At 40.4% G+C, this 576,716-nt stretch overlaps 1 protein-coding gene, 5 long non-coding RNA genes and 1 pseudogene across 11 annotated transcripts; 3 read left to right on the forward strand and 4 right to left on the reverse strand.

Moving 5' to 3' along the window:
* Window positions 1-1,601: 1,601 nt before the first annotated feature.
* Window positions 1,602-30,442, reverse strand: LOC111770165 (uncharacterized). 3 transcript variants are annotated; one of them, XR_002803240.2, is made up of 3 exons: window positions 30,172-30,434; window positions 9,123-9,226; window positions 1,602-6,420 (listed from the first exon to the last, which is right to left on the reverse strand). It is a non-coding gene; the product is annotated as an uncharacterized lncRNA (long non-coding RNA). The 3 variants fall into 3 exon arrangements; XR_011431418.1 differs by having other exon boundaries at window positions 2,706-8,232; window positions 30,312-30,442; XR_002803239.2 differs by having other exon boundaries at window positions 2,706-8,232; window positions 30,172-30,304.
* Window positions 30,443-44,342: 13,900 nt separating this feature from the next.
* LOC138920362 (uncharacterized) lies at window positions 44,343-56,926 on the forward strand. Its single transcript, XR_011431417.1, has 3 exons — window positions 44,343-45,042; window positions 55,346-55,423; window positions 56,092-56,926. It is a non-coding gene; the product is annotated as an uncharacterized lncRNA (long non-coding RNA).
* On the forward strand, window positions 45,232-46,156 carry LOC138920268 (cell division control protein 42 homolog pseudogene; annotated as a pseudogene).
* Window positions 56,927-67,097: 10,171 nt separating the features above from the next.
* On the reverse strand, window positions 67,098-73,589 carry LOC111770166 (uncharacterized). The gene is made up of 3 exons (XR_002803241.2): window positions 73,329-73,589; window positions 68,639-68,693; window positions 67,098-68,543 (listed from the first exon to the last, which is right to left on the reverse strand). It is a non-coding gene; the product is annotated as an uncharacterized lncRNA (long non-coding RNA).
* Window positions 73,590-82,960: 9,371 nt separating this feature from the next.
* On the forward strand, window positions 82,961-473,843 carry KDM4C (lysine demethylase 4C). Of its 4 annotated transcripts, none has more exons than XM_005605001.4 (22): window positions 82,961-83,527; window positions 118,446-118,606; window positions 131,505-131,680; window positions 136,667-136,781; window positions 173,056-173,249; window positions 192,932-192,981; window positions 205,092-205,195; window positions 208,478-208,615; window positions 311,122-311,315; window positions 314,516-314,754; window positions 317,316-317,629; window positions 320,747-320,855; window positions 340,322-340,503; window positions 342,338-342,551; window positions 344,408-344,484; window positions 365,899-365,954; window positions 368,158-368,266; window positions 412,722-412,907; window positions 435,596-435,766; window positions 464,754-464,873; window positions 468,076-468,168; window positions 472,761-473,843. In XM_005605001.4, exons 2-22 carry the CDS (start codon window positions 118,463-118,465, stop codon window positions 472,935-472,937), a joined length of 3,162 nt encoding a protein of 1,053 aa, XP_005605058.2. In that variant the 5' UTR covers window positions 82,961-83,527; window positions 118,446-118,462; the 3' UTR covers window positions 472,938-473,843. The 4 variants fall into 4 exon arrangements, with proteins under 4 accessions (XP_005605058.2, XP_070104578.1, XP_070104577.1 ...); XM_070248476.1 differs by lacking the exon at window positions 82,961-83,527 and adding an exon at window positions 88,279-88,361; XM_070248477.1 differs by lacking the exon at window positions 173,056-173,249 and having other exon boundaries at window positions 83,016-83,527.
* LOC106782467 (uncharacterized) lies at window positions 396,357-401,909 on the reverse strand. The gene is made up of 3 exons (XR_001379628.3): window positions 401,722-401,909; window positions 400,123-400,389; window positions 396,357-398,393 (listed from the first exon to the last, which is right to left on the reverse strand). It is a non-coding gene; the product is annotated as an uncharacterized lncRNA (long non-coding RNA).
* Window positions 473,844-545,393: 71,550 nt separating the features above from the next.
* LOC111770168 (uncharacterized) lies at window positions 545,394-553,418 on the reverse strand. The gene is made up of 3 exons (XR_011431381.1): window positions 553,182-553,418; window positions 549,098-550,100; window positions 545,394-546,874 (listed from the first exon to the last, which is right to left on the reverse strand). It is a non-coding gene; the product is annotated as an uncharacterized lncRNA (long non-coding RNA).
* Between the last annotated feature and the right edge of the window lie 23,298 nt (window positions 553,419-576,716).

The following is a 576,716-nucleotide window of genomic DNA, read 5'->3' on the forward strand; positions in this document are numbered from 1 at the left end:
GCTGAGGAAACAGAGAACAGGGTATAGGTAGTGGATGAAGGAGGTTTTAATACAAGTTATAGTCTGATGACCAGTTGCAGAAACAAGGATGAAGTTCCTATGTATACTTTTTCATGTTTTGTTGTGTACACGTTATTTATCAACCTATTTAATTTTCCCCTTTCCCCTTTCCGTATTATTTTATATAAGATATGTTGGTGATGGTTTATGTTATAAATCAATCCAGTGTATATGTATTATCAAAGGGGGATTGATGACTGAACTAGAAATACCATTCAGAAATAGTATAGTGACTGATGAGACTTTGGTTGCCCCCTTCTAGGGAAAAAGATGGGCATGCTTTCCTTTGTTTAAGGGATAGTTGCATCAAATTAGGAGGAAGAATGCTATTTCTGCTATTGTTGTTGTTTGTAAGCTTAAATATAGGTAGTAAGCTCTGTAAGGTTGTTGAGTAGCCAAAGAGATAGCCTGTGCTTTTTTTTTTTTTTTTTTTAATCCAAGATGCATTCCCACTCCCTTCTATGCTCTTCTCTATATCACGAATGCTGGAATTTTGGAACTATATTTCTCAGAACCTATTGCCTAAAGGATACTGGATACAATTTACAGTCAGCCACAAGATACACTCATGCAGTATTTGTAAGGCAGAACAGAGGCACAAGCCATTTCTTTCTTCCCCTGGCAGAGTGGGCAGGTGTGTGATGAGGAAGATGGGAAGTGTTGTGATGACCACAGGCATTCCACTGTTAGTCACTCTCTTCCATGCAAGAAAACAGCAGTGACAATTGGTGGCTTGTTCCCATAATTTCCTGACCTGTATGGTAGCCACAACTTAACTGATTTGCAGGACCATAGGAACAGTGCAAACCTGGAAGCCAGTGGCAGCTTCCCCTGACTGTCTCTTCTTCAGTGTTGTTGTAAACACTTGGTTCCCAGTATAACTCTCTGCTTGAAATGCCCAGAGTGATTTCTGATTTCCTGGTTGAACCTGATGGATACACTCTCTCATGTTAAGCCAGCACACCTGTAGGTCATTACAGCCATGATTTGGGGAAGTAATTCCTTGTAACTGATAGTTTCTCTATAGGTTTTAAAATCCTATCTGCAAGGCTGGTTTGAACTGTTGAACTCTAACAGCCCTTGACTGAGAGTCTTTAGGATGAGATCTTACATAACCAGGAATCTACAAGAAAGAAAGTAGTCTTACTTTACTGTAGAGTTAAGTGACATGAGTTTCTCAGGAAAATACATACAGTTTTCATTTACCACTATCCCACCTCAGGAAAGATTGTCACACTCTTATGACTAGAAGAAAATATCTCAATGTTGATCCAAGTTGGTCCTCTTTTGTGTAGTTGCTTCCTTGAATTCAGCTCTAGATGTTGTGTAAATATCATATATATGGAGCATTCCCATCAAACATATAAGTCTTTTTTCAGAACTAGAATATAACTAAAGATAGCTGCAAACTAATCAGTTAGATAAAGGGATATTTGACCAAGAAAGGTGTCCTCGATGGAGCGGAGAGAATAAGAATTTTTCACAAAGAGTCAACATCATAAAATTATTGTGAAACAAATCTAGAAACAAGCAAGGATGTCCACAATCAACATGTTTATTTAACATTATTTTGGAAAACACAGCCTTTGTATTAAAGCTTGAAACTGAATTAAATATTGGATGTGCAGATGCATTGTGAACAACACCTTAGAAAAATTAAAATAATCAACTGAAAACAATTTGAACTAATAACTGTTCCAAGACATCTGATAAGAGTTTCAATACTTTTCCTTTACATCAGCAATGATCACTTAGAAAATACAATGAGAAAAAATTGCATTCATAATAGCAACATAATACTAAATACTTAAGAACAATCTTAACACCAAGGAAATTAAATAATATTTTAATAAATATTGAGATATAAGATGATCCTATAAGGAAAACTTATATATGGTAAAAATGATCACTTCTGCACAAAATAACGTATAGGTTTATTTGAAGTCTAATAAAAATCTAATAGTAATTTTTGGAACTTTACAAAATAGGTCTAAATTTTATGTGAAATAAGAAACAAGAATTATTAGGACTTTTTTTTACCATAAAGACTAATGAGGACAGAACTTCAAAAATTACATCAATGTGATATACATAAGAATCCTGATTCAATTCTGGCTCAAAACACTAGCTATAAAAGACAAGACTGGGGGGCCAGCCCAGTGGCGCAGAAGTTGTTTGCATGTTCTACTTCAGCAGCCTGGGGTTCCCCAGTTCTGATCCCGGATGAGGACCTACGAACCACTTATCAAGCCATGCTGTGGCAGGCGTCCCACATGTAAAATAGAGGAAGATGGGCACAAATGTTAGCTCAAAGCCAGTCTTCCTCAGCAAAAAGATGAGGATTGGTGGCAGATGTTAGCTCAGGGCTAGTCTTCCTCAAAAAAAAAAAAGGGCAAGCCTTGGTATTACATGGCATTAAGGAATTTTTGTTAATTATCTTAGGTGTGATAATGGCTATGTAGGGCAGTGTTCTTATACTTACAAGATGTATATGAAGTATTTAGGGAGAGAGGTTATGATGTCTGCAACTTATTTTGAAGTAGTACAGAAACTTAAAAGATAGCCGTATAAACCAAATAAGGCAAATGGTATATAAATGTTGAATCAAGGCAATGAAATAGGTGTTCATTATATATATATTATTCTTTTATTTTTCTTTTAGTTTGGAAACTTGTTGTAATAAAGTAGGGGAAAAAAAGTAATGGGACATTGGCCTAAGACACAACAGTCAGATGAATGGAACCAACATCCCAAGGTCCGTCCTACTATATATAAAAACTTAATACAGGGGCCAGCACTGTGGCCGAGTGGTTAAGTTCGCGCACTCTGCTTCGGCTGGCCAGGGTTTCGCCAGTTCGAATCCTGGGCATGGACATGGCACTGCTCGTCAGCCATGCTGAGGCAGCATCCCACATGCCACAACTAGAAGGACCCACAACTAAAAAAAATGCGCAACTATGTACTGGGGGTCTTTGGGGAGAAAAAGGAAAAAAAAAAATCTTTAAAAAAAAAACTTAATACGTAAAAAAGGAGGAAAAATTTAGAAAAATGTTCAGAGTTTCACTTCACACCAAACTAAATTCCAGATAAATAAAAGAAATATAGAACATGTAGCTACACACACACAAAGAATATAGAGAGGAATAGGTTTTGCATATGTCAAAATAATGAACAAAAGTAAATAGCTATGTGATATTAATAATTCATAGCTCTGTGATACCCTAACATATAACATAATTCATTTAGCCATTTTCCTATCTGTAGATACGCGTCTCTCCCCCAGATCCTTCAGCTCCAGCTTTCTTGCTTTGCACTTGCTTTCCCTCTGCCTGGATTATTCTTCCCCTGATAAGGCTTGTTCCCTCAGTTCATCCAGCTTAAATGTCACATCATCAAAGAGACCTGTTCTTGACACCTGATCCAAAATCATACCAAAACAAGTCATGCAAGGGGATATAGCATGACTTCATCACACTTACATGTGTCCTTGGCACGACACATGACACACTTCTATGTGTACTTGACATGTTTTCCAACTGTCTCCCTCACTAGATTGGAAGCTCCATGAGGTTAAGAACAAATGCCTTTTCACTGTTGTATCCTCAAAGCCTAAAACGCTGCCTGGCTCCTAGTATGTGCTCAATATAATATATTAAATTGTGTTGCATTATTCAATATAAATTCTGGTAATCAATCTAAAGAGAAAAAAACAGGAGCTGTGAGAGATAATAATAAGGGCAACCTAATTTAGGTAGAGAATGCATGGAAGGCGCTGCTGAGGAAGTGATATTTAAGCTGAAGTCTGAATGTCAATCAGATGACAAGTAAGAGGAAAGGCATTTTCCGGGCAGAGGGAATAACGTGGGCAAAGGATTGGAAAGAACAGCCATAAATGAACAGCTAAAGACTGATATGCCTCGGGGTGGCCCAGTGGCACAGCAGTTAAGTTCGCACGTTCTGCTTCTCGCCAGCCCGGGGTTTGCCGGTTCGGACCCCGGGTGCGGAAATGGCACCGCCTGGCAAGCCATGCTGTGGCAGGTGTCCCACGTATAAAGTAGAGGAGGATGGGCACAGATGTTAGCTCAGGGCCAGTCTTCCTCAGGAAAAAGAGGGGGATTGGTGGCAGATGTTAGCTCAGGGCTAATCTTCCTCAAAAAAATAAAATTAAAATAAAATAAAAGACGGATATGCCTGGAGCAAGTGAGGGAAGTGGGGGATTTAACCCGACTCTTCGACTATAAAGCAGAGATGAACATAGTACCCAGCAGTTACTGTGAGAAGTAAATGAGATATTGCAGGCTTCTTGAAAGATGTGTAATCCCCACACAAATGGGCCCTTGTCAGCCTGGGCAGGGAGAGGCAAGAGCAGGAACCCAGACCATGCTTGCCTGGTATCTATCTGGGAGCATCCTTGTAGAAACAGAAAAGGAATATACTGCTTCGAGTTGAGAGGCTTAGAAAGAAGCGTCTGGGAAAATGCTTCAAAATATTTCTTTCCCTCCTCTCCTTCACTGCATTATACTTTGCTCTCAAATCCACAGAAATCACAAAGCAGAATAAGGGCAGAGCAGCGTCTTTGACATGCCCGGCACAGAGCTTGCACACAATCAACATTCAGTAAACATCCCTCAAGCCCTAAGGATGCTTAGACCTACAAATATTATAAGCTTGGATTCACGTTCAGGATTTGCTCTGCAACCAGAACTAAATGACACCTCAACTTAGCATCTAATATCTTGTTTCAAAAGAAACTGGGACTAGTTGGACTACAACAAAGAGGCTGGTAGTATTACTTTAAGGATTCACTACCCAAAAATCTCTGCCTTTTTGGATATACAGACCTTATGATTTAGGATTAGGTTAGGTCATAAGAGACAGAAAACCTGAAATGATAGTGGCATATTTCTTCTCATCTAAACAAGGTCTAGATATTGGCACCGTGAATGCTAGCATTATAGCACTGGGTTTAATGCTATGCTGTGAAACCATGGGCTCTTTTACTTAAGATAGGATTAAGACATACAGCGTATGGATTCTAGAAGCCCAGCTCTCAGGTGATGCTTTGTTTTCCAAAAGAAGCAGAATTGTCAAGGGACTTAGATGCAAGGTTGGTACCTGAATTTTCTTTCTTGGCTAACTAAGGGCGGGGTGAGGGAGCAGGGAAGAGAAGAATACCAGTGGTCCCTGTCCAAAAATGTCCCTTCCCACTATACACCAATTATAGATACATTTGTGTTAACCAGTTTCTCCTTTAAAAGCAATTACTGTCTTGCCAAGCCTCATTAACAACTCAGTGTGAATTTCTTTAAACAGACAATCCACTCAGCTCTCAGCTGAGGCCCTGCAGGTGTCTAGCTACAGTCTTTGGATTTACCACAGGGCAAATGATGAAGTAGATACGTGTCTGCATTTATTACAATTGAAGAAGGAAGGCAGATTCAGAAAGAAGACTGTGGCAACGGGTGGTAGAGAAAACGCATCATCCTTCAAGTGTTTCTCATTGAGCAGCAAGCACAGCAGTGTGGAAGGACAGAAGCAAAAGACTGATTGATTCAAAGCCCAGAAGAGCACTAATTCACTGTTAAAAACAGACAATGTCAGGGCTGGCCCGGTGGCATAATGGTTAACTTTGTGCACTGCACTTCAGTGGCCTGGGGTTCATGGGTTCAGATCTGGGCACAGACCTACACACCTCTCATCAAGCCATGCTGTGGCAGCATCTCACATACAAAAAATAGAGGAAGATTGGCAACAGATGTTCGTTCAGAGCCAATCTTCCTCACCAAAATAAATAAATAAATAAACAGGTGCGTACAGCATTTGCTTTCAGGCCTAGGCTGTTCTTGTATACATCATGGGATTTCAATGCACGGCTAGCCACTGGCTGAACATAACTGCTTGGCTCTGAAAGGCCTCACTCAGATTGTAAATTTCATTGCATAAAGAATAAATACTGCTCTTTCTATAGATCCAAAAGAAAACAGACTTTTCTTGTTCTATCTCTTCCCTTTGAAATTAATTTTTTAAATAAAATTTACTATTTTTTAAAATGTAATGTGTTTTGTAATGGGAAAAATATCATACAAAGACATCAGTGCTCTGGGCAAGCAAGGGAGCCACCTCACAGCAAATGATCACTTGCTGTGAGGTGGGAGCAGAAGCTCAGCTCTCTGACCACAATCCCCATGGCTGAGTCCCGGCTCCGCCACTGTCTGGAAGTGGATGTTGTAGCAGATCTTGAGCTTGCTTCGCCTCTGTTCCTCATTAGTGAGATACAACCATTGTGAGTTATGAATAAACGAATGTTCATTTCCCTTCCTTTCCTCTTCTTGTACTGCCAAAGTGTTCATCTTCACAAACCTAAATATTTAAAGAGATTGCTATTTTTATTCGCTTGCATCACAATGTCCTAACTTAGGTAAATCAACATGATGCAATAAGATCAAGACCTCTTTGGTCATTTACTGGGCTGAAATCTTGTCATATGTGCCCACTGGATACAAAATGGCAAAAGCCATATCATTCAAAAGATCTGAGAATATGATAAATTCAGAGGAATGTCAGGTACAGGATAATGGATGTCAGGGAGACACTGGTAGATATTTGGGTACTTCAGCCACCCCCCACTCCCCCAACACCACCACTCCCCCCACCACCACCACACCCCCTGCCCCAGCGAGGCCCTAATACATATCTTCATTATTAAACACCACAGACGGGCAGGCTCAGAGCTGATTTGACACCAAGTTGCTTAAGCATTGAATAAGATATAAAGCCACACAGAACTCCTCCTGCAAGATCCAGATCGGGGCCACTCAAGCCCTGGCCTGAGCACCAATCCTAGGGGTTAGAACCACCAGGAATGAGTCAGCACCAGGGCACCCTTTCATGCAGGTTTCCGTAAGGAGCCACTTCCACACCTGCTGAAACCCAACTGGCTCAACCCCCTCGAGGAAAAATTAAAAGAACACCAAGAACAAACATTACCTAAAAGCACCAGTGCAGCTCCCATAAAATAAATGTTGAAAAAATATCAAAAGGAACTACAAATTATCAGCTTCAAGAGGGTGCTACCACATCTCAGGCAGGCCCTGCCCGCCCAAAGTTTAGAATTGTCCCGAGGCCTGAGAACCCAGGCTGAGCCTGCAGCTAAAGGCCAGCTGGTCCCAGCTGTGGGGAGAAGGGGCCCAGAAGTTTTAGTTCAGTCAGGACCTTCCTTTCAGTATGGAGGGACATTTTGCAAACAAGCTCTTCGTGAAAAGAGATGATCTCCGGGTCTGGGGAGCAGTCGAGTCTACAATGATTCAAGGAAAGGGCTTCAGAGAGTGGTCTCCATGGTGTGAATAAAAAGAAAGCAATCACAGCAGTGATTTTTCTGGCTAAGTTGCTGAATCCCTCTTTCTCAAAATTACACAAGTCAGAACAATATTTGGGAACTTTATTTTTAATGTAAAAAACAGCTATATAACAATGAACCTTTATGTTTGTATCAAGCAACTAACTCTTTATTCATATGTGTTTTGTGTCTGCCTTCATAATAATGGAAATTTTTTTATGACCTGCTCTTCCTAAGTTACTACAGACTTCTTTCCTTTTCTCTTGGTTCTGATGTGAGGCCAGTCCATTTCCCAGTGAATACTCCTAAGTAAAACACGAGAGAGAAGGAAAGAGCGTGGAGAATTCTTGGTCTTCATCAGTTTGTGACTCATGCACCTACCTACATGCTGCTGCTACCACACCTTTCCCCATTCCTCCTCTTCCTGGGGACACTGAGGAGGGCAGAATGATGTTTCTGCTAGTGAGACTCTTATTTTTAAAATCAAGGTGAAGTTCAGATAATATAAAATTAACCATTTTAAAGAGAACAATTCAGTAGCATTTAATACATTCACAATATGTACAAACCCCTCCACCACCTAGTTCCAAAATATTTTCATCACTCCGAAAGGAAAGTCCATACCCAGTAGGTGGTTACTTCTCCTTCTTGCCTCCCCCCAGACTTCGGTAACCAAGAATCTGCTTTCTGTGCCTGGTCTCCTCTTCCCAACAAAATCCATTGAGATGTGCAGGTGATGAAGTTGTCTCTCTGCCTCAGAGAGACACCAGGTGGATGTAAAGGACCCTGAGAACATGGTTGAAGTGTAGACTTCCCGGGTAGAAATTATTCTGTTTCTTTAATAAGAAAATACAGGTGAAACAGCCTAAGTGTCCATCAACAGACAATTGGATAAAGAAAATGTGGTGTATATATACAACGGAATATTATTTGGCCATAAAAAAGGAAAGAAAGTTTGCCATTTGCAACAATGTGGATGGACCTTGAGGGGATTATGCTAAGTGAAATAAGTCAGATAGAGAAAGACAAATACTATATGATCTCACTTATATGTGGAATCTAAAAAAAAGAAAACTTAACTCATGGAAACAGAAAACAGATTGGTGGTTGCCAAAGGTAGGGGGTGGGGAATGGGCAAAATAAATGAAGATGGTCAAAAGACACAAACTTCTAGTAGTAAGATATGTAAGTCCTGGGGATGTAATGTACAGCATGGTGACTACAGTTAACAATACTGTATTGTATATTTGAAAATTACTAAGAGAATAGATCTTAAAAGTTCTCATCACAAGAAAAAAATTTGTAACTATGTGTGGTGATGGATGTTAACTAAAGTTATTGTGGTGATCATTTCGCAATATACACATCTATCAAATCATTACATTGTACACCTAAACCTAATACAATGTTATATGTCAATTGTATCTCAACTTAAAAAAATGAAACTATAGGGGGCTGGCCCAATGGCCCAGTGGTTAAGTTCGCACACTCTGCTTCGGCAGCCCAGGGTTTCACCAGTTCGGCTCCTGATCACAGACATGGCACCATTCATCAAGCCATGCTGAGGCAGCATCTCGCATGCTACAACTAGAAGGACCCACAACTAAAAATACACTTCTATGTACCGGGGGGCTTTGGGAGAAAAAGAAAAATAAAATCTTTAAAAAAAAATGAAACTATAGGAATTGGATTAAAAACTCGAGTCATCATATATTTAAAGCCTCACCCAATAGATCAATCAGCAGACTTCCTCTTGAATCTCACTGGTCAGGCCCAGTCTCATGGCCACTCCTGCATGTGGGGAAACAGCCTCTGTATTTGTAGACAAGCCTAGGAGAAGGGAGTTGGGATACGCTTACAATCAGAAGAAGAAGTACTTAAGGTGACATTTAAATGCTAATAATCCAATCATTTAAAAAGGAGACATTGACCCAGTAACAAATTAAATGTATATAATTAAGACTAATATTAGTGGAGGGGGATCATGGTGGGAAAATATACTCCTGAAAATATTTTTAAACCTTTTTTTAAAACAAAAATAGTACTTGATATTAGTAAGATATAATGAAGACTCTTACTATTTATAGGTAAGGAACAAGAGAAAGGGGATGCTAAAAAGTCACTCCTGGGTTCTAAGTCTAGAATGTGAGGATATTGGCAGACTTAATGGAAATAGGGCTGTCCAGGAGGAGAACAAGTTCAGGGCATAGGAAGTTGACTTTGCTTCCAAAAAGATGAGTTGGAGGTTGGGGGGAGGTGTACTCAAGGGATAGACAGAGCAGGCCAGTGATAATGTAGGTGGAGGTCAGAAGTCAGGTCTAGGGATCTAGACCTGAGAAGCATCAACTTCCAGGGGGAGAGAGAGTTAGTCTATTATGTCCAAGCAAGCTCTCTGGGAGGGGATTTCACTAAACAGATCGGACCAAACCTTGAGGGTCCAATCTTTGAGGAGAGAAAGCAAAGCCCTTGAAGGAAATATCTTGAGAAAGAGGGAGGAGACACGGGATGTCCTAGAGTCCTAGAGACCAGAGAGGAGAAAATGTCAGGAAGGGGTGGGTGGGAGCACTGTGCCCGTATGCCCCAGAGAGGACAGGGAAAAGGGAAATAGGAAAAGATCCATTGGAGTTTACACTGAGGAGAGCCCTGTGACCTCTGAGAGAGCAAGTGCCCCAGGTCTAGAGCCTGTGCGTGCAGGGCTGCAGTTAAGCGAGTGATGAGGGAAGGGATGCAGCAGATTCCAGTCATCTGCTTGAGATGTCTGGTGATGAAAGAATGAAAGAAGGGAGGAAAATCCCACGGTGGCTTGAGGGAACAGCGACAGAGGAAGTTTTCAAAATGGGCAGATACTGACCCTTGTGGCATTGGGTGATGCATTCACATGTGCCACCTCTTCTGAGGTCTGTCTTTCCATGTGGGGTTTCCTGGCCAGTGCTGGCCATGGTGGTGTAATCCAGCACTCCCTGGTTAGAGTTTTACACCATCAGGTATCACAGAGTCAATTCCAAAGTTCACTCAGTGGCTAGCTTGTGAAAAGAGCAAATAAACCATGTCGTTGTTTTCTTCCTCAAACCCCATTATCTCTCCAAAGATGACCTCTGGAATAGCACATAGAACCTCCTCTACCCATTTTGAAAGGAAGTGCCTTGGATATAGAGATACTGTGTCAGATGAACAGGTCATCCATATGTCTGGGGAAGCCGGAGCCCAGACAAATACAGTCCTCGCAAAAAAAACGAGGAGGAAAAAGGCTGAGTAGAGTAGAGATGAAAACACACACAACATAAAAACCCCTAACTTTATCAGGCTGGGACTGGCTGGTGGTGGGGGTGGTGCCTCCCAAGAAGGGGCTTTGAGAGCCTGCGCATGGGAAGGGTCATGGAGCCAGTTCACGGGGTGGCATAGGGTGGGCCTGGGGATCCTTCAGGAGGTTGGAATCTGGAGGTTCAGCTGTTAGCAACAGCCACTGTAGGGAGGGAGACCTTTCACTACCAGCAGCCAGAGCTTGGCCTCAGGCAGCCTTTTTCTTCTTTCTCTTTTTTTTTAAAGCTGTAATAGGCAGATGTCCTAGCAAGCAGTAACTCTAAAGAAAAGGTCCTTTAATTTGGGGATAAACTCCAATGCTGCAAGGAGTTGGTCAGGCCCTAGAAACACCGGGGTAATAGAAAATCCACTTTAAATAATTTGGGTGGCAGGGTCATTGAATGATGCAGAGTGCCCACTACTAAAAATCCAGGCAAAATGCCAGTTCCTGGAACCAGGAAATAAGGTCCAGATGGGTCACCACCCACCTCTACCCCAGGCTATGCAAGAAAACTAAGCTTCTAAGTATTTCCCCTGTTTAGAGACCAGATTACTGGATTACTCTGAGTCGGGTAGGTCAAGGCCTGCCACAGAGGATGAAGTGGAAGGGATTTGGGGCCAGAACCAGGTCAGTCATTGCCAAAGCTATGTGTCCAGCTCAGCCTTAGGCATCGACTCCTGGAGTGTTTTCCAACACCACCAAGCAATTCTCCAGTTCTCAGGGGATGCTGACTGGGTGTCCTACAAATTTAACTCAATTCTGACACTATCTACCTGGAGATAACATCAGATCCCACAGGTTAAGGGCTCAGTCCCACAAGACTGCCCTGACTTCGCAAGCCAATTGCAAGTCCAGGCTGTCACCTGTGCTTCTGACTGACCAGTTATAAATTGGAGGTTCCCAAAACCCCCTCCTCAGTTTCGATTAATTTCCTAGAGTGGCTTACAGGACTCAGAGAAACACTTCCTTATGTTTACCAGTTTATTATAAAGGATGTTATAAAAGATACAGACAAACACACAGATGAAAAGGTACATAGGGCAGGGCCGAGAAGGGTCCCAAATGCAGGAGCTTCTGTCCCCGTTGAACTGGGGTGCGCCACCTTCCCTCCATATAGATGTATTCACCAACCCAGAAGCTCATCAAATCTTGTTCAAAACTTTTCATAGCGCTCAATCTGCAGCCCGCCTCTGTCTTTCCCTTCCTGGAGGTCACTGGGTGGGGCTGAAAGTTCCAACTCTCTAATCACGACATCTTTCCAGTGACCTGCCCTATCCTGAGGCTATTGAGGGGCTCCACCTTAAACCATCTCATCAGCATAAACTTAGGTGTGCTCAAAAGGGGTGCCTTATGAATACCATAAGATGCTCATCACTCTGGAGCTTCCAAGGGTTTTAGGAGCTCTATGCCAGGAACTGGGAACAAAAAACAAATATATTTCTTATTATACCACAACTACCCAAGTGGAATCAGAATGGGCCATGCCACTGTGGCATTCTGGCTCCTTGACATCCCGCTGGGAATCCTCGGGACTCCCCAGTCTCTGACTCTGACCTCATCCTAGGACTAGGATTCTCCTCCATTTCTGGGCGTTGAGTCCCAAGGGCAGATGCAGGGTTGCAGGAGAACTGAGCTGGGCCTGGGTTCTCTCTCAGCTCTAAGGAGTAATAAGCAGGTCCTAAGAGGAACTGACTCAGTCTCCAAAGGCCGCTCCCCCCAGGGTCTTCCCACTGCAGAAACACCATGAGTGTTAGCCTCTGTCCTGAGGAAAAGGATGACCAGGAGCCTGCACACTGCAGATGTATCTTCCCTTTTTAATTCAAATTTCCACTTCAGCGCAGCCTGATTTCATTCACTCCCCTGCGGGGTCCTGCTCCTGGAACATTTTCATTGGCAGTTACTTCATAATTCCCTTATTTGGGGCATGCAGTCTTTCTTTTAATCATCAACTCTTCTCTATATTAATCAATCCAGCATGAAAGAGGACTGTTTGAGGGTCAGAGAAGCTCATGGTCAGGAGAGATCAGACGTCAGTCATGCTGAAGACATCCCAGACACACGAGCAGACACCATGTACCTTTACGGGCTGTGGCAACCCGAGGCTGTGCCCACATATCGATTGAAGCACACAGAGACAGAAAGCTGTCAGCACAGTGTTGCTGTCAACCTGACAAGCTTCTTCAGAATCTGGGCTCTACTGCTGGGATTTTCACTTTTCTCTTACCCCACTTCATCAAATGTAGGTCTGTCTAACTCTAAAGTCCATGCTTTAACTACTCTGTATGTACAAGAAAATATAAAGGGAGCAGCCCACATGTTCCCTACTGACAAGAGATTTTCACATATTGAGGTATATGTGATGCAGATCAAGGCTGCCCCAGGCAGAGAAGTCCAAGGCGTCCTGCCCTACATACCGATCTATATTATCCTCTGGGAAGTATAGGACATCCTGACTTGATTTGACCAGATTTGTATCCAAAGTTATAGGACCAGCCAATAACCAGACCCCACCTGCACTGATACCATTTTAATGACTTTTTTACATAATCTTTCCTTTGTCTTGTAAAGAAATAACTCACATACCTATGCCTTATAAATTTAGCCCTACTCTCAACCCATTGCAGCTCTTCACTGCCCGTGGGTCCTGTCCCCGTGCTACTCCATGCTATTCTCTGAATAAAGGAGCACTACTACCAGACCCTGAGAGGCTGAGAAATCTTTCTTTTGACTCCTTGGCTTGCCGAGCCCGCATCATATGGAGTAACTATTTGGGTTCAAAACTGATTCGGCTTGAACTAAAAAGCCTGACTGATGGCCTATCAAACATACATAGTTCATCTGCTTAACCACTGAAGAATGTAGGGGCCAGCCCAGTGGCTCAGCAGTTAAGTTCACACATTCTGCTTCAGCAGCCCGGGCTCGCAGGTTCAGATCCCGGGTGAGGACATGGCACCCCTTGGCAAGCCATGCTGTGGTAGGTGTCCCACATATAAAGTAGAGGAAGATGGGCACGGATGTTAGCTCAGGGCTAGTCTTCCTCAGCAAAAGGAGGAGGATTGACAGCAGATGTTAGCCCAGGGCTAATCTTCCTCAGAAAAAAAAAAAATTACTAAAAAATAAATAGAGAATGCACTCTTTTTTTTTTTGAGGAAGATTAGCCCTGAGCTAACTACTGCCACCAATCCTCCTCTTTTTGCTGAGAAAGACTGGCCCTGAGCTAACACCTGTGCCCATCTTCCTCTACTTTATACGTGGGACGCCTACCACAGCATGGCTTTTTGCCAAGCGGTTGCCATGTCTGCACCAGAGATCCGGGCTGGCGAACCCTGGGCCACCGAGAAGCGGAATGTGCGCACTTAACCGCTGCGCCACCGGGCCCACCCCTGCAGTCTCTTAAGATAAGAATGTATACTTCCCCTCCCACACTCTGTTGGCAATGCCCTATTGGTAACTAACCTGGATTAGTCCCTTTCCCAACATCAGGATCATGTTGACCTGCTAATTTTCAACTAAATACATCTTTGAAACTTTGATGAAAATGTATCCTGGATGTGTTTAATGTATGTTCTTTGCTCTAAAAAGATGTATGACTGTAGTGAAAAGCATGCTTCTCCGAACACTTTCTAAGGCCTTCCTGGGTTATAATCCTCACTCTGGCTCAAGTAAAACTCATCTTCTTTCTCTTATCTACAGAATAGTTATTTGTTATTTTGCATCGACACTAAGATCCTCTACGAATGGCCAATTTAATAGGGATTTGGAGGGAAGGACTCGAGGCAGGGACCCCATATAATCGGCCCCATATAAAAGGCGAAATATAACAGTCACTGTACAGCCTAGTGCTTGGCGTGTAGTTGGCTTTGGAGTCAAAAAGTGTGTGTTGAAGGACCCACTCAGTGGCGTAGTGGTTAAGTTTGCGCACTCTGCTTCAGCGGCCCGGGGTTTGCAGGTTCGGATCCAGGCACAGACCTAGCACCGCTTGTCAACCCATGCTGGGGTGGCATCCCACATAAAATAGAGCAAGATCGGCACAGATGTTAGCTCAAGGCCCCTCTTTCTCACAAAAACAAAACAAAACAAAGTGTGTATTGAAGTGAAGAAATCAAAACTCTTCAGGTACGGGGGACCTGAATTTGATGTCCCTCACCTCTCTGAGTTCTCTGGATAAGATCAGAAAGCAGAATGCAACAGGGAAAACACAAACCAGGGCTGAATGAACTAGAGCAGGATGCTGGGTCAGATGGAGAACTCTGTTTAAAAGATTCTACCTCACTGGTACCTTCCATTTCCAGGCAGATTTTCAGACTCTCTTTTCTTGCCCTTTAAAAAAGACACTGTTTACACACATTTCTATCAGCCTGAATATTTATTATTGCAGCCCCACCTCCTCTGGCCTCTGTGTCTTTGTTCATGCTGTGCCTAGACCTTCTACCTCCATCTGGCCTATCAAACCCCCCCCATCCTATAATGCACTCTATTACTTTATATCCTGAAAATATATCTGCATTCTCTCTCTCTTATTTTTTTTGAGCAAGATTAGCCCTGAGCTAACGTCTGTGCCCATCCTCCTATTTTATATGTGGGATGCAGGCCACAGCATGGCTTGATAAGTGGTGTGTACGTCCACGCCTGGGATCAAAACTGGCGAACCCTGGGCCACTGAAGTGGAGCACGTGAACTTAACCACTACGCCACCCCACCAGCCCTTGCATTCTCTTTTCAAATTGAAACAAAGAGCAGCAATTGTTACTCATCCACAATGGCTAATTCTACCCTTTCTATCTGGATACCTGTGGGCAGCTTACTACCCTCCTAAGACTAATTTCTGCACCTGAAAATGGGAATGTTAACAATCACTTAACATAAATTAAAAATAAAAGAAAATTAATTTTCATAAATTAAATGCTGTTTATAAAGTGCCTACCAGGGTCCTGGCATTTAGTATGTTTTCAATAAATGTTAATGCCTTTTCTCTCTCTCTCTGCTCATCCCAATATAAAATTATTCATACCTCCTTTGCTGTCCAATAGAACTTCTTTTGTGAGAACAAAATGCGCAAATCGCACACCCCACCTTGCCCTACAATGCCAACATATGTGTCCTCTTTCCTCTTCAGTGTGTGGTGTCCTTAAGGGTTAGAAGCTTAATCTTATATGAATTATTTTACCTTCCCATCCCTGGCCCCAAACTGACACATAGTACCTTGAACACAGTACATACTTGAGAAATATTTGTTTTGTTCAAAATACGAATGAAAATATTTAATAAAGGAGGAAAAGATGAGAAAAAAGGAAGAGATTGATAAAAGAACTACTTGCCCATCCACTATGACAAAGATGAAATCGCTTTGTATTTATTTTTTCTAAGAAGTTCAGTATATACAGAGAGGGGGCTGGTTTGTGCGCTAGGATTTTGTTTGTTAATTGATTGACTCGTTGTTTTACCGTATCTAAGTGGTTAGAACAGTGCCTGGCACAAGTAAATACTATATAAGCTTTCACTATTATTCTCCTTCTCTCCCAAATGTACTTCTTTTAGTTTAGTCCCTGCCAAATACTGTCAAATACTGTCCCTCAATTGCTGTTCGAACTAAGACAACAGAAAGATCCCTGGACTTTTATTTTGTTGGGGGTGAGGGGGGGTGGAGGGGGGGCACCCCAGTTGGTCTGATACGGACAATCCCGCCTGAAGGCTGCCATCTAGTGTTCACTTCAAAAAGCTAGAAGTGTCCTAAAAATTTGGGGAATTTTGAGTACCAAAAGTACAATGGAACTTTCGACAGCAATGAGGTGGTAACTGAGGAACTGGAAATTTTCCTAAAATTCTAACAGAAATGATCCCATAGGGAACTGGTATAATTGCAACCAAAATCAAAGAAATGAGAGATTTGAATTATCCTGTGAATCCTCCTTGTAGGTACATGTGGTTTCTGTTGTGGAGGAGAGTGAGGAGAACATGGCTGTTTATTTGAACACCTTTCATGCATCAGTCTCGTTACACAGACATACTCTACTTCAGGTCTTCCCATAACCCTCTGAGTTAATATTGCTATGCCCATTTTAAAGATAAGAAAATAGAGGCCTAGATAGTTTAACTTGCCTTGTTTTCTGAAGCTAGTTGAGAAAAGAATTAGGATTCGTACCCATGTCTATCAAAGTCAAACTCTATGCTTCTTTATCTATACCCCAGTGCCTGTTAAACTTTTGGAAATCCCAGAAACGGCCCACAAACTCTGGTTCTCATAGATGTCCATGGTGTCCTTGCTTGAGAACTACTGCACTAATGAAACAAAACCCTCTGCATATTAATGTCCTTGAAATGAATGACACTATTGAGACCTGAACCAAGACTTTCAAATATCTAAGTTAGATACAATAGGTGCTAAGTAATTGATTTGATTCAATTTTATAAGAACTGAACTAGATGATAGTGATTTAAAGGGAAAATGATCAATTAAAAAAAAAAATACTGGGGCCAGCCCGGTGGCATAGTGGTTACATCTGCATGCTCTGCTTTGGTGGCCTGGGGTTCATGGGTTCAGATCCTGGACGTGGACCCACACACTGCTCATCACACCATGCTGTGGAGGCAACCCACATATAAAATAGAGGAAGATTGGCACAGATCTTCCTCATGCAAAAAGAGGGAGATTGGCAACAGATGTTAGCTCAGGGCCAATCTTCTTTACCCCCAACCTCCCCAAAATAAACTAATTAATTTAAAAAAATACTAAACTTCCCCAAAGCACCCTACATCCTTATCTTTGGGAGAAGTGAAACCAAATAATAGGCTGCATTTTTGTAGAAATCATGGAGATTTTATGTTATTTTTAATGACTTCTAATTAAAAAATAAGTTTGAGGGGGCCGGCCCCATGGCCAAGTGGTTAAGTTCGCACACTCCACTGCGGTGGCCCAGGGTTCCACCCTTTCGGATCCAGGGTGCAGACATGGCACCGTTCATCAGGCCATGCTGAGGTGGCATCCCACATGCCACAACTAGAAGGACTCGCAACTAAAAATATACAGCTATGTACCAGGGAGCTTTGGGGAGAAAAAGGAAAAATAACATCTTTAAAATAAATAAATAAATGACCTCGAGCTCAGTGTTGGAAAAAAGAGGAAACAAAATTAAAAAGTAATAATCTCGGGGCTGGCCCCGTGGCCGAGTGATTAGGTTCGCACGCTCTGCTGCAGGCGGCCCAGTGTTTCGTTGGTTCGAGTCCTGGGCGCGGACATGGCACTGCTCATCAGACCACGCTGAGGCAGCGTCCCACATGCCACAACTAGAAGGACCCACAATGAAGAATATACAACTATGTACCGGGGGGCTTTGAGGAGAAAAAGGAAAAAAATAAAATCTTAAAATAAAAAAAATTAAAAAAAAAGTAATAAGCTCTAAAGTCCAATCACTTTACTTCTCTTGATATTTTGGTGTGTATCTAAAGTTTTAAATGTATGTTTGAAAATGTGTTTGAGTGTGTATAACTTTTAAAGTAGCAACATGCTAAACACACAGTTTGGTTGCCCTGTTTTTTCTAACTGAGCTATATTTGTAGCAGTCTTCCATGACAGAATTATTATTCTATAATGTTTTACTGGCTGCATTGAGTTTCATTTTATGGGTAATCATATTTTATTTAACTAGCCTCAGTATGGGCGTTTAGTTTGTTTCAGATTTTTACCAATATAAGATAATGCAGGGGTAAACAACTACATTCCTGAACCTAACATATATCTCCATGTTAACATTCGAGGAAGACAAGCAGCAAAAACAGAAAGTGCCTTTAATCAAGAGTCTTGAAGAAAGCAAGGAGAGCAGCCAAAGACTTCATAGGAAAATAAGAAATGATCAATTAGACTAAGGACCAAAGCTGCCAGAGAGGTAATCCTCTTGTCCTCGATGTTCCAAATGAAGTTAAGCTCACAGAAATTGTTTTCTTGGAGGCAGGGCTTGGGCCCTTCCTGTGTGCCATTATGGCAAAGTTAGAAGGAATCAGGGTGCAGTCTACGGTTGAGAATGACAAACCAAAGGCTTACACAAAGGAAACCATTGGAAAACCAAGGAACATTTCTACACTGGGCTCGTAAATACAGGCAGAGGTAAGAATCTGAGGTGAAGCAGAGAGACTAAACCAGAGATAACACCCGGTGAAGCCAGGGTTCTGGAGTGGGGCGGACCTGTGTTGGAATCCCAGATCTGCCATTGTGAACTTGCGCTAGGCACTTAAACTCCTTGACCCGCAGTTTCTACATTTTCCTCATCTTTGAGTTGGAAAAAGTGATAATGCTTCTCCCTCAAAGTTGGTAGGATTAAATGAAATAATGCAGCTTCCACACAGACTAAGGTGGATGGCATGGAGTGGGTGCTCAATAACTGGTAGCCATTAACCAGGAAACAAAGTCTTGTCTAATCAGGGTAGAGGAGGTCACAGAGACTGGCACCAGATAGCGCTCAATCCAAAGAGACAAGAGAGTCTGGGTCACAAAAGGGATGCTGGTGATAGTGGTGATGGCAGACCATGAGAGGCTAGACCTCAGAAACCAGGATGGCACCTGGGGCAAGAAGAGCAAGGCTCGTGACGGGCAGGTGATGGTTATGGGAGCATAACCAAGGAATGAGTCCTGAAAGCACATCCCCAACTGGAACCCCTCCAACTCCTCTGATTTCCCTACGAGCCCCCATAGCTGTACAGCTTTTACTTAGCTCCTTTTATAGGGATTTCTCTCTCTCCCTCTTTTAAGTTTTATCTTGACTAAACTTTCAATGTTCACCACTTCCTGAAGAGTAAAGCCTTACTCCAGAAATGGAATATAAAGCTTTGTTTTTCTGGGAGAAGTGAGAGGAATCTTGGAGTCCTTCAGAAAAGCTTGACAGCTGTCTCAATCATCTCATCACACCTAATCCATCCCACACCCCAAGGATCCTACTTTCTAAATGTTTAGTGAACATAAACACTGCTTTAGATCTTTACTACCACCCCTATAGTTCAAAATGCCTTCATCTTTTGCCGGACTCCTACAATCATCTCCTAACTAGAGTCTTCATTTCTACTTGTGCCCATGCCCATCCTTCATTTGCAGCTATAGTGATACTGTATTATAAAAACAAAAATATGATCCAATCTCTCTCGAGCTTAAAAAACCTCTAACACCTCTCCCTACTACCAGGATGAAGTCACAATTCTTTAATGTCGCCCACAAAGCCTGTATGACCTGCGCTTTGTCTGCCTCTCCAGACTCATCTTGCCAACTTTGCGTTTTGCTCATAATGCTGCAGTAGCACTGATTTTTACCAGTTCCTGTAAGTCACTGAGCTTTGTTCAACCTTAAGACCTTTATACACGTCCCTTCTGCCCACAAGGCTCACTCCAGAATTTTTCACCTGACCAATTCCACTTTATCCTTCAGGTCTCTAATTAATTCGTGACTTATTCCCTGAAACCTACCCAAATCTTCCAAACTAGTTTAGGTCTGTCTTAATGCTTTCATAACACCCTGTACTTTGTCATGGCTGCACTTAGCACAACTCTAAGTAAATAACAGTTGTTTGGTTATTCTTGAATATCTTGCTCCTTGGGTTGACTGAGAGCTCCATGAGATCAAGAACTTATATCTTACGTTCAAAGCTATAAATCAAGCACCCGGCACAGCTAATAGCACACAGTAGGCCCTTAATAAATAATGAATGTCCATGATTATCCATATTTGCATCTTCGGTCATATATCTATGTATGTGAACGCTAAATATATAAAACTAGGAAAGAAATTTAGCTGATTTCCTGCATTCTCTTTCGTAGTTGGAGGTTGTTCTTTACCTATTTATCTTGTAGGAGGGAGACTCAATAGCTAAGAGACTCACAGTAAATTTCTTCCAAGTCTGACCCTGAAAAAAGTGGTGTAGCCATACAAAAAGAGCATGTCAACTATAAAGGATAGGGGAAATCAGGCTGGCTTTAGTAAAATTCAATGCCAAAAGAAGATGGAGCAATGTGCTACAAAGCACACAGGTAAGAAAAAATGTATGATGTAAGAATGGAACATTCAGGGGGCCAGCCCTGTGGCCGAGTGGTTAAGTTCACATGCTACGCTTCACCGGCCCAGGGTTCTGCAGGTTCGGATCCTGGGTGCGGACATGGCACTGCTCGTCGAGCCATGCTAAGGCGGCATCCCACATGCCACAAGTAGAAGGACCCACAACTAAAAAATAAAAAAATATATATACAACTATGTACTGGGGGCTTTGGGGTGAAAAAGGAAAAATAAAATCTTTAAAAAAAAAAAAAAGAATGGAACATTCAGCAAGGTGTCTTGAGATACAAGAGACAGAAGGGGCCGGCCCCGTGGCTGAGTGCTTAAGTTTGCGTGCACTGCTTCAGTGGCCCAAGGTTTCACCAGTTCGGATCCTGGGCACAGACATGGCACTGCTCATCAAGCCACGCTGAGGCGGCGTCCCACACAGCACAACCAGAGACACCCACAACTGGAATATACAACTGTGTGCTGGGGGGCTTTGGGGAGAAGAAGAAAAAGGAGACTGAAGAAAATGAATAAAATCTCAAATTTCTATTTCCAGTTATGATGTTATTCAGACCAATATGCTCACTGATAACCACTAAAGATGCTGGATAAACAATAAAAAACATCTCCCCCAGAGCATCAAATTGCTGACAAGATAGTAAGGATCTATTAGGCCAAAAGCTAAGAGAAGGGGGGAAATTCAGAAAAGCAAATGGGACATAGGAGCCAAAAAGTTACTCTGGCCCTGAGGACATTTTCCAGTCAGGGAACATTGAGCTTTATTTTTAGTAGCTGCTTCACTGGGCATGGAAAGAGCAGCCAAGCTCTAGAGCTACCCAGGGTGAAAATGCTATTAGGTGACTCTGCCCATATTAAGTTGGGTATATCCTAAGGGTTGGAGTGAACCAGTAGCCCAGAACTTTAGGAAAGGTTGCTTTTACATTGACTATTATCGGAGAAAAAGAGAAAAGGAAAAAAAAATCCCGTCTTTGAGTAGATGTGGCCACTGGGAAAGCTCTTGCTCAGAGTTGTAGCCTGGGTTAACAATGACACAAGGAACCTCAACCCATGAAAACAGGTCTCACACTGAGAAGGCCTCAAGGCACCTAGCAGGAGCAAACAAAAATCCTCTTTGGAAGAAACCACAAATACTTTTTCTCACAAATAGTTTTTCAAGGATAAGGAGCGAACACAAGGGAAGCAGACACCAGGGACCATACACAGCAGAAATATCAGGCAGCAGAAAAGAAACTGAAAATAATTCAGACGTTAGAATTATCACAATACAGATTACAAAACAACTATGATTACTATGTTTAAAGAAAGAAAATAATCCAACCACCAATTAGCAGGAAATAGGACAGAGGAACATGTTGAAATGCTCCATGTATATGGAATCAGCAAAATCCAGACTTGGGGAAACTCTGTAGAGTCAACGTCCCCAGGCTGCTCAATAGAACATTGTAAGGAAGAAACAACTTTCAGCGTTTCACCATGAAGTAGGATGTTTGGTGTATATGGTTTTTTTTGCAGATACCCTGTATCAGATTAATTTCCCTTCTATTTCTGGTTTTCCATGAGCATTTATCATGAATAAGTGTTTAATCATTTCTTCTTCATTTATTGACATGATCATATTTTCTCCATTAATCACCCAATATCTTGAATTCTGATGTTTAAACCTAACTTGCTCATAACATATTATTCTTTTTATAAAATACTAGATTTGGCTAATATTTTGCTTAGGGTTTTTGCATGAGCAAAACTGGCATATCATTTTCCTTCAATTTGCTGTCGTGGTTAGGTTTTCCTAGCAGGGTTATACTAAGCCTCATAAAAAGTTGAAATGTTCCCTGTTTTGGTCTCCCCTACTGCACCCCATTTTTCTGGCAGTATTTGATTAACATGGGAATTATGTTTTCCTCATAATATGCTTGGTTTAACTTGCTAAGGAAGCCAGGATGGCCTGGAGTCCTCTTTGTAAGAAGACTTTGGACTCTCAATTTGTTTTTAAACTATTTTGGTTTTCTATTTCCTGCACATGGACAACGAAGTACCTCCCCAGGACTTCGCCATTCCGGGAAGCCGACTGCAGAGCCCTCGGGCCACACAACAGAGGAAAACGCGCACCAGCCACGGTCACCGTGGGCCAGGGGGGAAGGGCGGCACCACGCGAGGCGCAGCCGGACCTCTGCCACCCCTCCCGCCGGAAGCCGTGTTCTGACGTCATCACGCGGCAGAGTCCCCCTAGGACCACAACGGAGCCTATTGCATTGTGGGACACGCGTGGATACCCTCGGTCTTAGTGCGTTTGCAGTTTCGCCCGGTGCCCTGCGCACCTCCTCGTCCCGCCTGCTCTAACATCTTTCCCATCTGCGAGGAAGGGGGGCGTTCCCATCTCTGGGGAGCGAGAAAATGTGAGAGGAGGGTCGCTAAAGGTAATAGAACCTGACCCGGGGCCCGATGCCTGTCAGTGGCTCCTGTGACTCACTAATTGCTACTACTGTCTACCAATGGTCCCCGCCAATGTGGGCGGGGACGGGGTGATGTCACGTGACTACCGCGTCGCGCGCGATTTTGCACTTGAGAGTACCAGCCTCTGGGATGAGTGGCTTTACCCACGCTCCAGCTCCCCACCCGCCTATGTCCCTGTCGCTTGGCGCACGCGCAGCAGACGGCTGCCGCCTGCGTTCTTTCAAAAGCCGGTTCCACCATTTTTTCCTCCGGGGTCCGGAGACGTACTCCCAGCTGTCCTCTTCACTTGGGCTCTGGGAGAGAAGGTGGTCCGGGCACTGGTGGTCAGGGATTCGGGACAAGAGGTTTTCGCCCGCCTCTGCTGAGACTATCGCGATCGCCACCCCAGGGGTGGGAAGAAGGGTGTTACAGGCAGGGAGGCGCACCTGGGGACTCGGTCCTGCGTTCGGTACTCTGGGGAGAGCCGGAGCTAGAGTGGGGAGCGCGCGTGGTAGTGAGACGGCCACGTGCCGTGGCCTTCTCTCTCCCTTGGGGCTTCCTGGGATGGAGCCTGCGTCCCACGAGTGTATTCTCACCCTTAGGAGAACCACGGCCTCCCTGTCCTCCGCTAAGGGGTCTCAGAGCCTTAAACCGCTTCTCTCTGGACTTCTGACCGGTAGCCTCTACATCCCTGCCCCGCCCCAGGCTTAACTCAAAGCTGACCTTCCACCGGTACCGGACCTGCCCCATGGTCTTTATGGGTATGTAAATATAAATTGTCCTCAGTTTTTCAGATTTTTAGCTACCTAATTCAAGAAATGCCTTCCTGTCCCTGATTTCCATCCTTACCCCATTGTAGTGGGACGAATCCACCGCTACCATCTCTAGACGCCTACTACTCCATCTGGCATCCCTCATCTGTACCTCTCATGATATTTGACATAATTTTCTATGGCTACTCTATTGAAACACATGCTTAAAAGACCTCAAAAATATTTTCCTCTGGTTATTAGGTTTGCTGTCTTAGAACATATTTTTCTCCTTGTACTAACTTGGCATTCCCAACCAAACGATTCAAACCTGATCCTTACAAGAACAAGAATATTTTTGTTAGCAGCAAGAAGACGATTTCAAAGTGAAATTGTCTCCACTACAGAAATGCAACAGCGAAATTCCTATTTTAGCAAATAGAGATGGGGGCTGTTTGATCTTTTCAAATGCCGTGAAAAAGTAAACTTTTAAAAAATGCCTAAAACAGCTGCCTATTTGTCTTTTATCTAAGCTTAGCTTGTTGAAAACGCTTTTATGAACCAGTCTAGCATATTGTGGAATACATTTTTATTGAATGAAAGAATGGCTCCTCTATATGAGGTTTAAAGGTCAACTACATGGTCTGACCAGTGCAGATGTTGGTAACCCTGTGCAAATGCTGTTTGTAGGTCTGTAATTCCAAAGAATGTTTTTTCACTCTGAACGATAGAATAAAGCATTCAGCCTACTTTATCACCTTATCAGGAGTTGTTATAAATGGACCACCTAGTTTTCCTTCATAGTTAAGCAAACTTAATTCTAAGGAATTGCTCTCAAAATTTCTGCTACTAAGGGTAAGAGTTTTAGGGATTTTTAAAAATCCAATCTATTTTTAACTTAAGTTTGGTGAATGGTTATATATCCATATAATTCAAAAATTAAAATGTAAAAGGTATATAGTGAAAAATCTGTTTCATATCCTTGCAGTTTGTTTGCTCAGTTCACAATGCACCCCATCCTAAAGACAGCTAGTTAGGAGTTTGTGTATAACAGAGGAAATACAAATACACTTACTCTCCTACGTTCTATATTTACACAAACAGTAACCTAATATATACAATGTTCTGTATTTTGCTGCTGTTGTTGTTGTTGTTGTTTTGGTGAGGAAGATTGGCCCTGAGCTAACATCTTTGCCAGTCTTCCTCTATTTTGTATGTGGGTCACCGCCACAGCATGGCTTGATGAGTGGTGTAGGTCTGTGCCCGGGATCCAAACCTGTGAACCCCAGGCTGCCAAAGCAGAGCACACACACTTAACCACTACACCACCAGCCTGGCCCTGCATCTGGCTTTTTTTCATTTAAAAACATTTTTGAGGGGCTGGCCCTGTGGCCAAGTGGTTAAGTTCGCGTGCTTCGCTTCAGCAGCCCAGGGTTTTGCTGGTTTGGATCCTCGGCGCAGACATGGCACCGCTCATCAGGCCATGTTGAGGTGGCATCCCACATGCCACAACTAGAAGGACCCACAACTAAAATATACAACTATGTACTGGGGGGATTTGGGGAGAAAAAGCAATTTAAAAAAATTAAAAAAAAAGATTTTAAAAACATTTTTGAGGGGCCAGCCCTGTGGCCGCATGGTTAAGTTCACATGCTCCACTTTGGCTGCCCAGGGTTTCACCAGTTCGAATCCCATGGACGTGGCACCACTTATCAGGCCATGATGAGGCAGTGTCCCACAAGCCACAACTAGAAGGACCCACAACTAAAAATATACAACTATGTACCAGGGGGCTTTGTGGAGAAAAAAGGCAAAATAAAATCTTTAAAAAAAAAAATTTTTTTGAGATGCATGTGAGTATACAGTGTCATCATTCTTTTTGTATAGCTGTATAGTATTCCATGGCGTGGATATACTATAATATTTTTTACCAATCCCCTATTGATGGGTATTTGGGATCTTTCTAGTCTTTTGCCTATTATGAACAATGCTGTATTGAAAGAAATAATTGTTTTGTAGTTGTGCAAATTTATGATGGTAGAAATTCCTAGAAAGCAGTTTCTGTATCAAAAGTTATGTGCATTTGAACTTTTGGTAGATAACTGCCAAACTGCTTTCTATAAGGGTTGTACTAATTTAACTTCCACCAGCAATGTATATATATCTAGCCATAGCCCCTTCAATAAAATATTAGCGTGCTCTTTTTGACGATTTTATAAGTTTGTCATTATATCACATAATAGCTTTAATTTTCATTTCTCTTGGAAGATGAACATCTTATTTTTAAAAGCTGCTTATATTTTCTGGGAACTCAATGCAAATCCTTGCCTGTTTTTCTGTTGATTTGTTCTATTCATTAGTTGTTAATATACATTCTGCCTCTTATTAAAAGGACTTGCAGCAGGGACAACATATTCAATGTGGTCGGGAAAATTGAAAGAAATTTTTCTGCCAAGGTTAATTCACTTGCTGTGATGGAGCATATTTCACTCTGAGCTTCAGTCAGCCATGGGGAAATAAGGAGGGGAAACACTTAACAAAAGGAAGCACACAAATGAAAGAGAGAACAAACCTTGGTGGGTTTTAGAAATTCTGAAAGAACCGTGTCAATGCAAATAATCAGTAACCAATCAATAGATAAGAGAGATATTTAATGAGCTAATGTCGAGGACTGGCCTGGAAGTATTTGCTTCCCCAGGGAAGAAAACACTGGGTAAGTGTGGTTTACAGCATGGTTATATACCATTTCAGAACAAAGAACATACATCAAGCATGACAGGAATACGATTTTTTTTCCCCCAAAGTCACAAGATGTTTTGCCACAGTTTAGCACATACACAACAGGTCAACTTTGATGCGGGGTCGGTGAGCCGAGTCGTCGAAAGAAAGATTTCTTAGACTCTTAAGATCTGGCAGTAGTGCTCTTTTATTTAGAGAATAGAATAGCATGGGGACAGGACCCATGGGCAGTCAGCTGCTGCATGGGGACAGGGCCCACGGGCAGTCAGAGATGCTGCTGGCATGGGGAGCTGCCGCTGCCACGGCTGGCATGGGGACAGGACCTATGAGCAGGCAGAGCTGCTGCCGGCATGTTGCTGCTGCCACTTCTGCTGCAAACGTGGGTGGAGAGTAAGGCTAAATTTAAGGCATATGTACGTGAGTTATCTCTTTACAAGACAAAAAAAAAGTTAAAATGGTACCAGTGCCGGTAGGGTCCGGCCATTGGGCGGTCCCACAACTTTTAGATAAGAATCAAACCGGATTGAGTAAATGGCAGAAGTCACTGCTTAAATATTATCTTCAGCTAAAGACAAAGGAGGATTTGGGGGGGGGGGGGGTCAGTTACATGAGGTATGAGGTTGCCAGATAGTAAACAACTTAAGTTCTTGCCTTCCGCATTAAGAGTTTTCATAGATAAGGCCCTCCCCCCTTCCTCCTGGCGCAGAGAGGGAGGCATGGAGATTTCCTTCACAAATGCAACTGTGTCTCATCAAAGGGTGAGCAAATTCCACTCCTCGGAGCCTGCTTCTCATCTGCAGTTTTAAAATTAACCAGCCTAAAATCCTCATCAAACTTGACCTTGGTTCTCTGGGAGGAAAAGCTCATCTTCAAAGAAGTACTGGTATTGACGTTAGAGAAATTGATGCCTTTAAAGAGTGCATTCTTTGCTTTGGGAAAATGTTTGAAGCAGATGTACAGTACATGTTCGGTGGGCCATAAGTCAGGCTACTCGGGGAAAAACAAGTTTTAGGCCAAATTAGATTTAAACCAGAAGGGCTTCCCCATATACCTTAATATGTGAGAACATTATTCTTATTATTTTCATCAACTGTAAAACTATGAGGGGAGAAAAAGGAATCCATTACCCTGACTTTGTTTCATTTTGTCTTAGAACAAGAACAATTCTGTAGGGAAATGGAAAGGCAAAAGTTCTGATGTTTTGCCCTTGATTTCACCAAGTTATTCCAACTCCAAGAGTCCTCTTGTCAGAAAGATAAAAAATTTATCTCAAAACAAACAGAACATACTTAAAAGAGTCATTCTCCCTTAGACTGCTGAAAAGCATCTCTAACAAGTCAGCTAAACTAAGAATGCTTTCCTATCTAGTATTTAATTCTATCGAAATGGACACCAAAAAGGCTCTTTCTTTTTAATAAATTAAATAAATAAAGATAAATAAAATAAAAATTGAGTACCTTCGAAAGCATTATTATTATAAAAGGTCCAAAAATAAAGCTAAATTCCTCCAATAACAAGCAGATGGTTAACTTAATTACATAGCTTAATACTTCATCAGTTAGAAACCTCAAGAAGAAAAAATACCTGGAAATTTACATGATGGTGTAGGGACCCATTTGGAACCCCAGAGTTGGTCTGAGGATTATTTTAAGCTGAAGACATTTGAGAATCAACAGGTGCAGAAAGAAGCCTTCTCCGGGCTCCCCTTATCCGACTAAAAGCAGAAACTTCTGAAAAATGAAGCTGCCAAAAATTCCCTCTTCCGGGCGGGTCTACTCCCAGGAGAGAGACCAACAGTAAACCTGCCATAAATCTCCCTGCCGGGGGAGATTCATGGCCATGAAGAACGAAAGACCACTTGCATCAGCATAAACAAACATCACAAACTGTCTTCTTGGTTTGTTCTTCTGAAAACCCCTTTGCCTTTCCTAAAGAAACCTATTTGTTCTTCCCATAGAAGCTGTTTCTCCCCACTTCCGTTTGCCTACTAAGTTAAGTATATGTCACTAACTTTAACTGGTCGGTCAGCTAACTACTTCCTTTGTTAGCTCTATATGCATATGAATAAGTCTTTTTTCTCCTGTTAACGGTCTTTTGTCAGTTCAATTCTCAGGCCCCCAAGTCCTGAACTTAAGAGGGCAGAGGAGTTTTTCATCCCAACAGTGGTCAAAGGGACAGCAGTTTTTTCAATGAGAAAAACACAAAATGGGTGGCGGGGAGAACCTCAAACATTTTCCAAAAACAGGAAATCCAAATGTATAATAAACGTATAAAAAGCCTTTCAGGGGCTGGCCCCGTGGCCAAGTGGTTAAGTTCACGTGCTCCGCTGCAGGCAGCCCAGTGTTTCATTGGTTCAAATCCTGGGCGCAGACATGGCACTGCTCATCAAACCATGCTGAGGCCGCGTCCCACATGCCACAACTAGAAGGACTCACAACAAAGAATATACAACTATGTACCGGGGGTCTTTGGAGAGAAAAAGGAAAAAAATAAAATCTTTAAAAAAAGAAAGCCTTTCAGTCTCAGAAATATCCAGAAAAATGCAAATTTAAATCACTCTTCTGATTGACAAATGTAAGAATCTGACAATAAGCAGTGTTGGCAGCAGTGATGAGCAACAGGAACACTCAAACACTGCTGGGGAGAGTGCAGATAGATGCAACAACTTTCCAACCAGTTAGACATTGTCTAGAAAAGTGAAGATCCAGATACCCTATGACCCAGCCCTGAGCCTTGCTCCTCAACTGTGGACTACAGACCAGAAACATCAGTGTCTCCCAGCAATTTGTTAGAAGTGTAAATTTATGGGCCCCACTGCAGACCACATGAATCAGATTCTGCATCTTACCAAGATTCATAAGTGATACATAAGCCCTGTGCCCCAGGATACATGGACAGGAATGGTCCTGATAGTCCCAAACAGAAACAGTCCCATTATCTGTGAATATGAGAAGAGAAAGCAAGCTCTATTCATACAATAGAAAACTCTATGTCAATGAAAAGGAACAAATTACAGTTGAATGCAACATAGATAAATATCACAATGTTGAGGGAAAGAAGCAAAACACAAAGAAAATATGTAGAGTATGGCTCTACAGACATAATCTTCATTAACTGTCAACCAAACTGCACTGTTTAGGCATGCGTATTAAGGTAATGATTCTGAAAAAAAGAGGAAAGGAAAGCAAGAAAGCAAGAAAGTGATTCCTAAGAAAATCAGGGTGGACTTTCTCTCCAGAGGGGAGAGACAGGGTTGTGATCCTGGAGCGAGGGGGGCCATTGTGGGGTGCTTACAAAACTGGTATATGTACAGATAGTGTTTAAAGGATTTCTGTTTTATAATTATTTAAATAGTATTTTCTAATCTTCCACCCTCAGCGACAGACTGATGCATGCATCAAGTTGTACACTGTAAATACTTGATAAATACTCCTTGAAGGCATGAATGGGAGAAAAATAGGCAGAGAATAGATTTTTAAAAAGAAGAAAAAGAAAACAAGCTGAAAAAACTTACCGTTAAGATGAACAACATAGTAAGGTCTTTAGAATTGATTCAGGAAGATTCCCTTCTCCCCCTGCTCTGCCCTCTCCATCACCGCAAAGATGAAATCACTTTTAAAAGGAAAGTACAATATCATAAGGGGAGAGGCTTACAGCTTAGTTTTTCGTTGTTGTTTCTCTGCTTTTTATTCAATCTTCTCTCCTCAGAAGCTGCTACAATGCTTCAGTTTCTTGGTTAGTAACTGCTGTCCTGATGGAGGCAAGTGGGAGGGTCCCTGGGGAAGTGGGAACCCTTGGGTAAGAAAGATTCTTGTCAGTGACCCAGACAATCGTGTCTAAAGGCTGCCATCTAGTGTTCATTCCTCAGAACACGTCCTGACATACTAATCCTGTGGTTCTCTAGCCAAAGGAACCTTTTTATTGATGTTTTATTGTTCTGCACCAGATTTTAAGACAATTTGGTTACCAAAAGAAATACAGTTTTAGAAAAGAACTATGTTTTTCATTTGTTTTAATTACAGACATATACTGTCAAAACAGGACTGTGGATCAGCAGGCTAATATTTCTGAAAGAAATGATCTCTCAGTGAACTGATGTAATGGCAATTAAAAATAAATTATAATACTCAAGTTATCTTGGCCATCTGTATTATGAGTAAATGTTACCTGTAACTTTTGCTGGACAGGGCAAGGTGAGAAGAATCATTTATTATGTGTCATCAATGTGCTGACTTTACCAACATTATGTCATTTAAGCCTTACTTTTAAACAATCCTTTGAGTTAATTTTCTTTTTACTCAGCTTTATTGAGGTATAACTGACAAGTGAAATTTGAGTTAAGTATTCCTAACACCATTTCAAAGATGAGAACTTGAGGTGAAGTAACTGGCCTTTATTTTTATTTTATTTTTTTATTGCAGTAACATTGGTTTATAATATTATATAACTTTCAGGGGTGCATCATAATATATTTCAAATTCTGTGTAGATTTCATCATGTTCACCACCCAAAAACTAATTACAATCCAGTAACTGGCCTTTATATCAAAGAGCAAGTTGGCTAAAGAACCCACGTCTGTCACACTCACAGTCCATGCATGTTCATCTGTAGCATAAGGCCTAGTAAGCTTTTTGAAATTCAGGGGGAAACTTGCAAACCACTGCATTAAAACGAACTTCCAGGGGCGGGTCTGGTGGCACAGCGGTTAAGTTTGCACGTCTGCTTCTCGGCGGCCTGGGGTTCGCTGGTTTGAATCCTGGGTGCAGACATGGCCCGGCTTGGCAAAAACCATGCTGTGGTAGGTGTCCCACGTATAAAATAGAGGAAGATGGGCACGGATGTTAGCTCAGGGCCAGTCTTCCTCAGCAAAAAGAGGAGGATTGGCAGCAGATGTTAGTTCAGGGCTAATCTTCCTCAAAAAAAAAGGATCTTCCAGAGCACCACACTGATCTGTAGGTCCGTTTCCTTAAAACAAATTGTACTCTTGAGACCTGAACCAGAATATTCAAAATTCTAAGTTAAAAACAATAGAGTGGTTTTATTCTTGAGTTTTACTAGGACAAATTCATAAAATGTGAGATTTTTTAGTTATAAATACTTCAATTGTAATACATTTCAACTGAAACTTCATGTTTTACATTACATTTACTTAAACCTTTAGCTAATCCATATTACTTCAAAAATCCAAACTCTTGCATGGAATTGATCCAAAATGCTATGCCTGCAAATCCCAATTTTGCCTTTTGTACCAACTGTATTCATTATAATAGAGAAAAAACACAATTAGGGTTTTTTTCTTTTTCTTTTTGCTAAAGAAGATTCACCCTGAGCTAACATCTGCTACCAACCTTCCTCTTTTTGTATGTGAGCCACTGCCACAGCATGTCCACTGACAGACAAGTGGTGTAGGTCTGGGCCTGGGAACCGAACCTGGGCTGCCAAAGCAGAGCATGCTGAACTTAACCACTACGCCACCAGGGCTGGCCCAGTTTTGTTTTTTTTAAATTAAAGCACAATATTAGATTTCCTAGGTTCTTTATATAATGTGTTAAATCACCTTTTGAAATTTGACAAGTATTTAACGCAAAAGTCCCTAGTTTGGAATTAGTATTTTAAAGAACCAACAGGATTCATTAATGAATCATTTATCAAAGGAAAAGAGGAAACATTGGTTTGACACCCATCTTTCTAGAACCTGATCTTCTGATCTTAGGCAAGATTCTTCTCTAATCCTGCTAATTCTGTAAGGTTTGTAATAATTGAGTGATGTTCAGGCAAACTACTGTTGCAAATAACACCAAATTTTAGGGGACTCAACACAATAAAGGTTTGTTTATTGTTCACGTCACAGTTTAACATGGATTGGTGGAGGCTTTGCTCCATGCATTCATTCAAGGAACCAGGCTCCTTCAGCATTGTGGCTCTACCACCTTCAAGGCAGACTCTTTCAATCCCAATTTCCCCTCCTTTGGGAGCCTGACTTTAGAGCCAAGCTTCTTACCCATTTCTTGCCTGTCACTTGTTCTTATAAACCCAGAGTTAGATTTCTCTTTTTGATCTGAAGATGTGCTTTTATAAAGTTGATTTTAAAATAATTTAATTCATAGAATATTCAGCATCAGACACAGCCATTCACACTCAAGTTATCTTTCTGACAAATACTCCACAAACACTACATTCAGGCAAAACATTCAGGAACAGATTTTTCATACTTCATGTATTTTTATAAATTGAAGTTTCATGAGGTCACTTTTGAAAATGTATATGTATTTGTATATGTATTTCTGTTATTGCATTCCAAGCTCTTTTTAGAGGGGAAAATTATGTGTAAAACAGACTATATGTTAAAATAGAGCTACTGCAGTTAGACATATTTAACTCCTAGGATTTACCAACACCTCCTGCTTGACTAAGATTCTTTCAAATGCAAACAAATTATATACACCTTGGCTTTTGACTTCGGCTTCCTTTGAATAGAGTGAAGTTGCCTATTTTCATATGTTTCCAGTTACTAAAAAGTTAGATTTAGGGCAGTAAGGAGTTAAATTCATTAAAACAGACATCTGAGCAGTCTTAGATCCACTTAACATGAGGAGCCAGCTTCCACTGGAGCCCAGGTCTTCTTTGGGTAAGTAGCTGGGTGTTTGAAATGCATCGTTTCTGATGTGCCCTCCAAAAAGCAAGAGGATTTTAGTGATAATGAATCAAGCAATTAGTCATATATGGAGGCAATTCAGTAGAAGATTCCTGCCATCAAATAGTTCCTGTCGTCCCACGAAGAAGGAAGTCTGGAGGCTTGTGAGTCAGCACAGGGTGGTTTTAAATTAACAGCAACATAAGGGAGTTACTGAGGTTTATTTGAGCCTTTATTTTTCCAATGGCCATGTTTTTACCACAGTTACCTTTGTCCTACATGGTCCATTGGAAAGATGTGGCCTGTACCTGGGGCTTATCACAGGTACCCAGCAAGGCAGTGTTTACTCTCAGACCTGGGCAAGCAGGCCCTGCACTTTAGTGGCCCTCACAGTTCACAAACATACTGAACTGCTAAGGCCTATAGAGGAGGGAAGAGATTCTTTTCCTTCTATCTATCTTGGGTTCTCTAGCTGGGGCTCTGTAAATTAGACTGAAAAAAGACTAAAAAGAGAAAAACAAGTTTATTCACATGTGCATCATGCACACATGGGAGCACTCAGAGATGAGTAACTCAAAGGGATGGTTAGAACTTGGGTTTATATAGCATCTTAACAAATGAACAATAAATTTTTAGAGAAGTGACAAGACAAAGGACTTTGAATTCTAGGGCAGCAAATTGTGGGATGGCAAATATATAGGAGAACTAGTGGTAGATAAGGGCTAGTTAGTAAAATTTGTCGGGAAGATTCCTGTGGTGCCGTCTCTGGGCCATAAGGATCTGGAGTTGTCCCTGGTAATTAACTGTGTCGTTCCTGGTAGAGAGAAGAAGGGCAACACTTTTACAAATTTATGCCCTGCTTTTAGGCAGATAGGAGGGCAGGACGCTTTTCTCATATCGGCTTCCTCTCAATTGCCTTCAGCTCAAAATAATCCTGATGCCAAAGTGGCATATTTTGGGGTGGTATATTCTGCTGTCCTTCAGGCCTCAGGGAGACAAGCACTGCAGCACATCTCTTGCTTCGTGTCCTCAAAAGAAAATGTGACTGTGTCTAAATGCTGTGAAGGCTCCTCAGTTGTGCGGGGCCAATGTCAGAAATGGACACTCCTTCCGAGAGTGGAGAGGTTTTGAGAAGTGGAAGCACTTAAGTAGGACGACGTAACAAATTACTTTGTCAGATCCTTTCAGATGGCATGAATGCAAGAGATTCCCGCATAACAATTATTTCCTAGTAGTGTGGAGCATCCGTTTCTTGCTTCTCTCCATATTTCAGTGAGTGGTTACAGGATTACTCATGAATTAGCTTAGCACGGTATTTGCAACAGCTGTGGCCAAGAAACATTTAGGAATATTAAACAATCCATATTATCTTTAAAGTCCTATATATATATGTCAAGACCTAATATACATGAAATACGATGCTGCTAACATTGGTAACCAGATGGACATTGAGCACTAAACTCATGTTTTATTTTTATAGCAATATTAGTAAGATTTAATTACATTTTCCAAAAATTAGGATTGTTCAACTTTAAATAAGTTGACTGAAAATCTTCATATTTTTTAATTATAACATATTTTACCTTTTGATTTTGGAAGATATTTCTGAAAACTTTAGAAAAATAACTTCAAAAATGTGTGAAAATAATTTTAATTTTTAAATTTTATATAGTAATTTAATTTACCTTTCTTGAGAAAATATATTAAAATTTATACACTTGGAATACAATTACATCTTATATTTTTAGTCGTTTAGGTCAGAGTTGGCAAGCTTTTTCTGTCAAGGGCTAGACAGTAAATATTTTAAACTTTGTGGGCCAATCTCTAGCACAGTTGCTTAAGTTTGCTGTTGTAGCTTAAAAACAGTCACAAGCTATACATAAATGGGTGGGCATGGCAGTGTTCCAGTGAAACTTTATTTACAAAAACAGTTGGCAGACCAGATTTGGCCCATGGCTGTAGTTTGCTGACCCCTGATTTAGGTTATTACTGTCAATAGAACCTAAATAATATTAAAATCTTAATTATAACAACATAATTAGTAATTTTGCTTAAATGAGGGCAAGAAAAATTAATATTATGAAATAAAAAATAGTTTATGAATTATGTGTCTTCCATCAACAGACCACCTGAACAGATGCAATTTTAATTAGAATCAGCAAAAAAAAAAAAAAAAGACAGGAGGAGCAGCAAGTGAAGTGAAAGAGAAAACCAAGAGAATGGGTGTCTTGTAAGTCAGGTAAAGAAAGCATGTCAGGGAGAAGAAAGTGATCTTATGGACTGATGGAGGGAAAAATCTGGTGAATTGGCTTTGAAGGAGAATGGGAGATGAGTCAAGACAGTACTTACAGGCAATTTATGCATGCCAACATCATTATATTTATTTCTCATTGCTCTTACTATAATCACTCACATCACCTTGCCTCCTAAGTAGAGTTGGGAGCCTGTTATTGTATACCTTATTAGGAATATACCCAATTGGACGCTAGTGTAGGGCAAATTCAAAAGTTTTGTGATTGTGTAAACATTTTTGCCTTACAACCGTAAATATCACGTTCCGTTTATCCTCACTGTGCCCTCAAAACCATGAAAAGATCTGGGCCTACAGACCACAGGGGTTTTCAAATAAGCTGATAGGTAGGAGAGTTTTGAAGCACTGAAATGGAGTCTTTTTAACCAATCGACGTATGATATAACTTGAAATCGGAAACAGCAATAGACTTCTGCCTAAATCCATTCACTAATCCATTGGGCTATTCTTTCTTAGTTGGGAACACTATAAAAGAAAGTCCCATGGGACCTGACAGTTGAGACCCTTTCAGGCAGTTAAAAAAAATTCATTTTACCTCTGCTGACGGTTGAACATTGTGCCACCTGCCTCTGGCAACACAAAAGACCTAAATTTGACACCTTGAGGGCTGCCAACAACCTGACTTTGATACAGTGAATGGAACCAGAACCAGGGTGCACGTGCACTTCCAATTGTCTCCATTTCAGCCCCAAATGGGCTCCAAGCGTCCCTGACAAAGTTCCTGTTGAGGTTCCCCATCTAAAGGCTCACACGTGCGGGGACAGAACATGCTCCACACAAGTGCCTCCAACACAGGCACTTGCGCTCCCTGAAGCTTACAACACGGTTAAGTGCCCCCTTGTAAGGGTCCGAACAAGGATACTTAAGAGCACCCAGGACATTCCCACTTCCCAGAGGCTCCGGGCCTGATGGAGAGCCGCCACACGACGCGATTCCTCCGATCCAGGCCAGCCCCGAGACTGGCGAGACCTGCATCGGGACGGTCGGAGTCCGCGCCTCTGACATCACCGCTCCGGAGGGCCCGGTGGACCGGCAGGCCCTGCACTAAGGAAATCCTGCGGGTGACTGGGCATCAGCTCCTCCTTCCTGCCCGAGTTCCTCTCCGCTCTGTGAGGACCGGGTTAGTCCAGTTCCAAAGGAGCAGGAAGCTCCCAAGCCGTGGCTGTAGCTCAGATGCTGCGCCGAAGGGCCGGGAACAGCCTGGGCCGGACGGCCAGTCTCTTCACCCACGTGATTCGCTATGGTCCCGCCCAACGGTGCTGGCTTCGGCGGGGTGGGGAGGGGCCGAGGGTGAATGGGGGTCACGTGAGGCCCGAAGTAGTAGTCAGGAGCGTTGGCATCCCTGTCTTTCTGCGCGTGCGCGGGCAATCTACTCCCACCTAGGTGGAAAAATCTCTAAAATGTCACCCTCACTACTGGGCCACCTTCGTCCTCCTGCCTTCCCCTTCCGCGGTCGAGAAACACAAGCCCAAGTAACCGTCCTTCCTAGTGTCTGGATTTAGGACGAAGCAGCTAAGAGGTACTGAGACAAGGACGTTTGCTCTTGACTTAGGGGCACGTTGAGTGAGGTGCGGACTCTGACAGCCGGCCCGGCCCTGCTGGGTTTTCCATCCCCAAGCGCGCAGCTCTCCGGGGGACGGGAGTTGACGGCCCCGCCCAGAGGAGCGTTGGTGCCTGTGGATGTCACTAGGTGCCAGACCCAGCCCTGTCCCTCCCCACTCCTTGCCCTTCTTTTTCTGACTCCACCATCCCCAGTTAGTTTCCCCAGATCCTGTGGCCAATTTTTCCATTTTTCCCTCACGGGGCCAATACTTTCTGCAGTGCCAACATATCTCACCACCAGAAGGACTTTTCACCACAAACTGGTTGTTTAGGACTCTTCCTCTCTTGTGGAAATCCATAGGCCTTTTCCCACCTCTCCTTTCTGGTAGACTATCCTCTCAGGCGTAAGGTAGCATATGCCACCCACCTGTAGAAATGGATCATCCCTTTGTCCCTTAAGACTATATACATTAGGGGCCAGCCAGTGGCGTAGTGGTTAAGTTAGTGCTGATTAAGTTCGTGGGCTCCCCTTCAGCAGACCAGGGTTCGTGGATTCAGATCTGGGCACAGACCTACACACCGCTCATCAAGCCATGCTGTGGCAGTATCTCACATACAAAATAGAGGAAGACTGGCACAGATGTTAGCTCAGGGACAATCTTCCTCATAAAAAAAAAAAAAAAACCCAACTATATACATTAAACTGACCCTCATCTTTTTTAGACCCTTAGCCTTCCGGCTCAGATTGTCATTTCCTCATGGTCTTTGATTGCTAACCCATTTTAGGGTAGAGGAACTAACCCACCTTCTCCTTTTCAAGGTGGAGGTTTGTTGGCATTCTTTCCTCAGGCTGCTTTGTTAAAACAAAATCAGGTACAAATTTTCCTTTGGTGTTTAGGTTTAGCAATTTTATCAAACTATCTTTCTCTTTGAGCTGTGCTAACATCATGCACTTTTGAGCCAAACAATTCATATCTGGTCCTTATATCAAAAGAATAGATTTCGGGGTCGGCCCCGTGGCAGACTGATTGGGTTCGCAGGCTCTGCTTTGGTGGCCCGGGGTTTCACCGGTTCCAATCCTGGGCGCAGACATGGCACCGCTCGTCGCGCCATGCTGAGGCAGTGTCCCACATGCCAGGGCTGGAAGGACCCACAACTAAGAATACACAACTATGTACCGGGGGGCTTTGGGAGAAAAAGGAAAAATAAAATCTTTAAAAAAAAAAAAAAGAATAGGTTTGACATTAGCTGCAGTGGAAGAGTACCTCAAAGCCTATCCTCTTGGAACGTTTCTGCTTGGACTTCAGCTTCTGCTGTGAGGAAACCCAAATAAGCCCATATGGAAGAGCACTAAGGCCTCTGGCCAGCAGCCCCAGTGGAGCTTCCAGTTGGCATCTAACAACAACCGTCAGCCTTGGGAGTGACGTCATTTGGACCTTCCTTCTTCTACACCTCATAGAATGGAGTCCTTTTCAAGATTTAGTCCATGAGTGTGGTTTGGGAAAAACAGATATTAGTTGGCATGTTGCAGGGGGTGGGAATGAATGGCAAGCAAGAGCTGGCAGAAAGGGAAGAATGTCAATGGGATCCCCTTAAGGTAGGCATTCCAGACAGTGAGAGGGGGTGGGTGTTCCAAGAGTGGGCGGACTTATGAGGACCAAAGAGGACACCTATTATGAGGAAGTGACAGTAAGCACAAATATTGAGCTGGGAAGTACTAGGAAGCAATAAAGAGCAGATAGCTAGGTCAAAAGACCAAACAGAGAGATATCTTGTGGCAAAAAGATGAATGAATACCCATCACCTGTTGTAGTTGATTGGTTTAGAAAGGCTTTTGTCCTCTGTAATTATTTGAAGAGCCATCATACCAGACTAAATAAAAGAATGCTTGACACTACTATGAAGTTATACTTAAATTTAAACAGAGGATCTTTTATTCTTACATTAGAAAGTACACATTTCAAAGGTTAACATCAGGCACCAAACAGATTCACTCATGAGTAATTTTTGTATAGCTAGTATAAAGGCCTTGATGAATAATTCTAAATCTCCCCAGTAAGAATCATGGGGTTTCTTTAAGTACACAGCTTGATAGATCATCACTTAGAAACCATAAAGAAGAACACATGGAAGTCTACAAAGTAGCAGCAGGTTTTAATGGATAGTTTGGATCATGCTGAAATACAACTCTGCAAATTTCTTTTTTTAAACAAGCCACTTTTTGGGTTTTTTTTTAAAGATTGTCCCTGAGCTAACATCCGCCACCAATCCTCCTCTTTTTTTTTTCTTCTCCCCTAAGCCCCCCAGTACACAATTGTATATTCTAGTTGTAGGTCCCTTTAAATTTGCCATGTGGGATGCCACCCCAGCATGGCTTGATGAACAGTGCTAGGTCGGTGCCCAGGATCCCAACCTTCGAACCCCTCAGCCGCTGAAGCGGAGCATGGGAGCTTAACTACTCAGCCACGGGGCAGCCCCTACAAATTTCTTATTGTGTGTTTCTTCACCTCTCTGAGAAGGAAACTAGTTACATGAACATGAAACAAACCAAAAATCTTGAGCTTCATAGAGCTTTCATAGACCCAAATAAATGCATTTATTTAACAGATTATTCTTAGCACTTAACCTTTTTACTAAGTTTTGGGTTATACAAAATACTCTTCTGAATATCTACAGTATAACAGTTATTTCTGAGCATTTTCTCCTGGAAACTCACTGGGATGAACAAGCATATTTTGCATGCTTTGATTATTGAAAACCATCTTGGCAAAAATAAAATAACATAAAAATAAATGAGGGCTTTGGTGGATAGTTGAGAAACATCATAAAGATCCTGGAACTAAAAGTCACAGAATTTTCCCAGCTAAGTGTTTAGTCTGTCTTGGCATAACTACAATGAAAATATTCTAATATTAACCTCAATGAATCATATCCCAAGAATATGGGAACTAACGGTAGATGGGGCTAGAAGAAGTTTCCCCACAGGCAGAGATTTTTCCAAACCAATTACAGAGTGTCAAGGAGTTCTATTTCTGGAAACATCAAAACTATCATGATGTGCTGAATTTTGACAGTGATTCTTGATGGCATTTAGAGGTTAAATGCACTGATTCTTTAATGTATGTATAATTTTGTGGAGTTAATGAAGACAATCTCCTCACATCAAAAGTAGATTTCCCCCAAATCTATCTTAGTTCCTTAATCACCCTAACATCCCAGTTAAAAGCAGGGAGAGAATCCACTCTGCTCTTCATCATCCAGGGAAGACACGGGGAAAATCAAAACCATAATACAAAGGAAGAAAGTGATGTTTCCCATCATGCATCTCACCATTCTTCCAGGGATCATTCAAACCACTTTTTAATTTTTTGCTGAGGAAGATCAGCCCTGAGCTAACAATCTTCCTCTATTTTTTGTATGTGAGTTGCCACCACAGCATGGCTGATGAGTGTTGTAGGTCCAAGCCCAGGGTCTGAACCTGCTAACTTAGGTCTGAGCCTGGGATCCGAACCTGCTGAAAAAGCAGAGCATGCCAAACTTAACCACTATGCCATGGGGCCGGCCCCTTGAACCACTTTTACTGACAAAATATGAAGCACACAGTCTCATAGAAATAGTAAGTCAGCCCAAATTGCTGTAACCTGCCATAGTAATACCTACTCAATTCATCAGTGATGTGGATTAAGGCTGCCCCAGCTAGAGAAGCCCAAGGTGACCTGGCCTACATGCCAAACTATACGACCCAGTGGACTTTTTTTATGGTATGAATTAGGACCGCCCCAGGGAGAGAAGCCCAGGGCATCCTCACCTACATGCCGATCTATATGGCCAGATTCGTATCTAAAGTTATATGACCGCACAATAACCAGACCCCATCTGCACTGAAATCATTTAATGACTTTTTACATCATCTTTTCTTTTCTCCAGTAAAAATAAGTCACGTACCCATGCCTTATAAAATTAGCCCTAACCCTCAACTCGGGGCAGCAGCAGGAGCTCTGACTGCCCGTGGGTCCTGTCCCCACGCACCAGCTCTGCCTGCCCATGGGTCCTGTCCCCATGCCAGCGGGGGCAGCAGCAGCTGCTCTGCCTGCCCATGGGCCCTGTCCCCATGCCAGCGGGGGCAGCAGAAGTGGCGGCAGCAGAAGCTCTGACTGCCCATGGGTCCTGTCCCCATGCTATTCCACACTATTGTCTAAATAAAAGAGCACTACTGCCAGATCTTAAGAGTCTAAGAAATCTTTCTTTTGACCCTCGGCTCACCAACCCTGCATCAATCAGGAGACCACAAGAAATACAGAGCTATGTGCTTAGAAACACAAGAGCCAGCCTCTAAGAAAGACGCAAAAGAGAAAATATACAGGGTCAGTTCTTCTCCAGAGAATCGAGATTAACATTTATCAGCTGAAGGCAGACTGTGAGACTTTTTTACTCTTCTGTGAAATTTACACAAGTAGTTGCTTGCTAAGAAGACACCTTTCAGAGTTGGCTGTCAGCTGTCATTCAATGAGCCCCTACTAGGTACGGAGCCCTTTCCATGTCAGCTGGGGTTAGCATTCAGAATCCTAAGCTAGGCAGGAGCAGACAGTGTAGTTATAGGCATAATTCACTACAACTGTTACAGGTTCTTTGGCTGCAAGCCATAGAAAACCCAATGCAAACTGGCTTAAGAGAAAGAAAATTCATTGGTCATTTAAATGCAAAATTATTGTCAATAAGGCATAGTTAAAAATCAATGGTTATTATTGTTACTCAATGCTTATATTTTCCAGAGTCCAATGAACTTCAAAACATCAAAATTTGGCTCTGCAATTTGCTGTATTATTAGTATTATGAGCAAATGAGAAACATTTTTTACAAGTAGTTAGTGCCTGTCAGGTGATTTCAGAGTTAATCATCTACATAATAGTTTTTCAAAGGATCACAGCAATTCTGCAACTGTAGTTCATTATCAGAACTAAATGAATTATTCCATCTGGCAATGATATTGTTAATTTTAATTACAATTCAAGTTTAAAGATAATTCTACTTCAGGGACATAATTCAGTCGTCTGGGTCATAATTTAGTCAATTTCCTAATTGGCCTACTTCAATTGCTTGTTTCATCAAGACTGTGAAACAAATACAATAGAACATCTGTTATATTTCATATTGTATTTTACAGCTTTGAAAATGGTCCCTTTAAAAAAAATAATCGTATTTGATGTGCATAACAATTCAGGGAGGTCAACAGGACTGGCGTAGCTCCCTCATTTTTCCGGTAAACTGAGACTCGGCTGCACTTCTTTGGGAGGTTTTAACTTATAAATATAACACAGGTGGAAAACAGTGGAGATGGGTTTGGAATATAGGCCTCCAGACTTCTGGTCCAGTCTCCCATTACAGTAAGATTACAGAATACTAATTAAGAGGGCAGACCTTGGGGCTGGCCCGGTGGCACAGCAGTTAAGTTCACATGTTCTGCTTTGGCAGCCCGGGGTTTGCCGGTTCAGATCCCTGGGTGCGGACGTGGCACCGCTTGGCAAGGCATGCTGTGGTAGGTGTCCCACATATAAAGTAGAGGAAGATGGGCACCATGTGAGCTCAGGGCCAGCCTTCCTCATCAAAAAGAGGAGGATTGGCAGCAGATGTTAGCTCAGGGCTAATCTTCCTCAAAATAAAAAAGGACAGACCTCTGTGTGACTTTGAGCAAATTAATCTCACAGTGCTACAGTCTATCTGTAAATGGGAATAACAGCAGCACGTACTCACTGGTTAACACTTCACTGAGGGTAGAAGGTACTAGTACCTGCAGAGCACCGAGAACAGTGCTTGGCAAATAATAAGCCCTGTGTGAACGTCAGCAATTCTATCTTATTACCTAATGAAGTGGAAGCCTCATATCGTGCAGTTTATTAGTTATACACCCAATTAAGCAAACAAGTAGGGCACATCTCAGATGTTTTGTGGGTTTGGGAAGCGTAGAGAGCAAACTACATTTTTTACTCAAAATATTCCCACAGTGGGGCCGCCCCGTGGTTGAGTGGTTAAGTTAGCGGGCTCCACTTCGGCGGCCCAGGGTTTTGCCAGTTTGGATCCTGGGTGCAGACATGGCACCGCTGATCAGGCCACGCTGAGGCAGCGTCCCACATGCCACAACGAGAAGGACCCACAACTAAAATATACAACTATGTACCCGGGGGCTTTGGGAGGAAAAGGAAAAATAAAATCTTAAGAAAAAAAATATTCCCACAGTGTACTTCCAATCAGGTAAACATGTGAAAACTGTGTTAAGAACACTTACCTGGGATTAGAGACCACCAAGAAGCTGAAATCAAGAGTATTGAAGCATTGAAAAAGGACACACTAATCAATATGTAGCATAATTTTAAGTAAAAGCAGTTAGGCCATCTGCAAGGCTCCGGGCGTAAAAAGATCAAGCCCTAACAAGATTGGCCCTAACCAATGGACAGGCTAGGAGAATCAGATAGAGGCCACCAAGGTCCACATGCCGCAGCCTCAGGTCTTTCCTGGGTTTACATATGCGCCCCAGCACCCAGGAGTCCACTGAAGGTGACCCTAGCTCCTTTAACATAGTAAAAATCACACCCAGGGGTGAAGAGCTAGCATGCTAACAATACACACATCACACGTGGCATGCAGTCCTCCGTCTCCGCCAACACAAAACCTTAGGTGTTTGTGGGTCTCACAGACACCTTGGAAAGGGCAGAGCTTCCAAGGTGTCTGAAACGCTCAGCTACCACAGGTTGCTGCAAGCTGGCTTTGCTAAATGGCTGGGACCAGGAGGCACCCACTGTTCCAGGAACGCTAATTCCGGCTGAAGGGCGTCCAGTCTCTGTGTTCCTGACGAACTGCCAGCCCGCATTTCCATCGAGGCCTCGTCCAGGACTCCCCATTTAAAGGCTCCACCTGCGGGTAGCTGGGCGCCCTCCGCGCCACCGCATAGGTGCCACAAAGTCAGGGCAATTTCTCATTCGAACGCGGCGGGCGCTGCAAAAGCCCCGGTAAGGGGCTAGGGGAACCCAGGTCTTTCCAACTGGAAAAGAAGACCAGAGGGCTAAGACCCCTAGGACACCCTGAACCCCAGGCTCATTCCGTGGCTCCGCCCGCAGGGCGGGCTCTGCCGTTGCCGCCTCTGACGTCACCGCCCTGGCAGACTCCCATAGGCCCGGGTCGCCGCGCGGACCCCATCGGGTCCAGCCCACGCGGGGACGCCTCCTGTCGCCCCCTTCACGTCTGTATCTCCCCGCGCCTCGCCGCTCTTACCTCGCTTTGAAAGAGCCGGGACTTCCCAGGCCTCAGGGGCCGGAAGTTGCGAGAAGGTGGAGCTTGTTTAAGTGAAGCGCGGAAGATGGAGCTGGAGGGAGGAACGTGGCTGGAACCCTCTCGGCCTTGGCGGTTCACGTAGCTCCAGGTGTCCATGGTGGGCTCTCACCGCGGCGATTGGCAGTGAAGTGATGCGCCCTTGTGTACCTTTCCTGGCCCTCCAGAGAGTCACGTGACGCATGGAGACCGCTGGCTCCCAGGGGAATGTTTCTATAACCGACAGCAGTTTGGCGGTTGACACCTTCATTGCCTGTACAACACTCACCTTTATAGCTGGGGACCTGACCTGTCGGCCCAGAGAATCGCTACTGGGGTCGGGTGGGTGAGGTGGAGGCATGAGGAAGGGCCTGGGGACGGCTTCTGAATACTGCTGCTTCCACACCAGATTCTCGAGGCATCAGCGGTTATTGAAGGCAGGGGCCAGCGGGGCAGTTTCCGCCAGTATCCTCCATTCCTCTTGCAACTGTCAGTCTGGGTGGAGTGAGTTGCCAGCTGACCTTTACCCCTCCTGCTAGCGAAGACTTTTTCTGCAGTGTTTCGTGGCTCGTGGTCTTACCCACCACCACCATCTGGTCAGTTCGGCCCACCTTCTCGACTATGAGAGCTTACTGGGCCTAAACCCTTCTTGCACGTCCTTTTCTACTAGGCAAACTTAAGGCTGATAAAAACACATAGTCCTTAAAGTCAAATGGAGAAGCTGAGTTCAAAATTAAATTTGGTATATTTCAAGTGGATTAAGAAATATTTCAGGGGCCGGCCACATGGCCCGGCAGTTAAGTTCCGGTGCTTTGCTTCTGAGGCCCAGGGTTTGGCTGGTTCAGATCCTGGGTGCGAACATGGCACCGCTGGTGGGGCCACGCTGAGGCGGCATCTCACATGCCACAACTAGAAGGACCCCCAACTAAAAATATACAACTATGTACTGAAGGGTTTGGGAAGAAAAAGCAAAAAAAAAAAAAAAAAAGATTGGCAACCGTTGCTAGCTCAGCTGCCAATCAGAAAAAAACGAATTAAAAAAATATTTCAGCAACACAGACAATTGTGTGAGTGATGGCACTATTGATAAGATATGTTTTGATATCCTACACAACAAACGAATTAATGTCTGAATATGTTCAATGGTTTCTGACGACTATGCAGTAACAGTTCTGATTGGTGAGAGCCATACATCCTTGGACTTTTTGGTCCTGCAGGCCAAGAAAAGTTTGACAGAACCCCTCAGCTATCCACAAACAGATATGTTTCTAGTCTACTTTTTAGTGGTCTTCTGCCCTCATTTGAAAATGTGAGAAAAAAGTTGGTACCTGAGAGAATTCACCATTGTCCAAAGACTCCTTGTTTGTTGGAACCAAAACTGATCTCAGAAATATGACCTTCTACTTATTGAAAAACTTGCCAAGGACACAGAAACCTCTCACCCCACAGCCTGCTAAAATGCTGGTCTGTGACCTAACGGCTGTTGAATAGGTAGAATGTTCTGCATTCACACAAAAAAACCCCTAAAGGATGTATTTCACAAAGCACTGTTGGCTGTCCTGGAGCCTCTGGAACTGAAAAACTGCAGGGGCGTACTGCTCCGAATGTACCTCCAGAGCACTTTCTGCACCGTTGGTGTTGTCATCAGACCAAAAGCAATGTTTAAATCAAATTAAAAATGAAAATCCGTTTTTGCAGTTGTAGAGGAAACTGCTCCATGCCGGTTCCTTAATGGTCTTACAGTTTGTCAGCCTTAGTTGACAAATTTGGCACCCAACCTAGGGCTTTTTGAAAGACAGAGCCATGTGGGCCAGGTTGAAGGCTGTGATAAGACTCTCTGGGATCTGGTAGTGTATGCTCTTGTCTAAGTGGTGGACAAGAGTGGGGAATAAGCCTCCTCCCGTTGTCATACTGTTAATAGACTGTGTGGGTTGGGTTAAGTGACATGGGAAGACTCCCCAGGATCTGATGGTGTCTGTTTCCTGTTAATGAATATTTGGGGACCTAGAGGGGTAGGAGTGAAGCCAGCTTCCTGAGTGGTGTCTTAGCTGTTAGTTCGTTTGTTGAAGCTGAGCAGACAGCAGCTTAAATCTGAAAGTAAGTGCAAACCTGTGCTTATTGGTGCTTGTTGGTGCAGAGCTGCTCTGGCCGTGCCCCTGCTCTCTCCCCTTCTCTTACCCTGACCTATACTGCTTCAATGAAAGAAACTTCCCCTCTGCTACAGCTGACCTCCTCTGCCCTGCCCTAAACTCCCTGAAGAGATAACATGGTCTCTGCAGCTGTTGTAACCCTTGAAGTGCCCGTGTTAAACAACTCGGTCTGTGTTTCTCTAAAACATGTCTGAATTCAACTGGTAGAGTTTGGGCCAAACTTACAGTAAAGAGAAAAAAGCTAAGGAGTGAGGGCTCTGAGCCAATTCAATGTAGCATTATGAAAATATATAATTTAAATGATATGTTACTTGTGCTATGAATGCTTACAAAGTGTTAGAGAAAATTCTTTTGATGTCCAAAGTTTACTGGGTGTAAATAATGTCTGTTGGTTGACAAATCGAGTTTCTCTCTTGAAGGCTTTAGTGCAATGTTAGCAGATGCTTGCCAGCAGGTATGCCTAATAAGCTCTGACAAAATTCAGGGCCTTTTTGCCAAGTAAAGCTTGGAGACTATGTGGGTGAATTTACCACACTGAAGCTCTCCAGTAGTCAAAGAAGAAAATGATGCCTCTTATGAAGTAAAGGACTATATGCTTCTTATGAAGCTACCATTTTCTGCCAGATTTATAATTCTGGCCACAAGTGGACCTGCTTATCTACGGTAAAAGAATCCATACCATTGTGGCCCTTGAGACTTATCTGTATTATATTTTATTTGGTGAACAGTTCACACACCCAAGCGGTTGTAATTGATACCTCTGAATGTATTGTGGGAACAGATGTGTTGTGTGTGTGTAATACTCCTCAATTGTTAGAAATGTTCCCAGTGGGGAAATGCCACAAATAAAAAGTTACTAGTGGGATGAGTCCATAACTAGGAGCCCACCTGGATCTTTCAGCCCAGTTATGTGATACTAGTAGAGCAGTATAGGATGCCAGGTGAAGGGAAGAGAGGGGATGAGGAGATCACTATACTGATTAAGGAGCTAGTGTAAAGAGGGTACATAAGGAAACTATCCAGCTGGCTGTGCAGACAGCCCTCCTATTTGGACCAGTTAGTTCTAACATGCCTTTTGAGCTACAAATGTCAACGATTGATGGTTATGTAGACTGGAGCCTGTGGCACTAGGCACTGGTGCCGCCTAAGGTTTTGGACACAGCATTTGCCTGACACCACTGCCTGGTATACTCCATTTGAGGGGCAGTTGTTGGCTTGTTATTGAGTGCTGGTGGACACTGAGAAGCTAACTAAGCAACACAGATGTTGTTCATACTCTGACATGCTCATTCTGGAATGGGTAAAAATGAAAACACCAACAAAGTGGATATTGCCCAGCAAACGTGCATTATTAAATGGAAATGGTATATCCAGGAAAGAAGTAAACTGGGTGAATTAGTTTCCTATTGCTGTTATAACAAATTACCACAAACTTGTGGGTTAAAACAATACAAATGTATTGTCTTACAGTTCTGAAAGCCAGAAGTCCAAAGTGATTTTCAGTAGGTTGAAATCAAGTTGTTGGTAGGGCTGCATTCCCTCCAGAGGCTCTAAGGGAGAATCAGTTTCCTTGCCTTTTCTAGTTTCTGAGGGGTCTCCTCATTCCGTGGTTCATGACCCCTCTCTCACATCATTCCAGTCTCTTGCTTCCATCATCACATGCCCTATTTCCTCTTCTGCAGTCAAATCTCTCTCTGGCTTCTTTCTTTTAAGGACACTTGTGATTACATATAAGGCCCACATGGATAATCTAGGATTCCTCATCTCAAGATCCTTAACTTAATCCTTAACATCTGCCAAGTCCCTTTTACCATGAGACGTAACATTCACAGGTTCTAGGGATTATGACCTGTAAATCTCTGGGGGTTATTATTCAACCTACCACACTGGGCATTAATGGAATTTCGTAAGTACACAGTCACCACCAAGATGTGGCTATCTCAGATGCAGTGTCTAGACCATCACCTTAGGTTTCTTGGGGACCTGGGTACACTGAGGTTCCTGGTGATGCCTGGGCCTGGTTCATGGGAGCATCAGCTAAGTTAAAGGACAGTGGGGTTCTGTAGGAGAGTTAACATAGCAGGTGTGAGCCTGCTTATCCTTAGAAAGCTGTGCTTACAAAGTTGGTCTTTGGCTAGTGTCTGGGAACTGTGATTTGGGGAGGGTTGCCACCATTCACAGAACTGATAAGAGTGACTTATTGTGCCTAAACTATACAACCAGTGTGGTTTACAACCAGTGTGGCTGAATACCTGCTTTCCTCCTGGGAGTCTGGAATTTTGGTATGTGTTAGGCAGAGAGTGCTTTTGTGACCAGCCCCTAATAAAAACCTTGGGTACTAAGTCTTTAATGAGTTTTCCTGGTAGACAAAATTTCACATGTTTTGTCACAACTTGTTGATGGGGAAATTAAGTGTATCCTGTGTGACTCTTGGAAGATTTTGCCTTGTTTCCTCCAGACTTTGTCTTGTGCATTTTCATTTTGCTGACTTTGTTTTGTATCCTTTCACTGTAATAAATCCTAGCTGTGAGTGCAACTACATGCAGAGTGTTGTCAGTCCTTCTAGAGAATCATCAAACTTAGGGGATGGTCTTGAGGACCCCTAACTCAGTTGGTGTCAGAAGTGGGATTTGCTAGTCCAACTCTGACTCACTGAAATATGGCAAAAGCATTGTTTGGGAAAAGTAAGAAAGAAGGAGTAAGGGATGACAAACCTTTAGTGCTTGGCTAGCTATGGAGTCATCCATTGTATGAAATAGCAGTCTTTTATGAGAGGTAGAATTTACCCATGGAATTTGAAAATGGTAAATCCAGCTCCAGGAGATTTGGCTTGCTGGATCTCCCAGCTGTTTTTGGCTGTGCTGGCTAAAGTGAGAGGAAAAAAGTGTAGACTTGTCATGCCTTTTTGTGTTTGTTCTTTCCTCCAGGTGAGAGGAGAAAGAGCCCCAAGATTTGCCAAGTTGAGCTTAGATGGGCAACAAATATTAAAAGTTTGTATTGCTCTTTCCTCCAAGTGGGAGGAAAGAATGTTAGATTGGTTCCTAGAGCTGGAGCAAAGCAAACCAGAGGGAAAAAAGGGAAAAAAACACTCTGGTCATTTCTTCAGCCTAATTGCCATTCACTGTTAACAGTAGCCTACCCCCCAAACCCTCACCCCAACCTCGCATTCCACCTGAGATTCTTCCTTGGCTGCTGTAATGGTTAACCCTGTAAATGTTAAATTTACTGGTAGAGGGGTGAGTAAATTTCAATTTAAAATGTAGGAGAGGATTTTTGAAAACGTAGCTTTGTGTTCTGTGGCTATTGCATCTGGATGTAGGATAAAAATTGATGGAAAATGTTATATGCTTATAATTTCATAAATGCTAGAGGGATCATCCCAATCATGGAAAGCTGCAAAGAAAATGTGTTAGTGGGACACACAAATAATTGCTTTTTGTCATTGGTGGGTGGGTTGAAATTTAAACGTTTTGAGTATAAAAAACAAATCTCTGTGACTGATGACATTTGCTATACTTTTTGCCTTTTGGAACCTCTGGAAAAAAAGAAACAACATGAAGAGAGAGTCACTCTCCAGATGGAAATACACTTTTGGAATTTTACAAAGCAGATTTTAGTTGCTAATGAGCTCTTACAAAATCAGATATCTGACCCATAAAAGCTGATGATTTATGCAGCGTCATGTGCTTATTCTTGAGTGGGTCTATTTGGACTCTAAGACTGACAAGATAAAAAAGATTATAATAAATTCTTGCTTGTCAGTTAGACTTGGAACGTGGATGTCTGGCCTTGCAGCATCTCAGCTTTGCTACTGCTGAAGAAAAGCCACTGGCTTTTTTGGAATCCTGATGCTCATTGCCTGGACCTGACTCTAAGCTGAAACTTGATACTTTCTGGTATGGGCTGTGTCAGCCTCAACACTAGCTGTGCCAAAGTAAAATCTGGTGAAGTTGCTCTGCTCAAAAAACAAAACTCAGACTCTGGGTCAGTTGCAGATCTAGGATACCTCTCTGTGGAATAAATTATGGAAACATCATGGATGCAGGTTCGACCATCTGGGTCACAAATGCCCACAGAAAAGGGTTTATTTCTGATGGGACCATCTGAAAATGAGCCGCTGATTGGTTCTCTATTTCTTTTTTTCTTTTTTAATATTTTTTTATTAAGGTTATGATAGTTAACAACCTTGTGAAATTACAGTTGTACATCATTATTAGTCGAGTTGTAGGTACACCACTTCACCCCTAGTGCCCTCCCCCCACCCCCCCTTTCCCCTGGTAACCACCGATCAGTTCTCTTTGTCCATATGTTAACTACCACCTATGAGTGGAGTCATACAGAGTTCGGCTTTCTCTGTCTGGCTTATTTCACTCAACATAATACCCTCAAGGTCCATCCATGTTGTTGTGAATGGGACGACTTTGTCCTTTTTTATGGCTGAGTAGTATTCCATTGTATATATATAGCATATCTTCTTTATCCAATCATCAGTTGCTGGGCACTTAGGTTGGTTCCATGACTTGGCTATTGTGAATAATGCTGTGATGAACATAGGGGTGCATGGGACTTTTGGAATTGCTGATTTCAGGTCCTTAGGATAGATACCCAGTAGTGGGATGGCTGGGTCATAAGGTATTTCTATTTTTAACTTTTTGAGGAGTCTCCATACTGTTTTCCATAGTGGCTGCACAAGTTTGCATTCCCCCCAACAGTGTATGAGGGTTCCTTTTTCTCCACAGCCTCTCCAACATTTGTCACTCTTGGTTTTGGATATTTTTGCCATTCTAACAGGTGTAAGGTGATATCTTAGTGTAGTTTTGATTTGCATTTCCCTGATGATTAGTGATGATGAGCATCTTTTCATGTGTCTATTGGCCATCCGTATATCTTCTTTGGAGAAATGTCTGTTCATGTCCCCTGCCCATTTTGTAATTGAGTTGTTTGATTTTTTATTGTTGAGTTGTGTGAGTTCTTTGTATATTATGGAGATTAACCCTTTGTCAGATAAATAACTTGTAAATATTTTTTCCCAATTAGTGGGCTGTTTTTTTGTTTCAATCCTGTTTTCCCTTGCCTTGAAGAAGCTCTTTAGTCTGATGAAGTCCCATTTGTTTATTCTTTCTATTGTTTCCCTCATTTGAGGGGTTATGGTGTCCGAAAAGATTCCTTTGAAGCTGATGTCAAAGAGTGCACTGCCGATATTCTCTTCTAGAAGACTTGTTCTTTCAGGCCTAATCTTTAGGTCTTTGATCCATTTTGAGTTTATTTTAGTAAATTGTGAAAAAGAATGGTTGATTTTCATTCTTTTACATGTGGCTGTCCAGTTTTCCCAGCACCATTTGTTGAAGAGACTTTCTTTGCTCCATTGTAGGCCCTCAGCTCCTTTGTCAAAGATTAGCTGTCCATAGATATGTGGTTTTATTTCTGGGCTTTCAATTCTGTTCCATTGATCTGTGCACCTGTTTTTGTACCAGTACCATGCTGTTTTGATTACTGTAGCTTTGTAGTATGTTTTGAAGTCAGGGATTGTGATGCCTCCAGCTTTGTTCTTCTTTCTCAGGATTGCTTTAGCAATTCGGGGTCTTTTGTTGCCCCATATGAATTTTAGGATTCTTTGTTCAATTTCTGTAAAGAATGACATTGGAATTCTGATTGGGATAGCGTTGAATCTGTAGATTGCTTTAGGTAGTATGGACATTTTAACTAAGTTTATTCTTCCAATCCATGTGCATGGAATATCTTTCCATCTCTTTATGTCGTCATCGATTTCTTTCAAGAAAGTCATGTAGTTTTCGTTGTATAACTCTTTCACTTCCTTGGTTAAATTTATCCCAAGGTATTTTATTCTTTTTGTTGCAATCGTGAATGGGATTGAGTTCTTGAGATCTTTTTCTGTTAGTTCATTGTTAGCGTATAGAAATGCTACTGATTTATGTATGTTGATTTTATACCCTGCAACTTTGCTGTAGTTGTTGATTGTTTCTAATAGTTTTTCTATGGATTCTTTGGGGTTTTCTATATATAAGATCATGTCATCTGCAAACAGCGAGAGTTTTACTTCTTCGTTGCCTATTTGGATTCCTTTTATTTCTTTTTCCTGCCGAACTGCTCTGGCCAAAACCTCCATTACTATGTTGAATAAGAGTAGTGAAAGTGGGCACCCTTGTCTTGTTCCTGTTCTGAGAGGGATGGGTTTCAGTTTTTGTCCGTTGAGTATGATGTTGGCTATGGGTTTGTCATATATGGCCTTTATTATGTTGAGGTACTTTCCTTCTATACCTATTTTATTGAGGGTTTTTATCATAAATGGATGTTGGATCTTGTCGAATGCTTTCTCTGCATCTATTGAGATGATCATGTGGTTTTTGTTTCTCATTTTGTTAATGTAGTGAATCACGTTGATTGACTTGCGGATGTTGAACCATCCTGTGTCCCTGGTATAAATCCCACTTGATCATGGTGTATAATCTTTCTAATGTATTGCTGTATTCGGTTTGCCAAAATTTTGTTGAGGATTCGGTTCTATATTTCTGATACAGAGACTGGCTGCATTCCTAACTTATGATTCCTGAGGAAGCTGCAAGTTGGGGAAGAGCACATCACTGAGAGTGTGACTCCTCAACTCACTACTGATGGATCCGACTCTGGACCCTGTCTCAGGCTGCCTCACTGCTGTTGACTTGTCGTGTTTGGCTTTCCAGATTAGTTGCAGTTTGCAGCCATAGTTCCATAGCCTGACTCTACTCACCTCACCGTTCCCCTGGTACATACACCTTAGTAGGGCAGTTTGATTATTAAATGCAGCTGTCCCCAGAAAGGGATTGATCTTTTCTGCTCCCTGGATAAATTATCAGGGCAAAAGGGATGGGAGGTTATGTAAACCCATTTGAAAAAAATTTTTACATGCAAAATTTCATTCTGACCAATTCTGAATATGATGTGTCTTGCTGGTTAAATTATATAAAAATATTTTTCAGGGAAAGTGATTTTATGCCTCTTGCATACAACCCTTCCAGATGGAAAGGTCTAGATGACAGTAGAGGATGATTGCAAAAATGTTAAGTTATGATTGCTGAAAAGAACACAATGGATTTTGTAATGATGGAGGAAAAAACAAAACCCCAGCACCTAGGGATGGGGAAGGGGAAAGGGCATTAGTGATCTTTGTTTTTCAGAACTGTTCCTGGAAGCCTTGCCCTCTTCCTAAAAGAAAACTCACTGTGTGCCTCTTCAAGCTGTGAGGACTTTGAGTTATAATTGGTTGCTGAGCCTAGCCTTACACCTGACCAGCACTGACTATGAGATGGGTGGGGATGACCACAGCGCCAGCACTTGCCTGCAGCATTCCTATTGATGTTGTCCACACTTGAGAAGCTGTTGAACTGATGTTATAGGCAAATAAAACTGTTTGGAACTGACTGCCTCAGGTAGTCCCTCTGCAACTAAGAACTGCATGTTTGGACTAGACTGAGAAACTAGGGTGGGAGGCCTCATGGTGGAAGGCCAGATTGGGGGCCCTGTTAACCTGTACTGCCTGACTAATATATGTCCTGCTTGGCATGCCCCAACAATTGTAAACTCTTTGTTCTCTTGGTAACATGTATGCCCTCTGAGACTGTACTTCTTGCCTGTGAGCCCTGACTATCACAACCCTGCCTCAGCCCTGGAAGGCTTTGAAGTCAGCTTCAACTTACTGCCTGTGTCTGAATCTATGCCTTGGGCCAAGTGAAAAAAGGTTAACATAGAAACTTAACGATGAAGCTACCTGGATTTCTCAGATGGTTCTGTATGATTAGTGGGATTTGTTTTAACTGGCTAAGTAAAGGACCCCTAAAGGGCATAACTGAGATCAACACTGCAGGTTGCTCTCACCCTGCTACATGAAGTCCTACTGATAATACTTTTGCTGTAAAGATGCCTTGGCCAAGGGTCAAGAGCCTGCTTAGAAAGGTCTGCTTACAAGGTTGGCCTTTGGTTGGTTTCTGGAAACTATGATACAGAGAGGGTTCCCACCATTTGCAGAACTGGTAAGAGTGGCTCATTGTACCTAAACTGTTTGTACAACCAATGTGTCTTATGCTGAATAACTGCTTTCCTCTTGGGAGTCTGGAATTTTGGTATGTGTTAGGCAGAGGGTGCCTACATGACCAGCCCCCAGTAAAAACCTCAGGCACTGAGTCTTTAATGAGCTTCCCAGTAGACAACATTTCACGTGTGTTGTCACAACTTGTTGATGGGGGAATTAAGCATATCTTGTATGACTCTACCTGGAGAAGACTCTAGAAAGCCTTGGCCTAGTTTTCTCCAGACTTTGCCCCATGCGCCTTTTCCTTTTGCTGACTTCGTTTTGTATCCTTTCACTGTAATAAATCTTAGCTGTGAGTGCAAGTATGTGCTGAATGTTGTCAGTCCTTCTAGTGAATTCTTGGACCTGGTGGGTGGTCTTTGGGCCCCCTAGATAGGAATGTACTGTGATGCTGCAGCTGTGCAGCTCTAAAGAAAACTGTTTCAAACTATACATGGAAAAGGGAACTCTGCTGATGGGGCATAGTTGTGAGTTATGGTGCTTGCTCTAAAAATGCCTCCCAAATTGTACCTTGTTACATTTTCATTTACTCATGACATTAACCAATGGGCTAGCAGTGTAGCCTGGCAGCAAGAAAATTGGATAATCAAGTCACAGGCTTTGTGGGGCCAACCATTATGGCGGAAGATTGCACATGGCTCATGCCCTCTGTTTGTGACCCAGGTGGATGCCTATGGAAAAGGACTCTTGGAGAATGAACATCACTGGAATCAACAAGCTGATTTGACCTGAGCTTCCCAGGTAAGGACCATAGCCACCTGGATACACTATCACACAGGGCATGGGAATCCATCTACAAGTCAGGACTGGGCCTGAAAGTAAGCTCTAGTGATTCTACCTCCTGAGACCAAGGAAGCCTGGCACATGTGCCCCAACTGCTAACTACACAGGCAAGTAGCAAATGGAACTGGACCTGGCTGATCTTGGCAAATGGACTATGTAATTAACCATTCTCATTCTTGTTTTTCCCTCCCACGTCCAACCCCTGGGAAACTGGGCTACTGGAACTTGTGAGTAGCAAAGAAGAGCCGGGGGATGGGAGACTCTGACTTAGCATTTCTTTTGCTGCCCAGCTAAGCTTGCTGGATTTGGGCAGTTATGGATTGATTATAATGATCATGGATATGACATGACAACTCTAAAGTGGGCTTAGTGTGGCCCACATATCAAAGGATGGGAGATGTTCTAGGGAGGTACTGGTGGACAAGGAAGAAACTGCTGAGCCACCTAGAAATGAGTCTGGGAATATGATGTGAGTAAGACATGGGGAGGACGGGTAAAAGGGTGACATGATTGCTGCAGGGACTGGTAGCGAGCACACAGCTGTGGTAGCACAGCAACACCTTTGGCTACTGGGGAGGGTAAGGCTTGGGGAGGGACCATTAATCTCTCTCAGCTCTTGTTTGCAGAGCATATGGCCAATTTGATGCAGACTGCCACCACCACCATCAACTTGACCACTGGCCAATGGGGAATCTTAATCTAAGAACTCTCAAAAATCTCTCAGCAGCTGCTGACTCCGGGAGTCACTCAAGATGACAGAACAAGATCAACTTTCTGGACATTGATCTGGTTTCCTTTAGCCTCATCTTATTCACAGACGATAGCAAGTGCTCTAAATTTAACTGATTGTTGGATCTACGTTCCCTAGGACAAATAAAAAGGATTTGTATTAGGATATCTGTTGGGGTGGCCTATGATCTAAAAAGAGATCTTGATTGGTGATGTGAAAGGTTTGGGGTGAATTTGTCGGGAAACTGCTTTGTCTAGGTGTCCTGCATGTATCCATATAGACCGGGCCATAGACAAGGCTTACCCTCAGTTGATCTAAGTCTTGGTAAAATGCCTCTTCATCCTCTCAGAACATGGAAGAAGGGAGGCCTGTGAGGAGGTGCTGCAAGGCCACTTCTCACCCACCTTTTTATCTTCCCTAGAGGCTGTCATGGGACATTTCTCACTGCCCCCTGGATTCTGGTAAGATGTAACGGTTTCTGCCTCAAAATGCCCCTCTTCCCCATACTTCAGTGTCACCTGCATGCTATAAAACTGCTTAGTATGAAGTACTCAAACTGCTGAGTGTGAAATTGGTTTCTCAGAAACAGAGCTCCCCATTGCCTGTGTCGCATTGTTATCTGATCTCTTTTGTTTTAGTGTTGTATGGTGGGCAAGGGACACAGAGAGCTGGCACCTTTGCTGATCTTGCTGTTGCTCTCTATGTAGGTAATAAACTGTATGATCTAAAAAGGGCTCATTGTTTCTGTACCAGCTGAATCTCCCAGCCTTGCTTGACAGCAGTCATGAAAAATGGTCTGTACCCGCCCACATGCACTTCTGTGAGACAAGGCCTGTAAGTATGGCCTCCTCCTCCTCCCAACTCAGTTTAAATACTAGTTAAATTTGAGTAAATAAATCAGGAAAGTGATCAGAACTAGTTTTTGTTTTTATTGTTACAAAAAACTTTTGAGTTCCAAAGTAAGGCAAGCTCATGATGACTTTGTAGCAGACTAATTCTAGGCTCCAATTGTTGAAGCTGCTCACTGGTTCCTGTTTGGAGAGTAATCTGGGACTCTTAGTGTTTTCTTTTTCTTTTCTGGCAGTGTGTGTGAGGTGGTGGTGGTGGTTTTAGCTTACTTTTTCATTCATTAGCCAGTGAACAGTGTTTGAGAGGAGGAGGACAGACTGATTCCACGTTCCACCTCCTAGATCTACTTTAGAAAACTGGTTTAGTCCCCGCCTGGTGCTCTTAGGAAGGAGTATTGCAAATGCCCCATTTAATAACACACGCTCCCTTTTGAATGTTGCCTTTTCTCTCCACCCTTGAATAGGTCCAGTATTTGATGAAACTCATCAAAGTGGGTAGAACCTGATTTGCCCCTCTTTTCTAGGATACAATGCACATGTGACGGTGCCTTTCAAGGTAGTTTGTTTGCCATTTCCTTATTTCTTTGAAATTAATTCCTAAATCCTTTTATTGATAATGAAGAAAAATATTGCACCTTTTGAAATGCACCAAATGAATTGTTTGTAAATTTAAAAAGTTTTTTCTTGTCAAAAAAAGTAGAAAAAAAATATTCTATATTTCCCATATGTAAGTATATTTATGCATATATTTGCATATTCATATATATTTGAATATTAATTAAAATTCTGGGGGCCGGCCACATGGCCGAGTGGTTAAATTTGCGCACTCTGCTTTGATGGCCCAGGATTTCGCCTGTTCGGATCCTGGGCACGGACATGGCACCGCTCATCAAGCCATGCTCAGGTGGCATCCCATTATGCCACAACTAGAGGGACCCACAGCTAAAATATACAGCTATGTACTGGGGGGCTTTCGGGAGAGGAAGGAAAAATAAAAATAATAAAATCTTTAAAAATAGATAAATAAAATAAAATTCTGGAAGAACACCCAAGAAGCTAGTAATAGAGGTGAGGGAGTTGATTGGCGAAGTTGGAGTGGGAATTGGGTACATCTCACAAGACTAAAGTTCAGAGGAGACAACCAGGCTGGACAATGTCCATGCGTATCATTTTGTATTTCTAATATTTTACCATGTGAGAGTTAACATAATAATACCTGTTCAATGCTAAATTTAAAAATAGAATGGATTATATTATTTTTATAACTTGACAAATGTATCTCTTTCCTTAGAAAGGTTTGAGAGTGATTTCTTTACTATATCTCATCTAAATAAGTTTGTAGGTGCTGGCCTGGTGGCGTAGTGGTTAAGTTCACGCACTCTGCTTTGGTGGCCTGGGGTTCACAGGTTTGGACCCTGGGCACGGAATGTATACCACTCATCAAGCCATGCTGTGGCAGCATCCCACATATAAAATAGAGGAAGATTAGAAATCAACAATCCAAAGTAACATATGTACCCCTATGTTCATTAATGCACTATTCACAATAGCCAAGACGTGGAAACAATCCAAGTGCCCATCGACTGATGATTGGGTAAAGAAGATGTGGTATATATATACAATGGAATGCTACTCAGCCATAAAAAAAGACAAAATCATCCCATTTGCAACAACATGGAAGGATCTGGAGGGAATTATACTAAGTGAAATAAGCCAGACTGAGAAAGACAAACACCAGATGATTTCACTCAGATGTGGAATATGAAAAAACACATGGACAAAGAAAACAGTTCAGTGGTTACCGGGGGTAAAGGGGTGGGAGCTGGGCACAGAGGGTGGAGGGGAGCACTTGTGTGACTACAGTCTAGAAATAATGTATAGCTGAAGTCTCACATTGATGTAAACTATTATGAACTCAATTAAAAAAAAAGAGGAAGATTGGCACAAGTGTTAGCTCAAGGACAATCTTCCTCAAGCAAAAAGAGGAAGATTGGCAACAGATGTTATCTCAGAGCCAATCTTCCTCATCAAAAAAGGAAAAATAATAATAAAAATTTTTTAAATAACTAAATAAATGTTTGTAAAATTCAGTTCAAGTTAATTAGGAGAACAGCAGACCAATTTATAAGTACAAATAATGTGAACATGGGTCTTAACTGAATGCTTTGATCATTGTTCCAGAGGTAAAACTTTGAAAGAAATACATTGCTTTGAATTGCAGACCCAGGAATAGCTTATCCTGAGGGCTAGGGCAGAGTGAGGAAGGGGAAGTGGGGTAGGTGACAAGGTCAGAGAGGCAATGGAGTGGCCCCTTGCATCTGGCCTATGAGGGTGAGAAGCAGTTCCTTTGAAGCACCAACTTCAGACTGCAAGGTCCTCCCACCCTGCAGACTCTTCCTTCTGCCTAAATTCCATGGATATTAGCCTCTCACCCAAGAACAAGGAGCAAGAGCCTGTGTACTGTGGGTCCCAATTTCCTTTTGAAATTAAGATGTACACTTCCGTGTGGCCTAATTTCTTTTACTGCCTGTAGAATCTAGCTAATGAAACAGTTTTCTCACCAATTACTTCATGCAACTTGCTCATTCAGGACACATGGTCCTCCTTTTACCATCAACACTCTCCTACGTCAACCAAGTCAATGTGGAAGAAGACCATTTGAGGGTGGCAGAAACTCAAGGTCTTTGGGATTGGGCACTAGTCAGAGGTCACACTGAAGAGAGTACTAACCACGTCCCAGACATGTCAGAGGGGATCCTGGTTGAATCAGGACCAGGCAGTCTGTGGCTGCAGCTCACATAGCTATGAGCCACCCAAAAGCTCATGGAGACTATAATTAGTCCAAGGTTGCTGTTTACCTATAAAAATTATAATTTTTTGGACTACAAGGACAAGGCTAGGGTTTTCCTCTTCCCTTTGCCATAGTTCATCATCCTCCAGTCGCTGGCTACCATTGATTGATCACTTACTAGATGGCAGGCACTGCTAAACTCTCAACTTGCCTTGTCTTGTTAAATCATCCCAAGCTACTATTATCATTTCCATTTTACAGAGAAGAAAACTGAGGCTCATAGCAGCTCTGTGATAAAGTTTCCACGATTCACAAGGAGTGGAACCAGAACTTTAACCCAGGTCTGTCTGATATCGTCTGCTTCTACTGCAAAAAATTACAAAGGAACCCCAAAGGAGCTCATAATTTGACAGAGAATTCGAGAGAGGCCCAAGTAAGACATAATTATGAGACAGGGCCTCCACGTGATTCACGTTGGCACCTACCGCTTAGGGCAGGCTTATGGTAGGAGCTCAACAACTGTGTTGAAAAGAAATGATACACATTAGTACCAGCATTCCGAGGACTGGGTACATTCACCTTTGTGAGCTCGGTTGATGTATCATAACACAGAGGCAGCAGGGAAACCCAGAACAGAGACTCAGCAGAAGCAGGACACCAAGGTCAAGTGGAGAGATTCTAGAAATAATCCCCTGAGGATGTATTGACACAGCTTTGGTCCCTGTGCAGATTTCAATGATGTCTTTTTTCCTTCTCTTTTCAAAGGCATTTTTAGGCCTGAGAACCTAGGATCAGTCTACAGGTAGCCTGGTTCCAGTCAGCCTGAGTGCTGAGAACACCATTGCTCCCTTTCAGCCTCCATATCCATGTCAGTGCTGTGCCTGGATGTCTGTTTCCCGTCTTTCCAATGTGTTACAATTCTTCTATCCTTAAACGAACATACATAGAATTTCTATTTCTTAAAAATGCAATAAATTATCCCCCCGAATAAAAACAGTGATAGATGCCACCTCTCCCACGTGCATCTTTAGAGGCAAACAGACCCAGGTTCCATCCCAGATTTTGGTGCTTCCTATCTGGAAATGTGCCCTGGTTACTTATCCTCCCCAACACTCAGTTACTGCCTGTGAAACATGAGCATTGTAAGAATCATCTAACAGGGTAAAAACAATATGAAATTAAATCATGCATGTAAACCATCTAGCGTAATACCTGCCATATCGTTAGTCCTCAGTATACATCACTTTCTTCCTCTTTCACTACTCATGCCAGAATGAGACAGTCCTCTCCTTTACATCTGATAAAACTTTGCATGTCTCACTTTCTACCTGTACTATGGAATTTCTGTAATTGTTTTATTTTCCCTGTAAGACTACAGTGTCCTTAAGGAGAGAGGGTTGTTCAGAATGCATGACTCACTCCCCACCCCCCTACATCCAATTCCCTCACCCCTCATTTACACAGCTCTTTGTACAAAGTATGCTCTTGTTAAAGACTTGCTTAAAACATGATTTAAAAAAAAGTAGAGAGGAAAGGAAAAAATGAAGAGATAAAGTAAAAGACTATTGTATTAAAAAGTCTGTTGAAGTCATCAAAATGATTCAGAAAGATTCCTGAGTAATATCTACCTTTCATGTACTCCTCTCGCCCAAATTGTAGTGATGAAATGTAGCATGTAGTTTTTTTTTTTTTTCTCCCCAAAGCCCCAGTACACAGTTGTATATCCTAGTTGTAAGTCCTTTTAGTTCTTCTATGTGGGACGCCTGCCACAGCTTGGCTTGATGAGTGCTGTGTAGGTCTGAGCCCAGGATCCAAACCAGTGAACCCTAGGCCACTGATGCAGAGCACGTGAACTTAACTGCTATGCCACTTGCTGGCCCTTATCCTTTATTTTTAAGAAAGTAAAAAATATTGCAGGATCTGGCTGTTTGGGTCTCAGTGACTGGTATTTGTTCATTCCCTTTTTCCCCCAAAACCCTCATAGGTACTTGCTGCTTCTAATTTGACTACCTGCAACACGGTTCCCAAATACCTCAACTACCAAAATATCTTAACTATCCCCACAAAGAGGAAATCAAGAGGAAGGTTCCACCTTCTGTATCAGCTGGCTAGGCTCCAGGATTGTAGAAAAACCCTAATTAATTTGTGATCCAGAAAATCCTATCTACAATCTGCCATCTAGTGTGGGCTTTGCAAAATTACATATTACTGGACACATTAATCCTATGGTTTCCACTAGGGCTTCACTCATGGACACTAGGTTTGAAAATTTTAATTATCAAACAAAACAATCAAAAGCAGCGTTAAATTTGACGTCCTATTTGTGTTTTTGGTGAGGAAGATTGACCCTGAGCTAATATCTGTTGCCAATCTTCCTCTTTTTTTTCCTCCCCAAAGCTCCAGTATGTAGTTGTATATTCTAGATGTGGGTCCTTCTAGTTCTTCTATGTGGGACGCCACCTCAGCATGGCTTGAGGAGCAGTGTGTAGGTCCATGCCCAGGATCCGAACCAGTGAACCCCAGGCCACCAAAGCAGAGTGCGTGAACTCAACCACTACGCCACTGGGCCAGCCCTCCTATGTGGTTTTAATCTTGTTAGATATATATAGAAAGATAGATAGATGCTACATAGATATAAATATATTAATATGCAAAGTAGAGCTTTTGGATCAGCATGGTAAGGTGGGACTGGAAGCCTTTAAGTAGAGAAACTATCTTATAATGAATTTATATAATTGGTAATAAAAACAAAGAAACATATTCTCATTGTTTATCCTTATTATTGGTCAATGTCGTTCCTGATAGGAGAGGGTGAGTCGAAAAGTATCATTTGTTGAGCACATTCTATGTGCCAGGCTCTTCACCTACTTTAATCTCATTTAAACCTCACCTTTTGGTCTTTGAGTTAAAATATTACAACCCTCGTTTTACACATGAGAAAACTGAGACCTCAAAGGTGAAGTAATTGCCTTTATATCACAGCTGGTTAGTAAAAGAACCAGGATTTGTAACCATGTCTGTCAACTCCAAAGCTCATGCTCTTTCATCTACTCCAAACTGCCGATTACACTTTTGAAATGCTGGAAATAGTGTGCAAACCTCCACTATGTAGTGATAAGCCCCTTTCCTTTCTTTGATAATTCATGTAGTCTCCCTTTTCTTTTCTTTTTCAGTCTTGCTAGAGGTTTATCAATGTTTTTTGTCTTTTCAAAGAACCACCTTTTGGGGGCCAGCCCAGAGATGCAGCAGTTAAGTTCGCACATTCTGCTTCAGCAGCCTGGGGTTCACCGGTTCAGATTCTGGGTGTGGACCTACGCACCGCTTGTCAAGCCATGTTGTGGCAGGCATTGCACATATAAAGTAGAGGAAGATGGGCATAGATGTTAGCTCAGGGCCAGTCTTCCTCAGTAAAAAGAGGGGGACTGGCAGCAGATGTTAGCTCAGGGCTAATCTTCCTCAAAAAAAAAAAAAAAAAAAAGAACCACCTTTTGGTTTCATTAATTTTCTGTCTTGTTTTTCTGTTTTCAATTTTATTTCTGCTCTTATTATTTATTTTCTTCTGATTGCTTTGTGTTTATTTTGTTCTTTTTCTAGTTTCCTAAAGTTTCTTAAGCCTTAGATTATTGATATGAAAGCTTTCTTCTTTTCTAATATAGGCACTTAATGCTATAAAATCTCCCCTAAACATTGCTTTTGCTGCATCCTACAAATTTTGTAATGTGTTTTCATTTTCTCTCAGTTTAAAATATTTTCCAATATCATTAAAATTTCATTTTCATTCTGATTAAAATCTTTTCTGATTTGAAATTTCCTCTTTGATCCATGAATTATTTAGAAGTATGTTGTTTAATATCCAAGTGTTTAGAGATTTTCTGGTACTGATTCTAGTTTAATTCCATTATGGTCAGAAAACATACTTTGTATGATTTCAGTTCCTTTAAATTTATTATAATTTGTTTTATCACCAAGGATATTTCTATCTTGATGAATGTTTCATGTATACTTGAAAAGAATGTGTACTCTGCTGTTGTTGGGTGGGATATTCTATAAACGTCAATTAGATCCAGTTGGTTAATAGTATTGTTCACGTCTTCAATATCCTTCCTGAATTTCTGTCTACTTGTTCTATCAATTAATAAGAGAGGAGTGTTGAAGTCTCCAACTATAATTGTGGGTTTTTCTATTTATTCTTTCAGTTCTGTCAGTTTTTACTTTATATATTTTGAAGCTCTGGTGTTAGGTGCATCCACACTTAGGGTTATTGTGTCTTCATGATGAATCGAGCCTTTTATCATTATGTAATGTTCCTCTGTGGTAGGCAGCTTCTGAAATGTCTCCTAATGATTCCCTCCTCCTATTATTCTCACCCTTATGTAATCCCCTCCCTTTAAATGTAGGCTGGACATGGCAATTTGCTTCTAATGAATAGAATATGGCAAAAATGATGGGCTATCACTTCCAAGATTAGGTTTATAAAATATTGTGACTTTTTTTTTTACTTGCACTGTCTCTCTTGTTCTTCTTATGTACTTACTCTGATGATGTCATATTGCGGGCAACCCTATGGAGAGGCCCATATGGCAAGGCATTGAAGATGGCTTCTAGCAAACAGCCACCAAGGACCTAAGGCTTTCAACTTAACAGCCTGTGAACAACTGAATCCTGCCCACAATGACAGGAGTGAGCTGGGAAGCAGATCCTTCCTCAGTTAAGCCTTCAAGTGAGAACACAGCCCCAGCTGACCTTTGATTGCAGCCTAGTGAGAGATCCTGAAGCACAGAACTTAGCTAAGCCATGCTGAGACTCCTGACTCACAGAAACTGTGAGATAATAAATGTGCGTTGTTTTAAGCCACTAATTTTTGGGATAATTTGTTACACAGCAATAGATAACTAATAAACCCACTTAATCCTTGGTAATTTTCTTTGCTCTGAAGTCTATTTTTGACATTAATATAGCTACTACAGCTTCCTTTTTTATTAGTGTTTACATTTTTTCCCACTCTTTAAATTTATTTTTTTAATTTTTACTTTTTCTCCCAAAGCCCCCCGGTACATAGTTGTGTATTTTTAGTTGTGGGTCCTTCTAGTTGTGGCATGTGGGATGCCGCCTCAGCATGGCTTGATGAGCGGTGCCATGTCCGTGCCCAGGATCTGAACTGGCGAAACCCTGGGCTGCCAAAGTGGAGTGCGCAAACCTAACCATTCGGCCACGGGGCCAGCCCCTCTGTTTATTTTCTCCTCTCTTATCCCTTTCCTACTATCTTTTGAGAAAAGAGAACAGTTTTTGGTATTCTGTTTTAATTTGTTGATTGCATTCTAGCTGTGTCTTTTTGTACAGTTTTGTGTAGCAGTTGCTCCAGAGATCATGATGTACATATTTAACTTTCCACAGTTTGCTTAGAGCAATATTTTATCATTACAAATGGACCAGCTTTTAGGTCCCTTTACCTTTCCTCCTTTATGTTATAGTTATTTTATATATTCTATCTACATACATTGAAAACTCAAGAAGACAATATTATAATTTTTGCTTTCAACCATGAAACATATTTTAAAGAAATCAAGAGGAAAAGAATAATCTATTCTATTTACCCAAGTATTTACACCTTATGTTATTCTTCCTTCCTTTCTGATGCTCCTAGTTTCTATCTGATGTTATTTCCTTTATGTCTGAACTTCCTTTAGCAATTTTTTTTTTTGAGGAAGATTAGCCCTGAGCTAACATCTGCTGCCAATCCTCCTCTTTTTTTTGCTGAGGAAGACTGGCCCTGAGCTAACATCTGTGCCTATCTTCCTCCACTTTATATGTGGGATGCCTGCCACAGCATGGCTCGACAACTGGTGCCATGTCCACACCCGGGATCTGAACTGGTGAACCCCGGGCCGTTGAAACAGAACATGTGAACTTAACCGCTGCACCATGGGGCCGGCCCCATACTTTAGCAATTTTTTTGAGCAGGTTTTTTGCAACAATATTTTCTGAGTTTCATGTTATCTGAGCATGCCTTTTTTTCATCTCTATTCCTGAAGGATGTTTTCTCTGGGTATAGAATTCTGAGTTGACATCTCTTTCTTTGGCACTTTGTAAATTTTGATTCCTGAGGAAGATTCACCCTGAGCTAACATCTATGCCAATTTTCCTCTATTTTGTATGTGGGTTGCTGCCACAGCATGGCTGACAAGTGGTGGAGGTCTGTGCCCAGCATCTGAACCTGTGATCTCAGGCCACCGAAGTGGAACACACCAAACCTAACCACTATGCCATGGGGCCAGCCAGTTTTTTGGCACTTTAAAAATTGTATACTTCCTTCAGCCTCCACAGTCATTTGAATCTTTTTCTTTTTACGTATGTGCAATGCATTGTTATTCTCTGGCTGTTTTCAAGATTTTCTTTGTCTTTAGTTTTCAGCAATTTGATTGTAATGTATTTTAATTCAAGTTCATTTGTGTTTTCCTGTTTAGAGTCTGCTGACCTTCTTGAATCTATAAGTTATTGTCTTTTGCCAAATGTGGTAAATTTTTAGCCATTGTTTTTCAAATATATATATTTTTGGTAAAGCACTTTTTCTTCTCTCCTTCTGAAACTCTGGTGACATGAATGTTAGCCCTTTTGGTATTGTTTACAGATCCATGAGGTGCTGTTCATTTTTGGTGGGGAGGGCATCTTTTTTTCTGTGTTGTTCAATTTGGATAATTTCTATTGATCTATCCTCAAGTTCATTAACTCTTTCTTCTGTCATTTACATTCTTCCTTAGGGTGTTTATTTTAGTGGTTGTATTTTCAGTTCTAAAATTTCTTTTTTTTTAAAATTTTTATCCTAATTTATTTAAAAAATTGTACTGTTTTCTGGTATACTTCTGTTTGTTTTCTTTTATATTAATAACTAGGCTTGAAATGCCAATTTCTCTTTCTCCCTTGTTCTCATGACCCATCTCCACCATCCAGTTGGGCAGATGGGCAGTTGTTTGCCAGCCACAGCTGGTTTTAGCTATCGTAAGGTATGGACACGTGCTGAAGTGAATTATCAAATCCAGTAAAGAATCTACCACCAGCTCCCTCTATGTTCTTTAAATTTTCAGCTCTTCTGAGATGCCTATCTAGATATGTTTCTTCTCAAAGTTTAGATCTTCCAAGATGTTTTAATACATGCATCTCATAAGGGTGATTTAAACTTTGGGGACAAATGTTTCAGTTTTACTTCAAATTTCATTATACATTATTAGGAGCCTTAATCTTCACCCTTTTGATAAACTACAATTCTTTCTTTTTTTTTTTTTTTGGAAGATTAGCCTCCACCAGGCTGGTCCCGACTACAATTCTTTTTATTTGAATGTTCGAACTATTGCTCTCTGGTTACAAGGGTGACTGGGAAATGACTGCTCCAAGAGAACCTACCATAAGTGTCCTCTTCACTTTTTTCTTTCTTTCTTTCTTAATTGAGATATAATTGACATATAACATTGTGTAAGTTTAAATGTACAACATGTTGACTCGATACACTTATATACTGCAATATGATTACCACAATAGCATTAGCTAACACGTCTATCATGTCACATTTCTTTTTTGTGGTGAGAACATTTAAGATCTAGTCTATTAGCAACATTCAAGTATATAATATTGTATTGTTAACTATAATCACAATGCTGTGTATTAGATCCCCAGAACTTATTCATCTTTTACCTGCAAGTTTGTACCCTTTGACCAACATCCCACCACTTCCCTTACCCTTTCCCCATCTTCCCCTCCCCAAGTTTCTATTTTGCGTCTTTTTATATCTGCTATTTTTTTGCTAAGAGTTTCTATCTTTCCATTCTTTTCAATAATGTTTCCCCTTACTTGTTGGAGCTTTTAGTAATAGCTGCTTTAGCTTCTTTGTCAGATAATTCCAACATCTGTATAATCCGTTTTGGTATCAATTCATTGTCTTTTCCCATGTAAGCTAAGATTTTCATGGTTCTTCATTTGTCAAGGAATTTTAAATTGTATCCTAGACATTTTGAATATAATGTTATGCGACTCTGTGTCTTGTTTCTATCTTATGGAGTATGTTGATATTTCTGTTTTAGCAGGCAATTAACCCAGTTTGGTTCAGACCACAAGTTCCATCTGGCCTTCTGTGTGTTGTGGTTTCTATGTCAGTTCCATTCTCAAAGTCTTTGCAGTGCTATTTGGATCTGTCCTGCATGTGGCTAGTGTGGAACATAGGCAGAGGACTGTTACTTTAGTTGTCAAAGATTTTGGTATGCTATTTAGGATCAGATCCATGCATATGCAGCTTTAGGGTAAGCTCAGGAGTTCAGAAACAAATTTTTATGGTCACTTTTCCGAAATCTTTCTCTTCTGTGATCTCTTCACCACTTTTCAGTTGCCTAGGTTCCCTTTGTGGTCCTCTTACCAGAAAGCTGGGGCTTTATTTACCTTACTCTGCTGCACACTTTCCCTGACCCATCCTAGAATCAATTGCCAGGAAGACAGCGAGAGAGAGAAAAGCAACGGTGGTTTGCTGCATTCTCTTGGGACCAAATCATCCCACTGGAGAGCAAGCTTACCCTCTCTCAGAGTGTTAGGTACCTGTTGCCACCACCACTAGTCACTGACAGGAAAGCCCTTTCTCTCTTCACCAGGCTGAACCACAGAACTTCTGGAGCTATCTTTGTACGCACAGATGTGTCCTTCCTGGTTTGGCGCTGTGTTGAGACCAGGCTGGAGGATACAAAAGAGGGGGGAAATGGTAAACTCGGCTCCACTTCTCTGGTTCTTTGATTTCTGGTCTTCCCGATTCACCTGATATTACTTACTTTTCGTAGTCCTCAGACTACTCCATGCATTCTGTCGAGTTTTTCAGTTGGATCCCTGGAATAGACAGAGTGTGCTTACTCCTTTTTACCCTGAACCTGAACTCATCATGTCTTTTTATACAAATAAACTTGATGAAAATTTGCTGAACACCATTAATACATAAAAATGACCAATAATGTGAATATTTTTTTCCTAAACCCAGCCCTACATCTTTAATTGTGTGAAGCATGAAACTACAAACTCCCATATTACACAGCATCATGGGGGTTTAATTTTTTTCTAATTACCAAAATAATATGTGTGGAATTCAGAGATTTTGAAATATAAAGAAAAGTACAAATTTAAAATGAAATATAAATCTCTGTCATGCCAACATATAAAAGAAACCATTGCTAAAATTTGGATATATGTATTTCTAAGATTTTGTTCTTTGTAAATGTGTATACATTTTAAATAAAGGGAGAAACATATTATAAATACTGTTTTGTTATTTTTCTTTAACATAGTAATATATTCGCCAGTGTTTTCTATGACAATAAATGTTATACACTACAGCAAGCTTTTTTTTTTTTTTTTTAGGAAGATTAACCCTGAGCTAACTGCTGCCAATCCTCCTCTTTTCACTGAGGAAGCCTGGCCCTGGGCTAACATCCGTGCCCATCTTCCTCTACTTTATATGTGGGACACCTACCACAGCATGGCTTGCCAAGCGGTGCCATGTCCACACCCGGGATCTGAACAAGAGAACCCCGGGCCGCCGAAGCAGAACGTGCGCTACGCACTTATCCGCTGCACCACCAGGCCGGCCCCTATACAGCAAGCTTTTTAATGGCATTGAATCCTATAATTTATTTAGTGAGAACAACGCTATGAACATTTAATGTTTCAAAATTTTAGCTATCAGGGGCCGGCCCGGTGGCACAGCAGTTAAGTTTGCATGTTCAGCTTCTCAGCGGCCCGGGGTTCGCCGGGTCAGATCCCGGGTGTGGACATGGCACAGCTTGGCAAAAGCCATGCTGTGGTAGGTGTCCCACATATAAAGTAGAGGAAGATGGGCACTGATGTTAGCTAAGGGGCAGCCTTCCTCAGCAAAAAGAGGAGGATTGGCAGCAGTTAGCTCAAGGCTAATCTTCCTCAAAAAAAAAAAAAAAATTTAGCTATCAAAATAATGGTAGAATAAGGTCTCATACATATCACTGACTCTTACCTTCAATTGATTCCTTGCTAAAAATGCTTAATGTAGAATTGCTCCCTTCAAGGCAATGCACATTTTTAAGGATTTGGATACATATAACCAAATTGCCTTCTAGAAAAGATGTTTGGAATGTGAACTGATATGTATTTCTTATTAGTTATATTTTTCCTATTTTTATTTTGAATTCATTTTAAACTTACAGAAAAGTTGCAAGATTAGAACAAAGAACTCCTATACACCCTTTACTTGGATTTACCATTTTTGACATTTTGCCATGCAGTAGTCCCTCCCTTATTTGTGGTTTCGTTTTCTGCAGTTTCAGTTACCTGCAATCAACCGCAGTCTGAAAATATTAAATGGAAAATTCTAGAAATAAACAATTCATAAGTTTTAAATTGTGCGCCACTGTTCTGAGTAGTGTGATGAAATCTCATGCTGTCCCTGGGATGTGAATCATCCCTTTGTCTAGTGTCTCCGCACTGTATACACTACATGCCTGTTAAGCACTGTGATACTGACAGTCTACCTGACAACTGGGATGACTACTAAGTGGCTGTGCTCAACTAATCTTGATTTTACTTAATAATGGCCCCAAAGTGCAAGAATAGTGACCCTGGCAATTCGGATATGCCAAAGAGAAGCAATCAAGTGCTTCCATTAAGTGAAAAGGTGAAAGTTCTCAACTTAATAAGGAAAGAAAAAAATCGTATGCTGAGGTTGCAAAGAAATATGATAACTTTTATTATAGTATATTGCTATAATTGTTCTATTTGATTATTAGTATAGTTGTCCATCTCTTACTATGCCTAGGTTATAAATTAAAGCTTATCATAGGTATATATGTATAGGAAAAAATATAGTATATATAGCATTCAGTACTATCCAAGATTTCAGGCATCTACTGCGGGTCTTGGAATGTCCCCCTGCAAATAAGGGAGGACAATGGTATTTGCTTTATCTTTCTGTCTCTCTCTCCACATACACACACGCATTTATTGTTTATACTTTTTGTGTGTGTGTGTGAAGATTTGCCCTGAGCTAACATCCATTGCCAATCTTCCTCTTTTTTTTTTTTGGCTTGAGGAAGATTGTCACTGAGCTAACATCTGTGCCAATCTTCCTCTACTTTGTATGTGGGATGCCTTCACAGCATGGCTGATGAGGATAGCGGGACCTCGATCCGAATGCACAAACCCGGGCCACTGAAGCAGAGCATACGGACTTTAACCACTTTTGAACTCTTTGAGGCTGGGTTACATACATCATGTCTCCTCTCCCCTGAAAACTTTAGTGTGTACTTCCTAAGAAAAAGAATATCCTCTTAAATAACTACAGTACAATTACAAATTTAAGAAATTTAACATTAATCAAATACTTTATAGTGTGTATTCCAATTTTATCAACTCTACAGTCTACATTCCAATTTCTTTAGTTTTCCTAATGTCCACTATAGCATTTATTTATTTATCTATCTATCAGCCCAGGACCATATTACATTTAGTTGTCATATCTTTTCATCTTCCTTTGATTTGGAACACTTCTCCATCTTTCTTAGTCTAGTGTTTTTGCAGAATACAGCCCAGTGGTTTTACAAAATGTCCCTTCAGTACTTTAAATGCTAAGTCTAGGTCTAAAAAAGAAAAATGAAGCTGAAATAGCATCCAACATAGATATGGCATTTATCAAGAGACATTATAGAAAAAACAATGCTGATAAAGGATTACCCAATATGAAAATAACAAGGGATCAAGAGAACTAAACAATACAGCTGCTAGATAATGGATCCTCTTATCATAAGCATAGCTAATGGAATTAGGTCGACAGAAATGGTTGTGTCGGTGGTAGGGGCTCCTGCTTTTTCAGTGGCATCACCGAGGCACTTTGTGCAGGCACAGCCATTTTTACCTTGTATATAACTACCACCAGCACCTTGACAATTCAAGGTGTGAGGCAGGTACTCAATGAATATCCATTTACTGAGTTAATGAGCAGTGAGGATTACCCAGAGTTTGCATCTTTAGTCTCATGGTTATTTTATTTTGTTGTTTGTTTGCTGTTGTTAAATAACAGGAAGCTAGAACCAGGGGAAATACAAGATTTTCTGCCTTCTACATGGAGTCTGCAGCTAATCCTTGTTCACTTGACTCGGGGTGGACCTAGGAGCTAAGAGACTCACTAACATGAAATCCTCTCTAAGTCTGACCATGTTAAGCAGCTTCACCAGACAGCATGATGTCAGCTCAAGGGGGTGGAGTGGGGAAGCAGGCTGACTTCTAGTCTCAACAGGGACAGTCTTTGGAAAAAACATTTCTAAACACAGGAGAACTCAAGATCTAGTTCACATGTGACCTTGAAAAACTAGCAGCAGCTTAACTTCTGCCAAACAAGTGGTGAATGGAGAATCTTTTGCAAAAGATCTGGCAAACATGAGGAAGGGTGCAGGAAAATGGAACTAAGTCGAGGTATAAGTCTCTTCTGTCATGACTGTGGTGTGTTTCTTAAGCAGGAATTAGCTCATAGACCATTAATAAACAGGCCAGTATAACGGGAAATATTGTGAGTTCAAGTGGAATTTTCCTCTGCACGTTAATGTTTGAGAACAATTAAAGGAAAAAAAACCTTATAATGTAGAAAGACCTTAAGAAAAAGCTGAAAATCCTACAGAAATCCTCTTTTTGGATGAAAAAAGTGGCTGGGTTAGTGGTTGCAAAAATCCCACTACACTTTCCCACAACGTTAAACTATTTTGTGAAGCTGTATGTGCAGATGAAAAATTGTGAAGACATTTCTCCAGGTGTTAGTAAAATTTGATGAAGAATGCTATCCCCTAGATAAGATTTAACTTTTTGATGAAATTAGTCTCTAATGCCCTTAAGAATCCAACTTGTCTGAGGAAGAAGCAGGACCCGGCAGGATCTAAGGGCTGGATCTAAGGGTGCCCGCAGCACACTCCAGAGAAAATTTAACTATGCAAGCAGCGGGACTGTTGGTGCTCTGAGTGGGTTTTAAGTGGTCTCCCTCAATCCTATTTGCCCCAAAAGTCCACAATTGCGCAGAACTTGAGTTTTCTTAGGGTCACATATTTTTTTTATATAATTTTTTTTTGAGGAAGATTAGCCCTGAGCTAACATCTGCCGCCAATCTTTCTCTTTTTTGTTGAGGAAGACTGGCCCTGAGCTAACATCTGTGCCCATCTTCCCCTACTTTATATGTGGGACGCCTGCCACAGCATGGCTTGACAAGCGGTGCCATGTCCGCACCCGGATCCGAACCAGCCAACCCGAGGCGCCAAAGCCAAAGTACGAGCCTAACCGCTGGGCCATTGGGCCAGTCCCCTAGGATCGCATATTTGGAGTTATCGCAAAAATGCCTCCTGTAGAAAGGCAATCTTTCCCCTTCTATTTTACTAACAATACCTCCACCTCCTCTCTACACCCCCTCGCCCTCCATAAGGCTATCTCTATTGTCCCTGAGACAGGGACGGGCACACTGACCCCAGCAGCCTGCGTGCTCCAGAGGAAGGGATGGAGGGAAGCAGGAGCGTCGTTGGAACCTTGGGACCACGGAAGGGGATGCAGGCAGCGGCAGGGCAGAGGAGGTGCCGAGGGGTGGAGGGTAGGAACCGCCCCCGGCACTCAGACCCCAGGCGGGAACCGACCCACGGCCGAGCCAGCCACGCCCGGAGGCAGAGAGGAGGCCGCGCCCAGGCCGCCCTTCCTCCTCCTGCTCCTGACCCCGCCCCTCTCCGCCCCTTCGCCTTTGACCCTGCGGGTCTCTTCGATCCCGTCAGGCTCCCTTGACCAGCACGGCTGTGACCTCCGTTGGTAGCCCACTCCGGGGAGGCCCCTCGGCAGCAGTTCTGGCCTTCTCTTCTGGGCCAACGTCCCAAGGAAGGAAGGGGCGCCTCAGGGGATGACTTACGGTCAAAGGAGCATCCCAAGAATTGAGAGTTAAGGAAAATTTAGTCTTTCTTACCATATGTTCTCATACTTTTTGGTTTCGGGGCCCCCATAACACTTGAAAATGTCTTTGTGGGTATATCCATCGATATTTATCATATTTGATTTTAAAACTGTCGACGAAAATAACCCATAACCAATCTGTAAATGAAAATTTGGGTGAGTTTATTCTGAGCTGAAATCTGAGGACCATGGCCCAGGGCCTTTCTTCCCAAAGGAAGAAAGGGCACCAAAGAAATGAGGTGTACAGAGTGGTTATATACCCCCAAAGAGGGTGCTTTACATATGATTGAAATGTCCCTCCCACAATAGTCACAAGATTGCCCTGTGGGCACAGCCCTTAATGGACACAGCAGGTAGTGGGTCTGCTATCTTGGTGGGCGTAGCAGGAGGCAAGTCTATTGTTTCGAGCTGGGCAGCCACAGGTGAGCGCAGCAATCAGTTTCTAGCCTAAGGAAAGGTGCTTAATCCTTAAGGAGACGCCATCATTGGGAGGGGAAGGGAAGTTGCACCTTTATCTCAAGGGCCTTTTGCTCTTGCCTTAGGGAATCTCTAAAGCAGATATACAATGCATGCTCTACGGCCTCGGTCAGGCCCTTTTGGAAAGACAAGGTCAGGCTGAATTAGGTTTACACCAAAATGGCTTCCTCATATATTCCAATATATCCTATTACTTGCCATTTTTATTTGACAAGACAAAAATTTAAAACACAATAATATAGATGCACACATTCCATTAGGTTCAGAGCACTGGAGAAATCACTCCTAATTGTAGCCTTGGAAAACTCCATTGTGAATGGGAGTGAATGAGGGCAGAAAAGGCAAATAAAGTCTTAGTGTTATTATGAAAATAGTTTTAACCCTGTCGATTTCTTTTTTTTTTAAGATTGGCCCTGAGCTAACATCAGTTGCCAATCTTTTTTTCTTCTTCTTTTTCTCCCCAAACCCCCCAGGACACAGTTGTATATTCTAGTTGTAGGTCCTTCTAGTTGTGCTATGTGGGATGTGGCCTCAGCGTGGCTTGATGAGCCGTGCTAGGTCCACATCCAGGAGCCAAACTGGCGAAACCCTGGGCCACCGAAGTAGAGTGCACAGACTTAACTACTGGGCTACGGGCTGGTCCCATACCCTGTTGATTTCTTTAGCAAACTTTGAGAACCACTGCTCCAAAAAAACAGCTTAGAAACAGGGCCTTCACTTCCTCGAACAATTTAGACGGGAGCTCTGTGAAAGCTAGGTCAGGGTCTGTGCTGCTGGAGCAATCTAGACAGTGACCCAGAGAATTTATAAGGAGTGCTCTGGGACGTTGTCCTTACCCCTCCTGGCTAGCAGTTGCCCTTTAGTCTGGAGAGGATACTTTTCCAAAAAGGAGCAGAACATACCAAGTAACTAAACATCCATTGCTGAGAAGGATACATTTCAATTGAAAGAAAAAAAACCAAATTCCTGAAAAGGTGTCAGAACATCAACAAATGCTGCACAAACTAAGAACTCTCTTGAAGAGAACAGCCCACAAACTAGGAATGCATCTCTCTGATAAAGGGGCTGGCTAAAATCAGGAAATATTCAGAGAGTAATCTAAAGCCAGTGAAAATAATACTTGCGGTGGTGTAAACTAAGAAGAAAAAGTAAAGAAATCTTTGGGAAAGTTTTATAAGTTCATAGTAAAATAATGAAGAATTCAGTATACCTTTTAGAGAAAAGATAGTTCTTAATGAAGCAAAACTCCTCAGTTAAGTAAGGGCTCTGTCAGAACGGGAAGAGGAAGTTAGAATGAGCAAAATGTAAAGCTCAGGAGAAACTGAAAGTACCTGAGAGGTCTCCAAAAGAGAGGAAAGAATCTCTTGATTATAAATATGATGCTAAAGTTTTGAATACTTGTTTTGTGGAGATCAATTCTGATACTGAGGAAGAAAGTAAGAAGAAAGAAATCGTATTTTCTGAATTAGACCTTGGAGAGCCAGGGGATCAGCAAAATGAGAAAGTGAAAGAGAAGGTGGTTCTGTCAGTTCTCACTGCTATGTAATAAACAACCCTGTAACTTAGAGGCTTAACGTAGCAGTGATGTATTACTTTTTTCGTGATTCTCTGGGTTGGCTGACAGTTTAACTGCCAGTTTTGCATGGGCTTACTCTTGCCACTGCATTCACCTGGAAAGTGGTTGGGCTGGAAGGTCAAGGTGGCCTCACTCACATGTCTGGCAGTTGGCACTGGCTGTCCATTGGGGGCCTTAGTTCTTGTACATGTGGCCTTCCATTCTCTAGTAGGCTGGACTGGCTTCATTACATGACAGTCTCAAAGCAGGATCATAAGAAGATGAAAGTAGAAGCTGCAGTGTCTCTTAAGACCTAGTTTTGGAAGTCACATAACATCACTTCTCCCACATTTGGTTGATCAAAGCGAGTCACGAGATCAGCCCAGAGTGAAAGAGTGGGGAAACAGACAACCTCTTGATGGGAGGAAGAGCAAAGTCACATTGCATAGGATCATGGGAGGAATTTGTGGCCATATTTAGCACTTTATCACAGCAGGAATCGATATAACAAAGGCCCAAGCTATATTAACATTAGTTCAAGGACAGAAACCATTTCAACGTTAGCCTAGTGATGAGATGTCAATTATGCCTGATTGGAAGAGAACTTAAGGAAAGTAGAACAGGATACTTGTTTATTGTAGTCAGTGCAAGACCCCTAGAAAATGTACTACAGAGCTTCAAGCTGAAAATTGAATTCATTGATCAGACAGAATACCTTACTAAAAGAATTTGAGCAGAAAAAAAAAAAGATTAGGAGCAGTCAGGGAAATATTAAAATCAGTGAATTCAATAAAATAGAGGTAAACTAGAGAATATGAAATTATCTTATAAGGCAACATTTTGTTCTGTATAAGAATGCCCATGGTAATTGGATCCTTGTTGTGATACAAAAGAGCTGTTACTGGAGACATGAAGCAAGCCACATTTATCAGAGAGAAATTAATAGAGGAACAAGTTAAAAAAAATGTTGGTAATACTCTGAAAACCAGGTGTGGTTAAAGAAACTCCAAGAAGACATTTTATGGTCTCTTTCCAACTAATACATCAATTTTATTTCTAAGATGTCAAGTGCTTTGTTTCCTATTGTAATCAGAGATTTTATAAAAACAGCAATACAATATCTAATGTCTTCCTCAATGAAGGGATCTTTTAGGTTCATGCCTAGGGATGGAGGGGTAAGTGCCCCTTGGTGATGAAGGATGTCTTATGAAATTTCAGGTACTCTATGACTGTTAATGGTCTTAAGAGATAGGCTCAGACTGGAAGCCTGATGTATCCCCAAAATACCATATTCAGTATCTCAAAAAATTCATCCCCTTCCACCACAGTGGATAGCTTGGTTGACTGTGGTACAAAGCCCAACCCTTCTCAGGTACCCCGATCACAAGCTCACCACCAGAAGGACCTCCGCCTCCTCCTGCTCAGTTTGGACCACATTCCCCACCGCTTCATGGGCATAAAACTTTTTTTCTACCCCTTATTCCTAGAAGGCCTCTGCCTCAGGCCTAAGAGAAAGCACACCTGGATTTTACCTGAAATAATGGCTTTGCTCCTTGGTTATTAAATCTATAAACATTGACCTCCACCTTTTATCTTTAGTAATATGTTTTTGGTAATTACAAATAATGCTGCTCTTAATATGTATTTTGATCCACATATACATACATTTCTGTTGGGTATACAGACGTAGGAGAGAAATTGCTGGGTCATAGGGCATGCATTTTTTTTATGGAAAATAAGAATTAACCTATGATGAAAAGAAACATAGATAAAGTGTGTGCACACATCAAACAATAGTGGAATTTGTTTGATTCTGATTGGGACAGGTCACAATAATTTTCTCCACCAAATAGACCATTTCCTTTCTATAATTCATACCAGAATACTGTTTCCTAGTGCATTTCAGTAGAAGTTGAATGAGTGAATTAATTAATAGATCTTCTCTATAGATTAAGTCAGATACACTTCAATACACTGCAAATTATATGGCATTTAATGGTTAGATATGTGATAAGATAGACATTACTCCACATAGCTTTTTGTTTGGTCTACAACATAAGCCAATAAACCTCCTTCCCAGTCAACCCTCTGGCCTACAGACTAACGTGGTTGGTTAACACACAGATGGCATTATCATATGCTGTCAGAAATGGACCTGTTGCTTTCCTTGCTAACCTGAAGTGATTGCAGCATACTTTGGTGAGAAAATATTTGAAAAATCATTCCCTTTTTATTTTTAAATTTATATATATTCTTTGCCTGCAACTAAAAAGGATTTGAAACATAAATATGTATATAAATGGCTGGGAAAGCTTAAAAAAATTACTTATGCTAACAAAATTATTTTAACAGTATTACATTTCATTCTGAATTACTGACAACCCTGGTAAAAAAAAGGAAATATCCAAATAAAGGAAATGAAGAGTTAAAGAGAGAAAACCCTATCCGTCATTGAAATTCTTTTTTTTTTTTATTTAAGATTTTATTTTTTTCCTTTTTCTCCCCAAAGCCCCCCAATACATAGTTGTATATTCTTCGTTGTGGGTCCTTCTAGTTGTGGCATGTGGGACACCGCCTCAGCGTGGTCCAATGAGCAGCGCCATGTCCGCGCCCAGCATTCAAACCAACAAAACACTGGGCTGCCTGCAGTGGAGCGCGCGAACTTAACCACTTGGCCACAGGGCCAACCCCATGAAATTCTTAAGAGTAATGGGACCAACAGGTAAAAAGGAGCTCAGTTTCCCATCCATATGTTTTTGCCTTCATGTTTTCTCCTTTTCTAATACACCAGAAAATTTTATGGAAAAGAAAGAGAAAAATTAGAAGTTTTACCCTTTAGTTTATCAAGTTAAATCAACCGAAATAATCCATTTGTCAAAAGGTGGGTAAGAAAGTTGATATAAAAAATATGCAAAAAAAGGGGCCGGCTTGTGGTGTAGTGAAGTTCGCTGCACTGCACTTTGGGTTCAGATCCTGGGTGCAGACCCATACCACTTGTCACCCATGCAGTGGTGGCGACCCACATATAAAAATGTGGAGGAAGATTGGCACAGATGTTAGCTCAGGGCTAATCTTCCTCAAGCAAAAAAAAAAAAAAAAAAAAAGAGGAAGATTGGCAACAGATGTTGGCTCCAGGGGCAAATCTTCCTCAGGAAAAAAACACAAAAATTAACATACTAAATGTTTGAAAAGCCTTTTAATTTAAATGTCACACATATAAAAGTGCACAAATCATAAGTGTACAGCTTGATGAATTATCACAATTATTACCATCCAGGTCAAAAACAGAGCATAACCAGCATCCCAGACATTCCCCACCTCTTCTCTCCTAATTGCTCTACCCCCTTTCTCCTCTTCAAAGGCAACCATTATTTTGACTTTTAACATAATAGAATAGTTGTGCCTATTTTTTTCATTTATTTATTTAAAAATATTGGCACCTGAGCTAACATCTGTTGCCAATTTTCTTGTTTTTCTTTTTTCTTCTTCTTCTCCCCAAGGCCCTCCAGTACATAGTTTTATATTCTAGTTGCAGGTCCTTCTGGTTTGTGCTATGCCTTAGCATGGCTTGATGAGCGGCGCCATGTTGGCACCCAGGATCCTAATGGGTGAAACCCTGGGCCACTGAAGCTGAGCACATGAACTTAACCACTCGGCCATGGGGATGGCCCCTAGTTTTGTCTATTTTTAAATGTTATATAAATGGAATCACACAGCATGTATTCTTTTGGGTTTGGTTTCTTTTACTTAACACTATATTTATGAGACTCAGCTATTCTGTTTTGTGTAGCAGTAATTCATCTATTTTCATTGGTGTATAGTGTTCCATTGTATAAATATACCAGCATTTATATCTTCATCCTACTGTTGATGGATATTTGGATTGTCTCCAGTTTGGGACTTCACAGGTAATCCTGCTGTAAACCTTCTTCTACACGTCTTTGCTGCATATGTACATGTATTTCTATTGGTGTTTCTGTTTCTCCACACCATCACCAACATTTGTATTCGTCAATCTTTTTATTTTTATCTATTTTGTGAGTGAGTGTTGGCATCTCATTGTGGCTTGACTGTGCTTTCCATGAGGGCAAGGCCACATTACTCCTGTTCATAGCCGTATGCCTATCCAATACCTGTTCATAAAGCATAGTACAAATAACAATAATAAATAGCAATAATAAATAATAATAAAGAGGATTGATTGAAATAACCATAAATACTCAGTTTGCAACTTCAGCTTAGATATGTGGTTTTATTTTTATTTGCTAAAATGAATGAATATTTAGTTTCTTTCTATTGTGTTATGATTTGAATATCATAAACCATTTCTGATGTTTTCCTTGATGTGAAAAACATAAAATACCTCACCTGTTCCCTGGCACTCACTCCTTGCAAAACACCCATGTACAAGTTTAGCACAATGGCCCAGGGAGAAGTAGAAGCCCAAGGGAAAATATGACATATCTCCCCAAAGCTTTAATTTTATTCAAATATTTTGATGGGAAAATAAAATTTTTTCACTGGTAAGTAATTTTAGATATTTTTCTTATATTAAAACAAACACATATATAATGGTATCCAAACTGATTATTTTGCTTACACAGAAGGCCTGAGTTACTTCAAAGTCTATCCCCACACCCTTGGCCACCATATTCTTCCTGGCCGTTGTGAGTCCTTTGGTGGAAAAGACTGGAAAGCTTTGGTAATGGTGGGGAGTTAACGGAGTGTTTCGACTGGGTGGAATCATGATCTGATTTTTATTTTGGCTTGCAGTACAGAAGAGGAGTTGGAGGGGGAAAGGGTGGGTGGAGAATGCATTGGAGGTAGGAGATCATTAGAAGAATATTTTAATAATCCAGCTGAGAGAGAAATTGACCTCAACTTCAGGACACAGCGAAGAACAGGCACCAAGGTTTCTAATTTTATTAGGTACTCACTATCGCATCACTGTGACTCTTTAAAACATCATCTGAACATCTAGTTATTGGTCGGTTTGGTATTATACCTGTATAAATAATGCACATATGTGATAAGGATAAATATAAACATTAATGAGTATTAATATTAATTCTTTATATTTGCAAAAGTCTAATGGCTTCAGTATATTCAAAATTAGACATTATTTAATAGGGTATTTGCTGCATTATACATATTTTAAGAAATTTACAAGTATTGTTTCTGAGGTAATCTGGACACTCCATGTAACATATAAGCTTCGAGAGGAATCTATGTATCCATTTTACAGCCTCCATCTTATTGCAAATAGAGTTTTTAATTTGGCCTGAATAAAACAATCTACTGTATGACTAAAATGTTAATTTTCACTGTAATTCAGATATTTCCACACATTAAGGAGAACACTGTCCTCTGAGCCATGAATCCAGTTGATTTTCTGATAGGCTTGCTTCAGTTTCCAAAACAGTGAAGTGCTTAATAGGTTCATAAAGTGCTTTACAGCTTTTGAAATGTTTTGACATTTTACATTATCTTCTTTGATGTTCAGAAATGCTAGGAGAAGTCAGCAAGGCTGGTATGTCACCCTCACTTTTCAGGTTAAAAAACTGAGACTCAATTTACTGTCTTCAACAAATGTTATTTGTGCAAAATCATGTATCTACAAATTGTGAGGGGAGTGGAACTCAGATTGCCAGACTTTGTATTCTGGTCTACCAAGTTCCTAGTCTATTACAGTGTATGGCTTCCTAAGGACCCTGGTTTTTTTTTTTTTTTTTTTTTAAAGATTTTATTTTTTCCTTTTTCTCCCCAAAGCCCCCCGGTACATAGTTGTGTATTCTTCGTTGTGGGTTCTTCTAGTTGTGGCATGTGGGATGCCGCCTCAGCGTGGTCTGATGAGCAATGCCATGTCCGCGCCCAGGATTCGAACTAACGAAACACTGGGCCGCCTGCAGCGGAGCGCACGAACTTAACCACTCGGCCACGGGGCCAGCCCCTAAGGACCCTGGTTTTTAGTAGCCATTTGACATATTGCTTAATCTCTATACTTAGTTTTCATATCTGTAACAAGGAGATAATAATAACACCTATTCATTGAATGATTATAAGGATTAACTTAGTTAATATATGTGAAGCTCTTAAAACAGTGTCAGGCTCACAGTAAGCCCCAAATAAATGTTACATGTTTATTGTTTTAGCACATACAATTGACTTGTAAAGAGGGTTGGGATCCTCATAGTATACACGTTTGGAAAATTCCCAGTGGAGTGTACATTTTAGGCAAGTTTAGACGTGTATGCGGGTAGTAGAGCCTAAACCTTGTTTCTAATTTAATAACTAAAGACTTTTAGTGGCCCAATAACCCCATTAACCTTACTTCGTTAACCGTATTTCGTCTTTCCTTGCAATGCGCCTCCCAGAATAAAGACTCCAAGGGTGTGGTTGGTGGACCTGCTGAGATATTTAAAAACGCAGAAACCAGTGGATTGCAATAGAAAACTCAGCATTTTAGCCCAAGTGTGCTCAATAGTGTAACGATCTGCCCAATCTTAGCTGAGAAGACGTTAGGGGAAACGCCACAAGGGACCCAGCTGGGAACTCTGTAGGAAGTTAAAAAAAAAATTCTTCAGTTTTGCAAAACATCTGCGCTCAGCCATCTGTCTTTCGCAGTGCAAAGGTCTGTGTGGTTTGTTCTGACACCTTGGAAGGCGGAGTTACAGCGCAGAGGCAACAAGTTGTAGCAAGCCAATTTAAGTACGGTCTCAGGGGTCCCGAGGCACCCGCACTTCCTGTTACTACAATTCAGGCCAAACTGCTGTCATCCCTAGTTTTTGAGACTCCCAGCCCGATTCCTATGGGGGCCACCCTCAGCTCAAGCGCACTCCTGCGCAGGGCGGGACGTGCTCCACGTAGGTGCCTGGAATATGGGACAGTTTCGTCCCCCGAGGCTAACGACCTGGCCTCTTGCTTGAGAGTTACTTGTCGAAGAGAAGGCAGGTGGACACTATTCGCCCACTCCGATCTCCCATCGTGGTTACGAGGCTCAGAAGCCCCGGGAGTTAAGACGCTGTCATCGCTGCCCAGCGGCGAGCCCCGACACCCTCTCCAGGCTCGGCCGGGCGTCCCGAGGCCCCACCCATGGCAACGCCACTCTGACGTCCGCGCGCCGGAGGCCGCCATAGGCCCGCGTCTGAGCCCAGGACGACGTGTGGCGCGTGGACTCCACCAGGTCCAGCCCTGCGGGAACCCGGCAGGCGCTTCCGGGCAGGGTTCTGTGCACCTGTTCCTTCCTTCTGCCCCAGTGTCTTCCCCCCCGGGAACACCGGGGCATGCTCGCCTCCCGAGAACAAGAGACATGACACACGGCGAGACTAAGCTAAAGACAGCGCGGAAGATTAAGCCCAAAGCAACACGGTGCCAGGCACCTTTAAACTGTTCCGAAATTCACGTGACCCACTAAGTGCCGGGGCCCAGCGGTCACGTGACGGCGCGCGCGCCCTCGCGCAGGGAGAGCCGGCTGGCGCCGTGCGCGCGCCTTCGCCGCTGCCTCCCATCCCCTCGACGGGAGGGCGAGGAGCGGCGGAGTGATCGGGAGTCTGGGGCCCGGTGCGCCTGCGCAGCGAACAGCTGTCACCCAGTGCGGAACAAGTCTACCAAATTTCCCAAATATCCCTGGGCCGGAGGCCACCGTCTTCCTTCTCATCTTCCTCCTTGGCTCGTGTCCTCGCCCCCAGCCGCGCGCCAGGTAACCGCTTTTCCGGAGTCCGGGGGATGGGGGCGGTGGGGGAGGGGTCCGGGCGGTCTTCCTGGCACGGCCCCCCTCCGCTCGGGGCACCGGCGGCTGCCGGCGTCCAGGGGAGCGGAGACGCCGGGCCGGAGACGCTCCGTCAGCGGCCGCCGCGACTGTCATGCTGGGGAGAGAGCGGCCGGCCATGGTCGCAGGGGAGGGAGGGGGTAGCCAGTGACAGCCCGCTCCGGCCTTCACGGGGGTTCGGTCCCCGCGCTCACCGTTGTCCCGGAGGCTAGAGTCGGGGTCGCTCCTTGGGGCAGAAGAGCCCGCGGGTGGTCCAGGGATGCCGACTCCTTTCCTTTCCCCTTACAGCCGGGTCTGCGGCGCACTCCTAGGAGGCCGGGCCTGGTGCGCCCCTCGGGGCCATCTCTTCCCTGGGACTGTCACGACCCGCGGGGTGAGGGTAGGGGCTCCTCTCTAGACCAACCCGTCGCAGGCAGCTAGCCCCTCTCCAGGGTTCGTCCTCAGTCCTCGTGGCTGTCCTTTTGGTTTTCCCGGCATGGGGCCATTTCTTCCTGCAGTGCCTGAAGCCACGATGGGGTGTAGACAGTGGGTGCTTAATAGATGAGTTGGATCGGGTCGTGTGGAATGCCGGGCACAGTACGTGGCGGGGGGTGGGGATGTGGAGGAGGGAGTCAGACAGGCCGGGGCTCCGTGCTCGAGCTTGGGGTTTTCCTCCGGGCTCAGCCAATGAAACTAGCAGGGCTCGAATCGGATGCTTTCCGGGTGCACTCGAGCCAGTCTCCCCTGGAACTGCACCGTGCACGTCTGCACGGGCTGGCTTGGGTTGTGGGCGATGCCCGGGAGGGGTTTGGTCTGGTTCCTCCCCCTGGAGAAGAGAGGGCAAACTGTTTTTTAGCTCTAGGTAAATTACCCTGCGAGGTGATTTATCAAGCATTGCTTCGGAAGTGTAGGTTAAAAGTTGCCGTCGTTCCACCTTTATCCCAGTGAAAGTTTCTGGTAGGCTCCGTCCACCTGGGTTCGGACCAAACTTTGCCTTGTTTCACCCACCTGAATTTGCAGTATTTTTTATTTTTAATCCCGGGAAACTCGGCTTCACTGTTTCTATGGCAACGGTTACTAATACTCTGATTTCGAAGTGTTGTGGTTGAAAATTAGTGGCTTTAAATCTTAAAGGTCCGTTTTTACTTTGTAGCACTCGGTTCTCCTTTACGATCATTAGCTAAGTTCTCCTATCCTGCTGGTCCCTTCCCAACCCCCATGCTTTGGTTTGGAATGTATTAGGCGTTTGTTCGTTTTTTTAGGCCTTCTTTCTCCCAATTTAAGGTGTTATGAAAAGTTTGCCCATAATCTTTACAGCACTCCCACGAGCTTCGTGATACAATACGATTTAAGTTAAGATACTTCTTTCATTTTATTAACAGACTTTAATCGGTTGCTTTTCTAAAGTTAAAAATGTGTTTTAAACATTGCACGTGCACAAATGCATAAAAAAAGTCCATTAACCGTTCTATAAGAATGAAGATTTTTAAGAAGCTAAACGAGTACTTAACTTTTTAAAAAGTTCCTTAGATTTAAATTTCACTTCAAGGATGAAAATCTGGTCTATTGAGTTCTCTTCTGAACACGGTCTGAGTCACCCAGGGCTAGGTTAGGTACCCCGGGGCACAGTCTGTGAATCCTTTCTTTCCTTTTCTGGTTTTCTAATTGCCTCTTGACCAGCTTTTCTGCCCTTCTAGAGTGTTAGAGCTGTGAGGATGGGTTCTGTGTTTTTCTTTTTCTTTGTTTTATTTCCAGCAATTTATCATAGTGCCTGAGGTGCTCAAAATATTATTTTTAAATAACAGCCTCAGTGAGATATAATTCACATCCTATACAATCCACCTGTTTAAAGTGTACACTTCAGTGGTTCTTAGTATATGCATAGAATTGTGCAACCATCACCACAATCAATTTTAGAACATTTTTATCTCAAAAAGAAACCCTGTTCCCGTTATCAGTTATTGTTCATTTCTCTCCACTCCCTTCCCCTCCAGCCCACTAATCTGCTTTCTGTTCATTTCATACAAATGGAACCGTATAAGAGGTGGTCTTTTGTGGCTGGCTTCTTTCACTTAGCATCGTGTTTTCAAGGTTCATCCATGTTGTAGCACTATCAGTACTTCATTCCTTTTTATGGCTGAGTAATATTCCATTGTAGGGCTATATGTATCACATTTTGTTTATTCATTCATCAGTTGAGGTGCATTTAGGTTGTTTCCTCTTCGTGGCAATTATGAATAATGCTGCTGTGAACATTCGTGAACTAGTTTTTGTGTGGATGTATGTTTTCTTTACTCTTGGGTATATACCTAGTTGTGGAATTGCTGGGTTAAACATTCCCTGTTGAATGAATGAATGAGCAAAGAGGGACAGTTCGTTTGGAGGGATACTCCGTCCAGGCTTTTGAAGGGCCTGTTGACCCTTTCCTATTTCCTCTACAAAGTCCACTTCTCCAGAGGCCAGAATTCTCTGTGTGGGGCTGTCTCCTGCGAATAGTGCTGTGTTTGTCTTGTCTGGATGTCATTAAGATCATCCCTTTCTGTTAGCACCGTCTTTCTTCATACAGCTAATGATTATTCCCTTGATATTCATTTATTTGTTATTATTTCTTAGAGATATGGTCATAGAACAGGTATATTCCATACTGTCATTAAACAGTGTCTAATGCACATCTTTCAATCTTTTAAATTTTATGTTTCTTTTTGTTAAATACGAATGTTTAGTGTTTCTCTTCCCACCCTCATCTCTAATATGAATTTCTTGGAAGTTGTGCTGTAGTTAAAGTCACTGTATTTTCTTTATCTCTACCAATCTAGAAGGTTTTGTGGAGCTTAAAATATAAATTTAAAATAATGGATTATTGTCTTTTTACTCTCTGCACCCCCTCAAAGATTCTCCTCTGCCTCCTCCCTCTGTGCCCTTTGGGAGAAGATGCTGATCATCGAAGTCCACACTTACAGGGCCTATTCCTCTCCTCACCTAAGCAGTCAGAACAGTCGCTTTAAGGAGCCTATCCACCCTGCTTCTCTTTCATGGCCTCCCATCATTGTTTCCCTGAGGATCAAGTCCTCTCAGCTTTCCTGGTAAGGCTTTGCCCAGCCAGTTTCCTCCTTTCCACCAAACTCATGTCTCTCCCCAGTTCCCTGGCTGGGTGTGGCTTGGTACCCTGCTCACATTCTTCTTCCCTCTACTAGACTGCTACCCTGACCTGGGCTTCTTTGTCTGGGTAATTCCATCTCATCCTTAGGACAGCTCAGCTCAGTTCTCACTTCTTCAGGTTAGTCTTTCCTCAACTCTGTACACTTGGCATGGCAGCATTCTGTGATCTCTTTCATAGTCTTAAACGATTACTCTGGTACTTGTGTATCACTTTTCACTCTCCACCCCCATGTGTACACAGAAAAGGCTCCATACAAAATATGAAAGAGGTTAGTTATTTCTGCATGATGGAATTATGGGTAACCCTTCTCCTCCATATATATGCCCATTTTCTTACTTTCCTTCTGTATATCAGTATGACCTTTGTGAACAGGGGAAAAAAATTAACAAAAATCCATGTGTTTGTTAGAAAATCTGGAAACAGAATTTAGAGGAAAAAGAAAAATCATCAGTAATTGCCATTTTATTTTTTGTAAATTTTCTCCTAACCTGTTTTGTTTTAATAACCTAGATGAGATTTTACTAAAGCTTCAACATCAAGCTCTTATTACATTTTGATTCTTCTCATACCTGGGGACTTCTAGGGAGTGGTGAGCATACTTACCATTGGTTGCCTGGGGATGCAATTTCTGGTGTTGAAATTAAGCTGATTCTTAGGGAACAGAATCTAGCGTCTGATACTGTTAGGGTTGTTATTTGCGCCTTTTGTCTTATTTTTGCTGGGTGGTTATTCTGCCTAGTGATGGATACATTGCTTCAGTAGATATTTTAACACCTATTCTGTGGCATGCAGTGTCTTAGATGTGGAGCATACAGTGGTGAACACAATAGACATGTGATTCCCTATGATTGAAAGAGGATTATTTTGAGTGTGAATGTTTAGTTGCACTGTTGCTCTATATTTTCAGATACACAGTGGCTTCAGCTACCATGATATTTATCAACTGTTCCTCCGTAGAATGTTTAAAATTTATTCTAGATTATTCTGGGTTTGTGTTATACGTTACTGTGGGTAAATATTTAAGGAGCAGAATAATGTGTCATCAAAACCCTTTTGGTGATGACTTCCTTTTTTTATACCTCCATCCAGTTCTCGTTGTTAATTTGGCATCTCTACTTGTTAACTATAATAAGCCAGACTCGAACTTTCATCTCATCTTTGCTCCTCTGGGTTTCTCATTCATCTCATCCCGTTTCATTGCTCGCTGGGGGAACCTGAGAATTATCCCAGACACCTCTTGATTCCTCAGTCTTCACAACGAAACTATCACCAAACCTTGTCACTTCTGCTTCCTAAATACGTATTAGGTCAGTCTTCCAGTCTCCTCCTGGCATCATCTCAGTATCCACTCCAGCCTCCTTCCTATCTCTGCCCCACTCAGTGATCTTTTAAAAGGCAAATTGGATCATTCTGATTGCCCTCAGGATGTTTAAAATTCCTGCATTAACTCTTCCTGTGCCAGGCTCCCTCAAGGCTTATGTAGATGGTTCGGTCTTTCCTCTCTGCTCACTGACTTTTCTTTTCCTCACACTTTACAGGTCCTTGCTGAAAGTGCTGTTTTCTGCCAAGCAGACTTTTCCTCCCACTTTCTTCCTTTCCATATATCTTTCCGGTTTCTGCTTGAATGTAAGTTCCTTAGAAAAATCCTACCTGTCCTCCACAGCTCTTCCCCAATCTAAATCAGCTTCCCTAATGACAGTCCAGCTTAATGCCCTGAACTTTTCCTCCCTTAACATTTAGCAGTTTATAATCTTATATTTATATGATTGATTGTTTCTAAACTGTAAGAATTCTACAAGGGCAGGGACCAAGTATTTTTATTCACTTCTATCACCCACCACACCTTTGTCTCACCAGCACTACAGTATAGGCGCTCAATAAACATTTGCTGTACAAATTAATTATTTTTACATATATGAATAAATTAAGGAAATTCAAACCAGGGCTCACAGTAGGAAATACATTTTGCCCATCCTGACCCAACATACATATACATATATAAAACACATATACATACAGAAAACTGAAACAAAAACTTCACAAAACAGTACTTTGCTACCTGTGCTGTGCTCTGGTATTTTCTATTTTGTTCTATATCACATATAAAAATATTGATATAACCCACTAAATTGAGGAGGACTGCACACTGCAGTGTGAACAGCATAGCTCTAAGACAATGCAAGGGAAGGGCTGTATTTCCATGAGCCCCTCCCCCTTCTTTGAAACACAGTTGCTGTTTTCTCAGTGTTGTCTGATAGAAAGCACGTGTATAAATTTAAATACCACCCCTCATCTCCCACCCCCACCCCCACCCCCAGTTTAAAAGAAAGGACTTGCTGAAAGCTAGTTCTACTTAGAAGTTCTGTCCTCATCACAGAGGAGGGTTGCTCAAGGTCAGAGAAAAATCTAAACCTGACTCTCCTTTAGGTCTTATCTCCCAGGTTTCTCTGGGCCACTAATAGCCAGTACTCTTCCACCCTGCTTGGCTGAGCTCATTACAGGTGTGTGGTCAGTCACGGAATTTTAAGGCTGGCCTCTCATCAGTTTAGTTTTCTCAGTTTGTTACAAACCAAACAAAATTCTGAAAAAGATAACAAGGGGATCAAGGCAAACCAGGAAGTATTTGTAAATGTATGAATTAAGGCACCTGGCTGCATACGGTGTCACGTTTACTGGATCAGTAGAGCTGTGGTTCTCATTTGTTCACTTACCAGAACCCCTGTGAGGAAGGCTTGGTGCTGTTTTGTCCCCATCAATGAAATATTGATCTCTTATCTATTTTGCTAAGTATTAGAAATAACCTAAACGTCTAGTGCAAGAGCTCTTTCAACAGCATACTATGCTGTGATGTTCATAACTTGGAAAAATATTTAAAAACATTAGAAAATTCCAAACCTTCTACATTTAATGAAAAAAGTATACAAAATTGTATACATTATATGAGCCCAGTTGTGTTTAAACATGTTTATAAATGTGTATATGTTTAGAAAAAATACACTGGGATGTTAACTTGGTGAAATTACAGGTAATTTTGATTTTCCTTCATAAATTTTTTTTGAGAATGAACATTATTGCATTTATAATCAGAAAGACTCAGTTGAAAAAACAGATTTCCTGTACATTATCATATCTATTTGCAGATAGGAAAAATAACGCCTTTATTAAAATAGTGAATAGAGCCCAGGTTTCTGGTGGCTGTGTTTGCGGACTGCTGTCCAGGTGGGATGTACGTTCCACCTTCATGATCTATAATCTTGTTCTGCACAGTGATCCATGTTTCTGCTCCAGCTTGCATTTTTTTCCTTTCCTATCTAAGTTATTAAAGCTTACTAAGCCTTGTTTTTCATCTTTTTTTGCTGAAATACAATTCCATCTCTCCCTGTCCGGCTCAAGATGCATATATATATAAATCTTGTATAAGAAAATAAAAATTAGAAAAAATCATATATATAGATATAGATATATAAAGTGAATGTTCACTTATGGTTTCCCATAGCTTGATAAGTTCGAAAATCCTAATATTCCTTATTAAATCCTGCTGTCCAGCATGCAGTGAAGGGATAGAGAGGGTTCAGGATGGATTAGAGGGTCTACAGGTGATGTTGTCTTTCTGTTAAATTTGGGAAATGTCTAGGTATGGTGGGACTTACAAACAACACTGAAGGAAACATAGAGTGATAGTGTAAATGTGTAATCATCAGTAAATTTTCCCAAACCTGTATCTGAAATTTAGTCTTTTAGTACTCAAGCCTTAGTTGATTGAATTAATTATTCAAAAATATATTTGATAGTCATATAAAATAGGTATTCTAATATTAATTGACTACTTACTAGAGAAGGAATGGGAATACTTTTAAAATTAGAAAGGTCAAAGTAAGGCCAGTTGGCTGGACAGATAGGACCTTTTGGGGGTGTGTGTGCGTGTGTGTGTGTGTGTGTGTGTGAGAGAGAGAGAGAGAGAGAGAGAGAGACACGGTACTTAGGGGACTTCATAGTCCTGGTGTCATCTTCAGCATTGTGGGTTCAGAAATCAGAACTTTTCCAGTTTGATCCAGAGTGTATCGGGCATTGGATGTTGAGTGTTGCTCCCTAATCAAACTCACAAGAACCAGAACCCAGATCCAAAGCATGCATATTTGCTCTTCAGGGCTCTTTCTAGAAAGTCTTGGTCCCTGGGAAAGCACAGGAGGGATCACAGGCAGGTGACAGGCAGGTCCCACCAGGTGGAGATGTGTGGAGGAGAAGTCTGAACAGGGTGTTTTTCATCTGGGCTTCTCTGACCTTGAGGAGCACTCGCCTCTGCTCATCAGAACACTCTTCCTGCGCATACACTTTCTCCTGTTGAACGAGGTTAAAGAGGAAGACAGAGCCCTTCTCTTTTGCATGTTCTCTGTCTCCCTCTTCTAACTCATTTTTTCACCAGATGTTTGTTTAAATTCTAGTCCCAAGGACATACCTTTGTCTCTGATTGACCATTAGTCTTGGTGCCGCAGTTCTGTTTTGGGAGTCCATCAGATACGCAGCAAGGTCACAGGTAGCCCTTTCAGCGGGAGACTGATGGGACAGGCTGCTTTTTTGCAAGTAGTTTATCTCACCCGTTTTATTGTTATGTTTAACTTTCAAAAGGAACCTGAAATTTGGACACTTCACTGAGAACTTTCAGGCTACAACATTCAGTCAGCTTTCATTAGCAGGAAGAATCTGGCCCTAAGATAGGTAAATTCATTTTTTATTCTTTGTTTTTTTGAGGAAGATTAGCCCTGAGCTAACATCTGAGGCCATTCCTCCTCTTTTTTGCTGAGGAAGACTGACCCTGAGCTAACATCCATGCCCATCTTCCTCTACTTTTTTATATGTGGGACACCTGCCACAGCATGGCTTGATAAGTGGTGCCACGTCTGCACCCCGGATCTGAACTGGCAAACCTGGGGCCCCTGATGTGGGATGTGTGACCTTAACGGCTGCACCACTGGGCCGGCCCCATTTTATTTCTTTTTTTTTTTTAAAGATTTTTTATTTTTCTCCTTTTTCTCCCCAAAGCCCCCCGGTACATAGTTGTATATTTCGTTGTGGGTCCTTTTTTTAGTTGTGGCATGTGGGACGCTGCCTCAGCGTGGTCTGACGAGCAGTGCCATGTCCGCGCCCAGGATTCGAACCAATGAAACACTGGGCTGCCTGCAGCGGAGCGCGCAAACTTAACCACTCGGCCACGGGGCCAGCCCCCCATTTTATTTCTTTTTGATATTTTTGTTGTTGTTGTTTATTTTCTTAAAATTTATTTTATTACGTCTCTAAATGTGTGTTAAAAAATATTTATTATTTTTGGGGGCCAGCCCTGTGGCAAGTGGTTAAGTTCATGTGTTCTGCTTCGGCAGCCCAGGGTTTGCTGATTCAGATCCTGTGCACGGACCTACACACTGTTCATCAAGTTGTGCTGTGGAGGCACCCCACATAGAACTAGAATGACCTACAGCTAGGATGTGCAACTATGTACTGGGGCTTTGGGGAGAAAAGAAAAAAATTTATTTTTGTTTTTTTTTAAGATTGGCACCTAAGCTAACATCTGCCACCAGTCTTCTTTTTTTTTCTTCTTCTCCTAAAGTCCCCCAATACATAGTTGTATATTCTTGTTGTAGGTCTTTCTAGTTCTGCTATGTGGGACACTGCCTCAGCATGGCCTGATGAGTGGTGCTAGATCTGTACCCAGGATCTGAATCAGCAAAACCCTGGGCCACTGAAGCGGAGCATTCAAACTTAGCCACTTGGCTATGGGGCTGGCCCCAAATGTGTTATTTTAGATAGGCAATGCAAGGTATAAAACTCAGAAGGTATAAATGGGTAAAAAGTACGTATCCTTGGGACTGGCCCTGTGGCCTAGTGGTTAAGTTTGGTGTGCTCCGTGTCAGCGGCCTGGGTTCGGATCCTGGGCACAGACCTACGCCACTCATTGACGGCCATGCTGTGGCGGCAATGCACATACAAAGAATAGAGGAAGACTGGCAACAGCTGTTAGCTCAGGGCCAATCTTCCTCAGCAAAAAAACCCACCAAAAAACATATTCTCACCTTTGGCCATCAGGCAGCCAGTTTCCTCCTTTTCATCAACCACTGTTAAACAGTTTCTTTTAGAGCTTTCCAGAGATATTCTTTATATAAGATATTCTACATAAGCCTATAAATCTATATGTATAAATTTCTTTATATAAATGGTAGTATCCATACTTACTCTTCTGAATTTTTTTGTAATTTAACAGTGTAACACGAATGTGATTTTTAAAATATGAATGCATGTAGAGCTCCCTCTTTTAAACATAATTGCACAGTGTTACATTGTATGTGTGTGCCCTCATTTATGTAACCAGTGCAATATTGAAAGTCATTTAGGTTGATTCAGCAATTGATACAGCAATCTGTCGATTTATGTGCTGTTACCACAATGTTTTTTTTCCCTGCTTTTTCTCCCCAAATCCCTCCAGTACATAGTTGTATATTTTAGTTGTGGGTCCTTCTAGTTGTGGCATGTGGGATGCTGCCTCAGCATGGCCTAATGATCGGTGCCATGTCTGTGCCCAGGATCTGAACTGGCGAAACCCTGAGCCGCTGAAGTGGAGCGAGCAAACATAACCACTCGGCCACGGGGCCAGCCCCTATTACCTCAATGTTTTAAGTGTTGTAGCTTTGTAACATGTTTTCAGAACTTTCTGGGCTCTTTTTTTAAAAAATTTTTCCTCATCATATTTAACTGAAATTTTTTTTTGGAGGAAGATTGGCTCTGAGTTAACATCTGTTGCCAATCTTCCTCTTCTTTTTCCTCCTCCCCCAGACCCCAGTACATAGTTGTATATCCTGGGTGTAAGTCCTTTCTATTTCTTCTGTGTGGGATGCCCCCGCAGCATGGCTTGATGAGTGGTGTGTAGGTCCGTGCCCAGGATCGAACTGGTGAACCCTGGGCTGCTGAAGTGGAGTGCGTGAACTTAACTACTGCACCACTGGGCTGGCTCCCATATTTAACTTGAGAATCAATATATTGACTTCCAAAAATCTGCTGATCATTTATTTTATTGGGAATGTGTTTAATTTATGGACTAACTTATAGAGAGATATCTTTAAGACGTTGAGTTTTACTGTGCTGAAATATGGTATGCCTTTCCATTTAAGTCTTCTTTTAAGTCCTTAGAAAAGATGTTTTAAAGGTATCTCTACCTCTACACAGATCTTGCACATTTCTTACATTATTCCTTTGTGTTTTATTTTTAAAATATTTTTGTTTTTTTACTTTGGGACAATCTCAGACTTTTGGAAAAGTTGTAATTATACTACAAAGAACTCTCATTTCCTTGAAAACTTTGTCTTTATGCCCTATCACTCCTCAGCTCTTTGGTGTATATTTCCTGCAAGAACAAGTTTCTACGTAACATAACCACAGTGTATCTGTCAGATTCAAAAGCTAACGTTGATACATCACTGTTGTCTAATTTGTGGACCCTATACATTTCGTCATTGGTGATAGTAACGTTCTTTGTAGCAGAATTATCCAATCCAGAACGATGCATTGCATTTGCTTGTTTTCAGGTCTTTTAAGCATCCTTCAGTCTCAACTAGTCCATAGTCTTTCCTTGATTTTCGTAATATTGACACTTTTGGAGATTATAGGCCAGTTGTTTTATAGACTCTCCTTTAATTTTTGTTTGTCTGATGTTTCTTCATGATTAGATTCTTGAGCCATCTTTGGCAGAAATATCACAGAGGTGATGCTGTATTCTTTTCATTACATTTTATCAAATGGCACACAGTTTCATTTTGTTCTGTTACTGGTAATGTTCATTTTGATCGTGTAAGATAGAGTCTTCTGTGCTTCTCTGGTCTAAAGTTACTCTTTTTGTTTCGAAAAACTATGTAAATATCTTGTTTCTTATCAAGCTTCCAATTTATTTATTTTTATCGATTTAGTTTTATGGTTTCCTATTCAGTGAGTTATAATCTGTTAATACTCATTTATATTGATGTTTAAATTGTATAAGTTTGGCCCTTCAAGCTGAATACTGTCTCCTTTTGACAAGTCCCATCATTGAGCACTCCCTTATCTGGCACAGTGAGATAGCCAGGCTCATCTTGAACTTTCCCTACCCCAAATATTTAGAAGCCAAGATCTAGGTGCTTATTGATATTGGGTTGTTTCTTCCATGCCCTTCTATGAATAGAGCTAGAGAATATGGGTATGTTCAGATATATATTTATGCGTGTGTGTGTTTACTTATCTGTATACACACACACTCACATACACATACACAGAGTTATATAACATGTATTAATATTAAACTATTTTTGCATGCCCGGAATAACCTTTTGGTCATGGTTTATTATTTTAACCTCCTGTTGGATTTTGCATGCTCATTTTTTTAAAGGAATTTTTATCAATACTCAAATGAAATTGTTCAGCAGTTTTCTTGGGCCATTTGTTAAGTTTTCTTACCCATTTTAGGTTTGCTTCTTAAAGGATTTTAAAGCTTGCTTTTTTTTCTTTTCTTGTGCTCAGGAGCAGCTTAAATAACGTTGGATTCTGTCTCTTAAAAATTGAGCATAATTCTGTGAAACCATCTGGGCTTGGTGCTGCAGATTTATTCCTAATTTAGTGGGCTTTGGGTTTTTTTTCTTTCTTTTTTTTTTTTTGTGGCAGCTAGAGAGCCTGACAAAGAGGTCAGTTATGTTTGGGATACTAAATATGCAGTCAGTTCCTTGCACCTACTTGCTAAGTCTGACCTTAGGAAAGTGATTTCCATTTCTGAGCCTTCGCTTCATCACATCTCAGATGGGGGCAGTCGGCCGGCGAATCTCACAGAAAACTTTTAAGAATGAAAATGAAATATTGCGTCCTAGAGCACAGTAAAGACCCAAGCAAATGCAAGGCTTTTTTTTTAGGGTTCATTTGAATACGATGCTGGTCTTCAGAGTTGTCAATGAGGATAGCTCCCAGTATCACAGTGTTGAAGGAGTTTGTGCAGATGGCCAGGGCCTCCTCGAAAGACCGGCAAGTGGAGAAGGATCCGGCAAATGGAGACATTTGCTTTGTTATTAACAACAAAGAAAAATTATGAATTACACAAACAAAATGTGGTCTAGATAGAGTTTATTTTTGTGAATTTTAATGAGGGATTGGTCTTGTATTTATTAAAACCATATTTTATAATCAAGGAGAAGCATTGGGTAACGTGATTTTCCTTTGTGCTTGTGTTTATTATAATTTGGTTAAATACTTGAGATTTTTGAGGAAAGTTAACTCATCTAATAGACGTTAAAAATATGTTTAGATGCATTTGTATGTCAAGGAAGCCTTGTACTAGTATCAAGATTAAGAGAATAAATAATTAAGAAACACCTGTGCAAGGTACTGTGCCAAGCATTGCATATAGGATGAAATCTCTTTCTCTCATGGTTGGTCTTTTGGACGAGTAGTTACCAAAAAATATGCAAATTGCCACAAATCTTTAAAATGAATCTAAATGAATTTAAAATGAATTCTTTGCATTCATTAATAATGAAAGAAGCAAGGACCGTCAGATTTGTGTCTAATGTTTTACAATCTTTTTTTTTTTCAATATAGCTGATACCGCGTTGGCTTATGCGATTCTTAATCTTTCGGAATAATTTTAAGGTTTGCATACTGAATTGCATTTAAATATGCTTTTGAAATATTTCAAATTTTAGGCGTTGTTTTTATGTTTGAAACTAAGAATGCGTAATTGACGTGGCCTCCCGTGAGTTCTGCTGAGAGGCCTAAATACCTGAGGGGATCTCACATGTAAAAGTAACCGAGGCTTCACGGTAGAGCTGAGGGGGGTGCCGGTTTCAGCCCAGGCTTCGAGGCGCTCCGGGGACGCGCAGGTGCGCCGGCGGCACAGCCCGGAAGTCAGCGGGGTTGGGGGTGGGGTGGGGGTAGGGGTGGGGGTGGGGCGGGGGTGGCCGCTCTGCCTGTGGCGGGACCCTGCCGGGCGGTGGGCCACGCGGGCGGGCGGGCGATGTCGAGAAGCCGCAGCAGGTGCCGCGGTCCGGGGCATCAGGATTGGAGGGCTCAGGTGGCTCTTGCCAGGAAGAGCTCCTCCGTCCCAGGCCTCCTGAGCGAGACAGTCCACGCCTGGCAAGCTTTTAGTCGGAACTCAAAATCATGTGAAATGCAAGTTTTGGAAACTGTTGAAATCGCTTTCTTTGGCTGTTTTGTGTGTCCTTATCAACCCCGGTGCATTATAGTGGGCCTTCAGAAAGCGAATCGGGTTTCTAAATTCATAGTCTTAGGAGAACAATCCTTTTTTCTATTTATGCAAATATTAGTTGTCATTGATTGAATAGTTTTTTGATCCTGTTTAGACCCAAATTTTAGTGTAGTTTTGTAATTTTCCTAAAAATTGGAATTAACAGAATTAAGTTTTATTTTAACTCAGATTTGTTGAAAGCTGTCCAGAATTTCTCTTTTTGGCCCTCTTCGTAAGGGTCATGAATATCTCATAGTCTGATATGACGTTAGGTTTGCATGCTTTAAAAATGATTTTTACATTCTTCATAACTTTTAAAGCGTTTTTGTTCTGTGCTTAGATGTTTTATTGATAAAGGGGTTAGAGATTACTTTCGACTTCAAATTAAAAATAGTAGATTTGGAAGGAAAGTTTAGCAATAAAGAAAATATTGATCATTTTTAGTTAGTATTTTCTAGTCTTAAAAAATGAACTTAGTCCCGAGATGATACTTTCTCTGCATTGTGGTCATTGTCTATCAGGTACTGTTCTATGAAATAGAGTATCTCTTTTACTTTAGAATTTGTTTTTGACTCTCTTCCAAAAGAGGATTTAGCGCTGCATTTATACTTACTGAGTCTTCTTTTTCTTTGACTGCCTTCTCTGTACTTTTGATAGATTGAATCCTAAGATCTGACATGACATTTTCCTGTATTGCAATGTGAGAAATTCCTTTTATGAAACACTACAAACTACTTCCTAAACAGATTTTCTTAATTATAGCTATTTGTAAACTTTCTTTTCCCTTCCCATTAATAATGCTTTAATGCCAGGATTTCTTCCCAGATCAAAGGGTATTGGTAGGATACCTAGTTCACACACCCAGAAAAGATACTTATCCTAGTGTGGAAATGATTTTCTACACAAATTACCTTTTTTTTTTTTTTGAGGAAGATTAGCCCTGAGCTAACATCTGCCAATCCTCCTCCTTTTGCTGAGGAAGACTGGCCCTGAGCTGACATCCGTGTCCATCTTCCTCTACTTTCTATGTGGGATGCCTGCCACAGCATGGCTTGCCAAGCGGTGCCGTGTCTGCACCCAGTATCCGAACCCTCGAGCCTCAGGCCACTGAAACGGAATGTATGCACTTAACCACTGCGCCACCGGCCGGCCCCCAAATTACCTTTTAATGCTGAAATTGTTGTTGTTATAGTTGATGATGATTTAAAAGTTATTTTACCAAAGGAGCCACACTTGATTGTTCATTTACTATGTAAATTTATAGATATTTATAGTTGTGTAACAGAGTAAGACTAAGGGGAGGAGACCTAAGCAAATTATTTACATTTTAAGAGCTTGAATACATACATACCTAACCATAGACTTTTCAATTAAAATAATGTCACAAAATAGAATTAAAAAACAGTTTAAAGCCCTGTGTTTGGGTGTTCATTGGACATGCAGGTCTATCTTGCTTTCAGTACATTTAATATACACAAATAAGGAATTGCCAAAATTAAAAACTAGGAGTGATTGGTATTACAGAAGGATTGTGTATATTAAAGAATGGTTTCAGCATAGAAGTTTAAAAAGTTTCTTGGTTTCATTTAAAACACATTTCAGTTTTCCAGGTATTTTCCGAAATACATCACTTGTACTGGTTGCTTCATTTTTAAAAAAGTTTTGTGTAATGCTTGAGGCATGGAAAAGACGTGGTAGAGTCCTGTGACTTCACTCAGATATAATCAAGTGATTCTCTTCTTTCCCATCTGCCTTCCCTTGGTAACCTTGTCCTGATTTTTATGTTCAGTATTCCGTTGCTTTAAAAAAAAATGGATTTGTTTTGTATGCATTTATTTATTTATTTTGCTGAGGAAGATTTGCCTGAGCTAACATTCGTTGCCAGTCTTCTATTTTTTTGTATGTGAGCTGCCGCCACAGCATGGCCACTGACAGACAAGTGCTCTAGGTCCATACCTGGGAACTGAACCCAGGGCTGCTGAAGTGGAGCATGCTGAACTTAACCACTAGTCTACTGAGGCTGGCCATGCATTCATCCTTAAAGAGCATATTAAATTTTATTTTTTAGATTTGTATGGTTTGAATAGTCTAAGATGTAACTTTCTGAGGTTCATCTGTATTTTTGGGAGTAGCTTTGGTTAGTTAATTTTCACTACTGTATAATATTCCAGTGGGTGAATATACTCTGATTTATTTATTGATTCTCCTGTAGATTGACATTTCAGTTGTTTTTAGTTTTTAGCTGTTAGAAAAATACTGCTGTGAACATTATTGTATGTGTCTATTATTGAATGTATGCTAGAGTTTCTCTAGGCCCTAGAGCAGGGTTTTTGAACTTCTACACTATTAACATCTTGGGCTGGATAATCTCTGTTGTGGGTGCTTTCCTGTGCTTTGTAGGCTGTTAAGCATCATCCCTGGCCTCTACCCACTAGATGCTGCTAGCACTCCTCCAGTTGTGGCAAACAAAAATGACTCCAGATGTTGCCAGTGTCCACAAGTGGACAAAAGTCACCCTTGGTTGAGAACCGTTGTTGCCTTTGACCCACGAACAATTTAAAATTATCTTAAATTTTTCATACATATGGGGATTTTTAATTTATCTTTTAATTTATAACTAAAAATTTTCTCTATGTCAGTAAATATGTATCCCACATAAATAAAAGCTCTTATTATGGGGTTCTTCAATAATTTTTTAAAGTATAAAGGGATCCTGAGACAGAAAAGTTTGAAAACACTGCTCTGGGCTTCCAATTCCTCATTTCCAGAAGAGGGTTAATAATAACGCTTACCTTGTGGGGCTCTTGGAGGATTAAACGAGTTCACATTTCTTATGTTAGTGTTGTTATTGTGTGCTCCTATCCCCCGTAGAAGGATAGCTCACTTTTTTTGACCCAAATCCTGTTTACCTTCTAGGCCCACGTCACGCTCACCTCTTCTCTGTCCGTTCTTGCACAGTGCCCATGTGTGCTGTTTTTATAGTTTTTTTTTTTTTAATGGGAACTCCTATAGCATTTACATTCATACCTTGAATTTGACTCTCAAGTACATGCTGCGTTGTATTGTCAACTTTGCTAGGATTCCTCAGCCTTCTGGGTTTTTGCTTTCTGACAGAGGGGAAGGAATTCCTGGTCGGTTGTCCGAGCTTTATTACTGTTGTTGTTCTCCTTCTGAGCTGGATCAAACTAGGCAGTTATCCAGGGAGGAATTCTTTTTACTTTTGGCTGCTGCACCCAGAGCTGGATGGAAGCAGATTTCAAGCACCCAGGCCTCCCTTTCCACCTACCTGCTCATTCAGTTCTCTACAGCAAAATCCCAGAAACAGCTGTAATTGTCTTTTCACAGCTATGTGACCTTGAGTAAGTTTGGTAACCTCTTGACATATTAAGTGCTTAAATGTCAGCTGCCCCTGCTGTTAGCAGTGCAGAGATTCTTCCTTCTGCTTTGGTTTGGATGCATCTTTGGAGATTGATGGGCAAAGTCTTAGGATGACGCTGGTCTACCCTCATTATCTTTTCTATAGTGGATATAGCTCTTTCAATAGTCAATGTCTGTATTTTGTCTTTTTTGTTTTTTTTTGGTGAGGAAGATTGGCCCTGAGCTAACATCTGTTGCCAATCTTCCTCTTTTTTTTTCCTTCCCAAAGCTGCAGTACATAGTTGTATATCTTAGTTGTAGGTCATTCTAGTTCTTCTTTGTGGGTCACTGCCACAGCATGGCTTGATGAGTGGCATGTAGGTCCACACCCAGGATCTGAACCAGCGAACCCCATGGGCTGGCCCTGTGTTTTGCATCTTTGAGATGGCTCTCTTATCTTAACCTACCTAAGATAAGAAGGTTGTTTTTTCTTTTCTCCTTTGTGCCTCCAGGTTCTTGAAGTTAAATAATTTTATCAGGCAAATTCTTTGATTAATCTTTGTATTTAGCTATGGAAACACAGAGTTGTCACTTGAATGAATGAATGATTTAGGAGGAATAGTTAGAGAGGTCTGGAAATTTATATGCCTTGGAGAGAAATCATGGGACTGTTATCTTAAATGTCAAGCTTAAGAAGTGAAGTTAAAGTGATTTGCAATTGGAAGCCATTTTTACTGAGAATATTTTGTTAAAAATGTTATATTTGGAAGATTCATCTATCTGGGTGGAGGTTGGGGGTCTTATAGAGTTAAAAACTGAGAAACCAGGAAGGTAATGATTAAGTAAGAACTTGAACTTGAGTAAGTTACTTGATTTGTTTGTTTTTTGAGGAAGATTAGCCCTGAGCTAACATTTGCCACCAATCCTCCTCTTTTTGCTGAGGAAGACTGGCCCTGAGCTAACATCCGTGCCCATGTCGCTCTACTTTATATGTGGGACGCCTACCACAGCATGGCTTGACATGCTGTGCATAGGTCCACACCTGAGATCCGAACTGGCAGACCCAAGGCCGCCAAAGTGGAATGTTCGAACTTAACTGCTGCACCACTGGGCTGGCCCCTTGATTTTTGTTGATGTAAATAATTAGTTCCTTCATCCCTACACCCTCTCTCCCTGCTTCTCTCTCACATATAACACTGGGGCCATGAAGGACTTAGAGGTCATTTAGGTCCCCAGACTTCCAGATTTGAAAAAATAAGTTGGACATAGGCTTGTCAACTTTTAATTTTCTAAAATAAAAATTATTAAAGGAAACTCACTATCTACTGTTACTGTCCCAAAAAACCACCAACAAAACAGAAAGAGCATTCTCTAAGAATAAAAGGTGGAACTTTGTGAAAAATCAGAGCACTTTCATTCCACGAGAGCACTGGTGGAACTGCTGGTCACCAGTGCTTAGGAACACAGAAGCTGTTCACTTTTCTAAGTTTCAGGGTTACCAAGACAAGAGGAACAAAGATGAAGTGCTTAGGTGATATCACACCTCTGAATGTGGATGGAGCCACAGTTTAGCCCACTTCTGTGGCCCTGATCTAGTCCACGGTTCTTAACTATGTTTTGAGTCATGTATTTTTTGTCATGTGATTTTTTTTTGAGAGTGCTGGGAGATATATATCCTCACCTTGGAAAAAAAAGTTGGACAAGAACAACATTAGGACTGAAAAGAGTACTGAACTACAGATAAGACCATGAACTGCTCGTTCTAATACATTCGAATGGACGGTTTTCCAGAAAAATAGAAATTCTAAAAGAGATTCAAGTAGAAATATACCATTTAAGAAAGTTGATTCTGTAGCTATGTCTTACCACAGAGGAAATACCAGATTCAGATGGTTTTGCAGGTTAGTTCTACAAAGTATTCAAATAATACTTGATTCCAACCCTCACAAACTCAAAGTCTCCCTCTTTCAGGAACACTCCCTGGGTCATTTTTTCAGGCTAGCAAGTGTTAATACCATCATCAGACAAGGACATTGTGAATAAGGAAAATTACAAGCCAGCCTCACTTAGGAAGATAGGGTGTGAAACCTTAAATGTAGTGTTAGCACAGATAATTCCACAGTGTGCACTTCTGATAATGCATTGTCGTCAGTTTGGGTGCCTTCTAGTAATACCAGTTGGTTCAATATTAGAATTTAATCACAATATTAGAATTTAATCACAATAATAGATAAAGGAGAAAACCCATCAAAGGAGATATAGAAAAAGCATTTGACAAAATTCAACATCTATTTGTGCTTTAAAAGCAAGAACAACAACAACGACAACACCTCCCAGAGAAAGGAGTAGAACAGAACTTTCCCAACCTGTTAAAGGGCACCTATCCGCAGGAAGCATTCTAAAGAGCAAAGGCTAGAAGCAGTCCCTTTATAATAAGAAATATCACTGTCGCTACTTCTCTTTAGCACTTGGATGTCCTAGCCGGGTCAGTAAAATGAGAAAGAGAAATAAAAGAAATAAGTATTTTGAAGGAAACAACAACAAAAAATCACTATTCTCAGATAATTTTCACATGCTAGTCTAGATAGAATCATTAAAGAATCTGTAGACAGATTATTGGAAACGAGATTGTTAGCAAGGTAGCTGTTTATGAGATCATTTTAGAAATCAATGACATTTTTATATACCAGCAACAAAAGGAAAAATACTTAGCTTAAAAAATATCATACTAAAATGAGAAATGTTATATTGAAGACAAGTAAGTGTTCTATTTAAATGTTAAGTGTTAAAACAAAATGACTCTATTCTTCAAAAATGACGATGTCATTAAAGACAAAAGCTCTGGCAATATTCCAGATTAAAGTGACAGCTACACACAATACCTAATCCTAGACTGAATTCCCTACTGGAGGGAAAAAAGTGCTGTAAAGGATATTATTGGATCACTTGAAAATATTGGAACACAGAAATTTAGATACAAGTATCGTACTCATGTTAAACTTATTGGAGTTGAAAACTCTACTGTTGCTATGTAAGAGAAGACCCCTATTCTTAGGAAATGCACACTAAAGTTTTTAGGGGTAAAAGGCCATGATATATGCAATTTACTCTCAAAAGATTCAGAAAAAACACTGTATGTGGGGCCGGCCCGGTGGCGCAGCGGTTAAGTGCACACATTCCACTTCAGTGACCCAGGGTTCGCCAGTTTGGATATTTGGTGCGGACATGGCACCACTTGGCAAGCCATGCTGTGGTAGGCGTTCCACATATAAAGTAGAGGAAGGTGGGCACGGATGTTAGCTCAGGGCCAGTGTTCCTCAGCAAAAAGAGGAGGATTGGCGGCAGATGTTAGCTCGGCTAATCTTCCTCAAAAAGAAAAACAACCAAAAAACCCCACTATATGTGTGTAGTGAGAGAGGGAAATTGATAATGCAAATAGGGTAAAAAATATTAATAGATGAATCTGGGTAAAATGTATACAGGTTTTTTTTTTCTATTTTTGCAATGTTTCTGTAAGTTTGAAATTACTTCTAAAGAAAAAGTTAAAAAAATACTGTTTACAATAGCAACAAGTAAAATAAACAGAGCTTTGTGTTTTTCTTTAATTCAAGTTAAACTGTCTCATTGATTTGACTTTCTCTTTAAGGAGGGATGGAGGGCGTGGCAGAATGGAGGAGAAATGGGAAATAGCTGTGTTAACCATGAGGAAAGACTTTGGCAAATTTTGACCTTATATTATTTTTATGCCTGTATTATAAGACACAGAGTGGTTCTTTCCAAAAGTTATTGACTAGTTTTTTTTTTTAGTTAGAGGTATAAATCACAAAGAAAGATACATACATCTATTATTTTATTTCTACTTAAAACGTAAATATGCATTCATTTGGCTATCTTTTGTTGTAGGACAAAGCCTTTTCTTTGAGCAGTTTTGGAGTCCTTGCATTTCCTCTCTTGCGTGAACGATACAGCCACAGCCACAGCACAGCATCTACCACTTTCAGTTTCTGTTTCTTTAAAGTAGAGCGAGAGATAAGACCCTTGAAGTAATATGAGCTAGAATCCTAAGATTTTACAAATCTCTCTATTCCCTAACCTTTTACTGTTGCAATTCCCACACTTCCTTTGGCATCCTTTTTTTTTTTAATCATCTCATCTTTACTGAACTTTCCCAAAAGATTAAAGATAAATTTTCTAGAAACAATAACATTGTTGTAGTCACACTTCATCTGTTTGCATAATAATTATATCACATAATGGCACAGGTGGCATAAACTGGATTGGAAGTGTTAACACTGTTGATTGCTAAGCATGCAGTTCAACTGGTACTTAGACATAATAGGCATAGCCCAGTAGCCTCACCTCTTTTGTGGGCAGCAGTGTTGCTTTTTAGACACAATGCATAATATCCCTTTTCTGATAGATCAGTTAAGCCAAAGGTTATTGAGAGCTTTTTGTATAGTAGGCCAGTAAGCGTGAGCAGCTGTACGTGGCTGGCCAGTTTGTTAAATGGCTCCGTTAGTAATTATACTCAATACTACAAAATGAATTTTGAGTCATTTAAATTAATTTCATTAAGATACACCAAGGAACTGATTATTAGAGAGGATTACTGGCAAAAGGCAAATAGGTATGAATAAAACCGTTCATTTGATTCACATCTGCTATTTGTGTACCAGGCTTCTTTCCCACTCACTTTGATAATGCAGATGATGGATACTGCCCTGGTTAACTTAAGCAGAAAGAGATTTCATATTGGAATTGTTGAAGGTTGGAGAGCAGGCTCTTGGCTCAGTCCCTAGGGACCTATCCCCTAGGATGTCTCCATGGAACACCAGGGCTGGGCTGCCAAGAACACTGACATTTCTGCCACAGACAGAACAGGGAAGAATTCGGGTCCAGGATCATAGCGCCCTGGCTGCGATTTGGGGAGCAGGAAGTTGCTGCTGCATCTGTTTATTCCAGGAACACCCCATCTTAGTTATCCAGGGATCAGGAATAGTGCCAGACTATTACTTGAGAGCCAATCTACCTTTGCTAGATCTGTTCCAGTAAGAAGAGTGACCTATAGATCTCCACCTCTTTCTCCACTCTTTCCTCCCTCTGCCAGTGCTGAATTCAAGTCTCTTCATATTGGAAGACTTTAAATCATATCTGGAATGCCACTGTAGATTTCAGCTATCCTGACTGCAGTCTCTTGAAGGTGCAGACTCTTTTTTTGTTTTTGTTTTTTTTTTTTTTTTTTTTTTTTTTTTTTTTTTTTAAAGATTTTATTTTTTCCTTTTTCTCCCCAAAGCCCCCTGGTACATAGTTGTGTATTCTTCGTTGTGGGTTCTTCTAGTTGTGGCATGTGGGACGCTGCCTCAGCGTGGTCTGATGAGCAGTGCCATGTCCGCGCCCAGGATTCGAACTAACGAAACACTGGGCCGCCTGCAGCGGAGCGCGCGAACTTAACCACTCGGCCACGGGGCCAGCCCCTGTTTTTGTTTTTTTGAGGAAGATTATCCCTGAGCTAACATCCTCTGCCAACCCTCCTCTTTTTGCTGAGGAAGATTGGTCCTGAGCTAACGTCTGTGCCCATCTTCCTCTACTTTATAAGTGGATGCCTGTCACAGCATGGCTTTATGAGTGGTGTGTAGGTCTGTGCCTGGGATCCAAACCAGTGAACCCCGGGCCTCTGAAGCAGAGTGCATGAAGTTAACTGTTACGCCACCAGGCCAGCCCCTAGATGCAGACTCTTAAAGCATCTATCCTAGGACTTCTCTTGTACCCAGGATGACTCATACTTGGTTTCTTCCCTTCCCTTTTTCTCCCTGAAATTTCTCTTAAGCTGGTCATTCTCTTGATTCTAATTCTCTCTGCCCATCTCCTTCCTTCTGTCATTCTCTGTTTATGCAAAAGGAAGACAGTGGCTGCCACAGCCGCTCATGGTTTCCTCTGTTCCCCAAATCTGAATTCCTGGGGGAGTGACTGAGCTAGCTCTGGTTAATAGTAGTCTGCAGGATTGGCTGCTTTTGGAATATAGGAAAGAAAGGACCAAAGCTTGACTTAGGATAGTAACATTGGGAGTGGAGACTAGAGAATGGATACGAAAGATATACAGGAAGTCGAATAGACAGCACTTGGTGTCCACGTGAAGTGGGGAGTGAGGGAGGGCCCAGGATGGCTCCTGGGATTCTGCTGTGGACCTTGCAGTGGAGGGCAGGCTTGTGTGGGAGATGCTCTCCGTTTCCCCTTCCCTCTCCACCCTTTATCCTGGTAAAGGGTTGGGTTCCGTTGTTCCTGTCCTAAAGGCTCTTGTGGTGCTCTGCGCTTCCCTTTATTGCAGCACCTGGCCTGTGATACTATAACCACCTGTGTACTTGTTCCGTCTTGTACTTGTAAGCTCTTTGAGGATTAGTGCTGGTCAGTGCCAGCCGTAAACAAGCAAGCCAGACTGTGGATGGATTGAATGAATGAGGATCGAGACTATGGAAGCAGATTTTGAAGGAAAGATTCCTTTTTATCCCTGCTAAGTTTTGGATTCAGTTTTGTCTCTGTGGAGCTTAAGAATCATCTCCAAATGTCTATGCCGAGTAGGTACTTAGATTTACTGGATTTGGATTCCGTGGGGAGAGGCCCTTGTTGCATATTTCTGAGGCATTGCTAAGGACATTTGAAACTAGCGTGGATGACATCTCCTATAGTGTCTATGTCGGGTGGAAGGGGAAGACAACCACGGAAGGAGCCTTGCAGTGTAGCACTAGTGAAGGATTTGGCTGAGGAGGAGCACAGAAAGGAGTTCCAGAGATTGGAGTAACCATACCAGAGCGATTGGGGGATGCTGTATGTCCCATCATCTGCAGAAGCCATGCCAGGAGAGGGCTTCTTCATTTTTAAAGGCTGCAGAGGTGTTACGAGGACTAAAAGCAACATATTGGATGTAGCAGTTGGAAAGTCACTGGCAACCTTTTCCAGAACTCTTTCAATGCCTTGGTGGATGGAGATGTTAGGTTGCAGTGGGTTGAAGATTGAATAAGAGATGAAGTGGGCAAAGTGAGTGTAGACTATCCTCTGTTGGTGTTTGTCTCTGAGGGGTTGGAGAGAGAAGGCTGTAGTTGGGGTTGGTCTAGGAGGGGACGTGCTGTACAGAGAGACTTTAAAAATTATATGGGAGAGCTTTGAGAATTTCTGGAGGCAGTGGGGAAGAAGCTAAAAGAAGGGATTTAATTTGAATAGTGTTTCTGTTTTTTAGCCAACGTTTGTGTGCCTGGCAGTGTGCTGAAGTCCTGTATTTAGCAATTTATTGAATCCCCATCACAATGCTGTAGGGGAGGTAGTGTTATTCCATTTTACTGCTGGGGAAACAGAGGCCTAGTTTAATTAACTTTACTGACGTCATGGAGCTGTTAAGTGGCGGAGGCATGTGGGAGGGATTAGAATCCAGTTCTGTCTGGCTCTAAGGTCAGGTGTTGCCTCTTTATCTGGCTGCCTCTTAAGTGAGACAGTCACAATTGGAAAGAAATATACAAGGGGTTTTAGTTCGACTCCCATTGTGATGGTAATTTTGTATAAGATGTCATTCTGTTTGGTTGAGATTACCACTGTGATGTCAATTTGGTTTAATTGCTGGAAACAGTAACTGTCGTCTGTTACAGTAACCTTTTGTTTAGTGCCTCAACCTAAGGATTTGGGCATGGCCTCACTGATCAACCTGGTTGCTGGTTGTGGTTATTGTTAGAGAGAAAGGAAAGTTTATCCTAAGGGAAATGGATAATAGGATTTCGTACAATTAGATGGTTATTGTATTGCACAGGCTATGACCAAATAGAAGTCTGTCTGCTCCCCCTACCCCCATTTTCTAATAATTGCCTATTGAGTGGAATCTGGTGATAAAGGAACTCGGACATTCAGCAATTGAATGTTGTAAGTTGAAAGTAATAAGGCATACAGAAAAAGTCTGCATATTGAATCTAAAAAGTTTGGTCTTCTCATCCATGCCCTTTAAAGAGGATGTTTCTAAGACTTTCTCAGGTTTATAATGGAGCACAGTATAGATATGTTAGAGACAGACATATAAACATATTAAGGACCCTTTGTTCTAGTTGTGCTCTTGCCCTTTTAGTTTTATTTTTCCTCCTTTGTTGCATTATTCTGCTGCTTTTCTATTCAAATATCTGGTGACTAGTTGTTGATACATATAGTTTTTATTCATATCTATCATGCCTTTTTCATTCTGTAACGGTTGGTTGTTCCCACCCCTGCCACACCTCCCTCCCCCATTGGCTTTTGGAGTGTAGACAGTCTCACATTCAGGATTTGGCATGTTGCTTTCTTGTAGTGGTGTTTACTTTGTTCCTCTAGCCTGTGTATTTCCTGACAGCTGGTGGTTAGATTTAATGACTTGGTTTATTTAGATAAAGATTTACTTTTTTAGGTAAGAATGATTAATAGGTGATGATGTGTGTTTTCCATTGTTTCATGTCATGTCTACTTATTCCACTGATAACGAACCAGATTCTGCTGTTATCAAGCTTCCTGTTAAGTTGTTGCCTCATAATCTTAGCATCCATTGATGATGTTTCCCTAAATTCTTTATTAGGGATTGTAAAAAGAAAAATGGTGATCATATAATTCTGTTATTTTTTCTACATTTATTAGTTGGAACTTTTCCACGAAGAACTTTTTGCCATCAGTTCTTTGCTTTCTCTACAATACAGTTTGTTCAGGAAAGGCAATGTAAGGGATTGATTCCGTCCCTTCATTTATAAATCTTTGGAGTAGTATGTTGATGTATTCCATTGGTGATTGGTACTTTTTTAAAAAAGGAATATTATAGATGTATGGATTTTAAAAATACTGTGTAGTGTATTTATTTCACTATGGACTCACGGTTTCTTTATTTAATTATTGTCCATTACTATCATTATTTATTTTGATGCTCTATTTTCTCCAAATTTAGCCAGTGGAAGCTCCTGGAGGTTGGCTATTATGTCCTTTTGACATGTCCCCTCATTTTTTGAGTATTTCCTTAGTTTCTGGCACAACAAGATGTTCCACGCGGGGGCGGCCTGGTGGCACAGCGGTTAAGTGCACACGTTCCCATTTGGCAGCCTGGGGTTTGCCAGTTTGGATCCCGGGTGTGGACATGGCACTGCTTGGCAAGCCATGCTGTGATAGGCGTCCCACGTATAAAGTAGAGGAAGATGGGCACAGATGTTAGGTCAGGGCCAGCCTTCCTCAGCAAAAAGAGGAGGATTGGCAGCAGTTAGCTCAGGGCTAATCTTCCTCAAAAAAAAAAGAAATAAAATAAATAAAATAAAAAAAAGATGTTCCACATCTACCTTGTACTTTTTCTTCCCCTGACCTGGAATCAGTCTTTTGTCTGAGAAGTGCTGGTTCCTTTTCATGGAGAATGGTATTTAGAAACCAAGATTTGAGAGCTCATTGCTACTGAGGTGTTACTGCTTCCAAGGCCTCTCAGTGGGCAGACCTAAGGAAGTATCTATACATATACACGTGCATGTACATGTGCACATCTGCACCTATACACACACACATATACATGCACATAAATACTGTGAGTTTACACCAATATCTTCAAATTCTAGTCTATACCACAGGTTAAGTCTAGTTTCCTCTCTCTCCATGTTTGTAAACTCCTTTCTCTGACAGTGAGAAACTTGGCTCCCATTATCAGCCAGCGTGCATCCAGTCTCTGCTGCTGCTTCTGTGCTTTCGTGGATGTCCTCCACACCCCAGTCAGGCTCTAACACCTTGCATGGGGCCACCATGGCTATCTTTCCCTCAAACTTCCTGTGTTCTTGTGACAGAACTCTCATTAGTTGTTTTGTTTTTTTTTTTTAACTTTTTATTTGGAAATAAATTCAGACTTCCAGAGAATTTACTAAAAAGAGAACAAAGATGTTCCACATCCCCTTCACCCAGAGTTGCCAAATGTTACAGTTGTTCCGTGCTTACGTTTTCTCACTTACTCTCTGTTGTTCTGCACATACTGTGTTGTGTGCACATACTGTTTTCTGAACCGTGTGAAAGGGACCTGTAGATGTAATGCCCCTTTACCTGTAAATGCATCATCATGTATTTCCTAAAAACAAGGTCATTCTCTAACCACAGTACAGTTGTCAAGATCAGGAAATTAAGATTGACACAGTACTGTTGTCTAATCTACAGACCTTATTCAAATTTCACCATTTGTTCCCCTGATAGTCTTTGTAGCAAAAGAAAAGAAAAAAATTCTTTGTTTTTTTGGTTGAGGATCTGAGGATCACATATTACATTAGTCTTCTTTTAATCTGGAGCTGTTTTTCTTTCTTTGTCTTTCATTGCCTTGACATTTTTGAGCAGTACGAACCACTTATTTTTGAGACTGTCACTTAATTTGGCCTTTTCTGATGTTTCCTCATGATTAGATTTAGGTTATACATTTTTGGCAGGAATACCCACGGAAGTGATACTGTGTCCTTCTCAGTATATCATGCTAGGAGGCACATAGCTACTTTTCCCAGTACTGATGTTAGTTTAGACGTGAAGTTTGCCCTCATTTGTCTTTGATAGCTTGCTTGCTTTCTGGGACAACATATTCCGGTCACATCTTGTATGCTTCTTGTCCCAGACCTGGAACCAGCCTTTTCTTCAAAGATCCCTGTTTTTAATTTTAATTTTTTATTTTTTATTGTGATCTGGTGTTTAGAGACCACAATTTATGTGCCATGGGCAGTCTTTGTTACTGTATCGTCATTGTTTCTGTGCCTTTTTCAGTAGGCAGTACTAGGTGATACACATTTTAGGAGAAAAAAATTATGAGTTTCATATTGATATTTCAAATTCTAATGAAAAATTGTTTTTATGTAATCACAGGATTTTATATTGGTATCTCTTTATACTTATAATGAAAATCTTGACTCATAATGACATTGACATTATTACCTACTTGATGTATCTTATAGTATCCCTGTAATAGTTAAAAAAAACCCCAAGCCCAATACCAATATTACTACAATCTGACAACTAAATGCAGTTTTATATAGTTTTAAAAATAGTTTATATCCTAAAATATATCCCATTAGGATTTACAGCCTAAATACTGTGATTCAAAGTTACTTAATTCTTTCCCTTGTTTGCTTATGCCACTGACTTACTATACAGTTAGATTAATTTGTTTTTCAGTTTTTAGGGATTTTTTTCTTTTTAATTTTGTTTTTAATTTATATAACTCATTTACATGATTGCAGAATTATAACTTATGTAGAACGAAAGTTTTGCTTCTTTCCATGTCTCTTATTTTCCCTATAGGTAATTGTTTTTATTAGTTTTGGTCTTGCTTCCTATACAAAAAGTAGAATATTATAAACTCTGCTGTACACTCTACACTTAGCTTTTTAAATTTAATGATAGAATTTGGAACTCACTCCAGAGCTGTGCTTAGAGATCATCTCATTCCTTTTAGTTTGCCTGTCCTCTCTTGTTGCAAGTACCACACTGATTCAACTAGGTCCCTGTTGATGGACGCTTATGGAAGTGTAAGAAATAGAGAAAGGAAAAACCAGGAAATGACAGATGTAATTAAAATTAGAATCAGTGTGCTTGCAAAATTGATGCAAGTCTGAAAGGGACCCACTCATAAATTAGGTGTTTGTAAGATTCAGTGCTGGCAGGAAGGTTGCGGGTTTGCAACTAGAATCAATTACCCTGTGAGCCTTTCACGTAAGGAAAACTGCTTCTCCTGCCCCACTGAAGTCCAGGCCTGGATAGTGTATGACCCAGGAAAGGAATGTCATGCTGTGTGGAGCCAAGAATGAATCCTTAGGGTAATTTTGCTGGTTCCAACACCCTCTTCTCTGTACTTATTCTGAGGAGATGACTGCCTGAGTGCTCCAGTATCTGTTAATTTTACCAGATCTTTGGTTAACGAGAGAAGGGGAAGTCTTGTCAGTTTGCCCCGAAAGATAACTTCTGCCTGCCTCTATCCACTAAGGGTATAAGGGGTATGGTCAGGATTGTGAGCTGGCCAGTATAGATTGATGGAGAGATTTTACACATTCACTTGGGTCACTCCTCCTCAGGAACCTTCTTCCAGCCAAGAATCTCTCAAGTATAGTAAAAGAAACTTTTGCACAGATCCTTTTGTTGCCTGGTTCTTCTCTCCCAGAACCATCTCCCTGAGTCCACTTTTCCATTCCTACCCCTGGTCTCTGTAGGCTGGTGGAACACGATGGAGTGGTGATCTGCGTGGGACCAGAAGGATAAGGAAAAGCTGCCTGGACTTCTGGGAGAGGAATGAGGCCTGGCTCAGGCAAAAAATGATCAAGAGGCTAAGGGCTTTGCTTTGCTGTCTTGCTTTTTAACTTAGGGCCCCAGGCCTGTGGGGTCCTGGGATGAGAGAAAAAGGCAGTCTTTAAAGCTAGTTGTTCCTTTTGTGGTTCAATACCTGGATAGGTGTGCTAATGACTAATGTAGAGTTTTCAAGGTGGCTGGCCACTTCCCTTTTCCACCCACGTCTAGAACTAGTTGAGAAAGATGGAGGAGATGGCTGGAAGGTCAGGGTATTCGGAGCTTTGCTGTTGGTAAGGCTGGGGTTGAAGAATGTGGCGCTCTGCTTCTTCCCCCCAAGGCTGGCCCTTGATGCCTGTACTCGTTTGCTAGGGTGGCTGCAACAAATTGCCATGAACAGGGATGGCTTAAAATAAGAACAGTTTCTCTCTCACAGTTCTGGAGGCCAGAAGGCCAAAATCAGAGTGTCAGCAGGCTGTGCTTTCTCTAAAGCGTCTGGGGAAGAACCTGTTCTGTGCCTTTCTCTTAGCTTCTTGGGAGTGCTGGCATTCCTTGGTCTGCAGCTGCTTGACTCTAGCCTGCCTTCGTCTTCACGTGGTGTTCTTTCTTCTGTGGCTGTCTCTTCTCTTCTTACCAGGACACCAGTAATATTGGACTAGGGGCCACCCTAATCGACTGTGACCTCATCTTAACTTGATTACGTATGCAAAGACCCCTTTCCAAATAAGGCCACATTCACACAGGTATTGGGGGTTAGGTTTCAACATGTCTTTTTGGGGGACACATTTCAATGCATAACAATGCCTGACTGAGGCAGTCTGCAAAGCATTAGCTTACCGGGCTCACTGTGAGACCAAACCTGGGAGGCTGCAGTGTTGGAGCTGAAAGGCCAGACTTGGGGCTGCCTCCATGGGACCTAGGCCTGCCTCTGTGAACTTAGCACGTGGGACTGAAGTGGAGCAGGGTAGTAGCACCTGCTTGATCTGAACGTTGGCTGCTCAGTTTCTTTTAAATCTCACTGCAGGAGAGGAGGAGTGAGTGAGGACTGGAGAGGGTGGCCTCCAGGATTTGGGTGAGTCCTCACGAGAAACCACGGGGGAGGCTGGGATACAGCAGTCTCCCTTATCTGTGGTTCCACTTTCCACGGTTTCAGTTAGCTGCGATCCGCAAATATTAAATAGAAAATCCCAGAAATAAACAATTCACAGGTTGTCAGCTGTGCGCCATCTCGCATGACTCATCCCTTTGTTCAGCGTATCCACACTGTACATGCCCTGCCCGTTAGTCACTTAGTAGCTGTCTAGGTTATCAGACCCACTGTCGCGGTATTGCAGTCCTTGTGTTCAAGTGACCCTGATTTTACTTAATAATGGTCCCAAAGTGCAAGAGTAGTGATGCTGGCAATTCGGATATGCCAAAGAGAAGCCGTCAAGTGCTTCCTTTAACTGAAAAGGTGAAGAGTTCTCAACTTAAGAACGAGAGAAAAAAAATTGTGTGCTGAAGTTGCTAAGAGCTATGGTAACTTTTATTACACTATATTGTTACAACTGTTCTATTATTAGTTATTGTTGTTAATCTCTTACTGTGCCTACTTTATAAATTAAACTTTATCGTAGGTATGTATGTGTAGGAAAAAACATAGTATTTATAACGTTTGGTACTACCTGTGGTTTCAGGCATCCACTGGGGGGTCTTGGAACATATTCCCCAAGGATGAGGGTGGACGACTGTAGTGTTCTCTTCTGACATTAGCACAGCTGGTAATTGTGCCTTGGTTCATTTTCTTTCTAGCCTAATGCAGTATCTGCTTAACTGGTGAGTCCGTATCTCCCTGGGGGCTGTGCCTTACTGTAGACCCTGAAGTGTTCTCTTCAGAGGCAGCTAGCAGTACAGACCAGTTCAGTGGCTGGCATTGTGTGAGAAACTAATACTCGCATGATGAGAGCCATCGGTTTTTACTCTTCTCACAGAAATTGTTTAAATTCTGAAATCAGAATTTAAGGTCAGAAATACAGGTGTACACCAGGAAAGCAGTATAGGATATAGATTTACATTTAGCAGGAAGGCAGCAGCCTCAGTTTCCTTTTTATTAGCAAATAAAGATATATGATTAGAATAGGGAGAGTAGATGTTTTTCCTTCATGGTAAGGAAAAATTTTTGACATAAGAAGCTTGAGAGAGTTATGTAAGTATGAATTAGTGCTAGACTTTTTTTTGCTTAATGAAAAAGATCTTTAGTTCATTAAGAAAAAAATTCTTAGGGTACTTACTATAAATATGGTTATTTGGTTTAGGTGGTCTCAAAAGCATTGAAGGCCAGCTCTTTAGAAGCAGAATAAGAAAGTTATCACAGATGTTGTTGTCACTCACTTTGGGGACTCAGTCTCTAAAGAGATTTAGCATTAAAAAGAATGATTATTGCATCACCATCAGCTGAAAATCAGAGAGGTGTTTCTTGCAAAATATAACGGTCTTTCTCCGACTAGGAAACGTTATTGCAAGAGCATTTAAACCTACTTTTCTGCTTGGCCCAGAGAAATAAAGGTAAAAGAGAAAGATGGGGGGCTGGGAATTTGATTCTAGGAGCATGATTGATTAACTTTAGTAATGATAAATGTGGATTAGGAAAAACTCAAAAAACAAAATTTATAAACTACCTTTTAAAGGTAAACAACGTAAGTAGGCAACCCCAAAATGAAATGAAAATGGTTATAGATGTCCAAAAATGATCAATATCACTAGTAATCAAAGAAATGAAACTTAACACCAGACTTTTTTGGCTGTCATATTGGTAAAGATTTGGGGTGGTGGGATTAACATTAAGTTTTTAGATGCTTTAACATATTTTAAATTTTATGGTGATCATATATTAACTTTCTAGATTGAAAAGGTCTAAAACAAGCTGGGTCTGTAGGACACGTACCTGATTTGTAGGTAGAACTAGTTTTGTGTAATCAAGAGATTAGTGCTGCTAGGAAGAGGCAAAGTATGTTTCACAGACCAGTTAGCAAACTAGGTCAAGGGCTGGGGTTTAATTCTGATTGCTGCTATTTTGCTGCATATCTGAACAGTTTCATTGCGTCAGTTTCTTGTCAGAGCCATTGTTCTGTTGCTTAGACCAAAGATCTTGATGCCTCTTTCTCTCACATGTATCAGGAAATTTTGTTCAGAAAATATCTGCATTCTGAGCACTTCTCACTGACCACCACTAGTCCAAGTCACCATTTTATCTCACCTGGGTTGGTGTAAATTGCCTCCGTGCTTCCACTCTTGTCTTTTTTTGACACAGCAGCCAGAATGATAAGCCAGCTCACTTCTCTGCTTAACATCTCGTCTTAAAATCCTCCAGAAGAGTTACCTTAGAAAACGGCATCGTCTCCTTGAATGGAAATACATGTTAGAATATCAAGCACGGGAATGTACAAGAAGGGGCAGAAGCCTAAGATTACTACTTCCTGTCTCATTCAGAGTAAACGCCAAGCTCTTCTCCCCATCTCCTCTCTCACCCTTCCCTCCCTTGCTTACCGAGCTCCAGCCACAGTCACTTTCTTGCTATTCCTTGAAGAGCCCAAGAGGCTCCTTACTCTTCTTCCAGATATCTGCATGATGCATTCCCTCCTTCAGGCCTCTGAAACGCCTTCTCTGTATAAAATAGCTCCCCGTCCTCTTTGCCCTCTCTCCCCTCCCCTGGTTTCTTCTTCAGAGCACTTATCACTTATTTATTGTCTGTTTCGCTCTACCGCCGGGAGGGCTTGGTTTCACTCCTTCGTGAATGCCTGCCCAGCAGTTTGCATTCAGTAACTATTTGTTGAATGACTGGCTGGATTTCCAGTTTCTTCTTTAGTGGCTTCTTCCTCTGCCTAGAGAAATACGCAGGCCACTCTTGTTCTTTGGGGGAGAAGTGAGACTGCCTTCCGTGTACCAAATGTTTCTACAGAGCTAATCTGGGGCCTTCTTCCCCTTCCTCACTGCTCTGATTTTTTGTATTCTATTATTCTTTACCAATCAAGCAAATGAATCTGTTTTCTAAGTAACTTTTCTATTTTTGGGACCAGTATTTGCTTTATTTCTGCATTTGGTATCATTTTATGTAAATACTTTAATAGCATTTTGACATTTATTCCTTCATTCAGTTAGCAAATAGTTATTTCGGCAGATATTACCAGCCAGGCTGGATCCCAGACTGACTGCGGCCTTGAAGAGACGGAGAGGCTGCCTTTCCCTTGAGGCGCTTATAGTTCAGAATGTGGTTGGAGGTGCCAACTATTGGGACAGGCAACTGCTGTAAGAGGAATGCAGTCAGGGAGGTCGAAACACACAGGATGATTCACCTAGGCCTGCTCCAGAGGGTTGGGAATCTCGACAATGGGCGGGAGTTTGCCAGGTGAGGAAACAGGTAACAGCTTCAATGGGAGGGAATGATCTGGACAAAGGCATAGAGAATTGTATTTGTTTAGAGACGCACAAATCCATGTGTGTTGTTGGAGCATTAAGTGTAATGCAGGCTGTGGTGGTAGACAGAGCCACAATAGCTATCCAGGGGCCTGATCTGGATGCTTCTAGAGGATTATGTGTATGCTGTATAGAGGTGAGACTTTCATCCTGCAACCCATGGATTTGGGCCTGTGCATCTGAAGGGAGCTGGGTGGCAAGGTGATCTTTGGGAGGTTTTTTCTTTTGTATGCCCCCTCCCTGAGGCGGGGGGAATATCGAATATTTTCTGCTGTGCATTAATATATTTCCATGCAGATTATTTTCTCCTTTAGATTGTTAAATTCCTAAAGGGTGGCAGGGTTTGGTTTTGATGTACCTCTTTTCTTTACATGTACGCATGTACTTTGTGATATAGACGCTTATTTAAACCTTAAAAGAACGATGATCACATCTTTATCTGTAGCTCTGATGTGTTTTAACCTCTTTTTTAAAAACTTTTTTCCTTTTTCTCCCCAAAGCCCCCCAGTACATAGTTGTATATTCTCGTTGTGAGTGCCTCTGGTTGTGCCATGTGGGATACCGCCTCAGCATGGCCTGATGAGCGGTGCCATGTCCACACCCAGGATCCAAACTGGCGAAACCCTGGGCCGCTGAAGCGGAGTGCACGAACTTAACCACTCGGCCATGGGGCCGGCCCCTGTTTTAACCTCTTATTATCCCATTGCATGTTCCCCCTTTTATCTACCCTACCCCTCACTTCAGCAAACTCCTACACCTTCTAATAAGTCTTAACTCTGCCCCTTTCTGGGAAAGTCATTTCCGAGTAACTCAGGGGGAGTCAAGTTTTGTATTGAAGTTTGTTTGGCTTCTGGAGCGTGAGCTTGGATGGTGAGGATAAACCTTACCCATTTCTGTGTCTCTAGTACTTTAGCCTGGTGCCTGGTGGTTTTGCTGAATGGATGATTTGAAATGATTATAGGAAAGCATGTGATGACAAGTGGAAGCACACCTGAGTAAACTGTGCTGGGGAAGTGGAACATTGTTCTCTATTCCGCCTAGACTAGGCCTTCATACAGGTGTGTATGAGACAGTCTATTTCAGAACTGGTACATAGGAACCCCACTTTTGGTAAACTTGCCGAGTTAGAAAATTCATTCTTACTAGAAAGGATTTTGAGGAGGTGGCAATATAATTAAGTCCGTGATTCAATGCCAGGAGTAGGAGACAGTTTTTTTCAGCAGTCCAGGGAGAGATGAGGGAGTCTCGCTGATAGTGTGGTAGAAGGAATGGTAACTAAGTAAAAGAGTTCCAGCTGGGGAGCTTACGTGCTATTCGGGAGAAATGACCACCACCCTTAGCCATATAATAATCCCTTGCTGATGACCGCATCACCTTCTCTGCAGAGACTGTCCCAGCCATCATGGAGGAGGCGGAGGTGGAGAGTCCTCTCAACCCCAGCTGTAAGATCATGACCTTCAGACCCTCCATGGAGGAGTTCCGGGAGTTCAACAAATACCTCGCGTATATGGAGTCTAAAGGAGCCCATCGAGCGGGTCTTGCAAAGGTGATTATCCTCAGATCCTTTAAACCAAAAATGATTACTTGGCCTTTCACTCAAGCTCTTAGTTTTCAGGATGTGGGAAATTGTTTCTTCCAAAGGAAGATATTTGCAAAATCTTTGCTCTTGTTAATCCATGTGGAGCGTTTGATTTCTTCAAAGAATAATTATCTTATTTTTCTTTTAACTATTTATACTAGGTTATGTTTTAGGGCTTCTTTTTAAAACCGTGAGTGGTTCCTGGAAACCAGAGAGATCCATGGACGGGTTTCAGAGGTGTGAGAGTATTCATAGCTTTCATCACTTTCTCATAGAGGACAGTTATTAACCTGAAGCTTAACTACTCCTCCTCTCCCCGCTTCCTCCCATCTCTCCTTCCCTCCCTCCCTCCTTCTCTTCTTTCTTTTTTTTTTTTTAATATAACAGGTTTTTTGAGACATAATTCACACACCATACGATTCACTCATTTAAGTAGGCAATTCAGTGGTTTTTTTCTATATTCACAGAGTTGTGCAACCGTCTCCGATATCTAATTCCAGAACATTTTTATCACCGCAAAAAGAATCTGTACCCATTAATAGTCATTCTCTATTCTGTTCTCTCCCGTCAGCCGTAGGCAACTAGGAATCCATTTTCTTTCTCTATAGATTTGCCTGTTCTGTTTTCTTTTCAGTTACTTGTTCACCAAGTGTGGAGAGTGCATGCTACATGCGAGGCACTATACCACATGTGGGGGAAGGTGAGGGGACAGAGCAGACAACGTTCCTGCCCACATAGAGCTTATATTCCAGTGGTAGCATCTTAGGGTGTTGAGATAAGGACTTTTAAGCAGAGACCCAGAGGATATAAAGAAACCAAGCTTTTCCAGATGTGGAGGCTGAAAGAATAGCAAGTCCAGAGGCCTAGAGGCTGACCTGAGCTTCATGTGTCAGAGGACCAGGAAGGTGGTCTGTGGAGCTGGGGCTCAGTGAGCAAGGGAAGTGGGTGTAAGTGAGGCGAGAGCCCTGGAAGGGGCCAGATCATATCGGGCTTGTCTGGCCACAGTAAGGCATTGGGGGTTTTAAGTGTGGTTGGAGGCGCTGACAGGCTTAGACAGAGGAGAGGAGGACATGGTGGCTGTTGGTTTATTCCTTATTTTTGTGACGTTATTTTGAAAAGATCACAGTGGCTCCCGCATGAAGAATGAATTTGTTGGGGAGGCAGAGCAGAAGCAGGGGGTCCTGTCACGGGTTGTTGTGATATGTTCAGAGTCGTGGGGCTGATCACTCCAGCAGTGAGTACAGCGTTGCCTGTTTGCACCCATACCCAAAGTTAGAGCTTTGTAAGAGAGATTGTCTGTGCAATTCATCCTTCAACCTGAGATGGATTATGTGTCCATTTCTTACTGGAAGTCTGTTTCAATTTAAAAGTTTCCCTTAGGAGAATATATTTTATTGCACTTAACTTCATTTTACTCTTGTTCTGAGTGAAGTTTATAATCTGGGTTTCTGTGGACTTGTCACCACGTAAATTCCTGAGCCCTGGCAGAGACTTCTTGACTGTGGCTGGGTCTTAGGCTCTCCTTGGAATCCCTGTCTCCATGGGAAGGGTCTATAGCACTGAGAGCAGAGAGGAGCTGAGGAGAGAGCTTCCAAAACTGCAGAGGTCGGTGTTAGTCCTGCTGCATCTGCCTACTACTGCGCTAACCCAGTTTGCGGACTGTTCTGGTGTCTGTCCCCTGAGGGCTGTCATGTGTTATGTATGGTCCAAGCCCCTCCTAGAAAAGGTTTAAAATTTGGGAAAATTAAGTTTAGTGAAAGTTTATTAGTGGTGAGTGAAAGCCAGAAAAGGAAGATAGGGGCTGGTCCCATGGCTGAGTGGTTAAGTTCTCGCGCTCCGCTTCAGGGGCCCGGGTTTCACTGGTTCAGATCCTGGGTGCAGACATGGCACCTCTCCTCAGGCCACACTGAGGTGGCATCCCACATAGCACAACTAGAAGGACCTACAACTAGGATATACAATTAAGTACTCGGAGGCTTTGGGGAGAAGGAAAAAAAAAAGTGGAAGATTGGCAACAGATGTTAGCTCAGGGCCACTCTTAAAAAAAAAAATAAGAAAAGGAAGATCAAGACACAGCAAAGAGAAAGTAAAAGCTTTTAATAAATTTCTCAGATGAGCTATCCTTGGTTTAACCACTTTATTAGGTTAGCTCTTATAAATATCCCATTCTTGGAACTTCAACACTTCCGGGATTATTTTGGAGGAGAAAAATCATTCCTTAGTTGAAGAGAATGATATCATTGCAGAATCATTTGACAAACACAGTTTTGTTCATAAATTCACAGTGAGTTAGCAAGGACTTGCGCTTTATTAGGGTCTGGGGGAGTCGGGGCTGTCTGTCTGTCCCCTTCTCTGGGCTCTGAATGCAGCCCTTTGTCCTGTTGTTCTCCCCCTTTTGTTTCTTGAAAACATATATCTCCCTGCGTCCCACTGAGATTAGGGAGTGTGCTGTGGTGGGTGGCACGTTGAGTAACCTTAGAAGAGGAGGCGGCAGCTCCCCTCACAAGGGAGTTGCAGGCACAGAGTCCACCTGTGCCGCCAGGGGCATTGTGTGACAACAGGAAGTTAATGAGGACCACAATTAGTTTCCGAAGGTTGAACAAAGCACACCTGAGTTCAGACTTTTTTTTGTGAGACTTAGTGACCAAATTGGAGATATTCATGTATTCAATCTTATAATAATTTCCTTTGGCTTATATTAGGAATGGAGTGAACTGTTTGTTTCTAGTCATTTTTACCATCTTTTACATCAAGTCACATAGACTCAGTTTCACCTACTTTCTTCCTTTTTCTGGAAGTTGCAACAATAATAAATGTATAAAACTGCACCAAATGAAGTCAAATTGTGAAAATCAAAACTGTATTAATGTTGCTACTTTACTTTGAGGGCCAGCCCTGGGGAACAGAGCCACCCATGGGATGCTTTATTAATGCACAACTTAATGAATTGGTCTTGATTTATGATTTGAAGAAAATGATTGAATAGTTCCAACAGAAGTGACTTTGGCCTCAGATTACAGTCTATCTTCGTTTTTCTTTTATCAGCACTTTTTAGGTTTATGCTTTAGATTTTTATTTCCAGAGTGAGCCGTTTCACACCCCAGCTTTCTGTCTACAAAGTTGATGATCTGGTTTGGGAAAGTGAAAAGAAGGACAGCCTCCTTAAATGTAAAACTTGTTTTTATGGAGAAAGATTATAAGGAACCTTTATTATATATGAAATGAGTGAAATTCTTCCACTGCAGTAATCTGGACGGAAACTGTCCTGGGCCATAGGTTATGCACACTGCATGTTTCCTGAATGGCCTGGAAAGTACAGATAGCGATCCATGTCCTCAAGGTGAGGAGTGATTGTAAGAAGCACTCCTCTTTCTCCTCCTGCTCCTTCCTCTACTACGTAGGTGGTAGTAATAGTAATACTTACTTCAAGATAAGTCGTGCAAATGCAGATTTTAATCGGAAATTTTCCACTAGGTATAGGGCGAGGAAATGGTGATATAAAAAAATATATTTGTATTTTGATATAATCAGGTAAACTTTAGTAGGATTGGATTTCCTTCATTTGGATTCACTAAATGTAAAGGTTTAACTTTGGAATCTTTTAAAGTCTTAAGCATGTGATTACATTTCCTATGTAAGAACGTCAGATGTGTTGAGATTTAAAATCATAGTCCCAAAATAAGACTTTTGTTATTTGCCTGAACGTACGTATTTTTTAAGTTCTGACTGAACACATTAGTCAAAAGTAAGTGAACAAATGCACTGAATAGTGACAAAGGTAATATTTAAATTTTTGTGAATTTACTGTATTCCTTGCTTCTCTAACTTTCGAAAAGAAAAATTACTACAAAAGTTTTTTTTGGGGGGGGGGTAAGCAACTGCTTTGTTTTTCACAAGAGAGAAGAATATTTAACTCTGAACATAATATTAATTTTGACTGTAGATATATTTATTTCTAAACAGGAGCCTGAGTAAATCCATGTTTTATTATTTTGAATTGCTCTGACTTATTTCTGATGAAGAAAAAGTTAGTATTTATAACACTTAAATACAAACCCCTCCTCTTTCAATGTTATTTTTTTTTGTTTGGCTTTCTGTTTTTGTTTATTTATTTTATTGAGTTCATCATAGTTTACATCATTGTGAAATTTCAGTTGTACACTACTTCTTGTTTGTCACCACGTAAGTGCTCCCCTTCACCCCCTGTGCCCACCCCCAACCCCCTGGTAACTACAGAACTGTTTTCTTTGTCCATGTGTTTGTTTATATTCCACATATGAGTGAAATCATCTGGTGTTTGTCTTTCTCAGTCTGGCTTATTCCACTTAGTATAATTCCCTCCAGGTCCATCCATGTTGTTGCAAATATGATGATTTTGTCTTTTCTTATGGCTGAGTGGTATTCCATTGTATATATATACCACATCTTCTTTACCCAATCATCAGTCGATGGGCACTTGGATTGTTTCCATGTCTTGGCTGTTGTGCATAGTGCTGCGATGAGCGTAGGAGCACATATGTTACTTCAGATTGTTGATTTCGAGTTGTTTGGGTAGATACCCAGTAGTGGAATAGCTGGGGCATATGGTATTTCTATTTTTAGTTTTTTGAGGAATCTCCGTACTGTTTTCCATGGTGGCTGTACCAGTTTGCATTCCCACCAGCAGTGTATGAGGGTTCCTTTCTCTCTACACCCTCTCCAACATTTGTTATTTTTAGTCTTAGTGATTATAGCCATTTTTACAGGCGTAAGGTGGTATCTTAGTGTAGTTTTGATTTACATTTCCCTGATGATTAGTGATGTTGAACATCTTTTCATGTGTTTATTGGCCATCTGTATATCTTCTTTGGAAAAATGTCTGTTCATATCCTCTGCCCATTTTTTGATTGGACTGTTTTTCTGTTGTTCAGTGGTGTGAGTTCCTTATATATTATGAAGATTAACCCCATGTCGGATATATGATTTGCAAATATTTTCTCCCAATTGGTGGGTTGTCTTTTGGTTTTGATCCTAGTTTCTTTTGCCTTGCAGAAGTTCTTTAGTCTGATAAACTCCCACTTGTTTATTTTTTCTTTTGTTTCCTTTGTCTGAGAAGACATGGTATTCAAAAAGATTCTTTTAAGTTTGATGTCAAAGTGTGTCCTACCTATATTATCTTCCAGGAGTTTTATGGTTTCAGGACTTATCTTCAAGTCTTTGATCCATTCTGAGTTTATTTTTGTGCATGGTGTGAGATAATGGTCTGCTTTCATTCTTTCGCATGTTGCAGTCCAGTTTTCCCAACACCATTTACTGAAGAAACTATCTTTTCTCCATTGTATGTTCTTGGTACCTTTGTCAAAGATTAGCTGTCTGTAGATGTGCGATTTTATTTCTGGGCTTTCTGTTTTGTTCCATTGATCTGTGTGCCTATTTTTGTACCAGTACCTTGCTATTTTGATCACTATGGCTTTGTAGTGCATTTTGAAGTCAGGGATTGTGGTGCCTCCAGCTTTGTGTTTTTTCCTCAGGATTCCTTTAGCAATTTGGGTCTTTGGTTGCCCCATGTGAATTTTAGGATTTTGTTCTATTTCCATGAAGAATGTCATTGGAATCTGATTGGGAGTGTATTGATTTGTAGATTACTTTGGGTAGTATGGACATTTTTAACTATGTTTATTCTTCCAATCCATGTGCATGGAATCTCTTTCCATCTCTTTATGTCATCATATATCTCTTTCAATAATGTCTTATAGTTTTCATTGTATAAGTCCTTCACCTCCTTGGTTAAATTTATTCCTAGATACTTTATTCTTTTTGTTGTGATTGTAAGTGGAATTATATTTTTGAGTTCTCTTTCTGTAAGTTCGTTATTAGAGTGTAGAAAATGCAACTGTTTTTTGTAAGTTGATTTTGTACCTTGCACTTTACTGTAGTTGTTAATTCTTTTGTTTTTTTCAGAGATTTTACTTTTCCTTTTTCTCCCAAAGCCCCTTGCTACACAGTTGTGTATTTCTAGTTGTGGGTCCTTCTAGTTGTGGCATGTGGGACTCTGCCTCAGCATGGCTTAGATGAGCGGTGCCACATCCGTGCCCAGGATTTGAACTGGTGAAACCCTGGGTCGCCGAAGCAGAGCACACGAACTTAACCACTCCGCCACAGGGCCGGCCCCTGTTAATTACTTCTAATAGTTTTCTGATGGATTCTTTAGGGTTTTCTATATATAATATCATGTCATCTGCAAAGAGTGAGAGTTTCACGTCTTCATTCCCTATTTGAATTCCTTGTATTCCTTTCTCTTGCCTAATTGCTTTGGCCAAAACCTCCAGTACTATGTTGAATAAGAGTGGTGATAGTGGGCATCCTTGTCTTGTTCCTGTTCTCAGAGGGATGGCTTTCAGTTTTTCCCCATTCAGTATGATGATGGCTGTGGGTTTGTCATAGATGGCCTTTATTGTGTTGAGATACTTTCCTTCTATACCCATTTTATTGAGAGGTTTTATCATAAATGGCTTTCGGATCTTGCCAGTGCTTTCTCTGCATCTGTTGAGATGATCATGTGGTTTTTATTCCTCATTTTGTTAATGTGGTGTATCACACTGAGTGATTTGCAGATATTGAACCATCCCTGTGTCCCTAGAATAAATCCCACTTGATCATGATGTATGATCTTTTTGATGTGTTGCTGTATTCGGGTTGCCAATATTTTGTTTAGGACTTTTGCATCTGTGTTCATCAGTGATATTGACCTGTAGTTTTCCTTTTTTATGTTGTCCTTGTCAGGCTTTGGTATCCGAGTGATGTTGGCTTCATAGAATGTGTTAGGAAGTGTTCCGTCTTCCCTGATTTTTTGGAATAGCTTGAGAAGGAGATAGGTATTAAATCCTCTCTGAAAGTTTGGTCGAATTCTCCAGGGAAGCTGTCTGGTCCAGGCTTTTATTTTTTGGGATGCTTTTGATTACTGTTTCAATCTCCTTACTTGTGATTGATCTATTCAGATTATGTATTTCTTCTTGATTCAGCTTTGGGATGTTATAAGAGTCTAAGAATTTAGCTATTTCTTCTAGATTATCCATTTTGTTGGCATATAGCTTTTCAAAGTGTTCTCCTATAATCCATTATATTTCTGTGGTATCTGTTGTTATTTTTCCTCTTTCATTTCTAATTTTATTTACCTGAGCTTTCTCTCTTTTTTCTGTAGGTCTGGCTAGGGGCTTGTCAATTTTGTTTATCTTCTCGATGAACCAGCTCTTTGTTTCATTGATCCCTTCCTACTGCCTTTTTTCTTTCAATAGCATTTATTTCTGCTCTGATTTTTATTATTTCTCTCCTTCTGCTGACTTTGGGCTTTGTTTGTTATTCTTTTTCTAATTCAGTTAGGTGTAGTTTGAGATTGCTTATTTGGAATTTTTTTTGTTTGTTAAGATGAGCCTGTATCATGATGAATTTCCCTCTTAATATGGCTTTTGCTGCGTCCCGTATGAGTTGGTATGGTATGTTTTCATTTTCATTTGTCTCCAGATATTTTTTGATTTCTCCTTTAATTTCTTCAGTGATCCATTGCTTGTTCAATAGCATGTTGTTTAGTCTCCACATCTTTGTCCCTTTCTCAGCTTTTTTCTTGTAATTAAGTTCTAGCTTCATAGCATTGTGGTTGGAAAAGATGCTTGTTATTATTTCAAGCTTAAATTTATTGAGACTTGCCTTTTTTCCCAACATATGTTCTATCCTTGAGAATGTTCTGTGCACACTTGAGAAGAATGTGCATTCTGCTGTTTTTGGATGGAGTGTCCAACTGGTCTAGCTTTTCATTTAATTTCACTATTTCCTTGTTTATTTTCTATGTGGATGATCTATCCATTGATGTGAGTGGAGTGTTGAGGTCCCCTACTATTATTGTGTTATTATTGTCTTCTTTTAGGTTTGTTAATAGTTGCTTTATGTTGGGTGCATAGATATTTATAAGGGTTATTTCTTCTTGATGGAATGTCCCTTTGATCACTATATACTGTCCCTCTTTGTCTCTCTTTACCTGTCTTATCTTGAAGTCTACTTTGTGTGATATAAGTATTGCGATACCTGCTTTCTTTTGTTTGCCATTAGCTTGGAGTATCATCTTCCATCCTATCACTCTGAGGCTGTGTTTGTTGTTGGAGCTATGTTTCCTGGAGGCAGCATATTGTTGGGTTTTGTTCTTTAATCCATCTTGCCACTCTGTGTCTTTTTATTGGAGAATTCAGTCCATTTACGTTTAGGGTGATTATCGATATATGAGGGCTTAATACTGCCATTTTATCAGTTGTTTTCCCGTTCTCCTCCATTTCCTTTGTTTCTCGTCCCATGTGTTTCGGTCTACCAATTGAGTTATGTAGTTTTTTATGTTGTGTTTCTTTGTTTTCTCCTTATTTATTACTCGTGTCTTTGTTCTGCTTTTTTGTTTAGTGGTTACCATGAGGTTTGTAGTCAAAAATCTCGTGTATAAGATAGTCCGTTTTCTGATGGCCTCTTATTTCCTTAGACTAAATCAATTCAGTCCCTTTCCTCTTCCCCTCCTAAGTTGTTTTTCTCACATCTTATTCCATCTTGTGTTGTGAGTTTGTGATTAAAATGACAAGATTGTGTTTGTTGTTGGTATTTTCCTTCCCTGTATCTTTAATGCTATTCTTGAGTATTTGCTAACCTATTCTGATATATAGCTACAATTTTCTCATTTTGTCTACCTGTTTATCTCTTTACTTCGTGCTTTGTCCCCCTTTTTTTTTCCAGGTGTGAGTTCCTTCTTGAAAATTTCTTGTAGGGTGAGGTCTCATGGCTATGATCTCCCTTACCTTTTGTTTATCTGGGAAAGTTTTATTTCTCCATCGTATCTGTAGGATATTTTCACTGGATAGAGCATTCTTGTCTGAAAGTTTTTGTCCTTCAGAGATTTCCATATGCCATTCCAGTGTCTGCCAGCCTGTAAGTTTTCTGCAGAGAAATCCACTGAAAGCCTGATAGGTGTTCTTTTGTAGGTTATTTTCTTCTGCCGTGCTGCCCTTATTATTTTTTTCTTGTCATTTGCTTTTGCCAGTTTCAGTACTGTATGCCTTGCAGTGGGACTTTTTACATTGACATATTTAGGAGATCTGGTAGCCTGTTCCACACAGATTTCCATCTCCTCTAGGTTTGGGAAGTTCTCTGCTGTTATTTCTTTCAACAAGCTTTCTGCTCCATTCTCCTTCTCTTCTCCCTCTGGAATACCTGTAATTCTTATGTTGCATTTCCTAATTGAGTTGGATATTTCTTGGAGACTTTCTTCATTTCTTTTTCATCTTAGTTCTCTCTCCTCTTCCATCTGGAGCATTTAAACATGTCTATCCTTGATTATGCTGATTAGCTTTTCTAGGATGTCTGCTCGAGTGTTCAGAGAATCCATGTTTTGTTTTATCTTTTCCATTGTGTCTTTCATCTCCAGTATTTCTGATTGATTCTGCTTTATAGTTTCAAGCTCTTTTCTGAAGTAGCTACTGAACTTGTTGAATTGTTTCTCTACATTCTCTTTTAACTCATTGAGTTTTTTGATGATAGGCATTTTGTATTCTCTGTCATTTAGATTACATATTTCTGTGTCCTCAGGACTGATTTCTGGGTACTTGTCATTTTATCTCTGGTCTGGAGATTTAGTATAATTTTTGATACTGCCAGAGGGTGTGGGTTTGTTTTTGTACATCGCAGTATTATTTGGTCGCAGTTACTGCCTGTCGCCACTGGGTGGAGGTCAAGAGCCACGTAATCTGAGCCCTCTGTGTTCTGCCGAGATCCCAGGCACTGGAGGCAGTGCTTGGCAGGTGAGGGGGAGGAGCGCTTTCTTCTGTGTGCTCTTGGGGTTTTTTCTCTCTGCCCTTGCTATCTGCTCTCTGGGGGTGTTGGCTTGATGAGGTCACCCGTGCGTTAGTTTTCCCCTAGGCTTCAAGCCCTTGGAGATCTTTGATGTTCCTGTGAATGAACATCCCCTTCCCCATTCCTTCCCTCTTGGAGGCAGTCCTTGGTCCTGGATCCCAGTCTTTTAGAGGGGGATGTGAAGTTTTCTCTTACCCTGTTCCAGCTCCTCCCAGGGGGGCTCCAGCCTCTCCGCCCTCCATCATATGGCTGCATGAGTCTCTCAGATGTCTTTTGTGTTGTGTTTGGATGTCCTATGTTGAAATATGAATGTCTTTTTCTTTGTATGGTGGGTGGGAGAGATTACTGGGAAACCTCACTCCGCCATGGTGCTGATGTCACTCCTTTAAATATGTTTTCAAGACAATGTAGTATGTTTATCCATCCATTTGATGATTGTCATATTCTTTTAAAGTATCAAGTGTTGTTTCCGATAGCATATAGCATGGTTGTCTGTATTCGCTCTCTCTTTTTTTTTGCTCAGGAAGATTCACCCTGAACTAACATCTGTTGCCAATCCTCCTCTCTTTTTTATGTGAGCTGCCACCACAGCATGGCTACTGATGAGTGGTGTAGGTCCTGGGAACCAAACCTGGGCCACCAAAGTGGAGTATGCTGAACTTAACCACTAGGCCACAGGAGCTGGCTGGTGTATTCTCATTTTAAACTAATATACCTTGGAGGAAATAAAATGTATGGTATCCCCATATTGCTGAGGAAAATTAGCGTTAGACTTGATAGCTTGTGTTTAATTTTTTTTTGGAGTTGATACTGTCCTTTCTCAGTAGTGTGACATTGACCAAGTTACTCAACTCCTGACCCCAAGTTTCCTTATCTGGTGAAACTTGATCCAAACCTTTCACAAAAGCCAGTTGCAGGTACATTGTAGATCTAAATGGGAAAGACACACCCTTAAAGTTCTTTGAATATAAAATAGAATGTCTTCATGCCCTAGTGTAGGAAAAAATATTTTTAAACAGAAGATCAAAGCAGTACCTGTAAAGGCAAAAGTAAACATGTTGGATTACATTATAATTAAGAACTTATGTTTATCAACAGATACCCTTAAGAAGATTGGAGGGCAAGTTCTAGGGTAAAAGAAGATATTTGGTATATATTCACACAAGTACATATAGATATTTACAAATATGCACATACACACACACGCATCCAAGAATAACAAGAATTTGTAAAGAGTCCCTATACATTAATAAGAAAAGACCCACAATGCAGTAGTAAAATGTGCAAGAGACTTCAACAAGCACTTTACAAAAGAGGATATCCATTGGATCAGTGAATTTATGAAAAGACTTTTTTACTTATCAGGAAAGTGCAAATAAAATCCACACTTGGGTACCATTGCATACCTACCAGGAAGACTAAAATTTAGATGAGCAACACTGTAAATGAGGATGTGGAGCAACAGGAGCTCTCATACACTGATGGCGGGAATATGAATGGGTCCAACCACTTTGACAAAAGTTTGGTAATAACTGTTAAATTTGATCTACACATATCCTATGTCCCAGTAATTTCACTGTTAGGAATGTCTGTGTATGTGTGTGTGTTGTAGAGAACTGTGTGCACGTATGTGGCAGAAGATCAATATGACAATATTAATAGCATTGTCATTTACAATAGCCAATAACTGGAAAAAAACCAAGTAACCACTAATGGTCACCAGTTTATGAGTAAGTATTTACATCAAGTAGTACTGAGCAGGAATGAAAAGAAATGAACTTCAGCTACATAGCTTATCATATTTGAATCTCACAAAAATATTGAGTGAAGTATAAAATATAAACCTTAAAGAATATATGTACATATGGATGATTATATTTCTATACAGTTCAAAAACTGATGTTAGAGATGCATACCCAGGCATAAAACTATAAAGTCCAGAAAGGGAACGGATACCATAAATGCTGTGACAGTGGCTGCCTTTTAGGCAAGAGGAGAGTGTGTTTGGAAAAGGGCTTTTGTAGGGCCTGTGAGGTGTCATCAGTATCCTTACACCTGAGCAGTGGGTACTCTGGTACTTGCTTTATGATAATTCACAAAGCTGTATAATATGAATATATTATGCATTTTCTCTGTGTGCTATCTGTATTTTGCAATTAATTTTTTTAAAAGTTTGTCTTAAAATTTTAATAAAGTAGATAAATTCTAGCTATAAATCATGACTTAATTCATAACTTTGTTCCTTCTAATTTTTAATCATGTGGATATGACTTCGTGGTCTTAGTGTTTACTTATTTTTTCATTGTTAGTAATTAAATATTTAAATACTATGGGAAAACAGTGATGTGCTGAGCCACCTCATACAGGCACAGAAAAATTGATAGCCCACTCCTCTTTCTTAGTCCATGTTCAGTGACATCACGTTGGTAAGCTCAGATTGGCCATGGTGGGAGTAGTTATACCATGAAAATAGACAAAAGCTACAAGTCAAGGTTTCTCCCACCTTCCCAGAAAGCTGGTTGTTAAACATTTACTAGCACATCACTCTTTTATTTGCCATATTGTGTGAGAGGTATTTAAAGAAAATAATGTTGACTACACAAATATTTACTTATTTTTCTCATATTAATGTGAATGGCATTTGATCTTCAGTAAGTTATTTTACTTCTGTTTCTCTCACTTTTAAAGGTAAAATTAAAGGTAACATTTAAAATTGAGAGGTTAACAGTATCAAGTAAAAAATAAGTTAACACAAATACAGTATTTGTATTACAGTATTTGGTATACTGAGTACTTAATAAATTTTTCTGTTAAAATATTTGTATCAATAAGGTGAATATTTGAGGGAAGGCAAGCATTTCCCTTAATGCAAATCTTTATGGTTCTTTTACACGTTTGTTGTAGAAATGCTGATAAATTCTTCACTTGTACTCTGTTGGAATATGAAAGCTAAATAACTACCTGGACTATTTTCAAGATAATATTTTATTTTGTTATTTTATTCTAGGTGATTCCTCCTAAGGAGTGGAAGCCGAGGCAGTGCTATGATGACATTGATAATTTGCTTATTCCAGCACCAATTCAGCAGATGGTCACAGGGCAGTCAGGACTGTTCACTCAGTACAACATCCAGAAGAAAGCCATGACGGTGAAGGAGTTCAGGCAACTGGCCAACAGTGGCAAGTGAGTGGATGCAGTTTGCTGTTTTTCTTTCAAAGATGTACGTCAGCTTGATCAGAAACCAAGTAGAGGAGGAGCTTGTGATGAAAAACTGGAGTCTCCTGCAACAATCTCTTTTGGTCCTCATTTAACTTTCTGTTCTTGAAGTGGTTGCCTACTTACATTTAGTTTACTGCTAAGGAAATTGTTTCTCATTTTATTTTATCATCTCATTCATAATATCTGTAAATGCTTTTTTTCTATCCTTTAGTTACCATGAGTTTTTTTTATTGTACTCATGATTCATCTTTGTTATGCAAATTTTCTTCTTTGCATACCAATGTCTGAGTCTTAAATGATAAATTATATATATTAAAAGATGAGTAATTAACAAAAATTCCTTGAAAGACTTGAGGGGTCACCATTTTATTGTGTTAGTTACCTATTGCTGTGTAACAAATGACCCCAAACATTAGTAGCTTAAACCAACAAACATTTAGTGTCTCAGTTTCTGAGGGTCGGGAATCCGGGAGTGACTTAGCTGGTAGGTTGTGGCTCGGGGCCTCTCATGAGGTTGCAGTCCAGATGTTGGCTGTGTCACCTGGCTGTGCATCTGATTAAGTCCTTTGGATGAATTTAGTTGACAACTTTTTTAAAAAAATGTATATTTGATATAGTAAGCACTTGACAGTACTTAGAGAATCTTAATTCTGTATGTGAAGTTCCTATTATGGAGCATTCTGGCTGTTCCAAAGGAGTTGAAAATTTTATATTTAGTTCGAGTTCCTTCATTTGAATTTTTTCGGTAGGTGTTAGTAGAGCCTCGTTGTTTCAGGTCTCATTGACTGAGATTGGGAAACTTTCGTCATAGACTGGACTGGTTTGCTTTCAGACTCTTGAGGAACTCTTGGATAATAGTGCAGTGCATTGGAACAAGATTGCAGAAGCAATTTTACCCAACTTTGTACAGGTATAAACTGATCACTGTATTCTGTTATCCATCTTGTAGTATCTGTTTCCAGCGTCATTCTTAAAGTGTTAATTAAATAGGTTAGTTCATTTAGTGGAACCTCTACTTAGCTACTTTGATATTTCAAGAGACAATTTGTACTTGAAAGTTATCAGGTTATACTTATCAGACAGTGTTTGTTTATATTAATCATAACATAATATGATATGATAATATCATATGTATGATGATAATAATCGTAACTACCATAGGAGAGGTACAAAGTGCAATGGAGTTTCAAAGGAAGATGAGACCTCTGTGGTTGTTAATCAGGACTGGAGTACTTTCATTTTGTAGGTGCTGTTGAGATGGATTTCGAAGGATGGTCACAAATGTTTTTACCGGTTACAGAAGCAATACATGTTTATTTAAAAGTTCAAACGTTACAGAAATGCATAATTTTAATTACCAAAGACAATCATTGTTAATATACATAGTAATTCAAAATATTGATGAGAGCAGGTGCTCGAAGTCCTTTGTCTTCTTGTCATAGAGAAACTTTGATTGTCATCTCTAGTCCCTTTGATTATCCTGGGATGGTATCAATTTTTTATTTAGAGGGAATTTATTTTACCAAGCAATTATTTCGTTCATATCTCTGTTCAATTTTTGCTCTGGTGCCTTAGTTGTGGGTTTACTCTTCCTGAAGATAGCCATTCAGGTGATGTTGTCTGTTTTGTGTATCACTGTATATACCCAGTGCTTGGTACAGTATGTGGGATATGGTTGGTGCAGTTTATTTCAATGTCTGTTGATTGAATGAATAGTGTCATGAAAGCTAAAATATACTTGAAGTGGTGTAAATTATTAGACAGACTGTAAAGATTTACTTACTAAGAGAAAGTACATTTCTTGATATTCTGAAGTTTAAAAATGAGTTTTAAAAATAGTTGGCTCTCAGGGCTGGCCCAGTGGCGCAGCGGTTAAGTTCGCATGTTCTACTTTGGCGGCTCGGGATTCGCTGATTCGGATCCCAGGTGCGGACATGGCACCACTTGGCAAGCCGTGCTGTGGCAGTGCGTCTCACATATAAAGTAGAGGAAGATGGGCATGGATGTTAGCTCAGGGCCAGTCTTCCTCTGCAAAATGAGGAAGATTGGCAGCAGGGCTAATCCTCCTCCTCCTCAAAAAAAAAAAGTTGGCTCTTTTTTTAGTTGTGAAATATAACTATTATGGGAAATTATCTGAAAGGTTATTTCCACATTAAATTTTATTTCTTTCAATGTTAATTTATCTTTTGAGTTGAATTAATTTCATTATAATTGTTACAATGTTAAAATACTTTTGAAAATTATCTTTTTATGTTTCCTCTGCCAGTTTCATATGGAAATTTATTTCAAATCACAGTAAAATGGGTTTCTAAGCCACAAACCAAGGCTCTTGCTTGCCCATTCACAGCTCCACTAAGATCACACGGTCTTCATGTGGAATGGTCCTGAGATGAGACTAGTTTTCATGGGAGGCAGGAGGCATGCTGCTGGTCTTTCTCTTCATCTCTTTTCCTTCAGAACATGCCCTTGCACAGGCACACAGTACATACTATGCTTGGTGTAGACAGTAGAGAGGATAACATACTCATTTGGTTACTAACACCACTTAGTCCAGAGAAAATCTAGAGACCTCCAACATACTGTGAAACTTTGTGGAGGTGAGTAATACGCTCTTTTGCATCGCTTATGTTACCGATCTATACTTTCTTCTGGGCATGGAGCTAAGGTGCTTTACATAATTATCTGATGAGTCCTCACAACAGCTCAATGGTTATTATCCTGTTTTCTAGAGAAATAACTGAGCTCCAGAGAGATTCAGTCCCCTGCCCAAGGGTACGTAGATTAGAATTGGCAAAGCCTGGATTGAAATCCTGGTAGTCTGGTCCTGGAGCCCTATCTCTTAACAACTGTACTATAGCGAATGGAAGGTTCTGGCTAAGAAGGCATGGTTAAACCAGTTTTGAGTAATTGGTACTGGATTTGTGGACCAGCTGTGATTGTTTGAGAGTCCATTAGGGATGGAACCTGTAGCCAGGATTCATGGGAATCGAGCACCAACTAAGTGAACTGGTCACTTTTTTCAGGTTTAGAATCAGCATTTGTTTCAAATATTCAGAGGTGTTAGAATTTAACTTTAATAGCCAACACTAAACTATGGCTTTCTCTTTTAGAGTTATGAGTTGTTAAAAATTGATGATGATTAAGTGAGTGTATAGTGATAGATTCTTTAGGTCTTATAGTGAAAGGCAATTGAGGGCTTCAGGTTCAAAAATCCCAGAAGTTTCACTAGATGTCATAATAAACCACATCTCTGCTACCTTTCTTATCGCCTGACTCAGACCTCTGGTTAGCTTATTTAGCGTCTGCCTGGAATTCCTGTTAGTACTGCAACCTGCTACTCCAAGTGGTGGAATGAAGTGGAGTTACTGGTGCTTTCATGCTCATCCTTTTTATTTTTGGCTGTCCTGCGAGATTCTAATGTTCTGGGTAAATCAGCAAATTATTCTGTATTTCAAATACAGTTGTTAAGTTGTTTGGTATTCTTGCGGATTGCTTAGATAACCAGTTTGGGGTCACAGTATAGTGGATATGGATGTTGATTGTTTGATAATTATTCAGTCTAAGTCCAGTGGGCTTTATAGGGATTGCTGTTAAACACTTTTCTTTTTTTACTGTTTGTTCCATTATTTTCTCAGTTTGCTGATTTCTTTGCTTATTTTTTTCATGTAGAAACATTGGTATTTTTTTGTGATAATATAAGATTATTGCGCAAAATCCAGATAATACAGAGAAGGAAGTGCCTTTCTATAATTCCTGTGTGAGAGAGAACCGTTAAAGATTAATAATTTGGTGTGTATTTCTTTGTGGCCATTTAATGTATAGTTACAGATATTTTTTACATAAATAGGATTACAGTACACTTACTATTCTGTAACCTGCTTTATTCACTGTGGGACGATTTTAATGTCAATGTAAAGAAACATCTACCTTATTTTGTGTTCTGTGTTTTGTTTAACTTAGCCCAGGTTGCTGAACATTTGCTCGAGTTTTCAGTTAAAGCTGCAGCAAACATCCTGGGTCATATACCGTTGTACACATCTCTGTGTTGTTAGGATGAGTTGCTAGAGTTGGATTTTAGAGTCAAAGGGATACATTTTTTAAGGTTTTGATCTATGTTGAAAAATTATACTCTGGAAAGTTTTTACCAGTTTATACTCCCACATCATCTGTGTAAGAGAGGTCTCATTCCTCCCTACCATTAATATATTAAGCCTTTATCAATCTAATGACTGCAAAGTAGCTTATTTAGTTTTACTATATTGGATTTTCAGTGAGATTGTCCTTTGTCAATTTTTCTATAGAGGTTTTATTTTTTACATGTAAATTTGTAAAATTTCCTGGTGTAGTATAATTGGTTAAAATTTTAGGAAATAGGGGCCAGCCCCATGGCTGAGTGGTTAAGTTCTTGTGCTGTGCCTTTGGCAGCCCAGGGTTTTGCCAGTTTGGATCCTGGGCGTGGACGTGGCGCCACTCATCAGGCCACGGTGAGGCAGTGTCCCACATGCCACAACTCGGAGGACCCACAACTAAAATATACAACTATGTACTAGGGGGATCTGGGGAGTAAAAAAGCAGAAAAAAAAAAAAGATGGGCAACAGTTGTTAGCTCAGGTGCCAATCTTAAAACAAAAATTTTTTTTAGGAAATATTTTGAAAGCTAAAATAACGAATTTTTAATTCCCTGCTTCTATTGTTGATACTTTCAGGAAAGTATTTTCCTTACTTACTCAAAAATACAAAGTTTTCATATAGAGTTACAGAATCTTAAGAGTATTCAGATATCTTTGACAAACACATTTGTATATTTACTTGTTAGATTTGACAACATGAGTTGCTGCAGTGTTTTCATTTTGATACGTCTTTGCTTAGAAAGCAATTTAAATGAAATGAATGAGGAAAATCTTAAAATTGCCTTACTGGTTTGTGCTTTTTTTAATCTGCCTTTTCCAGATACTGCACTCCAAGGTACTTGGATTATGAAGATTTGGAGCGCAAGTATTGGAAGAACTTAACTTTTGTGGCACCAATCTACGGCGCAGACATTAATGGGAGCATATATGATGAGGTATAGTTATATCATAATAGATTTTGAAAAGGTTCGTTTCATGTTACTATTTTTGTTACCATTTCAGGGAGTTGAGAAATAGTCGTTTGTTGTACTTTGTGTGATCCATAACTCCTCACAGAACAGGAAGTGCAGATGCATCAGTAGGATTTCTTTTTTTTTTAAATTATTTTATTGAGGTTATATTGGTTCATAACATTGTATAATTTCAGGTATATATTATTATATATCAGTTTCTGTATAGACTGCATTGTGCTCATCACGAATAGTCTTGTTTTTATCCGTCACCAAACATACGTGCCCTCCTTTACCCCTTTTGCCCACCCCTCACCCTCTTTCCCTCTTGTAAGCACTAATCTGTTCTCTTTAGCCATATGTTTGTTTATCTTCCACATATGAGTGAAATCATGTAGTGTTTGTCTTTCTCTGTCTGGCTTATTTTGCTTAACATAAAACCCTCAAAGTGCCTCCATGTTTTTGCAAATGGGACGATTTTGTCTTTTTTTATGGCTGAGCAGTATTCCCATTGTATACATATACATCATGTCTTTATCCACTCATCCGTTGGTGGGCACTTGGGTTGCTTCCACGTCTTGGCTATTGTGAATAATGCTGCAATGGATATAGGGGTGCGTAAGTCTCTTTGTATTGTCGATTTCATGTTCTTTGGATAAATACCCAGTAGTGGGTTAGCTGGGTTGTATGGTATTTCTATTTTTAAACTTTTGAGGAATCTCCATACTGTTTTCCATAGTGCACCAGGTTGCATTCCCACCAGCAGTGTGAGAGTTCTCTTTTCTCCACATCCTCTCCAACATTTGTTATTTTTTGTTTTGGTAATTATAGCCATTCTGAAGGTGTAAGGTGATATCTCATTGTAGTTTCGATTTGGATTTCCCTAATAATTAGTGGTGTTGAATATCATTTCATGTGCTTGTTGGACGTCCGTATATCTTCTTTGGAAAAATGTCTGTTCATATCCTCTGCCCATTTTTTGATTGGGTTGTTTGTTTTTTTGCTGTTGAGCTGTATGAGTTCTTTATGTATTTTGTAGATTAACGCCTTGTTGCATAGATGCCTTGCAAATATTTTCTCCCCGTTGGTGGGTTATCTTTTTGCTTTGCTCATGGTTTCCTTTGCCTTGCAGAAGCTTTTTAGTCTGATGTAATCCCATTTGTTTATTTTTTCTTTTGTTTCCCTTGCCTGAGTAGACATGGTGTTTGAAAAGATGCTGCTAAGACTAATGTCAAAGAGTGTACTCCCTATATTTTCTTCTAGGAGTTTTATGGTTTCAGGTCTTACCTTCAAGTCTTTAATCCATTTTGAGTTAATTTTTGTGTATGATGTAAGATAATGGTCTACTTTCATTCTTTTGCATTTGGCTGTCCAGTTTTCCCAAAACATTTATTGAAGAGAGTTTCCTTTTTCCATTGTTTGTTCTTGGCTCCCTTGTTGAAAATTAGCTCTTCATACACGTGTGGTTTTATTTCTGGGCTTTCAGTTCTGTTCCATTGATCTGTTTTTGTGCCAGTACCATGCTGTTTTGTTTACTATAGCTTTGTAGTGTATTTTTAAGTCAGGGATTGCGATGCTTCCAACTTTGTTCTTTTTTCTCATGCTTCCTTTAGCCATTCGGGGTCTTTTGTTGTTCCATATAATTTTTAGGATTCTAGGTCCTATTTTTGTGAAGAATGTCATTGAGATTATAATTGGGATTGTGTTGAATTTGTAGATTGCCTTAGGTAATATGGACATTTTAACTATGTTCTTCCAATCCATGAGCATGGAATATCTTTCCTTTTCTATATGTCTTCTTTGATTTCTTTCAATAATGTCTTATAGTTTTCAGTGCACTTGCACAGGGGCTGCAAGAGTGCAGCCCCTTTTTCTTGGATGCTGCTGCTTACCCCCCAACCTTGACTGGCCACTGAGGCCTCTGAGGGGCAGGTGCCCGTATGCTCAGCATTATTGTATTCCTTGAAGGAGTCTGCTGGGGTCTCCCCTCCACTCAGTTCCAAGATGCTTTCTATAGGTCTTTCACCCCTTGGTTAAGTTTATTCCTAGATATTTTATTCTTTTTGTTGTAATTGTAGATGGGATTGTATTCTTGATTTCTGTTTTGGTTAGTTCACTATTAGTGTATAGAAATGCAACTGATTTTTGTAAGTTGATTTTGTACCCTGCAACTTTACTGTAGTTGTCAATTATTTCTGATAGTTTTCTGGTGGATTCTTTAGGATTTTCTATATATAGAATCATGTTGTCTGCAAACAGCCAGACTTTCACTTCTTCCTTTCCAATTTGGATACCTTTTATTTCTTTTTCTTGCCTAATTGCTCTGGCCAAAAGCTCCACTACTGTGTTGAGTAGGAGTGGTGAGAGTGGGCACCCTTGTCTTGTTCCTGTTCTCATAGGGATGGCTTTCGGTTTTTCACCATTGAGTATGTTGTTGGCTGTGGGTTTGTCATATATTGCCTTTACTCTGGTGAGGTACTTTCCTTCTGTACCCATTTTATTGAGTGCTTTTATCATAAGTAGATGTTAGATCTTGTCAAATGCTTTCTCTGCATCTATTGAGATGATCATGTGATTTTTATTCCTCATTTTGTTAATGTGGTGTGTCACACTGATTGATTTGCAGATGTTGAACCATCCCTGCTTCCCTGGTGTAAATACCACTTGATCATGTTGTATGATTCTTTTAATCTATTGCTGTATGCAGGTTGCCAGTATTTTGTCTAGGACTTTTGCATCTATGTTCATCAGTGATATTAGCCTGTAATTTTCCTTCTCTGTGTTGTCATTGCCTGGTTTTGGTATCAGGGTAATGTTGGGCTCGTAGAATGAGTTAGGAAGCATTTTGTCTTCTTCACTTTTTTGGAATAGTTTGAGAAGGATAGGTATTAAATTTTTGAATGTTTGGTAGAATTATCCAGAAAAACCATCTGGTCCTGGACTTTAATTTTTGGGAGGTTTTTGATTACTGTTTTGATCTTTTTACTTGTGATTGATCTATTCAGATTCTCTATTTCTTCTTGATTCAGTTTTGGGAGGTTTATGAGTCTAAGAATGTATCCATTTCTTCTAGATTGTCCAGTTTGTTGGCATATAGTTTTTCATAGTATTCTCTTGTAACTTTGCACTTCTGCAGTATCTTTTGTAATTTCTCCCCTTTCATTTATAATTTTATTTACTTGAGGCTTCTGTCTCTTTTTCTAGTGTCAGGCTAAGGGTTTGTTAATTTTGTTTATTTTCTCAAAGAATCGGCTCTTAGGGGCCAGCCTGGTGGCACAGCAGTTAAGTGCGCACGTTCCGCTTCTTGGCCGCCTGGGCTTTGCCAGTTCGGATCCCGGGTCTGGATATGGCACTGCTTGGCAAGCCATGCTGTGGTAGGCGTCCCACATATAAAGTAGAGAAAGATGGGCATGGATGTTAGCTCAGGGTTAGTCTTTCTCATCAAAAAGAGGAGGATTGGCAGTAGTTAGCTCAGGACTAATCTTCCTCAAAAAGAAACAAACAAACAAAAGAATCAGCTCTGTTTCATTGATCCTTTCTACTGTTTTTTTGGTGTCTATTTCATTTATTTCTGTCCTAATTTTTATTATTTCCCTCCTTCTACTGACTTTTGGCTTTGTTTGTTCTTTTTTTTCTTGTTCTGTTTGGTGTAGTATAAGATTACTTCTTTGAGATTTTTCTTCTTTGTTGTGGTAGGCCTGTATTTCTATGACTTTTCCTCTAAGAACTGTTTTTGATGCATCTCAGCAGAGTTTGTATGTTGTATTTTCAGTTTTGTTTGTCTTCAGGTATGTTTTGGTTTCTTCCTTGAGCCGATGATCATTCTCTAGCATTTTTAGTATCCAAGTATTTGTGACTTTCCCAGCTTTTTCTTGTAGTTGATTTCTAGTTTCATAGCATTATGGTCAGAAAAGATTCTTGATATGATTTCAATCTTCTTAAATTTATTGTGGTTTGCCTTCTTTCCCAGCATATGATCTATCTTTGAGAATGTTCTATGTGCACTTGAGAAAACTGTGTATTCTGCTGTTTTTGGTTAGAGTGTTCTATATATATCTATTAAGCCCATCTGACCTATTTTCGTTTCAATCTGCTATTTCTTTGTTCACTTTCTGTCTGGATGATCTGTCCATTGATGCAAGTGGGGTGTTGAGGTGCTCTACCACTATTGTGTTGCTGTCCGTTTCTCCCTTTAAGTATGTTAATAGTTGCTTTATATACTTTGGTGCTCCTGTGTTATGTGCGTATGTATTCATAAGGGTTATGTCCTTTTTGTGGAATGTGCCTTATATCATTGGATGCTGCCGTTCTTCGGCTCTCTTTCTCTTTTTTATCTTGAAATCTGCTTTGTCTGATTTTAGTATGACAGCACTTGCTTTCTGTTGCTTACCATTTGCTTGGAGTGTTGTCTTCCATCCCTTAACTCTGAGCCTGTGTTTGTCTTTAGAGCTGTGTTTCACAGAGGCAGCATATCGTTGGGTCTTGGTTTTTAATCTATCCAGCTACTCTGTGTCTTTTGATTGGAGAATTCAATCCATTTACATTTAGAGTATAAGGGCTTAATACTGCGATTTTATCTCTCGTTTTCTATATTTCCCTTGTTTCTCTTCCCTTGTATTTCTTACTGCCATTTCAGTTTGGTGGTTTTCTCAGTTTTCTCTTTATGAATTGTGGCTCTGCTCTGATTTTCTGCTAATGTTTGCTGTGAGGTTTGTGTAGAAGAGCTCACAGATGAGATAGCCCATTTTCTTATATTGTCTTATCTCAATTAGCCTAAGCAGGTTCCATCCCTTTTCCTCTTCTCTTTCTGAGTTTTTGTTTCCACCAATTATTCTTTTCTGTGGTGTGAGTTCTTAACTAAATTGAAGTGTTTGTAGTTATTTTTGATACTTTCCTTCTCTTCGTCTTTCATTGTATAATTGTTTATTATCCTATTCTGCTAAAGAGCTGCAATTTTCTGATTCTATCTGTCTATTTATCTCTTTGTTCAAGGTTTTGTAAACTTTTGCTTTTTAGTTTAAGATGGAAGGGCTCCTTTCAGCATTACTCATAAGGGTGGCCTAGTGGCGATGAACTCCCTCAGCTTTTGTTTATCTGAGACAGCTTTTATTTCTCCATCATATCTGAAACATAGTTTTGCTGGGTAGAGTATTCTTGGCTGAAAATTTTTGTCTTTTAGTATTTTGAATATATCATTCCATTCTCTCCTAGCCTGTTAAGGTTTCTGCTGAGAAATATGCTGAAAGCCTGATAGGGGTTCCTTTGTATGTTATTTTCTTCTGCCTTGCTGCCCTCAGTATTTTTTCTGTGTCATGACTTTTGCTAGTTTTAATATTAAATGACAGGGCCGGTCCCGTGGCTGAGTGGTTAAGTTCGCGCCCTCTGCCTTCAGTGGCCCAGGGTTTCATTGGTTCGTTTCCTGGGCCTGGACATGGCACCGCTCATCAGGTCACATTGAGGTGGTGTCCCACATGCCACAACTAGGAGGACCCACAACTGAAATATACAACTGTATACTGGGGGTATTGGGGGAGAAAAAGCAGGGGAAAAAAAAAGAAGATTGGCAACAGTTGTTAGCTCAGTTGCCAATCTTTAAAAAAAAAAAATGACATAGAGGAGATCTTTTTGCGATGATGTAATTAGGAGTTCTATTGGCTTCATGTGCTTCTATGTCCAGTGTGTTCCCCAGTTTTGGGAGGTTCTAGGCTGTTATTTCTTTGAATGAGCTCTCTGCTCCCTTCTTCCTCTCTTCTCCCTTTGGAATATCTATAATCCTGTTTTGCTTTTCCTAATTGAGTCAGATACTTCTTCAAGAATTTCTTCATTTTAAAAACATCTTATTTCTCTCTCCTCCTCCACCTGAAGCATTTCTATATTTTTATCTTCTAATTCAGTAATTCTGTCCTCAGTAATGTTAGCTCTATTTTTTGTGGTTTTTAGATTATTTTTTTATCTCATTAATTGTGCTCTTCATATCCAGAATTTCTGTGTGGTTCTTTTTTAGAACTTTAATCTCTTGGTGAAGTATTCCTTCTGCTCATAAATTTTATTCTTGAGCTCATTGAACTGTCTTTCTGAGTATTCCTGTAACTTGTTGAGTTTCTTTATGACAACTATTTTGAATTCTCTGTCATTTAGATTGTAAATTTCTGTGGTGTTGGGATTAGTTTCTGGAGACTCGTCATTTTCCTTCTGCTCAGCAGTGTTCCTGTAGTTCTTCATGGTGTTTGATGAATTGATCCTTTGCTGGCGCATTTGTGTTAGCATCAGGTCACAGGCTCCACCTGCCATTGCGGGGTTGGGGGCACAGGAGCTGTGTTTTCTGATCCTGTCCCATCTGCTGGAAGTTGTGCCAGTAGGGTTGCTCTGTGTTTGTGTGGGGTGCCTGCAGCTGCTTGGCACGTCACACACAGACCTGTGTGTGTAGGCAGGGCCTGTGTCTTCTGCCAGTGGGTCACTCTCCTGTGGCTGGGGCCTCTTGTTCTCGCAGGGGACTGGCTGAGCTGCTGTTCTAGGTGGGAGGGGTGCTTTATTTTGTGCACGGGCTGGTTCTGCACTTGTGGGTGGTTTGGCTGAGCTGCTGTGTCTGGTGGGCAGGGCTCCTTCACTGGGGCTGAGCCGCTGCCTCTTCTTGGGAAACCTTCCCAAGGGTGGGGCTGCTGTGGCAGGGTTGATGCTCCCACGGGCTGGGCTACAACTCCAAAAGCGTTTGTGCATAGGTCAGGCTGCCCTCCCTCCTGTTATAGTTGTTCTTGCTGCTGTGTGAGGACGTGCCACCTGGACCGCTGCCACCGGGGAGACGGAGGGGTCCACTCACCTAGTTCCACTGCTTCCCAGGGATCCAGTCCACCCACCTTCAGATGTGTCATTGTGTGGCTGTCTCAGGTGTCCTGTTGTGCTGTGTAGGGAATCCTCTGTTGTTTAATGAACGTCTGTTCAGTTGTAACTTCGAGGGGAGGGACAAAGGGAACAACTCACTGCACCACGATGCTGATGTCATTCTTCAGTAGGATTTCTGCTGCTGGTATTTTTCAATTTGAAACCAGCTAATGGTACAAATACCTGGGATTGTTCAACAGTAATGTAGTATCTGGTTATCTGGCTGATCTTTAACTTACGTTAAAAATTTTAAAGCAAAACACATTATAAAAATATCTGGAAAACAGACAATATCCAATTACTACCACCTTAAGGCAAAAAGCAGTATTTTATTGTGTATTCTTCCAGTAGTTTTCCCCTAACCATTTAAAAAAGCTATATTTGAACAGCCTTATATTGTCCTTTTTTCCCACAAATTGTGAGAATTTGTTTTTCTTTTTTAACAGTAAATATTATTACAGTCTTTCCAGTTATTTTTCATGAAAGCTTAATGCTCTGGATATAATTTGATCCTTTTTGCCTCCTCTAATACTTGTAAACCCTATTTTTTGTTGTCTTTCTGTTTTGAAACCTCTTATCCCCTCTGCCATTGTTTTATTTTGAAAAATGTCTTGCTCACCAAGAGGCTGAAGTAGTGCAGTGAACAGCTGGATGCCGTTCACCTGGATTCACCAGTAGTTCATATTTGCCACGTTTGCTTTGTTTCCCCTCTCACTCTTTCTCTGTTTCTGTCTCTCTGCTGTAACATTTGAAAGTAAGTTGCAGTCATCATGACAATATACCCTTAATTGTTTCAGCATGTGTGTTTTAATTACAAGACAATTTACCATTTATATAATATATAATATATAAATCATAGATCCCTAATTTTCTCAAGAATTTTATTTATAACTTGTTTTTTTCCCCCATATAAAGGATCCAGTCAAAGATTTCCCTTTATAATTGATAAATGACATATGGGGTGATGCTTAGAAATAGGTGGCCTTTCATCTGGTGAATTTGCATCCATTGATAATCCTTGCCTGAGTCCATTATTATAGTATTTTTAAACTTTGTTTAATTTGAAACATAAAACAAACTGGAAAATACTTAAAACATAACCTTAGAGCTTCATTACCTGTGTAGTGTTACTGACATCCAAGAAAACATTACCATGTAGATTTCCCCTACATGTCCTCTGTATCTATCATAGTCTCCGCCTTTCCTCCAGGTAATCGCTGTTCAGACTTTATGGTAATCACTTCCTTATGTTCTTTGAAAATGCAGCTCATTGTTCTTGTCTCTGAATTTTATGTAACTAGAAGAATTGTTCACTATTTATTCTTTTATGTCTGGCTTCTGTCACACCTTGTTACCTTGCTAAGCTTTTTCTGTATTGTGTGTAACTGAAGTTCATTTGTTTTCATTGCTTTGTATTGTTCTATTACATGAATGTACCACTGTTTGTTTATTTGTTCTACTACTAATGATCATTTTGATTGCTTCTAGTTTTGGCCTTCTTGCACAAAACTTCTGTGAATGTTCTGTGCGTGTTTCCCAGGGCATGGAAATGTGCCTTTCTATTGGGCGTATGCCTAGGAATGGTTATATGGTATGTACATGGTTGGCTTTAGAAGAAAACTGTTTTCTGGCTCACACCTTTTTGTAGTAATGTTTGCCAGTTCCCATTGCTCTGTATCATTCCTGACACTTTGTATTGTCGGTCTTTTAATTTTAGCCATTCTGTTTGGTGTGTGTAGTAGTAGCTTGTGGTTTTAAATTGCATTATGATTTTTCCTCTATGTTCATTGGATGTTTGGGTTTCCTTTTTATCAAAGTGCCTGTTCAAGACTCTGGTACATTTTTTTGTGTCATGCTTTTCTTATTGATTATAGTTCTTTATACATTCTAGATATGAGGTAGTGGCACAATTTAAAGTTTTCCCTGTGGATGTCCACTTGTGGAGCAGTGCTATTGAAAGCACTATTCTTATTTTTGAATATGGACTGGGTATTAGCTCATGCTGTGGAGTTGATGTTGTCCTATTAGATGTAATGATGGCATGGTGACTATATATATATATATATATATATATATATAATATATATTTTTTTCTTATCAATTGAACATGCACATTGAAAAATATACAAGTGAAATAACGTGGAATCTGGGATTTGTTTTTAAAATATTTCAGAAAATAAAGTGGAATGGGTATAGTTGAGTAAAGATTGGCAGAAAGTTGGTAATTGAACCTAGATGATGGATACATGAAGTTTTAAATATGTGCATATGTGGAATATTAAAAATGAAGCTTTAAAAAGGAGAAAACATACTTTCTCCATTCTCCTTCTAGGTTTTCACTAGTATAAGTAAACTGTATGTTGAGAATTTGTTTATTAAGATAGAACTCGTATAGATAAATGAAAAAATACAGAAAAATATGAAGAACGAAGTAAAAATTACTCATAAGCTTATCAAATAGAAATAATCTTTTAGTGATTTCCTTTTGGCCTTTTATTGTATGTGAGTGTGTGTATATATGTATGAATGTGTTTGCATGTGTGTACGTTTCCCCACGGAAGAGCCTAGGAGGTTTTGATAGTTTTTTGACTTTAGAAACATTTTCAGTATTGCTCTCCAGAGGATCATTTCAGTGTATTCTAGCTTCAGCCATTTCTAGACTGCGAGTTTCAGATTGTACCTATATTAAGTCGTTGCCATATATTTTTTTGTATTTCAATTCCAAGTCTATTCTTATTGATTTATTCTTTAGTGATAAATTTCTTTTTTTTTTTTTTTTTTTAAAGATTTTACTTATTTTCTTTTTCTCCCCAAAGCTGCCTGGTACACAGTTGTATATTCTTAGCTCTGGGTCCTTCCAGTTGTGGCATGTGGGATGCCGCCACAGCATGGTTTGATGAGCGGTACCATGTCTGTGCCCAGGATCTGAACCGGCGAAACCCTGGGCCGCCGAAGGCAGAGTGTGCAAACGTAACCACTTGGCCACGGGGCTGGCCCCCTCTTTTCAGTTTAACTTGTTATGGTTACTTATATTTAGGAAAATGAGTGCCATTAACAATAAGGCCTACTTATAGATCGTGGCGCCCTGTCCTGTTAAACCAGCTTCTGTGAAATTTCTTTTGGAATGGGTGAGGCCAAGTAAATACAGTTCATATTTTACAACCTTAAATTGGGGCCCAGTGAAGTTAAACTGTTTTCCAAAAGTTAGGAGGCCAGTAGAGGGGCTGCCAGGTGCTCTTATCCTCCACACCAGCTTTCAGGAAGCAGTTATGTATAGTCAATATCTTAGTTGTGGAAGCGTGTACAGCTAGGTCAATGTCAGCTACAGATTTCCATTGGGCTGGTGGTTTATTTTGTGCTTTCTCTGTGGTTTCTTCCCTATGGTGTCCTGGCAAGTTGTCAGGCTTCTGAAGGGAAGACTGAGCTGAAGGATCATCGGATCCTGGGCTGAGAGTTGGCAGTCTAAGTGCTCTAAAGTAAAACTCCAGCCTAATTTATTTTTTTCTAACCACCCCTTAGGCTCATTGAACTCTTTGTTCCTTTTTGCAAATATGAAAGAGGTAGAAGCAGCATATTTAGGATGATTTTCAGAACAATTGACATAAAAACGCCCTGAACTAGCTTTCCATATTTATTTGTTGGCTGCACCGATGAGGCTGCTAGACTTTGGTTTGCTGTGCTTGTCAATTTACTGCTCATGTTTGAAAACCAGTTACGCCTTGGCATTCCTTCAAAGGAACATTGACTTCAGACTTCAGGTTTGAGTAACTTTAGTTATTAAAATCCAGTGAACAAAATCCACTGGTTTGTAAACATAGAGTTTTAAAACATCCTGGATCCAGGAATCTGTCATGTTGGTAGAACCTGCAAGGCATAGTATTTTATGGAGTTTCCGTAGGCTCTGCGGGAGCATTTAGTAGCTCCAGAGCTGGGATGACATTTTCAATGCTTTTGTAGAAAGACAGACATGAGAGAGATATTGTAAACTGCTTCTGATAAACAAAAGCAATCACACTCAAGACACCTAAATTCAAACAAATGAAAAATAACTTGTGTTTGCCCCCTTGAGTTAGATGGAGAGTCACAAGAGAAAGAGTACGTTAAAGAGAGTGATAAAGAGTGAGAATTATAATAACCTGTAACTGTCAGGAATGTTTGAAATCATCGCAATGAATGTGCATTGAAAAAGCCCATGAATTTTTTGTTCTTTGCTGTTGTTTCCCTGCATTGTTTAACTGTTCAGCTCAATATTTACATTGTATTGGAAACTGGTTTATTATGTTTCATGGCATTATTTTGAAAGGGATTATAGTCATCAAATTGCAGTTCACTTTGGCCCCTAATTTCTAGTTATGGCTGTTTCCTTCAATGTTAAAAGAATGAAAAACCATAGCCTTCTTTTGGTGGGAGTGAGAGTTCTTGGAGAGGGTGTGGGGTGGTAAGAGAAAGTTAGTGCAGGGTACAAAGATGAGTAAGGGTCCTGGTTCTCAAGTATTTCACGGACTTAGAGGGGCAGAGGGGCAGTAAGGTGTAATGAGCTTGTCATAAAGGCAGATGTGGGATTCCAGGGAGCCTGGAGGAAGGGCACTTCGAGCAGGCTTGGCATTGAAGGAAGACCTTCTGGAGGAGAGAGGACATCTGAACTTGGCCTAGATGAGTAAGTTCATTAGGTAAAGGAGGGAGAGCAGAGAATGGGGCAGGAACTAGGTAAATTTGAGGCTAAGACCACACTTAATAGTCTCTGTAGTTTTGCTGAATTTGGATACTTTTTGCTAAGCATGGGCTTGAGCAGAGTGAGGCAGACCTGGAATGGTGGCTGTGGGATCTGAGGTGGAGCCAAGACGGGGCTGTGGGCCTGGACCCTGGACCCTGGTGCTGTAGTGGCCCCTCGGCTCAGATGTTTGTCTTGCAGCACTGGGCATATCTTTTAAGGGGCACGAGAGGTGTCTTTGTAGTGTTGATCCAGACTTGGATACAACACAGGAATTAGGGGTGAGGGTGTTCATGACGGACTGGTTGAGAACAATCTCTTTACAATAGTAAAGAGAGGAGGGCCTGGAGATCCCAGGGTGTGAGTCTTGGTGCTTCTTTCATTCTGCTGCTTCTTTCAGAGCTTGATTTCATTAGGATATACTAAAAAATCTCAATCAACACCATGAGCAGCAGCCTGTGGCAGCAGTAACAGTAACATGATTTAATTACTGTTTTTTTTTTTTTTTAAAAGTGTTTTTAATATCTAGTTTTCTTTTCTTTTCTTTTTTTGCTGAAGAAGAGTCGCTCTGAGCTGATAGCTGTTGCCAATCTTCCTGTTTTTTTGTTTGAGGCAGAGTAGCCCTGAGCTAACATCTGTGCCAGTCTTCCTCTGTTTTGTGTGTGGGTCACTGCCACAGCTTGGCTGCTGACAAGTGGTGTAGGTCTGCACCTGGAATCCAAACCCATGAACCCGGGCCACTGAAGTGGAGCGCACTGAACTTAACCACTATGCCATGAGGCTGACCCCTCAAGTAACTGTTTTTTAAACCAAAATACCGAGACTATCAAGACATGTGGTAACAAACCCAGCCTTTGGGTATATTGATGCAGAGCAGGGCTTGGCAGCCAGATTCTGTTACTTGTCCTTGCCAATAAAGTTTTATTGGCACGTAGCCTTACCCATTCATTTACGTGTTATATATGGCTTTTTTGCATTACAATGGCAGAGTTGCCTAGTTGTGACAGAGATTGTATGGCCCACAAAAGCTAAAATATTTATTGTCTGGCCCTTTGCAGAAAAAGTTTGCCAACTCCTGATACTGTATATAGACATCATTATTTGCTCTTGGGGAAGGATGCTAAAAACTTTTTGGGAAGATGGGATAGAAATAAAGTTCTGAATGTTCTCAGGAGAATGAGATTCATGTGCTTTGATGGCGTTGATACCTTGAGATCATGAAATTGAAGTGTTCGGTGATGTCAGGAACCTTCTGTAATTGAAGAAGGTCTTGCACTAGAAATAGAGCACCCGTGTTCTTGGGTGGCCCTGGATGATTCCAAGGAGACAGTAACATAAAGATAAGATCCTAAAATCTGAATTTTGTTATGTTTCACTAAGGCCTGGTCCACTGATAAAGACAGAAAGTTTTAATTAGCCTTTACTAACTGTACATTTGAAAAGTTAGTCCTCTGTTAAAAGAAGCTTGGCAGTTTCTTCAGGAACCAAACATGAAACAGAAGACACAGAGAGGAAATAGGGAGAAAAATGTCCTATAACTGGACGATTCGACTTGGTTAAGGGACATGAAAGTCAGCAGGTATCTGTAGAAAGACAGAAGGTAGAACATTTCTGGGACAGCCAATAGCCGTGTGTTCCTCCACCGACCTTTGAAGACAGTGCATCTCTGTCCTGTGTGTGAGGGCTAACAGTTGGCATCAGCACTATTTACTTACACTAGTACAGTGACTGAGTGAGTCATTCAGGCCTGTATTTGTTCTGTGCTATGTAGGACTGCATTTCTCACAATACCTATCATATGGTACAGCGGTGACCCTCTTAATGATGGTAATGCTTCATTAAATCAAGGTTTAAAACGAAGTTCCATATGCTTTGCTTGAGCTAGCTCTTATCTTCCTAGTTGATAACATGAGAAGGATCTCCAGGAGTATTGTCTGTTTTCAAAAGAGTCATTTTTGCAAGATTTTCCCTTTGTTGAATGGTGACAGATAGCTCCTCCCCTAAGCCTCCCCTGTCTCCTCCATCGCCCAGGCTTTCTGCTTGGATGCTTCATATCATAACAGGCACTGTGGTCTGCAGTGGCCCCGTTGAGCCGAGGATTTCAGAGTAGTGCACCAGCAAGGAGCTGAGCTGATCCTCATCGTCACAATTTAGCCTTCTTTGGAGGCTTTGTGTTCAGGTCCTTCTTTCTTCCGAAATAAACTCGTGGGATGACATTGCATTAAGATTGACAATCTCCTTTGTGTGTAACTGTCTTTGATGATAGTTTCCTGCGGTTTGCTGGAGGAAGATAGCACATCTCACTGTGAGGGGAAGCTGCTTCACCCGTGATCTACAACTTCTGCCATCTGTCACTCTTCTTAAATCTCCCAGACTTGCTTTGAAACTCAGCTGCTTCACTGAATCATGTTCCTCCCCCAGTGCACCTGCCTCCCGATTGCCGAAGGTGTCTACCACCCTCTCCTGCACCAGCGTGGTCCTCAGTGGTCTCCTGCGCTGAGAGTGACTATTAGGCCACTGCACAAGGAATTTCTCCAGTTTTTCAAATATTGTGTTGGCTTTGGAACATGGTTAAGCTTTCCAGGAGCAACACAGCCGTGTTTCATAGATGGGGACGTGTCCAGGTCACTCCTTATGTGCTTCCCTCCCCCAGTACACGCCATCACTTCAGCTCTTTCTAACGTGTGGGCTTTCTAGGCCTCTTATGCTCACTTTCTTCTTGGGCTTCTCTGCTTTCTCAGAAGACGGTTTCACCAATTATGATGGGAAGATGATAGCATTGATGCCCAACACATTTAATATGGGCACAAGACACAATCCTTTTGGGAGAACAGCTGAACTGCCATGTACATTCTCTTCAACTGGAACGATTCTGTTGGTGCATGTTCACAGAGTCATTATAGAGAATTTTTTATTTGGACAGTGAATTTTTGGTAAAAAAAATGTCGTTACAGCAAATATTTGGAAAACGAGTATAGAAAGGCAAAGATACCAGTATTTATGTGACTGTGTCTTCCACAGTAGACTGAGTCCAGTGATGGCAGGTATCATTTCTCATAGACCCTTCAGCCATAGCCCCTATCATAGTGTCTGCTGCAAAGAATGCACCTAAATAATTGTAGAATTGGTGAGTGCATGACATTGGACAAATAGCCTGAGGCCCGATTGTGGAGTTTCTTGAATGTTTTTGGTTATTATTCTATACATCTTGAAGAACCATTGGAGATTATTTTAGTAGGCAAGTGATAGGATCAGAATCGTGCTTTAGAAAGTGTGGTCAGATAATGGTCTACAATAGGGCCTGGGCACAGCAGGAGGCTTGGTAAGTGCTTTGAAGGAGGAGAAGAGGGAGGGGTCAGAGAGATCTTCCCTGTGTGTGGTTTTCTGAACGCTGGTACCCTGAGACAGTGCTTCTCAAACTTTTTGGTCTTAGGGATCCCTTTGCACTTTTGGTAACTTATTGTGGACCTCAAAGAGCTTTTGTTTATGTAGGTTATAACTATCCTTGTTATTATAGTAGAAATAAAAAGAATGTTTAAAAGTATTTAATTCATTAAAAATAATCCATTAAATAACATATGTATTTGCGTAAAAATGATACATTTTCCTAAACAAAAGATTTAGTGAGAGAAGTGCATTATTTTACATTTTTAAAAATCTCGAGTGTCTAGCTTAATGGAAGACTTCTGGGTTCTTATATGGCTTCTGCATTTCATCTGTTGTGATGTCATGTAGCCTCTGGAAAACTCCACCTTACACTCAAGCGAGAATTAGAATGAAAAAGGCAAATCATGTCTTGGTATAATTATGAAAACAATTTTGATGACCCAGACCCTGATGGGTTTGGGTGTCTCCCAATGGTGCCCAGATAACACTTTGAAAACTGCTACCTAAAGATTAGCAAAAGATTTCTTCTCTGATCTATCTACAAAGATGATGCAGGGATCTCAGGGCGAGGTAACAGTGTTCCATTCTTGTCTACTGGCCTTCAGGTGACTGATAGGCACTTCAAAGACCTAATCATGTTAGGAGAGAGTGGTTCTCAAACTTAAAGTTACGGAGTTCTCTGGGGAACATCAGGCAGGGTGACTCAGGCCAAACTTTACAAGCAGAAAACGGACTTAGGATGTGAACGCAAGTCCTTGCATCTCAAAATAGGTAAAATAGTTTAACGAAATTGTATTTACAGTATTTTATTTCAATATTAATTTACTAGTCTATTGCTTTTTGTCATCCAGGTATTTATTAATAGACAGTTGATAAAAAATTCAAAACAGTTTGAAAAATACTATGGCAAACTTTTAAACAAAAATATAATGTCTTATACTGTATATTTCTCCTTGAGAGCTGGGGTAAAATTTTTTTGCTATGCATGCACTGGGTGGATAGGTATATACGTGGGGTCCTCTTTCTAATTTCCCTTTTCAATTTACTTTACAGTCTGTGATTATAAATGTATAAATTTTTAAGGTAAAAATTACCTTTTTGTTATTATAAATGTTGAATATAAAAAAATTGGAAAGTATTATGTAAGAGAGAAAATCGAAATCATTCATAATCCTGACATTCAGAGACAACAGCTGTCAAAAAAGTTTAGTGTGTGGGGGTCTGCCCAGCGGTGTAGTGGTTGAGTTCATGTGCTCTACTTCAGTGGCCCAGGATTCATGGGTTTGGATCCTGGGCACAGATCTACACACTTCTCATCAAGCCATGCTGTCCCACATACAAACTAGAGGAAGGTTGCCACAGATGTTAGCTCAGGGCCAATCTTCCTCACCAAAAAAAAAAAAAAAAAAAAGAGGTGTATTTTTTATGTTTTTTCTCTGCTTAATACTCGATAATTCCATTTTTTTTTAACAGATGTAGTATCATAGTGAACATGGTTTCATCTTGTCCTTTCCCCCTCCCATTTTAACACATCATGAATGCTTTCCCATGATGACAGATGTTCTTCAACAGGGTGATTTAGCGTTTGTCTGTCTTATTTTTGTTGGTAGGATGGTTTTCTTGGGCAGGGGAAAGCAGATAAATTTAAAGATTTAGATGAAGAGGGATGCAGGTGGGCTGTGGAGGCAGGAAACGTATGACAGTTGCCAGTCTTGCGTGGGTCTGTGTCAGGGTCGGCCACATGGATTGCAGTGGAGTGGCCAGATCGTTGCCACCCTGAGAGAGTGGCACTTTGCCACAGATATGCCTCATTTCCTGCCTTTCCTCCACAGCCTCTTGAAATAGAAAGCTTTATTAAACAGCATGGAATATTTGACCTATTTACATGTGTCGTCAGTGCTTGCCATCCCCAGCTGTGACTTTGAGGAAGGTTCTGTCTTTGCCTTAGTCTTCATCTGTAAAGGAATTAATAGAATTAACAGCTCTCTGATGTTCCTCCCCGCTGAAAGATAGTTGTTTCATGATGAGCAACATTTCTTCAAGAAGGTAAATTGAATTCTTTGATAGTGAATGTTTATGAGTTCTATATTTCTTTTGTATTAGAATTTTGTCAAGAGCCCCCTTATAATAAATCTGTTGGCTGAAGCATGGGAATCTTTTTACAGCAAGATTTTAGTCTTAATGGCATTTGGCCTAACAGATGACATTTTTTTCCTCTTCCCACAATGGCATAGCTTAAATACCTTCATCCACTAGATGGTGCTCTTGGACAACAAATTTATCTAATGCTGTGGGTTCCAGATGAGATAGAACAGTTTAAACTATTTGAGTCACCAGGAGAGTTACTTTTCATTTTGTATTTTTCTCATGTCAGGATATCATTTATCCTGAAATAAGAAATATTTTGAAACCAGAACTCTAACTGTATATGTAATTTTCCCATCTAAGACAAAGTGTCATTATTTTAGACATGTTTTGGGGCAAAGAGAGAGCAGAGCTATAGGCCTATAGGATCGTGACTTTCAGATTTTAGTTCTGTGAAATATGGCTTCTGGTTAATCAAAACTCATTATCTGCCAGCATGTTATGGTTGATCCTTAGTGAAAGAAGGCTTAGCCTGCATGAGCCCAAATTATGCCTTCCAGACAGGAGAGGTGATGGTAGTTCTTTCTGTTCACTGGTCATATTACATCTAGAATGTTCCATCAGTTCTGGAAGGTGTGCTGTCAGAGGAGTATTGCCAGGGAATTGTTGATGGAAGAGTGTTAAAGCGTGGATGCAGGTGACCCCAGAGTACGTGGCTGCTGCCCTCAGTGTCTTGTATGTGCAAGGGTTAGGTAGGATCGCTGTGGGGAAAATCAGTTTCGTCTCTGGAAGAACTTTCTAAAGAATAACAGCTGCCCCAGAACAGAATGGGCTGCCGTTCAAGGTAAGGAGCTACTGATTGCAGAATGATCACAGGGAAAACTGACCTTAGGTTGGAAATAATTTAAAAGAAATTTGGCTTGGATAGGATCTGGATAGAATTGGTCATTTTTGTTTTAACTCCTCTCTTTACCTCTTAACTGTCAAACTTCACAGTTAAAGGATACTTAGATGTTCAATAACATGCTAAATTGATAAACCAACAAATGTGTGTGGAGTCCCATGCTGTGTGGTTTGTGAGAAGTGTTAGGGATATCAGTTGTTTGCCAGTGCAGGGTACTTACTAATTAGCTGAAGAGTCATGAATGGTTTCTCTAAGGGATAAAAGACACATACAGGGTAAACTAGGTGCCCCATGGGTGGTATGGATACTGTGTACCATAGGAATGTAGAGAGGTTAAGCTTCTTGGGGACTGACACAATCCTTGAGATTGTGGCGAGAATTCAGAGCATCAGGCATGTGACCATGGTGAGGAGTGAGGATGCTAAGAATCTTCTGGGGATACTGGGTGATCAGTATGCCTGGAGGGGTGGATATCTGTGGGAAAGTGTTAGGGAAACAGCAGTGGGAAGTACCAAAGGGGAGAGAACATGAAACCCAGAGGTGACAAACCATAGATTTAGTGCGGAATTTGGCTGATGATCCTATCATTGATGATTTCACCTGGAAGGAGTTTTGGAGACCGTGATGTAGCCAACACATTCATAGATGAGGAACCTCAGACCCAAGTGTTAGGAATTATCGAAGATGACACCTACTTAGTGGCAGAGCTGGGAGACCCCTTTTCCCATTCTCTTTCTCCTCTTTTAGACTGTCACCAGGAAGGAGTATTAGAACTTTGAACTATATCGTGTACTCCGAACCTCTTCCTCTCTTGGATTAGTACCTACAAGGGTCTTCACTGGATGCTTAGTATCTTCAGACGAAAGCCTCTTCATTCTCATTGCAGCCTTGACCTTGCCTGCAGGTTTACAAAAGGACTTTGATGAGGCATGTGTATTTGAAGCCCACTTCCTACTGTGGCCTCACTCTGGCCTGTTTAAAAAAAAAAAGATGAGGATAATCTAGATTTCATCTTTATTATGAGTTTTTAAGTTATAGAAGCAGATTCTTTTTTTTTTTTAAGGAGTGAATTTATAGAGTAGAAAGATTCAAATAATTCTGTTGTCCAAAAGGAAGTGTTGATGCATGCCATCTTCTTCTAGAATCTATTTTAGAAATGGTCAGAAATATAGATCAATGTTTAAGTATCAAAATTGTTTTCCAATTAAAAAATATTATAGCAAAAAGTATAAAGCAACCTATGTCACAAAGGAAAATAATGAAACAAATTGTTGTAGATACAAAGTAATGTAAACAATAGAATAAATGTTAGGAAAATGTTCATAATTCAGTGGTGAGTGAATAAACCAGGTTAACTGTGTATAGATATATCCCCAAGACCTTGAAATGTCCACACTGGATTTCCAGTATTGTATACAACTCCCCTCATTCATTATCTGCTTGGCGATGGGAAGAGAGTGGCAGGTCTGGCTGAGATGGAGAGGTTGGGGAGCTGCCCCCACACACCTGCTTCCTAGCATGGGTTCCTCAAAATAAGTCACCACCTGTCAGTGGGCTTTTGGAGTCACTGGAACAGAGTTAGAGCCAGAATTCCAGGAGTCTGATTCTAATTAAAAATTTTTTTTCAGAGAAAGGTATCACTAAAATGATAAAATAGTTTATTCACAGATTTATAAGTTTGATTTTAAAAACTTACGTTCCAAATGTTCTACAATGAGAAAATATAGTTTGATATTCAGTAGAATTATTGTTAGTTTTCCATTTTTCATTAAAGGAATAATGTTGAGCCTATGTGTATGATCCACAATTTTACATTGTGGGGAATGAAAATGAGACCATTGGAAATACCTTAGGTTGTTTTTCTTTATGAAGAATGAAAGGGAAACTCACACTGTCAGCCCACTGCCAAGTGTTGGGAGAGTGTTAAATCTAAAATTGCTTTAAGTGAGAAATAGCAGCAAGAGAGAAATGAAGCAGGGTGGGGACCTGTGGATTTGGTTACTAAGGAGGAAATATGTCAGTCACACTATTTTGCTGTCAGAAATGGAGACCTCAGAGTAGATGGCTGAAACAAATTGGGTATTTAGTTTTCATGTAAAAATTTTGGCAGGTAGTCCAGGGCCAGTGTGTTTGTTCCATGATCTTATCATAGACCTGTACTTCTAGCACTTTCTTCTGCCATCTTTGCCATGAGATCTACCCTTGTGCTCTATTGGTGGCTGCTTGAGCTGTGCTAATCATGTCTGAATGTCTGGTGGAAGGAAGCAGGAGGAAGGGCAAAGAGCACATAGGGACCTGTACCTGCCAAGGCAGCCCCTTCATGCTTTCTCCTGGAAGCCCCACCCAGTGATTACCAGTTACCTTTCATTGGCCAGAACCAGGTGCCATGACTAGCCTTAGCTGCAAGGGAAGCTGGAAATGCAATTTTTATCCAGCTACATTGTCTTTCAATTAAATGGAGTTCTATCAGTAAAGAAGATGAAAATAGATACTAAGTACTTAGGCAGTTTCTGTCATAAAAGTTTATTATAAGACTCAATGGTTTTGAAATACTGTGCTATGCTGCAGTATAATACACTTTTAAAGAGTTGAATGAGACAAGGGCTTAATAGTCCAGAAAATATGAATTCTTTAGTAAAGATTGTTGTGTGTTTAATTTCCTATATATTATAGGGTTTTACTGTTTTATTAAATGTTGAGATATTGGTCCTGTGGGGGAACAGAATTGGCTACCCCAAAATGTATCTTTTGGGCATGAGGATTATTTCAGGCTGATTACTTTTAAAAACTGCAGACATGGGAGAAGCTTTGAAAAGTAGAATTTACTTACCTTTGTAAGAGACATTTACGTTTGTAAGGTAAATCTCCATCTGTAAAGGTGTCTCCCTCTCTGTACCAGGAAGAAGGGAGGATGACCTTATCTCTAGAAACTCTCATCAATGTGGAAGGCAAGGACTTAAATCCACATAATAACCTTACTCTTGTTTACTGTGCTTTTCTGGTAATCTCCCATAACTGACTCCCCTCACCCCCAACATCCTCCTTTGTCTTTAGCTGAAGATGGTATTTAAGTTGAGGGCCTCTGCCATTTCGGCGAGTTGCTCAGTTTTCCTGAGTCTCTCCCATGTACACGTGTTATAAAGCTTTGATTGATTTTCTCCTGTTACTCTCTCTCATGCCAATTTAATTCATAGCCCAGCCAGAAGGACCTAGAGGGTAGAGGATTTGTCTTCTTCCCCTACAGTCCTCTTCAAAGGAGAACAGGGCTTCACATGGTTCAAGGTCCCTTTAGGATTTTTTTGCAAGGGCCACATGTAGATATGTTAATAAAGTTAACAATTCTGCTATTGTTTCTCTGGTTTTTGTTTTTAATAGAATGTCTGTGAGTAGATCCATGAGTCTGCTATTGGGCTATGCCAGTATTTCCAAATTATCTTTTTGACAGGTAGTCCTTTAAGAAAACAGAAAGTGAAAAACATAATGACCAAATTACTTACTTTCGTTTCTCGTTATTGGGAGATAGAAGAAACCTTCTCCCTCCTTGATTCTGTAAAAGTATGTAGTTCAGAGCTGACTTTCTGGCTTTTTGTTTAGCCACGTGACTTCAGACACAGTAGAGCCAGCGTGGGTTAGAGTTTTTCATTCTTGTCCTTGAATCCCAGCTCTGCAGTTTTGAGCTGTGAGATCTTGGGCAAGTAATCTGACTTCTCTGCTGCAATTCACTCATCTTCAAAGTGGCATTGATAATAGATGGTAGCAGTGTTTACCTCATAGGATAAAATGAGAGGCCATAAATAAAACACTTAATTCAGGGCTTGTTGTATGTACTGAACAAATGTTAGCCGCGGCCAGTGGCAGTATTAAAGCAAACAAGACAGAAATCCTGAGGCTGCTGTGAAACATTCAGTAGTTGATTCCTACCAAAAGAATTGTGAAGAATTCTGTTCTGAGTAAATTGTCATTTATGTATAAGTCCAGCTTGCAGCCCAGCAGTTTATACTTTCTACCATCTGTCAAAGCCTGTCAGAGCCATGAAAGATGTTTGTTTCAGGGTTACTACTTAAGAAAATGCCTCTGCTGTTTTCAAGAAATATACCCCCATCTTCTTGTCAGTAAGATAATGTGCCAGGACAGAAAGGGTGCCATGGGATGTGACACAGGACATATTTTCTTTGTCATGAGTTTTGCTTTGTTGTGTTTTTGGAGTGTAATATCTGCTTATGTGTGTGCAATGTATTTAAGTTTTAAAGCATAATGATGCATTGAATACCCCAAACCCCCATGCAGTCTAACTGCTAGAATGTTAGCAATAATGCTTATGGGGTGCTCCTTCTGCAATCCTTCCCTGTGCCCCCGTCCCATCACCCGGGGTGGCCTGAATATTCGGTTTGATTTCTGGCCTTTTAAAAATTAGTTTTGTCACATGCACATGTATTTTTAGACACTATATTTAGTTTGGCTTATTTTGACCTTATTATAAGTAGCATCACTTTATGTAGTCTTCTGGGACTTTGATTTTTTTCACCTGACAATAGGTTTTCCAGTTTATCCATATTATTATGTGAGCCATCATTCAATCATTTTCATTGCTGTATAATATTCCATTTTGTGCATAGACATTTATTTATTTATTTATTTATTTTCTTTTAAAGATTTTGTTTTTTTCCTTTTTCTCCCCAAAGCCCCCCCGGTACATAGTTGTATATTCTTTGTTGTGGGTCCTTCTAGTTGTGGCATGTGGGACGCTGCCTCAGCGTGGCTTGATGAGCAGTGCCATGTCCGCACCCAGGATTCGAACCAACGAAACACTGGGCCACCTGCAGCAGAGCGCGCGAACTTAACGACTCAGCCACGGGGCCAGCCCCCATTTTATTTTTTATTACCCTGCCAGAGGACATTTTCTTTTTCAAAAATAAATATTCCTGCTGTGAACACTTTCCTGTACATGGTTCCTGATGCACATGTATAAAAGTTTTTCTAAAGCATTTACCTAGGAATGGAGGTGCTGCCTCATAGAGTGTTCAACTTTACCAGATACTGTTGAATTGTTTTCCAAAGAGTTTGTGGCAATTTATGTTCCTGCAACAGTGCATAATCATTTTCAAGACAGCTTTATTGAGGTATAATTTGTATACCACAAGCTTCACCCATTTTAAGTGTAGAACTCAATGATTTTTGTGTAACTATCACCAGCGATCTAGTCTTCGAACATTTCCATCACATCCAAAAGCTTTCTCATGCTTACATATATCCTCTTTAGCACTTAATATTGTTCACCTTATTGCTTATTGTCAGTCTCGTTACTTAAAATATCTTGTGTGTGAATTTGCATTTCTCTGATTGCAAATGATGTCAAACATCTTTTGACGTCTTTATTGGCCATTCATGTTTCCTCTTTCATGAAATGTTTTCTGCCCATCTTTCTATTCGATTGTTTAACTTTTTCTTGTTATTTGGAATTGTTTATGTGTTCTGGATGCCAAAACTATGCCAATTATATTGTTTGAATTACTTGCTTCAGTTGTGGCTTGTTCTTTTCACTTTTTTGTTTCTTTTTAAATTTTCAGCATCTTTTAATTTTTTTGTGATAGCAGATATCTGTTATATATCTGTTGATAACAGATCGGTTTTAATTCTAGCACCTGAAGCTACACAGGGGTGCATTTTATAAACTTCATGGGACGGTTGTCTGCATTCACTAAAGTGACAACTGTGTAGTACCACTGAGTATCTCAGAACCAGGAACATCTTTTACTTGTTTAGGTCCAGTCCATAGAATAAAAACAAAACCAGAAGCCATCCACAGTTCTGCTAATTGTCAGTTAAATATTTTACACTTAATAGTTGATGTAACAGTATCTAGTAGGGGATTTTTAAAAAAAATAGCTTTATTGAGGTATAATTGACATACACTAAACTGCACCTAGTTAAAGCGTACAATTTGATAAATTTTGACATATGTATACATTCATGAGTTTGTCAACATGGTCAATATAATGAGCATATTCATCACCCCCAAAAGTGTTTTCATGCCCTTTTAAAATCCATTCCTCCTACTACAAAGCTACGGTAATCAAAACAGCATGGTACTGGTACAAAAACAGGTGCACAGATCAGTGGAACAGAATTGAAAGCCCAGAGATAAAACCACACATCTATGGACAGCTAATCTTCGACAAAGGAGCTGAGAGCATACAATGGAGAAAAGAAAGTCTCTTCAACAAATGGTGCTGGGAAAACTGGACAGCCACATGTAAAAGAATGAAAATCAACCATTCTTTTTCACCATTTACTAAAATAAACTCAAAATGGATCAAAGACCTAAAGATTAGGGCTGAAAGAACAAGTCTTCTAGAAGAGAATATAGGCGGTACACTCTTTGACATCAGCTTCAAAAGAATCCTTTCGGACACTATGACCCCTCAGGTGAGGGAAACAATAGAAAGAATAAACAAATGGGACTTCATCAGACTAAAGAGCTTCTTCAAGGCAAGGGAAAACAGGATTGAAACAAAAAAACAGCCCCCTAATTGGGAAAAAATATTTACAAGTTATTTATCCGACAAAGGGTTAATCTTCATAATATATAAAGAACTCACACAACTCAACAACAAAAAAATCAAACAACCCAATCACAAAATGGGCGGGGGACATGAACAGACATTTCTCCAAAGAAGATATGCGGATGGCCAATAGACACATGAAAAGATGCTCATCATCACTAATTATCAGGGAAATGCAAATCAAAACTACACTAAGATATCACCTTACACTTGTTAGAATGGCAAAAATATCCAAAACCAAGAGTGACAAATGTTGGAGAGGCTGTGGAGAAAAAGGAACCCTCATACACTGTTGGGGGGAATGTGAACTGGTGCAGCCACTATGGAAAACAGTATGGAGACTCCTCAAAAAGTTAAAAATAGAAATACCTTATGACCCAGCCATCCCACTACTGGGTATCTATCCTAAGAACCTGAAATCAGCAATTCCAAAAGTCCCATGCACCCCTATGTTCATCGCAGCATTATTCACAATAGCCAAGACCTGGAACCAACCTAAGTGCCCAGCAACTGATGATTGGATAAAGAAGATATGCTATATATATACAATGGAATACTACTCAGCCATAAAAAAGGACAAAGTCGTCCCATTCACAACAACGTGGATAGACCTTGAGGGTATTATGTTGAGTGAAATAAGCCAGACAGAGAAAGACGAACTCTGTATGACTCCACTCATAGGTGGTAGTTAACGTATAGACAAAGAGAACTGATCGGTGGTTGCCAGGGGAAAGGGGGTGAGGGGAGGGCACTAGGGCTGAAGTGATGCTACAACATGACTAATAATGATGTATAACTGTAATTTCACAAGGTTGTTAACTATCATAATCTTAATGAGAAAAAAATCCATTCCTCCTGCTTCTCCCCACCCCTCACCCAGTACCACACTCCTAGTCATATCCCAAGGTAACCACTGCTCTGTTCCTGCAGATTTGTTTGTATTTTCTGGAAGTTTATATAAATGGAATCGTACAGTATGGATTCTCTTACATCTGGCTTATTTCATTTCAGATAGTTATTTTGAGAGTCATCCATGCTGTTGCCTGGATTTCACTGTATAAATGTACGAGTTTCTCCATCACCTACTGAACGACATTTGGGTTATTTCTAAATTTGGAAGAGAGCAGCTATGGATATTGTATACGAGTCTTTGTATGGACACATGCTTTAATTTTTCTTGGGTCAATGACTATGAGTGGAATGGCTATCACATATAGTTGGTGTACGTTTAAGTTTTACTTTTTATTCTATTTTTATTTATTTTTTATTGTGGTAAATTGGCTTATAACATTATATAAATTTCAGGTGTACATCATTGTATTTTGATTTCTGTGTAGATTACATCATGTTTACTACCCAAAGACTAATTACCATCCATCCCCACACACGTGTGCCTACTCTCTAGCGGGGGATGTTGAAAGTGATTTCAGGTTCTCATCCTGTTCTACTCTATTGGGAAGGTTTCTTGAGTAGGCATGTGGCTGGCCAAATGGGGCTACCACCAGGACTAGAGCAGCAAGTAAAATTTTTACCACAATTTCTGTAGTTTTCACTTTTTTTGGTCAGTTAGAAGTGAACAGTGAGAATTAAATGCTTATCTTTACATGTATACAAGGTCTGTTGTGAAAGCATGTCTGTTTACAAACATGTAAAAATACTGGGTAACTGGTTTGATAAGAAAATAATGTATAAAGGTATATAGCAAGAACATTAATCATCTCTGACCCTGGAAGGATCAATTCTGTATTTTATATTACCTCAAACAAAAGCAATTTTAGTTTTTTGAATCCCTTATCCAGAAATACTTGAAATGGAAGACAGACAGAAATTATTTATTTATTTATTTTTGAGGAAGATTAGCCCTGAGCTAACTACTCCCAATCCTCCTCCTTTTTCTGAGGAAGACTGGCCCTGAGCTAACATCCGTGCCCATCTTCCTCTACTTTGTATGTGGGGTGCCTACCACAGCATGGCTTTTGCCAAGCAGTGCCATGCCTGCACCCGGATCTAAACCTGTGAACCCCAGGCCGCCAAGAAGCAGAACGTGTGAACTTAATCACCGTGCCACCGGGCTGGCCCCCAGAAATTATTTATTTTTACCCTCATCTTGACTGTGAAAAGAATTAGATTAAAAAACAAAGAACTATTGAAATACCTAAGTCCAGAATGAGCCCAAATTTTTGGTCACATGGAATATTATCATCTTCAAGAGTAGGAGTGATAATGAAGGCTTTATAAGCAGTTTTTAGTCTATACATACAATAGGCGTATTTTGGCCACTGGAAAACAAAAGCTGTAGCATCAGTAAAGGTCTGAGAAGTCTCAGATTTGTAACTTCTGTTCAGTGTATTTAAGGTTAACCAAAGTTGACACCAGAATTTTTAAAGATAGGCTTCTTTACAGTGTCTTTCAATAAATAAAGATTTTAAGTTTAACTTAATTGATTTATCAGTCTTCTCTTTTATTAATTTTGTGTAGTTTTTGTATTTTTATTTCTCCTGGGACTCTGATTACATGAACCTTAGACGTACTCATTCTGTCCTAATTTAACTTTGAGATTTTTCATCTTGTACAGCACTGTGTATTAGTGTCTTAAATTTTATCTTCTGGTTAACAAGTTCTCTTGTTTAGCCCTTTCATTGAGTTTTTAGTTTAATAATGATATATTTCACCTAGAAGCTCACTGCTTTCCCCGATGTGACTGGTCCTTCCAAATAGTTTATTTTATTTGCTTGTCTTTGTGATTCTAGTTTTTATTTCTTTAAACTTTTCTTTTCTTTTTTTTGCTGGAGAAGATTTGCTCTGAGCTGACATCTGTTGCCAATCTTCCTCTTTTTCTTTTTTTAACGTGAGCCGCTGCCACAGCCTGGCCACTGACAGACATGTGGTATGGTTCTGCATCTGGGAACTGAACCTGGGCTGCCAAAGCAGAATGCACCAAACTTTAACCACTGGGCCATCAAGGCTGGCTCAAACATTTCATGCTTTTTAGTGTCTCTCTGATAATTCTGTTATCAGCAGCCTTCGGGACGGGGGAAGGTTCTGTTTGTCAGTTTTTGCTGGCTTTCTCCTCTGTTGGCTTGCCTCCCTTTATGTGTGACGATCTTTGGTTGTATGCTTTGGCTTGATCTTAATTTGTGGAAAAATTATAGTTCTCAATGGAGAATGCTTTTCTTCCAAGAGGACTGGGGTTGCTTCTGCTTGGAACGAGGGATTCCGTTAACCTCAGATCCTCAGTGGTCCAGACTCAAGGCAGGAGTTTCAAGCTCTCTGAAGTCTTTCATTTGACTGAGCATTTCCCCTTTCTTCTGCTCTGCCCTATTTCTTTTTATACTCATATTTTTTACCTTTTGAAGGTAACAGTCTTTTTATATGGTCCTTTTGTGGCAGAATATTTTTATTTCTTTCAAAACTTACTCTACGTTAGTTATTGCCTAGACTTTCAGAAAGAAAAGAAAGCACTGCTGTAAAATTGTAGGTATTTTGATATATAAAAATGCAAAAAAGTTTAGAGAATATGAGATGTTCTCATGGAAAGGAAGAAGCAAAAAGAGCTATCATGTCATGCATTGTAATTAATTTTGAAGCAAGATAAATTTCACATGGCTCTAATTTTATTCTTACTGTGCAAAGATCCTAAGGAAATCCTCAGTCTATTTTAAAATGTGGACCAGAGCTTTCATTTTAGTTATTGAAAGGTACACTTTTCACATGTTACTGTGTGAAATGGTTTGAATTTTGAAGTCTTTAAAGAAATAGCCAAGTTTTATTTCTCTTTCTCCATGTGCATTTACCTTTGAAACTTCAAGGGCTTGTTACAGCCATGTGAAGTAGTGGCGGCAATTTACATTAGCCTAGCTTTAAGTTACCAGCAAATTAGTGGAGTTGGGTGAATGGCCTTTTGTTTGGATCACAGTACTCTAGTAGGTGTTGGCTGGGCTGTGATAAGGGTCATAGAAAGTGATGGTAAGAGCCAAATGAGGAAAAGCATAGTCTTTTAAGAAATACTTAAAAATTAGTGTTTTTATTTACTTAAAGTGAAAATACTTACAAAATTAAAAAATACAGCACAGTAATATGCTAATGAGAAACACCATTTCACAATGCTGGGTTTTAAAAATGGGACCAGCACCGGTATTCATGAAGGGATTAATTACAAAGAATTATGATTTGCTAGACAGATAATACATTTGCTGCTGAGGACACTACACGCTCTATTCTGATTTTCAAAAAAGGCGGTCTGTTCAGTTACTGAGCACCTTACTTCCATCTGTAAAATGAGGGTGTTTTGCTTTTGTTTCCTAGCATGGGGCTTATCCCAGTGCTTTTGAGATCCCCGCATTAATAAAATAATTACTGAGTACCTACAGAGTTTCAAGACTTGGTACTAGGTTTTTGGTAGATGTCAGACGTAAAGAAAATGTTACTTTCCTTTTTTTCAAAGCTTGTTTACTAATTTTTAAAAGATTTCTTTGCATACATTGCTTTGCTTCTTCTCAGTAATCTGATGGGAGATGCAAGTCCTGTTATTAAGTGTAAGAGATGTCCCCAGTCCTAGAGTTGGTAGGCGAAAGGCGATATAAACGGGTGCTTTCTGTGTCGGCTCTTGTGCAGACCAAGAGCACAACATCCAGTTATAACTCAGTGATCACATCTTTTGGTAGAAGAAATACTATAAGTTGGTCTGTCTGTGTGCTCTTTTTGAAGACCTCATTTCAATCAGAGGTAGACCTGAAAAATTTAGACTCTTTAATAATTTCTTTCAGGATTTTCTCAGAGTCTTACAGCATCTAGGTAGTAGATCTTCTTTTTTTAATAATTGTTTTTCTAATGAAATGATGTTTCCCTCTGTAAATTCTTGCATTTCGGAAGTTTTTCTTGGTCGTTGTGAGTCCAGCTTACAGCTGGGCATGTGGCATTGAAACTCAGGAGAGAGATGGGGGGTCATAGCATTGTTTGGAAAGCAGCCTCATGGGGATAATGTTGAAGGTACTGAGAATGGTGGAAGGAGATGGAGGAAAAGCAACGTGTGGGTTGGATGTTGACATTGTTGAGGATAGACTATAGAGTGATGTCAATGAAGATGTGGAAAACCCCAAATGAGAGAGTGAGTGACAGGTTAGTGATTTAGAGCTAATTTTTTGAGAACAAGGGCCATGCAGACTCTTCCTCTTCTACTATATGAAAGGTACTGTAAAAATATAATCAGTAATAATTGAGCATGTCAATTTATCAGTTGTGTTTTTGTGGCCAGCTAGACTTCTGTGTAAAGCAAATGAGAAAGCAGCCCCTGAAACAGATAAAATAGAGTGAAGAAATTCTTGAGTGCGCTGAGTCTTCATTTGGAAGTGTTTCAGTGGTCACTCAGGGTTTTTTCACATGCTCAGTGTTGATATTGTAGTAATTTCTCATATTTACAGGCAAGTGAGTTTAGCTCCTCTACTTTGTGGCAAGCAGAATGTATTGTTGGTTCGACCTTGGTGCAGTACCGCTCACAGAATCGTCACCTGTGGATTTGGCAGATGTGCACGGGGTGGCTCAACTCTTGCACAGCTTTTTTCCACGTCCTTGTCACTCTTATCTTGGCTACTGCTTCACAGAGGCTTCTCTGAAGAAGTCACTTAGCTTTGTTCAGGACTCGTTTACTTAAACCTGTGTGCTAGATCCCACTTGTTCTGCAGTTGGTTATTTAGTTTTCACAATTACTCAGGCCGCTTGCACAGTGTTGCTCTAGTTACGGGCCACATTTATGGAGTACCTGACACAGTTATTTAGTGTTGGGTAATTATATGACTAGTTTTTAAAAACTGAACAGTTTTCTCTGCCCCAAGCTCACAGTCACTAACTTTATTTTTGTAGCCTATCTCCAAAATTCCTTCCTCCTTTATCCCTTTTAAATTATTGCAAGAAGTATCAACTCTTTAATGCCTGCTACCTTTTTGCAGATATGTCCACAGATGTATTTTGTTTGATTCACATAGTTTTAAAAACTAGTAAATGTCCCATAAAATTTAGATTTTGGGCTTCACTTAAAAGATCAGGATTTCTGGCAGCATTCCCAGTGACAGCACTAGACAGGAGCTGAGTAATGGCTCTTCTCCTTAGACAGGAGAGTAGGTGGTCTCCAAAGGGTCCCCCTCACCTCCCTTTTGACTTAGATCTGGTGGCTTCACTCATTGAGGTTACCTGCCTGGCTCTTTGGGCAGCTGAGTTTGTAACTCCTGCTTTATCGCTCAGCTCTTCGCTTCCTGCTCTGCCCTTTGGAACGTGCTGCTGGCAGCCCTCTTCGAGGTGAGGTGGGCTCTGGACCCCGGGGGATACCACTCAAAGAGGCTGTGGTCCTGAAACCACCTCCTACCTTTTTAAAAGAAAAACTTAGGGGCTGGCCCCATGGCCGAGTGGTTAACTTTGTGCCCTCCGCTTCGGTGGCCCAGGGTTTCGCCAGTTCTGACCCTGGGCATGGACATGGCGCCACTCATCAGGCCATGCTGAGGTGGCCTCCCACATGGCACAGCTGGAAGGACCCACAACTAAAAAAAAAATGTACAGCTATGTACCAGGGGTCTTTGGGGAGAAAAAGGAAAAATAAAAAAATGTCTTTAAAGAAAAAAGAAAAACTTAGCAAGAAAATTTTTTGAAATATTTTCAAATGTATTTTGTGGTCTTGTCTTTACAACTGTCCCATGCGGCAGGCAAGTCTGGATTTATGTACTCTTGGGAAGCCGTAGGACCCGGCTTCTGCTGGCAAGGGTGTAGTTTTTAAAAGTAGTTCAGTGTGAGACTGGACCTTTACTGTGGCTGTTTCAAGGTGGCCACAGTCCTGTCGTGGCCCAGTTGGTAGACTTGAACCCTGGTCACTGCTCTGCTCTGAATGACCGTTGAGAAACCATCAGATCCTATGACTCTGGTGAGTGGTAGAACCAGTAGTTGATTACAGAACTTTTGACTCCTGTACAGCCTGCTGCTTTTCTGGTATCAGGTTTTTTGAGATAGAAATTCTTTATTCCATTTTGCTATTTGTTGGGTGAGGGCAGAAGAAGAATATCTGTGTTAACCATGATTTTCATAAGTTTGCTAATTTGTCTTTTGTCTTGGAAGAATATTTTTGTACTTTTTCATGAGTGTGCCCTCATTTTTTGTATGAACTTCTTTTTTCATTCATTCTCTGGGCCTGGTCCCATGGCCTCGTGGTTAAGTTGGATGTGCTCTGCTTTGGTGGCCCAGGTTCAGTTCCTTGGTGCCGACCTACACCCCTTGTCAGCCACCATGCTGTGGTGGTGACCCACATACAAAATAGAGGAAGATTCCCACAAATGTTAGCTCAGAGCGAATCTTCCTCAAGCAAAAAGAGGAAGATTGGCAACAAATGTTAGCTCAGGGCGAATCTTCCTCAGCAAAAAAAGCCCATTCTCTGCTTATTAGTACATTTGGTAGTTCTAAAGGTTTGATCACGTCTTCCTTCTTTTCTTTCTAGTTTTAGGCCATCTTCATTTAGAAATATCTTTTTGGGGATGTTTTAATTACTTTTAATTTGGGAGGGGGAAGGGCAAAAGGGGTGATTAGGCTCACATGTGAGGGGATGGACTATAATTAGTGTTCGGGTGGTGAACATGATGTAATGTATACAGAATTCGAAATATGATGTACATCCGAAAAAATAAAAATTAAAAAAAATTACTTTTAATTTATACTACCTCTGTGTGTTTTTAGATGACACCATCAAATTACATAGGTGTATTATGACAATAGATGTGACCATATTCCAGTCACCTCCTTACCTCCCCTGGGTTCTGAAATGCCATCTCACTGAGGTCCGAATTATTTTCTGTGTCACTACTGAGTTACATTTGGGTTGAGGCATTTAGGGAACTGTCTGCTGTAATTTTTCCCCTAATGTGCTGTCCTTGTCCTACGCAGCACTGTTTTATGGGATGTTAATGTATCATATAAATGAGGTTCCATGGTTAAATAATATTTGGGAAATGTGGAGTTAACCAAAGTTAAGCAGGCTTCCTTACGGTAGGGCCTCTTGGAACCTTCGGAGTGCCTGTCGACTCTCTAAGGGGAGGAGAAAAAGAGGCCATGGTTTTTTGGCCACAGCTTCTGGGTAGAACTAATGGTCCTTTGGAAGTATTTTGGGAAAAATTAGTTTACTATGGTTTTTGCGTTATTTTTCTGTGTTAGGTGGGAATGGCTCATCATTAGTGAGGTTTCTAACGTGACATGTTGCTGCCGTGTTGTCCTTCAGTCACTGAAGTTGTCCCAGTGACTGAGCGTCCAGGGTGCTCACAGTCCTGAGAAGAAGGTGCTCGTTGGCCTGGGTATGGCCCAGAGCACAAGGCCCGTGAACTCAGACTTGGACAGCCTATCTGTGTAGGTTTATAGATGCATCGTTCAGGCGCTGATGCCGCTTTGAGGCACTTACTCCCTCTGTGAACTCCAAAGCCTGGTCTTCAAACAGCTCTTGCCCCTGTTATGGTAACGAAGATTTAAGAGATCTTTCAAACTGCCATCTTATTCTTGATAGGAGGAAGATTCAGGGATGGAAAGGAAGGATCCTTGGTGAACTGCTCATGTTGCACATCGTGCATAAACCATGGTCCAATGGTGAATTATTTCAAAAAACCAGACAGACACAGGGTAAATAGAAAACGGAGCAGGACGGGCCTAGAATGCTGGCTAGGTGATTGGAGTGAAGGGAGTGGGGACCCAGGAGGCAACCTGCCCAGTGGATTTTAGGTGAGTTACAGATATTGCTGAAGCACCTGCTGGACGCTGTGTGGAAGAGCTTAATTGAGGGGATGGAATCTGGGAAGAGGTGTTTATCTTTGAACTAGGCTGGTGTGCACACTTTCTGCTGAGACTCATGGCTTGGAGCTTTGAACGGTTTGGCATGTTTCAGCCTGTCACTGTGTTTGTGGCTGGGGTCTTTCTGGAGACTACTGTTACCCTAAATCAGTTCTATCACCAACCCCTAAGTGAAGCAGCTTTTACCAGAAGCTCTCGCGTGTTCGTGTGGGACGGCTGAACCCCTGGGTGGGAAGGATGCGGCAGCTTTATGTATTGGCCTGTCCTAAATTTCTGCTCCTTGGATCTTTGTTGACAGTGGATGCTGAGAGAAGAGAATGATGTGTTGTATTTTAAAAATCATCAAAACTGGAAGCATAGAGTTTATAAGTTGAAGGCCCAGGAGTCAGATAGATTTAGGTTTATCTTTGCCACCTACTACTAGCTACAGTATTAGTTTTTCCATTGGTTCATTTGGGTATAATGTTACCTATTTTACAGGATTGTGTTGAATAAGTGTTGTGTATGTATGTGTAGTGTAGCCAGGTAGAGTATGGTATAACCCTTCTCCTAAACGGCAGAGGAAGTGTACTCCTTGTCTGAATCCGTGAAGGAGACCTGGTGCTCTTCAGTGTTCCAGTAGAGCCTGTCCTTGGAGGCATTTAGCCAGTTCAGTAGAGAACAGAAATTGGAGAAGGAATTTTGAAGCAGTAAGATTTACTCTCAACCTCTGTTAAACCAGTTATTCTTGATATTTTTACAACCTCTTTAATTGAAATTATATGACTTTTTATTTTAGCAAAAGAAATTAAGTTTCAGCATTGTGGCAACCTTGGCCTTGTGCAAAAGAAACTGCTGCATATGTGTTCTTTGCCTGTTAATGGCAAAAACCAGTAAGGAATTTCATAGAACTTAATTATTGCTTATCACATATTCTGCTGTTGTTTTTTGAGGAGGCTTTTCAGTAAGATTTACTAGAGAACAGTGGAGATATTTATTTTATCAGTTCTAAGAGGAAATAATTTTATTTTCAAAAGGTTTTGTGTTCTTTAGCCTATTCAGTACTCTGAGCAACTCTGGGAGGGTGCTATAGCCCTCATGTTTTCATGAGGAAAGACCAGAAGCTCAGAAAATCTCGGTAATTTTCGCCCTGGTCATTGGCAGAGCTGGGGCTATAATGTGGGTCTTCTGCCAGCACTTTTTCTTCCCCATCCTCAGCTCCTTGGACCCACAGGTCTAGGGACGTCAAGAGATTCAGCCTCAGTTATTTCTGAAAGATAATGTCAGTCAGAAATAAAGACAGAACTTCTCCAAATGTAGAAATTTCAGAGGAATAGTGTACTTCTAAATTTGCAAGCTCATTCAGTTTAAAAATGATTCCTATAATATGGCGCTCATTTATTACTTCAGACTCATTGCCTCAGTAATGACTTTTTAATAGGACTCTATTATTAGAGTGGTTGGACTGAAGTCTGATTGGACCGGAGTTAAGAGATGGCATCACTATAAATAGATTGAGATAAAATATTTTACATAATTTGATTGAACTTTTATGAGGTCTCATAAGTTGGAACCTAGGATCTTCTCTGAAAGGGTACTTACTTTGACCAATTTCCGAATAGCAAACCTCTCCCTGTGGGGTTTAAGTTGTAGTTAGAGTGGCTACTTTGGGGAATTTGGGGATTGAATGATTTCCCTTGGCACTTTCAATTGTGTCACCTGAGGCAGAGCTTCATTAACTGCCCCATCAATAATTTTCCTAACCCAAAAGCCTGAGGAAGTAAGATTAGTACTCTGATTAGGGAGTCATGTAAAGACCACAATGAAAACAGAACAACCCTGAAAGTTTTTAGTATATAATAGAAGTATTAGACATGGTTGTCTGTGAGCCGCTGGCATAGTTCTTAGGGAGGGCCTTATTGGCATATATAAGTGACTCTAATGCCCTCTTTAATAGCACCACGCACGAAGAGGTTGAAATGGACTTAAAGACGTTGCAGTTTCTTCGTGATTGCATAGCATTGGGCCAAATCTCCGACATTTAGAATTTGATTACGAGAAAAGCATATGGGAAAAAAAAGTTTCTAAAAATTTTAAGCAGTTGTGAATTATAGTGAATTAATGATTGATTGATAAGTTCTAATAAAAATAGAATCTTTTCCTGTCACCTTAGCTCTTATACCAGCTACTCTAACCTTTTCTCTCTCTCTCTCATCACCAGCCATGTTGGGATACTGTTAGAAAACTACATTATTCCAGCAATTTAACCAAAGTTTGGATTAGTATTTTTAGCAGTTATTCTGTGTTTAAAATTTCCCATCAACATAAAAGGTTAATATTTAGTTGAAGAAGCAGTAGAAGCGCATTGATCTGTGGATTAGGATGGTGCTAAGAGTTTTTCCAGTAATTAGAGTTGAAACTTTTAGGAAACGGTGTATCACATGGTAAAATTGAAATGGATGGGATGAGAGATGGATGACAGATGATCTATTTTGCTAGTGGTATCATGAGATGAGGTCTGATGCTGAATATGACTTCTAAACTAATGTACAAATAAACAAGGCAAAAAGCAAAAACCCCCTAAAACAAGAAGGTGTGCCAAAGATGGCAAGCACACTCCAGATCATGATTTTTTGCTAACAGTGAGTGGGGAGTGGGGTCTTAGATTACATTCCCGTTGGGAATCAGGGAGTTATTTGGTATAATTTTATACTAATAATTTATATAGGATCACATTATGCTGGTAGTAATCTTGGATAAGTAATAATGGATATATACAAATATATATGTATGTCTCTTAAATAATGATTGCTTTATTTTTCGTTTCTAAGTGAATTAAAATATACAGTGTAATAATTTTGGCAGATGATGGTTTGATTAGGAAATGTTATCTTTATTAGTTTATTAATGTTTGATTTTTTTTTCTCTCTTTCCTGGTTCCAGGGTGTGGATGAATGGAACATAGCTCGCCTAAATACGGTCTTGGATGTGGTTGAGGAAGAGTGCGGTATTTCTATTGAGGGTGTAAACACCCCTTATCTCTATTTTGGCATGTGGAAAACCACATTCGCTTGGCACACCGAGGATATGGACCTCTACAGCATTAATTATCTCCACTTTGGAGAGCCCAAGTCTTGGCAAGTTACATGTTTAATATTCATTTGCTTTGGAGTTTTGAAATTTGGGCAATAGGAACCTACTGAAGAGGATTTTTTTTCCTTTGTCTGATGGATTCAGATTTATATGAGCTGTAAGAAAGTTTTTGACTGTAATAATTGTCTTCTACTCTGCCCAGGGTTTTGCTCAAAACCATAAAGCTGGTGGTGACTCGTATATCTAGAGTTGCCTGCACACCATTCTGCGGGCCATGGGTAGATATTTTAGTCTCTAAGAATTTGTTAGGCATCTTTACTTCTCTGAGCATTTGTTGGAAGGTACACTGGAGGTACTTAGAAGTGAAGTTGACTTCCTGGATGTAGAGTACCGAGTAATGTTAATGATCTTCTGGTCCAGCCTCCTCGAAATAAATGACAAGTTCCATTTAGTACATGCTGGCTAACGGGAGAGGAGGGATGAATCAGGAGGCCTATTATTGCTCTTTGGATGATGGGCATGGGGAAAAGACTAAGTTAATGTTAATATGTGTCCTTAACTTGCAGTTTCCTGTGTTTGTGAGCCTCTTTCCTCATCTCTCTGAGCAGTGATTTTAAGATTTAATGCCCTATAAAATGCATCATATAGTACATTCACTACACATTTGTAATTATTAGTCTGTTGGTCACTATGGTATCCTTTGTGGTTAGCTAGTTTCATGTTTTGAACTTGTTTTCATGGGTTTTAGTCGTAGGAGAATTTAGGTATTGGTTCTGTTTTCTATAGTGCATGTACATGCAGGATGACACACAGGCAGATGCATATGAAGCATCAACATGACAACCCAGGAAATACCCTGCTTCTGATGGTTGTAAACACGATAGGATGCTCTTCATGTGCTTGTGCCAGCCTGCTGGCTTTCTTGTGTCCAGTTTAAAGATAACGGCCTCTTTCAGATTCTCCTGCTGCTCAGGTGTTGAGATACAATGTATAATTTCTATCCCCATCTTGCCACTGAGGTTTTATCATTTGGTGAAGTGTGAAGTTATAAGCTTTCTCCAAAAAATTCAAATATAGCAAAACTTCCTAATCATCAGAAATGACATTTAATTGGAAGGAAAATTTTAGATGTAAGGGCAGACTTCTTAGGACATACAAGAGAAACTCAGGCAGGGAATTATGTGAGCTAAACAAGTTAGTGAGAAGCTGTTAAACTTATTTTAGAGGTGTTTTACTTGCATGTTGCATTTGATAAATTCTTAGCATTCTGCTCTCTTAATGGAATAAATCAAGCTTAAGCATTTTTAATCGGTGTTCTAGGGCCTAGAGAGGCTCTGTGACAGAGTGGTGTGATGGGATTGTTCATTATACAAGTGTTTACTGAGGGCCAGTTGTGAGCATACACTTTAGTCCCTGTGGGTTTCTGTTTGTTATATTTCTTCAACACCACTATAAAGTCTGTTGGAATGTCATTCTTCAGTACTTTAGGGACATAGTTTTTAGAGACTTGGAGAAATATTTTAAACAACGCATAGGCTCCTGGGCAGTTTCTCAGCTGCATAGTTATCTCCATGCTCTTTCTGACACTCACTTTCAGTGTGGATAAAATTAAATGAAATGGAGGAGGCCAGCCCCATGCCCAAGTGGTTAGGTTCGCACACTCCACTTCGGCAGCCCAGGGTTTTGCAGGGTCAGATCCTGGGCGAGGACATGGCACCGCTCATCAGGCCACGCTGAGGTGGCATCCCACATACCACAACTAGAAGGACCCACAACTAAAAGTATACAACTATGTACCAGGGGGCTTTGGGGAGAAAACAGAAAAATAAAATCTTAAAAAAAAAAGAATTAAATGAAATGGATAAGTTCAGTATGTTGGTGAAATCTAGTTATAGGTAACTATATTTCCCTTAAGAAATCTGAAAAGCTAGTAGCAAAACTTTTCTGGAGATTTGTTAGATATTAATTACTGAGAATTCCTGGCACATTAGTTTGAGTTTTTAGTATTAGAGGAGTTTAGATGAAGTCTTTGCTTTCTTATTAAGAAAGATGAGAGGCTGGCCCAGTGGCATAGTGGTTAAGTTTGTGTGCTTCACTTCGGTGGCCCAGGGTTTGCGGGTATGGATCCCAGCTCATCAAGCCATGCTGTGGCAGCATCCCACATACAAAATACAGGAAGATTGGCACAGATGTTAGCTCAACGATGATCTTCCTCACCTAAAAAAAAAAAAACGGGAGAAAGAAAGATGATTTTTTTCCACCCTGTCTTCTAGATGGATTATGTCTTCCTAAAAATCACTTAGGGGAGAATATTCTGGTCAGGGGTAAGACTGATTCTAGAGCCTCGTGTCATTGGGAAAGAACATGACTGTTCATAAGTGAGAATAATTTTGCCAGTTTGCGAAGTATTTCTTCCTTCCTGCATGTATATTTTCCACATTTAATTACTCTATTAATTATTAAGCATATAGACTCTGTTAAATACATTAAAGGTAGATTTATAATATCTCTATTATCTTTAACCTTGACCATCGTTTATAGTGATAAAATAATAAAACACAGCGGTGAGTTATGACAGGTAATCTCCATTCCATTTTCTGAGATAACTACTGTGGGAACAGAGTGATGTAAATGACTCCAAGGATATTTCCTAGTAGACTTATGAAAGATTATATTAGCTCAGCATAAAAGATTTTGAGGTAAACTCTATTATCATTGGAGTTCATTTTAGTAATCACCATCATATATTTGAGGTGAGCTTTGAAGGGTGGTAGAAGTGATACAAATTCACGTAAATACTGGGAGGTGGCCAGTGTGTGTGGCAGAGCTTCGACTCCAGGGACCAGCAAGCGATCAGGGCTCGAGTCCCTCTTCTGCTACTCAGGTGTCTGGCTTTGGACAAATAACTGTGCTTCTGAGAGCCCCCATTTCCTGACCCACAGAAATGACAAGGTTAATCAGGATGATCTCCAATGTGCTGATTCTGTGATTTGTGATGAGAACCTTAGGAATATTTTTACTTTACAAAATGAGAGAGTGACTGGGTGACATCAGGTGGTGTGTGTGCATGCGTATGCAGGCACCGATTTCCTTTTCCTGTGTGCTCTCCTTGTTGAGCTCTCTCTGGGTCAGTTGCCTTTACTCTTTTCCAGGAGTGCCCTCTCCCGTGCTTGACCTCTCTGACCCTGACAGTGGTCTTCCTCCTCTCTTGTCTTATGGGCTGGCATTGAACTTCAACTTCTTCTTCTTCAGTTCTACACTCAGACACCAAGTTCTGGGTATGATTATTGCAAAGACTGCCTAGATTCCCTTCTTACTTCTGTCTCCACTTCTCTCCTCTGCACATGCATCCCTTAGATTTTGCCTGAAGACTTTCTGGACCATGTACTCCCCCTACCTTAGACATCTGTTTTTGCACCTTTCAAGTGGTTGTGGCCAGCCCCCACCCCACCCCTTTCCTGTGCCTGCCTTGAAGTTGGGGGTCTGTGTTTCTTTGCTTTCAGTCATCAGCAAATATAGAGCCTGGCCATAGGATTGATGCTCTGTTAATAATTCTTGTTTTGAGTCAGGAAAAGTATTAAATTGTTTTGGATCAATCTGTTTAAGGACAGACAAGGAAATATATAGAACATTTTGCAAAGATTCTTGTCTAAAATGTAACTATTAAGAACACCAAGTTTTCTGAGATTTCTGCGTAGCTGCAGATACGCACAGCTCCAGGTGGAAGCCCCAAGACATACTTTTCTGGGCCCTCTGTGTGGCACATGTTGCGAGTAAGTGTTCATGACCTCAGGTTCACACTCAAGAGACTTTAGAGGAGCTGATGGTTTATTTAAATGTTTCTGGCATAAAGGTTTAAGGGAAAAAGAATGCTTAAAGTAAGCAGATAGAAAACTGCTTTGGCAGTTGGTGGTAAAGTATCTGTTTTCTTGGAATGAATATTGACTTTGGAACCAGAAGACCTGTTTTAAAATCCCAATCAGTCACTTACCAGCTGAATGACTTAGGGCGAATCACTCTGTTCCTTTCATCGTGAGTGTCTTTAACTGCCAAATGGAGGTGTGATTTATTCTGTCTGCTTAGAGGATTGCCAGGAGGGTCCAGGGAGCTACTCTGTGTAAAAGAGCTTCATAAACTGCTATCCAAATATTCCTAATTACCATTATTTTAAGAACCTTGTGAAAGTAAATCATTTTTTGGTCATAGTAGTTACTTAAAGCCTAAACTTAGCATGATGTGTCTGTATATAACAGAGTGGGAGTTTCAAGGATAAATAAAATATAATTCTCCCTTCCAAGCATCATGTGTGAGAGTGCTTAATTGCTGGCGGATATAGAATTTAGATGGTGCCTTGAATCCTTCTTTCCGAGACCGTGTCCAAACGCAGTGGATGATAAGAGACTTTCAGATTTACTCTGTAGAGAGCGAGAGAGATGAGGGTTAAGAGGACATGTCTTAAGCTCTGAAAAGGTGTAAAATTAGGAAAGAAGTTTCTCCTGGATGTTTTTAGAAAAAATAAGGATAGGCTGTAGCATTTTGGACTTGGTTAAATTTTGTTCAGCAAACTGTGAGATTTTGTAAAAATGTTGTGTGGTAATAAGAAGAGTCGTATTATTCAGGACAGATATAAATTTAGTTCAGTGCTTTTTCGTACATCATTTGTTTATTGTTGTGTGGTATTTCAGAGCACAGGTTTTTGCACCAGAGTGTGTGTTTTGAGTTCTGGCATTAGTTTTTACTGAGTATGTGACCTTGGGCAGTTATTGTATAACCTCCTTGCCTCCATTTCCTCTTCTGAAACACTCAGATGGTTTTGAGGTAGTTGTGTGGATTAAATAAAATACTGTGTACAAAGGATATAGCACAGCTCCTGGCATATCCTCCGTGCTCAATAGGTTTTGACATCTCATTGAACAAATATATATTGCATGATTTATATGTAAGACCTAATAGATCTTAAATTAACAAGGATTCTTGGTTCTAAACGATAGGAACCCAATTTAAGCAAAAAGACTATTTGCCAGTGTATGTAGTTCTGATCAGCTGGAAGCATGGCTCAGTCCGGGAGATCAGATTCTCCTGTCCGGGTCTGTCTTCATCTCTCCTGCCCTCCATTCTCTCCTTCCCATGTCATGCCTACTCCTTTTTCCTCTTTTTCCTCTTCCTTTCTTCTTGGAGTAGAGGAGAAGCTGTTTACTTATAAATAGATATTTGATTTTTATTGAATTTTAGCATTCAAGTCTTACTTTTTAAAAGAACAAACAAGTTTTATGGTCTCAAATTGACCTAAACATGTTTAATATACGTCTTCTCCATCAGAATGTGAGATCCCAGAGTGGGGAACCCTGTTAGGCTTGTTTACTGGCACTTCTCCAGTGCCTGGCACAGTGTCTGGCGTGATCCTGCTACCCAGTAGGTACTCAATAAATATGTGTTAAAGGAACAGCCTTACCGAAGGAATTCGTTACTGAGGTTTTTTCCTTTAACACCTAATATGGAACCTTACTTTAGGGATTGGACAGCTTGATACTATTTAATGATATATTGAATTAGCAACCCACGGTACTAACCCCTACTTGGAAACTTAGCTATTTAGTAAGTTCAGACTCATTAATATATTCTAATTGCAGATGTTAAGACTAATTGGATAAATTATCCAAAAATTGGATAATGGTAAAAGCTATGTCCTTTTGATGGTTTGTATAGAAAAAATAGTCTTAGAATTAAGAGTGGTTTGTTTCTGGTTTTAATTACTCTTCCTAGAGAAATTTGCCCTCTAAATAAGAAAAATAGACTTGTATAAATACTTCTTTATTGAAGTCTTATCAAAATTAACTGCTTACATTATTCTGATTATTTTTAGGCATATCTATGTATAACTTTTAAGATAATGTTGTTAAGAAAGGTTTAAGAAATTGGAAATATACCCAAAAAGTATGGTATTAATTTTGTACTCAGCTGCTCGCTATATTTCTAGGAAGGATAACTGGTAGCAAAAACTTTTATTGCTCAAATGGATCGTAGTTTACTTAGACCTGAGCCTGACTTGGAGATAAACACAACCACACTGGCACACGTCCGGTGAGTCCCATAAACTCCTGCTCAGCAGAGTTCCCTCAGGGAAGCATCAGTGAGGTCTAGCGTTTGCACTTTTGAAAGTAAATCTCACTCTTTCCCCTGCAGTGAAGAGATATGATGCCTTTTCATTAACTGATTGGTAAGTGTGGGGTTCCTACGGGAACTCTAAACTTAGATTAATTGAGTACTCTTAATACCCCTGATAAGCAGAGCAGGCGTTTGTGAATTCCTTCAGGGTGCCTGTTATTTTCTTGTTGCTACTCTTTTAGGTAAGCGACCGCCACCACCTATAAGAACCACAGAAGCCCCTTCAAATGAAGAGAAATTGCTAAATCCAATCCATAACTCTTAGGGAAAAATCAGAAGGTTGATGCAAATTTATTTGCCCTGTAGCTCATGGAAAACAAGCCTTAGTGCTGTTAGCCTTGCGAATTACTGTGGCAGATGTGGTAGTTCACTAATTATGTTGCCTGGCTTATCTTTTTTCCCCATATCTTTTCCCCTCTTTTTCAGGCTGTTTAATCTTACAGTTTAGGTAGCACTTTGTAGAAAATATATATTATTTAATATTTGTTTTGCAAAAATTATTTGACTCACGCATATAGGGATTGCACTTCTACAGGTAGGCTTGCAAATAGGTTTATGAATGTTCCTTCTATGACCCCAAATGTGTTCATTCCTCGTGAGCTTACTTTTCAAGGAGAGGGGCTTGACTGGAGGCGTGAAGTGTGTTGTTTGTCTTTGGTGACTCCATTTCTTTAGTGACGTCATTTGTGTATGTCAAGAACTGTGCTGATCGCTTTACGAAATCATCGCGGGTAATGCAGGCGACAGATAGAAGTAGCTGTGTCCTTGCCCCATTTTTAAACGGAGGACTCTGAGACTGGCTTCCAGCCCTAAGTGCTTTATCTAGTGAATAGTGGGTTTTGCAGCTGGGATTTGAACTCTTACTTGTGTGACTCTTTTCATAGATTTAAAGAGAAAAGGACAGAGTAAAGATGAAGGAAGAGGCAAGAAGAAAGTGCCTATTTTCCTTTTTTTACACCATCAACTTTCTTTTAATGAGATTTTCTGCAGAACCAAAAGAGGAACATACCTCTTATATTTTGGACAGAACTATGGCATAAGAGAGAAGATTTCCAGAAGAGTAAACAGTGGCTGGATTCTAATATATTTTTTTTTTTTTAAAGATTTTATTTTTTCCTTCTTCTCCCCGAAGCCCCCTGGTACACAGTTGTATATTCTTCGTTGTGGGTCCTTATAGTTGTGGCATGTGGGACGCTGCCTCAGCGTGGTTTGATGAGCAGTGCCATGTCCACGCGCAGGATTCGGACCAAGGAAACACTGGGCTGCCTGCAGCAGAACACGCGAACTTAACCACTTGGCCACGGTGCCAGCCCTCCTAATCTTGTGATAATCAATAGAGGTTATGGGGAAGGGGCACCATTGGAGGTGAGAGTGGGAGAAACCACAGGCCCAGCTGTATTTGCTGGGCACTTCAGATCTGTTCTTTAGATATTCCGCTGGGAAATCTACTCCAAGTCTGAAATAAAACCCCACATTTTAGAAAGAATGAGTTTTACCTTGAGGATTTTGTCTCCCTCTAGAGAACAGGTGGCAATTCTTCAGTTAGACATCTATTTAGATTCTGTCCTCTTCAGTGAAGCTTTGGAAAAAGTTAGTGTGCCCCTGTCAAATGATGAGTGCTTTTGTCTGTCAAACCTATCAGATAAGAACAGCTGGGATGGGGACCAGGGAGGCAGAATTTGAGCCCAGCTTCTGAAGGCTATAACACGATGCTCCATGGTTTCCAGTATCACAGGCCAACTAATTTTTAGTTTGATTAATTTTCATGCATTTCCTTATGTTATTTGGAATCTATTTTAATCCATTTTAAAAATGATGTCTGTCTTGGATTTCTCTGGGTTGAGAATATTTCGTTGAGATTGTCTTGGCTTCTTGAGATGGAAACTCAATATGAACTAGTTTAGCCAAAAAGGAGAATTTAATTGGCTCATGTAGCTATGCATGGCCAGAACATCTGGAACCTTGGAAGTTGCCAGGTGTGTTGGATCCTGGGCCCCACTTCTCTTTGTGTGTTGCCCTCATTTTCCCCCTGGCTCATGTGTTCCTAGCTGTATCACCAGAAAGGAAAGCTGCCCTGTCTGGGAATGAACCATGGATTTTCCTGGCTTGGGTCCTATGCCAATCTCTTGGATGAGGCACTGAGGCCAAGAGTAGGAAGGTATTATGATTGTCCTGGCTTGGGTCACGGCCTTGCCTCTGTGGTGGTGTGGCAGAGGCATGAGGAGTGCCAGCACCCATTAGAGTTACATGTTTGTGTTTGGGCGAGAAAATTCCCCGTAAGAACGAGAGGGCTGTTACCTGAAATATGCTGCACAAGGGGAATAAAACCCGATGTCTCCCACGGATCTAGAAGGCCCAGAAAAGGCTCAAATAGATGTTCAAGTATTTGCTTAAAGTCTTAGGAAGCCTAATTGAATTACCCCACTGGCTCTTCATTCGTTTTCTGTAAGGTTTGAAAAAATGTCCTGTGGGGATATTTCCTTAAGATGCAATGTGTGTGTGTGTGTGTGTGTGTGTGTGTGTGTGTGTGTGTGTGTGTATTTTTAGGATATTTAAGTTATTAAAATGTATGCTTGTATAACTTGTTGTAAAAGCATTTCTAGCAATTGATGGGTAACTTTTACCCAAAGAATAGGCAGTTGGCGGAAAGAAATCTATACACTGTACTCGAAACTAAAGAATCTGTAATTTGTAAGTTTTTTCTGACTACTTGAACCAACATTGCTGTCTTTTCTTGTGATTTATATGTTATATATCTAATAGTCAGTTTTACCACTCTAGTATGTTCTGTTCTCTTAGAACTCTGCTTTAATTGATTTGGGTGTTTTGGTTTTTTCTCCTCCACGAGACTTGCATCCTCTTCAAGGCAGCACTCTGGCACCTTTGTGGGGCCAGGCATCACAACAGCCTCACGGGCCTGGTTAGTTGCTGAAGCAGAGTGTTTTTATCTGCTAACTCATTTATCATATATATATATAAATATATATATATATATATACAGCTTCATGCTTCTTTGAGTCTTTATTGGTCTTTTTATAATACTCTTTGGTTTCTTGTGGGTAAATATTACAAAATTAGCCTATAAAATTATATAGTCATGCATCCTGTGTATGTCTTGAGTAGAATTGGCCTGATGTATAGGAAATTTTAGAAGTAACAAAAAAAACTGTTTGTTAGAAATTTGTAGACACACTACTATATTTTGATTATCTGTGATAATAACAGATTTGATAGCTTGCCTAAGAGAAATCCATAGACGATACACTCCAAATTTAATGTAGTCAATTGCTATGAGTCCATTCCTTCTTCCCTTCTTCCAAATAACTACTTATTTGTGGGGGCTCCAGAAGTAGTTTCTTTATTTGAGGACTCATGCCTAAAGCTCCTGGATTGTTATTTTCTAACATATATTTCTGGGAACTTAGCATCCAGTTGCGTGATCTCTGAAATGATTTTCTTTGTTTTAAAATTTTTTTTCTTTATTTTTTCTGATGAAGATTTGCCCTGAGCTAACATCTGTTGCCAGTCTTCCTCTTTTTTTTTTTTTTTTTGGGTAAGGAAGATTGACCTGAGCTAAGATCCATTGCCAGTCTTCCTCTTTTTGCTTGAGGCCGATTGTTCCTGAGCCTACGTCTGTGCCAGTTTTCCTCTACTTTTGTATATGGGATGTCACTGCAGCGTGGCTTGATGAGTGGTGTGTAGGTCTATGCTGGGATCCAAACCTGTGAAACCGAGCTGCTGAAGCGGAGCGCGTGAACTTAATTTAACCACTATACCACCTGGCCGGCCCGAATGATTTTCTGATCAGAGGGAAAAAAGTGCATTTAATAATCTTCCTTGAAGTGTGGTAAAAAAAAAAAAAAAAAAAAAAGTGAACATTCTTTGGGAAGGCATTATACATCAAAAAGGACTTGAATTAGGTGGATTGCCTGCCTTGTCTTCAGCTATAAGTTACCTCTCTGCCTACCTAATGAAGAAGATTGACGTTATTTAGTGTTGGCAGGAATGTGACCATTCACTGTTTTTTAAAATTTAAGGCTATGTACCTTTTGTTTGTTTCGCGTGTTGCTGGAGTTACGTCTGGGTAGCTTGGTTGCTTTGTGTAATGTGTGCTTTTGAAGGCCTCTCAGTTCTCAAAGAGGGTTCCAGCTGTAAAGAAGCTGAGTAGGTAGTTTTCCATTGAAGATCAAACTTCAGTCACAGGAAATCTTGAAAATGTGTCAGTACTTTGTGGGAGTTAATTGTGGTGGAACTCTGTAAGCCAATTGTAGTGCAGCCCGTGAAGCCTCTGGATCTTATTTGTGGATGGTGTAATTATCGTTTGAACAAATGATCACTTGGAAAGGATACTGTCCTTAGCAGATTTCTATTATAAGGAAGATTGTTTTTTTTTTTTTGGGAGATTTGGCTTTGGAAGATTTTTGACAGGGACTTCTTAATGGGCATGCTTTTTGTTTATTACCTATTTTTCAAGTTACTATATTTAAGATTCTTCTTGAAATGGCATTTTTTTCTGTTTTATTAATACTTGATCCTATGTTTGGTGATTTTTGTTTTTGTTTGTTTCCTTCTAAATATTTGTTCAGTAAATATTTATTGAGCACTGTCAGGTACTGGGCTAGGCACTGGTGATACCATGGTGAACCAGACAGGATTGTCTTCACGAAGCTTACCGTCTAGATGTAGAGCTTTGAGCACCTCCGCACCTCCCTTATCTTCTAGCAGTAACAGAACCCTTGTTCTTAGCAAAATTTTAGTTGAATCCAAATCTTACGTAGAATCTGAATCTTATTCAGTATACTCGCGCATAAACCAGAAAAAATATTTTCTGTGATGCGTCCCTACTCTGGAAAACGCTGGACTAACACAGAAGTTTTCAAACTTTCCATAAATGCAAGTTTCTTCCGAAGATCAATATATGAATAAAGGCAGAGCTGACCTGGCTGAAGTGTGTGTGGTGGCACGCTGTCCCTCACCAGCTCCTTCCAGAAACCCTGAGGCCCCGGGGGCCATGGGAAACAGTTTGAAAATCACTTGTTCATCTATCTAGTACTCGAAAAACCACTTTACTACTGTTATCTGTTGAGTATTTTGGAGAGGCCAGTATTAAGAAGTGAAGATTTTGTTTATGTTGTCCATAGTTGATATTAACTAATAATTCATAATATCTTTTTTCTTTCAAGAGGAAAAAATCCCATTAATACTGTGTAGGACACCCTTAAAACTTAAAAAATATTCATTAGATTAGGTAATATGAAATATATTATTTTTCAAAAATCAAGTTTGTGTAGTTATTGTCTTACTAATTTTTATAATAATGATTTTAGGTAAAAAGTAACATTAATTTTTCTAATTATAAATAAAAATCTCAGGATATTAATTTACATGTGTATGGATACTGAAGTGTATTTGAATCCCGGATTACAAAGAACTTGCTTATATTTACAATGCTTGGTTATTCACTGAAACTCCCTTCTTGTTAGGACTTTTTCTCTCACTGCAGTTTCCTCACTTATCCCTGTCTGCAGATGTGGCTGCTAGAGTTTCTCTTTTTCATCTAAAAGTTCTGTCAGGACATGGGCCACAGATGGCATAAGGGTGGTGCTAAGCTCTGGCCGAATTCTTTTTCTCCGGGGCTTTTTACCTGGTATCTTGTAAGGCATCAGCTCAAACACCTCGTCCTCCAGGCCATAGTTAGAGACACCCACCTTGTATTTTCAGATCTGATGCTTAAGTGACACCTGCTTACAAACACGTTCACTGTAGTTGTTTGTTGTAGCTTGGGCTGCTCAGGAAAGTCGACTCTGAGGCTCAGATTTGTGTGCAGAGGTGTCTTGGGTAGTGTTCCAGAAACAGCACTTGTGGGAGGGAGGAATGCAGGACAGGGCAGAAGGGAAGTTAAACTGCAGTAGAGCCCTGGGCAGCTCTGGAGCTGGCAAGGCCTTTCAGAATTGCCTGAATGGAGGCAAGAGGGCCCCACACCTTTATACTCAGATGGGGACCATTCATTGCATATGGGCCACCATCCCCTCCCTCTCCAGGGGGCATGATCTTGGGGGAGGGAGCATGACGTTGGGTGACTATGATGTGGGGTGAGGAGCCTCCCTCTGGTGAAGGCAGTGAGGGTGCATCTGGAAGTAGGGGCTGGGCACTTACCTAAGCATCCCCTCCAGTCACACTTTCAGTTTCTCACAGTCATCTGTTTTAAGAACTGAAGATGAAGTAACAATCTTCTGTTTTCCACAGTTAACTAATGAGACTTCATAATTTAAAATATTAATGCTTAAACTTTAATAAATGTGCAAATATTAAAACTCGTTAACGTCATCAGTAATGTGAAAATGTAACATAATCACACATATAAAATCTACGGTTGGGGCTGGCCTGGTGGCGCAGCAGTTAAGTTCTTACGTTCTGCTTCGGCAGCCCAGGGTTGGCTGGTTTGGATCCTAGGTGTGGAGCTATGCACCACTTGTGAAGCCATGCTGTGGCAGGCATCCCACATATAAAGTAGAGGAAGATGGGCACAGATGTTTGCTCAGGACCGGTCTTCCTCAGCAAAAAAAAAAAAAAAAAAAAAAAGGATTGGCAGCAGATGTTAGCTCAGGGCTAATCTTCCTCAAAAAACCCCCCAACAAACTACAGTTGTTCAGCCTTCTTTTTGACACAATTAGGAATATACCTTGATTAGAAAGTATATTGTAAATTAACTACTTCAGAAATACTGAGTTTTGTGAAGTATAATATAGGTACTTCACTTTTTGATTCATGAAGATTTTTGTAACAAGAACCAAAGACAAACTTGAGTAGTGGTGTAATGGCTTTGTTCTTTATATCTGCATTTTATTTAAACTGCCATTGTCTTTTGCTTGGTACATACCGTAAGTTTAGTTTGAAAAGCTAGTGATTCTTTTTTTTTTTCAGTTGTGCGTTTTAATAGTGGGTAAAGGTAAGAAAGACAGCTATGAGAAGTCTTCTGTATGAATATTGAAAATTTGGTCTGTTAGCAGGCAGAAAACTTTTCCTTCCAAAAGTTGGATCACCCTCCAGTGATAGCAGTGGTCATTGTAAAGGGTGGGTTTGTCCTTGGGGAGGAATGGGCTTGTTAGCCCCTGTCACTTCCTTCCGGTTGGCGTCTTCGTGGTGATTGATTAGGAAGCAGAGGTGCAGGTGGGGCTGGAGAGCGGCTCCTGGCCTGTGGAGTCAGATAGGTGCAGCGTTGGGTGCCAGCTCTGTTATCCTTCTTGCTCAAGCAAGCTAATCCCCACAAGCCTTGGTTTCCTCATGGGTGAACGGCGGCCTTAGTAGTAGAACTTGCATTACAGGATCTTGGCACAAGGTCTGGCGTGTTACAAATGCTCTGTAAGTGGTAGCTGTCATGAGCTATAATCATATTTATTGGTCAGCTGTTCTTTTCACTGAGCTTTCAACTGTTTAGTAACTGTAGAGAGCAGGTCAGGCGCGCAAGCTTATGCCAGTAAAAGAGGGGAGGGTCAGTTTAGAGTTGCTGTCTGTCAGAAAACTGTCCTAGGGGATTTGAGCTTGACTTTTCAGAGGAAGTGACTGTGAGCAAAACAGCAAGAAGCAGAAGAAGAAATATAAGCAAAGGAGGAAAGGGCTGCTTCACACACAGACCTGGCTAGAGGAAGGGAGTAAACGGAGCCCTGGTTTGGGGCTGACCTGCCTGAGCAGGTATGGACCTGGAAGGCTCTCCCCTCTAAGACCTGGGCTTGGTAAGACTGCTCAGATGTCCCAGGGTGGGTGGAAGCTGGACCAGGGGGAGGCGCCAGCAGGACCTGTTAGTGACAGAGGGACCCATGCAGCCACATGCGACAGCACAGTGACAGAGGTATAGGCAGCGGGGAAGCTGAGAACATTCTTTTCTGAGCCCATTGTATCAGCCCCAGAGTTCCCAAAAGAAATTAGGGAGACTTTGAGGGAGTGAGTTGAGAAATAGGAGTTGCCCTTTGAGAAGTGCTGGTAAACACTTCTAATGGACTAATGGACTGAGCATATCTTGCCAAGAGAAAGGCAGTTCATAGAGAAAACCTGAATCAGAGAAATGGATCTAATATGTTCTGAAAAATACAGCTTTACCTACTGACAATTTGAAATGTCAGTCTGATATTATTCAGTTAAAGATAGTATTAAAGATATTATAACCACCAGGACATCATCATTTTAGGTCAATTCTTTGAGTAAACAACCCAAAGATGTGCTTAGAGGGATTATTCTGTTTCCCTTGGCCTTCAAATTAGATCTTTTTTTTATCTCATAAAAGACTCTGATTTTAGATAAAACATCACCCTGTAAATATCTAAATTAGCATGTTCATAGTTCATTAGTGATTCATAGTTTCTTAATGTTAGCAGAACTGGTGGCAGTATTTATTATATCTGAAACCAAAACACTGTCCTAAAGGTTAAGTGAACAATTAATAATTTAAACAAACCAGTATGTACTTGAGGGTATACAATGGAAGGCATCTTCTTTGGTGGTTTTTAAAGGATACAAATAAGTGTGAGACGCGTTTATATCCTCCACGAGTTAGGAACTAGCTGCATAACTGAGCAGTGGTGGCACATGATGGAGTGCCTGGTGTGAACCAGGCACTGATATACAGGGTGGGTTAAAAAGGATAATTCATGTGAAAATTTCTGGGTTGTGGTAGGCATTCTCTCCCTCACAGAACTCTGTGCCTATCCAGGCAAAAGTGATTTATGCACACCAAACAGCAGCTAGCTGTGGAAAGTGGTAGATGATAAATGCTATATGAAAAATAGAACAGAAAGGCTCTGGGAGGAGGAAAAGCGGTGAGGAGAGGTTGCTGAGCTTTATATGGTCAAAGCTTTAAAGAGGAGGCGGAAGCTGGGAAGGGCTTGGGAGGTTGGGATTTGAAGTGGAACGGAGAGGGCTGTTTGAGGTGAGGAGTCAGGTCAAAGCCCATGTGAATGAGAGAGTAATTCATAGTCCAGCCTGTTGAGAGTGGACCATGGATATTTAAGGCCGGGGCTCACTTGTGGGAAGCTTGACAGCCAGGCAGGAAGGAACAAAGGTTTTCATGCTACGATAGTGAAATGAGGACTATTGCTGGCAGGGAGGTGCAGGCAGAGTTCAGTTGTGATGGTTATCTAGCTGCGGGGCAGATCAGGGTTGAAACCGAGGTGATGTGAGGTTTTGAGGCTGTAGAGTGGGTGGAACCTGTGACTGGCAGTGGGAGCAGAGAGGGTCAGAAATAAAGAAGAGGTGACTCTAATAGTTCCCGTTTGGAAGGCTAGGGGAAAGTAGAGCTGTGAACTGAAATAGGAATGCTAGGAGAGAGAACCAGCTGAAAGGGGGAAATAGGATCTTGTATATCTTGAGACTTTTGAAGTGATGGGATACTTTCACAGAAACGTCTAGGAGGTGGTCAGGGTCATGCAACTAGGACTTCTCTGACTGAGGTCACTAATTGTCTGTAACAAACCACTCTACATACCGGCCCTCCAGCTCGCCTCTACTTAGTCACCAGTTCTTCCTGCTAGATAGACTTGAAGCAGGAAAGGAAAGCGAGGCGATCTGATTGGGCTACCTGGACCGGAGAGGGCAAGGCTTGAGGCAGGGTGACTAGTAATGTGTGTGACAGAGAGTGGTGGCCCGGACTAAGGTGGTGGCAAGGGGGATAGAGAAACGTAGGCAGATTCACGAGACCTCTCTTGAACAAGTAAAAGGTAGAACACATAAAACTTAGGGATTGTTCAGTAAGGGGAGCGCGGCCACAGACAGCTCCCACACTTCTGGGTGGTGGGTTGGGTGGGGCACTCTGGAGGAGAAGCAGGTCTGTCGGGAAGATGACGGAGGACAGATTGGACAATTATGTCCTAGGGCTGCCAGTTGGGTTTGTTTCATAGCTGGGTGGTTTTAGAGGTTTGGAGCTCAAGAGATGTGTGGAGTGGAGAATACGGTTCAGCAGCGTATGGAGGATCTTGAAGCCTAAGTAAAGATGGTTCCCTCAGGGAAAAATGTGGCAGCACTGAAACATGGAGCCCTGGGGACCGGCAGGCAGCCAGAAGGTAGATTTGGCAAGAGCAGAAGGTAGGAAACCTTCTGGAAGTGAGTTGGGTCATGAAACCTAAGAGAAATGAGTGTTTCACAGAACTAGTTGAAAATTCCAGACAGGACAAAGTAGATAAAGGTTAAAAGATGTGGCAACCTTTGTCCAAACAGTTATGTTGAGAATGATGGAAACAGGATCCAGGTTGTGCCGGACTCCAGGGTGAGTGGGAGTAAAAGATGTGGCAAGCTCTGGGAGCAGTGTGTGGAAAGGGAAGAAGAGAAAGCGGCTGGATCTAGCAGGATGAGGACTCAGAAAAGGTTTTCTTTTCTTTTTTTTTTTTTTTTAAAGCAGAAGAGATAATCATGACTAAAAATACTGATGGGAAAGGGTCAGATGAGTGGGCAGACAGGCAGTATTTTTATGCTGTTGTTTAAAAAGAATAGTTGAGAACTGCTTAATGTTTTCCATGAAGTTGTAGTGTGTCAAGCAGAAATTAACGAAACCTTTGATGTTAGCAGAGCAGCAGGACCTCAAACTGCTTAAAAGCATACTAGTGATTCAGGTTTTTTTAAAGGGCCTTTTCCCCTATGATTTGCCCTCTTTGAGGGCATTCTGTTTCAGCTGTAGTCTGAGAGTGGCTTATACTGATTTTTTAAATTGTTTAGATGAAAAATATTAACATTCTTATGAAGTTGGAACCTTTTACTGGTTGACTTGTATTGATTACTCGTTTTTTTCCTTTTTATAAAGGAATTAGATGATTTTTTTGTGTGCTGGCTGCTACATTCATAGGAGCTAAATTTTTAGGGCAGTTATATTGGGAAATTATTTTTCCCCTGTCATTTAAGTGGAAATCAAGCACCCTAGCCCTGCCCATCTCCCTTGAGCACACTTTGTCCTTCACAGCCCATGGACGTTCTGTGTATTATAGCCCTGGGTAAGATCCAGGGGGAATGAAGAGAAGGCAAGGCAAAATGGGGAGACCATGCTAAAAATGTATGGTCCTGGGAGATAAAGCTTAAGTCCTGGGAGAGAGGAAGTTTTGATTGAAATTGACATTTGAACAGATCAGGAAGTTGAGGCTGGCAGCAGTCGATCCTGAGTATGCCAGGCTGACCCTATAGTCAGGAAATGAGGTATTGGCTTATATCAATACTTACCCCTTCTTCCCATTTCCCACTTTTGTGATTTTTTCCTTCTTCCTGTATCCTTCCTCTCCTCCACATCTTTCATCCTGGAGGAGCAAGGAACTTGAGTCATCATTTGAGTGTAACAAAAGTCAGCAAGCCCTTCCTGAGCATATGCTCAGCCGATGTTTTGTTCCTAGGGAGCTTGAGAGGAGATCAGAGGCAGAAAGGTAAAAAAATTAAATTCTGAGTGCCACGGTGGAGGCCTGTATTCTGTGTAGTTGATATAGTAGAAGAGGGAGTGGAGAGCTCTCCCTGGGGGTGACTCAGGCGGAGCTTGGAAAAAAGAGCGGGTGTTTTTGTTGACTGCACAGGGCTGGTAAGAGCATATGAAGCCAGAAAGAGGGAATGGAAAAGAGTGCAGGTGTGAAATCACAAGGGCACTAGAAGGAGCTTCAAGTGGTTTGGTAAAGCCAGAGAGCAGGATTTGACTGGGGCAGTGGCCAGTAGATAAAACTGAAGACGTGTAAGATTGTAGCAGGTCTGTGTGCTCTGCACAGGAGTTGGCTTCTATCTTTCAGCTCACAGCCGGCCACTGAAGGCCCAGGGCTTTGTCACGAGCAGCTGCGCAGTAGTTTGCGCAGAGATGACTTTAGCACACCATGGAGAGTAGTTTGGAAGGATACAACAGAAGGTGGGGAGCCTGTCATGGTCAGTTACACCTTAGTGATCTGAAGGGCAAGCTGCATCAAGGGGACACACTCAGTGCCTTGTAGTTATGTGTCCAATTTAAAGAATTTATGTTACATGTATAATGTCTGGAGAAAGTCTTTCTGCTGATTAGCCCCCAGAGAGGTTTCACTAGAACCCTTTAAGAAGAGAGCTTTACTAAGCGTTGGCTATGTCATTTTGTCATAGAGTTGTTGTGAGGACTAATTGAAAGACTATGTCAAAGATATTCTTTATTCTTTTATTTTCATTTATGTATATATTTATGTTTATGTATACTTTATGTTTTCTGTGAACAGATGGTTGAACTTCAGATTAATGAGCTTTAATTTTGATGCCAATTTTTCAGAAAAGTGAGTCTGGATACATAATTCCATCCACATCCAACCCGTTGCATTCAAGCATATGCTTCTTAGATGTGTGCATGCCTGTGCGTGTGTGTATGTATGTTATGGGGGAGGTGACCCTCTTATCTGGGGCATAGATATATGTGCTTTTCCATTTCTGAGTATATTTGGTGATATGAACTAGGCATTAAAAACTGGTAAGAAATAGCCAGTGTATAAATATACATTGGGTGATTGTCATTTAGTTATGCTAAAATTTTATCTTCCCTATTCAGTTGGAATAATTTCATTAACGATGCCTTAAGGAACAGGATATATGGATGAATTTTCTTTGAGAGAATTGCCTAGTTACATTGGATCCAATTAAATTTTGCATATGTTGTTAGTGGCATTAAATGCAACCAAGTGTGGTGTTAGGTAAAATTAGAAAAGTTATTTTAGTAAAAAGTAACTTGTACTTACTATATTGAGCTCATAAACATAGCAAATAAGTCTTAAGAATAACATATAATTTTTACTTAAAACATGATCATTTACTCTTATTTTTAATATCCTTAAATTTACTCATTAAAATTGCCTATAAAATTTAGTATTTGTGTGGTCTATTGTGAGATTATTTTTTAAAATTTGTTAGTAAGTTCATAGCAAATAAGTTGAAGTATTTCACTTTTGAAAACAGCAGGAACTAGAAATGAGTATTTCTGTTCTTCAAGGATGAAATTATTTTTTCTGTAATCAAGATTTTAAAAGTCACATAATCATGAACTTTTTTTATGGCTGGTAATTTTTAATTTAAAATCTATTTGAAAATTACAATGCTCTTAGACAGGTTTGGCGGAAATATAAATGTTGTTATAGTAAGTTTGTATTCTATCCTTCTTCTCAATAAACACATTTAAAAAGGTTAAAAAACACCCCCCAAAACCCCAGCTTCTCTTAAGAACAAAAAGCATACAAGCAAAAATATTCCTGGATTGCTGGGGTGCTGGGTGATGGGAGAGAGGTTCTAGTCTCCCTGCTGTGGCTAGTTGCCCCCTTGTCCAAGCAGTTTACTGGCCCTGGGCCTTTGTTCCATAATCTGTAAAACATGATTGGGACGGTGAGCTGGGGTATTGATACAGGTAATTTATAAGTTTAGTTTTCTTCTGTCCAGCGTCCAAGGCATCCGATACTATGATTGGTTTTCTAATCTCTAGTCAGTTCATCTAAGTGGAGTATGGCTTTAAGTTATTTTTATATGACATTATTTAGTAATAGATGTCCTTAGGATACTAGCTGGACTATCATAAACCTAAAATTTTTATTTATTTTTGAAATTTTAGGTATGCTATACCCCCGGAGCATGGAAAACGACTTGAAAGACTAGCTCAAGGTAAACTTGCTTTCTGTGTTTCTCATCTAGATAAGTTCTTTGTTTTTGAAGTATTTTTATAATGTAGATGGTTACTGTGTTAATATTTTTCTTTTCAAGTGGTTGGCTTTTAAATTTTTGTCTAATTGAACAATTTAAAGTTTTTTTTGACGTTAATGTGTGAATATTTTTCACTGTTGCATAATCTTCATGATTATTTTAGTTAGCTGCTTGGTATTTTAGCAAGTGATTGTGCTTAACCTATTTTGGTTATTTCCAGATTTTTTGCTCTTTTATATAATGCATTTAACATCATTGTGCCAATAATATTTTTCCTTGTTTTAAGTTGCATACTTGAGATAAATTCCAAAGACTACTGATGCTGCAGCTCTGGGTGCTGATGTTTTATGAGTACTTTTCATGTGGTTGTATCGTTTTACTAAAGGGTTGTGTTAACTCTCCTTCTGACTCCCGGGTCTTGTTTTGTCCCCTGGGCCTGGGAGTGCCCTTATGGAAGTATGAAGGTGAATGCTCCCAGGTAACTGGATAAGCATGAGATTGTATGCTTTCTTAGACTGGCAAAATTAAACATACTTTACTGGGATTTTTAATTTTAATTTTTTATGACTTCGTCCATATTCTTAAGGGCCAGATTGAAGAATTTTTCTGGAAGCTTTGTTGATGGTTTCACACTGTACTCAGTTCTGTCTGCAGAGAGTGCCTTCCTCTTTTCTTCTCTGCCTTAAAGATGTGCCAGGCAGCCTTGCCCTCATTTACTTCACAGCGGAGGAGACTCAGATTCACCCCCTGCCAATCTCATCTTCTGTTTTGCTAGCTACCCTTACCAAGGAAGAAGTAGGCTTGTAGTGGCTTATTTCCAGAGGAAAGTGGAGTTCCATTTGAGTGACAACTGAAGATAAGGCATTTTGCCTTTATCCAGGAGTGAATCCTCAGCCAGCATTGCCCTTTTGGTCAGTTGCTGATCTAAGTTTCATTGGTATGTTAAGTTCGCCTTCTGGTAGGAAGGGAATTTTGTCCCTGCATTATGTATACTTCCATTTAATAATGAAATGGGGACACTGAGTAACCCCATTCTTTGACTTGACAGTTCTGAACAGAAATTGTTAATGACATGTAAAAGTTGCTTTCCCCCAAATTATAGAAGAGTATTAGAAGGAACAGTTATAGGATCACATTTGTAAGAAGCATTATTATAATTATGGCAGGCTGATAACCATAAAGCCTTAGTGTTTTTATAATGTAATACATTATAGTAATATTAGCAATGTAATTGTAATCTTGAACTTTGTTAGGGACTATTTTCATGAATATTAAGGTGGATGAATCCTGGTTCTGGATAATAGATTAGAGCACAGCTTAGAAAATGATTATCATAATCCTTAAATACACAGGCAGTGGACTTTGTGCTAAATCTGTATGCTGAACTAGCCTCTTCTCTATAATAATTATTCCACCGTCTTTTATTCTATTTTCTCCCCACCGGAGAACTTTTAAAATGGAGCTGCACGCTAAGATTTCTGCTATAAGCTGTCTGTAAACACTTTGACGTAAACAGGCTGAAAATGACATCGCAGGAAGATGGGTGCCATTTGTTTAATTAGTAAGAGGTTAATAATCTTGAAGGATGAAGGAGAACTTTAAACTCAATTGCATGTTTGTTCAAAACTGTTTTGCAGCATTATTTTGAGAGATTTCACAAGGAAAAGACCCTATAAGACAGTGGAGGATTCCCATCCGTTGACCAGGTGCCAGCCAAATTAATTGAATTCTGCTAATAATTAAAATGATAAAATAATGCAGTAAATGTGATGGAGCATCGTAGGATGTCTAGGTCAAGGAGGCACTTGATACATAAAATGAAAAGCAGCCTCGGATATTTTCCATTATCTTGTCTGCACATCATAATTATCATACTTGCCTTTTATGCATGAATGCTTTCATCTTTGGTTTCTATTGAAATCTTGATTGACTATGGCACCTACAAATATTTTATCTGAAAGACGTTAGGCCTGCATCTAATAAAGTCAGGAGTTTGATTTTGCCCTTCAGCTGCTTTCTCATTTATACAGATTTTTTTTCAATATTATGTAGACATAAATGTAATAAAAAATCTCAAGTGAATTGTTGCAGGTTTTATACTTGTTATGTTTGCCTATAATGCCATTGCATTCTTTCTAATTTTTGGTTTGATACAATTGAATGGGAAGTATAAAGGAGAATAGAAGTATAATGTTAAGTCATGAATAACAGTTTTGAACATTTTCGGTTTTTAGAATGTCTAAATCTCATCTATTTTAGAAATAAGACAATATCTTTGCTGTTCTATTAAGTTAAGCAAAATATGGATAAAAGTAAACTGCGAATGGCAAAAAAATTTCTGTGGACTGTCTTCTATGGGTCTCTTATTGTGAATGAAAAGCTAGTATTTAAAAATAATTGGAGATAATTTACTCTGGTCAAAATTTTGGTTTTGTGAGTTAGGACTTCGTGCAGCTGATTTTAGAAGTGTGAATGTTCAGCAAGAATCTTGTTTCAAATGACAGTATGATAGAAGTGAATAAATTGCTTCTTTTAGATCCTTATATTTACTTGTAACAAGTGTTTTACTTTTGACTTATTAAAAAAGCAACATTCAGCAAAAAGGAACAGAAGAATCATTATTATGAAGGATTGATTTAGTTCATGTTTTTTTAAATGGTTATTTTTCGTGTGGGTGTGTTTGTGGTTTTTCTTTTTCTTTAAATGACTAGTAATGTTGAGTTGAAGCCTGGGGAGCAGAGAGTCTCAGCCTGATTTGCAGGGATTCCTGCCCCAGGAGGCGAACAAGGGTCTGTGGGTGGGATGCAGGCAGTCTGTGGACTCTGAAATTATATTTGAAGTTGGGCATGTATGTGGATTTCTGGGAAGCCATCATCAAATCCCTTAAGAAGGTTTGGTCCAAAAGAGATTATGAACCGTTGCTGTCAAGAGACTAGAAGAGTAGCAATAAATAACAAGTCATTTTCATTTTATGAACAGATTCTAAATTGACCTGTCTCATACCTCTGTCTTAGAAGGTAGGAAAATGTACTTTTATCAGCTCTCAAAATGATAAATACGTTATTCCCTTAAGCATTCATTTAGCTGATGGTCTGAAAATATCATATTAAAATTCCTGGTTTTGAAAGGCTAATAAATAAAATACCCCTGATTATAAATAATCAATTTTAAGGGGCCCCCTAAGCCATAAAAAAGGGAGAAGTGCAGTGATGATGTTTTCTGTCTTCATGCCTAACTCATGCCTTAGGCATGGCAATCAATGTGTGGTGTGTCAGGGTATGTTTATTTTCATCTTACTATCAGCCAAGTTGGATTAAGGACGGTGAACAATCCCTAAACCTTATTTCCTCATACTTTGATGCCACATATCGTTGTCCATGTTTATGTTTTTGAACATTTAGTATCTGGCCGTATTCCTACTAGGATTTTAGACATTGGACAAAATCCATAACATACGCCAAGCTAGCATAATTCGAATGTGAGGTGAAAAACTATTCTGAGAAGTGACAGCAGAGGATGAGGAGGAAGAATTCAGGAAGGAAATGCCAGCTAGCAGGAAGGAATTCTTACGGAGGGAAATGAAGAGTTCTTGGATTTTGTGGGGTGCAAGCTGAGCCAGAAAAGTCCTGGTTAGCTTGACTGTGACCTGTCTAAGCCCACAGTGTTTGGTCTGAGGAGTCCTGGGTGACCTGTGCATGTGTGGCCCATGTGTTATGCCAAAGGAGGGGAAGAGGGAACTCAAACAAAGGGTCTCAGGAATGCCGTAAAAAACCATGTGTAATGACCCATATACCTGTTAAATTGGGTGAAAATTTTAACTCATTAAGTGTTCTGTGAACCAGCTTGAAATGGAAAGAACTTGTCCCTTACACAGTGCACTGTGTTCAGGAGATAAATATAAGAGAGTTGTTTAGGAGAGCCACCATCCTTCTCGATTCCAGGATCAGTGTGAATTTCTCCTGGCACTCCTCCCAGACAGCTCTACGGAGCTGTCTCTCTACCAGTAGAGATATTGGTAGATTATGGGATACTTAGAGCAGAGTGAAGCCTGCAATGGGATAATTTTCTATCCAACCCTAAGTAAGTACTTACTCCATGAAGAGTAGGAAGCAGAGAGACCAACTGTAGCTTAAACCTCTAATGTTGACCTCTTAAGGAGGAATGGAGATAAAAATCACCAGGTTTCTCCCCACATAATGTAGCTCATTGGTTCTTTTCCTGAATAAGCTTTTTAAGAAATTCCATGTAGGGGCCGACCCCGTGGCCAAGTGGTTAAGTTCGCATGCTCTGCTTTGGCAGCCCAAGGTTTTGCTGGATTGGATCCTCGGTGCTGACATAACACCGCTCATCAGGCCATGCTGAGGCGGCATCCCACATAGCACAACCAGAAGGACCTGCAACTGGAATATGCAACTATGTACTGGGGGGCTTTGGGGAGAAGAAGAAGAAGAAGTAAAAAAGATTGGCAACAGATGTTAGTTCAGGTGCCAATCTTTAAAAAAAAAAAAAGAGTCAGAAGAGCAAGAAGCCGCTAGGGAATATTTTTTAAAAATAAAAAATAAAAGAAATTTCATGTGTAAGTCAAATACATCTAAAAGCATTTCCCACAGAAGCCATCCTTCTATATCCTTTTTCTGTGTTCTTTTCCTTACAATTTGTTTCTATGTTTGCTATATTTTTTCAGCCTCATTTCAGTTATATGAATATTGCAAAAGCCTTATAAAAACTGTATCAAAGCATCCCTGGTTAAATTTCAGTTATATGCAAATGAAATTGTCTTTATCAAAATCTGTTGCTAGAGTGGAAATACATTCTACATGTCTGATTTCTCCACCTTTCCTCCTTCCTTTCTTCCCTTTCTTCCTTTCTTTCCTCTCTTCCTTTCTTTCCTAAGTGGTTAATAACTAATTTCAGCTTCTCTAATCTAGTGATTGTATACCCATGGAAACTGTTACTAAACTTTGATTTTCAAATCTTTTTCCATGGCTGAAACTTTTGGTGATTTAATAGCAATAGCATATGTTCGTGTTTGAATCATATGACATTGGAATTTAAAAAGAATTCCTTAGTTAGTAATAGCTGTTATATTAGAAAATGTAAACCGGTTGACAGTTTGGAGAAATTTTCATCCAAAGGAAAGAACACATTATTTTTAGAGCATATCCGCTCTATTTCTAAAACAATTTAAAAATATGTATTGACTCTTAAGGGTCAGGTTTATTGAAGTAAAATGCACTTGTACTGTAAAATTCACCACTTTTAAATTCAGTGAGTTTTGGCAACTGTATTCAGGGCTGCAACCACCACCATTATGAAGATATGGAACATTTCCAGTACCTCAAGAAAGTTATCTCCTGCCCTTTTGCAGTTAATCCCTCCCCCGAGTCACTGGCAACCACTAATCTGATTTCTGTCCTATAGTTTTACCTTTTCTTTCTTTCTTTCTTTCTTCTTCTTCTTCTTTTCTTTTTTTGGTGAGGAAGATTGGCTCTCAGCTAACATCTGTGCCAGTCTTCCTCTAATTTGTATGTGGGGCACTGCCACAGCATGGCTTGATGAGTGATCTGCATCTGGGATCCAACCCCATGAACCCGTGAACCCCAGGCCACCGAAGCAGAGCATGCAAACTTAACCACTACACCACCAGCCTGGCCCCAGTTTTATCTTTTCTAGAGTGTCATTAAAGTGGGATTATACAATATGTTGACTTTGTGTCTCATTACTGTCATTTAGAATAGTGCTTCTCACATATGTTACAGTGAATTCAGGACATCCTTTGGATGCTTACAGCACCTGGTCCTTAAGAAGGCTTATGGGAATCTACACTTCTCATTGCTGTAGAACTCCCAGCAGTACTTTGGCAGTCTTAGCAAAGGTTATTGTGGGATGCTTTTAGGGTTTCAGGACCCTATTGGCATCTCTGGAGTACATACTCCTCATCATTGGTAGTCTTTCATCCCTCTGACATATTGTTTGGATTGGAAGAATGGTTCCGAAGACCATCTTTGCTTGTTTGCCACTGTATAATATCTTAACAAAGAAAAATAAAAAGACAATTGAATCAATATAGTCAAATCTAAGTTGTGCTTGACTGTTAGAACTCTTGTTGGGGAGAGAAGTTAGTTACTTTTGACCAGAACTGCTTGTTTTGGATCATAAGGCCCATGGGAATGAGATGATTTTAAGGCTCCGTAACCATTGACCTTTTACGGCAACTTCCCAGTTGGCTCTCTAGGTCTCCTGGGCCTGTGATCCAGCTTCTCAGCTAGCATACTGCAGAGGTGGTAGAATAGGAAGATTCTTTGAACTGACATGATGACTAGAGTCAATAGGGTGGAAATGAGTAATAGGGGTATTAATAATGGCTACTATTCATTGAATGTTGTTATGTGTCAAATATACCAGTAGGTTTTCTTTTTAATTGAGTTGAAATTCACATAACATAAAATAAACCACTAACCATTTCAAAGTGTATAATTCAGTGGCATTTAGTATATTCACATTGTGCAACCACACCCCAGTCCAGTTTCAAGACCTTTTCATCACCCCAAAAGGAAACCCTGTATCTATTAATCAGTTATTGTCCCTCCTCTTCTGCCCCTCCCCAGACCCTGGAAACTACTAGTTTGCTTTCTGTCTATGTATTTACTGTTTTGGATGTTTCATATACATGGAATCAAAAGGTCAACCAGACCTTTTGTGTCTGGTTTCTTTCACTTAGCGTGTTTTCCGTGTTATAGCATGTATCAATACTTCATTCTTTTTTATGGCTGATGAATGTTTCATTGTATGGGTATACCACATTCTCTTCATCCATTTATCAGTTGATGGATAGCCAGGTGGTTTCCACCTCTTGACTATGGCTAAGTTTTTTGTGAATTATCTCATTGGTTTCACATAAGAATCCAGTGAGGAGAGCCACTATGGAAAACAGTATAGAGATTCCTTAAAAAAACAGAACTACCATATGATCCAGCAATTCCATTTCTGGGTATATATCTGAAGGAAGTGAAATCACTATCTTGAAGAAATATCTGCACCCCTTTGTTCACTGCAGCAGTATTTACAATAGCCAAATCATGGAAACAACCTAAATGTCCACCGATGGATGACTGGATAACGCAAGTGTGTTATATACACACTAGACTGTTACTCAGCCATGGGAAACAACAAAATCCTGCCATTTGCAACAACATAGATTAACCTTGAGGGCCTTATGTTAAGTAAAATGAGTCAGATAGAGAAAAACAAATACTGTATGATCTCACTTAAATGTGGAGTCTAAAAAATCCTGAACTTACAGAGAACACATTGATGGTTGCTAGAGACGGAGGGTGCGAGAAATGGGTGAAGGTGGCCAAAAGGCACAAACTTCCAGTTATGAGATGAGTAAGTCTGGTAAGTCTGGGGGTGTACTGTACAGCGTGGTGACTATAGTTAATACTGTATCATGTATTTGAAAGTTGCTAAGAGAGTAGATCTTGAAAGTTTCTTGTCACACAGAAAAAGCATTTGTAACTATGTGCAGTGATGGATGTGTTAACTAATGTGGTAGTCATTTCTCAGTGTATACATAAATCAAATCATTATGCTGTGTACCTTAAACTTAGGCAATGTTATACCTCAATAAAGCAGAGAGAAAAAGAGAACCCAGTGAGGAAGGCAGTAACAGCATTCTGATTGTACAGGTAGGGGAATTCAGGAGCTGAGAGGTTATGGGACTAGGCAAAGCTACGTGAGTGTCGGAGTCTTGTTTGGAATCCGTGTCTCTGCAAAGCTGAACTGCAAGTTCTTAACAACTGTTATTCTCTTTTGTTATGCTGGCCATGTGGTCAAGGTGAGGCTGGCTTCAAATAATCCCAAGAATTAGGTCTTTGGTCTAAAACTTAGCTCTGCTATTTACTACCAAGGAAAAGCTGTGTTTGTTGGGAGCTATTTTTGTTATTTTTGCTACAAGTGACCCCAAAGTTGTTTTTTTGTTTATTATGAAAGACACCAACATTTCTCTAGCTGGCATAGTTTGGAGTCTTTTAAAATATTATCATTTTCTATCTAGATAGTATTCTGGTTATATTGGCTTGCTTATATTTGAATAAAATACTTTTCTTAGACTGTGGAGTAAGAGTATGAACCATGCTTTCCTGCAGGCATTTTGAGCTAAAATTCATTTTGAGACACAACGTTTTGTGTATAATTTGTGCTGTTTATGAGGTGTTTTCCAGGTTGGTGTAAAATATAATTCTGATAGCCCGTTGTAAATATAAATTCTGAGCCAATGTGAACTTCTTAATATACTGCAAATTACCTTCCTTCAGTGGTTTTCCAATTTAAATTAACTTATGACCAGTCACCACGTTGTTCAGGTCCTGATTACAAATCCATATCAAAAGAAAATTAGACTCCTCTTTCTTCATTGATTTTAATTTAAAACTTAATTCATTGAGTGCTTCACAAAGTTACAGATTTGAAAAGTTTGATAGATCTGCTTAGATTGTATTATTAAAATGTTTCTGTGGGTTGTGTGTTTGGGGCCCACTGTGTTGTGCTTCTCTCTCTGTGGTGTAGGACTCAGGACATCTTATTGTGTACATGTGGCCATTGCATCAGTGTGCTTCTTTCTCTCTGTTTGCTAAAGTCTGCATTCTTTCCTAGGGTTGCTTATTTGGCCTAATGTTTTATTTCCAATGTATTATGAATATTAACTACAAACAGAGGGCTGCACCAGATGACCATATGGGCAAAATTATTCCCTTTATTCCCATTGGAATTGCAGAGAATGAAGGTATTTCTGATGTTTCCATTGGCAGGTTCTTTTTCATATTTCCGTCTATTTTTCTTTTTAAAAATCCAGGTGCAGAGGCTTAAGCAGAAGGTACTACTTTTTGCAGGTGGTTCCTTATATCCTAATAACTTTCCTGGCTGTTTGATTTGTTTCCTTCTGATGATCTGTGGCCTCACGTGTTCCATGGTAGCATCAATAAAGGCTTGTTTACTTTAAAGATATTCCTGTGAAACACTTCTAACTATGAGGTTAAAATGGTTCATGGTTAGTTAATGAGTGTTGGTAATTCTGTCATCAGATCGGTCACATTCTTGAGTTATTTGCGTGTAGTGAGACACGGAGTTAGAGAAGCAACATTCCCAGTGGCTTTTTCTTCATTTTGTCAGTGGAGCAGCTAACCAGTGACTGTGCTTGCTCCTGCTTGACTCGGGCGTGAGTCAGGCGCGTCAGGCATGTTTTCCTGGTGGGTTGTTTTCCTTTTGGGTTCTCTTTCCGTGATTCTCCTGTCATTTCCGTGTTTCTCTTCTTGCTTTCCCGCTCTCTTCAGCGTGGTAGTTTTCCCCTCTGAGGGAGGAAGATGAGGATCCGGGCATCGGGCATATTCATCTTCCTCTAGCTCACGTGACCGAGTCCATGAGAATCCGCCTCAGACAGAACTGCAGGATTGAAGTCAGTGATGGAGAAAACAACTGTGTTTTTGTGCATTATATACTGTTGAACGAAAGGGTTGCCGCTTGTTTAGCTTTCTCCTTTAAAGCCCTCCTCACCATACAGGCTGGTGAGGCAGGTTTCCAAGCATTTGACTGATGCTGGCTGGGAATTTGGTTTAGGAAATTACTAGTAGTTAGGCTGTTTAAAATTGATCATAAAGGAACAAAGAAGGGTGGGAAACTGCTATATGTCTACTGTATGTCAGGCACTGGGACAGTTGCTTCTGGAACGATCACTTCCAGGAGTCTAAAATGAGAGATTCCTCTATTAAAATGCTTATTTGCCTCTCCTAACCTCCCTTAATATTTTGCCCATTTATCAGATATTAATTAGGCAGATTGAATTCAAATTTGTTACAAATTGAAATTTGTGAGACTTAGTAATTTTATATGTTATGAAAACAGCTCTTAGTAGATCTTTTTGTAAAAAAGGTCAACCTTTGGTGATATAAATATGTATCTCTTAATTTTTAAGAATTCTGACTCTAATTTTTGGTAGCAGGGTTTTTGGTCTTTATTTGCATAAAACTGTCATTCTGTAAGAATACTGGAACATAGAAAATGTCCCTGCTTCCTAAAGCAATCTTTAGATATTTAGTTGCTATAGATAAAATCTACATATTCAATGCAATCCCTATCAAAGTTCCAATGACGTTTTCTCACAGAAATAGAACAAAGAATCCTAAAATTTATATGGAACAACAAAAGACTCCGGAATAGCCAAAGGGATCCTGAGAAAAAAAAACAGAACTGGAGGTATCACACTCCCTGATTTTAAAATATGCTACAAAGCTATAGTAATCAAAACAGCATGGTACTGGCAGAAAAACAGACACACAGATCAATGGAACAGAATTGAGAGCCAGAAATAAACCCACACATCTCTGGACAGCTAATTTTTGATAAGGGAGCCAAGAACACAACAATGGAGAAAGGAGAGTCTCTTCAATAAATGGTGTTGGTAAAATTGGACAGCCACATGCAAAAGAATGAAAGTAGACCATTATCTTACACCATACACAAAAATTAACCCAAATTGGATTAAAGACTTGAACGTAAGACCTGAAACCACAAAACTTCTAGAAGAAAACATAGGCAGTACCCTTTTTGACTTTGGTCTTAGCAGCATCTTTTCAAGTACTGTGTCTGACCAGGCAAGGGAAACAATAGAAGAAATAAACAAATAGGACTACGTCAAACTAAAAAGCTTCTGCACAGCAAAGGAAACCATCAACAAAGTGAAATGACAGCCTAACAATTGAGAGAAGATATTTGCAAACCGTATATCTGATAAGGGGTTAATATTGAAAATATATGAAGAACTCATACATCTCAACAACAAAAAAACTAACAATCCAATTAAAATATGTGCAAAAATCTGAACATTTTTCCAAAGAAGATGTGCAGATGGCCAATAGGCACATGAAAAGATGTTCAGTAGTTCTAATTATTAGGGAAATGAAGTCAAAACTATGATGAGGACCGGCCCCGTGGCGCAGCGGTTAAGTTCGCACATTCCCCTTCAGCTGCCTGGGGTTCGCCGATTTGGATCCTGGGTGCAGACATGGCACCGCTTGGCAAGCCATGCTGTGGTAGGCATCCCATGTATAAAGTAGAGGAAGATGGGCACAGATGTTAGCTCAGGGCCAGTCTTCCTCAGCAAAAAGAGGAGGATTGGCAGCAGAGGTTAGCTCAGGGCTAATCTTCCTCAAAAAAAACAAAAAACAAAAAACACTGTGATGAGATATCACCTCATGCCAGTCAGAATGGCTGTAATTAACAAAACAAAAGATAACAATTTCTTATTTTTTTAGGATGTGTTAGGATGTGGAGAAAAGGGAGCCCTCATACACTGCTGGTGGGAGTGCAAACTGATGCAGCCATTACGAAAAACAGTATGGAGATTCCTCAAAAAATTAAGAATAGAACTACCATTTGATCCAGCTATTCCACTGCTGGGTATTTATCCAAAGAACTTGAAAACACGAATATGTATCTGCACCCCCTACATTTATTTCAGCATTGTTCACAATAGCCAAGACTTGGAAGCAACCTAGATGCCTGTCAAGGGAAGAAAGGATGAAGAAGATGTGGTATATGTACACAGTGGAATACTACTCAGCCATTAAAAAAGAGATAAAATCTTGCCATTTGCAACAACATGGTTGGACCTTGAGGGTATTATGCTAAGGGAAATAAGTCAGAGGGAGAAAGTCAAATGAAAGTCAAATATCATGTGATCTCATTCATAAATGGAAGTTAAAACAACAGCAAACAAACACATAGAGAGATTGGATTGGTGGTTACACCAATTAGGTACATGTGTATGGTGATGGATGGTAATTAGTGTTTGGATGGTGAACATGATGTAATCACACAGAAATGGCAATATAATGATGTACACCTGAAATTTATGTAATGTTAGAAGCCAATGTTACCTCAATTAAAAAAAAAAGTTTATTAAAACTCAAAAAAAAAAAAAAAGAAAAAGGAATACTGGAACATAAGCTTAAAAAAAAACTGTCTGAAAATTTATCTTAATTGATACAATACTGCTTATATTTATTGTTTCCATGTAGGTTTCTTCCCAAGCAGTTCGCAAGGCTGTGATGCATTTCTTCGCCACAAGATGACGCTGATATCTCCCTCAGTATTAAAGAAGTATGGTATTCCCTTTGACAAGGTATGTTAGTATTACTATTTAACAAATTCCTTTTTGTGTGTAGCATATGTATCTAAGACAAAGTTAACATAAGCTAACATATCTTTGGCTTGAGGTAGGATTTTTTAGGATGTGGGGAGAAAAATTTAGATTCATGTTTTATAATGTAATAATTATTTATCTAAATACTAATTTGAAATTACTTTTATTTCAGGATACATTTACTAGAGATTTCATGCTCTTATAGTTCACTTATAACAATACTGAAAACATAGCACATTCAACAAAATAAGGTGTAGCACTTTTAAGTTGAAGACTTTTAAATGAGCAGCATAATTTGCATATATGTGATCTATTTTTTTAAAGATTTTATTTTTCCTTTTTCTCCCCAAAACCCCCTGGGACGTAGTTGTATATTCTTAGTTGTGGGTCCTTCTAGTTGTGGCATGTGGGACACCGCCTCAGCATGGCCCGATGAGCGGTGCCATGTCTGCACCCAGGATCCAAACTGCCGAAACCCTGGGCTGCCGCAGCCGAGTGCGCAAACTTAACCACTCGGCCATGGGCCTGGCCCCTATGTGATCTATTTTTTTTAAAAGAATTCAGAGTAATTATTATTAGCAGTTTGGTTGGGTAGAATCAATGATTATGGTACCAGTATGTTATGCATGTGCCAGTATGTTGCTTCTAAACTCATTCAGACATACAGTACAATTGAGATTTCATTATGTATAAAATTGCCTGATGATTTCATAATGAGATATTGCTTCTTTGGAGTATTTCTGAAGATTAAGTTCTGTAAGACTCTGTACATGCTAGATCCCTCTTTCTTTGCATCCATGGGTAGTTGTTGGGTCAGAATTATTATAGAGCTTGAGCATTTTTATGTGAAGAAGCTGAAATGAAAAAAGCTTTTGACCAGATAAATAAAAGCTCTCTCTCAGTTGGAGGAGGATTAAGTCCTTCACTACTTGCAGAAACATTAAAAAATAGCTCCACTCTCCTTCATTTTTTTATTTAACTTTTCCCCCATAATCCTTGCTATTTTCTACCTTAGGAGCTTTTTGCTTCTGACTAAATCTTTGCTTCTTCTTAATCTCAGGCCCTTAAAGGCCCTCTCCTCCCCCTTTTGGCTTTGTTCAAAGTAAAAAGAACTTTTGCAAGGATCAAGAACCATTCTCTAACTTGAGGTGGTCCCTGTTTGCTTACAAACTGTCTTTGTGGTGGTCATACACGGGACATACTTGTCTTGTGTGGCGAGGATGCTCTCACTGCTGGTTTACTCACATACTTTTACCCCTGACTAGAAGTGTGCCTCTGAGATGTGCACCGTGGGGAACACTCACAGGTGTGGAGAGGAGCTGGTTATGGGCTGCCGTGCTGCTGCGGGCGCAGAGGTCAGAAGCTGTGCCCCCAGAGGGACCACTGCTGCTGTGGGGCATTGTCTTACTCTCAGACACCCCTGCGCACCTGGCTTTTCAGTCCTGGACACATCATCAATGAATGTTTCTTCTAGGTGGTTGGCATAAGCTTGATTAGGCACTTTTATTTAAGGGCGAACGTTAGAAGGCAGAGGAGAAGGGGTGGACTAGAGTCCTCGAGACAGAAAACCTCCGTGGGTGTAGGGCTGGTGATGGGTCTCGGTCAGGCTGCTCTTTGGAGAAGGGGTTCTGTGAAGCAGCAGGACTGCAGGCTTGGGTCACTTCCACAGGATGGAGGCCTTTGGAGCCTGGAGCTCCTTTCCAGTCATAGAGGAGAAGGTGCAGGTGCCCTGTACCCCTTTTTTAAAAATCAGTTTATTACATAGAAGCAGTAAATTAGCCCTCTATTTTGGCTGAGACTGACCTGTTTCTAGAAATTATGCAGAGGCATGAAATTTAGAGTCCCATTCACTGGGAACAGGTGCTCTTTTTCAACATGGCAAGAGCAGAGCTTTCTCCATAGAGCAGAGAAGGATTGTAAGTGGGATTCGGTGGAGGCAGTGAGGGTAGTTTCCTTTTACCAGTGACAGCAGTCCTACCTCTTCGGCCCCCTTCAGAGGGCTAGAAACAGTGGCAGGGGGAGGTTTTTTTTTTTTTTATCATTTAGTACATGGAAGTGCCTAGTTTCCAAGCACAATTACAATTAATGAGATTCAGTGAGACCAGGAAAGGAGAGAATGAGGCTGTGTTCTCACGTGGCCCAGAATGATGGAACTGGAGCCATGTTGAACACTGATAAGCCATTCTCTGCATGCCAGGTGGCAGCTGAGTTACTGGTCATTGCAATACAACACCTGCTGGGTGTCCTGGGAGGAGGGGGTGATGAGCTAAATTTCAGAATTGTTGGGAAAAAAATATTCCTCCACACAACACTTTAGCATCTCTAAAGTGGCAATTGAATTGCAGTGTGTGCACCTGTATTTATACAGTGTCTCCTCAGTGTTTACACACATGTATGTACCCACATATTGTTTTCTCAGCATTTTAAGACTGAAATGAACCATGGTGACTGAAAGCACCAGTGAATAATACATTTGATAATCTAGTATAGAGTAGGCAAAAAAAAAAAACCCTGAAAAATGTGGCTTCACTACTTTTCAGTGGTCCATGGTATATTTTGTGTGCTTTCGTGATTGTAAAATACCAAATTCCTTAATCGAAAAGACAGGAGTGGAATAAATACATTTTTCGCCTTTGTTTTTAGGCTCCTCACTGATTTACCCAAGTTATTTTAATTATATATTTGAAAATGCATGCACTCACACATACATACATATATTTGAATAATTCTTTGATAGAAATTTTACTGTTAAATGGAATACAGTGAATGTCTTCTAAGTATTATGAAAGAATAATTTGATGAATACTAGTCTTTAGCAACAAGTATTCATAATAAAGCCTGTTCAGCATGCATTGTCAAAGTTTTTGTAGCTCTAACTTGGAAAATGTCAGTTATGATGTGTCCTGTTAGATAACTCCAGTGATGCAAATTTGTAAAGGATCAAAATGTACACATTGATTGCTAATATGAACAAATTTGTTTGAATAACTTAAAGACGTTTTCAAATAAAATGTATCTTTGCTTATGGATTGAATAGTGAACTACCTTGGAGCGTCACACCCTGTTTAGAAAAGTCTTTTAAAAGTTTCTTGAAAAACAATCAAAGGATTAAGGAAAGGACCTGGAGGACTCTTTCCACTGGTACAGCTCTGAGATCGTGGGATTTTTTTCTTTATTTTTTTATAGGAAATATATTTTAATTGCATTTGCAATTTGGGAAGTCTTATAATTGGAAATTATTATATGTTTTCTACCCTGCAGATCACCCAGGAGGCTGGAGAATTTATGATCACTTTCCCATATGGCTACCATGCTGGTTTTAATCATGGTTTCAACTGTGCAGAATCGACAAATTTTGCTACTGTCAGATGGATTGACTATGGGAAAGTTGCTAAATTGGTAAGTTATATCTCAAAAATAAGGCGTAAATTAAATGTGTATTCTAGTTATTGCAGTGGGAAAGCTAAGGCCACATGCAGCATTTATTTTTTTCCTCATTGACATTGTGTGCTTCTCACCACAGTAATTTATTTTAGATATGTTTGTTTTACATATGCTGCATTACCGTTTGTAGCTACATTTTTCTGTTTTGAGAGTAATATGCAACAATTTACCTTGAGCAGTAATTTTATGCAACTGATGTTTGCTTTCTCTCTTGAGGCCACCAATTATTTTTTTGCGAGATTTTCTGGTGGCTCCCTGTGGCTCCATGTCAGGTAGACTTGGCTCTTTCCATGTTAGAGTTTAGTCCTTGGCTTAGAAAACAACTATTTACAGAGGAAAGTGTCTGGTAAAATTGTAACAACAAGAGGTTGAGGGAGGACTGTAAGAAGAAATGATTAAAACCGCCCTTAGTGCAGAAATGAGTTTCTTGAAAGTAATACTGTAGAGCATATTTTAACAAGAAGTATATCTTCATGTCGAATTTGCTATAAAATTTTGCATCTCCTGCCCAGTATATTTAATTAAGTTCATATACTGTGTATTTTCATTCACAAGCAACAACTTCTATTAAATTTAATTAATTTCCCCCTGCGGCGTCAGAGGACATCTTAAAGTGATGGTGGCTTCTATTAGATTGCTTCCTCTCCTGTGGTTTTAGGGCAAAGGTGCAAGCTGGCAGACGGCAGCTTTCTAAACGAGACTGTGTGTTTTACAGAGTATGTAAAGTGGACATAGATTTAGTGGAAAACGACGCATACAACTTATGTGGCCTTATCTTGGCCACTGCATGGTGCAAGCAAGTATTATTCATTCTACATTGATAAAACTTGCATGTGGAACCACTGGGTGAACTTGGATAGAAATATCTTCAGGGAAGACAACTCTAGGTTTAATTTACGTGTGTATTTAGAAAATTGCATAATACATTAAAATAAAAGTATAGCCCAGTGGCAGCCAGGAAGCCTTTGAATGAATTCATGACATAAAAGAAAGCTCCTGCTATTAGAAGACTCTTTCTGTTCTGAGTAATTTCTATTTATGAGGGGTAATTTAGAAAGGAAGAGAACTGAACTACTTCTTCCCATTATGCATCCTTCATATTACAATGCACCTAATAAAAACTGGAAAACTCTGTGTCTCTACCTTGGCCAGCTACTGCAGTGCTTTTGCAGAAATGTAATTTTTGTATCTGCATTGAAACAGTGTCATAGCCCCAAGGTTATAACAAGGTGTGTTATGTTATGGTTTGCATCTTTAATCATCGACATCATAAGTCAGCTATCAGAGCTGTTCAGAGTCACCAGGAAAACGAATTGGTGCTTGTTTACTACAGGTTTCAGATCTGGTTCATGGTATTGGCCAGAATAGCTTCTCCCCAAAGATAAAATGTCCTCAGTGTGTTTCCACATTTCTGTGTGGAGGTAGAGTGGGAGTGGGGTGTGGCTAAGTAAGAGAGGTCAGTAGTGGTCCTCTCTGAAATCTCAGCTGATGGAGCCCGGAATTGTAGGATTGTGAAGGAGCAGTGCACTGTCATGGAGGAAGCAGGGATCTGAGGCCCAGCTTTTCTTTTAGCTAGCCGTATAGCATTAGCAAAGTCAATTATTCTTTTTGTTTCTTCCTACATAAATGAGACATACCTCTCTACTGCATAGATTTGTAGTGAGAGGGAAAAAACTATGTGGATATCCACTCATGCTGTGTTGATTTATATCATTCAGTATAGTCAAGGGATATGACTGTCTTGGTTCTGGGTATTTTACTAGGTACAAAATGTTCAATGGCTACAATGCATTTTTGGCTAGTTAATTTAAAATTGTCCTAAGTGCATGTTTGAGATGTTTTTAGGTGTTGTCTCCACCTTCCCCTTACTTTTGGAGAAGTGGTGCTGCTCTGAGAATGTATTAGTTTTCTTTTGCTACTATAGCAAATTACCATAAAATTAGTGGTTTAAAACAAACCCTTTTCTTGTCTCATAGTTCTGTAGGTTGTAGTTCTGACGTTGGTCTCAGCCAGCAAAAGTCAAGGTGCGTGCCCGGCTGCCCTCCCTCCTGGAGACTGGTGAAGAATCCATTTCCTTACTCAGCCTGGTTCTTGGCTGAATTTGGTTCCTTGCAGTTGTAGGACTGAGTTCCCATTTCCTTGCTGCCTGTCAGCTGGATCTTTGCTCCCACAGACCTCTCTCAGGTCCTTGCACATGGTCTCCCGCATTTCAGAGCAATAATCTGCAAAATCCTTTTTGTCATGTAAAAGAAGATTCACAGACTGCAGAGGTTAGGATGGGGCTGTCTTTGTTTTTAGGGGTGAGGAGTGGGGGCAGCATTCTGCCTACCTGGAGAGTTCCAATTATAATTGACATGGTGATATATTAAGAATCTCCTTTGAGTCATGTAACTAATTTTGGTTATTCTGTACAAAAACAGGAAACTAAACTCATAATGGATATAATTTTGACTATTTCACTAAAACATCCTTATACTTTCTTAAATTATATTTCTCAGTATTAGTGTTTTCTTGGCTATTCTCAGTTAATAAGTTCTCTTACATTATAGTGTGCTGTGATGGCATTCTTTTGTTAGATTTTGGTGTCTTTTATCATTATTTGACACATTTTTATTGATGTCCAAGTCTATTTCTTTAGGCAATGGTTATCAATTTAATGTAGGGAGTGTGTGTGTGTGTGTGTGTGTATTGTGTGTGACACACATGTAGTTTTTAATCTTAGGAAAATTTGTGATTTGGGCAATTTGTTTTTGTGTTTTGCTGGGGACAGATGTATAGTGGATTAATTATGAATTGCACTTAAAAGACTTTTAGCTTTGAGGATGACCGAATTTGTTAGTTTGTCTTAATTCTTTGCCTTCTTCAGTTAATTCTAAATGATAACTATTAAAAAAAGTTATGTTTTACGAGTGCTGGTGAGTTATGGATTTGGGGGCAATATTTAAGAAATAATGGCATACCTTTTCATGGTGGAGGCACTGGGGAATGCCATCTCCTTTACCTGTCACGTGTTGATTTGAGTATATAAAAGCACCTGACACAGTATCTGTGTGTGGTGTGGCATTAATTAACTAATGTGGTGCAGAGTGTGGGATCTCTACTGATTGAGTATATTTCATATATTACAAACCAATATTTCTAATTTCATGACTTAGAACTGTTACAAAAGGCTATTTTTTAATTAAAAAAAAACCAACCCAGTAGATTTTGGAAAGATAACCCCGGGTCACTGATACACTGGCTGTCTTTGTTCTGCAGCCAGCAGGCTTTGATTAATAGGGACCTTTCCAGCCCATTCAAGTGGCTAATACAGATGGGAATGAAGCTCTGGTTATTCAGATAATGTTTGTCTGCTGTAAGCCAGGCACCAGGTATCTTTCTGTGAATTCATCTCTTGGAGGATAACCTCCTTGATGAGAGCCCGGAAGCGGATCAAGGGCTGCTTCCTTTGTCATTGGCTGCTTGACTTCTGGTGACGTCTCTGGAGTAGGACAAGAGGGGGCTCTCTGTGGGTTTCCTTTGAACGTATTCCTGACCTATTGGTATGTGGTGTTTGTTCAGGAAAGCTTCCCTTTGTTTAAGGTATAGCTAACATTGACTGGAACTCCCATTCCATTATTTGTGCTAAGGCCAAATACTCATCTTCCCAATTTCAGCAAATTCCTGAATGTTTGATATTCTCAACTGAATAAAAATAATAATGACAATAACGACAACGATAATTATTATATGACTATTCCCTGCCTGTCAGTATATTCCCTGTTTTTTTAGCACTTAATCCAGATGGCCTTTTTTAATAGTATCTACCCAAATTGCTTCATCTCTCACATAAGGCTTTTTTTGTGCATAGATTGTGGAGATCTTCAGAAAACAGGCGTAGTGGGACTGAGGGGACGTTGACCTCATGGCCTTGATAGCAACTTAATTTAATTGTCCCTTTTTTTGAAAGTCTTCTGCTAATGCCCCAGGCCCTTTCTACTCCTCTCATTTCTCTCTTTCCTTCTCTTCTCCTCGTGAAGATCATTCAGCTCTCTTTTGCCTTGTCTGCAAAATATAGCCAAATCCTCCATGATACTCCAGACCAGAAGGGCCTTGCCTTAAGAGGACCCACCTACCTAAGAAGGTGGTGATGTAATTTTTCCCCATTTCATTAGCCAGAGGTAAGCTTTTCACTGAAAAAAAATGGAGAGGAATGTTCCAGGTACCATGGACCTTTTTGCCTCAGACTCAGGCAGAGTTCAGCTTTGGTAAGTTCTCAGTGAGTTCTCTGAAACAGGATTTATGCTACATGTGTGTACAAAGAAGAAAGACGTGTTTTCTTTATCTTCAAGGGGCTTTCATAAAAAGCAGAGGGCTTTTAATAAACCTCCACTTGCAAAGCTATTGTATGAGCGGAACATACCATCCAGTTTTTTATTTTAGGCATCTTTATAGCTTTAAACATCGGAGTAATCTAAAATGAAAAATGCTGGATTTTTTTTCTGGTAGAGATTTAAAAATATGTAACAGCTTAGAAATTGAAATAAGATATTGGTGCATGTTCGAGATGAATGTTTTCCATTTCTGGAGCATTCTTTCTGTCTGTGGTGAAATGGAGTCCACGATTGCTGCTGGGCGGCAGCTGTGGTGGCGCTCGCCGGTCTGCTTCCTGGCGAGGCTGGATCAAAGAGCGGGCCTGCAGGTTGTATTTCATCGTTCCGTGTGGTGGGATGAAGTGCAGTTGTTCTGATGCTCGGTTTGATGGATTTGTTTGCCGCTGCATTCATTAGCTTCACATCAGAAAACTGACAGGCTGTTAAATGAAACTTTGGCTTGGATTTTCAGCTTGACTGTTTGGAGACATTTGTGAAGATATTTGGTTTTTGTGTTGCAGCAGCCTCAAGCACTGTGATTGTCTCGAAGGGAAGAAAAGTTATTTACTGTACTGATTTTCTTGAGTAAGAAAGAATCATTGTCTTGAGGGCAGTCCTGTCTAGTCTGCGCCATCAGACGTAGTGTGTTTATGACATTGTGTGCCGTGTGAGAGACTTACCTATGGCACGATAAATAATGTTATCTTCCTGGAAGGAAAGGTAATAGTTGGTGACTCCAAAATGGTATCTCTTATTTGGCATTAATGTTGTTTTAAATGATAATCTATTAACATGATATGCCAAAAAGTTGAAGAAAGGCGCTGCAGAGCTGGGAGTGTTGTCTTGTGAACTCCAGGAGCGTTACTTCACTATCTAATTTTAAAGCATTCTGACATTTGAATCCTCAAACGTTTGAACATGTTTAGAGAGAGATGATAGAATTTTGAAATTGATTTCCCTTTAATCTGGAAGGGATTTCAATTATTAAATTGTCTCGCATACAAGAACCACAATATGGGTTCATTCTGTTTTATATTTCAATCCTTCTCTAAAATTAAATTTGGTTTTTCTTATGTCAGGTAGCATTCTTCCAAAAAATCTTTAATCTTGGGCCGTCTTGATTAAAACAATCAGGAATCATTGTAACAGCGAGTCTCTAGGTTATGTTTTAATATGCTTTAGATCACAAAATACCAGTCTAGTGACGTTTCTCTGTTCTTAAGACTTGTGAAGGAAAGAAAGTGTAGACTGTTTTGCACATTGCTCATTGAACATTTCTTGGCCTTCTAATTTTGTGTCTGAGATGACGTATATAATAGGAGCTTTGTGAGCATAGGGATTTTATATTCTGCTTTTTTTTTTCCCCACGTCTCCTTTGTTTCTGTTTCCTGGGCCCTGGTGGTACAACACAGTAGTGCTCATGAGGGCTCTGCTGTGCCATTTTTACAGAGCTTAAAGGGAAGAAGAGAAAAATACCATGTTGAGAAAAAGAAGCATACGAAGTCATGTCTTCTGGAGCTGGTACTCTGATTAGAGAGTTGGTACTTATGTATCTGGAAGAGGTATTAAGAAAGAAAATATTCACATTATGTCCCATTTTATTCTGATAAAGTATTGAGTTGGGGGATTCAGAAAATCTGAGACTTCAGTAATGTACTAGAAAGCTAGTTGATTAGTATATACTGTGTCTGCAGGAGAGAGGTCTGGGGCTCGAGTCCTCAGAGCCAGGGCACCTGATTTCGTTTACTGTGAACTTAAATTTGCTGTGTTATGAGATTTGAATGGAACTAGATATATGGTTTATGACACTGATGTTTAGTTGCTAACCTGAAATCAAGGTAATACCTGTTTTTGAGGTTTTAGTTTAAGTCAGTACCTTAAGAAAGAGTAAATTGGTTTGTTTTTTTTTTTTTTTGCAGAAGTTTATCCCTGAGCTAATATCTGCTGCCAGTCTTCCTCTTTTTGCTGAGGAAGATTGGCTCTGAGCAAACATCTGCCAACATCCGTGCCCATCTTCCTCTCTTTTATATGTGCGACGCCTGCCACAGCATGGCTTGATAAGTGGTGCATAGGTCCACACCCGGGATCTGAACTGGTGAACCCCAGGCCACCAAAGCGGAGTGTGTGAACTTAACCGCTATGCCACTGGGCTGGCCCCAGTATATTGGCTTCTTGAATAACTTATATACTCTTTTGAGAAAAATTAATTTGTCTTTAAGCCATTCTACTTTCCTGTAGTTTGACAGTCATAGTAGCTAAATTGATTGTTCTTGATATGCCAGGGTTTGCCCAGGGCGCTTTAGACATGTCACTTCATGCCATCTCTGTGATGGTGCCAATTCCCAGACGATCAGATGTCTTCTGTCTTCTGCTAGCCCTTTTCTCAAACGAGGGGAGTTGGGATCATACATAACATGAGGATGGTGAGGCTGGGCTCGGAGGCAGATGGTTGGGCCCCAATGCCCCATATCCTCTGGACTCATTTCCCTGGATGTGGTGGATTAAATAGGTGCCAGCCAAGTACATGATTGGTGGGATCACTTTCAAGATTCTTGAGGATTCAGAATGGTCCTGTCCCTTTGTAAGTTGTAGTCAACATCCCTGCTGGTTGGCCCTAGACTCCATCTGACATTTGCTTTTATTTGAATTCTTAAAGCCAGTGGATACTTTGTTTTATATTCTTCTGCTCTGTCAATAAACCCACATATGAGTTCTTTTTTAGCACATAGAGCAACCATCATTACCTCTCAGGCTTGGAACTTGCTCTTTGATTAAGTGGAAAAAAGAAACCCAAAGGGTTCTCCAGTCCCTCCCTCATTTTGAGGAGGAAGGGGGATTCTGAGGCATCAACCTGGACAAAAAGATGTGTGTGTAGAGAATCAGAACAAAGTTGAGGATGTGCCTCACTTGAAAAATGTTTTATGATTTTGGGACCAAATTTTATTGCAGCGCTTTTGAAGCTTTGGGGATTTTTCTTTTTTTTCTTTTTCTTTTTTTTTTTTTTTTTACCGTTTCTTTTGCCTTTTTCTTGTTTTTTCAGTGTTTATAATAGTAAAACACATAGTAAAAAATTCCATCCTCTGTCCTAGATATGTGCTTGGAGAAGAGGGGAGAAGTTGGGAGTGTGTGTTCTGACCAGGGGCGATCCAGAATTCTAGGAGAGCAGTGGGAGGAACGCCTGGTGATATTTGAGGGAAGCAGGCTGGCCAGCCCCATGAGGGAAGAAAGGGATGATGGGAGAATCATCTGGGCTCTGGGCACCCTCAGAGTTTATAGCATTCAGATGTCCTGGTTCCCCACGGCTTCTCCTGCACAGGGCTTACTGCATTCCCTCCCCTTGCAGCTGCTACTGAGAAGACAAACAGTGGTTTATCTAGTAGGGGTTATCTCACTTGAGCAATCCAGAGCCAGGCGATCCCACAGTTGGTGCAGCTGCTCAACAGTGTCATGAGGTCTCATGCTCTCCCCTCTTTATGTCTTACTGTCCTCTGTGGGAGGGTGTCCACTACAGGCTTGCCACTATCACTGTGCTTACACCAGACGTGTTCCCTCCAAGGACAAGAAGGAAGGGGACAGTGCGGGAATGTGGCTCACTCACCTCCCTCTGTCTGGGAGGAAAATCCTTGAAGCCCACCAGAAAGCTTCCTTTTATATCCCACAGCTCACTGTCACCATAACGAAAGCTGGGAAAGTAAATGGCCAGTCACTGGCATTTTTAGGCTGTTCTGGAAAGCACCTAGTATGTGCTGGGCCCTGTCCTGTGGTTGAGAGAGTAAACACCACAGATGTGGGCTCTGTCTGGTAGAGCTGAGTCCACAGCAGTTGTTCTCAACCCTGCTGAGCCTTAAAAGTGTGGACCCCTGGCCCCACCCAGACCAGTAGGATAAGAATCTCTGATAGGGACACAGCATTTGCCTTTAAAAAAATCCCGCTAGGTGAGTCTGGTGGATGCTTTGGGTTGAGAATCGGGTGTTTGGTGAATTAAATAGGCCTTAGTTGTTTGAGTTGAGGTCCTTCAACATTGTATTTTTTTTTCTACTAAAGGGTATTTTGAGTTCCAAACCATCAACTTATCTGCTTATAAATTGGAAATATTGTGTAATAATTTCCAAGTATATCATTAATAGCCTCTTTTCTGTGAGAATTAATAGGTATTTTAGGAACATATAGAATCAGAAGTTTCATGGATATCCTATAAATGTGCCCTTTAGTATTTCTAGAGGGAAGAAGGGAGTATGTGGGAAAAGATGTAATAATAAATATAATAGAGTAGAAAGAATGTTAAAGATGAGTGTACTGTATGTAGCTATTTCTAAAGTAATTATGAGCTTTTGTCCAGTACAGTGAATTTTGTGACTGTTTTTTGGAATCATTTTATTTTTCAGTTTTTTCTTTTTTATCGCTTCCTAGTTTTTCTCCATTTTTTCTAAAATGTAAAAACAGAATAAAATAAACTCTTGATCTCTTATGTAATAATGTAACTATATAGTAATGTATGTGGGTTATCACACCTGAACCTAAATTATGAAGGAAGGAATTACCATCTATATTTAAAATATCTGGAGACAACTTTCTCCCGCCGCCTCCTCCCATCATCCCTGTATCTCCTTTAAGCTTAATTTTCTTCTTATTACTGTCTGACATACCATGCGTAATATTCTAATTTATTTTGTTTGTCTCCCTCCCACTAGAATGGAAGATCTATAAGAGTAGGGATTTAGGGGCCGGCCCTGTGGCGGAGTGGTTAAGTTTGTGCGCGCTGCTTCGGGGCCCAGGGTTTTGCTGGTTCGGATCCTGGGTGTGGACATGGCATCACTCATCAGGCCACGCTGAGGCAGCATCCCACATGCCACTACTAGAGGGACTCACAACTAAAATATACAACTATATATGGAGTGGGGGGGCTTTGGGGAGAAGAAGAAGAAAATAAAAAAAAGAAGATGGGCTACAGTTGTTAGCTCAGGTGCCGATCTTTAAAAAAACAAACAAACAGTAGGGATTTAAAAAAAATACCGTTGGTTCACTTCTGTTACCCAGCACATAATAGATGCTCAAGAAACAGTTTGTTGAATGATTAAATGACTTGCTCAAGGCCATTTAGTCAAAAGCATCAGAACCATAGGAATCTTGCCTATCTTTTCATTGTTTTCCCCCCTTTTAGACAATGTTTTCTTTTTTTACATTTCAGCTAACATTCACTGACAGCTCTGTCAAACACAACAAAATAATTATAAATATAATTTAATGTATAAATGTATAAATTTACCACGTTTAAAAATTTCTTCTGAGAACCTAAGGCTTTCCAGTCCATACCCGAAATCCATTTTCACAGCTTAACCTATCACATCACTAGATGATGAAGCCGAAGATTTCATAGCAGAAAAATAAATGATCAATCTGGGAGGTTTTCGGACAATGTGAGAAAAAGAAAACCTGGATCGTTGAATGAAGTCAGTTTCCTTCTGTGACCAGTAAGCAGATTTTATTTGGGAAAGTTGCTCTGCCTTGCTAAGACTGTAATGTTAAAGTAGGGGTCCTGTTCCTAACTTGATTCAAAAGCTGTGGATAGAAATGTCCACATATGAGTTAGGAGGCAGCATGGCGAAAGGTAGAGAGAGCACAGGTTGTAGGTGGTGGGCTGGATTTGAATACAGGTACTGCTGCTTCCTGGATTGGTCCTCTTGCTAGAAGTTCGATTCACTTGATAACTTTATGATCTGGTTGCTTAATTGTTTGCTCTTAAGAGTTACCTCTCTCAAACGATGTATGTTAGACCTTTGATACAATGTGGTAACTTAAAGAGAAAGCTGATTAAAGGAGGACTTGGGAAAATTCCTCAAGTGGGGTCTGAATCTTTGGCCCAGCCACATGGTGAGTTTTCTTTCTCAGTGGTAGAGCTAAGCGTGAAAGAGGACTTTTTTTTTTTTTTGGTGAGGAAGATTGGCCCTGAGCTAACAGCTGTTGCCAGTCTCCCTCTTTTTGCTTGAGGAAGATTGTCCCTGAGCTAACATCTGTGGCAGTCTTCCTCTGTTTTGTACGTGGGATGCTGCCACAGCATGGCTTGATGAGTGGCATGTAGGTCTGCGCCCGGGATCTGCACCTGTGAGCCCTGGGCTGCCCAAGCAGAGCACGTGAACTTAACCACTACACCACCGGGTGGGCCCTGAATGAGGACTTCTTAAATAAGGCATGCCATCCAAGGTTATTGTTCCCTTTCCTTCAGGATACCCCTTGTCTGCTGATGCAATGAGAGCAACATGTGCAGGTGTCCGATTTGAAGCGTTGGTGTAGGAATCTTGGTTACTTGATCATTTGATATGACCTCTTTGAATCAAAAGAATCTTTTAATGGGATTTTGCTGAGGTCAGTGGCTATAATTAGACTTGAGTCTGTGGATCTACAATCTGTCCTCTCTCTGCTCTGAGCAAGGTGGTACAGAGCAGGCGCACACCTCTTTTCAGAACTGCTTGTCAGAACTGTGCCCTGGAATTCCCTGCAGGGGCTGTCGCTGTGAGAGCACTCTCTGTGCAGGCTCTGGGGCCCATTCTCAGGAAGAAGGCTGAAAATGGGGAAGGTAATAGCTGAATGAGGTTTTGATATTTAAATATCAGAAGGAATAAAGAATGGGCGAAGAAACCCGTGATTAATCTCTATTACTGTTTTAACAGTTCTGCACCCTTGCAATTAGAAGAATCAGTGTTAGCCCATTCAGAGAGGAGAGGTGTCCCCAGTTAGGCAGATTCTAAAAGTATGGTACTGTACAGGAGCCCAGTGTGTAGTTCTCACCCTCTTTTAGCCAGGCCTGTTATTTTAAATTTACTGTACTTTTATCCCTTACCAACTATGGCCAGTAATATTTTTTGCCTCTTTCTAAAATGAGGAAGGTAAAACAAGAGTGTCTTCTGGAGAGCCTGGATACATGAGAGTTTAGAACGTTAATTGATTCTTTGTGGCACTTTCTACAAAATTTAGTGCTTACAGCTAATTCTGCCAGGCATTATTTTGTCTTTCATTTGTAATGGTCAGTTTGTATTTTTCCAAGTGCTGTCTTTAAGTGGGGACAGTATCAATACTTGTATATGTCCTTGCTTATGCAGTTTTTATGATGGTTTTATGCGTCTCTTACTGCTGTTGTTTGATATTTTGATTTTTATCATACTTGAGTATGACCAATGAATACACAGTTAAGTAAGGGAAGTTTCAGCTTAGAGTTATAATGTCATTAAAAAGTGTGAAGAAATGAAATCTTAATATTGGAAATCATTTATTTTATAATCAAAGGTGTTATTTTGGGCGGCAGAGGTGAGGGTTGTATAAATATATTTAGCTATTGCTATTATTTTTAATCTTTTAGGAAAGGACTAGGAAAACATATTAAGGAAGAAAATTTAGTATGTCTTATGTTCCATGTGTAACATCAAAGTTAGTTTTATAAAATTAATTGTATCTTGCATCTCTCTTCAATATACGTCATTAGAAATACAGCTCAAGTAGTTACTGAGGTTCCGTAATCTGCATAGGGTTGCTGTCAGAATCACTCAAGGGAGGCAGCCCAGGCTGGTGGAGGCGGGAGGCGCTCTGGAGAGTGATATGCGAGCGATATGCGTTGTCTGCAGCCTCTCTCAGGCTGTGTGTAGCTCTGCTGAGCTTCATTTTCCTCACGTATAAGGAAAGCATGTTGTATAGTGGTGAAAGGGTACAAGTTCAAGGGTTCACCAGACTCTAATTGGAATTCTGCCTTTTCCTTTTACTAACTGTGCCATTGGAGCAAGTACTTTACTAACCTGTGTAAATCTCCCTTTTTCCATGTGTAAAATGGAGATTATAGCTTCTTTATAGTTGTTCTGACAAATAAATGAAATTAAATATGTACGGAGCCTTGCAGAGTTGTGTTGAGGACTGGGTAGATATGTGGTGGATTAGATTATGTTTCTCCTGCCTCTTTCCTCCAGAATTCCAGTTTGGGATATTGACCTTGGCTCACTGATGGGCCTGGCTGGTCTAAGGGAAATCCTGTTTCCTTGTCCAGTGACGATGGATCAGTTAAGGAGGCCAATCCTGGCCAAATAGAAAGGAAGGTAGCATTGGTGGGGATATAGAGGAAAATACCAACTTGCCCGAGGAGAGTACTGGGAGGCTTCTCTCTCTAGACGAGGACAAGGAAGCACTGAGGTCTGTAACCTGTAATCATAAGGGGAGCAGACCCAGCTTAAAGCCCACGCTTTAGATAGGAGAGCTGAAGTAGTGCTGTTAAAAGTCAGGGGCCACCCGGTTAAGTTTGCATGCTCTACTTCGGCAGCCCAGTGGTCGCTGGTTCGGATCCTGGGCATGGACCTACACACCACTCATCAAGCCATGCTGTGGCAGTGTGCCACATACAAAATAGAGGAAGAGTGGCACGTATGTTATCTTAGCGACAGTCTTCCTCAAGCAAAAAGAGGAAGATTGGCAATAGATGTTAGCTCAGGGCCAATCTCTCTCAGCAAAAATAAATAAATAAATAGATAGATAAATAAATAAATAAAAAAAAATAAAAATCAAAGCCTGGAGAAAGCAGAGCAGTGTTTCATTTTTCATAACTTTGTCAGAAATACAAATGTTCATTGCTCTGTCTCTGGAGTACTTTCTTCCTTAGTAAAAGTGTTTTGATGGCTCATTTGAGTCTAAGTAAACAAAAGCCAACCCGATCCACAGACCTGTGTTAGAATTCTGGCTCTGTGTAGGCTACCAGTGTACCTGCCTCTGTGAGTCGTGGTTTTCCTGCCTGTAAAGAGGGCATTAACTCAGCCTCCCCAGGCTGTGGGGAGGATAGGACGACAGCCGGGGCAGTCACCTGCCACCATGCCTCTCTGCCGAAGACGTTTTTTTTTTTTTTTTTAAAGATTTTATTTTTTTCCTTTTTCTCCCCAAAGCCCCCTGGTACATAGTTGTATATTTCGTTGTGGGTCCTTCTAGTTGTGGCATGTGGGATGCTGCCTCAGCGTGGTCTGATGAGCAGTGCCATGTCCGCGCCCAGGATTCGAACCGACGAAACACTGGGCCGCCTGCAGCGGAGCGCGCGAACTTAACCACTCGGCCACGGGGCCAGCCCCCGCTGAAGACATTTTTTTAAAAGCGACTCCTTGTGGGTCGTTTCTAAGTCAGGGAACTCCCTGATACTAATTTGGGTAAGACAGACGGATGCAGTCCAGGCCCAAGGTGCTGAGCAGCAGTGCTGTGGGGGTCGTGTTTGCAGGGAAGTGCTAACAGCAGGCTGGGCAGAGGGATGGCTCTGTATGTTTCTGCTGATTTCTCACGTCCATTCTCTTTTACTTTCTGCCAAAATGAGGGCAGTATGAAAAGAAGTGACATCAGCTAACAGCCTTTGGGGTTCTGTGGGCCAGATTGCTGAGAGGAGGAATTTGAAGGAGCTGTTGCTTACATGTCTTCAAAAACACACCGTAGCTCTTGGGCCCTATGTTGAATTTGAAAGACAGTGTTGTAAATTCTTGGAAAGAAAACCATCATGGATGGTAGACATTCCTGCTACATTTGACTCTAGTTCACACATGGCTTTTATTTTATTTTATTTATTTTTTTTGAGGAAGATCAGCCCTGAGCTAACTACTGCCAGTCCTCCTCTTTTTTTGCTGAGGAAGCCTGGCCCTGAGCTAACATCCATGCCCATCTTCCTCTACTTTATATGTGGGATGCCTGCCACAGCCTGGTGTGCCAAGTGGTGCCATGTCCACACCTGGGATCTGAACTGGCGAACCCTGGGCCGCCAAAGTGGAACGTGTGAACTTAACTGCTGCGCCACTGGGCCGGTCCCCACACATGGCTTTTACATACTCTAGGTTTTTATTTGAATTAAGATAAAAAAGTATGTAGCTTCCAGCAACTTTCTAAATTTTCATAAAAGGTATTTTTATAACGCCTAGTAATAACTTTCAGTGATGCCTGCTGGAGTATTTCTGCTTCTCTGGAATATGTGTTCTTGGTCATCATTTAATTTTAAGTATTCATTTTTAAAAAATTGGACTGTTCTGGTGATTATTGAAATATCATGAAAGCCTGTTTCTTTTCAGGTAAATAAGTGAAAAATTGTTGAACTTTCAATAATATTCAAATTAATAGTGAAGAGTTTCTTTTTCTTATCATGTCAGTAAAGGTAAAAAGAAAATTCACATTGCTCACGAGAATGTAGTTGGCAGAGTGGGCATCTGCACTTTTGTTGGTGGCAGTGTAGTTGGTATGAGCATCCTGAAAAGCACTTAGGTAGTATGTATCAATACCCTTCAACATCTCCATGCCCTTTAACCCATTTCTTACACTCCTTTACAAAGGTGATTGTCGGAGTGCTAGTTTTATCAGCAAAAATTGCATTCTAGCTAAAATGTCCAATGATATGGAAATTATTGAGTAAATTATGCTGCATCCATGTATTAGAATCCTTTTAATTTTATAGAAAAGTATTTGAAAGGAAATCACTATGGCTCTTAATATTACTACCCAAATACCCATTATTAAAATGTATAAAAATAAAAGTAAAAATTAGTATATGCCCATGGTTAAAAAAAAAATTAGAGTACAAAAAATTTAACGGCACCCTTTCCAATCCCTTCCTTAAAGGTAAAACCTAGTAACAATTCCTTGTATATCCCTTCAAAAATATTAGCATGTGTCTGTATTTTTTAAAAAATTGACACAAATTGATCAGTATTGTAAACATTGTTTCCCAATGTCTTTCCTTTTAATATCTCTTATGTATCTTTCATTTATGGCAAATAAAACATTTTCAGAGTACAGATATTTATTAGAAAAATCTAGCTTATCCCAACAAAGTATGACAGCTGGTTTGCTGTGGACTTTTTTCTGAGGGGCATCGTACAACCACAGTAGTTCATGAGAGTTCATTGCACAAATCTTGTTAACAAATCAAGATTTTGAAAATGAATGCCTTAGTTCATTGCTCTGCTTTCATTTCCTCTGTGCAGAGCAGATGGCTAGGTGGACCTGGTGCACTTGAACGTTTCCCGTCCTGTCTTTGTTGATGGGCCCTGCCTGCACCTGCCATCTCAGCTTGTTCCACCACAGTTAGTACTGGAAGATAGTTAATGCCATTGTGGTTTCTGTTTTTATTGAATGACAGCATTTGTAACTGTGTCTTCATATTTGAGGATTGGATTGGTCAAATAAATTTTAGTAAGTTTCTTTAGAATTGCATTTCTCTGGCCTCATAAAGGATTATCCCAGTAAATTTGGAAGACATGACAAGAAAAAGTAACTAAGTGACTTTTGTCAACAGTTCTGTGATAATAGGAAATTGAAATAGGAATGGCGCAAAGAAGGGGTAAAACGCAGTCTGAAAGTATACACACAGGCAAGAAGGGCTACATAAAATAAGAAAATACCAACTGTAATAATCATAAAGGATGCTCTAGATTTAAAACACGTACATAAAGGAAGACAATCGGGAGATTATTGCCCATTGTTGCAAGAGAGCAGATGGTGCTTAAAATACCCCTTAATTTTATATCATTCTTAAAATCAAACAACCGAAAAGTGTATACCATCTATATTTAAAAAGTTAAATGCAAACTCTTCTGTTTTGGGGGAATGCTAGAGTAGAGTTGGAGAAGAACAAATGCATCATTAATCTGCCAATAAAGACCCGCATTGGAGGCTGTCCTGGCAGGAGATTCAAGGGATAGATGAGGGAGAAAATCACTGAAAAAGCAGAATTCCAAACCCTGCCTTGCTCCTGGGTGACACTCTTCTCTGTTACATATTTTCCCCCTAAGTGACTCTAGCAAGTGACTTGACGTCGAGTGTTTAAGGTCTGAAATGTCTAGATTACGTCTGTAAAACCATATCCATTTAGGTAAATGGTCATAATGTTTAGACAATGTGATTTCATGCTTTAGTATTTAATGTTTGATTAGAGAAAATGTTAGAGAGGTTTTTCTGAATTTTGGTGCTGTTTACACTCATGACCTTCAGAACTAGTGCTGAATCCTACGCCCTAAAATGTTTAGTTTGAGTAAGCATGGCCAGGACCTCTTAAGAGAGAAACTGCTGTTCTCGCATTGGTACGTAGGTTCATATCATAGCAGTGTATTTCTGTAGTGTAGCCTCCTTATGATCAATTCATGGATTGCCCAGTTACTGTACAGATGTGTTTGCTGGTGCTATTGAGATGGCAGGTGTCTGTGGCAAAGCTAACTCCGTCTGCGATTTATTCAGCCACTCTGTTCTGGACTGGAAGATGTTGGTTGAGCACAGATTCCTGTTCCGTTCCCGTTACCACTTTACTTTTTCTTCACATTGGTGATCCTGCCAATCAGAGCAGCCCATGTGAAAACGAAGAAAAGGAATTGGGAGTTGAGATCCATATTTCTGGAAGCAGCCACTCTTCGAGTCGTGTAGTGGAGCATCTGGAGTCCATACTCAGTGACCGAGTAACTGAGGTAGTTACTTACCGAGAAAATTGGGACGATGCAATTCACTGTGTTTGCAAAGAAGCATTTTGAGGTTGGGAAGTTTACAAACCTAGAATTTCAGTGGGCATATAATTGATGTAAGGTGGTTTTTGTTGATTTTATTCTGAGAGGGCCCTTTTTACCCCTGTTTTTCTCCATTTATCTTCTGGAACTGATTGACACTGTAGCCAATTGAATGAGATGTATTTTCCTAGACTTGAAGTAAATGGTGCCTCTTATTTATGGAAACTCCACAGTAGAAAGCCAAACAGGCACCACTGTGGAAGGAGTTGTCTTCAGTGGCTGTCATGTGTCCAGCTCCCAGCTGCCTCTTGTCTCAATCACTTAGTAGGGTCTGTGGACAAAGCTGTCCTAAGCAGAAGGCCTGGACCCACTAATCAGTGCCCACCAAATTTCCAAATTTCTTGGGGGCTGGCCCCGTGGCTGAGTGGTTAAGTTCGCGCGCTCCACTGCAGGCGGCCCAGTGCTTCGTTGGTTCGAGTCCTGGGCGCGGACATGGCACTGCTCATCGAGCCACGCTGAGGCAGCATCCCACATGCCACAGCTAGAGGGACCCACAGCAAAGAATATACAACTATGTACCGGGGGGCTTTGGGGATAAAAAGGAAAAAATAAAATCTTTAAAAAAAAAAAATTTCCAAATCTTAGACTGGCATTCGGTTTAATTCAACATCTATTAATTACCTGCTGTGTAAAGACCTGCCAGCCCTGGTGGTCTAGTGGTTAAGATTCAGTGCTCTCACCGCTGTGGTCTGGCTTCGTTTTTGGTCAGGGAACCACATCACCCAACTGTTGGTTGTAATATTGTGGTGGCTGTGTGTTGCTGTGATGCTGAAAGTCATGCCACCAGTATTTCAAATACTAACAGGGGCACCCAGGGTGGACAGGTTTCAGCAGAGCTTCCGGACTAAGACAGACTAGGAAGAAAGACCTGGCCCTCCCCAATTCCGAAAAAAATTGGCCATGAAAACCCCATGCCTAGCAGCAGACCACTGTCTGATACAGTGCCTGAAGGAGAGAGGATAGTGCAGAAAAACCTGGTAGGGTTCCACTCTGCTGTACACAGAGTGACTTGGAGTCAGAATTAACTGGACAACACTAACACCACAAAACCAAAAGTGTAATGATGACCTGTGATAGGTGTTTGGGAGGAGGCCCCTACTCTTGTATCCCAAATACTATGGGACCGTAAAGAGTCAGTTTGATGAGATCTTGGGCCCACTTCCCTAAGCCAGGCTTTTTGTCATCCATATAAATACATATTTTTAAAAAATTGGAACATTATCAAATATATAATTTTGTATTTTGCTTATATACTTATTGTTTTTGAATATTGTCTCATGCCACTTCAGAGTCCTCAAAAATACTATTTAAAATAGCTGGATATTTTAACTTCTGAATGTACCCTAATTTAACCATTTTCCTGTTGTTATGGAGTTTGGTTATTTACAAATTTTAGTATTACAAATTACATGCAGTAAAGAGCTTTATACATAAATTGCTGTCCAACTTTCTTTTTTCTTAAGAAATAAAATTTTAGAAGGGTGAATATTCAATCAAATAGTATTTGGATACACAGTATCAGATTGTTTCCAGAATTTGTACTCATATAGCTAACGTGAAAATGACTTTTTGCCAACACTGAGATTGTTATTAAAATAATTTTCCTTTTTTTAAGAAAAAAGTATACTCTTATTTTTTGTTTGCATTTTTAAAATTACTAGAGAATTTGAACAATTTTAATAGCCTATATTTTTCTATTCATATTTTAGTATTTTAAAATGTTATGAATATGATTACAAGTTAAGGATAGGAACCTTTGCCTCTATTTTCCCAGTTTGTTTGCTTTTCAGTTGTATTGGAGTGATTCTGTGTTTTTATTTACGGAGGTCGGTGTTTGCTTATGGCCCTAGAACTGAGCCTTTGTTCCTCTTTTCTTCTTAGCTGCCACTGTGGCCCGACCTGGACGTCCTTTTCTCCAAATACTGACTGTGGAACAGGCATGGCCTTGCTAATTCCCCGTCTGTTCCTGCAGCAAGTTGTAGATGTCTTTTTGTGTTGACTTATACTGCTAGTAACTGGGAGAACGGGGGGTTCAGAGTCACAGTTTGTGGGAGTCTCAGAGGTTCTAGGTAGGATTGTGTCCTGTTTGCCTCATGATGTTGGGGCGTAAGGATCGTCTTCCGTATGGTTCCTCTGTCCACGCCATTAAGTACAGACTCTGGACCCTCATTTCCAGCCCCACTGCCTACTTCTTACTCTCTTATGCTTCAGCTTGGCTGGACTTCTCTCTGTCCCCTAAACAGGTTTACATTGTATAAATTATTGACTACAATCAGAAAGACGTCTTGAAAAAGCTTGTAGAGATTCTAGCCATCCTTCAGAGTTCAGCTTAGTATCCCATCTTTCCCAGGAAGTCTTTCTTGGGGCAGCTATATTCTATTAACTGTGTCCTTGCCCATCTCTGTCCTCTGGACCTGCCTCTGTTAAATGGGTGCTTTGTATTGGACTCATCTTCACAGAGCAGGACATGTCATTGTGATAACCCAAGGGGTCAAGAGAAAGTATTCTCTGCCTGCCACTCCCAGTTGCAATGACTATGAAACCAAACCCATCCCAAACACAAGGTTTTGACTTGAGTCAAAAGTTGGGAAAACAAAGGGTGAGGAAACTATGGTCTTGGGGAAATAGAAATAGGACACAGAGGGAAATGGGTACTGAGCAAACTCAAGACACAACTATAGATTAAATATTCAATAATGCACTAAATAAGCTGTGCATTTAACAGAGGATGATAGACTCTTCACGGCTGGGCTTTGCAAGGGGGGGAAACTTATTAAAGATCGGTTCCAGTCTGCAGATCTGTGGTTTTAGAAAGCATGTGTGTGCAGATGTGCAAACAGTACAGTGTGTGCTTCAGTGAATTTAACAGGAAGGAGTCTGATGACAGCTTGGGTGTTTGTGACTGGGCTGTTCATTAATAAACCTTCAGAGTAAATTTATAGCTAAGTGAAAGGAGGACAAAGCTAGCCTATTTTACGGCATTTGTATGTTGTGGTTTAAACTCGCAGCAAAACTAATCACTGGAGTTGTATGGATTACTGAACAGAGATGAGGAAGGTTGAACTTCAAGGAAATGTGCTATTTACAGAGTTGTTTGTATTCACAGTTGGAGATTTTAACTGGTAGAAAATGAGTCATCTAAAGAGGAAAGAGGAGTGGGATGTTGTATGGTTGTAAGAGTGTCATTAGGGTCGCATGCTATTTTTATGAGCTTTTGATACTTCTTTAATATAAAGTGAATAGTTTTAAATAGAAACATGAATACTCAGTATTTTTCACAAATATGTGATACATATTTTCCCTCTGTATTGGTATAGCTTTTGTTTTTTTAAGATTTCTCTTTGAGTCACTGAAAAGTGTTGACATTACGTATTTTTTATATAGTTATTGTGTACAATTGTAGACTCAAGTGAGTTTTAAAATCAAGCTGCTTCTCTATGTTTGGCAAAAATAAAAACTGCACTGCACAGTTGTTTGTTTATAGGTGTTACATATATGTGTCTTCTACTTCATGGGCACGGTGTCAGATTTATGATATAGATCAAGGATTCTAGAAACTATTCTTGTGGCTGGTTTTAAATAAGGATATTTATACACCCTCCCCCCATTTCACTATTGTGAAAATATGGTTACCAGCAGCAGAGGATTGACCAAACAGATTTTTAGAACATCTCTACTGTGCATCTGTTAAAAACAATGGGGTAAACCTATATGTGCTGATGTGACAAAAATCTTCAAAATATGTGGTTAGGTAAAAATCAAAAAGCTAAGTAATGACTACCTTGTATAGTGTGAAGCTATTTTTTTTATTTTATTTTGTTTTCTTAATTTATTATTTTCTTCAAGGAAGATTAGCCGTGAGCTAACATGTGCTGCCAATCCTCCTCTTTTTGCTGAGGAAGACTGGCCCTGAGCTAACATCCGTGCCCATCTTCCTCCACTTTTTTATATGTGGGACGCCTGCCACAGCATGGCTTGCCAAGCAGTGCCATGTCTGCACCCAGGATCCGAACCGGTGAACCCCGGGCCGCCGAAGTGGAACGTGCGAACTTCACCGGTACACCACTGGGCTGGTCCCAAAGCTGTGTTTTTTAAAAACCATCTTAAAAATGTATAAATGGGTAGAAAAGGAAATAGAAGGATCCATATAGTTGATTATGGTGGTCTGTGGCCAGTGGAATGAATTTTAGGTATATAAAGCAGTGACCCTCACCTTTTATGCTCTCTACTTCTATGTTGTTGGAATTTTTTTTACAAGACTGTTTTCGTATATTATTCTGTGTTATTTGAAAAATGTCCAACTAAATTATTTTTATAGTTTTCAATTGTATCTTTATGTAGGGAGGTCTAAACTAATGTCTAAATGGGTGTTATGGGTACATACTAGAGATGTGCTGAAATCTGTCGACTTCAGGATGTTGAGCTTGTCACCAACATTTCCCTTTGAGGGAGGAGGGAGCTAAATATGTGTGTCCCTGCATGCTCATAGTACTTTTCTTTTTTTAAAGATTGGCACTTGACCTAACATCTGTTGCCAATCTTTTTTGTTTTTTCTTTTTCTCCCCAAAGCCCCCCAGTACATAGTTGTATATTCTAGTTGTGAGTGCCTCTGGTTGTCCTATGTGGGATGCTGCCTCAACATGGCCTGATGAGCGGTGCCATGTCTATGCCCAGGATCTGAACCTGCAAAACCCTGGGCTGCTGAAGCGGAGCACGCAACCTTAACCACTCGGCCACAGGGCCGGCCCCTCATAGTGCTCTTAAAGCATTTAAAACTTTATCCTGTAGTTACTAATTGATCTCTAATTAAGGTGACATTCTTCATTGACCCTAAAATGGAAATAAACAGCATTGATGCACATTGTTCAAGAAATTGTTGAAAGAATTAAAATAGAAATTTGCTTTGAAACTACTTTCACATAGAATATAGTGTTCTGTATTTGTTGTAGTAACAAAGCCTGAAATTGTATATTGGCTTTTGCTAAGACATGTACAATGTGTGTATTTATCACTCCCATATAATCAAAACTCACTATTAGCTCCTAAATTGTATCATGGACTGTGGTGCTTAAATATTAATGTATTTCATTACTTTTGTTCTTAAGTTAAAGATTCATGCATAGTGTGTATCACTCACCAGCAGAGGGCAGTGTCTCTTCACCAATTTTTTTTTCTGCAAAATCCTCTGGAAGGAGTGGGTTTCCCTCAAAACATTTGACCTAATTTGACATATATTTGTAGAAGATATTTATTGATTGTAGATTTGTAATCTCTATGTTTTATCTGGAAGAGAAGATGATAGAAATGAATGTAGCTTAATGTAGTAAGGGATATTTATGCTCTGTTTATATTCCTTCTAGATTAGTTGTTTCTGAAAAGAAATGCTCATTTTATGTGTAGGAAGCATGTGCACTTAGCCTAAAATATCAAGTTGAAGTGCTTTCTTTTTTAAAATGAGGTTATAATTCACCCAAATCTTTCGCAAGCTGTTTATGGGTTTGGTCCCTATGTGTTGTATAGTATAGCTGCTGTGCAACAGGGGAGCGTGCATGCACACACACACACAAACACACACACTACAAAAAGAAAATTTATTGGAGGAAAATTTATAAGCTGACAAGTAGCAGTGTGTGCAAGACCCCCCAGGTCTCATTCTCCCACAAGGAGGTGGACTTGAATGGGGCATAGCTGGGAAGAGGCTTCAGTGGAAGGACCCAACCTGGACCCTGTGCTCCTTTCATTCACAAGGAAATGGGGGCAGAAGACATTCATGTGACTAGGTACCCCAGGAGCTTCCTGGGGGAGGAGGTAGTCTTCACAGAAATGGGAGCTGCCCCCAAACATTTGGGGACAGTATTCTTCTGAGCTGACTCAGACCTGCCGAGCCAGCTCTTTGCTAAGCTTCTGCAAGGTGGAGGTAAGGAGCCTAGTTAGGAACATTAACTGGCATTTTGTTGTGAAGAGAGGACACTTAATTTAGACTGCCTGGGCTTGAATCCTGGGTTAGTCATTTATAGGTGGTATCATTTTGACAAGACGTCTAAAAATTGGGATAGGAATAATACCATATTATAGGTTAGTCATAAGGACTAAATGAAGTAATTAATGTAAATTACTGGCATAGTGACTGACACATGGCATGTAATAAATGTTTGTCTCCTCTCTCTTCCATGAGGTGTTAACATTTATTAAACTTTTAAAAGCAGTTTGGGATCCCCATTGTCTCAAATCGTGCCATGCCAGTGAGCATCAGTGCATCCCTGTATTTTGCTTCCCAGATCTGCCCTAAGACCTAGTTGTAGGCTGAGGCTCCCTGTTCCATGACTACACCTTTCTGGGTGCAGATCCCATACACTGTCATTGTTGGGCAGCTGTCATTTACACACACAGCCATGCCATGTTAGCTGTCCTTCAGATAAACTGTGAAAGTACCCAGTGTGGAGATGCATTCTTGTCATCTGCGTTCTAAGGGATTTCAAATAGATCAGAATACTTATTTTTTGGTTTTCATTTGGGCTGTGTCCAGAACACACTAAAGGACTAGTTCTGGAATAAATTTTTATCAAGTCAGTCACGTATCAGAGACAGAAACTGTACTTCTGGGAGAAAGGTTCAAATGCAAGACACCTGTTCTAGAAATCCCTTGGCTGTTTATTTTCCTTTTATTTTATTGAGGTCATACTAGTTTGTAACATTGTGAAATTTCAGTGGTATGTTATTATTTGTCAGTCACCATATAAATGTGCCCCTTTACCTCTTATGCCAGCCCTCCAGTCCCCTTCCTCTCTGGTAACCACTAACCTGTTCTCTTTGTCCATGTGTTAGTTTATCTTCCACATATGAGTGAAACCTTGTGGTGTTTGTCTTTCTCTGGCTTATCTCGTTTAACACAATACCCTCAAGTTTCATCCATGTTGTTGCACATAGGATGATTTTGTCTTTATGGCTGAGTAGTATTCCATTGTATATATATACACTACATCTTCTTTATCCACTCATCAGTCAGTGGGCATTTGGGTTGCTTCCATGTCTTGGCTATTGTGAATAATGCTGCAGTGAACATAGGGGTGCACAAGTCTCTTTGAATTGTTGATTTCAAGTTCTTTGGATAAATACCCAGTAGTGAGATAGCTGGGTTGTATGGTATTTCTATTTTTAAACTTTTGAGAAATCTCCATACTGTTTTCCGTAGTGGCTGCACCAGTTTTCATCCCCACTAGCAGTGTATGAGGGTTCCCTTTTCTCCACGTTCTCTTCAGCATTTGTTATTTTTTGTCTTGGTGATTATAGCCATTCAAATGGGTGTTAGGTAATGTCTTCCTGTAGTTTGATTTGCATTTCCCTGATGATTAGTGATGTTGAACATCTTTTCATGTGCTATTGGCCATCTGTGTATTTTCTTTGGAAAAAATCTGTTTAGATCCTCTGCCCATTTTTTGATGGGGTTGTTTATATTTTTGTGGTTGAGTTGTGTGAGTTCTTTATATATTTTGGAGATTGACCCCTTGTCACATATATGATTTGCAAATATTTTCTACCAGTTGGTGGGTTGTCTTTTTTGTTTTAATCCTGTTTTCCTTTGCCTTGCAGAAGCTCTTTAGTCTGATGAAATCCTGCTTGTTTATTTTTTCTTTTGTTTCTCTTGCCTGACTAGACATGTACTTGAAAAGATTCTTCTAAGATCCATGTCAAAGAGTGTACTGCCTGTATTTTCTTTTAGTAGTTTTATGGTTTCACGTTTTGCCTTCAAGTCTTTGATCCATTTTGAGTTAATTTTTGTGTATGGCGAGAGATACTGGTCCACTTTGACTCTTTTGCATGTGGCTGTACAGTTTTCCCAACACTGAGGAGACCTTCCTTTCTCCGTAGTATTTTCTTAGCTCCTTTGTCAAAGATTAACTGTCTGTAGGTGTGTGGGTTTATTTCTGGGCTTTCAATTCTGTTTCATTGATCTGTGCACCTCTTTTTCTACCAGTACCATGCTGTTTTGATTACTGTAGCTTTGTAGTATGTTTTGAAGCCAGGGTTTGTGACGCCTCCAGCTTTGTTCTTTTTTTCTCAGGATTGCTTTAGCTATTCAGGGTTCTTTTGTTGCCCTATATGAATTTTAGGATTCTTTTTTCTGTTTCAGTGAAGAATGTCATTGGGTTTCTCATCAGGATTGCACTGAATCTGTAGATTGCTTTAGGTAGTATGGACATTTTAACTATATTTCTTCTTCTAATCCATGCGCATGGAATATCTTTCCATTTCGTTATGTCATCATAGATTTCTTTCATTCTTTCAATAATGTGTTATAGCTTTCCTTGTATAGGTCTTTCAACTCCTTAGTTACATTTATTCCTAAGTATTTTTTTCTTTTTGTTGTGATTGTAAATGAGAATGTATTCTTGACAAGTTCTCTTTCTGTTAGTTCGTTATTAGAGTATTGAAATACAACTGATTTTTGTAGGTTGGTTTTGTACCCTGCAATTTTGCTGTAGTTGTTGATTATTTCTAATTGTATTCTGATGGATTCTTTAGGGTTTTCTATATAAAAAATCATGTCGTCTGCAAACAGAGTTTCACTTCTTCATTGATAATGTAGATATCTTTTATCTGTTTTTCTTGCCTAATTGCTCTGGCCAAAACCTCCAGTACTGTGTTGAGTAAGAGTGGGGAGAGTGGGCACCCTAGCCTTGTTCCTGTTCTCAGAGGGATGGCTTTCAGTTTTTCACCATTCCATATGATGTTGGCTCTGGGTTTGTCATATATGGCTTTCATTATGTTGAGGTGCTTTCTTTCTATACCCATTTTGTTGAGAGTTTTTATCATAAATGCATGTTGGATCTTGTTGAATGCTTTTTCTGTATTTATTGAAATGATCATCTGGTTTTTATTCTTCATTTTGTTAATGTGGTGTATCACTTTGAATGATTTGCAGATGTTGAACCATCCCTGTGTCTCTGCTATAAATCCCAGTTAATCATGGTATATGAGCCTTTTAATGTATTGCTGTATTTGATTTGCCAATATTTTCTTGAGGACTTTTGCATCTATGTTCATCAGCAATATTGGCTTGTAATTTTCCTTCTTTATCTTATCCTTGTCAGGCTTTGGGGTCAGGGTGATGTTGGTCTCATAAAATGTGTTAGGAAGTGTTCCATCTTCTAAAGCTTTTTTGAAATAGTTTAAGAAGGATGTGTATTAAATTCTATTTGAATGTTTGATAGAATTCTCTAGAAAAGCCATCTGGTCCTGGACTTTTATTTTTTGGGAGGTTTTTGATTGCTGTTTCCATCTCTTTACTTGTGATTGGTCTGTTCAGATTCTCTATTTCTTCTTGATTCAGTTTTGGGAGGTTCTATGAGTCTAAGAATATACCCATTTCTTCTAGATTGGCCAACTTATTGGTGTAGTTTTTCATGGTATTCTCTTATAACCCTTTATATTTCTGTAGTATCTGTTGTAATTTCTCCTCTTTCATTTCCAGTTTTATTTATTTGAGCCTTCTCTATTTTTTTCTTAGTTAGTCTGGCTAAGGGCTTGTCAATTTTGTTTATCTTCTCAAAGAATTAGCTCTTAGTTTCATTGATCCTTTCTACTTTTTTTTGGTTTCAATTTCATTTATTTCTGCTCTAATTTTTATTATTTCTCTCCTTCTGCTGACTTTGGGGTTTGTTTGTTCTTCTTTTTCTAATTCTCTTAGGTGTAGTTGAAGATTGCTCATTTGAAATTTTTCTTTTTTCTTAAGGTGGGCCTGTATTGCTATGAATTTCCCTCTTAGGAACACTTTTGCTACATCCTGTATGAGTTGGTATGGTGTATTTTCAATTTCTTTTGTCTCCAGATATTTTTTATTTTTGAGGAATATTAGCCCTGAGCTAACATCTGCTTCCAATCCTCCTCTTTTTGCTGAGGAAGATTGGCCTTGAGCTAACATCTTTCTCTACTTTATGTGTAGGATGCCTGCCACAGCATGACTTGATAAGCAGTGTGTAGCTCCACACCTGGGAACTAAACCAGCGAATCCTGGGCACCTGAAGTGGCGTGCCTGAACTTAACTGCCACGCCACTGGGCTGGCCCCTGTCTCCAGATATTTTTTTGATTTCTCCTTTAATTTCTTCAGTGATCTATTGGTTGTTAAGTAGCATGTTGTTTAGTCTCCTTATATTTTTCACTTTCTGAGCCTTTTTCTTGTAGTTGTTTTCTGGTTTCATAGCATTATGGTTGGTAAAGATGCTTGATATGATTTCATCTTCTTAAATTTATTGAGGCTTGCTTGTTTCCCAACATATGGTCTGTCTTTGAGAATGTTCCATGTGCACTTGAGAAGAATCATATTCTGCTATTTTTGGATGGAATGTTCTGTGTATATCTATTAAGTCCATCTGGTCTAGGTTTTCATTTAAGATCACTGTTTCCTTGTTGACATTCTATCTGGATGATCTATCCATTGATGTAAGTGACGGGTCAAGGTCCTCTACTATTATTATGTTGTTGTTAATTTCTCCTGTTAGGTCTGTTAATAGTTGCTTTATATACTTTTGTGTTCTTGTGTTAGGTACATATATATTTATGAGTGTTATATCCTCTTGGTGGAATGTGCCTTTTATCGTTATATACTGCCCCACTTTGTCTCTCATTGCCTTTTTTATCTTGAAGTCTACTTTGTCTGATATAAGAATAGCAATACCTATTTTCTTTTGTTTGCCATTAGCTTGTAGTATCATCTTCCATCCCTTCACTCTGAGCTTGTGTTTGTCTTATAGCTGAGATGTGTTTCCTGGAGGTGGCATATTGTTGTGTCTTGTTTTTTATTCCATCTAGACACTCTGTGTCTTTTGATTGGAGAATTCAGTCCATTTACATTTAGAGTGATTATTGATCTGAGGGCCTAATACTGCCATTTTAGCACTTGTTTTCCCGTTTTTCTGTATTTCTCTTGTTTCTTGTCCTGTATATTTCCAACTGCCAGTTCAGTTTGGTGTTTCTCTATGATGGTTTTCTCAGTTTTCTCTTTATTTACCATTTGTGTCTCTGTTCTGATGTTTTGTTTAGAGGTTACTGTGAGGTTTGTATAAAAGATCTTGTAGATGAGATAGTCCATTTTCTGATAGGCTGTTATTTCCTTAGTCTAAGCTAGTTCCATCCATTTCCTCTTCCCCATCTGTGTTACTGTTGTCACAATTTATTCCATTTTGTGTTCTCAGTTTGTGATTAAAATGAAGTGACTATAGTTATTTTTGATGTTTTCCTTCCCTTTATCTTTAATGTTATAATTAAGTGTTTGCTAACCTGTTTTGATAGCTGCAGTGTTCTGATTTTGTCTACTTATTTATCTCCTTGCTCAAGGCTTTGGTCTTGTGGCAATGAACTCCTTCAGCTTTTATTTGTCTGGGACAGTTTTTGTTTCTCCGTCATATCTTAGGGATGTTTTTGCTGGATAGAGTGTTCTTGGCTGAAAGTTTTTGTCTTTCAGAATTTTGAATATATCATTCCACTCTGTCCTAGTCTCTAAGGTTTCTGCTGAGAAATCTGCTGAAAGCCTAATAGGAGTTCCTTTGTAAGTTATTTTCTTCTGCCTCGCTGCCCTTAATATTTTTTCTTAGTCATTGACTTTTGCCAGTTTTACTACTATATGCCTTGGAGGTCTTTTTGCATTGATGTAATTAGGAGTCCTATTAGCTTCTTTTACTTGTAATTCCAGCTCCTTTCCCAGGTTTGGGAAGTTCTCAGCTATTATTTCTTTGAACAAGCTTTCTGCTCCTTTCTCCCTCTCTTTTCCCTCCGGAACACCTGCAATCCTTATGTTGTATTTCCTAATCGAATCAGATACTTCTCAGAGAACTTTTTCATTTCTTTTTAGTGTGTGCTGTCTTCCCTCCCCCCATCTGAAGGATTTCTGTATTTCTGTCCTCCAGATTGCTAATTCTGTCCTTACATAATATCAACTCTGTTATTCAAGGACTCCAGATATTTCTTTATCTCACTCATGTTTTTCATCTCCAAAATTTCTGATTGGTTTTCTTTATAGTTCCAGTGTTTTTAGTGAAGACTTCCCTCTGTTCATTAGTTTTATTCCTGATTTCATTGAATGGTGTATCTGGATTTTCTTGTAACTTGTTGAGTTTTTTTGTGATAGCTATTTTGAATTCTCCGTCATTTAGGCTGTAAGTTTCTGTGCCTTCAGGATTGATTTCTAGGTGCTTGTCATTTTCCTTCTGATCTGGAGTATTAATATATTTCATCATACTATTTGGTGAGATGGATTTGTGCCTTCACATATTGGTAGTATTTGGTCGCAGATTCTGTCTGCTGCCACTCTGGGTCGGGGGCAGAAGCTGTGTATTCTGAGCCTCCCACGATGTCTTGTATCTGTGCCTGTTCTTTGGAATCTGTGCTACAGGGCCTGTTTGCGATTGCGTGCTTGCTGCTGCTGCTGTACTAACGTATGTGCAGGCACTCTGGTGGTGGTTTCTTGCCCTGGCCAACTGGCCAATCTGGTGTGCCAGGTGGGGGTAGGTGTGCCTTACTTCAAATGCCCGACCCCGGGGAGTTCCTGCTTTGCCCTTACTATCTTCCCTCCTTGGGTGCTGGCCTGATGAAGACACTCCTGCAATAGTTTTGCTGCCTCTGTGTGGAGCTTTCCAATGGTTGGGAGGCAATTCGGAGAGTGAAGCTGTTCCTGCAGAGAGCCTCCCTTCCCCATCTCCTCTCAGAGCTGCGCGCAGTTCTGTGCCCTGAGTCACCACCAGAGAGGGAGAGGAGATCCCCTTACCTCCTTCTGCTTCCTCCCCAGGGGTCCAGCACCTCCCCCTTCAGACGTATGGCTGCATAGGTCTCTCAGATGTCTTTGTGTTGTATGAATGTCCTCTGTTGGTTTATGAATGTCTTTTTCCTTGTATCTTAGGGGGAAGAGACTAAGGGAAGAGCTCACTCTGCCATGATGCAGATGTCACTCAATTCCCTAGGGTTTCTTTTTTTTTTTTTTACTGACCCTTCTTTCTTTTTAAAATAAAGCAAGAACATGATACATTTTGAAAATGCAAAAACCTGCTTGAGAGTATTTGCAAGTAGAACAGGTAGTTCTTCAATTTGCTGCATATGTACACACAAAGGAGAAGGTTTTGCTCTTAGTTTAACTAGCTCTGCTTGTGTGGAAAGCTGTCCTTGATTCTGTGGCTCCGGCTGAGAAAGCAGATGTACATATGCGGGTGGGAGAGAGGAGAGAGAGAGCTACAGAGAATGAGCACTTCCCCTTGCTAATCTAGACCAAAAGCCTCGGGCGTTCAACGTGTTTCTTTACTCCTACAGATCATTAATCTGGATGTGTTATGACTGTCTGATCTAGCCCATCCAGTGGCATTGATGTGTATTGGGGATAGAAATTTAATTTTATAAGCTCAAGCTATTCAGCAGCGGCCATGAAAAATCACCAGAGATGTAGATGTATCTTCGCCAGTGTGAGATCTTTCAAAGATTTCTTCTATTAAATGCTGTTTCCAAAATGATAGAATGCTCTTCAATTTTTTCTTTTTATTGGTGAGGAAGATTGGCCCTGAGCTAAGGCCCTGAGCTAACATCTGTGCCAATCTCCCTCTGCTTTGTATGTGGGACACCCACAACAGCATGGCTTCCTGAGCGGTGCGTAGGTCTGTGCCTGGGATCCAAACCTGTGAACCCTGGGTTGCCGAAGTGGGGCATGTGAAATTAACCACTACACCACCAGGCCAGCCCCTCAATTTTGAAAAAGTAAACAATAAAATAATATACCTTAAATATATATAATTTTTATTAAAAAATTCAAAAATGTAAAAATGAGATAAAAGACCTTGGGAATATCATGTAGGTTATGAAATAGCAACATAAATCAGAACAGAAAAACAAGAAAGAATTTGAAATCAAATATCATTTCAGAAAATAATTAAAACTTAATTGTAAGTTTCAATTTGTATTTTTAATATCCCAGTCTTTATAAAACATTTAATTGAAGAAGTAGCTAAATACGTACTTATTTTAAAACCTTCAGTATTTTAGGGTAAGTTTGACAGAGCAAAAGAAGGTGAGGATGGATGGCAAGTGATTGAAAATAAATTGAGATTTCCGTCTCACGTCAAAACAAAATTCTATGTGGTGAAAATATTACATGTTAAACTTATTAGAAGAAAATGTAGTGGAATATTTATCTGATCCTCAGATTGAGGGGGACTTTCCAAGTGGGACATCACTGGTGGATGCCATGAAGGAAAAGATGGTGAGATTTGAACTGTGTTTAAAAAAATTGCAAACTAGGGGCCAGCCCCGTGGTAAGTGGTTAAGTTTGCGTGCTCTGCTTTGGTGGCCCCGGGTTTTGCTCGTTTGGATCCTGGGTGCGGACATGGCACCGCTCATAAGGCCACATTGAGGCGGCATCCCACATAGCGCAACCAGAGGCACTCACAACTAGAGTATACGAGTATGTACTGGGAGGCTTTGGGGAGAAGAATATAAAAACAAAAAGAAGATTGCCAACCGATGTTAGCTCAGGTGCCAATTTTTTAAAAAAAATGCAAACTAAACATACAGTTATGCTAACTTGCATTACGTGAGAGATAGTGGATTAATGCCCTTAATAATGTATGTCTCCAATTCATCCCCAAATGTTACTTAATAGCAAATTAAGTTGAAATACAGTTGAAAAAGAAAACATATTTAGCCAAATATTGATATAATTTCAGGCAGAATGGGTAAAATTTACAAGAATATTTAAATTAACACTGGCTATTTTAAGGAAATTGGGCACATCTGAGGTGCAGCTCCATGTTTACCTTCAGGTGCCATGAGGCTGCGAGTTTTCTTCTTTGCTATTAGGTGTAGCTTAGTAGGCAAGTCTCAGAAACAACCCCACTTTCATATATAAAGAACCTCTTGTTCTAGATTCTTTAATAATTACTGTGGCTGAAATTCAATGAGTCTTTACTTTGTGTCCGGCATAAAACTTTAGTTACACTAACTTGTCTAAATTTTACTGTTGCTCTGTAAGGTTGGTGGTATTACCAACCCCATCGTACAGAGAAGAAAATTACAGCATAGAGAGGCACAGCTGAGGGGCAGTCTACACTGAAAGTAGAAAAACAAGGTGAAGAAATATAGCAAGCTAAGAATTACTACATAACCTTAATTTAATCTCATTAGTGGTCATAGAAATGAAGAGGGGAGTGCTGTTTCTCACCTCTCAGATTGGCAAAGATGACAGATGAAAACACCCAGGGCTGTTGATGCCTCTGCAGATTAGTGCTCCCTAGAGCACACCCAGGCCTCCAGCCTTGGAAACAAGGGTGTCCACATCTGGGAATTTGTCCTGTAGAAAAATGAGAAAGTTGCATCAAGTCTGGCTTTTTTTTTGTTTTTTGTGAGGAAGATCGGCCCTGAGCTAACATCTGTTGCTAGTCTTCCTCTTTTTACTTGAGGAAGGTTGTTGCTGAGCTAACATCTGTGCCAATTTTCCTCTATTTTGTGTGTGGGACGTTGCTATAGTATGGCTTGATGAGTGGTATGTAGGTCTGCGCCTGGGATTTGAACCCACGAACCCCAGGCCACCAAAGGGGAGTGCATGAACTTAACCACTGCGCCACTGGACCAGCCTCAGGATGTATTTATTTAGATAGTCTTTGCATTGTTGATTATGAAACTGAAAAATTGGTAGCAAGTAAGTGTCCAACACCAAGGGATGGTTGAATAAATTGTGATACCTTTATCTGTGATCTGCTAATAAGCATTAAAAATGATGTGGATATGTATTTATTGATATAGACAGATGTTTATATATAATGTCAAGGATTAAAAGCAGATTATAAAATAAGATATTTCCCTTTTTATGTTTGAAAGGAGACATGTATTATAAATTATTGAAAGGTATTCATTAAATTTTAACATCATCGTCTTTGGCAGGATTGTAATTTTCTTTATTATTATCTTTCTACAGCAACTGATTGTTATGTGTGCAATTAGAAAATTAACAGTTTGTTTTTAAAAAGAACTGTCTCGTATTTTGTGTTAAATATAGATTTCAGGTATTGAATTTACTTAAAATTAAGTGTAGGTCTGCTGGTGAAGTGCTTTTAAAATAAAGGTAAAAAGACAAGAGTAGTAGTTTAAGAAAATATCCAAGATGAAGATCAAGGTAGATCAGGGTTTATCTAATTTGCTAGGTTTGAGGCCTTGGGTAAACTGCTTGTTTTCAGCTTCAAATAGGAGTGTAAATACCAAATCCCTGAGTGCGTATGACTGTATGTGATATTTATAGTGATGACTGTGAGCTGTTAAGCTAGTTAATAGTTTTGATCTATTGCATACCCCGATGAAGAGAGTAAGCAAGTATATTAGGGAACGTTAGAGTTAATAGTGTGAAATTGTTGAAATTCATGCCCACCCTTCTCACAGTTGGTTTCACTTCCTACCTGTGCTTAGATAAATCAGTCTGTTTAATAATGAGAGCAATTGTATACAGATGTTCATATTTCAGGCAAAAAGGGAGGGATTTGACTAACCTCCTGATCGCTAATTGCAAATTTTTTGGTTATGGAGCTTTTTTTTGAGATATTTGAAAGGTGTATTTATGAATCTGTGTGACATAGCTGGCTGCTTCTGGTCCTGCATCGGATCATAAGGGCTGAGGGAGGAAGGTGGCAGGGGCTGGACATTGTCCCCCGAGAGAGGAAGCCCCAGCACAACACCAACACCAGCACAACACCCCCTGCAGTTTAAAGCTCTCTGAATGAGTAAGGAGGAACCTGGTCCTGAAATTTCTTGCCAGCCACTCCATCTCTCAAGGTTTCTTCCGGGAGGCTGGGACAGAATGGACAGGCGGAAGGTGATCTTTGGGAATAGGTTTTCTCAAGATGCAGGCAGAGCCAGGGAGGGCCTGCACAGTGCTTCCTGTCACCTGTCAGCCTTATTCCTCCTCCTGTGCCACCACATGCCACCCCACCTCACCCCACCTCATCCCGCCTATTCCTTTCCTGCCGTCCCGCACTTCTTTACAGCCTTTTCTCAGGAACTCTGCTGCTCCTTCCCAGTCTGAGGGACGCTGTATACTGTGGGGCTCGGCTTTGCTGTCACTTCTTGCAGGCAGCATTCCAGACTCCTCATGTCCAGGTTAGTAGGACTTGTGTGTCTTCCAGGGTTATTCTGCAGAGTATGTGAGAAAATGTACGCGCAGTGCTTGCATTCCTCGCAGTGGCCCAGCAAGCTGCTGCAGGGTTGCAGGAGCCCACATGGTCCTGGAATTCACTGTAGGAGGAACACAACCTTGGCTAATCACATGCACTTTGCTGTATGTGAATGGAGTAGGTTTGAGGTGCAGAAAACCCATGGACAAGCTTGTTCACTTTTCTGTCTGAAAGATGATATCCCTGGGCATAGCCTTTTCAGTAGCGCATGCTGAGAGACAGAATGTGTCTATTCACAGCTTTGCATGTTAAACTAGTGTTTCTTTCACTGTAGTCCAAAGACATTTTTGCTTAGCCGAGGCAGTGTTTCTTTCCCCAGTTGCTGGATTCCAACCAGGGTAGCATGTACTAGTCTTCTGAACCACTAGCTCCTCTCAGAGACATGTGTGAGTATTCCAAGTTACCATGGTATTTTTCCCCTTTCTTTTTGTGCTAATTTTGATAGAGAACTAAGAAGGAAAGAATATATTTTCTCACCAACATTTCTGCTATTGATATGTCAAGAACTGTGATATTCTGTTCTTGGAGAATTTTTCGTGTGGTGACTTTTCTATATTGTTGCAAACCAGTGGATAGTGTCAGTATTTTGAGAAATTTAAGAAAACAAAAGCAAACAAAATGCTGGCTATTGCAGTCCACCCCCTGAAAAGAAATGGAATGTGAAGACTGAAATGCTTGAGATAGAACTTTAGTTCAGTAACTGACGGTTGCAGTTCTCTGTTTTCAAATAAACAAATAAATAAAACACCCCCACTCATACCAGGAAAAGTAGATGTTCGGATTTCTTTCTAGGTAATATAACTTGATTGTGTTCTTTTAAGTTAGCTGCCCAGGGATATGAATTGAAAAAGAAAAATTCTTGCATGAAAATGTTTTCCTGATACTAAAATTTAAAAGCAAGTAAATTGGTTTAAAGCTTAAAAAAAATATTTAGGTATCCTTGAAGCATATGGTGAAACAAACACATTTATCATAATGTAATACAACATTTATCGAGTTTAATGTACTATCAGGCTCAAGTTTGCAAAATGGATTTTTATGAAGTATATCCCTCTTCAGTCCATGCCTTGTGCCAGCTGGAGAAGAATGCGTGCTACACTCAAAGCGCTTCTCCAGTGGGACTGGTGAGACGGAGGTAAAGGAATGTTATTTGGCTCCTCCTCTTGAAGGTGTGGGTCAGTGGGCTTCGCCTTCCCTCATGCCCTGTGGGTGGGCTTGGCAGAGGCCCCTTACAGGGAGCTATCTCTGCTCCACAGGATGCCCTGACAGCTCTCCTGCCTTCCTTCTTTCCTTTTCTTCCTTTTTTCTCTTCTCTTCCTTCTTATCAGTGAAGTCGGCACTTGGGAAAAATTGGACACCTTTTACTCTACTATGATAACATATATACATATAAGCAGAACTGAAAATTCCCAGATGAAAATTCATAGTTATTGTTAAAAACAAACAGCTGTATTTAACATTCCCTTGAGGCCAGCTGATTGTCAGAGTTTCTGATATTTTGTGCAGTTTTAATTCAAACCTATTACTGTTAATGTAGAAGAGAAAGACAGCGTGACACTTGTATACAGGTAATAAATTAAGGGTCAGGATGCTACGAACTCTTATATGAGCAATCACAATTTCTGCTTTTCCGTTTGAATTTCGTTATGTTGTCTTTCTTTGCAGTTCAGAGCCCAGTTCTTATCTTTGTTTACAACACTTCTTATTTTCTCATTCAAGATAGGATTGTCTAAGACAGTGATAAAAGAGTATGTTATTCCCTGGCCAGTTGTAATAATACCCTTATGACATGTGCCACATACTTTTGGTAAAATCGGTGTTTATAATGAGGGATGCAGAGGTATTGGGCCAACTTATGAATGCCCTTTGACATTAAAAAAAATTAGAATTGTTCACATTTCTTCATGTGTCTTTCTAATTTTGCTACTTACCCATTTTCTCTGTTTTAAGGATTGCATTAGGTTACTTATAGAAATGGGCCACAAATACAAAATTCTGGAGTTAATTTAACTTTGTTTTCAAAATGAACATTCTAAAAGCATCCAGAATTTTTTTATGAGGTGGTTTTTCATTTAGGAAAGTTATAAACTTTCTTTACTGCTTCTAAGATACATCATTAATTTGCTAGAATGTGTCATACCTTATTTTTTCTTGTGGTAGAAATAGGCAAGAAGCACATTATCTGTTCCTGCTGTTTAGATTATGTAAAATGGGTGTTCTCTCATCTACCTAGGAGCATTTGCCTTAGGGTCTTAACATTTCCATGAGAGGGCTAAAGGTTGCATGGTAGAAGGGGTAGGAAACAAAAGAAATTGACCTTCCTCTGAAGCAATCATATTCAGTGTATTCTCTTCTAACCATTGACATGATGAGGAATTGGAGATGCCTGCCACTTTGAGATTGGGGGTTAAATTCTCTTTCAATTCAAAAGAGACAGAAAATGATTGTTATAGTCTAGTCATTAAGAAGTTATTGTTCTCCATGTACTCGGCACTTTTTATGCTGTTCCATTGCCAAAGTTTGATTGTTTTTAACCCTTGAGAAAGAGGATGACATTACGGGGAAAAGAGTCCATTTGTCTGTCTCAAGAATAAAGAGACGACTTTGTTTTCTTCCTTTCCTTGATTGGTGCAGCAACTTATATATCTTCCTTGGACCTTATTGTAGCTTTAATCTTCGTGGGTATAACTGCATCCAAGGTGTAGCTCTTAAAGAAGAAAGGGCGGGCCAGTTAAGAGCATTCAGTTCCACTGTAAGCTGCCCATGAGTAGAGCTAACAGTATCAGCTTGTGGTAGTGGAAGGACCTATGTTGGGTGTGAGAAGCTCACAAAGACAGTTTTTTAACACTTGAGTATGCAACAGACTGGGCTTTTATCACTGATAAATGCTGTAACAAAGGTACAAGGTAATATGGGAATTCGGGATGGGGAGAGTTTAATTCCAACATGGCAGAGATCTGAAATGTTTTTTGAGAGGACTGACATTTGAGCTGGTGAAGACTGGATGGGATTTTGGAAGGACTGGTTTGGAAGTACGTGTCTGAAAGAAGGAATCAGCAGCCTGAGTGAAGTCATGGAGGCAAGACATGATGGGATGTTTTTGAGAATTGTCTCCATGTGGTTTAATATGTAGTACATTAGAATGCAGGGTGGAGCCAGGCTGTGAAATACCTTGAATGTTATATAGAGGATGGGGATGCTTTTTATTCTGCATGATGGGGAGCCATTGAACATTTTTGAGAGTTTCAGTATAAACTCTTTATAAAACACAGTGGTAAAAATACAACAATAGGTAAGTTTGCAATTTTAATAAGAAAATTTTTCTTTTTTGTCTAGTTCTTTTGACCAAATGAATTCTTTGCCATTTATTCACACAATATCAAATGATAGATGCTATGGAGAAAAATAACACTAGGAAGGGATAATAGGAACTGTGGAGAAGGTTCCAAATAAGGAAAGGTCTCAGTGAAAAGGGGACATTTGAGCCAATAGTTCAAGGAGGTGAGAGAACAAGGCAGGCAGATGTGGGGAGGGTATATTTCTAGCAAAAGGGTCATGGATTCCAGTGGCCTTGGGGCAGCAGTGTGGGGCCGAGTGTTGGAGCTGAGGGGGCGAAGAGCAGAGAGGTGGCAGAGGAAGTCAGGGAGGTGAGGAGCGTCTGCGTCTGGACATGGTGGGTGTTGGCTGAAGAGTGAGCACGGCATTTATATACCTGGAAAGAACTTTGAATTTTAATATGAGTGAGATGGGAAGCCATGGGGGGGGGATTCTGAGCAAAGAAGTGTACAGTCTGAATAAACCAGATCTGACCCACAGAGAGCTTTTAGCAGGGTGTTTCATTTTCTTTCTGTTTTAAGAATTGAATATTGCATACCTGTTAAGAGGATTGTGTTTTCTAAAATAACCCTTCATTTTTTAAGAAATTTTGATTACCTTTGAAGAGTTTCCCTTTTGGCCAAGTGACTTTCACAGCAGCAGCAGTGTTTTCCTGTGCCTGGTGGATGGCCCGGCGATTGCAGGTTACCGTGGGAACATCCCAGTTCTGTTTATTTTTCTCTCTGACTTTTGGGAAATGATATAAATGGGGAATTTGTACTCTACCCATTAAAGATTATTTAGGGGGCCCAGCCCCGTGGCCTACTGGTTAGGTTTGGCATGCTCCCCTTTGGTGGCCTGAGTTTGGATCCCGGACATGGACCTACACTACTTCTTGGTGGCTGTGCTGTGGTGGCGACCCACGTACAAAAAAAGAGGAAGATTGGCAACAGATGTTAGCTCAGGGCAAATCTTCCTTGGAAAAAAAAAAAAAAGAAAAAGATTATTTAGGTCATTAGGCTTTTTGCTTGTTTGTTTAAATACAAGAATGAAGAGGGTTGAATCATTCACACTAGTATGAATTATTTTTGTTGGCAGCAGTGACTTGGAGAATGTGGGCGATTAGGCATGAAGTCCAGGGCTGTGGGAGAGATGTTCAGAAAGGCCTGGAAAAACACTGCTCAGCAGCTCCTGCCTTGACCTCCACTCCTCCAGTGATCTTGTCCCCACTCTACCTCCATCAGTCATTCTTGTGGTCTTAATACATGCACTGTGTTCATATTCCTAGTTACAGGCGTCTCATCCTGTGACATCCACATCCGGCCTTTCCAGTTCTTTCCCTCTACTACCCCAACTCCAGCATGCCCCTGGACCCCCGCAGGAACTAAAACCCATGGATCCTACTTTTCATGTTCGCTCAACCGCCTCATGTTCTCACTTCCGTCTTTATCTGGTTTATATTCTGTGATCAGTCATTGTCATCTCTCCCTTAGTTACATACCATTGCCCTTCTCTCACTTTGTCGTCCTCACCTGGCAAAACCCCCATCTTGTTCCATCCAGCTATCTCCCTGCTCTCCATGCTTATCTCTTTGTAGCTGACTGTGGCTGGGGACAAGTGCATAGCCATCCCAACTCCTCTTCCCAGATCTAAGACTTCTTTCTCAGGTGGCATTTCACGATGCCCAGAGGTCCAGCCACATACCCGTAGTACATTGGCTCTTCTCTCCCCCTGTGTCTCTCCTCATTCTCTGCTAAATGCAGAGAACTTCCACAGATTCCCACCAGCGCTTCTACCTACCTACCAGCCCCAGTGCCCATATACTAGACCTCTGATTCTATTACCCTGGATGAATTGTTTTTGCTGCTTTCTGAGGCCAGTTGTTCACTTGACCCCAGCCCCTCTTGTGCCTTCGAGAACATTGCCTCACCAGTTCCCCACTCTTCTTCTTGCATCATCAATTTTTCCTTCTCCGCTGGATCATTCTCATCATCCTACAAGCTGTTATTTCTCCCATCTGAAAAAGACTCTCTTGGGGCCGGCCCGGTGGCACAGCAGTTAAGTTTGCATGTTCCGCTTCTCAGCAGCCTGGGGTTTACCGGTTCGGATCCCAGGTGCGGACATGGCACCTCTTGGCAAAAGCCATGCTGTGGTAGGTGTCCCACGTATAAAGTAAAGGAAGATGGGCATGGATGTTAGCTCAGGGCCAGTCTTCCTCAGCAAAAAGAGGAAAACTGGCAGTAGTTAGCTCAAAAAAAAAAAGACTCTCTTAATTCATCTTCTTGTTCTACTTATTACTCCTTTTCTGTGCTTCCCTTTTTAGCAATACTCTTAAAAGGAATTATCTATATTTGCTCTTTCAATTTAATTTTTTCCATTCTCTCTTTAACTACCACACTCTTTGACCCTCTCCATGCTATCAGAACTGCTTTTGTCAAACTCCCTGGTAACCCAGTGTTGCTGAATTGTATTATTATTCTTTAATTACCATCTCGCTTGACCTGTCAGCAGCATTTGATATAGTTTCATTTCATTCTCCTTAAAGCATCTTCTTCCTTTGGTTTCTGAGGACACCACACATTTCTGATTTCCCTTACCTAATCTTTTCTTCTGTGTCTTTTGTCAGTTCTTTCTTATCTCTCTGACATGATAACCTTGGAAAACTCTAGGTCTCAGTCCTTAGATTTTTCTTTTCTGTCTACACTTGCTCTTGTGATCGAATTCAATCTTGCAACTTTAAATGTCATCCATATGCTGATGAGTGCTTACTACTAAATTTATATCTCTAGCCTGGACTTTCACTCTGAACCCACAAACTCCTGCTGAGTAATCCAGGCTGATTACTTGACCTCTCCCCTTGGATGTCTAGTAGGCTTCACAAACTTAGTCCAATAACTGCTCTCATAGGTTTCTCCACCTCATTTAACAGCAACTCCATTCCTCTAGTTGTTTAGACCAAAGACTCTGGAGTCTTCATTGATATCTCTCTTTCTCTTAATATCCATTCTCTCCACAATTCTCCATCTTCCATTCCTATCTGGAAATGACCACTTCTCACCACACTCGCCACTACTACTCTGGTCCAGCCACTGTCATCACTGGCCTGAACTATCCCAATGACTCCAAGTTTCCCTGCTTCTGTCTATTCTTTATTCAGAGGCCAGAATGAAGTCTTTAAAACCTTTATTCAGATTGTACACTTCTCTGCTCAGAATCCCCCTCCCATGGCTTCCCGTCTCACTCATACTAAAATTTAAAGTTCTTTCCAGGTATATAAATGCCGTGCTCACTCTTCAGCCAACACCCACCATGTCCAGACGCAGACGCTCCTCACCTCCCTGACTTCCTCTGCCACCTCTCTGCTCTTCGCCCCCTCAGCCCCAACACTCGGCCCCACACTGCTGCCCCAAGACCCCTGGGATCCATGACCCTTTTGCTGGAAATGCCCCCTTCCCCCATCTGCATGCCTTGCTCCCTCATCTCCTTGAAGTATTGGCTCAAATGTGCCCTCTTCACTGGGACCTTTCCTTAATTTAGGTTGGAAGCTTCTTTACATCCCTATTATCCCTTCCTAGTGTTATTTTTCTCTATAGCTCTGATCATTTGACATGCCCTTGTGCTTACTTATTTAATTTTTCTCTGTCTTCTCCCACTTGGACATAAGCTCTATGGAGGTAGGAATTTTTGTCTGTCTTCGTCACACCTGTATCCCCAGTTCCTAGCTCTGTAACTTATATGTAGTATGTATTTAATAGTTACTGAATGAGAGATTGCAGTGACAAAATGAAGGATGTAAACTTTAATCTGCCACAGTTTAGCCCAGTCTTAGTTGGTGCTGATAAGTTTTTGTGAGTTTCTATCCAATCTCCACTTTTACTTTTTGTTTTATGACGAACACTGAGCATTTCTAATTTCTTTTGCCTTCAAAGAGTGCCCTTTGCCAATGTCTGGGGCATGTGGTTAGTATTAACGTAGTTACATTCATAAGTAAAATGACTCTCTTACACTGGTCCCTGCAACAAGTTCTATATTACATTTATCAAAGTACAGCTGTCACTTTCCATGGGAGGAAGAGGTAGAATTCCTGGAAATAGTCAGCTAACATCTTCAGCAAGCAAGCTTCCAGCATTTCCTGAAGAAGTGAAATTAAAAGTGTCGGTCTGATCCTTTCACTGGTGGTAATCGTTGAACTTCAACCTGAAATCAGAGATGGGACACTTTGCTCTCCCTCCCTGGTTCTAGCTACTTGAAGTGTGTGCATTGGCTACAGAAATGGACGGCATATTAGATTTATTTCCAAAGTCATATTTCTATACTAACTTAAAAGACATTGTCATAGGGAGAGTTCTCAGTAAATTCCCTCCTTTCTTGTCTTGTCATATGCTTTAGATTCTCAGGTGTGAATTTTCTTCTTCCTAAATCAGTCTATTTATGGGTATTTATTTGGTAGCGTCTGTGTGATTTAATATGTTTACTCTTTACTGGGTTTGGAAAATGTTGTTTGCACATCCCGCCCCCCCCCCCCCCCCCGTCCCTGCCTTCCACCTGGTGACCAAGATTATAGTTATATGATAGCTCTTTTATTATCATATAGAGCATGTGAATCACACAGATTCTTAAAAATGTCAAAAAATGCTCCTTCAAAAACTGTTGCACTGATGCTGCATCTGACTCTTCTTTCTGATTAATCTGACCAGGAGTTGGGCTGGTCGTGTGGTGTGGTTCATACTTGTGGTTTTCATTGACGTGTTTTTTTCTTTGTGATGTTGAATCATTTATACTGATCTTATATATATATATAGGTATTTTTTTTTTTTTTAAATTGGCGCCTGAGCTAACAACTGTTGCCAGTCGTTGTCTTTTTTTTTCTTTCTGCTTTTTCTCCCTAAATCCCCCCCAGTACATAGTTGCATATTCTAGTTGTGGGTCCCTCTAGTTGTGGCACGTAGGACGCAGCCTCAGCGTGGCCTGACGAGCGGTGCCATGTCTGCGTCCAGGATCCAAACCAGTGAAACCCTGGGCTGCCGAAGTGGAGTGTGTGAACTTAACCACTTGGCCAAGGGGCTGGCCCCTGACCTTATATTTTTTTAAGTGGTTATCTTACAAGTGCAATTGGAATATTTGTCATCCATGATAATTGCAATTTAAGTTTAGTGTACATATGCATGGCTAGTAAGTTGTACTTTTGGGTTTGTTTGAATGAGTGAATGAATGAATGAATGATTACAGTGACAGAAGGAAGGATGCAAATTTTAACCTTCCATTGAATTCCAGTAAATGTCTTCTTGAGTTTATTTGCTAGGGGGCCATCAGGTGACAGAACATAGTCAGAATAGCCAAACATGTAGGCAAGTTCTGAGTCTTGTGGGATTTGGTATCTGACTTAATGGCTGATAATTAGTAACCAAAGGAAAAGACGTTCATATAACCACATAAATGGCTCTTTATCTTTGTTGTTTGAATTGTCTTTTTTGGGGCAGGGAATCAAAGGGGTACCACTTTGTCTTCAACCACATCAGTTTTCATCTTCATCTGTAGGAAAAAGAGCCAGGAGTCTGAGAAGAGAGGGTCCTTGTGGCAGCTCCAGCCTTGCAGGAGGGGCATGTGACTTCTTTCCTTCCTGTGATATTTGGAAATTTCCTGGTAATTTTTGGGAACATTTCTCAGCATGTCTCCCTCAGGTGCCTTGGGCAAGACAATGTTTACGTCTCACAAACCTCAGATATGGTAATCCAGAATCCTCTTTCAAATAGCTGCTGGCTTTCTCCTTTTTTGGAAAATGCAGGCTGTGGTTTTATACTTAAACACAGAATCAGAACATATAGGAAGGAAGAGGTGGTTAATGGTTGCATGAGCTTTTGTTTGAATTCATTGTGACTGAAGGCATGGGCTAGTGTAATAAACACGACATGAATATAGTGTTCATGCTTGGCAGCTTCGGTTTGTGCCTCCAGGTCCACTTTGCAGAGGTCTCCACCCTGCCGTCTGCCCAGGGCCGCTGCTCTGTGTGGAGCACCACAGCAGACTCCGCAGCCCTCTGGCTTGTGGTCTGACGCAGGCGATGGGAGCAGGCAGGATGTGGCGGGTGGGAAGGAGAAGGAGGGCCCAGTGATGCCGCCTGCCTGTCAGGGTTGCCTCAGTCCATCCTCAGAGGAACTCTCCTTTTGGATTCTGGTAATTTCTCCCTCCTCCAGGCCTTTTAGACCTAGCTTTAGTGAAAACTCTGCTGTCAGCAGGCCCAGGGTACTACTCTGTCTCTTCTGTTTTCTCTATACCTTGCCTACACCTGTTCCCTCCCTTAATTCAGTCCTTCTCAGATTATTCCGATGATAAAAGTTCTACCTGTTTTCAGCTGGGGCCTAGACTCATACAATGATGACCCAGGAAATTCTTGTGAATTTTGTCTGAGGAGTTTTTTTTTTTTTTTTAAGGTTTTATTTTTTTCCTTTTTCTCCCCAAAGCCCCCCGGTACATAGTTGTATTTTCTTCGTTGTGGGTCCTTCTAGTTGTGGCATGTGGGACGCTGCCTCAGCATGGCTTGATGAGCAGTGCCATGTCCGCGCCCAGGATTTAAACCAACAGAACACTGGGCCGCCTGCAGCGGAGCGCATGAACTTAACCACTCGGCCACGGGGCCAGGCCCCTGAGGAGTTTTTGTTAAACATAAAAAGTGAAACTGTTAAGGTTATTTTTCCAAAAAAGCTATTCTTTCCTTTGGTCTCTGGATTCTGCTTTGCTGTTAATATGAGCACAAGATAGACTGTCTACTGTATCTTTTTTTTATTTTTGAGGAAGATTAGCCCTGAGGTAACATCTGCTGTCAATCCTCCTCCTTTTGCTGAGGAAGACTGGCCCTCAGCCCATCTTCCTCTACTTTATATATGGGACTCCTACCACAGCATGGCTTGACAAGCGGTGTGTAGGTCCGCACCCGGGATCCGAACCAGCGAACCCCAGGCCACCAAAGCGGAACGTGCGAACTTAGCCGCTGCACCACCAGGCTGGCCTTGTATCTATTTTTTTTAATTAAAAATCTCAAGGTGGTAGAGAATTCTGTTGTTCAGAGTACGGCTAATACTAATGTGTTTTGGCACTGGTTCTTTCTCCTTAAAAACGCGTTTTAGTACCAAAGCTAGAATGTTGATGTTTTGTGTTAGTGAATCTTAAGCTGCTTACTTTAGAAATTCTGAAATGGACCAGGTATATGACAATGAAAGTTCAAGGAAAGCTGTGTTCTTTTTATTATTTAACTTTCTAAACCTTTTCTTGAGAGTTTAATTCCATTTTGAAGCTTGCAAATATGAGTTGTTGATTACAGCCCATTCATTGTTTTTTCTTTACACTCTTTCGTGGATCCTCAAATGCTGCTTCCTTGGGACTCCTTATGGTTGTGTGTAAACATTCAGGGCTGTCACTGTTGGTGACACATCTCACATGGTAGCTTGGAGGAGCCTCTTCTGATGGAATGATGATGATGTGAGTGGCATTGGGAGAGGTGGTTACCAGAGAAAGATATGATGGGGATCAAATAAAAGAGACACAAACTTTAATAAATTGGGCTTGCTTGCTTTCTTTTTCTCAGGATAAGCTCAATTCCAGAACTCTCCTGGCCTGCTGTAGTGGAATGATGGTTTATCTTAGGCCCCTTCACTGTTTTGGAAAAATGGTGTTATAAACACATTTTTAAGGAAATTTTTACAATGGATCATTAGTTCTTTTTCTCTTCACCCCCTCTCAGTTAAGATGCAAGTTACTTAAGTTTTTTACTGAAATTCAAATCTCAGTTGAGATTCAAATTTTTTTAAATTTGAGATTAAAGTTCAAATTCAAGTTTTGGTTTTAGTTTTGATTTTGTGGTAGCTGAAATTATTCGGTGCCACCTCTTGAGAAGTAGAGAGTCTATATTTCATAGAAGGGCGTTGGGGTTCGACAGGGCGTGTTTCTTGTTTAGCCTGGGGTGCTGCGAGTGCCACTCCCTGCAGTGGAATTTGCCAGATGGAGCCTGAACTGGACCCTGAATTCCCCTGTTCTGGGTTATTAGAGGGCAGCTTCTGAGAACAGCCATTGTGAGCAATTGAAGCTTGTGGTGAGAGACCTCTGTACAGGCAAGCCTGGTTTCATTTTGCCCTTACAAATGGCCTAGTGACTAGCTGGTGTCAGTGAAAATAAAGCCCTTTTTGTTGCCGGTTTTTTGATGAACCAAGTTTCTCCCCTTTGTGAGTAGATTATCCAGTATGATGGCAAGTGGGTGTTAGGCATCGGGTCTTACAAGAAAACATTTCCTGAAGTTGTAGGTTTTAGTGGGTCCGCTCATGTCTTTAAGTTTCAGTTTTCTCATCAATCATATGAGAAAATCTGTAAAATATGCTGGTATGAGAATTAAATGAGCTGATATAAGGGGGTTTGTAAGTGTAAACAAGTATGAGATGGTATTAGAGAAGCAGACAGAAACTTAGCAAAAAAGAAATAAAAATGAAGGAGAGGGAAATATTAGGTGAAAGGTGGAATCTTAGGCTCTGAGTGCTTGTTTTATTTTTTGTTTTGATAAGGTTTTGTGGCCATAATCAGTTTTTTTGCATAATCAGAATTATTTCATATGAGTGGCTCATTAGAGCAGTTACAATATAAAACTGATTGTATTATCACTGAGGAGCCACAGGATCTTTCCAGTATGAACTTCACACCCTCATTCATATCTCATTCTGCAGTCTAGGGTGAGTAAGGCTTGGTGCTAAACATGGAGGCTGGGAAAAAGAAGCCAAATGCCTCCATGCAGTTTGTCACAGACATGGACTAGAGCAGTGGAGGTGCAACATTCCAAAACAATTGGAATGTTTTCAGTAGTTTACAAATTATTAAAAGGTGCTCCTGATGTTTTCACTTATCTGGGAGGCTCTGCATTATGGGGATTTAGAATTTGTAGTTTAGCACTGTAAATCCTATTTAGATGATCTGGTCATTCTCAGTTGCATTGTTGCCTTTTAATTATTGCTCCATTTGGTGTTCATAGATGTGAATGTTATTCGTACATGCAATTAAAAATATAGGTGTTCATTTTTCTTTATTATTTTTACAATTGTTGGAAAATATATTGGGTGACTATAGCTTTTTGGTAGAATCAGTGCAGATTTTTTACCGTTATTACTAGAAGAAAATAAACTCTTCAGGCTTTATACTTAATAACGCCCCGATCATTTTGACCTAGACTCTAAGGTGGTGGTAATAAAGGAATGATGATAAATGACATTAATTATAATATGAGATGTGTTGGACTTACCTCCCAAAGCAAGAAGCTTCCCCTTGGGGTGATCATCATCCTCTGCGTGGAGGCTTCCTGGCCCTCTCAAGACACTCCAGTCGTTATCTTGTCTGACTACTCCTCTGAAACTGCTTGAGTCATTGGTCTATACCTTGCCAAAACTCAACAGTCAGCCTCTGTTCTCATCTTATTGGCATTTCAGTAGCACAGGACCTCTCTTCCCTTCTTGAAAAACTGTCTCATCTTGGCTCCCTCACCCTCACACTCTCGGAAGGAGTTGCTCTACTCACTGTCTGTATTTCTTCACTCATCGCTTCTTTGGCACATTCAGATTGGGCTATCAAAACAGCATTTATCAGGATCATCTCGGCCAAGACAGGAGTCCATCTCCCTCCTCATTTTGCTTGAGCTCCCAGCCTCTCCATCCTTGAAACATGATCTTCTTTTCTCCTCATACACCACACTCACCTGGTTTTCTTTCAACTTTCTGGCTATTTCTCAAGCTCCTTTATCAGGCCTCCCAATATTAGAGGGTTACAGAACTCTCTCCTTGGTCCTCTTCTCTGTCTTTAAGTTCTTTATCGATTTGGTTATTTGTCTTCCCTGCACTAGAATGAAAGTCCTTTGCGAGCAGGCACTTGTACCTGTCTTGTTTGTGCAGGTATCTCCTGCGCCCAGAACAGGGCTGAGATACAGAGGTGCTGGCTGATGGGCAGACCCTGCATCACTCCTCTCAGCACTTATGTTTGTGCATCCTGGTTTCACAAAGATTGTAGTTATTAGTTTTTTTTTAAAGATTGGTACCTGAGCTAACATTTGTTGCCAATCTTCTTTTTTTTTTTTTTTTTCCTGCTTTTTCTTCCTGAATCCCCCCAGTACATAGTTTCATATTTTAGTTGTGGGACCTTCTAGTTGTTAGGTAGCAGTTCCGTGATCACCTTAAACATTACTTCAGTATCGTGGAATACAGTTTATGACCTCACTCACCCATGTCCTCTTTTGCCAATCATGGTACTGCTTGTTTGTGGCAGGTGAAAGCCAGGTCTTTTGCTGTGTTGTTGATGCCTCCTTCAGTTTTTCTCCTCGGTCATCAGTCACTTTGCTTACTGCATTGTTACCTGTTTTTTTTTTTTTTCAAACCTTCACTTTTTAACCACTTTGGAGATTGATGGCAACCTCTTGACTCTAACCTCCCTCTTCAAATCTGTGACATTACTCTGAGAATGCAAAACTCTGAAATTCCTCCTTGAAAGCACTTTGAGCAAGGAATCCCAGCTGCCAGCATTCTGAGTCTCCGCTTCCTTAGACACGTGTTCAGGGCCTGCTACCGCTCGTCTGTAGCCTGTTTTCCAGTCTGTTGGCCCAGCATCACCTACACCCGGTGCTTTAGCAAAACTGAGTTAGCTCGTACCCTGCACCTGTGCCTCTTCATCTCCCTGCTTTGCCTCCTGCTGTTGGCGGGAGTGTGTTCTTTATTCGGACTCTCCCTGTACTTCAAGGCCGTTTCAACTGCTGCTTCTTTGCTGAAGATTTATCTGCTCACCATAAGCTTGATGTGATCTCTCTCTACTGTGAAATCCCTAGTTATCTTTACCTTAATTACGGTGCTTAGACTTTTCTTTCTTGTGTTTGCTTATGTCTAATATCTCTTGTAGGTCATGGACGACAAATGCTTAGCCTTTGCCTTTTGTTCAGTAAATATTGAGGGAATGAAAGAGACTTGAACTCATTGAAAGGAACTGAGTGCCCTTTTACTATTTACTTACCTATCCTGGGTGTCAGTTCTCTTTTAATTGTGTTTATTCTTCCATTTCCAAGTTAATAACAGCTAACATTTGAGTGTGATGCTTTACTTTTCCCGCAGCAGTGTACATTTATTCTGTATGACTTTCCCGCCCCAACAGACAGTGAGAAGACAGTGAATAGAACCTATAAAATAGGGCAGAAATTGAGGTGAGAGGCTGTGTCTGTGGTTAAGTGCTACTCTGCCCCAGTCTCTGGTCCAGGAACCTTACCCGTCCTGTTGAGTTGACTTTCTTAGCAGCCCCATTTTATAGAGGAAGACACTGAAGCCCGTGAATTACCTGCTCAAGGTCACTCAGCGGCTACCTCAGTCAGGTTTGCAACCCAGGTGTATTCTCTAGGGATAGGTAAGAAGGAAGCATGTTTTGTAGGTGCTGAAAAGGAGTATTTAAGAAGTTCATCTTCCCTATTTTGAAGAAATTGTAGAGATTTCCTTTCAGATGTTTTCTTTAGTTTTTAAGCATTAAAATAGACTTGATTTCTACAACCCTCTGCCACTTCTTTCTTTTATGGCTCGTAAGAGTCTCATTTCTGAAATGTCATTAATTTTATTGGCCCCTGAAGGATGTTACTCACTCTTGATGAGTCCTGAGGGTCTTTGGGATATTAGTCTCATTTTAACTCTTCCTGGTGTAATTGGAGCAGTGTGATGTGTTTGACTTAATTGGTTTCAGTTTGTCAGAGGAGAAAGACATTCTCCTTGGTGCTGTGCTACAGTGTCTCCTACTCCCAAGACTCCCCGCAGAAAGCAAATTATTCAGAGTCAGCAGTTCTTGGGATCTCCTAGAGGTCAGATCCAGCCACTGGTGGGAACTTCTCCAGGGCAGCCACAGGTAGGTTTTTTGGGATACGTGTGTTGAATTTTCACATCCTTGAAATAACTTCTGCCCCATTCTGTCAGTATTTACAGAATTGTTGCCATGAGTTGTCTCCATAAATTCCTCTATAATCTTTTTGTATAAATCTAGTTATTTTTTATTGAGCACTTAATACAGAGAATGCCTAGAAAAGAAAGCAGCTGTTGAATTTAGAGGCATTTGTTTAAAAATATATTTTGAAAGGATCTGCATAGCGTAGTTCCTTCAGACCTCTTAAGCAGTCAATCTTGCTCTGTTGTAAAAGGATGAGACCTTTTAACCCCAGTAGTTGTTTCGCTTTAGTGTACGTAAGAGGCCTGGAGAAGTTGTACAAATGTCGAAGCTGGGTTCCACTCCTCAGCGCCTACATGTTGTAGAAAACACCTCAGAGTATTTGGATGCCCTGGGCCTCTGTGTACGTGTTGACATACACCACTGCAGTCCTATCCTTCTTGCCTGTGGCTACTGTCTTCTTTTGTCAGATCCTTCTGGGCAACACTTGCATTTACAGAGTTGCCTAATTTCTTGATTCCACACGTACTTGGAGTACTCTGTCTCCTGCCTCCAATGCCTCCCTGCCCCCATGTGAAACTACCATCACCTCACTACAGTAGGTGTATAGTTGCTCAAAGGGGTGTATATTGAACAAAATAATTTTCGTGAAGTGTGTTGGCTAACAATTAGTCAATTAGCGATGCACAACAGAGTTGCTAGATTTAAAGTTTAAAAGAAAATGTAACAGTAATCAATGTTTTATTAAGAAATACTCTTCATTTAGTTAATACGGACACTTATATGTACTCAATAAATGGCCCTTGACTAAACATTCATGCTTAATAATAATTTCCTCCATATTTGAGTGAATATTTTTGAATATTAGTCTTGGGGCTGTGGATGTCAGTAAGCACTGGTCATATTAGTTAATGGCAGTCTTGTCTGGGAAAAATGTTTACTGTGGAGCTATATGTAAGAAGTATATTAGCCTATCAATTAATTCCCTAAAGGTAGCTGAACAATTAAAAAGAAATCTTAAGTAATAACATGGCCAGGGCCTGGCTGGACCTTGCAGGGTAGATAGAGATGCATGAAGACAGAAAAGGTGCCTGGGGTTTAGCAGAGAAATGAGTTCCAATGGGCTGTAGCCATCATTGAATTACTCATGCCCTGGAGTACAGTATTATGAGAGAGAGTCCACCATAGTGTTTAGGGGTTGGGTAGGAGAGAGATGATTTGGATGGCATCAGGAAAATACTTCATGAAGGATGCTGGATTCTAGCAGGTATGTGGGCACACATGTGGTGGGATCCCATGATCCCCATAGACAAAGGCCACAGCCGGAGGACAGAGGGGAAAAGTGTATGATGTATTCCAGTGACCAAATAGGCCCTGTTGGTTCTCTAGTGCATAGACCATGAGTAGGAAATAGGATTTGGGATCATCTTCTTATGGCCTACAGTAGTGGGCGTTTAGGAGGACTCTCTAAGAAATCCAAAAACCTAGTAATGCCCCCCACTTTTTAATATAAATTTTATTTTAATTTTAAAAAATTTTGTCTGTGTGTGTGTGAGGAAGCTTGGCCCTGAGCTGACATCTGTGCCAATCTTCCTCCACATTATATGGGATGCCGCCACAGTGTGCCTTGAGAAGTGGTGCTAGGTCCGCACCCGGGATCCAAACCTGTGAACCATGGGCTCCCTAAGCGGAGTGTGTGGACTTAACCACTACGCCACTGGGCTGGCCCCTGCCCTCCCCCGCCCCCCTTTTTTAATCCCTTATTTTGGGGCCTTCAAGAAAATTTTTGTTGAAAAGGTATACATTTGCAGCATAGGGAGTCTGAAGTAGAGAGAGATGCCACCAAGTATACAATGAAAACACTCATGGCAGTAGCCGTAGTCACTATTCAGTCCTTTTAAGCCTTACAGCAGTTGTCTGAGATAGGAGGAAACTGAGGCAGAGAGGTGAAATGTTTCCCTTTGGTGCACACCCAAAGGAGCAGAGCCAAACTGTAGCCTGTGTGTGGCCATTTCCAGGGCTTGTTAGTTCTGAACCCTGGAATGATTTTGTCCCTAGAGGACATTCAACAATGTCTAGAGACATATTGATTGTCATGAATAATGAGGAAGTGCCACTGGCATCTAGTGAATAGAGGCCGCAAGTGCTGGTAAACATCGTATAATGCACAGGACAGCACCCTACATCAAAGAATTATCTGGCCCCAAAATGTCAGTGGCGCCGAGATGGTACTGACTGTACTACCACACTTTGCAACCATCCTTCACGCAAACCTGAGTTTTTCTTAGCTGTAGAGCTAAATTAAGAAAAAACCAGTTTATCTTATTTTTAGTTTTTGATTGTACAGGATGTATAGTGAGTTCATTTTTACACTTCAGTAGTAAAATCTTAGAGTATTTTAATTCCATAAGAAATATGTATCTCATGTACTAAGTAATACTTTATTTAAATGGCATAAAATAGACTATCAGCATAAATTGAATCAGCTTTTCTAAAGCACATCCTGCAGATTCTCCTATGGGAGCAGTAGGTATTAGGATGTTAACTTCAGAATGCCTTTAGTAGCTTCTGACAGGTAATTATGCCTACAGGTTCCAAATCCCTGGGTTTCTTTAATTCTGCAGGTGGTGCCGTTTGCCTGAGGGAGAGAGAAATACCAGCCATACCTGTCTATCTGAAGCACATCCTAGTTATCTGCTGCCTGCACTGCTGAGTGAGGGGCACAGCTACCAATGGTTGAAATGAAACAGATTTAGGAAAGGAGTGGTTTGGACCACATTCAGGGTTGGCTTTCCCTTATGGAAAAATGTGATTCTAATGAGCAGTGTTCTCCCCCTGGAAACTTGGCTCTGCAAATAACTTTTAGGGTAAAATTTTACGTACAATTTTTAAAAGAATGCTATGTAAAGAATAAACTTTAAAAGGGCAAATAGAAACCCTTCCAGTACAATTGAACTTGATGGTAATTTGATTAATATTTACTTGTATATAATTTTAACACTTGTGTATTAAATGTGTAAATCTCAAAAGTAGTAAACATTTTAGTCAAGAACATAGAGACTTGACAGTCAAATAAAGATATGATGTAATGGCAAGGATTTTGGCATGTTTGTTTGTAGAGTGAGTGGTTCTTTGAATTACAGTTTTTCCAGATCTTCCATATTGTAAAACTCATTGTTAAAATCAGAGTTGGATAATTTTTGCTAAATTAAATTTCAACACTAGCTTATACCCTCCTCTAATTTTTATTGAGAACTTTAATTAAATATGAGCTAATCCTTTTCTAAACCTTAAGATTTTATAACCAAGTTGAGAGTAATTGTTAATATTCAGGATTTTAAAAAATAATATTTCTAATATTTAAAGTGTGCCTGAATTTCTACTTTTCTAATTTTTCATAACTAATGTTTTTTATTATGAAAATCATCCAGGACTTCCTTTTTATTAGGAATTAGGGTATAAAACAAAAGAGATTATAAAAAGGCCATTAAATATATTGCTTTAGTATATCTCTTTGTAGTTTATGTTATTTTTGTGAACAGCATTAAGTTCTTGCAGGGAATTACTTGCTGGATAGAAAAGAAAAGTCGTAATTCTTGCCAACAAGGAATGTATGTTTCGTGTTTAAAGCTTGAATTTTTTGAAGACATTATAAAAATAGATGAATAAATAGTAAACAGTAATAGTTTTAAAATGTCAGCTTCCTGTTTAATAAAACCTATTGAATTACATTGGCAGACAAGTATACTTATGTTCAAGATTTCACTTTGTTTGGATTTTAAAAAATAATTTCACTTAATTTATTTTGGCTTTCAAATGAAAACTAGAATTACTTAGAGCCAGAAGGTATCTCCAACACATGGAGTTTATTCAAATCCTAGAGAGAAGAGAAACAAACCCATAAACCAACAACATAAAAAAAAGATACCTTGTGATTTGAAGATATCCAGATGTTTGTGTTTTCTTTTTAAGGTCTATCAGTCACTAAATTGGTGTTTTTACTTAAGTTAGAAAGATCTTTTCTTCCTACAAATTATGTAACTTCATATCTATTTTTAAAACTACATATGCTGTAAAAATTGGAGATTTGTGTATATGTGTGTACATATGTGTATAAATAGTATTAGTTTACATGGACTTGATTTATGAAGCAAATTGATGCATAGATACATTTATTCATAGATGACAGGGCTTGAGAAAAAGGCATTGCTATTGGATAGTTAATATTTTCACTTTTCATTTCAAGGAAGTCATTATCTCTTTTGATAGTCCAGTAAATTAGATAGTACAACCTTAAGATAAATTAAAGGTTTCCCAACTGAAATCACTTAGCCCATTCTCTTGCATTTTCTTGGGTTCTTCCTGGTGCTGTAGTTGACTGGTTTAGGTTTAATGCTCTAGCATTCTGATGAATGAGAATGATCCTTGCCTTGACTATTTAGAAAATGGGAGTGTCCATTCTCTGGGAGCCAGTTTGTAGAAAGGTCCTAGGTGGAAACAGTATTTTGGGGAGGTATGGAGTGTAGTGGTTATCACAAAGACTTTGTAGTAACAGGGACCTGCCTTTAATTTCCACTTCTGCCATCTCATTGCTGCGTGCCTTTATTCAAAGTCCTTATCTGCTCTGTGCTTTAGTTTCCTTATCTCCACCTCATAGAGTTATTGTGAGAAGTACCTTATGTAGGGATTTTAGCACAGCCCAGTACTCATCACTGAGGAAATGTTGATTAAATGTCTGTTGTTGTTGACCTGGTTTCAGGTACAGATTCTAGACCCAGATCCTCACACTTCATTAAAATCTTTTTGCTGTTTTACTATGTAGACTGTATGGAGATCATGGCCACTTTTATCAGAGAAATAGAAAAAGCAGAAAACCATAACTGATTTAGTACTGTAGTCGATAGGAAAGCATAGAATGAAAAGTTTATTGATATTCTCCTTGTTTGTCGTATTTCAAGACTTAATAATCCCTTAACTATATAGCTTTCTCGGTTTTAAAGAAACATTCTAGGTTTTAAAAAAGAAATATCATCATCAAAAATTAAAGTTATTCCTGCAAAAGTAGTATCATCTGTAATTTCTTCTTATCAAAAGGCTGTTGCTAGCCTCATGGTTCAAAATACCTTTTAGAGAGATCATCTTTGTTGCCCACATTGTGAACTCAATGTGTTTTTAGGATTTAAACATTGATCAGTAAAAATAGATTTTAAGTGGAAGACTGTAACCCTAATTTTGTGTTTCTAGTGTTGTTTGACTTAGAAATTCTACATTAGCTATTGAATATCAGTAATTTTTGGTGTGTTTTTGTTTTTGTTTTGGATCTGAACATGGGAGTTCAAATTAGACTGCTGTCGTGAGGAGGAGTATAAGGCCCCTAGATTTTTGTGGGAGGTGAGGGGAAAGGCGCCCTGAAAACAGTAGAAAGGATGGGATCAGGATTCTAAGGAAGTTAGAACTGGCAGTCTATACATAGCCTTTTCTATTTCCTGTTACTATATTCCTTGCAAAATTGAGTTTCAGAGTTAAAAGTTTGAAACTCTGAAAACAGAAAGTGCAAATCAAATTTTAAAAATAGGTAGCCTTTTGGGGGCTGGCCCCGTGGCCGAGTGGTTAACTCTGTGCGCTCTGCTGCAGGCGGCCCAGTGTTTCGTTGGTTCGAATCCTGGGCGCGGACATGGCACTGCTCATCAAAGCACGCTGAGGCAGCGTCCCACATGCTACAACTAGAAGGACCCACAACGAAGAATATGCAACTATGTACTGGGGGGTTTTGGGGAGAAAAAAGGAAAAAATAAAATCTTAAAAAAAAAAATAGGTAGCCTTTGGTTAGTGGGAAGGTAAATAGTTGAACAGTGCATGTCAGAGTCTCCTGTGTTGTACACGGCAGTGCACCCCTCAGAAGGGCATTTACCGTGCGGGGTGACTTAGTGCTTTGGGGGTAATGCCAAGTATTTAGTCTTAGTTGTAACATAGTAGGGTTATCTTGGGACTAAAAACAATCTTTACTGTAATACTATATGTTCTTGGATATTGACCTCTCTTTCTCTTGGAGCGGAGCAGGCAGTTCTTACCTATCGTGCCTGTGTGGCTGGCCCATGCTGAGAGTCCTCCACTCGAAAGCAGCTACAGAATGGTACACTGTCTCCTGTGTCCTGGGCAACCACCCCCCCCAACTTCTTTGCTGCAGCATAAATGTTTTGAATTTATTATCTTAGTCAATTGCTTTCAACACTTTTATAAACTGATGGCACATGTCATCTAAATGGGACAGAACAGAGTAATTTATTCTAATTATACCCACAAGGTATTGTCCAGATCTCTTCCAGCTCCTTCCTCCGGCCAAAAGTTTCCATGTTTGCATAAATATGTATGCCTGTGTGGATGTATATATAATTTATTGACATATCACATATATTGAATATATATTTATGTATTTGATATATAATATAAATTAAATATATTTTATTTTTTCACTCTTGTAACATAACACCCATTTTCAGAGGGTTGCTCGTGATCATACAGAGAATACTCCTGCTGGATAAGCAAGGTGATGATTTTACTAAATGAGTAAACTCAGGTCTAAAACTTTTTCAGGAGGGCAAAAAGAAACAGTAAGTCTCTTGTTCTCTTCTAAAGGAAGTTAACATTTTCTTTGCTCCCCCTGTCTAAAGGCTGAAAAGGTAGCTCAACGGTGTCACAGAAAGGGAAAATTGAAACCAACTGTGGAAAGCTGTTTTTGGAAAACACTTTAAATGAGAACAATCTTCCAAAACTCAGCTGGCTTTTTAGTCAGCTCAGCCATCTGTTTGGTTTTTCAGCTGGCACTGTCTTCAGTCTCCCTGATTTTTATAGCCTCGCCTTGGGAAACCGCGAGATTCCAGATCATCACAGCATTGCAGAGCCTTTTGAAGAGCTGTGTGTGGCTTAGGGGCTTGTTTGTCAGTCTTCTATTGTGTAATTCTGATTGGTTTTTACTTCTATGGGACTTGTGATTTTATAAATTTTGGGAGGAGGGAAAGTCTGAGGAAAGGAGAAAGATGGTTAAAATTTTTTTGTCATATAAGCATTTATTTTCCAGATATACCAATAATGAAATGGTAGCTCTTTCCCTGAGGTTGACTTACTCATGTTTCATTTAATAAGAATGCATAAACCTGTTACTCAGAGTAAAATTGTGTTATATTTTTCAGCTCTACCATTAGTTTGTTTCGTTCTTAAGTCAAATACAGTGATGTTACAATTTTATTGCAAACGTTCCTTAAAGAGTGATGATGTTAAGTTTATTTATACCTCATCATATTTATTATAGTTTCTTAGAACTATAGATTGGATATTTAAAAATTGATGCATAGGCGTCACCGTGTTTCTAATGAGTGTTCCTTGATGTTTTAAAAGTTAATTATATTTATAAGGATACATTTGAATATTATCAAATATTGAATATTGAATGACTCCCACCGCCTTTATATATATAAAACTGTCTCCATATATTTATATATATAAAACTCTTGGCAGAGGAAATAATTGACAAGAAATTTAGGCTTTATCCTGTGGGTACAAATCACATTTCTTGTTCCTGTCACATGTGCATTAAACCCAGAGGTAACGATTCTCTACCTGTGTATCATTTAAGCTTCAAAATGTGAACAATTACTAGCCGTTATGGTCGCTACTCTGGAGAACAAGATGGGTACAACTTTTAAATGTCTTTGTGAGAATCGTGACAATTCTCAATTTCACTTCCAGAAAAATAGGACCAAAACACTAAAGGACTAAAACTAATACAAATAAATACTTGAATTTGAAAGACTTAAAATCACCCGCAAGACAGAAATAGTCTTTAAAATCATTTCAGCTCTAAAATTTTATAATTATATTGAAATAATGGGAAAAAAGTATAGCCAACATTTAGATACTTAAGGTTTCATTTCTGTTATATATTTCACTAGCATCATATTTGAATCAAATATTTATCTTTTACAAGCACATGAATATCCATACATTACTAGATGTATAATTGTACCAATATCCTTCCCCAGAAATTACTTTATTATCGTTTTAGTTTCCTTTTGACTCTCTTCATTGAATGAGCCTTATGTGATATTTATTCTTTTACTTGATTTTGAAACCTCAGAACACTCATCCTGTGCACACTGACTCCCTCGTGCCTGACAGGAGAAGGTGTGTCTTCCCTTCCAGACTGGGTCATGTGTCCTCCTTGTCCTTCTTCCTCTGGTTTCCCTGGATCTTCACCTCTGGGCCTTCTTACTCTCTGTCCATAAGCACATCCCGGCCCAGCCTCAAGATGGTCCTCAGCTCTGGAAGCACTCCTGTTGCTGTCCATTAGCAGCGGGCTTGCAGGTTTTTCTCCTCAGATAGCACTTGTTATTTCCTCACAGAAGTTAGATTGCTGCCTGGTATATATTTCCTGTTCAGTATGTGGCTTAAAATTTAATCCCGTATCAACACTTTTTTTTATATTGACTTAGTTTAATTATAAACTGTCTTAATGTAATGAGGATGAAAGTGCCTTTCCCTTCTCTATTAAGTACGGTGCTCAATAACTCATAAGACTTGATAAAAATTACCAATCTAGTGAAGATGTGAATATCGATTTTATTCTTCTTTCTCTGATGAATGGTGTCGTAGACAGCTAAGAGAACGCTTTCCTATTTTAGATGAGACTAGTGGCAGATGAAGAATGAAGTTAGTATGTTTCTATGAATTTTATCCTAAAATATAGGTTGAGTATTGATTTCCTGTTCTGTGGATATACCCTGAAAGAAGGATCCTTATTCTTTTTATTTTGAATCAAGATGTATAAAATTTTACTGTTTTGGTCCAGCATAGGATACTGGATGTATTTTGTTATTCCATTTACAATTTATGCTATTTGAAATTGATTTTTTGTTTTGTTTTGTGGTAATTTTCCTCTGCTTCTGTTTGTAAGAATATCTTTGCTACTGTCTTCCAGAATAGTTTTTCTCTGCTTCCTATGACTTAATATTATCTTTAAAGAATTATTTCCCTAGAGCATTTGTTTTTAGAAGCCAATGTATAATAGTCCAAATTATATAAAACATTCATTATGAGATTATTAATGGAACATATTCAGGAATAGTGGGACAAAGAAACTAAAAAAATCTGTAGTATGTTTCGTGGGACAATAATCTAATCCACCCCCCCGCCCCCCCACCTGCCAAGTGATATCAGGAGAGCAGAGCATGCTTGTAGCCAAGAGAAGCCAGAGAGAGAGAGAAATGGAATGACATGCTTATCAGATGTATAGTCAATACCTTCATACTTATCTTTGTGGCAGTAGAGCCAGAGATGGCTCTCCACTCCCTGCCATGGTCATTCTCAACCTGAAGCCACACCAGATGCCCCTGGGAGCCCAGGAATCTGTACCTGGCAGTTGTGTAGCCACGGCTAGCCTGAAAGTTCTAGGAATGTTTGAATTATATTAATTGCCAACCTTTAACTATCGGGAGGTTTCATATAAAACTCTGAAGTTATAGGTTCTCTTGAAACTGGGACGATTTGAAAACATTGCCCCAACATTCCCTTCTGGGGAACCTTTGGCCGGAACCTGGCAGAGGCTGGCTGGGCTCCTTCAGACTCTGAAGACTCTCCAGTCCCCCTACTTCTCAGCCTGCCCTTTACCAGTCAGACACACAGGGCCTTTGGGCCCTACTGCCACCTGTACCTGCCCAGCTATTTTGAGGATACCTGTTCCACTGCATTCACTCATGTTACCTGCCTGGTTCTGTGGCTGAGTTTACTCCCCTTCCAATTTCAGGGCCCCTTCAATCAACTAGACAGTTAAAAATATTATTTTGATTGTGTTATTATAATGCAATTCTTTGAAAATTAGATTGAAAATGGATGGTCTAGGGCGTGTGATAGTAACCAATTAGGATTAAACTAAAAAAGCCTCAAACACCTGTGTGCATAAGATATCTGACTAACAAGGGTCCTCATACTAAGTTCCAAGGAAATTTCAAAATTCTAGAATATGAATTATTTTTCCTTAGAATTTCTGAAAGGAAATCTCATTATAAAGAAACCTTCTGCATCACAGGCTGTAAAGTTGCATATTCCTGTGTGTACATGGGAGCTTGTTCCCTTTCCCTTGATGCTGCTGGTGGATTTGCCTCCCTGACTCCCACGCTGACCTCTTCCTGAGCTCTCCCCGTCTGCCCGGGGAGCTTGGCGGTGCGGCTGTGGGCCCGCGTCATCCCTGCACCTCTACAGCTCAGAGTCCAGGTGACAAGGAGCCCTTTTCAAAGGGATCGTGGATATCAGTTGGCACAGCAGTTATTCTGAATGTGTGTGTTTCATCTGCTTTAGGATAGATTCAATCATTTTGTGTTTGGAGGAAAATATAATTACCTAAGAGTTTCAGGGAAGTAATAGAGTAATTCTTAAATGAAGATGAAACTGGTTTATCTTAATTTATCAAACATATCCCTATGTTTGGTTTCCTTTTCTCTTCATTTTTATGTCTGTTTTGCCATATATATTTTTCTGTTTCTAGTCCTCAGAGTTTTATTTTTGTCTTGTTGTAATTACCTCCAGGTTTTAGCGACTAAAACTTTTGTAATTTAGGTGGTTCGGGACTGAATGTACAGCTGCTTCTTTTAGAGAAGACAGCACCCACTTAGATTTCCTGTGTCTTGAACTTCACAGTGTGTCACTCCTGCCAGTATTCTGCTACCGAGAAGGCACAAACTTAGCGTAGTTTGTGCCACCTTGTGCTTTCTCTCAGCTGTGGGACTTCTTTCTTTGGGGTTCATGAACTAATTGCTCTTTTTTCCTTTGTTTTAGGCCTATGGATTTTATTTTAATATGCTTGTGTGCTTTTGTAAACAAAGGCCTCCATCTAGTGGCCATCTACCTTTCTTTTGACAATTTTTCCCTGCTGTTTTATGTAGTGAATAGAGAGGAAGAAAAGAATATTCTAACATGCTGATCAGTGGTTATCTCTGGATAGAATTGCGGGGGCTATTTAATCTTTTGTGCATATCTCTGTTGTCCAAGTTTGAAACAATTAGACGTTTCCTTTAATAAGAATAAGAGAAGTAAATTAGTTTTCTTTAGAAATTTGTGAACGTTTTAATGTCATCATCATTTGAAAAAAATATTTTTAAAATTTTATGTTCCTTCTTTGACAAAATACAGGACAACGTTAAAAAAATTGCACAATTATCTGCCCCAGTAGAAACACTTTGATGCTACTAAAGGGTATTTCAGTGCAGTGTGTGCAAATACGGACCAATAGCCTTCCATATCAGAACCAACTGAAATGCTTGTTAAAAATGCAGATTTCTGGGCCCCATTTCGGTACTCACTGAACCAGGGTCTTGAGAATACCTGAGAAAAATCTGTGTTTTTTACAAACTTATAGGTTTTTCTCATGCTTGCGAAAGTTTGGGATCCACTTCCTTGCACTTGGTTGCCAGGAGAGCAGTATTAAAGTCCAAATTTGATTTTTCCCTGGATGCTTGCTAATTTCAGTCATTCCTGGCTTAAGTGTAATTCGGTATTCTTTCAGGCTAGCTTAAAATTATATATCAGATAAAACTGCACAGTTTTAAAGATTGATTTTGTTGAATTATGGTGTTTAAGAAATCCTCTAAAATGGAATTAAATTATCTACAAGCAGAGGGTGCTGTTGAATTGGCTCTGTATTCTGAATTTATTATTGATTGAACATCCTTATATTAGAATTTATGCCAGATTCGGAAGGCCTGGGTGGTACCAGAATTGGTTGATATTGCGGTGAGAGGTAAGTCTTTAAGTGCCTGGAAGTGAGGGTGTTAAACTCCCGTCTGCAAATTGACTTTCATTTGCAGGATTTCATGCACGTCAGCGATGGAACAGCAGTGTCTTTTAAGAGTTTGAAATCATGATTCAATAGATATGCAACGTGTCTTTTGGTAACTCTTTAGAATTTGGCTCAAGACTTTTTTGCTTTCTTTACCTAAAGTAGAGTATCATCAAATACAGGAAAGCTGTCAGAGTATTTTGGCACTCATTCTCATTGCGAACACTTTTGGAGAACAAGTTAAGTTGAATATACTTTCTGTAGATGCCCTCAAACCAAATCACCAGGAACACACTTGTAGTCAAATAAAGTAGAATCTTTTGCCTCTTTGCGACAAAGAAAACAGCATAGCATGGGGAACTATGCATGTTAGGAGGGAATTATTATTAGATTTGGGCTTGTTTAGGTGATTTTGGGGAGGGTTCAATGGAAGACTGGTTTTGGTTTGGATTAGATGCTGGCAGCAAGTGGGGGCAGTTGTGTGATCTCAGATCATCATAATTTTATCTATAGGGCAAGAGGAACAGAGCAGGCTGAAGCTGTAATTGGTAACGAAGTAGCAGTTACCCATATTAGCTGGAGCTCGGGATGTTAGGGCATCAGTGTGGTTTGTACAGTGTGCTTATTTGTGTCTGTGCTGCAGTAAAATTGTGCAGGGGTCTTGTTTTTGTCTTGCTCCAAGCTGATCACTGAGTAGATCTCTCTCTTTCTTGCTTTACACACACACACACACACACACACACACACACACACACGGAAGCTTTCTCGCTCGCTCTCTCGTTTTAGTTGGCTCATTTAGGTGAATAATAAAAAATGAATATAATTTTTCTTTTATTAGTCAGAATCAGTCCAGCTTTCCTTTTTTAAATAATTAAACAGACCATTTTTACCTGACCCTCTGGCTATAAATATTATTTTGGGTAGCATAAATTCAAAGTGATTTGGGGATTATGAACCATCTAAAAGTAGCACTGATGTATTTTGTACTGATATTTGTCTGCCTAAGTATTTGTTTCTTGAACACATGATTAAGGAGAAAATGGTGTAAGATTAAATTAACTTAATTTTGACAAAATCATCACCTTTTATATAGGACTTATTTGTTAAGATTAATGATGTACTTATCAAATTTATAATCTAAGAATTAATCTGAAATTAAATGGATTTTAATACTTGGAAGCAATACACATACATTTAATTATCTTTTCAGATTTTAAATATGGCTTAAACCTAATAATGTTATATTAAATATAGTTTGGCTTTTAAACTAAGGTGCATGCTAATATTTTTTGAAGATAGTTGAATAAATTTTTACAAGGTTTTGAATCACAGGCAGTGTGTTTTTATATTTCCTCTCAGAGATGTTAAATTACATTGAAAAGGAGCTTTTCCTGGTCATGTAAGGGACTGGACCATCTGAATGGATTTAATTTCATATAAGTCAGAAGCAGTATGGGGCTGGCCCAGTGGCGCGACAGTTAAGTTTGCACGTTCTGCTTCAGTGGCCCGGGGTTCACTGGTGCAGATTCCGGGTGCAGACATGGCACAGCTTGGCAAGCCACGCTGTGGTAGGCATCCCACGTATAACGTGGAGGAAGATAGGCACGAATGTTAGCTCAGGGCCACTCTTCCTCAGCAAAAAGAGGAGGATTGGCAGCAGATGTTAGCTCAGGGCTGATCTTCCTAAAAAAAAGAAAAGAAGAAGCGGTACAATTGGAACCCACAAATTTTAAGATATTTTATTTAATGCCGATGTGTCTTTTCTATTGGTATTCATGGCAAAACTTACACCATTCAAATGAGAATTCTCTTGGGGCACATGAACATAATTTTTAGATAAATTTTTTGTTACAAATGAATTATGTCCATTTATTTGTCACTGGATGAGCATGGTCTTATGTTGCTCCTGTAGCCATGTGACTGCTAGTGGTTCCTACTGATTGAGGATATCAGATGGTTGTAATTGATACATAGACTCAGGAGTTTTAACAATCTATATTTAAAGAAATTGCACTTACTTTATTTTTTATTTAAAACAATAGATTATGTTTTTATTTAAAAAGAGTTCTGTTAATATTATATTGATACTATAATTTCATATTTTAATTTAATTTTTTGTTAGTTATATAAAGGGGTACATGACGCTACTCCATTACATTTTTCCTTACTTGTTTTGGGGGCCTATCATTGTTCTCCACTTCATATTACAGCAATTTTGTAACATTTTCTAAAGAGAGTATAGAAAGATGTTTCATTTTTTGCTTTAGCATTGTTTAAAATTTTTCATTTGGTTATTTAGTTTAAAACATTTCTTTTATTGTCACGGCTCGTTATTTGTAATGCCATGCAGATTTTTAGGATTGATGTCCAGATTGATAAACCTCTGTCAAGTTTCTTTCAAATATGAGCTGTAATATTTCTAGGCTGTTCAAGGTGTTTGTTTATGTGAGTGTGTTTGTGTGTGTGCATGTGTGTGCAGTGAATAATTATATATTGACTATATTCTTTGAATTGATGATACTCATTAAGCAGGATGTCAATGATGTTCTTTTGTAGTTTCTTATGGATTTTATGTTATTTTCGTTGATGTCAGTATTTAATGTCCCATAGCAGAAAGCTTATCTTTTTCACTCTTCCTCATTAATTTGATTACCAAATAATCCTAAAGCCTCTTCATTACCTAAATTTAAAATTTTACCTCTAATCTCAAATTAAATGCATCCCAACTCAGCTGCTTCTTGGTCAGATCCCAAATATCCCAGTGGCACTCTAGTGCCACCTGATGTAAGATGAAGTGGGGGCGGAGGGGAAGGAAGATTGCTTTTAGTAGAATCAAATGAAAATCTTTTTAACAAACACACACACATAACCATGTGAATGCATTTCTGGATCCTTCACTGGACAATCTCTGGAAGGTGTTTATATTCACTATTTTGTGCCAAATTTCTCTCAAGAATGTTAACTTATCATTTCTACAACTATATTTCTCTGTACCCTTAATAGCCCTGAATATGAACACTAATTTTTTTCTAATTTTATTGGGGGAAACATGGCTGTTGTTTCAGTTTGCATTTTTTCCGCTTCTATAAGAGATTGAACATTTTTCATCTTTATTCATCATTTTATGCTTAAAAACATTCCTCCTTTTTGTCCTTTAAATTGTTTTCTAATTAATGTTTTCTTGCTGCATTATATGAGTTCTTTCTTTAGTTCCAGATACTCATATCGACCAGTTTTCTTTCTTAACTTATGTGGTCAGCATTTGGTATTGTGCTTAGAAAGGCTTTCCTTACTACAATATTATAGTCATAGTCATTTGATCATTAGTTGTTGATTAATTTTATAACTTCGTTTCTTTAAACCATCTGGAATTGATTTCATTGTATGGCATGAGGCAGAGACTAAACTGAATTTTTTCCCATGTCCTCATTTTAAGTTGTGTGTTAAGCTCATTTTTTTTTTTTATTAATGTTATGATAGATTACAACCTTGTGAGATTTCAGTTGTACATTTTTGTTAGTCATGTTGTGGGTACACCACTTCCCCCTCTGTGCCCTCCCCCCACCCCCACTTTTCCCTGGTAACCACCGATCAGATCTCCTTATCAATATACTAATTTCCACCTATGAGTGGAGTCATATAGAGTTCGTCTTTCTCTGACTGGCTTATTTCGGTGTTAAGCTCATTTTTTAACTGTTTGTCTCTAACCTGTTTATTGTCCTCTAAGATGTTTGTGTATTAGAGTCACTGAGAGGTTTTAATCACTTCTGGGACCCCATCCCAGAGTGAATATTTCTGAATCTCTGGGTGTGTGGACTGTTCATTGATATTTTTATAAGCTTGTCGGGAGATTGCAGTGTGTATCAGAGCTGAGAAGCACTGCTGTACACTTGCGTCGTCATTTGCATGTGTGTCTGATTTTTCATTGGTCTCTCTATCCCCTATTTGTTACTTGTTCATAATAGATTTACTCATTCTTATGCTTCTATACGTAATTTGACTTCCCATTTATTCTAGGGGAGAAGCTATAGCTTCTTTTTTTCAGTTGAATTTGAATTTAGCTATATAAATTGAATTCCAATTTTTATGATTACTTCGAAAGGAAATAAAGTTACCTGATACTAATTGTATGTAGTATCAGTCTTTTGAACTTGTAATCGTAAGAGTTACTAACTGCACTAAATAAAGTTTACTGTTCTGTGACTTACGCAAAATTGATTTAAAAAAAAAAATGTGAAGAAGTTTGCAAAACTGCCTGGATTCTGCAGCCATTATTTGGTGGCATTCATTAGCTTCAGCTAACTCGTTAGCAGAGCTGCAGCAGTAGCCGTAATTTCTTGTAGCAGATATTTGATATATATGAACAGTAGAATTATGCTCTGACTCAAAGTATGAACATATATGTAATCAGACCTTGTAGAAAGGCAAATGGTAATAACATAGAGATGATATATAGTACTTTTCCCTTTTTTTATATACTTTTTTTTTTAATGGAGAAAAGGGATCAGAATGTGATAAATTGCTGTTCTTTTTCAGTTTTAACATCCTGTACTCAACCTCTGGATTGATGGGTTGAAGGGACAGCAGGGGCTTTTTATCCTTTTCTTCTCTCAAAATACTGTATTTCATTTAATATGCCATTTTCTATCAGCTCCTGGATATATTTGGCTTTTTCTAGCCTAAAGGGTTCACCTTTCTGGATAGTTAACTTTTGAAACTTCCAGGGCTACCTATATGCCTTTGAGCTGTAAATTAAAACCTTGTAATGAACCCTGTCTTCTGGACTCAGAAGCCCAAATATCAGTTTCTTCAGCCATGTTCTAATTATATTCGGTTGCACATCGGAAGATTGATATATCCCATGAGATACGGCACCACTGGTTGCATCTCGTTTGTTGTTGGAAGTCAACTTTCTAAGAAATTGAGGAACGTCTTGGGAACTGGCATCAAGAATGTGTGTCTCTGGTGGAGGCTAAGTATCTCTTTAACCAGAATTGACCGTTTTAGCTGAGTGTTAAGCTGTGTGCAACCTACAGATCATTATAGTAGGAAAGTGACACATAGGTATACAATTTAGAAGTTACATTGAAAAAACATTTACTGCATTGAGAATTTGACTATCATTTACATATTTTACACATTTTAAGTGTAAAATAAGCATGCAGCATAGAGATATTTAAATTCATTTACCAAGAAAAATTTGTGTTTACCTCACTTTAGTACTTTGTATGTAAATTGGGAATAAAATCATAAAAGCAGTAATAGCACTTTATTTAGATGACTTGTGTTAGTTGTGTACAGTTTATGAAAAAATGACGTTTTGTCATTTTAAGTGTATTTAGATGTTTCCTCCTTTTATTTTAATATTAGAGTAATATGATTTTTAAAAATTGCTATTTTTGCTATTATTTAATTCACATTTTAAATATAATAACTGGAGTTTATAAGGATGAACTTAAATTGGCTTAAAACATATTGCTGGTGACATTGTAAATTGGTCTACATGCAAGGAAATTTAAGAATATGTTTGAAAAACTTTAATAATGTGCAAACCCTATGATCTGGCATTTTACCTCTAAGAATTTGATCTAAGGAAATAGATATGAAGAAATGGTTGTGGAGACATGAAGATTCTATTTGTAAAGATGTTCAACATAGCATTATTTAAAACAGCAAAACAAGACAGCAATCCCTCAGCACCTCAGCACTGTGTGCGACAGTGGAGGATTAGTGACATAAATCAGGGTGCAGTTATGTAGGAGAATGCTGTGGACCGTTCAACAGTGTTGTTAGGTCAGTATTTAGTGCCAGGGGACATTGCTCACAGTGTGTTTTACGAAAAACATCACGTGCAGTCTTGTTCCAGTGACATAAGTGCACTTAGGAAAGTGATGCAGGAAAACTACGTTAAACGTTATGGTTCTCCCTGGGCGGCAGTTTATTTTCCTCTTTGTAGCCTTTGTTATTTTTCAACATTACTCCAATGAACGTGTTTTAACTTTGTAATTGGGGTGGAGGAGGGGTGGGGAACCGAACACATTTTTTAAAGATTTTGCTTCCTGAGATGACTAGTGCTTGCATTTTTATGTGTTGTGTTTTTATAAATGGTTTAAGGCACCAGGATGAATATGATAATATGTGACAAAATGTAACGCATTATCTGAGCCATTTTCATGATTAATTGATCCTTTTCTATTTTAGATGTTAGAAAATTCCTTGCCAACTTTTCTCTGTGAAATAGCTTGAGTTGGCAATAGATCTTTTTTGTTCATTTCAGCACATTTTATGAATGGATATTTATTATGAAAAGCATCAGGCATCTTCCTTTCAGTAAGAGAAGACAGCCAGAGTATTCTCACTCGATTGAGCTGATGGCATATAATGGTCTGTTTATTTAATCACTTTTGCTTACCCAGCGATTTTGATCCACGATGGAGTAAGGCTCTCCTTGCCTTTATTTTTTAAAGATAAAATTGAGAGATTTAAACATGATTTATTCTGCTTTGACCTATGTTTTGAATTAACTTTGCTGTTTGCATTCATTTTCAAGAGAAGCACTTAATCCTTGCAAAGCAATAATCTAATCAATCCCTTTGTTTTTCCAATTGCCCTGGAGACAGTCCTAAGCTGCCTAGACTATAAAGCTTGCTTTTATTAGAGTATGAAATATGAAATTGATTTTGATAGCTCATTTTGAAAACAATATGTATTTAAGAGAGTAACATTTTGTTTCAAATAAAAATCTCAGTGTATGATGTTATGCAAACATTTCCCCAATTCATGCTGACCTTTTCTTGCTGATCCTCAGACATGATTAGTGAGCTTTGAGAGAACTGAGGATTCTTTTTTTCAAGTGCTGTTATGGAATTAGTTATGAGTGATTGTAAACATACTGATTTTCCTGGTATACCACCATCTCACCTCTCTGTTCTCTACCAGCCTTCTTGAATGAGTATTGTATGCTTTCAGGTGTGGCTGTTGGGGAGTCAGTGTAGTGCTCCCCACAGAGGCCGTCCGTACTCTTTTCTTTTACTCTATTCCCAAATACTACATACAGCTCGTTCAGTATTCGCACTGCACCGACCACTTCTAGCTGAGCTCTCCTCTCCCTGCCTTCTAACCCCTCATTTTCTGTTGGTTATGGTCCTGTGTACCCTGCAGTGTCTACTTCAGATAGCAGGAGCCCCCCCCCCCCCCCCCCCGCCCCCCGTGCAGTATGACTTTCTTTTTTCTCCTTGGACTTCATTTGAATCTCTCTTTAGTACTTGGTCATACAGATGCCTTCGTAGTACATTTGTTTTTATGTTCCTAGAAGAGTGGGGCTGTACTTTTATTTATCTTTGTACTTTCTTAGAACCCTGCAGAATTCCTGCATGTATAGGCCCTTAATGTTTGTTATATTGAATTAAATTAAAGATTTTTTGTGATAATGAACTATTCTGGTAGCTACACTTGCCAAGTACGATAGACAAAATACACAGGACATGGTCTTTTCTTCTTTCCTTTCAGGATCACTTAACCTGGGATCCAAGGAGAGGCCTTAGTGGTCTGTAAGCTGTATAAAATTGTGTGAAAAATTCTTTAATATGTTCATATGTGCATTTTTCTGGCATTTGAGTCCGTAGCTTTTTATCAGGTTATAAACAGCAACTTTTGCAAGGTTAAGAATGTCTACTTTCAGTGTAGCATTCTAAGTAATTTCTTAAAAGTCTATAAGTCCAAAGGAGGAGAGTCAAAGCCAGTAAGTATTGTCAGGTAGTTCATTCAGAATCTCTGAGTGGTCGGAATTATAGTACCCTCTCCCTATTTCATGGGTTTTAGAACTTGGGAAAATCAGAAAATTCTTGGTCAATTTTGGGTTAAGTAATTTTGATGAGGACAGAGTATGGCAGTTTGAGACTTGAAGCCTAGATTCTGGTCCTTAGTATTTTGCTTTGTCTCTGGTACTGCCAAGGCCTCAGGGAATTTCCGTTGGAAGGGTGAGAACTCTTGGTTTGCTAATGTGAACAATCATATACTCGTGAAGTTCAGTGCTGGATCACTGGGCCTCCTCTTTAGAACCTCTGAGTCTGCTGGGGGTTTACAGGGCACAGTGCTGGTAACTGGGTAGTGGAAACCTCTGGACTTCTGGTCTGGAGCTTACGTCTGGATGCCTCCCTGTGTTTTAGCAGAAATTCTTCTACTGTGAGGTGGGAAGAGTGGGCACAGAGTTTTAAGAGGATAATTTTTTGGTCAGTGATATGATACAAGAGGAATCAGTTGTTTAGATGGGATAAAGCACAGAAGGATGAAAGGCTCTATGCATATCTGTGTGGGTCAGTAGGGTTTTGTTTTTCATCTCTGAATGGAGACAAAACTGTGTGCCATTTCCTTCCTTGCCCTTGGTTGGCCCTTTCTTTTTCATGGAGGGCAGTGGACCATGACTCAGACCACACAGCTGAGTGTAGAAGCTCCTTCTCCAAGAGCTGGGCTGGGATGTCTTTGATTTGAGTTCACGTAATCAGTCAGTTCTGTCGTTTTGTTGTTGGCAGATTTGCATGGAATTTGTGCTACCGCCTTATTGAATATGTCTGCAGGAAAGGAAAGTGTGCCCACCTTCTTGTTAATGGCATGATGGCTTTTAAAATTTGGCACTTGAAAACTTGTCAGCTTCCTCTTTTTTGCTTTGTAAAATAGTTATAATTGTTTGGCTTCTTTCCGCATTTGCCTCAGCACCACTGCCTAGTCAGTTAACTCAGGTGTGGGGAAGAGTACTTCTTTCTGTCCAAGTCTCTCAGCATTTGATGTATTAACTTTAATTTCTATGGCAAGTCATTAACCTCAGATAGAATATAGCAACATTTTTATCTAATACAAAATTATTCTCAATCTTTCTAATGCGAATAAAAGAGCACATTATGGCTGGTTGCCTTCAGCTCGGGTTGGAAATACACCAGAGCTGCACCACTTCTGACCAGGCTTCGTTTCCAGAGCCTCCATTAGTTCTTTCAGAAATGGCAATGTGGGTACTGATAACTCCTGTCTTTTAATTTTGCGTTCGCTGCCCATTCAAAGAGTCAAATGCCACCTCACCTGTTTTTCTGAAACTCCGTTTTTTCAGTCAGGGCTTGGCAAGATATGGCCCCTTGCCATTTTTGTAAATAAAGTTGTGTTGGAACATGGCCATCTTCGTTTGTACATTATCTGTGGCTGCTTTTGTACTACAATGGCAGATATGAGCAGTTGTGGCAAAGATCATATGGTCCACACGGCCTAAAATATTTGCTATCTGGAATTTTTCAGAGAAAGATTGCTGACCCGTCTCCATGAGATCTGACCTGGTCCAGGGACCTGGCATATTCGCATATCATCTACATAGCTTAGGCGAAGACCCTGCTGGCCTGCTTGATGCTTGTTGGTAGCAGAGAAATGTTTCTTTCCTTCACCAAACCATGTGTAGTGGCATCCTTTGCTTTGGCCTGCAAACCCAGCTGGAGCTCTGTAATGCTCTGTGGCAGTGTTCCTGGTACCACAGCCTTTTGCAGCATCCTCAGGCTTGGCTGTTTTTGAAATAGTGTCTTAAGGGTCAGGCTGGTTTGAGTTGCACCCTTCCTCACAGTGAGCATTCGTTGCATTTTCACACTTGGTTACGACAGACAAGGGACCTGCCAGCTTTGCTGACTCATTTCGTAGTCAGGCTGATTAGCATGAGACCTGACCTCTTATTTGTGGTATTTTTTGGGCTGCAGCATCTAGAGATAGAAAATAATGACTTTGGCATAAGCTCTTTTATTTGTAATGCCCTGCAAACACGTGCAAATTCTCCCTGGCACACAGCTCCTTAGGAAGATTATGCTCTGCAAAATGCCACCTGTCATCACTTTTGATGTTTATTTCTATCACAAGTGCTTTGCCATGTTTTATTATAAATATTACAAACTAAACCTACCATTGATTTTCTTTACAAAATGAGTAGTTGGAAGACTGACATCTATGTTCTACCTTTCATGGAGGTGTTGGGCATTTTCCTTTCCATTCTTCATTGAAACTTTTCTTGTGGGACCTTATTCCTTCCAGGCAAAAGAAGGCTGCATTTTGGCCAATTTAGAGCTTGTCAAAGCCATAACAAAATTAGAGAAATTTTTTTCTCTGCAGTAGCAGTGGTAATAGCAGTGGTGGCAGCTATGTCATCAAAGAATATTTATGGATCATGATCCCACAACCACGAGAGCTAAAACACAAAGACTGATGTTTCTCAGAAGGCTCCGTGATTCCACTCTTCTGTGCACAGAACCACGGTTCCTTCCCAGAAGCATCTGGTGTTACAGATGATCTCTGTCACATACACCTCTGTGAAACTGAGTATTCCTTCTCACAAACTTGGTGCTGTGGTGTGATGGATGTTCCCTAATAAACAACTTTGTTGTCTGGGAAATGGAACCAGGAGTGGGTCTGGGTGTCTATGTTATAACAGAGTCATGTCAAATGAGGTGGGGCCCTGACGGGGGCATGTGCTCGGATTTGGAGTCAGAGAGCTGGGCCTGCACACTGGCTCTGCTCCTAAGGCTGGACAACCTTGTGCAGACCGCCTGGCCCTTCTGTATCTCACTTCCTCTACAGTAAAATGCGAACAATTAGAGTACATATGATAATGTAAAGTATTATCATCATAAACCTACAGAATCCATGTTTATGGCCCACAGAGGTGTTGGGCGGTGAGATGGTATGACCTCCATGTGTATTAATCATCCAAGGGAAAGAGAACAATCGTAGACATACAAGCATTAGTTACTTTCGGCTAATCCTGACTTTGCAAGTAACATTTGCAGCTTTGCTTTAGCAAAGTATTTTTTTTTTTAAATTGCTGTAGATTCTCTTTTCATTGCAGGGCAAAGAAGTCTTATCCAGCTAGGTGTTTCCAAAATTGATCCATAGTGCTGTCCTTTCCATGTCAGCTCCATAATCTTGCCAAACAATTAACAACAAGAACAAAAAAACTACTAAAAGAGTGTTTTCAGTAGAAATCACGTAATTATTGTGACAGTGGCTAAGGACAAATAATAGAGCTTAGGGTAAGAAAACATTTCTTTTTCAAATAGTTCAGCTGTAAGATTTAAGACACATTGTGCCTTCTTTAACGTGTAATTTTATAACTATTAGAAAATAACATGGTTTAGTAGAAAGTATTGTAGAGTCAGAGAGGGAAATCATAAGATCCCTCTTATCCCTCCCTTTCCAAGCCTAGAGTCTGGAATAAAATGTTTATAGTCATTCCCACACTTTCTCTTCCCTTTTCAGAGATCCAGGAACCCAAAGGCCAAATGACTTGGCTTGATATAGTTCTATCCCAAACAGTTACTCTAACAGAAAGAGGTGAGGAGAGCTGGAGAGCCCCAAGCTCGTTGTCTGTTGGTCTGTTTCTTTGCATCATTGTCATTTTCTTTTGAGTTTAGACTCTGCTGTCTGTCAGAGGCTCTTGGAGAATAGGCCTTGTATTATTATTTCTGGACTTTTACCTGCCTAATAAATTTTAAGTGTTCCAACTATATCTTGCTTGTGGTTTTCATAGCACAGTGCCACCTGATACACAGTAGTGACATATTTACTCTGAACAACTGGAAAAGCCATTTGGTGGCTTTTTACACTGGTCAGATTTACTGAGGAAGTGCATAGCTACTATCATTCTCTAGATTTGTTTCAATTTATGAGTTCCTATTATAGTTCATAAGACAACTCCAAGAAGTGTAAGTGACATGTAATTTATAGTCATGGTATGTTAATTCTATGAATTGTAGTCTAGTTAGGCTATACGAATTATGACTGCACTTATAAGTTGTTTACACCAAAAAACATGATAGATATATATGTCTTCCTTTGAATAGTAATAAAAGAAATGCCTGTCAACTTAATTTATCACCAGAGATGTTCATATTTAAAGCCCTTTACAGTGAAATAAAAGCTTGACCTAAAGCTTGTGGTTACTGCAGACTTGACAGCAGCTGTGACTATGGTATAAAATACTGCAGGGGTCTCGACGGCCATAATAAAAGCTGGGTGGCTCATATGAAAAGCCATTACACAAGGTGAATGTTCTTAGATGTCGGAACGATTAAAGTAATCCTTCCAGTCAGAGATCTGAGAGGTCCCTGTCAGGTCCAGAACTTCCCCATGTCACAGGTGGAACTGAGATAACGGCCGGTGCACCTTCCTCCATTCGTTATCTTTCTGCTTCCTGGCAGAACTGCAGTCCTGACATTTTTCACAGATACGTGCACTCTCTTATTCCACAATCTCTCTGAGGCAGTAGAAGGAAGGAAAAACGGAAGGTCTTTAGGGTGTCATATGGAGAAAGATGGTTTAAAAATTCACACTGACGTGAATTTCCAGGTACACATGCATCCATTCGTTCTGTATTTGAGTGCCTGGTGTGTGCCTGGCAGCAGGGTTCAGCAGAGTGCTGCACGCTGTAGATGGTCCCTGTCCTCGATTAGCTTAGACTAATGCGGGATTTCTTGACCTCAGCACTGTCATCATTTTTAGCAACATCCTGGCCTCTATACACTGGATGCCAGTAGCAGCTCCCCGTCATGACAACCAGAAATGTCCCCAGGCATTCTCAGGTATCCGCTGGGGGGCAAATGGTCCGCAGTTGAGGACCACTGGGCACTACTGGTGTGGGAGACAGGCAAGCACACAGGACAGTAAGTACTAAACACACACTGTAAGATGGACTAAACATGAGCCACATGGAGTGCTGTGAAAGAAAAGAGGGAAAGGTGGCTTTGAGAGCACTTTCAAATTCACTTTCTCCCAGGCTGACACAACCACATTACAGTGCCTCTTGAATAGCTGAGCTAGTTTCGTTATATTATATCAGAATTATGACTTCAGACATTTAGAAATTTTTTGCTTACTAATGGCAGTATCTAGAATTATTATTATTGTTTTTCTTTAAACTTTAATATTGCTAGCGCTCAACAGCCATGCAATAGCAAGGATGGTTTTATGATTATCCTGTGGCAATTACATGGTACACTCTTGCCATCATGTTGCTACATATGTGCAACACTGAGCTGGGGCTGATGCATTGAAGATCTTGTACAAGCATAGAGAGAAGAATCAGGTGGTTTGCTTACAAGGCTAGGACATTGTATTTATTATTACTAACTTACTAAGTGAAGCTATTGAAAGTTACCCACCTACTTTCCATCAGAGATAGAAGTGATTGTATAAACCGTCAAAAAGTATAAAGTTTCTGTTTGTATAGAAAGGCACATTTTAACTATTTCTCATCAGAAAGAATATAGCATTTATAGTAGCATAATTCATTAGTAGTAATTCATAAACTGTCTTCATATCTTATATCTTAAACTGTGACATAAATTTAAAATTATTTATAATTTTTATTTATAATTTAGTTTATAATCTTTATTATCAAAATTCAGCCTTTTCATTGTACCATGCAAAGTAAAGGTCTCTGCTTCTCTCAGACAAAAGCAAAAACCTGGTAACCTCTTTGATGGTTTTTAACATTGTTGCTTTTCTGTAATCTGTTCATTGCCATAGTTATTTATCCATGTTATTGCCTCTCCTACATAGAAATTGCCATTATTTTAAGCTCTTTCCCCTAATGGCCTATCGTGTTTGAAGGATGTTATCCATTCAGTTTTTGTGCGTTCCTGAATGGGTATATGCATTAATCAAAGACTATAAAATAAATGCCTGTTGGCACTCTCAAGTTCACTTACAAATCAGCCATGGGCTAGGTTATGTTTGCTAATACTGACTCTGTTATGTACTTATGTCTGAGTGCTGTGGAAACATGGAGTTATGGTGGGATTCGTGATGAGCACTGATGAGCACAGATGGCTCCATGAGTAGGATTTTGAAAAAAATGAAATACCGTCATGAGCCACATAACTACGTTGCAGTCAATGACCAACTACATATATGTTGGTGGTCCCATAAGATTAGTAGCATATAGCTTAGGTGTGTAGTAGGCTATCCCATCTAGGTTTGTGTAAGAACACTCTGTGATGTTTGTACAATGACGAAATTGCTTAAGGATGCATTTTTAAGAATGTATCCCCTGTCATTAAGTGACGCATGACTGTAAATTGATTAACTGAAAAAAGCCAAAATAGGACTGAAGATGATTAGGTATACATGTATTTATCTAAATGTCTTGTACCCAGAAAAACTCAGCTGAAGCTGCACAACATCTGAATTAGAGGTCCTTACATTATAACATGATCTCCCTTCCTATAGCAGTATTTTATCTAATTAGCAGTAGTTTAAGAAAAAAATGACATCTAATGCATTTGAAGACCAGATGTAGATAATAGTTCCAATTTGCTAATGTTCAAAAATACAAACTGACCTTTAAACACCAAATCCATTAATGTTCAGATGAGTTAAGGATAATTGAGATTTTTCAACTTCTGTGGCATTCACATAATGAGACCATATGAAGGCAACTCTATGGTTTCTTTTTTAAACAGTTTGCACAATGATCATTTTAATCAGTTTGATTTTATTAAAGGAAAAGGATGTACTATAAATGTTTATAGCATTTACATTTTTACATAGTAAATCTTTTATAGTCAACATGATAGATTCAGTAAAATAAGATGCTTATTTCTTTGTTCCACTAAAGGGAAGAAAAAGAGCCAACAGCTTTAATGACTGACTTAGTCCTGACATAGAGTTATTTGTTTTTACTTCAGCAAATCTTCTGGGCATTAGGATTTTAATATGTAAAAAGCAAAAGATAACATGAAAACTTTAATTTATCTATTTTTTCTTAAAATCTCATGTAATATTTTCAATTACTACAGAAAGAAGAGCTCAACATTAAGAATAAGTTACTGACATTTTCCTTAATTCACTAGACATGTGAGAATTGCAGAGCTAAAATGTGAAATCCCAGACCTTTAAATATTTTCTAGGATACTTACTTTAAGTAGCCTTTTTTGGACATTATTTTCATAGTTGTCTTAAAATTGGTTAATAATGGATTGTAGACTAGGCTGCCTGGGTTTGAATCTTGGCTGGATCATGGAACTTGGGCAAGCTACTTAACCTTTCTGTACATTGGTTTTCTCACTTGGTAAGTGGTGATAATAATTATACCAACCTCCTAGGGTTGAATTATTAAATGTACTGTGCCCAGCATTTAGTAAGTTAACTATGAAAGCGACAGATAAGTAAGTAAATAAATACAGACCAATGCTTTCTTTAGGGTTAATAATTTATTGTTGAAAATATATCCAAAGACACATTTTTGTCATTCAATATATTAATTCATGCAAAAAGTATTGACTACCTTGGTTGTGAGTTGTAGTGATGAGCAGGGTAAGCACAGTCTTTGTCCTCTCACAGGTAAGCCTTAGAGACTGACATTTATAAAATAATTACACAACTAACTAGTTAATTGCGACCATTATTTATGCCACGTATTCATGGCATTGGGTTGTTTGTAGTAGGGAAGCTGACCTAGCCTTTATGCATTTAAGGTGAAATATGAAGGATGTTAGCAGGATAAATGTGCTTGGTTTAGCAGGAGGATGAGACTGTTTCCAGTAGAGGTAACAGCACATAGGAAGATTCATGATGTAGCACAGGAATAACACCGGAGAAAAATAACATGAGTTCATAATGATGTTTTCATTGCTGTTCAAATTCATGAGATCTTCTCTTGTCCCTATAACGTGCTCTGTTGTCTGTCCTCCTGCACATTCTTCCAGAGCAGCCTGCACTGTTCACCTCAGTCTTCCTTGCCTGCTTCAAGGCCCCTAAGCAGCAGTCTGTACGTTCTTCTACTTGATGGTGCTTCTGTCATCCTCTTGTTTCCCTGACACACCTATTCCTTTTTTTATCCTACTTTTCTTGCCATCACTTTTTCAACTATCCCTAGGTCAACTAGTCCTCAGTGCAGGAGAGTACTTGAACGTTTGGAAAATGGGTAAAAAGAAGCTTTATTTGAAAACTATTGGGGCTAATAATTTAGACTATTTGAACTTAAGAACATAACCCTGATGTATTGACTAAGGAAATCTTGTTTATTTTTTGCTTATGACCCAAGAAATGTTCTAGTTCAGAATTCTTTTCAGATCATTGAAGACTAGCTTATTTAATTTCTGCCTGAATTATTCTCCTACATAATCTTTTTATATCTATCCACAATTTTTATCTTTTGATGTATGTTTTTTGAATGCCAAATCCCAGAAAAATGGGAATTTCGGAGAGATTTCTTTATATGACCACTTTCTCCTTTAGTACATCTCAGGAGTTCTGTCATGTTAATAAAAGAATAAGTATTAGTAGGATGTGAGAGAGAAAGATGGCTCTGGCTGTGTCAGCACTGGAATCTGGGAACTTAAATTAAGGCAACTTGCCGGGAAGTACCTGAAGCCACACATCCATCTCATCTTCTTAAATACAGATACGTGTCGTAGCTCAACTGTGGTAAACTGGAGGTAATTGATGACTAAGTGGCACTTATCTCTGGAACACAAGTATATTCCTCAGGTTTCTCCAAAAGCAACAGGATGTATACAAGTAAAGAGATTTGTTATGACGTATTGGCTTACCCAGTGATGGGAGGCTGCGAAGTCCCCAAGACCTCTAGGCATCAAGCTGGCGACTCAGGAATAGCTGATGTTACAGTTTTAGTCCAAAGGGAGGAAAAAACTGATGTCCTAGCTCAACAGTCAGGCAGGAGGACTTACCTTTTACTCACCCGAGGCTCAGCCCTCTTGTTCTGCTCAGGCCTTCAACTGATTGGATGGGGCCTGCCCACATTAGGGAGGGCAGTCTGCTGATTCAGATGTTAATCTCATCCAGAAACACACTCACAGACACGCCCAGAGTAATATTTGATCAAACATATGGGCACTCCATGGTCAAGTTGACATATAAAATTAACTGTCACATAAGTTTGGTTTAACATTCAAGAATCAATCAGTTTAATTCACCATATTAACAGAATAAAGGAGAAAAACTGTATGATAATTTTAATAAGTGCAAAAAAAAAGCAGCAGCCATTTCAGATAAAAAAATCTCTGAGGGAACTTGTCAATAAAGTAAGAAACCTACGATAAACATCATATTAAATTGTGAAATATTACACACTTTTCCCCTAAGATTTGGAGCAAAGCAAGAATTTTCTTTTGGTCATTTTACTGAAAATTCTAGCCACTGCAATAAGTCAAGAAAAAAAATAACGGGGATAAGGATAAAAAGAAAACTGTCCCTATTTGTAGATAATCTGATGGCTTATGAAGAGAATATTTACAGGTGTATCTTGTTCTCGATGCAGATCTAGGTCTTCTTAAGTAGAAGAGAAGAGAGAACCCAACATAGACCCATACTTACATGGCGTTTAAGTTTTTGTCAAAGGCACCAAAGCAGTCCAGTGGGGAAAAGTCTTCAATATTTGGGGAAAAAAAATGCACCTTGAACTCCATCATATACAATTACTGGTTAAAGATGGATCCTAGACCTGAAAGAGAAAACTAAAATATAAAACTTTTAGCAGAAAATATAGGAGGATACCTTTATAACTTGGGGTAGGCAAAGATTTCTTAAGTCATAGAAAGCATTAATCATAGAAGGAGAAATCTGATGAGTTGGACTTCATTGAAGTTAAAAACTTCTGCTCATTAAAAGACCTCATCAAAAAGACCCAAATTAGGAGAAAACACTTGCAAAACAAATATATCTGATAAAGGACTGGCATCTGGGATATATAAAGAACCGAAACAATTCAATAATAAAATGACAAGAATATCTCATAAAAAAATCAAAAAATGCGCCAAAATTTAACAGACTTTTCACAAAGGAAGATATACAAGATTAAAACATGTTCACATAAAGATTTATACACGAATGTACAGTTGTTCCTAGTGGTTTTGTTCGTAATAGGAACTAGACTGCAAAATTGTTTTAGGGCCTGGAGGAGTAAATGGGGTGTGTAGGGAAGATAGTGTTACCTGGAGAAAGGGGTGCCAGGGAACTGTTTTTGCTCCTGTATTCTGCAGCCCCTGGTCTGCTGCTGAAATCTCTTTTGATTTTCTTCTGCTTTCTGATCTCTGCAAGTCTTCTCAATATCAGAACCAAACCAGAACACTTTGTTATGGGACAGGGGAGTTCAGAAGGAATGGATTGGTACTGATTATCAGCACTCCATATCCTGTCAATACCTTCTGATGATATATTGACAATATTGTCAAATATAATGTTAGTTTTTAAGAGCACTGACATTGATGCCAAAAAATACGGGCTCTGATCTTCATTCTACCGCTTGCTTAATCCATGAGCTTCAGCAAATTGTTGATTCTCTGTTTCCTATGTTAGTAAAGTAGCAATATTCATGTTTCTCATAGGGATGTGAAGATGCAATGAGATTATACAAGCACCAATTCTGTGAGAAAATGCTTTGCATTTATCACTGTGCCTGGTACAGAGTAAGCACACAGTGATAGATGCTTGCTGTCGTAATGCTCTGCTTGAGTTCTTTTTAGTTAGAATCAGTTAGGACCTTTTTAAAAATAAGAGCTGGTAGTTAAGATAAATTCCCTCCCTCCATCTTATATTAAGAACTTAGGAGACTAAACATAAATGAAAAAATGCCGTAAGTAACTTGCCATTGGGCCAAGGAAAGCATGAGTACCATTGCTGTATTTAGTTGATCGTTCTTGGTGAGACAGTTCCTCGTGCTGCCTCCACTGTAGGAATTTCATGTTCTGCTCATTCAGACCTTCTCAGAGGCAGGACCTCTGGTCTGTGATTGACAAGATTCTTGGATGCTGTTGCTGCTAAGGAATGATTGAGTTAAACTGTTTCATAAAGAATATAAAAGGAAACGAGTAGTTGAATATGAAAAAAAAAAAAGATTACACACTTACCTTGTTTCAACTGCTGGAAGAAGTCCAGAGTAAAGTAAGGGTTCTTTTTTAAACTTAAGATCCCAATAACCTTTGTAGTTCAGTGCCAATAACTTAATATTAATCTTTTGATATACGTTATTCATTTTCAGGCACTTAGTAATTTTATGTCTCTGTGGTTACAAGTTCTGTATTTCTGACGTTTTATTATTAAAATTAGTATTTAGATCTGAGTATTAAAGTTAGGTGGTATTTTAGATTAGGCTTTTAAAATAATGTGTTTTAGATAGGTGGTTTAAAGATTTTATATTGGTTCTGGGACATTGGAATATGTAACTTCTGTTGTGTTAACAATAACTAATTGCTGTTTTGGTGATTTTTTCTTGATGATATAGAGATGGAGATGAATTTATACATGTATAAACTTTTCTTAATGAAAGCTTTTTTGTGTGTTGTAACTGGCATTTAAGATCTTAACTGGTTTAAACAGCCATATGAAAATCAAGTCTCCAGATTAAGAACATGGGGTTAATTTATCTGTTTACCTTTAGGCCTGATATAGTACTTGACCTTAATTGTTTCGAATATGTGTAAAAATGGAAATTGAAATAGTCTTCTGTTTTGGCAGATTTTTATATATTTTGTATATGTCTGTATCTGGCTCACAGTATATAACTGTCTTACTTGATAACCCATTCCATCCCATTCTGACTATAAAATCTTTTTTTCATAAGTCAAATGCTAATTGTTATGCTCTGGTTTCAACTGTAGCTACTTTTCCAGGAACAGGCTGGAGAACTGGATTTAACAATTCTTTCTATGCTCATAGATAATTTTAACATTTCCTCCAAGTGTATCATATATTTAGAAAGTATGGATTAAGTGTGTAGATTCTGTCCAAAGGTGGTTGTGATGGGTGAACATTCTTGAAAGTTATATCCTTCCAACTCCTATTGGTGTAGGGAGAAAAATGGATTACCTCCTTGATGTATATCTTCAGGAATCTGTCTGGCTCCTCTTGTCACACCCTCTTCTCTGTTGGCTTCCTTCTTAGGCAGTTCTTCCTCATGTTGCTTCAGAGATGACTCTTGGCTTTTCTAGGCTGGTAAGCTAAGACCAAGTCTTGAGGTTGAATCCCATTGGCCTAGTTTGGGTCATGTGCTCATCCCTGAGCCAGTCACTGGCCATTGGGATGGAATGGCTTTTTTGTTTTATTTTTCTATTTTATTGTTTTGAGGAAGATTAGCCCTGAGCTAATATCTGCTGCAATCCTCCTTTTTTGCTGAGGAAGACTGGCCCTGAGCTAACATCCGTGCCCATCTTCCTCTACTTTGTATGTGGGACGCCTACCACAGCATGGCCTGCCGGTCTTGCCATATCTGCACCTGGGATCTGAACTGGCGAACCCCAGGCCTCCAAAGCGGAACGTGCGAACTTAACCGCTGTGCCACCAGGCTGGACCCTGGGATGGAATGTTTGATTGGCCAGTCAAGCCTCATCTAAAACATGTGGCCTGAGTTTGGGGGAAAGATAAGGTGCTCTTTTTAGTTAGAAAACATCCTAGAGAAGAGAAGTCTTTGGAGTGAATCATGCAATAAAATTTAGTGATTTAATTTTGCCACATCAATTGCAGTAAGATTTTTTTGAAAAATTAAAGAATGAATAGTAAATAAGTGAAAACAGCCCTGTCAAGTTCCACAAGACTCAACCGATGGTGAAAATTGAAAACTTTTTCCAGATTTCTTTCCTCCCTCTCGTAGCTGCTTATTTATGCTGTTTGATCACTGAAATCTTATGTTTGCTTTTATTAGGCGCTGAAATGTTTGTAGAATGAATGCTGTCATAGCTCATTACTGTGGACATTATTACAGCAGCACAAGTATTAAATTAAATTGAAGATGGATGTAATTTAATATTTGATTAAAGAACTGGGCCTTCTGTTGGTTTTGTTTTCAATATACGTTTTACAGAGAGGGGAAAGCAAAGCCTGTGGAGGGATAGGCTTTGTGATTCTGCATCGTGGAAGGAAGGCTGGCCATTTGCAGTCTTGGGCTGGAGGTTATATGGATCAGGTGTGATAATTTTGCAGCAAAATTGACTTCCCAAACAGAATAAGAATAGTGGTAAGCCATTTTCAAATTATTTTTTATGTTCTTGGACAAAATAAGAAGGCAAAGGATGAGCAGACCTGGGATGTGATAATTGTTTGTTGCTATAAAAAGTCCTCCTCGACCCCTGCCCGGTCCCCCAGGATACCTCAGCAATGGCTCTTGGAAGGAAAAATGAACCAAAACCAAAATGGTGAATTACTGCGCTAACCCTGTCATTCCCAGTGCTCCACCTTCCTCTCCCCTTTAATTGGGTCTCTCTCACCCTGTGAGGAAAGGGTTTTGCATTTTGATTTAATGGATCGCAGCCACAGCTTGTATTTATTCACTAGTGAAGACAGGACATTCTTGTTTTTTTTTCTTGACAGTTGATGGATTATAATAGGCAGCCACATCTGATGAAATAAATGAGACTACAGCCCTGTAATAATTTCTTATTACACATATAGAAGAATAATCTTTACTGTGATTATTGTCTATGTTGTACAAATGTGGGGCTTTTTTTGGCATCAGAAATACAATTGGATGGAATTGTTGAAAGTGGTCTTTACTGCTTGGCAGAACATGAGGCTGATAGCAACTGTATTTATGATGACTTCTGGACTCAGTCCAGTTTGGATTTCAGTATATTAAAAGTACATGTGAATCTGAGGAAATGTAAGTTGTTAAAATTGCATTTATTATGTAGCCTGTTTTTACATTTGGACTGATTAATGAGTTTCTGTAAAGATAGAGCACATCCCACCAAATTGCTTTCTAGATTTATCAGTGGAACCATTGCCCTTGGGGCAGAGAAGGACTTCTCTTGTCCGGACTTTGTCAGTTATTCTTTACAGCAATGGCAATTCTACCTTTCATTTGAATTAACGAACTTCTTAAAGAGTGGATGTAGAGTTAGAAAACTGAGTTGTAGTTTGTAGCTGCATGTCATTTGCTGGACCAAAAAAGCGCTCCTTGACCTATATGACATGCTTCCTATTCATTAAGGCAGGGTCCTCATATTTACTAAGAAAATATTTTTTTTTCTTTTTAAAGATTTTATTTTTTCCTTTTTCTCCCTAAAGCCCCCCAGTACATAGTTGTATATTCTTCGTTGTGGGTCCTTCTAGTTGTAGCATGTGGGACGCTGGCTCAGCGTGGTTTGATGAGCAGTGCCATGTCCGTGCCCAGGATTCGAACCAACGAAACACTGGGCTGCCTGCAGTGGAGCGCACAGACTTAACCACTCGGCCACTGGGCGAGCCCCATACTAAGAAAATATTTTGAGGTCTTCTAATCAAAGGTTCTACATACTGATCAGGTAATTCAGTTTTAGATAAATTATGTAAATAGAAATGAGGCAAGTCATTGAATCAAATATAGTGAGATCGACATTAGATTTTAATTTTCATTTTTGTTTTGCTTCTTATGTTACTGGCAATACTCTAGTGTTTTGACAATCATTCAACTAATATTTATGGAGCATGTACTGTGTGTTGGTGACGGATATAATGGTGGTAAAACAGACTTGAACCCTGTCCTCACAGAACGTGGATTCTAGTGTGGGAAGCAGCTATTAATTCAATAAACACACAAATGTGATTACAAATTGTAAGCAATCTGAAGGAAAAGAACAAGGTGCTTGGAAATGAAATTTTTGGCTTTAGATACATATAGAGAGATCAAGAGTGAGAGAGAATCTTTGTCACCTAAGAAAGGGGTCCATCTATTTATAGATATGTCCACTCCAAGTGTGGGGCGTTAGTCAAACAACCTCCTCCTGCCATGCCCACTTCTCGTTGTGCCCACCACCTCTGTCCCCACAGCGTGCCCCACAGTCAGATGTGAGGAATGGATCAATCTCACACATAGGTATGTTTATTATATAGGTAGATATACATATATATTACATATATAATCATGTATGTAACCTGTTTTTTTCACCCTAACGGTAATGCTTTTCCATATCGTTAAATGTTCTACCATAAGTTATACCATGATTTTTTTTTAAAGGAATACCCTAGTGTTTCTGGAAAATGTGTTTTACATTTTTTAGATCTTTGATAAACATTGCTTAGATAAACATTCTTAAACGTAAGCTGGTACATTAATAACTATTTTCTTAGGATAAGTTCTCAGTTGCTTGAATGCTGGTCACAGATTATTCATATTTTAAAAGATTCTTACACATTTAAAAATGTTGTGTTGTGAAATCGTTGGCATGATGTATTCTTAACATGTTGCGGATTGATTTAGTGCAGCTTCATTTTGCTCTTTGTGAGTCTGAAGTCAAGCAGCTAACAGTAACAGTCATGGAAGTTAGTTCTGCATGTTGGATCCCTGTTGGCCTTAAACTAATTTAAACCCTGCTCTTCCTATCTTGATTTCTTAGAATAATAATGAATCTTCATACAAGAAATGTTTCTCCATATACTTCCTGTTGATGGTGTTCTAAATCTGGCCAGAGAGAAATTGAAGAAACACTTAAAATCCATTGTGTGTTTTTCTATCTCCTCTTTGTTTTTCTTCTGGTTTATGTTGAGTATACCTACCTGTTTTTCTGCTTTAAACCAGTTCACAAAATTGATAACAAAGATAATAACAGTGCCAAACAGATTCTCACACTTGAGTGGGAATGCAGGAATTGCCAGATAAAATGAATCTGAGATGCTGAATTATTTACTTATTGAGCTGCTGCATGGTTTTCTAAGGAAGTGTTGCTGAAAAAGCATGTGTTTGGTGTCAGTTAATTTAAAAATTTTTATTTCCAACAGTTATTTGTTTTCCTTTTGTTATTGTTAAATTTCTGACCATATTGTTAACATTAGAAAGTCTGAAATAAATTATGCTTCTTCCTAAAGGCATTAATTTTTTGGTCTAGTTAGCTTTCATCAGGTTATTTCCTGCTTTGGGAGTAATTCCAGAGAGTTTTTAGGTGGTAAGAGACATGTGATCAGAGTGTATTGAGTGTGGGATAGTGTTTATGACATAGCTGTTAAATAATTAAAAGTTTCATTTTTCCTGAGATTCACATTCAAAAATCAGTATGACATATAGGATTTAAAAATACGGTAACCTGGATTTATTTGAAAGATATTACCAAGTTATTTTTGTTTCTCACAAGCAAGAGCATTCCTCATGTATAATATCCAGAGCTTCCATTCTGGGGATTGCATTGTGCATACGTGGCCATTTTATTAATTATTTTCCTTCACTTGCTCTTCCTTACCCCCTTACAAAACACATTTCTTCATTAGTATTTTCCTACATTGGTATTAGTGTTTGAACTGTGCAAAAAAAGATGGCCTCATCTCCAGTTCTGCAGAAGCAGAGAAGAGGTGAACATCTCCAACATTAGTCAGATGTTCTTTAACATGGCCAGCATTTTATTGTGAAACCTAGAAGGCTAGTTCCCTATTCAGCCTCTTGCATTACTCAGCATTTTCTATGGATGCAGTGGTTGCGAAGTGAATGGGGAATGGAAAATCCCAGAGAGGCTGGCAGAGGGAAACTGAATCCTGCATCATTTGCACCTTTTTTTCCATTTACTATCCTTGTGACAGCCAGCAAGTCACTTAGCATTTTTGTGCCTCAGTTTCTCATCTATGAATGATGATGACTGGAGTGGATGATTTACCTTCTGAGGTTCATTCTGGAGGCAGGGTGAACTTCTAATTGTCTCCACTTAGTCATTTAAAAAGAAGTATCTGAAAGAGTCTCAGAAGTCAATATATCTGAGCATCATAGGAGAAGGAGGATGTATTGTATATTTCACGCCATTTCTGTCAGCTCTCATAGATGATCTTATAGACTCTTACGAGCAAATGTTTATATTCATAAGACACGTGGATCCCTAAGACTCTGCAGAGCCCTGTTTTTATCTGATCTTGCTCAAATTTGTCATCCAGATGAAGTGTGACATGCAATGATGAATTCAGAACAAAATAACTTCATCTATCCCCAATAATGAGTTCAATTTCATGCTGTGTTTTACATGGCACCAGGAGTAGATTGTTTAATATCTGTAACTCTGAACTTCCTTTCTATCAGATATTCAGGTAAGTGTTGAGAAGCAGAAATTCTAAAACTAATTTCTACAGCAGTTTTTGGAGACCCCTGGAGGAAGCTATTTGAATCCATTCCTCTTCTTTTTACATGGTTTTTCTTTGTCTGTTTGAACAGTATTCCCATGGGTCAGAAAGACAGAGTTTCTAGTTCCATACTTAAATTGCTTTATAATTGCCTTACTTTTTAAGGGAGACATATCCTGGCATGGTGAAGCCTGAAAATATTCAGAAGAATTAATGTGAACCTCTTAGAAGTAGGGGGAGCAGAGGAAACACATTTTGGAAAATTGTTAGCTGGACTGAATAAACTCTATCAACATGGCATGATAATCATGCATAAATAGCAAAGATAATGAGACCCAGACATTTGTTCTCAACTACAATTTCAATTTGGTTATGGGTCATAGAAAAAGAAGTTTGAGATGGAAAAATATGGCCTACATTTAAATTTAAAACCATTTAAAATGTATTGAATATGGTTTGGTTTTGGAATTTCCAGAGTAGAATGGGTAAGAGTGTGGGCATTGTTCTAGATTTGAATCTGGCAAAGCTTGTCTGTCTTGTTAGCTGTGCCTTTGGGCAAGTTAACTTAAATTTTCTGAGCCTCTGTTTCCTCATATGTTTAACAAAAAAGGGCTTTTATTTGTTAAAAAAATATTTTTAAGGGCCTCTTAATCTCTAGGTACCTAGAATGTACTTCCTAGTAAGACAGACACAGTGTATGTTTTCATGATTTAAAGTAGAAAGGAAGGGGAAGGTCAGATATGGCAAAAGTTTCTGAAACAGTTCACAATAATGATTCATTAAAATTGGAATCAGAAATTTGGTTCTGGTATCATACTTCTTTTACTATGACTGTGATATATCTTTTTGACCTTTAGGAAACTTTTAAAGCTACTCTCTTCTTCATGTCTATGAGAAGAAAACATTCAGCAGTTTTCTCTGGGTGTGCGTTCTGGGACTCCCAGAGCCTTCACACGTATAGTGCACCTATGACAAAATCAGAGTTCGTGAGCTCTGCACACCAGTCTGGGGGAAAACAAGGGGTATTTAGGCCTCCTACAGAGCTTGCTTCATTAGTGGATATAAGGACAAAGGACATGGCCTTTGCTCTCTTTATATACTGACTTTGTTGATTAATATTGATCTTAGGATTGTATTCCTTTGTTCCCCCTGCTCAGTTAGTGTAAATGTAATTATATGGTTTACTTTTCATATACTCTGGTGAAACAGCCTATTATTTGTCCTTGACTGATGTTATATGAAAGGTACCCTGGAAATCAAAGTGCTGTTCAGATATTATTTTTCACCTTACTTAGATCTAAATATTTTAAAACTCAGTTTCCTGTATTAAAATACTTATAAATTACTAAGGTAATTATAATAATTTTCTCCCAAAATCATTTGTGTGAGAGGGTGCATGTACAAATGAGCAATGATTAAATAAGTACGTAGATGAAATAGGTCAGTGTTATAATTGATGTTACATATGACCAAGAGGTGAAGGGGCGTTCGAGTGTAGTAATGGGTGTCTAGCATGTTCCATGGATAGGAACAGCAGGAAATGGGGTGTTTTCTGTTCTACTGTTACATCAGTTTCTTGCAAATTTTTTAGCTTTTCGTTAGCTATTTGAAGAATCACATGGCTCTACTATCTTTTGAAAATCAGTTTTGTAAAATATAAATATTTGAGTACAGACTGAAACTTTAAAAAATTGCTTTACAACAGCCCTTTGAGTTTACTTTGTTTTTTTTGGCAGAGAATGGGGTCAGGGAGGTCATAATCATAATCACGTTTAAAGCTCAGTTGATCTTGTCTATTTACACCCTCTTTGATTTTTGAACCCCATTTTTATATGGAGGAGCTGACTTAGAGCTCATGGCTTCCCAGTTTTACCAGCCACTAAGTGGAAGAGCTGTAGTCAGTCCAGGGTTCAGCAAGCAGATCGAGCAGGGTGGCTGCTGCTTATGAATCGTACTAAACAGTCGTATTCATTACTGGTGGACTAGCCACCAGTGTGGACTCTGTGTCTAGCTTCTTTAGCTCGGCATAATGTGTGTTGGATTCATCTGTGTTCATCACACTGATTCTGAATCCCCCCCTTTTGTAGGTACACTTAGTTTTGAGCCAGCTAAGAAATACTAGTCTGTTTCGAGTACTCCAAAGAGGGTGAAATTCTGTTCAGATTTGTAACTGCTAATGAAAATTTTATGATAGAGGAATGAATGGGCTGCAAAAGTGAAATATTCTATTTACCTTTTGGAATTTATTTAGAGGAATTCCAATACAAATAGATCCCTTTTTTTATTTACATCTCGTCTAAACATTAAATACTTTTATTCATTATTAATTATCTGGTGAACGTGTAAAGAACAAAAGCTCCATCAGCAATTTTTGTAGTATCTCGTTAGATTAGATATTTCTACAAATAGTAGAATAATACGGTGTCAGTAGACACTGGCTTTACTAACTGCTTAATACATCTATTTTCTAAAATTGTTTTAATTTAGTGTTTCTTAACTCTTTAAATTAGGCCATATTTCAGTTAAAATAATTGATTTAATTAAATTCCATGAAAATTGAATGGCTTCTCCATTGGAACATAATGCCTAAGGAAAATATTGATCAGAAATACTAGTCTATAAATTTGGGTGCATATTGCAAGATATTGTTTTTCATCCATGTTCAGAATGAGAAATAACTAGGGATAAGTGTAGCAAAGAAAGTCTTGGGATTCCTAGAAGCCTTCAGATTTAATATGAGTTAACAGTGTGGTGATTTCCCAAATAGCTGGGCCTTTTTCTCTTACATGTTTGGCATGTCGCAGTGAAAACCTACTCCATTTATCTTGGGTGGATGTTTATGTAGATGTGAGATGAAGATGAAGATTCAAGAGTACTAGTGGATTACTAGTAACATAGTTTGTTTTAATGCCAACAAATTACCAGCAGGTTATTCTTTACATGTGTAGAGAAAGAAGAGTGTTTAGGATTTGGTCATGACTAAGTTGAAAACAGATAGAAGGGTTAAGGAATAGGAAGTAATAAAAGAGATGCAAACCTAGATGGATAAAGCGTAAACTGTAGATCAGTTGGTCAGAAAATCAGGTTGAGAAAGTCTCATTATAGCCTTGTCAATTTAATGTCCACATTCTGTAGTTAAGATTTCTCTTGATGCTTTATCCCTAGAATTGTCTGAATATTATTTTTCAATGAATTATCTGAATTTACTGAGTACTAAATTATCTATGTTACTATAAAAGATAGTTTGATGATTTAGAATAAAATTATATTTCAGGGGGCCAACGAGGTGGTGGTGTGGTTAAGTTCGCGTGCTCTGCATTGGTGGTTTGGTGTGCACGTGTTCCCATCCTGGCCAAGGACTTACACACCGCTCATCAAGCCATGCTGTGGTAGTGTCCCACATACAAAATAGAGGAAGACTGGCACAGATGTTAGCTCAGAGACAATCTTCCTCAAGCAAAAAGGGGAAGATTGGCAACAGATGTTACCTCACGGCCAATCTTCCTTACCAAAAAACCCAAAAAATTGTATTTCAGGTCTAGTTACTAATTTTGGCCCTAATTAGTTATCACCATCAGTCACATTCTTAATTAAATAGGGGGTTACTATGCTTAATACTTTGCTTTGCTAAGTCTTTGTTACTACTTAATGTAGAAATAATGAATAATTTGTTTAATTATGTTAATAACCCATAGCTAAAGAAAGCTATGTCATAGCTAAAGAAAGTGGGTTGTTAGAAAACAGTGAAGTGGAGAATATCTGTCTTTTCTTTGTTCTTTATTTATGAAATACTCTCTTTCAGAGGGCAACTTGTAACGTACAAACTGTTGGGCTCTCAAAGCCAACGAATAGTCAGTCCATTGAACGTGTGGCATTTTTACATTTTATATACAGTCCCATATTTTCTTGGTTTCCACATTTGGAGGTGTAAGACAGTTTCGCTATGTCTTGGATACTTCTCTCTCGTTGTAGTTCTGATCTAATACAGCAATTTAGTTGAAAATAATTAACTGATAACCTTCGTGAACAGTTATTTTTTTGAGTGGGCTAGATTTTGATTAAAAACATAGGGTGTTAAAAACCAACTTTTTTGATTATTGATTTGAATTTCTGAAGGAAATAGGAATTAATATGTTGCTTGTGTTTTTTATTAATTAATTTTACTGAGTTTATGATAGTTTACAATCTTGTGAAATTTCAATTGTGCATTATTGTTTGTCAGTTGTGTTGTAGGTGCACTCCTTCACCCTTTGTGCCCACCCCCGACCCCCCTTTCCCCTGGTAGCCACTAATCTGTTCTCTTTGTCCACATGTTTAAATTCCTCATATGAGTGGAGTCATACAGAGATTGTCCTCTATCTGGCTTATTTCACTTAACATAATTCCCCGAAGGTCCATCCATGTTGTTGTGAATGGGATGATTTTATTCTTTTTTGTGGCTGAATAATATCCCATTGTATATGTATACCATATCTTCTTTATCCAATCATTGGTTGATGGGCTCTTAGGTTGCTTCCACGTCTTAGCTATTGTAAATAATGCTGCAATGAACATAGGGGTGCATGGGACTTTTGGAATTCCTGACTTCAAGTTCTTTGGATAGATACCCAGTAGTGGGATGACTGGGTCATATGATATTTCTATTTTTAATTTTTTGAGAAATCTCCATACTGTTTTCCATAGTGGCTGCACCAGTTTGCACTCCCACCAGCAGTGTATGAGGGATCCTTTTTCTCCACAACCTCTCCAACACTTGTTACTTTTTGTTTTGGTTATTTTTGTCATTCTAATGAGTGTAGGGTGATATCTTAGTGTAGTTTTGATTTGCATTTCCCTGTTGATCAGTGATGAACATCTTTTCATGTGCCTATTGGCCATCTGTATGTCTTCTTTGGAGAAATATCTGTTCATGTCTCCTGCCTATTTTTTGATTGAGTGGTTTGATTTTTTATTGTTGAGTTGTGTGAGTCCTTTGTATATTATGGAGATTAACCCTTTGTCAGATATATGACTTGCAAATATTTTTTCCCAATTAGTGGGTTGTTTTTTTGTTTCAATCCTGTTTTCCCTTGCCTTGAAGAAGCTGTTTAGTCTGATGAAGGCCCATTTGTTTATTCTTTCTGTTGTTTCCCTTGTCTGGGAAGACATGATGTCTGAAAAGATCCTTTTAATACTGATATCAAAGAGTGTGCTGCCTACATTTTCCTCTAGAAGCCTTATGGTTTCGGGTCTTACCTTTAGGTCTTTGATCCATTTAGCGTTTATTTTTGTGAATGCTGAAAAAGAATGGTCAATTTTCATTCTTTTACATGTGACTTTCCAGTTTTCCCATCACCATTTGTTGAAAAGACTTTCTTTTCTCCATTGTATGCCCTCAGCTCCTTTGTCGAAGATTAGCTGTCCATAGATGTATGGTTTTATTTCTGGGCTTTCAGTTCTGTTCCATTGATCTGTGTGCCTGTTTTTGTACCAGTACCATGCTGTTTTGATTACTGTAGCTTTGTAGTATGTTTTGAAGTCAGGGATTGTGATGCCTCCAGCTTTTTTTTTTTTTTTCTCAGGATTGCTTTAGCAATTTGGGGTCTTTTGTTGCCCCATATGAATTTTAGGATTCTTTGTTCTATTTCTGTAAAGAATGTCATTGGGATTCTGATTGGGATGGCGTTGGATCTGTAGATTGCTGTAGCTAGTATGGACATTTTAACTATGTGTATTCTTCCAATCCATGTACATGGAATGCCTTTCCATCTCTTTATGTCCTCATCCATTTCTTTCAGGAAAGCCTTGTAGGTTTTGTTGTATAGGTCCTTCACTTCCTTAGTTAAATTCACCCTGATGTATTTTATTCTTTTTATTGCAATTGTGAACGGTATTGTGTTCTTGAGTTCTTTTTCTGTTAGTTCATTATTAGAGTATAGAAATGCTACTGATTTATGTAAGTTGATTTTATATCCTGCAACTTTGCTGTAGTTGTTGATTATTTCTAAAAGTTTTCCAATGGATTCTTTAGGGTTTTCTATATATAAGATCATGTCATCTGCAAACAGTGAGAGTTTCAGTTCTTCTTTGCCTATTTAGATTCCTTTTATTCCTTTCTCTTGCCTAATTGCTCTGGCCAAAACTTCCAGTACTATGTTGAATAATAGTGGTGATAGAGGGCATCCTTGTCTCATTCCTGTTTTCAGGGGGATGGTGCTCAGTTTTTGCCCATTGAGTATGATGTTGGCTGTGGGTTTGTCATATATGGCCTTTATTATGTTGAGGTAATTTCTTTCTATCCCCATTTTGTTCAGAGTTTTTACCATAAATGGCTGTTGGATCTTGTCAAATGCTTTCTCTGCATCTATTGAGATAGTCATGTGGTTTTTATTCCTCAATTTGTTGATGTGGTGTATCATGTTGATTGATTTGTGGCTGTTGAACCATACCTGAGTCCCTGGTATGAATCCCACTTCGTCATGATGTATGATCCTTTTGATGTATTGCTGAATTCGAGTTGCCAAAATTTTGTTGAGAACTTTTGCATCTATGTTCATCAACAATATTGGCCTGTAGTTCTCCTTTTTTGTGCTGTCCTGTCAGGCTTTGGTATCAGCATGATGTTGGCCTCATAGAATGTGTTAGGAAGTGTTCCATCCTCCATAATTATTTGGAATAGCTTGAAAAGTATAGGTATTAAATCCTCTTTGAAAGTTTGGTAGAATTCCCCAGGAAAGCCATCTGGTCCTGGAGTTTTATTCTTTGGGCTGCTTTTGATTGCTGTTTCAATCTCCTTCTTTCTGATTGGTCTGTTCAGGCTGTCTGCTTCTTCTTGACTTAGCTTTGGGTGATTGTAAAAGTCTAAGAATTTATCCATTTCCTCTAGGTTATCCATTTTGTTAGCATGTAGTTTTTCATAGTATTCTCTTATAATCTGTTGTATTTCTGCAGAGTCTATTATTATTTCTCCTCTTTCATTTCTGATTTTGTTTATTTGAGCTTTCTCTTTTTTTCTTTGTAAGTCTCACTAGGGGTTTGTCAATTGCATTTAGATTCTCAAAGAACCAACTCTTTGTTTCATTGATCCTTTCTACTGCTTTTTTTGTTTCAATATGCTTTATTTCTGCTCTGAGTTTTCTTATTTCTCTCCTTCTGCTGACTTTGGGCTTTGTTCTTCTTTCTCTAATTCAGTTAGGCGTAATTTGAGATTGCTTATTTGGGATTTTTCTTGTTTGTTAATGTATGCCTGTATTGCGATGAATTTCCCTCTTCATACAGCTTTTGCTGTATCCCATGTGAGTTGGTATGGCATGTTATCATTTTCATTTGTCTTCAGATATTTTTTGATTTCTCCTTTAATTTCTTTAATCATCGATTGCTTGTTCAATAGCATGTTGTTTAGTCTCCACATCTTTGTCCCTTTCTCAGCTTTATTCTTGTAATTAATTTCTAGCTTTATAGCATTATGATCAGAAAAGATGCTTGTTGTTATTTCAATTTTTTAAAATTTATGGAGGCTTGCCTTGTTTCCCAACATATGGCCTATCCTTGAGAATGTTCCATGTGCGCTTGAGAAGAATGTGTATTCAGCTGTTTGTGGATGGAGTGTTCTATATATGTCTATTAAGTCCAACTGTTTTAGCTCTTCATTTAATTCCACTATTTCCTTGTTGATTTTCTGTCTGGATGATCTGTCCAATTATGTGAGTGGGGTGTTGAGGTCCCCTACTATTATTGTGTTATTTTTAATATCTTCTTTTAGGTTTGTTAATAGTTGCTTTATGAACTTTGGTGTTCCTGTGTTGGGTGCATAGATATTAATAATCGTTATTTCTTCTTGATGTCGTGTCCCTTTGATCACTATATACTGACCCTCTATGTCTCTCTTTACCTGCCTTATCTTGAAATCTACTCTGTCTGATATAAGTATTGTGGCACCTGCTTTCTTTTGTTCACCATTAGCTTGGATTATTGTCTTCCATCCCTTCACTCTGAGCCTGTGTTTGTTGTTGGAGCTGAGGTGTGTTTCCTGGAGGCAACAGATTGTTGGATCTTGTTCTTTAATCCATTTTGCCACTCCGTGTCTTTTTGTTGGAGAGTTCAATCCGTTTACATTGAGGGTGATTATTGATGCATGAGGGCTTAATGCTGTTATTCTGTCACTCGTTTTCTGGTTTTCCTGCATTACCTTTGTTTCTTGTCGTGTGTGTTTTGGCCTACCCATTGACATCTGCAGTTTCTTATTTCCTTACTTATTTTTTGTGTCTCTCTTCTGTTTTTAAAGTTAGTAGCTACCCTGAAGTTTGTATTCAGAATCTTTTGTATAACATAGTCCATTTTCTGGTGGCCTTTTAATTTCCTTAGCCTAAACTGATTCAGTCCTTTTCCTCCGTCCCTCCTAAGTTGTTATTGTCAACTCTTATTCCAACTTGTGTTTTGAGTTTGTGGTTAAAGTGATAAGGTTATCTTTGTTTTTGGTGTTTTCCTTACCTTTATCCTAATGCTGTAGTTGTATATTTGCTATCCTTTTCTGCTTCTATCTATTTGTCTCCTTACTCTGTGTTTTGTGGCCCCTTTCTCCCTTTTTTTCTTTTTTCAGGTATGAGGGCCTTCTTGAGGATTTCTTCTAGTGGTGGTCTTCTGGCTACAAAGTCCCTTAGCTTTTGTTTGTCTGGGAAAGATTTAATTTCTCCCTCATATCTGAAGGATATTTTTGCTGGATGGAGTATTCTTGGCTAAAGATTGTTATCTTTTAAAGTTTTGAATATGTCATTCCAATCTCTCCTAGCTTGTAAGATTTCTGCAGAGAAATCCACTGAAAGTCTAATAGGGGTTCCTTTGTAGGTTATTTTCTTCTGCCTTACTGCCCTGAGTATTCTTTCTTTGTCACTCACTTTTGCCAGTTTTACTACTATATGCCTCGCGGTAGGTCTTTTTACATTGACAAAGCTAGGAGACCTGAAAACTTCCTCCACACATATTTCTCTCTCATTCTCTAGGCTTGGGAAGTTCTCCCTTATTATTCCTCTGAGCACACTTTCTGCTCCATTCTCCTTTTTGTCGCCCTCAGGGTTTCCAATTATTCTTATATTGCATTTCCTCATTGAGTCAGCTATTTCTTGGAGATTTTTATTCTGAATTCTCTCTCTTCCTCTGTCTGGAGCCATTCAACCTGTCTATCTTCGATTATGCTGATTTGGTCCTCTGTGGCATCCACATGGGCATTCAGGGCGTCCATATTCTGTTTTATCTGATCCATTGTATTTTTCATCTGTCGTATTTCTGATTGATTCTTTATAGTTTCAATCTCTTTTGTGAAGTAACTCCAGAACTCATTGACTTGTTTCTCTATATTTTCCTTTACCTCATTGAGTTTTTTGACTATAGCTATTCTGAATTCATTTTCATTTAGTTTACTTATTTCTGAGTCCTCAGGGCATAATTCTGGGTGCTTATTTTCCCTCTGGTCTGGTGTTTTTATGAATTGTTTGATGCCAGAACGGTTTTTGCGCATAGTGCTATTATTTGATTGCAGTTACAGCTTGTCGCCACTAGATGGGGGTCAAGAGCCGTATATTTTGAGCCCTCCGCCTTCAGCCAGGATGGCTGGTGCCACGTGGGTTGGGGGAGGAGGGTCACCTTCTCTCTCAGGCAGACCTGGTTTCCTGATCAGCTGTTGCTGTCTGCTCTCCTGGGGTCTTGGCTTTCTGAGGTTGCCCCACGCAAAAGCTTCCCCCCTTAGAGGTTTTCCACTGCACGGGTCTGTGGGAGTCTTGGATGATCCCTGGATGCGTGGCCCCTCCCCTGCTCCTTCCCTCACTCGTGGCAGCGATTCCAGTCTCTAGGGGAGGGAGCGAAGTTCTCCCTTACCCTGTTCCAGCTCCTCCCAGGGCAGCTCCAGCCTCTCCTCCCTCCTTCGTTTGGCTGCTGTGGGTCTCCAAGGATTCCCATGCTATTATAATATTTTTTTGTTGGAATATTGTTGCTCTTTTTTTGTTGTATGTTGGAGGGTAGAGAATCCTGGGTGAGCTCACTCCGCCATTACACTGACGTCATCCCTGTTGCTTGTGTTTTTTAATATCATTGTAATGGTTAGTACAAAGGGCAGTATTTTATAGAGTTGTTAGGTTTCAAGATGCACTAAGTACTCACGCATGAGCAGAAGACAGCAATATGCACTTCATTTGGATACTCAAAAATCTTCAAGACAAGATTTTGCCGTCAGTGGCTCTTCCCCTCTTTTTGATTGTCTTGTTAGTAAATCTGATTACTTCTATGTATTGGGCCCTTTTCATAATTGTTGGGAAATTAATAATATATAAGAAAGATAGTAATTAACATGAAATTTTAACATTGTCCTCTTGGGGCTATGATATACTGTGGTCGACACACATCAGAATTTTATATGTAAACGAGAAGAGGACTTCCCCCCCAAAGGTAAGGAAAGTTACTCTTTAATCCTGACATTCAAGTGGATATTGTCATGTCTCTCAAAACTGCATACATGGAGCCATCTAACCCCAAGCTCTTATATTGAAAAGAGCCTTTATTTATTTATTTACTTTTGGACACAGTAGAGAAGTCACATGTCTTGAACCCCACCCACACCTTGTTGCTCCTTACAGTATCCTATGTTTGGCATGTGGCAGCAGTCATTTATGTTGTGGGTATTTCCTCTCGTAAATGCCTGAGTTCTACTGGGCCTTCATTTTTAGTTTCTTTGAGATGGGAGGCCAAGGAGTTGAGTCTGATTGTAACACATGACCCAACCAGGACCTGGACGTGCACGCACTAGTCTCTCTTGTGACAGTGGCTCAGTCCTCATATTATCTCTCAATCCCCCCAAGTCCATGATTCTTCAAAACCACTGTGTACATCTTGACTCTTAAGATCATTTGTTAGACATGGTAGCCTGATTCTTACCTCCTTGGTTGCTTCAACTTTCCCTGTAAGGCAAAATTTAATAACACTAGGAGCTCCTGTATTCTTGTGGTCACACTAGTATAAGGCTTATCCTAGTTTTTTAAAAATAGGCACTTACATAACATTTATAGCAGTCTTAAGTATTTTACAGATATAAAAAGTTTAATCCTTGTATTGGCCCCATGAGGTAGTTACCATTGTTATGCCCAATTTTTCAGATGAGGAAACTGAGGCACAGACAGGTTCAGTAACTTGATCAAGGTTACACAGCTAGTCAGTGGTGAAGCTAATGTTTGAATCCAGACTTCTAAGCACCACACTATAGTGAATCATAGGTCTTATAGTTCCTTGACAAATTAATATCATGTTTTCTTTTTCTCATCTTCCAAGGCATTATAATCCTAAGTAGAACTTTAAAGGAATAGTTTTGAATATTTAAAGGATTAATTTGCATATTATCTTTTATACCCGTGATTACATAGTAATTTTTGGTAGGTTTATGTTGTTCAGAAAAATTTAACATGAATGTGTTTTCTGGTTGATTTAATCCCTCAATTAATATATCTTAGTTAAAATATGACAGCATCTTTTTTATACGCCCAGTATATTAGTTTGTTAGGGCTACTCTAACAGCCTGAGGAGATCCTATTGGTTTAGTCCTCTTCATTGTAGCTTTGCCCTTGGAGTCATTCTTTGTTTCATCCTGTCTATCTCTTTTAGTCCAGGCTGGCAGCATTTCTGCTAGTATAAAATTCTCAAAAACTGTGTTGGTCTCTTGTGCAATTCATGGGTGCCCAAGCCATCAGACAGGAGGGTGTTTCACACATCTTTCCTGGATAACAATGTCTCCATTCCTGACTTCCGCTGAGATGGTTGATTTCATTCATGAATCTCATGCCTAATCTCTTTAGCAAATGTTTGTCCACTCAAACCATGGGCCCAGTCTCCAGAGCACACTCTGTGGGTGGGCTGAGAATTTTCTGAACTGGTTCCATTTTGCTTAACAGTCCTTCATCAGTTTATTTTTTTCCTTTCCTTTCTTACAATAACCAGCAAAGAAAACAAGGCTGCACCTTCCATACTTTCCTTGGAAATCTCCACAGCTACATATCCAAGTTCATTACTTACAAATTCTACCTTCCATGCAACAGAAGAAAGTTATTCTGCCCCTTCATAACAGACGTCACTTTTCCTCCAGTGTCCGGTACAATCCTCCTCATTTCCATCTGAGACCTCACCAGAAGCTCCTTTAACAAAGTTCATATGTCTTGCAACATTCTGTTCATGACTACATATGTATTGTCTATGATAATGGAAGCTTTCTTTACTCTTCTCCTCTCCAAAGCTACTTCCACAATCTTAGGTTTTCGTTACAGCAGTACCACACTTCCTTGTGCCAAAATTTATGTTAGTTTTCTAAGTCCGTGTTAGTTTCCTAAGACTGTGGTAACAGAGCACCTCAAACTGAAGGGCTTACAACAACAGGAATTTATTGTCTCGCAGTTCTGGAGGCTGCAAGTCCAAAACCAGGGTGCCAGCAGGTCTGTCCCCACTGTGAGATCCTCTTTCTGATGGTGTAAGTTAATCCCTGGTGGTCCTTGCCTCGTAGATGTCTTACTCCATTCCGCACCTCCATCTTTACACAGCCTTCTCCCCTGTGTGTCTGTGTGTGTCTCCTCTTTTCTGATAAGGACACTAGTCCTGTTGGATTAAGGACCCACTCTACGCCAGTAGCTCCTTAAGAAATTACTTCTGCCATAACTCTATTTCCAAATAAGGTCACATTCCAGTGTCCTGGGGCTTAGCATTTCAACATACCTTTCAAAGGCGACACAATTCAATCTGTAACACCCACAGAACAACTGTAATAGCCACATCAAGTGCCTCTAGGCTTGTTGTCTTATTTTAAAGTATTGTTTCCTATGAATAGTTCCTTCCTAATTGTCATTTAATTGTTATAAATAGGCTGAAAAGCAGAATAATTTCACACATTTTTACATGCTTTCAAAGCCTTCCTTACCAGATGTTTGCACATGAAAGCATTTTTTTTTTCATAATTAGTCAGCCTGTGTGTCACAAAGAAAATATGTTAAAGTAATACTTCAGTTTGTGTGTTTTGTTAAGAATTAACTGCTTATTTTATTAATCATATATTGTGGTTATATGAAATTTCCAATCCTGCAATTCAAATGACTAACTTAGTGTTTTCTGTCTTAGAAAGTTGCTGACTTTTAAAAACATTTTCACCTTTAAATTAGATTGCTGGTTTTCAGTATAAATAATAGAGAGCGTGAATTTGACTTCCTGGGAGACAGGAACAAATAATCATGATTCTGTGTAATAAGTGAAGTATGGAAGAATTCAATGCATTCAGACTCCTGACAATTCTCTTTAAATTTTGACTTAGGATTTTTAACTAATATATATGTTCTTAAAAGGAGTAGTAAGAGTAGCCATTCTGATTAGTATGTTGACTTCGTAACAGAAATAGTTTGCTTGAAACGTATTACCTATTATTGGTTGTTGCTCTTTGTACCAATATATAGTGTGTAAGTTTCTTTATTTCTAAATGAGACTATTAATGTCTTCCTTTCCTACTGATAGAGCTATGTAGTGCATTCTCTTAAATGATCTCATTTAATCTTCATAGGGGTTTAGATGAGTGTTATTATTTGTCGGTGTTAACAAGAGTAGGTTTTCTCTGTGCTGCTGAAATATACTCTTTTTCCTTTTTTTCTGAGGAAGATTAGCCCTGAGCTAACACCTGTTGCCAATCTTCCTCCAGTTTAAATGTGGGACACTACCACAGCATGGCTGACAATAGTGTAGGTCTATGCCCAGGATCCGAAACTGTGACCCCAGGCTGCTGAGGCAGAGCATGCTAAACTTAACCACTGTGGCACGGGACCAGCCCCTGAAGTTTTCTATTTTTGACTCAGCATTTGTTCCTTCATTATTTTGGGTATTTTATGACTCTTTTTAAGATTTAAGTTGAGGATAGCACATCTATTATACTTACAGAGAGTCAAGCAGTCAGTTGAGTGGTAGATCTTGTTGCATGTTTACGAAATTCCAGACTTCTGGGAGAGGGGAATGGGAAGTTAAAATGTGTGAGACAGATTTCTCCCACTCCAAGGAAACTTATAGTGTCTATATTGTCCACTCCTTACTTGTTCTTCATGAAGCAAATATTAATAACACTGTAAGAAAATAAGATTTCTGCTGATGAACCTAAACTTTTATTTTTTCCTTTCATGAAAGACTTGCATCTTAAACCAAATATATTTAAATTTCTCAGGATCTTCGTTTTCCATATTCCTAAGCAAGATAAGTACAGAAAAATGACTTAGAATTCTCTCTATACCTAAGTGATAATAGAAAGCAGTGCTGTCGATTAATAGTACTCCATTCAAAGGAACAATTGGTACAATTTGCATTCAGTGTTTAGGGTGAATTTTCTTTAGACCGCAGAATGGTGAGCAGGAAGACATTGTGGTAGGAACAATAGTTGTAGGGTAAGGAAGCATGTGGTGCATTTGGGCCCTGGTGACTATGCCTCTTGGGTTGAAGAGGAGTATTCATGTTGACTTGCAGTGGGACAGGAACCTGGCAGTCTCATTGGTGGAGTCAAATCTTGGAGCCCTTGAATGCCTGGCTCAGGAGTTTGGACTTAATTCTAAAGGCAGAGCAGGGTAATTACACCTTAGTGAACTCAGAAATGAAAGATTACAAGATATTTGTGACAAGATAAAGTGACAGCTCTAGACAGCCAAAGAGATGGATTGGTGTTAGGAGAGACTGGAGGCAGGGAAATTAGTTAGCTTTGTTGTGCCAGGATTCAACATCTGACCATGAAGCTAGAAGGATCCTGGTGTAAGGAATTTATGCAGGAGACATTTTAGAGGAAGAATCAATCGTAGATGATGACACTGGATTTCTAGGGGCAGAGGGAAAGGAAGGGATTAAAAAATGTTGACTGTGAATGTAGGAGAATGGAATAATTGTCGTATCGTTGATAACAGAATGTTTGTTGACAGTTGAAGAAGGAGTTGGTTTTAGGCACATTGGGTGGTGAGTGTTTTCTGAACTTTCAAATCATAATGCCTGTCAACATTTGAATTGGGTGTAGTGAAGTTTCAGGCTGGAGATTAAGACTTTGAGATTAATTTGTATGGAGATGATAATTGTATCACCAAAATATTGAGAGACACTGTTTCAAGGCTGTTGTTGAGTCAACCATTCGGTTGCCAGGTGTGTTAAGAAGTGTCAAGGTATATTAGTTACATCTTTTTAGTTTTTTGAAGATTGGCACCTGAGCTAACAACTTACCAATCTTCTTCTTCTTTTTTTTTTTTTTTTTTTTACTTTTTCTCCCCAAATCCCCCCAGTACATAATTGTATATTTTTTAGTTGTGGGTCCTTCTAGTGGGATGCCGCGTCAGCATGGCTTGATGAGTGTTGCCATATTGGCACCCAGGATCCGAAGTGGTGAAACCTTGGGCCGCCAAAGCAGAGCGCGTGAACCCAACTACTTGGCCACGGGACTGGCCCTTAGTTACATCTTTGAGACGACTTCTGCACCACTCTTTGAATGGTATCTGCCCTGTTGCGCGGAGTATTGGCCTAGACACAATGTAACCTGTGTGAAGTCTTTATAGGAAACTTGATTTGTAAGACACGACTGCTAACTATGTATTCATGAGACTCCAAGTCCAAGTGGATTCTCAATAATGTTTTCTTTGAACTTCTCACCTTAACACTATTCCTTCTTCCTAGTGAATATGTTTGTAGGGGTGGTAGTGGGTAGTTTATGTGATCTAATGTAGAAGAGACTGTTTATTTGCTCCTAATTGTTGGTTGCTTTGTGAGAGCATATTTGTTAATAAACATAATGTGATTAAAATATATCTTGAAGAAAATTCATCTCAACCCATTAGTTAAATTTTTCTAGTCACATTCACTGGCTACTTTTATTCGTTGCCAGCCTAGGTTTTTGGCTTTGCAGATCTTTCACTGTTCAGCTATTCGATAGATCCTTGTGATGGGAGGGGAGTCGTTTTGTTGCAGGCATGCTTTCAAATGTGGTCTCTTTCCTGTTAGTTTTTCTTGGCACACAGTTCCCTCTGAAGTCTATAATGCATTTTAACATATTATTTTACCATTTATAAATGTGAATATACAGGTTGTCACCTTTATTCAGAAGAAATTGAGTTCTTTATTCACTGAATGTTTGAAAATGTAAAACATTATCCTTGATTATGTAGTGACTAAATATTTGTGTATGGTACAAAGGATGACTCTATGTGACTCTGTGTAACTAGCGTAAAGCACACCAACCCCATTGTGTTTCAGTGTACCTGCAGGAAAGACATGGTGAAGATTTCAATGGATATCTTTGTGAGGAAATTTCAGCCGGACAGATACCAGCTTTGGAAGCAAGGAAAGGATATCTACACCATCGATCACACGAAGCCTACTCCGGAATCCACCCCTGAAGTAAAAGCCTGGCTGCAGAGGAGGAGGAAAGTAAGAAAAGCATCCAAGAGGTGATTGTCCCTCCCCATCCCATCCCGCTTGAACCTACTCAATTAAATGGACCGTTGAAAGGAGGTTTTCAAAGACTATTTACTTTTTAAAATTTATTCATCGTAAGTTTGCTTAATATCTTACTGAAAATTTGACGCAAAGTATTTTTAATTCTTGAGAAGTGTAATAAATAAATAGAATGTAGGAAGAGATGTATATTGTGTTTGAGAATATTCCTGGAGTTGCTGTTTATGGCAAATAGAACAATACTGGAACTTCTTAGACCTCTTACACGCAGGTATTTTAAAGTTGTGTTGGTGCTTTCCATTCATCTCCATGCTTTTATTAACTTCAGTAATTTGATTTCCAACTTTTGCATTTTGCTACCGACTTTCTTTCTGACTTTAGTAGTTTTCTTCTGCATTTGTCAAACATGTGAGATAGTTCTTTTCTCCTTGGTATGCCTTTAATTTGCTACATTTTATACGCTTGGTCTTATTCTTTTACAAGATGTGAAGCAGAGCGTGAGTTGTTTCTGTCCGTGGTTGTCCCTGTGAGCTTCACTCTGTATTCTGTTTTTGTGGCCAGGACCATTCCAGAAGCTTCCTGTGGGCATCTTGTGTTTTAAAACCCATCGAACAGGGTTATGTGTTATGTTGCTCAGGTCCTCAGGCAACCTTTTTAGACTCTTACATTTTCCAGGTTTATGTTATATTTTTACTCTCCAATATTACTCACTGATTTTCTTGCGGATTGCAAAAGTAATATTTATGCATTGGAGAAAATTTGTAAAATAAGGAAAAGAATAATGAAGGAATCTCAAATCACCCATAACCTCATAATTCCACAGATAACCAGTGTTAACATTTTATATATATCCTTTACATATATGTTTATTATGTATTATATAATATTATATACCTTTCCAAAATTGGGGCCATGCTCTATTAACGATTTGATGACCAGTTTTGTGAGGTTTTTTTAATGTAATTAAATGATTTGCTATAATGTAATTTTTAATGCCTGCATATATTGACCTAATCCCCTGTATATGGACCTGTAGCTTGTTTCCAATTTTTAACTAAATATCACTGTAATTTTAAATCTTTGCCCACACTTGATGCTTACTTTCTGATTCTCTTTTTTCCTGACATTTATTTTCTGCTGTTTGAGAATGGTAGAGAGCGGAGGAAACTTAAGAGCATGGAGTCAGACTTCTGCATTTTGGAGGAGATGTGCTTGAGGCACAGAACTAGCAGCAGAATGCAAACCAGCTGTTCTTATTTCACCCTATAGTTTACAGCAGGGATTTTCAAACTGTTAGATTTCAAATCAGTTTAGTAGGTTAGGAACAACTTTTTTTTTTTTTTTGAGGAAGATTAGCCCTCAGCTAACTACTGCCAGTCCTCCTCTTTTTGCTGAGGAAGACTGGCCCTGAGCTGACATGCATGCCCATATTCCTCTCCTTTATATGTGGGACGCCTACCACAGCATGGCTTTTTGCCAAGCGGTGCTATGTCCACACCCGGGATCCAAACCGTGAACCCCAGGCCGCTGAGAAGCGGAACATGTGAACTTAACCGCTGCGCTACCAGGCTGGCCCGGAAGAACATTTTTAAATTAGGAAGTAAAATAGAATAAAAAGTATCATAGTCCTTCTCATGTGGTAAGAGTAAGTATTAATCCATGACGTGTGTGAGCATGTGTGTGTGGGTGCGTTGTGTCACCATCTAAAATGTCTAACTAACTATGGGTTGCATTCAGAAAAGCTTGGGAAACACTGATTTAGAGAGTCATGCCTTTGATAAATGTGTTAATTCACCTTACCAAAAAAGCCAGCTGTGGGAGGAAGCAGTGGTCAATCTTGAGTTCAAAAGAAACACCAATAGAATATCTTGAGAATTGTTCTTTAATGGACAGAAAGCATAATACTCTAATTAGGTGGATGATCTGGTCTCCTAGTTACTAACCATGGTGGTCCTTGTTGACAGAGAATGTAGATTTATGACATTGAACAGATTTGAAATGCCGTTCAGTAGGTTAAAATAATCAATGGACTTTGTTCACCCAGTTAGAAAGCCTCTTGTTAAGGGGCTTGTTGATTATGCTCAGCCCTGTGGTTTGATCATAGAGTTTGCTGATCTCCCTTAAGTGATGCTTTATCTGGGGAAATCAAATGAAAGGAACAGTTCACGGAAGTCTCGGAGAGATGTCAGCCATCTTATTTTACATGTACTATGCTATTCATAATGTGAAGATTTCCGCATGGGCCAGTGCATGAGTTCTCTGTAAAAGTGATACTGGTGTTGATGATACTGGTAGTATTTGTATCAGCGGCAGACAGAGCTAGTTTACATAGGTTATCCCTTGCTACCCTCTTTATCTCAGATCTCTGCCCTTCCTGACTTCCCACATTTCTTAGTATTGTAGAGTTTTCTTGTGTGTGTGTGTGTGTGTGTTGGGGTATGTGTATGTGTTTTTGGGCACTGAAATACACGTTGCTTTGCTTTGAGTTGTAATTTTTCCTAAATGAAAGTGTTAGGAATGTGTCATATACAAAAAGTATCTATGACAAAGCTATCAAGTGACTTGCTGGAAAACACTAAAAGAGGGAAAAAAAAATGGCATCCACTCCAAAAATAATGTTGATATAAGATGTTAAATACATACAGTCAGCCTTCCTCCTCTCTTATTTTCTTTAACTACTGATGATTTGTCGTTTAATTTTAATGATTTTCTTGCATACTTCAAAACTCAGAGATGTGTGGCCACTAGTTCACCTTGGAATATAAAGAATCCACTCGGATTTTAACAACAGCTTTATGAGATCTCATTTCTTTTTCCTTTCTTCATTATCTAAATAATATTTGGTTTATTGATTTGATTTTCCCTCATGTCATCATTTTTCACTTTATTTTTATTTTCAGACTTCTTTTAATATTGTTATAAAATTTTAGCAATGACTTTTCCCCCGATAATGTTTAATGATCAATTATTTGCGATTGTTTTAACTTTAATTTTTAGTAAATTGTTATTAAAACTGTTAAGATTTCAATTTCAAATTTAATCTATTAATTGTGAAGGTTATCTCTGCACAATGATTAAAAAATTATCAGTTTTTTTCTTCTTTCAATAAGTGAAAATAACGCTTGTACTGGTTTGTGTTTTATCCTGTCCATTGCAAACGTTCTGCTCTGACCAGGGCTTTTCTTCTTTATAGCTTCCAGGGCACTAGTTCTCAGTCTAAGAGGCCTAAGAATGAGGAGGATGGGGAAGTGTTGGCTGCAGTCGAGGGGGCAGAGGGCCCCACCTCTGACCCACACCCAGATGACCTCAAGGCCAGTGAAAAGCCAGAAGCAGCAGCGAAACTGGGGAACACACAAGCGCCTTCAGAGGAAGACGCCTCTGCTAGCAGGATGCAGCTGGATCAGAATTCATCAGAGAATATCAGACTTTCAGGTGAGAAACTGGCTAACTACCTTTCACATATAAGTAGGAGGTGTTTGATGAGCTGACGCGTTAAATCTATATTCACTAGGACAGACGTTCTTTTCCACATAGTTTAACCAATAAACTATCTAAAGTTATGGGGTAACTCAACCAAGAGGCCAAGGGAATCTTATAAAAGTCAAGAGCACCACTGTTACATGTAATGACATTGTGAGACAAACAGCCAGCAGTGCCTATTTGCTTTAATAAAAAAGAAGATTCTAAAATGAAATTTTTTGGGGTGCAACTCAATTTACAATATACAATACATTTTTGGAAAGCTTCTCTTGAATTCACATGGAACAGAGGAAACCAATTATAGATAATTCTTTGCAGATTCTTAGCTTTCGACTTAATTTTAAGAAGAAAATAAAGATTAAGGGTTTAAAAAAGAACAACAAAAATCATTCAGTCTTGTGAAATGGTTTGTAGAGTTCCCTGGCTGCTTCTCTGTACCAAAGCCATCATCTGTAAGTCTCAACTACTTTGCGTTTTTGCTCTTTTATAGTGTATTTCTCTGAAACTGCTTTAAAGCTTTGCCTCTTTAATATTTATCGGAGTGTTTGTCCTTTTACTGTAATTCCTATCTTCATTTTATACCCCTCATCCGATCTGTCCTTCAGATGTGGGACTCTCCCCAATCTGGCCACCCCCTACTTCCTCTTCGTTCAAGGCACCATTGTCTCTTGCCTGGACTATTGCAGAAACTGCTTCCCTCCTGTTTTGCCAGTGTCCACTCTAGTCACCTCCGGGGTCAGTTCTCCATATGGCAATCATAGGGAGTCTTTAAAGCGACGTAGCTTACGTCTTGTCCTTACCTTCTTCTTATGCTTATTCCATTTAGAGTAAGGGAAAAAGTCCTTATCGCAGTCCTAATTAATCTGATGCACAGCTGCTTCTTCATCCTCGTTACCTTTTGCTCTTGAAATATTTGTGCTAATAGAGTTTAAATCATAGACTTTTTTCCCAGTGAGTTTATACTTTAATGGAGAGCTAGACAAATAAACATATGATTACAATCCAGTGTGGTAAGTACCATGATAGAGATGGCATAGGATGTTGCTGGTATACCAAGGAAAGACCAAAACAGACAGGAGGCTGGCCTCGCAACGTTTCTTGGAGTAGGTGATATCTGAATTGACTTGTGATAAATAGATAGAAGATAGCAAAGTGGAGAAGGTAGAGAATGGAATAGCAGCAAGCAGTGCATAGAAGGCAGTTGTACAATACGTGTGGGTATTTCTTTATAATCCCTCAGCATAGTTTTTATCACACTGGGTTTAATTAGCCACTTTATGAATTACTGGGTGATTTAGGCCAAGGGCACCCAATTTTCTTAGCGCTGTCGCTGCATGGTTCCTTACATTTTCACCTCCAGGTTTTGAGACCTGGCAGAACACTTGAGTAGAAGATGTGGCTAGGTTCAACATGAGTGCTAGTATGTGATAGGTGAAATGATGCTTCTGTGTGTGTGTGTGTTTGTGTGTAAGGGAGGGAGAAGAGAGACTAGTGATGGCAGTAGAAGAGAAGTACTGGTGATATTCTCCTTTTATGTGCCGTCAGTGTATGATACAGGATTAGTGTAATAACAAGGAAATAATTTTTATTGGATCCTCACAGTTTTACATGTGTTCTTTACGTACATCCTCTGAGTTGGAATGTTTCATCAGCAGCAGCTCTTGGCATCAAATATTGGAATATAATTCTTTTTTTTTTAAAGATTGGTACCTGAGCTAACAACCGTTGCCAATCTCTCTTTTTTTTTTCTTTTTTCTGCTTTATCTCCCCAAATCCCACCGGTACATAGTTGTATATCTTAGTTGCAGGTCCTTCTAGTTGTGGCATGTGGGATGCCGCCTCAGTGTGGCCTGATGAGCCATGCCATGTCCACGCCCAGGATCCAAACCAGCGAAACCCTGGGCTGCTGCAGCAGAGTGCGTGATTTTAACCACTCGGCCACGGGCCGGCCCCTGGAATATAATTCTTATTTATTTATTTTTTTTTTAAGATTTTATTTTTTCCTTTTCCTCCCCAAAGCCCCCCAGTACATAGTTGTGTATTCTTCGTTGTGGGTTCTTCTAGTTGTGGCATGTGGGACGCTGCCTCAGCGTGGTCTGATGAGCAGTGCCATTTCCGCGCCCAGGATTCGAACTAACGAAACACTGGGCCGCCTGCAGCGGAGCGCGCGAACTTAACCACTCGGCCACGGGGCCAGCCCCTATAATTCTTATTTTTAGGAAGATTTAAAATTGCTGTTGCTTTCGATAATTATTGTTATTGCCCTGGCTTTGACATTGGTCTTACAGTGGAACCATTTTTAAACCCTTTTTTTTGGTCAGTAAGTATATTCTCTTGCCAGACTTCAGCATCTCACTTTAACAACTAATAAGGCTGCATGGTGCTTCGGTGACCTTGCCCACCCATGTCTGGGGAAGTTGGAAGATAGGAATTTAGTTGCGAATAGTTTAACAGTTCTACTCAGCAATAATACAATGCAAAATTTGTTAATAGCCTTTTGTTTTACTCCTCAGGAAACAGCTGCTCAAGCACATCTATAATGGAGGAAACAAAAACTGAGAATGACCAAGCCTGTGTCACAATTCCACCTTCGAATCCCAGTGAGGCTGATAATTCTGCATCTAGTGGCCATGTGACATCTGAGGAGTTAGACCCACCGAAGCTTCCATGGCCAAAGTCACCTGAGTCCTGCTCCTCAATGGCAGAGAGTAACAGCGTGTTGACAGAGGGAGAAGAGAGTGATGTGGAGAGCCGTGGGAGTGGCCTTGAACCTGGGGAAGTCCCAGCTGTCCCCAGTGGAGAGAGAAATGGCTTCAAAGTCCCCACTGTATGTGGCAATGTCCGTTTTTACTGTATTTATTGTGTGGTGAGAGGACTTTTTGAAAATAGCATTCAGTGCATAGAAATCTTGCTTTAGGGCAGAAATAACATTCCACATTTATGAGTCTTAATCATATTTCCTTCGATGACTGGAAGGTAAGCCTTCCGCGAGCTCTGGCTCATGTGGTGACAATTCGGAGAGCATGGAACTTTCCGTCACATGTTGGAGCTTAATTTTCTTTCTTTTTAAATTTGTTTAAAATTAAACTCTTTATTTTGAGACAATTATAGATTCATATGCAGTTGTAGGAAATAGTACAGAGAGTTCCTGTGTACCCAGTTTCCCCCAGTAGTAACTTCTTGGAAAACTATAGTAGGATATCACAATGATATTGACGTTCATACAGTCAAGATACAGAATGGTTCTATTACTTGCAATATTAACCAGACTAGAAATGATTCATCTACAGGGCTTTGACCTCCTCCTGCCAACACTTAATACTCTGGGTCCCAGGCTTCCCATAGCCTGTGTTTTATCATTAGGGCTCACCTGGTCACACTTTCCCCTGACTCTGATTCTAGGACCAGGCTGACCTTTCTGGTCCTGCACACTGCCAGAAGCAGGCCTTTTGCTTCTCAGAAAACTCAAGACCTCTCTTGATTAGTAAGCTCCTGACTCTTTCTATACAGTCTCCTTGTTTCTCATATGTTCTTGTATGATGTTAATATCGTATGCTTTCAGCATAAGCTGTCGCTGTAACCGTAAGATTGTGAGTGGGGCAGGCAGGCTCCGATTGTGTGTAGTGAGTGTCAGAATTCAGCCAGCCTCTTTTGACCTATACAGCTTAATGAGGGAATTCAAGTGGATGAGTGAAGAGAGCCTCAATTGTTTGAGCTGATAAATTGAGCTGGCCGCTGAACAGACCCACTTCTTGATTGCTCCTGCTCACTTCCACTCACCACACGCCTTTTTGCATCTTTGAATAGCAAGGGGGATTAGGTAAGGAATCTACCTGGAATACTCTGTGTATCAGTAGTTTTAAAATGTCAAATAAAATATAGATAATTTCCCAATTTGACCCAACAACATTTATCATTTTATGCATGATTGTATATCGTACTGGACTATAAAGTATTTATCAAAAATGTATGGGAAATAGAAAAATATGGTCTAATTTGTTTGAAAAGATGGCTAAGGGAAATGTGAAAATAGCATTCACATACTAGTAAACAAAATTTACATCTTAATTTCATGTAGGGATTAAATGTAACTGAGCAGATATTGAGATTCTTTGTGGAATGGTGAATGCGTCAAATGCTTGTTTAAATTATCGTTAGTCACATTCTTTGAACTAGAATGGAACTGGAAGTGACTCCCATTTTCTTGCTTTCGATGGAGGCGAGTCTACCCTCAGTGCCTTGACCTTCATCTTTCTCATTTCACTGGGCAAAGACTGACGTTGAGGGCTAAGTGACGTGGTTTGCCCCTTCTCAGAAACACCTGTGTGGTATTTTTTTCTTACACCGTGGTGTCAGACAATCTTTCTAGGTAATGCAGACTCATTTCATTTTTGTGTAGTTTGGCCAGTGTTTCTTAGTATTAAGTGTAATGCTATGTGTATGCTGGTAGCAGTCAGCTTTAGTCAATTTTCTCAAGAAATATGAAGTTATTTGTTGAACAGTGGCTGTCTGCCTGTCTCTCTGTCTGTCTCTACAGGGCTTCATGCTCTCCCTGGAATACACCAAATATGTTCACATTTTGCATGCTATTCCCACCCCCCAAAATACTCCCTCCCCAGAGAGCTAAATATAAATGCTCCCACCTTGCACTCAAGATTCCACTCAGACGTCTCCTTGTCAGAAAGGCCTTCTCTGACGACCCTGTGTAAAATAGCCCCGCCTCCCCATCTCTTTCCATTTGTTTGTCCTGCTGTATTTTTTCTTTATTGCGTATTTGCTTATTGGTACCTGATAAATATTTACTTTTTACTTGTTTGTTGTCTGTGCCCTTCCCCTCTATTATGCACATTCCTCGAAAGCAGGGACCTGGTGTAATTTTTCCTGCTGTAGCTCAGCTTTTAGAACAGTGTGGCACATAGGAAGGGCTTAATAAATAGTTGCTGTTGACTAAGTTATAATTTCCCACATTGACTTTTAGCTATTATAAACCACAGATAAATCTCACCCTGTGTTACTCTGTCATTTTCGCCCACTCCCAGCTTTCATTAGAATGCTCTCATAGGCTTTCTCATAATCCTGTTTTGGTGTCAGACGCCAGCATGGTTTCTCTCCTTCTGGCTTCTGCTTCTTCAGCTTACAGGGAATTTCTGAGACTCCTTTCTTTCCTAATCAACTGTTGATGCAAACCCACTAATGCAAACTTTCTCTCTGGAACCCCCCCCCCCCACCCCCGCTTTGGGATTGCATGGACAAGAAAGCTTGTAAGTAGGGTCTATCTGGGAGATGTCAGGGTGCACATGACTTTTTCCTCTAACTTTGAAAGGAAACTATAGTTTGGAGAGCCCAGGACAAAAGCTTTTGTATAAAATTTAAGTGGTTTCAAGATGGCAGTAATGTGCCGTATTAAAAAAGAAAACAAAATTTTTGATTCTTCTTTGGTCTTCAGAGAAGTGGTGATTTATTGCTGAATGGAAGAAGTGTTCAGCCTCAAATTGGCATTATTGCTTTCTTTGTGAGGACAGAGAGCAGGAGAACCTGCCAGGTATTCACATGTGACCAGCATAGAGGGGACCAACTGCCATGGTCCTACGTTGTTATGAATATATAATCCTAAATTTAGATTAGTTTTGAAGAACTTTTGGAAACTTGCTAACTGCTGAGTGTATTGCAACTTGATAAGCCTTCCCTGTACCACACAGATAGTGTTTTAATAGGGAGTGGAAGGATAGTTAATTGATCTCTTGGTAAAATAACTAACAGAATGGATTCCTATTTCTTTTTGCGGTTTAAATTTCTTTAACGAAGGGCTAATTCCCCAGGAGGTAAATAAGCACAAGACTTCTTCATAATCAAATTGTCATAAATTGTTGTGAACCATAGTTTTTTGTTTAAAACGAGTCTTTAACTGTGAGTGTTTTCCCACCATTTTTGTTACTATGACCAGAGAATAGAGGGAGAAACCAAAACTGCTAAAAGTTGGCGCCATCCACTCAGTAAACCTCCAGCAAGATCCCCAATGACTCTGGTGAAGCAGCAGGCAACCAGTGATGAAGGTGAGCTTGTGACTTTTTAAATATTTATTCTGTATATACTGTGGAGTGTTCTGTATTTATTCTGTCAGTTTGTTGTAGCACACTTTTCTAAAACATTGCTTGGTAGGAAATTTGACCAAGTTGCAAATATATACCATAAGGAGATAATAAGTAATAAGCAATTTACAGGGAAAAGGAATTTGGATTTTATGGATAAAACTTGCTTCACATAATATAAAATTGGTCATTTCTGACATTAGCCTTAAGATACTTTAGAAGTTGAGAATCACTTCTCTAGAGGTGTCAAATCATGGAATTACCTGCTATAGGTTTCTTTGCATTGTCTTTAATTTTAATTTGAATCCTTTAAATTTATTAACACCATATTGAGTAAGAAATTACATGCAGTCCTTCCACGTCCTGTTTATACCTGGTGTGTTGGCAAAACATCCTTTCTCCTTAACTAGATTTTACTGATGTGGTTTGACGTGAAGTAGTTCCATTTACAACCAGTTACTATTCCTGGATGTCATATTTATCTGTTTGTTTTACCTGGTTGCCCTTTTTATTTTTCTTTCTCTCTTTTTCTAAAAATGTCTTTTTGTTGCCTTCAGTTAAAAATCAGACCACTGACCAGCTATTTCTTCTTTGAAAGTGTCTCATAAAGTCATGAGGGCCTTCTTTTTTCCATCTCAAAGTCGATTCAAGCAGGTTTTCTGTAAAGAGCCCTTCTTTAAGATAGTCTCCTTTACTGGTAGAAATTGTTAATTAAGCTCATGTGTCTGTGAGGATGGTCTCAGGAGTAACATGAATCTTGGGTTCAAGCTTCTCGTTTAGTTTAAATACATTTGTCAGAGTAGACATGTGTAGCAGATTTTTTCCTTTTATTCACTGTCTTCTTTTATACCCCATATTTAGTTAGGAAGAAAGATCATCAGTGTAGGGATCATGATAATGGTAGGAGTTTCTGTCACACCAGTCCGAGGTGGAATTCTGCCTCTACTAATAGAAATAAGGAAACGTATTTGTGTTTATTTCCATGTATCATCATGTTCAGTTCTTCTTTCTCCTGCTTTATCATACCCAGGACAAACCATTTTCCCCTTAGTGTCAAGATAAAGGACAGTTCTATATAAAGTAATTAATACTTAATGTACATTACTTTTGAATTTTAATTACCTTTCCCCATCACAGCCTCTGTTCAACATAGCTTCTTGCAAGGGAATGGGCTATATGACACATAAGGAAAACTGCCTTCTCTTGTGTCCTTGGTTTCCCAGGTAGTTTATTTTGATGTGGGCCAGTGCAAAATGGCCCAGAGTTTCTCCATGGAGAGCAGTTCTGATTTCATTCAGTGTAGATTGCAAAACTTAAAAATGGATTGGTTTAACCAAGTCATCTCAAGGGTTTGAGGTTAAATATCTTGCTGATACATTGGTGATTGTAGCTTTTGCCACAGTCTCATTCTCTATTTTAATGTGTTAAGGACTCCTGGGGTCCTCTGGGGATTTTTGAGAATTGAAAAGAAAAATTAGAGAATTTTAGTGATGGCTAAAGATTTTTACAAGTTTCTAAACTGATAATGGAGAATATTCTGTGTCCTGGAGTAAATTATTTATCTCATTGGGCACTTGAATGTGAACTCAGCCTTTTGGCCCTGTGTCTTTTGCAGTTGGAAGTGAATGAACGTCATCATTATTAGAAAGTGATGAACAGTGGGATTAGTGCTCATTGGGATCGTACAACTCCAAATCTAGCTTCCTTGGGGGAGTTTTCTACCCTAACTACTGGGCTCCTTTTGCACTCCTCATATAGAGGTAGGTGTGTATGCCAGACACGAGCATAACTGGCTTAGAGCATCTGAGAAATTATGTCTCTAAACAACAGTGTCCTCTATTGGTGAAGGAGCATTTCTCTTTTGAAGCTGGAGTTTGACTCCCAGCAGAAGAGCAGCAAAGGGGAAATTGATCCAGAACCTCTGGGAGCTCACATGCAGCGAGGAGATGAGTCACCTCTAAGCCACTCTTCTCAAAGGACAGTGCACTGGCTCTTTGATACTCAAATAGCCTGAACTGTAGAGATCGTTCTGCTTGGTGGCAGATCCAGTAATTACAGGAGCAGTGAGGATTTCCTGACTCTCAGCCTGTTCTTTCCTGAAAGAAAATTTCCATGCTTAGCCACAAAACACAGGTCTATGGTGGTGGAGCAGCAGGGGTTACATAAGAAAAGAATGATGTGGGGCCGTCCCATGGCCGAGTGGTTAAGTTTGCACCTCCGATTCGACAGCCCGGGGTTTCACCAGTTCAGATGCTGGGTGTGGACCTGGCACTGTTCGTCAAGCCATGCTGAGGCGGCATCCCACACAGCAGAACTAGAAGCACCTACAACTGGGATATACAACTGTGTACTGGGGGGCTTTGGGGAGAAGAAAAAGAAAAAGGAAGATTGGCAACAGATGTTAGCTCAGGGCCAATCTTTAAAAAAACAAAGAAAAGGATGATGTTTAGAATATAGCATCTATACATAAAAACTAGTATCTAATTCTTTCTTTGGTGAAAAAAATCTTAAATGTATACTACATATTTCTTATTTATAATTTAGAAGAAATTACTAACCTGCCTCTGGTTTTCTTTTAACTGGAATATTTTTCAGTTGCACTTTTCCTTGAGTTAGGCAGCTACACTAGGTGATAAACATGGATTAATAGTCTATATATTTTCCTGTTTATTAAACTAATTATACAGATGTTGAATTGAAACAGACTTGAAAGAGAAGTGCTTTCATTTTATTTTGCTTTTGAAGCGTTCCTTCTGTGTACCCATTCTCCTCCTGTGATGTGTCGCTGTAGTGGCATGCTCCTGTTGTCCCGTTTCAGAGCTTTAGGGTTGAGTGGCCATAGGGAAGGAGGGTGTGTGCAGCGTGGGGAACAAGACAGCTCTGAGAACAGCATTCTTGCCTGCGTCGGAAGGCACAGGGAGCGAGGGGATGAACCCACTGAGGGCGGCAAGCTCAGAAATCCACCGCAGCACTTCTTTTTCTTTGGGTGGTAAAGATGCCTCCGCAAAGGTTCTCACACGTTTCCCTTAAGACTCCAGCTTTGATACGGGTAAGTGACTTTGAGGCCGTCAGGATCCAGTACCAGCTTCTCTCTGCAGCTTCATGTCCCTCAACTATCCTCCATGAATCCTCCTGTCCATCCATTCAGACCAGCTTTCTTTTTCTTCTGGATGTAGTCTGCTGCTTTTATTTCCATGCACTTCCCTGAACTGTTGCTTTACCTCTGAGACCCTCTCCTTCTTGGAACTGTTCTCTACTCACCACCTAGTCCTCCTTCCCTACCTCTCCTGTCCTGTTACATCTCTGCTTACTTAGCTCTAGCATATCACTTGTCACCTTACTGTTTATGTGTCTGTCTCCCCACTCTCACTCCTTTTCTCCTGCTTCCCCCTCCCCCTCCAGGGTCAATCACTGTGGCTTAAATCACCTGTGGATCCAAAAGCAGGAAAGCCCTGGTGATCAGTCGAAATCAGCTTTTAAAAGAGATAGTTAAGGGGCTGGCCTGGTGGTGTAGTGATTAAGTTCACAAGCTCCGCTTTGGCAGCCTGGGGTTTGTTGGTTCAGATCCTGGGCACGGACCTATGCACCACTTATCAAGCCATGCTGTGGCGGGTGTCCCACATATAAAATAGAGGAAGATGGGCACGGATGTTAGCTCAGGGCCAATCTTCCTCGGCAAAAAGAGGAGGATTGGTGGCAGATGTTAGCTCAGGGCTAATCTTCCTCAAACAAAAAAAAAAAGATAGTTAAATATCTTAATATAATGTGTGCTGTCGTGTTAAAAGGAAAATGTAAATCCTTGTCTAGGAAATATTCTCCATAGGCAAATGGGTATAGAAAAACATGCTGTTTTAATTAGCTGGAGAAATATATATAATATGTCAGCCAACTTGGTTGTGGATTCTATGTTGGAATCTTGTTTACCAGTGTGACAAATCCTAGGACCCATTCAACGTTAAAATGAAGCTGACACGGTACAGACGTGGCCAACGCTTTGGAGACCTGAGGGCTCCCAGAGTAATGGTATCCTGCTGGGATAGTTGCTTAGCCAGCATGTCAGTATGTGTCTATATGTGTGAGTGTGTATACATGTATGTGTTTGCTGCCTTTTTTCCCAGTTTGATGTCATTCAGATTCAAAAGTTTTTTAACTCATCATGCTTCTTCTGACTGGAGTTTTCCTCAGCAGCACTTTAATTGTGCTCACACAACCCCAGAACTTCTCGCTACACTGACACCTGTATTCTGGACATGCATTTTATCAACCCCCTGCCTTAGCCTTCATGGTTCATTGTTTGTTCTTTGAAGCTCTCATTCTGCATACATGCATGCATTTGTTTCCCAACATTTATTTTTGAAAGTTTTGCTATATTTGTTCCCAGTATAAATTTTCCAGCTTTACCTGCTATTGACTTTCAAGATGCTCACTGCTTTTGTACTTAGTGTGCACCTATCACCCTTGATGAAGTGATAAGGTCAAGGTTACTTCTAAGGCAACTCTAAACTGAGCTCTGCAGACACACAGGAGACCTCATGGACATGGTGGTGGCTGACACACTGGTCCTCTACTCAGCATCCCCACCGCTTGAGAGTGGTGAGTGGAGTTGACATACTAATATTGTCAGTGGAGTTTTGCTGGACACTTTGAAAGTTAAGTTGAAACTTTATAAGATAATAAACAAGATTGTTATCAGGTGATTTGAATTTTCTTTTGTATGCTGGTAATTTTTCAAACTTTCTATAATAAACACGTTTCTTTTATATTTGAACAACAAAGTATTTTAAAGAGGCATGGAGTATCAGTGTGATGGAGTACATTAGCAGATAATCCTCCAGTTACAAAAGAACCGGAAATAGTTGATAAAATAAAACAGTTGGCCATTATACATGCATGGAGAGGTGAGATCACATAAAGGTCATGCTTCTCCATGTCTCCAGTCGTAGTCAGCTGACTCCAGGACTCTATGAGCTGCAGGACCCTCCAGGCGTCGGTGCCTGTGTTTACAGAGCAGGGCTTGTGGCAGCATCTGCCCCATGGAGTTTTCTTCAGGGTTAGAAGTCTCTGTGTAAAGCACTCAGAGCAGTGTTTGACACGTAATGAATGTTTGTTGTTGTTGTTGATATGTTGATATGATCATGAGGACCAGGAGGAGGGTGAATGCTGAGCTCTCAAGAAATGAGGGAAACCCAGAAGTGATTCCGAGAGAAATGACATCCAGATCGGTAGGGGAGAGCTAAGGCTCTGGCAGTTGGCGGGAAAAGTACTGGGACTGGAGTGGAGGCTGGGAGATCAGCACTAAGACCTGAGAGGATCCCTCAGGCATACGCTGCTGGACTCTCAAAAGCCTACACTCTTAGTATAGGGTGTATTAGGGAAAAACAGAAAACCTAAACTGACCATAGGCATGAGGAGAGGACAAGAGGGCTTGCCACCTGGGTCTGGGCTTGTGGAGGCGTGAGGGTGATAGGATAAGAAGAGAAAGTAACCCTAACAATTGTTCAACACAGGACTGCCATCAAATGTATCCCTCTTATTCCAAGTCAGAAATTTAGAGTAAAAGTGCGTCCAGACTGTTAATGCCTCCAGGGCGTCTTGCAGAAGCAATTGCAGAGTCTTCTGAACCCATTCTCACAAGCAGTCTGGTTGACTAATGGACAGTAAACTCTGACTGGGGCCCTGGCTTCGTCTCTTGTAAGTTTTTTGACTTTGGGCAAGTCTTCTCTCTGACCTCAGTTTTCTCCTATGTAAAATGTGAGGATTGGTCGTGACTGATCAGGGTTCCTAATCTACAGGTTCGTGAATGGATTGTTGGCATTTCAGATGCCCTGAAATAACAAGTGGTGATACATTGAGCTCATCGCCATTGGGCCAAATTTGTATTTGTAACTCTCCAACTATAATGTTATGATTTCTGGAATAATTGTACAGAAAGATTGAGACCCAGATACCCATCTGTACCATGTTTACCCAAGTGCAGAAGTGACCCCACCTACAAGTTTGAAAATTGACGAGATTCAGATTAAAGTTCTGGTTATGGCTCTAATTTTCTCTGATCTGAACCGCCTGGATAACTCTTTATAAATCAGCAAGTGCAGTACTGTAATGAGCTGTTAAGCATCTCTTTGAAATTAAAGACAGCTTAGACCCTGATCCCTGTCTCTGTAATGTCTGCATGCCTTGAGGGTTAGATTAGGAGTGTATTACAGGCAATGTTACAGCAATTTATTTCTTGGACCGTCTGTCTATATTAATATTATAATTCATTTAGTAATGGATTAAATATTTAAATATAGAGATGGAAGAGATGGAAATTGTTGCTTTAGAGATTGTTCTTGGTGTTTGACCATTATTTCACCCATTTAACCTAGGTTTTCAGTTATTTTGAAAAATAAAGTATATACGTTTAAGCACAGTTAGGTAAGGAGAATCCCAGGAACTCAAGTCTGACAAAGTTTGATTACTTTCCCAAATGGTTTTCTCTGTTTCACACTCCTCTTATAATGTGCTCATGTTTATAATGCAGTTGAATTCTAAACAAGTCCTAAGCATATTTTCCCAAAACTAGGACTACCCACTCATTTAGCTTTTTTGGAGATTTTTTCTTCTGGAATTGCCTGTTATTTCCTGTGGTATTTTATGAAATTTACTCTGTTGTCATTCAGTCATGCTAAGTACTACTAGTGCGCAAGTTGACTTTTGGGCACTTTGCAGTTGTTCCTCAAACTAAAGGACATTATTTAGAATTGGCTGTTTACTTTACCTTTGGTAGATAGATGTTTTTGGGAGGAATTATGCCCTCCTGCTCCTGGCATGCTGTAACTCCCTCCTCTCTAAGAGGATTGGTAAAGATTCGCCAGTTTTCATTTCATTTCTTTTATTTCAGGGATTGATTAAGTGGGTATATTGACCAAATATAACAATTATGTCTTTTATTGATTTAGATTTTACAAATGTTAAGTATTAAATAAAAATTTCATTTTAAATATTGAAAACACCCATTTATTTGTTTTGCCAGATGGTAATGGGCACATGACACTCTGTATGGTGGCAACATGAGACCCGCCTTCTAGTCTCTCCTTGACTGTTAATGGCGGTGTGGCCTTAGAGAACTAAGTCGTGTAATCTCTAAGGCTCATCGTATGTTTACTTATCTGTGTGATGAAATGGTTGGATTAGTGATCCCCAAGTTTTGTTCAAACTCTAAAGATCTTTGATTCCGTCAAAATATGATAGGAGAGGATTCTATGTAGTCCGCTTGCCCCACACTAGCCTTTCACTGAAAAGCAAAGTAGTGAAGTATAGGAACATCCCTCATCAACAGTATTTCCCCTCTGTATAAAGTTCTTTTCTTTGCCAATTTTAAAAAACAAATACTGTTTTATGACTGTTACATGTCATGCTCCAAATGTTATTAATTTTTCCATAACGATCTCATCTCTTTGTTCCATCAATTCTTATTAGCTTGAGGTAATGTTATACTTTCATAATAAGCACAGTTATATTTCTGTCTGTTTAAGCAATAAAACAGCAACTTCAGCAGATTACTAAGTAGATTGGCTTAGAATGTTTGTTGATAGGTCTTAGCCAATGTTTTCCTGCATTATGTGGACATAAAACATTAGATGTTGTTGGCACTCAGATTTAATGAATATTTTATCTAGCACTCAGCTGTGTAATAATATTCAGGCATTCTCAGTTTAGTTTGATTTGTCTGTCAGTAAATTCCATTGGAACCCCCAATGGCATTGACTTTTACTGCATTATGGGGAATAAAAATCAAAAACACCTCGCTCTTATTATTCTGGTGGTTTTGTAAGGGTTTGATTAAATTAGAGGAAAAAAATGCTAGCTTTTAAACTTATGTTATATAGTTGCTTTCTGTACTTTTTCAGAATCAATCTTGAAATTTTTCTTAGCAATGATTGGCATGAAGTCTATGATCAGGTGTCTGAATGTGCTGAAAGCATTGGGATTGTAAAATGATAGTCAAGACTTTGATTCCTTTGAGTTCATATGTACCTTGTTACTCTGAAAGTCTTGTAGAAAGCATCTGAGGAACAGCTTTTGATACTACAATTGCATAAAAATAAAATTGTTTTATTATAGCAATATTATAAAATATAAGTTATAAGTTTAAAATTATTATATTTATTTTATTAAATTATTTTAATGATTATTTATTAAAATAAATTATCGTATTAGGTTGAAATGTATGCAGTTGCTACTTTTGATTTTTTATCTACAAAAACTGCAGTTTCATACAATTTAACTTAAATGTATTACTTTACATTTACTTAAGCTTGCATTGAACCCCCTTTCCCTGGAGACAAAGATGTTTTAACCCTATAGGCCAGTGCATTATCTCATATTTTGGACCACACTTTCTGTATTTTTATTTCCACCTTGTGTTTGCTTGTGAAACTATGAAGGTAAAGAATAAGCATGCAAAGTTTATGTAGAATTTGAAATTTAATTTTATGATTACTTTATGGTCTTCATTTTGTTTTGCTTCTGCCTATTGAAAACTTAGCGTGGGCGGCAGCGTTCTGCAGGCTGGCATTTGGGGACCATTGTCATGGATCTTAGGAGAGACTTTTCACTGCTGGGGGTGGTTAAGTGACATGTGTAAGGCTCCCAGTCAGTGGTTAGGAAGTGGCTCATTTTATCATCATTTTAATTCTATATAGTATTGTTTTATTCTTTTTCTCTTTTCTGAGTCTTAAGTTCCCAGTATTAGGGAAATGATGAGGTGACTACTTTTTATCATAGCAAATGGACCTCTAAACTCTACTCTCATGTTCCATTGTTGTATTGTTCATGTTAGGTTTTGTTTTGTTTTGGGGAAACATTTTCAAGATTGAAAAGTACAGGGATTTTTGTTGTGCTAATAAAAAAGAGTAGAAACTTAAGGAGAAAAGGTTTACTATAATATGTGAATAAGTTTGAATATTACTCAAATATTTCCATAGTTGTTAAGGTCTTTTCTTGAGGAAATTTACTTTATAATGCCTTTGAGTGAGTTAGCCATGGATCTGGGGTAAGAATCTTCTTGGGAGAGAGCAGTGAGTACAAGGCCCCCTGGAGGGAGGGAGTGCCTGTGGCCTGTGTGACGAACAGCAAGAAGCACCGCTGACGGGACCGTCTGACGGGTTTGGGTATGGAATGGCAGAATGGACATTTGCTGCCTTGGTCTTTCCTTACTGCTGTGCATTTTATGAGTAGCCCGCCCTTGTTTCCCTAGTAGTCTGCAGCATGGCCACACTGCATGAAGTTCTGCTCTGTCTCCTTAGCAGCTGTTTTGTGTGATCTGCGAGGTGATACCCTTGTTAGTTCTTGCATGAAAATGTGTAAGGATCCTGCTCTCCTTTACATAGATGACCAGAGCTGACTTAGCCAACAGGAGCTTTTTTTTGCAGGTAAATTGCAACATGCTAGTGGTTCTTTGCTTAGAGACCTTGTTTGGCCATTTTTGACTTTGTATTAATCGATGCTGTTAATGAAATAGTTGAAGAAATTGAAGGTTTCTCCCATGGGAAATTCTGAACTTCTTGAAGGCAAGAGACTGTTTGTTTTTGTTTCTTATTTCTAGCCTCCGTCATATTGCCTAGCCCACAGTGGTTTCACAATGCTCATTCTTTCACCTATCTTTGATTTGATGCTCAAATCGGTTCCTTTTGGTGCCATATTGTCAGCTAGTTTTCCAAAGATATGCCAACTTTCTTTGAGGAGTTTTCTTCTCCTCATTCCCACCACGATCTGAGAATTGACTGTACTGCTTTCTTCCTCTCGTACACATTATTAGCAATTGTTATTTACAGTTCTTTAAGAGGTTGATAGTATCATTATTTTTACTCTTGAGGAAATTGAAGCTCAGAGACATTTGTTCGCTGGTCCAAGGTCACAAGGCTGGTAATTTGTAGATAACAGGTTTTAAATCCTGTCTAGTTCCCAAGTTTGCACTCTTTCTGCTTTATCAGACAAGCAGCCCCCAATAATAGCCCCAGGACTGATAAAAGAAGCAGAAGTTAGCACATATAAATGTCTGATAAGAACCAGCCATCTTTTTAGATAGAGTAGATCATTTGCCATATTCTGTTGTTGTCTGTATGTATTGTAAGAATATATATGCATGTAAATATGAACTAACGTTCTTTAAGAAATTTAAGCAACGTTAGTAAAGCCCAAGGTCCGTGTAAAACCTACCTCCCCAGAGGTACCACAAGTATCAGGGCATTTTTGAATAATTGGAGTTTTGAAAGACTGTACTTTGGAATGTTTTTGTTGTTTAAAGCAGTATATTGAGTGAGTTGGAATATATCCTTTGAAATGTTTTTGACGTCTCTGTTATTGCGAGGTTATGTGTAAAGACTATGTCTATCTAATTTCTGAAGTGCTTTAAACCTAAAACAATGGGATTCTGTTATCCATTATTACATTAGCATTTTAGGGGTACTTTAATGCAGAATTTAGTTTTTCCTTAGTGTCACCGCTTCCCAGTAAAATCATACCTAGAAGTCCTGTAATTTTTTTCTCTTTTGTACTTTTGGACACACCTTTATAAACCTTTGAAATTCAGTGATTCATAAAATTATTGAAATACAGTTTGCATACAGATTATGCAATAGTTTGTATGGAAAGAGCAAAGTTCCCAAGTTCGGATTTCTTTACTTTTTTGAGTAACTCACCCATGCCCTTCTTCCCCTCCCCACCTCCACCTCCCCCCTAATTTCCTGCAGGATATTTGAAACCATATATAATGCCTCCCCGGACTGAGATTTTGCTCAAGTGCCTGAAAGATAACAGATGCTGCTGTGCTCTTCATAGCAGAGAATAGTGCTATAGCAGCCAAAACATATCACTGGAACAGAGCCCCAGCAGCAACATCATTGTGGTGATCGGTGAAGGGAAATCATACTGTAGTAGAGTCGATGGCTTTTCCCATCTGCCAAGTTCCATCAGCAAGTCCTGGCAGCAGCCCTTCCACAATGGCCCAAATGTTTTTCTACTGAGAAATCCCCTTTCACTTAGTACGCAAAATTTGTTCACAAAGACTGTACTGAGGAGTGAATAAATCTGACATATGTCCGCTTTTACACTAAGGTTTCCCTCAATTCATAGGATCTAATATTATGTTGACTGCAGTTTTTAAAAATTTTAAATATTGTACATTTTTATAATTATAAAATTTGCAAACCCCCTTTCCTTTATTACAGACTTTTAAATATATTTTTTATAGAATTGACAGCATTCTCTATATAGTTTTTGTCCTGATTTTTCACCTATTAATATAATATTCATATGCCCTTAATATTATATGTTATATAATGTATATATTCATTAATTCATTAATATTTTTCAAAAGCAATTTTTCTAATGCTGGCATAATATAGCCATACCATAATTTACTTACATATTTTTAAATGAATACTTCCTTTTGGACACTTTTGTAAAGGATAGTAATCTTTTTTATTATCATAAATAATACTCAGTGTTGTTTTTTTTTTTTTTAAGATTTTATTTTATTTTTTTTCCTTTTTCTCCCCAAAGCCCCCCAGTACATAGTTGTATATTCTTCATTGTGGGTCCTTCTAGTTGTGGCATGTGGGACGCTGCCTCAGCGTGGTTTGAGGAGCAGTGCCATGTCCACGCCCAGGATTCGAACCAACGAAACACTGGGCCGCCTGCAGCGGAGTGCGCGAACTTAACCACTCAGCCACGGGGCCAGCCCCTACTCAGTGTTGTTTTTGATTGAATGGGAGAATAAAGGCTTTTTATTTTTCCTGAAAGGACAAATCTTTTGATAGAAATATGTATGTATAGGAGATAACTGGGTGTCTGTCTAGATTGGCTCCTCCTGTTCCAATCTGTCTTGTCATGTTAAAAGTTTAGAGTTCAGGGGCCAGCCCCATGGCTGAGTGGTTAAGTTCGTGTGCTCGCTTCAGTGGCCCAGGGTTTCGCCGGTTCGGATCCTGGGCATAGACATGGCACCACTGAGCAGGCCACGCTGAGGCAGCCTCCTACATGCCACGACTAGAAGGACCCGCAACTAAAATATACAACTATGGGTATTTGGGGAGAAAAAGCAGAAAAAAAAAAAAGGAAGATTGGCAACACTTGTTAGCTCAGGTGCCAATCTTAAAAAAAAAAATTTAGACTTTAGGCCATTCCTTTTAAGTAATTTTCTGGGTGAAAGTTTTCTAGGTGATCTTTGCAAAGATTATGCTGGAGACCCGGAAGGGAAGGAACCACCATCTGTTGAAGCCCTAGGTGTTGCATACTACTGAGTAACAGCTTTATGGCTGATGTCTCATAGAACCTGTTGGAAACCCCTATAATTTAGATAATCTTATACTCATTTTGCAGATGAATAAACTGAGATTGAGAAGTATAACCAAATTGTAAGACTGTTCAGATTGCATGAATGGATCATTATTTGGATTTATTCTAATAGAGCTGGATCAGAGCTCTACTCCTGTAACCATGCTTACCTCAGAATGGTTGAATGACCATTATTCTAGACCACAGAGTCAAGACCTTTATTACATTTCTTACCTAATTTATTACGTTGTTTAACTGAGACTGGATTCGATCTTTTGAAAAACAGAATTGTTGCTTATGGTCCTGAGGAGAGGACGGGCACTACAAATGATAGTACTTCTGATAGCAAATGTATGGGCTATTTTTCCCAAACCAACCAATTCTCCAACTCTCCAGATGCCAATTGAGTGTCCTACAATTTAATTCGTTTCTAACACTAATGACCCGGAGTTAGCCTAGCCCCTGCAGGTTAAGGACTCAGTGCCACAAGATGCCTTCACTTTAGATATCAGTTGCAAGTCCTTGCCCCTGACCAGTGGCCTCTCAAGTCTGGGGGTTCCTACAACTCCCTCCTCAGGTTTGATAATTTGCCAGAATGGCTCACAGAACTCAGGAAGACACTTTACTTACATTTCACTGGCTTACAATTCAGGAACAGCCTAGAAGAAGGGATCTAGAGGGCAAGGTATGGGGTGGAGGAAGGTGTGTAAAGAACGTTCGTGCCCTCTCCAGGTACATTACCCTCCTAGCCCCTCAGTGTGCTCACCAATCTGGAAGCTTTCTGAACCCTGTCTTTGAGGGTTTTTGTGGAGGCTCCATTATGCCCACATGATTGATTAAATTATTATCTATTGGCAGTTAACTCAATCTTCAGCCCCTCTCCCCTTCCCTGAGGTCAGAGGTAGGGCTGAAGTGCCAACCCTGCAGTGCCAAATGTATGATAGCCCATACATTTGCTATCAGAAGTCATGCATTGGTCTTTCTAGTGACCAACCCCCATCCTGAAGCTGTCTAGGGGCCCCCCAGCCACCAGTCATCTCATTAGCATATGCAAGACACTTTATCAATTTGGAGATTTCAAGGGTCTTAGAAGCTCCTGTGTCAGGAACTAGCGACTAAGACCAAATATTTTAACCGGTGATGCTCTTCTTACCCATATCACTCAGGAAATTCCAAGGGTTTTAGAAGTTCTGTTCCAGGAATCGGGAAAAAGACCAAATATGTGCTTCTTTTTATATTACAGTATCAAGGCCAGTATGATTTGGATAGCAAGCAGGGAGGATCATTTTGGAGATGCATTTAAGACACATTGGGGAAGGATGGAGGGGACTTGTAAGCAGGCTGTCTGTGAGGGACTACTCACTTATTGTATCTACAAGTAACTATACAGGCAGAAGTTGTGGTCGGCCCCTTAGTACCCAGCTGTCACATATATAAATCAAATATTGTTCACTCGTATATCTTCTGGAGAACTCTTCTTGGGTTCTGAGCACACACCTATTCCCACTACCTTTCTCCAAGACCTGTTATTTCTGCCAGAAATATTCAGAGCCAGAGGCAAGGTTTGGTTTCCTAGGTATAAGTCAGAAAGAAATTTTTAATACTATTAAGAAACAACAGTTTCAGTATATTGTGTCCGTGATCCAGAAGCTTGGTGTTTGGTCTTTTGGCAAGTTCTTTTATAAAATAAAACAACTTATTGTTTTTAAGTGATAAGGTGATTGAAAAATTAGAAAGCAGCTGTTGAAGGTGCTGCTGGTGTGGCAGCAGCATTTTCAACAGATTACTTCAGTGTATTTATCCAAGATGATATCTGTTTTCACTATTTCTCTGTCACAGTACTGCTCGTTAGGGGACTGGCCGTCCTTCATAGGAGGCCACTTAAGCCATTGCTTGTGTTTCCACAAAGTTCTTGAGAGCGTTGTGTGTAGATGTGTTATAACCTGCTTCTGTGAATTTAGACGAGCTTGTGTAAATGTAAGGAACTGCTCTGTGTTTAGGCTCATGCTTTTCTTGACTGTACTTTACTTACTACAGAGTAATCGGAATGTTTTTGTGGATATTACAGTCTAGGAGTCTAGATTCCCCCATGAAATAAGGGGCTCACCAAGAAAAAAGAAAATTAAGTGCTATTGGCATAGAATTTTTTTTCTACTGTAGCTGGCAAACCTTGCAGACCTTGATGAAAGAGCTAAGAGAAAAGGAGGCCTTCTTGCGGTACTGACTTGTTTTCTTTCTGATTAAGCATCATGTTGATTGAGGAAAGCACTCTATGACATTCTTTCCTGGCTGTGGAACACCGTCTGCACCTGTTTTATTAGGGCGATATTGTTCAACAGTGACTCTGTGATGCTGATACTTTGGGATGAAAACACATATGTATCTGTCGGTGATTCTCAATCTTTTTGGTCTCAGAACTCCTTATGCTCTTGAACGTTTCGAGGACCCCAAAGAGGTTTCATTTAGTTTTATCTCTTTCCTTCCCTTCCTATGGGTTTACCTTATTGATTCTTGTTTGCTGGAAGTTAAAACAGGGAAAAGCAGGGACAATTTTAAATATATTAGTTCATTTAAAAGTACCAATAATAAGTGCATAAACAGCTATGCATATTTTCATAAGAAATAATAATTTCCAAAGCCATAAAAAATAAAGAGAAGAGTGGCATTGTTTTACTTTTTTTGTGTGTGTGAGGAAGGTTGGTCCTGAGCTAACATCTGTTGCCGATCTTCCTTTTTGCTTGAGAAAGATTCTTGCTGAGTTAACATCTGTGCCAATCTTTCTTTATTTTTTTTGTGTGGGATGCCACCACAGTGTTGCCTGATGAGTGGTGCTAGGTCCGTGCCCCGTATCTGAACCCGTGGGCCCCGGGCTGCTGAAGCAGAGTGCGAGAATTTACTGCTACATCACCGGGCCGGCCCCTGTTGTACGTTTTTTGTAAAGGTGTTTAATATTGGATTTAATAAAAATAATTGGATTCTATCTGCTTCTGAATTCAGTCTGTTGCATGGTGTTGTTTTGGTTGAAGGATATGAAGAAAGTCTGGCTGTGCCCAGATACACGGTTGCAAGTGGTGCAGTGTTGAATAACCCTTTCAGATAACTGTGGATATTCTTCTTTGACGTTACACCAAAACTTGACAAAACGTAGTTTTTTAAAGACTAGTTGCAACATGGAATCTGAAATCACATCAGTGAACTTTTTGTACTCTGTTAAGCTAAATATTCATTGGTCTGTCTTGCACTTTGAGTGACTCTTTTATGCATGCATGAATTGGTAACATTATGCATTGTAAACAAAGATCTGAGTTATACAGGTGTCTTTATATAATATTTAAAAATTATAGTTGATGTTATCACTGTCAATCCCATCTGAAACAGCTTTATTTGGAAGCTGTCAAGCTCACAATAGTGGATACAAGTTTCCAAAATCTAACTTTGACTCATGAGCTTGAATTTACCATTGTTAACAAATACTCTCAATAGTTTTTTATTAAAATGACAGGCTTTCTTTTCACTTTTGTGAAATTTCTTGCCAGACAACCAAGTGAATAACTATAGTTTGTTTGTTAGTCATTCGTTCAAGTAAAAATGGTGTTCCCTGAAAAGACAGCACATTCAACTTATGATTCAACTAATTGTACATGTGCTTTTCTCCCAAGATAACTACTGAATTTCAGTGTGCAGCAGAAGTACTTTATGCACACACATCCCATTTCATCACAAATCTAAAGAAGTTGATACTTTTGTTTTTTGCTTCATCAAGGCATTGTTAAGCAAAACTGCCCCCCGAGATCTCCACCCACACTGTAAATGTGAGACCCCGTGCTATGTGTTGTGTGTCTCCTGGAGTCCACAGATCTGACTTTGAGAACTGCTGTTATACTATTAGCTCTCCTTTTGTTCTTATTGAGAATTTAGTTGGGAAAGAAGGGACTTTTACGCTGATAACGTTTTCACAGATTTCCCAAACCTTTATGCACTTATAACAAGGGATCTTTCCTTTACTTCACTCTCTTCCGACTCTACAGCAAACTGTGGCATTCAGGATGAGACCCAGAGCTGTGCACAATGTTCTGATTGTTGGTATGCTGATAGATTAAAAAAAGATATAGTAATAGAAACATTGGTATTCATTAAATGCCTACAATGTCCATGTTTTTTATGTTTAATAATGTCTGCCCCTGCCTTCTTCTTTTATGAGGATGTTTGTGAACTAATTTGATATTTAAAAAATCTATAGAAGTCTGTTTTCATTGATGACGTTACAGAATACATCATGTTGTGAGGTAATTATATACTGATGAGATTACAGTGAAACATTTAGAGGTTTGTTAGTCAACTGTAGTTGAAGAAAGGGAGGAAGAGAGGAAATTCCTAGACATAGTGATACCAAAAAAACATTTAAAAGCTGCAGTGGAAAAAACATTTTTCCTTTTCTATATGTTGTAAGGTAGAAAGTACTTGTTCAATAAGTAAGTGGAAGAAGGTACACTGAAAAGGAACTAGGAACAGAAGTAGAGGAAGGTGTTTAGAGGCTAAAAGGTAGAGTTTCCATTTGGAATTACGTGTTGATGACAGTATTTAGATACCCTGAAGGAACCTTTCCCCCAGAACATTCTTGGTTCACTAAGGGATTGAGACTTGTAGTTATATGAATCTCATAAATCCGGTAGCCAGGGTTGGTCTATGCTTAATCAATGCTGTGGTTCAAGAGTAAACAAGAGTTCTTAGAGATAGAGGAGGGATGAATAATTTGATGAGGAAATTTCAGGAAGACAAAATATTCCTCTTCAAGAATGTGCCAACATTTTTGACTTTTAAAGCTAAATTAAAATCTGAATCATAATCATCATATACTTATGATTAATTGGGGTCTCTTTTTCCCCCTTATAAAATATTGCAGCATTGAATTCACAAACAGATCAAATGAAAATAAGATGATTAGATGCATTTTACATAATAATCTATACATTTATATATCACTTTAGAATATACAAAGGACTTTAGCATTTTAGAGTTTAAAAAGATGTTTTACATTTACTATTTCATTTTAATATGAAAAAGGAAAAAACCCCCCTGAAGTGGGTGAGAAAGGAGTTATCACCATTTGAGAATCTGTCATCTCCAAAACCACAGCCCTTCTGAATCAAAGTGTTTGAATTTAAAGCTAGGTCTCTTGACAGACAAGTCTCTGTACTTGGTGCTCTGCAACGTTGCTGAAATGCTGCTTTTAATATAGAGGATTATGTAATTATGGTGTTCACTGCATGATCTAGCCTGGAGAGCATCTAAACAGAAGATACATGCTCTTTGGGCCAGCGTATGACCTCATCTTTGGGAAGGACAGCTGTAGAGCAGGCTCCTCTACCAGCTCGGTGTTGAGAAGCCTTGAGGACAAGCTCACGTTGGATCAGGCTTTCCTAGGTCAAGTCTTGCCATAGGCCTTGCTCATACCCTCCTGTTCTCTCACTCCATTGTCAGGAATTGTCCTTGCCCCCTACTTTTTTTTCATTATTGCTAGGCTTTTAGGATAAAATAGTATTTTCTCTATCCCTAAAATATTTTGAGAACTGATCATATTAACTTATGACCAACTAAAGGAATAAGAGCATCATCTGTCTTGTTTGTGCTTCAATCTTTTAGAATAAAGCAATTGATATGATAAATTTATTATGAGCCAGTAAGTAGCAACAACTATTCAAACCCAAGGATTTCTTTTTGTTTAGATCCCATTTTTAGTATATGTGTAGGAGATATTATCCTCCGAGTTTTGGACTTCTTGGTATTTCAAGTTCCTGGTTAAATTTTCACTCTTGTCTTTTGTCAAATCTTAGTCTTCACAGTAAGTCTTCTGTTGTGTATTGTAGGGAAACTGAGGTGGAAGCAGTTTACATTTAGTGTCAGATGACTTCACTGCAAATATAGGCAAAGGTTCCTACCTTTTGTTTTGTTTTCAAACACTGCCCCTGCCTGAGTACTAAGCATTTTCCATTCTTAATAATAATAATAATAGTAATAATAATAATACCACCAACATGGAAACAGAAATGTTCTCTTTTATTCAGTTGGTATACGATGTCTTTTGACATATTTTCAGCCTCATTCAGTTCTCTCTGTGTTTCCCCCTGAGCAAATCTGCTTTGACTTTTTCTAAAACTGGTAAGTCCAACAGGCAAGGACTAGAACACACTGGTTCACAGAAACTCCTGTGCTTGGAACTTGAGGACATTACTACACGGTATTTATTCATAAGACTGTGAAAGCAACTGGTGGGGAGGTTTAGAAAGTGTCAGAGCTCTGGACATAAGTCCTCCATATAGCTGTGGTTGCTGCCACCTGCCCTGTTATGCTGTCCTGTGCTATAGGCACGAGGAATTCTTGTCTCTTAACCTGTTATGTCTTTCTGTATTTTCCTGGCCTTCTATAAAATTTTGTAAATTGATATTTTTGTGGGGTAGATCTCTGCCCTTTTCATGTTAACTGATATACATGCTTAAGAGATTTGACCCTCTGGGGGCATTATATCGAACAAATAAGAAGATTTGACGTAGGGATTGTCTTTTATATCCATGTGATGACAGTACATTGCTTGCCACATTATTGGTGCTCTGTAAATGTTGTTTGTCATGAATTCTTGAACCCCAAAGTTAATTAAAGTAAGTCCAATTAATAAATCTTTATTGAACCATGTGGGGAAACTAAAAATATTGGTAAGGCAGTTACTGGGCTAGCGAATTCCTCTAATAGCGGAAGATAATATCAGACATAGAAACTTGTTTTTCTGTGGGAGGTATTATGGTAGCAGTAGAAATGCAAAAGTAATGAAGTTGAAAGGAGGGAGCACTTTAGTTATTCCTGGCAGGGGTGGGGAAGGTGTCAAAAGGAGGCTGGTTCTCTGGCCATCAAATCTGATCTAGTCCTTGAAGGATGAGGAGGATGAAGAAGAGACTCCTTTTGTTCCATTTCTCTCAGAATGTATTTAAAAGATAGAATACGTTTCCTGTCTGACATTGATATCACAAACTCTGGACTGTTTGCTTCTTTTATAAACCAGGGTTATTGTTTTCCCCTGGGTCTCATGCTCAGTGTGTTTTCATGCCCTCTCTTTTAAGAATTGCTTGAGATTCCATCAATTGAGGAGGAAGTGGAAGAAACGGAGTCTTGGGCGAAGCCGCTGGTCCACCTTTGGCAGACGAAGTCCCCAAACTTTGCGGCTGAACAAGAGTACAATGCAGCCGTGGCCAGAATGGAGCCCCACTGTGCCATCTGTGCTCTCCTCATGCCGTACTACAAGGTAATGAGGGCGGAGAGGGTTGCTGTCAAGGTTTCCTTTCACTGCTGCACTTTCTGTGTGACTCAAAACATAGGTGAATCATTGGAAGGTAATCACGAAAAGGAAGACATTAATACTTATGTAGCTATGGCCATCATAAAACAGCAAACAGAATTTCTACGTGCTGCTTTAGAGATATTTCTCTGGCAGTCTTTTGTTGTTTTTAAATATCTTGGTTTATTTCAGTCAAGGGGCAATTGCAATCTTTCTTTCTACCTCTTTCACCAAGAAACACCTAACTTAAAGCTTAAACGTGATAGAAGCTTGCAGAGAGAACTTAGACCTAGTCTCTATTTTATGTTTGAAAATATCACTCTCAGTAATACAAATGTCAAGCTCTGGGCCCACGTTTAAACTCTTTCTTCATCTTCCCATGTAGAACATGCGAAAGACTCAATAGAAACTAAATTGTTCAGTTCACCCTCATCAGCCAGCTGTGCAAGATGTTGTTTTCAAATATTATTCCAAATATGTTTTACTGATAACAACTCACTGATGGCCACATTCTCCAGCATTAAGATAGACAAAATGATCTTTAGGAATCTAGTAAGGATGGAATTACTTGATCCATTTTAAGATATTGTGCCATCACGTGTTGCTTAACAACAGGGATATGTTCTGAGAAATGCATCGTTAGGCGATTTTGTTGTTATGCAAACATCAGAGCATACTTACACAAACCTAGATGGGATAGCCTACTACACACCTTCACTATATGGTACTAATCTTATGGGACCACCATCACACATACGGTCCATCATTTGACAGAAACGTCGTTATGCAGCACATGACTGTATATTATAAAGTATTTTGATATGAACATTGTGTTTTGTGTTCTATTTTCACTAAGAGAATCAGAAATACTTTTTTCAAGACCACACCTTTCTTAGAGTCGCGTGTAAGTTAAGTGTTATTCTGTTCAGACGTTTCAGAACATGAAAATATGTGATTTGCCACATTTCCAGACCTTTGTAAGTAGAGGAAGTAGTTTACTCATCTTTGAATGTGGCACTGATGAGTGACAAACATTATTTTTGTTTTCCTTTTTAGTCATTAAATTTCTGTTTTTTCTTCGAAAAACTTAACTTTTTATTGATTCTTATTTCTCTATCATAATCTGCCTATTTCCCCAATAATTAAAAAAATTCCTACTAAAATTGTAAAATTTGGGGGAAATTTATTAATAGAAGCTCCTGGTTCATTAATTAGAATTTCAAATAAACACTAAATGTTTTTCATATATTTTGGTGAGAGGTGATAATTTTGTTTCACACATTATCCTTTCTTATTTAGTTCCATTTACCAGATCTTTTTGTCTTGCTGTTTTAAAACTTTGTGGTGAAGCAAAACCTTCAAACACTCTCTAAATACTGTTGCCCAGATTAAAACTGAGATCTTTGGAAACACTCCTTCAGGTGCTACCAGGTAATATTGTTCAGGAAATGAAACCAGGTCTGTCAACCTGGTGCAAATAAAGAAGTGAAAAAAAACCCTGAAAACCATCAGAATTGATGTTTTCCATGAACTCTTTATGTAAGCACATAGTTTTAGTAGCTTATCCCTTTCTTGTGCCAGCAGACATATGGAATATCGTCTTGTTCCTACAGCTTAGCTTCTGTATGAGCCTGAGGAGGAGCAGTGATAAAAAGCTGATAGTTGGGGCAAGGAGAACAAGCAGAAGAGCGGAAGCTGGAAGTTAGTGGGGGGAACAGCTGTCAGTGGATTTGAGTGAGCAGGACAAATGATGAGCTCTTGTCTGTGTTTTTCACTCACGTGGAAATATTGTGTTTTTCAGCCAGATAGCAGCAATGAAGAAAATGATTCTAGATGGGAGACAAAATTAGACGAAGTGGTTACTTCGGGTGGAAAGACTAAGCCCCTCATTCCAGAGATGTGTTTTATTTATAGTGAAGAAAATATAGAATATTCTCCACCTAATGCCTTCCTGGAAGAGGATGGAACAAGTCTTCTGATTTCCTGTGCAAAGTGCTGCGTACGGGTTCATGCAAGTAAATGAATCTCATTCCTCGATCGCTGGCTTTTCAGTGCTTCACAGAGCCCTTATTTCTCCTCTTTGTAACCTGTCAAATCTATCACATTGAACTCTTGGCATTCTTAATGGTTAGATGATTCTGTCTCACGTTTCTTCTAATGAATGTATGAGTAGCTATAATCATCCTTTTTTAATCCAGTTTTAAGCAATATCAGTGGAGGGCAAGTCTGTTTGTTCATTTGCTTGTTTGGGGGTCCAGACATGTGGTCATTGCGGGGCTCTTTTCACATGCTTGAATTTTACTTATTTCAAGTATAGTTTATAGAAACAGTTTTAATGTCTGGTGTTGATTCATGACTATTTTTCTTTGTGATTTCTTAAAGAGAAATGAATATTCCTTTGGTGATTTTGGAAATTATTGTTAAATTTGATTACTGAGTTAAATTTTTATTCTTTGTAAAGGTAGGGGGATCTCCAAAGACTTTCAAGGGGGAACAGTTGTTTCCCCCAGGATGAGATGGTTAGGCTCCATACCTGTCTCAGTTTGGTATTTTTACATAATTGCATAAGTGATAAATACATTTTTTTAATTGACTTGCCATGTAAATCCTCTAAAGTGTGTAAAATGGATCTATTATATATTGAAACTCTATTTTAAAGCATTTTAATATTCAAAATGTTATGAAATCACATGTTCTGTTAACATACTTATGTATGGTGTATCTCTGTCAGTGTAGGATGAATGGTTTACCATATAGGTATTACCTTCTGTATTTACCCCAGAGCAATGCTAGTCTTGTATTAGGTTTGAAATAGCCTCACTGTCTATCATGTAATTATTAATTTGGTACTATCAGCTTCCCCAAGGGATTTGAACGTAATCTGCTTGAGATATAATCATAGTAACCTTCTTGTTGTATTTATATCGATTTGTAACACACACACACACATATATATTCACCCTGCATTATTACATGTATATAAGAGGCAAAGCACCTTTTCAAAAAACAATTAGGATTTAATCTTGATTCCTAAACGTACTAGCTATGCAATTCAGCCATAATATTTCATAAACATGTGCTTGAAAACATTTTATGGTCTTGGTTAACTATGATAGGCTTTTCTTCGGGTAATTAAATTTCTGTTATTTTTCTCTTCCCATCTCAAATGTTATAGAACTTTGATATTAAAAATTATTCATTTAAGTCTTTCCAAACCCTCGTATTTCAGGAAGTCAGAGTAACACGTGTTTATTGGTACCCTATGATTGCTCCATATATTATTTGCATCCACAGCTCTTCTCTCAAATAGTTATTTTGAGTCAGGCATGTACTGAAAAGACAAGTAGAATCACAGACATCCCTTCATCACTAACCATGAATCCTTTGTCCCTCTCACTGAAATTAAAGCTAATTAAACATACTTTTTGAAATGTAATTTTAAATAACATTAATTTAAAAAATATTCTGTCAAAGTTAGTTTATTGTTTTATTGTAAAACTTTTTAAACTTCGCTTCAAGAATTGCAACTTATTTTGAAATATGTTTTGCATGAGTCACGGACCAGACCTGACAGTGTGGAAATTTTATTATTGTCTATTTAAGAATTATCATCAGTATTCTCTATGGTAACTATTCTGAGTATTACTAACTATTAAGACTCACACGCTCATATTTCCTGGGACTGCCATCCTATTAGCTATGAGGCATGAGAATTGAAAGTATCTTTGAGACAGCCTTGCTTATGTTTTGTTCTAAGAATCAGAAATGGTATGGTAGGCAGTTGTTCTGATTTTATTATTCAGTGCTAAGATATGTAATATTGTCATAATGCAAAAGACCTAATTCATGGATCCATTCGATTATTTTATAGGTTGTTATGGTATCCCTTCTCATGAGATCTGTGATGGATGGCTGTGTGCCCGGTGCAAAAGAAATGCATGGTCAGCAGTAAGTGGCTTATTTTAGTATCTATTAACCCCTCTTGTCTCTCCATCTACTGTGGACACATTTAAATCCAGTGGTAAGGTAAGATTGTATACATGCTTTTGTGTGCAGTTCCACACTTATCTGTATTTTTAGTCTTCTCTTTCTAAATCATCCTACATGGTGGCTCTGTATCCATCATAGAAATAGTCAATAAAGTTCTAGGTGTCACTCCTCTACTCAGGAACCTACAGAGACTGCCATTGTCAGAGCAGGTCCAAAATATTAGTTCATTTTCCTGCCTAGCTCTATTTTGCAATTCTTGAAAATAAGTATTCTAAGTAACAGTCAAGGTGGGGATCCTCACTAACCCCTGAGGAAACCATGCTGATTCACAACTATTCAACTAGCATGAGGTCTTCCCCCATTTATTCATCCATATGTTCATACTTCAACAAATGTTAGTGTCTGCTCTATGCCAAGCATTGCTGTGAACTTGAGACAGAACCTTTAACAACAATGATCCCCGACATGGGGGACACAGATTCCTCTTCATCTAAATTGTTTTTCCTGAAGACTGTTGAAACTAGCTTACACCCAAGCGTTGAGTTCCGTTCATTAATTTACTCTGTCACTCATTTTTCCATTTAATTATGTGCTACCTTAATTTTTCTTAAAAATTCTTTTCAAGAGGTATGAGAATATTCTTGAAAATGAGGATCTGTCAGATCTCAACACTGTCTCCCTCACTCTTGGTCTCAGAGCAGATGCTCAGCTTGGTGATTTTGATTATAATGGTAACGTTTCCTTTATTCCTCAATCATCTCTAATGACAATGAATTAAATTTCCTTTCAACCAAACTTGAAAATCTGAAGGACAATGTAAGGAAAATGCCTTGCATGATGAAAATTTATGTCATGATTATGAATGTTTAGCTCTCAGTGTTGAAAGAGACATATGGTGACTATAAATTAAAGGCATCCGTGCGGATGTTGTTTCCAATGATTTTATTGCTGGCATTCACTTTGGGTAGTGAGGAGAAAACGGGAAAATATGGTCACTCTTTATTGTCCAAATGATCTTATGTATTTGATGTTAGAGGTAATATCTTCGACATAAGTCTTTTCATTAGTGGGTCCAGAAAACATTTTGGTACTTCCTTTGGTGTGATCATTATGTTAAGAAAAACGATGTAAATATAGAGTATCTTTAAATCAATCAGAAAGTCCTCCTATAATAAATATATTCAGCCCTTGTTTACCATGCAAGTTGTCTTCCTATTGTATGAGCCAAAGTAAAGCCTTGTGGAATCATTTTGATCACTGATGTCCTCTCATTCACCCTGAAGTGTAGGTTTAGAAATTAGAGATATTCTAATCCAGTTCACCAAGGCATGAAGAGTTCTCTGTTCCATCCACAGTTACTGCTTGGCTCCTGTGCTCGCACACTGAGCATTCCTGTTATCCAAGGTACCATTGCCCTTTGCATGGCAGAGCCAGGCGCAGGCCACCCACTGATTCTAAGGCTGCTTCTGATCGATTTTGCTGTTTTCCTTTAGCATGTCTTAAGAAGGAAATACTTAGATTAATCACTCTTTGGAATTGATTTAAAGCATCTTTCTATTAATCTTAACGCCTCTCACTCTTGAAGATGCCGTATGCCTTTTGTATTTTAATATTTATACCATGTAAATCTCTTCCAATTTGCAATAGGAATGGGAACTCTTGAATACAACTTTACAATGATTTTGTAAACCCACGTAATTTCTTATTTCTAATGGGAAATGATCCGAATTCAGTGAACCAATTGTTTTTTCAATTTATCCATTTTGAGTAAACTTTGTCTATGAGGCTCTATTCCTAAATTTTTCTCCTGAGAAATAATTGAATTTCAGTTTAAGCTTTGCAGAGAAGTAACTGGTAATATTGGTACTCTGGCTTTAACACCCTTATTTAGTGTGGCAGTGAGTGTTGCAATATTAATTTTTACTAAACACTTAAGTTTGTTTTTTTGGCTTTTGTGGCTGGAATGATTGCATTTTAAAAGTATCTTTAAGACTTGACTTCTTCAGGAATCAGTCTCATATTGTCAGCTTTAGATTCCAGAGGAAGCTTAGATCGATCTCCTCTTAAATAAGGAGGCTCTAGAGGAGCTAGTGGAAATCTAACAGTGCAGGCGAGGTCACATGATATTTCATTGCTGGCTTGTACTTCACTAGCTCTAATTCTTAATTGTTTCTTGGGATTTTCTTTTTAAACATACTTTGTGAAGGTAAAACTTATTCATCATGAATGCAAAAGACTCCAATAGCATATTTTACTTAGAATATATGTTTATACAACAAATGTGATCGTTCTAGTTAATTCTGTTTCCTTTTATGGTGAGTACTTTGAAAATCTTGAGGAAAAGGAGAGGGTAGCCTGAAATACCTCGTGTTCATATTCATAAGCTTTGTGTGAGAATTGCACATGTACTGGGTCTATTTTTTAAAGCTTCTTTTTAAAAAGAGTATCCACAGATGGATGAATGGATAAAGAAAATGTGGTATATATGAGTGTATATATATGTGTCCGTTTATACACACACACACACACACACACACACACACGCAAAATGGAATACTATATTCAGCCATAAAAAAAGAAGGAAATCCTGCCATTTGTAATAACATTGGATTAACCTTGAGGGTATTATGCTAACTGAAATAAGTCAGATAGAGAAAGAAAAATACTGTATGTTCTTACTTATTTGTGGAATCTTAAAAAAAACCTAATTCATTGAAACAGAGAGTAGATTGGTGGTTGCCAGGGGTAGGAGGAGTAGAGGAAATGGGTAAAGATGGTCAAAGGATATAAATTTTCAGTTATAAGATAAATACATTCTGAGGGTCTAATATACAGCATGGTGAGTATAGTTAACAAAGTTACTGAAAGTTGAAAGTTGCTAAGAGAGCAGATCTTTAAAGTTCTCACCACACACACAACAGAAACATACAGATACACGGACACACACACACGTAACTATGTGAGGTGATAGATGGTTAACTAACCTTATTGTGGTAATCATTTCTCAATATATACGTATATCCAATCATCATGTTGTACACCTTAAACTTACACAGTGTTGTATGTCTATTATATTTCAATAAAGCTGGAAAAAAAAGGGCAACTATAATAGTAGCTATATCATAGAGTTAAGCGTCAATAATTTAAATTTTGGAAGCAAAGGTATCCTAGAGATTACATCATCCAATCCCAGACGATGAATAATTAAGTGCATTCATACATTAGAAGGTAGTTCGTTTTGTTAACTTTAACCTGGGCAAGGTACCTGGGGATATGTGTAGAGAGCAAAGCTGAGGATGTATGGGGAGCAGTGCTCACAGACCAGCTGTCTTTTTATCTACCGGTTCTAAAGAGTGGGCATCACTCTGGACCCAACTGCCCTGCTAGTTTTTAAGCAACTGGAACCCAGACTTTGTCTCCTTCCTCTCTGTAGCACCCCTATCAGCTGGTGTAGTGTCGGGTCATTTCTGAACTAGTAGAGCATAAAGTAGGAAGATCGCGTTCACAGTGATGTGGGCTGGATCTTTATCTGTGATCTTCAGTGCTCTCACCATATCCAAAATTTTCATTTAGTCCTCACTATGTTTCATTTTGCTACCATTTCTTTTCTTTATCCATTCATGTCAATTAAAATAAGGAACAAGAAGCTGTATTGCAGCTTCAGCTGCATGTGTTGGAAGAAGAGATTAGTTAGAAATTTTGGATTATGCCCTAACTTGGGTTCTAGCATCCTGGCTCTATGCTTAAATTCAAACAAAATGAGATGAAATAGTCAAAGAACCCCCCAAATACCTGTCTGCCCCGAGGTTCAGGTTGTATACCCCATCATTCTAACTAAATATCATTGCTTTGCCTATTTGTCCTGTTTCGGTGCTGCTCAGATAAATAGACACAACTCTCTGAAAGCTGTGTTTGAGTTTATGCCTTATAATCCAACTTTAGTAGGTTATTTTATTGTCAGCTCTGTTTGTTTTCAACCCTTTTGTGACTATATAATTCATTTTGGAGCAGTTTTTACTCCTTCACTATAGTATCACTTTAGAGCACATCCCAGTGTTACCAAGTTCTGTTTTTAGGTGTAGAATGTCGATACTCTGATTCTAGCATGTGTTTCTTGTTATTTTGATTCTTAATGTGAATCAATTCACTTTTGACCTAAATTACTATAGTTTGTGTCTAATCTGTTTATTGATTTCCATGGTATAATGACTATAAGTTACTTCTAATTAAAAATATAATGCTAATATTCTCACTGTAAAAATGCAGAATTTGTATTGCTTTCTTTCAGGGTTTTCACCACTGTTTTCTTTTTTATCCCTACATTGAAAAATATATTTTTTCGAGTCTGAGTGTTTCTGTGAAATACCTGAACTCTGCTTTGGGACTACACTTCTAATGATTAAGGGAAATGTTAGTTAAATGTCTGCAATGGACTGGTAACCTGAATACTTAATTCTACCATGTGCCTAACACTATGAAGAGTACTAAGAGGTAGTATGCTAATTAAAAATAGAAGGATTTTCTATAATATCTTCTGAAGAATTTATAATGTAGAATTCTAAAGAATAAATAAATATAATCAGATTAAAGAGGTTAAAAAGGAATATGGATAAGATTTTCTCTTTTTAAAATGTAGGGATAATGGAGTTCTTTGGTGGTGGTTTCTTTCCAGGAAATTTGGACATTTCTTCAGGGACTTTTCAGGAGGGGGGAGCTATAAGATGTTTGTTTTAATGCCATAAATAGGAGTGAAAACTGCATGTGAACATTGGTAACGTATCAGGGGAAGTCACATCATACTCAGATTTATGACTCTGACAAATCATGAGTTGCCCGTCTTCCGCCCATGGCAGCATTAAGCCTGTGCTGTAGTTTTTCATTGTCAGTCTGAAAATTTTCAGATAAAGTATCATTTGTGCTGTGTCTTGCTAGGAAGCTTTTTTATTACCTTATAGCATTCTTGGGGGGTGGGCAGGGTAGACGCAGTAGCTCCCATACTTATAATCTAAACAAAGTCTAAATTAAAGGAAGATTTAAAAGCAGTGTACAGTCATCCGTCACTTAATGACAAGGACACGTTCTGAGAAATGCATCGTTAGGCAATTTCATCATTATGTGAACATCATAGAGTATGCCTACACAAAGCTAGATGGGGTAGTCTACTACACATTTAGGCTATATGGGGCTAATCTTATGAGACCGTTGTCATATATGTGGTCTGTCATTGACTGAAACCTTGTTATGCGGCACAGGACTATAATGAGAAGTTCAACTAGAGATGTGTATCTAAGGTCCCTAGACCTTCTGACCCTAAAATCCCTTGATTCTGCGTTGCTTTGTATTTCCATTTTGCTTTAATTAGTTTTCCTTAAGAGTTGGGGACCTTCAAGAAAACTAAATTTATTTATGCACTTCTTAACCTGGTCAGGGGTGATGAGTAACAGAAGTATAGGAATAGAAGTGACACTGGTAATTATTGGCTGGATTAGTGTAGTTTTCATGAGCTAAAGGAAACTTTAAAAAGTGACTTCAAGGCCTTACTATGACTTTATCTACCTGCTGTTTGGGAATGTATGGCAATATGCATTATCCTGTAAATTCCTTTTTATTTCAATATATCCCATTACACTTAATTCAGGAGAATTTGTTTGAATATTTTCATTTGAAAGTGATATGTGTAAAAACACCAGCTATACATTATATTTTTGGACGAATAATTCCATGTTATGAAAAAGTAGATTTTGTAATGAAAAATTAAAAAAACAGTTTATAGGTTAGAATTTTCATTCTGTATAATGAAGTGCATAAACTTGGTAATTGTACACATTTATTATCAGTTGAAGAGTGTTTATTGTACTCTATAGGATAATAAAGTTGTATTGTATATGTATAACAAGCATAATATTGTGTTTTTTTCCCTAAGTGGTTTTAAGAAATCAAAACCCAAACATGAAATAGGTTTTCATGTTGGCTGTGCATTTGTTCACTGTGCCCTTTATTTTGCTTATTTGTTTTTAAAAATGGAGTAACAGTTAGATATGAGCAAGCTATACTTTGATGTTCATTTGGAATCATCATTTCCTTTCTTCTTACAAAGATTAGAATATGCAATTGCAATGATTAAAAATAAACATTTTGGTGTCTCTTTATTTTTTCTTGCTTGATTGTAAATGGGTGGCATCTACAGCCTGGGTTGAGGTCATTGCCATTCATGCTCTCCAAGGCTGCACATAGCTATTTTTTGGCTTCTGAACGAAAATGAAGTCTTTTCTCTGCATAAATCATAGTCTCACAGTTAAATAGCAGAAGTTCATTAGGTAGTGGCCTTTACAAAACTCCAATCCCATGGTGTTGCTAGAGCTTGTCAACTAAAGAATCTAATTCTTTTGTTGGAGCATATTTATGTGAACTCCTGATCTTTGGAATGTACCCTAGTCTTAACTCTCAACTCTTAAGTCTCAGGTAAAAATGATCAATCTTCTCCGAATACTGGTAACTCGACATCTTTGGGAACTATGGAGACCCCGCCCCTGGAACTCTAATATTTACTTTAATAATGGAGGGAGATGGTATATTAGGAGAGTCTTTTGTCTCCCACATTGCATTGAGGCTGGGTCCTGTAGATGGAGGTACATTTGTTATGAAGCCACGCTAACTACACTCTATTGAATCTGGAGGTATCGCTGTCTATCTAAAGTAGCAGTTCTCTTAGGGTGGAGATTACTAAAGAAAATTTGTGTGGTTGAACATTATGTCACCCTTAGCCCATAACACAATCTTTATATCTCTTCTTCAACTCCCCAAATAAAAGTAGTAGTACTTATAATAAATGCTAGAACTTGCCCATCATTTGACTCTTGGAAGTCTTCTATTTAAAAAAAAAGTAAAATTTCATTTTTTAACTTTTGACCCAGAAATTCAGAATAACTACTGATTTAAATATAAACTAACATAAGTAGCAGGGATAGAATTTTCCTCGCTTCCGTAAAATTTAATAGTGATAAAGACTAAAGGATTCTTCTATATCAGAAATCTCGTTTCACAGATACTGGCCCAGGGGTTTGAGAGAGTAAATCCTTTGCTCAGGCCCCCGCTACATGGTAAGAGAGCCCAACTGAGGCAGCACGCAGACCCCCAGATTCCCAGGGCCCCTACACCTGGTTACTCGTTTTTAGTTTGGGAAGAAGGCTGAACAACTGGCCTAATTCTGAGCAGTGCTTTTGAATCATTTTTGTTAGTTTACACTGAAAATAAAGCCACACTAATTTCTAGTATAATTGGTTATCTATGTAACATAGAATAATTAGCGTTAGTGGGTGGTTGAGTAGAGCAGTTTCTTTACCCTTTCATATTTACTCTAGTTTCTGCCTGGAGGACTTTCCCAGAACTGGATAATCTCCTGAATCCAGTGTCCCCAGTGACCACAGCAGTGACGTTTTTCATTTACGAAGAGCTCTAAAGTGGCTTTGTGGATCAGAGCCATTGATTTTTAGATCAGATTGACTTATGGCCTTGAGGGGTCGTGGTGGCACTGCTGCTCCCTGTGATGTGTTTTACTCTGTATATTTTTATTCCATGGGATACTGTCAAGGCCAGATGATGAGAGGTTTCAGCCTGAGAGGCTGTCAGCCTTTAATCCACATATGTAGTAAAACTGGTAGAAAAAGAAAGGCTTCGTTCTTGCTAAAGGTAGGACATACCCAAGTGGGCTGTGGCCATTTGTAGCCAAGTGGATGCTTACGCCATTGCTCCTCCCCTTTGAGGTGTCTCTGTAAGCCGCTGGCCAGGACCACACTCTCCCATTTGAGGTAACGTATTTGAGTTCAAAATTACCTCTTGCCTCCTGAGGAGAAAGATTGTTCTGAACAGCTGCAGACTTACACCTTGGCTCACAAAGGCCAGGGTGGTAATAATTATTTTACTTTAACCACATAGAACAGCACATTGGAGGATATCAGTTATCTTGACAGCATAGCTATGATGTGGAAGCCTTTCCGTTAGTGAACTGCTTACAGGTTAGAAAGACACAATTCATTTTTTTCTGTTCTTTGTTCTCCCTTTTGTTCAATAAACATCAGCCCCCCCCCCCTTGGTAATGGAGAGAAAGAGAAGTCTACATAGCTTATTGTAAGTGGAACTATATTCATAAATAGCTTCTTGATTGAGAACAAATGCCTCATTAATCTTAAGAGCTTCAACCAGAGAGCACAAGTCAAGTCAGGAAGAATAATGACTGACATTATGGGGAGCATAGCACACCAGGATGTGCATGCCCGGAGGTCGCTGGGCTACAAGGCACATCTTAGCAATGAGGAAAGAGGTCCCTAGGAAGAGTGAAGGGGGAAAAAGTGCAGTGCAGGCATTTCTCATGAGTGCAAAAATTAGTCCAGTGGAAGGATGAAGAAATCATGTACTTCGCCATTTGTTATCAAAGGTCATGCTGGGAAGAAAGAATAAACCAGTTGGGTTTTTATTTGAAAGCCAAATGTTGTATGGTTTAACAAAGTAAGATATGTGTTCAACTTGAAGTACTTTGCTCAGGATCTTGGAAATACTATTATGTAAATGCAGTAAGTTCCATGTAGATTACCTCTGACCAGTCTTAAATTATAGAGGTGCTTCTCCTTGCCACCAAGCATGTGCCAGGCTTGCCACCCTGCTACCAGATAGGTGCTCTGCAAACCTCAAATTAATTTTTATAGTGGTGTAAGCAATGCCATCAGAAAGATAAATCCAGTAACAACATGTAATTTGAAACAAACACAGAGAATGACTGTATTTTTCTGTTATTTTCCTTTCATACAAATGGTTGTATGATGATATTTAAATAGTTACAATGTAGTATGCACACCTCCCTCCCTCAGGATGTACATGTCCTAATTCCTGGATCCTGTGAGTATGTTATATTGCATGAAAAAGGGAATTATGGTAGTAGACGGAATTAAAGTTGCTAATCAGCTGACCTTATGATAGGGAGATTATGCTGGTTATGTGGGTACACCTGGTGCAGTCAGAAGCATCCTTAAATGTGGAAGAGAGAGGCAGAAGAGGAGATCAGAGTGATATGATATGAGAAGTACTTGACCTGCTGTTGCTGGCTTTGAAGATGGGGGAGGAGGGCCACAAGCCAGGGCATGTGGGCGGCTCCTAAAAGCTGGAGAGGGCAAAGAAATGGATTCTCGCCAAGAGCCTCCAGAAAGGAATCACCCTGCTGATGCCTTGACTTTAGCCCAGTGAGGCCATTGTGAACTCCTGACTTACTGAACTGTGCACGTTTATATTGTTCTGAAGTCATTAAGTTTGAGGTAATTTGTTATTGTGGTACTAGAGAACTAAAACCTGCTCAATAGAGAAACAAGCTTTTGAAAGAGTCGTTAGTTTCCACTCTTAACCGTTTGGCATTCTGCTAGGAATCTTAACATTTTCAGCGTCGTCTCTCAATTTCAGGCATCTTTCTCTGACTACCTTCTTCCGTCTTGCTAGCCCACACCCTCTAGTTCCTGGACTCCAGCAATCCTTTAACCTCACTGTGACATATGATTCAGTGATGCTCCCAACTTTTCAGTCTCTCTCTGCCCTCTTATCCTTACTTCTGTTTTAGCTAAATATTCCCTTGCACATACTGTCAGTCCCCTGCCACCTTCTGACTTTGTTATTCTCCTTTGGCATACTCAGTTCTGGTAAGTGCAGCTGTCTCTCTACTCTGCACCTGCACCCCTGTAGCTGAATGTGGCTGTGGAGAAGCACCCAATATGCAGATCGCTCTTGCTTTCAATTTATAACTGTAGGTGTGTCCTCGATGGTGCCAGTAATTCATACTACATTTCTATCATCCATTCACACTACCTACCACTCTCCTGGTTGTCTGCTTCATACCTTCTGTCACCTGAAGCTTCCCCATCTTCTCCCCATCCTCCCTCTCACCTGACGAACTCACTTCATATTTCACTGAGAAACAGGAAGCCATCAGTAGAGATGTGCGAGTTTCCACCTGCATCATGTCTATAATATCCTACCTAGGGCCATCCCCTCTCTTATAAACAGGATATGGTTCCAGAAAATCATTTCTTTCCCACATCGTCAATGTTCCCCTCTTGAGATGATTATTGTTATCATCCACACAAGCTGTTATTTCTTCCATCTTCAAATAAACCTCAAAAAACCTCTTGATCTTTCTTCCCCACCAGCTCCCACCCTATTTCTCCATGCCCCTATATCTAGTAAAACTCCTTAGAGGACTTGTCTTTATTAACTCTCTCCAATTCTTCTCCCCAGCTTCTCTCTTAAACTTACTCTGTCACAGCCTTCATGCCATGTTTCCCTGGGAACTCCTGTTTCACTGGCACAATCACTTGATCACTGCCTCCTGTTTGAAGCACTGTCTTCATTCAGCTTCCAGGACCCTGCACTCTCCTGCTTTTCCTCCTCTTTTACCGGCCACTTCTTTTCTCTCCCCAGAGTTCAAAACGTGAGCCTCTTCTCCACATAAACCCGTTTGGCAGTCTCATCCCATCTCATAGCTTTAATGGTTTTAAACAGCATCAGTCTTTGATGGCTTGTACATTTCTGTGTCCAGCTCAGCCTCTCCGTTGAGGTTCAGGTCCATATAGCCAACTCCTGAGCAACTCCTCTTGCATGTCCAGTAGATCTCAGATTCACTCTGTGCCAAACTGAATTCCAAATCTTCTTCTCCTGCAGGCTTCCAGCTGCTGAGGCCAAAAACTTTAGAGTTAGATTCAATTTGTTTCTTTTTCTCATTCCCCACATCTGTCTAACAGTAAATCCTGTCTTGTCTACTTTTAAAATGAATCCAGAATCCTGGCCACTTCTTAATCACCTCTGCTGGTATTACTCAGACTAATCCACTCATTACCTGTTTCCTGGATTAGGGCAGGAACCCACTAACTTCTCTTCTCACTTCTCCCCTTGAACCTCTATCGGCTGCTGTGGTTGGAATGATCCAATTAAAATGTCAGTCAGATTATGTCCTTGCTGAGCTCAGACCTTACAGGTGCTTCCTCTCTCAGTCAGAGTAAAGCTGTCACCTTTTTCCATGGCCTATGAAGCTGTATCAGATATTCTTCCTCTTACTTTGTGATCACCTTTTCTATTAGAAAAGACCAGGAATCTGTCAGAATTCTCTTTCCCTGGATGACTCCATGGCCCATTCCCATAGCACTGAACATCCTCTGCCATCCAAATAATCTGCTGATTTACTTTGTCTGCTGGCCCAGCAGAATGTAAGTTCACTGAGGTCAGGATCTTTTTCGTTCACTGCTGTAACCCAGTGTCTAGAACACAGCATGGTGCTTAACCAGTATGTGTTGAATGAATGTATACTTTCACTGACAGTACAAATTAGATGGGGGCATCTAATTAGAGAACTCACTTGCTAGTATAAAATTCACTGAAATCTGTGGAATTTCCATTCAGAAGATAATTGCAGGAAACCTGTCATTCAATTTCCTGATCATTCAGAGTTCATACTATCCCTGTCCTTATGTGGATCCTGTCCTCTCTCCAACCCTGATAAATGGGCCTCGTCTCCAGAAATGGTTCTTCCATGTTTTGTTGATCAGCACTTTGTAAGCTAGTTTTCCGTTAATGTGATTAATTACTCTTTGTTTTCCTAGCTCAGACAGCCCTATTTTACGGTTTTGCATTTCTGTTATGAACATGTCAGATAAATAAGGGTGTGGGGAGGTACTTCAAAATCTCATCATTTTTCTGTAGCACTGAAAATTGGCTTTAGGGGCATTATATGGATATGTCAGCTGAAATGAGAGCTTCTTACGAGGCAGCCTGAGAATGTTGGTATTGGCATTTCTTTAACTGATGCTTTATAGAAGAGCCATTGGAACATGAGTTCCCTCTACTACAGATGATGAACAAGTGCGGTGGCCGTATTATAACACTGTCCTTCTCACCACCGTTGTTAATGTTGTGTCAGCACTTTGATTATAAACACTCTTTTTCATGGTTTAATAACTGGGCCATAAAGAAATCATTCCATGTTGTAAATTGGTATACACGCTCTTCATCTCAGTGGTTTTATGAAACCAGATTTTACAAATACTTGGTATTGCTAAAAAGGGATTTTGTGAATGGTATTAAGTGAGAGAAAGGGACTGAAGCAGGAAAGGTACAATGTTCAGAATATGATCTGAATTTATACTTTTTCATTCAGCGTTTAGCTGCCCTGAGGGGAGGGAATAGAACAGAATAGCTCTTTTAATGCTGAACTTGGGAGATAGGAATAACAGCTGCCTTATGGAGTAATCATGTTGTAACAGGCATTTTGGTGTATTTTTTTGTTTTGTTTTAGGAAACATTGCTTGACTAGCAATATATCTAAATCTTTATAATAGTGAGTCATTTTATTCTGGGTGTTATTGTTCTGGAAAAGGCATGCTCATTAAACACAAGATAAAACAAGGCTGGCAATGAGCACTGACTATTGAATTTTATTTATTTATTTTGTTCTGCAAGGCTGAACGGTTTGGGTGTCTCCATAGGTTAGATTGGAAGGAAATTCGGTACTCTGAAAGACTTTGGAAGAAATTGTAGGTGCCCATTTAAAATTTTCATTTGAGTAAAAAAATAGAAAAAATAGGATAAACTTCCTTGGTTACATTAATTTTAAATTACACGTATTTAATTGAAAAAGGTTTAATTTCTTTGTGTGTCTGTGGGTTTTCTTTTTTTAATATAAGAGTACTAAATATTGTTAGGAAAGTCTCATTCCCATCACTCTCAAATGCTCAAATCTCATTTTTTACAGAAAACTACTGATAGCGTTTTGTCAGTTGGCCTTTCCGATCTTTTCTATGCGTAAACTAATGTTATGTCTTGCGTTCCTGGGGGACCCAGTGGTATCCCAGTTTATTTAACATGCCTTAGTGTTTTCATTTAATACTGTGTAATTCTTAGTGACTCGGTATTTATGGATTTACTGTATCTTTTGCATTACTATTTTAATTTTAAGCTTGAATCTACTGAATAAAAAATTCAGACATTACAAATAAAATCTAAGCAACTGATAATTCCTGTTCCTCCCAGAGAGAACTGTTTGTTATAAACAGAAATTAAATGACCATCGTTGTACATTCCTCCTTTTGCATAGAAATAAATGTTTATCTTAGATTCCAAGAAGTTGAATTGCTGAGTCATAATTTATGTGTATTTAAGAATTTTTTTCTTTTTTCCTTTTTTTTTCTTTTTTGAGGAAGATTAGCCCTGAGCTGACATCTGCTGCCAATCCTCCTCTTTTTGCTGAGGAAGACTGGCCTTGAGCTAACATCTGTGCCCATCTTCCTCTACTTTATATGTGGGACACTTGCCACAGCATGACTTGCAAAGCGGTGCCATGTCTGCACCCAGGATCCGAACGGGTGAACCCTGGGCCGCCGAAGCGGACGGTGCAAACTTAACCACTGCACCACCGGGCCAGCTCCTATGTGCATTTAAAATTTTGATTGATAATGCCAAATTCCTCTCTGAAGCTAGCATAACAATACACAGATGCCAAAACTATATATTTTCTGATTTAAAAATCTGAAGTTTTATCTCATTATTTTAGTTTTCATTTCCTTTATTCTCGAAGTTGGATATCTTTCATATGTTTATTGGCAGTGAGGAGTCTTTGAATCTTTTGTTTACTTTTCAAAAGTGTGGATTTAAAAAAAATATTTTCTGGATGACAATCTTTGTTTTGTATGGGCAATATTTTCATATTTTGTGCTAATTTATATAATATTTTATCCTTTGGAATTTAAAAATTTTCATATAGTCAGAATTTATTCATCTTTTTGATATGCCTTTTATCTTTTAAATGTTATGTTAAGCAGTCATCTTTATCTTAAATTCATAACTATATTTACCTAAAATTTCTTTTAATATTTTTATAGTTCAGTTTTTGAGTTTAGGTCTGTAAATTAATTGGAATTTATTTTTATGAGTCAGACACATACATGTGAGCACACGCACTTCATTCAGTTAAATTCATTATTGAATAGTTTGTGTTATTTTTGGTTATTTATTCAGCTCTCTCTGTTTTCTAATTCTCTCTTAAACTAAGAATAATCTGCTCTCCACATATCCTTTAAGTTTTTAATTTCAATTATTTTTTTGTTATAGAATTTCTATATTGTTTTTAAAATCCTGGTTTGTCCTTTATTTATAGTCTGTTACTTAAATTCTTAATGCCCACTTTTAATTTTTAAACATATTAAAATGCTTATTTTGCATTTTGCGTCTGAGATCATTGTGCATCTAATTCTGTCTGTTTTTTCTGCTCATGGAACCACATTTTCTTGCATGTTTTTGAGTTTTAATTGTGAACTTATATTCCTTAGAACTTAATGTTTGGGAGTTTCTTGAGGCCTTTGTTATAGGTGGTTGCTGACAATTGCAATTTTCATTTTTAAATTATCACAATCCACTTTGCAATAATATCATCCTACTTTATGAATTATGTAAGAACCCTACAACAGTATAATTTCATTAACCTCCTTCCTTTTGTGGTCTTAGATTTTGCCTCTGCATACACCATACTCCACAGTATTTTTATTTTTGTTTGAAACAGTCAAGTCGTTTAATGAAACTTAGAGTTTCTATCTCTGTCTCTCTCTTGCTCTCTTCCTCTCTTTGTCATTTCCTTCCTCTGTGTCATTTTCCTTCATTCTGAAGAATTTTATTTTTAGCATTTGTTATAATGTGAATGTCCTCGAGACAAATTCTCTTAGATTTTTGTCTCTATGAGATTGTTTTTATTTCGTCTTCATTTTCAAAGGATATTTTCTCTGGAAATAGAATTCCAGGTTACCAGCTTTTTTCTTTCAGTATTTTTTAGATGCTTTTCCATTGCCATTTGCCTCCAGTGTTTCTAGTTAGATTTCAGGTGTAATTTCAGTAGTTGTTTACTGCAATGTGTCTTTTCTTTGCTTTTAAGATATGTTGTTTATATTTGGTTTTCAGAATTTTGGCTGCTGTATATTTAGGTGTGTTTCCTTTGTATTTATTTGCTTGGAGTTTGCTGGGCATCTTGGATCTGTGGGTTGATGTCTTTTATCAGTTTTGGAAAGTTCTCTTCAAATATTTCTTCTCACCCATTCTGTCCTTCCTCTCCTTCTCAGACTCTAATTAGACATAAACTGAATAGGTTGTTATTTTCCCTTAGATCTCTGTTCATTCTATTTTTTTTTTCTTTTTCTCCCCAGATACCCCCAGTACATAGTTGTTTATTTTAGTTGTAGGTCCTTCTAGCCTGTGGCTTGTGGGATGCTGCCTCAACATGGCCTGATGAGCAGTGCCATGTCCATGCCCAGGATCTGAACTGGTGAAACCCTGTGCCACCAAAGTGGAGCAGGCGAGCTTAACCACTTGGCCACCGGGCCGGCCCCCTGTTCATTATTATAACTGCTTTATTTCTTATATTTTCTATTCATGTCGTTAAAGTTATTGAACTTTTACTCTGCCAATTCCAGTCTGGTTTGAAGTCTATCTAATGAATTCAACATTACTGATGTCATATTTTTTCATTTCTACCATTTATATTTGTTTTTAAGTACTTTCCATGACTTTGCTAAAATTTTCCCATCTCTTCACATATATTGTCTATCTTTTTTCAGTAGATCTTTTAGCATTTTGAACTTACTAATTTTAAACTCTCTGTCTGATAATTCCAATGTCATGTCCGTCTTTGTGTCTGATTTTATTTTTTCCTTTCTTGATCATAAATCATATTTTCTTGCTTGTTAGTGTACCTTGTACTTTTTCTGACTGTGTGCTGGACGTTTTGTCTGTAGCAAATGAAGTTAGTGTTATTATTTTCAGGAAGGGTGTGCCCCTTGGTCTAGAAAGAACAGGTTTCTAGAGTGGGAGTGAAGTCAGTCTGAGGTGTGCTTGAGGTGGGTCTGAGCTTTGCTGCAGCTTTGGTTTGATCCAGTCCATTCTGGTTTCAGATGTTCTGAGGGTGGGATCAGGCCTTTCCCTGCAGCAGTGTCTGTTCTCTGTGCACGGTGGAGACTCTGGCATCTGCTTTCCATAGATGAGTTGGTAACTTCTGGAGCTATGGAAGATCTCTCCTTGCTTTGGAGCCTAGCTGCCTGGATTTTAGGTTCCTGGAGTGTTTTCTTTGCTCTCCAGATCTGCTTCTTGCTTTTTGCACCTCAAGAGATTATTAATGACAGCTCTGTACTGTGTTCCCTGCTGGACCACTATCCCTGGATCATCCATTGGCATTGTTATGTTAAGTGGTCTAGAACTGCAGTTCAACTTTCACGTATTTAACCACTGTTCTTCTTGTATTTATTGTGTTTTTATGAAATGCTTTACACTTATTAACTCATTTAGGGAAGTTCTATTTTCTCCCCTTCTACAGACAAAATATCTGAGGCACAAAGGGTAAGTAACTGGCCCAAGGTCATACCACTAGTAAATGGCAGAACTGTGATTTGAACCTTGGCCTTTTTCACTTTGTTAAACACCATGATATGGTTTGGCTCTCTAGTTTTACTGTTCTTCTTCTCAGTTAAATTGAATTTGTTTAGCCTGTGGTTAGGTTGCACAGACTAACTTAAAATGTTGCTTTTGCCTGAAATGGCATTACTCTTTGAAGGATGAAGTGGAGATAAATTTAATGATCTCATACCAATGAGAAGTTCTGTTAGCTAGATTAATGAAACAAATGGGAACACAGATTGTTATATGCTGCTTGGTAACACAATTTTTTAATAATATGGGTTCTTTTGAAGGGATTAGTTTAAAAATGCATTCTTAGTTATTTATAGAAATGAGGAAGTGGGGATCTTGTTATGCCCTTTATCATTATCTTCTTCATAAATGGTTAAGTACACATAGATCTCCCCTTCTCAATTGTGAGCTTCCCAGAGCAGGCACAGTGTCCTGTTTATTTGGCACTTTACTTTTATATCTTGTGCCTTACCTTGTATATAGATGGAGAGGATGCTGGAGAAAAAGAGCATGGACATGGGGTGAGGCAGACCTGAGCTTAAACCCCAACTGCTCCTTTTACTGCTTGGTTGGGGGTTGGAAAACTACAGCCTGTGGGTCAAATCCAGCTCACCACCTATTTTTGTAAATAATGTTGTTATTGGAATACGGCAACACCCATTTGTTTACATATTGTCCTACAATGGCAGAGTTGATGAGTTGCAACAACTCTGTAGTTGTGTAAAGCGTAAATTAGTAAATATCTGGTCATTTACAGAAAGAGTTTGATTACCCCTGGATTGGATGATTTTAGGCAAGTTCCTTAATCTCTTAAATCTTAGTTTCCTCATCTATGAAGTGGGATATTAGTTACCTAATAAGTTCACGTTAAGGAAGGGAGGTAAAGTATATGATGTTTCTGGCATGGAATCTGGAATGAATTAGGGCTTTGATATAGAATTCTTCTTCTACTAGAAGAATTTTTATTATTGATAATCAATTTGATGAATCGATATCCTGAAAGACACTCTGTCACTTCCTACTTTCTCATTCAGTTCTTTTACTACCTTTGAAGATAAGTGATGCTAGTACCATTAGTATGTTTGGTAGGTGCCAAAATTTAAGTGTATCAGGCATTTCACAGATTCTTAAGAAAACTCGGGCTGCTTTAACCTATTAAGTTTTAGAATTATCAGTTTTGTTCTTTGATGATAAAGTTCTATTTAAATAAAGGAGAGAAAGGTTAAAAATTGTCCTATCTGATATTGCCTTCTACTGGGCTATGAACATTAGTTCAAATTCATTTACAGATTAATGCATTGACAGGTTGACGTCTTTGTGCTTCTACCAGATCAGCTAGTTTGACCTATTTGAGGGATGGTGATTCCAAAAAATGATGTAACTGGACATGACTTTTTCTTTTTCCTACTTATTTTTTCAAAATTGAGTGAATTGAACAGAAACAATGATACCATATAAGATCATGTCAGTCACATAAATAACTTTACCTGGCCAGGAATATTTTTGTCCTGCACTAAGAAATACAATTTCTCAGGTAAATCATGGCAAAAATGACTGCATTTCCAATCACTGTTTCTTAACTCCATGATAAGTCACTGAAGACTGCAGCTTCCTTTTCTTAGTATTTCAGTATGTCAAGACGGTCTTTGCAATTTTTTAATCCTATGGTAATTTTCAAGATTTTCACTCTGCCCTATTTTGCCATATTTTCTCATTTATTTAACAAATTCATATGGCGGGTATACTCTCTATTATGTACCACAGTAGAGAAAGAGTAACATGACAGATATTCTCACAGTGTTCATTGAACTTACAATTTAGTGAGGATAACAGAAAGAGTTTAACAAATAGTTAACAAGGGTAATGAGAGAGAAGTAACTGAGCCAGGGGATTAGGAGAGCTTTCTTGGAGGAATCAGTATTTAGGTTGAGATGTCAAGAATGTTTTCAACTTAATTAATGAAGAATGGAGCCAGGTGTGTGTCTGATGTGTTTGGGGGCAGAGGGGACCTGATGAGAGGTTCCTGGGGTTTCTAAGCATGGAGAAGAGTGCAAAGTGAAGCTGGACAAGGTCAAGGCCTGATGATCCTGGCCCTTCAAGGCCACATTAAGTACTGAGAAGCATTAAAACCCACTCTGGAGGGTTCCAAGTTGACTGTGGGGTGGCTATTTCAGTATTTTAGGTCTGGTGAAGGATGCTGGTGTATCCTCTAAGGTGACAGCAGTGATGATGGAGAGAAGAAAATGCTTTTGGAGGTGGGATTGACAGAACTCAATTGGTTGGATCTAGGATGAGAGGAAAATTATGTCTTCCAGCTTGAGCTAGAATGGATAGTTAACTGCAGTGGTAGGAAACATTGAAATAGCATAGGCTTGCAAAGAAGATGTGAGTTCAGTTTTGCATGTGTGTTTGAGATGCCTGTGGAACTGTCAGTCAGGCATCTCAGGAGATAAATGTTTCAGGCTTTGCTTTTTGAGAATCAGGGAACTAGATCAGATGCCCAGCAAACAGATGTGGATAGAGAAGCGAATAGGGCCTATTACAGAAATCACAGTGTTTAAGGGGCGTGAAAGAGATGCCTGTTAAAGGAAGCTGAGGATCAACTGGAGATGGAGAAGCACAGTGAGGAGAGTGTTGGGTCATAGAAATCACAGGGAGAAATGGTTTCAGGCATGATAGGGAGAAACCCTTTCAGGCATGATCAGCAAGGTTGAATGCTGCTAAGAGGTCAGGTGAACCAAGGACTTGGAATTATCCATTAGATTTTGTGACGGAGAGGTCACTCATGGTCCTAGAAAGAACGAGTTTCATATTGTGGTAGGTGGGCGTCTTCTCAACTGTACTTGTAATTTTTAGTCTCCGTATTCTGCTTTAGAGGACTGTTTCCTCCCGTTGTAGTAGTGCTCTGCAACATGTGTACCTGTTAATGACCCTAATCAGGTGCTTTAAAGCAGATTCCACGCTGCTTTGCTGTATTTAACTCTGCTAACTTGTCCCTTTAGGCTTCTTCTCACTACCAGTTTCATTAATCAGGCATCTAATTCTCTTAGTGGCTGAGCTCCGCACAGCCCACAACTCTCCTTTGCTGCATTCCCACTTCGATGCTGCCTCTTTTCATATACAATGAAAACATTTGACCTCATGTTTTGTTTTCATTTTTATTCTCTCTCTCTGTGGAATGTGTGTTAAATTACTGAAAAAAATTGTAACTTTTTATGAAATTATGATTGAATAATTTGGATGTTATTGAATAGTTTGAATTACTGGATTTCTCACTTTCAATCTTTGGATTGTGAAACTTTCCTTTGATTGTGTGCTTCACCAAAACCAGTTATTTCAAAGGCCTCTGGAGTATGGCTTTGTGTTGTGCATAGAGAAAATTTTCCATTGAATTATCTCCTCCAGCTGGATTTATAATGGATTCAGATGTCTAAATATGGGGCAGCTTTTGCCACTCTGAGCCTTTAATAATCACCCAGGATGTTTCAAATGGATGTGCAGAGACATTCCAGACACACAAAACCATTAACATTTCTGGTGGTTTGCCTTTTTTGCTGCCTATTAAGAATTATACAGATATTTTGATTCTCCTCAGTTGTTTTGCTGTTGTTCTCGTCAGGAAAATAAAAACTATGGAGTTCGACACCCAGTTATTAGTAGTAGAACAGTTAGAGGGTTTCCTGTAAAGCTAGGCAAAACCGTCAGAATCAGTTGAGGAAGATCACCTTGGAAAACAGATAGAGAAATTTTATATGTGCAGCTTGGAGGACAAAAACCCCCAAATAACCTATAATGATTTTTTAAAAAATCTATTAATGCGGTAAATTGGGAGGACAAGCTTGAGGTTGAAAATAAAAACGTTACTTAGGTATTTAATGTAAAAATTCTAGGTCAACAGAAGGCATTGCATTGCGTTCTGGCCCTGTTTCCATGGACTTTTTCATAGGATTGAAGTGAGAAATGATGAATAAAGTCTGGATTTGTAGTAAAGGGAGTCATCGTGGAGTGAAAAAGTCTATGCCAATCTAAGACACATAAAAGTGCCAGACATGTAAACTTATTTGAAGAGGATAAAGGAAAACATTTCATGATGCTGTTTTCTGGGGCTGAATAGCCTGAGTTTATCAGAACAATTTTTCCAACACTATTTGCCCACAGGAAGGTCTAAATGGTACTTTTCTGAAAAGAGTGTCTTTTAAAAAGAGCTTCTTGCTCATCCTTATATCAGAATGAAGCCTACTGGGGCCGGCCCGGTGGTGCACCGGTTAAGTGCACTCGTTCCGTTTTGGGTTCGCTGGTTCAGATCCCGGGTGCAGACATGGCACTGCTCATCAAGCCATGCTGTGGCGGGCATCCCACATAGAAAGTAGAGGAAGATGGGCACGGATGTTAGCTCGGGGCCAGTCTTCTTCAGCAAAAAGAGGAGGATTGGCAGATGTTAGCTCAGGGCTGATCTTCCTCAAAAAAAAAAAAAAAAAGGAATGCAGCCTACCAATACTCTAATTTTGCCAGCCTGTATATATGAGTGGATTCCTGGAGCACAAGAGAACCCGAGTCGTAAGTGTATGCTCTGTTCTAGAGTTCTAGTGTGTACCTCTCCAGGCTACCAAGTTCCCTGTGTCACAGCTTTCTCCCGAAGGTGGAGATTGAACACGATACCAGGATAAAGGTGGCTCCTTCTGGGAGATAGATAGACCAAGAACAGTTTTGGGTGTATGCTTACCTTCCCACCTTTCTTTTTACTTTCTCTTCTTAAACTGCTCAGAGATAGGCCTTCATGAAGTTCCTGATTGTTTTAATTTTAAAATAAAAAATTAGAATTTATGGGAATATTTAGATAAACAGTAAGAACTTTTATTATATGGGTCTGATAATTGTGTGGTGTTTTTTCTCCCCCAGGAATGCTGTCTCTGCAATTTGAGAGGGGGTGCTCTTAAGGAAACTAAGAACAATAAGTAAGTAACGTTTTGTCTTGAATTTCATTGTTTCCTTCTCCTCTCTAGAACCTTGAACCTCTGGATGACAGTTTGCTTGACCTCTCTTCATTGTGCACATTGTTCCAAAGCATTTACTGTCCAGATCTGAGGCTGGGATTCTGTGCATGTCTTCAGCGACCATTACTGACAGCACATTCACCTCCGCTGGATGACAGTGTTCTATGTCTTGCTTCTGTTCTGTCTTTGACACCATGAAGAATAACCCGCTTTTACTAATGGAGTTTTTTAAATGAGGCAACGCATATCATGTAGGTGCCATTGGACTCCTAGTGTTTAATGTGATGAATCCTATTAGTCTAATAAAAACAGAATATGCCTGAAAACATTGAATTCTGCTATCTTCAGATAAATAAAGTCAATCATAGTCATAACATTAAAATAGAACCTTTACTTTTAACACTGGTAAATTAAGAAGAGATGTGTGTGTACTCAAATAGAAACACAGGGAGAAAACGTTGATTTTCAGGGGACCATTGGAGAATATGAAGAGAGTCTTGAAAGAGAATCAAAAGTGAACATAAAAGAAAAATAATCTGGTTTTTTGTGGCAGATGTTGAAATATATTTTTTGTGTGAATTTTATTTTCATGCCCCGATTTTAATATTTAAAATGGGGCCAAAGCATCTTAGAGGTCCCTTTGGAAATAGAAGCATGCAGAAATGGTTTAGGCAGGAGTTATAAGCTGACACTTGAGGGCCCAGATCCGGCTCCAAGATATGTTTTATTTGACTGACATGCTGTTTTACAAATTTGATCCAAATTTTGAAAGTTGAGAGATTTTATGTAAAAATCCAGATTTTCATCTTTACTTGAAAAATGATTGTGTATCTCTATATGGCAATAACAAGTTGGGATGAGAACTGGCCTAAATGGGGCAGACACTCCCCAGATTACCATGATTTACCAGTTTGTGGCCCCATGGGCGCTAGACTTGGGACCCGTGGTATACTATAATGATGGAGTTAGCATAATTATGTGCATGTGCACATGTTTCTGGTTGCATATAAGGAAAAGTAAAGGCATTTATCATTCCTACGTTGATAAAGTTTAGTCTAACAAACTGTATTTTTGCTTAATTTCAGATCTTCATCTTTCACAGTCTTAGTTAATGTGATTGGCACTATACTAAAAAGTGTTGACTGGTTCTAGGATGCTGCATAGGTCATGCAGACTGTGAGATGATTTAAGTGGTTCCTATGAAGTCAGAGATGATAAGAACGTCTCTTCCTATCTTAAGCTAGAACAAAAAGCGATAGTGTTTGCTATAGAATTATAGTATTTATTTAGATCTTAAAGAATGCCCTGATGGGGTTGACACTTGTCTTCTCTTCCTGTGGTCTTTAAAAGGCAGGATGGAATCTTATGTTGTTTGAGTGAAATAAATATGCTTTCACTTAAAAATAGATTGATGGATTTGATAATTCTTCCAAGATCTCTTTGAACCTCAAGAGTCTTTATATTTATTTGGGGAATAACATTTATGAGAAACTTAATAGTGCTAATGGGAACATTGTTATTTTTCTGAAGTAATTCAGAATTTGAAAGGAGATATGCTAGGTTTTAAGTAGGAAACAAGGGAACAAGCTAAAGTTCATTTCTCCTTATCTCTAGGTTCCTTTGATTATAGTAGGATTGCAATGAGAAACAATTTAATTAAAGACTTAATCAGCATTAATTCTTTTAGAAAACTTTTGGTGTTTGTTCTAGTTTGCTTAATGACATTTGTATTATGTAAAAAGATTATATGCTATACCCAGTTCATACCTTTTATTAATTGAACTAATCTTTTGCCACATGTTAATTAGCTGAAGTGTATTAAACACCTCTATATTTCAGTATCAAATGGAATAGCAAATTCCATTCCTGCATTTCAGTATTTTGCAGAGCAAGTGTAGGAAAATATATGTATATTGTTAAGACCGAGTCTTTGGTCTTCACTGAGTTCTTCATGTCACAGTGGTGGGCGGGTGTGGTACTGAAGCTGTCGAGGTATCATCGCATAGGTTTAAAATTCTAAGTGTGTTTGTGATGGATTTAGGCTTCTGGCTTTCTTTGGCATCTGTGTGCTTCCCATCTGTGAGAACTGCCATCGCCTGGTTGGAGTACGAGGTATGTAAGTTTAGGGAACGTTTGTTGACGTTTAATGTCTCCTTTCCTGTAGGTGGGCCCATGTCATGTGTGCCGTTGCAGTCCCAGAAGTTCGATTCACTAATGTCCCAGAAAGGACACAGATAGATGTAGGCAGAATACCTTTACAGAGGTTAAAATTGGTGAGTGGCAAAGCTTCTTTTTTACCTCATAAATGAGTGTGAATTTCATCTGAATATTTCTATTGATGCACACATTCCCAAGATAATTTTTCTCTTAGCTTCATTTTACTGTTCTACCCCTTTTTTTCCCTTTAGCTTCAATTTACTTATCTGTACATATTCTTTTTTTGTTGTATTGTAAGTATGCTTATAACGTTCCTCAAATTATGTTTGAAATGAAGCAAAGGAATAGTACTACATTTCCTGGATTAATGTGAATTTTCAAACTATAGGCTTTCTGGTGAGTTTCATTAGTAATGGACCTGAGCTATCCAAGTATCTCTATTTAAATTGTTTAGTTTTTCTCTCTCGCCTGTCTTTGGTTGGTCTTGACTTGGCAAAATGCGTCTAACCTGATTTTATTATCTCTTCACCCAGAAGAGACTTTCAGAGAAATACAAAAACTTTTATATTACCAAGGAATTTTCTCACTTACAAATAGATACAAGTCATTTAATTTGCCAAACTCTCTGAGTTTCTTCTGACCTGTTTAGAAACTTTCATAAAAACCTTCCCGCTGGTTCTCTTTGTTAAGAATATTTTTCATTGACAAGACAGGGCTTTAATATCCTCAACATTGAAGTAACCTTGGAGTTCTGTTAAATTGTGAGACAACAGATCATTAGTTTAGACCCTTGTATTTCATATTTAATGAGAATCTTTCCTGAAGTTAAATTTCATGACCGTAAAATACTGGAGCGTGTCTTACATGTGGACTTAATACCCTAGAATTTCTTCAGTCTTTGTTATTCTTTCCACTATAGAATATTCCAGGCATTGTAGCTGTCATTCTACCCAACTGTTACTTGTTTTGTTACTTCCCCCGTGGGGAGCTGGGTGTACTATCTCTGCACCTCTGTCTCAGGCACTTAGAATCTAGTCTACTGCCTTTTGTTCTCAGAGAAGGGAAAGTGAACACTATTATTTCCCATTATGGCACCGTTGAGAATTTCACATTGCTGGAAATTATGTGGCCCTTTAAGGACCTGATGATTGCTGTTGGCAGATACAAGTGGTGGGACCAGGATACTCAGGCTGTAGTAATGGAAGTTTTGTGAATGAGGTGGAAATGAATGGGCCATTTAAATGGGCTTGTAGTCACTATCAGAAGAAATTAAAATTCTTTAGCTCCTGGACTTTCACAGGAAAGTTTGAAATCTCATATCTTGGTCACCAATTTAAAAAAAAAAACGCCAATAAGAAACGAACAAAAACCATTTGACAGAATTAAGACAATAAGGCAGGATATAAAAAAAATGTTGAGTTCACCACGTGTTAAAGAATTTAATGTTTAGTGTGACAGATATTAACAGTTTTAATATTTTTCTGATTTATAAGTAATAAGTATTTGCAAAAATTAAAATATCACATTTAACAATCACCTTTGGTTCTGTCTGAAAGATGACTTCTGTTAGCAGTTGAATGCCCCTCAGAATGAGTAGTCATTACTCTTGATGCTTATCTTTATATTGGACCTGTATCCTGGCTGCTCTTGTCCACGAATGCTTCCTTAATGATGTATCGTTACCCACACCTGTCCCAAAGGGGTTTTATAGGAAGAGCAGAGAGGAACAACATGGATCATTTCAGTGCCTTTCAGCAAGTTGTAACTAGAAATCTGAAATCTGATGATTGCGGCTGAAAGTGGCAACGCTTATTGTTTTCTTCACAATTCTGTGTCTCACTTTGATTGTGTATATCACATCTTCCTTATGGAATGATTGGTACCTTTAGAAGAATATGTCTTGACTGAGTTTAAGATCAGCTAAGGTCGGTTTCAGATGACAATGTAGAGCAACTTATTAACATGCAGATGTCCACAACACATATTTAGGTGAAAATAGCATGCTGTAGATCAGATTTTTTTCTGTTTTTGATACAATTTATATGTATGGATAGTTTCTTGGAATGCTATTTATCAAAATGCTCCGAGTGGTTACCTCAAGTGGGAAAATACAAGGAGAAACTTTGTTTCAGGGGAAAAAAACCTGTAATAGGAAAAAAAAAAATGCTGTAATAGTTTGAAAGGGGGCAAAACTGGATGACTTTTTCACCAAGAATCCTCAAGATAGCACCGTCACCCTGATGAATTTCCTACACGGTAGTGTCTGGGTCCCAGTCTTGCTCAGTGTCCCTTGGTGATTAGACTCAGACAGGCTTTGAATAACAAGATTTACAAATGATCACTTGTGTGTAGGGTGGAATGCACTAAGTAAATATTTCCTAAGTAAATATTTATGGAATGAATAAAAGGCATCAAATTATTTATTATTTGTGCTTCTGGCTTAAAATTTTTGTGGCTGAAGGGTTTGATCAGACAATGCTGAATGGCTTGTGCCTTTTTACAGTTTCTCCCTTAAAAGTCGTGGTGGTAACTTCCTGCTCACCCCTCTGCATGCTACCCTAAAGCGAGACATTGGTCTCCTTATTGGCATCACAGGGGAGCTGTGGTTAGGGCATGTAGACTAGCAGTGCTTCAGATAGCCTACGGAGCACGGATGCAGCACTTGCTCTGGTGTCTGAGAGTTCTGATCTTGGAACCTCTGGTCAGTTGGGGATTGAAAACTGGGGTGACCTGATGTAGGTTGGACAAACTGCTCATCCATGAAGCAGCAGCAAGGGGGACCCACTGCCCACTAGGTGGTGCTGCTGCACCAGTTTCTCATCCCATTGCCCTTAACTCACCTCCCTCAGCAAGTGCCTACTCATAGCCCTGCCCACACTTGTAGAAGGGGGTGTGTGTGAGTGTAAGTGTGAGTGAGTATAAGAGTGTGTGTGTGTTATGATGCATGCTGGGCTGCTGTAGCCCAAGGGATGGCAGAGGGGCAGGGAAGAGCTGCTTGCTGTGTATTCAAAGCGCTGAATTCCAGAGGGCAGTTTTTCAGTTCAGTTTTTTATTTAGCCATATAAAAAGAGCTGCTTTCCCTTGGGGCAAGTTAGTGTTTTTCTGTATAAGTAATAAGCAACACGAGTAACAGCTAGTAACTGCAAGAGGCTTAAAGAAAGGCTGATGGCAAACATGAGTTTAAAATGTCTTCTGAAGTATGAAAGCTGTATATAAAAAATGCTCATTATTATTAGCAGTCTTTCTAGAATAGGGAATACTGGAGTTTATGCGGAAGTGTTTGAATATTTTGGTAATACTGTTGCTGGCCTTTTATTCATTCATCGGTTCAACTTGCAGCTTTTGAAATGCCCATCTATACAATTATTTGTGTAGAAAGATTTTTGTAGAGGATGTAAGAAAGGATTTGTTTACTTTAGCAGATTTTCTCTCTTACTTACAATGACCATTTCAAAAGGAGAGACAGCAAATGGAAAACAGCCCTTTCAGTACACTCCAGTGGATTAGGTTGATCCTAAAACGGTGTGTGCTTTATGAAGAACCTTTATCTCAATCAGCCACCTGGTCTGGTAATATCACAGGTGTGGCTTCTTTCTACTCATCAGATAATTAAATAGACAACAGTGATGACACTAGATTTATTTTCAAGACATATTTTATGTGGCTGATAATTTAAAATACTTCTTAAATTTTATTAATTTTTTAAACTAAAAAAATTTTATTGCAAAAATATATTTGGCTTTAGTGGTCTTTTTCCAATTAGTTCTTTCTCTCCTTTCTTTAGCAATATTTAGCTTTTGTGTAGAGTAATTATCTCAGGGGTTATTAAAGTAATTGCTGCCTCATCTAAAAAATGCTACAGGTTACTATCTAAAAGCACCAGGTTATTAAGCAGAGCCATCCTTTTATAGGGAAGAAATGGCTGAAATAACTTTATATCCAAAGTCATAGCCAAAACGGAGAACCATTTTCTCTGTCAGCCAAAGCATTCTTCTGATTATTAGTGCAGATTCTAGATTACTTAGTATTTTTCTTACCTACTTTTTTAGAATGAATTCCTTTGCTTCTGAATGACTTTACAGTATGAGAACAGTTATCCTTGTGGCAAGTCCTGTCATCCCCAGCCCCCTCCCCATGTCCTCCAGTACCTTCTCTGCTCATCCAGTGAACAGCAGAGCATGGGCCCCTGGTGGGAAGAAGAGCGAGGAGGGTGTGAGGACCTTTCCTTCACCCTCAGGGATAGCCAGTCTAGGCGTTCACCTGGAGTCACAGATGATTGGTATGCCTGAGGACAAAAAGAAAACAATTGCCCCCATGTCGTCTACATTTTAGAATTTACTCAATCATTTCCTTTTCTTACTTCCTTGTGTCTTATTTTCTCTACTAATATGATTGATTGGCCATGGTCATAACTGAATCTCTGAATGAGGAGCAAAAATGAAAACACAAAGGAAGTAGGGTAGTATAAAACACACATGAAGTTAGAATGTCTTTTTTTGGTTTTCACAATAGAAAAAATACAGGAAAAAATGATCAGGAAGAAGAATTAAGGACAGGAATTTACAGGGGACAAACAATGTTTTTGTAGTGAGGTCACACAGAGAACAGCAGTGTCATCTGCTGGAATGATCTTCAGGGACGATATCATCTTTTGGAAGCAGATCAACAAAAAAATCTTTAGATTTGATTATAAAATTTAAGGGAAGAACATTGAAAAAAAACCCAGCAAAATAAATAAAACGGCATGAAGTTCTGGTATTTGTTACATACTTACCATGAATGTCTGTTACATACATTGATCGATTCTTGAAGGCTGAATTAATTAAAGATCTATGGAATTTACATAAATAAAACAGCAAGGAAAGTTTGTGGATTCTAAGAAATCCTGGAAAATTGCAGCAGACCCTCAATGCAACTGTTAGTTTTAAACATTTTTTCTATTTGGAGAGAAAGTTACATATTAAATTGCATGTATCAAAATAAATGCTGTCTATCTTGATTGCTGTGATTGCGTTAAAAACTTGATGATGTTCCTTCACCACACATCCCTCCTCACGGTCACATAGCACAGTGCCTTGTTTCTATGTCTGTAGACATTCCTATGATTTTTACATTTGAAATCCTATTTCTGCAACCAAATAGAGGGAGAAATGAATTTTGAAATAGTTGAAGTTGCCCCCAGGCATCCAATGACCTCCGATTTGTATTTGGCAAGTGAACCAAACACAGGCACAAGTGTTGTCTGAGTGAAGAACATTATTTTGAAAAGGAGTTCACACTGCAGTGATGACTGAGCTACAAGCGTTTCAGTGTCTGGCTGAGACCAACTATTCTGCCTGGAAGCCTCTATACACTTTAAAATTTGTACCTGAAGGCAAATAATAGTGAACTTGAAAGCCAAAGATTATAGTTTTGAAAGGTACATCAATTCTGAAAATAGAGTGGTTTCACTGTGGCATTTCTCCTGAAGGGTTGAATCAAGGGGAGAAAATACGTTCAGGCTTCCCATTTCTCAGAGGAAAGCGCTTGTTCTCTTGCTAACTGGCTTATGGTATCAGATGTATTGAATACTAAAAGTAGAATTACTGAGAGATGGAGATGGAGTCTGCCTCTTGTGCTGTAAGATCACGCTAAGTCCTGTTTAGTTAATGTTGTAGCCGTGCTGGAGAGCAGCTTTGCTTTTTTGCTAGAGGAATCACTGTTGTGTTTGACAGAGCCTGTTAATGCATTTCAGGAAATGTAAAGGCATATCGATTATCTCTCATCACTTTAAAAGAAAAAAGGTAGCTTTGTAAAGGCAATCAAAAAAAGTCCTTATGTTCTGCATTAACTTGTGTACTGATTTATTCACATCTTCAGTTATTTTTAAAGACAAAGAGGAATTCTAAGAAAATAGTAACCATTGACAATGATGAGCAAGTTTCTTTAAATGCAATTGAGGAAAAATTTGCTTTTAATAGTGAATTACTGAAGGAGGAGTAAGTGACACTACAAGTGACGTAGTTGTGGTGTGCTATGTAGGGTCCTCTTATTTAATAAGTCCTGTATAAAATTTACAATATCATTAAGAATGTTCCTCAGGATTTCAGCATACATGTGTCCCCAACTTTGTAAGATTTTTAAGTAAGTGTAGTGTAAAAAAAATGTACATTAGTAGCTGTATAGTACTTAGCTGTCAGAATGATTTGCTGCAGGGACTAGATCCTATTGCAAGCTGTCAAATTTGTATATTGCTGTAATACCAAACCATAAAATCTTTTGAGTAAAATGGAAAATGTCAGATAGGCATGACTACAAATAATATACTTTCTGAAGGCTGTAGATGTCTATAGGAGAAAATGTGTAAATGCATGAAATGTTATCTTGTTACTATGGATTTTTCTTTATCTCCTGAAAGAAAACTGTGAGGCAAAAGGAAATTGATTAGAGCCTTTAAATTTTGTTTTGAACTCGTTTTTCCTGAGGACTAATTTTAAAAACATTATTAGACAGATAAGTAGAACTTCAGATAACTCATGATTAAAGAGTTATGTGAGAGAGTAATCATTTTTTAGCTTGGATTGCTGAATGGCCCATTTTTTCTGATCTTGTCTGTGTGAGTAGTGGTTGCTGATGGATCTTTCAATAGAGTGAGTGAGCTAGGGTCGGGGTTCCAGAGATGGGGTCACCCCTTTCGCTCCAACAGTGACCGGGTCAATACCAACACACACGCCAAACCGAGACAGCTGCTAGGTGGCTGTAAACAATCCGTAGGGTTTGGCTTGGTCAACAGTGATTGACAGCGTAGAGGTTATAGTCTTCGAAAGGTACAGTCATTATTGTAAAACAGTGGATTCATTATTTGCTTTTCTAATATTTTATTATAAATTGTTATTTATTCCTTCAGAAGGGTATTTTAAAAATCAATAAAAAAGTTATAAAATGCTTTTTTATAAAGTGAGAATCTTTTCATACTTGTAATTAATTTAACATCAGTCACTGTGGTCTGTTTTAGATGTGTTCCCACGATTTATTGATGTCATTTTCTAACCTAAGCTAAGACACAGGTCCCAGTGCAGTTGTAGCCAGTCACGGTGGGATTTATTGATTGAAATATCAAAGGTTCTCTGCATTCATCTGTGTTACCCTTTAGTTCATGCAACTCTAAGCCTGTTACATTGAGATGGAATGTGCAGGCTCTGGATTAAGACTGTTTGAGCCCTGCGTCCTCCAGTTAGGCAACCTTGGCCATGAGGATTAACTTCTCTGAACTTCATCTATAAACTGAGGGGGTTGGGAGGATGAAATGGGAAAGTGAAGGGCCTGGCATAAAGTTGCATTTAAAGTTGGTCATTGCTTATGGCTAATGATGCACTGCTTGCTGCATAAATCTCTGTAAGCTGCCTTTTGGCCAGTCAGGAACAGAACAGATGAATATTATAAGGAGGAAGTGCATTCCTGGTGCGCTCATTTGTTTATTCATTCATTTGTTCAATAAATATTTATTTAGGACTTGCTGTATAGTTAGGTGATAGATATTTCCGCTTTTATAGCCATTACAGGATAATGGAATTTATTAAAAATTAGGCAAGCAATTGCAAAGCAATATGAAAAGATCTATTAAAGTAAAAATCCAGAACGCAGTGAGGGACTTTACTAGACTTGGTATGAGTGTTGGTGATATGGAAGAGTAGAAAAGCCTCGTGGAGGAAGCAGTGCCTAATAATGCCTAAGCTGAGACCTGACAGATGAGAAGAGCTAGCTGGAGGAGGGATCAGGTGATTGAACAGTACGCTCAGTAGCGTGGAAGTGGGAGAGAGTTGTAAGTTCCGGGGAATGAAATTACAGTAGAGCTGGAGCATGAAGTCTGAAGAGGGAGAGATGAAGCTTGAGAAGAGGGTGCCTCAGGAGATCCAGAACTGTGCTGTCAAGATGGTAGGCACTGCCCACTTACGGTCTTGAGCACTTGGAATGTGGTTAGTGTTCCCGAAGAACTGAATTTAAATTTTATTTAGTTTTAAATAAGCTTAAAAACTGGAGTGGCATAAACATATGAAACACAACTATATAGTTTTAGTAGGTCCACATTGCACATTTCACATTTCAAACAGCCTTGAAAATTTAGCATCCAAATTGAGATGTGCTGTAAGTGTAAATACATAGCAGATTTCAATGACAGTATGAAAAAAGAACGTAAAATATCTCAATTTTTATATTGGTTACATGTCAAAATGATAATATTTTGGATTTGTTGGGTTAAATAAGATATATTATTAAAATTACCTGTTTCTTCTTTGTTGTGATAAAATATACTTAACATAAAATTTTCATTTTAATCATTTTTAGGTGTACAGTTCAGTGGTAAATTCTCATTGTTGTGCAACCATCACACCCCTCTATCTCCAGAACTTTTCATCTTTCTAAACTGAAACTCTATACTCAATGAACAATAACTCCTCATTCGCCCCTCCTTCACCTGTTTTTCAATGCCGTTCCTAAAAAATTAAAAATTGCGTAGGTGGCTCCCATTCTATTTCTACTGGACAGTGCTGTTCTAGAGGATTTTGTAGTCTCCTGAACACTCTGAAGAACCTTTAATGCCTGTTAAGAAATGGAATAGTATGATCAGATCAGAAGGATATTCTGTTTCTGCTGGGGAGAATGTATTTGAGGAAGCAGGACTGGAGGCACAGAGGCCAGTTTCAATAATTATGTGAAAGATGATTTTGGCGTAACCTTGGGGATGACTAGAAGTGAACTGATCAGAGGCGGGGTTGCCTCAGACTGGGTGTGGACAAAGCTAGGATTCTGGCATAAGCAGCTGGGAGAGTGGTCATGCCATGCACAGGGCTTGTCAACACTGGAAGGGGCATGGCGTTTAGGGGGAAGTCCATTTAGGACATACTTAATTTGAGGTCCTTGTAGTCCTTCTGGAAGTAGCCAGAGAGAGCTGTGCCAGAATTGTATTTCTCATGGGTATGTGGCTATTTAATGTCTTGCTCCTAGACTGTTAGGGCTGGAGGAATGTTATGTTCTGTGACTATTACTGGTCAGTAATTCAGGCGCAGTGAACAACTGCCACTGCGCTTTGTCTGGATGTGAATTTGCTTTGTGGTAATATTGTATCTGCCACTCCATACTCTTTTTGGAGTGTAACCATCAGGTAAGATAATGTCAGCCCTCGAACTTTCATTTATGTTCTCTGTTAGAGCAAAGGAAATGAAATGCATTGAAAATGAAAACAAGACCTATAGAAATGAGATACTTTGATTTGCAAAGAGAAGAGCAAAAAGGGAAGTCCAGTGTTACCAAGAAAGACAAATGTGTCCTGCAATCAATAAAAACATAGCCTACACTGGGATATTGCTGCCAAGCTGTGTGGCCACATATGAAAGGGGATTTGCAATAAGAATCACACAGGATTGCAGAAACCCATGGAAAGGTATTCTGAATTGCTTTTTGTTTTGCTTTAATTTCAGTTTAAAATCATCTTTTCACTAATAGTTTTCGAGATAAAACTGCCTTTAGGATAAAATTTGTCATAGATTTTTTTCATGTTTAGAATACAAAATATGTTTCATCTTCTTTAGAAACAAAATATTTTAATTAAATAAATGGAAGAAGTAGTCAAATAAATTGACCATTATTCATTACAGGAATAGTGCTTAAAGTTAATTTAAACTTTCAGCATTGTTTTCCTAGAGCCATCTGTTGCTCATAATTGATTTGAAAATTCATCCGTTTTAAATGCTTATTTTCTTTGGACAAAGCAAGAAAATATTGTGAAATCTTTTCAGTAAATAGCAGATATTTTTCGGTAAAAAGAATCATGACATCCTGGCAAAGGTATAATTTTAATAGACTAATGAGCTTTCTGACCAGAGCCGACTAAGCCTCGTCTGATTTTTACAATGATAAATTGACTATGTCAAAATTCGCAATCGAGTCTGGTGAAATATTTTACTATGAAAGTTTAATTCTCAGTTTTTATTTATGAAGGCAGTGGTAGTGTCACATCAGCTTATAATATGCTGGCCATTTGGTATGATTTATTTCAATGAGTGTCACTTGTTGATGTGCTTAGTGATTGTTGACCCATATTTAATTCTAAAAACTCTAAGTGGTGGGAAATGTAATAACTCAGCCACTGTAGTTTATAAAAAACCAAAAAAACGAGTCACGATCCACACATCTTTTCAGTTGTCTTTTCCTCGCTTTAGTGATGTCCCAGCTTTATATTTGATAACGGTTGATTTGGGGCAATGGAAGAGTAACAGCTTCCTTCACTGTTGTGGGGCTGTGCTTAGAATAATTCTACCACAAAGCATATATTTAAAATGTAATAAGATCATCTTTCATTACATAATTTGAGAATTCCAGCTTGTCATCATTTTAAAGGTTTTGAAGAAATTGTGGAATAAAGAGCATTTCTTTCATTTATCAGTCTTTTATTCAATAAACGCTTAATGAAGCTGACCATAGTGTTTGGTGCTCGGTGACAGAGGCGTGAGATGGACAGGGTCCTTCCTGTCATGGGTTTCATATTCTGGAAGGATTTAGATAATGAACTTCCAAGGATGTAATTTGTTCTTTTGGTAGTTTTGGGAGGCAGAAGGGAAGGCCTAGATTTTTGCGTTCTTCTAAGGCCTTTCTTTACAGAGAGATTTAATAAGCATTTCTGTTTCCTAATATCAGGATATTTATCTAATGTAGATAATTTCTAACAAATATGTAGAAATATTGAAAGTATTCATTTTTCAGATATTATGAAATTAATTTGAGATCATTTTAGAAATAATAAACATCTTTAAAAACATAATTTTTAAATGGTGGTATATTGTTAACATAAAATTTCAAGTTATTCATAGCTCACAACCAAATGAAATATCTTAAGAATAATGAGACATTCATAATGTGAAACATTAATCGTAATATGTACTGTTTCAAATACCACAGTATCTTGGAGCTGTTTTTTTTTTAAAAAAGAATGGAGGGATTATGTTGTTGTCACTTCTTTTATGGTACACAGTAAGAGGCCTCAATTCAGTACTGCTGCAGAAATTTGCTTTACAATTTCTCTAGGAAGAGGCCATCCGGAGATAATTATCCTTTGGTATTATCCCTTTCTTATGTTTCTCAAAGCAATTCATAAATATTTTTCAAATAATAATGTGACCATTACAGAACATTTTAGTTGGCAGGTCAACTTAGAACTGAGAGGGAGATCAGTGGCCACATGTTTTTAGAAACGACAAGAAAATTTAACTACTTCTAACTCTTAGGTACCATTTCTCTAAGAATCCTTTTTCATAACTAGAAAATAAAGAAGCCAGCAACATGGAAATCACTCCTTTTCCTGGCAAGCCCAGCAGTTAATATATGTGCATTTTCAGGCCTCTCAATTTGACAGGGGCAGTCACCATTTAATTTCCGAATTCCATTTGTCTTAGTGATGGCCGGAGAGCTGTTGAGTCTCCTTTTCCCATCTGTGGCAGTGTGACTGTTTCTGTGCTCCTTGCCTCACGTGATTTGGGGAGCCCTGCCCCATGGCTCTGGCACATAACACCGCCTCAATGTACATTCTCCTTAGATAAGGCATGACAGCCTTTTAACCTCGGCTTGCTGTGCACGCAGAGGGTGACAGCCCACCTGCACTGGGGAAAGCAAACAAGCAAGCGTGATGTGTTCATCCTTAATCACGTTCTATTTCTCCCAGAGACGCTCCAAGAAAATGACAGGCCAAGCTCAGAGTTCAGATTATCAGCCCGAGACACGCGAGGCACAGGGCATCTCCACAGCAGATAGCGCTAAATTGTGCTATTGAACTTTGACTTGTTTATTTAATGTTAGAATTTTAATATATGAATCCTATAAGGCTCTTGGTCCTTAGTTTTAACTTTTATTTTCAAAGATGTACTGTTTCAGTTATAAAAGTAGTGTGTTTGTCGTCAAATTTTTTTAAAAAACCAAACTGTATAAAATACAAAATGAGTCATTTCAGCTCCATGCCACTCAACAAAAGAGATCACATTTAACGTATTGGAGTAATGATTCTTGACTTTTTTCTGTGGAGAAGATAGCGTGGAAGGATACAGCATTTTATCATCCAGTGTTATAATTGTGTTTCAGGAGCATACTATATACGTATGATACTCAGACACAGCTGCATAAGTCTGTTTTATAAAAATGTCAGGCTTCTCCTGAAGGTGGTTGTGTTTTTCCTTTCCTTTGGTCTTACTGTGAACGTACTAGCGTTCATAGCATTTCACATACTTTTGCTTATCTCACTCAGAAATTTTTCAGGCTGACTTTTACAGTTTTCTTTAATAGAATTTAATCACCCGAATGGCACTGAAGGTAGTGCTGTGAGTAGTCCTCAGGTGAACCATTCGCTGCGAGTGTAAACGCATTCGAATGTAATAATAAAGCATGTACGCTTTGGGGCCTGACAGCTTGGGTTCACATCTCAGCTCTGCCACATACCAATTATTTGAGAATCTGTCATCCTCCTTGGAAGTCTGTCCTTGATTTTCATGACAGCTCTCTGTTGGTATCTCTTCTCTCTCTTTGGCCACACGGTCTCAGATTTCTTTGCAGGTTCCTCTTCGTCTGTCTCTCTCTTGAATGTTTGTATTTCCCCAGTTTCTATCTGAAGCTCTTTTTTTCATCCTTTACCTCCTCAGTAAGGATTTGTAAAATTGGAATCAGAACAACAGTACCTTCTATGGTTGTTGTGAGTCTAAGATAAGCCGTGTAGAGTACCTCACCCAGTGCCTGGCCGTAAGTGCTCAATACATGTTCCTTCTTGTTGTTATTATGGTTATATTACATTAGTAATGCCATTACAATAACCAAATGGTATTAAAAGAACATAATAATGTATAGATGGCCTGCAATTTATAAATAAATGATATTAAATTTTTAAGTTTACTTTTATCACTTGGAACACATTTTCTCATACATAAAATATTAAAAATTAAGTACCAGCAAAGAATTGCAAATGTTTATTTAACTTTAAAAAAACACTGTTGACTTTTAAGCGATTACAGATTCACAGGAAGTTGTGAAGATAGTGTAGTGAGTCTGCGTGCCCTTCAGCCAGTGTCCCCCTTTGGTTATGTCTTCAGAACTAGAGTACAATATCAAAACAGGAAACTGACATCAATGCAATATGTGTGCATAGTTGTATGTAATTTTATCACGTTTATAGCTGTAATTTTGTCACAAGGAAATGTAAGTTTGTGTAAATGGTTAAAAGAAAGGTAAAACAAAAATAATAGCAATGATTGTGGTTTATAGCATATGTAAAAGTAAAAAGAACTTTTGACACTTGACATTAAACAACCCTATAAAAATTGTGCAAAAATTTGGTCTTTACACTTCACCAGAGGACAAATATGGATAGCACCTAAGCACATGACAGGATGCTTAATGTCATATCCATTAGGTAAAGCAAGTAACACCGCAATGCAGTGTGACTGCTTATCTATGGAATAGTTCAAATCAATATAACTGGCAATACCAAGTAGTGATGCCGATGTGGAACAACTGGAATTCTCCTACTTTGCTGGTGGGAATGCAGAAGGGTACAGCCGCATTGGAAAATGGCCTGGCAGTTTCTTATCAAATTCAGCACACACTTTATCATGCCACCCAGCAATCCCACTCCTAGAAATTTACCTGAGAGAAATTAAAATTTATGTTCACACAAAAACCTGTAAGTGATATTTATAGTGGCTTTATGCATAATGACCAAAACCTGGAAACAACTCATTGTTTTTCAACTGGTGAATGGATTAACACACCAAGGTACCACCCATACAATGTACTACTACTCAGCAGCACTAAGAAGGAACAAGTTGCTGATGCCATCAACATGTGTGAATCTTAAATGCATCATGCCAAGTGAAAGACACCTGACTCCATAGGCTCCATTCTGTAGAGTTCTCTTCATATTACATTCTGGAAAAAACCAAACCTATGAGGATAGAACCAGATTAGTGCCAGGGACTGTGCGTGTGTGGAGTGGGTGACTACAGAGGGACACAAGGGGAATTGTTTGTGCTGGTGGAACTGTGTATATCTTGATTGTGGTGGGGCTTGCATGACTGCATTCTTTTGTCGAAATTTATACAGATATACACCTTTAAGGGTGAATTTCACTACATGTTAATTACATTGCAATTAAAAAGTATAAGACCATAGTTTTAATGTTACTAGATTGACAATAGAAATGACTAACAATACTACCCATAGCTCAGTGGGATAGGTAGAAGGAAAACGTGGCAAAGAAAGAGAGGAGAGGAAGTGAAAGCAAAGACTGTAGATGACGGTAGAAAGGGAAATGTTTTGGGAAGTGAGAGCTACAGGATATGACTACCCACATCCCACTCCACACTCAGTGTTTACTCTCCTTCCGGACAACGTTGGACTTTTGTGGGTGGAATCTTCTGCTCAGAAGGCTTTTTGCATAAATGTCCCTCCTTTCAGAAAGTTCTGAACTCAGATAGCTATTTCCATAGCTAAAATCCTTCTTCTCTGTAAAGTGATCTACACTACAGTACACTGAATCATTCCGAAGAAATCATTCCTAAGAAAGGTATTAATTTTAGTTTCTACTGCTTCATCATCATAATCATTATCTCATTGAGGATTAAATGAGATATTATGTTAGCACAATGGCTGGCACCTAGTAAGTTTCAATAGTTAACTGTCGTGAAGTGATGTCAACTCTCATCTAATAGATTAGAAATCAGAGGTTTAAAGCAGTTATGTTATATAGATAATAATTGAAGAGCTGTGTTAAACCTGACCGCCTGACAGAAAGCCCATACTCTGCTACTAGGCTGTACTCACCTTTAAGTTAGGTAGCTTTCTGATCGTCTCAAAGGCTAAAAACAAACACTGATGTGCAGAAGTTAATTGTTTCCAGTATTTTCCATGAAAATGATCGTTGCAGTTCAGGTATGCTACCTGGTTTTTGTTTTGTTTTGTTTTCTACTTCAGAAGACTTTAAATATGTGCAGTACTGTAAAACGATATCTTCATTATTTAAGACCTTGGGAGAAATAGGTTGCAAGAAAATGGGGGAAGTATTCTTAAATTAAGTTTAAAAATGTTCTCGCATAGTGTCATTAGCCTTGCAGGACACGTCAAACTTTAGTTCACTCTTGCCTGGTGTCAGATCTGCTGGAATGCTTTGACAAACAGTTGGTATGTCAGAGGCAGCTAAAAGCCTCAGAGAGGTGCATAGAGACACGTAAATCTCTCGTCTAAATAAACTCCACTAGTGGCAGGTGTCTCAGAACTCTAACTCACGGTGATGTGGGCACGTTGGTTTTGTTAACCAGAAACAGCATTTTAACATTGACAGCTTTAAAAAAGATAGTTCTAGTTAGGAATTTGCTATCTGGAGAACTGCAAACTAATCTTGCCTTCAAATGAAAAGATTGTAGTACAGCTCACTTTATAGAGAAGAGAAAGATGTCATTATTGGTTTTGTTTCCTAACATCTGAATCTTTTAAGTGTATAAGCAATTTTTATATAAGCTATTCTTGAAACTTGACCAGAATGAAAACATTGGTTATAGAAATTTATGTACAATTAAGATTTGACCACGTAATTGTTATGCTTGTGAGCAAGTCTTAGTAAAGTCTGCATTATTTCCTTTATATTTAAAAAAAATGCAGATACTTTTGAAGTATTCCAGGTACTGTATTAAAATCAACATTAGCATTTCACCTACCCACGCTTTTCAGCTTTAATTATTTGAGAGTAACCCTAAAAGGCCAGATGATTGTAGTTGGTAGTTTTGCTAATAAGCCTTCTGTGGCTGCTGTATAAGGTATTAACAAGTGAGCCCAGCTGACCATCCAGGGTAGACGTGTGGACACACCCTTCTTGCCTCTGTATGTCAGAATACATGCTTTACGTGAAAAGGTGTGTGCTCTGTGCATTGTCATGAACTTGGGGGTTTGCAGAGGTCTCAGGACATCTGACAAAACCTTCTACCATATATGGTCAATGGATGATTTCCATCCTTGAGAATGGTGGTCTCCTTCGTTTGTGTATATGAGCAAAATAAGGGATATGAAACAATTTTCTCCCCAAGTGGACCCTGGAGCAAAGCACCCCAGCTGTGATGGTGGGCATGATATGCAATTAATAGACTGTCAGCGAAACAATTCCACATTCAGGTGTTTTGTTTGTGTCCCCCTAAACAGATCCGAGAGCTTAATACCTCTTGAATGTAGTAAATTAGTTAAAAGTTTTACTGTGTATGCTGAGTTTTTTATTTATTTTTTATTTTTTTAAAGATTTTATTTTTTCCTTTTTCTCCCCAAAGCCCCCCGGTACATAGTTGTGTATTCTTCGTTGTGGGTTCTTCTAGTTGTGGCATGTGGGACGCTGCCTCAGCGTGGTCTGATGAGCAGTGCCATGTCCGCGCCCAGGATTCGAACCAACGAAACACTGGGCCGCCTGCAGCGGAACGCGCGAACTTAACCACTCGGCCACGGGGCCAGCCCCAGTGTATGCTGAGTTTTTAATGTTTTTTTTTTTTTTTTAAATCAACTGGCCTGTTTAGTCACTTTGACCTTGCTTATCAAGAAGGACAAGCTAGCTGGTGGAGAAAAGAGAGACACCGCTTCTCTTCGACATTTCCCCTTCTCTGGGACATTTTACTTAGTCATTTTGAAAGATTTTTATTTGGAGGATAAGATAAATCTTGGGTGCAATGATTTGTCTTGTTATTCTTAAAACAAGTCAACCCTCACTTGTCCCCACTCATGGGAAGGAGCAGAAGTGACACAGCTTGTGGGAGAGAACTAACCTTGGTCGCAGGTGTGCCCCGCACCGGGTGCTGTGCCCCAGCCATTACGCGCATCACCCTAGGGTCCTCAGCAGTTCTGTATGCATTCAATGTTTCAGTCACCTCTTTGCCAGGCCTGTTCTAGGCACCCTACTGTAGTGAAATAACAGTGGGAACAGCCAAAAATATGTGTTGTTGCTCTCAGGGTGTTTTATGCCAGGATTATTCTCACTCTTTTTTACTAGAGACTCAGATGATTTTAAGGAAATTTAGATATATGATAATCCATTGAAGATATACATATGGAAAGTGGTTGAGCTAGCATTAAATTGATCTGTATCACGCTAAAGCCCTTCCTGTTTGCACTAAAATTCATTGATATCTGGCATATTGGACTTTTGAAACTTAGCATATGTTGAATTTTTTAGGGTAGACTAGGAATCTGGACACAGAACACCACCACAATAATAATGAAGGCTCACTGAAAGCCGCGGTTCAGTAGGAACTGGGAAGTTGCATTGGCACTGCCCCACCCCCATCTTTTTTAAGATACTGTTTCTCGTCCTAGATGGGAATAGCCAGCATCATCTCTAGGGTGGAGACATACCAGTCTGAGCTCCTGCTTGAGTCAATCCATGGATTTTTCCTAAGATAATATATCACTTATCGCTTTCCCCCAGAACCTTAGGACTTCATCTGCATTTTAAGTTTTGTTTGTTGACCTAATTTGTGGGTAAATCTACTTCTTTTGACTAGTGTACTTTCCGTATCCTGGAATCTCTCTTTCCTTTTGTAATTGAGTCCAACACATATCTTATCACAGCCTCAGAAATAGTGATTGGAATCAAAATCTTCCCAAGGTGCAATGAGTTAGTAGTTTTGGTATGTCCAGGGTCACCTCCTGTAGCATGGAGGCATTTTAATAGGAGTCTCAGGAGTCAAGCTGTTAATCCTGCAGCACATTGTAGGTCCAGAAACTTGTTCCCTGGGGAATCCACTTTGTGTCTCTCAGCCTGAATCCTGCCCTCCTGCAGCACATCAAGGCAACTGAACATATTTTGAGTTTTGGTGAAACTATCACTCATTCATCAGAGTTCTGTCTGGGTGATATATATATTTGAAAACAGATGTGGAAACTGAGCCGACAGATGTTGAGAATGGGCCTGTTGTTGAAGCTCATGTTGTCACACATGCTGTAGGAAGACAGGTCATTAGCATTCAGAATGGAACACCTACAATCTGTGAATTAAAGATGATGTTTGCCGGCTCTTGGATTAGTCTTTGCAGTTTGATTTGTGTTGCTTTGGAGGTAATTAAAAGTTGTCCCCTCTCCCACTCCCACTTCATGCATGCTGGGAAAAAAGTACATATGAAATAGGATAGCTTACTACATTTTAGTGGTTGGTAAGATATACTAATGTATTTGTGTTGAAAGTTCTTTTTAATTTTGGCTGGTCTGCGCTGGGCGTTATCTAGGTAAATCCTGTAAACAACTCTTTGAGGTCGATATCATTATTCCCATTTTACTTTTGGTAAAACTGAGGCCAGCAGGTCAGTAATTCGAGCTGGTGCATTCACTAAGCAGTGGAACTCTTCACTCTCAACCACTGTGCTGCCTCTACTGCCTCCTGAGTGTGGTGCAGTCAAGCACAGAAGGGAGAAATCGAGGCTCTGTGACTCACAGGAACACATTTAAACTGTCTCAGGACGCCTGAGTCTCTCATTACAGTGTCCCGGGCCCCAGTGGTATAAGAGTCAGCCCAGCAAGGCATATGGCACGTGGTCCACGTTTTCAGCCTGCCAGACCAGTCAGCCTAGGAGAAAAGCGTCTGCGCTCCTGTTCCTTTCTGTGTCTTGGTCAGGTACCAGCCGGAGCCATGGCAGGAAGCTCATGGCCACGCTCTCACCTTGGGTGTCTCAGCTTCCTTGGCCAGCAGATACTTGGACTCTGAGCTCAGAGACCTCTGCTTTCCCCCTGTGAGCATCTTTGGTACAATTAAAGGAATAAAAACATTCTGCAATATGTCTGTTTAGTTCACATCACTAATAATTCTTCCTAAACCACGTTTCTTTGAGAAGAAATACCCTCTGTGCATTAACCTCTACAAGAGTGACTTTGGGCATCTTCTCTCTAGAGCAGTTTTCACCTCTGTAAAATGCGCTATTGCTTTGCACATTAGAATCTGTGATCCTGTACGTTTTCTAATGCTTTATATGTCAGTGATTCTCAAACTGGAGTCTGTGTTCCCTAGGATTATGTGATGACTGTCTTAAAGGGACAATGCATTGATAGTTCTGTGAGAATTAATTTCTAGACCCTCAAGTTGGTTGCATACTCTTTGTTGTGTACATTGATCTTACGACAGTGAACCTTGGGGGGGCTGCTGCTTCTCCTTTTGCACTGTTCTTTTTGCTTGACAGAATAAAGGCATTACTTGCAGATAGATAAACAAAGGGACAGATTCTGAGGGCAAGTCTTGAGAGAGCAAAGTAAAGATAAATTAGGGAATAAATACTGAAAAGGACAGCACATTATTTTACCCAGGCCACATAATTTATAGCAAAAGTTGTGACATTATCTACTAGCTGCTTGCTACAATCCACAGTTTTCTCTTCCTTGGTCCACAGGTAGCCCACATCACCCAGTCTTCCTTGCAGGTAGGAGCTCAGGCAAAGGTATGGGAGCAAAAGTGATGGATATCACAGGCCTGGCTCCTAAATTCCCCCACATGCCCTTCTCCTTACTGTTTTCTGGAATGGAGTTGACCAGAGAGAGACCCCAGAATCCAAATGTTGAGATGGCAGCACTTTTGTCCCTGAATGGCTGTGGCAGAGTGCTACCCCACTGAACTCTTTGCCAGCCCAATAATATTATGTGAGCCAGAAATGGATTTCTGTTGTGTTAAGCCATTATATAGTTGGGGCCTAACTTTTACTGTAGTACACTCTTGATTATCTCTCACAGTTCAGAAGTGAGATGCTTGATATGGGGATGCATATTAATATGTTTGTTTCATTCTAAAAATTAATTCAGACTTTTTCTGATAGAAAATAAAGCTGTATATTTTCTAAATGAAACGAAGCTGATTGGTAATGAGGACTGCCTTTTTCTGTTGGGTTATATATATGGCAGACATTTCAGATAAATTAGGCTTAATCTTCAGCCCCAAAGTTTGACAAAAATATATTTAAGGCACATGTATAATTACATCGTGGAATTCTATGCTGGAAAATAATACCTGTTACTCTTTTTTAAATCTTAAAATTAAAAAATAAAATTTATAAGAGTTAACTTTAACATATGCGAGGAGAGAATAGTTTTCCAAAACTCCTTTGGGGAATTGTAACTAAAAACATTTGACTGTCACTAGTATATAAAAGAGGCCTGTTAGCAAGTTGTTTAAAGGAGTCTTGGTTGACCGGGTTAATAAACAGGTAGTTAGTTATTAACCTGTGTAAATGTGCTGTGTTTGGGGCACACCTGAAGCAAGTGACAGAGACTAATGCTGCAGCTTGAACACCTTCTGCTGTTGTAAGTCTTCCAAATTACCCTCTTAAAATATTTGTAGATCTCATCAGGCAGGTGGATGGAAAGGTTGAGTAAGTGATCTTCCTGTAAGGAAAGTGTTTGCGTAGGGGGATTACTTCACTTAGTGCTGCCAGTAAACCTGAAATATTATTGTTCCTTCTCCTTTCCTGAATCTCTTTTATGTGCTGTGGAGACACATAGATATGGGATGGACCTCGGGACCTGGGCCAAGTGTTTGTAGGAAAGAAATTGGAGAATACCTAGGTGACTAAAGTGCTAAGAGAAGGACTCAGTCTCACAGAATGTAATTTCCTAAATTTATGATTTGGCAAGTCTGGTGCCCACCGGGTTTTAAATAACTTAAGGGAAACATTCCTACCTGTGCCCCATACAGCATACAAAACTCACTGCAGGCGAGGAACAGCAGAGAGAAACCTGAGCATTTGTCATCCGTGTAGGCATGTAAAAGATCAGATCTCCCAAGTGGTTCTACCCCATTGACTGAAAGTGCCTCCAGGAGTGTGTCCCTGGCATTCATCCGCTTTGAAGATGTTGGCAAACATAAATGGCAGGATCACACCTGGCATTTCTCTTGAAAACCATTGAACACCCCATGGGCCCAGAACCTGCAGGAGCTGGGGAAATCTGGAAAGTGGAGTAACTGCTCTGCATGTGGAAACGTGCAGACAGATCTCTTCCTGCTGATGATGGGAGGAATCCTTTGGGTCTCCAGTGCTGCAAAGCAAGAGTCTAAAGCCCTGGAGATGAGTTCAGAGGGTGGACAGTAGGAGGAAGACCTGGTGCTAGTAAGGAACAGCATGTGTTACCTCACAAACTCAAGGGACAGCATCAACATCCTGAATTTCTTTCACTCCTTTAGAAATTGCGTGAGAGCAGGAACCTAGAGAGAGATTTGCTGGCTAAAGGGACTTGTTAGGAAGGTAATTGGGTGGATGATTTAGACATCAAGTGCCTTCCACGTGGCCTGGCATATGTCCCTGTGAATGGCGTCATGGTGGTTCTAAGAATGGAGTCATCAAAGAAATAATCCTGTGGCCTCCTTCCCTGGAGATTCTGTCGTTCCTTCAGGGCAGAGACTGCGACTTGTTCATCTTTATACTACTAGAGCCTCTCTTGGGGCCTAAGTCCATACGTGGGAAAGATTTAAATGATGACTGAATGGACCACTTATAATTGTTCCCTCCAGCCTCGCCCACTAGAATGGTACAGAGGGACTCAGACCACTGTTCCTTTAGGAACAGTGTATGCCCACCTGAATTTCATCTCAGGATCCCTAGCAGATGAGATTCAGGAGGAGTTAGGAGGAGAACCCAGTCAGGCATTGTCACTGATACTGTGATCAAGATAAGACACTAAGGGCAAGGGCGTCCCATTTAGGGTGACTCCACAAACCCTCACTGCATCTTCCAGAGCCTCATAGTTTGGGTCCTCTCTGAGGATGATGATGGAAAGGCTGGTGTGTCTCAGGTAGCCATCTGCAGAGGCAGAGCTCTAACTACTTCTTGCCTTTGAGCCCCAGGGTGCTTCCCGGGGGCTGCGGGTCCTTTTCCAGCCAGAATCTGCTTTCCTTCTGCAGCCAGCACTGTCTGCTGACTTGACACTTCGTCTCAAGACTACTGGGTTGTCACACTCAGTGTCAGATCTCACATTGCTTTAGAGCCACTTCCTTGAGGGCATGAAGATCTACAGGGAATAAAAAATGAAACGGGCAATTTTGTCAAGCATTTGCAGTAGTGAAAAAGAGAGCTGACAATAGGAACTTATGTCTGTGGTTCAACAGAATGAATGATCAAGTTGTATGCAATAAAAAGAAATTGTCAGATTTAGGAGAAATGATAAAATATAGTGCAAACATTAGGGCTTTGTCTTTATTTAATATTTATGTTCCTAGCATTGGTAGGGTTCGGTCTCAAGCAGGGATGAGACCTGCAGTGCCCTGTTGTCTATTTTCATGAAGAAGTGTGCACAGGATTTAATTATTTGTCAAATAAGTAGAGTTCTCTCAGTTAACCAGCCTGCATGTACTCAACAGTTCAGGAACATTTTCTTCCCATTCTGAGTCAGTGTTTGTACATGTGTTTGTGTCTGTGTATATGAAACACACATACGTAAATATATAATATAAAATATATTTCTGTATTTAGTGTGTGTGGATTATGCATTTGTGTATGTCAGGGAGAAGGGTTGATGATATTTACTCTGGCTATGTCTTAACATTAGCTCAAGATCATCAGAAAGTCTAGATTAGTATTTCTATATAAAGGGCAGAACACCAAGAGGGCTCTTGTCCTGGTTCTGCTGCTGGCTATGAAACTTTAGGCAAGGAATTTAATCTCTAGGTGTCTAATATTATTTGCCACCTGTAAAATGAGATAATCATATCTAACATCCAGAGACGTAACGAATCATGAATTATTGCATGTAAAGTGCCTGAGGCAAATGGAAGTAAGGTTCTTTATGAGACAGGGTGGTATCATTCAAATGGTAAAACTGTTGGACAGATTATGTTTCTTCCATATCATCCCTTCTCTCGAGGGAAAGATAGGAAAGGTCTTTCCACTGTGCCTCTGTGAGAATTTGGGTCCAAATCCTCAAGGAGTTTTTCAGTTGGAAGAAGACTGAGAAAGTAGAAGCATTATGTAGAGACAGGACTAAAAAACTAGGGAGAATTTTAGGAAAGATCCAACTGGTAGCCCATGGTGTGCAGTGGCAAAGAGTTACTCACATTATCATCGTTCGATGCCTGTAATCAAGTGCCCAGAGAAGAGAAGGCTCTGAGTGACCAAGTATTTGCTGCCCTAGAACATTCTAGTGAAAATAAGGAGTTTAATGGAGTTGGTTGCTTCTTATGCACTGGGGAACTTAGGCAACGAAAACGATGAGCCTGGGCCTTTTAATTTAACATGAATGGTAATGACCTACTAAACAGAAGCTTTAGGAGCCACTCAGTGGTGCTACCACCTCTCTGTTTTCCCATTTGGGAGAATGGCATGGTTCAAGTAGGCACTGCTCCCGCAGCCTGGGGCCCAGATTCAAGAAGACCTGGAGCAGAGTCACAGCCACTATTCAACATGAGCAAGAAACACACATTTTGTGTTGTTAGCCACTGAGGTTTTGGAGATTGTTGCTACCAGAGCATGAAAGATGATTAATATAAAGTCTGTTATCATATGCTTTTGGAAAATGCTTACATAGAGTCCTATAATAGGGCCCGCTATGTTCATAGGCTTGTTCTTTAATATTTGTTCCAAGCATTGATTATGTCCTCATGCAGGTCACCATGACCATTTGTAAAGCCACTACCATAAGTGATACCTAGGCCATATGGTGTGTATTTTAAACCACCCTTCCACTTATGAGCTGTGTGATCATGGCGAAGTTCCTGATTGGTCTCTGCCTCAGTTTCTTCATCTGTAAAATGGGAGTATTACTACTGCCTATCTCATGGAGTTTAGAGAATTGAATGAATAGTATGTGTAACATCCTCAAAGCAGTATCTGACATGTAATGAATATTTATTAAATTTATCTATAAATATTTGATGAGTGCTTACCATATTCTAAGTCCTGAGCTGTCACTCATAAGGGTTTATATATAAGGGCTAATAAGGATGAACAAGAATGTATTGGTTCCAATGTTCTTAGAGTTCATAGGTGTAAGAAGAGAGATATGTTAAAAAATGATTAATCGTGGATAGGTGTAGTATCACGGGGATGTCCATCAGGGACCCTAATTTGGAGGGTCAAGAATGAATGGCCCTGAAGGAATGACATTTAAGAACTGAAAGATGAGTAGGAGTAGCTAAGATGAAGATAGGGATGGTGGGGACTTAACCCAGGTAAGGGGAGCAGTATGTTCGGGGGCCCTGAGGCGGGCAGGAGCTAGGCATGGCAGAGAACTGAAGGCAGCCAGGGGGGCAGGAGCAGGAAGGAGCCCTGGAGCGGGTAGCAGAGGGGAGAGCCACAAACCACACACACACACACACACACACACAGTTGTGTGACTGTGGGCAAACACATCTACAGCCTCAGTTTCCTCATTTCTAAGATAAATGATTCTTTCAGTTCCAAAATTCCTATTCTTAGGCCTTTTCTTTCCTTTTCCTTTCCTTATTTCAAAGAACCAATGAAGCTGTGCCAAAAGTTGTTTATAAAATCTAATTGTTCAGAAAAAACTAAGAGGAAAAACCAAAAGGAGGGGAAAAATAGGCTCTTTCTGGTCTGATGCTTAACCCGACTTTTACACCATAAAATACAGAGCCACGATGGCTGACCCTCCATCAGCTCTGGCTCCTCGGATGACATTTAATTTTGCTTGAGGATGGCGTCAGAGTGAGAGCTCTTGCGAGACCTGGGGAGTGGGGTCAGGGTTAGGGTCCCGCATCCTCCTCTGCTCACAGGAGTGTGGGCTTTGTAACATTTCTTCCTGTTGTTGTGTTTTTCTTCTCAGACTGTGTGGTGAGACAGTTTTAGCATTTATAGAACACAGGCACTTTTTTTTCCTTTTAAGATTGGCAGCTGAGCTAATAACTGTTGCCAATCTTTTTTTTTCTTTCTTTCTGCTTTTTCTCCCCAAATTCCCCCAGTATATAGTTGTATATTTTAGTTGTGGGTCCTTCTGGTTGTAGTACGTGGGATGCTGCCTCAACGTGGCCTGATGAGCGGTGCCATGTCCGCACCCAGGATCTGAACCAGAGAAACCCTGGGCCGCCATAGCGGAGCGTGCAAACTTAACCACTCAGCCACGGGTCCGGCCCCAGAACACAGGCTTTTATGTGAACCCCTCCTGAAGTGAATGGAGCATGCAGTGGAGGAACTTAGTTTTTTCTCTTTTTCTTTCTTTGATTATTTTTCATTTTAAAAAGTTAGTCATCTCTGGTACATTTGAATCCCAGAGCAAGCAGGGAAGTTTTAAGAATTGGTAGATGTTTCTGTATTTTAGAACTCCACTGGCCCTCATTGTGAATTTCTGAGTGAGGCCACACAGGATGTTGATTGCGTGTCCTCTTATGAACATGGTTTGCTGCAACACTGGCCTCAAAATAGTTATTACTCTGTTGAGTAAATATGTCTTCTGTCACAGAGGGGAGTACTTATCCACACTTTGTGCTGTGTCTCTCACTGGAATCTTTATGGAAAAGTGAGGCTGGCGGAGACAGGACAGTCCACTTTGGAATAGGCTGCTCTAAGAGAGACGCTCGCCCTCCTTCTCTGCTCCAGCCCCTCCTCACCTCCTCTGCCACACTCACTCCCTTGGGAAGTAAATGCTGCGTCAGGCACCGCCCTGTTCAGCCCCTCCTCCCATCTGAGGTGCTGTCAGAGTGCTCTTCACCTTGCGTAACTCTGCAGCTGCCACCAGAAGACCCCAGGATCATAAAACTCAGGGTCATCTGGCAGGCACCTCCAAACTGTGCACACCCCCCGCATACCCTTCATAAGGACAGGTACAAGGATAATTCATGCTTTTCCCTAAAGTTGATCTGCCTAAGAGCAGGCCTGCAGGCTACAGGGTCTTCTGTGCTCTTCCCCCTCACAGTCAGTCTCCCACTTAACTCTCATCCAACTCCAATCTTACTGTGGTACCCTGCTGCATGGTGGAAGACCTCTGGCATGCTAAACAGAGGAATGATGCAGAATACTGGCCTTAGTAAAGTTGGAAAAGGGAATGAATGTAATGACTGGGTAACAAGTATTTATTTGCAACTCGGGTCGCTCCTTTTCTTTACTTCTGACGAAATTGAAGGAGTACCCAAAGGATGTCAGCTGATAGACAGCGATGGATGATGGCTGGTGTGCATTTAGGCGTATAACTCGTTAAGAGTTCAAAAGCATTGAGAGACATTGCTGGAACAAGACTCCAATCCTATCAACTTATTAATGTGAATGCTTTTTTTTTTAAAGAAAAATATAATTAAAATGACACTGAAACCTGTCTCACTCTAGCATGTGTGGTATATACCCATACTTACATAAGCTAATTTAAAAAATCTTCATGTCCATCTGATTAAGAGATACGTTTCCAATAAAAACTTACTTTTTTACTTTAATAATTACCAATATTGTAATATATGTTTAGCTTTGATCAGTTATAAATTGAAAATAAGTGTAATTGTTATTCAAATCATAAGGTTTTTTTTTTTAACAAAGAGCCTTGTCATAGGAAATTTAAAAAAACCGAAACTTCAATTAATATGCATATTTTTGTTAATCAGAGGATTATGGTAGAGTGGTCAATAAAAGAGTTTTGAGCATAAAAGTATCTTCAGATCAAATTCTGTGGCGAGAGTGGAATAGAAGTAATACGAGTTTAAAGAGAATAAGGAATGCTGTAAAATCTGTTAAAGAAGAGTCTGTTCTTTTATTGTTTTGATGGATGATGGAGGTATCAATTCACCATGGTATTTAGAGATATGTGTTTTATTTCTAAATGTCAATATTTAATACACAAGAATGATCACTTTCACAATTGTTTAGTTATGATGAGAAATTTTATGTCTACTTAAAATTATCCAAGGGAGTGCATAGCTTTTCAGAATTCTATCTGCTTCTGGTTCATGAAGGAGACTGTTTTGGGATGCTGTGGTGATTTCCAAATCTGGCTTGGGAGCGCATATTAAAAATACAGACTTTTGGGCTCTTGTTCAAACCTACAAATCAGAGGTTCTAGTTGAGGGGATAGGACCGTTTTGGCAACACAATTCCCTGATTCCCAGTGATGCTGGTGCAGCCAATCCTGGGACAAGCGTTTGGCTGCCCTGTGTCCACTTGCTTCTCCTTGCAGGCCTGAAGCCCCTGCTTTGTCCTCCTGGGGCGGACTCAGGAAGTAGGAGGTGACAGACCAGTGTGGAAGTGGTGCAGTGGCAGACACTCACGTGGGAAGGAGCCACGAAGCCAAAAGCTCCTGGGGTCTCAACCATGGAATGGGGACTTAGAGCAAAGGCCATTTCGTCCACTGCCTCGTAGGGAAGGGTCGCATCCTCTCCTGAGTGATCTTTGCGCAGCTTACCCTAAAATGTAGCGTTTTTGAGCTCTCCTTTAAGAACTTTCAGTTCTGTATTGCAATTTTCTAGACTTATTAGTCAGAATTAGTACTGACCCAAATCTACCTGGGATAAGTCAGAAAACATTGATTTGAAAACTATTTGACATCTAAAATTTGAGTCCATCAAAAAAATCAGAAGCAGTCAGTGATTTCGAGGCATCCTTCTGGATCTTTTGATCGTAAAAAATTCCCTCAGGATCGGACACGTGGCTGTTATTAGGCAGTACAAAACAGTCCGAAGGGTTTGACTTAATGGACTAAATTTGCTGCGCACTGCTAGGGATGTATTGTCTTTCTCTATTCTTTTTTTTCGTGTGAGAAATTTGTTGCCGTTTCCTGTGTCTCAACAAGATAAATGAACTAATTTAAAATATTTTCCACGCCTCATCTGTCCACTCCACAAGCTGTCAGTGGGCTTGGACTGGGAGCTTGCACGCCCGCAGTCCTCCGGGAGTACTGTTATTGTGAAGAAGGAATGTCGTTTCCATAGCAGCTTGGAACGCCTTTGCAAGTGTGCTTGCACATTCTTGCTGGGTTGGGTAAGAAAGTTGCTATTTGGTCAGGCTTTCTAAGGCACATTTGCTTGACTTAAATTAAGTCATTACGTTTTTTTTTAGTTGAAGAGGTGGGAGAAAATTTTCAAGAATCGATGAAGGGAAACAAATTTGATGAGTTAAAGACCAAAACAGAAGAGAAGAAGAAAAATATTGGAGTTATTAAAATTTAGAATTATTAAAATAGGAAAAAGTTATTTTTCTTTGAGATACCGTTTCTAACTTTACATATTTTAATGTATTTTGGGGGTTGAATAATTTAAAAAAATCATGGCATCGTCGCAGGTTTATTATTTTTTACAGTCTCTTGAATTTGTCATATTTTCTTCCATAGCACATTTAAAGGGAAAATTACATACAGAGCATGGTAGTGGCACATGACTTTAAGGCGTTTTCATCCTGTTTTGCATCAGGATCGAGTTCTTCACAGTATTTACTTAGTGGTATTTGTAGAGGAGGCAGAGCAAAAAAAGTGATAAGTTGGAAAGCGTTTTTACGGTTTCTGAGATAGTACAGACGGGTTCCTTTGGATTTTCTGAACTTTTTTCTACTTAATAATACATTTTAATGAGTCTTTGGGGGAAGTCATAACTTTACTACACTGCTTATCGCTGCCGCCTGCTCACATGACACAATGCTCTTGTGAGGTATAATATTAAAATCATCTCTGGCTAAAAGTGGATTTTGGCTTTTAGCCTAACACTGAGAAAATAACCTTTCCAGTCCAAGTTAAATGTTCCCATAAGCTCCTTAAAACCAAATTTTCCTTGTTAAAAAAAGTTACTGAACGTAATTCCCAGAGCGTAGAGTATGGAAGCTATTTAAATTAGACTTAAAAAAAAGTCCTTCCCATGTTTTGCTGGCTTGGCCTTTCTTTTGCTAATGTTTGATGGGTTCTTGCTAGGTTTGGAGTGAGAGGTCAGCATTCTCTCAAGGGAGTTTGATGGTCCAGCAGATGGGTTCAGTTCTTTAGCTTGAACTGTGGCTTAAAGCAGAATGCAGCTGCCTGCCACCCATTGCCAGTGTGCCTCCACGGGGGAATCGTTGCAGTCTCTCTCAAGCCCCACTTTGTACTTAATTGTGCCCCTGTTATTGTCCAGAACTCTAAACCTCCAGCTCCCTCAGAACGCAAGGCCAGGCTTTCCACAGTTTCCCTGGTAGGTCAGCCCCAAGGTGGATAAAAGTTTGATGGATGCACTTCTAACCTCTTCAGAGCTTTCTGTCGGTACTTGACAAGTAGATTCTTTCTCCTAAATATTTTAACACACAACCTTCAAAATGACATTTACCTCTTCTAGGACCATTTTTGACAGTGGCATGTAGCAGTTTTATTTTTATTTTATTTGAAAACATCATTTGGGGTTTTATAGAAAAAAATAAAATATTTATCTGCACAGCTTGTTATCAGCAGGGAGGATAGGCATTCTTGGATGGGTAGAAGGTTTATTGGTGGAAAGATTCAAGAAGCTATTTTGTGATAAAGGATTTCTTTGCATTTTTTCCTCTAGTCAAGTAAATTGCTTGTGGGTTCTTCCTAAGAAAAATAATCCCTCTGGTGCTGCTTTTAATTTGATCAGGTTTAAAATGTTTTCAGAAGAGTTAAGCTTCCTTTACATTGGTGTCTGGTGTGGTCAGATGGAGGAATAGCTTTGGAATGAACTAGATTTTTTAGTGATGCACCGTTTGACCTTCCCACAGAAGGTTCAGTACAAGGAATCAGTCAAAACAACAGCACCATTTTCACTTGACCTCGAGACATGTGGTGTATACCCTTTACCCCGACAGATAGAACTTCCTAAGCATATTTTTCTTTGACTCATGTTGTAAGAGTTTATGTTTCTTATGATATATATCCATTGTGTCCAACTGTCACTTTCAAGAAATAGGCACACACCACAATATCAAACCACTGTCACGATTTCTCATATGTGGTTACTGATAACTACACTTTACCTGCAAGGGGAAGAATTAATCGTACATCTTGTTCTTGTTCGTTAGGTAAAAGTTTGCAAGGTAAAATATAATCCTGGTAGGACATAGAATCATTTTATGAGCAGATGGGCCAAGTTGTGAAAAGATCGTTATAAAGCCTAAAACGGGGTGGGGGGGACCAAAAACCTCTTCTGCTTGGAGGCTCTGCTTTTAATCTGATCCTCTGCTGAGTTCAGGAATATTTCAGGTGAACCCGAACAGGTGACTCTTCCTCCCCTGGGGGCTCTCAGATGCTTTTCAATGGAAACTTTCAGTTTGTCACTTTCTTGGGAACGGCTTTACCCAGATACAAGTCCAACGTGGAGGTCTAAATTCACTTGAGAGAAATGGGAAAACCCTGTGTGACCTTTTGCCAAACTTCACACAAGTCTAGTATTAGAACTGAATAATTGTTCCACCCCACTAATAGTTTTTTTTTTATTAAAAACTTCCCTTAAAATCATTTAAAGAGTTTTCCCCCCTAGAAGAAAGCATAAATACGTGCTCCCTCTACTTTAAGAAGGGTCTGTGAACCCATATATCTAGTTTCTTCTATTCTGATGAGTGCTAGATAGATACATGGTTTTAGTGACCCTGCTTTAAAAAATAGTTTACTAAATGTGGCTATAGCAGAAAAAATGAAGAAAATACTTCAGAGTCCTGGATGAAAACCCTGAATCTGCTAAGGAGATTTTTGCCCCCTCTCTTCATAAGAATGAATCTGAAAAACATACTCTGGTGATGAAGAGTTAAGCTGTGTCATCACACCTGCCATTGAAATGGGAAGCTGGGATTGAAGAATGAACATATCAGCTCCCACCTGGCAAGAGTCTGCAGAAAAAAATCACCTGGCGCTGAATGAGGCCGGACAAGGGAACCTGGTACAGATTGGTTTAAGGAGAGTTGCTGATGCTTGTTCTGACACAGCGCTCCAGCCCCAGGGTCAGCGAATGCTGCTACACTGTTAGTGAAGATTCTTTTAGAAGTCCCACTCCTTCTGTCCTTTGGTGGTACCCTCCCTGATAACTGGTGTGATCTGATTTTCTTCCCATCTGCATCGTATACCCAAGCTCTTGTGCCTTTGCTTTGGCAACTTGAAAAGAACTGACATATTATCCCATTCCGCTATTTTTTTCCCCTCATCTTTTAAAGAAAATAGTAACAATGGCCATGTTTGGAGAGCCTTTTATCTTTAGAGAGCACTTCTGTATCCATTATCCCATGAATTCTCAGGAATTGTGATCCTGCAAAGTACAGCTGCAGAAACTGAGGCTCAGGGGCACCTGGGAACTCGCCCAGGTCCCCTGCTTCCTCGAGGGAGGGCTGGAGCTCAAACTGCAGGCTCTGGCAGGGAGCGGGAAAGGGTTTGAGTGAGCCTGAAAATTGCTCCAGATACCAGCAAGGATTATGAGCCCTGAATCTTACCTTTATTTCAAAAAAACCTAGAGGCCATGAACTCTTCTGTTTCCTCATTTTACACTAATCTGACCAGGGCCGTTTGAAGAGGCTTCCAAATAAGAATGTTTTTTCTTTATAATTTACCATTGAAAAGTACCACCTTGGCCTCAGAATTGCAGCACTAAAATATATATGTACATACACTTAAACAAAAGCAGTTTATATTTTACTGCCCCGAAGCGGAATGGACTCCTGCTGCATGGACCAGCTAAGGGGCTCTCTCTTCATACAGAGGCATACGCAGGGGAGAAATAGAGCTGTGTGAAATTCAGGATGAACTGGATTATCTTCATCTTTTAAAAAAGTAATGTGAATGATAGAAGACCACACTTTAGTTTTACGATTGCCAGTGAGCCATAATATAAGCAGTAAATGTCTCTTAGAGTATGAACACGTTCTTTCAGACATCTGCTGGGGTAATTCCCTGTTCTGTTTGAAAGGATCTCACAGAAATGGAATTTTTGAATATTGAGAAAATTCCATTAAGAAATGGAGAGTGAAAAGCTCATTATAAAAGCTATGCCAAGAATAAGTAAGATGTGGTCTAGCATCTGAAAAATATTTACTTTCAATCAAAATGAACTTTTAAAACAAGTTAATGTTCTCACCTTTTGGCTGAAGAGTTAATTGCTGGGCCAGTCTAATATGTGTTTGAAGTTGGTCAGCCAATTTTTCATGACAGACAAACATTGTAGATAATGTAGATAAGGTATTGTTATTTTCATGAAGAAAATCTGCATGTTAGGAATGACCTTCCTCCTCTGTTGCAGCCACCCCTTTTTATGACTTGTTCATAGCTACTTGCAAAGACTGGGAAACTGAGGGTCGTACGTGGTGTCTGGTTCATTGTGGGAGCACATCTGCCGGTTCTGATTCTGAAATGATAGGAGAGGAAAAAAATAGCTCTAAAGATATCACGGTTTATGCCCTATCCTTTTTTATTATTATTGTAAAAACAATAAAACAACAACGTTAACAAAGAAAAAGAGAAAGCCAGGATGCCACTAGTCTAAACATGCTGTTCTTCATTTTTGCTTATTCATTGAAGGCTCTCTCGCTATGTGCGCATGGCTGTAATCCCTGTGTTCCTAGTGACTGGAGACTGTTTTAATTGTTTCGTGTCGGGGTTCTTAACTCTTTTGTTTCGTGGACTCCTTTAGCAGTTTTTAGTAAAGCCTGTGGATCTCTTTTCAGAAAAATGTTTTTAAATATTTAAAATAAAATACACAGGATTACAAAGGAAATAATAATATTGGAGTGCACTTAATAAAATATTTTAAAAATTAGTTTGTGATATGGTAACATAGGCTTTTTTCTCAATGCGTTGAATAAGGTGTGGCAGATCCACAGGTATAGAATTTCTGAGTAATTATGAGCGTAAGTATTTTGAAACTGTGGATCTGAAGGTGGAGGGGAGGGCAGGGCAGCTGAGGCATTTTACGCCCGATGGCCCTGTTACCTGGGCGAAGGAAGAGGCTCAGCTGTCGTTAGAATGGGAGGAGTGGGGCTGGGGAGTGGGAAGGTTTGGGAACAGGTGGGGCAGCATTGCTTAGCTCTCAGGTTCTGTGTGGAACCTCTTATAGATGTTCTTTCTTTCTTTCTTTCTTTTTTTAAAAGATTTTACTTTTTTCCTTTTTCTCCCCAAAGCCCCCCGGTAGGTAGTTGTATATTCTTAGTTGTGGGTCTTTCTAGTTGTGGCATGTGGGATGCCACCTTGGCATGGCTTGATGAGCGGTGCCATGTCCGCGCCCAGGATTTGAACCAACGAAACACTGGGCCGCTGCAGTGGAGCATGCGAACTTAACCACTCAGCCACAGGGCTGGCCCCAGATGTTATTTCTTTTAACCCTGAGAACAGCTCATGAGGAGTAGTTACTCTTGTCATCTTCACTTGACCAATGTAGCAACTACGCTTGGAGAAATTACCTACAGATAGATCATTGAAAAAACATTGACCATTTACTACCCTCAAAGGAAGTGCACCTAAATAATCCAGAAGCACTATCCTGATTAGTAAAGCAAGGCAAGGCCACAGTGGGCACAGTGTTAGGATTCGGTCCCAAACCTTTGACCAGAGCCTGTTTTACCAGCTTTTGTCCATTCCCTAAATTGGGAAAGATAAGAAGAATTTCTAAATGGCCCTAAGGACCACTTGAGATTGGAAATCCCAAATTTGTCTTATCTAGAAGACAAATTCCCAAACTCACTGTTAGGTGATTTTTCTCTTGAAGCAACCATCTTAGCAACCTGAAGAGAGCAAGGCAGTAGTTCGGGTCTGCAGGAGAAGGGGCAGTCCATGTTCACACAGGGGACCACCCTGAATCAGCTCTTCTCGGGGCTGCGGTCATCTCCACTGCAGAGGTTCTTCCTCTGAAAGGTCATCTGGGAGCCGTCTGCACTGCATTGGCTTTATAGCCTTTCATCACTGCTTCCTCAGTTTTATTGGGAGACATGATGCAGTGTCTTAAGCATAAATTTTCTCAATGTGGCTTGCTGCTGGCGTAATTGAAAGACAAGAGGCGTGGAGGTTGGGGCAGGCCACAGACAGAACAATTCATGGGTGACAGTTTCTAATAAGGGTCAGATGTGTTCAGGGGCCTTGGGACAGCTTCTGGTGTTCAGAGTAGGAAGCACACCCTAGCATAGCAGCTTTTGTAGTTGTGAAAGAAAAATGATGAGATCTCTTTGTTTTTCCTTTTCCGAACCACTCAGATAAGTACTATTCACCAAGATAAATGTATGCAGCAGGAGTGTATATAAATGTTCATTTAAACTGTTAAAAAATGCCTGTGGAGGGCTGGGCCTGTAGCACAGTAGTTGAGTTTGGCACATTCTGCTTCAGCAGCCTGGGTTCACCTGTTCAAATCCTGGGCACGGACCTACATATTGCTCATCAAGCCATGCTGAGGTGGCGACCCACATATAAAGTGGAGGAAGATTGACATAGATGTTAGCTCAGGGCTAATCTTCCTCAGGGAAAAAAAAAAAAAGCCTGTGGGAAGTTGGATAAGAGAGAGATGCTTGAAACTTCACTGTTGGGACCCAGTTCATTGCAGATTCACGACTGGGAGTTGCCTTTATTGTTCCATTCCAGACTTCACCAGTGAATGCAGTCTCAATAAATATACAGAAAACAGGGATTTGAGAAACCATACACACCTCTCTAAAAAAACATTGAACATAACAACACTGCAGCCTTTCATAGTGTTGGCTGTTTGGACTGTCTCAAAACAAATATTGCTAAGGATAATTAGTCCTTATCTTTGATTTATTCTGTTTTTTTGTCAGATATCTTTAGGCCTTCAGGCTTGAGGCCAGAAATAAGTAGAAAATGTGTCCTAGTCCTTGATTTGATAATGCCAATAGCAAATCATATCTGATATTCATAATAAATAAAGTTTTTTTTCTTCACCTGTCCTTGGAGTAAGTGGAAAGCTTGTAAGCCAGCCTTCCTAAATTGTGTCAAGCGGGAAAATTTTGTTTCTTTTTACATTTAACACTGAGAATTAAATGATTAAAATATTATTTCCAACTCTAATTCAGACTGATCTACAAAAACAGAGTTTTGAAATCTTCCTAAGTTATTAGTAACTTCACAAATCTGGATAGATTTTTATTTGGGAGACCACACACATCAGTGGCTTTAGCAGGGCCTGGTTGTACCAAAAGAGGACAGAGTGCCTTTTTGTTTGTTTGAAGTAAACAATCCAGTAATTCTGAGTTCAATTAAATGCTTTATTTAAGGAGAGTAAGAATTTCTGGTTCATTTCTTGTAAACAATAATTTCAAATAATGAAATTTCCTCTAGGAAACAGGTGCTCTTTAATATTAACATGAAAAGAAATAAAAATGCAAATACACAAATACTTAGAGAATGTTTGCTTTGTGGTTTAGGAGGTTTACTTTCCCCACCTATCAGCTGAAAGATGTTTAGTGACAATAAGTACTCAGAATAAGGTTTGTTCTCAAGCTCTCTATATGCTGTAATTGTATGCCCCTTTCACCCTTTAAATTTGAAATAAACTTGAAATGAAGGATGGAACCCAAACAGGCTGTTGGAGAAGTAGAAATGAGAAATGATTGATTTTTCTCAGCATAGATAACATTGCCTATCTTGTGGTTCAGCAAACGCTGCTATATACTATCAGTGAAGTGCCTCTTCCAACATGAGATTGTGATGTTGCCTTTAATATTTAATTTATTTGCAAATGCTGCATTTATTTCTGGGTTTTCTGCACAGCCCGGGTAGTAAGTACAGAGGGGAATCTCTGTTTTCTGCTGTAGGGGTGCAGGAAGAAGGGCAGGCAGTGGTCAGAGGCTAGCCTGTTTCCCCCACGACCTTCTCGCCCCCTCTGTTTGTTCAGGCCATGTTATTTTTGCTGTTCCTGTGACTTCCCTGTGCCTTTGCTGAGCTAGAATTCAAAACTAGTTCTATCTGACGTGCCAGTCCAAGCTTCTGACTATTACGAAATACCGTCCACATGGGGAAGACAGGAGGAGTGTGGTGTTTGGGCAAGGTACTGCCCAGAAATTCAGTTTGTACACTGTGCCAGGCGCCTTTGATAACAAGACGAGTAGAATTTGTCCAGCCCCAAAGGAGCAAAAGATGGACATGCAAAGAAACATGCCTGAGGAGTAGGCATTCTTAGCCAAAGGTCATTCTGATTTTCTGGGTGGGTTGGTCTGAAGAGTTACTCGGTTGCCTGAAGTTTAAACCTAAGCCACTCAGAAAATTATAATAAAATAGTAGTCTTGCTTTGCATTTAGAAATTAGCTGCCACTGCTAAGCCATTGTCAGTTTCTCACCTTGGCAGGTGAAAGTGAGGTTCATGAAAAGGTACTGTCCAAGGTCTTCTGAGAGCTCATCTTTCCAGTCTGTCATTCCTTAGCTGTGCTCCTGCTTCTTAACTCAATTTTGCTTCATGTTTTCCCACCTCTGGGCTTTGTTACATCCATCCTGAATGCCCTTCCTCCTTCTGCATCCCACCGCATGTGCACTGGCTGAAACCTGCTCAAAGTCCACCTGCTCTTGCTGGCTTTCCTAGTTCTCTGAAACCCCGCTGGGCAGCTTCTCCGAGCCATATGGCAGACCCCATGTCCCCACTGCTGCAGGCTCAGCCAGTGTGCAGAGAGTCCGCATCACTCCCCAAGGCAGTGTCTGACCTGGTGTAGAAGCGTTGCACGTACCCTCTAAACTCTAAGAAATTAATTACAGGAAACTTCTGACTTTGGAGAAACCCCATTTTCACTTTCTTACGAGTTCTCAGGAGCCAGCCTCATGGAACTGACCCAGCAGTATCTGGACTTGGTGACTCATGGCCCTCGATTCAGAGTGGTGCAGACATCACCTGCCTGAGCTCTCCTGCCACATGAACTGAGCCATCCAAGCAGAATCATACCTCCTTCCTTGTCCTGTGTTTGGTGTCCCTCAGGTGGCTGTCATGAAGTTCATCCTCTATTGCCCCTCTTCTAGATCTGCTCAGTAGAAGAATGGGGGAAGTGCGGGGGCTGGCGGTAGGAACCTGCTGAGGTGCGCATGCTGGCCTCACCTTTGTTCTGCTGGTCTGACCCTCTCTCCTCCCACATCTGCTAGCACTTTATCTTGCCTACTGTGATTAGTCCTGCAAAGCTTTGTTACAGCTATTTCTGTATGCTAGAGTGAGCTCTTTGAATATACCCGTTGTATCTTTTTCATTTTTGTATCTCCTTTTGCATTTTACAAAATATCTTTTATAGAGAAGAGGTTTAGTAAGTATTGAAAGGGCTGAAAGAATGAATTGCATGTTATATGTAATAAGGAAACAGTCACTCATTTAGTCTGTGGATATTTACTGGGCATCTACTATGTGCAGGCAGTGTTCTCGTGTTGGGATTCAAAGGTGCTTCCAGAGGATTTTTCCGTAGTGATCGTCCCTGTGGTGTACCTGCTGATCCAAAATAAAACAACATGTGACTAGGCTGTTGACATAGTACTTTTAAAGAGTCATTTGTTAATTTGTCAGTCTGTGTCTGAACTGCTATGATCTTTCCAGTTCTAGAATTCTTTTGTGATTCTTAACGTTTGTCAGCCCCAAAAATGACTCTCTAGCCTTGTTTTGAATAAGTGCAGCCTTCTCTCTGATCCCCACCACCTCTACCCATTTTTCTTGCCCTGTCTCTTGGCCTGGCTGAACTCATTCCTCTGCCCTTTCCTCTTCTGCCTGCTACTTGACTTTTTCTTAGCCTCTCATCTTTTGTGGGGTGAATCTCACCAAACAAAAAGCAGTAAGAAAAATGGTTTCTGATACATATCATAAATAAGGATTTAATTCAACACCCTTGACGTCATTAGCCATTTATTTTGATGCTCTGATCTTTAAGTGTAGAAATAACTTTTCTTGTGGGGGGTGGGTTGGAGAGACCGAGCACTTCTCATGTTATGAGCTGATACATAGGTATTCAGAATTGAGTCTTATTGTACCATTTCACGGTGTCTGCTGTTTGTAACATCCTTAGATGGCTGAGATCAGAACAATTTTGTGTTGCACAAGTGACGTGAGACCGCATATTAATTGCTGCCTTTCACAGAAACAGCCCAAACCCTGCAGTGTCAGTTCACCGTGGACCTGGGTTTTCAGCGTTCCCTTCCCCTCCCTCCACAGCTGCTCTTTAGCTCTGTGGGTGCGCTCTTTTCTCTTGGTATCAACTTTACTCCTCTCTGCGCCTTCAGAATCTTGCTGTGATACGGCTCTTGCATTCTGCTTTTCCCTCTGGCTAAATGCTTGCATGCCTGTCTCCTCCCCTGGACTGTAAGCTCGGTGCTGCAGAACTCAGACTTTGTCATTTCAGTGGTCCCCCGACACTGGCCAATATTGGCACATGAGTGATTGACTTAATGAATACCGATGAGCAGAACATAAATTTTACCGGGCAAGTTGGAAAAAAAAAGGGATTCTACTTTAAAACCTGTATTTAAGCCTTGGAGCAAAATGAAAGTTTCGGCCTCAATCGTCTGACTTGCCTGCAACAATAGTGACATTCTTTGAGTCCAGCATTATTCCCTGTGTGAGTTGGGAATGTTAACTTGCCGTGTTGTACTTGGAAAAAGTGTCTTTGGAGAGCAAAAGGAAAAAGGAAGTAGCTAATATATCATTGTCATTAGCTTGTTACTTGTCTGATAGGGAAACACTAATTAAAATTAAAATCATTTATGCCTGTTTTGGAATGACCTGCCTATTTATGGAACTAAAATGAATGATAAAATTGGCAAAACAACAATAAAATCATACTACAAATCATATGAGAAGGAAAAAAAAGGAAGGGGATGTGCTTTGAACCTCCACCTCCTTCACAGCTCATCACTCTGGATGCCCTCTGCCAAGCTGTGTGCTCAAGGAATCTAATGATACACAAAGCCTCATGCCAGATACTTCATGAATTCCTCCATCCATTAGGAGCCCTAATGGCCTATGCCATTGCAATGTGTGCACACGCAGCCCCCTCAGGAAGTACAGCGCTTCTCAGTCACGCTCCCCTGAGGATTCTCTTGGAAAAGATAAAGAAACATTGTACTTCCTGAATTCTCTCCAACCTGAGGCGCTCAGAATAATCATGCCTTTTAACCCTTTAACCCTCAACCCAGTGTTTCTCAAAGTGCAGTCCCTGATCAACAGCATCAGCATCTCTGGGAAATTGTTACAAGTGCAGACTCAATGGGGAGGCCCAGGCTTCCGGATGCTCTGGGGTGGGGCCAGCCGCCTGTGCCTTAGGCGAGCCTCCCAGGGATTCCCACCTGCTCTGTGGTCCCTGTGGCCTAGTTAGAGAAGGAGGGGTCTCTTTCTATTGCGAGAAAACAGGTGAGCAGGTCCATAACTTGACCCCAGTCCACTGGTTTGGATTCAGTTTAATTCAGCAGGCATTGACTGAGCATATGTGGTGTCCTAGCATCCTTCCTAGGAAACCGTAAAGGAGAATGACACCTTGAAGTCGCTCTCTAGTGTCGTCTGTGTCAGCATTTTCCTGCTATGCTGTGTTGGTCTCCCTGGATGTCAGCCCCTCCTCAACTTTGTCCCAAAGCACCCAACGTGGCCGCTCTCCAGGTGCCTCATTTGACTTCTCTAACCTCCTTTACTTATTAATTGTCACCCAGAAATTGGCTCCTCATCCCTTTCCCACTGGGTCACTGAGACCTCAGACACTGAACTGCCGGAAGAATGGCCTTGTCCTTCTGAACCTTCCGTGCTTTTAAATGTGCGATAATCTTACTGTTCACAAGCTCCCTTCAATCCCTGTCCCTCTAGAAATTGATGTCGCCTCTACCCTCGTCCATTTGAAGACTTTAGGCAGCTGCTACAGAGGTTCTTTCCCACAGAAGACAGCTGTCCAACCCTGACCTTGAGTGAGTAGCTCTATTTAGAGGAAGATAGAGAATCTCTGTGAATAAAGGCTAACAAGAGTAAAAAACACTCAAAATTTACCTTCCTACTAATAGCCACTTCCCTAGTCCAATTCTTCGTTATCCTTTGCCTTCTATTTCTTTCCGTGGCTTCCTAATAGTTTCATTTCCCACCAGTCTGTCCTTTACCCACCTTGCTGCTAGATTATCTTTCTTACATAGTTAAGCTGTGAAATGATAGAATTACTGACTTCAAATAGAGACCCATGGCCTATAGAAGGGGTCAGCAAACTAAGGGGTGTGCATGTTGTTGTAAATAAAGTTTTGTTGGAACACAGCCACACCCATCCTTTGCGGATTATCTGTGGCTGCTTTTGTAGCACAGTGGCAGAGCTGAGTAGTTGCCACTGGGACTGTATGGCCCATAAGCCTCAAATATTTATTATCTGGCACTTTAAGAAAAATTTGCTACACCTGGTCTGTAAGGTAAAGTTTTGTGTTTTTACACGTAACATAATTACTGATATATTTGGGTTTAGTTCTACCAATTTACAATGTGCTTTCCCTTTACTCCTATCTGTTCTGTTTCCATGTCCTTCTTTTCTTGTCTTTGTTTGAATTTGTTATTTTCCCTTTTACTGTTTTTTTCTTTTATCCTTTTTCTGGACAATTCAAGATTTTAGAACATTTTAAACTTCAGTTGTACCACTTCCACCTTATATGTTGCTATCGTCATCTATTTAAATTCTCTCTGTATGTAAAGCCCGGAAGACATCATCATTATTATTTATAAAGTCAATATTCATTTAGATGTATCTACATATTTAGCATTTTGGTTGCTCTTCACTTCTTCATGCGTATTTCTGATCCTTGAATATCGAAAATGAAAAGAAAAAATAATTATATTTGCCCTCACATTTGAACAATAATTAGGCCAGATATAGACCAAATTTAATTTTCCTCCAGAAGTTGGAAGAAGTCGTTTCATTGTCTTTGAGCATTCACTGTTGCAGGTTAGAGGTCTGATGGTAACCTAAGTTTCTCTTTTCTGGAAGATTTTTGGATTTTCTCTTCTTATTTGAAGGTCTAAGATGTGTCTAGTATGTGTTTAGGTGATCTTTTAAAAAAATTAATCTTACTTGGGCTTTTTTTCATGTCTGGGAAATTTCTGTTATTTTCTCTATTTCTGTTTCTCTAGAATGCCTTTTAGAAAGATAATAGAACATCTGGATTGCTTCTGCATACTGCTTAGCATTTGTGTTCCATTTTCCTTCTTTCTGATATTTTCTTCTATGTTCTGTACAATCTCTGGGCTCCGTCTTCCAGTTGCTCATTTGATCTTCATTGAGATCCATTCTAATGTTCAGCACATCTTGATTTTTTTTGATAATAATATTTTTTAATTCTTAGAGCTGACTATGTAGTTGTTACTGTTTTTTAAAATTGATGGGATGTATTTTGGACTCTATCATAATACGTACTGTACCTCTTTTAAACTTGTCTTCTGTTTCCACTTACCTGACTCCTTAAGTCAGATATTCTTCTATTTGTATATTCTGTCTCATATCGTTAGTTTTCCTCAAATGTTTGTAATTTTTAAAGTATCTATTGGTATTTTAATTGCACGTCTTGGGTGCACTTGCTCTTTCCTCAGCCCAGTGAGAACTCACTTGTCTTGTTGGTGAGTGATAGGTCAGATCGCAGGACGCAGATTCAGAACAGATCAGGTAACCTCACCTGATAATGATGGTCGTGGGCAGGGTGGGATATGGGGCTGGCCCAACAGTGGCTAGCTTGTCTTTTAGGAATTCGCTTCCACTCTTGGCACTGTTCTTGCCAGAACTCTGCCTCCGAGATACCTACTCATAGCTTTTCGCTGCGGATCTGGTCCTTGGAGTGAGTTGCACCCTTTCTTGTTAGTCAGGGCTACTAAGGTTTCATTCTTTTTCCTATATCTTTATTTAGGGTTTGGGGCTGGAGCGGTGGTAGCAGGGGCTAAGTCTGCCATCTTGATCCAGTCAGTCATTGTGTTTCTTTAAAGCCTTCTTCCCTCTCTTGCCCCAAGCAGGGCTCATTGCACCAGTCATTTTGGTTCCGTATGGCATTTTGTCCCTACTTCTTTCATAGTGCTTATTCCACTGTCACATTCTTAAGAAGTGTCTTATTTGTCCTAGTCGGTGCTCTACCGAATTAAATTCTGTAGCCCAGACATGTGTAGGTGTCACATTGCCACAGATGTTTCAGCCAGGGTAGAGAACTACTGGTTTAGTAGCAAGCAACTGAAAATGGGGTTAGGAAGTACTATGTAGACTGTACTTCAGCTTATAGAATGGCCCTCCTGCTAGACTTTGTGGAGTTCTCTATCTCTGCAAGAACAGATTTTTTTTTGTTTAACTCAAAATTGCACTCTGTGAACTAACATCTTCCAAAGCATGGAATTACAATAGTCTCCAGTTAGGTTGACTTTCTAAGGATGCTGGTTCTGTCCTTAGAAGTGACCACCTCTGGTCTTCCTCAGAAAGGAGGACACTTCCCTTACTAAATTCCAAAGATTGGTTCCTCTCTGGGCTGAAGGGAATTCTCTCTGTCTTCTTCCCCCTTTCAGGAAGGCCTCTGTTTAATGAGGAAGTCAGTGGTGCAAGAGGCTGAAAGTTACCAATGCATTAATTAGCTAAGTCATAATACTCTTTCCTATTCTTAAAAAATCCTATTTAATGAAGAAAATAGGAAACAGTTTCTCCTTTTATACATCTGTCAGTATCTGAACTTATTCAAACACGGACCTCTGTATAGTATGATTAGGCTCTTAAAAGATTCTCTGATTATGCCTGGGGCTCCCGATATGAGTTTTTGCTATTACGTCTGCCATCACATTTCAAATGATTGAAATGGACGAAAAGATACCAAAATACCAAAAAAATACCAAGAATGTATTGAAACTGATACCAAGAATTGCCAAAGAAATGTCAAGATAGGTTATTAAGTAATGCTTTTATTCAGAATATAATGGATTTTGTTTTAGTTCTGTGGCTCTCACTCTCTCTCTGTAATTTCTTTCTTTCTTTCTCTTTCTTTTTTATGAGGAAGATTGGCCCTGAGCTAACATCTCTTGCCAATCTTCCTCTTGTTACTGGAGGAAGATTGTCCCTGAGCTAACATCTGTGCCAGGCTTCCTCTATTTTTTTGTACGTGGGCCACCACTACAGCATGGCCTGATGAGCAGTGTGCAGGTCTGCACCCTCATCCAAACCCGCAAACCTAACCACTACGCCACCAGGCCAGTCCCTCTCTGTAATTTCTTAATCAGCTAAGCCAAATCCTTAACTTCCACTTAAAAATGGTTAATTGTACGTTGAATCCAGATGTATAGGAAGATCAGCTAAATGCCCAGAGTGTAGGGCCCTTATGTGGAGTAGTAAGAAATAAGACTACTTGGAGGGACCATGAGGGACCTTCTAGCAGCTTCCTCTTCTATCTCATGCTCTTCTTTTTTTTCTGTAATGTCTTGGAGATAAGGAGAAGCCATCGAAGGACGTCAAGCAGGGGTGTGACATGGGATTTATGTTGTAAAGAGATCATTCTGGCAGGGCTGGGGAAGATGAAGTGAATGGAATGACGTAAAAGCTGGAGAGACCAGTTAGGAGGCCGTTGCTCTGCTGGGCAGGACACCATGGGCAGAGGCAGTGGCGCTGGTACAGATGGGTAGGGAGAGATCAGAGCAGGGTTAAGGTACAGAATCTATAACACTGAAGTCTCTGATCAGATGTGAGGGCAGAGAGGAGTTAGAAGTCAAGTGCACATTGATTCTTGCAGGTCTGTGATAAAATATTACGGTCCCCCAAAGGCATGGAGTTTAAGTACCTTTTTTGTCCCAGGAAGGAAAAGGTACCTGTAAAAGAAGAGCAGTTGCACCAGTATTTGCTCAGACTGCAGACCTTTTTTACCCTTAGGGATGAAAAGTCGAGCTTTTTGGTCATCCTGTTTCTTCTGCTTTCCAAACCTGACCCTGTGTTGATCTGCAGCCGTTTTCTGCCACCCCTCAAGTATTAGTTCACAAATCTTACATTTAGTGAAGCTGTTAGATTTTTCCTTTCTCTCATGACAAATGTACTGATGGTGTTTAGGGCTAATTGTATGCAATTTAATTTTTGGATTGCGGTAATCATCATTGCTGTTTCATTTCGCTCTCTTCCCCAGGCATAGTCAGCTATAGATCTTCACCAGAATGGTGCCCTTTGGGGTGATTTTCAATTTTCTCACTTTGGGAGGCATATTTTTGTGTCAGTCATGAAGGGTTCAGATTTGGATTATTAAACACTTGAGCTCCTCATTTCCACATTGGACCATTTAACACTTTCCATTTCCTTGTAAATGGAAGATGTAGCCCATCTGTGTGCTATTTGGGTATTTTTGAAGACCTCCTCTAACTTAGGCGAGTATGTGCCTGTCTTCCAAACCCATATTCTATCGCTTGATGTACAGAGAGACCTGTATGTGGGAGGTAAAAGAGAAGTGGCTTCAGCATTCATGGGTGATTTACAGGAGCACCCTTGGGGCCTTTTCCTCAGCTCGGGCCTAGAGAAGCATGTGCAAAAGGTTTGGCTTTCCTAACCACAAGAAGTGTTTCAACATGTGTCTGGTAGTATGTGGCCACAGTCGTGTGTTTCCTTGAAGTACGCAGCTTATATTGCCACAGTCACTGTCACCACTGGGGCCCCTGGAGGGTCAAGACTTATTGATGAATCATCTCTAATAGCTATTATTCTGTAAAGTGTGGAAATTGGCTGAGTTACAGAGTTGGAATTGATGCTCTTCTTTGTTTTAACCCTTCAGAAATGCATCTTCTGCAGACACCGGGTAAAGAAGGTCTCTGGAGCCTGTATCCAGTGTTCCTATGGCCGCTGCCCAGCCTCCTTCCACGTTACATGTGCTCATGCGGCTGGGGTGCTGATGGAGCCTGACGACTGGCCATACGTCGTGAACATCACATGTTTTCGACATAAGGTCAACCCAAATGTGGTAAGACCTGCTCTCCTTTCCCTGATGCCAAGACTCCATAGGAATTCCCTCCTGTACCCCTTCCAGGGCTAGCATGCTCTGCTCTGTAATGTTACTCATTGTTGACATGTCCAGACCCTGAGTTCCTTGAGGGCAGGGACTGTACGTTATTATTCACTAGTATTTGCCCAAGACCCATCAGTGTCTGGCACATACTAGACACAGTAAATATTTACTGAGTTGAATGAGTGAATGAGCAGATGAATGAATGAAACTCTTTATGCCTGTTTGGTTTGGGATTTGTATACAGGGCTGCTGAGTATGGTTGGACAGATTGTGCACTGCACATATCCAGGACGAGGATCGTTTCTGGGAAGGGAGTGATGTGAAAGCACCACCTGAGATCATGCAGTGTTTAATCCGTGCACTTTTGCAATCTGGCCTTGGGGTTCTGTTTCGTCTCCTCCAGAAGAAGCAAAGAGCAGCGACACAGTAAAGGGAGAGGGAGGCTGATCCTGAATGCTTGTGGCCTTGCCACCTGAGATGGGAGAAGCTGGGGACAGCATGGAGGCCCTGGGAGGGGTGAGGACAATCTCAGAAAAGCAGAAATGTAGAAGAGAAGGAGGGAGATCAGTTTTTTCCTGCCTTTTCCATTTTGCTCAGGACTGAACATATTTCTTGGAAAAGTGTTTACAACTAAATAACATGTGAATTTAACTATAATTTGCTTTACCTGTCCTTGATGAATGGAATCTTTCCTTTATTTTAATACTGAGAAAAAATATGACAATATAGAGATGATTGCTATGCCCTTGTTAGCTTTCCAGTTCATCAGAATTGTTTTTGGTTGTCAAGAAGGAACCTAAACATCATGTCAACCGCAGCTTTGCTAACTTGCTGCCCTTTGCTATCCCTGGGAGGCTTGGCCACAGATGTTTGCAACCTAACATGCTTGGCCTGTGTCTCTCATAAGCTCCCAGGAGCAGCCTGCCAGGTCTCAGTATGGGCTTGGGGAGCCATGACCTATTCCCAGCAAATCTCTCTGCTTTTTAATGATTTAATTTCCATTGGCGTCTTGAGAGATACTTGATGTTTGCGGGTTGGGGCTCTGTGCAGATGTGTATGAATGTGCAGATGTACAAAGTGACATCACCAATGGTCACATCTATTTCAAAGTTATTTTCCATTGTTTTAGGTCTCAAGTTGAATATTCATTCATGCTTTTTCCTTAGTTTCTTGAGTCGATGGGCTCTTGCTAAGAATAGTATTATGTATTCAACCGAAAATACATTTTAGCAACTTTAAAAGAATACGGTAATGATACATTGCATTGCATTATTTGATGCTTTGCCATTTACAACCTGCAGTCAATAGCGTTACTTCATTAGATGACACATGGGAAAGCATTTTGAGATGTGAACGAGGTCATGACCTCTGGAGTCAAGGTAGTTGGTGTTCACACTCAGATTCTGCCAGTGACACGTGTGCAGCCTTGTGCAAGTTCTTATCTCTGAGCCTCAGATTCCTCACCTACAAAAACAGCGTGCTTACCTCACCGTGTTGTTCCCAGTCCATGGTACGGAGAAGCCCTTCATTCCAGAAAATGAAAGTTGCGTTACTACTACTGCTGCTGCTGCTGGCTTTGGTGCTGCAATCCTACGTGGACTGGGCCCCGTGAGTAGTGTTATCCCGGCTTCAAGGATAAGAACCCCAAGTTCAGAGCACTCCAATTCCCTGCCCAAATAGACTGAGTTAATGAGCAGCAGGTGCTGGACTGTAAATGCCTTTTCAGCCCATACTCTATTATTTGTTGAATTCCAAACCCCAAATCTCGAATGGTGCTAGAGGTGTTCATCTAGAGCTATGCTTGAGATCATACATTCCTATTTTAATATTCCACAGCTCTGTGGTTACTGATGATTATACTGAAGTTGCTATTAAAGAGATCCAAGTGTTTAATCAGGACCTCATTCCTCTTAACGATGACGTGTGGCTCAGTCAGGTTTATGTTACTAATGTGTTTCATAAATGATGATGAAAAAGAAAATATTTGACTTTGAGGTGATTTAGAAATTCCTCTGCCCTGCAGACGCACTTTAAGCTTGGTGTACTTTGTAAAGGGTGGGGAAAACATGATCTAATTTACAACACTACATGTGGCCATTTTTCCTATGAGGGAAAAATTTTAATGTTCGTAAATTACCTTTGCAAAGTCCTCTAGGGGGAAGCCCTGTGAATACTGGATTTCTGAAATATATTCCTGACAGCTATTACTTATCCATTATTCTTTAATTAGACTCCAAGCATGGATTCCTCCCCAAAATGTTTGACAACTAACTGGAGGGAATTCATAGAATCTGGCGACTTTGGCTAAGAACGTTGTGATTGCCCCTGTTGCATTAAATGTTCTTTCCTTTTCAAGCATAAAAAAGTTCAGATTCATTCAAGTATTTCTCTTTGTGTAAACTATGAATGCTAGGGGACATGCTCCCTCCAGTCGGAACTGTGGTTTGTCTATGCTGTCAACCATTCCTTGATTACGTGGGAGTTATGGGCAATTGCTGAATCATAGCAACGAATGCTGTAAAGTCCAGGCTAACTTGGCAGCCTGACACAGTCGTTTTCCAGAAGAGAGGATGCCTGTACAATTTGGGTGAAATGAAGTACAAAGCTGCAGTTACTTCAGTAGGATCTCCATTTTTATTCACTTGCGGGTTTTTGTTTCCCTTATTTTTTTGTTTCTTCCAATTATTTGCCTTTTGCATAAAAAAGGACCATTTTAAGTCAAATTCTACTCTTCCTTTAATGCCATAAATTATTTTAAATATAGCTTATTCAATGTTACTAAGCTGTGGGTGTAAAATCATTCTGCATAATGGTATAAAAATTTCATCTGATTTATTATCATGCGCTCTTCCATCAGTCAGTAAGCACACTTTGTAATTAGAAAGGTAATATTTGAAAAAATAGGTAGCTTTCAAATTTTTAAAGATAGAATGGAGTGCACGGCTAATCTCTGTTATGTAATCTAAATTTTAGTATGTATTTTTCAGTGTTTTTGTCAAAAACATCTTTTATGGCATCTGCTATCTTTCAAATGTAAGGTTTTATTCCTCTGTGCATGTGTGTGTGCACATGTGTTTGTGTGTGTAGTGTTGTGGTGCTTGACCACCCTTTGCCGTGATCCAGTGTGAACTATTTTCTGACTCTATTTCTGAAGGTTCCATTGGATGTCTTCCTAACCCATTTATGTGACTGTTGCACAGATGTTTGTAAGGAAAAAACAAAGAGCTATGTACAATAAATAGTAATACGGTTTTGAACTTGGGGGCCTTCAAAACTTATTTCTTCTCCAAAGCAAACAGTGGGCTATTACTCATAAATTGTATACTTCCTGCAAAGTACAGCCGTCATGGGGGCCGTCTCCTCACACCTGAGTAAACTGGACAAGCGTCCTGTGGAAGGGCCGCCTAGGTAACTGAGGGAAATGGATGTGAGAAAGATGGCGTGCACAGATTTTTCTCCAAGAAAATTACTTTAATAAACCTTTGTATTAGATTAGAATATTCCATATATGCGGGTAGGAGCACCAGAATCACTTGTGCTTTGTGCATTAATTCATTGCAATGAACAAGGCCTCTTTGATACAGTATCTCCTATGAGGTACATCATTTTTATCCTTAATACCCTCCTCCTCTCGAAAAATAGGACATTTGAGGAATTAGTTTCCTTCATAGTTTTCTAAGTTGTGGCTATTAACAAGGAGGCAGGCACCAACTCCAATAAGAGGAAAAATTTGTATAGAGAAAACACCTAAGTGGTCAGTCTTTTTCCTGCTATTTTGTTTATTTTTTTTATTCAAAATTATTTTAACTAGGTTACTTAACTAGATATAACTAGATTAACTAGTATTTTGTCTTTTTATTTCCAGTAACTGGCACTTGGCCATTCATAGAAGCTGCTTGGTATAGATTTGCTGAAAACTCTCTAATGCAGGGGATGGGATTAGCGGAGAAGAAAGAGAACTAGTATTTGTCGAGCATCTTTTATGTCAAATCTATGTGAGATATTCTACATGTGCATCTTATTTAAAGGCAGTGTTGGTGTGGATAACGGAAAATAGTGGTTATGTTGGCTTCTGTTTTGGTACCTCCTACCCTGGAAGGTTCTCTTGTCTCTTGTTATTTTGCCCCTCTGCCCATCCCTCATGTTCTCTTCTGGCACTCGTCTTAGTAATGGAACTTGAGTCCTTGCTCAGTACTTGCTGACTTCTTTTTCCTGGCCTCTGTGTCCTCAGGCCAGCTGCCCAGGCAAGTTTCATACAACTCCTTCTCTACTATCACTATGCATGGCTCAGGACAGAAGGGGACAGACACCCACATTGCACAGGAGCTGAGGAAGGGCTCAGAGCAAGGCAGCTCTTCTGATTAATCTGTGCTTATGTAACTAACCTTTGGGTGGTAATGGGCTGGGGATACCCTCATCACTAGCTTAATAAAACCTCTCCTTGGTTATGCAAAAACAACTCTCACCTCACCAGCATGTGGAACAGTGGATGGTCAAAGTCCCTAAATTCTAAATCCTAGAATCACTATTCTTATCACAGGAGAATATTGTATAACATATTATTCTTTCAGTAGCAGTTATTGAGACAACACATAATGACAAAAAACTCATTAAGAAATCAATAACACGTTTATATGAATACATTAATTATAAAAAGAGTCTACAGTGTTTCCGGTTTATTATGGATTGATAGGGAAAGACCCCAAACACTCACTCCCACCGTAAATTCCCATTTAATTAGCCAAGGGCATAGAAATGTAGCAGAAATTCAGAAATGAGTTGACCAGATCAGGTGGGAGTGAACGCAACCTATCATCGCAGGACTTTTCCCTGTGCCCTGTTCCCCTCATGAGCACATGCAGTTGCCTGTGTGTAGGGTGCTGCCAGATCTACAATGAAAGACTTATTTTTGCTGTACCACAGACTTTTATACTTGGGACCCATTCAGGAAAACTGCTTATCCATGCTTTTCATTTAATAAAACGTTTATAAATGTGCAGCTGTCCTAGTTCTTAAGCCAAAATCAAGGTCAACACGACCACATATCTACTAGGGGAAGAAAGTAGACTCACATCTTAGATGCGTACCTGAGCAATATTTCCCTCTAGCTTTCCAGAATTCTTGAAAGCCTGTTTTACCAGAGTCTGCCCCTGACTCTGGTTTATGAATTTTAATCCCATTAGTTCCAATAGGCGTTTTGGTTTGAAGACAAGAATTACATTTCACGTACATGTATGTTTCATTTCACCGTATTGTGCTCCTTGGACCTGTGATGGGGGTCATAGGATTATATTTTTGTACTCAGGCAGCATTTAGTTAATTTATATCAGTAGGTAGGACTTTGCTTAGCTATACTTTATTTGACCCTTTTGAGCATCATCATGGTTTATAGCCTTTTATAGATGAACAGGTAGCAGCTGACTGTAATTTTCTTCTTGATGCTCCTGTTAACACTTTGATCATGTGGCTTCAAAACTGGGCAGTCTGACTCAGAGCTCAGACCCTTACTTGCTATACTCTCTTACTATAATAAGATAGATTAAATAAAGATATGAATAAAATGGGGAACCCAAAGAAGGAAGCCACTGTTTCTGTTGGGGGCTGTCAGGTAGACTTCATAGAAGAGATAACAATTGTGCTGGTTCTAAAAGAAGAGTTTGAGTTTGCTGGAAAGATAAGAATAGTAATGATGTTTCAAGTAGAGGGAATGGCATGTGCATGAACTTCTGAAAGTCCTGATTTATCTGGAAAGGTTGAAGAGTTCAGTATGGCTCGGGTCTAGGATGTGTCAAGATTATGGTGGGGTTGGGGAGAAGAGAAGTGCTGATGGGGGAGAGGAGACTGGAGAAGTCGGTTGGGTAATCAGAGAGTGAAGGCATTGTGTACAGTGGAATGCCCCTTTTTATATGTCCTTGAATTAAAATCAAAAATTTCTTGGGGCTGGCCTGGTTGCATAGTGGTTAAGTTCATGTGCTCTACTTCAGAGGCCCAGGGTTCACGGGTTTCGATCCTGGGTGCAGACCTACACACCGTCCCTTCAGCTATGCTGTGGTGGTGTCCCACATACAAAATAGAGGAAGATTGATACAGATGTTAGTTCAGGCACAATCTTCCTTAAACAAAAAGAGAAAGATTGGCAACAGATGTTAGCTCAGGGCCAATCTTCCTCACCAAAAAAAAAAAAAAAAAAAAAAAAAAAAATTATCTTCTTTCTTCAAGTTAGGGAAATGACCTTGGCTGGGCAAGGATCCATTTTTAGAGATGAGATGAGGGGCTGGAAGGTGTGTCCTTTCTAGAGGAGGTGGAGCATGGTGAGGAGGAGGTTGTTTTAGGGAGGCCCCCCAAGAGCAAGATCCACAGATAGTTGATCCACCCCTTGATTGAGTGCAAACATAAGCTATCCAACAGCTGTCTTGCATATGGATGTGCGTATGTGCACACATACATCTGAACACACGAAGAGGGACAGTGCTGAGACCAGGCAGGAGAAGCTATTAATTGTCTTGTTTGAAGAGTTTCCCGTCCTGGACACAGCTCCTCAGACTTCTCTTCATCCCTGTGTCCCAGGGCATTCTCTTGACTCCTTTGCCACTGCTTTAGGCAAAGCTTAAGAGAGTCCTCCTTTATCTTGTCGGCGAGGGTCCCCCACAGGAGGTTCAGGACAGTGGTAGGACACTGTATCTTGAGAGCAAGTGGAGGCTGATTGCAGAGCAGAAGAGACTGGTAGATGCGGGAAGCTCGTCAGGAAGCTGGTGCTCTCCTCAGGTGAGAGGAGGTGGGGAACTGGATTTCCACGGTGACCAAATCGGGGGTAAGCAGAAGCATGTTGGTTCTGGAGACTCGTCGAAGGTAGACTCACAGGCCTTAGTGACTAATCAGATGTAGAGCGAAAGGGAGAAAGAGAGAAATCTCCAAGAGAAAGCCAGATCAGTGAGAATTAGTCCATGTAGGAGATTTGTCTGCTTTCAGTGTGGCCTTGTAATGCCGGTGAGCTTGCCTTGGCTCCAGCAGGGCTGGTACGTCAAATGCAGCTGTGGGTCGAATCCATCCTTTCCATTTCCTTTAGTCTGGAGCTCAATTCCATAGTTCATCTCTGTCCCCTTTTAGATTCTCTTCCATCCTTTTAAGAGAGACAACCAGCGTCTCATCGAGCAACGATCTGAATGGTGCCATTTCCACAAACCCTCTTACATCCCCCAGATCCGGTGTCTTCGTGTTTCTCTGGCGGTGGAATTGTGGCGGTGGTGGTAGTTTTTCCTATAACAATTTGGATGTTGCTCACTTCCATTCTGTTCAGTACAGTTTGTTATGACCAACTATACTCTTCTCAAACTTGTGTATAATTATCTGGTATCTGGATATGGTTCGTTTCTTCTACCTACGTAAGTTATTTTCCAAATGCCCTGCTGAATTTGCACTGATATTGAAAAACAGAGTTCTGACCAAAGCAAAAGTCTAGGGTAAAAAATTCTTAGCGAGGATTAAAAAAAAATCTCCAGTGATTCAGGCCTGAATCTGATCTCTTCCTAAAGCAAACATACATTTAGAAAAAGAAATCTCTCACCCTTTATCAGTAGAAGTATTTTGTTGAGATCTCAATCCGTTTATCCCACCCTTTATCAGTAGAAGTATTTTGTTGAGATCTCAGTCCGTTTATCCCAGATGACAGAAAGTTAAGGCCAGGTTTGCCAGGGAGGAGAAATATTAGCACAGACATTTTAGAGGATTTACATTTGGAACCAGTCTTTCCCTTGTTCACTTTATCAGGTAAGACCAGGGAAGACAGCGCTTTTCTTAATTTTAAGAAAATTAAATCTATCCCATTTCAAACCTCTGTCCTCTATTTAATACCCCTCATTTTGGTTTCTGACCCCTATTTCTGCAGCCATATCCACAGGAAGGCCGGGGTTAGTGAGTGTGGAGCTTTTGTCCCTGCTGGTTTCTGTCAGGAGAACAAGGGCTTGAGTGGATCCCCAGCACTTCCCTGTGGCCTGGGCTTAGTTCCCTTTGGGGATCCCATTGTTCTTTCCTCTTAGCTCATGCAGTTAGAGAGAGCCATCCTGCCTTCTGCTGGGCCTGGCTGTGGGGCATAGAGGAGAAGTTCCACTGACACTGACACTCTCCTCCTCAGAAACTCCCCCAGTGACCTCAGAGTCCCGGCCAGAGGCTCTTCTGCCTTCATTGAGTCATTCTTTAGCTTACCCTTCTGTCCTTCGCCCCTTTCCAGATCTTTTCCAAGTCTGGCCACTTGGTAAGGGTCATCGTACCAGTTTCAGTTCAGGCACCAGCTACAGTGGTTTTAGATCTACTTCTGATACTAAAGTGTTTCACGGGGCTTTTGAAGTTGTGAAGTGGTAACAGATGCCTCCTTTGCAGATTCCAGTTTTAAACAGCCACGGATACAGAAACTAATGAGAATGGGGAGACGTGCAGGCAGAGCAGAGATCGAATGCTTTGGTTGGGCTCTCCTCCTGTCCATCAGTCCCTGGTCGGACAGGGTCTGCATGGGGTTGGCTGCTGCTGGATCTGAATAAAAGCTGTGTTTTGCTACCATATAGTTGCTCTAGATTAGAGGTTTACATCTCCATTTTGGAAGAATTTACTCATAACAGTCTAGGCCTTTCCATTTAAGGAAAATTTGCAAGCAGTCACTTTTGAATCAGACTCAGGGTTGCCAAGGTCACATCCTCATCTAGGGGCAGAGAGCAGAGTCAGTTCCCAAATTGCTCAGAACAATATCTCTGCCTTTATATACAGCCTTTCTCCAGACTCAGATTTCTTATCTTTAATCTGATCAAGTGAGAGAATATTATTTCAAATGCATTTCCCAGAAATATCCAAATGTGTTTGAAAACTGTTAGGACATAAGTTGTGTGGGACGTCTTATTTATTCAGCAAATAGACAGTGCTTGCTCCTAGGGCCTAAAGAGCCCCTAAAATAACTTTGAAGCCATGTTGGGGCCTGAGGCCTTAAGTGTTTTCTTTTGTGTGTGAGGAAGATTGGCCCCGAGCTAACATCTGTCGCCACTCTTCCTCTTTTTTTTGCTTGAGGAAGATTGTTGCTGAGCTAACATCTGTGCCAATCTTCCCCTGTTTTATGTGGGATGCTGCTACAGCATGGCTTGATATGAGCTGTGCTAGGTCTGTGCCCGGGATCTAAACCTGCGAACCCCAGGCCGCCAAAGCGGAGGGCATGAACTCACCCACTATGCAACCAGGCCAGCCCCCCTTGTGTTATTAATGTGAGTGTTAACAGTCATCCTCTCTGGAGGCTTGATTATCAGATCTCTTGTTCACAGCCTTTCCTATCTTCATCTCTCTTAAAATGTGTAATAATGTGACTTCAAATAAAAGAATATTTCGCCTAAACTTTTATTTTTGGCCTTGTAAAACTGCAAGTTAATCCTGATTTAAAAAAAGATTTTTAAAAATCTGCATCTTGGTACAGGTGTTTGGTTTTTATCACAAAAGCAGACTCATCAGAATCCTCAGGAGAAACTTGTCAGTGTTGTGTGCTCCTACTTGGCTCTGTTAATTCCTGCCACGAAGTGCATCGTGGACTCAGGGACCTGTCAGCAGACCTAGGGGTCCACTGTGAGGGGCCAACTGCCTGAAGAAATATTGACGTGGGCCAGCTGATACTTGGCAACATCCAGGACCACACATACTGAGGAAAATCATCTTCCACTCCAAGGACCACTTATCTGGTTACATGTTTTAGCATAGGTAAGGTGTGTTTTCTCACAGAATTCGTGTTTCTCAGTTCCCAGGGAATTTTAAGCTTTTCAGCAGTTTACACTCTTTTTTTTTTGTTTTAAAAATTAAGGAATGCATTTTTGTCTGATAGCTTGTTAAAAAAATTAAGTAGTGACACTAATCCCATATTTTAGCATTGGAGTTAGAATCAAGCACCATGGATACAGTAGAGAAATATAAATGGAATGTGTAACAGACACACGAGAGCAAAGGGTATTTCACATGCCAACATCTTGTAAAGCATAAGAGGCAGGATTTTCAATTCTTTCGTGTAGAAAACAGTAATTAGATGCCACAGTCATAATGAAATCCATAGATACTGACAAAGTGTAATGAAGGTATAACTTTTTAAGACTTAACTGCAGGCAATAGAAAAGGCAATTATATGAGATAAGTTCCAACATTTCTATCTAAAAGGCTATCCCCGAGGTCTGCATTATATGTCCACTTTCAACAAATATGACATATAAAACCCTGGATTAACTAGAAAGGCCTTGTGAGGTCTCTTGGCAGGAAGCACATCAGCCTGGGAATCCCTCAGCTTCTTTGTCCTGCTTTTCCACAGAATGCCGGTAGCCATCCTGGGCTCCGACACATTTCTCACATGGAGTCAATACTTCTTTCCTTTCCAGGTAAATGGGCAGTTTCTTACCATTCTTTATCCCAAGGTGACTTGTTTTCCGTGTGAGATATCATACGTCTTCTCTTGTCTTCTTGTCCCACACTGGGTGTGGTGGGACAGTGAAATTACAGACAGCAGTATCTGAGGAACAGAAGACATTCTTGTTTCTACATTTGTCACTGAAACATTGTTTTGATTGTTATTTTAGCCAGGTTGACCTGGCACTCCGAAGCTTCTGCTTGGGGCAGGAGGCAGGGAGAAGTGGAACCCTCTCCTTTGTGGGCGTTGCATACCCTCATGCGTTGTTTCCCATTTGGTTTGTCCCTCCTCAAGTACTAGGTAGGCCTTTTAGTTAAATTGGTCCCCCTTCCCCATACATTTGTTAGGAATTAGAAGAAACTAGAAAATTTGCAAACACTTGTCAAGCAACTTTTAGTTGTACCTAAACTCTGTTATGTGTCTTTATCTTGTATTTGGAGAAAACAAGAGTATCCTTATTAGATACTGAGAAGTACCTTGGGTGTTACTTGAGAGAACAGAGGGGCTACAGGCATGACTGGGAAGGAGGTGTTACTGCTACAGAGCCTCCAGGTCTCTCCTTTCCCTTCCTGCCTCCACAGGAACCCTACCCATCTGTCTTTCAAGCACAGTGCTGGGCACTTAGATGCCTTTAATTAACACTAGACAGACTAACAGTTGGATACTAGCTTGCTTCATTAATAATGGCCTTCAAAGACTGTGGATTATTCCCTTTGATTAACATTGAAGAGAGAGCTAGGCAGAATCTGTACCGCTCCTGCTGCTGTTGTGATGGGCAGTAGAAAGCTTTTGGCTGACTTTTCTTCCACTGTTCCTTTGGCCTTTTCTCCTGAAATTTCAAAGGAAACATAGGAAGCTTGTGCTTACTCAATCTCTCTCTGATGCTCATTTAAGTAGTGAGTCTTTATAGAACAGAGTTATATTCCACCCTGATTTTCTCTCCTGTTCAAGGCGACCATCCCCTTTTGTTGGGAGCAGTGTATCAATGTAGATAAGGTAAATGAAAGTACTAGCTATAGCTAATATTAATATAATGCCTTATATGGTTTACTGTGTGCTTTCATACATAGTACCTTATCTCATTTGGTCCTCACAGCAACGCTGTGTGGTAGGTGTTAGAATTGTATCCATTTTACAGATGATGAAGTGGAACTTCAGAGACGTTCAACAGTCATTGAAAGTTACAGAAGTTCCAGGATTTCAGAGTCAGGGCGCATGGCATTTCATTTAGACAGTGCTGTTTGGACAGTCACTTTTCCACCTTGAGACTATGGCTTGGAATAGCTTACATGGTTTTGTTATTTACCTGGGCTTCCTTCTTGGTGGCTCAGAAAAACTGTTAAACCATTTAATTAGTTTGTTTTGCTTTGAGCTACCTTGTTAAGAAAATTTTTGCAACATTTTAGCTATTTTTAACCCGATCCGTCTCTGAGGTTGAGGTTCAGAAATCCTCATTTGTCGAAGTCCCATATAATGATGCCCTGTGTCCCTTGCTTCTTTCTGTTGACATGTCCCATCCAAGGTAATTTTTTAAAATTGTTGTATTACCTTATAATTGAATGAATGCTTTTCCTCCTTATTTTCCCCAAATTGTAATTCTTCCAATACCAGTTTCCTTTTTCAAGATTGCTTTTAGTATTTTTAAGTCCTTTGCATTCATGTACATTTTAGAATCACCTGGTTGATTTCTACACACACACAGCCAGCTGTGAATGATTGAAATTTTGTTGAATCTGTTGCTCTCCCCAAATTTTGCTGTTGCTCCGCAAGAAGCCTGAAGAGCTCGTGAAATATAAAGGCCCAGGGCAGAGCTTCTGGGGGCCCGCATCCGGGGACTCAGATGTTCCCCAGCAACTACCGAGGTTGGACCTGACTGAGGAGGAGCTCACATCAGGCTCCATCTTAGTGGTGGGGCGCTGCCACTGCCCTCCAGCTCCACCAGTCTAACTGAGGTGAGCTTTCCTCTCAGCTCTTTATGAAGGAAGTTGCTTCTCTTCAGAATAGAAAGCAGGTGGTGCCTCCCTGTTGGCAGTTTCCTGTGTTAACCCTGTGAGGCGTCGGAAGATGCTTCTCCCATCCCAGCCCTCTTCACTTACCTCTCGAACAAGACTGCTACCTCTGAGGCGAGCTCTTGGCTCAGATGGAAAAGAATTAGTTTTTTCTCAGTATCTTCTGCAGCCTATTAGTTATACTTCTGCAGACATTAAAGTGAATAAGACCTTAAATCAGCTGGGAAACTGCTTACCACCATTTCCCACTGTATTATATGTTTGTACTTGAAAACCCATGAGAAATAAAAGTACACGTGAACAAACAGACATGTAGAAAATTAAATGCTTGTGACATTTTTATGAGTCTGCATGGGCATTTGTGCTGTAAGAGCAATTATTTCTTCATGAAGCCCCAGGGATTTAGGTTTTCCTGGGTAGAAGATTTTTACCTAGCTCTTGTAATTTTACAAAGAAAGCTTTCGTTATTACAAGGCAAATCGAGATGAGTGACTTCTGCTGCATAAGTTTCATAAAAGAAGAATAGTTTGTATAAATTTATTTACTCAACTCCCTCTGGGAATTTTTATAAGATGGATACTTGTAAAAATAGAATAATAATATCTCACAGGTTACGAATTCATAGAAATTAGGGAGAAATAATACAGTTGAGAAGGTGGAAGGGTCAATGGGATACAAATGGAAGTGTGCTTTTGGCATGTTCGTTGGATAAGTTACTGAGCTTCTCTTCCTCAGCATTCCCGCCTTGCTGGCTCTAGGAGCTTCTGCGTACATGATTGTGTTTAGATTTACACGCTTTGTTAACATCATTACATAGATGGAGAGCCTAGTCAGATTTTCCCAAGGTGATCTCTCTGCCGTGACACATCCCTGTGTGATGGTGGGTGACCCTCCTTCAAGGTGTGAACACAGATCAGCCTTGCCAGGTCTGATGAGAGAAAATCCATCTTGCCCAAGCATAGGAATCTTCCTTCTGTTTACCATGCAGGACTCTGTCCCTCTTTGACCTCCCTGTAGAGGTCAACTTGAAGTAACTGCTCTCTGCTCTGTGTCTAAAACTCAGGGAGAAATGATCTTTGAGAATGCAGTGCGTATTCCAATCTCAGTATTTAAGTTAGATTCCTGTGTCAGTTTAGGTCACCCCAAATTACCCACTTAGCCTCCATAACTTTACCCTTCACAAAGGTGCCTTCATTGAGTTTCATTTCATTACTGTGTCCTTTTATTGACAGTAGATACAAGCACCATTGTATAAATGACATTGTTGTGATTTTTTTTTTTTTTAAAGATTGTATTTTTTCCTTTTTCTCCCCAAAGCCCCCCGGTACATAGTTGTGTATTCTTCGTTGTGGGTTCCTCTAGTTGTGGCATGTGGGACGCTGCCTCAGCGTGGTCTGACGAGCAGTGCCATGTCTGCGCCCAGGATTCGAACCAACGAAACACTGGGCCGCCTGCAGCGGAGCGCGCGAACGTAACCACTCGGCCACGGGGCCAGCCCCGACATTGTTGTGATTTTTGTAAGGCTGTTATTAAAAGGTTGACTGCTGTGCCTTTAAATATTCCAGGTGACAAAATCTTTTATCATTTAAAAGTTTGTCTGTTAGAAGATGAGAAAAAAATTACAATTTTCTTTCACTAAACCCTAGCTAGAATTTAACAATTCTGTCAGTTTTAAGCATAGACAACGATGGCACTAGCAGTTTTGTGACTTTGTCCACAATAGAAAGTGACTTTACCATTGTAACAGAGATCTCAAAATATTACTCACACTCGCCACAAACTTGAAATTAGGATATGAATAGTTATTAAACCTGACACTAGATATTAGTATTTAATACATTATTACAGAATCATAGATAATATACCACAAATTTGTTTTATCAGTATAATTAGTTTCATTTGTAATCTTGTGTGTTTTATTTTATGCATTTAAAAACATCATTCTGGGGCTGGCCCCGTGGCCGAGTGGTTAAGTTCACGCGCTCCGCTGCAGGCGGCCCAGTGTTTCGTTGGTTCGAATCCTGGGCGCAGACATGGCACTGCTCATCAAGCCACGCTGAGGCAGCGTCCCACATGCCACAACTAGAAGGACCCACAACGAAGAATATACAACTATGTACCAGGGGACTTTAGGGAGAAAAAGGAAAAAATAAAATCTTAAAAAAAAAAAAATAAATAAAAAATAAAAAATAAAAACATCATTCTGAGTAGGGGTCCACAGGCTCACAAGGTACCCAGAGGGGTCAAGTGGCCTTCCTGCCATGTGTACATGTGGGCGTCCTGGCTCCCTCGGGCCTGGTTCGATGTTCCTTGGGGTGAAGCTTTCTATACAGGGCCCCTGCTTTCACTCTTCTGGGTTCTCTTACTACCTTGCACTATGATCAGCCATGTCTGTCTTCCCCACTAGCCAGTGAGCTATTGGAGAGAAGGGACTCTCTCATTCTTTGATTTTAATCCTCAGCACCTAGCAGTGTGCCTTACTTGTCATAAGTATTTCATTGCTTTTTCGCTGCACGTCCATCCTTGCATTACTCTTCCTCTTTGCATTGTTTGCCAGCTGGTTCTTGGCTCTTTGGCTCAGAGTTTATGCTGCAGAGTACACATCAGGTAAGGAATGATGATTTTTTTCATCCTGTTCTGTCAACAGTGGCTTTAAACATTTTGGGGTCAGCCTGTTGGATGTTGGTTCATCTTTGATGAGCCAGTCCAGGTTTTAGGCACATCTTCTTCTCCCTGTTCAGGTTGTAATCATTGATGGTTAGCCATCTTCTCTCTGAAGTGTGGTCATTTATTTCAACATTGGTCGAGTCTTAGGAAAGTTGGAGAGCTTTGTAATAAGGACCTGTTGAATTTCTAAGCCCACACCTGATTGAGGGCAACATGGTACCAGTGGAGAGAAAACTCTTCTATATTTAAACAATTGGATCCTACTATTGGTGCTGCCCTTTGGATGTGGCTAGGTGTGATGGGAAGGACAGGTATAGTAATGAGTCCCAAAAAGACTTGATGAGTTTTTTTTTTTTAATTAATATGGCTTCAAACCTGAGAATAAAATCTGTTCATTTGATTGAAACAACATATCTTAGGAATTAGTATTGACTAATAAGAACAGAATAAAGGTGCCTGTTTTGTTATATCACATTTGGCCCAAATATAGGAGATATAAGTAAGTCAGATGAAATTCTATCATAAATTTGGGATCATTCCACTTTACAAAGTGTTCATTTCCTCAAGTCATTCTTATATCATATTAACTGAAAGATAAATGTTGAAGATGGTCTTTTCTTACTAAGTAATTTGGCGTCAGCTTTTTTTGAGCATCTCAATTGAGTATATCTGATTGTGGATTGGTTATTTAAAGAATTTAGAGGGCCGGCCGGGTGGTGCAGTGGTTAAGTGCACATATTCTGCTTTGGCGGCCTGGGGTTCACCGGTTCGGATCCTGGGTGCGGACATGGCACCACTTGGCATGCCATGCTGTGGCAGGTGTCCCACATATAAAGCGAAGGAAGATGGGCACGGATGTTAGCTCAGGGCCAATCTTCCTCCACAAAAAGAGGAGGATTGGCAGCAGTTAGCTCAGGGCTAATCTTCCTCAAAATAAAAAAAAAAAGAATTTAGAAACTTGCACGGACTCTTGTATTTTATTACATTTAGTATTTTCAAGAATTATTAAAGAAATACATAATGGAAAGTACAGAGAAATAGACAAAGAAGCAAATAAATAAAATCCTGTTACCTAGAGCTATGCATTGCTAACAGCTTAGTATATATATTTTTTGTATTCCTTTTATATCTATTATCTTATGTGTGACAAACCATTGCAAAATTTAATGGCTTAAAACAATGACAGTTCTTTTGCTGGTGATTCTGTGGGTCATCAGTTTAGGCTGGGCTCAGCTGGGTGGTTCTTCTGCTGCAGACTAGTTGCCCCAGTCATCTGTGGTCAGCTACAGAACATCCTGCCTTCTCTGGTGTGAGTTTTCTCACATGTCTAGGGCCTCAGCTCTGGTCAATGTGATATCTCATCTGCCAGCAGGATAACTTGAGTTTGTTCACACAACAGTCTAGGGTCCCTAGAGAGACAGCAGAAGTGTGCAAGGCCTCTTGAGCAAAAGGCTTTGAATTGGTGTATCATTACTTCTGCTGTGTTCTTTTGGCCGAAGCAGGCTAAGCCACAAGGCCAGCCCAGATTCTAGGGGGCGGAAATAGACTCCAGCTCTTGATGGGAGGAGGTGTAAAGTCAAATTGTAAGGGATGTGGGAAAAAGGAGAAGAGAAGACTCTTGGCATTTTTGCAACTTACCGCAGTGTGTGCGCGTGTCATGTGTATATAATATTATGAAAACTGAGAGCATATGCAGTTATACATTCTGCATTTTTCATCACCAGATAGGCTCCAAATCCAAGTTGCTAGTTCAATTCTGTGAGTATACTGGGGAGAGTAAATGAATTCTTATCTGAGAAGTGCCTCAAAATGTATGTAGAACAAAGGTGGTACTCAATAAATCGTAATTAAAAGAAAGAAAAAGAAAATGTGACTTCCTTAGGAAACTGCTCGAATTCCATCAGTCCCACTTCCTGGTTGGTTTTATTTCTCTTCTGACTTCTTTCCACATTTATTCACCTAGTTGATGGTGCCGGGGTACTCATGTTGGAAGAACTTCAACTGTTTAATGAAAATAAAAACTACCTAACAAGGTTATTGGGAGAATTTAATTAACTCATGTATATGGATGTGTGTTGGAAACTCTAGATGTGTTATTGTTTCCCAGGAACTCTTTGATGCTTTTGTGGGATTTCTAGAAGATGTTCTTACTTAACATTTTTTCACATCCCCAGCATCTCAAACTGACTCTAGCTTTTCTTTAAAAGAATTTGTGCATTTTTTTTAAAAAAACCAGTTTGTTCATTTCTGCCTAGTGCATGTTAAAGAAAATTTGACTTTCACAACCTTAGACTGCACACTAATCTTCAAAATACCATAGCTGTTTCTTTAATCTGATGGAGCCCCTTACATAACGTCTGTCTTCTCTGATCAGAAGTGACATTCTTAACATCAATAGATTCTTAGGCTTTTCTGACAGGAATTATTTTTAAGGATGTATAATCGGTTATGGGGTATGCTTGTCAATAAATTTTTCCTGCAAAAATAAATCAGAAATCCTATCAAAATAGCATTATGAAAAAAATTTGTTTTCCTTAGTACTCCCCACGAAATGGTCATGCTTGAAGCTTATGAAAATTTTTATTTAGATGAAGGCTGTGAATTTAATTTGTGTGCTGGCCATCTTTCCAACCGGTCAATTTGCATAAATTTCAGGTCCTAAGCAGGAAAAAAGATGGTTGTGGTCTAGAGTCAACCTTTTCTCTATCAAGCCTGTATCACCTTTCTTCTCCCTTTACTGGCTGCTTCCGTTTTCCACACCCTGTGAATTTCACCATAAGCCTTCTTTATTCCCTCCCTCTAACCTGCATACATGCCTACTCACCCCTAAAGAGAGGAACGTCTTCCTAAAACTCCCCTTTATGTCTCTTTGCCCTTTTCTGAACAGTGAATGCTTAGAATCAGTCCTCTCCCATTTTGAAAATGTGTCCGTACCTGTCCTCACACTTCCTTCATTCAGCTTTTCATTGATTAGTTCATTCATTCCTTTATTCATTCATTGTTTGTCTGGCAGCAACAATGTTGTACATGCTGTGCTGGGTGCCGTGGATAAAAAGACACTGACCCATGGATTTTCCTGTCGTAGGAGGGACAGTAAATGAAAGTGACATTTGGCCGGGGCTTTAAGAGACTTGTAAACAAAGGCTTTGGGAGCTTTAGGGGTGACGGGGAGGAGACCTCATTATGCCCTCTTTCCTAAGGACCATCACTTTGTGCCCACATTTGACAAGAGTTAGAGTCAGGAGTGGATGAGGCAGAGAGCATGACGGTGATGCTGGATTGAGTCTTGTCATATGAAATCAGGGTGCTGAGCAGTCATACATGCCAATTGCTGAGTACAATAGGGAAGAGTGGTTTATTAACCTGGGGCTAGGGTCTTAGGTATGTTCTCCATTTCCTAAAATGAAGCCAGTTAACATTTGCTGAGAACAAGCTGCCTGTGAGGCTAGGTATTTTGTGGACTTCATCCTGTTTTACAGCAAACCGTCATTGTAAGTTGTTTCCCTTCTACAGATGAGCAAACAGAGGCTGGTAGAAGTTAAGTAAACATCCCCAAGATCACACAGCTAGTAAGAAACAGCTTAGAATTCAAATCCAAACCATTGTCTCCTTGGAGGATGAATTTCAGTTGTAATAACATATGCAAAAGGAACTAATATATAGTAAAATACAGTACTTGCATTCTGACCATGAGTATTTTTGCACCAGTTTGACAGAGGTACATCTACCAAAGAGAGTTGCTGAGATGAAGCTCTGTTTGGCTCTAATTCAGGTCGCTCAGAGCCACTGTGTGTGGCCACACAGGTTGTGGATTTCACCTCCTAGAGTTACTGGTAACCTATAATCTTACATAGCAGTCATAGGCCTAATTTTGGAGTTAGATAACTCTGCAGACTGTCCCTTTGTTTGTATTTATTATTACCTCTAAATCCTTCTCTTACTTTGACAGGTTAGATATATTTAAATGGGTTGGACAGAGAAATGAGGTAGGAAACGAGGTAATTATTTCAGCATATGTCACATACTATGGCCTTGATGTTAAAGTAAAGACTTCTACTTCAAGCATAGCACATTCAAACCACTACAGGCTTCTTACTGTTGTTTTTTGTCAAGATGTTTACACACCTAACTATACCTAAAGGTATAAAAAATTTTCCCAAATAACCCAGCATTCACTAGGGAATGATTTCAAGGAGGAAAATATCCTTTTGTTTTGTTAGGCATTTGAGAAACTAGATGGCAGGGCCCACTCTACAAGTAGCAGACCCTTAGCAACACATTTTTGGGAGAGTTGCCTCTTATCCAAATCATGAGCATCTTTGTCCTCAGTTCTTTACTCCAGGCCCTCGTCTCCCACCTGGACTGTTGCAATAAGCTCCACCAGCCCCTTCTGCACCTGTAGCCACATAGAACTGCATCATTTTCCTTCTGTACCTAAACCTCTCAGTGGCTTCATAGGCTCACAGGATGATGTCTAGATTCCTTAGGATGGCCTAAGAACTGCCCTCCCCTCATCTTCCCCCCATAGCCTGACCTCTGGGCCCTAGGCCATTTCTACACTCTCCTCCTACCTCTTCTTCCCCTCCCACACAACAGCAGGACCTCTCACAGTTCTCAGAACAGAACAGGCTGTTTCCTGCTTTTAGGTCTTTGCTCATGCCCATCACTCTGTGCTTCATTGCCCTCCTGCCCTAATTCTGCCCATGAATACAAAGTCATGTTCAAGATGGCGTGCTAGAATACATCCCATCAGTCTTCCATCGTGCATCTCTATGATGGCTTCATGGCACATACCTGTGTGGGCCTGTTTTCAGGGAACAGGGATCAAGAATTTTAGTGGTTTTTGTATATTTGAGTCCCCAGCACCAGAAGAGGTGCTTGGTGCCCGCTGGCTAGTATAACAAGTTGAAGGAATAACTGTTGAAGGAATTAGTGAATTAAAGACTCTGTGGACATGTCTTCTTTGGTTTCTGGAAGGTAAAGATCAAATATAACACTTTGTCCCCTACAGGATGTTTTAGCCTTTCTTGAAATTCAGGGCAAAAAGGTAAAGCCTTTAATAGAACTGATATGCTGAATGATGACACTTTATTTTCTGGTGATGTTCTAAATACCCCTGCTGGGAAATACTGGGATTTAATGAGTCCTGGCTTTCTGGAGGTGTAGACAATGTGTTAGACTAATGTTAGTATCTTAGTGATTATGAGACCATGTCTTCCAGGACCCATTTAGCTAAGGGCCTGGACCTTCCCAAGTGCTTGATTCAGGGTCTCTTCTAGTGGGTCAGAGCTTGTGGCATCAAATGAATCAGATCAATGAATGAGACTTGGAGTTGGGGAGGAAAGGGGTCCCAGAGCTGGAGAGCAGATTTCTGCATAAGATGTTGACTACCATCTTTGCCTGGCAGGAATGGATTTGTAGGAGTTCCTGAAAGGGGAGCAAAAGTCTTATCCTGAAAAACAGAACACCCATAATATAACAATCATTTCTGGAGGACTTACTGTGAGCCAGGCACTCTGCCAAGCATTTTCAAGAGAAGGCTTTTATCCCAAAGTCTTATGCTGCCACCAGATGATGTGTACACCCTGAGACCTAGTCGTGGTGTTCCAGGAGGCCGTGAACATGTGTGGAAAGAGAGGAATGGAAAGAAAAAAAGGAAGTAAAGGTGGAGTCTACAACTCATGCCCGTGTTCTTAGGGAAGCGTGCAGCCCATCCTGACTATCCAGCTGTTATCGAATTGATAATTGAACTTTACCCTAGTGTTTAATTTAGAAATGAAGTAGTTTGTCTTGCAGGCTCGTTTTTCTTGTCTAAAATTATCAGCTCTGCTACAGGTTTTCAAAAAGTAGCTGGGTGTATTTTAGGATTGAGCAAATGTGTAAATGGGTTCATGTTGTTTTACCAAGGTTCTCACTGAGAAAGTAAGGACATGCAAAGATGGAATGGGGGAAGGCAAGAAAGAACCCTGTGGGGATATCACCATGATGCAGAATTTCTAACATAGCTACGTACGTATTTATACACATATACGTACATGTGTATATGTATGCATACGTGTGTATACATGCATATATTTCCTTACTCTGTCTATTGAGAGAGTCAAGAAGCAAAGATACCCTTGTAGTAATAAGTACACCTGAGCACCTGGATCTAGGTCTTTAATATCACTGCCTTCTAAAACAACCCACTTTCCTTGAGGAAATGCTAAATCCAGGGCTGGGGCAAGATGATCCTGGGACATCTTGTTGGTCAGAAAGTAGGGAACTGGTAAAAAAAAAAAAAAGATGTTTAAAAGACACAGGAAAAAGCTTGAAGAGGCTTCTGTTGGCCAAATCTGGGATACTCTGAGCACGAAAATAATTAAAGATGAGTTAAAACAATGGGGGAAGAGGAATTAAGTCCATAACTGATAATGGATGGATGGATGCACAGACGGATGAATGGATGAATGTGGAGAGAGAAGGAGACTCTTACTTAACAAATGCTAAGTGTCAACTAGTAAGTGTGGGGGGAGTGCTGGAGCGAGAAAAATCAGCATATCACCACCATCATAGAAGATTGGGTCAGGCAAGACTCATCAATGGACGCTAACTCTATAGAAGTGTATAGGGACAGAATATTTGCATAGTGTTAACGGTTCTCCCACAGATTACTTATTAGTTGTAAGCAAAAATAGTAATTATAAAGTGGAGAAACTGGACCACACAGTTGACCAGGATCAAAGTCAACATCACCACTGAGAGACAGACAAACATCATGTGCCTCCAGGTGTGATGTCCTGAGAAGAATACATCATCTTTGTGGTATTCTGGCTAGGAATCTGTAACAGCATGTAATCATAAGGAAACATCAGACAAATGTTCCACTGAAAAAGCATGGGGAGGTAGAATTGTATCTTTCAGAACTATCACAGTCATAAGAGACAAAGAAAAGCTGTGGAAATGTTCCGGATTAAAGGAGACTAAAGACACGTGGCAACTAAATGCCATACCCGACTCTAGGCTGGACCCTGTACTTGAGAGCAGGGGAGGAGGCTGGTGCCATACAGGTCATTATTGGCTTAGTTGACAAAATTGGAATATGCATTGTATATTAAAATATCTTATCAATGTTAAATTTACTGAAGTTAGTAACTGTACTGTGGTTATGTAAAGGAAAATCCCTATTCTTAGGAAATACACACTGACATATTTAGGAGTAAAAGCCCATGACGTATGTAGCTTATTTGCAAATGGTTCAGGGGGTTATTAATATTCATATATGCACACACATATATATTTACATATATACATATATAAAACATAGAAAGAATATGCCAAAAGAAGGAAATAGTAAAATGTTAATAGCAATCGATAAAAATAGATGAGTGCAGGTAAAGGGTCAAAGAGTATATAGGTGTTTTTGTACCGTTCATGTTCTTACAACTTTTAAGTTTGAAATTATTCCCCATAAAAAGTTAAAAAATTTAAAAAAATATGACCAAGTCAATGACTGTTTTCCAAATAAATGTTTCTTTTATTTTCTCTCCTTTTTCTTGCCTCTTCTTTAGAAGTCCAAGGCTGGTGAGAAGGGCATCTCCGTGGGCCAGACGGTCATCACGAAGCATCGGAACACCCGGTACTACAGCTGCCGAGTGATGGCCGTGACCTCGCAGACCTTCTACGAGGTCGTGTTTGATGATGGCTCCTTCAGCAGAGACACGTTCCCTGAGGATATTGTGGTGAGTAGGTTGTGGGGTGCCTGCTCCCCGGTGCACTTTTTGTATCACTAAACCAGCTGAACCTTTCAGGAATCTTTCTTTTGGAGTAACTCATTTCACTTAATATCCGATTCAGGTGCGCTGTTTTCCCACCACAAAGAAGTACTGTTATCCAGGAGGCTCCTCAGCCTTCCTCATTCTAAATAGTAGCCAGGTGAACTTAGACTCATCTTCCCAAATTCCTTTTACTAAGTAAGAAGTGTATGTGGCCAGGAAACAAAATGTGAATTCAGCTATTCTTTTCTGTTACAGAGTATTAGCATGTTTGAGTTCCTTTCTTACATGTTTTTCTTTATGCGTAACTGGAGAATATGGCTTTTATTAACTGACCTGATGGTGACATCTGTGATCTGACAGAAACATCTGTGCATATTTCATATGGGAGTCACAGAAATCACACAGGAAAAGGGCTCAGGCTTTTGCTCAGGCTCAGAGTTTCTTAACTGTGTCTGGAACGGGACATGCGTGCGTGCACACCTGTCTGTCTGTCTGTCTTCTCCTTCCTGTCTCGCCTCAGTGAACACCTTGGGGCTTATTCAGAGGAACTAGGACTGTGTCTCAGGGGCTTGCTTTTTAACAGAATGTTTCACGAGAAGAGTACTTTCCACAGAAGGTCTTTTGAAACTGAGGTCAGATCACATAACTGGGAGCAGGTTAGTCTTCTGGTCATCTTGTTTTCCCTTCCATATTTAAGGGGAGTTCCATTTTGGGGAGCCAGGCCTCAATACTGCAGTTGTAACTTCTGCCTTGTCCTGGATCTGTTGATGCTTTGCCCTTGTTTGTACTTGGAAAGACCTTTCTTAATGACTCTGGGATAGTAGCAGTTATGCGTTATGTGCAGTTGATAATTAAATGCAACCTTATGAGCTTGCTCATAAATATTTCCAGAATTTTGGTCCCCTGGGACCAAAGAAACATTGATTCAGTCAGCTTTGTTATGCTTACTTCTCTGTGCCATTAAGAGGGACAAGTTTGTAAACAAAGTGACTTTATTTGAAAGATTTTAAAGCAAATGAATTTAGACAAATTAAAAATCCCCAGACCTGGTCATATACCAAAAGGACGAATGATGTTTCTTCGCAGAATTCTAACTGGAACTTCACTTTACTGCTTTGCCATGGCCGTTCATAAACAGCAACCCTTAGGTACCACATTCTCCTTGTTAGAATAGATCATCCCTTCGAACACTCACTCCACAGTCATTGAGTACCTGCTGTGTGCCAAACAGCACACTGGGTGCTGGCAAAGATAATGAAAAAGACAAGTATGATTCCTGCCCAGTCTGAGGGGACGCAGGCTGGTAAATGGGTGCTTTCTCTACAGCACAGTAAGTGCTATGAAAGAACCAGAAGCAACTTAGCACCTGTTGGGTCCAGAAGAATAGCTAAGAGCATCCACAGGGTTAGTAAGGGCTGACTTTCTAACGTGGACCACGTGCCAGGCACAGCTTCAAGAACTTGATGTACTTGAATTTATTTCATCCTTACAATCCTACATGCCAGACACTATGATGTTTTACATTTTGCTGCTGAGGAAACTAAGGCACAAGGAGGTAAATAACTTTCCCAGGGCCACACACAGCTAATAAGTGTTGGGAGGAGTATTCAGTCCCACAGTCTGACTCTAGAACCTTTGTTCCTAACCCCTGGGAAGAAAAGACGTTTAAAGTAGGAGAAGAAGAGATGTGCAAGGACAGGAAAAGCACAAAAATATACAGAAGACTGAGGCCAGCCCCGCCCAGGCTACATACCTATTTTAGAATTAGCCTTCTTTCCTGCAAACTATAAGTACTGAGCCAGCAAAAAATGGAAAACTTTAGGGGGCCGGCCCGGTTGCGCAGCGGTTAAGTTCGCACGTTCCCCTTCTCGGCGGCCCGGGGTTCACTGGTTTGGATCCCGGGTGCGGACATGGCACTGCTTGGCAGCCATGCTGTGGTAGGCGTCCCACGTATAAACTAGAGGAAGATGGGCACGGATGTTAGCTCAGAGCCAGGCTTCCTCAGCAAAAAGAGGAGGACTGGCAGTAGTTAGCTGAGGGCTAATCTTCCTCCAAAAAAACAAACAAACAAACAAACAAACAAAAAAATGGAAAACTTTGGTGGGGAGCTTGGTGGGGATGGGATAAAAGACTTCTGAGCACTAATCCCAAAACCTGAGCAGATAGTCAGGTCTTTATCACAAGTTTGGTTTTAAGTATGCATCAGTATTGTGCGAACACAGGCTCTAAAGTTTCTAAGATTGTTCGGGAATGCCAAGGCATTTAAATCAAAAAGAATGAAAAGGCAAAATTCTTTACAGCTTGATTAGCTATTACTTAGCATATTTGATAAGGATTTGAGGTTCAGCAGTGGGGTGTGGGTGTGGTCAAGCTCTAGCCTTGGAGGGAGGGGGCAATGGCGTGAGTTGACATAGACTGGAAAGGGGACATCTGTTTAAATTTGTGTGAATGATAATTTTTTCAGGGAAAAAGAAGTTATGATTGTCTGTGAGTAGGGCTTCTCTTATTCAGTCTTTCCCGCTGTCAATACTCCCTGCCATCCTATCTCATCTACATTTTTGGTGACTTGTTCGAGGCCTCTTTGACCAAGTAGGTATATTTGAAGCATGTTGTATTTTCAAATTTCACATACTTTCTAGTAGTGTCACCATTTGTCAGCTGCTGTGGCCTCTTCCCCTTTGTTGTCTTGGTGCTGAATGAGGTGTCCCCAGCTTTACTTCACTGGTGTCTATGTACCTAAGGTTTTATTTTTTCTTATAATGTTTTATTAGAGTCCTGTAGAGAAAAAGAACCAATAAGATGTGTGCGTGTGTATTTAATATATTAAATATATGATATGTAAATATACAGTCATGCACTGCATAACAACGTTTCAGTCGACAATGGGCTGTGTATACAATGGTAGTCCCATAAGATTAGTACCATATAGCCTAGGTGTGTTGGTGTGTAGTAGGCTATACCATTTAGGTTTGTGTAAGTACACTCTATGGTGTTTGCATGATGACAAAATCACCTAGGGATGCATTTCTCAGAATGTGTCCCCATTGTTAAGCAACACGTAACTGTATGTGTGTGCATGTGTATGATTTATTATAAGGAATTGGTTCATGTGATTGTGGAGGCTGAGAAGTCCCAAGATCTGTAGTCAGCAAGCTGGAGACCCAGGAGAGCAGATGGTGTAGTTCCAGTCCAAAGACCTGCAGGCTCAAGACTGAGGAAGAGCCGATGTTTCATTTCAAGTCCAAAGGCAGGAAAAAGCTAAGTTCTGGCTCAAAGCTAGTCAGGTGGGAAGAATTCTTCCTTGCTCATGAAAGTCAGCCTTTTTGTTCTATTCAGCCCTTCAGTTGATTGGATGGGATCCGCCCACATTAGGAGGGTAATCTGTTTTACTCAGTCTATCAATTCAAATATCAAAGTCATCCAAGAACATCATCACAGACTCACCCCGAACAATGTTTGACCAAAAGCAAATATCTGGGCATCAGAGGCCCAGTCAAGTTGACAGATAAGATTAACCATCACAAATATATTGTCCTGGGGCATTTTAGAAGATTGTTTTCCTTGTGATGCCAAGCTCTGGTGCCACAGCTCTAACTCTGTGGCAGAGTGTCATTCCTTTCTGTAAAGCAGCCACGTTGTTTTGGTCGGTTTGTAGCATTCTGTAGATCTACTCCATTAGCCATGTACTTTGTCCTGGTCATCATCTAGGTTCCCAAAAGACGAAGTCATATATTTTATAAAGCAAGCTTTTAAAACTTAAAGGATTATCAAGGCTTGATTGGGGTCACATTGTTTCTCATGATGTTAATGAAAGCTACAGGATTAAATTGTAGTATGTCAGCTAGACTTCAGTTTTAGATAAAGGAATTTGATGTTATATTTTAAGATATAATGTATGTGTACAATTAAGTATATTATAAATATATTCACATATAAATTATATTTATTCCCATATATGATATAATGTGAATGTGTTAACATGACCATTTTTTAGGCCATATGGCCTAATTGTTATGATCACCTCACATCCATCTTTGATATTCTATGTCAGAGCTGTCTTCTGGGAGATGGGGACCCTGTTGGTACCCTACTGGGGGGAGTTTCATCAGGAGATAAGAAAAATGTAACCAGGTCTGTTTCTGTCTTGCAGATCGTGGCAGAATAATTATTTGATGGAAACACTAAATACATCCCACATTCTTCAGAGAAATCTTATTTTAATTAGTTGATATACCTGTGGCATCTAAAACAGGGTAGAAAATGATTTTTTCTTCTGTTTCTCTGAAAACTCTCTAATCCACACAGTGTGCTTATCAGGTGTGAGTGTGGTGGGCAGGCTCTGTCATCAAATGCGATGTCACATCAGTGTTACTGGCTAGTAAAGAACCAGCGTCTCTAAGCTGCAGGTCCTTGATAATTAGAGCTGCCATAAGGGTGCAGCACAATTTCAGTGTTTTTTTTTTTTTTTTTTTAAAGATTGGCACCTGAGCTAACATCTGTTGCCAATCTTCTTTTTCTCTTCTTCTCTCCCTGAATCTCCCCAGTACATAGTTGTGTATTCTAGTTGTAGGTCCTTCTGGTTGTGCTGTGTGGGACGCCACCTCAGCATGGCCTGAGGAGTGTTACCATGTCCGTGCCCAGGATCTGAACTGGTGAAACCCTGGGCCGCCGAAGTAGAGCGTAGAAACTTAACCACTAGGCCACAAGGCCAGCCCCACAATTTCAGTTTTTTAACTGTGAAAATAAAATTTAGAATCAAGTGTAATCATCTCAAACTATTTGTGTATGACATAAATGTAGTCCTTTGTGAAGCCTGATGCTTGAGTAAAGAAAGTTACATTCCCTTATTTATAGAATCACTAATTACAAATCATTTTATAAACCTAACAGAGGAGAAACCTTTAATGTAGGCTGGCCTATCCATGTGAGAAAATAAATTACCAGGCATTGAAAGGCCTATGTTAGGGTTTTGTGGCTAGAGAGAGTATTTAGAGCAGTAGGGAGAAGCTTTCTTTGAACTACCAGGAAATTTCTTTCCATACCTAGGTGCTTTATTTTTGTGATAGTCTGAAAAATGTCCAAAAACTTCTCTCAAAAATACAGCTGCAGAATATGTGTCAGCCCAGTTAAACTCAGCATGCAATCTGTAGCTGTCAAGGGAAGTAATAAAAGATGTATTGCCTCACGCCTCCATCTGTCAGTCTATGAAATTGCAACACACTTCCTGATGAATTTTTTTGTCTCCCACTGTTTTGATGGGAATGGAAGTGGCCCACCTGAGAGAACTCAAAGAGAATGGCGATTCCAGGGCCTCCGTTTAGCCCATGCTAAGACCCAGGATCCACCAGCATGCCCGTGTTGACACTAGAGTGATGACTGCTTCCTTTCGTCTGAACGGAGAGCTGATTTCGAGGGATGAGCATTGTGCAGTGTGATCTGGATAGTTCCAGAACGAGCACTTAACATTCACCACTGGGCGTGAAAAGAGAAACAGGACCCTTTAGAAGTTCAACAGCAAGAGTCCGTCACTGAAATTTCCGTGAGGACTTGCTACATTTTTCAGCCTGTGTTGAAATGGGGACTAAGCACGAGAACTATACTCTTCAGGATTTTCGGGGTGGAGTGTCATGGCCGTTAATTTTTGTTGGCTGTACAATGCAAACTGAAGTTCTTAGAGCTCATTTTTTCCCTTAGTTATAGGCAAATTACTTAAACTTTCAAGCCTCAGGTTTTTTTCCCCTACTAAAATGGGAATAATAGTTCCTATCTTCTGGGATTATTGAAAGGACTAAATAAGCTAAATGCCTGACACATTGTAGGCACAAAATCAAATTTTTTAGGATATTAACTTCAGTCTGTAGAGTTTTTTTTCCTTTTTCCTCCCCATCTAGTTTTTGCTGCCCTTTTCTGCTCTTGATGAAATTTGGTTAGATGTGTCCTCAGAACTTTGTTCCTACTTGTTAGGTTAAACAGGTCCCTGCACATGTGAGATTTCACTGAGCATATTGTTTCCACTTGCCGTGAAGCAGTCCTAGCATCTTTAGATTTTATAATAAAGATATGTCTATAATTATAAATATATAATATATGTATAATTTTCTACATTTATGCTTTTATTTTTCTGAGTGTTTAAAGTGTTATTTCATTGGCTTTTCATAACAAACTCTGCTCCAAAGTTCTTGCTCATTTCACAGGTGTGATATTTGCCAAGTCGCAAAAGCTTTGATTTGTCCAGGATCCCCAAACTAGGGGTGACAGAGTTAGGTGGGCCCCCTGTATTCCATTGCTTTTGGGCACCTTCCAGGAAATCTACTCTCTGGGACTTGGTGTAGCTGTGGGAGAAGACCTCGTGCCTCCTTTGATGGACAGGGTGTAGGAGCTGCTCAGTGTTCAGTACCTCACACGCTCCCACTTGGCACGTGTAGGTACAGGGGTGACTCTGGATGTCCTGGAGACAAAAGAAAATATCTGAGGAGGTTTGAGAAACTGAGAAAAAAGTTGTTCCAGATACACTCTATGCTATAGCATCTTGGAAGCATTTTTGGATTCCTCTTGGCTCCTAGATTTTGAGGTACCCTGGATTTTCAAGTCAGGTGGAAGGTGCACCCCATCCCAAACCATCTGTGGTATATGTGCTCCAGACTGATGCCCCTTCCCTCCCCCGCCTTGCCAGTCCTGGTTCTTCTAGAATCAATGGAAAATTTACTTTTCTAAGCCTTCAAATTCAGCTGACAAATTTTATTTTATTTCTAAATCTAATAATTTTTGCATAAAAAATAGGAACAAACTCATTTGTTCCTTGGTTAATGTTTATATGATGTATAAATTTGACAGATCAAATCCTAAACATTTTGCGTTAAGTAATCAAATTTCCTTGGACATCTTAACTATGATTATAGATTTAATGTATATAATTCTCACAATTTTTCTAAGCACTTAATGCCCATAAATCTAATAAATCAGACATTAGTTTAGTAGTTCAAATTCTCGTATTTCAAACATCTTCAAAAAACAAATAACACGTATAGCAATATACTATTTACAAAACACATTACTGCACCTTTTATAAACACAATTTACAATAGATAGATTGTATTTAAACACAATTTAATTGATAGATAAGTAGATAGAATCTACCGACCAAGGAGGAACAATATTACTATATTGGCTAGGAGTTTACTAAGAAAAAATAATCAAAGTCCTCAAGGCCTTTCAGAAGCAGAGAGTTTGGTTGTACCTTTGAAGATGAAACCCACAGTTGCTGGGCAGGGCCTCCTAATTAACATCAGCTTTCATCTGATTTGTCAGCTCTCTAAACCATGTGCCCTTCACTGAGGCCTTATTAGTCTCATAAGTTTTACAGACTCTCTCTTAAGTTGGTGGGGTTGATGCTTACCAGGCCCTGGGGCTTTATTCCCTTTTGTGTAACTCTTGTGTGGCTTTTTGCATTAAAGCCTGGAGCATACTAATGGAATGTTGGGTTGGACTCCCTTTCTCTTTTATCAGTTGTATGTATCTCTCTGACCATGATTCTGTAGCCATCATATTGACAATTTCCATTTAGCACTGGTGATCCTCTGAAGAAAAGTATGTCATTGCCCTGATGTCCCATGCAGGAGATTAACTAGTTGCCCTGAAGACACACTGTCAGTTATGTTTTTCTTCAAGTATATACCTCCCTCACTTGACAGTATTTCTCTTATTTCTCTGTTGGTAATTATCTCGAGGTGATTGGTTTGGGGAACTTATTCCCAGGAGACAGGATCCTGGTGTTTCTTTCCCATCCTTTTCTGTCCAGGGGAACCAAGGTATAGCATCTCATCTTCAGCCTAACAAAATCAAAATAACTACCTTGAACTTGAGGGCAATGTTATTAATTTCCAGGACTTCATCATCATTTCTCAGTGCAGAGCTTAAACCCAAGGGTGGCAGACACTATCAACCAAATCTACCCTGTGTTTGGGAATATCCAGTGATAACATTCTTCCTGAGCTATGTTTTCAGCACTGTGCTGGGCACTGGGGGTTATTCAAAGATGTATAAGCATAGGTGTAGGAGTGATCCTGGGTGTTCTGGAGGCAAAATAAAATGCCTAAGTGGGTTTGAAAGACTAAGAAAAAAGTTGTTCCCAGAAGCATTCTGTGCTGTGGGATCCTAGGAAGCCCCTGGATTTTCAAGTCAGGTAGTCATGTAGACATTACAGTGGCAGAGACCAAGTTGACCAAGGGACACCTCTTGTCAGTGAGGCCACCACAGCTTTGAGAATTCAGGCTCCATTCCAGCCCATTTGTGTTGTTTTGTTTATCACTGATGCCCCTTACATCCCCTCATCCCCAACGAGGAGCTGATCTGAAAGGTTTTACAGGAAAAATAACCAATGAAGATTCTTAAAAATAAATTCAGAAATGGAAGCAATTGTGACGGACCAGAGTGTTGAAGAACTCTCACTGGTGAGGAGGGACATGAGCCGGGTTACTGGCTTGTAAGAATTCTTTGTGTGTTCTAGACAGGAGTCCTTTGTTGGATGTTCTGCATTTTTTCTCCCAGTTTGAATATTTCATTGGATGGGTGTAACATTTTGTTTATTCATTTGCCAGTTGATGGACATTAGATTGTTTCTAGTTTGGAGCTATTGTGAGTAATGATGTTATGAACATTTCCTTTCAAGCCTTTGTGTGGATGTGTGTTTTCATTTCTCTGGGATAAATATCTAGAAGTGAGATTACTGAGTTGTATGTTTAGCTTTGTAAGAATCTTCCAAACTGTTTTCAAAAGTTGCCATACCATTTTGCATTCCCACCAGCAATGTATGAGGTTTTAGTTTCTCCACATCCTCACCAGCACCTGCTATTGTCAGTCTTTTGAATAATAACCATTCTAGTAGGTGTACAGTAGTGTCTCAATGTGATTTTAATTTTTATTTCCCTGAGGACTAATGATTTGGAGCATCTTTTCAAGTGCTTATTACCCATTCATATATCATCTTTGTTGAAAAGCCTATTCAAATGTTTCACTTCTTTTGAAAATTGAATTGCAGTGGTTTTCTTTTTTTAATATTTTTTATATGAATCCTTTGTCAGATGTATGATTTACAAATATTTTCTCCCGGTCTGTATCTTGTCTTCCTCCTTTTTCTTTTTTGCTGGGGGACATTGGCACTGAGCTATCTGTGCCAGTCTTGCTCTATTTTTTGTGTGTGGGACACCACCACAGCATGATCTGATGAGCAGTGTGTAGGTCTGCATCCAGGATCTGAACCTATGAGCCCTGGGCTGTTGAAGTGGAGTACGTGAACTCAACCGCTACACAAGGCTGGCCCCTTCACTTTCTTAATGGTGTCTGAAGAGCAAAAGGTTTAAATTTTTTTTTCTGAAGAAGATTCTCCTTGCGCTAACATCTGTTGCCAGTCTTCCTCTTTTTTTTCTTGAGGAAGACTAGCCCTGAGCTAACATCTGTGCCAGTCTTCCTCTGCTTTGTATGTGGGACGCTGCCACAGCATGGCTGGTGAGTGATGTAGGTCTGTACCCAGGACCTGAACCCCTAAACCTGGGCTACTGAAATGGAGCACGGGGAACTTTAACCACCCAGCCATGTGGCCAGCCCCCCAAAGTTGTAAATTTTAGTGAAGTCTAATTTATCAGTAGTTCTTTATGGATCATGCTTTTGGTTTATATCTTAAGAAATCTTTGCCTAACTCAAAGTCACAAAGATTTTCTCGTATGTTCTCTTCTAGAAATTTTATAGTTTTAGGTCTTACATTTAGAACTATGATCCATTTTGAGTTCATTTTTGTGTGTGGTTTCAGGTCAGAGTCTAAGTTCTATAAAATGAAAGTGACACAACCTAACTTAATTGTTCTAAAGATTAAATGAGAAAATGTCTATAATCATCACAGTGTAGCACCTTACACAGAGTAGGTGCTCAAAGAATGTGGTTCCTCTCTGTTCTTTGACTTAACTTTCTCAAAATTTCGTTACAGAAAGGAAAAATCCATATTTGTTGTTTCTTTTAATATTCTGAACTTCTAGCAAGCCACGTTGGACAGTTCATTTGTAGATCTACTTAATATCAGGAGTATTTTGGAAATGTGTATAGTGTAGGTCTTCAAAAATTTAATTTCGAGATTATAATTTCGTACCTTTAGAGAAAGAGTAGAAAATACCAGATAAAGGAATGGTTCCCTCTGCAATGAAATCTTAAATGTGGTGAATGTGCTCAGACCTAAAAAAATTCTTTGATATATTCTAGAGATCAGTCTTTTCAAGATCGCCTTTCAAACCAGGATGTGTTTTGTTTTTCCAAAGAAAGAAAAAGGAAAGGAGGGGAAAAAAGGAAAGAAATTTTTTTGTTAGCAGTGTAGTCGAAATTAATGAATAAGTGTTTACTTAAAGAAGAAATTAAATTCTAGATTTGCCGTTTTAACTCAAACTTGTTAGTCATAGCATTTATCTCAGTTTGATATGTGGCATCCACTAACCTCTGAGCTTCTTGAAAGCAAGGATGATGTCTGTTTGAATTACTGTTATGTACCCAGTACTGAGTACATGGCCAGGTTTATAGTAAGTGGATAATAAATGTTGAATTAAAGACTAAATTAACATTAATAGCCATTACATATTCAAGTATTAAATTTGTTATTCTAGTCATACCTTAGACAATTAGTACGTTATTTTAAAATTCATAGTCAATATCAAGAATTATTTTTAAATTTGAATCCAAGTCCATATGTTAAGTTTCATCTCCTTTCCAGGTAAAGAATATTTAGTCCTTAGAGTAGGGCTGTGTTCCAGTGAGCCTTTAGTATTTGGGCTTCCACATAAGATTCCTCTATTTTGAGGTCTCTAGCCCTGAAAATATTTGAAACTACTGGTTTAGATAACGTGAATTGTTGTATACTGTCCTACTGCTATGAGAGTGAGAAATCTTTATGAAGAGGGGGCAGGGGACCCATGGTGTTAATGGAGCTATTGACTCCTGTGTCTGCCTGAGAGCAGGACTATTGGGAACTGTCTCCAGTGGTCCGAGCAGGCTCTCCCACGAATGTTCAGCTCTGAACTGTGGCTATCAGTGACATCACTTCTAAATCTTAGAGTAGGGCTGAATTAACTTCCATTTAATAGAAAATATAAACATAATGAAAATTCCTTATTGTTTTCAATAAATGCGTGGCCAGATGTCACATATTATAGAATCAGGATGTCATCATAGCATCAGAATGTCAGCGTTCATATTGACCCTTCCATTCCTTTTTAAATGAAAATGGCACACCACCTGTCTATGATGCAAGGTTTCAAACTCTTAAATCTTTCCTTGCTCTAACTTCATTTTGATCTCAAACTTAGATACTGTGACCTTGAATATGATATAATGATGCGTGTTTCATAAATGCCTTAAATTTCCAGAGCTGACCCTTCCTGTAGCACATTTTTAAGCACAATATTCTGAATACAATTTCTGAAATATATAGCTAATGTGGAGAGCTTCCTGAGGCAAATAGTCAACAAGGAGCTGCCTGTTTACAAGCCTTTTACGTTATCTTTCACCTCTATCCAACCCCAGGTGCAAACATACCAGGATATAGCACATAAATTGGTGACACATCCCAGAAGATATTGGGCTCATAAATCAACAGTTTATGTTCCTGTTTGACCATGGAGTTTAAATTATTTTGGTAATAGAGTGAACTTAGATTATTGTTTGATAAGTATACCCAGTAGAAGTCATACTATCTACTTACTGATGAACCAACACTTCCTTCATTTTATTATTTCCTTTTCACTTTCTATTTCTTATTTTTTCCTATTATTTCCTTCCTTATTTGAATGAAGTTAGCTCATTTTCATGAGTGAGAGAGAACCACTAATAACTCTTGCCTTGTGCTTTACTATACGAGTTATATTTTGAGGTCAGAGTATGTGGGGAAAGGGAGAAGAGAAATGCCATAAGGAAATGTAGAGAGAGAATGGGAGTGAGTGTGTTTTTTCCTTCAATCTCTAATCTTTCCCACAATGAGAAAATGGTAAGAAGTGAGTGAAAACTTGGAAGCTGTGACCTGCTGTAATCTTTGTTGATTGTATGTGTTTCTGCAAATCAATTGCTCTGTATCATCGGATTTCTTGGCTTCTATAAAATGGAGGATAGTGTGTTTGCAAGTCTTCTATGCTTTAGATGTTTTATCCAATGCCATGAAACATAAAGAATGTTTAACTCCTTCTCAATGTTATAATATACATGTTCAATAATGTTTTATACATGGTTCTTCAGATCCAAGTAGGGTTTTCCATCAATAATTGATGCTGCTGTGATCTGTGCCTGAAAAAGATGCCTTTTGAGAATTGATGGCTAACAACTTGGTTAAAAGGGAAGGGTGTCTTAAAATTATGTATATTTCCGATAGTATAGCTATAAGGATATAGTTATAGGTTATTATTTTTAAAACATGCCTGATATTTACCCTTTTTAGCCTTTAATTAAGAATAATCTGACCTAACGATTCCTTAACACGTGAAGTCCTCCTTTTTGTGGGGGAGAAACAGATGAAATTGAATCTTCCAAAGCAGTTTATCTGATTTATAGTATAAAAATAATGACTCACAGAAAACAAGTCAGGCTTTTGTCATTGCTTCTAAGCAGCCAATATCTGAAGCCTGTTGAAATAGGAACTAGAAAGAGAACTGTGGAAAGAATGTGGTTGTGAGCGCCGTTGACATTAGGTGTGATTCGGTAATAAGATACATATTTTGGAGACTATCTTATCATGCATGCAACAAGCCATATGCCAGGTTTCTGATGGCTACACTAGGCCCTATAACTTTGCTTCCTCTTCTTTCTAGGTATTTTATTCCCTCCCTAGGCAAGGAACTTTTGAATGATTTGTATATGAAATTTAATATTTTATTAACAGATTTAAAATCTATTTCAATACTAGTAAAACTCCTCTCCTATGTCATTAGTTATGTTTCTGCAGGGTTCTGTATTGTGTTTTGCTTTTGCCTTTGTTTGCATGAAGTTGGAAGGACAAATATTTAACCAATATCTAAGAGTGGATTCTGTCCAGGAGAAGTCTGATGAGGATGGGGAAACTGTGTATGGTGCTCAAGTCCTTTTCTCCACGACCGAGAGGCCTGTGTGGATATGGAAGGCTGATACTCCCCCAGGAGGCCCTTCCTCTTGTAGAGAAGGAACCCCCACAGGGCTAGGCCTTTGGTAAGCCACATCTGGGCACCTGCATGGTGATTTGTAGATTCACTAGTCGATGCGTATCTAACTCTTCAGTAAGTGGTAGCCTTACCAAAAAAATTTGTTTGCAGTGAGCACCTGCACCCTGCCAGGCATTGCTGCTGGGCCCTGGAAATATGATGGTGAGAAATAAAATTGAAATGGTTTTTGCTCTCATGGAATTTACAATCCAGTGGGAAAGAGTAACCTATGACAGTCACACTAATAAAAGTGTACTTCAAATTGAGGCAAGTCCTGAGATGACAGGAATATAATCCTGTAAGAATATGTACCAAAAACACCTTACGTAGATGAGCAGTCCGTGTGATTTGAGCTAAGATCTATAGGATGTGTGAACTAGACAAAAGGCAGAGGAGAGTATTCTAGGTGACGCATGCACGAAGGCTGTTGGCAGGAAGGAGTTGGGCCTGCTCAGATTGTTGAAAGAAGGCAAGTACGTCTGTTGGAAAAGGTAAATAATAAGCCTAGAGAAGGAGGCAAGGGCCAGACAAGGCTAAACCTTAGAGACCATGTTATAGTGTTTGATTTTTATTCTAAAGGCAGGGGACGACATTGATGATCTTAAGCAGAAGTCAACATGAAGAGATTAGTTATGAAGCATTTTCTTTGGCTATAGTGGAGAAGACGAATTGGAGACTGGGCCATAGTGGATGCTGGGAGGCTAGTTAGGAGAGCGTTGCAGTAGATCAGAGGAGAAAAGATGCAATTTGGACTAGGGAGCAGTGGAAGGATCTGAAATACATTTAGGAGTTAAAAATCAAGAGGACTCAGTAGTGGACTGATATTGGGTCTGAGAAAGAAAAAGATGTCAAAGATGCTCCCAGGGTTCTGGCTTGCTCAGCCAAATGGAAGATGATGCCCGTCAATGAGACAGGAAATGTTGGAAGAACCCCAGGTTTCAGGACCAAGATCATGAGCATAGACTTGATTGTGTACAGGTTTTTTCCCTTCTTCCTTGCTTTTCCCATCTAGAACAATTACTTCATTTAGGGCCACCCCAAGACCTCTGGTTTGCAAAACATAAGGTTTGGGGTTTTTTTTTGTCTCTCACATAATTGAAGGGACACTGAGTGAGAGGGCCCATGCCACAGTGTGAGAACAGACATCCCATAGTTCAGAAATGGCATGGTCAGATATTTCATTTTCATCTCTAAATAGATATAACACACACACACACAATTACCTAACTCTAACCCATTTGATAAAATAGTGAACGTTTGCTTAAGTAATTCTTCAATATGAAATATGGCCACGAAACTTGATGAGTCATATTTAACCTTTCTGGGGCTTCCATCTTGACATCTTAAACATTTAAATTGAGCCTAATCGCACATCTGTGACTTGGCCCCACCGTAAAGCTCATCCTATGTTCCCTAACTTTTAGCTTTCTTCAGCACTCCTTTCCCTGGTTTTGTTTCCCTTGACCTCTGTCTTCTGTACGTGTAGCCTGTGGGCTGTCCTCTGGAACTTTTACTTCCCTGTGCCTTCAATGTCTGTGCCTCCCCTCCCCAGCACTCCTGCATCATGAACCAGTGTAAGGGTGATAAATGTCCAGTGTGCCCTGGAAGAGCTCTCATTTTATGAAGGAGATGGACTGCATGACCTTCTAGAGTTTTGAACACCCCTCATTTTTGAGATTCATATACTTTTTTTAAAGGGAGAGCATCAGCCACTTACTTTGATAGACAGTATGTGTGTGGTTAGCCGTAATAAGAATTAGAGGCTAATATTTAACAATTGCATATGCACAGTGTTTTGCATAACATACACGTGGCTGGCTAAAGTTCAAGAAATATAGAAGGATATGAGATGAAAAGTACAAGTCCTGCAGCATCCCACATCTGGTGCAGTCCCACCTACTGCTTGTATATCCTTCCTGGATTTAAAAAATGCATAGACAAGCTTTACGTGTGGGTATGTGCATGCAGATCTTTGTTTGAATGCACCTGGCGTCATATTGACCTGCTAAAAGCCAGAAACTGCATCCTAGGTGTTACTAATTTTATTGCTAATTCGTTGTTAGTAATGATGTTTAAAACTGTTTGCCGGGAAACCATCTCCTTTTATCTTATCTTCCTCTACCTCTATATCTACATTTTCACAGCGTCATCCCTGGGGTCTTGCTTTTTTCCTCTTTTAGTGTAACCTTTAAAGCCAGGCTCAGCTGTTCTGGCTCTAGTATCACCTCCACTGACCCCCTCTTTCAGACGCCCATGTTTCCTCGGATTCCTCTGCCCTTTGACATATTTTTGGTTCACAGTTGCCAGTACATGCAAATCTACATCAGTTCTAAACTGGGTGTTTCAAGAAAGGTAACTGAGGATGCTAACAGAACCTTGTTTTTTGAGGGGAGATTGAGAAAAGACCATATCATAATTGAAATATTAATTGACGGACTACTCAGTGTTCATTAAGCAGGTCAGATGTTAGCAAGAATCGGGCTTCAAATAAAGATTAATATCCAGTGTGAAAAGAACAGAAAGGTTCCTACTTCAAAGGTTCATTAACTATCAGAAGAAGGGCACAACGTAATCCTCACTGTAATTCTGGAGGCATTGCAGGCTTGTGTGTGATCAGAAAAGCTGAATTCCCAGCCCTCTTCTAATGTGTTTTTAAGCTTTTGGATTAAAAGCTCTTGTTTGGATAAATCTGACAATAGTGTATTATCTACGTATCATTTTCATTCTTGTTTGGGAACCTACAAACAGCAAAATTCTCCTTAATTTCACATTAAGATTATTTTGATTCAACAGCCTTTTGACAACACAAGAATCATTGGGGGAGTTTCTGAAGTTTCTGACATCCCTTTAAGTTTAATAGTGTTGAGTAAATAGATTGATTCATTCTCCTCTCCTCACCCATCTTATTTATCTGTCTACCGTTTGCAACAGACTAGCCTCTGTGGGAATAGGCTGGTAGTAATTACATGCATCCTGTTCTTCATGAGACAGTCTGTTAGGAACATGGTTGTTTAAGTTTAGGCGTTTGCATTAAATCTAAAAGGAAGGACATGTTAAATTAAGAGAGAGAGAAACAGTGGCTTACATAGAAGGTATTTATATAGAGTCGCTCACATTTTATTGCTATGCTCAGGCACATTTGCAACTTTAAGGAAATTCTGGATTACTTCATTTGTACATATGTATACCTCAGGACTCCTCTGCTTCTGAATTTAACATAATATGAGCTGACGTTTTTTGACACATCGTATTCTCACAAATCCTTTTATCTGTCTTCACCCCTTCCTGGTTCTCCTTTTTAATCTCTTATTTAAAATCCTCTCCTGATGTTACTCATTTGCTCAAAATCTCGCACTGCTGGGCTGTGAAATTCACAAGTCAAGTATAACCAGCTCTTGGTGAGTTGTGACCCTGTGCAAGTTGTTTCAGTCCTCTGTAAAATGGGGACATGGGCCTAAGGCTGTCTCTTAGGCCTCTTCTGCTTCGGGCAGGGGAGGAAAGCAATGGGTTATCACCCATTAGTCACCTCTGACTGTAAGCATTGAATGTGCCTCTGGCCCAGCCATCCACTGCTTTGTACACACACATCCCCCTTTTCCGATTCCAGGCCTTGATGACCACTGGTGTGGTCAGTGTGAGGGAGGACATGCTGGGCTAGCTTGGGAGAGGCCGAGCATTTGAAAGTGGCTGTTTGTTCGGGCACATGGCCCTGCACTACAACATGGCATGCCATTTGTCTACTGCAGTATCATTTGGAGACTAGCAGAGCCAAGCTATTCTTAGGTCTCAGCCCAGGAGTAATTAATCCTTGACATATTTTTACACACCATGATGTCCCTTTGCAGTTGTACATTTTACCACAGAAGCTTTGTAAAAGCCTTTTCCATAGCAGTAGGCTGAGACCCACACACCTATCTCTTTCATCATTTTTATGCTTTTTGCTTCCCCTGTTTTAGAGTCACCCAGTTGATTAAGTTAAAACAGACCTTCTTGTGTGCCCACCAAGAATGAGGTAGTGCTGCATGAATAGGTCTCCTCTTTGGGTTGCTGACCCAGCAGGATGCTCCCTTCCTTTGCCCATAGTGGAAGCTGATATTATAAAGAGCTAAGGGCTGTAGCCAGAGAGTGATGGAGATTAGGTTAAGGGAAAGGGTAACTGTCTGTGTCTGATTTTTCTTTTCATTCTTTTGCATATTCTGTTCCAACGTTTTGGTGAAAGAGGAAGAACAACGACAAGGGCTGAGTAATTGGGAACTATAGACCCAGCTCTGCCTGTAACTTCCAGTGGTACTTAGGCCATTGAATGAGAGAATCTTAGCCAAGGGGTCTCTCTCCTGAAATCCTGAGTGACTATGGCTCAGTTCAGGGCTGCTGCATCAGTAAGACAGGCTAAGGGTGCAGTCCCCTCCCACCGCAGCCTATAAACCACCCTGTTCCCTTCCCCTGACCCTCCTCTGTGACTCCTACAACTCCCACCCACTACAGGGAGTCTCCTCTCCCCCCGCCCTGGTGACTGCTTCTCAGACCCATTATTGAACTCTGCAAGAGGCAGGGAGCTCACTACAGATTTGTTTCTGTAATTATTAGGAGCATTGGCTTCTTTGTATGCAGTCTAAATGCTGACTCTGAAATACCCCAAGAGCCAGTCTTAGTCCGTGGCCTCTAGAGCAAAACTGAATAAACCCATTCATTCTCTCTTCACTCATAGCTCTTTATAGATGTGTAGAGAATGATCAGGTTCCTCCTGAGTCTTCTCAAATCCAAACAAAACAGTCCTCCTGCCTCAATCACTTAATACCTATTTGTTGTGGGAAGGAATGAATGATTTAATGAAAACAAACTGGTTTTTAGAATGCTCTTCCTCCAGGACACTCTCAGGATGAAATTTTCTGGACAACATCCCACTCAAAAGATCACTCTCAGGTGTGAGAACACAGTGCCTGAAACCCAGTCTGACCACGCAAGCGTGACAACTCTTTGTTTCTTTGATCTGGCCCTTGAACACTTACCAACGCAGCTAGGAGGAAGGTTAAATGAATTATTCATGCAGTCATTAAAAGTCATATTTCCAAAGGATATTTAATGGCACAATATAATAAATGGAAAAATCAGGCTCAAAATTGTATATACAGTATGATCCCAATTATATATAAAAATATAAATATGCAAAGGAAAAATCCTCAAAGGAAATGCATCAGAATGTTACTGATTATCTCTGGAGAGTGTAATCATAGGTGATTATGATTTTCAACTTTATCACCTTCTTATGGTTTCCATATGAGCTAGTTTTATTTTCATAATCAGAAAAAAAGTTCTTTTTTAAAAAGATCTGAACTCTTGTGAGAACTCCTTATATCGTGACTCGTTTTCCCTGATTTTCCTTATCTGGATGCTTCCAGATTCTTGTGTCAAAATTTCATTTCAGTTCTCCATCTCCAGAGGCATGTTGAACTCTCTGGGATATAATAACCACACAGTGTACTAATAATCTTTCTGTTAAATGCTTCTGCTTTACACTGTACTTCTGTGGCATAAGAGTTCTTACACTTACCTTTTTAATTTTTATTTTAATACCTGCATTTTTCACTAAAGAGTTGCATGAAGTAAAAAACCACGTCTGTTTTTCTCGCTACTAATCCCAGTGTTCCTAGAACACAAGAGATGCTCAAAAATTACCGCCTTTTTGAGTGAGTGACCGCCTCACTCATCTGCTTCTTAGCCGTGTGGCCTGGGGCACGTCACTGTGCTCCTCTACCTCTGTGGGAGATAACACCTATCCTACTGGGTTGTTTTGGATTTCAACTAGGATAACACTGTCTGATCATCTTTTGTAGTAGGTTCTTGGCTTCTCAGTGCATCCTTTCTTCATGATTTTAAATCCCAAGGATCACGTCCTCCTTGGTGAGAACCTCCAAGGTTTTTGTCCCTCCCTGTCATCCTGCAGATGTTCCCTGTTGATGTGAATTGAATCCAGTCACAGTTCACTTCAGACTCACCAGCTGCCAGTCCCTGTGCTTTGCTCATCTCTTCTCCTCTCCTTTTAAATGTATATTCATGCTAATTTTCCCAACAGAGAGGTTGTATTATTATCTCCATTTGATTGATGGGGAAACCAGGACATAAAGTGATAAAGTGGCTTGTGCCTGGTAACAGCTCTTCTTTGACTCCAGGCAGTGTGACTCCCGACCTTGGCAGCACTACTTTCTGCTGCTTCAGCACGACGTGTCCTGTGTGAGTGAAGCCCCATGCTCTGGGAGGTAGGACATACACAGTGGAGCAGACTGCGCATCTGCAGAGGGCTGCGTGGGCCGGGGCTGCCGCTCTGATCTCAGAGCCCCCTGGTGTGGCCTGTGAGCACAGGACAGCCTTCTCTCCCCACAATGCTTATCCTTATCTTTCCTTTCATCTTTTTCTTTCAGCGTTTGGAACTGACATTTATTTTTAGAAACCACTACAGAGAGATTCACCTAAAGCCTATCTTTTTCTGTCTTGCAACATAAATTTTTATTGACATAGTAAAATATTTTGTTCCCCTTATGCATTTTAGCCTCTGCCAACAACTATAAAAAGGGGGAAAGATCTGTCCTATATAGATAGAAATATTTCCCCTTATTTGAGTATAAGGAGTAACAGTCCTGGGGGGCTTATGCATTAGTGTCTGAAGGAAAAACAGGAGGACGATGCAGCCAGCACAGTCCTTAGAAATGGTGTTGGCTGTCTCTCAAAGGTGGGAAGGACTGGATAGTAGCAAACTCTGTGACCCTGGGCAAGGGAGTTGACACCAGTTACCTTATCCTTAAAACAGAGATAATAGTAATACTAAGATTATTGTTAGAATTATTGAAATATGTATAAAGCAGGATGGTGCCCAGCACATAGTAAACACTCAGGCAGTGTTTGTGACTGTGGTTGTGGATATTGTTGGTGGTGATGGCCAGTAATTTTTCGGTCAGCTCATTGGTCACAGGGTCCCTAAGCACAAGACTCCCAGTAATACTTGGAAATTATACATCTTCCATACTTTTATAAAAGGAGAGGTTACTGAAAGAAGATCCAAGAAGTACCAGAAAGCTTCAAACATACAAATCCCCTTTTCGAGTAGTTTGTATATCTAGGGCTCTTAGGAGTTGAATCCGAAAGATTTCCTATTTTGGCTCCTGATGTGATGGGGCAGCTGCCCTGGGATCATTGGTGGGATCATTCCAGAACACTCTTGAGAGGTAGAGAAAGGGGTCAGGGCTGCCACACCTTCAACATAGTCAGTGGGATGGCCTGATCAACTATGGGAACCCCAATAAAATCAACTTGCTGATGCCACAGTCTTGAACAGTGATCCCCACAAAGTGCTGCTGGAGCTATCAGTTGGCTTCTCCCTTTGGCATCTGTCTTTAAGGGCTACGTAGTGCTGTCACTACAGCTTACAAAGTGTTCGCATATACCTAGCCGAGTGAGTGCAGGAGAGTCCTGAATGGGGTCTTTGTAATTAATTCACTTTGTATGGAAGGTGGTTCAACATTGAGGGGAAGGCATGAGGAATTTTGGTTAATTATAAGGAGAAAGTCCTTGACACAGTTGATGTCATAAGGGGGTCAGTCGTGGACAGAGAGAGTTCCCACCTCCTGTCACCTACTATCACATGTGGTACCTCATATTGTAGATATTCATGTGTATGTTTGAGTCCCCACCTGGACTCAGTTTCTTGGGAGAAAGGACTGTTTCTGTTGTTTTCGCAATGCTGAGCTCCGTGCCAGGCAGGGAGGAGACACTCAGGATATACCAGAGAGAGAGAGAGGAAGGGAGTGGGGGCACTCTCTCAAGGGTGGGTAATTGGTGAGTAAATGATCTTTCAATTCCATTCATGCTCTCCAGTTCCGAGAATGCCGAGAACCCCTTGTCAACATTTCAGAGTCGCCTCCCTTATGCCCACACACACTCGCTGCCTCCCTGTGTCCCTCTCTCACAGGCCCTTTCGGTCAGGTCAGCTCCCCACTGTCACCCCTGATTCTAGTTATTCACTTTTCTCATGCTTCTTCACTTCAAAAGAATCAGAAAGATAATTTCCAAAAGAAACTGCCTAACTTTGTACTTTCTATGCCTTTTTAAAGCTTTTGCATGCCAGAATCTCCCCAATTTCTAATAACATAAAGATGTGACTTCTTTTAGAAATAGACCTTCTGAGGCTTAATGCTGTAGTAACTTTCAGGAAAATAAAATAACCGCTATCTCTTGGACCTCAGTACTTTTACCAGACGCGTGTCCGCTCTTGGCTTATAGCAGAAGGAAAAGTTTGTACTAGCAAACTAATTGGCCTTCAGGAATTCACCAATTAAAAGTCAGTGCTGTTCTTTCTGTGAAGATGCTCTCTTTTAGAAGATAGGTGTGGTTAAGTGTCAGGGCGTTGGCAAAGTGTGGCTGGTGGAAAAGAATTTAGCTCTTTGAGAGAATAATGAGGGCATTGCTCCAGCTTAACAGAGATAGCCAGAGCATCTTGAGGTAGAGAAATGGTGTGTGTGTGTGTGTCCCTTAAAAAAGAGGGGGAAAAAAAAACCTATTTAAAAGGAAAACTAGACATCATTATCATTCTGGAGTTTTCCCGGAATGATAAGTGTCAGTGTGGAAGCAGCTTGGCTTGCATCCATTATCCCACAGGCTGAAATGTTGGTGTTTCGTATCTAGCACAGAACATACAGATACCTCGAAGCGGGAGCATTCCAACCTTTCTTTCAGGTATGTGAGAAGGCTCTCACTGTAGAAAAGCTGCAGTCAGAGGGAGCGGCATGGAATTAGTTCTTTCTTTCTTTATGGCCTGTAGACTGTCTGCTGGGGGGTGATCACCTCGCACAGTGATTCTCAGCCTGGCTGAGCATCAGATTGCTTGGGAGGGCGTTCAGCTTGGACCCCATGTTGGATCGAGTGAATCAGAATTTTCTCTAGTGGTTAGGATAAGATTTACTGCACTAGAGAAGTAAGACTGATGTTGAATTTTTTAAAGCTGATGAAATTAACTTTATAAATGGTTTATTTGCCTTTTTACCAAGTAATTTATGTTCTAGGGGTCTATTCTAAGAATGTAGTCAGTAATTTGGTCCAAGATTCATGGAGAAAAATATAGAATAGCATGAGAGATGATAGGGGAAAATTGGATTCACCTATATATCTTACAATAGGAGAGTGGTTAAGTTAATTGTGGAATATCCATAATGTTGCATAATTCAGCCAGTAAAATGGAGTTTTTAAAGGATAATTAATAACTAAGAAGACGCTCATAATGTAATTATAGGTGATAAATAGTAAGGTACAAAATTATATATGTATGCAAAAGGACAAATACTGTATGATTCCACTTATATGAGTTATTTAGAAATAGTCTAATTCATAGAGACAAAGAGTAGCGTGGTGGTTACCAGGGACTGGGGAGTGAGGGTTAGAGAGTTAATGTTAATGGTGTGGAGTTTCAGTCTGGGATGATGGAGCATTTCTGGAGATGGCGGGTGGTGATGGTTGTACAACATTGTGAATGTACTTAAGGCCACTGAAATGTATACTTAAAAATGGTTAAAATGGTGAATTTTGTGTTATGTTGATTTTACCACAATTAAAAGAAAGACCCCTCATCTCCCAAATGCTGTGGAATGAGTGAAAGGACATGGCATGAACAGCAATACAGAGCTCTTCACAAAAGATAGCCTTGTCTGCCTCTTTAGAGAGAGCTCGGTTGTGCTGTCATGTGAAAGAAAAGAAAGTTTGTGGCTATGAGGAAAAAACGTATGTGTGTATAGGGACGTGTATGTATAGGATGCCCTAAGTTTTTAAAAAGGCATAGAAGCATAGAGAAAAATCCAGATGGTAACAGCATTTGCTTCTAGGTGATGGAAATAAGGATTGTTTTAAATTTGTTTTTTTTTAGTCTTAAAAAATTCTATAATTTTCCCTAATGAGTATATAATAGAAGCTCAGAACAAAAAGCTATTTTTAAGAATCATATTAAAATGTTTTCTATCTTTGCTAATCTCTGCATGAAGGGTTATAGTAAGTTATTATGACATATTTAATAAACAGTGAATTCAATCCATCCAAATGTGGTGTGTCCCCTTCAAGTACTCCCCTTGAGAGGCCATTCTAAAGAGGCTGCCATTGCTCAAGATGCTGGAGGACTTATCTTTGTAGCCTGGGATACATTCTTGTGGATATCCTTCAAGAGGGTACATCTTCAGACTGTGGGGTATATTGAAAAGTTGGGGACAATTGTAAATCATCTAGGGACAAGGCTCGTGAACAGGTAGGTGGTGCCACGAACATGTTCCTTTCCTTTTTGATGGATAGGTTTCCTCATAGGCCCTTTGAACAAGGATTGGGTGGTCTTGGAAGTCCTCCAGTTTTACATTCCACCTTAAATAAAAGGTGTCATCTCCACTTTGTGAGAGCACAGATCTGCTGTCACCCAAACTAGCAGTTACTTACTGTTCAGGGTCGTCACTTGCAAGCGTCAAAAACTGTAACTAAGCACTGAAGAAATTTAGTGGAAAGTTATTAGGAAGCCTGCAGACTCTCCAGGAGCTCAAGGTAGAGAATAGGTGAGAACAAGAGAGGCTGCTCAGCTAGAACGTGGGGAGGACCAGGTCTGCGGCCTGGAAGAACTGGACCACCTCCCCTTGTGTGGTCAGCCTGGACCTGGGCTGTGCCGCTGCTGCTCTCTGAGAACATTCTTCCCCCTCCTATTTCACTGCATCTCTGATCATAGGCTCTACATCCTGGGCAAGTGTAACCAACTGGCCAGGCTCCTGTCCATGTCTGCTGCCCTGGAAGCTGGCAGGGGAGTATCTAGCATTTTCAAGCATCTATAATGGCAGGCCAGCTTTACCTCCCACTGAGACTCTGAAGGAGAGTTGGGGGTTCAGATGCTGGGCAGCCAAACAAATGACAGATAACTAGTACGATTAGTACATGGTTATCAGTCAGTCTTTTAATCCCTGCCAGAGTCCAGTAATAAGCAGGTGATTATCCCTCAAAATGTCAGCAGCTGCTGGTGGTAGTTTGCTCCTGGTCACTTAAGCATTTTCCCCAAGAGGGACGGTCAGAGGCTCCAAACTATATACCAATTAACTACTGGGAATTCATGTACCAGGTCTTCATCTGGTGCAGCTGGACTTATAGATAGGACTACCTGTTCTGTTGTTTGTACTTGTCAGGAGCAGAGGTAGGGATGGGTGGGGGGCGGGGTGTGGTGGTGGTGCTGAGACAGCGTTTAAGGTCAGCACTTGTAGAGGTCCCTTTCAAAGGTCCTAGTAAGAGTTCCAAGAACAAGATGACTTCAGAATTCAAATAATCAGACTGGAAGTTGGACTTTTCTCTTTAGTTGGTGGAGCAAGTACAGGAGTTTGGCCCTGACTTTAGCAGGGATGCGATATGACACCGTCCTCTTGCCTGGGTCGGTGACCCATCTCAGTCTTTTAATCATGGCCGAAAGCTCACTCTTGACTGTGATAGTGATTTCTGTCTTTAATTTCCACATCATCTATTTAGTGCTCTGGCTCCAGGCTTACTGGCAGCTCCAGACACCAATGCCCCTGTGGACAGGGCTCTAGCAGATTTGAGGGGAGTTTACACATCTCTGGTGGCAGTACAGCAAATGGTAACAGCTGTTTATATCAGGTGAAGCCAAACTGCTTCTGAGGGTCTAGACAACGACTGAGAAAAACGCTAGTCAAGGTTTTTAATGTGTGGAATTTTCCAGCAAAGGTGTTTACTTGCTCCAGCAATACACTAACACCTACATCAGGAAAGACCTCCTTAGCATTTTACATCCTTTAATAGAATAGATCTTAAATTCTAGAATGCTTTAAAAAAAAATCACCCAGGTCACATAGAACTGTGGGGAGAGGGGGCTGGAGTCTTCATCTTTTAATGTGTGTCCCCAGTGGTTGGGGCCACACTTGGGGAAGCTGTGCTCTACTGTCTCATTCCTCGTGCACAGCCTGGGGGATGTGAGCCAGCTGAAGACCTTTAAGAGAGAGGGCAGACCGTTCAAGCTGTGGCTTTCCGCAAATGAAATCCCCTCATTTTCAGACTTTTTATTTTATTTCATTCTTTCAGACCTTTTATTTTTAACAGAAACCTTTTATTTCACATGAAATCTTACTCAGAAACTCAGTCTAAAAATTAAAGTTCTGTTCTGGTTGAAGTGATCATGGTGGCCAAAACCCTCATACTCCACATAGATTTCAGCCCTTGCAGGGACCCCTGAGGCCCCCGCACCCGACATGGCTGTGGGGCTCAGAGTGACAGGCTTCCAAGTGTGAACAAGATGCCCTCTGTCTGTCCCTAGCTCAGGAGCTGAACATTGTTGACTCCTCTAGTGTCTCACACGGGTAGTCAGTAAATAGGTATTGGATTAGTGATTGTGACAACCTTGGGGACACCCAGAGGCTTCTGCTTTGGAGAGATCAGGGAAATCTAAATATCAAACCTTTCAGCTGTTTTTCATCATCCCACATGCTCCCAGTTCCATTCCTGTTTAAATGCTTTATACTCCATGTAGTCATAGAAAGTTTCTGGCAAACTCAACACTTGAGACAGCTCATGAATTAAAATCATTTCTCTATGGAGGAAAGTAGATGTTACAGAAATAAACTTTGTGTTTTACTATGAACTGCCTTAAATCCATTTGGAAGGTAGCTGGGGTATAAATAATTAATAATAGTTACAAAAGAAGTTATATGCAAATCAAAATATATCGACTTGCAGCTAAATAACCTGGCAAAGGGTGAGAAGGTAGCCATCATGGCTCAGAACAATGCCTCCTGGTGTGGAGGGGAGGAGATTCACAGAACAATTCTATGTTGTTATATAGTTGGTTGGTTATTTTTCTTTATTCTTCTACTTTGAATAAAGAAAAAATTCTGCAAGCAAGAAGATTGAGAAAGCAAACTGAACCGTCTTCCCTAGATTTTGACATGAAAGAGTTTGAACTGATCTCTGTGGCTGATGCAGAGCAGAGTTTGGAGGAGGCCGAGCCAGAAGGAGCTCTGTGAGGCCAGGCACTTTCAGTGCCAAGTTAACATCTGTTGTGAGTAAAGGGTTAACTTACAATTAGTAGGAAAGATATCAAACTGTATCTCAGACGTTGAGTTTTCAGACGTCTTTTTTGAAAAGAATGTTTCTTACTTGCTGAAGTTACATACATTTAGTTTACTAATAAAGCTCTATTTTTGTGATAAACTGCTGAAATATACATTATACTTTGCTTAGGCCAATTTCTGTGGCTATTGCCACACCTTGGTGATATCGTACCTAAAATTACAGGTCAGGATTTGTTTGAGGCAGTTATTTTAAAGGCTAGAAAACCTCTGTTGAAGGTCAAATCTGTACAACTAAGGACCCAACTCTCCCGCTTGGCGGTGGGTTTGGTGGCTAAGTAAATGTGGAGTGTAGCCTCCGCGTTTCCCGAATCCCTGACTTGCTTCTGTTGGGAGTGGAGAAGAGCCCAGTAAATAGAACTCATCTCGCCGAGGTGAAGCAATGTAGAGAGACAAAGGATTCAGGGTCTGGAGATTAAAACTGTCTCCTTTAATACTAATAAAGCAGATATTCAAGAGTGTGGCATGTATTTGTGGGCAGACAGGTTTCCTAATACTGGACCTCAGACTTAAGACAGGCCTTCTTGAAACAGGGGTGCAGGACCCCACCTGCCTCTCTGTGGAAGGAGCAGAGCAGAATGCAAGTTCTCTGCCCAAAGGTGGCTCCAAAGAGAAAGGGCAGGTGAGGGGTAAGTCAGAGGTTACCAGACTTTCCTGGCTCACAGCCCCTGAATATCTCAGCACATTTTTTTACAGTGTCCCTTGGCCAAAGGAAACACCTAACGGTTCCATCTATTAAGTCACTTAGGTCCAAACAACTTAATAGCAGTCGTAAGCAGGGTGTCTGGCAAGTGTTGCCATGCGTCCCCTGAAAATATCCCACAGAACCCCTGTGTTTTGCTGTGGTGCCCCAGCGCGCTGTGGTGCAGTTTGGAAAGTGCAGTCTCCTTCAGAACTCAACAATAAAAGGAGGAAATCACTCCTTGTTCTCTTAGAAGAGTGAATCCCAGAGCTATCCCAGAGCTGGCGTGGCTTCCTAACGTAGGAGGCTGGATAGTGTGTTTAGAAGCTGCCCCTTCCAGTGTTCTTAGTGCCATGGATACAGTTCGAAGGGAACTGAAAAGTGAGGTGATAACCGTAGGGGCATATATAGAATACATTTCTACAGCCTACCGTCTCCATCCTGCAATGCCCTGACATCAACTATTATGAAGGCCAAGAATAAATTTATTTTCATTTGACTAAGTTAAATGCAGACTGTCAATTCTACAGAGCCTCTGAGCACACCCTTTTTTTCTTTGCCCATAGCTCTATATGGAAGCATAGACTGCAGTGAGAAAAATGAACAGCTGAGCCTTTCACGTGTACTCTGAACCCAACAATAAAATGGCCATTCCTTTCTAATGCAGAATTCTTATTAATAATGAAAAGTAACACATGGTAGATTTCTACTCATAAACAACTAAATAGTTGGGGACAACTAAATATTTCCTGTGTGTGCCTCTCATTGAAACCACAGAACCATGCCCAGCCCGCATTTATAGCTTGATTGGTCAAGTGTGCATTTCAATCAGTCAGATTGGTTTCATCAGGAAAATACCAGTATTAGCAAAACATGAAGTGCTAAATATGCAAAAAATTTACCAAAGTAGTCAAGTATTGAATTTATTTGTATTACAGTTTTATTGTGTCATACTCCATACGTACAAATTTAAGAGTTTACAAACTACATCTGTGAAAACGGTTTATTATTTTACCTGTACAGCCCTGACCCCTCCCCCCCCCCAAAAAAAAGCACCTTCCAGGATGGACTCCTGGGGAGTTTGCTCTGAGTTACTGCCTTAGGAGGAGGCAGTGTTGAGTAGCAGACCTGAAGTGAGAAGACTGGTTCTGGGTGTCACCATGATTGCCTGTGGAAGGAAGAGGGCTGGTCACTTGTTGGGAGATGCTGGCAGAAGCACGCCTGTTGGGGGAGGTCCAGGGGTCTTCAGAAGAGGTCTGCCAAGCAGGACACACCCCTCCCAGCTCCGCCCGCCATGCGGCAGACGCTCCCTGCTTTTCTTGCCCTTGCCACTTAGTCAAGGCCTACCAGCTCCCATCTCCCTCTGTTTCTCCCCCGGCCCCAGTCCCACCTGGGTGTCCTCAGTTCTTCTTCTATTCAGCTTCACTCCTCCAGAGATCCTGACAACTTAAAGGAGCCTCTCTAGGGCTCAGTTTCCTTCTCAGTAAAATGGGAATAATTAATAACGTCTGCCTACTTCATGGAGTGATTATGAAGATCAAATGAGACGTATGTTCAAGCATTTTGTTAACTGCAAAATGCTGTATTGATGTCAGGTGTTATAAATCATTAGCTGGTCTCTTCCTCACTTAAAGCAGTTTCTATGCATATTTTAGTTACCCTCTGAATGACTCTCTGTCAAGTAGCAAATGTAAATGCTGCTGTTTTGTCCTGCTTGGATGATGGTGGTTCCTGTGCAACTTTATGATGTAGGCTGAATCTTTAAGTACTCCTTTGGCTCATATCTCTTCCCCTGAACACCCATGCAAGATCATAATCCGTAAAACACAGAGGTAATAACTCCTTTTAATTGCCAGGAGTTCATCATTTGCTAAGTTCTGAATGCAGTCACTTAGACACTTGCCTTGAGAAGCCTGTCTCTGTTTATTGCGCAGAGCCGAGACTGTGTGAAGCTGGGCCCTCCTGCTGAGGGAGAAGTTGTCCAAGTCAAGTGGCCTGATGGCAAACTCTACGGGGCAAAATATCTGGGATCAAACGTTGCCCACATGTACCAGGTGAGTGCTGCCGTGTGTGTGATGCTTGCTGAGATGGACTGGAGAAGCCAGAGGGCAGGTAATATATCCAGTGTGCTGCTGATCAATGAGCCACATGAATTTGGGGCACTTCTTATTTTATGAAGGAGGCAAAGATTCAATGTCTAATGACGCAGATATTGGAGTTTTATTACCAAGTTCAATACTGCGAAACTTTAATAACATTTGATGAATGGCTTAATTGTAAAGAATATACTTAGGCCAAAAAGATAAGCAAGTGGGTTGTAGGCTGCTTTCTTGTGTTTCCATTATCTGGGGAGAAACTAAATGGCTGGTTTATCTGACTGTAAGCCAAGATGCTGATGGCTGTTCGTCAACCAGCCGCCCCTGAATTGGTGGCTTTCGCCTGAGAGACATAACCCCCATTTGGCATCTCAGCAAACCTAAACCAGTGGTGCGTTGGCGCAGATGTGGCCATTTATCTACCCAAGCTTAAAGGAGTGCTTATTTAATGAAAAGTACAGCTATTGGTTGAAGATTCTGTTCTCTAGGGAACTCTACATATTATTAAAGAGTGCATATATAATTAAACAGTGAAATTATTTTATCCTTATCAGAAGTGACTTAAGCTCTAACAAGGAAAGCAACATGGATGGCACATGTGCATTTATATTCCTTCAGAAAGACTTTAAAAAGGAACAAATTTGTTAGAACCCCAATACATTGTGGTACTTTCAGTAACATGATGGCAGAAAGCAACATTCTCAAGCAAAGCAGTAGAGTAAAATCAGGAAGATTGAAGTGAAAGGAGAAAAAGCAGGAAGGTTCAGGCCTGTTAAGTTAAAAACGGCTTGAGGATGATAAGACTGCTAGTTTCAGCAGAGAAATTGTTCAAGACTGATAAGGGACAAGTGCTTAAGTGGAAGAGCACATTATAAGACACTGCATCAGGAACTGGAGCACGATGTAATTAAAAGTGTTCAAAGAAGTTTGGAAAACTTAAGGGAGAACATTTTTTAAATTCTAGAAAAACTCCAAGGGGAGTAGGGAGGGGAGGACGTTTATATATATGTGTGTGCGAGTATGTGTATGAAGACCATTTTCCCCTTTGTATCGGTGACAGTATTATGTTGCAGATTTAGGTCATTTGTAACAGGGTAGGTGCTGGAGCTTCTTTGAATGAGAATATCTGAAATTAGGCAAAAATCACAAGACAAGCTGATAATATTGGATTCAAAAAGAAACATTACTACATCATTCAAAAGAAAATAATTACATTTAATTAAACAATAAATGCAAAAATGAAGCGTTGTACATAGCGAAGCTGTTAGCTGCATGAAAAGTATCATAATGAGGACGTGTTGAAATTCAGGCTAATTAGTAATCAGTGTGTTAACTTCAGTTGAATTATCATGGCCTATCATGAGCATATTTATAGACTCAATGAAAAAGTTAAGACTAATATTCAAATTATCTTTCAAGTACAAGTAGTTTAAAATTCCTCATTAAACCAGTGGCCTTTTGAGATCATTTTGTGTTTTGTGTCTAATTATTCAACCTCACCATTGGATAAGCAAAGACGTTTATAAAAATAGATAGAACTAGAACCCCTGCTGCACGGTGCTCAATATCCTAAGTGTGTGCATTTTTGACCCTCGCAGTAGCCCTGCGAGATAGTTGCTTTTGACTCCTATTTTACAAATGAGGGCAAAAAGGCTCAGAGAATTTAATAATTTGTTCAAGAGCACCCAACTGGTGAAGGGAAGGGCCAGAATTTACTCTCAGCCCTGCCCCAACTCCGGTGAACCACCAGCCCAGCTTGCGAGGGACTGTCCTTGATGTTAGCACTGAAGGTCCCGTGTCCTGGCAGACCCTTCAGTCCAGGCACACCAGGCAAGCTGGTCACCCTGCCATACTCCCTTTTAGTTTTATAATTGCCTTTGTCTCTTAGAATTTTCAAATGATCTAAAACAGAAGAAAGGTAGGCAAGGGTAGTTCTAGCTATGTATCAAATTATATAAATGAGATGACACCTTGGCCTAATTAAATATTAAAGAAACCATTCTGCTAAAACAAGGCCAGGAAGAAAAGCCTTCCCATCTCAGCCTCTGGGAAGGAATAAGGAGACCTCATTCTGCCCTCTTGTTTCAGCTTAGTCACAGATGAGCAGTGCATGGATGATAAGAAGTTTTACTATATATTTTATCTTTAGTTTTATGTTTTTTTAAACTTCGGCTCATTTTTTTCATTAACATAGTACAGCTGCATGGTTTAACTTACCTTTTAAGTAGAGGTTCAAGCATTTTTATTTCTTATAAGTAAAGAATTCAGACAAACAGTCAAGTGAGGGACTTCAAAAATATCAAGGTAGTTCAGAGTTAGAACATATTAGGTATTCTACCCTGACTGCATCCCTTTTGTTGTTTTCTCCTAGAAGAGTTCACGTGGGATTAAACCTAAACCAAGAACAATCACTCTGAATCACTTTGAAGAGGGCGTTTGATGAATTTTCCCTGATGCTCTAGGTGTCTGTTAGCCAGTGTCACTTACCTTTTCTCTGCCAAAATCTCCTAAAATGTTGAAAAAACTGGTTTTGAAATTATTTGCTGCCATCTGATTAGCCTGAAAAAAATGTTTTAAACATTTTCATTTTAGGTGATAATTTTCACACACTGATGTGGGTTACATGGTATGAGGTTGAGAACCTGGAATTTTTCTGGCCGTTGGGTTGAATTTGACAAAGGCGTGTTTTAAAAGTGAAGCTCTGTAAGAACTTAAGAAATTATTTTATCTGGGAGGATTGTTATACAAGAATAAATATATCATTATTTCTTTCTTAAAAATAAACAGCCCTCCCCCTTAGGTTGAAACAAATGGTACTGACAGGCCCAGCCCATCTTAATGCTCAACTGGCCACAGCTCATGTTCTGAGAAATCATCTGAGCAGCAGCTACTTTTCTTTGTTTTTGCTTTGGGGAGATAAAGTTCTCATATCACATGTTCCAAGACATTTTCAAGAATTTTGGCCGGTTTGAAAACATGTTTTGTTCTTAGTTTGGTAAGGGAAAGAGCTTTTCTTCCCTCCTTGGTTTTTGGCTGGTTCTTTCGTTTGTTCTGCATGAGTCTTTTTTTTCCTTTTTATGTAGTTAATTGGAACCCTGAAAAAAATGGTGAATGCTTGTTTGTTCTTTAATATATGTCATAACATCTTATTTTTCATTAGGTTGAATTTGAAGATGGATCCCAGATAGCAATGAAGAGAGAGGACATCTACACTTTAGATGAAGAGTTACCCAAGAGAGTGAAAGCTCGTTTTGTAAGTGCTGGCAGATGCCGCTTGGATCTGCCGTGTGAATCCCTCTTTCTCTCCCTCTGCTTCCGAAGCCTGGCAGGAAACGTATGTAGGCCTTGGGATTGATTTTGAAGAAAGCCAATGCAAGTCTTTTCTTATCAAGACCTATTGAATGCAAACCTCAAATTTGGCCAGGGGCCGGCCCCGTGGCCAAGTGGTTAAGTTCATGCGCTCTGCTTCAGTGGCCCAGGGTTTCGCTGGCTCAAGTCCTGGGTGCAGACATGGCATCACTCATCGAGCCATGCTGAGGCAGCATCCCACATGCCACAACTAGAAGGACCCACAACTAAAAATACACAACTATGTACTGGGGGACTTTGGGGAGAAAAAGGAAAAATAAAATCTTTAAAAAAAAAAATTGGCCCAAAACAGGGAATCTGGTCCAGATTCCTTATTTTTCTTTCTAATGAGGTCAAATGATGTTTTGTGTTAACATTTATTGGCATACAAAAGTAGTTGTTGAATATGTGCTCTATGCAGGTCACTGGGAACATACAAAGATGCCATCAAGGCATTTACAGTCTTCTTAGTAGTAAAGCAAGTATTGAGTAGGAGATTAAAGGGGGCTCGGCATAGTGAGCATCCCGTTTCCGGTAGCCTTGTCACACACTCATTAACTTCTCTCTCAGAAGCTCACTAATGTTTGTGTCAGTTCATAATTAAACTAAGCTGTCACTTTTATAGCACAAGGGAAAACAAAGCCCAACTACTAGTTGTGGGAATACTAAACCATTTTTTTTTAAAAAAAGAAAATGTTATTAGTTTGAAGCCCTGTACATACCATTAAAAGACAAATAAACATGGACAAATAATCAAAACTGAAGTTGTTAAAAAATATAATTCACAATAACTTAGTTTTCATTATTGTATCATAAAATATTTAGTGGCCCCTGAAATGAAGTCAGTTTTACTCATTTAGAATTGCATCTACTGCCTCTGTGAAATGATAAATCCTGAACAGGGAAATTTGAATGAATGGGGTTTCTCTGACTAAAATGACACTTTTTTTCTGAATAAATGACACCCTTAGTTCTCAGTGCATGCCTATGGTATGCTTTTCTGCAGTGATAGAGTTACCATAGATTAATTTGAAAAACAACGGCTTTCCTTAAATGTTCAGTTGTATGTTTAGCTCCTTTGCTCTCATGTGGGATCCTGAGGACAGGGTCCCTGCATTAGGTGTGAACTGACTCTTCCTTCTCTGCTGCATCCTTTAGAGGAAGGTCCTTCAAAGTGAAATAGTCAAGAGAAGAGTGATGGTAACAGTACTGCTACCCACAGAGTGAGGAAACGTGCACATAGGGGACCCACACTGACCATAGATTAACTACCATCATAAACTGCAGGGAAAGAGAAAATCAGATGTTCCTGTTGTATAGACATCAGCTAAACCTTAATAAAGACCTAAAAAACCTGGATAATTTGTCAGTGTTCTAGGTCTTAACTTCTTGAGAACAACTTTCCCTTTCAAGCTGCTAGAGACGGCTGCCTTTTGTTCTGTGCTGCTACCTTCCATGGATTCTCCCTCTTCCCTCCTCTCCCTTTTCTTTCTTGCCTTTGTTTAATCACCTAGAGGTTTAGAGGACGAGGATGGAGTAGGTAGCCCTCTGCAGGTCCCTCAGGTCTTCGCTTATCTAATCCATGTACGATTAAGCATTTTACCAGCTGGGTCTTGCAGATTTCAAGTACTGTTTCTTAATCTCATTAAAAGAAAGCTTTTTGCTTTCTGCTCTGATCACAATCTCTTTGTTCCACAATAGTTTTGGGTCCAATAACAGGATACCTTCCTGTGTACCTTTATTTGAACACAGCTCCTGAATTTTCTAATGTCCATTTCTCTGAACAGTCACTCCAACATTCGCCTTTATTTTTTTAATTCTCAGAGAAGATTGTTTAATTAAAAAAAGGCAGTGAAAAATATATAAATCGCGGCGGATATGCTCTGAATGTAACTTGTTATGTCCAGCAGTTGAGCCTAGTAGAAAATATCTCCAGGAACAAAAGCTCGCGGTCACTAAATCCAGTTTGCCACCTCTGTTTTTATTGAACCAAAGACTTATGTGCTCCTGCTGTAGCAGACCAGCCTTTCCTTCAGGTTGGTATATAACCCTCTGGCCCTTGGCTAGTCTGTCTGTGACTGCTATTTCTTTTCCAGTTGGTGAAACAAATCTAATTGGAAAACTCATTGATGGAAGATATTTTATGATTAGAGAAATCTCTTTGGTTTTTTCAAGGAGGGGTGAGTTAGCAGCCCTCGCTGGGAGGCCTGCGTGTTTTAATGAATTCTGCTCACCCAGGCACCCGCTGACTTGGGAAGAAATTTTTCAAAAGAGTCAGCAGTCCACCCCGGTGATTGTGCTGGGTTCTTTCCCGCTAACTTCAGAAACGGCCCCATTACCTTTTATTGTCTCACAGAATAACCATAGCAACAGTGCATAATTAACTAGAGCTACTGGTAAATCGGTTTTATTATTGTATTTGAGAGGCTGACTTTTGCTGTTCTCGCACAGTGGCGACACATTCATAGATGTTTTATTTTCTCCTTTGATAACTTTAGCACTTATAAAAGGGAAAGATTACTCAGAGGAAGTACTTTGCCAAGAATGAGTGAAACAAAAATGTTTTCCCCTAATGGCAGAGGGTGCCCAACCAACCCACAATCTCTTAGTTTTCTTCCCGAGTGGAACGACGGAGTATCTGGGGGAATCCATGAAGGGAGCCTGTTAGCTTGGAAAGCCGTCTCATGAAGGGAGCGAACATGCCCAACTGTGCACTTGGCTCCACTTTTTAGTTTTCAAGCTTCTTTGTAACTACTGTGAACACAATTGACCATGTGTTTTCAAGCCCTAAAAGCTGGACTCTGCCTTTATCCCCAAGCAGGGGAGGTGGCCTCCGTGACATAGTGAGATGCACTGTGTGTTGGTGTCATTTAAAGTGATCCACCTCAGTGAAAACCAGTTGAGAATGCATTTTAGGAGGCGAAATAGTAAGGAATTAGGAAGCAGAAATAGTGCTTTAATGTAGACTTTCCCTGAGCCTGTCAGAAAGGGCCCACTTTTCTTCACACGCTAACACTGAACAGTGACTCAGTGCTGGGCATGTTGCTTGGCATTGAGAACACATATAAAATTTTGTATACAGTCCCTAATGTCCTCACCCTCAAGGGGTTCAAGGAGTCCCTGATGGGGAGAAACTTAGCTGCCCTGCCCTCATTCTACTGCGATGACACGTGAGAGTATTATAGAATCCCAAAAGAAGGGCCCCCAGGTTTGCCTGTGGCAGAGAAGGTAGGCTGTTTCCCACGGGAAGGAAACAGTGTATCCACAGACGAAAGAGGTGTGAGCCAGGAACTGCAGATAATTCTGTCTGACCAGAGCATGGTAGGGGATGATGCTAGGTTTTGTAGGGCCAGCCTCGGGATCTTGGATGGCATCTGGAAGGCAGTAAGGCTATTGGAAAATTATAAGCAGGGGCATCACATAATCAGAAAGTTTTTAGAGAGCTTTCTTCTAGTGGTTCTGTAGACAATAGCGTGAGGGTACAGTATTTGTTGCAGTGGTTTAGGAGAGGAAGTACGAGGGCCTGCACCATGGGGTCAGGAGGGATAAAGAAGAAAGGATGGAGGGCTTCGAGGAGGGGCCCTGAACAGAGTGGGGACAAGGGGAAGGTTACAGTGACTTTTAGGTTTCTGATCAGTGTAGCTGGCTGGGTGGGGATGGTGCTACCATTTTTGGAGTGTAAGAGGGTCAGCGATGGAGAAGGAAGACTTTGAGTTCAATTTGGGACAGATTGATTCGAAGTGCCTGTAGGATAAACACTATGAGATGCCTGCTGGGCAGCTGGACACACAGGCCTGAGCACAGGAGGAGGTCTGAATTGGAGCGAGAGAAGTGAGCATCCTTGGAGGAGATGCAGGAATTGAAGCCATGAGTGTGGGCTTGAAGGCCCAGGGAGCATATGTGGAGAGGAGAAGGCCAAGTGCAAAACCCCAGGAGCATCAGAGTTGAACAGATAGTTAAGAAAGGGGAACCCCTGAGATATCAGCAATGGGCAGCCAGAGGAGGAGAGGCAGGAGGAAGGGCTTACCAAGTGACAGAGAAGAAATCTTCCAGCAATAGTCAGGTGACAGAATAGCCAAATAAATTTAGGATAGGAAAGTGTCATAGGATCTAGGACTTGAACGAGGACAGTTTGAGGGAAGTGGTGAGGGCAGAGGCCCAGAGGTAAATAGGAATGGGGTGAATTGGAGATGACTCTTGACAAATTTGTCAAATACCTGGTTGGGCAGGACCTAGAGGGGAGATGGAGAGTGAGGGAGATTTGAATGAGAAGGCTTGCATTGGTGAATGTCCTTGGGGGTTGGAGATCCTGAAAAGAGTGGGGCTAAATGGAGGCAGGCGACTGGAGGAGGTGGGGAGGCTTCAAAGCCCCCTGGGTGGGGCCCTTCCACCCTGGCCGCGGCACCCTCCCCGCACATTCAGTTGGCTGAATCAGGTCTTTGTTCTTGTCACGGTCAGATACATGCCCTTCTGCAGTGTAACCCTAGCTGTTTTTAGTCCACAGCCTCTGATATGCGATTTGAAGACACCTTTTATGGAGCAGACATAATCCAAGGGGAGAAAAAGAGACAAAGAGTGCTGAGCTCCAGGTTTAAGAACGAATATGTGGATGACCCCGTGTACCGCACTTTTTTGAAGAGCTCTTTCCAGAAGAAGTGTCAGAAGAGACAATAGTCTACCTATGCTGCTGCAGGCAACGGAGCAGCTTGGGCCTGAAGAGGAAAGATGAAGGGACAGCCTGGGGGCTGTGCCATGTGTTTCGCTGGGGTAGGTGACAGGGTGTGTCTCTGACAGTGGAAGATTTGGCTTCCCAGAGTTTGGTCACCAAAACACAAAATACACGTATTGTGAATTGGAGACAGCAATCTGAAGTCATCTCCTGTTCTTGCTTTCACTTGTGAGCAGTTGTCTGCTGTGATCCCAAAGAATTTTTCTAAGTGCAAGGAAATAATACTGAACCACCCATTAAAAAAGCCACTGCCAGAGAGGAGGTGGGTCCCCGCGGGCGGCTGAGACCCCGGTCGGGAAACACGTGGAGACGCCCTCCCCATCCCAGCAGGTGGGGGCTCGACACCTGGGTGGGAGGGTGATAATTTATACATTGTTCACAGTCAGGGAAGGACTCTCACTTATTTGTCTTAAATGGCAGTTTTATAAGACATTTTTAAAATACAAATGGCATGTATGGTAACGAGACTTACCCGTGTGCTACCTGTATTTCCCTTGTACAGAACTTTTACATTTTTTTATATCCCTATTACTTTTGATTTTGTCTGATGAGAACTGAGTTGTTGGCCTTTGTGAAATTTTTGGCTCTTGAGAAAGAATTCTTATGAATTGTATGGGAATTTTATATATTTAAAGAGGGAGATCTGGGACTGTTATTTTTAAACACTTTTTTTTCATAATACGTATTCTAAGTAGATATTTATAAATATGTTTCTTTCATTATGTGTTTATAAAATTAGAGTTTAAATAAATATGCTTTGATGCATAATTTTGAACTAATATGATTTTTCCTTTTTAAAACAGCCTGGAAATGTACTAGTGTTTAAAAATAAAGATTTCCATTTTCTCCAATTCTGTCTTCTGATTTGCTTATTTTGTCTAAGTTTAAACCTATGGAGAAACAAGTGTGGTTTGGGAGCTGGCCACAAAGACATACTGGGGCCCAGGTTTGTCAGACCCTTCTTCTGTCACTGACATTTTTCATAACTGAGGACACTCGCCAGACATTTATGGCACTGTCCTTGGGGATTAAGACTCCTCTGCTAGTCCACAGGGCCAGCTGAAGTGTTTTCCTCAGCTCCTTCTTGAGGCCTGGAAAAAATCTGAGCACCTGGAGTCTGGAGCTCTTTTCATCCCAGGTGTCTTGGTGCCCGGTTACCATTAGAAGGGGCTGTGTGGATCCGTGAAGAGTGGAGGACAGGCCAGGAAAGGGATTGCCCAAGGCCGCACAGTCCTTAGTGATGCTCCAGTCAACTATGGCCACAGCAATGCTGCATGGCAAACAACAGCAAAAGCTCAGTGGGCCGCTGGGAGAAGCACTTTTGCATTTGAGCCTGCGGATTGGCTCATCTAGGCTGGGCTTGGCTGGGCAGCCGTGCTGACCTCAGCTTGAACCAGCTCGCATATCTGCTCCATGTGTCTCCCATCAGCCTCCTGAACCCAGTGGGCCAGTAGCCCCAGGTATGTTCTTCTCGTGTCAGTGCAGAGGCAGAGAGCAAGAGAGCCCAGCTGAGTAAGCACATTTCAGTCCTGTCCGAGGTGTTGATTAACGTCCCACGGGCCAAAGCCCAGAACCAAGGATTGGAGGGCATTTCAAAGTTTCATGGCAAAATGCGTGGCTGTATCATGTTACTGGGTAGAGAGTGAAGAACAGAAACAGTAATGACAGAGCCACAGTTAAAACTCAGTTCTCTGACCACTCACTGGCGGAGTGCTCATTTTCCAGAGTGCCTCACGGCTGAACTCAGCTGGGGAAGAGCTCACCAGCCTTATTTTTACAGGGACTGAGCACTCCACATTTTCTACCAGTACAGTCATATATTTTATCAAGTAATCAAGCTTGCATCTTCTATCTCCAGGTTTTGAATGGGACTGACCTGCTCTCTCCACAGTATGCCAGGAAGGTAGGCCTGTGTAAGGCATTAAGAGGAATTAATCTAAATAGGATCATTCGTTTTGTACAAGTTAGCCTGTCAGCAAGATTTCTGATGGCTGCCACAGGGAGAAAATGTGCCAGTCCTCTATGTGATCTCAAATACAGCTGTTTTTTATGGTCTTACTTAACTGAAGTTCCTATAACCAAGAACAGCTGCATATGGCCTTAGCAAAATAGTGCCAGCCACAAACACACTCTGGCTCTTGAGAAAGGCACCTTTGTTTCTCTGCATTCTGCATAAAGTCATTATTAGCTCTGTGACCAGACAGACCTAAAGCTTTTTCACTTACTGTGTGACACCTCAATTGTAATTTTAATTTCTTTGCATTACGCTAACTGCATTTTTAGTGTGTACATGTAGCATGAAATCACTGAAGTCCTTCTAGCATTAAAAAAAAATTGCTAGCTGTGACAATTCTAACGTAATTTTAATTACAAGCCCTTTCTCTGGAGGTAAGAGGATTAGTAAAAACTGCCTAGCATATTTCAAACACTAGTTCCTTTATGTGTGTTTGAAATGAGGACAATGTGAGCCTTGTCAGTTTACTTGTATTAAAGTAGTTTTGTTTAGTTCATCTAGAGAGAAATTGAGAAGAAGCATCCACTAAAATATCGCATGGCTTCTCAGAATATATTATAAATTGCTCCTGAGTAATAGTATATGAAAACAAGATTCAGAATACAAAAATTTGTAGCAGTAAATGGGTTTGCCACTTCTCCCTGTACCCATCCAATGTGAAACAAGGCTGAAATGAGAAAGTTTCTGTAAATGACCTGGAGGTCTTACCATATTGGAGGAGTACATGCTACAAGATAACATTGTGCTTTATTTTTGCCTTTAAGTAAAAGGGATCTGAAATGAAACAATCTTCATTTCAGATATTAATCGGCCCCATAAACTTGAAGCTAACTGGAGATCCTCAGGCATTGTCATTACATGAACTAGTTGGAAGACTCACTTGTACTACAAACTTTTTCTCAGATTTCAGATACTCAGTCATTGACGTGTTACGCATTCTCTTGCCCAGCACGTGGTGGAGACATATAGTACTGACTGGTGGGGAGAATGATTCCTGGCGTCTGAGGAGTCCTGAACTCTCCCAGCAAGTAGGTTAACAACTCAGAAACCCCATGCTCTGTGGTCAGACAGTGCAGGTCCCCTTGAAGAAATTTCGTCAACAGCAGCTAATATTAATGATGTATTGAGCATCTATTGTGTATACCCAGCTGGGTTGGCCCCTTAGTGGCATCTATCTAACTTCTTCAAGAAATCAAAGTAAGTATCATTCCCCTCTTTCGTGGAGGGAAACTAAGGCTCAGAAAGGTTAGGTACCTTTTGAATCTCTCATCCTTGCTGATGCATGAAGGAAAAAGAGGATTCTAAAGCTCACCCAAACAAAAGACATTGGATAGATGAGTCTGAAGCTCAAAAAACAGGTTAGCACTAGAGATGTAAATGAGGAAGGCATCGTCTTTATGGGTAGATGTTTGAAAATACATGAAATTTACCTTCTGGCAAAGGCAAAATTATCAGGACAGAAAAGAGATCATTGGTTGCCAAGGACTGGAGGTGGGGGAGGGAATTGACAACAAAGGGGTGTGGAGGAACTTTTTTGGCATGATGGAAATATTCTTTATCTTGATTGTGGTGGCAGTAACAGGACTATTATTTGTCAAAATTCATACAACTGAACACTGAAATAGGTGGACTTTACTAGATGTAAATATCACCTCAATAAACCTGACTTAAAAATAAATAAAATCTAGGGAAACAGAGGGTAGGCCACTTAGGGAGAGAGCATGTCACACGAGAAGGCTGAGAAATGAGCCATGATCAATCAGTACCTGGGGAATAGCTAAACAGAGGGGTAGAAAAAGGGGAGCCTGGGAGTGAGCGCTGATAGGGGCTGAGCAATGGGAAAGCCAGAGTGCTGTGATGTCGCTGACGGCAAGGGAAGAGAGCGTTTCAGAAAGCAGGAGGGGTCAACAGAGAGAAAATGCTACCGAGTCCACGTAAGATCATGTAATGTTCGTTATGAGGCCAACAGTGGCCTTGATGAGAGTTTCAAGTGGTTTCAGATGAGACATCTATTACTCAAATTGGTGTACCCTATTGGACACACATCGTCTGTCTCTGTCTCTGTCTCTTTCTCTCTCTCTTCTCCTCCCTTCCCCTTCCGAAGTCTCTCCTTTCAAGATTGTCTTCTTTGTCTTTAGTTTTCAGAAGTTTGATAATAATATGTCTTGGCTTTGACTTCTTTGGGTTTATCTTGTTTGCAGTGTGTTCAATTTCTTGGCCTTTCACCAAATTTGGGAAATTTTTGGCTATTATTTCTTGGAATTTTTTTTTTTAACCCCACAATCTTTCCTTTCTTCTGAGACCTCGATGACAGAAATGTTGGATCTTTTGTTGTTGTTGTTACATGGGTCCCTGATTTCAGTCCGTTTTCTGTCTGTTCAGATTGGATAAATTCTAGTGATCCACCCTCAAGTTCACTGACTCCACCGTCTGTCATTACCAAACTGTTATTGAGCCCATCAAGTGGGTTTTTTATTTTGGTTATTGAATTTTTCAGCTCTATAATTCCCATTTCATTCTTTTTTGTATCTTTTATTTCTTTGTTGAAATTTTCTATTTTTTCATTGTTTCAAGAGTTCATAAGTATTCATTGAAGCATTTTTCTGATGGCAACTTTAAAATCTTTGTCAGATAATCCCAACATCTAACTCATCTTGTTATTGGTGTCTCTTGATTGTCTTTTCTTATTCAAGTTCTGATTTTCCTGGTTCTTGGTATGACAAGTGATTTTGTTGTAACCTGGTTATTTGGGGTATTATGTTAGTAGTAGACTTTGGATTCTGTTTAAATCTTCCCTTTTAGCAGGCAGTCACCCTGTTTTGATTTAGTGCTCAGATCCTGGCCTACTTTTGTAGTAGTTTTGTGGTTCCAATGACAGTTTAGTTTTCAGAACTCTTATGGTGCTCCTCTCTTCTGCTTTTTTGTGTGCTACCCAGAGGCCACTCTGCAAACCTGGGTGGTTTCCACACTTTAGTTCAGTTCTCAAACTTTTTGGTGAGTTAGTGTAGGTCAGTTTCACGTGTGAGTCGGTCAGCGCATTCCTGTGCAGGTGTAAAGAATTCCTTTCTCTAGCTCCCTGCTCTCTAAGATTCTCCTCCCATTCTTCAGTTGGGAAGGTGAGGGGTGCTGCCTCCCACTGTTGGGAAATCCCACTCAGTGTCCACTGACAGCATGCTGGTAGGGAGAGAAATGTCACCCAGGACCTCTAGCTGCCACTAAATCAGGAGATAGGGGTCAAAGTCCAGGCTCCCCACTTGGACTCTACCAATGCAATGCTGGGAAGGGAGAGGAGGGAAGCGTTACGCTGGCTCACTTGTTGCCACCAAGCAAGCAGCAGAAATCCAGACTCCCCACTTGGTCTCTACTGTACAGGTAGGGACCATTCATTATGTTCGCTTGGGGTAGAGTATTGTCAAAAAGGTTTTTCTGCGGCTATGCTGCTCCTTTCTGGGTCCTTTGACTACAGAGAGCAGGCTTTTCTTGAGACTTTAATTTTTTTTTTTCTGTGTCTGTTGGTGGTTTCAGTTTGCAGGCTTCTCCAGTTTCAAGTCCAGGACATATGGGAGAAAGAAAAACAACCCAGAGAACTCACCCCGTGTAATTCCTAAAGTCCCGAAGTCCCCAGCTAGTCGACTTGCCTTGCTCAACATTTCATAGTCCTCTTATGATTGCTTGTTGTATTATGTCCATGGTTCTTAATTAGACTTAGCCAGGAGGAGCAGGGAGAATGAAGCCTACTCCACCTTGTCCAGAATGAGAAGTCCTCACTTTTGCTTTTAGATGGGAGAAAAAAATTTACTGCTGTGGGCAAGGGTCTAGTTCAAAGTCAGAGCCTGAAGATCTAAAGAGAATAATTGATGGAGGAACCCTAAAGGGAGGAAAGGGAAGGCCAACCCCACAAGGAAGGGTTGGCTTTCCGCAGGAAAAGGGAGATTTCATCCGTGAACCCTGAATTCCTGGTTATAAGAGCAGAGAAGGTAGATACAGAATTGTTTTAGGAAGGGGCTTTCCAGGTGGGTTTGGTATATCGAAAAGGGTGTGAAAGAACTGAAGATGCTAGAAAGAGAATAGTTTCTTTCTACCCATTGGGCTGGGTTGAATAAGGAAGGTAGTTGATGTCAACAGGGGATTGACTGGGAGAAAATGGAGGGATCTAGGAAGTGGATGGCTGTAAAAGACTGAATAATGCCCTCCTCCCCCAAAGATGTCCACAGCCTAATTCCCGGAACCTGTGAATTTGTTACCTTACACGGCAAAAGGGACTTTGTAGTTGCTGTTAAGTTTAGGATCTTGAGATGGAGAGATCATTCTGGATGGGCCTAATGTAATCACAAGTGTCTTCATAACGGGGAGGCAGGAGGGTCAGAGACAAAGAAGGAGCTGTGAGGATGGAAGCAGTAGCAGAAGGGATCTGCTTTGAAGATAGAAGTGGGGCCAGAAGTCAAGGAATGCAGGTGGCTTCTAGAAGGTGGAAAGGGCAAGGAGACAGATTCTTCCTCTATAAAGCCTCTATAAGGAACCAGCCCTGCTGACACTTTGACTTGAGCCCAGTGAGACTGACTTCAGAGTTCTGGCCTCCAGAACAGTAAGAAAAATACATTTGTGTTGTTTTAAACGACTGAGCTTGTGGTAAGTGTTACAGAATCAATGGGAAACTAAGACAACTGCCAAGCAGATTTAGCAGGAGGGAAGGTGAGAGAAGGCTTTCAAGATAGAAGAGTGATCCGTGGGAGGGATTAAAGATTCCTACAATTGAGACCCAAGTGTTGATAGGTTTAGGGTGTGGTCATGGGAGTGGAGTGGAACTGAAAGTCATTTCGCTGAATTAACTTGTTCCTTTTAACCATTCAGTTTTTTAAAATCGATAACCCCTATGCCATAAAATTCACCTTTTTAAAATGTACAATCCAGTGGTTTTTAGTGTGTTCGCAAGGTTGTGCAGCCATCACCACTATTTAATTCCAGAATTAAATATTTAATTTTGACTGAACAGTTTTCGTTCTGTCTTAATATATTACAGCATTTAAAAAAAATATTCAGTTTGTTTCTGCTGCAGCTCCTAGAGATTGAGAGGGATAAGGAGAATATTTTCATGAGACTATATTCTTGAGTATGAAGAATTCTTCTGAACGTATTATTTAACATACTCACCCATTTGAAAAGACTATACCCTTGTTCAAATGGAGACTTGCCTCCCGTTGATTTGGCCAGGTTTGTGATGGTGGTGGTGGTTGTGGTGGGTCTTTTCTGTGAAGACAGATGACAAAGGAAGAAGGCACACCTTGGCCACAGAGCTCCTCTTGAATGTGAGGCCCAGGAGACTGGAGGGGAGTGTGGCCTCGGCTGCAGCAGCACCAGGACACTGGAGCACAGCCCTTTGGCAGCAGCTCTTTGGAGAAAGATGGATCCCCAGCCCCATGCTCAGCCATGGGCCTCTCTCTCCTACCAGTAGAAGTCCAAGGGGTTCCGACAGAGGTCAGTTCTCTCAGTATACTGGCCTTGGGCCCTTCCAGGAATATTTTGGATGACCCAGTCCTCTTCCCTTTCCCTCCTGGGGGTCTTTTCCTCTCCAGGGTGAGTGTTCTTTTGCTCCCAGAATATTTTTCATAACTCATAAATCATTTAGAAGCAAACTTGACCTGACTTGAACTGATAAGAGGTGGTTTATATTCTTTATCTCATTTACTATGAATATTCAAACATACCACTATAAAATATTCATGTGGGGTGTTAGATACTATATGATATTAGGTATGAAATTACTTTCTAAAGTCCTAAAACTTCTAAACTCATACAAAATAAATCTAGCCCCAAGAATTTCAGATAAGGGAGTGTGGACCTCGTGTTTTACACCCACTGCTCACCCCCAGCCACACAGGGCCTTACTCGCCTCTGCATTCCCTGTGATCCCTGCACATAGCAGACCCTCAGTGAGCTTGGTGGAATGTCACTCAGACTTACGCTCTCACTGGGCTGGGGACTGATGACATTTGTCTTAGCTTTGGGCACTAAATCAACATCACCAGGCTTGAAAGTCACAGTACTGTGACCAGGGGCAGACACTCTGCCAACGGAGGTTAACTATCAACACAGCAGGGCCCTGGGGAGGGAAATGGTGGCCTCATGGCCCTTCTGGTATCTGCCCATGGGAAGAGCCAGGTGTCGCCCAAGAGTGGGAAGGCTCGTTCACCAAAGCTGACTCACGCTACTCAGACAGGCTGCTCCTTGCTTCCCTGACTGAGAGAGCAAACAGGTTCTTCCCTGAGGCTACAGAAAGGCGTGGGATAGCCCACCTAGGTAGGGGGAGACATTTCTTGTTTGCCCTGAAACAGGGATTTGGACTCCAGGGGAGGAATTGTCTGAGGCCTGCAAGACTGGAAATCGAAATGTCTGCTTAGTCCATTGAGTTCCCTGCATCATGACTTTGAGGCCACTGCTGTGGGGTCTCAGTGTGTGACTTCACTGTGATATGATTATGAATCTATTTATTTCATGCTTTCTTCCCCCCTCACCCCCAAAGTCAAAGTCATAATGAGAAAAAGGGCCCTATAATAATTTCTGCATGTTTTGGTAACAAAAGAAATGGCTGTTGATGATGATAATAGAAGCAGCTGTCCATAAATTTGCACCCTTTGTTGCCATTTGTAAGAGACACCTTGTATTGTGAGCTCATTAGCAGCTGAACTTTATTTTATCAAAGGAAATGGAGTCAAGAGAGATTATGTTTCATCTTTAATATGGCTGTTCAACAACAATGCCATTATCCTGAGTTTCAGATGAATTTAATTGAAACTTAATGAACAAAATTAGTTGTTTTATGCAATTAGAATCCCATTTAAATGGGTTAGAAAATGAATAGGATGGAAAATGCGGTTGACTTGATTTTCCTCAAGACTGACTCTTTAGTCCTCCTTCTGCCTCCAGGTGTCCCGTTCGCAACCCCCTCCCTCACCCCCCCCCCCCCCGAATAAAAGACTAATATTGTGAGAATTTAAGAAGATGTTTGGCTTGCCAAGATTTTCCCCTAGGCAATAGAAAATGCCTGGGACCTCTAAGGAGGTGAGGGAGCAATGGGAACCAGTTATAGAGAACTAAGGTAGAAACACTTTTCCAGCCCAGTATGGCCCAGGCCCTTGCACACCTAAACTCCCTTCCCTTCTGAGGTGAGAAGGTGGATATTGAGCAACATCTAAAAAAAGGTAAGGAGGAATGATCTGGGTGCAAAGCTTCCCTCTACCACTTAATAACTTTGTGACTTCGTGTGTGTCTCTTGACATTTGAACCTCGGTTTCTCTATCAGTACAATGAGAATATTAATACCTATTTCTTAAGAGTAATGGTAAGCATTCAGTGAGAGAATGCATATAAAGTATTTGGCATATCACCTAGCTCAATAAGTGGGAGCTGCTACTGTTATTAGTATTATGAATCTTCTTTATCATCATCACTATCATCTTCATTTCATCTTCATCTTTATTCTTATAACTTCTTGGGACCTTGACGTGTTAAAGACCACACAGCTCACTTAACTTAGGTTGGTGTTTCTGGTCAACAGTAAGCTTTTCCAAAGATTACCCTGCTCGACTGGAGGAAAGAGGTGATATGAGAAGGCCAATTTGCTTAGGGGGCTGGGAGAGTTGGCACTCTTCTTGGGAAGAACAGCAGAAGCTGGTAAGGCTTTATATGGGGGAAGGGCGATGGAACATGGAATTCCTGCAGAGGGTCACATAAAATTCTCATCAGTTGCCTCATCTGGGATGTGAGGGAATTAGAGATGCCATCCCTATGGACCTTTCCAGCTCTGAAGTGCTTCCGATTCTACAACTGCTGCCGACTCTCCTGCCTAATGGACCACATTCCAATGAGCCAGCCCTTGCCAAGAAATCCTTCCGAGTTGCATCAGAATTGCTGAAGCTTCCTGCTGAGTGTTCCCTACCAGCATCAGTGTTGACTCAATGTTGGAATGTGGTTTCCTGAGACATAGCAGAGGTGAGAATGAGGACCAATGGGATTTGGCACAGCCTTAGTAAACAGCCTTCCCTGTGCAGAACAGCTCTGACTGAGGTGAGACAAAGGAAAATCAAAGAAAAGAATTATGCATGTTCCCCTCGGTCTCATCCACCTGAAAATTTAAATGGGTTCTCAGTGAAAATTTTAAAGACAGCATTGCTCTTGTTTTAACTATAAGATGCTATTACAGTATTCCAGTCTCCTATCAAAGGTTCCTCAATTATCCCAAGGGATATCTCAGATGTGCTCTTAAATATATCCTCTTGGTTTCCACGTGGTGACTGCCGTCTTGCTCTGTTTCTTCTCCAGTATAACTTCAGGAATGTCAGCTTCCTCAGCAGTCATGGCCCTCCAGGCTGAGGGAGAAAGCCTTTCTTTTATATTATGTTTATAATGCTGTAACTACCCCAATATCATGCCCAGAAACCAGTGTAGATGATGCCACTGTTGTAACGCCTAGGATGCAGTGCCTTTCTGCTGTTGGCCCCACTGCTGGCTGCAGTTGGGGATTGCAGGGCTAGAACTGCCACCACCATTCTTAGCTGAGGGTGATGCCCACTCTACCAGCCCTGCACTTCTCTGAAGCAGGAAGAATTGTCACTCTTGGTGTGTCCTTGTGCCTCTTTCTCTGTCTGTGCTTATCCCAGAGCGGTACAGCTTCATGCTCTTGACCTCTCAAGGAGACTGTGTTGGTGCATACTGCCTTGTTGGGTTTTGATTCTTGCAGTCCTTGCTTTCCTGAGGGATTAGGGCTTCATGGGGCTGAGTGTGGGAGGCTCTGAAGAATGTGAAGAACAAATTCACTCAGATTACTTCAGTGCTGGTGGTCTTACTGAAGGGATAAGAGGATGCAAAACTCAGTCACATAACTGGGCCTCTCAGGGCTCTAGGAATAACCTAGGCCTTATGGAAATGAACATGGCTGGCCACAGGAATGTTCTTCTTGGGACCTGTTTATCCTGTGGGCCCTCAGTTCACTGATCTTTAACTTTTTCTGTTGCCTTCAACAACCCCCTTCACCCTTCCTTCCCAGACCTCTGCTTCCATGGCCTTTGCTGCCGGCCTTCACCATCTGATTTTTTCAGCTTCTCTTCCAAATACCACTGACTCTGTCTCCAAAAGTCCAGACCAAAATCATTAGTAGAAAATAAGATTGATGAGGATGTGGGTTTTGGTCTCTTTTGTGGATTGATATATTCCTGGAACTTAAAAGACTGTCTCTACCACTTATAGCCTTGGGGCAAGTTACTTAGGCTGCCTGCACCTTGGTTTCTTCACCTTCGAAACAGGGATGGTAAGTATAGCTGACTTCTAGGGTTGTTATGAGAATTAAATGAATTGATATTTGCAAAGCATTTATATTAGTGTCTGGCACAGTGTATATTCAAAGAAGCATTTGTTAAATAAGATTAAAAAATCATAAATTGTCATCACATATTTGGTGCTCAATAAGTATTTCTTGAATTAGTTAAATACAATTCTTGAAGAACAGATTGACTTAATTGTCTTTTCTCTCTTGAGTGCTCTCTTGCTCTTTCTCACTTTTCCTGGCTACCTCGGATTTTCCTTTAGCCTCTATTGACTACCTTTGGGTCAGGTTCCCACTCCAGGCCATTTTCTAGGCTAGGGGTTTGAAGTATTGTGTTACCAGCAAAATGACTTCTGTAGAAGGAACCTCTTGAAAGAGGCCTCTGGAAGCGAGAGGTACTCTGGGCATGCCTGCCTGGTCCGGTGAGGACCTCAGACTGTACTCAGAGTCACCCCTCCCCTGTGATGGCTGAGTTATTGTTTACAAATTCATGCACCAACTCCTTCCTTAGCTCAGTTTCTTTCCCAGAAGGGCTTGCTGCCTCCTGTGCTAAGATGTGTGTAGTGGTCTCTCCTATTGGCCCGCCAAATAGGCTAAGTCTTCTCTTACTCTCAGTGGTAAATAAAATGCTGAGACTCTTGTTGTACAGCTTCCTTCTTTTTCTCCCTGTCATTCGTTGACCTTCCTTAGCTCAGGGACCTTCAGGTTCGAGAAAAGAGACCTCCTCCACTGTGCACTACTGTGCATTCATACGCATATACCTGCATTTTGATGCCAAGATGCCCCCTCTCTGACCTAAAGGTATTTGGATTTTATATTTTCCAGCTAGGAGGCCACTTGAGAGCCAGGGATAACATTTCTGGGGCTGCCAATCAGATAATGAACAGAGCTCTTTATTATTCTTTCCCTCTGGCTCCTAAGAGAGCTAAGTTCCACAAGAGGTCCTAAGTTATCAGGGAGGAAGTTTTTCAATTTAATTTTTTCAGGAAGTTGAGTCTCTGAAGTCCCACAGCTGAAATGGAGCAGTGGAGGGAGCTGGCAAGGGAGTCTCCATTATGTGAGTGGGCAGACCAGGTAATGAAGGCAGAAGTGAGGTCCACAGGGAGGCGGGGAAAGGATGAAGCTATTAACTTAACTTGTGCCAGGCTGGGATGGTTGCTGCCTGGATGGCTAAATTGTTGCATTCTGGGAACTGGCATTTGATTATCCCCACCTTGAAGCCTGGGGGACCCCTCCAGATCACTTCCAGGCCCTTTAGGGCAGTGATTCTCAATCAAGCTACATGCCAGTATCATCTAGAGAGTTATTTAAAGTACAGATTCCTGGTCCACTCTCCAGACCTTATAAATCAGAATCTCTTAGAGCCGGGGTCCAGGAATCTTATGATTCTTTAATCCTCCACAGGTGGTGCTGATGCGGGCCATAACAGAACAATCTGGGCATGATGTGGGAAATGGATCCAATTCCATTGGGTTGAATGCCATTCTGGGTGAGTTATAAAAGCAAAAATATTGCCTTTGTCTCTGGCACTAAGCCGGATTACTCTGGATAAGTCACTGAACTTCCGTGAGCTTCAATTTCCTCCTTTGTAAAGTGAGAAGAGTAACACCTGCCCTGTCTACTTTGTAGAGTTGTGTCAGGGGCTGAGGAGGATAAATACATGGAAGTGCTCTGAGAACTGGAAAACAGTATTCAAAGATACGATATAAAGCTCTATGGAGAGTAATGCTATTTGTGTTTTCTTGATGAATTTGTAATGAATCCTATGAAACAATCCTGTGTGAATACCTCCTCTGATTCTGCCCCATTACAGTAAGTACATAAGTGAGACACGTTTATTTTAACTCTTTACACTTCTGTGGTCCCTCCAGCAAGAATCAATTACTAGCCAAGATATGGCAACAACCTCTATCCATCAATGAATGAATCAATAAACTTGTGGTATCAATACAATGGAATATTATTCAGCTGTGAGAGAGAAGGAAATCCTGCCATTTGTGACAATATGGATAGACCTGGACTGCTTTATGCTAATAGAAATAAGCCATATAAGAAAGACAAATACTACATGCTATCACTTATATATGGAGTCTAAAGAAAATAAAAACAAAACAAACCTCAAACTCACAGAAACAGAGAGTAGAAAAGTGGTTGCCAAGGCCTCAGGGGAGGGGTGGATAGGAAGAGGTTGGTAAAAGGGTATAAAGTTTCAGCTATGGGACGAATAAGTTCCGAGGAGCTAATGTATAATATGGTGAGTATAGTCGATAACACTGTGTTGTGTAATTGAAATTTGCTAAGAGAGCAGAATTTAAATGTTCTTACCAAAAAAAAAAAAAAAGATAAATATGTGAGGTGATGGATGTGTTAATTAATTGGATGGTGAGAATCCATTCATGATATACCTATATCAAATGTCCACGATGTAGAGTTTGAATATCTTACAATTTTATTTGTCACTTATACCTCAATAAAGCTGGAAAAAAAAAAAGAGAGGCAATTTCTGGACTCCCAGATGAAGATGGGAGAAATGAACACATGCATTTACTTCTGTCCTTACCCCAAAGCTTAGTAAAATAACAGTAAAATGATTTTTTAATGGCACAAAGATACAAAGACAAAGAAATGGGAGATAAGACAATATTTTAAAAGTGGAAGCTAGAAATACAAGGGATGGCAAAAGATTTGGTAGACTTGAGGAGGTTGAGTCCTAAGGTGGCAGTGGGGCAAGCCAAGAAGCAGTGCAACTTAACACACACAGCCCTCCTGCCCCACACGGCTCAGGAATTAATGATTCCATATACATCTGAAGGTGGGGATGAGGGTAGGGATGAAAATAGAAAAATTGTTAAAAGAGTGTTTAAGTAAAAATTAAGAAACAATGCACTGAACACCCCCGAATTTCCCCAAAGCCTCAAGAATTAGTGATCACATGTTCATCTAGAAGTCAGGGTGAAGGTAGAACTGAAAATAGGAGAACTGTTCAGAGATTATTTAAGGAGACTCTTTCTCAGTCCCTTGCCTCAAGAGGGCTGTCTCTTTTCTGCCCCAAGAGAAGACTGGGAGTGTGATTTCTGGAAAGTGTAAGACAGAGAATGTGGGCCAGAGGACAACAGGCACAATCGAGGGCAGAGCCATGTGGGAAACGGGATAAATGAGAGTGCATGATAGACTGAGACTCTGCTTCTCCCCTCACTTAGCTCCCACAGTCCTGGCAACTAAGCTTATATTCTCTGGACAGGAGAGTGGAATGTAACTAGCCCAAGAGAAAAGATCTTAAGATTCTGATGTTGGAGAATTCCCCAACAAAATGGTCAAGACATTTACCCACCAGGAAAGCCCAGGTTGCCAATCCCTTCCTTTGGACACCGAACTCCCAAGTAACTTTTTTGTGAGGGATCACCAGAGCATCTAATATGAAAGGCAGAGACAAAATAAAACGAACAAGAAAACTCAATTGGAGAGAATTGACTCTACTTAGGGAAACTTAAAAAAAACTGAACAAACAGACAAAATTCCCCAAAACCTACCATTAACAGACTCAGAAAAACAAGAAGGTACTATGAAAAGGAGGATTCAGAGAACCTAAAAGAATTCTTGGAAATTGGTATAAAGTTAAGTAAATCTCTAAAAAAACAGAATAATACAAAAGATAAAAGGAAAGACAGACAAAAAAGTAAAGAACCAGTTCTGCAGGTTACACGTCCAAATAACTGGAGTTCCAGAAAGAGAAAACAGAGGTGAAGAAATCACTAGGAAAGTAATTCAAGAAAATTTCCCAAAACTTATGAATAGAAATTTTAAATAAGGGCCCACTGAGTACCCAGAACTCAGTGATAAAAAGAGAGCCATACAAAAGTCATCATTTTGGAATTTCAGAATTATGAATACAAACACTAAAAGCTCATTTAAGCTTCCAGATTTTACACAAAGAATCAACTATTAGAATGGCAGGAAACTCCTCAACAGCAATAATGGAATCTAGAAGACAAGAGAGTTAAGAGGAAAAATTACTTCTAACCTTGAATTCTATATCCAACCAAACTATCCATTTAGCTTGAGACAGAAAGATATTTTCCAGACTTATAAACATTTAAGTAATTTACCTCTTATGTGCCATTTCTCATAAAGTTACTGGGCAATGGGTTCTACCAAAACAACAGAGTAAACCAAAAGGAGAAAGACATAGCTTGCTAGTTATTCTTAGTTTGCTTCTTCAGTTCTACTCTCCATCCTTCTCTGTGCTCCAGGAGTCTGACTTCTATGGACTACGTTACCTGGGCTCCCTTGCTGCCTGATTTGCAATTAGGCTTGACCAAAAGAGATGCTGGCAGGAAGTCAGCAGGAAGAAACTGAGGTGGTAATGTTTATTCCCCATGCTTCCTCTCTGCTGGGCCTCAGTTGGGAAAAGGCTGTATTCTACCTAAGACTGTGACTCCCAATGGGTAACACCTCTACCTTGGCTGTAGCTCTTACCAGGTTCAGATAACAGTTTCTTCATTTTGCTGTCATGGCTTTCTACTGCTGCTGTGTAGCAGATCTTGAGATCAACCAGTCCAGACTTCAACAGGTCATGATGCTCTGGGAGAGATTTCATCAAGAAGATGAAAACAATAGAATCTTTAATGTGCTTGAAGGTATGGAGGAGAGAGACACACAACCGGATGGCAGATTTGGGTTGAATTAGTGTCAAGAGCATAAAAAGCAAGCAAATGGAAAAACGAACAATATAAATGTTAAATTTAGGAAAAACAAAAAGTTGTGCTGAAAGGAAAAGTAATTGTAGTATACTACATGGCTCAGCTACAGCACTTTTGTAGTCAAAATAATATAACTGAAATTGACCTGATCAAAACTACTTGGGATAGAGCAAGACAAGAAATGGTGTGTTGGGTGGTGAGAGCTGGTGATTGTGGTGATGGCAAGTGAGATTTACATCCTCCTCTTCCTCAGTGGGAAGTCAGCAAGCAATACCTAAAAATAAAAACCAAAGAAATAGCAGAATATAATAGCAATAGCAGAAATAATCTATAAGAAGATTATTTAAAGTAATACCCAAAGAATCAACTAAAAGAGGTGAAAATAATTGCCTTTGGGAAAAGGGAATAGTGTAGAGAGTTGCTGGTTTTGTTTTGATTTTAACAAGATATGTAGAACTATTTTCTCTAAACTATGGTCATGTGTAACTCTGATAAAAATAAAACTGATTTTTCGTTAAAAATGGGGAAAGGCCACTTTCCAATTCTCTTTTTTTATTCTCATCTCAAATACTAGAACTACCTAAATTCCCATGCTGCCTTCCAGAAGAGCAGCACTCAAGACAAAAAGGTCGAAGAGCTAGGAGGTAGAGAGGATGGGAAAACTTTGTGTGGGGTACCATCCCACTGGAATGGCTAAAGACCTGCCAGTGACAGAGAGAGGCAGCAGATGCAACCTCCATCTACGGAAGCTCAAAGTGGAATAATCAAAGGACCAAAGCAGGACAGGCTGTCCCATTCTAGACATCAAGAGGTAACCCTAGAGGCAGGAGGCCTGGAGTTGCACAGAAAGCTGAGTTCCTTTAGCAGGGCCTCATATCTGCTGCCAAGTTCTTAGCAGCTGAAAACCAAAACTGGGGCATGAACTGTTACATAATCTGTATGATCAGAGAGAATTATGGAAAGTTCCTCAGAGGAGGCGGAAGAGCTTTTCTTAGCAGTAAATTCTCAAAGAAGTGTCTCATCTGAGGCTTTTATAGGAGACATTCAGTGATGTAGGTGACAAGGCCCTCAATAATGCCACCACTGAAAGTGTAGGGATGAGTTGCCTGTCCTTCCTTTGACAAAAACCCAAGGGCAAGAGCTTTGCAGAGGTTAATGTAAGAGCTAGTAACCTGGATGCTGGGCCTGATCAGAGAAGTATCCAAGGATGTCCAGCTGTGGGGTTGATTAAGTATCAAAGACAGAAGAATGTGTTTTAAAAATCTGAGAAACATGGAGACTGGTATGAACAGCAAAATGAGGCAGATATTGGGAGCAGTTGTAAAGCCAGAAAAGTAAACTGAGAAAGTGAGAGGGGCATCCTGTGGGTGTGAGGGTACCTGGGATGTCTCAAGTCAGCCAGGAGAGGAATTGATCTAATGTTTAGACAGAAAGAGCTCTGCTTCCCCGGGGACTGGAAAGGGACAGGAAAGCCACAGGTCTGTTGGAACATGCCACTGAAGGCTGGAGCCTGCTGTCTTGGGAATGAATCATGGGCCCAGGGTGTCCTGGGCCTGATGACTAAACTGGGGTGGCTTTACTGTCTCCTGTGTCCCTTCTTGGTGCATTTTTACACCCAGGGAATTCTAAGCTTGGCAGAAAAGTCGTTATGCCTTTGACGTGCTTGCACTTTGCAGGGAGACTTGAGAAAATAGAGAGGCTTCCAGATTTACTAACCTTAAAAGTGCCATGGAAGTTAAGAGAAGGATAAATTTTCTTCTAATTTGGGGGATGGAGAAGCTTCCTGGAGGAGGTGGCTTTGGATTTAGGGTTGAATGATGTGGAGGATGTTGACACTGATGGCATAGACAGCCAAGAACTAAGGGACAGGAGAGATAACAGTGAGGCAGTGGTCAGGTATGGCCAGAGTGTCAGCTTTCTAAGGAAAAGAAGGTTACTTCTCTCTCCTTCTGTGCATTTCTAATGTCCCAAGCAGCCAGACTGTAACCTCCTCAATACCTGCTAACATTTCTCGAACTCATTCTTTGAGTCTAGGTGCTGTGCTAGCTGCCTTACATGTCATGTCCAGTCAATGAAGAAGGTGATGTTTTATTATAAGTTAATAGCAAGTGAAGACTGATAAAAAACGAGCACTTTGGTCAAGATCACACAGCTGGTGATGATGGAACTGGGTTCAGAATTCTGCCCCATGCTTCCTGCTCATTAGCCCTATTGCCCCCTTGAAGTCAAGAACCGGCCTTTCTTTTATACCTTACTGAACTCAAGATCAGTGCAGAGCAGGTGCTCGAAAGATTCCTCTCGGGTCCCTTCCTGCTGCCAACACCATATCTCCAGAGTCGGATGCTAGGAAGACCAGGCTGGCTCAGGCAAGGGGGCCACTTCCTGGGGTCTCAGTTGCTAGGGGTAGACTATATTTTAAGTACCTATTACCTGACTTCTAAACTAGAACTATTTGCGTGAGATGATTATAGGAAACCTAGAGTGGAAACTTTAAGGGAATTAGGATGGAGGCAAGTTGGAGGAACTGTGTGAACAGGAGTGGAAGAGGCATACTGAATGGAGAATTTTGGGGCACTTTGGGACAGCTCTACATAACTACGTTGGTAGGTTCTAGAATTTAAATAAAATAAATTCATCAAAAAAGTTATCAAGCCAGGGACAAGTAGGGAATTTATTCATTCATTCCTTCATCCATCCACCTATCCCATCCATCCTTCAAACCTATAACAAGGGCCTGCTTTGTGCCTGGTACTGGGCCAGGTGCTGGAGAAGTTACTTACACTATTTAGACATGATTCCTTCCTTTCAGGAGTTTCTAGTCTGGTGGTTATGGGAGAAGAGGTAAGATATACTTAAAAATGAATTCCAAACAAGATAGCCTTAAGGCTCACAAGACAGGGACAAAGTGCTCTAGGAGCTCCAAGGTGGGCAAACTCAACAACACCAGGTGAAGCTTCCTGTAGGAGGCGGCATCTGAGCGGGCCTTGAAGAGTGGGTAGGATCCCAGCACATGGAGCCAAGGGAGACATCTAGACATAGGAGGGGCATAAGGAAAGGAAAGGAGACAGGAAATTGCAGGGTATATTGCGGGGCTAGGAAGTGGCCTGTGTGGCTTCACAGAGCCTGTGAAGGAGATTGGAGATAAAGCTGGAAGGGCCCTGCTCTTGATTCTAAGGAGCCCTGAGGCTTTGGCTCAGGATGGGCTCTGTTATCAGGAGGGGTTTGCTTTGTGTTATGCCTGGGGAAGCTTGGAAGGGCTAGTGATGGCTGCAGGGCTGAGAGAGTGTAGCGGAAAGGGAGGAAGGATGGGTGCTTAAAGTCGGACAGACATGAGTGGGATTCCCAGCTTGTCTTTCTACGTTGCTAAAGAATCGAAAGCAAGCTATTTGGTTTTCTGTGGCTTCACTTTTTCCATCTCTAAAACTCTGTTTCCTAAAGGAAAATGTTTAACAAAGCTAGGCCTAAAATGGTTTCAATTTCTGGGGCTGGAGGCTATGGCCCTGTGCCTGTCTCCAAATTTTTTAGCACTTGTGAGTTCCAGGGGGGCAGAAGTAGTGTCTATTTCAATACTCCTGTGCCCTGCCTACCACAGAACAGACACATGCCTCTGGTTAGTGGAGATTCAGGGTGGAGGTAGTGACATGATTAGCAGGGGACCAAGTGATTCTTCCCATCCCTGCCCTGGATCTTGAACTTGGAGCAGAGCTCCAGCCTTAGAGAGGACATTAAGCCTGGGTGGGGGCAGCCCCACGTTGATGACTGGCTCAGGATGACATGCAAGAAGCATGCAGTCAGGGTACCAGAGGTTAAGAGCCTGGTTTGTCATTGTTTATAACAGTGAAAAGTTGGAAACAACCTAAATGTCCAAGAAGAGGGGATTGATAAAATAAATTATGGAAGAGGCATGCTCTGAAATACTGTGAGGCCATGGTATTGATCCAAGTTTATTTACGAAGTGATATCATTACAATATAGTCAATTAATAAGTAGATTTTAAGGCAGCATATATAATATGAGCTTATTATAAATATCTATATATTCTCTTCTATTACAATTAATGTGTCCATCATCCTGGCAAAGACCCATCACTCTACTTGTGCACAAAATCCTATTCATTCATTCTACGTCTTCAAGGGCATGGATCCAGTAGTTCTGTCCTTTATCATTTTCCCCCTCTCCTCTAGATTATTACCATTACCTTAAAAACAGGACATACTATGACTCATCCAAAAAACTAAAATAAAATATCAAACCTTTCTTGACTCCTCCATCTCCTACTGGTTACCATGTCATCCCTCTGCTTCCTTCATAACAACGCTTTTTGGAAGTTATTTATATTTGCCTCTACTTCCTCTCTGCTCATTCTTTCTTAAATTCACTCTGATCATGTTTTCATTCCTACTGCCCCACCAAACGACTCTTGTGAAGTCATCAGTGCCAAATTTGGCTCTACTTTGTCTATCAAATGATCAATTTCCTCTTCTTGTCTTATTTAACCTTCTAGCATCCTTTGTCCAACTGATCACGCCTGTTATGACACTTCCTTTATTTGGCTTCTGGGACTTCAAACCCTTCCCATTTTCCTCTCACCTCTCTTGCTGTTCTTCCTTAGGTGATTTTGCAGATTCCCCTAGTTTTCCTTAATTTTTAATGTTGCTTTACTCCAGGGCTCCGTCCCTGGACCTCTTCACTTTTCTGTGCTTTCTATAGGGGATCTCATTCAGGTCTGTGGATTAAACACCATCTGTCTACTGAAAATTCCAAAACGATATCTCCAGTCTCAACATTCTCGCTCCTCGCATGCCTAATAGGCATCTGAAACTTAAATTCCCCAAATGGAAATTTTGGTTTTCCCAGCCTTGCCCCTCCCATGCTCCACAACTCATAAACACCCCTCTATCGTCTCAGGACATCTTGATTCCTAGGTTTCTCTCACATTACACAGCAATGCATCAGCAAAGTGAGCTGGTACTATCTGAACTCTGCTCTGAATGACAGCAACACCTTAAAACACTTCCTGAATCTGACTACTTCTCATCACTCCTCAGCTCTCAGCTAGTCTAAGCTGCCAATATCACTTTTTTTCTAGGCCTACCTGGTTCTGCCTCCCCTGTTTTCTCTACATAGCAACCAAACTCATCCTTTTAAGACATTCGTTTCTGCTTACAGCTCTCCAGTGACTTCCATCACACAGAATAACCCCAAAGTTTTCACCACACCCACAAGGCCCTGTGATCTGGCCCCCTCTGCCTCTCAGACCTCATTTCCCACCCATCATTACTTTCCAACTATACCAACCTCTTTGCTGTTCTTTGATCATTTCCAGAATGTTCCTGTTGTAGGTTTTTTGAATTTGCTATTCTCCCTACTTGAAAGTATCTTCTCTCAGATTCCTGCTGAGCCGGCTCTCTCACTTTCTTTAGGTAATTTTCAAATATTCCTTAACTAAAGAGGTATTTTCTGATCTCTCATTCATAAAATAATATTCCTCCTTTGTGTTGCTCTATGTCTCCTATCATTACCCATTATGTGTGGTGTAGGAGTTGTGCCCAACTCCTGGGGAGGGCATTCATGTTAGCTGCAGTGTAACTAACTATTGGCTCCTCCTGGAAGTCTGCAGTGAACAACCTGCATAGCTGTGTATGGCATACATGCTAGCACACATAGCATAAATTTATTCATTTTTTTGTCTGTTTTCTGATTTCCCGCATTGTAATATAAGCTTCTCAGAGATGGGGTCTTGGAGTACCTCAGCATGGAGAACAGCACCTACGACATAGCAGATGCTCAAAAATTATTTGATCTATGAACTAACATGTGCTTGGTCTATGCATGTGTCTATGTGGGAGAAAAAGAAATACCAAATATTGACAGCAATTGTATCTGGGAAATGGAATTATGTGTGATTTTTCACTGTCTTCCTTATTGTTTCCTTAGGGCATGGATATTTTAATAAGAATATATTATTTTTACATAGACAAAGGTATTTTGGAGTCAGATAAACCTGAGATTGAATTCTGGCTCTACTCTTTACTTGTTGCATAAACTTGGGCGAATTTATTACCATCTCTGTGTCTCTTTGAAATGGAGATACTATCTAGTTCATTGGGCTGTTGTGAGGATTAAATAGAATATGTATGCCAAAGCTTGGCACGGCACCTGTCTGAGAGTAAGCCTCTAGGAAGTGGGACTCCCTCTCTTCCTCTTATTTATTATTGTTGTTATTACTCTTTTGGGGGGTAGGAGGGGCTATCGCTGAGATGTAAATATATGCCTCCAAGTCTTAAGGGACAAATGGGTCTGTGTTTAACTCCAGGTGTCCTTCCCTGACGATAGGTGGAAGGGAGTTGCTGGGCTGGACCCAAGACAGTGAAGCATGGTAAGTTCATGAAGGAGAAGCCAGGACAGTGCCATTCATATCTCAATGAAGACCTATCATTAATAGGATTTTAAGTCTTTTAAGACTTCTAGACCCCTAACTGCTTTCTTGAGGATTCTAGCAGTCAGATGGGCTAGGTGGTCAGGAAGAAGAGGGAGGGATCCTATCCTCTGTTCTTCACTGGGCCTGCGAATTGTTGAAACCCAGGTGAAAGAAAGGCTGAGGCACTGGAAGCAAACAGTGGGGGCTCTAGGGTTTGCTGGAGGGAAGCAAAGCTGCAGGGGAGCCTGTCAGAAGCCCAATGGGCCCTCCCTGGGCCAAGTGCCAGAGCCAGGAGAACGTCTATACCTTGGCCCAGAGACTTGGGGGACACAAGCTCTGATCTCATCATGCCAAACATGATGCCAAACATTAGGTCAAACAGCAGTGGGCAGATTTGTAAGTCATAGATTTATGGTGATCTTTATCTTGCTCAAACTCATGTTCATGTCCATCACAGTGATGAACTTTGTTGCTCACCTGTGGGCTTTCTGGAGAGCCCAGCAGAGAATGTTTCAACCAATGGCTCGGTTGTTAACTTTGGTAACACTTCTGGCCTGAATCCTGTTGCCTCCCACCGTGGGGAGCTCAGCTAAATTAATTTAGAGTGAAATCTGAAGGTCCTGCTTCTTCTCTCTCCTTTAAAACTAGAACAAGCCTTAAGCAGAGAGCTCCCTCCCCCTGTGCTCTGGCCCATCCTCATTTCTGTAGGATTTCTAGAGCCATTCTAAGCAAAAGTGTCCCAAGCTCTCAAATATGAGTAGCAACAGGAAGGACAAAGATGGTCATTGGCCAAAATTTCTAGTTAATCAAGTTTTTTCAAATCCAAAAGATATCCCTTCCTAAGACTTGAATCCTAAATGTCTCTCCTTGGGCATATATAAGGGCAGATAAAGAAGCTTTTATTTCCTGTTCACCTAGCAGCACTCCCAGAGATCCCGTCTCTCAGTCTTTTGAATGCTCTTCTTGATAAAAGAGAGAGAGGACAAGGAAATGAGTTTGTCTTTCCTAGGTCTCCAGGCCAGGTGTACCAGAAATGTCCATCATGGCATCTATCATGGCTATACTTCTTTCTAAAAGAAACTGCCCTACCTTAGCACCATGTTTTAACCGAGCATTAATGCTTCTACCCTGACAACAGTTGATTGCACCAGGAGCGGGGACCCGACCCAAGGGCAAGTAAAACACTGGCTGGCCAGTGGCCCATGAGGTGATATGGTGCTAGAAACTCTGCTCCAACAGGAAAGAGCAGAAGCAGTGGGATTTTTACCCTCAGGAATTTGATTGAAGCAGCCCTGAGGTGAAAGTGTGCATCTTGTAAGCAAGAGGGGTCACTATCCAGCTGAATTTGGAATAAATCAAAATTATGAGAAAGCAAAAAGCACAATACAGAGAAGACTTATATAAAGGTTTTGAGGCATTTGCTGCATCATTAGAAGAGGAGTGGACCTAAGTAGACACAAACACTGTTACTAGGGATCAGTTGTCCTCAGCGGAACTGTTTGTGGGTTCGATAGTTTCATGGTCATAACTTTAAGCAACTCCATAAACTGACTTGCAGTAGAAAGACTGAAACTAGTTTTCCAGATCTTTTTTTTTCTGCAGTACACAGAAAAGGTGGTGTCAGTGTCCCCCCCGGGACTCGATCTTCCAGCAAATATCACGAGCACATTCTTAGCTTTCAAAATCAGTCTTGGCAGCCTTGCTCTTCTCTGACCACCTTTGGCCATCCATAAAGCTATTTTCCATTGAGATGTTTTGAGGCTCACATGAAGATGACATTAGAGGAAGTTTCCGTTTTGCCTCTGTTTGGCTCCATGAACGCATTTAGTCTGTACTGAGTCACAGCCCATACAATTAGACAGGTACATTCTCCTCCCTTCCCGTGTTCCCACCTTCCTCCAGGGGGAAGCCCTGCTGGATTCACAGCCCGCCAAGCACATTTTCCATTTGGTAATAGAGCCCTCAGGGGTTATGTGTGAAAGGATGCAACAGAGATGAAATCTTCTCAGACACTTTGCATTATATTGAATCTTCGTTTTTGCCTTAGCTCCTCTGGTTTTTGCCTTTAATTATGTCCATAGGATACTGTACAAGTTGCAACCAATGAAGAGATCAAGAGGGTAATTGGAGGTCATTTTATTTCCTAGAAGAGGCTTAGCTCTAATTGGAAGCAGATGAAAAGACTGCAGGATTCCCTCTAATTCAAAGGTTCTCAGGGATACACATAAAAATAATTTAAATCTTTTGAAAGCCAAAGAAATGCAAGATTCAATCAATATAGCAGTTGGGGATGATGTGGCAGATTTACCTCAGGAGATGAAACAACTGGGAAACGGGCTCTGCCATCTACACATGAGAATCTGTGTGTCCATCAGCTCTGCAGAGAAAATTCATCATCATCCCATTAGGACCCTCTTCTGTAATCAGTAAGTCATAAGAAGAGGAGATGGCAACTCCAGAAATATTTGCGAAGGTAATCCCCAAATTGTTTGGGATTGTGTAATTAGCACCTTTTAACCTCAGATATATAATTGAATAGAATTTTTAAGGAAAACTATAAATTATTAACATTTTCGAAATAAAAAATCTGTGCTTATTTAGTATTTTATCATTTCCAAAACTTAAAATAATTTAGCCTGTTAGAATAAAGGTGTGTCTGGTAATTCTAATTTTATAAGTATACTTCCGTTAATCTATTTAAATTTATGATTTTAAGTTGAGTTTACTTTATAAATAGTATTGGAACATGTAAAAATTAAGATTCACTGAATTTATAAGTTTAATTTGTAGCTTTTCAGGGTTTAGGCCCTTAGTTTTACATGCTAAATCAGACAACTGGTGTACTTATAAAGGCTATATGATGGTAATGATGGTGGATTTAATGTCCACATAACTTCCCTCTCTCTTGAAATCCCACTAAAACTATGGCAAAGTTGTTTTTTTGTTTTCTTTTTGACAGAAGCCCATAAAGATGGGGAGAAAAGGCAAGTAGACAATGGCAATAAATTTTGAAAGCTGAAAAGCAGATGGATGATTTTTAATTTACTTAGCAGATACAAGAAACCTGAATCTTAAGCCTGAAATGGAGAAAGACAAGAATATCTTGATTTAAATCCCAGAACCCTCCAGAGGCTCAGACAGAAACTGAGGAGTAAGGTGGAGGGTAGTGGCCAGAAAGGGCACATTGATTAAAAGTGGTTAGAGCCCTAGATCTCATCCCTCATTGCAAGCCTCTAGGAGGGTGCCTCTCCCCATCCTGGCAGAATAAATGTGGAGGTTTCTTCTCTGAGCAGAATCAAACACAGGGGCTCCAGACTGGAAGACTCCAAGCCACAGGTGACAGTGTGAGCACTGTGCTGAAGAAAAGAGAGTAAATTAATGTATGTACATGTCGTGCTGAGTGCTCATACCCCAGTCTTCCTTCCCCATTCGGTTCCAAGAACAACTGACAGCTCAGCCTCTATCCCTCAGGCAGGAGATTGGAAGACTATACTCTGGGGAGTCTGACTAGCCCAAGAGGAAAGACCTAGAGATAGTGGCCTCAGGGATTCCTCATTAATGGCCCAGCCAGATCCATCTCAGTGAAGATCAATGTCGACAAATGCCACTACATGCTCAGGACTTCCAATCCGCTCTTTACTTGCTCACTTTTTGACACGAGCAGACAAACAGCATTCGTCAGACATCTGAGAAAAGACTCTAATACGGAAAAGACAAACAAACCAGTGAGTGAGAAAGAGCAGAGACTGCACAAGGAAGGAAACTTACAAAAAAAAATGATTGTTACAATAATCAGAAATGAACACAGATATTGCATTCATGAAACAAGACCAAGGTGGGATAAAAGGAACATTCAGGGAATAAAAAAGAGCTCTTGGAAGTGAAAGACATGATAGTGCTAATGAAAGAAATCAAAAGAGCTAGGAAATAAAGGTGAGGAATCCCTCCAGATAATGAAAAAAATAATAGAGATGGAAAAAAGAGGATAAACGTAAAACAATAGGGCAGCCAATTTAGGACAACCAACATCCAAATAATGGAAGTTCTAGAAAGAGAGAAACAGAAAGAAAAAAAAACAGCTGAGTTAATCATGAAAGAAATAATAAGATAATTTCCCAGATCTATAGGATTGGAGTTTCTGGATTAAAAAGACTCATCAGGTTCCCAACATGACTAGTTACAGCATTGCAGAATATCAGAATTGTGGAGCTACATAACTTCTACAAAGAAATAAAAACATTTTCAAGAATTAATAATTGAAATGGGAGGAACTTGGCAGTAGCCATAACAAAAACTAGAAGACAACTGAACAATGACTTCAAAATTTGGAGGCAAAATAATTTCCAACTTAGAATTTTCTACCCAGACAAACTATAATTAAATGTGAGGGTAGAAAAAAGACATTTTCAGACATAGAAATGTCAAAACATTTAGCTCCCATACACACATTCTCAGGAAGCTAGTAGAGGGCATGTGTCATCAAAACAAGGGAATTAGTGCACCCTATCAGGTAACAACTGGAAATGTTGAGTTCCTATATTCTGATTTTCTTTTATAGGTCGCTCAGCTCTGTGTCAGAATGTTGGACATTTGAGAATGATTAGAATTTAAATAGGAAGTGATAATTCTAAAGTGTTCTATTATATAAATTATACAGAGATAAGAAAACAAGACACAGATGGGGGGGAATCTCCAGGATGTGGTGAAGGGAGGTGTCAGGAGCCCCAGGCAGGGAGGATGACCATGGAGACTCAAGCAGTGAAAATTGAGAGGTAGACAGATTGTCATCACCACATGATTGGCCATAGTTCTAAATCAGCTAAACTACTGAGGATATGCGCCAACAAAACAGGAGTGCAAACCAAGAAGGAGGGAGACATAAGATCCAGGAAATAAAGATCTCACTCCTGAGAAGACAAAGGGAAATCCTGGGATGACAGTAAAGAGAAGTCCCAAGTGACAGTATGTGGCAGGCCTAGACCAGAGCAAGTAGAAGGGGAATGAAATTCTCTGGGAGGGAGGTCTCCAAGGGGAAAAAATGGCAGTGTTCAATCCTAACCTGATAAAATTTATGAAATATTGTAGTGAGAGATTCGTGGGAAGAATAAGCAAAATTTACAAATACACACATACACAAACAAAAACCCTAAGCAATTTTTAAAAAAGAAAGCAATTTTTAATATCATGGAAAACAAAAAAATAAGAAGTAAAACAGAATCTTGCGCCCTATAATGCTTAACTTTGAATAACATTTACATGGACAAATAACGTGACCGCCGAGAATTGGGTCAACCAAAGATCTGAATATAACTGTAATGAGACGAAGGTCTGGAGAAGCGAAGAGGAAGTGGCATGAGGGAGCGAAGTCTTCTGTTATTAAAGGTCAGGAGAAATAACGGAACTACCAAAAGGTAGCAGGATATGCTTATTATTTAGAAATACAGAGAAGTGTATATACCAAAGGAAATGGCTGAAAGGGTCAAGAGCATCTGTCTCTGGAACAGCGAAGGGGGTAGTGGGAACAGTGGGCCAAGCAGCCAGTTTTTTTGTTATAAGGCTTTTTGTACTATTTGTGAGTTATGTGCGTAAGTTACTTTAATGAAAATAAAAAATAATTTAAAAAATTAGAATATGTTGAATGTATAAATACTATTTAAAACGTTTAATGCTTAATTGTTTGTAAATGGGACTGATTTAACCAAAGTCTCCTAAAAGCAATTGTCAGATTTGCTGGAATTACATACAAAACAATAAAGTTCATAAGTTGAACATAAAAGCTTAAGGAAGAATTAGGTCCAATTAATTTGTAAATTTAATATTATTTTTAAAAAACTAAAGTAACTTCTGAATGTCCTTTCTGTGCAGAACAGCCCTCCGTGAAGACATGATGTTCCCGCATATATTGTCAGCTGCAAGAGCCTGTGCTAAATGCTGGAGGAGGGGAGACGGCTGGGGGAAAGTGGCTGACTCAGCTTTGGAAAAAGAAAGCCAAGTCTTCACTGCGGGCTGTTCATCAGCATCAGCCATCTATACACTGGGGAGATGGACTGAGGTGGGCACCCCAGTATCTCACCCACCCAGGAAGCTGGCTTCCTGCAAGTGCTTCTGTATCAGACGTCAGGATAGGCTATTTGATCTTGAAGCTCTGCCTGGTCATTCCTGAGTCACCTATTGTGCTGAGCAGCCTTCTCCGCGGCTCTGGGCAATTCCCAGTGGGGTAGATAGTAAGGCTGACAAATTGCTTTCTCAATCCTGTTAGCGACCTTCATTGCCCCACAGTCATTAGCCTCTGGGGAAATGAGCAGTGGCTGCTAATTAGGAATAGATTGAGGTGGGGATGAGTAGGCAGCAGAAGATGAGTGGGGATCCAGGGACACAGTTCAGAGACTTTTGTCTAAAGAAGTCCAGCCTGAAAGGAAGGACAACTGTTGAATTAGCCCACACTAATGAGCACTAATTTTAAAAGATTACAAAAGATGTTTTCACAGTCGCCATCAGGAACCAATTTTTTCCACATTTTGTGGTCTCCCAGCTCTTCAGGATGTGGGACTGGGAAGGCTGAATTTAAACAGGCAGACGATTCTAAAGCACTGTGTTGAGCAGGACTTCAGAAGGACTCCTTAGACCAGGGTCTGCAAACAGTTTCTGTGAAGAACCAGACAGTGAATATTTTAGAATTTGCGGGCTGTGTGATCTCTATCGCAACTGCTTAACTCTGTCATTTTAGCACAAAAGCAGCCATAGACAATATGTAAATGAAAGAGTGTAGTTGTGTTCCAATAAAACTTTATTTACAAAAATTGATGGTGGACAGTAGTTTGCTGATCCCTGACTTAGATGAAAGTGTGAAGAGGTAGAAATGCTAAGGAAGGAGTCTCTAATGGTGGAATTTCAGGCTATTTGACAAGTAGGTGAATATCAGTCAGAATCTTACCTTTTGCAACTATTAGAAGACTATCCAAACTTGCTTAAGCCAAAACGGAGTGTTTTTTGTTTGTCTATATAACTGAAGATCCAGAGGTAGAACAGGATTTAGGAGCAGTTCTAAACGACCTTTGTTCTTTCTCATCTTGGAGCTCAGATTCTCCTCTGTTGAGGGCATTCTCAATAAGCTTCTCTTTTTTTTTTTTTTAAGATTTTATTTTTCCTTTTTCTCCCCAAAGCCCCCCAGTACATAGTTGTGTACTTTTAGTTGTGGGTCCTTCTAGTTGTGGCATGTGGGATGCCACCTCAGCATGGCTTGATGAGCAGTGCCACGTCTGCGCCCAGAATTCGAACCGGCGAAACCCTGGGCCACTGAAGCAGAGCACGCAAACTTAACCGTTTGGCCATGGGGCCGGCCCCTAAGCTTTGCTTCTTAGAGTCATAAAATGGCTGCCAGCAACTACCAAGGCTGGACCGTTCCAGACTCACATCCTGTAGAAAGAGCATGGAATTCCTGGTAGAAGACTTGAGATGCACTAAAATTACACTGGCTTTAAGCCAGGTACCTTTTCAGTCTCCGTATCCGCTAGGACAAGGCTCTTTTTTTGTTTTTCTTCTTCAGAAGGGGTATGATTACTCTTGGGCATTGTTCTTCCATATGCACATTACAATCAGCTTGTCAAGCGCCGTGAAAAGCCTTGCTGGGCTGTTGACTGTATTAAATCTATAGACCAATTTGGAGAGAATTGACTTCGTATTCAAGAATGTGGTGTAGATCTCTCCATTGATTTAGGTTTTCTTTAATATCTTTTAATAATGATTTATAATCTTCCCTGTAGAGTTATTAGATATGTTTTGTTAGATTTATTTCTAGATTCTTGATATTTTTTGATATGATTGTAAATGTTGTCTTTGTTATTTATCTGCAGCTGCGTGCTACTCCAACACTTAGTAACTTAAACAGCAATAAACGTTCGTTGTCTCCATTGCTGTATGGGTCAGGAATTTGAGAGTATCTTAGTGCTGACTTGGATCTCTCATGAAGTTGCAGTCAAGCAGTCAGCCAGGGCTACTGTCATTTGAAGGTTCAACTGGAGCTAGAGGATCACTTCCAAGGTGGCCACTCACATGACTAGCAAGTTGGTGCTGCTTGTTGGTGGCAGACCTCAGTTTCTCCACCTTGGGGCTTCTCCACAGGCTGCTTGAGTGTCCTCACAACATGGCAGCTACCTTTCCTTAGAGTGAGTGATTTAAGAGAAAGAGAAACCCAGGAAGAAGCTATCCTTTTTATGCTCTAACCTCAAAAGTCACATAGCATTGTTTTCTACTCATTAAAAGTGAGACACTAGTCTGGCTCGTTTTCAAATGAGGGGAATTAGATGTCACATTCTCTGGAGATTAAAAAAAGCACGATCTCCATAGTCTAAGGTTTGTTTTGTTTTGTTTTTTGTTTGTTTTTTTGCAAAGAGACCTCTAAGCTTATAAAGAAATGGACGTTTGTTTTTCTTACTTTTACTATGTGCTTCCACTAGATATTTGCATAAGTCCTATTAGAAGAAGACATCATTTCTTTAATGCTGTTCTCACCATGGCCTCAGTAGTCTCTGAATTCTAGCCATGCTGAACCGATTCCAGACCCCCAAAGATACTCTTGCTTTGCTGTCATTCTTTTGCATGTGCTTTTCTCTCTGCCTGCAATACATTTCACATGGCTTACTCCCATGTCAGCCTTCCCTGACCTGAGTCTGGGTAGGATCCCCCTTTGCATGCTTCCAGCACACCCTATACTTTCACTTTCATAGCACTAATCACACTGTAATGCAACTGTTCTCAAAGTTTGGTCGTCAGGCAGCATCAACATCACCTGTGCATTTGTTAGAAATGTAGATTCTCAGGCCCCACTCATACCCCTGAATCAGAAACTCTGGGTGGGACCCCAAAATCTGGGCTTTAATAAGCCCTTTAGATAATTCTTTTTTTCTTTTTTTTTTAAAGATTGGCACCTGAGCTAACATTGTTGCCAATCTTCCTTTTTTCTTCTTCTTCTCCCCAAAGCCCCCCAGCACGTAGTTGTATATTCTAGCTGTAGGTCCTTCTAGTTCTGCTGTGTGGGACGCTGCTTCAGCACGGCTTGATGAGCAGTGCTATGTCTGCATCTAGGATCCGAACTGGTGAAAGCCTGGGCCGCTGAAGCGGAGCGCATGAACTTAACCGCTCAGCCTGGGGGCCAGCCCCAGCCCTGTAGATAATTCTGATGTGCACTGTGTTTGAGAACCACTGCTCCCTCTACTGTCATTGCCTGTTTACTGTTGGGACCCCCACACCAAATGTAAGCTCTGTGGGGCAGGGCTGCATCTGTCCTGTTCACCAATGTGTCTGCCAAGATCGTGGCAGGTGCTCTGTCAGTTCCACTGGGTGAAATCTGAAAGGCAAAGGTAAGAAAGAGTGAGGGACCTAGCCGCAGAGAACTGCCATATGTCTGACTTCCGCCTTCCTGATCCCACTTTCTTCCACCCATCTCTAAAGTCAGCCACACTAGATACTCCACTTTTTTGTTTGTTTGCTTGCTTTTTTGCCTTGCCTAGGGATTCATTCCAAATAAAATTGACTCTCAAGAAGCCAGCAGTCTTGGGGCCCTGGGAAGGCGCCATTAGCTTGAAGAAGTGCCCTGGGACAAGTCAGACAGCTGGGCTTGGGTGGGTGGTGGCTCTGTGTTAGCGACAGGATTCTGTTGAGCTCCAGCAAGTCTATGTCGCTTTCTGGGGGCTTCCAACAGCTTGTGGTGGGGCAGGTGCATTGTCTTCTCCACAGGAACCTGCAACCCAGCACAGGATGTGTAATGAGACAGGGCAGAAGCCAGATCACTGTGAGAGCACCAAAGGGACCCGCTGGGGCCATGAGGGTAACAACCTAGTGACAACAGTTGCAGCAGCAAAAAGAATTTTAACCGTGTTCACTCTGAGTTCTTTCCCTTCTCCTCTCCCCATCCTTACTTGTCTCTCACTGTTTCTCTGACTCTCCATGTCTTGATGTGGTACCCAACATATATGGACATTTCCAGGTAGGACAATGGACCCAAGTGGCAACTTACTTTTTTCTTTAGATAAAGCAAAACATCCACTGTACAGTTTTGGATTATGATTTCTGAGCAGCAGGCTTCCCCTGTGTGTGTTTGGAGGGGCAGCTTTCCCCACTTCATTTCCAAACCGGCGTTTGTAATGACATTCCCATCTGTCTCCCGCGTGAATCTGGAGGTTATCATCCACGTTCCCCTAGCTGTCCTGTGGTAGCCTTTGGGGTGACAGGGCTTCCCTCTGTGATCTCTCCTGAAGGGAGTGCAGCTTACTGATGTCAATCACTGTGAACAGACAGTGGTGAGGGTGCTCTCGAGTGGCAGGGGTTAAAGGTGGAGCCTGCCACAGGGAGCCAGGCAGGGATGCTTCCCTCCAGTGGACCTCAACCGAATGGGAGTAAGCCAAGGGGACCCCACAGAACGAGAGTAAGCCAGATCCCTTATGCCCAATTATGAAGTTCAGGGATCGGCAAGCTGTGGCTCCTGGGCCAAATCCAGCCCACTGCCTGTTTTTTAAATAAAGCTTTATCATGTCCATTAATTTACGTATAATCTCTGGCTGCTTTACCACTATGATGAGTGAGGTAAGTAGTCCTGACAGAGCCTGCCTGGCCCATGAATGCTGAAATATTTACTATCTGGCCCTTTACTGACAAAGTTTGCAGACTCCTGCTCTGGTGGAACGTTTATTTCCCATTTAGCATCTCCAGCCCCTGGCCCTAGCCTGGTCATGTTTAAAGGGTCCAGCCTGGTTTCATCTATGTTAGTGGGCTTCAAATATTTACTTTAAACTTTTAACTAAGCAATAATTTCAAACTTACAGAAAAGTTGCGAGACTAAGAAAAATACACAGAATATCACATTTCCTTTACTAGATTCGCTTATTAACATTTTACGGCATTTGCTTTATTATTTGCATTCACTCTCTCTATATATGATATATTCATATTTTAAATTTTGTACTTATATATGATATTTTGAATAATTTGAGCTAAGTTACATACATTAAAGCTCCATGCATCTGCATACTTCATGACATGTACAGGCTTCCTAAGAAGGGAAGTATTCTGTTTTTCATGACTAAGTACAGTTTTCAATTTGAGTAAGGTTAATATTGGTACAATATGGCGATCTACTCCACCAACCATATTTCAGTGGATGTCCTTTGTAGCATTTCTTTTCACTGCCAGTGTAGCATTCAGGGTCAGGAATTGAGTTTACTTGCTATGAACCTTAGACTTTGAGATTTGATTCTATTAAGGAATAAAGCACGTCCTTTATAGCTCATCTCCCACGAAACTATAAGGAAGAAGCAATATTTTCTCTGGTCCTTTAGAGTTTCTACTTGGGGAGCACCTGGAACAATGTGGGAGAAATTTCTAGATGTAAATCCATGGGACAGGGTTTCTCGAAAGGCAAGTTCTTACAGCCACCTGCCCATCCTCTGAATATGGAGGCAATGCCACATGTTTGGAGACCATGAGGGTATCTACATGACCTCCAAGGAGTTGGATTTCCAGCCGAAACTCTCTACTCTCTGGCTGCGGTTAGCCTGAGACATCCCTTTCCATAATGGACCCCAGTCCTAAAGAAGAAACGTATGTTAGACTCTTCCATCATCCTGAGAATTTGGAACTGTGGGCATGAATAAAGATCCTAGAACCAAACGTACAGATCTGGAAGCTACAGATCTGGGGAGGATCAGAGCCTGGTAACTTGTTAAGGATTAACTTCACGACAAATTAAAATTAATTTTATTAATTACAGCTACCATTGAAAGCGTAATTAGTCATCCTTTTAAAATAAAAAGAGAGGGGGCCAGCCCTGTGGCCGAGTGGTTAAGTTCCCCCGCTCTGCTTCAGGGGCCCAGGGTTTCGCCGGTTCTGATCCTGGGCGTGGACATGGCACCGCTCATCAGGTCATGTTAAGGCGGTGAGGCGGTGAGGCGGAGTCCCACATAGCACAACCAGAGGCACTCACAACTAGAATGTACAACTATGTACTGGAGGGCTTTGGGGAGAAGAAGGCAAAAAAAGTCGTGGGCAACAAATGTTAGCGCAGGTGTCAATCTTTAAAAAAAAAAGAGAAAGACATTTTTCATTACCATAAATGGGTTAAATGAAAATTAATTTATGCTAGATGCAATAAAGTTTGATTGGGTAGATGTGTAACATACATCCAATAGTATGTATGTATATAGCATACCATTCATTTAACCATTTACTCATTTTTTCATCAATGATTTACTGATGGTCTATTGTGTGCTAAGTACTGGGAATGGAGAAATGAATCACACATTCCTGGGTAAGCTGGGAAGGGGCGTTTTGCTGTAGTAAAGAATTTGGATTTGTCTTTCGGAAAGTATTATTCTCACTGGCCTTGGGCTGGGCCAAGAGAATTCAGGTCTGAAATTTTGAGCTTTTTGGGAGGGGCAGTGCTCTTTTGGAAAACATGATGCCTGGTAGCTGTCCGTGGCTGAACTGAAAATACTGGTAAAGGGTTTAAGACTCTAACGATTCTTCCAGAACAACCAGCCTGACAATGAGTAATATGCAGTTTGATGTGAGCATTAGAAAACTGGCAGACGAACCTGCAAGAGGGAAATTGGATTTCCAGAGAGACGAATGGGAGGCCATGCTGCTGAACAGAGCTCATAAGATGCAAACGCATGCAGGGGAGTTGCAATCCTCCCCCGTTCCCAGCGTGCAAAGTAAGTCCCTATTATTTATTTATTTGTGGATGAAAAGCAAGAGATCCATGGTCCTGGTATTTATTATCAAAATGGATGGGTTCAATATCGAGCAATGATGTGTTCAAAATGAAAGCTACATCATTAAATGTCATAGGCATTTATTAACACAGTTTCCTCCTCATTCGAATAAAACAGGCATTATCCCACCAGGTCCCACGTGACTCTTGCCTTTTTTTGTCTTGCTTTGGTGGAGTTTCAGTTTCTGGGAGGCAGTGTGGTCGAAAGCAAATCTGGAAAAAGCAGAGATACCCAGGGAGATGTGATGAGGAATGGGAAATGCTTAGGGGGTAGCTTTAACAAGGAGAACTCCATCCTCTGGGAGCAGAAATGTGGCCTGTTAACTTACTGCTCTCTCCTTCTCTTTAGCTCCCATATCATCTGTCCCATTCGCTCACCATTTGTTTCCCATTCTGTTTCTCCTCTCATTTCTCTCTCTCACTGCATATTATTGACATCAAGAAACAGCTTCCATTCTTGTGAACTGTGACCTCTAACTTGGACACAACAGTTGATGGGAAGGTGGCAACTTTCACCTCTGGATCCTTTGCATTGTTCCATGACTGGAACAACCCCATGCTAAAAAGATTTCAGAGTTTTAAATGTCCATGCTCCAGTCAAAAGAAACTGACTTGCGAGAAATGACATAAATCCATTATTACTGCACTGAAACCTCTTTCTGCTCCAGGCAGAGCAGATAAATTACCACCCAAGTGATATAAAGTTAGTTTGAATATTTCATTGGATTAAATGCTCACAATGTCTGGAAATCTCTCTTCTTTTAAGTTGGAATTAAAGAATGGTTATCAGTCCAAAAATAGACACTATCATTTGCATACATTTCATCTCAAGAAACTTCTGAAGTTATGCAACACTCAAGTGGCTAATTGTTCTTCACACGCCTGACATATCAAATTACAGCTCGGATTAGGGAGGACCCATTGGTGATTCAGATGATTGGCAGGAGGCCAGAAGGAGGGCATCTGAGAGGACTGCAGGAGGGTACAGCCAGCAGGGGCACCAGGGAGCCTTTAAAAATGGTCCCATGAGGGAGGTGAACTTTGCAAGTTTATTTAAAACAAGTTTTCTCCATGTTTTATGTTTCCAAACAACTGGGCATCTCAATGCTGACAAAAACACCAGTGTTTTTTCTTTTTAATTGCCCCTTCCCATCAAAGACTTAAATTCCTTGAGACATCAGCCTCTAAAGTTGCCATTAATTCCATTTTTCCCCTAGAATTTTTATTGAGCAGGCCTCTGGTCTCAGAGGTTGTGCTGTGGATGGAATTAATTATCGCTATTTACTTAGAATATGTAATGTCAGCAGGCTTGTTTCTGAAAGTCCTTCCTGATTTCTTCATAATTCCACGAGATCTTCAAGGAAGAATAGATCCTATTTATCTACTCTGAACCCCTGAGCCCAGCAGAGAGTCAGGCATAAAGGTGACATGTCATTCTCATTGAATAAAGCGATGAATAGCCCATTTCCCATGATGCCATTCTTCTTATACTTCCTAATGGGGTCTGCACAGCCATCAATATACAGGTTCTGAGAAGCTGCATCAGCACAGTGACATGAACGCTCTCCCAGTTAGGCCCTTATAGCTTCAAATGAGAGACATTACAGATGACCATTTATAAAGTGGACTTCCTGCAAAGATACAGGGTATGTGAGATAGCATTGTGACTGTACAAAATTGGAGTTCTCTTGCCTGATGTGCATTAAAAAAAGCCAATTATTATGGCATCAGCTTTTGGGAAAAGAAAACAGCTTTATTGCTAGATGGATCTGCAAGGATACAGGGGCGTATGTTCTCGGATCTGCTTCCTGGATCCAGGGCTTGGGACAAAAATTAATGAGATGGAGGGCAGCACAGTCTGAAGTATGGAGATAGATGATTGGAGATAAGAAGTGAGGTAATTGATCTGCTGCGTAAGTGTAGTCAAGCTTCATGGCTCTTCATAGGACACATGTTCACAAAATGGCAGCGTTACCATGATCTGAAGGTGGAGTTTATATCTCCTTGATGTCAAAAGGTCACTTATCAAGCATTTATGCAGGCACAGTTGATGGGTTGGTGGTCTTAACCAGCCTGAACTGAACAAGGGGTCTCAGTTCCTGAAAAACCACTCTAAATACTCTGTTGATAAGATGGAGTCAGTTGAACTGGTCCTGGAGGGCCCGTGGTTACAGTATTAGAGGTCATCTTTGTCATGCAGTCACCTCTGTGGCGGAGACAGTGTCACCAAATGTGTGTAACCCTGCATTTTCAAGCCTCTCTTAGGTTAGCACCATGTGGCTATATATGGCCAATGGACTGTGAGAGAAATTGGTATCTGTCGTTTCCCAGCATCAGCCATTGAAACCCAATGTCCCCAACTCCAATTTTTTCTGACTCTTCCACAGTGACCTTAGAGGCAACAGTTCTAGATGGTTCTGCTCTAAAATGATGGAGATTTCAACAGTCTGCATTCCCAAGTGAGTGTACAACAGTTTCCCTACCGATTACATTACAATTATAATATAAGAGAAAATTTAATCTTCGTTGTGTTAAGTCACTGAGATAGAGTTAATTTGTTATGTAGGGGAGGAAGACATTTTCCTCTTCCCAAATGGGGGTTCGTCTGGCCGGAGAACGAATTAAATTCACATGAGACAGAATAGCAAGAGAAAATTAAACAAAGCTTTATGAGGAACCATGGCCCGGGGACATTCTTCCCGAAGGAAGAAAGGACACCGAAGAAGTGGGGTGCACATAGTGGTTATATACCCCCAAACAGGGTGTTTCACATGTGATTGAAATGTGCCTCCCACAATAGTCACAAGATTGCCCTGTCAGCACAGTGCTTGATGGACACAGCAGGTAATGGTCTGCTATCTCGGTGGGCGTAGCAGGAGGCAAGTCTATTGTCTGGAGCTGGGTGGTCACAGGTGAGTGCAGCAACCAGTTCCTAGCCTAAGGAAAGATGCTTAATCCTTAAGAAATGCCAAAGTTGGGAGGGGGAGGGAAGTCAGTTACAGGAGGTAACCAGACAAGCACAATAAAATGCAGATTTAAGTCCTTGCCTTTGGTATTGATTAAGAGTTTCTAGAGAGAAGTTCATCTTTTTTCTTCTTCCTGGTACAGAGAGGGAGGCACCTTCACAGATAGAGATTTACCTTACAAATGTAAATGTGTCCTAACAAAGGGCAAGTTCCATTCCTCAGAGCGTCCTTCCCTGTCCCAGTTTATCAAAAGCAATCAGCCTCAAATAATACTGATTCCAAAGAGACATATCTTAGGGTGGCCAATTCCAGGTCCCCACAGTTACTATAGCATAGAGAATTCTGACAAATACATCTCTGGCAGATTTCCTCCTCCATATCATTGGCCAAACCTAAGTTATATGATCACCCATAGTTGCAAGGAAGTCTGGGAAAAATGGGAAAAGGATTGCTAATTTCACTTATGTGAATCAAGGTCTACCCCATGGGACTCTTTTGCCCCAGAAAAAAGTTGGGGTTCTGTTACAAGGAAGAAGTAAAGAAGCCATTGGGTAGGCACTCTCAGTGCCTGCCAAATCACCAGACACTGTTCAGGCTAATCAACGAAGGCGCTAAAGCCGAAAAGGCAGAGGTGGATATTCAGGTATTTCTGTAATTCCATGCCTCAGACTAAGTGTCCCAGAAACGTCTGATCCCAAGTGGTTCTTTCTCCTCTGAGCTGTCAAGATGCCTGGTTAAGTGACTGTTAAACAGCCTCTGCCTCCCACCTCCTGCCTCCCTCCCTCCCAAAAGGCTGCCCTTGAGGTAGAGAGGGAAGTGATCCCCGCTATCCTTTGCCAGATCTCTCAGAGAGGTTATGAGGCTGAACAGATTTGTGTTTGAAAAGGGCTTTGAGGCTCTGGAGTGAAAGGTACCACAGAAGTGCAAATGCCTGCAATTCATCGCCTGCTGAATGGAACAGGAACTGAATTGCTTTAAACTGGAATTTCAGGGCCTGTGGTTGGTGTCTGGGATTTGCACAATGGTTTTTTGAAAGCACTTTCTCTTCTGTATAGACTGCTATTGGTTCCCTCAGTTCCTTACCCAGGTTAACCCTTAATGCTCTCCTCACCCATCCCCTTCTGGAGAAGGTCTCCTGCTAGAGGAGGCAAAGCTCAAGTTCTTCAAACTATGGCTCTCAGAAATTTATCACCATTTTCCTTGACCTTTTCTAGTATTCACAGTCCTCCCCACGTCAGGTCCTTCCAGTTGGGAAAAATTGAATCCCCATTAGCTAGACCCAGGGCTGCGGCCCATGGTGGAGGTGGGGGTGGGGTTCGGAGGATAATGATCTGACTTACTGCAACAAGCTACTCAGAGGGGTGTTAAAAGTGCATCTTCCCAGGCCCAACCCAGACCTACTGATGCAGAATCTCCAAGGGTGAGTTTAAGGGTCTGCATTTTTCCAAACACGAGTGTTTGCCAGGAAGCAAGCTCAATAAAGATTCCTGAAATGATGAATGAATTGGGAACGCTCATAATGTGAGATCTTGTGCTAAGTGTCTTCCCTATAAGTTCTCATTTTATCTTGCCCAGACCCTAGGAGGTAGCTATAATTCTCAGCATTCCTCCATTTTCCAGATGAGGAATCTTGGCCCAGGAGCTGGGCCAGGATTGGGACCCAGGTTCTACGCTAGTATCTTAGCATGATTGAGTTGTCTGTTTCTTTTCCCTGAGGATTAATATTTTTAAAAGGATTTCGGAACAAGAACCCAGTGGAATGGATCTCCAGTGGTGATGTTTCTGGCAGCAGAACTGGTAGGAGGCTATTACCCAATGCTGAAGCGTCAGGAAGAGTTAAATCTTTTTGACAATTCAATAGCCCCCTTTAGGTTTGCCCAAATGGCACCTGTTGTTGAAGTCAGTGGAGCTTACAATTTAATTTCATCTGCCTGCAAATAATCTCTCTCATTAGGGGGTGGAATGATGATAGGATTCTCCCAGCCATGCAGTTTCACTTTCTACAGGGGCAATGCATAAGTACAGTCATTGTTTTCTGCAGAGAGAGAGGGAGAGTCACCCCCTGACTGCTTGTAATAAGGAAGTGAGTGTCTGGATAAGGAGAGATGGGGGAGGCAACAAGTAGGGGTGAGAAGGGGTCAGGCTGCACACAGAGTTCCTAAGAGATAGCTCTGTCTTTTCCTTCTGTGAGCTGCCAGCTGTCCACTTGCTGGCTAATCATCATGTTCCGCAGAATTTGAATTCCCCCATTATCCAAATGACAAGAAAGTGACTTTTCCTTCTATTATAGATGAACTCACAGCATGGGCATGAGGGACTCTGTCTGTTTTCAACTCTGAGCTATTAGGACCCATTGGGTCAATAATGGAGGTGATGATGATAACACCAGTAATAGCAGCGCTGTAGTGGTTAACATTTGCTTGCTACTGTACTAGGTACATTGCATATATTTCTTGATTTAGTTCTCACAACAGCTCTGTGAGGTAAGAATCTCATGCCCATTTTAAAGAGGAGGAAACTGAGACTGAGCTAGAAGAGATAATTATCTAATGTCACACAGCTGGTGAAATACAGAGCCAGGACTGAAACCCAAGTCTGTCTGACTTCCATTGTGTACCTTTCTTACCACTTCCTTGTCATCCTTCCTCCAACTGTGTTTCAGTAATGAAATAAAGACTGCACGTTCCAATTATTCTCTGTGGATCAGGACAATATCCATGACAACTGAAAAAACACTGTATGTTGCATCGGGATTGTAGCGGGCATTTAGGCCCGCCCCTTCTCTCTCCCTAGGAATTCCTTGGAGAAACTAGTTGGGCGCGGGGTACTGTTGGAGATTTCATTTTCTTTTATGAGTTACCAGTGATAGAGTGTACGTGTGTGTTTGTATGTTCTGGCAATACTGGTGTCTGTTGTGTGACCTGTTTTTTATTAAAATTATAGCTTTTGCAGTGAGTCAGGGTTGTTACTGGTGCTTTGGGAGAGCAGGTGTCAAAGTTGGACTCACTCTGGCATGCGGAAGGTGATTTCAAGTTCTTTGCCTGGGAGATGTATATGCTAATAGGAAAAATGCTATTTCTTCTCCTCAGGCCAAGTTCTGAAAGATTATACTAGCTCTGGGATTGCATAAGGAAAATAAAAGAACAGACATGGCCTGGAAGGCAGACTTGGGAGGGAAAGAAAAAAGGAAGAGAGAATAATGCTGCTGAAGAAGGTTCACAAAAAGAGGGTAGTGTCTCTTCCGGCAGCACTGGGGAGCCCCTGTGATATGCGGCAAACTAGTGAATGCCGGTACACTTTATTGAACGAGTGAACTGTGGTATTGAATTCAATAGGTTATTAGAGCCTAAAGCTAAGGAAAAATTCAAGTCGTATACAGAAACTTTCTCTATAGGTTGAACAAGAACCTAAAAAAAAAGCTTCTCGGCTTTTGCAGTGCTCTGGTAGCTTTATCACCTTATTCAGGAACCCTGTTGTCTACAGGAAAAATTCCAGACCCGGGACTCAGGCATTCAAGGCTTTCCACATTATGGCTCCACTTTCCAACTGTATTCCCAATACTCTAATACTACTACCAAATTTCAATGTTTGCTTTTCCTTTTGATTTTTTTTTAACTCTGGCATTGATCATGCTACTTCTCTGCTTACAGAAATCTGTCCTCATCTCTACCTGCTAGAATCTTATCCATCACTCAAGACTCCATTCAGATTCTGTTTCTTCAATGAAGACTTTTCTAATGACTCCATGCAGAAATATTTCTTCATAATCTGAAATCTTCTCTGCCATTGAGAGCATTTATTCCACCATGGCTTGCACAAGAATTAGTTTGTCTATTTAGACATCTTCCCAACTAGATTGTGGACAGGACCCTGTCTTACCAATCATTTTGTTTCTTCTTGTATCACTAAATATTGAGCCTTGGATATGGTAGATGCCAAACCAGTCAATGAATAAATAAATTAATTAGTGAACTGCTTACTGTAGATACATTATATGTCAAAACAGAAAAAAAAAATTCCTTTTGGAGATTTCTGGGAGTTTTGCTCCAGCTTCAAGACTGGGGTGTTCTTGTGTTGAAAGGACCACATCTGGGATCATAACCCTTTAGCAGTGCAATTTATAAGCCTAAAGACACATGCACATATGGTGTTGGTGGAATATCAGGTTGGAGACATGTTCAAGACATAGTCCGATGCTCAATCATGGGTAAGAGAAAGGTCTGTTCTTCCTTTAACATGTACCTTCATAGGTAGACTCAGTAGTGGGTGGAGGTCCCTTCAGAAGAGTTGGAAGAACAGAGGTCTTGAGAGTCCAAAGTCCTGATTTCTCTAGTCTTGATTCTTCTGCAAAATAGTTGAATGAACTTGGGCAAATCATTTATTTTTTCTGGGCCCTGGTTTCCTTTTTTGAAAATTGAGTCATGATAATGTTTCTGCCTCATTTGACTGCTGAGAGACCAAATAAGGTATGAACAGCTTGGAAATAAAGGAGATGTTGAGGGGATAGAGAACAGTGGGAAGGAGAGAGAGAAAGAGAGTAACAAGAAAGGGGGAGCAAGAATGGTGGGATAGAGAATGGTATGCTAGAACCAGAAACTGGCTTAGGGGGCCCTCTTCAATCTGAAAGACACTAGAAAGTTTCTGCAAGCGTTTCTCAGGGCTGTATCAGACACTGCTATTTGCCTACCAAAATTTCTTTCTCCCCTTTTCTTCACTGCCAGAACCCCTATTTTGTTAGGGGGAGCCACCTTGGAAAGAGCAGGAGTTTTTTTCATGTGTTGCTCTCATCTCTCAAGCCTGGGTCTGGGGCCTAGGAAAGCGCTAGCATATTTGAGGTTTTTGGCAAGCCTTGGAGAATTGGTGCTGTTGAAAGAGCAGTTGTGAACTTCCCTGTGAAAAGTCACAGTTTGGAACAGAGCTTAAATAAATAACATGAGACTGGGGCCTCTTTATGGCTGAGGGTTTGAAAAGATCTCTTTTAACCTGTTATCTGCTGGGGAAATCCTATACTCCTGCCCTCTCTCCCTCCCTGCCTTCCTTTCTTCCTTCCTAATACAGTCATGGAGTCAGTGTTGTGAAGCAGCAGAGAGCAATGCTAGGATTTTCTCAAAGTCTTATTGTAACAAGAATCTGAGTTTAACCAGTGAGCCCAGGCCACCACATTTTTACCTACACTCTTCCCTATGATCATCGCTGCTGCAGCCTCCACTTCATCTTCAGTGTAGTGATGAATTTTCATCACGCTGCTCCCCAAATGAGGAAAGACCTTAAAATAGCCAGGTACGGTCTCATCCCCATGGCCCTGCTTTGTACCAGCCAGGCCGGGAACAGGGTGGGACATTTTCTCCTCATTATCACCTCATCACCAAGTTCCCCTTGTCTGAACAGGGTCAGCGAGGTGGCGCTCCAGCCCAGTATGGGAACTGAAGTGTTAATGAGGAGAAGTGTTCAAGCCTGGATCCTGCCCTCTCACTCAAGCCCCATTGAAAATGGAAACACCATGAGATCATCTTTCTTCTCACTGCTAAGTTGGGATGAATTTTAATGCTGCTATTTTCTGGAGTAAGTAGTATGTAGACAGCTTTAGTTCTGAGTGATAAACGGTCCCACAGAGAGAGAAAATAATCAAATATTAGGTTGGTGTAGGAGATTCTTATCTCTTTACAAAAAGAAAGACATAATTTGCGTCTTGAGAAATGTTCTAGAGAACAAGGTGTCACAATCAATCTGGTATATAAAGCAAGTTTCTGTTTAACAAACATTGTTGGAGTACTGACTATGTATTAAGCTTTGGGCTGGGTGGTAAGAATACAAATAAATTTATAACGCTTATTGAGTGCTTTCTTTAAGGTACAAACCATGAGCTAAGAGCCTTTCCGATGGTTTTATACTATATCCATTTAGCTAAACTGGAACTATGGTTTCCCGATTTCTTTCCTGGTGTGATTCTGGCTTGGGGTTGACTACAGGAGAAACTTGCATGAGATTTGGAAGGCAGAATTGAAGCAGCAGCAGCTGTGCTCTGGAGGCCGGGGCAGGACACCGGGCGCTGCTGCAGCTCCTGCATGTCATCACTGATCTGCCATTCACCTTGTTGGCACGGGGTAGCAGCTGATCCTGCAGATTTTCTGGTGCCCACAAAATCTCATCCCTCAGCCTCCTGAACCAGATGTATGTGCATCCTTAGGGTGAGGGAACTGCATCTTTGAGGTAGAGGTGATGAGAGGCACATGTGTGTTTAGTTTGTCCTGTGGGTTCAGGTTTGTCTTTATGGGTTCCAAGTTTCCTCTCTCTCTCCACTTCATGTCCAGCTTTTCTGACTGCTGGCCCCACTGACCTACAGCAACTCCAGTCCCACCTCCAGATATAGAGCCAACAGTCTTCCACAGGCTCCTTCACCAGCTTCTTTTTATGGTCCCTCTTAGTGACTTTTCTCTGATCCTCCACCTATCCTCTCTGGACTTGTACTTCACTAGTTTCTCCTATGGCTGTATAAGTTCTAATCTGTATAATCAATCCTTTATTCCACATCACTCTTGTGACATTGGTTTTGGGACTGGCAGTCTTGAAAGGTCTCAAGGAGACTAGTCTTGGAGGTTTGAAGGACGGTTGATATTGGAGAATGGGGAAAAGGCAACTCATGGTATGTAATGGTGAAAAGTTTGGCAACACTGTTGTCTGCAGTAATTTGAAGACAGAAAATATGCCTAATGAACTGATAGATTTGGTTAAGGAGATTTCCAGGAAGAACACTGAAAGTGACAACTGGTTTCTTTCAGCAATGTATGATGAGGAAGAGATAGAAAGAGATGAGCTTTCAAGGGACTGTTAGGTTTTTCAGCAGAATTTAGAAGAAATATAGAGGGCCCAGGCAGAAGCCAGCAAAAAGATCTCAAAATAAGAAGTGGTGTCAGGAAAAAGAACAAAGTCAGGGCAGTAAAACGTTGTCTTAGGGTAAAAATGCAGTCAAGAGTGTGACAGTAAAACCTGATGTTAAGAACTCAGAAGTACTTAAGGGTGTGTCTTGTAGACCTCAGGTTAATAATAGGACTTCTTAGAATCTTAATGATGTGCCTCTTAGGTGTTCTTGGCTTGACCACAGAGCTTCAGAGACTCTTAAGGGCCTTGTCCCACTGCAGCCCGACACAAGGTAGGAAAGGTCTTCTTTCAGAAAGAAATCTGGATATGACCTTTGCCTAATAGAGTGAAATATAATTTGATAGATAAGAAACATATACATTTTTAAAGGAATTATATTAACTTCAACTGAGATGAACAGAGATAATTCAAAATGAAAAAAAGCCCTCTAGGTCCTTAAACTTCTACAGGAAGGAAGCAGGCTGAGAAAACCACTTGGCTGTAAACTCAAGCTACTTCTGGTGGAAAAGAAAGGATGACTCAGAGTATGGAGCTGAGAGCTCAGAGGGCAGAGCCAAGAGCCACCTTATATGCCTGCATTTCTACTTAATGGCCTTTTCCAGTGACAGGGAGCTTGCTCACCCCATTCAAGAGATCCAAAATGTGTCATAGACTTAGTGCTTTCAAGGACACTCCTCAAACAGTGAGGAACAGGAGTCAGTGGATAAACACTCCAGCTTCCATGTTCCTTGCTAAGCATTTTCCCCATAGTTCCTCAGAGGGTGCGCAGAGGGGTGAGCCACAGTCATCAACAGAGATAACATACTCATTAACACAACTTCCTGGCTTTTCTCATTTTACTCTCTCACTTTCACCATTCCTTTATTTATGCTTCTTGGGAACATGCCACACATAAACCACCTGTACCCAATCCTTGTCTCAGGGCTTGCTTTTAGAGGAATCCTAAACCAGGAGGAAACGATTGCCTCTTAGTGGGACAATCTGAGGTCATGTCTGAGCAGGGTTCTTAAGGATTAATGTAGCAGGCCAGCAGGATGTGTGGAGTGGTAGCACATGTCAATGCTGGGAGGTGAGAAATGGGGTACTGAATTTTAGTAGTTTGTATTGCTGGACAATACAAAGACTTTGTGTGGAATAGAAAAATGTGCCCCTCTCTGGGTGAATGTAGCTTGGTGAGCATATAGCACATTTGACTGAATTAGAAAAAGGTGTACAGGGAGAAATGGGCACCCTTTCCCCCAAGAAGATGCAGCCTGTCACCAGAGATCAAACTTCAGCAAGTGGGTTGGGATGGATTTCAGCCTCCTCTTGACCCTTGGCCGAGTCCCATTGTGCAGTGTGTGAGATGAGACTGGACAGGTAGGCAGAGCTGCTGTGAGATGGGCACATGGGTGGTGCTAAGAGAGGTAGTCTGTAGGTAAAGTGTGCCATTAAAATGTCTTAAGTAGGAGGCCGACATCATTAGATTTGTGTTGTAAGAACCCTATTATGTCTGCTGTGGATGGAGAAGCTTAGGGTTGGGGTCAACACTGACGGGAATGATGATGAGGGCTTGAAATAAGCAATGTCTTTGGGATGGGAAAAATGGGTGTATTTTCTAGAAATGGGGAAGGTGCAATGGATAGGCATTGATGACAGACTGGTTAGGGATGGGGAGTTGGGGACAGAGGGAAATATGGCAGACATTTTGAGCAAATGGTGGTCACTCAAAATTCTGCCTGGTCCTTGTATTCCCCAGCCCTCTTGCGTTTAGGTGGGAACCTGTGGCTAATTCTACCACACAGGCTGTAGTTAGAGGTGATGTATGAAACATATACCAGCCCTCTGCAGACCCAAAATGGACGGCATAACATAGGCTATTCTGAGTTATCAGGAGGCCTCAAGGGTGATGTTTAGTTCTGACTGAGAAGACTGAGTGAATGGGTAGGTCACTGAGGTATCTTGGAATGGAGGGGTGCTGTGTCAAGACAAGAGATACATTTTCAGGTTACCGATGGAGAGAATTGTTAGTGACTTTTCTGGAAATAAAAGCATCAGGACAAGAGCAACAGAAACTGGTCATTGCACTGGATTCACTGACCATCTGCATAGTGTATTGGCCGGTGCTGATGCTGTGAGAGAAACAGGAATGATTCAGGACATAGTCTTTGCTCCTGTGAACTCACAGACTAATTGACGAGATGAGGCACGTACAGGAGAAAGAGTCAAATTATCAAAGCAAGTAAGTGGTCCAAAGAGGGAGAAAGACAGACTCTGCCACAGGATCCAGGGAGGAAGACATAAGAGTTGAAGAGCTGGGTTTAAGTTTCAGATTTAAGGTTCCCCCAGTCGGAATGAAGAGGAGGGGACTGCTGGACACACTACACCACAATAGGAAAACCAAGCTTAATATACATGTGTCTACAGGACTCTAGAAAAGTGGCAGGGAAATAGAAACTAGAGCCTAAGCCTGAGGCATATTTATGCCAGTGAAGACAATTGGAATGAACATGAATCCCATGTCAATGGCAGGGCAGACTTTTCGTGGCTAGACCGGCCATTTTAAATGTCCTCCTCCTCATCTGTTCTCTATCCCCAAAAATAGGCTCCTGGATAGCGTGTGATAAATATCTCTATGGGCTGGTGATGGAAAGAGGTATAGTGCTGCGGGATGCCGAATGGCTTAGAAAGGAGAGTTACTACTTATTTATGTGTCTTTTAGTCTTACTCCCCATCATCAATCCTTTAAGAGCATGTGCTTTACACAACAGGCGCGCACGTGCGTGCGCATGTGCACACACGCACACACACACACACACACATCTCCCACATTCTCCAATTCCTGGTCAGGCACACAGAGCTCTGGCCACAAGCACACAGAGAGCAACGTCTCGCATTCCCTCACTAATGTTATGGATCGCTTTTAGGAAAGCATGGAAAGGCAGATTTCCCCTACGGGGGCAGGTTTGCTAATGGGATGCTAGCAGAAGAACCTCTAGGGTTTGTAATCTATGTGCTTATTTTATTTAATGCCTGGGTGTATGGCTGTGGCAGTGCTAACTTTCCTCACTTGGGTAGTCTCTGAGCCTCTCCTCTACTCCTGCGAACATCCAAACATCCGGCTCCCCAGTGCTACGGAAGCTATTAAATTAGCTTAGACAGCAGGTGGGCACTAAAGAAATTGGAAAACAACAGCTGATCTAAGTCACAGTGCACTGTGGACTCCTGTGAGGGGGCGTGAGTTAGAGACTCTATCATGAGAACCCATTCAGCAAGGGACCATCTCCCCTTCCACAGCCCCAGAAACACCAGCTCCAAACAGTCACTTACGAGTGGAAGAAAGAGGAGCGCTGGACTCCCTAAGCACTGCCTTCAGCATCGTCTCTACATGGAGCCATCCAGCTCCACAGGCTGTCTTGGGCAGTGCGTGCATATGTGTGTGTGTGTGTGTGTGTGTGTGTGTGTGTGTTGGGGGAGTGGATATGGAGTGATGATCCTGCCTCATAGTGGCATCAAAATCAACGAGCTCCCATGCTATAAGAATATAGACAAGACTGAGAGAGAATGGGAGAAAGGAAATAGTAAAAGAGGCACCGTCTGTTGGGCACCCACCCATGTGCCTGGCACTGTGCTTTACCTGCAGTGTTTACATGTAATGTTTCAGTTAGTTTTACTAACAAGCCTATGATGTAGTATGATCTGTAGTTTATGTGCAGTTTACAGAGGAGGAGACTGAGGCACTGAGAAGAAGCGACGCAGGCAGAATTTGAACCTCGGCAAGCTCACTCCATGCCATGTACTCTTCACTACTATGTTGGCAGGCAGCAAAAATGGAGAGGGGGTACCAGAAGATGGAGAAATGTCTAGAGTGGGCAACTGCTACTGGGCAGGGATAAACCATACCCTAGTCCCTGGGAAAATACCAAAGCAGGACTTAGAAAGTTCAGTGCAACTGAGCAAAGAGAACTGTTACTGCCTTTGGAGTTTTGATTCACCCGGGAGGATGATGTAGATAAGGGCTAGCTGGCTCTGCGGAAATGATTCCGCCCCTAAGCCCTCTGCCTATTGAAGATAGAGTCCTTGGATTAGGAGGGTGGGGAGAGGAGACAATTTTCCCAGAGTCTTCAGCACAGCTGGCCTGGAATAAGATGAAGTTGAACCAGCAGCTGTAGCAGCACTGGGGGCAGTGATGGGGGCCACAGAGAGCCTGGTTCAGTTACTGTCCTTGTCATCACTGGCCCTTCCTATGGGTTTCAAGTTTCTGGTAATACATACTGTAATAGTAGTAAAGCCACAATGCATATAGTGCTTTATTAGATGCTGGGCACTGTTCTAAGTACTTGGCAGTATTAACCACTTCATCCTGACAGTAACCGTGTGAGGTAGGAATTGTTATCATTTCTGCTTTATAGATGAGGAAACTGAGGCACAGGGAGGTTCAGTAACTTGATCAAAGTCACCAAGCTAGAGAGAGGCAGAGCTAGGTTTTGGCTCAGGCAGTCTGGCGCTGGAGTCAAGCCACCTCGGGGCCTGGTCATCCGAGAGATGTCGTGGATGTTGGGGAGTATGAAGAAGCCCTTGCACCCAGCTAAAGAGCTGTGCACGTGAGCAGAGGAGAGGGAATGTTATACTGCATTTAAGTCAAGGAGAATAATACTCTGAAGCAGGGTGTGACACATGGGGGGCTGTGGCTGAAGCTTTTTGTGGTCCCTGGGGGACCTGTATATGTGAGTAATCTCTGCTTTCTGGAGCAGTCTGGTTCTTTGCTTTTGAGATTCTACTTCAGTTGCTGTCAGAGGAAAGAACTCCCTTTAGGCCAAAGGGGCAGCAGATGTTGCTGCTTTGGAGGAGTGGCATGATTAAGCTATGAATACACTGCCCTGCCGCCCGACTCTGGGCCTACAACCTCTGTGCTCTGTCCTGCTGGAGAATTCATTAACAGAAGCCTGAGAACCCCAATTGCCAAGAGGCCCACCTAATCCGTGCCGTGGGAGGTACGGAACTCACCAGGAGGAACCAGTGGTGCATTGCAGGGACCCCGTTGCACCAGGGAAGTAAAAAGGAGTGTGTGAAGCCAAGCGTCTCCTTGTGGGGAGAGAAGGGGAGGGGCAGGTTAATCCACTCAGAGCTTAGGGGAACCTCACTCTGGGTGGAAACATACCATTAAGTCAATATCTACGAAGAAGAAAGGGAACTCATGCCTACCAAATGTCCCTTTTATGCCAGGAACTATGCATGTATTGTCTCATCCAATCCTCTCAACTTCAGTGTGAGGATGGTGGAATTTTGTTATTCCCATTTTATACCTAAGGGAGCTGGAGCCCAGAGAGGTTAAGAAACATACCCAAGGATGCCCAGCTAGTTAAGGGTAGAGGAGGGATTTGAGACCGGCTGGGATTTGGCCTTTAGAGCCCAATGGTGCCTGTGGAGCCTCAGCCAGCACAGCCCACTGCTCTGTGCGGGTAAAGTAGCGCACCCTGCTATTCTGTACAGGTGAGCCAGCACAGCCCACTGATCTCTGCAAGTGAAGAAGTGCATCCTGCTGTTCTGTACAGGTGAGCCAGCACAGCCCACTGATCTCTGCAGGTAAACGAGCACACTCCACTGCTCTGTGCAGAGAAGTCAGCGCGCCTCGTTGATCTCTGCAGGTAACCTAGCGTACACCGCTGCTCTGTGCAGGTAACCCGAGAGTTATCAGGCATGGTGTTCTACCCGGCGGACAGGATTTTGCAGGATAGGATACAGCAGATAGAAAGCAAACGCTCACTTTGCAAAGCGAACATGATGGGGAGAGTTGAAAGCACCCTGCAGGGATTTGCTTCAGGATGCAGAAGCCTAGAGAGCCGCCTCTGTAACAGCCTTAAGGATTTGAAAGTTTCCTTGGTGGCGCTGTAAAGATGCATTTGTCCTGAGAATCGGAGATGAGGGAGGTCCCAAGCGTATTTAGGCCAGAGTCTAAAGGGAAAATTCCTTTTTCACCAAAGAGAGAATTACACTCTGGAGATTGTATAATCTCCTGCCCTGAGTCCTTTAAGTAAAAGGAAAATGCCCATTAGTGACGGAGGGTGGATGCCGGGGCTCGTTGAACCCAGCTGGGCTTCCCAGTCGCAGCTGGTGAGCTGTGTGAAATAAGACTTCTGGGCTCCGTCTCAGGCTTACTCAGATCTGGAGGCGAGCCCAGGCACCTGGGGAACGAGCGCCAATGTAGTTTTGACCCACTGGAGACTGATGTCCACTGCTGGAGGTTTTAAACCTGCTCTGAAGCTATAATTTCCAGATGAGTGTGGAGTTCTTCAAAGCCACTTCCAGTCAACCTCTGAGGCATTCTGCCAAATTAGGTTTTCTTAACCTGGAATTCATTGCTGGCTTCAGTGGCCCCTGGAACCCCATAAAGTTGGAGGTACAATTCTGTGCGTAGTGTGTGTGTGGAAAGAGTGTCTCTTATATTCATCAGATTCACAGAGAGACCCATGATTAAAGCAGTTTAAGAACTTTGGCAGTGTATGTTTTGGCAAGTGCTCTGAGCCCATTTAAGACCCCTACAAGAAAAGGAGGCTCATTGGTTTACAGACATGCGTTTGGTTGTGTGTGTGTGTGTTGGTATGTTGCTGTGTTGGTGGAGTATGAAATGATATTACTCAGAGAAACCACTCAAGGTGTTCAAAACACTTAGCTCAAATTACTTAATAAAAAGTTATATCCAGAAAAACTCCCAAAGAATCCATTTAGAAAATGAGCAAAAGATATGAACAGACATTTCAGCAAAGAAGATATAGAGATGGCAGTAAACACATGAAAGGATATTCAAGATCATTAGCCATTAGGGAAATGCAAATTAAAACCATAATGAGATATCACTACCCACCGGTCATACTGGCTAAAATAAAAAGTAGTGACAGGCGAGGAATCAGAGACTGGATCACTAACACATTTCTGGAGGGAATGTAAAATGGTACAGCCATTCCGGAAAACTGCTTGGCAATTTTTTATGCAACTAAATGTATACCTAGCATATAATCTAGCACTTGCACTCTCATGAATTTATCTCAGAGAAATTATAACATGTTCACACAAAGATCTGTACATGAACATTAGTGGTAGTTTTATTCATAATAGCCAATAACTAGAAATAACGCAACTGTCCTTCAGTAAGTGAATGGTTAAACTGTGGTATATCCTTATAAAGGAATACTACGTAGCAATAAAAAGAGTGAACAACTTGCATAAATCTCCAGGGAATTTTGTCAAGTAGAAAAAAGCTAATCTTAAAGGTTACATACTGTGTACTTCCCCATACAAAGCATTCTTGAAATGACAAAACTATAGACATGGAGAACAGATTAGTGGTTGGTTACCAGGGGTTAAGGAGGGGGTAGGGGTGGGAGAGACGTGGGTATGGCTATAAAAGGACACCATGAGATATCCTGGTGAAGGTGATGGAAATGTTTTGTATCTTGACTGTATCAATGTCAATGTCCTGGTGGTGATACTGTACTATGATTTTGTAAGATGTTACCATTGAGGGAAAACTGGGTAAAGTGTAGACAGGATCTCTCTGTATTATTTCTCACAACCGTGTGAATATACAATTATCTCAAAATAAAAAAATTAAAAAAAATTATATCCACCCAAAATGGAGGCAGGCTTACCACCACTGAGAGTATTCCAAAGAATGTGCTCTATGCTATGAAGGCAATTCTGAAAGAAGAGTCACAAAAGTGTCTGGGGTAGGGATGGTACTACAAGGACAATGTGTGGCCTCCCAGGGACTCTTGGGAATGGCCACTAATTACCCGGGTGCTTCAGCTCCGGTCAGCTGGTTAAACAGTCAGCCTCAGCACTTAGCATGGCTCTAAGAAAGAAGAATGTGGTTCTGCAGGATCTCATATGTTGTTTTGCCTACTATCTTCCAGCATCTGGGGAGTCTAGGACACTACCCCCAGGATGGCAGTTATCAGCTCTGAATGAACGAGTTTGGGCCACATGATCAAATGAAAGTGAAGGGACTTATTGAGTGAGTGTGAGTGTTGTGTACATGCATGTGTGCATAAAAATCACATTTGCAGCGTGGCAGCAACGTGTTGGCCAGGTGCCTTCATATGCATTATTCCATTGAATCCTCATCACAATCCTATGAGTCAGGCCTTATTATTCCCATTTTGCAGATGAGGAAATGGAGGCTTGGAAAGGTAAAGTGACTTGCCTTAGGTTGCACAACTAAAGAATAGCATAGTTAGTATTGAAACCAGAGTTTTCGGACCTTAAAATCCACGTGCAGGTCTTCACAAGTGCTCACCTGAGAAGAGGAACTTGTAGGAAACAAGATAAGGAAGGAAACCTAAGGATTTTTTTCCTTTCTGAGTCTAAGTTTTAAGCTGGTGGTTTGAACGACAGTGGAATTAAAGAAAAGCTGTGTCAGGGAATCTTCCTGAACAAAAGTAAAAAGGAATGATTTTTCAGAATCTTTGTGAAGCCAAAGTCATCTTGATTCCTCCGGCCCCTGTCAGGACCTGCTTCTGGTTGCCTCCAGTGCTGACATCTGTCTGGCACTCGGTTCCATGTCCTAAGGCAAGAGTGTGTGTGGACGTGCTATGATGATGCGTTAGTGGCCTATCACTCTATGCTCGGCCTTCTTCCCATGCTGGGCTGGCCCCTCCCAGAGACTGCAGGCAGCCTGGTGCTGCTCACCAGTGTGGGGCAGATGGGACAAGGGTGGCAGCCTCAGAGCAGTGGCCTCCAGAGTCCCTCCACTCCAGCCTTTCCCTCTTCCCAATGGAAAAAGAACTTGGTAGAAAAAATGAGTGAGACCAAGATGTAACAACACAGCAAGTATTTAAAAACAAAATGGCAACGATGCAACAATTACACAACAAAAGCATCAACAAAAATGACACCTAATAGTAACATTACTAAAATGGTGATTGACACAAGAGTAGCTGCAACTGAAAATGCCAAGTATTTACAATCTCATTTATTGAGCATTATCACTAGTCACTGTGCTGAGCATTTTGTTGGGTTATGTCCCTTAGTTCACCCAAAAACCCTAAGATGGGTACTGTTATTCTTTCCACTTTACACACGAGGAAATGAAGACACAGAGAGAAGCTAAGTCGCTTCTCAATGTCACACAGTTAGTCCAGGAGGGACCAGATTTCAAATCTAGGAAAGCTGATGCTACAGCTTTCTCTTAACCACACTCTCCTACCAACTCAAAACAATATCAATGATGCCTGGTACCGGAGCTGTCTCCTCACTGATTGAGCAGTAGAAGCGTTGTGACTTTTCCAAGCCTTGCATGGCAGAATGCCGAATTAGCGTGTTTTGCAAACTCTAGTGATCTGCTAATTTAAATGTGTGAATACCAAACTTTCGTCACCTTCAGTAACTCACTCAGTGGATTATTGATAAGGAGCCCCTTGATGCAGGTAAATATTGGACATTTCTTGAATTGAGCATCATTCTGAGATTCAAACAAATGACTTGCATTTTTATACATGTTTAGAGCCATCAGAGAAGTCCCAGGAGCCCCAGAACATACTTTGAGAAATATGGACATACAGGACTGAGTCAGGTTTGCTGGACAGGTCATTTCCCTACTACCCTCTCTGGTGAGATCCCTGGGGACTGGGCAGAAACAACTGTCCAGAAGTTTTACTTCCAGCCACAAGTCTGGGAATTTGCTCAGCTTGTAAAACAAGGCAATGCAACTGTGTTGCTGACTGCAGTGGTCAGAGGGTCCAGCCAGTCTTTCCAGGGACCCCAACTCAGGACTAGGTCCATGGAATAGTTTGGGTTATACCTTGCAGCCCAGAAGCTGCTGAACTTGCATGCCTGGAATTTGCATGCACCAATAACATAATCACATTTCCCCTGAGACCTGGAGAGACCCTTGGGGCATACAGTACTTAAATATAGATGGTTTCAGGTTCTTGTTAGAAGAGGGTTTCAGTAATTAAAGAAAATAGAAATTTTATTCAGATTCGACATTTCCCTTTTCTATTTATCCTCTTGAAGTTCCTTTATCCCTTTCTTTAAAAAAAAGATCTTCTATATTAGCATATTTAGTCTAAATTGTTTAGTTAGTTAATGGTTTCCTCCAGTTAGAGATGTATAAATTTCCTCTGTAACCCTTAAAAAAGATTGTCTTGTACTTTGATACATTGATGGAGAGAACACCAAAAAGAAGGGAAAAAGGTGGGATTGTGCAGACATTGCCAGGTAATGATGCAAATTCCACATACACACTTTAAGCCCCTCCAGCTTTATGTCACAAGCAAACATCCAATGGGCCAATTTGCATTTCCCCAGTTGCTCCTAGCTAGGCTGTTCATCAATCCATTGAGTACCTACATGGTGCCAGACACTTACTAGGAGCTGGGCTTGGTAGGACGAGAGTAGCAAGTGTCACGACTTTTATGAGCTTACAGTTTTGTGGAGAGACAGATATTTATCACATAATCACAGTGAGTTTTACTCTCAAGCTGAAATTAGCATTAGAAAGCAAAGTAATATGGCTTCATGAGAGAGCACACAAAGAAATGTCAGGAGATCATTCTTCACGGGTCCTTGCTATTTCTGCATGTCTTGTGACAGCTTTTGTTCTGGACTATATTTTCAAGGATATTTGTATAGCAAACAAGCTTAGAAGATAGAGAGAGTGTCTCCCTTTGGGGCAGAGGGCAGCACTGTTTCCTGGTCAGTATAAAAATTTCTCTCTCTGGGCAAAGATTGGACAGGTTTGCTAGTAACCCCCTTATAAGATTAGGGGTTTCCTAAGATTGGAGTTCCTTAGCTGTGATGCAAATCCAGTGCATGCACAGCATCCATCTGGGCTATTCTGCATCTCCCTATGGGATTTGTGGCTTGAGGGTCAGTGGGAACCAATGCAAACATGGAGCTCATGCTGCTTGCTGTATAGTGAGTAATAAAGTCCTTGGTCTCTGATCCATGAATCTTGTGTCTTATGCCAGGATCCACGAAACCGTGGCAGGCTAACTTGTTAGCTTGCAAGTAGGGTAAATTCCTAGATCTTCTACAATTCTTGGCACAAATGGGAGTAGGACTAGAGCCCAGTATCACTCACTCAGAGCTGCTTGCAGGCTCATTGGTGTTGAGATAGAAAGCAAAGGTAGGTCACTGGTGAACACTTTTCTTTTGGGGCGGGAAGTGAACAAGGCCAGAGTAGCCATCCTGACAGTTCCCCCACCTCCACACCCACAGAGCTGGAAGTCCTGTGTTTCCCTACTGCTGTAGAGTATGTAGAAGGACAGAGAGAGGACATTTTCATTAATATTAAGCTAAGAGATGAGGAGCAGATCCCATCTCCCCAGACTTCATCAGGAAGGGATCGGGTTCTTAGGGGCCAGTGACAGCCATTCCCCAATAAAAGATTCAGGATCTGAAACTGCTCCCTAACTTCTGAACTCAGGGTTTAGCCAACTCAAACTTCTAGTTTCTATTTTTCATGAAATGTGAAGCTCTTTGTCTCCAGCAGACTGCAGGCTGGGTGGAACCGTGTAAGGGCTCTACCATATAGCTGTATAAAGTAGTGGCAGAATGAGGTACAGAGTAGGGGACTGACTGAGCCAGGTCCCAGAGCTGGGTCTTGATTTTCTCACTTTGACAAGCTCCTGAATGCCTTTTTTATGGTAGTTTTCCTCATCATTTTTTTCCAATGACATGTCTCCACAAAGAAATAGGTCATTTTAGCAGATAAAAGTGAAGGAACCTGGGATAATGAGTCTGCAAAGCCCTCTCAGCCTCCCTCCATGGGCCCGCCCACTCTTGAGTCATCTAAATTAAGTTTGACTATTGAAGCAAAAATTATAACACTGTCTTGATGTGGTTCTAAATGTACATAGAAGAAATATATAAAATTATGTCATGCATGGGGAAGGGTAAAGTTTCTACACTTCATGGTATAAAAATTGGTAAAATATTGACACTACAGGACTGCGGGACTGAGGATGGCCTGGATCTTTTTCACCTGGGTCCTGCTGCTCCGGGCTCAGTGGCTTACACACCATAGATACTCCAAAAATATTTTATGAATAAATCAATGAGGAAAAAACATAGTCTTAAAGTCACGAGCTAAATCAGTTTGTTTTTCCTAATATCAATCTACCCCCAGACAGACATCCCACAGAACCTCAGAACTTCCCCCCAGGTGGAGTCTCACAATTGCTAAATTTGTTTTTGCCCATAGGGATTACCATCATTTGACCCAGGGAAATAAAACCCTTAGAAGGGCTGGTACTCAGGAGACAGGTATTAGTTAGGCCCCCTCAAGAGCAGATCACCCTGCATTCTGAGAACTTCTCAGAAGCCTCTAGAACACATTTACAGCCACACAATAACCCTAGGCCAACTGCTTTTTGGGTACATTTCATTCTGAGCCCAATATTATTTCCTCCAACTCACATTTACCTTGATCTTCACTTTCAACCAGGTTTTAGCTTTTCAAAGCCCATCCCCCTTCTTTCCCAAAGCTTTTTCTTCCTCCTCTTCTTTTTCTACCTCTTCCTCCTCCTCTTTCTTTTTAACATACACATCTCCAACAGATTTTTTTTGAAAGGAACAAATTTTGAGGATCAAAAACATGGGGTCAGAGAGAAGTATGGAATAGAAAATAAATACAACTGTAAGCTGTTTCGTTAATTATTTTCTACCCACAACAGACAGGTATAGAGAATGCCCTGTACAACACAGCACAATAAAGGGTTAAAGATAGAGGTGTTCCCTTAGCAAGGCTGAAGGGTTCAGCGCCTGGTATTTGAACCTTAGGCTGCAGTTCTTGTTTTAGGGTGGATTGCTGGGTGTGTGGCAGTCAGTTTTCTGTTGCTGTGTCTTTTTCTAAGGACAAGTGAAAGGCCCTCAGGGCTCTGTCAATGGGACAGTCACATGCTCTGGTGATGACATCTTTTCTTTTCCCTTCCAAGGAGACTGCTCAGCATTCCCACTTTTCTGATATGGATGGAGAAGATCTGCTCTGGTTTCTAAAGCTTAGTCACTAAACTTTATATCCATCACACCTCTTCACGGCTTCTCACCTCTTGGTGGTATGGTTTATACGTTCCTTTCTCGCAGGGTAGAACAGACATTTGATGTTTGTTGGGAAGGCCCTGAGTGTGATGGTATGACCCCTCTGGAGGGAACTCTGGGCATGGTGAGAGAGGAAAACTAAACTGAAGCTGATGCATGGTGTTCTGCAGCTGAGAGCCACCTCTAGGACCTTTTAGTCAAGTCCTTCTGATGTAGAAAGCATTGGACAGTTGGGGACTGAGTTTGAGTCACTGACAGCATGTGAGACTTTGGACAACCTGCTTAAACCTTCGGAGACTCAATTTCCGAATCTATGAAGGGGTCCTCTCACCAGGGGTGGATGCAATGAGCCAAAATGTATGATAATAGACACCCAAGGGTAGGCAGCCCCAAGTTGTTATGGCAATGGCACCGTCTTCAGGGACTTGGGTTCCTTACTTTTCTGCTCTATCTTGTTAGCACATGGTTGCCATTTCCACGGTCATCTCATGGTCTAAGTTGGTTGTTGGAAATCCAGTCTACTCTTCTGGCTTTTAGGAGATAAGAAAGAAGGGAAGAGCAAAAAGATCATACCCTACCAGCGAGTCAGCTCCCTTCAAGCATATCAGCTCCAAGAGAGGCTGGGAAATGTAACCATTTAGTTGGACCACAGGCATTCTGTTAGTAAGGAAGGCCAGCATTGTGGGAGGAGATGGATACTGAGTGGACTACAGCAGTTTCTGTCATGGGCAACAATCCAGCCTCAATGTGTATAGGGAGTAGTGGTCAAGGAGTCAGAGTGGGGGAATATTGTGCAAGCGAAGGTAGGTATTTTCCCTACAGCAACTTGGCTTTTTGATTTTTGATTCTGTCAGTTAGTTGGGCATGAACATATTTTGCCCTGCAGTAGGGACTTTTTTGAGGCTCTGCTTGGTCCAGTGTGGGAGATAGGAGGTTTATATGGAAAACAAGCAACCCAGCTGGCAGCTGGGCACACATGATAAATTACTGCCAGGTTGTGGGTAACAGCAAAGGAGCTCTGAGCAGTAATTCTCATCCCTCCTCTTTTATGAACGCAAGGCCACACAAAGTCCTTCACAGTGACAGTTGTTTTAGCACCAAGGTTCAGAGAGGCTGACTTCTGGAGAATTTCAGAATACAACATTATTTACCATTTCTCTTATCTGGAAGATGCAACTGGGACAAGATAGTGATGTTCTGGTGGGAAATTTCAGCTATAAGGACTCAAGATCTTTCCCACTTCCTTCTCTTTTATCCTTTGTACCCAGTCAATCAATAACATTGGTGAGTTTTTTTTCTTTGAAATATCTCTCACCTTCATCCTTTCCTCCCTGGTCACATTGCTAATGCGTCTGGACTATTGCCCTACCCACCTCCTAACTAACCTCCCACATATGTCTACTCATCTTAACTAACCTACTCATTCTCCAGAGCAGATAGCTCTTCATTAAACATATTTTTCATTTTGTTCCCCACCTGTCAAAACCCTTCTACTCCTTCCTCTTTTTCCACGAAACTACCCATTTATTCATAGGCGTAACAATGAAAATGGTTGGTGGATAAAGGCACAGATTACTCAGACATAGGATTGGCTGACTCCTCTGTAAGATGGCATGCCTAGGCTTTATTTTGTATGCTGATGAAAAAATTGTTAATTTTTAACATTTTCCCCCAAAGAAATAGAATAACAGCCTGTGTTGCCTTTCACGTGGATTATTTTGTGTATTTTATACAGCCCTATCAATTTTCTGATGTGTGAGTGTGTATTTCTTCTTGGCAGTTAGGTAGGCATGTACTCCTACCCCCATACTATACTCATTCCTTCATTCATTCCCTTATTAATCATTCTAACAAGCATTCTTTTCAGAATTTTCTATTCACCAGGTATTGTGGTAGCTGCTGGATTTTTATTTGTATTACAGTTGCAGTGCCGTTACTCAAGTTGATGTGGCTTGCTCTCACTTCATTGATTTAGTTATCTAAATTCTATCGTCTTTCAAGGTCCAATTCTAGTTTAAATGTTACTAGGAATTAAGCCCCCACCCCTCTGGCATTCACACATTGATTCTGAACATCTATAGGAGTGTGATGCAGCTATGTTAGTCAGAACTCTTTGAGTATAAGTGAGAGAAACCCAAGTCCACTTAGCTTAAGCTAGGGGGTTGTATACACTCTCATAGCCAAATTGTGGGAAGGGTAGGGGCTGACTGGGTTATTTGGAGTAAGGATGTTGAAGTCTCCCAGGGCTCTCTCTCTGCTTTCCTGTGTTCATTTCTGTCTTTGCTTTCTCTGCCATATTTGTTTTCCTTCACTCCTAGAGCACACTAGCATGCCATTGGGTGAAGTTGGACTAAGACCTATGTAAGCTTTGGATTGATCCCCGTATGACTTTGTATTCAGAGAAGGAAAAGATCCCAGGGAAGGATTCTGATTGGCTCATCTAGAATCCTAAGAACATCTTGGTGGCCTGTTGCTATAAGAAAGAGCATGGTATGCTGGGTTGACAGAAACAGTAGCCACTACAAGGGCTGTCCTAAAAAAATTGACCTAGTCTTGTTTTAGGAAAGATAAAGATTCTTGCGTTGGTTATTCTTGTTCCTTCTGTGTTAATTATCACCTGCAGTTCAATGTGCAATCCCTGAGGGAAGCAATCACACCTTGTATTCTCCTGTTAGATCAGGTCTGGTTCTAATTAATGTAAGGAAGAACTAGGATAGAATTCATTAGACCTCCCATTCCCAGGAGAGACAGATCATGAAGGGCCTCTGGGCTCTCTTTCATTTGAGGATCCCAGAGCACTTGGGAGGCCAAGCCCAGGGTTTTCAAACACTGTCAATAGCAGCATATACCAAAGGCAGGTGGAAATTGCTGCAAATCCACTCCAAGTTAAGTTGGAATCAGCAAGCATATATTCTAGTCCTCCTTGGTCCAAAAGACAGCCTGAGCTTTGGATGTGGCACCAACAAACTCAGACTCATGGTAATTATTATGTTCCAGTGTTTCTGTTGGAGGGCCTGGTGAGGTAGACTGTTCACTCAGTCTCTCCCATGGGGCCTTTCTTTAGTTAGAGTCACCCAAAGGCCAGTCTGCTTTAGGACAGTCCATGGAGCTGGTCACCAGAGCTGATCAAAGTGGGTCAGGAAGGCAATTTGGGATGAGCCTCCCATTGGGAGTTTTGATGTTGAGACCGTGAGGTATGGTGGCCAAGTCTGAGGTCAGACTACTGAGTTCAAATTTTGTTTCTACAGCTTATTAGCTTTGAGATCTCTCATAATTTATCTTTGTGTGCCTCAGTATCCTGAGCAGTAAATTGGGGATAATGAGGCATACTGTTACACTTTAATAATCTTCACAGACACTGACCAATTAGACCAATCATAGTAGACATTGGCCATAGCCCTGGACTGGGGATCTGGGGCCCTCTGCTCTGCTAATCCTGTAGTTGCTGAACATGGGGAGTCCAGAGGGTCCTAAAGAATGGGCCCTCATGACTGGAGTGGCTGCAGACACATTGAGGGGCTCAAGTTTTAATTTTTTACCACCAGTAAATATTGCAATATTTGAAACTACCGATACTACTCTATTTGTGGAACTGCCTAAATATTAACCCTGGGCCTATTAATTGTACTTTACAGAACTCTTGTCAGGGCTACCAGTTACTGTTGTACAAGTCATGAGTTGCTCAGACCCAGGGGTATCATTGGCCTTGGAGCCATTGTAGATGTGTGGCATTATGGTGATGACTTTCTAGCAGAAAGCAGTAAATTGTCTTAAGGAAAGAATGCCTTTTTCTAATTTGCAATGCATTGCCATAGGGGTTAGTGGGGGCTAGTTGCTGTGAAGATTAAATGAGATAACCCATCCTAAGTGCTTAGAACAATGCAGGTGCATAGAAAAACCTCAATTTAAGTTAGTCGTTACTTTCTATAAATGAAGTGATACTGACAGTATGTAAAGAAGTAGTTATTATAATGTATACTTTTTTTCTTTTTTCGTGAGGAGGATTTGCCAAAGAAGATATGCACATGGCCAACAGACACATGAAATGATGTTCAACATCACTAATTATTAGGGAAATGCCAATCAAAACTACAATGAGATATCACCTTACAACTGTCAGAATGGCTGTAATTACCAAGATGAGAAATAACAAATGTTGGAGAGGCTGTGGAAAAAAGGGAACACTTATACACTGTGGGTGGGAATGTAAACTGGTGCAGCCATCATGGAAAAGAATATGGAAATTTCTCAAAAGATGAAAAATAGAACTGCCGTACGATCCAGCTATCCCACTACTGGGTATTTATCCAAAGAACTTGAAAGCAATGATCCAAAGAGATTTATGTTCATTGCAGCATTATTCACAATAGCCAAGATGTGGAAGCAACCCAAGTGCCCTTCTACAGATGAATGGATAAAGAAGATGTGGTGTATATATATACAATGGAATACTACTCAGCCATAAAAAAGACAAAATCATCCCCTTTGTAACAACGTGGATGGAACTTGAGGGTATGATGTTAAGCAAAATAAACCAGACAAAGACAGATACTGTATGATTTCACTCATATGTGTAAGATAACAAATACATGGATAAAAAGAACAGATTAGTGGTTACCAGAGGAGAAGGGGGTTGGGGAGGTGGGTGAAAGGGATAAAGGGGCATATATGTATGGTGATGGACAAAAATTAGACTACTGGGGGTGAGCAGGATGAAGTATATTCAGAAATTGATAAGTAATAATGTACAGCTGAAATTACACAATGTTATAAACCATTATGATCTCAATAAAATTACTGGAAAAAACAAGTAATTATTTATCATTCCGCTTCAAGCTTGTTGGACCAACTATCTGCAGTGTAAATGAATTCACATTAAAAAAAAATTCTGCCTTTATCTTTTTCCTCCCAGCAATGGAAAACTTCAAACTTTCAGAAAAGTTGAAAGAATTATACACTGAACATCTACAATCTGGATTTAAAAACGAACATTTTGCTATATTTGCTTTGTCACATATCTATCTACCTATCCCTCTATCTACCCATCAATTCATTTTAAAATGCGTTTCAAAGTAAGTTAAAGGTGTCAGTGTACTTCATTCTTAAACTTCAGCATGCATATCATTAACTAGAGTTCAATATTTGCCTACGGTTCTTTTTTTTTTTCAGATAAAATTCACATACAGTGAAGTATACAAAGTTTAAGTGTACCATTCGATAAGTTTTGACAAATTGTTGGAGGAGGTCATCAAGAGGATGTGACCTCGAGCTGGCCCCAAGCAATTGGAGGCGTCTCATCCCCTCCCCTGTCCTTGGAATGTATGCTCTGCCTGCGGTTCCCGCCGTGGGAGTTGTTTCAAGGATGCAGCCTTGAGAAAGTAAGGTGTTGCTAAGACCATCTGGAAGGTACATGTGACCAAACCCAGGTAAGGCCTCTGTGCAAACTTTTAAGACTCTAGTGGATGGCTGTGGAGATCTACTCGTCTTGTGGCCGTCCAAGACAAGCCTTGTAAGTAAGTTCATTTGCTTATTAAACCTGCCACCTACCAATCTGGAGATCTGCCTCTTTCTTCCGTCTCTCCTTGCCCTCCATGTACCCGGCCAGTTTGTGAACCAACACAAATGCATACACGTGTGTAACTCAAATCCTCATCAAGAAATGGAATGTGTTTGTCACCCAGAAATTCTGCACATTCCTTCCCAGTTAATGAGCACTGCCACAGACCCCAGAGGCAACCATTGTTCTCATTTTTTTTTTTTTTTTGCTACAGATTAGTTTCGCCTGCTTTAAAACTTCATATAAATGGATTGGTATAGTATTTATTCTTTCCTGAAAGACTTCTTTTACTCAGCATAATGTTTGGCGATTCATCGATGTTGTTGAATGTATTAGTAGGTCAGTTCTTTTTAATTTATGAGTAGTATTACATTATATGAATATAACAGTTTGTTTAGCTATTCTCCTGTTGCTGTATGCCTGGAATGGTTCCAGTTTGGGGCTATTATGAATAAAACTGCTGTGAACATTTCTGGTACATGTCTTCTGTGGATAGATGCTTTCATTTTGGGGGGTACATATGTAGGGGTAAAATTACTGGCTGGTAGCGTAGGTGTATGTTTAGTTTTATAAAAACCTGCAGACCTTTCTCCAAAGTGCTCTTACCATTCTATGCTCCTACCAACATGCATGACTGTTACAGTTGCTCCGCATCCTTGCCAGCATTTGGTGGTAGGGTCTTTTTCGTTTTAGCTGCTCTACTGGTTGTGAACTAGAATTGTGGTTTTAATTTCTGTATCTCTGATGATTAATTACTTGAGCACTTTTCCATGTGCTATTGGCCATTCATATATCTTCTTTTGAGAAGTGTCTGTTCAAATCCTTTACCCATTTTTAAAAACTTTTTATTTTGATCTAATTTTGGACTTACAGAAAAGTTGCAAAAATAGTACAGAGTTCCTGTGTGTGCCTCATCTGGCTTCTTCTAATGTTCACATCACATATAACCACAGAACGATGATCAAAACCATGAAATTAACATTGGCGTGATACTGTTAACTAAACTATAGACTTTATTTAAATACATCAGTTTCTGTTCCAAGATTCTATCGAGGATCCCACGTTGCATTTAATTTTTATTTCTTGTGCCCTTCCCTGCCTTTAAAAAAAAAATGAGCTGTCTTTTTAAGTACTGGATGTGCTTTATATGTTCTGGGTACAAGTCCTTTGTTAGACATAAGCTTTGAAATTATTTTTTCGAGCCTGTGGCTTGCTTATTCATTTTCTTAATGTTAAATTTGATGAGCAGACATTTTTAATTTGATGAAGTCTAATTTATTAATTTTTTCTTTTATGATTATTGCTTTCTGTGTTCTATCTAAGAAATCTTTGTCTATTCATAGCTTATTCTGTTTTCTTATAGAAAATTTATAGTTTTAGCTTCTGTCTTTCAAATTAATTTTTATGGATGATGTGTAGTAGGGGTTGAAGCTACTATATTTTTCCCCCATATGGATATCTAATTTTTCCAGGACCATTTGTTAAAAAGATTTCCTTTCCCCATTGATTGTTTTAGTTCTTTGGTTGAAAATCAAATGATTTTATAAGTTTCTGGCATTGATCTATTTTTCTGTCCTTATGTCAGTACTGCACTGCCTCGATTACTGTAGTTTTTGAGTAAATCTTGAAGTTGCCTAGTATAAATCTTCCATAGTCATTCCTCTTTTTCGAGATTGCCTTGGCTATTATAGGTACTTTGCATTTCCATATAAATTTTAGAATCAGCTTGTTAATTTCTACAAAAAAAAAACCCCTGTGACATTTTTACTGGGATTTGGGAAGAAATAGTATCATAAAAATGTAGTCTTCCAATTCATGAATATGATACATTTTTCAACATTATTTCTATTTCTGAAATTTCCATATTATTAAAGCTTTTCTCCTTAGTTTCTTTCCGTGATGTTTTGTAGTTTTTATGTCTGCACATCTTTTGATACATTTATTCCTAAGTATTTTATGTGTTTTGAAGGTATTGTAAATAAATATTTTTATTTTTGTTTTTGATCTGCTGAGGAAGATTTACTCTGAACTAACACCCGTCACCAATCTTCCTCTTTTTTTGCTTGAGGAAGATGGGCCCTGAGCTAACATCTATGCCAATCTTCCTCTTTTTTGGTATGTGGGTTGCTGCCACAGCGTAGCTGATGAGTGGGATAGGTCTACACCCAGCATCTGACCCTGTGAACCAAGGCTGCTGAAGCAGAGTGCATCAAACTTAACCACCACGTCACAGGCCAGCCCCTGTTAATAAATTTCAAGGCATTTTATTTTCCAATTTTTGGCTACCAATACATAAAAATAGAATTAATTTTCGTATGTTGACCTTGTGAAATTCTCTTAGTAGTTCTAATAGCTGATTTGTAGATTCCTCAGAATTTTCCAAGTAAATAATTGCATCATCTGAGTTAGACACAGTTTTATTTCTTCCTTTCTCGTCTTTGTGTCTTTTTGTTTTCTTGCCTTACTGCATTATCTAGGACCTCCAGTATGATACTGAAGAGAACTAATGAAAATGCCTTTTTTCTGATCTTATGGGGAAAGTATTCTATATTTTACCACCGAGTATAATGATAATGCTACTTTTTTTTCCTTAGATGCCCTTTATCAAATTGAAGTAATTCCCTTCCGTTCCTAATTTGCAAGAGACTCTAGTATAATGGGCATTGAATTTTGTCAAATGCTTTTTTTGTGTCTATTGAAATGATCAAAAAGTTTTTCTCCCTTAATCTGTTAACATGATGAATTACATTGACTTTCCAACGTTAGACCGAACTTACATGTCTAGAATAAACTCCAATTAATCATGATGTATTATTACCATTTTTATATACTGCTGTATTTGACTTACTAATATTTCATGGAGGATTTTTTGTGTATGTTCATCAGGGCTATTATTTTATAATTTTCTTTTCTTTTTTGTAATTTCCCTGTTAAGCTTTATATCAAGTTTATACAAGCCTCATAAAATGAGTGGGAAGCAATCTCTTACTTTCTATTTTCTGAAAGAGTTTGTGTTAACATTCATGTTAGTTTATTGACAAATCTTTGATAGAATTCACCAGTAAAACCATCTGGACCTGGAGGTTTCTTTGTGGGAAAGTTTTTCATAATAGATTCAATTTCTTTAATAGATGGATATAGAACTGTTCATATTTCCTATTTCATTTTGTATCATTTTGGTAAGTTAGATTACTTGAGGGATTTGTACTTTATCTAAGTTGTAAAAAATTTTTCCTTAAGTTGTTCATAATATTCTCTTTCTGTCCTTTTTAATGTCTGTAGGATCAGTAATGATATCCTCTCCTTCCCCTTCATTCTTGATATTGGTAATTTGTGTTCTCTCTTTTTTTCTTAATTGGTCAAATTAGGGATTTATCAGTTTTGTTATTGTTTTCCAAACAATCAAGTTGTGGTTTACGTTTTCTCTGTTTGTTTCTTTTCATTTGTTTCTGCTCTTATCTTTATTATTTTCTTTCTTCTACTGACTTTGTGTGTATTTTGCTTTTCTTTTTCAGACTCTTTTAGTGGAATCTTACGTTATTGATTTTTGTGGCAGATTGCATTTTCCAAAGATAGTCATAACAGTATCTCCTATCCCACCTCCTCTTCGAGAGCTTTATCACATTCTATCAAGACTGAAATCTAATTTTCCTCCCCTTGAATTCTGGGGGCTTGTGATTCACTTGTAACCAACCTAATGAAGTGGAAGAGATGCTGTGTGACTTTTGAGTTAGGTTATGAAAAAGCGATGCAGCTCCTGCCTTGTTAGCTGCAAGCTTTATGCTTGGAACCTGTGTCTTAATGTAAGAAGGCCAATTACCCTGAGGCCTCAATGCTGCAAGAAAGTCAAGCCATGTGTACAGGCCACGTGTAGGTGTTTGGACAGCCCTAGCTTTCGAGTCCTCCTATCCCAGAAGCCAGGCAAATGAGTGAATGACTATTAAGATGGTTCTAGATCCAGCCATCAAGTCCTCTCCAGCCTTCAGATCTTCCCGCTTGATGCTCTTCACTTTCCAAATGCTGTAGTAGCCCAAAATTCAGCACCCCAAGTGGTGCGTACTGAGGCCTGCCTGCCAGAAAAAGACTACATAACAGTAGAACTCACCCAAGGCCAGTCCATTCTTCCAAGTGTCAATGCTCCTTTAATTTCTGCCAGATTTTGCTGACTCTAATGCTTTTGGGTGGGTTGTTCTGATAGAAGCTCCTCAGCCATTTATTACCAGAAGTGGAAACTCAACATCTATTCTTTAAATCCATGAAACTGCGTTATCTGCTATATTAATAGAGAGTTAATCTGCTTAATACAAATATTTAGTATTTGTCACAATTTTAGTAAACTTGTTTAGGAATTTTTTCAATTTTTAACATCTTGAGAGTCTCCCTTTTGGAAGGCTCTGGGGTCCCTCTGAGGCCAGGTCTCCCTCAACTCCCAGAGAGTAGCCTGAGGAGAACCTGAGTTCAACTTCAGCTGCTGTCACTTGTGAGTTCACATTGGAGGTCCACATGTCCTGTCCTAGATAGTGGGCCTTGTAAAGCTTAGTGAGTTATCTTGCTTTCTGGGTAGAATTTTAGGGGAGTAGCTGCAGCACAACAGCCCCAGCAAACAAACAAGGAAGCAAAAGGATTCAAGGGAAAAGCTATCCTCTAGCAAAGGATCCTTAAAGTCATGGACTGGAGGGGCTGGGTGCAGTCAGAGAAGGCCTCACCTTTGCCCATGGTGGCTTCTGCACCAGGAAGGCATTTACCTCTGTGTTCCTGTGCCCCTCCATGCTCCAGTGAGCTTGCTCAGCAGCACTGAATGCCCTCCACTTTTCTGTGATGTCTTATTTTGGCTTGAATTATTTTTGGCTGGGGTAGAACAATGTGTCCTCCTCTTCTCCAGGAGGTGGGAACAGAGATGGCTTTGTGGGAAATCAAAAGTGAGGCCTATTCTCAAAGTCGTTTGGAGCCGATTGTTATAATTTATTAAAAGTGCGATTCTGTTCAGAACATGAAATTGGAATAATGGCCTAACAGGCACAGAATGAGTGTCAAATTGATCACAGCTGAGAAGGGACCCAAGGTAAAAGTGAAGAAGGGTTAATGGTGCAGACAGAGGGCCGAAGTTTCTGGTTAAAGTCACACCTAATCGACTGTGGAGGTTATCACCAAGGGCTCGAGAAAGCATCCTCCCATGGGTAGGCCTGCTGTGTTAAGTGTGTGTGTGTGTGTGTTTGCAGAGAGGAGTGGGTGTGGGAGTTGTATAATATGAGAGAACAGGCTAAGTATAGAAATTGGGGGAGAAAAGCCAGGAGTCTTTCCACTCTCTTTTTTTTTCTTTTCAGTCTCTATACCCATTTTTTTTTTAAAACTAAAAACACAGATCTAACATACAGTATATTGGAAATAATGAAGTTTTGGATTCAAGCAGTCCCATCACTTTTTATCTATGTAAGCTCAATTTTCTAATCTGAATAATGGGAAAAACGATAAGCAAGCTAAAGGATTGTTGTGACAAGTGATTGAGATAAGCTATCCAAAAGCACCTAATATAGGGCTTGGCCATAATAGCTGCTCAAGCTGGCTTAGTTCACTCCTCTTTCACCCTTATCTCCTTCTCACCAGGCTAGTTTCTTTTACGCCTAATTCAGGTATTAATTTGGTTTGTTGTTGCAGTTCTAGCATTTCTGTCGTGCACAAAATTCTTGATATGGAAGGGATCATAGAATTTGAGGGACTTACCTAACGCCTTTTAACTTGTTATTGAGTTGACAAGTATTTATTTAACACTTTCTATGTGCTGGTCACTGTGGGATACAGCACTGTGGGATACAGTAGTCAACAACATTGCCCCAGTCCTTGCCATTTGTGGAGGTTACAACCTAGTCAGGCAAAGAGGCTTTCTTTAAACAAAATATTACACAGAGAAATAATCAATCAGAACTGTGCTCAGTGGCAAGGAGAATTGAAGTGCTCTACAAGTGAGTGTGATGGGGAACCTGATGTAGTCTGGAATGTCAGGGAAGATGGCCTCAGAGAAGTGGCTTTGGATTGAGTCCTGAAGGACGAGCTGGAGTTGCCTTGGTGAAGAGTGTGTGAGTGAGCTGTGTAATATGAGAGAACATGTATGAAAAACTGAAAGGCATCAATGTAGCTGGATAGAGGTGGGATGGGTAGGGAGGGAGGGGTTGAGGGAATTGGGTGGAGTAGGGTGGTTGGGAGCTGTTGAGAGGAGAAGCTCAAGGGAAGCTGAAGAGGTAGGTCGGCAGGGGCTAGATCATGCTGTGGGGGCATGTCCAGGGAGTTGACAACATAAAACAAAAACAAAACAGTGTACAACATTGGTCTTCCTTTCCTTAGGTCTTCTGGATGGTTCTCTCCTGAACTCTATGGCAATCCAAGGCTGTGGGTTTCTGTGTAGGGTAAATACATAGAGCTGACTGAATTCTTGAAGCTAACATTTTAAAGGAGTCAAGATCAAGGAGCCATTTCTTTCCAAATGGATTAATGAAATGCCAAACAGTGAGTCTAAGTGGTCTTAGAATGTCTTTCTAGTTGGGAACTGGACAGAGTGGAATGTTCACAGCAAATTGTATAGATTTTTATTTTCCTTAAAAATAATGTATGTAATTTGCTTTTCAGAACAGTCTCGAGAATGCTTCTTTAGAATCTTTCTACCCAGTTTGCTGTTAACTGCAGGGAATCCCTCACAGAAACCTGTAAATAAGCAACTCTGGAATTAAATTAGCTCCCAGCTATCCTAAGCAAACATCCTACGAGGGAAATTGTGTTATCTAACTGGCCAGTTGATTCTCGGCTTTTTTCAGCTTCGAGAAAGAATTTAAATGGGATCCCTGTGTGTTACTCTCATTTCAAATTCTCTGGAGCGGATAAACATCATGAAACTGGCCAAGGATGAAATTTAAATAAGTAGTGATTGGAAAGGATGACAGTAAGAGTTTCCAACTCACAAAAACAGACAAATTGGTTTAATTAACTGCAAAATTTGGAGGACAAAGATATAGGGGGAATTATTTATGTTGATGTGTAATGCATGCTCAGTATTTTGGTAAACAAACCTGTTAGGGGAAAGGAGCCCCACCAACATAATTATCCCTCAAAAATGCCCCATCAAAGACAATTTGGAGCCAAGAACATGTTTTCTCCTTGTAAGTCACTATCCCTTTATATGACAGTGTTGATGACCAACCTCTTCTCACCCAAGGGGGTCTTCCTTTGTTGTGCTATTACACTGCCAGTTGACTGTGGTGCAGCCATCCTGTGTATTTGGGTGGGGATCGTGATGGCTGCTCATGTGGTTGAATCATCAAATAGAGGAAATAGAGGCTGCCTTTATGCTAGAAGCAGCCATCTTTTCTTGATGATTAGAGGGGAAAAGGACTTTGAACAGACAGCAGAGGACACCACAGATTGGTGGAAAGCCATTACCTTTGCCCAATTGTTAGCAAGAGATGTCTTCAAAACAAAGTGAATGGCTAAATCTTATTGTCTCTCCTCCTCCGTCAAGAAACCACATATGCACAAATAGTCTCCAATTTGCTCTTCTGTAACTCTGGTTGTGTAGACAAGGACTTGTCCTGATATAGTAAATTAGGGATCAGTGTGTTTTAAATCTGGAGGACTAGGAAAACATTCTGGCAGGGCCACGATGCAATGTAGTTTGTCTATTTCTATAGGGAACATCTATTGATTTTGTTTGTCCAGGAATCCTATTTTTTTTTTTTGAGAACTCTCTTTTCCTCTTCCTTCCTTCTACATCCCCTCTCCCCCTCTTCCTGTCCCTGCTTCTACCCACACCACCCACCTCCATTCCCTGTGGATCAGGAGGAACTGTCAATCATGATACAGTACACTCTGGCTATGGGCTGTAACTCAGGTCCTGGACAGTCATAATACTCTATTTCTCTAGACACAGTGGTTGGTCCATAGTTAGGCCCATGACCCAAGCAGGGCCCATCAGAATTCTTTCCTGGGAACAGTATACAGACATTGAAAGAAGGAGTATCGTTCTGTTGGAGAAGACAAGTTGGGAGGAAGTGACTCTAGGGCTGCTGCTGCCATCCTTTTTGCACTCTGGGGAAATGCCAAGCTGAGAAGAGTGAGACACATAACATTGGCATAGTTGAACACCTAATTTCAGTCCCTGAGGCTCTGGTTCTTACAGCCCTTCCTTCCTTCTTTCTCCTTTCATTCCTTCCTTCCTTCCTTCCTTCCGCCCTCCCACCCTCCCTCTGCTTCTCTCCCTTTCTTTCATCTATTCAACAATTATTATTGAGAATTTATCATTTTTCAGACCCTTTTCTCAGGGTGTGGAAATTATGGTGAACAAGACAGACAAGATCCTTGTTCATTTGGTCCTTACATACTAGGGAGAGAAAATAGATAACAGATTAGTAAGCATTTAAATAATTGCAATAACTGCAAAGAGTGGTAAGTGCTGTGGAGGAAATAAACTAAAGGGTGAAGTGATAAAACCTGACTCCAGGGGGGGAGGATGGATATTTTGCTTGAGTGTTCAAGGAAAACTTCATTGATGAGGTGATGATTCGGCTGACGTCCGAAGGACTAGAAAGAACTATCCATGTGGAGATCTGGAGAGCAAGAAGTTCAACAGAAGAAACAGCCAGAACAAAACCCCTGATTAGGAAAAGTTTAGGCTGTTCAAAGCAGAAAAATAAGTGATGGCAGAAAAAAAGGGAAGTAAGAAGGTGAAAGTGGAGTAAGATGAGATTGGAAAGTATGTCAGGGTTATAGTCTTTGACCAGGGAATATGATTTTATTCTAGGAACTGAGGGTAGACTTAAGCAAGAGGATGACATTATCAAATTTGAAAAAGGACTGCTTTGGCTACTATATAAAGAATAATTATAGGAAGGAAAGAGTGAAAGCCAGGAAGCCAGTTCAGTGTTTTGCTCTTGTATTAATTCAAATGATTGTAATTAGAACAAAGCTAATAAGAATATTGTCATATTATTGTTATTATTAACACACACTCAGTTTCAGAATGATTCTGCAGTCTCACAAATATCATTCAGGGCCCATGCTGTTTCCATCTCTTAGCATGTTATGCTCAGCATATCAATTTGGTTTTTAGGCTCTGTTCTCTTGTTTACCAGATGGCTGCCTCAGCTCCAGGCATCTCATGTAGACGCACAATGTCTGGATGATGAAGGGACCGTTGTCTAGTGATCCTCTTTTTATTAGCAGGGAAAATCCTTTCCAAAGCCCCTTCTCACTCCAGAGAGCAAGACTGAGTCACATGTGAAGGGGGAATAGAATTTCCATGGTTTTATTAAACGCGTTGTTGTTCACTACTTTCCATGAGCACATGGAAGGGTGAACATCTGAAGAAAATCAGGATTTATCAGCCAGGAAGAAGGGAGACAACTAACAGTGTCTGCCATGATTGATTTGATTACTCTGAATAATCCAGATAACTTTTAAAAAACCTTTAAACCACACCCTCCCCCCCAATCTTTGTTCATGTTAAACTCTGTCTTTGAAAGAAGGGGAGAACTTATGCAATGATGCTATTCTAAATATCTTCATCACAGTTTGGGTTGAAGTTTGAAAACCACTAGGAACTGTAATTCATAGTGAGTCTTCCTGAATTTGTCATTTAACAACTCTTCTTGACCAATGAGCTCTCTTTTGTTGTTGTTGGGTCTAATGGGGCCAAAGACGGTGACTGGCAAGTCCCAATGACATTGTTGCTATTTGTGGGTTGGTCCTTCTGAGACTGCCACGAGATGGATTCAGCTCATCACTCTCCTGGTGCATTCCCTCGTCCTCTTTGGTGTTTCATCTTGATCATCAATGTGCCCATCTTCATTTTTATACGTTGGTGGTGATATGACAGCTCCTCTTCTCCTGAAATCAGTTGGCATTATTTTCTTCAGATTGTCCTTGTTCTAGATGACTTTGGTCAAGATTCTGGCCCAGCAACTTCATTGTGAAGCACTGTGCTTCTCCTATTGTCTTCACTGCTGCTTCTGACCCTCTTCCACCACATTGTTCATCCTCCATTTAGCTGGAAGAGGATTATTTCTTAGGAAGCCCCAGACAGTAGTTCTGGATTCCTTTCCAAAGCTAGAAGGCTACTTGTATCCGATGGGTTATCTCATTGTCCTCAACACAGAGCCAATATAATCATTTCTTACTGAAGCTGGTCTGAGTTTGATGTCTGTCACTTGTTACCAATGTTCCTGGCTAAATATACTTGCCATGTATAGATTGCATTCTAGATGGGAAGAGGAAAATAAGTGTAGATAAGTAAGGCTTAAAAAGGAAGACTGCCTTGTCCTATTTAATTAGCTGAGCCAGGGACAGTGCTAGACAGAATTTTCTTGGCTGTCAGTTTAGTGGTCTTTCCACTCTCTTAAATCTGTGAAATTTCTTTCCCTGTCCAGCCTCAGTCATTATTTAGAATCATTCAAGTCAATTTTACCAGGCTCTCCCAAGAGAGGCAGGCGATGCCAAAGTCCACTCTTGTGCATATCTACTGCAACTCTTATGACGTGCTTCATTGAGTCTCCAACCAGAAACGCCTTTTAGCCTGACACTGGGTCTGACTTTATGCACAAATCAGGTAAGCAGCTACCCAGCTGGAGAGGTTCCAGAAGAAATGACAAGAATCTCTTGCTTTCCATCTCTCTGTAAGCAGCTGAAGTTACAGCATCCCTACAGGAAGCAAAATCCAACCGTCATCTAGGGGGAGAGAGGAAGGACACACAGCAACTCATTAACATATCAACTGGAATTTGTTTATTACATTTGCTGATAAATTGAGTCACTCAAAGTGGTGAGGAAATGGGCCACAAACTGGGTACATTTTTGAGTGATTATTTGACTGATTATTGAGTGAAACACAGACCAGGACAAGATCAGACTCTTAGGGTTAGAAGGAATCTTCAAGTTTGTTTCATTTTCTGCCTAAGACCATGTAGTGCAGGGATGCTTAATTCAGGATCTAGACTTTAGGGGGATTATAACCCCCTAAGATAATAGCAAACTTTATAGGTCTGGGCAATTTTGGTAAGGAAGGTTAATAGGTTTCACTAGATTCTCAGAATGGGTCTGTGACTACATAGAGTTAAATCACTGAGGTTCAACCTCATCTCCTCCCGTGTACGAATTCTTGTAACATCCCTTCCAGGGTATGAACACTCCAGTGCAAAGGACCCCTCCCTCCCTCCCTCCCCGCCTCTCCCCCTCCCTCCCCGCCTCTCCCCCTCCCTCCCTTTCCCCTTTTGGAAAGCAGCCAGTTTAGTGCCAGCTTCTCAAACTGGAACAAATTCCAGTTGATATGTTAATGAGTTGCTGTGTGTCCTTCCTCTCTCCCCCTAGATGACGGTTGGATTTTGCTTCCTGTAGGGATGCTGTAACTTCAGCTGCTTACAGAGAGATGGAAAGCAGACCCCTGTGGCATGTGAAGTGGGCTGGGAGGCTGTAGGGTAAACACCATCTTCCCCAAGTGATACTTTCCTAGAAGATTTGGACAAAAACTTATTTTAATATTTAAGAAAAAAGTCACATAAGATAATAGAGCAAGCATGTGATTTTGCACGAATTCATAAGCAAAAACATGAGGCTGATGCTCGGCAGTTCCTTGGGCTTCACCCCATTCACGCTGCTGCATGGTTTCAAGCTTCCTAAGGGGCAGTAGGGGTACTTTGGTAGAAAAGTTGCAGGAGCACTGTGAATTAAAAAGGGTACAGATTCCGGAGCAGAAAAACCTGGGTTCAAAGCTAACTTCCACCTCTTATTAGCTCTGTGTCCTTGGGAAAGTAGTTCTAGCTTCTGGGAGTCATCCTTTCCTTAGCCATAAAATAAGGACAATAACCTCCTCCCAGGGCTGTGGACTTCAAGGAAGTGAGGGCTGAGGGTGCCTGGCTCACAGTAGGCCTGTTCTAGGTTGTCCTTTCCCCTCTATGTACGCAATGAGCTGAAAGCTGCCTCTAAGAGACTCCCTCTTATTGGTCTTGGTTTTGTCTCCTGGGGCCTTGGGAGTAAGTACATCCATCCTTTCCTCCCTCCAGTACAACCCTTCAGTCACACTTAAAAAAACTGTGGTAAAATATGCATAACACGAAATGTGCATTCTAGCCATTTTAAAGCACAGTTCAGTGGCATTTAGTACCTTCACGATGATGTGCAATCATCACCTCTATCAAGTTCCAGAATTTTTTAATCACCCCAAACGAAAACCCTGTACCCTTAAACCAGTCACTCCCCGTTCTCTCTTTCTTACAGTCCCTGGCAACCAAGAACCTGCTTTCTGTCACTCTGGATCTGCCTATTCTGGATACCGCATATAAATGGAGTCACACCATAGGTGGCCTTTTGTGTCTGCCTTCCGTTTTCCTCAAGCTCAGAGCAGTGAAGGGATCAAGCAGAGCTCTGGCTAAAGGATGGCAAGAAGTACACTAAAGGATTGGGAAGGGCAAGGACAAACATATTTTACCTCACTCAGTAGCCCCTGGCCCCCGCTCTTACGCCTGCGGGCCACAGGCCTGCACGGGCATCTGTGCCAGTCATCTGAACGCCGAGTCTGAGGCCAGGGGCGCTGTCAGATCCAAGGTCGGCTTGGGCAGCAGGTGCTCGGGAAGCAATCTTTCAAGCTCACTGAGTCCAGCTGGATGCCATGCGCTGTTTATCCTTGTATGGCACAACGGAGCCTCGTTATAGGAGCAGTCCTGGGCCAAACATTCACAGGAAAGGCAAACCAGCCTGGCCCGGCCGCGGCCTTTGGAAAGGCAGAAAGGCTGCTCCTGTGTGCAGCCAGCGAGCTGCATGGGCAATTAAATCACTCCCAAGGAAAATCGCGTTTGAACGCTAAAGGTCACGGCTATGATTTGTCTGTGATTCTTTGTCAATACGTTTTTCTAACCAAGCACCACATAAAGAGCCCATTATACGGTCTCTGGCGCCCGGGGATGGGAACGCAACAATCCACGGGCAGGCCCGGAGAAATGCACCATTTAACACGGCACAGTCGCTCTCCGTCCTCAAGTCTGCCTTTTGTTTACTCAAGTCCTAATTCATGTGGGGGGAAATTAGTGTAACTAGAAGTTTAGGGTCTCAAAAGGCTTTAACTAGTTTCACAAAGATGTTCACAGATGGCTGCACAGTAAACATGCTGAAGGTCCAGAGCAGGGTGAGACGTTGGAAGAACGGAGCCCTGACTTCTGTCAGTGTTTTGCTTTAATGGTTCCAGGTTGGTTACAGTAAATCGCTGGGTTAGGCGCAGGGATTTCTGCTTTTCTCTGGGTCCTGTGCTGTCCCTTCTCACAGAGAGGACCTAGAAAAACCGCTGAGTCAATCTTCAGCTTAGGGCTTAAGAGTTGTGGGCATTTTCACAGGCTTTTTTAGGAAGCTGGTGTTGGATAACAGCTCAAGCAGTTGGGCCTGTGTGTGGGAGCAGGAATGTCTCTGAATCACACAGCCTTGACCCGGGCAACTGAACCCTGCAGAAAGAAACAGGCATTCTTAGTTGCTTAAGGAGCAGCCCAAGCGGAGAAGCATCTCCTCCTATGGAAACTCCAGCTCCATCCCCACTCCTCCATGAAACCCTAAATAATTTAGAAGCTTTACTTTTCTCCCAAGGAAAGTAAGACTAGCGTAGGTATGGCAGCTCTGTGACAGCATCAGAAACCCAGGCCCCTCTGATCCACCTGCTCTTCCGTTCCTTAGTGTGAGGTCGTTGTTTTTGCTTGGGCTATGTTTGTTGCATTTAGTGTAAAAAAATGAAAATATGCACTTTTAGTTTTTCTCTTCCATGAAAGAAGTCGAGGGGCAAGCAGTCCAGTTTGGTGATTCCTTGATGTCATCAGGGACCAGGCTCCCTCTGGATTATCACATGGCTGTTTCCAGGTTGGGGCTCTCATCTTCAGGGTCTAGCATGGCCATCCCATCCATCAAATCTGAGTTCCAGGCAACACAGTGCAGGAAGGGAGAAGGGTTCACTCCAATCTTGTTAAAATTAGAAAAAAAAGAGCCCAGAGTTTGGAGGCCAGGGTGATGAGGGGGACGGCTAGTCGTTGAGATTAAGCTAAAATGGAGTGGTAATTTTATTGATTTATTCTAAATTGTATGTGGAAAAACGAGCCCATAATTTGGAGAAGGATGCTGGGTTTACATCTTGCTCTGTCATCAATGTAACCTTTGGCCTCAATTTCCTTATTTATGCAACAAAGGGGTTAGACTTTCTAGAAACCAGATCATAAGGCTGGGCTCCCTTAGGTCAAAGATGTGGAGGGTTTCAGGATAAACCAAAATGGGCTTTCTGGCAGGTTAGGAGTCCACTGAGAGGATGAGTCCAGAAGGAAAATGCTGGGTGGCACCTAGGAAATGGAGCATAAAAGCTGACAGCCAGCAAGGCAGGACAAATAGCATGTAGGGCTGGATATGGTAGGCTACAGGAAGGGGGAGAAATAAGTTTGGAATTGAGGTAGCCAGAAATCAAAGCACCCAGGGTCAAATGAGCTGTGTAAGAACTAATTCAACGCAGGTGGCCCATCTGCTCAACATCCCTCTTGTGTCTGAGTCTTTTGGGTCTGGGAGAAGTCCTTGAAGGAATGGAACTACTTAGGATGGGGCCATATTGTGCTCAGGTCTCTTCCAGCTCTAAAACTGCTCTGATCCTGCGTTGAATGAAGAGGTGGTGATAACAATTTTGAGGGAACACAAGCTGCCTGGGGAGTTGTTGCCTCTTCCCTCTCCAGTCCTTCCTGATCTTGGGTTGGACCACAGGTTTCACTGACTCTGGAATAGGGATGGGCAATACTGGTTTTAGGGTATTCAAAGAAAAAAAAGTTCCCTGTTGGTGGAGATGAATGGGTTAGTCCAAACCAAGACACCGTGGAGACTTCCCGAGAGTAATTGTGCTCATCCAGTTTTTAAGAGGAGAACCTTGAGTGGTGTTTCTTTCTGCTTTTTGGAAAATATTGGGAAGGAATGAGCAAAAGCAAAGAAACCTTGAAGAAAAATTTAAGTATTGGATTTTAAAATTCTGTGCAGGCCAATATTCTTTATTGGCAAAGACAAATGATTTTTTTATATTTTCTGAGGTTCAAGAAGTTTTCAGACGCTCTCAAGTAAGCAAACAGAGTCAGGTGCATGCTTCCAAATAATTTCATCAGTTGTCCATAGACTAGGATTTCAGAACTCTCTAGAAATCACTGTGTTGTCTACCCAAATTTTCAGTGACTATTCTGCACGTAATATGCACTAGTCCCTGGTACTCTTGTATTTGATTTGATTGATGGAATGTGCAATAGAGAGGCAGGAACAGAGGGATAAAAATGAGGCCGTATTTCCTGCAAGAAACAAGCCCCAGCCTCTGGGGTAATGGGCATTTATCCTATCATGGGGGAAGAAGGGGAGAGAAGGCTTCTGAAGGGAACCTGGATCAATGTACCCTGCTGAGCTGAACTGCAGTCAGCTTGGCCGGAGGGAATTTTCTGATATGATGAGAAAAGCTGAGGGTGGTGTTGTATTTCAGACAAAATGAAAGGGCATTTTTATTTGCTTCTCTCTTGCATGTCTTGTGACTCTATCAAAAAATAGAATCGGGATAAGCTTTGGCAGTTAGACATTTCTGTATTTCCAGATGGACTCAAATAATTTATTAGAATCTATTTACAACAGGTAGAGTCTCATTTTTTTGTGTGTTAGGAAAGACTGCTTTGTTGGCAAGGTAAATAGCAAATGAGTCAAAGGGCCCTGAAAAATAATATTTTAAAGGTTTGCAATAATATCTTGAAGGTTAAATTGTCAAATGCTCATGATTTAAGATATATTAATTTAACCCAAATTATAATTTAAAATATGTAGGGAAGAAGCAACATAGATTTTTCCCTAATCTGCAAAGCTTAAAGAAATAGTTTGAGAAAAACAAAGCATCTACAATTTTGGCAACATACTCCTAAATGGAGCAAATCCAGTGAACAGGATGAGGGATATCTTCCGTGGCATATTTTCAGTTATTACAGTGTATACTGGTTATTTTCTTTAAGGAAAGATATATGAATAAATGAATGAATAAAAGGTGATGTCTGTTTTCAAGAAGGCAAGATGTATACAGAAAAATCTAACACATGGCTGCCAAAGATAAATTCTAAATGGGAAGCCTTGGTCTGTTCACAGCTTCACCATCTGGCTGATACCCAGAACAGAAACTTCAGATCATCTTTCGCCTGCCCCTTTCCCTTGTTCCATATTCCCAATTCTTGGCCTTTATTTATGCTGATTCCTCCTCCTGCAGTTCCCTCCACCCTGTCCTCATCCTTCAAGACAAGGTCAAATGCCAACTTCTGCACAGAGACTTCCCTGTCCTCAGGACAAAGTGAATTCTGAGGCTTAAACCAACTTGCAAATTTCTAGGGATTGACAGTTGACCACGTGGAGACTGTCTTTTATCTGGGCTAGAGGAAAGAAGAAACCAGAAAGTTTCTACTTTTCCCCTGTAAGATCCAGAGCTGAGCTGACTCAATTGACCCTCCACCTCAGGCACTTTCAGGCAAGTTGTTGATACCTTCATACCTCACCTGCTTGGTAGGAAGAGTAAGAAGTGTTGATTGTGTCTCCTCAGAAAAGTCCTGGACCTCTGGACCACATTAGGAGTGAGGGAGAAAGAGAGAGAGAGGCTGGAACGGACCCTCTCTTGTAAGGGAGCAGCCCCAAATCATCCCACTTCTCCAGCTTCATGACAGCAACAAATGTGTCAGGATAATATTTGCACATATAGACTGCTGTCTCTTCTTCAGTTAATTCCTGTGAGTTCTGATTCTTTTCCCTTCAGTTGGTGGATGACATTGCTTTAGAACTGCAACAGATGAGAACCTCCAAGAACTGAGAAGTGGTAGTTGGCTTTTTGAAACTGATGCCAGAAGTAAGAAGTCATGAGATGTGGAAGTGAGGGAAATCTTTAGAGTCGTGTGTGCCAGAAACAAGAAGCTGGGGAGAATAAGTCGGCTTTATCCAAGCTGTCTAGACTGGAGAAAGACTCCAGGGCATGAGGCAGTAGAGTTGTAGGGAACTGGGCCTTTGGATTCTGGGCAATGACTGAGGCCCTACACTTCACTGGGGGTCCTAGGATAGAGTGGATCTGTGTCTTGCTTCTCAGGTGGAGGCCAGGAAGGTATTAAGCCTCTCAGTTCTCTTGTACCATCCAGGTTGGCATATGGCATGTCTCTCAGCAAAGAGAACATGAGATGGTCCCGTTGACTTTCCCACAGCCCCAGGGCGGCACAGGAGAATATCTCAAAGCCACCCATGCCACCTTAGAGAAGACCTCTCATGTATCTGAGAAAGGACCAATGGGCCAGAAGAAGACTTGAATGTGATGACCATATAGGGAGATGGGACACCTCCAGGAGTGCTGGGGCAGATAGACACAGGTGTCCAGGACTGGGGCTGGTGCGTTCATCCCAGGGGATGCCTTCATGGAGAAGTGATGGCAACTGAGGATGAAGTACCTCCTCTTCATCAAAGAAGCTCTACATAACTCAGCGGACATGGATGAAAATCTCTAAACAAAGCCATCAAAAGAAAATCCTGGTTTGCCTGAGCTTACCCTGTCAAAGGCAAAGTTTTTATTACCAAGAGGAAGGGGGGTTTGAGATAGAAATATAAAAATCAAGAAAGATACATTTATTTGCTTGTCTCAGTTGGTGGCCTAAAAAAATTCATTTCTGCTATACCAAATATAAAGTATAGCAGGAGATACGATATCGTTGATGTTGAGTGTCTCCTTTTTAATTGGCAAAGAACCCCACCTATTAGTACAACTGGTAATAAAATGCCCTTAAACCTGATCAGCTATTAGTACTCTTTGGAAGTGAACGGAGCTGGGGGTGGGGGTGGGGGGAGGACACTTGAGCCTCCACTAGGGGCCACCAGACACCACAAACCAGGAGACTGCTGTCCGATTCAACATTAGCCACTTTCATAGAGTTCCTACAAGCCATTTAGCAGAAAAAAGTGTCATAGTGAGCCCTCACCTAAATTTGCACCCTATCCTCTATTTGCTCTGAAACTTTTGGTGCAGGATTAGGAGGAGCTTTGCTTTTAGTTAGCTTTGGTGGAAGCTTCTCCTTGAAAGGAGCGAATGCTTTGTTGCTCAGAACTGTTGATATAAATGGTTCTTTTCTTACAGACAAGCTGATTATTTAAAAATCACTTGGCACCGTCTCTGGTTTCCTCAGAGATATGAGAGATGGCGGAGTTCTCAATGGACGCTCAGCAGTGGGGCTGTTTTCATGGGGCTTCTGATTGATTGTGTTGAACTCTTGTCAGTTACCATGAGAAGTTCCCAGATTAGGGAACAGCTGGGAAGATGCTTTACTTTTGCCTGTTTCCGGGACATGTAAGCACTTTAAAAGCCATCTCTTCAGCACTTGGGAACCTAATCAGTTGGATATCTCAATTTCGCTTTTCAGATATGGTCTCTGAATGTTAGGTGTTAGATAACAATGAAAGTGATGAACAGTTTGGAAATGCTCTCCTGTTCTGCTGAAGTGAGCAGTCAGCATCCTCTTTGTGGCAGACCCAGGCCGCCAACCTCCTCAACAGTCATCTAATCTTAAAAGCAAATTAAAATCCTTCAGTAGATCCCCACTGAGTCCTCACTCCTTGGTGTGGCACCCCAGGAATTTCTACTCTAACTTTCCTCTGATGTCAGCTCTCACCTCGCATGCCCCCATAGCCTGATGCTCTAGCGATGGAAAAATGCGTGGGGTTCCTGGAACACACCAGGTTTTTTTCCCAACCTTTGAGCCCTTGCTTATACTCTTACCTAGAATATCCTTCCCCATTGTTCATCTGGTGAATACCCCCTCATATTTCAATATTCACCCTCTCCCTGAATCCTTTCCTGAACTGCTAAGAAATCCCAACTCTATATCCCTCATGCCTCTACTGCACCTTGTTTTACAGCCTCTTTAGTGCTTTATTGGAGAGATTTAATCATGTGGCTATCACCCCTTCTAGACTGTAGGGACTTTGAAGGCAAGGACTCTATCCCAGCTAGCTCTGTGTTACTAATGTCTGGTGTCTAACAGGCCCTCACAAAATGTTTATTGAGTAATGAAATCTGCTTTGATTTCTTGCAAAAGTCTTGTGGTACTGCTAGTTTAACAACAGCACCAAGAAGCTCTTTTCCAGTAAGCCGGATGTGGTTGTGTTGACGAGAAAGATTCCTGCTCAGGAGTGGGAAGATCATGGTGCTATCCAATCTTGACTTCAGGTCAAAGAGGCCATTGAATCATAAAAGTACTTCTTAAAGCAAAGAATTCACTAACCAAGAGCTGGGTCAAGGATTTTATTGCAATTCATCATGTATGGTCTCTTTTGAGGGAGTTTATTGCCATTAGGGTTTCAGCCAACCAAGACCATACTCTCAGCTGAGAAGCTCCAACAAAGCCCTTGAAAAGAACTCCTGGAGAAGCCTTGCTTGAAGGGCAGGTTCTAAGAAACTGGGACACAGAGGAAATTTATCTTTACCCAGCAATTTTTCCTCCTCTCTGGTTCCCCCTCAATCTCTCAGATAGTAACTAAGAGATTCACCTCCTTTTAAAGGCTACCAGCTGTCTGAACACCTCTGATTATCAATACGCCTCACAGCGTATCATAATCACGTTTGTGTGGTTATAACTCCTATGAAACCTTGGGTTTCTGGAGGTCAGGAAAGTATATCCTATTTACCTTTATATCCTTGGGCTCCATATAGAGCTACAACAGTCAGCACTTGATAAATGTTAGTTGAATGAAAGCATAAGCAAAAAGTATACAGATTTCCTACCCCCTGTGTTTTTGAAATTTCCTTTAGCAGAGGGACACAAATTTTCCTGGAAAAGACTACGCATCTGTAATTTTTAGACTAAGTAGAAGCACACAAGACTTAACACACATCTCAAGATTGTATGGATTCAGTAGTGGAACTGGAAGAAGTCGTACCTTCCGTCTGCAGAGTCCTTTATAGTTTGAAAGGCAGAGTCACCACCTTTTCTCCTTTCTAATGATGGCCCTGTGAGATGAGTGTTACTCTCAACATTTTACCAGTGAGAAAACTTGTGTTCAGAGAGGTTAGTGACACCCCATAAGTTGCACAGCTAGCAATTTCATGAGCCAGAGCTAGAACTTCAGTTCTTTGAAGATAACTCAATGTTCTTTTCATTATAATGCACAGCCTTGCCATCTCAGTCAACTCTGGACTTACTGAGGTCTCTGATGGTAATGCAATGCCAATTTTAGATGCAAACTTAATTGAAATGTTTTAAAACATGAGACTAATGTTAGTGTTTTCCATTGTTCTAAGAATTATGCAGTAAATCATTGAAAAAGATATGCTTATATTTCAGACATTATGTTAATGGAACACGTATTGCAAAACAGAATTGCTAAAATACCCTTAGCTCTCTGCTAGTATACTGTATGCAAAATATGCTATATACTCTAAACTTTTCAATTAAACCCAACATAAGAGCAATGGAAAAATTCGGTCAGTGAAGATATCTGCAGCTTCTTCAATTTTTGTATTTGCTCTATCTATATAGTATTAGGCAAAGATGAAACTTTGTCATATCTATGCAGTGTTCAACAATGAAATGCTTGGGAAAATAACAGACCAAAGGCATGTTGTGCAATAAATTTGGAATTTGACTTTTTATAACCTTAGGCATTGTCAGATTCTCTACAGTGCTTCTAAATCCTTTTGCTTTATGGTTTTCGTATATCTGAAAAGATAAGCATATGCAAAATTGGATATTTTCCAAGCAATCTGTCTTTCATTTGTAGTTCCTGAAGAGTTCAGCTATATGCAGTAATGTATTTATGTTTTAGAATGCTGACTATGGAATAAAGTGCTACATTTAAATATATAATACCTCTACCAACATTCCCTAAAATATTTGGATAAATGTGGTTATGACTTTTATATAATTTATTGTGTTCTGTCAAATCATACTCAAAACTCTCACTTTGTATTTTAGAAATTTGAAAACGTATCTTATTTGTACCACTAGAATATGGATTCCTTGAGGGCAACATCTCTAACACTCAAGATGATGTTTAGCTACCGTAGCAGAAAACTTTATTAAGGAGCTGAAACAAATAGGAATTGAATGATTTCCTAGAACAAGAAGACCAGAAGCAGGTAGCTACTGGGGTTGGTTTGATGGCTTAATGATATCAGGGGAAATTTTGTTGCATTTCTCTTGGTATTTTCCTCATACTTGTTGCCTCGTGGTTGCAAGAGGGCTGCTGTCTCTCCAGTCATCAAATCAACAGCAAGGGCAGAAAAGAAGAGGAAGGGCAGTAGCAGCTGGTTCTATCCTTGTGGTTTCTCAGTTACCTGCTAGTAGACTTTCAATTTACTGTCTCCTTGGCCAGAGCCATGAAATGGTTACTCTCAATTGCAAGAGAGCCTGGTAAAGTGGGTATTTTATGGGGAAAGGTGGCAAGGCAGAAGGATTCAGGAGGTCTCTGGTAGGGTGTCTTAATCCAGGAACAGGAGTAAATCAATGAGTGTAGACTAGGAGAATTAACACCAGATGAGACATCAGCACAGCAGGCAAAGCACTAATAGAACTGGTGAGACTGATCCTCCTCTGTGACATCCTGCAGCTGTGGCAGGCAACAGCAGAAGTGCACTGATCAAACTTCAGTTCTCTGCTTGTCTGGGGTTTGGTCAAGACAACTCTCCTGTGGACTGAGTGAGTCCAGGGTCTTTGGGCTGGCCCATGAGAACCCAAGAGGGAAATCCCCAATTTGCAGCTCTGAAGGGCTAATATGGGGTCTGAAGTCATGCCCAGGAGAAGGAAGCGAATGTATTTTACAGTGAGTACATAGGTTATACCGTGAAGGTCAGTGACATAAAGATACCGCTGAGCTGAGGCTCTGCTGAGGAATTGATGTATCTCTAGACCTTCAGGTGGAGGTAACTAAAGGCACCACTTGATGATTTGGTATTAAATTGTTGGATCTTGAACCTAGAGGCACAGAGGAATGTTAATGAAGACATCTCTTTAGTGAAAAGTGATTCCTGATGCAAATCAACAAGACAGAGACAAAGATTATAGAAAAACAACCTGGGGGTCATAGTATGTCTATACACAGATACCTAGAGTGACTAAATTGATAGGAAACAAGGGATGGGAGAGCTCGGAGCAGAGATTAACGGGGCTAACTATGCAATTTACTTGTTTTTGAGTAGGCAATTTGTTCATATGTTCAAAATTCAAAAGGTTTGAAAGCGTATAATAAAAGTGTCTCTTCCTGTCCCCATCCACTCAGTTCCCCGCCTTAGAGCAACCAATGTTATGAGGCCATTACATACTTCTTGAGAGAGATTTTATGCATACTAAGCAAGTATGTGTGTGTGTGTCTGCACCTCTTTATACAATGGTATTATAGCATATACACCCTTCTACATCTTGCTTTTTAAAAAAAACTTGGCACTATGACATAGAGAGAGCTTTACCATTTGTTTTTCTTTTTTTTATAGCAGCTAACATCCCTTTTCTGGATGTGCCATACTTCATTTAACCAGTTCTCTCTTTGTGGACCTTTTAGGTAGTTTCCAGTAATTTTTTATTGCAGTATGTGGCAGTGATTAGTCTTGTATATACATCATCTGTGTGTGTGTGTGTGTGTGTGTGTGTGTGTGTAAGTGCGCGTGTGTGTGTGTGTGTCTACCCCTGGAATAAATTCCTATCAACCATGTATTCTAATATGTGATGACCTATTTACAACGGTCCTGTTTGTATGCTACAGCTTCTAAACAGACCAAGAGGGCTCCAGCTTTGGTTATTGGGTTCAGCTGAACCTAACAAGCTTCGCTATATAATGGATAATATAATGGATAACAAGTCTTTCCATCGTGCCTCTCTGAGACTTCCTAATTTTCCCTCACACTCTTGGGTATGGATGACATTATTGTCAAACTGTAGCAAGACATCAGCCGAAGTAGATAGCTCTATATCCTCTAAGATTTGTGCCTCTCACTCTCCCATAGTCTCTGCAGGTAGATGTTTGGTTTTAAGTGTTTCTACTTCGAAAGTGACCCCTTTATCCAGGTCTAAGAAAGTGTAATAGAGGCAAAGTAGAGATTTTGGTAACAAGGGGCTTGGACTGGCAGAGCAGATAATCAGGCCAATGAGGGGCTGAAATTAAGATTTGTTTGGCAGATCTACTCGTAGATATTTGAGAGTTGGCTGTAATTGAATTTTTATTGTTCAATTGGAATGCAATTTATCCACTGGCCTTTTAAATTTTTAATTGAGGAGACATTTTTAAAGTTTTAAATTACTAGATCTATTTTGCTTTGATTGGCCACTATATAAAACCAGGCAGAGTCCATCTATAGTAGCACCTAATAGTTCTGCACCATCAATCAAAGTGTGTTTCTCCATTTTATTTCCTGCCTCTACTATTAACTTGTCACTACCAACCTGCTTTTATTCTTTCACATGGTGTGTGATGGATTAAACTAGTTAGCTGGCCAGATAGATTATACAGGGTGCATTAACACTTAGCGTTTTTGATGGAGCACTCAGCAAGACAAAAGGCATTCCTTACAGAAGACAATTAAGCCTGCTGCTCACTGGGTTTCGGACTTTGTGGTTTTTGTGGTTCTCACATTCTCTGAGTGGGCAGATAATAGCCATGTAATCACTGTAGTGGAGGTGCATTAATTGGCTTCTCTCTTAAGAGGCTTCTATTATAGCATGATGGTCAGTCCTCTGAGTAGCCAGGATCCATGGCATCAGGCTTTTCTCTCCTCTGCCCCCATGTCTATTTTTGGCAGGATAACTGAGAAACTCCTGAAGCCGACTAACTCTATAGGGTCTTTGTTTCCAAGAAATGGGCTTCTGGGTTTCTGAGCAGGCGGCTAAAGAGGTTTTCTCCAATTTTCAGTGTTTAGTTGACCCAAGTTCCTGATGTTTTATTTTCTGGTATTTGGAGGCAGGATTGTACCAGCCAGGTGCTACTCAGACACCCTGACACCTGCATGGTGGGTCTGGGGCCTGGCTGGTCTTGGCCTCACCAAGTGAGGCAGGTGGCCTTTGGTTGACCCCAGCTGATCTCTCTTGGTGCTCAGGGCCCACACCTGATGCTGCTGCCTGCTTGCTCTCAGCAGGGTGGGATCTGTGAGTCTCCATGGAAATGCCATGAACATCCTCTCAGCACTTCCGCGGGAAGGACAGACAGCATCTTTCTCTGACTCTGGTCCCCAGCAGCCCAGTCACTGCTCCTGAGGGACTCTAACATCTTCAGCTACCTTGATCTACATCTTTGGTAATTTTCGGTGTCCAGGCTCAGGGCTCAGTTGCATTTTCTTGTTTTCTCACTTCCATGTCCATTTTAAACTCCTGGGGCAGCTGGTGGGGCTTGCTGGCTCCTGTGGGTCTAGGAGAAACTGGGGAAGGAGCTGAGGGAAAGGCTGGTTCTCTGTTTCCTCCTCACCCTGTGGTACTGGGAAGCAGTCCTGCCCTGGGACCTTCTTGCTGTAAACTTCCTGCAGACTCTCACTGTGGCAGATGGCAATGGCTTGAATGAAAGCTGATCTCCAGCAAACTCTCCTGGAGGCTGGCCTAGTCCTCATCGGCAAGCAAGGCAAAGGAAGTGGGTCGTGGGAGTGGGCAGTGAGACCCAGGGCTTTTCCTCCTTGCTTGCACTTGTGGGCAGCGGCTGGCTCAAGTCTCCCTCTGCTTCCGTACAGAATAGGAAGGCAGAACCTGGCATGCGTAGCTGCTCAGCCATCACTCCACATTACTGCTACTTCTAATAATACTAATAAGGGAACAACAATAACAAATGATGTCTTCTATGGGGATCAAAATGGGGCCTCTTGTCAGGAGTTTTTAAAATACCAGCTGCCCCAACCCTCCGCCTCTAACATCACTCATAACTTCCCTGAGAGATGAAATGATAGGATCTAACAGTATTGACCTCTACCAGGCATGGGCACTTTACACACCTATTACTGATCTTCCCAGCATTAAGACCTGCCTTTACAAGACACTATATCCCAAGTGCTGTCTGAGGTTATACGTATCATTCGGTCCTCCCAGTAACCCCGTATTGTACGGGCGCTTATCTTCCCCGAGCCAGCATATCCAAACAACCTTTGTAGATCACAGCTGTCTGATAAAATAACAACAGAAGAAGCAGCTGCTAACATTTGCTGAGTACTTACTATGCACCAGGCACTGTTCAATGCCTTTGTCATATATTAATTCATTTAATCACCTCAACAACCTTTTGAGCCGTGAGGTAGGTATTATTATTTATCCTCATTTTACAGATGATGAAAGTGAGGCACAGAGAGGCTAAATAACTTTCCTAACCTCACTCTCTGTTAAAGCTTTCTAGCAACGCTTCAAGATAGGTCGCATTATTCTCATTCAAAGTGTTAATAAGAAAATCAGTGATATTTTAAGAGGTCATTGAATTGGAGCAGATTGACCCAAGAGAAAGGCAGAATTAGTCCCTCTTTCAGAGACAGAATTATTCTTTTGTTTGGGAAAATGCCTTAATGAGCCTCTTTGTTGTTGAAAGCAAAGTATCTGGGCATCTCTGGAATTGAAGAAGTTTAAATAAAGATGAGGTCACTGCTCTCCATAGTAAAATGATAGGAAGTCTGGAGCTGTCTTTGGCACCTTGTGATGGTAGAAGGACCTAGAAGAGAAGAAGGTAGGAATGGAGGGTGGTGGGAAGGAGCTCAGTAACATGGTGGGAGGTTAGGATCCTTGAAGGAGTGTAGTCAGTGACAAAGTCCCTGTGAAGGGAACGACCAGTGAATTTCTTGGAACAGGGATGGCTGACCTTCTGTGTGAAGTTGTTTCTGCCTGTGTTATAACTGCTTTGTTAAGCCTAAACCTTCAATAAAAGTTTGCTACTCACACAACCTAGTGCTGCTGCTCGGAGGAGTGAAGGCAGAGGATATGGGCCAGGCTTTCTAGACAGTGACCAGCAGTAAAAGGATTTAGATGCTTGGGCCAGAGCTGGGAGTGAGTCCGAGTTAGGTGGCAATGGAGAAACAAGCTGAAGTTTGACTCACTGGGAAGCGGGTGGAAGAGCCCTCCCAACTCCCTTCCCCAAAGGTACTCAAGGAAAGTAAACCATGTAAGGGTAGGGGGAGAAGAGGGAACAACTGGTGACTTGTGTAATCACTTTCTAAGTTGCAGGATGTGTGTCCTGTAGGGACTCAGCCTCAAGTACCAGAAAGCATTGTCTCAAATGGAACTAAGCAATAAGGAAATTTATTCTCTCACACGTGAGGTCCAGAGGTAGGGAGACTTTTGGGTTGGTTGATTCATAAGCTCAACCATGTCATCGAGGATGTAATTCCTTTTGCTTTCCTCTGCTATCTTCAGGGTTGGGGTCATCCTTAGAAGGTAGCAATTTGGCTGCAGAAGCTGCCTCCCGGACTTGGAACTTGGATTCCTACAGAACTGAGTTCTGCTGGGGACATAACCTCTTTTACTGTCAGACCTACCTGCCTGTCATCACCAAATGCCTACTGATTGGTACTTGATGTCTCCTCTTTGTAGCACTTCTTTGTTCCTTAGTCAGGGTTCTCTGGTGGAATAAGGAGACATAGGAGATGGGGAGAGCTAAAAACATAGACTTTTCTAGAAGAAAAAGAGAAAAATAACCCAGGGTTTGTGGAGAAATGGTCAGTTCCATGTTTGGGAGAAAATAATGTATCATATGAGCTTGGAACATCTTGTCATACCAGAGAGCAAGGAAACCATCAAAGACTTTGGGGATTATGTAAAAATTCAGGAGCCAATGTGAAGGACTCCCACTGGCCAAAGATGGAACAATTTGAGAATCAGAAAGAATATAACTGCGATTGGATTGGAATATACGATAGATTAATCTGCGTGATTTATAATGACACAAAAATAATTGGTCACCTTTGCAGGATGCTAGGGAACTAATCTATTAATCTGAAAATAGGCAAATAAGAACAAAAAACTCAAACTTGTTTTTTCTGTATGGCCTGTACCTCACAGCAACCAAATACTTGATGAGAGAAAGATTTGCTTTATAGAAAAATTCTACTTAATGAATGGAGAATGATAGATTTAAAATATCAATATTTCAATCATTAATGAGATAATTGATCTAAGCAATTAACATCAATGCCTGCTAAGGCTATGAATTGAAAAGCTTATAGGGAGCTTTATAATGGATGAATCAGGCTGGCAACACCTGAACTCCCTGATCAATATTAACTTCAGGCATCATGCACGTCCTGATGTGATGCAATAGGAAGTACCTGGCACCACCTATGAAGTCTTCTTGCCAAAAATATTGAACCAAAATATAATCAAGCTTTCCAATTTACAGGAAATATTGGGTCATAGGAACAAAATATAACATATAGCCTTTTTTTGGATTCTGATTTAAACAACCCAGCTACTAAAAAAATGCATGAGATAATAGGAGAAATTTGAACACTATTTGATGATAGAAGGAATTATTGTTAACTTTTTCAAATGTGTTAATGGTGTTATGGTTATCTTTTTTAAAAGCCCTATTTTTTTATAGATACACAATGAAATATTCACATTTGAAATAACATAGATCTTGGATTTGTTTCAAAATAATACACTTTATATATGGAGGAATAGATTGGGTTTATAGATTGACAAGCTTGGCTATATGTCAACAATTACTGAAGCTGAGTGATGGGTACATGGAGTTCATTTTAGTATTCTATTTGGCATATGTTTGACCTTTTCCGTAATGAAATGTTGAAAAGAAAAGAATCAGCTATGGTCAACCACTTTTGAATCATTGTGATTCTGGCTTCTGCTACTTTGACTGTAAGTGGGGGCTTTCTTACAAAGGCTTCTGGCAAAGACAAGCGATGGCTGTCTAGAGGCTGCTGCGGGAGTGAGGATTGCATTCCCAGCATGTCTGTAAATATATGGGACCATTGTTTTTCAGTTCTCAGCCACATTGGCATATTAATCTCAATTTTCTTATTTTCCGCTTCCCCTCTTCCCATTCTTGCCATATCCTGGACTGGTGAGAGGATTCAGTGGAACAAATTGGAGAAGGTAAACTGTGGAGGATTTGTTCTTAGGAATTGTGGCATTGGCTCTTAATCGGCATACCTCTCAATGCTTACACTGTGATTCTGGGAGTTACCACAGACCACAAGCCAAAAATCCACCCTCTTCTACTAGTGGCTAAGACTTGACATCACTTCTCCGCCACCAAACGTAAAGTCTTGGATTCTGTTAAGAGGCAAAGCCCAGGAAAAATGGCTGACTCTGTAACCTATTAGTTTTCAAGTTAATGTTCCAAGAAAAAACTCATTCTCAGAGGGTTCTTCTACTCGTCTGGATTAGGCTATTTTCATCAACTCTAGTAAAAATGTTAAATCAAAGGATGAGGTATTATCAATTGTCTCCATTCAACTCCATTCGTACTCTCGGCACATGCTATGGTTTGTATACACTAGAATCTAAGATGGTATCTGATTTAATGTAGAATTGTACAATAGTTTTTAAGTTTTATATGGTAATTTTTCATAGTATTCCAAGAAGAACATCGTGATTTTCAGGGACTCTGCTACTTGATCAAATTTGAGAGCAGAGCACTGGGGTACAATTATTTACATTTTAGTGTGAGTGACAGACCCGGGGGTGCGTTTGATGGGATGCAGAATAGCTTCTTTCTCAGTGAGAACTGAGAATAGAAAACCCAAACCCAACCTTTGTTTGGTTTAAGAATGTGTTTCCTTGACAGCACTATTTAAATAAAATGACTTAGGTGAGGGTTAAGCTCTCTTAGGAGCATCACCCAAGCTGAGAGAGATGATGTTTAAGCATAGTTCTAAGCTCCAAGTTTCCTGGGCATTAGTGACTGAACCTGCCAGGTTATAGGCTGTGAGATTTATTTCTTGCTTTAAATGATACAGCCAGTTACAATGACACCAAAATGGAAATTAATCAGGAAGTTATCCGTTCATTCCTTCTCATCTATGTTTAAGTAGTTCAAGATCTCAGCCAAAGGATGGAGACAATTTTTGCCAAGAAAGGAAGCTTTCTGTCTGGGCGTGGAGCTTGAATAAGTCTGAGTGGAAAGGGATACATTTAATTTAATTCATATTTTTAATCTGGCAAATTGGTAGGAAGGGCAGGAAGCACTTAGACCACCAGTTAATTAACTGTTATTGTCTCAGGCCTTTCCTCAGCCCAAGGTGACCAGATGTTGCCAAGGAACATCATGCTAACGTGATGTAACTAGAACCCTGAAGGCCGCGATTCTTAACAGTACTTAGTGTCTGTCGATTGTCTACAATATGCTCTGTGGATGGAATTTGTCATTTATTGCTACAAGGATGAAGACAAGTATCAAAAAAATACTTTAAATTTGAGTGATTCTTCCCGTTCTAGTTGGATCCAATCTTTGCACTATTAGCTCTCTCTCTCCAAAATCAGTGTTCTTGCTCTCTCTTTACTCTCACAATACACACCAGAGTTGTACTGTTCACTAGCCACATGTGACGTGAGCACTTGGTAGATGGCTAGTCCAAACTGAGATGTGAGTATTAAATAAACACCAAATTTGGAAGACTAAGTATGGAAAAAACAATAGAAAATATCTCATTGATAGCTTTTTTTTAAATGTTGATTACATGTAGAAGTGAAAATATTTTGGTGATACTGGGTTAAATAAAACATTATTAAAATTAATTTCATCTGTCTTTTTAAAACTTTTTAATATGGCCTTTAGAACATTTAAAATTGCTATGTGGCTCATGTTATATTTCTGTTGGACAATGCTCTGCTAGCAAATACTTGTGACGTGTCTAATCTCTGGAATCTTGAGATCAGTGATGCGAGATCCGGAGCTGGATTCCTCGGTGTGGATTCTGGTTCTCCACTTCATACACGTGCAGCCTCTTCCTCTCCAGGCCCCAGTGCTCTAGCGTGTAAAATTGAGAGGGTAAGAGTGGCTGCTGCATCGAGTGGCTATGAGATTGCCTGAGATGGTGGTTTGTTCAAAGCAAGTTATGAATATGATTCTTTACCTTCTGCTGATGCTCCTGCTCTGTTGCTCGAAGCCAGAGTTAACCTCTTCTCTTACCGAGAATCACAGACTCTGTTGAACAGAGGTGTAGGCATCAGCCTTCCCAGTTCCCTCATTTCTGGGTTGAGGCCATCTTTCCCACCATCTACTCATTTAGCCTCGCATTCAGCTTCACACCTAGACTCCCCTGGAGCATGTGAGGGCAGGGGTTCACATTCAGTTTCCTTGTTTGACATACAATGTTCTGCATAATAGAAAACACACACTAAATAATTGTTTAAATCATGAAAAAAGGGAGAAAACGACTTATGTAGGAAATACAGATTTGGTGATTGTAACAAGTTGAAAGAATACCTCTGGAAATATGGTGAGAGTCTGTGACTCATTGCGTGATGTCTTTCGTTTCCCATGGCAACCTGTAAGTGTATCATGTTGACGATTGCCTGTTGCTTTTAAGCAATATACAGTGAGGATTCCCTCCCAGAAGAAAGCCATGCACTTTTTTTCAAAAATGAAGAGAAAGTGTAATGCCTGAAAATGCTTCTCTGCTTGCTTTTCTGTTCCTGTGAAAAGTAAAACATGCTCCTTCATGCTCAAATGAGCTAAGATAATGGTGATAGGATGTCACCCTTAAGCCTGCCTCAGGGAGGAAAGGAGTTACGAGGAGGTAGCCTACTGACCCCCAGTCTTTGCTCTGAGGAAACTGTCAGAAGGGGGCACACACACCTTTCTCGGCAGCGCTGGTGGAGGCTTCTCTCTAGGTACTGGGTACCCTCTCTTTTAGCTGTCCCCAAACATCAAACGAACTGCTCACGGTCTGAGGTCCAGGCTCACCTGATAAATGAAGAGCACAAAGTTCCGGCAAAGCAGAGCAGAGCAGAGACTGTGATGTGGGTTGGCCCTGCATTCTCTAGGGAATAAAAGAGCAGTAAAGCCCCTTGGTCAGTCTCTGTCATAACACTCATCTCGCTAAGATTAAATAAATCTGAATGAGTGCTGGCCCATACTGGGGTGGCTTCACTGACTTAGCAGCCTTTGAAACTGGCCCCATAACGCTTTATAGAATGTTGTCCACCCAGTATTGTGGGGACAGGAGAACTATCCTCAGTCATTCTACCGAGATGTAACTTAGAGGTACCCACCTGAGTGGGGAATTTGGTGGAGCATGAGCCCCGTCCCAGCCTCAACACAGAGAAGCCTCGTTGTAAAGCATACTCAGAAAGAAATGTATAGATAAACCCCAAATATTAGTTAAGAGATTTCATCTATTCGTGGTGTCTGTACTAGAGGAATTCTGCTTCCTCAATTATGGGGCGAATAAAAATACTCTTGGCAAAAAGAGGAATACCTTGTTCCTCTTGGCAAAATGTAGAGAACAAACAATTTTACACAAACCTCAGAAAGCCACACAGCACAAAGGAACAGGCCACTTGCTTCTGGCGGTTTCCTCAGACAAATTGGTAAAACAAGTAACAATCGACTCAACAACCACAGGCTTTGGTCTTGTTTCAGTCCCTCTCTGGAACTGGCCTTTTGCCTAAAGTCCTCTTTGGACCTATCCTATTCTGTGTCTCTATTTTCCCCTTCTGGGTGAAGAACACCCATTTCTTTTTCAGATAAAAAGTGCTCTTGTGAGGATGTAACTAATCAGGCTTCAGTGACCTTCAGAGGCTTCCTGGTTCCCACCATATCAATTTCAAACTCCTTTGTCAAGCTTTCAGGACCCTCCACTATTGTCAAACACAGATCCTTTTCCTGTGAGTGCATTCCATGCCTTTGTTCCTCTCGTCTAAAATCGCCTTCCTAGTCCTCCTGTTCTGGCTGACATTTAAGGCTTCATTTAAGTTCCACCTTCCTCTGTGAAGGCTTCATTGTTCCTTTCAGCTTTTCTTAGTACGGTGAATCAGTACCCACACCATGAACACACTCCCCTGCATTGTTCACTATTGCTTCAGGTGTGTAAATCATATCTCCCAGCTAGTGGCCAAGCACCACTTGACATTTCACTTTTCACCCCCAAAACCTGGCGTCTGATAAGGATACTTAGCTCTTACTACAAGGGAGATGTTTCTGACAATGAGAACTGCACCAAATGGAACGAGGTCCCTCAGGACATAGTGAATGCCTTGTCACTGGAGGATATCAACTAGAGACCACTTGAAAGAGCCTCTCCTAGTGCATAGATCATAGCTGATGTTTTATACATTTTTGATTAATAAATGAATGTAGGATGTTGGAAAAGAGATTCAAATACCCATTTGTGGGGGGTCTGATGAAGTTCTTTAACACTGACCTTCTATTAGTCTATAAAATGATTGCTCACTAAAAAAATAAGCATTTGTTGCATTCATGGAAGTCTTTTCTCATTTGAAAACAATTTCACATTCATTACTTCATCCGATTTTAGTGAACTTGTGAGAGGTGTGAAACTTCCCCGTTATCTAAATGTTATATATGAAGAAAATGATGGAAACATAACAAGGATGAGTAGAAAGTGCATGAGAGGAGAGAGACACAAAAATAATCAGAACACATTAGTCTCCATGCTCTGGTTTTAGGCCAGTTAGTGGTGGAGGGCTTGGGAGAGAGGTCAGGGATAGTAATGGACAAATTAATCCATAGTTGAACTTACTTCTCTGGTATGGCTCTGACCTCCCCATTTGTACTTGGGTCTGTTGAACTATCTATTAAATCACGACTCTGTGCAAAGGTTACTGATTTCACTCTTGAACAGAGAAGTTAGAATTGCAATCTGGGTGAATATTTTTAGCTGAGTCATAGTTACTATTTTGTTACCTAGTGGTAGAGTCCAAAAAACTCAGAAAATTTGAAAATTCCAAACCATGAGTCTTCAGAGTATATATATATATATATGAAATTCACTTCCTGCTTTGAAAATGATATTTTAGTGGAATGGTATATAGCAAATCTTTGTATAACAAGGAATGCTTATTTTAAGAGTAGATTGCGTTAAAGTGCTGAGGTAAACCATAATAGTATTTTGCTAATACTGTCTTGTAAGCCATGCCAGTATAATATCAATTCAGCAACAAAGCTATCAGTCATATATTACGTGCAAATCATTTTGCTGAGCACCGTCAAAAGCTGTGGTTGTGTTTTCTCTTGAAGAGGCCACCATGGAAAGACTTGGGCAGCGCTGTAAGTGTGAAGTAGGAGAATGACAAATAGATCAGTGGGTATGATACGTGGTTGTATTTGTTTTTAATTGCTGCATAACAAATGATCATAAACTTAGCAGGTTAAAATAACCTATATTTATTATCTCATAGTTTCTGTGGTCAGGAGTCTGAGGACATCTTAGATGGGTCCTCTGCTTGGGATCTGGCAAGGCTGCTATCAAAGTATTAGCAGGATTGTGTTGCTTTCTAGACCTCAGGGCCTCCTTTCAAGCTCCCTCAGGTTGTTGACAGAATTTTGTTCCTAGTGGTTGTAGGACTAAAGTCTCCATTTATTGCTTACTGTCACCTGGGGTCTGCTTTCAGGTCTCAGAGGCCACTCAGTTCCTCGTAGGCCCTCTCACAACATGGCAGCTTATGTCTCCAAGGTCCCAGGAGAATCTCTCACGTCTGTCTCTTACTTACAGACCCTCTTTTAAACGGCTTACCTTATTTTGTCAGGCCTATGCAAGATAATCTCCCTTTTGATTAACTCAAAGTCAACTGATTAGGGACCTTAATTACATTTATGAAAATCCCTTCACTATTGCCATACAACAAAACCTAATCACAGAAGTAAAGTCCTGTCAGATTCACAGGTCCTGCCCACGCTAAGGGGAGGGCATTACACAAGGCATGCACCCCAGGGATGGGAATCCTGGGACCACCTTAGAATTTTGCATACTGTACTGGGCAATCAGAAGGCAAAAACATCATTCTGGTGTTAGGGGTTGGGATGGGGCCATGGGAGGGTACTTTTTTTCCAACACCAGTTTTCCCACACCAACTGAGCATCTTACAATTCAATTCAATTCTGATACTAACTACCTGGAGTTAGCATTAGATCTCACAGGTTAAGGGCTCGGTCTCACCAGACTGTCTTCACTTTGGATGCCAGCTGCAAGTCCAGGGAGCTACCTGAACTTCTGCCTGGAGAACTACAAATTTGGGGGTTCCCATTACCACCCTTCAGGTTCAATAATTCATTAAATGACTCACAGACCGTAGGATAGCACTATATTTACTATTACCGGTATTATAAAGGATATGAATGAGTATCATGTGAAGAGATAAATTGGGTGCTAAGGTCAGGGGAGGAGGTAGGCACAGTGCACCCTGCCATCTCCAGGTGTACCATCCTCCCAGCACATCGTTGTGTTCACCAACCTGAAAACTTCCTGAACCTTGTTGTTCCAGAGTTTTTATATGGTGTTTTATTGTGGGGTTTTGTTCATGGACTGAATGTTTGTGTCCCCTCCAAGTTCATATATGGAAGCCCTAACCCCTAATGGTTGGTTTTTGTCGATGGGGCCCTTGGGAAGTATAAGGCAGCAAGGAAAGCCCATGTGAGGACATAGAAAGAAGGTGGTCATCTGCAAAACAGGAAGAGGGCCCTCAGCAGGCGCTGAATCAGCTGGCACTTTGATCTTGGACTTCTGGCCTCCAGAACTATGAGAAATAAATTTCTGTTGTTTAAGACACCCAGTCTGTGGTATGTTGTTATGGCAGCCTGAACAAACTCAGAAAGTCGGTATGATTCATTAAATTATTGGCCCCGTGATTGAACTCAGTCTCCAGCCCCTGTCCTCTCCTGGGGACTTCCTTGGTGGAAAGTTGGTTGGGCTGAAAGTCCCAACCATGTAACCAGGTGGTGGTTTCCTCTAGTGACCAGCCCCATCCTGAGGCTATCTTGGCCCCTCATCCCATGACTCATCTCATTAGCAAAAACTCAAGTATGGTCAAGGAGGCTTCTTATGAATAAGGAAAGACACTCCTACTGCTCAGGAAATTCCAGGGAACTGGGGACAAACACCAAATATATTCTTTATTATACCACAGAGAATATTACCGACTTTTGTATCACAATCAAGCATCAATTTGGCCCCACCAGTTCAGGTTCTTCTCAGCAATTCCTGAAAAAGTTGTGAAACATTATTTAAAATTTTAAAATACATACTCAACACTAAGCTACTATATATGTATACAAACACACACATACATATGTACATATTTGATATCTGTGTGAGTTCGTGTTAATTCTCATCTCTTCACACAAGGAAATACTTAACCAATGATACTATGGGGATATGTCTACCAGGGAGGTATCTCTTTCCTTTTCCTTGTTTTTTTGGGTTTTTTTTTTTGGTGAGGAAGATTGTCCCTGAGCTAACATCTGTGCCAACCTTCCTCTATCTTCTATGTGGGATGCTGCCACAGCATGGCCTGATGAGCAGTGTGTAGGTCTGCACCTGGGATCTGAACCTGAGAACCCTGGGTCGCTGAAGCAGAGCACGTGAACTAAGCCACTATGCCACTGGGCCGGCCCTCCTTTTTCTTGTTCTGTTCTAGATTTTCTTTCTCAGTGCATTCATGGTTATTTTGAATCTCACACCAGTTTACCTCTGACATGGATCCACGGTAGATTGGAAATCTCATTTGGGAACCAGGACTGATACAGGACCTCTGGAGACTTGTCAGTCTTCCTGGATATGTTTGCACTATGTTTAAGCTTTGTGAAGGCGCTTCATCAGCTGGGTGTCTACAGGTGTTCGTCCTGTTCAAATTTATAATTGTGTTCCTTGCCAGTGCTGAAACTCAGGCACATTGCCCTCAGCTGTTGCCTGATAATTAACAAGGGCTGCTTTTTTCTTACTGTTGTTTTAGAGGGTTTTACAATCTATTTTTGCTTGGAGGATAAGAAGAGCAATCTTTATGCAGAGAAATGCTTCTAAAAATTTTCACCATTTTTCTTCAGATGTGTCCCATATTGCACTCTCAAACGTATCTCTTAGCTGCAGCTGTGTGTCACCATTTCATTTCCATGTGTTGCTCATACTATCGACGTAAAGGGCTTTAAACCATTTCTCAGCCACTCCTGGGTGACTTAACACAACCTTGAACTGATCCTGCATATAGAATGATATGTCCTCTTTATCCTGGAGTGTCACCAGGCAAGTAAGTAATGCCTGTCAAAGGGTGTCAGACACAGGTCCAGATAATTGTCAGGGGGAAGAAAGGAGAGAAGGAAGGGAGAGGAAGAAGACATGGGAAGGAAAAGATGGAAGAAGACATAGAGCAAAAGGAGAGAAAATGAAATGAGTCCACCTTGCAGTAGAGGACAGAAAAAAACCCAAAATAAAGCCAAAGCTACTCCAGGTGACAATCAATGATGAAAGCTATTTAAAACGCAGTTTTAAAAGTAATTTAGGATTTTGAGGTGCTCTCTTGTAGACATAGCCTATAGCAGGCCCCGAATGGGCTAACTAAAGACCAGGAACCTAGATGCTGGACCAAATGGGGCAGAGAAACTAGGAGTGGGGAGGCTGGGTGTGGGTGAGCCCGGAAGAAATTCCAGGGTGGAATGCAAGATGATCATAGTGTTATGGGGCAACTTGATTCAAATTTCGGAGGGACTTAGAAGTGGCAGGGCAGGACTTAGGAGAGAGTCTCCTGACGCCACTGAGAAGCACGCTGATCTCTGAAGCCCAGACCATGCAGGAAGGCAGTACATCTGATTATGTGACTCTGAGAAAATGTCAGGGAAATGAAAACAAATGGTTGAGCCGTCCCCAGAGGGATAAAGAGTTCAGTTATTAAGCTCCCCAACCAGAAACATTGCGATTTAGTCATCTAGGATGATTTTATTCCATCTTCTATTATGGGCTGCACCACATAAATCTGTGTTTTATTGCTGGAGTGAGATGCCAGAGAGTTTCAAGATTACTTTTGGCACCGTCTGACTTGGCTCACTGCTGTGCCGACAAGTGCTTGTGGAAAATTAGCAGCAATGATATTAATCACCTTCTTTGGTGCTTTTTCCCCTCACCCTGCTAGAGCTTAGTTTTGTCCTTCTTTTGAAAACGAAAACCAGAAAACTCCACAACTCTTCTAAAATACAAGTGTCTCCAGTGGAATTAGAGTGGGGTGGTCTGGAAGGAGAGGTAGTGGTCATGTTCTGGGACCCTTGGTGGGGGAGGTGTAATGAGCAGTCAGTTGTGTGATGCTGTTGTCATGTCACATACCTCATGCCTGGAATTCTCTGGGCTGTGCTGTTGGGAAATGGAAGAAAAACAAGGAAAAGCAGAGTTGAGGAACACGAAAATATGGGCAGTTTTCTTCTTTGATCAGCATATTCAACTGGTGTGATACAAGAATATAAAAGAAGGTGAGAAATAGGAGATACATGTGTGAGGGATTTGAACACACACAGATACACACATCCATACATATCCATGCACCCATGGGGCTATGAAAAAAGCAGTTTATTGGGGGCAAACTGCCTTGACAATTGATGACCTCATTCTCTGTCCCACAGTGTCAAACACTCTCCTTTCAAAAGCTGATTTCATTTCTGCCCTCTACTGCTGCTGCTTCCTAGTCTTCTTTGCATAGTCCCAACTTCACTCCTTTTTCCTAAATTATCTCCCCAAGGTTTGCCCTTGCCCCTCCTGCCTCTGCTTTTGGGCAACAGCATCTATTCACTCAGTTTCCAATGTCATCTCTCTGTTGATGACTTCCAAATTTATATCTCAAGCTCTGCTCTTTCTCAAGCAGGAATAGATATTGCAATTCAGCCCTGGGTGAGATAAAGGGAGTGAAGACAAAGCCTAGCTTGTCCTTGTAACTGCATACTTTGGTCTCTGGGGGGCAGGAAGCTGAGTTATGTGTAAGGAAGAGGCTGGAGTTCCCTCTGTGTTCTGATGTTCTCTGTAGCCTGAATATGCTTAATTTGGTCTGACCCAATTAAATAAGGTTGGACCTTAAATCAGGTCAGGACTTGGAATGGAGGCTGTCTTGGAATTACATGCTTAGGAAACAAGTTCCGTGTAGTGATTAACATGAACCTGGGCAGTGGAATACTGGGATTTGAATCTTGACTTCCCCACAAAATCGTACTCACTGTGTGCTCCCGCACAAGCCTGGTGAGTAGCCCTCTCCATCTCTGCTTCCTTCTATGAAAAAGAGGATAATAATCAGATCTCTCCCCTAGGCTGCCATGAGAATTAGATGAGATAATGCTTGTAAATGCTGAGCCCTGTACATTGTAAGGACTCCCTAAATCTTAGCTATCTCAAGCCATTTGGCTTGTTTCTCTCCCCAAAGAGAACAGAATGTCTTTTCTAAGAAACCTATGACAGAAAGCAAAAGGCATTAATATGGAAAGCTCTTTCTTTTGTGAAATAAGATGCTGTACCCAGGTCTGGGGCTTTGTGACGGGTTCATTTATTGCTCATTATGAATAAGTTGATGAGAAGTAGGTGGGTTAAAGATGAGTGAAAAGCTTTATGATGGAGTTTATCCTGTTTTCTGGGCCCAGCTCTCAGAAAGCTGATTAAAGGAGGCTGGGGCTGCCCAGGGCTGCCCTACTTAAGGCTTTTGTCAGCACTTCCTTTCTAGAGTCTAATTTCCAGGGCCTAGAGATGGCTGTGTTGAAAATATTCTCTGAGGGCTTGAGCTTGGGGTGGAAGATCTTTATCAGGTACCAAGTAATCTTGTCAAGTTTTAAAAGAGGAAGAGGGAAAGAAAGGAAAAAAATGTTGGAAAGGGGGTATAAAAAAGGAAGACAGCGAAAGAGAGAAAAGAAGAGAGCAGAGAGGTGGAAAGGTGAGGAAGAAGGAGAGAAAGAGAAAAAGGATTCTTTCCGAGTTTCTTAGACATGCATTTTAAAATAGCTCCTCTCTGTCAGACAGTTCACCGACGTCCTGTCAAGGCCCTGTGCTGTTATAATTAATTGGAAAGAGTTACACCACAGAGCTTCCTGCTGCCCGTCCCTGCCTAAGGTGACGTCCTTCTTCCCACAAGCTGAAGGCACTGGCACTGTTGGTTGCCTGCCCTACTTTCCTGCCAACATGGAATTTACCAAACTCCTTTTCCATCAAAGAGCTACACCAACTTAATCAAGGGTCTCTTTCAAATTTTGGGCCAATGTTGTTGGTTCCCTAGAGGCATTTTTGATTTTCTTCCTGAAGGCTATTTAGTGGGTTCAGAACTAAAGGCAGGATATGGGCAAGGAGCTAGAAGGAAAATAGGCCACAGTTGGGTCTGTCTGAATACCCGATACAGGAATTCTGGAATTCTGGGTGCCCTTAGCGTGAGGAGTCCCAATACCCGTGGGAGAGTGTATGGTGATGACTTCAGAGGGTCTAGGGTTGGGTTCGCCATGTTGGGGCAGGCATGCACAAAAGAGGTGTGAGGGCCTCCATCCGTACAGGAAAGCAGGGGTTCTTACCACACACTAAAGGAGAATCATTGGGAGTACCCTTTCCTGCTCTGAGAGCCCTGGATATGGGTAATCAGCAATATAGAGAGAGAGGCCACGTCTGGAGCTCCCTGTTCCCTTCAATAGTTGGTCCAGTACTCTCAACACTGGAAGTGGTAACTGTGGAAGAGAAATATGGAAGACCGACTGCATGTGACTACTTTCCTTTTCCTTCGCAAACCCCACAAAAACAATTACAGAAGAATAAGATAGATGCAAACCCACAAGCCCAGAGAGAAGGGCAAAGGAGACAACCGAGGATGAAAACTTTCCTTAAGTTTTAGGAAGCTTGGATGTGGAGAGGGGACTGGCAGCTGATTTAACAAAGTGGAGGTAGTGGCAACTTGGTGTCCTTAGATGGAGGAGGAGATAGTAGATCTCGCAGAGCTTCAGCAAGTCCCAGGAGCTGGAGGGAGTGGGAAAGTATAGAGCTGAAACCAGGGGCATTGGCTGAAAGCCTGAGTCCAGAGTGTGACTCTCAGTTTCCCTCCCCCCTCACACACCCAGGTCCCCACTCCTCTGAGTACGAGGACAGAGGCAGGTGGTAATGAGGAAACTCAGAGCTGAAAATGGGAGGGATTTAATGAAAA

The sequence above is a fragment of the Equus caballus genome, chromosome 23, assembly GCF_041296265.1.
Source record: "Equus caballus isolate H_3958 breed thoroughbred chromosome 23, TB-T2T, whole genome shotgun sequence".
NCBI classification, from domain to species: Eukaryota; Metazoa; Chordata; class Mammalia; order Perissodactyla; family Equidae; genus Equus; species Equus caballus.

Excerpts from the sequence above, each read along its gene's own strand:
- KDM4C (XM_005605001.4), top strand. The coding sequence starts at position 118,463 with ATGGAGGAGGCGGAGGTGGAGAGTCCTCTCAACCCCAGCTGTAAGATC. Across the intron at positions 173,250-192,931 it reads TTTGGAGAGCCCAAGTCTTG|GTATGCTATACCCCCGGAGC; the intron begins GCAAGTTACATG and ends TTGAAATTTTAG. Across the intron at positions 311,316-314,515 it reads GTAAGAAAAGCATCCAAGAG|CTTCCAGGGCACTAGTTCTC; the intron begins GTGATTGTCCCT and ends TCTTCTTTATAG.